The sequence below is a fragment of the Schistosoma haematobium genome, chromosome 3 (genome assembly GCF_000699445.3).
Source record: "Schistosoma haematobium chromosome 3, whole genome shotgun sequence".
Classification (NCBI taxonomy): Eukaryota; Metazoa; Platyhelminthes; class Trematoda; order Strigeidida; family Schistosomatidae; genus Schistosoma; species Schistosoma haematobium.
The window spans coordinates 44765956-45254190 of record NC_067198.1 but is presented as its reverse complement, the minus strand read 5'-3'; the positions used below and the strand labels follow the sequence as shown (position 1 = coordinate 45254190).

The 488235-nt window shown below is 36.3% G+C and overlaps 12 protein-coding genes across 16 annotated transcripts; 7 read left to right on the top strand and 5 right to left on the bottom strand.

Annotated features, from left to right (window-relative positions):
* Positions 1-9212: 9212 nt before the first annotated feature.
* Positions 9213-27606, bottom strand: MS3_00005877 (uncharacterized protein; the record flags this gene model as incomplete). 2 transcript variants are annotated; one of them, XM_051213961.1, is made up of 5 exons in its annotated part: positions 9213-10925; positions 12851-13081; positions 24527-24890; positions 26277-26572; positions 27520-27606. In XM_051213961.1, the coding sequence occupies 4 exons, from the start codon at positions 26496-26498 to the stop codon at positions 10912-10914; spliced, it is 831 nt and encodes a 276-aa protein (XP_051069983.1). In that variant the 3' UTR covers positions 9213-10911. The 2 variants fall into 2 exon arrangements, with proteins under 2 accessions (XP_051069983.1, XP_012792683.2); XM_012937229.3 differs by lacking the exons at positions 9213-10925; positions 27520-27606 and having other exon boundaries at positions 12003-13081; positions 26277-26498.
* Positions 27607-42558: 14952 nt separating this feature from the next.
* SORT1_1 (Sortilin) lies at positions 42559-140126 on the top strand. 2 transcript variants are annotated; one of them, XM_051213959.1, is made up of 18 exons: positions 42559-42865; positions 42895-42957; positions 42991-43058; positions 43089-43200; positions 43238-43414; positions 43452-43522; positions 43558-43622; positions 45269-45576; positions 56915-56975; positions 74286-74860; positions 80863-81042; positions 86857-87583; positions 100924-101035; positions 113616-113690; positions 124807-125044; positions 129501-130302; positions 132672-136171; positions 139713-140126. In XM_051213959.1, exons 1-17 carry the CDS (start codon positions 42710-42712, stop codon positions 132848-132850), a joined length of 3969 nt encoding a protein of 1322 aa, XP_051069981.1. In that variant the 5' UTR covers positions 42559-42709; the 3' UTR covers positions 132851-136171; positions 139713-140126. The 2 variants fall into 2 exon arrangements, with proteins under 2 accessions (XP_051069981.1, XP_051069982.1); XM_051213960.1 differs by lacking the exon at positions 139713-140126 and having other exon boundaries at positions 42559-42957; positions 132672-133184.
* Positions 140127-142847: 2721 nt separating this feature from the next.
* MS3_00005875 (uncharacterized protein) lies at positions 142848-153465 on the top strand. Its single transcript, XM_051213958.1, has 5 exons — positions 142848-143369; positions 143404-143524; positions 143560-143631; positions 151325-151665; positions 153156-153465. Exons 1-5 carry the CDS (start codon positions 143297-143299, stop codon positions 153314-153316), a joined length of 768 nt encoding a protein of 255 aa, XP_051069980.1. The 5' UTR covers positions 142848-143296; the 3' UTR covers positions 153317-153465.
* Positions 153466-154676: 1211 nt separating this feature from the next.
* Positions 154677-158786, bottom strand: NDUFA6 (NADH dehydrogenase 1 alpha subcomplex subunit 6 ndufa6). The gene is made up of 2 exons (XM_051213957.1): positions 155027-158786; positions 154677-154986 (listed from the first exon to the last, which is right to left on the bottom strand). The coding sequence occupies exons 1-2, from the start codon at positions 155258-155260 to the stop codon at positions 154855-154857; spliced, it is 366 nt and encodes a 121-aa protein (XP_051069979.1). The 5' UTR covers positions 155261-158786; the 3' UTR covers positions 154677-154854.
* A 6790-nt stretch (positions 158787-165576) lies between these two features.
* MS3_00000154 (uncharacterized protein) lies at positions 165577-274729 on the top strand. Its single transcript, XM_051208037.1, has 40 exons — positions 165577-168233; positions 171893-172396; positions 180838-180945; positions 186145-186315; positions 189098-189265; positions 190800-190967; positions 196739-196893; positions 199961-200225; positions 202705-202886; positions 206787-206922; positions 209067-209198; positions 210539-210667; positions 213180-213308; positions 215486-215791; positions 217156-217284; positions 218409-218606; positions 219617-219697; positions 221785-221913; positions 223697-223801; positions 227463-227591; positions 229562-229687; positions 231325-231441; positions 232422-232547; positions 236301-236450; positions 237914-238033; positions 240530-240658; positions 243404-243484; positions 245092-245319; positions 247231-247425; positions 249332-249685; positions 253132-253224; positions 255822-255926; positions 258882-258974; positions 261020-261382; positions 263266-263379; positions 264563-264643; positions 267230-267379; positions 270427-270566; positions 271648-271795; positions 273781-274729. Exons 1-40 carry the CDS (start codon positions 167313-167315, stop codon positions 273826-273828), a joined length of 7206 nt encoding a protein of 2401 aa, XP_051069978.1. The 5' UTR covers positions 165577-167312; the 3' UTR covers positions 273829-274729.
* Positions 274730-286953: 12224 nt separating this feature from the next.
* MS3_00005871 (uncharacterized protein) lies at positions 286954-294911 on the top strand. Of its 2 annotated transcripts, XM_051213953.1 has the most exons (5): positions 286954-287184; positions 289668-290023; positions 290070-290203; positions 290249-290367; positions 294808-294907. In XM_051213953.1, the coding sequence occupies exons 2-4, from the start codon at positions 289745-289747 to the stop codon at positions 290298-290300; spliced, it is 465 nt and encodes a 154-aa protein (XP_051069977.1). In that variant the 5' UTR covers positions 286954-287184; positions 289668-289744; the 3' UTR covers positions 290301-290367; positions 294808-294907. The 2 variants fall into 2 exon arrangements, with proteins under 2 accessions (XP_051069977.1, XP_051069976.1); XM_051213954.1 differs by having other exon boundaries at positions 290070-290367; positions 294808-294911.
* A 405-nt stretch (positions 294912-295316) lies between these two features.
* TRMT1_1 (tRNA methyltransferase 1) lies at positions 295317-309986 on the bottom strand (the record flags this gene model as incomplete). Of its 2 annotated transcripts, none has more annotated exons than XM_051213952.1 (8): positions 295317-297155; positions 300001-300432; positions 302892-303084; positions 304711-304975; positions 305844-306029; positions 308245-308437; positions 309461-309686; positions 309728-309986. In XM_051213952.1, the coding sequence occupies 8 exons, from the start codon at positions 309954-309956 to the stop codon at positions 297086-297088; spliced, it is 1794 nt and encodes a 597-aa protein (XP_051069975.1). In that variant the 3' UTR covers positions 295317-297085. The 2 variants fall into 2 exon arrangements, with proteins under 2 accessions (XP_051069975.1, XP_012792694.1); XM_012937240.3 differs by having other exon boundaries at positions 296960-297155; positions 309446-309686; positions 309728-309956.
* Positions 309987-321399: 11413 nt separating this feature from the next.
* On the top strand, positions 321400-327077 carry ACP2_5 (mitochondrial acyl carrier protein; the record flags this gene model as incomplete). The annotated part of the gene is made up of 3 exons (XM_035729503.2): positions 321400-321906; positions 324342-324617; positions 326346-327077. Coding segments are annotated over 3 exons (1515 nt in total), but the record flags the coding sequence as incomplete, so codon positions are not given.
* Positions 327078-327241: 164 nt separating this feature from the next.
* MS3_00005868 (uncharacterized protein) lies at positions 327242-352607 on the top strand. Its single transcript, XM_051213951.1, has 10 exons — positions 327242-328047; positions 336835-339423; positions 344465-344549; positions 344605-344751; positions 344841-344948; positions 344999-345150; positions 345206-345264; positions 345323-345399; positions 345446-345548; positions 352187-352607. Exons 3-10 carry the CDS (start codon positions 344534-344536, stop codon positions 352200-352202), a joined length of 678 nt encoding a protein of 225 aa, XP_051069974.1. The 5' UTR covers positions 327242-328047; positions 336835-339423; positions 344465-344533; the 3' UTR covers positions 352203-352607.
* Positions 352608-410048: 57441 nt separating this feature from the next.
* Positions 410049-428201, bottom strand: FBXW11 (F-box and WD repeat domain containing 11; the record flags this gene model as incomplete). The annotated part of the gene is made up of 8 exons (XM_012937228.3): positions 410049-411458; positions 413406-413635; positions 413742-413888; positions 418637-418828; positions 421376-421720; positions 423665-424344; positions 424861-425134; positions 428073-428201. 8 exons carry the CDS (start codon positions 428199-428201, stop codon positions 410870-410872), a joined length of 2586 nt encoding a protein of 861 aa, XP_012792682.2. The 3' UTR covers positions 410049-410869.
* A 16812-nt stretch (positions 428202-445013) lies between these two features.
* Positions 445014-447319, bottom strand: MS3_00000153 (uncharacterized protein). Its single transcript, XM_051208036.1, has one exon. The coding sequence runs from the start codon at positions 447146-447148 to the stop codon at positions 445814-445816; it is 1335 nt and encodes a 444-aa protein (XP_051069973.1). The 5' UTR covers positions 447149-447319; the 3' UTR covers positions 445014-445813.
* Positions 447320-454423: 7104 nt separating this feature from the next.
* Positions 454424-486062, top strand: NEK4 (Serine/threonine-protein kinase Nek4; the record flags this gene model as incomplete). Its single annotated transcript, XM_051219076.1, has 14 exons — positions 454424-454537; positions 454576-454839; positions 454875-454975; positions 455010-455106; positions 455172-455243; positions 455280-455437; positions 456534-456687; positions 464067-464391; positions 466854-467278; positions 472355-472566; positions 474985-475190; positions 478565-478622; positions 482573-482657; positions 485952-486062. The coding sequence occupies 14 exons, from the start codon at positions 454424-454426 to the stop codon at positions 486060-486062; spliced, it is 2382 nt and encodes a 793-aa protein (XP_051069972.1).
* Positions 486063-488235: the final 2173 nt, after the last annotated feature.

The window sequence follows — 488235 nt, the reverse complement described above, 5'->3', positions numbered from 1 at the left end:
TATTATTATTATTATTATTATTATTATTATTATTATTATTATTATTATTATTATTATTATTATTATTATTATTATTATTATTATTATTATTATTATTATTATTATTATTATTTATTATTATTATTATTATTATTATTATTATTATTATTATTATTATTATTATTATTATTATTATCATCATCATCATCATCATCATCATCATCATCATCATCATCATCATCATCATCATCATCATCATCATCATCATCATCATCATCATCATCATCATGATTGGTTTATTCAATATGTTGTGGATTACAGCTTTACATTCCATATCTCACTATTAGCATTATTGTTCTGATTAATCTTCATTCATTATGTAGCGAACGAGTACAAACATGTGGAGACAAATAAATGTATTTAAATATAAAATTACGAAACTCTATATAAAATCTGAGAACCATACATTAATAGTTCATTTGGAAATTGTCAATCAACTGTCTTAGATATCCGGAAGTTTTGAGTGATAACTTTATTACTGCGAAGAATTCTGGTTTTGAGGCTTCGCATATTTTGTATCTTAATCTCTTTCGGAGTAGGTGTTCTGCTATGTTTCTTAGTGGTTGTTTTGACAGGATGACCAAGGAGTTGTTTGCGTTTTCTTCCATAGATGATTTTGAGATCTTGATCAATTTGTTCTTTAGAGTGCTTCTTCTTTGTTCTCTATGCCGTTTGCATGATATCTCGATGACTGTTGTCAAGATTTTCAAGTTTTTATCTTTGCGCTGATGATGTCGTTCAGACGAACGATGAAAATCCGTAATCAAACCATCTAGCTCAGAGAACAAAAATCCATCGAAAAAATGTTCCACACTTCAGTAGTTGAGATCATGAGTGAGTTTAATCTAGACCACCATGGAAAACCTGGAACAACTGGACGGCCGTTTCGTACTAGTATGGGACTCCTCAGCAGTGCGCATAACGACCCGCCTCGCGGGATTCTAACCCAGGACATATCAGGCTCATGCGCGAGCGCTTAACCACCAAACCACCGAGCTGGCCGGCATCCAACGGTGTTAATGTATAACTTCAACTAATCCACGAAATTGAGCGACACATCCACCACTGTTATCAGTGAGTTACTATCTCACAACAGACCTGGTTGAACTCCACTGATTACGACTTCTCACTAGAACTCCAGAATATACATCTTGAAGCCATTCACTAGTGAGGATTTCATTGTTTTTTCATTTCAACACAAATCATTCTTTGTTCTCATATTTTTCTAAGATCTTCATAACCTTCTACCTCCAAACTCTTTACTTTCACTTTATGATATATACTGCTTATATCAGTAACCTATACTGCTATTATACTTTTTTTTTTATAAAAAACACTTCTGATACTTTGTTAAATTGATCTGTTTCTCTTCTTTATCTCATTCAATCATCATTATGTACCAAACCCCCCAAAAAAATGATTGATTCCATCTTTCAATTCTCACTAGACATGAATCAGAGAAATCATAATGAAATACACCATGACAGGATAATAATTTTATACTTTTCTATGTCTATGATGATTGTAATCGAGTTACCTTCTTTTTCTCAAATGGTTGTTTTAATTAATGCTACGATGGATTTAATTTATACGCTAAAATCAAACATGATGAATACATATCTATCTATAGATCTTTTTTATTTGAATTAGAAGCGTTCTTCTATTGTGAATAAAACAAATGTTAATTGATGAAGAAAGATATCAAAAAGGATTAATGTAATGTCAGGGTTGAATTATTTCAAATGTGCTTGCCTATTGAAGCGTTTCTTTTTTAATCTTGTTTAATGTATAGAGGCCACCAAATGCCTTAGTACGGCCGAAGGTGTTGAGAGTTAGTTCTTCTTCTCGAAATACTCTCATGTGGTCACGCGTATACAGCCACTGGTAGGGAACACCTACTTACTGCCTTATCGTGGTAGGGGTGTTTGTTTTGCAAAATTGAGAGGATGAAAAAGAATATCCGGTGCTTTAACCAGGTCGGTGGATATGGAGGATCCATCTTGGGGAGTTGTAAAACCGTGATTCCAAATCAATGGTATACATGGGCTCCAAGATCCTAAAAGAACAAATGGTGTGTGAGTCTATTGAATGTGTCATAGGTATTTGTAGTTTGACAACAGTTTAACCAGCAACACCTATGATTGAATCGTGCCCATACAGTGGTCAACGGGTAGCATGGAACTGCATCTCCTGACGCTGCTCCACTGCCTTATGGACCAGGCCTTTGGGTCAAAGGCTACGGGTGTGGCCCCTCAAGTAAACCACCTCCTTCGGTTTGGGAACCCGGGCAGTATCACAGCTCATACACAAAGTAAATGAGTTCCATGGTGCTTATGTATTCGGTGCCCCTTTGTACCAATACTTATGTGTTTAAATAAATAAATAGTAATTTCAATAGTTGAAATCACGAGTCAATCAAAGCTAAACCACCACGGAAAACCTGAAAGCACTGGACGGCCGTTTCGTCCTGTTGTAGAACTCCACATCAGTGCGCATCCATGATCTCGCCTCGCGAGATTCGAACAAGAAACGTATAGGTAAATGGAATAGTGATTGTGAATGATATACATATTTCTATGTTTAACAATATACACTTCCTTTTGTTTTCTGAACCTTGTCTCAAAACAATTGGCTTATTGTTTATGGAAATGAGACTGCATAAAAAATAGATGTATGAAACAAGTTTGAAAGAAACTGATATATAAATAGTCTTGAGATGGTGGAGAAGATTTGTAGCTCAGGTGAACGATTTTAATGGAGTTTTGTTCTTTGAGCTTGATGGTTTAGTCGTGTAGTTTATGTGCTGATGATGTCTTTCAGAAGAACGATGAAAGCTGAACGACCATACCATTCAGCCCAAAGAACAAAACTCCATTAAAAATAAAAATAGTCTGTTCCACTTTAAATTAACAATTTAAGATCACTTAATCATATACTTCATGATCTCAACAAAAACTTAACAATCTCCACAACCCCCATACTGATAATTAACATGTGCTCACTAGTGACTAGCTTCGTGAGGGAATTCTCGGAGTTCTAGTGAGCAGTCGTGACCAGTGGAGCTAGTCCGTGTCGGGTAGAGACAGGTATCTACCTCAGTACAATGGAAGGTGGTCGCGCAATTTCGTGGATTGGTTGATGTTAGACACTAACACCATTGGATGCCGGCTCAGTGGTCTAATGGTCAAGTGTTCAGGCGCGAAGCCAGTAGGTCTTGGGTTCGAATCCCGTGGGGTGCGGGATCGTGGATGCGCACTGCCGAGGAGTCCCATACTAGGACGAAACGGCCGTCCAGTGCTTCCAGGTTTCCAACGGTGGTCTAACATCAATGAATTCATGATCTCAACCAAAAACTTTACAATGTGTTGTTCAGTTAGTCTTCTTTTAAGAATTTCTTCGAGTTGACTCATGTCTTCTATTTGACGATATTTAACTGGAGTTTACTACTAATGACAGTTTCCTTATGTTGTATTATTTTAAACGTATAAGTAAATTGTTTTCTGATAATGATTACAGAATGAAGTGTAAATTAAATAAATGAATTGGCTGATACATAATTGATAGGTTGTCGTGTCTAGTATGATATCAAGTTCATATGGTTTAGTCTACCTTCCAGATAGACTGATTTACTTATTCTGTTCTATGTCACATTTTGACCTTGTTAATCATTCAATTATTAAACTTGATTGCTTATATGAAAATCCGCCTGTAGCCCCTCTGGAACCACTGCCGATTGTAAGCCCGGATAAAGCAGGACGGTTGGGTATGGGATTAGCGACCCCATTCCGTAGAAAACTAACTCGCTAAAAATAATCTGATTAGAAAAAAATTATTCAAGCCATTTGGATCTGTCTAAGGAAAATACTTCCGGTCTGTTGGCCAGACACTATAAGTAACAACCTACTGTGAGAGAGAACAAACTAAATCCCAGCGGAGGAAGAAACCAGAAGGAACCACTGCAAGTGGTTGGGACCGAAATACATGACAAGGCAAGCCCTCACATGGAATCCTCAAGGCCAAAGGGGGTGAAGAGGAAGATCAAAGAACATATTACGGCGAGAAATGTAGACAAACATGAGAAGAATGAACAACAATTGGATAAAACTAGAAAGGAAGCCCCAGAACAGAATGGGTTGTAGAATGCTGGTCGTTGGCCTATTCTCCATTGGGATTAACAGGCGTAAGTAAGTAAGTAATGTGTTCATTGTTCACCCTATCCATTACATGTCTGTAACTTATTTTTCGTCTGAATACAATTATCGGGTCACGCTTGATCAAATCAAGTTGGCTTTCTCGCCTTCTATCTCCTTTTCGTATTCTTCACTTCAACGAATGCTTGAAATAACTACATTGAATGCAACCAATATTTGACTTCTTATTACTACCGTCATGCAAACGGGCTTAGCTCAAAGAAAATATGGAGTTATATAGAAGATTTATGTTCATAACATATTCGTATCATCAAACCAGAGTCAAATCAGAGCCACAAAAGGTAATGAAGATAATAGTACCATGGATATACTGTTTTTGAAGTTAGGAACAAAACATAATAAGATGTGACAGTACTTCCTAGTTACTATTATTAATAACTTTATTCCGTATCAGATTTTTGGTACAATATAGAATTCTCAGCACAAAGAGTTTCAACAAGCATACCTTTCTTATTTCTTGATCGATCCTGACGATAAGTATTGATTGACCGCCAGTTAGATGTTAGCAGTTCAGGAATTGACATTTGAATATTGGTCATTCTCTTCACAACAAATTATCAGCCACTGCGATGACTGGGATTGTACTTTTTGTAAATTGTACAACGAAAGGTCGTAAACTTTTCATAAACACGCCTGAATAATTTATGCGAATAATGGATGTCATTATGTATTACAGTAAACAAAAACAATTAATTTGTTGAAATATCTAGATGGGAAGAACAGGTAGCCCAGATATTCTTTGTGGTAATGACACTTTACTAACTGACATTATCTCTGGATTACTTTGAATTGAGCATTTAAGACAAATTTATTGATAATGGTAAACATAAATGGCATAAGCGGAGGTGAAATCATTTTTCAGCTCAATATGATTCACAGAATATACACAATACTACATGTAGTTATCATTCATTAAAAAATCTAGGTTCATAATAACAAGAAGAAACCACTGCCAAATACCTTAGGAAAACAACTGGCGCATTAGGACAAGAAGTCTTTGTTGAAAGTGTAAAAGTAATAGAGGATTAGTGTCACATCATAGCATATCAGAATACAGAAAATGAATGAGAATCAAGTTAAAAATCATTGCGCTGGCTAGTAGTAGTATTCAGTGTTTTTCAGTTTGATATTCCACTCGAACACTCATATCTTGCTAATGTGACGAGTATTCGTCTATTGACCTTTAAGTATTCTCACGTTCAAACCACAAAGAGAATTCGTGCTGACCTCTGTTTCCCAATATTTGAAGTATGGTCTATTGTCACTGTCCTGATGTAATGTCATATATAAATGACTTAACCGAATGAATAGTTCACTTAAGACCCTTAAAGAAATAAGCATCGGATTCAGAGAGTGTGTAGACCTTGAAAAGTAGAGTTCAATCATAAACACTTATCAAGTATATGTTACATACATATATCAAATGCTCAAGTTCAAAGCTTATCCACTGCATAGTATACACAGAGTCATAAACACAGTAGGCATTATTATCGAGTCAGCATAGAATTTAAACACCCACAGTATTTTTGCATTATCTAACAAGGTTTTTTATAATCCACAATTTACGACAGAATGATGGATTAGCGTAATCTCAGTCAACTGAGTACGTTATTTCATGGAACTTAAAATATCATCAATGCCTTATCAAATGCATTTAGGTGTGGTATATGGGACGTCTTCCTTTTAGAAAACTACCTTAAACAGTTTCAGCACCAGAATATTTGTATCATTTCATATCAGTTTTTCTAAGTATCTAATACTGCGATGAGTTCGGATATCGTATGTTACTTTTCTTTTCTTCACTTTAACTAATTTTAAGGATTAGAATATAAGACTAACGATAAATTTCAACCAGAATAACACTGTACGTCTAGAAATCTAATGAACTTTCAGCTGACCACATCCCTAGGCTGTTTTCATATAATTATTGGGGAACCCAAATGTTTTCTATCATTTCAGATATGATATGATGGAAAGAAAAGTCTAAGTTAGATTGATTTTACTCATTATGAGTTTTGGTTCAAGATTACTTCCATTTTGATTTAATGGAATGATTACTCAATGTAGTCTTCTTGTTTTCTTTTCTTGTATGATATTGTATTCTGTATGATATGCGAGATATTTTGTATTCCATTGACATGAACTATGCTCAGTATGTGATTTAATCCTAATTATTAATCAAAATGGGTGTACAATCAATATATAAATGAGTGTATTTTCTACTAGTTGTCGTCGTCATCGTGTTTTGGGGCTAATAAATCTTCACTTATACCAGTATTTGTGTTCTTACTTTCACATCGTGGGAATTGCAGAGGTTCCTCGTTCCGAGTATAAGTGATCAGCGTTTTTCCAGCACAGAAATCAGCGACGACCAAATATAACAAGATGAAACATTCTTCCTTGTAAGGATTACAGCGACTCACATGCAAATGAGTTTAGTCTCATCTAACGCAGTTAAGCCCTTTTGCTAACTCATTTAGCGGACAAAGTCATACGCACTATATCAATTTATTGTACCCTTATTATTTTGTGCTTGTATGAAATACGTATGCTTGAATATTGCTTATGGCCTACGCATTTATTCACTCTGCTAATCTTACTACTAACTGATTATTTGATTCGATTACCCATTCATTTCACATGTTATATATATGTCCATGTTATTCATATTCAACACACGCACTCACTCACACACTCTCGTCTCGCTCTTGCTCTGGCTCTCGCTCGCTTGCTTGCTTGCCTTTTGGCACAACTCTTCTATGCTTGTTTAACGCATCTGTACATTTGGATATATGTGTGTGGTCTCGTAATAAACGTAATCAACACTTCGTATTTGCCTTCTGGTTAATAAACCGTTGGGACGTTATATAGAACGGTTATCAAGACGAACTGTATACGAAGTTTAATGATTATATCGAATACCGACCACCACAGGATATTGAAGTATAAACAATACATAGAGCGTAGTACTACTGTTATGTCTCGACAAGGATAATGATTGGTAACTTTTGGGATCCATTTATGGACCAATACTATGCGTATATTTTTATTGTATAATTGGTAAATAACTAAACCATTCATATTCGTGTTCCTCTTATTATGAGTTTCATTTTGATCTATGAACTATTACTAAACAATTTACCATTCTTGAGTTATGCCCAGTTTATCAAATACTACCTCCCACATTCACAGCCACATTTGGCTACGTCCTGAACAAATGTTGTTTCATATTTTATTGGTACGTTGTGGTCTGTTTGATTGGTAATGATTCATATTGCAGAGGCTGAGATTGGAGTTCTGGACTTAACTAGGCAGGAAGCAAGTGGACATGTAAGACCATGTATAACCTTGAGATTTTAAATGTTTGCCAAAATGTATGTCAAAATTTGCAGTAAATTCTTGCAGTTATCTACTCAAGAATGTTGAATAGTTCGTTTATTTTTTTTCAAATTCTCTTGTGATTTTCTTAAGAACACCGATTAGTCAAAGTATTTTTAGTAGTTTTAAGGCATCTGGAGTTAAGTTAACCGGACCTCCTAATAAAGTGACTTTGTAATGTAAGTACAAATAGTAGTGTGATTGATAAACAACAATAGGAACGATAACATCTTCAACAAATGATATAGACTACTACCTATAGGTATTAAGTAGCGTATAATGGCAAGACTAATTTATGGACGAGCAAATCAGAACCGTGTTAGAGATGTCAAGGTTACGGCGCCAACTTCAGTGCTTAATGCTAACGTACGATCGGTCTACAGGGAATTTGGTAGAAAACGTGATAATTGAGTGGCTATAACAAATAAAGCGGTGAGACTATAATTTGTAGACGAATCAATCAGGTATAAGATAATAGATCTCTGATTCTAACGCGAAAGCCTTTCATCTATTTGACTAAATAGATTTCTGGCATTATAGCTGATGTCAGTTCATGATGAAAACCCTACATATAATTCCTAACTAAGGCAAATCATGACAATTATTGAGAACTGGATACTAAAAGCACCACTAACACTGGCTGCAACCAGTCACTACAATATATACGGATGTTTGCAAAGCGTACAGACTCCTACATAGGCTTAGTTATGTATATCATGTCGTTATCCACAAGTGGCATTTTGTGTACTCAACAATCGGAGTGCACCTAAACAATGTTGAAGCTATGTGGTCGAGGCTGAAAGAGTATTTGAGACTTTATCATGACTCTGGAGACCGACTATTATGTAGCCGTATGGATAATTTCCTCTACTGCATGCATTACGATTTTAGAACCTCTGAACCTCCTTCTAACCCTGATAAGTTTTTGAACCATGTATAAGAAGTGTATCCACTTTATTTCTTTGGTTTTGTATAACACCTTTTTTTCTATACTTACTGTTTGCTGAGTGACTAATATTTCCGGAAGTCACTTAAGATTCGTTCAAAGGTCGTCCATAAATTAGAATCTCGCCGTGTGTAATAGATTAAAATCTATTCCATGAAACGAAAATAAAATCGATGGATTATTTCTTAATCAAGGAATCTTGAACAAGAGTTTTATTGTGTTAGTAGTTCAACTTTTCAAGATTAACAACCTATACCCTTGAGTAACACAGTATAAGAGGGTATTTGACAGCTAATGAGGTAGGAATATATTCACACGACATTTTGAATTATTATTCTAGTATGTGTTCTGCATATTTTACCAAGTGTACTACCAAGTTTATTTCATTTTCAGACTGATTGTGAAATAGTTTTAGTTACAACCTGTTATAACCTTGGATGTCTGACTTTTCTATCACGCGACTTATCAACCAATTAGGATCCGGCTTACACAATCTTCGCACTATGCCAAACCAATGACGTTCAACCGGTATGAGCAGTTTAGCGTCCTTATTGGTTCTATGTCCTTTAGCCCTCCACTTGAGTCCAGAACACAATACCAGCTTCTGCAATATGAATCGAATCAGAGCAGATCGTTTACTTCAGACATACCCGGTTTATATATCAATCAGACAGACCACAATGTACCATAAAATAGAAAATAACATGTGTACACAAATAAGCCAAAAAGTGGCTGTGAATGAGGGGGACAGTAATTAATAGACTGAGCATAGCTCAAGAATCGTAAATCGTACAATAATAAAATATAGGTCAAAATAAAGTTTATCATAAGAGGAATATAAATATACATAATGTAATTGTTGAGTAGTTATACAATAAGAATATTTATAGAATATTAGTCCATTAATAGTCCTCGTGAGTTACCTGTAATTTAATCTTCACTGGGTTATAACACAACCTGAATACGATCATTAGTTATTAATTTCACAAATTAATAGAAATATGGTGCTTAATGTAACACTGTGGTGAATATTACTTATATCGACTGTCATAAGTAGTATGTAACACTAGGCACATGTGAAATGCCTAACAGTAGATGATTAAAAGATCGAACTGAACAGAACAGAAAGAGAAACAAAGAGGAATTGAAATAAAAACAACATTGAAAGAATCATGAAGTATGTAAAAGGACAACTGATGGAATATACGCAAATGATGTATTTAATGCATGAGTGTTCACTCACCACAACAGTAGTACTGATGGTATACAGCGAAGCTTTTTCTTTATTAGTGTTTGACCCTTAATTGATTTCACTTAAAATACATACCCCCCCCCACATTTCATTTCATCAACATTCATTAACATTATATCATTTCTTATAATGCAAATTCGAAAACACTAAAATACAACATGTTTGAAGATCATACAGATTTTCAGCATTCATATATTAGCAGAAAACATGAAGAGTATAGTACATGTATATGGAACTTGACCTTTGGGTAAGGTCTCTGAATAACAAATGACTCAACATTTATAGTCAAATAATAATGTATACCATACAAGAACACATACACCTCAACAACGGGTACATTCGAAGTACTACATGCTCACTTTCATGAAAATAACTGCAATAGGTCTCCAATGGTAATCCTAAGAACATATATTTGTTTAGATGCTCACAAAATACTTAACCTTATTAAAACGACATTGTACTGGCTTAGCTTCGTTAATCAATCACCTTGATAACCATCGTTATATACATCTCAGTTCTGTGTGAAACCAGACGGCAGTAATAAGTGACAACTACAATTTATTAGCAGATAGCATAGACAACAAAGTTATAAGCGTATCAAACGAATTGGAAGCAGAGAGGTGAATTTATGTGTATGCGAGTAAATACAGAGGTGAATTTATAGTCAAATTGAATAAGATGCAACTAATCAAGGTAAAGGCTAATCATAGGATTCAAGTACATATATACATAGGAAAGAGAATGATTCATCGAGTGATATTTAAGCGATTAACATTTTAGTTACATAGAGCTATATATGCATAGGTTGTCATATGTGGATCAAGTGTATACATTTATACGGACAAATACAAAGAAATAGACGAATTGTTACTGCTCGAACAACGTTGTCTGTTAAGGTTAGTTAACAAAGAGGGATTAACCAGAATTTAATCATAATTGAAATTGATTATAGGAGAGTTTCTTTAACATATTAGCTGGTTAAACAAAACGTCGGCTGGATAGAAGATATGAATTGTTAGTTGTGCTGACCTCCTCGACTATACTTATTATCAGTGTCAATGATATAATATACAGTAATGTTTGGATTATTGAATGAAATCTAAACAGAAGATGCATTCATTCATAATAAGAATATGACTTCATGCTATGTTATAGTAATCTATTTCTAACATTAAGCAAAATGATACATAAATTTAAACTCTGTACACAATTTCCCACGAACTTCCTTTTTGTAAATCATTTTTACATTGTAAAACATTTCGAGAACTAGTTTTTGCTTGTCTTTCATGTTTAAGTTACCGTAATGCTCCATTGATTAGTTAATATAGTGCACATGTACGTAATTTGTCCAGGAGCTCCTCTGGGGCTACTTTCGATCCCAAGCCCGGAGAAAGGAGGAGGGTTAAGCATGGGTTAGTGATGCCAACCCGTAGAAAAATAACTCGCTAAAAAATGGTCCACGGGTGAACTCGAGGAAGCCCTAACAAACTCAGAAAGAGTCGAAGATATTTCATCCAATCATCATTTGGAAGAATATTCCGAAATCCCTACGTGTAGCTTTTCTATTCAATTAATGCTAATAAACCCCTGTATGTGGATTGGATAACTATAATGATGATTTCGTTTTTATTAAAAACTATAAATACCTAACGGTTCTGTACCATAAATGACATTGTTAGGAATAACGTTCGTTCCACTTGTCTTCTGTGTTCTCATTCGCAACTTAGGAGGGTTCTAGCATTCGACTGCTCAAGTTATACGTAGTATATTAAGAATGTGAACTCTAGATATAACAATTAGCATATGTGGTCCTTATATGATTGCACTTGAGTGTTAATGAAACTAATGATACAATATAACTAAGATGTCAATGGTATTACTTAGAAACAAATTCATTACTTTCAACGTTGACAACTTACACAATAAGCACAAAAATTCAATAATAGTATTAAGAATATGTACTTATAGTTGTTCGTATTTAAGATTAAACTGGTCAGTTTGATTCCCAGAAAAACTCATTACTTTATTTTAACTGTCTATATACCTGATTAACAAGTCTGAATTGAGATGAAATTTCTATACTAAGACCACACTATTATCATTCAACACTTCATATACAATCTTTTACAGTATAAACCTATTTCACTATTTAAGTTATTTATATATATCAAATAAGCTTGAATTATTTTTTATGGTTAGCGTTGTTTTAGTTAGTTAGTTGGGTTCGCTAACCTCATGCCCAACCCTTCTCCTTTATCCGGGCTTGGGACCGGCAGCAGCCCAAGATAGGGGTCCAGGCGGAGTGTTGAGATCAGTTGGCCAGACACTATCAGTAACAATCTACTGTGGGAGAAAACAAACCAGACCCCAGGAATGGAAGAAATCAGAAAGAACCACTGCAAGTGGATAAGACACAAATTGAGGAAAGCACCCAACAGTATCACAAGGCAAGCCCTCACATGGAATCCTCAAGGCCAAAGGGGTTGAGGAGGAAGATCAAAGAACATATTACGGCGAGAAATTTAGACAGACATGAGAAGAATGATTAAAAATTGGATAGAACTAGAAAGGATGGCTCAGGACAGAGCGAATTGTAGAATGCTGGTCGTTGGCCTATTCTCCATTGGGATTAACAGGTGTAAGTAAGTAAGTAAGCAAATTATATCCATCTAAATGCAAACACTAGCAACTTATTACATAAGAATATAAAATCCCTCTTTTTATAGAAGAATATTAAATTATTATTTTATATAGACATATTATACAATTGATCATAAATCATAGATTAGAACCAGTATCATTATAGTCTTTTATAAATTTTCTAAATGAAAAATTTAATCTCTCTACATAATTTATTTTTTGAAGCTCATTTATACTACTAACAAAATGAAGCAGTAGTATAAATGTTACACCAAAAAAAGTATGCAAAAGGCTTATTATATGGTAAGAATACAGTGATAGGTTAAAACATATGTAGATATAGATATGTAAATATTGATTAACGTTCTATATTAGAAAACTGACGTGGTGCAGGACGATTGGAATAATTCACTTTTGACATTGGTCTTGTTGTTTGTTGTTGTCCTTGTTTATTATCCAAAATTACATTCGATATTGACCGGTGATTATCTTTACGATCTATTTGTTCTTGTAATATATTTTCTAATTGATTAATACGTTGATCAGCTTCTCCATAAACTTGTTGAAGTTCTTGAATTCTTTTAATTGATTGTTTACTTTTAATGAATACTGTTTCTGGAATTTTAAAAAGAAAATAATAGTTCACTTCAAAACAAATTCATTCTGCCTGGAGCCCCTTTTGGGGTTACTGTCGGTCCGAAGCCCGGATAAAAGGAGGAGGGTTGGGCATGGGATTAGCAACCTTATCCCGTATAAAACTAACTCGCTAAAACAATGCTAACCAGAAAAAATAAAAATGTTTAAAAGAAAATGATATCATAAGTATTGAAGTGATATTGAATATGGGTAATGTTATTATGGTAAGATTTTGTAGTGTCGGTTATTGTGTTATTAAGCCCATATACCACATTCTAACTGTCGGACAGCCCATTCTATTCATTCTACTTGAGTCACATTCTGACCTTGTTATTTATTCGCTTATCAACCTTGGCTGTTTTTGTATGAGCGCGTAGTTGTATGTACATTTCTTATCCCATTACTCATCACATGTCTGTAACTTACTTTTGTGTAACTATAAATAGTGATTAACTCTTGGTTAAATGGGAATTGGCTTACCAGCCATCTTCACTCTGCATCGTTTCTCTTCTTTCTACTCCATTCGCTTTATATACAAAATACGTGTATTCACAAGTCCATTCTCGTTATTTGACTTATTTAATTTCTTTATTGACTAACACGATTAAAGTCGGTGATTATATACTAGGATGGGTGATAACAAACATTCATACGATCTAATTGGAGTCAGATCCACGGGCCACTAAAGTGGAGAGCCCTTTCGACAACATCGTCCGACCTAAACGACAACAAAAATAACGGGCCACTACGAAAATCTCATTTGCTTTATCAAAAATATTGATTTGAGCCTGAGATCATTTTTTTGTCACCCATCAATTTCAACCTGGAGATTTTTGAAAATAAAAAGCATATGACATTTGTTTCATCTTAATGCTAGACTTCATATTCATGAATTAACCATTGGTCTAACCCATCCTTTTTAGAGTTATGTGATAAGTTCCATATTTGTAGATCACTGTAATGAATAAGTCATTAGATGCTTCATTGAAATGAACTGCTGACAGTTAAAACATTCGGATGAATCTGTCTTTAAAGAATCGTTTCTCAGATTAGATCAATCCAAGTCAAAAATCAGCATACAATCGAACAAATCTCTAAGATTAACCAATTAAAAATCAATCACACACCTACTTATCTTAGAATTATACTGTGAAATGGTGACTAATTGAATTCAATCACCTAGTCACATTGTATGATTATTATGCTGTGCTACAAATTAATCGAAGATAAAATTATGGTTTTGAAGTAACACACTCAATGTTGGATACAAAAGGCCTGATTTCGATCTTTGCCAAAGTCGTGTTGGTTCACTGATTTAGAGACTTGTAATACAACGAAAAAGTTTTCTTGTGCTTTCTATTTTTGGAATAGATTCACAGCCGAAGAGAATCGTTTCAACTTTACGATTGAATAAACCAATAAATCTTTGATAAAATACCGAATAAGTTTAAAGTATAGTGTTATTGAATAAATCCATAGTTTGATGTGACAAGTCTGTAAGCGATAAAGTGCGTTTGAAAGTTATTCAACAGTGGAGCTAATCCGTATAGGGTTGAGACAGATATTTGCCACAGTTCAATGGAAGATGGTTGCGCAATTTCGTGGATTGTTTGAAGTTAGACATTAAAACTGTTGAATGCCAGCTTAGTAGTCTAGATGTTAAGCGTTCACGCGTAAGACTGAGGGCGCTGGGTTCGAATCCCGTGGGCAGGAGCATGGATGCGCACTGCTAAGGAATCTCACAATTGGATGAAACGTCCATCCAGTACTTATAGGTTTTTAATGATGGTCTAAAATCGATCGGTTCATGATGTCAATCGATAACTTAATAATATCCATAACCCCATACTGATGAGATATATTATTTCATAGTAAGAGATTTTGTATCCTTTGATAAGTGATAGAAACATTTCTGAAGTAGAAAAACATTGTATCTTTTATGTTTGTTGATTGATTAGGTTGTCATGACAATTTTCAGACTGAGTTAAAGGATTTAGACAATACGATAAGATGAACCTTATCAGTACTATAATAAGGTACTATAGTGTATGAATTGTACGAGAATGTTCATTTCAATTCTATAATATTAAATAGCTAGTAGTAATACTCTTTAAACTATCTTTGATTTGATATACTTTCAGTGGTGTAAGCATTATTTGTAGAAATTGCATTATCAAAGAACCTTAACTTCAATGAGCATAACTTCAATAATTCAATGTTAATTTATATGTATTACTAAGTATTCTGCTAGATGTAATGCCTGGATTTTGAAATTACAGGATAAGATTGATTAAATGACGAATTAATTGGAAACAAAATTGTATTTCTAATGTCTTGATGAGAATACTTAATAGATCTTCATTTTTAGCATTGGGTTATATTGATTGGAATCTTTATTGACAGGACAGTATGAACATGCCCTGGTACGGCCGACGGTGGGGAGAGTTAAATCTTCCTCTCGAAACGCTCTCACATGGCCACGCGTATATAGTCTCTGCCAGGGAAGTCCTGATCACTGCTTTCTCGCACCAGTGGTGTTGTTTACGAAATTGCGAGGAAGAAAAGCGAATATTCGATGCTTTAACCAGGTTAGTAGATATGGAGAGTTTATCTAGTACAGTTAAAAAACCCTGATTTCAAAACCACTGGTGCATATGGGCTCCAGTATCCTGAAGAAAAAAATGGCGTATGAACCTATTTTTGGTCACTGGTTATCATGGGACTGTATCTCTTGACTTTGCTCCACAGCCTTGTGGATTAGACCTTTAGGTCAAAGGCTTCAGGTATGGCCCTCTAAAAAAGCACTTGCTTTGGTCTTGGCACCCGAGCAGTTTTCTTTTTCTATGAAGGAATCAAGTTGAAAGATTGGTCCATTTAACAAACTCATTACAAATGTAAATGATAGCTATTTATCTTCATTAAAAACTAAAATAACACATTGATGTTTGTACAATAAATGACTAATTGTTCAAAAAAGAAAAAGAAATACACCAACATATTAATGATTATGCCTAGTCCGTCAATTTAAGTGGCTGTTTTCCATTCACTGAAATGATATCAAGTTTAATACAATACTAGTACTACTCTTATCACATGTTATTATTATATCTAATTTCCTTAAAATGAATATTTTCGATGAGCTGAATGGTTTGGTCGTAGAGTTTTCATCAGTACAAACTTCAGATAGAAGTGAATTGTTCGAATTAGAGATATAACCAAAACGAAGAAGTAAACAATAATAGGTTTTAGGTCAACAACAACCAATCAACATCAAGGTCTACAGGACAAGCTGTGAATCACATATAGAGAAATTCAAACATTCACAGTTGATTAATCACTGAATGGTGATCAATGTCATATGTGTCAACTCTTTATTACTGACACGGGATCAAATCTTTCAGGGAGCACCAGTTCCCTTAAGATTACAGGTACACCTTGTTGATCAGTGCCAAGTAGTAGGAAACCTGGGTCTAGAGTTTCCTATTGATTACCTCCAACCATCATCTAAAATTTGAACACTTCACGGCTAGGCTCTAATTTATGGACGACCTTCGAACAAATCTCAAGTGACTTTGGGAACTGTTAGCCAATCAGCAAACAGCAAGTATAGAATAAAAATAAATTATACAAATTCAAAGAAATAAATTGGATACACTTCTTACACGTGGTTCAAAAACTTGTCAAGGTTAAAAAGAGGTTCAGAGGTTCTAAAATCGTAATGCATGCAGTAGAGGAAACCATTCATATGGCTACGGAATAGTCGGCCTCTGGAGCCATGACAAAGTCTCAAAAACTCTTTCAGCTTCGAACACATAGCTTCAATATTGTTTATGTGCACTCCGGTTGTTGAGTGCACAAAATGCCACTTGTGGATAACAACTCGATGCACATAACCAAGCCTATGTAGGAGTCTGTACGCTTTGCAAACATCCGTATATATTGTAGTGACTGGTTGCAGCCAGTGTTACTGGTGCTTTTAGTATCCAGTTCGCAATAATTGTCATGATTTGCCTTAGTTAGGAATTATATGTAGGGTTTTCATCATGAACTGACATCAGCTATAATGCCAGAAATCTATTTAGTCAAATAGATGAAAGGCTTTCGCGTTAGAATCAGAGATCTATTATCTTATACCTGATTGATTCGTCCACAAATTATAGTCTCACCGCTTTATTTGTTATAGCCACTCAATTATCACGTTTTCTACCAAATTCCCTGTAGACCGATCGTACGTTAGCATTAAGCACTGAAGTTGGCGCCGTAGCCTTGAAATCTCTCCATAAATTAGAGTCTCCTCCACTTCACTTCTATCTGAAGTTTTGCGCTGACGATTAAAAATCTTCACAACCAAACCATGTAGATTCGAGAATAAAACTTCATCTACATCATCCACCTGAGCTATAAATCTTCTTCATTATCTTAACAGATTCATTCATCATCATCATCATCATTTAAATATGTAACTATATAGAGAAATTTCACACAAATAATAATAATATACACCTATATTCATTTCATGTTTAACTCTAGGTGTATTCTAACATTCTTTGTGTTTCTGGTTGACCTGTTAAAACACGATTTATAATTCTCTTTGACAAATTCATTCTATTGCATAAACACTAGATAGATAGATATATATGTGTGTACTTATACATTCATATGAAAGTATATCAAAATGCACAGATTAACCATAGTTTACATTAGAAAGTAAGTGACTTGTTAAACAAAATCTATAAACATTGAATAAATTACTTAAATGATAAGAAATATATGAAAAAGTGTAAAGTGATTTTCAGCAGAATAAAAACTTATATTCTTAATTGTATGTATTGATAAAACTGTGGTGCGTGCTACTTATATTAATATAAGTAGTATATGACGCGAGTCAAGAATGTTATGTCTGGCGGCAGAAGATGGGAGAAGATCAAAAAAGGAAGAGCGGGAATAGAAAGCAGTTAGTATGAAAATGCAAGAACAATGAAGTCCGAGATAATTATTGAACATTTTGCAAATTAAGTATTATAGTATGGTTTTTCTATTTTATCAAGTAACTCCGATTGTTTTCACCTGTCTTCTCTTTCACTACAAAACTAGAGTGAGAATGCTGTAACTAAACAATGTATATCAAAGTATTTCAATATATAATAATGATAACCAGTGGAGTTAATCGATGTCAGATAAAGATAGGTACCTAATTTAGATCATGGAAGATGGTCACACAAATTTGTTGAATGCTGGCTAAATGGTTTAGAGGTTAAACGTTCACACGTGAAATCGAAGGTTTTGGGTTTGAATCCTGTATGCGAGATAGTGGATGAGCACTGGTAAACAGTCTTATACTAGGCTGAAATGACTGTCAAGTGATCTAACATCGATCGATTCATGATCTCAATAAAAAACTTAATAATTTTCACAACTCCCTACCGATAGTAATGTATATACTCATGATAATTGTTAACTATGCAATAAATCTGTTATTTATGAATAAACGACAAATATTTCAGTAATGAACAAGAATGAATGAATTCAAGAATGATGATTAACTGATTTTTGACCTATTTACTGAATGAAATTGCACTCATTATGAAAATTGAGATTGTTGTGTTGAAACTGATGTGGCTTGGTTTGTACAGTTGAGAAGTTCAGAAATGGAAAGAAGTAACTATCTAGTACTTGTGTGGCGTGTGCTACTTATATTGGCATAAATAGTATATGATGTTAGTCGTGAACAGAAGGTCTAGCAGCAGAGAGACAAGAGGATCGAACAGTGAAGAATGGAAACAGGATGCAATTTGTATGAAAACGCAAGAACAATGAAGTCTGAGTTATTTTGGGACAATCGATAGACATTTTGCAAATTAAGCATTTACTTTATGATTGTTAGATTTTATTAACAAGTCGTGTAATTTTGTGTTAAATACATTCGATTGTCCCCACCCGTGTTCTGTTCCCTACATTTGGTGTCGCTGCCAACCAGGAGGTGAGGGGTGTTGTTCTGCGAATGCCGTTGCGGGCCTGGAGCTGAGGTGCTATTTGGGGCAGTCTGGTGCTGAGAGATGGCGTCGAATGGAGTGTTCTGGAGGGGCGGCGTTGGCTGTAACGGGTGCTGTCGATGGAGAGAACCGGTGGGACGTGCGGCTGCTGGGAGGACATCGGATGTAGATGTCTCAGCAGACCGGTGGAGCACGGGTGATAAGCATCTCAGGTGCCGGGTGGATGTAGGATGTTGTTGCCCCGGCAGGAAATCTAGTTATAAAGTTTATGGTGTTGTTGGACAGTGAACTTGAATCATCTCATTTATATTAACTGACATATTTTACAAGTGAATACAAACGTGATATTTTCTTTCTATGACTATTAAGTCAACACAACATAATGTAAAAGCCTATCTACGTCATAGCTTCATGGAATTTCATGATGAAATGATAGCAAAGTAGATTGTCCCAATACAGTTTTAGAATGAAATAGATATGTGTTGGATTAATCTCCTTCCCTTTTCATCTGATCCATTCAATTAAACCATGATATGTATCTGCAAATATGCATTTATTCAGACATATATCCTTATTGTACATCAGTGTTACAATCAACTAGTTTAATATATTGACAGTTTATTTTGATCTTTGTATAGAAAAATGAATAGTTTTAGATTAACATTCATCCTAAACTAAATATGAGCTAAAACATTTTGTATATGGATCCTATGTCTAAGAGATTATAATGATATCACCTTGGACTAACTAACGAAACGAAAACCAGCAATGAAATAAAAGGACAAACTAAACTATTCCTCTGCGCTCCAAACCTATCAGCTAGAGGAAGAAGACAAAATTCAGCCAAGAAAATATATAATTCCACAAGCACCACATGGTTTATTACACAGAAGATAATTATAAGCCAAGCAAAGCTTCAAATTACTTCAAGATTTTGAGTAAGGTCAATAAGCCCATAAATTTACACTCTTACATCATTTCGTCGGTAAAATACGTGATTTCTTTAGAAGAGCACACCGATTTTTAAGTTAACTCTGTTTGTGACTAAACTAACCAATGCATTAGACATGGCGAGTCTAGAAATCGGTAAAAAGTTTGTGACCCAATAGTTCAATATACCCTATTTAATAGTTTGTTTAAACAACAAGTTCTGTCCATTTAATCATTCTATTTCCGTAACTCTAACTTATGAATTGCTTTCACTACTGGAAGCAAAATATCATACACAGTACTGTTCAACTAGTCAGTAGTCGATGATTGAGATTCAAAATTAATTATAGACTTTTATATATTCTTTGAGAAAATTCTTCTGTTGAATTAAATATTCAATGAATTAGTACGTTTATAATAAAAAGGCGACTTAATTTGAAATAGGCGAAACTAAAAATTTTTGGACGAACCAATCACGTACAAGATAACAGGTCTCGGAGTTTGGCGCGAAATTCACTCATCCATTTGGCTAAATAAAGTTTTGGCATTATAACTGATGTCAGTTTGTGATGAACACCGTAAATATAATTTCTAACCTTAATCATCAACTGTAAATTATAATTCTAATTCTTCACGCAGGGTTGTAACCATCATTTAGTCCCGGTTATCAGGTGGATACTCTCAAGGTCAGTCTAGCGTCACTCGAAGGTCGTCCATCAATTATAGTTTCACCTTGATGTTAGACCACCACTGAAGACCTGGAAGCACTGGACGGCCGTTTCGTTCTATTGTGGGACTTCTCAACAGTGCGCATCCACAATCCCGGTCGCGAGATTCGAACCCAGGGCCTTCAGTCTTGCACGCGAACGCTTAACCTCTAAACCACTGAGTCGGCATTCGATAGTCTTAATGTCTAACTTCAACCAGTCCACGAAATCGAGCCACCGTCCACTATTATCTTCAATTAGTTACTATCTTACAACAGACCTGGTTGGACTCCACTGGTCACAATGTTTGACGTAGATTCAGTGTTTGCCAGTACTTATCAGAAAGACATATTTACGAACCTAAAAACACTGCTGCTCTCTCAAACCATTGTCAACTAGCAAGTTCATAAATAGAAGTGAGTTAGTATCAAAAGACTAGACAAATGTGGCATTGGTTACAACGCAGTGATCAATCAATTGAACAGATCGCTATATATATATATATATATATATATATATATACATATATATATATATATTCATGCTTATTATTTATACAATGGTTAAACTTGATGCGAATCGACAGTTACTATAAATACATAGATATATCTGACTAGCATCAGTTCACAACATTTGTATAGTAGTCACAATTTATTTTACTGTGTAATCTTCTCTGACTTACATTCATCAACCATTAAAGCTGAACTAAACAGAAATGTATTTCAATATTTTAAGTGGTCTAGAGGTTAAACGTTTGCGCGCGAGACTGAAGGCCCTGGATTCGAATACCGCGAGCAAGATTGTAAATGCACACTTCTAAGGAGTCTCACAACAATAGGACAAAACGGTCGTCCAGTGCTTTCAGGTTTTCATTGATGATCTAACATTAATCAGTTCATGATCTCAATCACAAACCTAATAATCTCTATAACCCTATACTTATAAAAACTGAATTTTGTCAACTATCTATCTATCTATCTATATGATTCTTTTATGATGAATCAATCAATTCAAGTTCAACTAAGGTCTAGATCATCAATTCTTAAATGTTGACAATGATTCAATCAATTACAAACTGTATATTATTCATTCTATTACATATTCTTCTACTACATATTTTGTTTATTTGTTTTTTCTTACTACCCTCATTTTATTAAGAATTTTTCATTCACTACTACTAATTATCAATTTATAAATAGTAGAATAGAACAATATTATGACATAATAGAAATTTGATGTTTATTGTATCATCTATGTCAAAATGTTGATTGTCATAGAAAACAAACAAACAAACAGTAAACAAATGAGTCTTTTGCACATTGCTGAAGCTATTACAATCCATGTTCACAAATCTAACCTTTGCATTTAAACGAGGTTTTTACAATCAATCTCGCTACTTTGGCTATCAATATAATAGGGAAGTTTGTAGCAAAACTATTCTCGTACTTCTTCCATGTTTTTCTTGTATTTTTTGTATTTTACTTATTCTCAACATTCATTTCTTGATTCCTACATAACTACTATATTACTGACGATTCATCAAAATATTCTGTGTCGGGTAGAAACATGTGTCTACCTCAGTACAATGGAAGATCGTCGCGCAACTTCATGGATTGGTTGAGGTTAGGCATTGACACTGTTGGATGCCGACTCAGTGGTTTAGAAGTTAAGCGTTCGCGCGCGAGACTGAAGGCCCTAGGTTCGAATTCCGCGAGCGGGATTGTGGATGCGCACTGTTGAGAAGTCCCACAATAGGACGAGACGGCCGTCCAGTGCTTCCAGGTTTTCAATGATGGTCTAACATCATTCGGTTCATGATCTCAAAATAAAAAGGTTTTCTGTCTCCTCTCACTTTTATATACTATGCAACGTAGCAACTGCTTGATTTTCAAATAATGACTTTGATTATGATTAAGATGTTTGAAGTGGATAGGACACACATTACGGAAATCATTAAACTGTATTACAAGGCAAGCGCTAGCTTGGAATCCTGAAGGGGAACGAAAAAGAGGAAGGCCAAAGAACACACTGAGTCGGGAATTGGAAACAGACATGGAAAGGATGAATAGCAACTGGAAACAACTGGAAAGGATTTTCCAGGACAGAGTTGAATGGCGAGTGCTGGTGATAGGCCTATGCTCCTCCATGAGGGTTAACAAGCATAAGTAAGTAAGTAAGTGTAGTCTTTTTATTTAAGTAAAGTTACGAAATCTTAATCATTATTTCGATTCAACATTGACTTTAATCTTAATTTCTAAACAAGATCTAAAATGAAACTTACTAATATTCTGTAAATTATTTTCAATAATTCTAGACAAAAATATTATAAGAATTAAGTTCAAGAGGTATTTCCTGGAGTTCTAGTGAGAAGCAGTGACCAAGGGAGTTCAACCGGATCTGTCGTGAAATAGTAACTCACTGAAGACAATAATGGATGTTCCGCTCAATTTCGTGAATTAATTGAACTTAGACATTAACACTGTTGAATGCCAGCTCAGTGGTCTAGTGTTTAAGCTCTCACACGCGAGACTGACAAGTCCTGGGTTCGAATCTCGCAAGGCGGGATCGTGGATGTGCATTGTTGATGAGCCACACAATGGGACGAAACTGCCAGCCAGTACTTCCAAGTTTTCCATGGTGGTCGAGCTTCAATTGACTCATGATCTCAACTACTAAAATTACTAAAATCTCCACAAATCTCCTTCTGATATGTAAAATTATAAAGTATTTTCAATGATGCCTATTGGGTAACTGGTCGTATATAGAAAATTATATTCTTATGGAATATTATGTTTCTTTCTCTTGTTTGTTTGTTTGTTTGAACTGATCAAATTAACGATCACATATAAGTAGTATTTGTTGTATAATAAAACATGTTTATTATTTAAATAGTAAATTTTCCAAAAAATGACAGACAATGAAAAATATGAAACACTCAGGAGAGCAGGCAATTCGATTCATACTAGACTTATCATCTGGATATACCTGATATCTGGTGACAGTGTCTTTACCTATATATTACTTATTGCTCCAAACATCAACGTGTTGTTTTGCTGCTGAAAACCTAAACGATAAGTATTGGATTCGTTTTTCCGTATAAATAACAATATTTGAATGAAAGCACATCTAGCTAGTTAGTCCCAAATTACACAAAACAAGCATCTTTGATACTAATATCAGCTAGAATTCAAGTAACCTAAAAGTTAATATAGACTAAATTCATTGTTCTTCTAAAGTCATCTTTATAACTCACGTTATTACTATTCTAATCATTATATAGAATGAAAGATTGATAAAGGATTACACCAATTTCTGGGGAGTTAAGTTACATAATGAATTAAAACAGTTTGATTGGGAAAACACTTATACATTTCAAAAAGTACAAAAAAAAACAAGTACAATTCAACGGGGGATATGGCTAGTGATACTCTGAATGATAGGTTAACGAAAGTAATTAGCAGGACATTCTACACAGTCAATCTTGCGTTCACCTTCTTGAGTCGACCAGTGATGTCTACTCAAACGAAGGATAAGTTACCTGAGTTGGCCTCCTCAATGTGCATTTACAAACTCAGCTGCTCCTGTGGAGATAGCTATATCGGGCATACTATCAGGCAACTTAACCAACGAATGAGTGAACATCTACTAGCCTGGTTTATGAAGGGATAGATAAAAACAATACGCAGTTCTATCTTAGCACATCTTATTGATAGCGGTCATAATGTAGATAAATCAGAAGAATACTAATAATTCACAATAAATATAATGAAAACAAATACAGACTGAATACTTACTTTTTATAAATCTTTTAATATACCATAATCTATAAACAATCACAAGACCAAAGATTTCAGCAAATGTTGAAGCTGTATCTGCTTGTGAAGTAATATGTAAATAATTACATAATTCTAAAACTTTTGATGATGTAATCCCTCTTGATGGTCGACTAGAATGTCGATAAATATTATAGATATCTAATGAGAAACAAACTGCACATACAAGACCATCTATAATAAATAATAATTGACGACCCCATTGACGAATTCCCATAGCCCATATTTTAAATGGAACTTCCACAACAAATAATGTCAATGTAAATAAACTTAAACATTCTAAAGCTAATTGACCTTCTAAAATTAATCGTTGAGTATTTCCGGGCTGAAGAAAAGAAATACACATAAAGTAAGACAATGATCATTAAGTAGTGAGTAAACAACATAAACAATTACTCACAAACTAAATCATACATTAATCTATGTAGTGTCGAATTTACTATAAATTTTATAAGAACAAAGAATTACTCATGTCTAGCACGCCTTATCGCTAGTACTCTACATTCTTATAACCTTTTATACTATGTATATAGAGTTAAAAGTTAACTCAAATAACTATCGAATTATCCCATAGTTAATATGTAATTGATAAAGAGTTACATATCACAACTATACTAATCTGTAATATTGTTGTGTGTGTGTGCTACTGATGTCGATAGATATAAGTAGTATGTATCATCAATCGAAAGTGAAATGCCTGGAGGCAGAAGATTAAGAAGACCAAAAAACAAAAAGAGAACGAGGACAAAGAATGAATAGTGTGAAATCGAAAGACCAATGAAGTCTGAGACAATTGATTGACGTTTTGTAAATAAAGGTTTTACTGTACGGTTCTCAGTTTTTACTAGGATGTTCTGTAATTTTGTATTCAAATATATTTGACTGTCACCACTTGTGTTCTCGTTCACGACTATATTAATTTTATTAAAAGAGTTTGTTTCTTTATAGTATTAGCAAATCATTGACATATATTAACCAGCTTAGTTAACACCATTGGGTGATGACTCAGTGATCTAAAGGTTAATCGTTCGTGCGCGAAACCAATAGATTCTAGGCTCGAATCTTGCGAGGCGGGATCGTGAATGTACATTGTTGAGGAGTCCCACTATAGAACGAAACGGCTGTCCAGTGCTTCCAGGTATACAAGTAATCTCTGATTTCCAATGGTTCCTCAGGTAGAATCGGTTTAGTATTAAAACTTTATAAACTTATAGATTTCCAATCAGAAACCTCTCAGATAACCAAGATATAGTATTAACCTATTTTCGTTAGTAATTTAGGCACGGAACATATGAAAATACCATTAAAACTGAATAATCATTGAGAAATTAGGAAAAAGTGCAGTGAGTAATTAAATAGCTGATTAGTTGTAGAATTAATCAGGGGTGCTAGGATTTACTGTCGATGAATCATCTTATTAATGAATATCATTGGATAATTTCAATACGACATCCATGAATTAATGCATTCTTTCTTCAATGTGGTCTCGTCGTTATCTTTGAGGGTTTAAATCTTCTGCATGTTGATATTTATAAATGGATGTGACCAGACCTATGTTGGTAAACAACTTCTAAATATGTATGAATCAGTATCGCTTGGATTTATGTCTTCATTATATGGTAAAAACATTATTCTAAACAGTACTATAAGAGATTACAATCGTTGCAAAAACTGTATAATGTTATCTATTCTACAAATATTACATACTTACAGGTAAACGTAATGATTCTGTTTCCAATATCACTCGACATAATACTAATAATGCTTCAAAACCTGTCAATCCGATAACTGATAAATAATATTTTCTCATATTAAACACTTGTTTTAAACGTTTCCTAGCTAATGTACATTTTCCAGATGGTCGCGTTTTTGCCCGTGAATGTGGTACATTATTAATTAATTCCTTATTAGATTCATCCATTGTTATATGCATGTTATTTAATACATATGATAGATGTATATATATATGATTGTCTGTATTTTATTGGACAGATTGCACCATTAAATCTGAAATGGAATAAACCAAAGGTAACGAACTCTACCATGAGGAAACTTTTTTTTCAATAAGCCAAAAATGACCTGTATTTCTTTTACTTACAGCAAGGGATAACTGAATTGTACTCAGTGTTAAATTCTTTTGAACTGTTAGAGCTAATCAAACTCTAATAAGCAATTAAACAGGCTTATTTGTCAGCACCAAGAAGTAGACAAAACATATGGTTAAACGCTTTTCGATAATCAAAAAGTGCATTCATTTTAAAGAGAGCACCAATCTTCGCTCTTGCTCTCTTTAAGATAATAAAGGGAACTATATACATGACATGTACATTTTTGTCCTATAGGAATTTAGTTGCCTCAAACACAAACGTGAAACACTTCAATGTTAAAAATACTGGCTCATAATATCAGAAAATCTCAAGGCATATCTAGATAAATCTAGCTTGTGTTACAAATAGTCACCTATAAAACAGTTCAAATGTAACCAAAACCATGAACATATCCTATACACGTTTTATTCACGAATACGAGTTTCACTATGTGATAAGTTCAGATATATATTTCCCATTACACTGTGTTAACTGCTTTAAAGATATTCACTCATTACTTAAAATATACTATATCATATTGGAAGATTATATCATAAACTGACTTATACTAGTCAAACAGTGAAAAAACAAAGTACATGACATGTGTTTCATGATACTATAAAACTTTTCAACAGTCAAAATCCACGATTTCCTCAAAGATTTTACTTCACTTGAGGTAAGTTTATACTGTCAACTAACTTTCTTTTAAACAATCTCTATAAAGCTTTAATTCATCTGTTTTAAATTATCAGCCTAAAATCGGTATTGTTCTCACAAACGTATTAGTTTGTATATCTCAAAAATTATATAATGGAAATAAAAACTGAGATTGGATAGTTTAGGAAATAAGCGAGAAATAATTCTTACCGATAAAACTATATGAAATAGTCATTGAACAGAAAATCAAATATTTACCATTTCTATATTTAATCTTGTCAAATATGTATAAAATGAATGTGCATATTTCATAGAAACTAGATTTGTTTTTTCAAAATATATACCACTCAATGTAAGATAACTATGAATCAGTTAAAATGAAACAATATTTGTGATTTCATAGTCCAGTTGGAGGTATTTGTTTATTTCTTTACAATATATGCTTGTATGTATTATATTTCTTTGTTTGATTGGATGTATATTCATATTAGTGTCTATACATACATATATGACAATATTTTGATCAATAAAAGGGTAACAATTTAACGTTGTTTTCTTATTTTTATAAAACTTAAATATAAAATTTATTTCATATAACATACTATATTGTATAATTGTTGCATGAATGTTGGTCTAGTTTATAAATACTAAACCATCATAATTATAAGTTAAAACTTGGAATAGATTCAAAATTTTACATCATTGCAATTACTTACAAATATGTAATGCTATTTATATTTTTATTGAAGACATTATAATTCGATTTAGCATAAAACTAACAATAAACGTTTTGTACATATTATCTTTAATATATAAAATAATCCGTTACCCGACTTAACGGTAACTTCCGAGACAAAACAGAACAAATGTTGTCTGTTCAGCTAAAAAATTCGTTTTGATGGTACACTTGATGATAAATTTTAAGTAAGGCAAGTATCACAGCGGCTACTCGGTGCTCTAATTTCGACTAACAGTGTGAATTATAAGATTGGTTTAACAGTGGGGAGTAACTAATATCACGTTAAGCTACTAACCATTGATAATCAATTTTTTCAAACTAAGCCACTCACCAGTTCAAATGGCCTAAATCTACGTTATGATGCTATGGGATTAGAGATAACCTGCAGAATGCCGTGAATGTAAATCTTGAATTGGTTTCAACCTGTATGTAAAGTTTTAGTTTAGTCTTTTGAAAACTAATATCACGTAAAAAGTGTGTCAAAATTTGTCAGTTGAACAGTCTTGAAACTAGTCAATCAGCAAACTACGTCCAGGATCCTCAAGTGTACGATTTGAGGAAGCTTAGCAATAGATGAATTATGCTTTTAGCTACTCATTATACATGTAAGCAAGTATTCCAGGATTTACCAATACATCTGAATGGTTCCATTGTTGAAATTTATTGAATAGTGGAGAAGTAAAATCGATCATCAGTCAAGTGCTCCTCATTTTCAGAAATTTATTTCTTGGTAGAGATCATATGTAAACTCGCTACAACTACAAGATCAAGCAAAACGAACATTTTCATTAAAACGGTATGGAGGTATAACAAGCTAGGTTTTGTAATGAGTTACAATAGGTAGTTGTTTACGGATTAGTATATTTTGTAAAATTTTTGAACATATTGGCCAATCAGCTGCCTGAGTTTATCATAGAACATGAAACAGTCCTCATAGAATCAATTCACTTTCAGTCGTTATTAGTAAACCAGGTCAAATGCCTGCAAGAATAAACAAATACATCAAGATTTCAAAACTCTTTTGCTGCTAACAACGAAATAAAGCAGAACTCGGATTTTTAGATTCTGGTAAATAGTAACTATAAAAGTGAAATAAAATAATTGTTTAACAAGAGGACTTCTAAGATACAAACAACATAACAAGTAAAAGCTGCATTATGACTACAAAACTAATGTTTGAAAAGCACCGAACAAGCATCACTATTAATTAGGAAAGATATGCAAAATTTTGTTGCACATGTGGCATCTTGAATGTATGCCAACAATGCATGGTAATCTCTAGTATTTCTTAAAATAAAGCTGGATTCAAGACATAGTCCAGGCTGTCTTAGTTGGAGAAAACATAACTAACTGAGATAAATAGTTTACGGAGTTTTCGTGACAGCCTGTTCATGTGGGTGGTTTTTCTCACACTGACTTTGGTCATCTAAGAAATACTGCCTTCTTTTAATTTAATTAGTGGGTAGATGTTCCATATTACCTTGACTAATACTGTCTTTAATACATACGAACATATGATTGGGTTTATAGTCATCTTAAAAATGAGAAGTTCTGAGAGCTTTTTATCAGCAATATTAAACTAAGAGCGCCTCAAAAACTTTCACCTTTTAACCAGTAATACTTGATAGTTATTCTGTGATTACATCCGAGCATTTTTACCATATAGTAAATTTCATTTGGGATAAAGCGAACGATTACATGCATTGTCGCTTCATTTGCACGTCTTTTCACTCGCTTTAATTAGATTTAAACAGGGACGCTTTTTGAATTCTGCCCGTCGTAGATGCGTATTTGTCAAACAATTCGCAGCTTTTGAACATAGATATTATGTACAGCATCTGTGCTCTAAAAAATATTAGATGCACCATAACTACCGTGCATTCAACTACTTCAAGATTCGCCCCGTAAGTATATACTTATTAATATATGTTCTTGATCATTTATATCACAAGCAATGACGCAACATGAAGTAATTCGAACCTCGTTCTAGTTTTTTCACCCAACAGAATCTAACTATAGTTTGATCGGGAGAGTGTAGAGTCTGGGTACCGTAAAAATTTCAGACCAAAATAAAACAACGTGACTGATCAATAAGTATTTGAAATCTGAATATCAGAAACAACACTATTTTGAAAAGAAGCTAAGAAAGACTCAAAAGCTGAGCAAACCATTTATTTAGGCATTCAAAACAATATAGGAAGAGAAGGTTGAAGCATTAAGTTATTACCAACTGACCACGAACTCATGTATGACTTTTGAATATGTTCGATCATCTCAAGGTCAAATTTTATAGCGTTTCAAATGGTTAAAATGGTTGTGGACGGAATAGAAGAAGCTTTCGCTTAACAGGCTTCCGTATCTAGTAGCAGTGGATCACCAATACCTCCAGGCAGGAACCCAGGTATATTAACGATAACAGAGGAAAAATTGGTAAATCATAGTAAGATGATAACCTTAGTTCTTAAGAATGGATGGAGTTTCCTCTTGACGGACTTCTGAGAAGTCGCTTGGACTAACTCAGCCGGAAGCAAATTATGGCATTCGACAACTCTTAAGGAGTGGAAATTTCGTCTCTAGTTTCTGGGTGTTAGGTTTGTGTTGGAGCTAAACTTATATGGATGTTTAAGAGGATGTCCAGAAGTGTTAAGGATACTTTAAGCCATCAGAAGGTCATCTCTAAGACGCCAATACTCTAATAGGCAAAGGTTTAGTAAATGGAGGCGATATTCATTAGGCTTGAATTTGAGTCACCGAACTGATTTCGTGGCTTACCGTTGGATATATTCTGGAGTATCCTTATCCTTTTGGAGTGAGGGAGAAAATACTGTTTCCGTACTCTAAATGGAGGCGAATAAAACTGTTGAAAATTACGTGGAAATTTCTTCCGTCAAACTAGCCAAAAATGCGCTTGATTGTTACCAGTGCGAGGTTTGCTCGAAAGGCATTTTTCACAGCTAACGTAAGACTTCTAATCGTAGGGTACCAGCACTCCTAAATCCTTATCAACTTGGGACACTTCTAGAAAGGAGTTTCCTTAGTCTTAACCGTAGTCTGCAACATGTCACAAACGAATTACTTCACACTTTGAAGTGTCAAAGGTAAGTCTTTTGTCATCTGCTCAACTTTGAAGTCGAGTCAGACCCTCCTGAAGTGCCAGTATATCCTCTTGGTTGCGCCTCTTTCCAAAGTTTCACATCACCAGCAAAAAGTAATAAATCAGGCGATAGCTGTTGTAGAAAATCGTTTATATAAATTAAGAAAAGAAGAGGTCCTAGCACTGAGCCCTAGTGGATTTCAGTGGGACATTTCATAGCCTGAGCGAAAGTGAAGTTAACCCTGACCTCAGAATATCGATTTTTTTATATATGAAGTGAGCTAGTCAATCATTTGAGCTTATTGTCAGGACATACATGTTTGGCCGTATCAAAAGCTTCTGATAAGTCAAGGTAAACAACTTCAACCTTCTCCAGGTTTGTTATACAAGAATAACCCTTGATGATACCGTGTTGTTAGGCGTAAAAAAATTTATGGATAATAAATAGTCGTGTATACCATAGCATATCGGGGACTTCATAACTTTTGCAGGTATAGAGAGAGGGGTCACCGGTCAGCAGCTCCAAGGTTCGCTGAGTCGACCACCTTTGAAAATTGGTGTGATGTGAGCCAGCTTTCAAATTTCCAGTAGTTTGCCTCGGCCTAGCAAGTGTGAGAACATCACTTTAAGCGTTGTTGCCAGGATTGAGGCTGCTTCCCTCAGTATAGCAGAATGAACCGTACCCGGGCAGTTGCAGATGAAGCTTTCATCAGTAAAGTTGATGTGGGTCGGTTGAAATGTCCGGAAGTATTATACAGCCAAAGGACCGTGACGTCACCGTCGTTATTGGTCGGGCCATTAGGACCTAGCAGTTGGGAAACCCCAGTTTTTGCTTGTCGAATAGAGGCTGCATAACGGAATAAGCTTTTAGGATTGGAGACAAACTTATTCATAAGCTTTACCTGGTACTGAAGCCTGTCTTCTCTTATTGTCTTTGTGCATATGTTCCTTATATGTTTGCATTGCCTGTACGCGCCGTTGTGATCAGTTCGTTTGTATTCTCCCCAACAGTGTCTTCGGCGGCTTATCAAAAGAAGAGTGAGGTTCTTGATGATCGTAGGTTGCTTGTAGATTTGGAAATCCTCCCAGCACATGATCGTCGTACTCAATATCAGCAGCGGGCTTGATGTAGATGACTTCAATGTGGTAGACAATCTTACTGAGCACCATACGGATTCATTAAGATTGATGAATTCTTGATTGGGCACTTGATGTGTCTCCAGCTAGGATCATAAGTACAAGACAACTCCACCCCCAATTCCTGTTTTTCTGTCATTGTGAGACAAAGACATACCGGGTATTGCTAGCTCCTGGTCTGTAACCTGAGAAGATATCCAAGTTTCAGATATTCTTATCAGATGAGCATTATTAGCATGGCTAAGATCACGTAGCTCATCCATTTTATTTGGCGAACTCGCGGCGTTCATGTATAAGCAGTTTATGATTTCAATTCTTCTTTCGTCTGTATGGGCCTTACTTGAATGGACAGGTAGCCTACCTATACAAGGTTTTCCGAGTTGATAGCCCCTGTCCTTTACACTTTTTTTATGATCGAGAAAGTCCACAAGTGCAATGGTTAGCTCCAACTTGCCTTTGAGCTTGATCTTGGCGTCATGTGGTCATGTAACGGCTTAGATGCATATAGATTCCAGTTGGCAACCGACGTCTGTTGGAACGAAATGTTTTCAGACTTGCAGCTACCATATGTAGGATAGGAAAGTTATCTTCATTCGCCGTGGCTTGCAATCTCCGTCCTCCTTGGGTAGTCTAGTCACTTGTTGAGTCAGTATGTTTTCAGGCTTTAGGCATTGCTTGATGAATTTCCATTCCCTAATATCAGAGTTTGTGTGAACAGGATCCGTGTTTTCTGGTACACCTTGCAAAATGATACTACTTTCGCGGAGGAACTTCTCGCGATTCTTTATGGATGAGATTGCGCTCAGAATACGGTGTGCTGGGCAGTATTCTTACGTTCCCATCAGATTTCAATAAGTGACTAGCTAGTAGGGTGAGACACGAAGTAGCATCGGGTGATTTTTCCCTAAGTGAGTCGTGTGACCGTCAAAGGCTCTATTCTGGGAAGTTCAAGTTTCTTGTTTAACTCTACACAAGGCATCCTGTCATTTTTGTTCTGCAAACTGAGGGAAAGATCAGGGATTACCTCAAGGTTCATGATTATGAGGGAATCGTCACGAACCTTTATTGTCTTCCCAGGTTTTCCGGTGCGCTCAGGTTTAGGACCTTGTTGTTTGGAGGTCGAAGAGAGTTCCCGATTCCTAGGCTCCTTGATGACCGGACGGATATTCTTGGGAATAGACTGTAAGTCCAAATCATCAGTCGATATCCGCACAATTCTTGGGACGTTTAGCTTCTTAAACGGTGACGCTCTATCCTTTACAGCTTTGGTAACGAGGGTCCAGTCACCTACAAAGTTTTGGGAACCACCGTTGCATTTATGGACCCTGTCTATCCTACTTCTCATCCTTCATTTTTCACCTCTTTATGAGCATTCTTGTGGTATACCACAGATAGCATATGTTGAACATATGAGTTCGTCCTGCACCGTTACACCCGGAATTTATATGGGGTCATTATCAAGAGGCACCAAATAATGCGTCAATGTCACCGAACGACTGCTCTGAACCTTAATTTTATTCATTCACTAACACCAATTGCTTGTCACGACGCGGCCTTAAGAAAACGCGATATCTCTCGTATTGGACATTGGAGTCTTACTAACATCCATATTATAATGTTTGAAAATTTATCATCTGCTTATATAATCAAAATGCCTTATAACATATCAGCCTAACCAAGTAACTTATTAAAGCGAATCCTGTAGCATTTGTACCAATTTGATCATACCTGTAAACTGACGTGCCTCATGTAGCATATTGTTTTCTGAGAAAATATGTAATTAGAATCACTTTAAATATCCGACAGACTACACTAGAAACTGGATACTCCATCACAGCCCCGTCGTTCTACGCTGAAGCTGATGCTATCTAAAACACCTGGGTCAAAACGCCTAAGCGACGCATTGAAGACGTTGGATCGATAATGACTGAACGACTGAGCGATCCCTGCCTATAGATGTGTCATACAATGAACTTTCCCAAAGGATTCCCACTTGTTTCCAAGAATCACAGGCATTAGAAAACATATCCTTGCCACTATAACGACAAACCGAATCCCAAAATCTTGGATTAATAGTTGTGTGACTACCTCATCTATAATATCTTCCGTAGACGTCACCTTAAATATTCTTTCATGAACATCGGCTGCTCTGTCTCTCTCCCTTTCTTTTACTTGTTCCCTTTTGAGCTCCCTTGAGATATAAAACGGTTGACTTCATCCTACACCATCCTTAAAGCCTCAGATATTCCAAAGGGATATAAGGTTGCGATTTCTAGAAGCTTCTACCTTCACTGGATCTATCCTTGACCATCAGTTGCACGTCGTCACGCAGCTTTCATGAAGCGCGCCAACTGTGATACTGACTAAAATCATTTACATTCATATCTTATAAATTATCAACCCAGATGAGTAATTTAATACACTGGATATTGTGTGATTTTTAAAAATTTGATCATGCCTGCAAACAGGCATGACTCATGTACCAATTGTGACTTTAATGGAGATAGGCCTGACAACCTTATTTTGTACATAGTTTTCAATGTTATTTGTATTTATTTTGTCAACATTTCACTGTATGTATATTTAACATTAAATGACTGTAACTGTTGTTTTAGTAAATGACCTTGAACACACTTTCCGTTGTGATTCTAACATAGCGTGACATATTCTTTCATATCATCATTCTTATTTTTATTGAACAAATATTTGCACTAATATCCTGTTTCACTCTGTATACTATTGAATAAATCTAAATGCATTCATCCGAGTGTACTAAATTGTTTTTATTTTATTCTTCCCAATTTCTGGTTTACTTCTGAGGTCGATATTCATCACACAATTATCATTCTTATAATGGATGAACCTTTTCACTAGGTGCTCATTTCTTTTCTCTTTCTTCTTTCCTTCTAAATGAATATTGTTCTTAAGATTACGAAGTTTGTAATTAAGACAATAACTTGTGTTACATTTAAATCGACTTCTCAGACTTGTTTTATCTACACTGCGCATATATGACTCATACATATGGATATTTCGTTATCCTTTTCATTTAATTGAGACTTTCATAGCATCACTCCAAACTATAACTGCACAAACATTTATTCAACGTCATATCTTACTGCGATGATAAGCTATTTTTTCTTAATTATTTTTTGTTACTAATCTGACGATATATACATGGCCGTTTATTCATGTTCTGTGGTCATAAACTATTTGCGTGTTTCACGTCTCCTTTACTTCTATTCCCTTATTTTCTTCCTTTATTTCTTTAAACTCATTTCAAAATACATCTCAATTACACAGACCTGATTTACTATTATTATTCCATTATTATTACTCTTTTTTAAATATGGCAAATATAATCCTAACATTACTGAAAATTGTGTATTATTGCATTTTTTGAAGAAACCCGAAATGAATTTTTCACAACACTTATGTACCCATAAGATGTTTGTGAATAATAATAATAATAATAATAATAAGGAGCTTAAAGAGAAAGTAAGAGGTTTATGGTCGATAAAAAGGGTTAATTCACAGCCTTTGGTATAGTGTTGAAAATGCCTCACAGCACAATACATAGCTAGAATTTCCCTACCGAATGTGCCGTACCTCGATTCAGTGTCTAGCAACCGTCTAGAGAAAAATACCAAAGGTTTCCAGGAAAAGTTAACCCATTGTTGTAAGACTCCTCCGATTGCTGAATCAGATGCGACAACTGCGATACTAATGGATACTTGGGCGCCCTGATGTGCAATCATCATTGCTTTAGCTATATGTTCCTTAATTGTGGAGAATGCTTTTCGTGCGGTGTCGTCCAGATTGATGAATTTCACACTTCCACGAAGTTTGCCGGTTAGCGGTTTCATAAGTAACGCGCATTTCGGTATGAACCGTCTATAGAAACTTAGAAGGCCGTTAAAAGTCTGTAATTGCTTGATGGTGGTCGGTTCTTGGTAATCCAGAATGGCCGCCACTTTGGTTCTAAGGGGTCGAATGCCTTGCTTGTCTATAGTGTGTCCTAGGAAGTATACAGCATCTGTCAGGGAAGTCCTACTCACTGCCTTCCCGTGACGGGGGTGTTGTTCACCAAAATGAGAGGACGAAAAGCGAATATCCGGCGCTTTAACCGGATCCCAAATCAATGGTGCACATGGGCTCCAGTATCCTGTGAGAACAAATGGCATGTGGACCAATTGTTGGTCACCGGCTACCATGGTACTACATCTCCTCTTGATGCTCCACTGCCTTGTGGATCAGACCTTTAGGTAAAGGCTCGGGCGTGGCCCCCTAAGAAAACCACTTGCTTCGGTTTGGGCACCCGGGCAGTATCACAGCCCACACACACACAAATATGTTGTGGTGCATATACATTTGGTGCCCTCTTGTACCGATATTTATGTGTTGAAATAAATAAATAAATAAGGAAGTTTAATGAGTTAGTTCCGATTTGGCATTTCTGAATGTTTACAGTAATGCCATGTTTTTGTAGTCGGTCGAAAACAAGATCCAGATGCTTGAGATGAGATTCTCTGTCCAGACTTGCTATTAGATAGTCGTCAACATACGCATGTACGAAGTTGAGACCTCGAAAAACGTCGTCTGTGAACCTTTGGAAGGTTCGTGCAGGGTTTCTTAGACCGAAAGGCATTCGCAAAAATTCGTAGAGTCCGAAGGGAGTAACGATAGCTGTTTTCGGAATATCGTCAGTGGCCATAGGGATTTGGTTATACGCTTTAACCAAGTCGATTTTCGAAAAGACAGTTGTACCTTTCAAGGTAGCTATCAAATCGTGAATGTGAGGTAACGGGACCACGTGCAATGGAGATGTCAATGGGCCGTTTGGCGGTCTTATGACACCTAAGTTTATCATGTAGTTGAATTCGTTTTTGGCCAACCTTATCTTTTTGGGTGCCAGTCGGCGTGCTTTCAAGAATACAGGTGGTCCTGTAGTCGTGATGTGATGTGTAACGTTGCTGGTCACACGCGGTAATTTCGGTTGTGATTGGTATATCCCAGAATACTTATCGAGTAGTGGTTGATAGAAAGGGTCTATCGTGTGTTTAATTGTGACTGGAGATAATCTGCAACCACAAAAGAAAGTTACGCAAACAGATAAATTAGTGTTTCCGTCTATTAGCCTCCGTTTGGGTGTATGGATGATTAAATTGTTGTGCTGTAGTTGGTCTATACCAATGATTGGCATGGAAACATCTGCAACAACAAAGATCAAGAGTATGGGTTTGCGTAAACCCACATTAAGGTAAACGTACCTTTTACAGTATGTGACGATAGGCTTTCCGTTTGCCGCCTGTAGATTTAAAACCGATCCGTGAAGCCGTCCGTTAGAATTTGCAGGAAGAACGTTAACTTCTGCGCCAGTATCGACGAGGTGGCGAACTCTCGTTGTCACATCTGTGACGTGCAACAGACGATTATGTTTGCCGTTACCGCGTGCCGGCTTGAAAGTTTTTTGAATTGTTCTTCGTGTCGGTCGATTATGAGTTTAAAAAAGATTGCAGGATTTTCTGCAATTTCTGAAAGACTTTCTATACTGGTTAAAATACTAGCACCAGTCGGGGTTATCCGTCTCTCGTGGTCTAGAGACAGATCGCTTAAGTGAAGTGCTTCTTCGCAGGGTGTATGACCTTTTACGGAGCTATTTATTTTGGGGATTTGTTTACCGCTACAGTATCAGACACTACAAGCTACCCATTCTGAACACTCCGTAACATCCTCTTAAATATCAAAAGTAATTCATCCGATGAATGCCGGAAATTAAATTCAAAACGGCAAACAGGATTGAGGGCGAACGTAGTACTCCTTATTAGTATTAAAATTTTTGAATTCGTTACTTAGTATAGTGATTCTAGTAAACTTTCTAGTGTTCGATAGACATAGTTTACAGTTTCAGATTCAGTTTAAAAAGGACAAGAGGCTTGATTGCCTGTGTTAGTCCTAGCAATGGTTGTCTCTCAATCGATCCAACTTTCCTTTGAAAGAGTCAAAGGATGGAGCCTCAACCACGTGCTGAGGTAATGAATTCCACTCGTTGATGGTTCGATGAGAAAGTCGATAGTCAGCTGACAAGTAATTTGTTCTGGGCTTGTGAACATTTTGGAGTGTCCTCGTAAATTCCCTGTCTTGGAAGACAAGAAAAATGAGGGCATATCAGATGCAAATTTATCACTAAGCAATTTGAAACTGTAATCAAGTCGCCTTTAGTTCTACTATATGACAACCGGAAAAGGTTTGGCTTGGCCAGTCGAGCATCATACGTTTTAGCGTCGACATGACTGAAAGCCCTACATATTGACCATAAGGTTCTAAAACCTTTGATGGGTGTTGCAAGGCAGTGTGCAGTATTCTTTAGGTCTTGGCTAACGATGTCTCCTAAGTCATTGTGTCTTGACTACAGGTAGCTCAGTGTTATTCATTGTGTGTGTATCTATACCTTGATGACCGATATGCATCACAACACATACATCGTATCGTTCTCCATATCTCGACATTGTCAGCATATAGCAAGACCGATGATAATAGGAGATGGGGAAGGTCATTTACACACAAGAGAAATAGCACTGGCCCCAAAAATGTACCCTGGGGCACTCCACCGAGCACACTTTCCCAGATAAAGTTCGCGCGTACTCTTTGTTGGCGCCAAACTAGGAAGTCTTTTATCCACTTCAATAGATTGCCTCCAATTCCGAAATTTCTTGGCTTATATAAAAGCCGGTTGTGCGGAACCTTGTCAAAAGCTTTGCTGAAATTAACGAAGGCTACATCTAGAGGTAGCTTTTGGTCCTTAAGAGCGCACCAGCTTTCACGAGCCACTAATAAGTTAGTGAGACAAGAATTTACCATTCTGAAACCGTGCTGTACTCCGAAAGTATCCGGTTTTCATCGAGGTACCTAAACAGATAGATCAAAGTATATACTTAAAGAGTTCGCAAAGAATTTAGATAATTACTTTAGTAGCCTAGGATGCAATTCATCGGGCCCCGTGGGTTGACCTATGTCAAGCTTATTTAGCAGACCAATGACATCGAGTTCCTTAATGGTCACGCTATCCAGTGTATGTATGGGGAGATTTATGTGCGCTGACGGGAAGGGTGGTTCTATAGTATATACATTGCTACAGTAGTTCGAGAACAATTGACCCTTACCAAAGTCGTCCTCCACTAAGGATGAGGCAGTACTGTCTCCCCATAGTGCAGGAATAGTTCCTCTTCATTTTTGTCCTTTGGTTTATATAGGAATACAAGCGTTTAGGACATTCCATGGATTCCTTAACAAGTTTTTCTTCGTTCAACTTTCTAGACTTACGGAGGGTCGAGACACAGGCATTCCGAGCTTTTCGATACTGAGATTTTGTCTCATCGGTCCCCAGTAACCTAAATCTATCCCACATTTTCCTTTTCCTACGGAGAAGGATGCGGACCCCCTACTGAACTATGGTGGGGAGTTTATCGGCCCTCTTGGTATAGTCCAAGGGATATGGGGTGTGGTAACTTTTAAGTATGAATTTCGAAATACGTCCCAAGCCACTTCAATTGAGGACTCTGGCTTTATTGTCTAATCTACTAACGATGCTGAGTGGATGATATCTGGTATATTTGCTTTCCAGACGTTAGGTCTGGATTGAACTAATGCGTGCTCGTGACTGACAGCTATATGGAAGTCGGAAGTTGAGACTGCGTGATCAATTTTACCTAAAGGTGGCATGTAATGGAGGTTCGCGACGTCATCCTAATAGTGAGTCAATATAAGATCTAGTAAGTCCAGGTCGTACCTAGTCGCTTCCTTCACATGTTGCACTAGAGCACAAGTGATAACCGCACCAACTAGTTCCTGCTCGAAGGAATTTTCTGACGATTCAGTTCGCAGATTTTCCCAGTCTACCATAGGGGCACTAAAGTCCCCTACGATTGGAAATCGACCACTTTGTGACCAAGTATTGAGACTGCTTAGCTGGACCTGTGGCGAGCCCATTTGGCCACTGTATTATTTGTCTATTCATTGTAACTCAGACATTTAATTCATCATGTTAATTTCTGTGTGCGTTTCTGACTCTTAATTCACTATGTTAATTTCGGTGTGTGTGATCGAATGCATATCTGTACATTAACCCTTAAGTTATCCTCCTATTGGTTGCAATGTGCAGATAATTGATAATTTATCCACACCCGATTAACTCTCAAAAATATATATGGATTTTTAACACACTCACTCATTCTGCTTCATCGTGTGCTTACTCACCGTACGCTTGTGGATTTTTATTAATCATTAACAATAAACTATCTCTATAACTGGTGTTCAGGCTTCTCAATAATCTCGAGCAAATCCGCAACTCTACTAGGAGATTGAGCCTACCTTATACACTCAGTTTACGGGATATTATTTATTGGAGTCAGATATTGAGGACATTAGCCTCAACAGACCTCATTTACCTCACAGCTTGGTCTGAGATGGACCAAACCAATCAGCAGCTCTTTTCCCTTGCATTTCAAGCGGCAACTAACTAATTCACACTTCCCGCTCTCATGGGATACACTGTCGATAATGTCAAATGGGACAGCATTCCTAATATTAGAGCTACACCCCTCCTTTGCGCTTTTGTATTCTGTCGGCCCTTACTAACGCAAAACCCTCGAAAGCAAGTTCCATACTATCTGTAGACTGTGTCAGCCAGTTTTCTGTTTTGGCGATTGTCTGGCTTTTTGGAGTTAATCTGTACACCTAGTTCCTATAGCTTATTGAGTAAGCTACAGGCATTAGTGTAACAGATCTGAAGCCTAGTTAAGTAACTTCGTGCTTCACCCAAAGTGGCTTCAGAATCATTCTCTGTCGAAGCCTTACAACTCAAAAATTTACAATTTTTATGTCTTTTTTGCGAGCGTCTAACCTAAGTTATAGCTCTTTTTTGGCTCCCGTCTTTTTACGTGGTCTGCCAACGGCAAGTCCTTGAGGATAAAGACTCCTGAACACTTTAAATTATGTCCATTCTGTAAAATTAGATCGCGTTCGTTCGAAGACTTGAATACTACTTTAAGCAGTCTGGATTGATTTGGTTTTAAGTTTGCCAGACTACCTAGCCTATACACCTTTAGCAATGTGACCCCGGTGATATTTTGAGGCACGAGTTGATTAAGTAACTGTTTTGTCAGCACAATGTCATGCTCAAAACGAGCTTTTGGTTCGGAGCTCTCACTCTCCTTGATTCTATGAAAAATAAGTGATCTGTCGCTGTGATCAGCTTTCGATTTTTCATCCACATTTACGGGTGCAGGGTTCCTTTTTATATCGCTACGCTGTTTCTTCCTTACAACCTGTACCCACTCGTCAACATTGCTAGGAGAAGCAACCACAGTTGCGTCAATCATACTGTGGTATTCCGGGCGGTTGTCGACGATTTGGGAGGTCGGGTTATTTTTCCCCTAGAAACCGATCGAGCCTTGCGATTGCGGCTTCTAGGCGTTTCCTGCTGGATACCATTTAGAAGACGGGGGACAGAAGAAACTTCGTTTCTTTAGTTTTTGGTTAAGACAGACCTCTTTGAACACTGTTTTTCCTCCCTTGGTCGGTGTGAGTCACCTGTTTTCGAAATCACCTGAGTTTGCTCCACAACAATTTGCGTGTCGACAGAGTGAGTTCTGTTCGATGTATCCTGACCACGCTTGCCAAAACACTTTTTGCAGCATTTACCAGTGAGATGGCCTCGGTTAGCAAGCTGTCTGCATCCGAACAGCACTGTTGACGAAGCCATACGCAACAATTTTTACTGAACTGTTTGAGAGCCGCAGATGCTAAGTTCGTGTAAACTTCGTGATGCCAGCCTTTGCACTCATAGCACTGCATGCCGCTTTCAACTGGATAACGACAGCCCGGACGTTGGCAAGTGCTTTTTGGCACTGTCCAGTCATTAAACAGGGGTCTTTTTTAAAACAAGAACTGGATTCAATTATTCTCAGAGGCGAAAATGATCTGTGACCAAAAAAGTGGAAAACTGTAGATTGTTAGAATCAAAAGCAGTAACAGAAACAATAGAAAACAAAGTACTCAAAAGCACCGACGACAAACTAATTTAGAAACATAAGCGATACTCTACTCGAATACTTCAACTGAAATAAATTCAAATAAAGTGAAAACAGTAGTCTTGATACATAATAAACGATCAAAACAATAGAATTTACTCAGAGAGGAAAAATACCACTGTCCTTTTAATTAGCGCGCGTAGTTTTTCTAGTGTTCGATAGATATAGTTTACCATAGTAATTTGTCAGTATTTTTACCCTGATTGTTTAATACACCATAATCTCCATCCGGGGACATAAATGGCACAGAAGTCTGTTAACAGAATACTTTTACCTAATCTATAACCATTTAATTCAATAAACACTCACCTTGAATGTGGCACATATTCGGATGGTGTTATGCTATTCAAATCCAATATGATTATACTTCTTGCTGTATTCGTGCTTACGTTTAATAGTATTTCTCCATTTGATGCAAGCTCTAGCAGCAATGTTTGCGATTCACAACAGGAACTATTCGACCCCATTATCAAGAGCGGAAAAGCCTTGGAAGTAGTAAGTTTTCGTTGCATTAATTTTCGTAGTTCTACTTCGTCAATGATACAAAAGAAACGATTCAGTTGACATGGGCAGGTGAAAACAGTGGGGTAGTTTTGGTTTTTCGTGTTTTTAATGATTAGGTTTTAATACTAGTAACGATGACTGAGGGGGAGTCTGGCCCTGGACTAACATCCGACATATATCGTAGGTAAGAAGAAAACTTTTTAATGCCATGTAGTGACAACAACGGTAAAACGTTCACAAAAATTACGCAGCAGTTGGGTGAGAGTATTTACATCCGGAGAGAAAATGGCCTTCAGCGTCATCAGAATCAGAGAGATTCAAAAGAAGTGAGTTTAGTCCATTCCTCTCTCAGGGATAGCTCAGCTATTTGTGATATGTTATGATGTGGAAAATACGACCAGGTCTATGATTTTTGTTACTGAAGATGGGGGTTCTACTTGGGAGAGGTCTAGTGTACCATTTGTCTTAAGCGGTCAGCTGCGTTTTTATCCACGTGAAAGACTTTCTCCATGGGTTTTAACTTTAGAAGAAAAAACATCGGTGAGTTCACTTGACTTTTATAACGCCTGTCACTCAGATTTTATATCTGTCACTTGATAACGGTAAAACATGGAAAAACATTCACGATAATGTTGTGGATTACTTTTGGTTAGTTATATGCAAACTAATCTTACGTTATTCAGGTCTGTTTATGAAATAGATCCAGGAGAAACAGTGTACATACTTTATCATCCACAATCCAGTAAAAGTAAGTCCGTTCATGACTTCTCAAATGACTTAATTTCAGTTACTTGTCATCATTCAATCGTAAATTGTTGTTTATAGTTTAATTTTAAATTGTGTATTTATAGTTTTAAAAGGAACGGTATGAGCCTTTAATTGTTAAACCTCCACAAATATTACTTACAGACTGCGAATGTCTCAGTTTAATGATCTAGATATGTAAAGATTAGGTAGGGACGGAAAAGTTGAAGTTTTAGTAGGTCGTTTCAAAATACTTCAATATACTTAAAGATATTAAGTTCTGCTCTAGAGAACTCTGATAAAGCTGCTGGGATTACTTCTCAAAAAAGTGAATCTCAAAACTTCTCCCAAGCCTTAAAATGTACAGTTAAATAAAATTCGTAATACTCAACGTATACTTTTCAAGTACTTCCTCTACATACGGTGTTTGAATTAGGCCTCAATATTGATGCTTAGGACTGCTAATACTACTGCAAGCTTTTATCGGGTCAGTCAAAAGTCTCAAATCGTGAGACATGATTATTTATTCATTTTAAGTTTTTTTAGCAGGAAATTAAAAACTATGTTGGTTCTCTTTAAGTATGTTTCAGAGTATCCAAATTTAGCACTCTGAAATTATCGCTTCAACTTTAAGATGATCTAGAGCATTGTTCAATAAGACTTCTTAAAGAGTGTTTATTCAACTAAATATGGGTCCGCATTTTGGTCTATCTTTTCTTGACTGCTTCTAGGAGTTATTGGATTTAGGTCTCTCAAGTTTTAAAAGTTACTGAAACGGTAGGCCACTTTACTTCTGTTAGTATAAGGTAGCCATATGACAGTAATATTAATCATAGCCAAAGATAAAGGAATATTTCCACATTTAGACTTAAATTACTCATTTTCCGTAGAGTTTTTCACTTATATATCTGGAATGCTTTTTTTATTGTACTCCGACATAAATCTGTCAAGGTAGCAGGAGCTAGTAACTATGAACTAACAAAAATCACATATATTATGTCTTAAATCTTTGACAGCATATTTACAAAAACCATAGTCATCAGAATCGGATACATTGTAATAGACGTATGTAGCAAAAATGTGAGTGCTGTTTGATTTTTGAATGAGTAATAGATATTGGATCAGAACCAATCATAGTGGTGTAGGTGTAAACACTCTTTGTCTTCCCTTAATTCGTGAGATTAAAATTGCTCTATACCTTTCTTCCCATGAACAAATTCTTTCTTCCTGTATTATATCCTTATATACAATCTTTGTTTTATATAGTACTACCATTGAAGCAACTGATTCTATGAATTCGGTGTTCATCTTGTTATGCTTACGAGGTGTGACATTTTGAACTGATGCATATATGTACCTGGTCCCACGTCTTAGCTGACTGACTGGCTGTTTTTTAAGTAGGACATCGTATTTGTGTGCGGACCGAATAACTTTTGTTGATGAATTGGTGACACGTTTTTCTTGAGGTTTATGTAAACATTTATGGTAACTGACATACATTAGTTATCCATATCTTGTCTACCTTTATTTCCTCTCTATGTTGTTTCGCTACAAATAAATAAACCAAACAAACTTGGTATTAATAATTAACTGAAAAAGCAAGTGTATTCCATTAATAAATTGAACCTTTCATTTTTTTAAAAACAACAGATGCAAGTGAAAGGCACATACTAGCAAAATCTTCTGACTTTGGATTAACTTGGACTGAACTATTGAAGGATGTTATAAGAGTATGGGCCCCACGTGGAGTTAAAGTTGATATCCCGAGACCTCATGATAAAAGTAGTATTTCGTTTGATTTGGAGACAAAGCAAGACTATGAAACGATAAAACTAGGACACTTTCTCTACGCATCACACTTTTCAGATACCAAAAACCAAACTGTACAGCTTAGTGTGTCAACTGATGGTGGTCGGACATTCAATAAAGCCCATTTGCCAACTATACAAGCAGAAAGGGTAAGTAAGGCATTTTTTATAAGCTGGTATTTTTATGAATGATTATACACTTACAAAACACACCAATCAAGTTTATGGCGAACTGCGCTAATTTCACATACTGTAACTATTCGCTTAATAATAACTAAGAACACATTTTAAAAGCAGAATGATTGACAAATATATTGTAAAATGAGGCCTTTTCATTGAAACCCGACTTAAAAACACATAGAATGGCCTCATAAATATCTATTAATTTTGTTTATCTACGTAAAAGATTATTCCAGTCGTCTTTAATTTGTTTGAAAGATTTTCCTCTATTTAAAGTTTACTGTCAGATGCTTGTATTCTATTCCAAGTTGGTAAATATTATATTCTATTCAATGGCTTTTATGTAAATTTCACACAGGTCCTCAAAGACCTTGAGAATTCGTGATATTGAAATGTGACAGAAAATCATCCATAGTCAAAGTCTAACTTGACATAGATGTGTGCCTGACAAAGTAGCCACACATCACATGAACACAGTTAAGAGGAAACTAATAAATACGCTGTAGTTATATGGTTGGTTAATGATAATTGGCTTTAGCAGTGGTCTGATTCTACCCACTAGCAAAATTTGAAATTTAATTGGATTGTGTTCAACAATTGTTGTCTTACAGTGACGAGCTTTGTTGGTTAAGTTTCGTGTTTATGAGAGTTTAAGCTTTATCCACCAATAACAAAAAGGCCTCACATTTTGGTCTGCTCTACGTCAATCGCTTTTTGTTTATGCCCATCAAGTAGATTGCTGAATACTGCATATTTATGATCATTTAATTATATAAACATTTTGACCACCAGCAACTAATATCAAGTTTTTTTAACCACTACTAGGTAAAAGTTCACCTTGATAATGTAAACAGGCGAAGAATAAGTTTGATTTATTCCTATTTAGTTTTCGGTTATGCTTTTACTGTTTATTAATCGTACTTGAAGTGTTGAAGAATATTTGTAGCCCAAGTGAAGACATTTTTGAAGTGCTTTACACTTTGAAGTGGGTAGTTTCATCATGAGCAAAAGTTACACTTAATGATGACTGATGTACAATACAGGATTCACAAATGTCAATGGATCATGGATGACCACGAGAGGCAGCTAGAGAGAATATTCACATTAGAATATTAGACGAGCTTGACAACGGCTATTGATATAATAAGCAGACGACACAAAGAATAGAGAAGTAATACCTTCAAAAAAACTAATCAAGATTTCCAAACCATCCACAGAAGTAAACGCAAGCAATTGTGTGGTCAACCTGTCAAAAGAATTTCTGACGAACAAAGAAGAAAAACTTAAAAAAAGATTGGGGTACAATAAAAGTGACACTTAAAAACCAGAATTCTTCTCTGCTCTAGAGTCATCACTAAAACTGCCGAAATAAATGAAGAAACTCAGTAAGAAATGGGAAAAACCATGGTAGCGAAAGAAAGACAACACTCAACTGACCGCACAAAAACAAAAAGGCCTTAAAATCACTTCGAACTAGAGAAAATATTGTCATAATCGCAGTGGATAAATGATCCACTACAGTATGGTTAAGGAAGAATATATCAAGAAAGCCGAGGAACTACTTGCGGATGTAAGTGTACATAAGTCATTGGACACAAATTCAAGCAAAAGGTTAGATAACCAAGTCTTAAGGACTTTCAACAAGCTTGTTAAAGCAGGAAATATATAAAAACAAGAACAATGGATAATGAAATCAGTGCTCCCTCAATTATACGGTAGACCGAAACTACACAAATCAAACATCCCACTATGTCTGACTGTATCACTCCTCGGAATTCCAATACAATCTATCGAGAGGAATCTCATGATTCTTGAAGCACCTAGTGGATCCATCCAATCACTCTATTAAATCTTTCATACAGATCTTGGATAACGTTAAGCGCGTTCAAATCAACAACAAAGAACTGATGATATCATTCAACTTAACAACCTTATTCACCTCACTCGAACCAAGCTTAGCAAAGGAAACTTTATCCATGATCCTTATAAACGATACAAATCTCTCACGGTACACGAAACTCAAAAGTCAAAACCAACTGGAACTCATCAGTTTACGCTTAATAAAATATTTTAAATTCAATAATAAAATCTATGTATAAACTAAAGGAACACCGATAGGATCATCAATATTAGGGCTCATTGCAGAAGCAGTAATGCAGAGACTGGAAGCCTCGGTTTTACCAGTGACCAAGCAAAAATGTGGATTCTTTGTGTGGACGAAACATTTGTCATCCTCGAATATGACGAACTGAAAAACACCTACTGTCTGATCAACAACGTCTTCTATGACATAAAATTAACAATGGATAAGAAGTTGAACAGCAAACTATCATACTTGGGCGTATTGATCACCAGAATCGACAGAAAAAAACTGGAGCCTCAAGTATACAGGAAGCCAACCCGCGCAGATCAAAATCTTAACTACAGGAGCAACAACCCGAAAATTCACAAAATCAACTGTGTACTAAATTTATTCAAGAAGGGCAGAATATACTGCAGCACACTTGCAGCGCTGGAAATTTGCGAAACATGCCTTATGACTATCCCTCAAAAGAACGGTTACCCACGCGACTTCATCAAGATATATATCAACTGAACTCATCAGCAGAAACGAAACCAAATATAGGAACCGACAACTGGGTCATCCTATTTTATATAAAACATATATAAGATCACAACCAGATTGTAGAAACTGTTTGGAATAGGTATAGCTCATAAACTGGCAAAATCAAGTCAACCAATTCTATGCAAACCAAAGAAAGAAATAACGAAAAAAGAAAAAACGAACACGATCTGCAAAATAAACTGTTCCAACTGTGCAAAACAAAATGTCGGACAAAGTGAACGCCTTCTTCATCTTCGCCTTCATAAACACCAATTAGCGGTCAAGCTCCATGATATATCTTCGCTTATATCAACGAATTCGGACAACTGCGTACACTCACTTGACTAGAATAGTGTTGAAACCTTTCATAGAGGGAATACTAAGAACATCAGAGAATTCTTAGAGGCTTGGTATCCAGGTTAATTAGCAATCAACAAACACATCGAAATCGATCCAAACTATCAACCAATCAGAGGAATCATGGACAATATAGGACCAAGAGTCAGATTAAATTGGGATATATTAAAAATAAAGAGGCGGATAATGATAGAGTAAAAGTAACCCGTCAAGATCGAGCTCGACAGGACAAACTGCGAGTCCTATGTGGAGAAATTCGGACTCTTCATTTCCACCTGAATTTTATGCTGATGTTATTCGGAAGAACAAATAAAGCTCCACGACCAAACTATCCAGCTCAGAGAATGAAACTGCACCAAAACTCAGGACTGAATTTTTATTAGTCTGTACTGAGATATGTGCAGGTTGTATCGACATATCCAGTCAGTCACAATCACGTTAGAATAGATGAAATTTGGTTAAGAGTATAATTCAAACGTCGTACCAGCTGAACAAATTAGTGACTACCTGCACTCAGTAGATCCTTGGGTAATACAATGGTGTATGAACTAAAAGGTACTAGGATCAAGTTCCACTTTGAACATAAACACCTGGATCCAGATACATCCACCTGATTAGTTCCAAGTAGGACGAAACACTCGTTCTGCATCACAGTGCTAACTACAACCTAACTATTTTGAACTACTAAAGTCACCGATGTAGAGTTTCCTGATAGTAGTCGGTCATTTAGTTACAACGTAGAACCTGGTACGTATGTACATCGGTTCAAGTTATCATATTCTATTAGCATAGAGAGATGACATTGTTAAACTAAATTACATAATATAAGTGGTAGTAACATTATCAGTGGTGACTGGAAAAATTAGGCAACGAAGATACGATTCGAGAAGAAAGTATTAACTAGTGAAATGAAAGCACAAAAAATATGTTACTAGGAGTTCAGAAGATAAAGGATGGATGTACATGCGCCATTGCAAACGATTTTGAGCCATGTCATCAAAAGTCTGTAACCAATGGTTAAAATAGTCACACAGACCTCAACCAAATAGTCTATGCATATTACAGTGACCCAGTCCAACTGTTAGTGACTTCATGGATCGATGCTATGTTTTGGTTTGGCTATCCCTAGCTTCCCTCTAACCTACTGCTACTGGTTGGGTATAAGTAGCACATCTCCCAACTACCTCAGTTAATGAAGGTTTACTACCTCATCAAACGATTTGTTGTCTTTACCTAGTACCCTATTCTTAACCCAGCCATCGTGTACTCCGTGGTCCAAAAGTACACGACCAATACTTCGTAGATATCTATGATCAATTACTAGTATACTTTACTCTTAATAGTCATATTTCACATTCATTAAGTAAAACAAAGCGAATTGCTGTAGAGTAAACTCATCCTTTGGTTGATAGACTGATATCTCGCCTACATCACAAGCTTCATAGAATTGTCTCATATTTGTCACCATCAGGTTTACTTATATTGAGTTTGTAAATTGTAAATAAAGTAAAACATAAAATACACTTACATTTAATGATTAAATCAATCGACAACAATCAGAAATAATACGAGAGTGAGATTGAGATAATGTGATAATCGGAACTAGAAGTTTCTTGTATGTTACACACCATGTACACCAAAAAAACTACCAAATTAAGTGAATATTATTGTATTACATTTCCATACTTATTTTAGGTAATAATAATGATTTAGGCCAATTAATTTAAAATCAAATTGATGACTTTCTTATTAAACAATTAAAATAAAGTTTAATAGGCATTTCTCTCTCTCTCTCTCCCTTTGTCCCTAAAATCTTTTCCAAAATTAACTGACTATAGTTTAAATGTTCAATTTGATCAATAAATAAGTAAACAGATTGTACATCTTGTTTATTCACATCTATCAGTTACTATCTATGTATCATGTTACTATGTGTGTATGTATGTATATGTGCGTGCGTGCGTACGTACTGATGCGGATGTATATTTAGAATGATGTATATTAGTCAATGTAAGTGTTTGTAATTTCGATAATGTACAGAAAAAAAACACAAACTCGATGACATTTTTCGGTTAATTTATGTCCTACATTAAATTTGTTCAAACTCGGTCGTAATTATTCTACATGATGAAACGAATTATTATTATTATTATTATTGTGAATCTATGAGTAAATGGTGGAGAAAACGTTGGGACTAATGTGTATATATGTATGTAATGTGAGATGAAATCCTCCACCACCTACACCCTGTCCCTAAAACCTGCTATATGTATTCTTTAATGTTTTCATATATTTTCGTAAATAACTGGTGTACTGTATGATAAGTTATAACTGCAATACGATGAATAAATTGTATATATATATATTACTTACGCCTGTTACTCCTAAACGAGCATAGGCCACCGACCAACATTCTCCAACCCACTCTGTCCTGGGCATTCTTTCCTATTTCCATCCAATTCTTGTTCATTTCTCTCATGTCTATCTCCATTTCCCGGCGTAATGTGTTCTTTGGTCTTCCTCCTTTCCCTTGGCCTTGAGGATTCCATGTGAGGGCTTGTCTTGTGACACAGTTGGATGCTTTCCTCAATGTGTATCCTATCCACTTCTAGCGCTTCTTCCTGATCTCTTCCTCCGCTGGGATCTGGTTTGTTCTCTCCCACAGTACGTTGTTGCTGATAGTGTCCGGCCAACGGATCTGAAGTATTTTGCGTAGACAACCGTTAATAAACACCTGTATTTTCTGGATGATGGCTTTCGTAGTTCTCCAGGTTTCTGCCCCTTATAGTAGAACTGTCTTGACATTTGTATTGAAAATTCTGACCTTGGTGTTGGTTGACAGCTGCTTTGAGTTCCAGATGTTCTTCAGTTGTAAATATGCTGCTCTTGCTTTGCCGATCCGCGCTTTCACATCTGCATCAGACCCACCGTGTTCATCAATGATGCTGCCCAGATATGTAAAGGTTTTTACATCTTGCAAATCTTCTCCGTCAATTGTGATTGGATTGGTGCATGCTGTGTTGTATCGGAGAATCTTGCTTTTCCCTTTGTGTATATTGAGACCTACTGCTTCTGAGGCTGCTGCTACACTGTTCGTCTTCTCTTGCATTTGTTGTTGCATTTGGGATGAAATGGTTTTATGAAGATTATTTTGTTGGTGATATTTATCAAGAGTTGATTTCATTTAAGATACCATAAAAAACTAGAGAGCATCTAGTATAAAAATCCATAAGCAATAGATAGAGACTATCTTACTAAGTATCAAACTAGTTATCAAAAAATGCAACAACTCTTCAGTAATACCTCAAGTGAAATCGATCCACGACGAGTACTATCGACAGAATAAGTTAAGTGAACAAATTTTCCAACTTCCAGGTGAGATTAGTTCGTGATACACTCCACCTATATAACATTTAGTTATTATTTATAATGTATAAACGATTAGTACTACTGAACAAAGCGAGTTGTGATAATAATTAAGTAAGGCTAAATAAACTATTCTACTAAATTATGACACAGGATATTCAACTACGAACCATCATTTATATATGAATGTAATGACACTAAATGGATTGTCTAGCTCAAACTGATTATAATGAGATTTCTATGTACAAACTACTTATTGCATATTAAATTGCTAAATATCTCTGTTAAATTATTATTATTATTATTATACATGAACTATCCGCCCCCAAACGCTCTGGTACGGCCGAGGGTGGGGAGAGTCCGCTCTCTCTCTCCAAATGCTCTCACATGGCCACAAGTATATAGCCTCTGCCAGGGAAGTCCTACTCACTGCCTTCTCGTGGCGGGGGTGTTGTCTACGAAATTGAGAGGACGAAAAGCGAATGTCCGGCGCTTTAACCGGATTCCAAACCAATGGTGCACATGGGCTCCAGTATCCTACGGGAACGAATGGCGTATGAACCAATTGTTGGTCACCGGCTTCCATGGGACTGCATCTCCTCCACTGCCTCGTGGATCAGACCTTCAGGTCGAAGGCTCAGGGAGTGACCTCCCAAGAAAACCACCTGTTTCGGTTTGGGCACCCGGGCAGTATCACAGCCCTCACACATATCAAATGAGATTTGTGTGACGCATATGTATTTGGTGCCTCCTTGTACCAATATCTATGTGTTAATATATATATATATATATATATATATATATATATATATATATATGAATTATCCAACTTATCTATTCAATTTAAATAATTATTTTTAGCTATTATGATCATCAATTGATCAATTGCGGAAGATTATATTATCCGTTCTGAGAGAGGAAATAAATAAGGTGACAATTAAGGAATTCAAAATAGTAATAAGATTCACCTTTGTTTAAAGAAGAAAACCCAGATACAGATAATTTAGTTTGATAACAACATATTAAGCTGTCGAAAGCTTGATATTTAATGAAGGATAGGGAATAGAATAATTTGTGTCACTAAGATGATTTTTTACGTGATTGGAGTCTTTGTGTTCACTTGCTATTGTTCAAAGTGATGATGAGTTCACCTAGTCTGAGAACGGAACAAAGACTCTGTGATACAATGACCAATAAGATAGCTATTCTGACGCGTCCCAGTACTGTTAACTAGAGAGAGAAATGGGGAAATATATTTCGTAAGCAGCCGGAAGCACGAGCAATAACAACAGACACAAATCAAACATATATATATATATAGCATAAAATTGTCCTTAGGAAGCGTTACAAAATAGCATACTAAAAGATGTAACGAACCAATAGTGTTTGAAATTCTCCAAAGTGGGAAATAGGAAATGAAGGTGGAACTATGAGGGCTTTTGGATCGAAAATAAGAAATTCAAATTTTTAAAATAAAATTACAAAAATAAGGTATTTACCAAGTGAGTTCTGAGGACCTAATATCCACATCATCACTGTAAATAATGGATTGAGATGTTATGTGATGCGGCTTATAATCGGTCATAAATGGGGCACATGCATTCACTTTCTATATTCTCTTACATCTTAAATTTTAAGATTATTTTAGACATTTTTTTGGAAAGAAAATTGTCCGAATTTCGGTCCATGTTTTAAAATGAATTTCATCTCTCTTCATGAGTTTTATTATAAAGTCAAAAGACCTTAAATGGGCATTGACTTTTCTGATTCTTAGGTTAAAATGGAAAAAAATGTACATAAGTTCGTCACTTAACATAAACCAATATCATGTTTGTCTAGAACAAGCTGAATTCTATTGATCTAGTCCTTACTTACTTACGCCTGCTACTCCCAATGCAGTATAGGCCGCCGACCACCATTCTACAACCCACTTTGTCATGAGCCTTCCTTTCCTGTTCTATCCAATTGTTGTTCGTTCATCTTCTCATCTGACTCCATTTCTCGGCGTAATCTGTTCTTTGGTCTTCCTCTTCACCTCCTTTTGCCTTGAGGACTACATGTGAGGGTTTGCCTTGTGACTCAGTAGGGTGCTTTCCTTAATATGTGTCCTATCCACTTCCAGATCTTCTTCCTGATTTGTTCCTCCGCTGGGATCTGGTTTGTTCTCTGCCACAGTAGGTTGTCAGTGTCTAGTAGTGTCTGGCCAACGGAACCGAAGTATTTTGCGTAGACAACTGTTAATAAACACTTGTATCTTCTGGATGATGGCTTTCGTAGTTCTCCAGGTTTCCGCCACATACAGTAGAACTGTTTTGACATTTGTATTGAAAATCCTGACTTCGGTGCTGGCTGACAGTTGTTTTGAGTTCCAGATGTTCTTCAATTGTAGATATGCTGCTCTTGCTTTGCCGATCCGCGCCTTTACATCTCCACATGGAGCCCCTCTGGGGATACTGCCGGTCCCAAGCCAGGCTAAAGGAAGATGGTTGAGCATCGGCTTAGCGACCCCATCCCATAGGAACGTAACTCGCTAAAAAACGATAACCAGATCTAATCCTAGTGTGGTCATTAGCTCACGTGGGTCAACATTACATCAATTATGAGACTTTACTATCTGAATCTTATGAGGACAATCAGTTTCTCTGAGATTTAAAATAAAGCTTACTGATGAATACCAACTAGTATGAAATCTGGATCAGTTATGTTTTCCTGGATATTGTTTTTAACTGTTTAATACTAAGAAAACTAATTAACCCCAATTAAAAGAAATATATAATAAGTTCAGAAGGTGTAATTTATCATTTGATTATTCATATGAAGATTGATAATGAGTCCATTGGTTAACTACATGAACTACATATTTCTTACAAATCAACATTGTATATATAGAATGAGTGTTTTATCATTTAACAGAATAAGTAATTACTTACACCTGTTACTCCTCGTGGAGGAGCATACGCCGCCCACTAGCGCTCGCCATCCAACCCTGCCCTGGAAAATCCTTTGTAGCTCTTTCCAGTTGCTACTCATCCTTTTCATTTCTTCTATTTCCCGATGTAACGTGTTCTTCTTTTCCGCTCCCGTTCAGGATTCCAAGCTGAGGCTTGCCTCGTGATGCAGGTTGATGATTTGAGTAATTTATGTCTTGTCCATTCCTATCATTTTTTCCTAATTTCCTCCTCAGCTGGAAGCTGGTTTGTTCTCTGTCACAGTAGACTGTTGCTGATGGAATGAATCGGAGATATTCCATCCAATCATCATTTGTAAGAATATTCTAGAATCCCTGGCATGTAGCTTCCCTGTTGGGCAAACGCTAATAACCCCTTGTATGCGGGTTGGAGGACTGTAATAATGATTTCATTTTTACTAGAAACTATAAATACCTGACAGTTTTGTACCATAATTGACACTGTTTTGGAATAGCATTCCTTTTACTTGTCTTCCGTCATCTCATTTGTGACTTGGGAGTGTCCTAGCGTTTGAGTGCTCAAGTTGTACGCAGCATATTAAGAAACGAAATTCTAGATATAACAACTGGTGACTGAGATGGGATTCGAACCCACACGCGGAAACACCAATGGATTAACATTAACGATTTTATCGAAAAAAAGTGGGCAAATATGCTTTATTATAAGCAAAGATGAATGGTGACTAGCATTGGAGTGCAGGATGCGCATTTTATTCTATTTGGGACTGATCAACTGGATACATCTGCATCCTAGAGTTGATTTTCACTCAAGGACTCAAACCCAATACATGACTTAAGGCAATATTGAAGTCATCCGTACAGGATTTACATATACCATTACGAGACTGATTAATTGCAATCCTAAACATCAATGAGAAGATTCGAATAAACAATACATAAATGAATTATTTATTTTTTATATTTTTTCTATAAATTATTATTTCTTACCACTTTAAAGATTGACATTTGAATTCTATTCAGTATTTAAAAATAACCGAAAATTTTCATTCGCTTATTTAAATAAAATGAATTATCAGTTTAGGGGTTGTGGAGATTGTTAAGTTTTTGATTGAGATCATGAACCGATTGATGTTAGACCACCATTGAAAACCTGGAAGTATTGGACGGCAGTTTCGTCCTCAGCAATGCTCATCCACGATCCCGCTTGCGGGATTTAAACCCAGAGCTTTCAGTCTCGCCTGCGAACTCTTAACCTACCGGACCACTGATCCGGCATCCAGTGGAGTTAATGTCTAACCTGAAGGCCCTGGGTTCGAATCCCGCGAGCGGGATCGTGGACGCGCACTGCTGAGGAGCCTCACAATAGGACGAAACGGACGTCCAGTGCTTCCAGGTCTTCAATGGTGGTCTAACATCAATCGGTTCATGACCTCAATCAAAGAATGAATTCTGTTGGAAGTTTTATATTTTCTGCTGTTATTCAGTTTGGACAACGTTCTGACCATTGAATAAACTATTTACTGTTAAAGTGTGATCATGAAATATGTATACTGTTTACCGAGGTCAGTCTTTATGACATAATTATTAGTATCTACTGTAAAGTTCTCAATTTCATATAAAGTTGTAGTTGTGTTTAATCATAAGATTATCTCTCGATGTATATTTCTACATTACTAATAGTTTTGAGTGGTGATTCCCTTGGCCCTTATGAGAAACTGTGACTAATAGAATTTAACTATCTTTGGTATGAGGCATTTTTTTTACCAATAGTGCTGGAAGATGATTACTCAGTACTGCAGATGAATTGAATTTAGAAGTGTTAACCATTAAATCTTGACTCAGTGGTTGAAAGACTGAGAGCTCACCGCCATATCTCAAGGTCTTGAGTTACTTAATATGAAACTGTGAAGAAACAGCTATTTGTTGATTCTTGGATCACGATAGCTATCTATAACTAACATCAGACTGTTTTGGAAATTGTTAATATATACATAATTCTTTATGAAATATTAAGTAAATTATTACTTTCTTTTTTTCATCGTAATTTTTAGTTTTATTCAGTTTTGGAAGTTGAAGATGATTCAGCGTTTGTTCATGTAGATGCACCTAATGGTAAGTGATCAATATTTCAATTGTACGTCTAGTTTTACATAATCATTTCAGTTATATGTATATACTTCTTTTGTACGCAAAAATTAGTAGAGAAAGTAATCTTGTTAGGTTTAGACAGATTCTATAAGCAAACTGGAAGTTGTTTGAGTGATTAAACTCAAATGTTCTTGTAGAATCAAATAGAAATATTTCATTACATCTATGTTGAAGGCAAGTTTTAAATAGAGCAAGATCTGTAGTGCTGAATATATGGAACAAGAACTTGGTAGATAATGGTTGAAGACAAAGAAATCTTAAAATTAAGATATCAATTAGTCGAGTATCCAATGCATGATAGTGAACTTTAAAAAAAAAAGAGATTCCTTTGCTGGATTTTATGTGTTCTTTGTAATTTCATAAAGTGCCTGAAGTTGAATCTGTGAATTATTATATTCCTTTCTATTGATTAAATGCGAGTCTATTCATCTCTGAATCATGTAAATCAATAATAATATGTTAGACATCTTTACAATTACGGTTCCGAACATTATAGACATATAATGTGTTATGACTGGTTCGTCACTAATTGTGATGTCAGAATCGCTTATCACTTATACTTGTGAAAGAAGGACCCACTCCAATTTCCATGTAAGAATATCTAGACTGGTACAAGTGATGATATATTAACCCTGAAACATGACGACAACGCTAGTCGAAAATTCACACTCATTTATATATTGGTTGAACATTCATTTTGATTAATGATAAAGATGAAATTACATTTATGAAAAATACCCAGAGTTATAACACGTCACATGTTGCATATAATACTGAGCCTAATTCATGTTAATTGAATACAAGAATATTGTATCTCAGATATACATCATACTCAAATAAATTAATATTATACCGAATAGAAGATCACACCGAAAAACCAAAACAAATACTACACTGAATATCTTGACAGAGTTTTGTTCTCTGAGCTGGATGGTTTATTCGTGGAGCTTTCATCGTACTTCTGGACGACATCATCAGCACAAACTTCAAGTAGAAGTGAAGTGTTCGAATTTCTGTATATGTGATTCACAGCTTGTCCTGTACACATCGAAGTGCTGATGATGTTGTTCAGAAGAACGATGAAAGCTCCAAGACCAAACCATCCAGCTCAGAGAACAAAACTCCATCAAAATCATCCACCTGAGCTAAAAATCTTCACCACTACACTGAATAATTATCAAATTGAATTAATTAATATTGAACAAGAATCACAATGAGTAAAACAATGTAATTTTGCCTTTTTATCCTGTCATAGTGTCAACACTTAAAAATTTGTAGGAAAACACAAACAGAATGTACCGAATTGTTTGCTTATCTTCTAAAACATACTCTAGAGGAGCATGTAAATCACAAACGTTTGAAATGTTATAATTTAATTAAATTTGAAAGAACAAACTACAGGTTTGAAACGAAATGTTCATGATCATTTAATAAAGTTAACTTACACTTTAGGGGTAATAAAAACATTTTTCAGACTATATACAATAAAAGACTGATCAATTAGAGTCCTAAACATCAATGGGGAGATTCAAGTAAACAATACCAAGTGAATTTAAACTTCACCCCATTGCACAAGCAAGTGGCTATCAGGACTCATTAACTAAGTGGATAACGCGATGGCGTTTGAAGCGAACGGTATTGAGTTCGAGTTTTGGAGTGAACATCAACTTGAGATGCAGGTACATCCAGCCCACGAGCCTGAAATAGGACGAAATGCGCGTCCTGGATTCAACTGCTAGCCACTATCCATCTTTGCTTATAATACTTGTGAATTAAGGCAATATCGAGATGATACATACAGTATACACATATGCCAATAGAGAGTTTTGAGCACTAGAATCGTTGGCTATGGTGACACTTGAGGAGGAAGCCGAAAGAGGAAGTTTAGGGTTGAAAGTCGATGTAGGAGGAATAATAGGAATTGAAGAGGAAGGTTGATTATGAATACAGTGGTCTCGAGTGCTGTTAGAGGTATGAGGGCGGTTATCACTTCCCGGTTGCCCACACCGAGGAAGGGTTCTTCTGGAGGTACCTGAAAAGGAAATTGGATTAGAGGTGGTCTCAGTGACCTGAGAGCGTGACCGCAGTGCCCAAGGGACAACTGCTCGAAGCCGGTCGCGCACAGCCTTTTCGTGGGAGGTTTTTGACGTGTTAACTCCGTTCTTCAAAGGGCCTTACCGCCGGAGACGGAAATCCCTGAGGTAAGGTGAGGTGTGCATTTTTAGGGTCGACCTTTTCTAACCCCACCTCTCCTTGTGGGAAGGCAGCATCGCTGTCATGCTGGTTGTCTGAAGGAAACACCTTACTGCTGTCACACCTCTGTACAGTCAGCAGTACGACTTCGCCTTCGGACCTTGGGTTTGTTGCTTTTAGTCTTACCGCTCTTCAACCGACCTGTCTGACATGGTAGGACCTTGAGGTACGGTTGTTCCAGCCAGTATAGCTCGGTTGCTTCATCACAATAGGCAAGCCCGACCACCACGTCAAGGTAGCAACAACGGTCGGGACATATGCCAATAAGAGACTGATCAATTGCAGTCCTAAACGTCAATGGGAAGATTCAAGTAAACAATACCAAGTGAATTTATCTACAACTGTTTAACGGATTTTGTAATCTATCCTGTGTGAAGTTAAATGACAAACATTATGATCCTATACTGTACACATTGACACTAATTAAAACTTCAGGAATTCATTAGCTATAATTTAACAATCAGAATCAATTAATAAGCGCATCTAGACTCCATAAATTAGCAATTAAAATGATCGTTAATAAACTGCACTTCAAACAGTATTTCGATCATATTGTAAGATAATTGAACTGTTTTTTGAAGTGTTTCACTCAGTATCTCAACTGTTTGTTCAAATGTTTTATCAATAATCTATTTTCTTTGATAGCATCCTTATAAACATAATCTCTTAGGTCGGTTCCTATACTAATAATTTTCGTCCATTATGTAACTTCAACAGCTTTTTTCAAAATTTTCAGTATCTAATATTATATTTAACCAGTTTGTAGTTTTATTATCAGTTTCCATGTAAAACTAGTTTCATTCTAAATCTTCATTAAATTTAGTCAATTTTTGATTTGTATCACATCAATTAGCTTAGATAAAACCGAATACTTTTAGTAGTTTTTAAAAATTATTGCTTTGTCGCTAACCGTTTTTTATGTTTGCCTCCATAAATTAATTTAGTATAAGAGTTAATATGTCATTTGTTAACTGGCCATTTAATTTCACACTTTTTACTCTCATATTTTACTAGAGAGTAGTGAAATTTTTCAAACGTGAGATTTTGTCATCTAATCAGGGGTTAGGTGTTAGAATCCACGATTGCAAATGATTGAGCGATCATATAACGATGAATTATTTTAAGTAGCAGGATAATCTCAAATCGTTTCTTTTATAATGATGCTTATTCTCGTCTTAACAGACTATTTCCACTTGTATTAAACATGGCTACAGATAACAAAAAAGTAAATATTCGTGAGGAATTTCAGAAGACAATCACTACCGATTTATGTATATAACATTTAATGCGCCCATGATACCTTTTCAATTGACATACTCTCCGTGGATCTTCATCAACTGAGATGATTCGGCCACGTGTTGCGTATGCCTTAACACCGATTACCACGGCGCGCAATGCTAACCGGTGTTGGAGATGGTTGGAAGAAAGTTAGGGGCGGCCAAACCAAAACGTGGCATCAGTCATTGAAGTCACTAACTTCTAGTCTTAACGATGTTGATAGATGCAGACTACTTGTTCGGGGTCCGCGTGATTATCGTAACCGATGGTTAGAGACTCCTGGTGACACGGCTCAGAATCGATTACAAAAGCGTAGGTGTAAACACTCTTTGTCTTCCTTTAAATTATGAGATTAAAATCGCTTCATATCTTTCTTTCTACGAACTAAGACTTTCTTCCCATACTATGTCCTTATATGCAATCTTTCTTTTGTATATTACCACCATTGAATTAACTACTTCTATGAATTTGGTGTTCATCTTGTTGTGCTAATGTGGTATGGCAAGTTGGACCGATGCATATATGTGCCTGGTCCTACGTTGTAACTGACTGACTCTTAACCTTCCGGATTAAGAGGTAACAAGTAGGAGTAATAAAAATCTTTTTTCAGATTAATAATGCATAAAAATTCAAACAGCTCAGTAAATACAATGCAGTGCTTAAACTTGTCAGATTTCCATAGCATTAATTCGTTTTTGTGTGTGTTTGTGTTACACGAATTTGTGGGAATTCTTTAGATGAAATGATTATTTGAGTAATTTTCGTCGAATAATTTATGTAACTCATTCATAAAGTTCAGAATTACATACTCGTCTTTGTAAAGTACGTTTTTGTGTCATAATCAATATTAGTAACTTTCTGCATAAACTAAATTAGATTGAATAGGATTTTTCACCTATAACTCGTTAAAATCAGATTGTTTTTTATTACTACATCAGCGCTTCGTGAAAATACTGAGTCCATGATTTTGTAATTCTTGTTCTATCATACATGACATTAATAAAACAATCAATTTATTTTCAACATATTTGGTTAATTTCATTTCCTATTGGTACAAGCACTTTTTTTAAGTGAGTAAGTGTTCAAGAAACCTTTATTCAGTTGTGTTTTGTACCAGTTAGCACTCATCATCACCACCTACCTACCTATAATTTTGATGAAACTGATACCTTTTATAAAATTTGAACTTAAGTCGCCCACTAAGTCCACCACTAAGCTTTTTGAGTCATGACTAACGTAACGCAGGATTGACATATATATACAATTCTTCGATTTGTAATTATTCAATGGTACGAATGTTGTATCATGAAGTAACAAGTCATTGCACAGGTCATAAGGGTAAATATATAATTTTTATGACTTGTTTGTAAAGAAAAAAGATTTACTAATATCATTATATTATTGTCCTTTAATAATTAGTAATAATGAATCACAGAATGATGTTAAAATGTATGGAAACACAGTTGATTTGTCAATCATCTGTAATAGCCTGAAATCAACTATTTCAGTGTTGATTCATCTTAACTTACTGTATCAATAGCTTGTTAAAAAACATAATGACAACTTACAAGATAACAACAATAAACCCACAACTCGTCTTAATTTCATACATTGACAAACGATGTACGATTAGTCTATTTGTTTTCTCTGTTATTTATGTAAATCCAGTACTCACTGTGTAGTGAACGAGAACACAAATGGAGACAACCAAATGTATTTGAATACTAAATTACATAATTTCTTCATAAAATCTGAGAATCATACAGTAAATAATTCATTTGCAAAATATCAATTAATTGTCTCAGACTTTGTTATTCCTTTGTTTCTTTATCAATCACTCTCTATTCTCGTTCTCTTTTCTTTTTTTCTCAACTTTCTGCCATCAGGCATTCCACTTTCGACTAGTGATATATACTACTTATATCTGTTGATATCAATAGCATACACCACAATCGAATTATTGTTGATAATTATATTTCAATAGTTCTATAAATAAAACTATATTGTTTAAATTCATAGTTCAAGTGTTAACACTTACAAACGTACAAACATATCTAACACATTTTTATTCTTAGTATAATTTTATTTATAGCGTTTTAACATTTATTATCAGTATATGGTTGTGGAGATTATTGGATTTTCGATTGAGATCATGAACCGATTGATGTAAGACCACCATTGAAAACCTAGTATTACTGGACGTCCGTTTCGTCCTATTGTGGGACTCCTCAGCAGTGCGCACCCACGGGACTAAAGGCCCTGGGTCCGAATCCCGCAGGCGGTTAAAGTTCTGTCTCTTAAGACATTGGAAGCTATATATTTCAATATTATTATTATTTATCTATCTAAAATGGGGATAAATATTCCTTATCTATAATAGAATAGCTTAATAATAACATCTCAGTTAATGTCAGTCAGTCAGTCAGTAACAACGTAGAACTTCGTATGTACGTACATCAGTTCGAGTCGCCATACCACATCAGTTAATGTAGATGAATAAATTAGGATTGGAATCCCATTAAGGCCATTAGTTCTTTAAAGATTATATGCTAACGTTGTCGACAGATTAAAATAACATGAAATCTAGGTTAAGCAGGTTTTCTTGCTCTTTACACTGAATTAAAACATGAAATCTATACTCATTCTACATTCTTTCACATTGTGTATAACAACAAAAAAAGTTCTTTTATAGTCAACGATTATTCAATATAACACAGTAGTCATATTACTTATATACTTTTACAAAATAATGGTCATGATTTGATATTTATTTTTCAGTTTAATTGATCACAGATTTTTCTATTATCGATATTTGTTTATGTTAAAGACATCAGTTGATGAACATAAATCAAATATGATACGAAATGACCCATTTTTAATACGTTTTACATATGCCACATAAATCTATGCATGTTCTCAAAAGTCGTGGTACGGACGAGGGTAGGGAGAGTCAACTCTCCCTCACGAAATAGTCACTCGTATACAGCCACTGTCAGAGAAGTCCTACTCATTGCCTTATCGCGGTGGTGTTGTTTACAAAATTGAGAGAACAAATAGTGAATACGTTGCGCTTTAACCCGGGCTGGTGTATACGGAGGGTCCCCCTAGAGGAGTAGGAAGACCTTGATTCTAAACCAATGGTACACATGAGCTCCAGGATGCTGAGGGAAAAGTGGCGTATGAACCTTTTGTTGGTAGTTGGCTGCCATGAGATTGTATCTCCTAACGTTGCTGCAACAACTCATGGATTGGACCTCTAGGTCAAAGGCTAGGAGAGTGGCCTCCTAAGAAAACCACCTGCTTCGGCTTGGGCGCCCGATCAGTATTCCAGCTCTCATACAAATCGAATGATGAAGTGTGATGTATGTATATATGTGATGTTTCCTTGTACCGATGTTTATATGTTTGAATAAACAAATAAACAAATAATCAATGTAATTTGTGATATCATATGAATATAAACGCTTATGTTCAGCTGTAAATAAACCCTAAAGATTTAATAGTATAAAGTGAATTTATTAAGCATTGAATAATGTTTGTTCTACCTAATTATTAATAAATAATAATAATCAAGGACAAATATAAATGTCAATTAGACAAAACAAAGTTGAACAATGTAAGATACTTGAAGTCTGAAATTCAACATTAGCAAAATTATCAATTTTTTATTTATATCTCTAGTGTGTAGTGATATATTGTATAGTAAATTTCTTTGAAAGTCTATTGGGACTTATTTATTTATTTTATATAAACACATAAACATTGGTACAAGGAGGCACCAAATGGATATGCGCTACATAGATCATTCGATTTGCGTAAGTGTTGAGATACTGCCCAGGTGCCCAAACCGTAACAGGTGGTTTTCTTAGGAGGCCACACCTGGAGCCTTTGAAGTGTGGTTCTTCTTCTTCTTCTTCTCGATAATAACTGCATCAATACTTAAAATGTATTTGATTATATTAGAGTTTTTAGGTGTATTACGATATTAAAGAAAAATACCATTTTCTACTTTTAAATCCATTGTAAGTATACTAATAGTTTATTAATGTGATGTGATGGCAACTTGGACCAATGCACATATGTACCTAGTCCTACATTGTAGCTGACTGACTGACTGAATATGATGTATTATTTATGTATTGTAAAAATTTCTGTAAACAACAATTACCGGATATATGGAAGAAAACTATAGGTAATTAATAAGTATTTTCACAGATTAAATCACAGAATGGACTAGGACAATTCCACGATTTCCAAAAATCCTTCTTTATTAAAAATAACCATGCACTCACTAGTGACTGGCTTAAAGATACAACTGCTGCTGTTCTAGTGAGAAGCCATGTACAATGGAAATCAACTGTATTAGATATGAGACGCTAATCCACATTAAGCAATATATAAGGGTTGATTAATATTTTGAATTGATTGAAATTAGACAAGCGAACCACTGAATACCGGTTCAGTAGTTTATGGAATAAACATTCATGTGTAAGACCTATGATTCCGGGTGATGGATCATAAAAGTGCTCACTACTTTAGAGTCCCATATTAGAATGAAGCAGCTATCCAGTGCTCTAGCGTTTTTGATTGTGATCTAGCTAAAATAAGTTTGTGATCTAAACTACAAAAATTTGACAATCTCCACAGGTTCTCCATACTTGTCATATATATGTATACAACTTGATTCTTGTTTCTTAATTGCAGGTCAAAATGTTGCTCGAAGAAAAGGGCATGAAATAGTAGGAACAAACACAAATATAGAAATGCTCATTTTGTTATTTCATGTGTACATAGCTTTTGTCGTTCAGATAATTATTGGACACTCTTGGAACACTGTAGTCTATCGATAATGTCAACAGTATTTATTCGTATGATCCTTATCATTAGTTTTTCATGTAAACCAGTGTCAATTTGTTTTAGGCTACTCCCTTTTCCACGGACGTGTCTCGATGAAATATCACTCACGCTGATCTTAATATTTGAATTCATGAGTCTGTCTAAGGTAGACCACAAGTGAAAAGGTAGATGAACTAAATGGCTGTTTCGTCCTAGTTTGGGACTCCTTGGCAGTGCGCATTCATGATCCCGCACGCAGCACTCGAACCCAGGACCTCCGATCTCACGAAAACGTCTAACCTCTAGACCACTGAGCCGGCATCCAGCAGTGTCATTTTCTAACTTCGATCGATACATAATTCTGCGCAACTCTTCATCCATTGTCTGAGGTTAATAACTGTCTCCACTCGACACGGATTGGATTACACTGGTGTTATATCTTGTGACCGCTGATTAGAGGGCAGTGAATTATCAGTCGAACCAAGGACGCATAAAATACATGCGGGCAGCCTAGATTACTGATTGGTCCTGCTTTCCGCCTAGCCCAGCCAGTTAGGTCCAGAACGCGAATCTCAGCCTCTGCAATATGAATCATTATATTTCAAATATACTAAGTTTATATACCAATCAAACAGACCACAACGTACCAATAAAATATGAAACAACATTTGTACAAGAATTAGCCAGATGTGGCTGTGAATGAGGGAGGTAGTAATTAATATACTGGGTATAACTCAAGAATGGTAAAACGCATAATAATAGTTTATGGGTCAAAATAAAGCTTATAATAAGAGGAATATGAATATGTATAGTTTAGTGATTTAACAATTATACAACAGAAATACACGTTTAGTATTGGTCCATAAATGGATCCCAAAAGTTACCATCCATTATTCTTGTCGGGACATAACAACTAGCCAAGGCTTCTCACTAGAACTTGAAGCCAGTCACCAGTGAGCACATAATTATTATCAGAATGAGGATTTGTGGAAATTGTTGTCCCTTTAATAATTGACTTCATGAGTCGATTTAAACTAGATCACCATTGAAAACCTGGAAGCACTCGATAGCCATTTCGTACTAGTATGAGACTCCTCAGCAGATTTTCAAAGGTGGTCTAGCTTAGACCGATTCATGAATTCAACTAATAAGATTACTACAATCTCCACAAATCCTCATTCAAATATTTCTTTTAAAATTTACTTACAGTTTTAGAAATGGTTCTATGAAAGTCAATCCAAAGTATTTTTATTCAATCCCAGTGATTCATGACTTGAATTCTTCTCAAGATCCCATATTATTCATCATCATAAACTTACGAAATTGTAATCTTTTAATTAAAAAACTTGCTTAGATGTTTGGTAAGATTATAATTTATGAACAAACCTTACTTACTTACTTACTTACTTACTTACTTACGCCTGTTACTCCCAATGGGGCATAGGCCGCACACCAGCATCCCCCAACCCACTCTGTCCTGGGCCTTCTCTTCTAGTTCCATTCAATTCTTGTTCATTTTTCTCATGTCTATCTCCATTTCTCGGTATAATGTGTTCTTTGCTCTTCCTCTTAACCTCCTTCGGCCTTGAGGATTCCATGTGAGGGCTTGTCTTGTGACGCAGTTCGGTGCTTTCCTCAATGTGTGTCCTATCCACTTCTAGCGCTTCTTCCTGATCTCTTCCTCCGCTGGGATCTGGTTTGTTCTCTCCCACAGTACGTTGTTGCTAATAATGTCCGGCCAACGGAACCGAAGTATTTTGCGTAGACAACTGTTAATAAACACCTGTATTTTCTGGATGACCACTTTCGTAGTTCTCCAGGTTTCTGCCCCTTATAGTAGAACTGTCTTGACATTTGTATTGAAAATTCTGACCTTGGTGTTGGTTGAAAATTGGTTCGAGTTCCAGATGTTCCTCAGTTGTAAATATGGTGCTCTTGCTTTGCCGATCCACGCTTTCACATCTGCATCAGATCCACCGTGTTCATCAATGATGCTGCCCAGATATGTAAAGGTTTTTACATCTTGCAAATCTTCTCCGTCAATTGTGATTGGATTGTTGCATGCTGTGTTGTATCGGAGAATCTTGCTTTTCCTTTTGTGTATATTGAGACCTACTGCTGGTGAGGCTGTTGCTACACTGTGCGTCTTCTCCTGCATTTGTTGTTGCGTTTGAGATAGAAGGGCCAGATCATCAGCGAAGTCTAGATCGTCCAACTGCATCCTAGATGTCCATTGTATCCCATGCTTCCCTTCAGACGTCGACGTCTTCATGATCCAGTCGATCACCAGGAGAAAGAGAAAGGGTGAGAGTAAGCAACAAGTTTCACATTTTGGCGCAAAATTCATTTATCCATATAATGAAATAGTGTTTTAATATTTTACATGATATCGGTTCATAATGAAAACCTTAAATCTAATTCCTCACTTTAATCATCAAATGTAAATTCTAATTTTTCATACTTATTTATAAACTTCATTTATTCTTAACTAATAGATGGATATTCTCAAGGTAATTTTAATCGTCTCTCAAAGATCGTCTATAAATTATAGTTTTGCCGTTAAACTTTTTTTTTCCTCATTGTTCATGGATACATGTTTATATTATTTATCAGTGAAGTGAATATGAATAACTATCAATGAAATGATTTACTATGAATTAATTATATATTATGATTATTTATTTATATTGTTTAGTCTTAATGTGTGAATACATTTTCTGTATAACTCCTTAAGTGAAATGATATAATTTTAATGATTGATATCATGAGTCAATTGAAGGTAGACCACTATGAAAAATCTAGAAGCATTGGATGGCCATTTCATCCTATTATAGGACTTCTCAGCAATGCGCATCCATGGTCCCAACTCGCGGGATTCGGACACAGGACCTATCAGTCTCGCGCTTGAGCTCTTAACCACTAGACCACTGAGTTGGCTGGCATCCAACAGTGTTAATATCTAACTTCAATTAATCCACATAATTGAGCGACACAACCATCATTGTCTGCAATGAGTTACTATCTCACAATAGACCCAGTTGAACTCCACTGATCATTGCTTCTCCTTAGAACTCTAGGAAATATCTCCAGTGCTTCCAGGTTTTTCATGATGGTCCAGCTTCAATTGACTCATGTTCTCAACCACTGAAATTATTATAATGTCCACAAAACCCATCTGTCTCCACTTCTCAGCGTAATGTGTTCTTTGGTCTTCCTCTTCACCTCTTTTGGCGTTGAGGATTCTATGTGAGGGCTTGCCTCGTGACTCAATAGGGTGGTGTCCTATCCACTTCCAGCTATTCTTCCTCTGTTAGGATCTGGTTTGTTCTCTCGGAATTAAAAACTCCACAATCAATTATTTGCATATGACTTCAGGGTTTTTATTTCAAAGTTGTTTATAAGTATCCAAAGACTTATCATTAGGTCGTTGTGCATTTAGTTAGTTTATATCACAAACTAATATTAAATTGATATACCACTCTTATCGATCTTCAATTTATCTGATGGGACAATTTAAGTTAACTTATGACGTAACATCAATTTTATAGTATCGTTCATAAGTTGAATGGATCACAGATCTCATGTAGTTTTTCTAATATTTGAACTTCTTTTAAAGATTTTATTGATGATAATTTCATTTTATTAACCATTACAGTTGATCTAAATATTATAAATAAGGGGTCAAAACCTAGTCATTTATAATAATCAGAAAGATGATTCAAATAGTGATCAAATATTCATGATTGTGATTTTGAGATGTTCTATTTCTTCTGTTTTAATTTTTCTAGTGTATCAACTGAAGAAGTCATAAAAATAAATTTGATCGAAAACCATTTTGATAGTCTAAATTTAAAAATTTACAAATCATAAATTATTTGAGCATAATATAATTGATTAAATCTGTAACTTGTTTGGATCATCTTAGGGTGTCACACTTGAAGCCTTTGAATTAAAGGTTTAATCCAAAAAGCAGTGGAGCAACGTTAGAAAATGCAGTCCCATGGTAGCCAGTGACCAAAGATTGGTTCATACGCCATTTGTTCCTCCAGGATACTGGAGCCCATGTGCACCACTGGTTTGGAATCAGGGTTTTTCAACTTCCGTAAGTGGACTCTCCATGTCCACCAACCCGGTTAAAGCTCCGGACATTCGCTTTTTGTCCTCTCAATTTCGTAAACAACACCCCCGCCACGAAATGGCAGTGAGTAGGACTTCCCTAGCAGAGGCTATATACTTGTGGCCATGTGAGAGCATTTCGAGAGGAAGAACGGACTCTCCCCACTCTCGGCCATACCAGGGCATTTGGGGGCCATCTTGTGTGTATTACCTTAAAATAGCAATCATAATACAATTTTACATAGAATAAATAGAATGTGGCTTGCAGTTTAATTCAAGATACGCGTTTTGTCCCATCTTAGATTTATCACCAACTTGATATGCCAGCATAACGGAATTAATATCCATTACAAAATTAACAATAATGTTAATTAAATTTCAGTTGAAAAATCGACAACTGGATAATATGAACCGTTAAAACTTGAAATAAATTCATATTCGTTGCATAAGTAACCATCTGAACTTAGTAGTTAAGTGGATAAGACGTTGGTGTTTGAAGTGAAGAATACTGGTTTAGAATATCAGAGTGAATGCAAGTGCATCCGACAGATGAGTCCGAAACAGAAAGGAACGCTCATCCTGAATTCCACTACTAATCCTATTTCATTCATTCCATGTAAACAGTATAATTGTATTAAAATGTATATACTTAATGTGTGGTACTTTTCTAGGTAAACGTAAAAACGTCTCTAAACTTCTCAGTACGATTTTCATTTGATTTCTCATAATATTAATATACTGTCTTATCTTTCTAAATGTCTAAAATAACTATCCTTCATATATATATATATATATATATATAACAGTTATTGTTGTCAATATCATCAATTATTCATCTTTAGTGTTGCTATAATCATTTATTTATTTCCAGTTTTCTTGTTTATATAGTCTGAATCAGTTTATCAGAGGAAGAAAATTCTTTTCTTCCCTTTAGTAATCTCTTTGTTCAACTATACCTACTTTCTTTTAAGAACAATATTAATAACTACTATCTTTTTATTTAAGTAGCTTGTCTTTCTATTTTGCTGTCTACATGATTATCGTATTTTTGTCCTCAGTTTCATTTTGTTTTTGTTTATTGTTGATGTTGTTGTTTTCTGACTGAAATAGTCTCATTTCAATGGAAGTATGTATATATGCATATGTGTACAAATATATCAAATGCTGTACTATTTTTTTTAAAATAGGCAGCTGCTTTAGTATAAGAAGTGATATGGCCACTTGGTTGATAGTTTATATTTTAATATAAATAACTGTTTTCCGTCTTTCTCTCTCTCTCTTCCTCTTTATATAGATTAGTATTAGACTAAATATGAGTGTTTAGGACATTTTAACTGTATATAAATAAGCTGTGTATTATGCTATTATACTATTTCGCAGAGGTATTGTGCATTATTATTGAGATGTGTCAATACTTTTAGTGCCAATTAAATTAGTATTAATCACTTCATATTATAGAGTATTAATTGATCTACTCCACTCACTTGTTTCGTTGGAAGATTTTTGTCAGGAATAGTTTAAGTTGGTATGTTGTATTCATTAACGATTAATTTCAGTTGAAATATCACTGCGAACCACAAATTAGTGAACAGTTTTTATCGTTCTAGTACAAAACTCTTAAGTAGTGTGTACCCATGACTATACCAGAGATTGAAATCAGGATGTTTAGGTCTTTCAGTGAAATCTTAACAATTACAATCATAGTGTACAATTACACAATTCTGACTTCAATCAACGTAATGAGATTGACATCCAATTCCAATGATGATCATTTGTTCACTCCAGATATGTTTCAAATCCAGTGATGATAACTTCTTATTAGAACCTCAGAATTTTTATATTGATGAGTGTAAGAATTCACTTAATTGGCTTCTTAAAGCATACAGTTACTCAAGCAAAATGCATTTGATTCATTAAAATAAAAGTCCAGTATTTTTCTATTTCGATAAAATCTGAATTCAAATTTAAACTTGACAACATTTTCATTTAGATTACGCCAAATACTCTAGAATGCATATGATTGACTGAATGTATAGTGGCTAACAGTGGAATCCAGAACGCCCGTTTCATCCTATTTCGGACTTGTCAGTTGGATGTACCTGCATCTCAGAGTTGATGTTCACGTCAAGAGTCGAATCCAGTACCGTTCGCTTCAAACACTATAGCGTTATCCATTTAGCTACTGAGTTCGAATAGCCACTTGTTTGTACAATGGAGTTTGAAGTGATCAACACTGGGTTCGAGTTCTAGAGTGAACATCAATTCTGAATTGCAGGTACATCGAGCTGACGAGTTCGAAATAGGAAGAAACGCACATCCTGGATTGCACTTCTAGCCACTATCCATATTTGCTTAAAAAGCTTGTGAATTAAGGCAATATCGAGATAATACACACAGTATACATATATGCCAATAAGAGACTGATCAATTGTAGTCCTAAACGCCACTGGGATGATTCAAGTAAACAATTCCTAGTGAATTTATCTGAATGTATTGTTGATAAAATCAGGTCAATTTATGAGAGTCAGAATTCGAAATCCCTGTTTTCATATATATACACACTGTTCTTGTATACTTTATTAAGTGGTCTGTTTTAAGAATCAGGTCATCAATATGATAATCACATCGGTCTCTTAGTCTTGTATATATCTGGTGATTTTATCATGTTTAAATTGAAAAATCGTAATATATAGTTGACATTTAAAACAGTGAATGAAACTATTTCTTATCTCCATAGTTCATATGTTTGATTATTTGTAGTTGTATATTCGTTGAAATAAATAGTTGTAACATACTATTGATATATATCAGTTCAGATATTTTGTATTCATTTCTTATGTCATGTAAGTGGTTAAACGTTCTGTGCAACCAATAATCATCTTTGTTTTCCACGTTATCAAATTCAATATTAATTCAACTTAATCATGTAGTAAAACGTTTCACTTTTAAACTGGGCAAATTGATGTCTAAAGTCGTTACATTGTCAATAATGAGACTGTACAGCTTGTTATAATCTTTTGATTAACATAACTATGTTATCTGCATACTTCACCGGTTACTTGAAGTATTTGTAAATAATGAAATAGATCTGTAAGAATTCAAAGAGAAGAAATCGTCTATTCTTAAAATTTGTTGACCGAAAATTGTGAAAATGAAAACTCAGAAGTGAAAAATCCCAGCCAACACCAAATAGATCTAGTCTACTCGAATGAACTACTCTCTTTAAACTCTGACAAATATGATATTGGTCATTTCTCAGAGAATAATCAATTGTAAATACCTCAGTCCATTTGGAAGTTATTCGTGGCCCGAATAACTTAGTGGTAACGTATATCAGACAACCAAGCTCTATGATATCGGTCCGAATTTTGCTAGGATTATCTGTTTTCTTATAGCTCTAGATATACCATGCTAGCTAGCACAAATTTAAGAAAGAACTTCGGGTTTCCTGCCAACTACCATCAACTACTTGACATTTATCGTGATTCGTCAGATGTAATACCTATATAGTAGAAAGTTCAGAATTAAGAGCCTTAATTGTTTTCTTTTGAGTATACTTGAATTAATTTATTAATAAGTGGTTTGTCTTTTTAGCTATTATTAGGAAGAGGTTGAAATTTACAAGGAAATGCTTTTGACTATTGATCACTAATGTTGAATTATCTTCACTTTAATTTCATCCTGTTAAATGGTTTGACTAATATTATTATTGGTTAAATGTTTCCTATCATTTAATCAATCAACTCAACTCATTTGATTGAGATCATGAACCGATTGATGTTAGACCATCACAATTGAAGACCTGGAAGCACTGGACAGCCGTTTCGTCCTATTGTGGGACTCCTCAGCAGTGCGCATCCACGATCCCGCGAGCGGGATTCGAACCCAGGGCCTTCGGTGGCCAGTGGAGCTAATCCTTGTCGGGTAGAGACAGGTATCTACCTCAGTACAACGGAAGTTGGTCGCGCAATTTCGTGGATTAGTTGATGTTAGAAACTATCACCATTGAATGCCGGCTCAGTGGTCCAGTTGGTTAAACGTTCGCGCGCGAGACCGAAGGCCCTGGGTTCGAATTCTGCGAGCAGGATCGTGGATGGGCACTGCTGAGGAGTCCCACAATAGGATGAAACGGCCGTCCAGTGCTTCCAGGTTTTCAATTGTGATGGTCTAACAATAATCGGTTCATGATCTCAATCAAAAACTTAATAATCTCCACAACCCCTATACTAGTAATCAACTCATTTGGTTAGTTTTTGATTATAGTTCCAGGTGATAGGAACTCTATATAAAGGACTGTACTTTTGTTAAATCATAGTCACTCTTCAACATCATAAGATTAAATGCTCTCTTCTAATATTCTTATAGTTCAGTAAAATAGAAAACAAAACAGAGAGAACTAGTCCTGTTGTTGATTCGTTTTGTTCACTACGTTTAACCCCAATTTTTTATTATTCTGCCAAGTGATAATAGTAAACAGTGAAACTCTATGATCTCGGCAGTGACAATGTACTTATAATATGATTAATCCACCAAATTTTGAAACTCACACCACTGACTTCTAATATTAGTGGTTTGGGGTTTATGAGTTCTCTGTAAGGCCTAAAGTTCCTAAGTTCATTGGCGAGGTCGTTAATGCACACTGTTGAGTAATTCTATATCAGGACGAAACAATTGTTCAGTGCTTCATGATTTTCAGTGTTTGATTAGTTACAGTTTGTTCATGATATAAACTTTAAAATCCCGTCATATTTACAATCTTCTTTACTAATATTTCCTGTTTTTTCATCATAGACACTGGTTATGGAGCATTATTTATATCCGATATCAGTGGTGCAATATTTAGTGAATCACTACGACATCATTTATACCCAAATCATGCACCTGTGACAGATTTCTACCGTGTAGCATCAATGCGTGGTACATATTTGGCTACACGTTTAAATCCAGATCGTACATTGTATACAGTGATTACACATGATCGTGGTGCAAGTTGGCATCCTTTAGGAACACCGATTAATGTTCAAGATACTTGTCAAAGTAAACCAACAACATCAACGACATCATCAACAACGACAACAACCACAGATGCGACGGCAGAGGCAACAATAACAGAGACTGCATTTAATGATGCTACTATATCTACTGTCAAGGTCAATAATAATCATACTAATAATACGATGGGTAATGTAGGTAGTGAAGACATCAGTGATGTAATCAGTACATCTGATAACTCTTTGAGTTCAACAACAAATAATCCTTCAAGAAATCCTGTACAGACAAATATTGAGAATTCTACTCCAAGTGAAATATGGAGACCTGATCCAAATATGAGTGATTTATTGTCTACAGACCCATCATCAGTAAAGGTGGGTTTGTAGATTATCTTTAAATTCTCTTTTTGTATATACTCAGTCAGTTGAAATAATTAGAATCGATTCGTTTTAAAACAGTTTGGGTTATCCGTATACTTTTTTTAGAAATTACACAAGGTTTACTAAAAATGACTATGATAGATATTTAAATAACTCATCATGTAATGGTTGTTTGAATCTTCCCATTGATATTTAGGACTTCAATTGGTGAGTGTCTTATTGGCATATGTGCATCCTGTGTGGATGGCCTTGGTATTTTATTTAAGCCACAAACATTTTAAGTTGTCCTGAATATCAATGGGAAGATTCAAACAGCCTATACAACTGAGTTAAAATCTACTCCATAGCACAAGCTAATGGCTTACTGGATTCAGTAGCCAAGCAGATAACGCGATGCCGATCAAAGGGAGAAGCACTGGATTCGGACCCCGGAGTGAACATCAGCTCAGGGATGCGGGTACATTCAACTAAATATACCAAAATAGTGATCAATAACATACCTGTTTAGTGACTTAGTGTTGATCGAAATTGCAGTATGGCCTTTGGTTCTGTTGACATGACCGGGTGTACTTTGTATTGATGTTAGCTGGTAGCTCTACTAGCCTAGTGATAAAGTTTCAGATTATGTTGCTGGTTGACTTGTGTTCGAGTCTCATCAAGTGCCACATGGTTCCAGGTACTCCTTGCTGAAAAATGACAAAATCATGTATTACGATTCACAAAATAACTGTGTGTATATAAAAAAATGTGAAGTTATATCAAGTCCCCATTTAGAGAATGGCTAAGTCATTTTTTTACGACTGATTAATCAGTCGGTGGTGACCGATCAATGGTAAGTCCTACAAGAGGTCAGTTGAAGCCGGAAAGACTCAGTGCTAACATCTCTGACTGTGAAGCTGAGTTATAAGAAGTCAAATCCATCAGTGAACAGCATTTCCTTCAAGATTAAAAAGTACACCTTACTGACGTGTGCCGAATAACACGAAACCGATATTCAGGGTATCCTTTCGACTACTCCCAATCATTACCTTACATCTCAAAATAGTTAAGTATTGAACTATTGAAATTGCTAAGATCTCCACAAAACCCCTTCTTATAATAATTGTCTGCCCACTGGTGACTGAATTCAAGAGGAATTTTCTGGAGTTGTAGTGAGAAGCCGTGACCAGTGGAGTTCAACCAGGTCTGTTGTGAGGTATCACCTCACTGAAGACAATGGTGTACGGTGGCGCAATTTCTTGGATTAGTTGTAGCTAGACATTAACACCGTTGGACGCCGCCCGGTTCAGTAGTCTAGTGAATAGGCACTCACGCGCGAGACTGATATGTCCCGGGTTCGAATCCCGCCAGGAGAGATTGTGGATGCCCACTGCTGAGGAGTCCCACAATAGGACAAAACGGCCATCCAGTGCTTCCAGAATTTCCATAGTGGTCTAGCTTCATTTGACTCATGATTTCAACTGCTGAAGTTAAGTAAGTATTAAACTTCTGTTCATGCTATTCTCCGTTAGAATTTATATTAATACACAACTAACTCAGTTCAAGTAGGTAGAGCTGAATTTTAATTTGCATTTCACCTAATTTGAATTATTCAATTCCTATCTATTATTGTGTTTTTATCTATGCTGAATACGTAATGATAACTTGACTTCATTTAAACTAATATTCAATACAAGATGAACAGATAAGTGACCATAACGTTTATTCAACTACCACATATCACTGACCTTCCCGAATGTATATATATATAAAGATATAACTAAGATTCTTAATTCAGTGTCACTTAAATATGATGAAACTGAACATTTTGTATGTATACATATGTGTATGTGTACATGTTTGCATGTAATCACGTTTTGTTTTTTAGGTCAACAATGTCAAGTGTTTTGTCAAGTTCACTAATTGTTTACATTTGAAAAACAGTTGCTTTTTTCTAGGTTTATTTTGAATTTATTGGTTTGTCAATTTAGTTTGTATCAAAATAAGTCAGTTACATCGAAAATATTTGTCATGGTCAAATATTTTTAGGATTTTTGTTGTTTTAGTTCATTCAAGAATACTTTTTTCCATTATCGGTAGTGCGCATCCACGACACCCCGTCGTGGGACTCGAACTCAGAGCCTATCGGTTTCGTACGCGAGCACTTAACCACTAGACCATTGAGCTGGCTGGCATCCAACAGTGTTAATATTTAACTTCAATTAATTCACGAAATTCCAGGTTTTCCATAGTGGTCTAGCTTCACTTGAGTCATGGACTCAACTACTGAAATTATTACAATCTCTACAAAACTCCTTCTGATACTTTTTTCCATTAGTTCACCACATAATTATTCTGTTACATTTACTGGAAAGTAATAACAATTGGAAAATATATTTAGTTGTATGATAGAAGTGTTTTAATTCATATTAGATCGATATAGAGTTAATACAATATTGATAAAGCTAAGGGTTTATTATTTTTTCTGGCTAGCGTTTTTTTAGTGAGCTAGTTTTCTACGGGATGGGGTTGCTAACCCCATGCACAACCCTCTTCCTTTACCCGGGCATGGGACCAACAGTAACTCTATAAGAGCTACAGGTGGAATGTATCAGCAGCCTCTGCATCAGTAGGCCTCAACATGCAGAAAGGCAAAACTAAGGTCTTCAAATACAACACGGAGAACACCAATCCAATCACGATTGATAGCGAAACTCTGGAAGATGTAGAATCCTTCACGTACCTGGTCAAGTGTATCATCGATGAACAAGGAGGATCAGATGCAGACGTAAAGGCGAGGATTGGCAAAACAAGGGCCACATTCATACAATTGAAGAACATATGGAACTCAAAACAACTGTCAACCAATATCAAAGTTACAATCTTCAATACGAACGTCAAGACAGTTCTACTGTATGGAGCTGAAACATGGACAACTACTACAACCATCATCAAGAACGTACAAGTATTTATAAATAGTTGTCTATGCAAGATACTCAACATGCATTAACCGGTTACCATCAGCAACAGCCTTCTGTGGGAGAGAACAAACCAGGTTCCGACTGAAGAGGAAATTAGGAAAAGACGATGTAAGTGTCTAGGACATACGTTATGCAAATCATCAAACTGCATCACGAGGCAAGCGCTAACTTGCAATCGTGAAGGGAAATGGAAAAGTGGAAGGCCAAAGAACACATTACGTCAAGAAAGGCAATCAGATATGAAAAGGATGAATAACAACTGTAAAGAGTTGGAAAGGATTGTCCAGAACAGGGTTGGATCGAGAGTGCTGGTGTGTGGCCTATGCTCCTCTTCGAGGAACAACAGGCGTAGTTAAGTAATGGTATATTATTCGAAAAGATATAACTCTCAGGTCGTGTTGATTGATTATTTGTCACGAAAATTTTTATAATATGAAGCATACGATTCAAACATAATTCATAGTTAGAGATGTTTGCATCGAAGTATACATGGTTATAACCACCAACCTTTGATAAGTAGTATACGAAGAATATACACTAGTAAAATGACATGGATAAAAACTCATGAGCGTTTTCAACTAATAGATTATAGGAAGTATCAAATAGTAACCACTTTCTTCGTAGTAAAAGAACTGAAATATCATATTTGCAAATGAGGTTTTATAGAGAAGAACGATTCCGGTCCTCATACACCCTATTGATAATCATTATGAGATCATTATGAAATATGTGAGAACATTCCCAACTTGATTCTATAAGATTGTGGTTAGGCGTTTAAAATTGTTGAACAATTAAATGATCACAAAACTAATATTGATGCAGATTTTATTACTGTTTACAGGATCAATCACAATATCTGTTGTTTCTTCATTTATAGCTCTTTAATACAACAAGAGTTTTATATTTCCTGGATATGAAATTTTAATCCTGTATTCAAAAAGAAATATATATATTAAGTCCTTGTGTATACCAAGATATTGTACTATCGTGATTGTCAGTAGTCTTTTGGGTTACATATTATGTTTTAATTAGGTATATTCCTCTTTTTTGGAGTGATACTCTTACCTATATAGTGATCATAGTAAGCTTTAAAACACTATACACATATCACAATTGACTGATCACTGGGTGGCGATCAATGTCATACGAGTCTAGTCCTTATTAGTGCAGATCGAATACTATCGACCATGTTGCAATGTGGCCACCAGTCTAGGTAACTCGACACTGCGGGCACTATGTATTGAGATTTAGATGGTGGTTGGAAGTAGCTGACAGGAAACCCTGGACCTGGGTTTCGTGCTACTTGACACTCGTCAGCAAGGTGTACCTGTAATCTCGAGGGAACTGGTGTTCCCTGGCGGATTCGATCTGGTGTCACCGAGCTTCACAGTCATAGACGTTACCACTGAGCTATCCGAGCCGCAACCGACCTCCTGCAGTGTCGAGTCACCTAGACTGGTGGCCACATTGCAACATGATCGATAGCATTCGATCTGCACTAATAAGGACCAGACACGCATGACATTGATCGCCACCCAGTGACCAATCAATTGTGATTACATCTCAGTCCTGGGATAGCTCAGTGGTAACGTCTATGACTGTGAAGCTCGGTGACACCAGATCGAATCCGCCAGGGAACACCAGTTCCCTCGAGATTACAGGTACACCTTGCTGACGAGTGCCAAGTAGCACGAAACCCGGGTTCATGGTTTCCTGTCGACTACCTCCAACCACCATCTAATCTCACTATACACATATGTATATTTAAATAAAGAGTTTATTGAAAAAATCTTGTCTGACAAAGATCTTCTTACAGTTTTTTACTCTACATGTTTCACATAAGCCAACCAAAATAACAGAATGAATTATTTGCTACATCATGAATTACGATAGTGTAAATAATAATTCCCGCTTCATTTTACTTAATATCTAGGTTCAAGGTCAACATTGCAAATGAGAATGGAGTTTATCCTTACCCTATTTTCGTAATTTAAAAAAATGCTCTGTGGTTGTTCATTTACTTGTTTGTTTACACACTGCTGATGAGTACCATACTAGGACTAAATGGCCGTCTAGGGCTTCTAGGTTTTCAATGGTGGTCTAGCTTAGATCTACTCATGAATTCAACTGTAACCATACTACAATCTACACAAATCCTCATATTGAATGAATAATTATTTGCTTCGGTTTGGGCACCCGGGCAGTATCACAGCCCTCACACATATCGAATGAGATTTGTATGGCGCTTATGTATTTGGTGCCTCCTTGTACCAATATCTATGTGTTGAAATAAATAAATAAATTATTTGAAAAACTTTCCTCTTCATGAAAATAAATCATTCATGCGTTTTTTCTCCTTATGGTTGATGCAATTCATTCATATTTTATATGAAAAGTATCCGAAAATTTGGAGGGAATTTCAACCACAGCTATATCCAGTGAGCTTAATTTATTGTCATTCAGTCTAAGTACTAACTTTTAAAGATCTTTGAAGGATTTTTCTCATGTGGTTGAAAGACTGAGTGAGTAACGCTTTAGCTAACCGTAAAATACTACTTAAAAATATAAAGATCATTAATGAGATTGTAAACACCCAGGTATTGTGGTGTTTAGAAAAAGTATGACTTATGTGCAACCACCGCCTATCTATGGTTCGCTAACATAGGAGTAGATTGAAAAATACCAGGAGTGGTCAGATTAAAAGATGTATTGTATTCATAAAGTCATTTATTGCTGATCAAATATGGATGTCCTCAAGTTGTGTTCTATGCGATATTTGAAATCACTGATTAGGGATACTGAGTGACATTGCATAACATTCATCACAGCTTCACACCTTCAATTTTCTTTCTTCCACTGAAAGATAACTTACTTGTTAAAAGAAATAAGTTCCTAGAATCTGTTCATTATCCAATATCTGTAACAATCGGTTCACTTATGAATAATTCAATATTAAAATCCTATTGTTTTAAATCAATGTATATATTCACATTATATTTTTAGAACTGTATTTCTTATTTTCGTTATCTATCATAGGTTTGTGGTTTACAAATAAGCAATCAATTCAGCATTAAAAATCGTGTTATCGCTTCTCCACCATTGTCAATAGCCGCAGCACCGGGACTGATATTAGCTCATGGACATGTGGCAACACATTTGAAAAATACACCAGCCGATGTGTTTGTCAGTTCTGATGGTGGATATACATGGCTTAAAGTAAGTAATATGATATGATAAAATACATTTATCTGTATTTATTTGGTAATCTTTAGTTCACTGTACGTTAATTATATTATGGATTTAGATACCCTGTTTACAAGTAATAAAAATATAATGAACTAATCATAACATCTGCTTAGCTGAAAGCTTTTATTTAGCAAAACCCACTGAATGGTATTAGTTACCTACACTATTACAGATGTGCCGTACCAATAGATGTCAATGTACATTAAATAAAATGAAGCTTAGCTGTCGGTTGCTGCCGCGTTTGTGTGCATTATAAAAGTGTGTCCACCGATACCATAGCTATGGGGATCTTTTTTAACTTTTGAATCCAAACAACTGACTTATAATTTTTAACTTCGTTCCATCAACTTCAATCCAAGTAGTAAGATGATACTATTGGGTAAACAATGCTAAATTTAGACTCAAAGTGTTAGGTCAAGATTGAGGATGGGTTGGTTAAGTAGTGATTATTCAGCTAATGAGGTAATTGGAATTGCGTATTACGTATACCCAACTACCACCTACTTTGATGCATTGTGCTAGCTCCAGTTGTAGTAGGTGTGAGGAGACCTAGGAGTAACCAGTCCAAGATTTATTGTCAGTTCGTGAAAACATCAACTGTTAAACTGAAGCGTTTGATAGGTTCAGACTACCTGATTGGGATCCTTGCAACTATTCTAAATGATTGTTGAAAATACTAGGAAAAATGTCTCGGAAACGGTCCAAGTGTTTAGGATTGAGGTTGACACTTGATCTTTCGATTTTTAATTCCAATCTACTTTTATGTGTATCTTTCCGTCGTGCCTTTTCGAACGATACCCTCAGTGTTTAGTCTATCTTATTATTTTTGCCACTACCTTAATTCGATCTCTTTTTCATTCATCTTGTTATTTTTATCTAATAGTCCTAATGTGGTGAGGTATGGCGACTTGGGCTAATACACCCTTTGCCTGGCTATATATTGACAGTATTTTTCTATCTTCTGCTGATAGATGTGCATCTTGTCTACACCACAAGATTATTTTAAGTTCAGAATAAATCCTTAATATTGTATCTCAAATTATATTGACTATGCACAACATTAATAGCAAAATAAAACTTCTAGATACATTGATAATTTCAGTCAGTCAACCATACGTGAAGTGTAACCAGAAACACGTGTACATAGGTTCGAGTTGCTATATCCAATAGCTTGGCGAAATGAAATTGTCAGAGGAGATCTCAGTAATGAAGGTATTAACAGCATCAGTGGGAATAAAAAAGTTTAGGCATCAAAGTTATGGATCGGTGGGATAAAAAAATGTACCAGGAACTATGAAACTTGGGATCTAAGAGAAGACACAGAGTGAATCCGCTTGCGCCAGGGGGAAAGATTCTGACCTATCACACTCAATGTTTCTAACAGTTTGTTACGATAATCACACGAACCCCAACCAGGTGATTTGTGTCTATCAAAATACCTAACAGTCATTGACTACATGGGATGATAGCGTCTTGGCTTAGTTGTTCCTAACTCTTTTTCAAATCACTCGTACACTAGCCAAATTCGTTCATTGAATCAGGTAGTGGTTGGGCATATATAAAATATAGATGAAGATTCACCTTACCACCAATAAATTTATCATCCCCAGTTAGTACCTTGAATTTACTCTTAGCATTGCTCACTCGGTGATCTCAACAAACTCGAGGAATGTTTTGAGAACATTTATGATTATATCCCAATAACATGGAATATCCGCTACTTTTAGTAAACACGTTTCTTTGTCATAAAGTAGGACATAGTGAACTCTTGTGCAGTAAACTTGTCCTTTAGTTGGCTAAGGAATATATATCATACTCTACAAGTGACGAATGTGGGCAAAATTGAGACGGCCTTGATCAGTAAATTTACACAAGTTACATCTCTCCTTTAATATAATACTGATATTAAATGATTGTGTTTTTCAAATAAAGTTCTTAAAAGGAACTATTTTCAGTATGAGGGTTATGGTAATTGTTGAATTTTATTGAGATCACGAACCAATTTAAGTTATACAATTGTTGGAAACTTGGAATAACTGGATGGCCGCTTCATCCTAGTGTGGGTACTCTGTAGCAATGCTCTTTCACTAACCGCAACCGAAGATTGAAACTACGACCATTGATTCCATGCGTAAATGCCTAATCTCAGAACCACAGATCTGTAACGTTGCACGACAGTTTTCGATTATCTTCAGTGAACACCATCCTTACATCGGATACAATCGAACTTCACTGATCACAGCTTTTCATTAGAACTCCGGAAATTTCCTCTGGAAGGTGATGATTTTGTCGCATGTATGAAACGTATCTAACAAAAACAATGGAATATCACTAATTAGTTAAATCTAAACTTGTACACCATTGGATCCTGGCTCAGTAGTCTCGAAGTTAAGCATTCGCATGCTAGACTGAAGATTCTGGTTTCGATTTTTAATTGTTAGGTTGTGGATGAGCAACAATGAAGAGTTTAAAACTGATATGAAATATCTTCCCGAGTTTTTTAACAGTTATTCAGCTAAGTTCGTTTCATGATCTCAACACTAGTAACTTCAGTGGTTAAGTTCATTAGTCAGTTGAAGCTAGACCACCATGGAAAACCTGGACACACTGGACGTTTCATCCTAGTGTGGGTACTCCGTAGCAATGCTCTTTCACTAGCCACAACCAAAGATTGACTAGTGGAGTTCAACTAGGTCTGTTGTGAGGTAGCAACTCACTGAAGACAATAGTTGATGTGTCGCTCAATTTCTTGAATTAGTTGAAGTTAGACATTAACACCGTTGGATGCCGCTCGCAGGGGGCGATGTCGTGGATGCGCACTGCTGAGGAGTCCCACAATAGGACGAAACGGCCGTCCACTGAAATTACTATAATATCCACAAAACCCAACTGATACTAATAATTTCGTCAATAAGATTGAATAAACTATGTTTTCTCTTGAAATTCTCGATAATATCCTTAATATCATACATCAATTTTGTATTATCATTAGTTTTTTTGGGTTTAAGTCTAGTGATTTTCATTTTTATCTGATTATGTAATTTGTTTATAATGAGATTTGTATCCATTTAATAAACCTCAATTTACTTTATCAGTATGGGAACATAGTTTTTAGACTATTTCATTTCTCACATATATGTACGATAGAGATATCATAGAGAAAAAAATCCATCTTATATAATCATTCTGAAATGTTTAAAGACTGTCAGTTACATAATCGAAACAAAAATAGTGTATGATTAGTAATTAACAAACAAACATTGAATGTTTAGTATCAGAAGGGGTTTTGTGGATATTGTAGTAATTTTAATAGTTGAAATCATGAGTCAATTGAAGCTAGACTGATAGATCCCGAGTTCGAATTTCGAGAGGTGGGATTGTGGATGAGCACTGCTGAGTAGTTTCATACTAGGAAAAAACTGCCTTCCAGTGTCTCCAGGTTTTTCATGGTGGTCTAGCTTCAATTGACTCATGATCTCAACTATTCACATTAGATGTATGTTAATAGTTTAAAATACTTACTAACTTTAATTAGACAAACATTTCAAACTACAGCTTATTGGATAATAAATCCCTGTAGCAATCAAACCACAGTGCTTTCAGGGATTATGGTAAATGCATTGTGGTTAAATTACTGATTCAAACACTAATAGTTCACATTCCTGATTTAATTAGATTTATAATAATGTACTGTTATCATTCTTCTCACTTCCTGTTATCATAGATGATCCTTGTTTCATGTACGACATTATTTAACTGCATGGATCAAGATAACTTACTAGGACTGTATGAAATATTCTTTATGTATATGTGATTAGTTTGAGGATATGATATTCGTCATTTAATAATTTTCATTTAAATGAACGTTTAGGATAGATTTTATATGGTCTAATCATAGATGAATTATTTTGATGGAGTTTTGTTCTGTGAGCTGGATGGTTGGGTCGTGGAGTATGTGCTGATGATGTCGTTCAGAAAAACGTTGAAAGCTCCACGACCAAACCATCCAGCTTAGAGAACAAAACTCCATCAAAATCATCCACCTGAGCTACAAATCTCCACCATCTCATAGACGAATAAATTATATATTACGCAAGATTGAAGGTTTCTAATAATGGTTGTTTCTAAAGTTTTTAGTTTGTAATATGTGAATTACACATGTAAACTTATCATCTGATATTAAATGTTAAATTAGATATAGAATAATATATTTTCTAAAAAATACCTTTGATTTTGAACTGAAAGTGAGTTGATAATACTTCTCTATTGATGGAGTGACTAGTTTCAGAATGGATTTTTAATAACTAGTGAAATTTCAACATGTTGATAGTGAGACAGATTTAACCGATAGCTGGAATAATGACATAAACCTGTCACAAATTCGTTTAGTGTCCCAAGTAGCTTAGTGGTAAAGTCTTTGACTATAAAGCTAAGTGATGCAGTTTCGAATACTATAGGGACTATTCGTTTTCCTGCTAATGTGGCTACACCTTGTCGGCAAGTGCCAACTAACATGAAACCTAGGCTTGTTCAGGGCTTCCTCCTGGCAACATTCAATCACATAACAACTGAAATTCATTATTTTGAACGAAATTAAAATTATTGGATTTTTTCTTAGTTATCCGGGCTTAATGTACTCACCATGAAATTTAGTGGTCCTGTATTCGATTATAAATGAAACTGAAAGTGTGTGCACTGTTCAGGATTTTTAAGATATAATTAAATAACCGTTCAATAATCCTTCAGATTTCAGTGCTATTCCATGACTTATGTGAATTTTTGACATGAAGAGATATATTCAAACTACTAAACACTGACAACTTTTACAAAAGAGCTTACTCAGCCAACAATCATCTTCCGTGATTTTTCCTTCAAATCTATGTAAATTATTTGTAGGAGTAAATAAATAATGTCTATTGGTATATGTATATATATATATATATATATATACATCCAGACCGAGTTTTCTTCATATAACGTTTTAGTCTTGACCATTCTGTAAAATAGGAATGCGGCCAGTACTAGTATCTAGGATGAACGTTTCGTTCTATTTAGGACTTATCAGCCTAATGTCATTGGATCCCAGTACTTATTTGGAATCAGTAGCTTAGTGGATAGTGCATTAACTTTCAAAACAGGAACTTAATGGGTTAGAGTTCTATTGTAAAACCAATACTGTTATGAAGAGGTACATTCAAATAATTTTAATAGCCACCCATGATTATTTCATTCTCAACAACTAAATCAGCCATTCTATTCTGTTTTAATATTTGTTAACAACGCGAATCTCTTCAAAGAATTGATCATCCAGCTGTCCAATCGTTTTTATGTACGAACTTTTCAGTATTAATTCCGCGAGTACATATGAACACTGGATAAACATAATAATGCATTAGAAAGGTTATGATATTAGATTATGTAGTGAAATAATATCATTTGAAGATAATGTATGTGCCAATAAAATACTTCTTGCACTAAAACTAATGAAGTCATTCACCTCACTCTAAGCGTTCTCCTCGTATCCGAGTCATGTATGTGCACTGATATGGAATAGCGCAGTAGAGTAAAATAGCTATTTCGCACATTGTGGTTTTTGATGAAGCCTGTTTTTTGTTTGAACTATCTTTAGAAATCCTATCTTCAGCTTCCTAATATACATACCAGTTGGTTACTTGTTCTATCCACAAAATTCCATTCATTTGCTACTTAAAGATCAGTTTTACGAAGAACTTCTCAGTTCCATCGACTAAATTATTTCTTTCGTTTCATTTATTTATTCTGTAGGCACTTGATGGACCACATCATTATCAAATAGCTAATCGTGGAGGTTTAATTGTAGCTGTCCCAGCTGAAACTCTATGGCCAGATGTATTACGTTTTAGTACAGATGAAGGTAAGTGTTGGCATACTATTCCTTTACGTACTGGACAATGGAGTATTAATGAATCAAATCGATATCAAGTTAACAATAATGAAGATGATTCAATGAAAAGTCAAACTCATCATGATGATATGTTGGATGATAGTGAAGAATCTCTGGATAAGATTAAGTCAGCTTCAGTGAAAGTAACAGATATACCTTCTTCAACTGAAGGACAAAGGATTGTCTTTGATAAAAATACAATTCCTACCACCACTGGATCAAGTTCGGATGCTGTCCCTCATACAACGACCACCATTACTACTATTACTACTTCTACTACTGTTAATGCCAGTACAGTAAACAATATCAATAATGGTACTAATAATATTTCACCTATGAGCAGTACTATGTCGTCACCTATAAATCAAATGCATGCAGACAGTCATCATCAATTTCAAACCAATGATGACAAATGGTCATCATCATCATCATCCCAGAGAACTGATGAAATAGTTGTGTTTACTGGATTAGTTACAGAACCTGGTGGTCGAGCTATGGCTGCTGCTGTGTACGGTTATGGTACAGCTACACAAAGATGGAGAGTAGCAGTAGTTGATTTTCGAACAAATGGAATGATCAAACGAAAATGTAAGTTAGTGTCTATCTATTTGTGCTCGTTTTCTTTTAAAAAAGGTTGTTTCAAGTTTATGTGTAGTTCTGTCAATTTTATTCTCTACAACTATTCTTGTTTTAAAATAGACAATATACATATTATTTCATATTTTTCTATAAATTTGATTTTGAGATAGTGGAGAAAATTTGTAGCTCAAGTGTATGAGTTTGATGGAGTTTTGTTCTCTGAGTTGGATGATTTGGTCATGGAGCTTTCATCGTTCTTCTTAAGTTTGTGCTGATGATGTCGTTCAGAAAAACGATGAAAGCTAAACGACCAAACCATCTAGCTCAGAGAACAAAACTTCATCAAAATCTATAGATCTGATTGTTTAACAATCAAGTAACATCACTTAATGTAATACACTGATTCTCTTGTAATCTAGGATTCACATTAGTTGATATTCTTCAGAAAGATATTGAACAATTTCTACCTATTAGCATAGTATTTATAGATTAGGGACATAATATTGGTATATTTCAGTATTGTGAATGTTCTTTGAAGAATAACAATATATTACACAGAAGTTTAGCGTGTGTCAAAGAGAACATCGATCTGTGTTCTTGTATAAATGAAGTCAAAAAAATCATTGCAAAGAAGTTTTCTGATCATGAAACTCTGAAAAGAAGAAATGAAAGAAATTACCAGAAGCTGAAAGGCAACTGAAATTTTCTGTACATAAAGGAACCTTGAAGTTAAGTAATCTTTCTACACTTCATGTGCTTTTCTCTTGTATTCAAGTTACCTTGTAGATTTAGCTTCAAGCGTTTAAGGAACCGAATCTAGAGTACACTTAGAAAACCTATCAGGAATATTTTGCACCTTATGTTTAGGATTTAAAGGATAGTCTTTCTCCATATTTGAAGATGGTACAATACTATAATCTATCTAATTGATACATATGTAATTATTTGATATATCAGTTTTTAAATTGTGTATTTTGTTGCCATTCTGTTTTAATTTTTTCAATCGAGTTTTCAGCGGAAGGTTTAAATTTTTCGTTTTTGTTTAGAATAATTATTTTTACACCTCGGTTGTTCTTCATCTCTCCTGTCTCATTGATTTGTAATATGCTAACAAGGGGTCAATACTTATTGCTCCACTACGATACGTTCTATAGTATTGATCGGATCAAATTATTTATTTACAAACAGCCGTCCAATGTTTCCATGTTTTCCATGGTGGTCTAGCTTGATCTCAACCATTGAAATTACTATAATATTCACAAAAATCCTCTTAATATTAATATTGTAATTCCCTATTTTGATGTATCATTAGATACATTCATATTTCAACAGTAAATTCATCATATTTCGATGAAGAAGACGACTTGAGTTCAACAACAATTGTAAACCAGAAAACAATAAAAAGGATGAATAAACAACCAAGAAATTATCTATTTGTTGATAACATATAAAATTTCTTATTTAAGTTATTTAATTATTTATTACCGAATTAATCCATTTATGGTATTATTCTGAACTCAATAATCTCCACAACCCTATACTGATAATTATCATGTGCTCACTAGTGACTAGATTCAAGATGTATCTCCTGGAGTTCTAGTAAGAAGCCATGTCAAGTGGACTTCAATCATGTCTGTTGTGAGGTAGCTACTCAGTGACGACAATGATAGACGGTCACGAAGTATCGTGGATTATTTGAAGTTAGAAAATTAACACCGTTGGATGCCGGTTCACTGGTCTGGAGGTTAAACGTTTGCGCGCGAAACCGAAGGTCCTGGGTCCGAGTCCCACATATGGGATCGTGGAACGCACGGTTGAAGATTCACATACTAGGACGAAACGGCCATCCAGTGTTATCAGGTCTTCAATGGTGGTCTAACACTGATCCATTTATGATATCAGTCAAAACTCAACAATCACCAAGACGCTATATGGATCATTACCCAATTATTATTTTGAACTTTATTTTAGTCAAAATTTTATGACAAAACATTTGTCAACAGCTATCATTGATCTGTTTTTACCATAAATAATAAAGCATAAGATAACGACCTTTCGTCTGGTTCCTTTGTATTACATTAGGATATTTCGCAAATTCAAGTTAAAAAGGTCAGACAGGATAGATAGGTTGAGATTCTGAATCTGAGACTGATTCGTTAGAAGTTGATTTATTTAATCAATAAAGCAATACCGCACACTATTCCCTAAACATTAACATTATAATGAAAATCTTAATGCATCAGCCTTAATTTACACTAATTAAACAGTGACTTATGAAATTACTTGACTAATAAAGAATAATAACCTGAAACTAGATTTGAACTTCAGATCTGTTGTTTAAATTTGATCCATTAAAAGACTAAACACCGCATACTATTCCATAAACATTAACATTATAATGAAAATCTTAATACAAATAACTAACAACTAGATCATTAATCATACGCATCATAAATATTATGATCAAATTCATTTGTTTCCCTCTCTACAACTAGATATACAATGTCTAGTCAATTATTCAAATACACACACACACACACACGCATTCAATTTTACTTCAAATTCAATTAATTACATTCATTAAGGTCGATCAACAATGTTCTAACGGAATCAATCCATACCAGTGGTAAAGCTATACATACATCAATACAAATGATCTCAAACTAGAACATTCCATTTTCATCATTCATTATTCTAGGAATGTCTTTTACTCTCTCTCACTCACTCACTCACTGTCTGTTCCTGTCTCCTACTTACTTGCCTTATACAAATGGAATTATTTTACAATTCTGAATATTCAATCATATGACAGATGATATACAGTTCATTTATTCATCAATGCTATAATTAACTTAATCAGCAAATGAACAAATGTTGTACCATAGAATTCATAACAAATCACATTCTACTTTAATTCATTGTAATACTACTGATAATAAAATGAATGAATAAATAATTGAAATAGAAACCATAATATCAACAACCAAAGTCTCCCTTTTAACAATCTGTATTTTGTCTGACTTAACGTATCAAATTCATGGGAATTTTGGGTGATAATTCTATTAGTGATCACGTGACTAAAGAAACTATTTTTAGACTGAACATTTTTAAGCCCGTTCATATGATTATAGGTTATTCTAATCGTTGATGGAATTCTTTCCGGATGTATATTTTTTCTGCCTAGGATTTGATAAATAGTTATACATACAATTCTATGTTAGCTTTGTTACTTTTTCTCCATCTCTCTTATATGTCAGTCACTTCATTTGCTTTAATATTCATTTCCTAAAAATCCGAGTGATGATAATGTCAATCAACATGTTTAATTTTGACTATATTCAGTAATATCAGAAACATCATCAGAGAATTTGTATAAAAGTGACAATAATTTCACAGAGCCAGATTTTCTTCTTTCTTGAAATATCATTATGCCAGGATATTCGTAGGTTACTAGTATTTGATCATAGGTGTCTTCGAAACATTGCTCTTATATCCTGGGACCATCGAGTAAGTAACGCAGTTGTTAGGAAACGAGTACTAGGTAAGGATGGCAAATCAATTGATGAAGTATTGAAACTTCATCAGTTGAGATGGCTGTGACACGTGTTACGTATGCCCAACCACCGACTGCCTCGACGTGCGATGTTCATTGGTATAGGAGTAGGTTGGAAGAAAGCTAGGGTCGGCCAGACCAAAACATGGCATAAATCCATGAACTCACTGACAAGTAAACTGATCCATGTTGATAGGTGTAGACTACCTGTTTGGGGACCGCCAGATGATAGCAACCGATGGTTAGAGACTCTGGATGAAATAGCTCAAAATCATCTGCAATGGCGCAGGTGCATCCACTCCTTGTTTTCTTCCAAATTCTTCATGTCCCTTTCTTTTTTCTCTTTCCAAATTTATTTCACTGGATTATACTCTTTGAATAACATCTTCAAACCCTAATCTTTCCGATTACTGCTTATACTTTTACTACCTCTACCACTACGGTATTTGAATCGACAACTGCATCTCTGTGCTAATGTGGTGTGGCAACTCGAACTGATGTACGTACGTACGAAGTTCTACGTTTTTACTGACTGACTGACATCATGCCAGCTGAATAAGTTGATTATTGTAGTGAATCAGTTTATAAGTGTAAGAATGCTCACTTCCTTTGAAAGTGACGCATATACTAAGCCATAGTTTCCTTAGGAACATCTACATTAATCAGTATTTTCATATAGAATTGTTCAGTTTCTATGTAAATAAATGACAAAATGTTTTCATCACTGCTCAAATTATACTCAACTGGTAGTCGAATGACTGTTTTGTAGTTCAGGTTGATGACTATGTTAAATTTGTATTCTCAATACTGATTGATTGATTGATTCGTGTAGTATTCATTATCTTTCTTGACATATACTGAGTAAGAACGTCAAATATAAGGTATGTATTAGAATACAAACACAGGACATGAATGACGTATCGGATATTACAGTAAAATTAATAAAGTTATTTGTATTGGAGTTGCTTCACAACTCAGCGAAATCATTTAAGTCAGTCGTTTATACATACCAAAAGATGAAATAACAAAACTACCTAAACATCATCTACAGAATAAACTGCTCCAACTTCTAGAAGACGTTATACCACATAAAGATGCCACTCTCCTCATCTACTTACGCCTGTTGATCCTCGTGGAAAAGCATAGGCCACCCACCAGCACTCTCCATTCAATCCTGTTCTGGACAATCCTTTCCAGCTTTTTACATTTTTTATTCATCCTTTTCATATCTGATTGCCTTTCTTGACGTAATGTGTTCTTTGGCCTTCCACTTTTCCATTTCCCTTCACGATTGCAAGTTAGCGCTTGCCTCGTGATGCAGTTTGATGATTTGCATAACGTATGTCCTAGAGACTTACATCGTCTTTTCCTAATTTCCTCTTCAGTCGGAACCTGGTTTGTTCTCTCCCACAGAAGGCTGTTGCTGATGGTAACCGGTTAATGCATGTTGAGTATCTTGCATAGACAACTATTTATAAATACTTGTACGTTCTTGATGATGGTTGTAGTAGTTGTCCATGTTTCAGCTCCATACAGTAGAACTGTCTTGACGTTCGTATTGAAGATTGTAACTTTGATATTGGTTGACAGTTGTTTTGAGTTCCATATGTTCTTCAATTGTATGAATGTGGCCTTTGTTTTGCCAATCTTCGCTTTTACGTCTGCATCTGATCCTCCTTGTTCATCGATGATACACTTGACCAGGTACGTGAAGGATTCTACATCTTCCAGAGTTTCGCTATCAATCGTGATTGGATTGGTGTTCTCCGTGTTGTATTTGAAGACCTTAGTTTTGCCTTTCTGCATGTTGAGGCCTATTGATGCAGAGACCGCTTCTCTCCTCATCTACACTTCCATATTCATGATCTATCATCTCTTGTATTATTGTTGTTAAACAATTAAAGGCAGACTTTTGATTTGACAAAGTTATAATGTATATAGGCAATAAAAAAACAGGCTAGAAAGTGTTTTTCAGCTTGGTCATCATTTCAATCATCAATTAGTAAACCTATTGAAATCGACTAAGCATTCTAATTAATTAGAAAAACCAAACGGATCTATATGTCCTATCATCAAGTCAAGAAAGAAAATAATCCAAACAAATGTTTAATTAATAACAGGACAAGTGTTGATAAAAATTAATGAAACTTGGATAGCCCAGTGGTAACGTCTCTGACTGTAAAGCTGGATGATGTGGTATCAAATCCGTCAGGAAGTGTCAGTTTCCTCAAGACTGCAGTTACACCTTGACAACGAGTGCCAGATAACATGAAACCTAGGTCCTGGGTTTTCTATCGACTTTTTCCAACCATCACATCATTAATAAGGCTTGTCTGTAACGTAAGGTTTTGACTAGCGTCACCTTACATTCCAATCATAGGCTTTATTTTTCAGACAGTTTTATAAATGTTTACGGTTCGGAAATTTTAATGTCAATTAAATATAAAATTTGATCGACTAAAAACTAGCCAAACATGATTATTCAGTGTCGTTTTTCCGCTACAGCCAATTCATTATTTTAGTTAGACGACCACTGATAACCAATGAACACTAGGCAGTTTTTCTTGTACCTATCGATGACCCCACCACACATTGAACTCAAGACCTTCAAGTCTCTTACCGATTGCTTAATTTTTAGACCGCTGAGTTGGAATCCAACAGTTTACACTTCTCAATTTTGGGTTAATGAACAACTATATTCTAATATCAGAATTTTTTTAAAAATCTCTACTGTACTAAACCTGGACTTTTGATTCACAGTGTTACTTTTTTCAAGTAATAACACCGTTGGATACCAACTCAATGGTCTAGAGGATAAGCGTTAACGCGCGTGACTGAAGACCCTGAGTTCGGATCCCACGAAAGGGATCGTGAAGGCGCACTACTGAGCAGTCCAACAATAGGACGAAGCGGTCGTCCAGTGTTTCCATGTTTTCAATGATGGTCTTACATCAATCAGTTCATGACCTCAATCAAAAATAATATCTAAAAGATATCTATTAAAGTTTTCATGCCATTAAATCATTTATCACATGATACTTTTATACTAAAACTACTAGAAACCAATGAAAGCTCTTTAAATCGTATTTTTTTCAGCTCATTAAGTTGTGTGTTGTTGTTTTTGTTCACTGTTAAGTTATTTTGATTTCATTCTTTTCAGTTTTAGTCAATAGTTAAACTCATTTATTTATTCATTCATTCATTTGTTTACTTTCAAGGATGATTTTCTGCTTCTTTGAATAAAAATATCCTTATGATAAGAGTGATTATCCTCAATAATAAATAACTGACTTATATAATCTGGTTAGTTAGTTAATGTGGATGGTATGAGTTGTTGTGGGTAAATTGATTTTCTTCCCTTTTAACATTCTGGGTCTTTGTGTTTGTTTGTTCTTTAAAAAAAAATTTTTTTTAATTAAATCAATTATTTTTCTTAGTTCACCTCGGGTATATGACCTTTATGTATGACATTATCTATCATCTTAAGTTGAAGATAATATATGTATATCTTATGTTGAATGGATAAATTAGCTTGAATATCATTTTCCCAATGATTTTTAAAAGAGTGATATTGTTTGTCTGTCAGTTAGTTAGTCAATCAGCTATAACATGGGACCAGGCACATAATATGCATTAGTTCAAGCTGCCACACTTCATTAACACAAGAAAATGAACATCAAATTTATAGAAGATTTCATATAAGGACATGATACACAGAGAAAGAATTGGTTCGTAGAAAGAAAGGTATAGAGTAAATTTAATCTCACGGTTTAACGGAAGACAAAGAGTGTATACACTTAAGCCATTGTGATCAATTCTAAGCCATGTCACCTAGAGTCTACAATCACTGGGTACGATGGTCACACAGACCCTAACCAACATGGCTCAGACCAGAAGTTGGTGACTTTATGCATTGATGTCACGTTTTGGTTTGGCCGCTTCTAACTTTTTCCCATTTGTCTCCAATACTAGTAAGCATTTCACGCCGTGCTACCCGGTGGTTGGGCATCTCGGCCGATGTAGGTTCACAACCTTATCAACTGGTTTACCATTATTCCCCAATAACTTGTGTTTAGTCAGTCATCTACAACGTAGAACCAGTCACATATATTTGTATGAAAGATGCTTAGATAAATAAATTATATTGTGTGTGCTATTTTTTCACTCATATCTCTCAATCTATTTACTTCACAACATCCCTTCTCAATATATTCATAAATCAATGCATAAACACACTGAAAGATCTTTTTGTTCATATATATACAAATATATAGGTTTAACGTAGTTCAGTCTATAATGGTTTCTATCTTCATGTTAGACAATTACAAAAAAGAGATTCTTCATAGAAGTCTTTCTTGTAAGGCATAAGCTTTTTGTATAATTCTTTTGTTTCATTTGTTCGTTCATTCATTCACTCATTATTATTATCAGTAGTATTACAATGAATTAAAGTAGAATGTGATTTGTTATGAATTCTATGGTACAACATTTGTTCATTTGCTGATTAAGTTAATTATAGCATTGATGAATAAATGAACTGTATATCATCTGTCATATGATTGAATATTCAGAATTGTAAAATAATTCCATTTGTATAAGGCAAGTAAGTAGGAGACAGGAACAGACAGTGAGTGAGTGAGTGAGAGAGAGTAAAAGACATTCCTAGAATAATGAATGATGAAAATGGAATGTTCTAGTTTGAGATCATTTGTATTGATGTATGTATAGCTTTACCACTGGTATGGATTGATTCCGTTAGAACATTGTTGATCGACCTTAATGAATGTAATTAATTGAATTTGAAGTAAAATTGAATGCGTGTGTGTGTGTGTGTGTATTTGAATAATTGACTAGACATTGTATATCTAGTTGTAGAGAGGGAAACAAATGAATTTGATTATAATATTTATGATGCGTATGATTAATGATCTAGTTGTTAGTTATTTGTATTAAGATTTTCATTATAATGTTAATGTTTATGGAATAGTATGCGGTGTTTAGTCTTTTAATGGATCAAATTTAAACAACAGATCTGAAGTTCAAATCTAGTTTCAGGTTATTATTGTTTATTAGTCAAGTAGTTTCATAAGTCACTGTTTAATTAATGTCAATTAAGGCTGACGCATTAATCCGTAATTTGAACATAAATTATGGAAAAAAAGCAAATGTTTTATCGTAGTCAGTGGTCTTGAGTGCTGTTAGAGTTTTGAGGGCGGTTATCACTTTCCGGGTGCCCACACCGTGGAAGGGTCTTTCTGGAGGTACCTTAAAAGGAAGTTTGGATTAAGGGTGGTCTTAGTGACCTGAGAGCGTGACCACAGTGCCCAAGGGATAGCTGCTTGAGGTCGGTCACATACGACCTTTTCATGGGTAACTTTTGTGTTAGCCCCGTACTTGTTGAGACGTTAACGCCGGAGACGGAAGTCGATGGGATAAGGCGAGTTGTTCATCTTTAGGGTCGACCTTTTCTAACCCCACCCCTCTTTGTGGGAGGTAGCATCGCTGTTATGTTGGTTGACTGAAGGAAACACTTTACTGCCGTCACACTTCTGTACAGTCAGCAGTACGATTTCGCCTTCAGACTTTTGGTTTGTTGCTTTTAGTTTTACCGCTCTTCAACCGACCTGTCTGACATGATAGGACACCCATTAACTATAGTGTACACTCATGACTTCATAACCAGTTTAACCTGTACTCAAAAGGTTTAGCGGTTAATTTTAGTTAATTTTATATACGTATTTTTCAATTATATATTTAGACTTGTTGAATTCTTTCAGCTACATAATTTTATTACATTATCCATTATTGTTGGTATAATCGTAATGTTCTCACTGTTAGACCTGAAATTTCTTGGCTTAATCTTTGGTTGGGTACTTAATGTTAAGGAATCCCATAGTAGACCTGAACAGCTACTTTGTAGTTTTTGTCGAATTATTTTAATTGGTAATAGGTATATTTCATGTTATATCCTAATGAATAGAAAATTTGTATTTCTGGCGTTTAATGACCTAATGTAATTCACTATTTCAGAGTTTATTTGCCCTAAAGAAGTGACTTACATGAAGTCACGAAACGTCAGAAATACAATTTTAAAACTATCAAATGCAACCTTGACATTGATACCTATAAACTTGCATCTAGCCAATTTTAATATAAATTTCCTCTGTTTAAATTATGCTCCTCAAATGCTCCGGTACAGCCGAGGGTGGAGAGAGTCAGCTCTCCCTCTCGAAATGATATCGCATGGTCACGAATATACAGTCATTGACAGGTAAGTCCTATTCACTGCCTTCTGGCGGCGGACGTGTCCTTTACAAAATTGAAAGGACGAAAAGCGAATGAACTAATTGTTGGTCACCGGTTACCATGGGACTGGACATCCTCACGATGCTCTACTGCCTTGTGGATCAAACCTTCAGGTCAAAGGCTCCCGGATGTGACTCCGTAAGAAAACCACCTGCTTCGGTCTGGGCACTCGGGCAGTATCACAGCCCACACACAAACAAAATGAAATGACATTATTTACTAGAAATACTGGAAAATTCACACTGAGAAAAAAACTATATAACTGTGGTTAAGGTTCATTTGAAAATAAAAGTGTAGCACTTTTCAGTAGTACGCATCAGTGACTCTTACAAAGTACTAACAGTAAACTATTTAGACCATTTGTTTTCCTTCAATGATAAACATTTTTGACGTCAATCAGTTTGCAATCTAACCATGATAGGGAGATAAACATTTTCAGGTTAGATCACAAATTGTTAGAGGTGGTAACAGTAATAATGATTATGGAAAAGAACTCTAATATGGATAGTAAACACTATTACCTTCATCTAATGCTTATTGCCAATCGAATCATATTATTTGAGTTCGTAAGTGAATTCTAGTATGAATAAGTCAACGTTGATAATAGTTATTAGTCACTTATAAAAATTTAATTATTGTAGGATAGTAGTTCTAGGCCGGATAGCCCACTGATTTTATCTCAGAATGTATGGCCGCATGACGTGTGATTAAATCTCACTAGAACTGCCAGTTCTCTCAAGACTGTAGGTACCCCCTCCTGGCCAACTAACACGAAAGCTGGTTGGAGTACGATTTCTTGCAGACTACCTGAAATCACATAAAATCATCAACATTCTAATAATTCACTTTATTCAAATAAGTTTCACATAGTATAACGAGCAGTAGTTTGACCGTCTCAACACGCTTCCTATGTACATCAGTTAGAGTGATCTAGCATTTAAATTAATGGACTTATCATTTGAGCACTACTATTTCTAAATTTATCTATCAATAACACAGTGAATTCAGTTGACTTGGGTGTCATTAAATCTATTTATGTTTCCTTCAGTTCCAAAGATTTATGAAATAAGTTGTCTTCAAAGAATTTTTAATGGGACTGTAACTCATGGACAAACTAATGAAGTTCAAGATAGCAAGTCTTGCATTTTGGTGCGAAATTCTTTCATTCATACGTGTAAATATCATTTTGGCATTTTAAGTGATGTCAATTCGTGATGAAAACCCTAAACCCAGCTCCTAACTCTGAATCCTTATCTTAATTCCTCACAGTAATTTATAACTTTCCTTTGACCCAAGTAAGTGGTTGAAATTTCTTAGGGTCACTTTATCACTCAATGGTCATCCATAAATTATAGTCTCAGCGAGGTTTCTATATCAAATGGTGGGATCACTGATTATTCATTATGAAACCAAAATCGAACTACTTCACCTTATAGCTAATATGTTCATATTCTACCTCTACTTAAAAAAAATTCACATATACGCCTTCGTGAGAAAAGGAGACAACTGTCCAACAACCCTCTCTGGAGCACTTCACACCCTTGGAACATGACATTTTATTCAAAAAAATATAAGTAGTTAATTTGGATTGGAAAATATCCTTAAAGAATTTCTTATATGCAGTCAATTGTGCTATATACTGAGGTTAGGCGTAGAGTAATTGGTAAAAATAGTAAATTATTTGATGCATCTATGATCCTTTGTCGTTTTAGATGATGATATATGTATTATAGGCACTTGAATATAGTCTTATTCAACAATGTCTACTAAGTTTAAAAACGTCGAGATCCAGTGGTACCAACATTTAATGCCAATGTTAATCATCTTGACATTGTAATATTCTGTGTTTATGGTTGCCTCACTTTAGACTATCAATAATACACAATTAAAGTATGCCTAGTTTAAATGGTTTATGCACAAACTTGTATTTGAGATGAATTTAGTTATTATAATAATCTTACCAACACACATACTTGATTTGTGAGTGGGCTGTGATATTGTCCAGGTATCTTGGTCGAAGTAGTTGGTTTCCTTAGGGGTCACACCCGAAGCCTTCGACTTAGAGGTCTGATCCACAAGGCAGTGGAGCAACGTCAGGAGATGCAGTCCAATGGTAGCCGGTGACCAGCAATAGGTTCATACCCCAATTGTTCCTTCAGGATCCTGAAGCCCATGTGAACCATTGGTTTGGAATCACGATTGTCCAGCCTACCTAGGTGAATCCTCCATATCCACCGAGCCAGTTAAAGCGCCGGACATTCACTTCTCATCCTCTCAATTTCGTAAAGAACGCGTCCACCGCGAGAAGGCAGTGAATAGGACTTCTGTGTCAGTGGCTGTACACCCGTGACCATATGAGATCATTTTGAGAGGGAGCGCTAACTCTCCCCACCCTCAAGCATACCAGGGAATCGTATACACAATATTCAATTTGCGTTCAAATCCAAAGAATGTAAATTGATAGCATAACTACAATCAATGTTGAATTTTAATTTTTTTCAGAAAGTATAAATGTATTTGGTAAACAAAAAAAGAAAAGATTAAAATATTAAACAAAATATACAGTATATGTGTATATATATTCCAATTACTATTTCCATTATCAATTATTTACTGAATAACTATTTACAAATTTAATGATTGACATGTAAAGTAGTGCCAAATATGAAACATACTATTATTATTAATGATAGACAAAATTATTTATTATCAGTATATGAGTTGTGGAGATTGTTACGTTTTTGATTGAGATCATGAACCAATTGATGTCAGACCGAAGGCCCTGGGTTCGAATCCCGCGAGCGGGATCGTGAATGCGCACTGCTGAGGAGTCCCACAATAGGACGAAACGGTCGTCCAGTACTTCCAGGTCTTCAATGGTGGTCTAACATCAATCGTTTCATGATCTCAATAAAAAAATGGTTTATGTCTGACTTTTATTAAGACAGATGAAAAAACAATAGACAGTAATTGTGACATCAATTCCCGAAGATTTTATTAATGTTAGACAATGGTATATATTGGATCCACTTTTAACTTTCTCCTGAAGATCCAATTTAATGATCGTTATGTGATATTTCAAACTTTTTATTCGTTTTGTTTTTCTTAACTAACTGTTTGTTTTTATCAATGTATTACTATTCTGAATCTTATGGTTTTCATAGCATTCGCCAACACTATATTTTACAAATGATCAAGTTAGCTTATTTCATCGATCATAATCGATACATCTAATTGTATCCTGTTAGAATTTTTGTGTCTTTTAATTGTCTCAGCGGTTTGTGTACAGGAAGTCAGCAAGACTTATAGATATTTGACAACATATCAGTGAATTTCAACATAACCAAATTTGAAAAGGCAACTACTATTTTGAATCAATATTAAATCATCAAAAAAAAAGAAATGATTTTAATGCATTTTGAGTACAGAAATAAACTGTACTAGTTTCAATTTTTATACATTTATTTAATAAAATTCCTGTGTTTTGTAGGCACATCGGATGACTATGAAACTTGGATACCGCACTCATCTAATGAAGGTGGTAAAGACGGTTGTTTACTTGGTGTTCGTGAACAATTTAAACGATTGAAAAAAGATTCTCTGTAAGTAATTATGTATACATATATTATTTAAAAGTTTTTCAACTTAACCAATAACAATAGATACTGAACAACCTTTCATCATTTAAAGTGTAACGTCAGTTCTTACTTGAATAATTTTTCTTCTGGTTAGCGTTTTTTTTATCGAGTTAGTTTTCTACGGGATGGGGTCGCTAACCCCAGGTGGAGTTGTAACGTCAGTTCAATGGTATTAAAACCCTATAATAAATTTATTCTTTTTCTTGTATGGTTACCAAGTTTTACTTAGCAACGCTATATTTTTTAAAAATTCTAAGTCAAACTTGGTCACTTTATCTTCTTTTTATGAGTGATAGCTGGTTGAACTCAATAGGTATGAAGCTTTCAATTTTTGTAATAATAATATGGACATTTCTTACTAAACGTCTACAATAACTAATTACAATTGTTGTGTGAAACTAGTAGTGTGAATCTTCCAATACGGCTCAGTTCAACAATTGATAACTTCATAGATTGATGTTACCTTTTTTTAATTAGATTATTTTTGAGTTTGATACGATCTACCCAGATTCCGTAAAGAGATAGCTCGTCAATATATTTATTGTTTAGTGTAAAAATTACTTTCGCTTCTTACAGTTTACTCAAAATAAGCCAAAAATAATCGAATTCAGCACAAGTGATCATAAGATTTTTAAAAACTTTGCCTCCGAATCACTCAATAATCAGTAAATGCCCCAAAATGAACTTTATATTTAAATTAATTAGAAAAAGAGCAATTAATTATGCAGTCATGAATTAGTTTACGGCTGATAAAAAAAACGCAGACAAGGATGATAACACCATTTTGTGATTACAGTTAACCAGATGTAAATTACGTATAGAGACATTGTAACAACTCTCTCCTCTAGATTCTGTTAAAAATGTTTCAGCTAAATGATTGAGCTGTTGGACCTTCACTGTTATCCTGGACAATATTATCAATGTTTTCTTCAATTAAAATTTATCTCAGTTGAGATCATGAGTCAATTGAAGCTAGACCACCATGGAAAACCTTGAAGCACTGAACGGCCGTTTCGTCCTATTGTGGGACTCCTCAGAAGAGCGCATACAAGATCCCGCCTCGTGGTACTCGAACGCACGACATATCAGACTCATACGCGAGCGCTTAACCTCTAGACCACTGAGCCGGCTGGCATCCAACGATGTTAATGTATAACTTCAAATAATCCACAAAATTGAGTGACACATCCACCATTGTCATCAGTGAGTTACTATCTCATATTAGACCCGGTTGAACTCCACTGGTCACTACTTCTCATTAGAACTCCAGGATATACATCTTGAAGCCAGTCTCTAGTGAGCATATGTTGATTAGCATCAGATGGGATTATCTGGAGATTTTAGTAATTCCAACAGTTAAAATCATGATTTAATTGAAGCTAGACCATCATGGAAAACCTTGAAGCACTGGACGGCCGTTTCGTCGTATTGTGGGACTCCTCAGCAGTGCGCATCCACGATCTCACCAAACGGGGTTCGAACCCAGTTATATTTCATGATCAATACAAATTTCACATATGCATAAATTAAACAATGTCAGTGTTATTCAGAACAACAACGAAATCTTCATAATTAAACCATCGAACTTAGCTGACACAATAACATCGAGATGATTCACTTGAACTATAAATTATCTTCATTAGTTTGCTTCTATTTTCATCGTTTTTGCCTGATAACGTTGTTTACAATATTTATTCTAAAGTATCCAACTCAATGAATGCAAAAATGAATGGTACATATGCGTTTGTACTGTTTGTTAAATTTTCAATAAAAGAATCGACAGTGTTTTTGTTATCCATTGTAATAAATATAATCAATGAGTACATTATGATCATCCCATAAGAGTAGCGGCATATATGGTAATAACGGTAATCTAAAGTGAAATAGTTAGATATTTGTTTTGTTTTCTCAAAAATACACGAAACTATTTTTAGTTATCTTGTGTTTCTATATTAAAAATTAAGGATCATTTAAGCTGAATGGTAATAAAGGTGATCTAAATGCAAAACAAAAATATTTTCATTTTACCATGATATACTACTAAAATACGGTAATACGACCGATGACCAAGATTATACTACTACTAGACTGGATACTCAATCGATACGCTCTATACAGACTGAATCCTATTGTACCAGGTAAAATATTCACTGCCAAATATAGAAAACTAGGGTATAGGCTAAACATTACTTTATTCAATACAGTTACAAGCAGATTACACTTAGTGAGTTCGGAATAGAAACCAATGATAGGAAGGAATTCATAAGTTCAGTAGTCAGTAAGCTAACTATGGCAGTTTACGATCAGTGGCTAATCATATTTACTTTTACCAGCACACATCGGATCATGATGACAATGTCTATGATAGCTATAACTTTGACAGTAGAAGATTGTACAATATTATGATTTCTGTACAGTTTATAGTGAATGGCAATCTGTTGAACAAAAATTTTCCTTTTCCTAATATTTGATCATTTATTTTGCATAATCTAACTGTCGATTTTAATGTGATTGAAGGAAGACTTATAACTCCAGTTGATGACTAATAGTTTCACTCTTTAAGATGTATTACTTAACTATGAGGCTTTCATTATTCTTGTGGACAACCTATTCGTTAGCATAAACTTTAAATAGAAAGGCACTATTCGAATTTCTCTCTATATGACTGCCAGCTTGTTATGTAGACATTAACATTGTCAGTGATAAGACATGGAACAATAACAACCAATCAAGACCAAGGTCAATAGAACAAGCTGTCATCCATATAGGGAGAAATTTGACTAGCCTACTTCTGCTTGAAGTTTATACTGATGATAAAGTTGTCCGGAAGAATCATGAAATCTCCACGAATAAGCAATTCAGTACAGAAAATGAAACTCCTCCACAATATCTTAATTTGTTCTGTATGTATGTTCAGTTAAGTTCTAATCGTTATATATCTTGTGTTATATTTGTGCGTTTGTGTCCGTGTATAGGTGTGTTTGAGTAGAGTCTACATATCGCTATCAACAATTTGATGCAAATTCATTTCTCTCTGTACAATATCAATACTTCTAAGGAAAGAAAAATGACTGAAAGATTAAATAAGTTTGGAATAATTAGAAATAGTGAGATAGTTTTAAATAATCTAATATATTTTACAATTATTCTTTCGTTTCCTCATTAAACAGTGAATAAACAATACCTATTCTAATTGTTTTTCAATACAATTTACTTCTATCTGAAGTTTGTGCTGATGATGTCGCTCAGAAGAACGATGAAAGCTCCAAGACCAAACCATCCAGCTCATAGAACAAAAACTAACTGATATAGTTGAAGTTATTTTATACAATGATCATCAGTAGTATTTCCACTGTTAATACCATAAAACAACAATAAATATTGAATGTTACCCTTAGAAACTTATATCTAACTAAATGATAAACTATGAGAAGATGAATTCACTTGGTATTGTTTGGTTTGTATCTTCTCATTGAGGTTTAAGACTGGAATTGATCAGTCTGTTATTGGCATATGTGCATACTGTGCGTATGCCTCGATATTACCTTAATTCACAAGTTATTTGTAAGCAAGCCAAACAATACCAAGTGAATTCAAATTCACCCCATTGCACAAGCAAGTGGCTATCAGGACTCAGTAGCTGAGTGGATAACGCGATGGCGTTTGAAGCTAATGGTACTGGGTTCGAGTCCCAGAGTGGACATCAACTCTGAGATACAGGTACATCCAGCCGACGAGCCCCAGACAGGACGAAACGCGCGTCCTTGATTCTACTGCTAGCCTCTATGAGAAGTTGAGCCTTGACTTGTGATTGGGTAGAATAACCAAATTTTCCTTGCAATAATTAATAGTTAGATTTAAATAATTATAAATTAAGATAAAATTACACAATGAACAAATATCATAACTGAGTAAAAACATAAGAGAAATTCACCATATACAATAAAATAAAACATTGAAATAATTAGTAACTGGAATTGTAACAATCTTTGCCAAATAAATATGTCGGTGGACACCCGATTTTGAAATCGAACGTGCACAAACCAAATGATGACACGACGGACCATCGTTGAACATTCAATTCAATGGAACTTGTCACTATATATCAACTTCCTTGATTATGAGAAAACATTTGACAGCATGGATAGTATGACCGTATAAAACCGACATTGTGGTGTTTCTGAAAAGATCATCAACATGATAAGAAGTTCATATGATGATCTACACTGAAAAGTTATTGATGGAGGGCATTTGACAAATGTATCCCTAGTGAAGATATATGGATGTCAAATGAAACTGGTTACTCTCTCCCTTTTCCTTTCTTCTGATGGTTGACTAATTTATGAAAGCCTCTACATCAGATGGGTATCACGGAATACAATAGATAACAGATTCGTTGGCCAGACAACACCTGCAAAGACTTACTGTGACATAGAACAAACGAGCTTCCATCTATGAAGGAAATTGAGGAAGGACGTTGGGAGTGGATAGTACACACATTATGGAAATCATTGAAGTTCATCAAAAGACAAGCCGTAACTTGAAATTCTGACGACAAACGTAGAAGAATAAAAAAGATTTCCAATGCTTTCTAATTCTCAATGATGTTCCAACAGAAATACAATCTCTAATAAATGTGACTTACAAATTTAACCAGTCTGTACAAAACCCCTTTCACCTAAACAATTTTAATAGTTCTAATCATAAGTCCATTGAAGCTACATTGATAGATCTTGGGTTCGAATCTCACGAGGCGGGATCATGGATTTGCATTGTTGAAGAGTCCTATAACAGAGACAAAACGGCCTTCCAGTACTTCCATATTTTCCATCGTGGTTTAACTTCAATTAACTATAATGTCCACACAAAACCCCTTCTGATACTAAACACTAATTATTAGAATTAATATTATCTGTCTATTAAAGTACTTTTATTTATTATGTAAATTATATTACATATATTATGTATAATAATTAAACAATTTTAACTACATTAAGTTCTTTTTTTTTAGAATTTTAATTGGCCATAATTCTTAAAATTGACATACATATCCATATTTGTACATATATATAGATAGATATATATATATATCACTTACATATTCACTAATAATTCAATGAAACCATTTATAAATTATGGCATAAATGAACGATTGGTAACATTTCATGAGAACCTATATACATATATATAGATGGTTAAAAGTTATAAGTTATTGGCATTCACTTTATAACATAATGTAGAACTTTTGTTTTTATTATGTTAGAATTATTAGGTAATTAATTCATTGTTACATATATCGTATAAAATCATCTTTACAAGTTTGTCAAATGAGCAATAGTGATGAGTCTTATGCTAGAATGAAATAACCATCTATTGTTGATAGGCTTTTGATATGTCTTTATGGTTTGAATACTACTTGTTATATCTGATCATCGCTGATTGTTATGTAAGAATCGTTAATTATCACTTATACTTGTAAAGTGAGGTTGATTATGAATACAACGATCTTGAGTGCTGTTAGAGGTAGGAGGGCGGTTGTCTCTCTCCGGGTTGCCCACACCATGGAAAGGTTCTTCTGGAGGTACCTGAAAAGGAAATTGGATTAGAGGTGGTCTTAGTGACCTGAGAGCGTGACCACAGTGCCCAAGGGACAACTGCTTGAGGTCGGTCACACACGGCCTATTTGTGAGTAATTTTCGTGTTAGCTCCGTACTTGTTGAGACGTTAACGCCGGAGACGGAAGTCGGTGGGATAAGGCGAGTTGTTCATTTTTAGGGTCGACCTTTTCTAACCTCATCCCTCCTTGTGGGAAGGTAGCATCGCTGTTATGCTGGTTGTCTGAAAGAAATATCTTACTGCCGTCACACCTGCACAGTCAGCATTACGACTTCGCCCTCAGACCTTGGATTTGCTTCCTTTGGTTTTACCGCTCTTTAAATAACCTATCTGGCATAGATAGACCTTGAGGAACGATTGTTCCAGCCAGTATAACTTGGATGCTTCATCACGATAGACAAGCCGACCACCACGTCAAGGTACCAACAACGGTCGGGAACCACTGCAATAACCTCAACTCGAAAGTAAGAGCACAAAACTGGTATAAGTGGGAGATTTACTAACCCCTAAAACACGACAACGATGATGACGATGCCCCTAGTCGAAAATACATTCATTTCTATATGAATACGTACATCCATATGAGAAATACTTACAGTTATAACAAATCAAATGCTGAGTATAGTTCATATTTATACAGAATAAAATATCACTCTGGGAAACAGAAAGAAATACTACACTGAGTAATTAGTACATTGAATTAAAAACGGAAATAATGTTGAACAAAACTGATAATGAGTGAATTAATGGAATTTCAACTTTTCTTCTGATCATATTAGCTTTTAATGGTTGTCTAACATTGATCAACTCATGATTTCAATAAAGTAAAACTTATTGAGTTATTCAGAAAAATATCGCCTTATTTGATGATTCACGATGTTTCATTATAAGTAATTGTCTGCAGAAAATTAAACAGCACTAGACAACCATTCCGTCCTATTATGAGACTGCTCGTTTAATTCTCATGACGAACCATCGGATTAGTGTTGAATGATACACATTATTAAATCAGAAATGAATCTTAGTATCTTTTTATTTTTATTCACTTGAGCAAATTTTAAAGTATTGGACGAAAAAATAGACTTTTAGTTCATCGATTATATATTCATTATTAACCTTGTTTGTTCCGTTTCATTCCTCTTTCTCATTCTTTGTTATACACCAATACATACCCATATATATAGATATACTCATTTACTAGGGGGAATAATTTCCTACTCTTTTTATTATCTCCTCCTGTGTCATTAAGTATCTTGTCTTATTGATAAAAATATTAATGATGATGACGTTAATCATACTAAAAACATTTTGTTCCTCTCAAATTTCTATTATTCACAAAACTAATGTTTAAATATTTATGGTTAGGTTTTTATGTATAAATGAGGGTTTGTAATTTCAGTAGCTAAGTGAGTCCGCTTATTGTCCTTCTATAATTACTGTCAGTCACAAGCCCGGATAGAAAGAGAGTGTTGGGCATGGAGTTAGCAATACCATCCCATAGAAAACAACCTAACTTAGAAACGCTAACCAGAAAAAGTAATTTAAACCATTTAAAAATCTGCTCTGAGTTGAAGAGTCTTCATTTAGAAGAATTACGATGCTGAGATTCTTCGGAAGTCACGAGCTCGATGTACCTAACAACCAGAGCAACAATTAATATAGGTACATGGATTGATCTAACGCTTGTAAAGTGTCTTCTTCTTTAAAAGATACCTATTTATAAGTGGAATAGTCACAGACGATTTTATTTAAAGCGATAATGAAAATTCCACTTTCAAACTATTAAACTCAGCGAACATCGCGCAATCGAAATTTATTCACTTAACCTAGAAATCTCCATCATTTCAAAACGATGGTTATATGGTATAGTTTGAAGTAATAGTGTTTATTTTACTGCACACTACAGTACCCTGAATAAAATATATAAACGTAAAGTTATGGTCGGTTAGAAAATATGATTGGATTGTATTCGAATCCATATACATAGATAAAGTTAGATTCTAGAATTAGCATCTAGAATTACACTGACTTTAATTATTTTCTATTATTCATCAGTTTAATAGTTCATTATGGTCATTTTGGGCGTAATGACTACATTAACTTGTATCCTTTAATTTTGATTGACTATATGAATCAATGGGCTAGAATAGATTGTCCGTTTTCAGTGATTATACCACCAGTTTATTAAATCTTTACATGAATGATTAGCGTATTGTGTTTGGGTTACTGGTCTACTCACGGTAGTTTTTATTTATGAATAATTGAGAATTCTTTTAAAACGGTGCAACTAACAGGGGCTTAAGTAGACCGAGTGTCTCTCAAGTAACAACATTTCAACGTCATTAGTCTCCACACTAATAGATATAAACGCGATGGCGCTTACAAGATAAACTTATAATCCAAATAGAAATCAAAAATTTCAAAAAAGGAATAACTCTATTAATGGTTATATGCACGAACTTTAAACACAAAAAACATTTAACAAACTACAAGCGATGATACTCAATTACTGTTGGGGATGCCAGATCCTCAGAAATTATTTGGTAAACGTCTTGTTTTGTAATTTTATTTTGCGAATTTGAATTTCACGTCTTCGCGCCAAAAGCTCCGATTTTTACTTTCCGATCGTATTTCCCGCGTAGAAAGATCCTAAATGTCATTGGTTTGTTGCCTCTTTTAATACGCTATTTTGCGACGTTTCCCAAGGACCTTTGTATGCTATATATATATATATATATATACGCTTGAGTTGTATGCTTGTTTTGTTCGTGCTTCTGTTTGCTTGTGTAATATACCTTTGCCTCATTTTTAACCTGGTGTTCCGCCTGTAGTTAGTATGGTTGAGACGAATCGGAATAGCTTTGCTTGTTTTGTCTTTGTGTCGCTGATCCTTCGTTCCGGTGATCTTGTAATCTCTTCAAACATAGTTATTAGGCAGCAGCCAATGTTATTACAGAAACATGATTAAATAAAATATCATCACGGTTATCCTTTGAAGAATGAACTAACATATTTTTTCAAGAAAAAAATGCTGAATAACTTACTCTCTTCTTAACTTAGTTGTTATAACTTGTCAATAACAAATAGCTTTGTTTTACTTAAATTATTCATTTGCTCCCTGATGCATTGAGGTTAGACTCAGGGTAATAGGGAATGGTGGTTAATCAATTGATGAGGTTGTGCATCTTCATCGACTGAGATGGTTGGGTCACATGTTACGTATGCCTGAACACCGATTACCACGACGCGCAATGATAACCGGTGTTGGGGATGATTGGAAGAAAGTTAGGAGTGGCCAAACCAAAACGTGGTATCAGTCATTGAAGTCACTAACTTCTAGTCTGAGCTATGTTGATAGATGCAGACTACTTGGTTGGGGTCCGCATGACTATCGTAACCGATAGTTGGAGACTCTAGGTGACATGGCTCCTGTACTATATCATTATTGCAATCTTTCTTTTATCTATTACCACTATTGAATTAACTACTTCTATGAATTTGTTGTTCATCTTGTTGTGCTAATGTGGTATGGCAAGTTGGACCGATGCATATATGTGCCTGGTCCTACGTTGTAGCCGACTGACTGACTCTCTGATGCATTTATACTAACCGATCTATGATCCAATTGACGAAAGATTACCATCAGTTCATTATCATCTAGTTAGTTGATCACTGGATTGATGTTTTTTTTAAAAATTTATGCTGTACATAAAAATGGTTAATATTTTTCGTGCAAATTTTTCATTCCCAGGCCATATATTTTATACCAATAGGAATTGTCAGTCATTGGTGTATTGTTCTTAACTGAATGAATAAACAAAGCATATGTATAGTTTTATGTTTTATTATTCAAGCTAAAAATATTCTCTTTTATTCACTTTGTGTTAACAACAGTTTCATGACTAGATTATGATATGTAAATTTTGTTGATTGATCCAGTCTATCTGGGCTTTTTTATTCTTGTCATTAATTTTGACATATGATTGAAGGCGTTCAGTAACTTGGTTCATAACTGGTCACAATGATGCAGATACATTCTCCTTCTGTTTTCTCTTAGATCATGAATATTATAACTATCTTATACATTTTATTCTGTTAGTTCATTCTTTCTATTCGAACTATAATGTCTATCTTTAATGTGTTTTTTTACTACCACTATTAGTACTCCAACTCTTATTACTCTGGAATTTAATTTTCAATGCTTTCATCTAACTAACTAACCTTTGAATAGTGTGTGTTCCCTAGTAGTAGTAATTAATTTAAACTTCGATTTCTACTATTCGAAAAAGTGTTTTAAACTGTTGGTTGTTTCAGTGATTGTTGCTTCAAATATATTGACTAAAAATCTAGTATCATTGAATTTCGTTTGAATATTAGTACAGCGGTATTTAGCTCACACTGGCATTTAATTATCTCAAGTTCTTCTCTATAATAATAGGGTATTCAGTATTCCCTGCTGGAGAATTTCATATGATGTAAAGTTGACTCTTTAGTGCCGTGTATCTGTCAGTCTTTGAAAGAATTTATCTTCATGTCATACAAAGTCTGCAGAAAATTAACTGTATAAGCCTGTTATGATCAATACCTCAAATTGGAACAGTCTATGGTAAATTAACAAATTGAGAAGTAAAGGTTGACAAAAGACATTGAAAACCATGTAGATCTTAACACAAAGAATGCAGTCCATAAAAAAGAAATCTTATAGATATTAAAATTTGATAATTATGCTTAATTTAAGAGTTAGGCGAACGTGAAGAAAATAAAAATTGAGTATGAACTGTGTAGCTGTGATTGGTATTACACCATGTTAACAACCAACGTCTAGAACTATTGATTATGAGTATTGTTTACAGATCATAAGTAGACCAGTAATGAATTTCAACAAAATAAGTAACACATTGACAATTTTTACGTTTACTCATCTACAAATCTTAATTAAATACTTCCGGGAAATAGTCAATAAGATTGATATGATCAGAATGGGTTTTGTGGAGAGTTTTAGGAATTTCACAGGTTGAAATCATGAGTCAGTTGAAGCTAGACCACCATTGAAAACCTGGTATGGGACTCCTCAGCAGTGCGCATCCACGATCCCGCACCACGGAACTCTCCACAAAACCCCTTCTGATAATAATCATCTGCTCACTAGTGACTGACTTCAAGAGATACTCCTGGAGTTCTAGTGGGAAGCCGTTACCAGTGGAGTACAACCAGGTCTGTTGTGAGATAACAACTCACTAAAGACAATGGTGTACGGTGGCGCAATTTCGTGGATTGGTTGAAGTTAGACATTAACTCCGTTGGAACCCGGCTCAGTGGTCTAATAGTTAAGTGCTCGCGCGCGAAGCCAGTAGGTCCTGGGTTCGAGCCCCGCGTGGTGCGGGGTCGTGGATGCGCGCTGCTGAGTCCCATGCCAGGACAAAACGGCCGTCCAGTGCTTACAGGTTTTCAATGGTGGTCTAGCTTCAACTGACTCATGATTTCAACCTGTGAAAGATTGATATGACTTTAATTCGTACATCACATAATTACAATGTGTTAAAAATGAAATTAATCACTGAATAATAACTGAATTAGTATCAGGAGGGGTTTTGTGGAGATTGGAGTAATTTCGACAGTTGATATCATAAATCAATTGAAGCTAGACCACCATGGAAAACATTGAAACACTGGACGGCCGTTTCGTCCTATTGTGGGACTCCTCAGCAGTGCGCATCCATGACCCCGCCCCACGGGACTCGATTATTTAAGATACCATTTGAGTACTTCATAGCTCAAATCTTCTTGTAACATTTAGTTTCTTCTCAAGTTCAAATAAAATTCCTGAAATCTACTTAATTCATTTATCAATAAAATATGGCTTCATTAGATTGCCTATTTTTTGTTGTCATATTTTAGATATTACTCATAAGTAGTGTCAATTGTGATTTGTAAATTATGGTTTGATATGATGATAGCTCAGCTATCATTATCATAATACTTAATCTTTCATAAACCTTGATTATTCTACCTCAATCAATTTATTCGTTTATGATTTATGAATTATTCAAAGCATTCGTTTTAATTATATTTCATTTATAAACAATGAAATAGCTTCAATGTTTTAAAATACTTCATGCCAATTAGATAACAACTTCAGTGTAGTTATTCCTTCCGATTACCTAGAAGCACATAACATCAAATTCTCATTATTAATTGTGACCTGTTCTATTTGAATTCTAAATGTAACTTATTACACCTTAAAATGAAAGTGATAAAATCTTGTCATGAAACAGGAATTACTATCTACGTCAAATGTTTGCCAGGCGAAGTTTTAGTAATATATATGCTAAAGTTATAATTCAAACTCATTATTTAATGACTATAATGGTAATAATGATGAGAGCTTGTGCAAATTCAAAATGCCTCATGTCAGATTTAGAATATCCGCTCTTTTTTTGTGTTGTAATTTCAACTGTTTTGACAGTGTTTGTTATAATCACCGAATATTACATTATTATAATGTAAAATTCAGGAGTGTGTTCCAATGAATTATTTTTTTATACCTAAATAACTAATTTCTATACGAAAAGATGAATTGATCAACTTTTAGCGAAAATGTATGGACGGTTGCTCAATGTCATCAATTGGTTGAAGTTATACATTAACACCGTTGGATGTTCGTTCAGTGGTCTAAAGGTTAAGTATTCGCTCGTGAGACCGAAAGCCCTGGATTTGAGTCCCGCGTGCGGGATCTTGGATGCACACTATTAAGGAGTCCCATGCCACGACGAAACGGCTGTCTAGTGCTTTCAAGTTCTCAATGGTGGTCTAACATTGATCTGTTCACAACATTGATCTAAACTCAACAATCCACGCAACCTTATACTGCTTATTTTCTATGTGTACCGTTTTTTTCATCACCAACTTTTTCATTGTTTCATTTTAGTTGTGCAAATGAATATGAAATGGAAACGCGTGTACAAGTGGAGTTTTGTCCATGCACTCAAAGTGATTATGAGTGGTAAGTAATCAATGCTTATTAACCGTTAATACACTTTTCGTTTAAAAAAAGACTGATCCATTTTTTTTATAAAGTCATTTTTCCACTTACAGTTAGTAGCTTGTAGTGTTGTCACTTTATTAGGATTAATTCACTGACAGTTTATTTCAAATGAGCTCACAAGACATTTACTTTTATTCAAGGAATTCAACGAATTATTTGAAGTAAATTCCCATCATGGATAACTTTTCAACAATGTTCACTTACAACTCGCACACAAGATTAGCCTCGGTATCATCATCATTCGATCTTTCCACAACAACAATACTACCTAACCATCCAATAATTCACAATTTCAATTTATTCTCATAATGACTGCTTTCATTCATTGTTTACATTTAGTACATCCTCAACTGATGAAAACTTCACAGAACTTAATCTTAAACTGTGTCATAATGATACTGAATACTAAAGAATAGGTAAAAAGCTGTACATGAAATTGTTATGAAATGAAATGTTATCCAAAGCGATAACTAGTAAATTACGGATGTCAGGATATTCAGCTGATATAAGTTCTCAATTTACAAAAGAAGTACATATCCTATTTGATATAACAGATGTTTATAATAGTTTATCTTACTATGTTGCAATAACGCGGTAATACAATAATGAAACTAGTCACATTATATCAGATCCAGGATTCACGACCCAGAATAGTGAACTGGAATATAGACTAGATAATACATTACTCCCCACAATTACAAGCAGTCACACTCAGTGAGCTTGGATTAGAAATCAATGATAACAAAAGGGAATCATGAATTCAATAGTCTATAAAGCTGCGATTGTTTGTCCACCCACAAGGTTCAATCATATTTCACTCTCACTACTACACATCACTATTGCTAATCCCAATGCAAAAGGAATACTTACTTATTTACTTACGCCTGTTACTCCCATTGAAGCATAGGCCGCCGACCAGCATTCTACAACCAACTCTATCCTAGAATTTTCTTTCTAGTTCTAACCAATTTTGTTCATTTTTCTCATGTCTGTCTCCATTTCTCGACGTAATGTGTTCTTCGGTCTTCCTCTCCTCCTTTGACCTTGAGGATTCTATTTGAGGGCTGGTGATGTAGTTGGCTGGTTTCCTCATTATGTGTTCTATTCACTTCCAGTGCTTCTCCCAGATTTTTTCCTCCTCTGGAATCTGGTTTGTTCTCTCTCACAATAGATTGTTGCTGATAGTGTCTGGCAAACGGATCGGAAGTATTTTGTGTAGACAATTGTTAATTAACACTTGTATCTAGATAATCGAAACATTTGTCTTCTTTTTGTGATAATGCTTAAATGATCTACTCTAATCTTTCCATATAAATAGTTCAAATCATACTATGAGTCGTCTACACATTTTACTATTATTATTATCTAGTTAATTACAAATACTGAATAAACTATACAATCGAATGAATCAACTTATTAAGAGCTCTCTTATTGTACTCACTCAATTAGTAAATAAGAATGGTTATTTAATGTTGGAAACTAACTACTTAACTAATTTCTATCATCTTGATAATAATAATAAGAGTTAAATGGATAAGTTAAATAAGTTGTTGTTTTGTTTTTCTTTAATAAAGAAAAACTTATACATCATTTTGTAAACTAGTTGCTTAAGTTGAGAAAAAAAATAATGATAATATGGTATTAGAGTAGGTATACTTATTTGAGCTATCTATAATTAAAGAGAGATAGAATGATGATTCTAGCAGAATAATACGTGACAGCATCATTGATGAACACGGTGGATCTGATGCAGATGTGAAGGCGCGGATCGACAAAGCAAGAACAGCATATTTACAACTGCAGAACATCTGGAACTCAAAATAATTGTTAACCAATACCAAGGTCAGAATTTCCAATACAAATGTCAAGACAGTTCTACTGTATTGGAAGGAAACCTGGAGAACTACGAAAGCCATCATCCAGAAAGTACAGGTGTTTATTAACAGTTGTCTACGCAAAATACTTCAGATCCGTTGGCCGGACACTATTAGCAACAACCTACTGTGGGAAAGAACAAACCAGATCCCAGCGGAAGAAGAGATCAGGAAGAAGCGCTGGAAGTGGATAGGACACATACTGAGGTAACCACCCAATTGCATCACAAGACAAGCCCTCACATGGAATCTTCAAGGTCAAAGGGAAAGAAGAAGACCAAAGAACAGATTACGTCGAGAAATGGAGACAGATATGAGAAAAATGAACAAGAATTGGATGGGACTAGAAAAGAAAGTCGAGGACAGAGTTGGTTGTAGAATGGTGGTCGTCGGCCTATGCTCGATTGGGAGTAACAGGCGTAAGTAAGTAAGAATAGTACGTAAGTCATTTGATTTGATTTGATTCCTGTCAACTGCTTACAACCTGTAATATTTAAAACTCACAGTTATAGAATATGTTTAAATTACTAACATTACTTACAATGGAAAATTGTGGCGCAGTGTCATAGATTGGTTGAGATTAGACATTAACACCATTGGATGCCGGCTCAGTGGTCCAGTAGGCTAAACGTTTGCGCGCGAGACTGAAGGCCCTGGGTTCGGATCCTGCGAGGCCATAAACACTAAGGAAAATATTCACACGCATTAACTTTAAAAGAAGTCTTAAGCCTTATTCAATAATTAAAATTTATTTAACTTATCGCCTTTGAACTCTCTATGCCTTCAATTATAACATTGTATGTAGTTTCAAGTGCAAATGACTCAAAAGTACCAGACTCCAATATAGTCTTAACAAGTACCTATATTATATAATTGTCTCCTTAAAACAGTTAATCAAATTCCCTTAGTTGTATATGTTACTGAAAACATGTAACTAACAATATGTCACTCAGTTTCAGTAATACTAAACTAATATAATTCAGTCTAAGAAAAAAATATTTGATGAAATGATTGACATATCAATTTTAAAAGCTTCTAAATACTAACTACATTATGTATTTATGCATAGTATACTTTACATGTACTATATATATACTAATGTTATTACTACCATCCCTATGATTATCGAATATATTACGGTCATTCTTGCTAATATATGTATATTTTAGTAGTCTATTTAGTATGATGATAATGTGAACAAAATTGGTTCATCAACACACGAATCAACAATGGTTGCATTCGCTCCGTCCACTCCCCTCCCGCAGTACATTATTTCTCACTATGATGTAGTTGAAACTGATACTAATAACGACTAACTTCGATATCTAAATATCACTGTAGTAAACAGAACACCAGTGGGGACAGTCGAATGTATTTGACACAAAATTACAGGACCTTTTAATAACATCTAACAATCAAATAGTAAATACGTAATTTGCAAAATGTCCATCAATTGTCTCATAATGACTCAGACTTCATTGTTCTTGTATTTTTCATACAAATTACATCCTGTTTCCACTCTTTACTGTTCAATCCTCTTGTCTCTCTGCTGTCAGACCTTCTGTTTACGACTAACATCATATACTACTTACATCAATATAAGTAGCACATAACGCATCACAACTACTTTTCCTTTTCTTACCCTGGCTACTTTAAAATAGGACTAAGTGACAGAAATCAGTGTTGATCGATCTAAGCAAATAACGCACACATAAAAGTGCTTTTTCAATGGTCTCAACAGTAAGAAATATATTTACCGTACAAAAGGAGATATGAACTGGAAGAACACAGAACCTCTGAACGTTGCAAAATTGAAATTCTGTTCCTGTCGCATGTTTTGGCGTGAATTCTTCATGTCCCTTATTTTTTCTGTTTTCAAATTTATTTCACTGTATTATACTCCTTGAATAACATATTCGAAGCCTAATCTTTCCGATTACTGCATATACTTTTACTACCTCTACCACTGTGGGATTTGAATTGACAATTGTATCTCTGTGTTAATGTGGTATGGCAGCTCGAACTGATTTACGTAAATACGAAGTTCTACGTTGTTACTGACAGACTGACTTTGGCGTGAAAAAACACGCCTTTAACAAGCTTTAAATTACAATGCCATAGTGATTCCCCCAGTTTTTATCAGTTATTGAATTGTTTCTTTTTGGTCTGATACTCTTCAGTACTACATAGTGACTAAGGCCCTTTCCCAGTAACTACTAGCTCAGTGGTATTGTGCTGAGTGTTTTTATGCATTCATTCAGCACTTGTGAAATAAGAAATTCTGACAGATGTTGTCTAGAACAGTTAAAGAAACTTCACAATTGAACCACTCAACTTATAGAATACGAAACCACAGAAAATGTATTTACCTAAGCTATGAATGTTCCATATTATTTTAGAAAATCTTTCTATTTATTGTAGTGGTGATGTGTTCCTTGAGTTCAATTATTTAATTACGGATTTTCGAATGTTACTATTAACAACATTTTCAACGCTTAGTTTATATAGAAGTGAATTTTCCAGTTATTCTATAAATCCTATGTTAGTTCATTCTAATGGCTTTGTTTGTAATTCCTGTTGTCTTCATTTCTTTTTTGCATTTGCGCTGACAGTCATCTTCTCACAAGCTGAGGAGGTATATATGGATTGATAGTGTGGTTTACTTAAAATGTTGCATTCCCTATCGCATTCCCTTCATTTATACAGTGACTAGTATTATGTCAAACCTACATAGGTTATTCTAGCTTCCAGAAAGGGTAATTTATTTGTTCATCATGAGTCACATTTTGACCTTGTCAGTTATTCACTTATAACCTTCACTGTTCTATTTGAGTGTATTGTGTGTATTTCTTTTCCTATTCATCATTTATCTTCATCTTGTTTTTGTCTGGCTATAAATAATGAGTCACATTCTCTATCAGATAGAGTTGACTTGCTTGCCTTATCCATTCTGTTATGTTTTGATTTCCTGTTTCTCATTCTTTTTTTTATGTCTGTTTAGATAAATAAATACCTAACACAACTTGTGTTTGGCTTCTTGTTACCACCGTTGTACAAATAGGGTTAACTTAAATGTAGTATACTGAGTTACCCGACCGTTGTTGCTACCTTGACGTGGTGGTCGGGCTTGCCTATCGTGATGAAGCAACCGAGCTATACTGGCTGGAACAACCGTTCCTCAAGGTCCTACCATGTCAGACAGGTCGGTTGAAGAGCGGTAAGACTAAAAGCAACAAACCCAAGGTCCGAAGGCGAAGTCGTACTGCTGACTGTACAGAGGTGTGACAGCAGTAAGGTGTTTCCTTCAGACAACCAGCATGACAGCGATGCTGCCTTCCCACAAGGAGAGGTGGGGTTAGAAAAGGTCGACCCTAAAAATGTCACACCTCACCTTACCTCACGGATTTCCATCTCCGGCGGTAAGGCCCTTTGAAGAACGGAGTTAACACGTCACAAACCTCCCACGAAAAGGCCGTGCGCGACCGGCTTCGAGCAGTTGTCCCTTGGGCACTGCGGTCACGCTCTCAGGTCACTAAGACCACCTCTAACCCAATTTCTTTCTCAGGTATCTCCAGAAGAACCCTTCCACGGTGTGGGCAACCGGGAAGTGATAACCGCCCTCATACCTCTAACAGCACCCAAGACCACTGTATTCATAATCAAACTCCCTCTTCAATTCCTATTATTCCTCCTACATCGACTTCAAACTCTAAACTTCCTCCTTCGGCTTCCTCCTCAAGTGTCACCATAGCCAACGATTCTAGTGCTCAAAACCCTGTCCCAGGTCTACTGAAACCTCGCTCCAAACTACACATTGGAGCCTTCAATGTACGCACCCTATGTCAAGTCGGTCAACAGGCTTCCTTGGCTAAAACCCTAGAATCTCGTACCATTGATGTATGTTGTGTCTCCGAAACACGCATACAGGATTCCAGTGTGGTCATTCACTTGACCTCACCTCGGCAAAACGGAGAGCCAACGAGATACACCCTCCGTGTATCTGGTGACCCGATGGCCAGTTCTCGTGGACTGGCAGGTGTAGGCATAGCACTAAGCATGAGGGCGGAACAAGCACTGCTAGAGTGGATCCCCGTCAGTAGTCGTCTATGTGCTGTTCGGCTAAACGGCTCCGTAAGAACTCGGAAGGACAGGGATACACGTCGTTGCCTTTTCGTCGTTTCTGCCTACGCTCCCACTGACTGCAGCTCAGATGATGTGAAAGATGAATTTTACAGAAAGCTGTCCGAACTTCTTCAGAAAGCTAAACGCTCAGACATAGTACTCGTAGGGGGTGACTTTAATGCTCAGATAGGTAGTTTAAACCAAACAGAAAGGCATTTAGGTGGATATTTTAGCATTCCGGCACAGTGAACAGATAATGGTGACCGTCTGCTGCAACTGTGCTCAGACAATCGTTTATTTTTAGCAAACACAAATTTTAAGCATAAGGAGGGACATCGTCTAACATGGCGACCCCCTACACCAAACCAACGATGGACTCAAATAGACCATATTGCCATCAGTCATCGTTGGAGAGGGTCGGTACAAGATTGTCGCTCATTCTGGAGTACCTGCTTGGACTCCGACCACGCCCTAATACGGGCACGCATCTGCTTGCGCCTCACCGGACGCAAAAAAGCCACATTAAAAAGACCCATTAGAACTGATTTGAGTAACGAGAAAACCAAAAATAGGTTCCAAGAACAACTGAGTTCACACTTGGGTAGTTCTGAAGATGAGGCTGACCCAGATGTTGCTTGGAAAGACATACAAGCAGCTGTGGAAACAGCAGTGACATCTATTAGTGACTTAAACCACAGAGTTACAAAGAACCAGTGGATTTCTTCAAAGTCTATCACACTGATAGTTTCTCGCAAACTCGTCCCATCAGGTTCCGAACATGATGAAGAGCGACAACAAATCAGATCTAGGTTAAGAAAAAGTCTAAGAAACGACCGTGAGCAGTGGTGGGCAACGAAAGCAAAAGAGATGGAAAAGGCGGCGACTATAGGGAACACAAGACAGCTTTACAGACTAATAAGAGAAACTGGAATTAATAAGTCAAGTGTAAGTGAGATTATATCGGAAAAAGACGATACTCTAATCTGCTCTCAGTCCAGACGTTTAGAACGATGGGCGGAACATTTCAGAGAACAGTTCAGCTGGCCTTCAGCTACTCTACAACTACCCTCCATTCCCATACAGCGTGAATGGAACATTGAAGTAGGTCCCCCAACTCTTGCTGAAGTTCAAAAGGCTATAGTTAATCTGAAACGAGGAAGGGCAGCTGGTCCAGATGGACTGGCTCCAGAAGTCTTTAAGGATGGTGGTCCAATTTTAGCGACTAGGTTGACTAATATTTTAGCTAAAATCTGGGAGTTAGACGTTATTCCATCTAACTGGTCACAATCACTTATCGTCCCAATATATAAGAAAGGGTCAAAATCATCCTGTGACAACCACAGAGGGATTAGTTTAACTAATATAATATCTAAAATACTAGCCTCGATAATTATCAGACGCCTAACTAAGACTTGTGAACTGCAAACACGAGAGAACCAAGCTGGCTTCAGACCTGGTCGTGGCTGCATCGACCACATATTCACCATTCGTCAGGTTCTAGAACACAGGCATACTTATCGACGTCCGACAATGGTGGTCTTTCTTGACTTAAAAGCAGCATTTGACTCGGTAGACCGCGAGATTCTGTGGCAGTGTCTGTCATTGAAAGGCGTACCCCAGAAGTACATAAACCTTGTAAAGGCTCTTTACTCGAACACTACTAGTCGAGTCAGAGCTTATGGCGAACTGTCATCTACCTTTGCAATCTCAAGTAGTGTCCGTCAAGGATGTCCACTTTCCCCATTTTTGTTTAACTTCATCATAGATCTACTGATGGAAATAACTTTCTCGTCGACTGAGTTCTCGGGTATTGATCTCCATCCAGGAGGTCCACTTATCGACTTAGAATACGCAGATGACATAGTCCTGTTTGGTGAAGACGCTGACAAAATGCAGAGTCTTTTGGTAGCACTGAGCAACAATGCCAGGATGTTTGGAATGCGCTTCTCTCCCTCTAAATGCAAGTTGTTGCTTCAGGACTGGTCTGCGTTAACACCTGAACTAAGGATAGGGAGTGAAGTAGTCGAACATGTTGACATCTTCACTTATCTTGGAAGTCTGATCAGCTCTGATGGGTTGGTATCGGACGAAATCTCAGCACGAATTCGAAAAGCTCGTTTGGCTTTTGCCAACTTGCGTCACCTGTGGCGAAGGCGAGATATCCGTCTATCAATAAAAGGACGAGTATACTGCGCGGCAGTCCGTTCTGTTTTAATTTACGGCAGCGAAACATGGCCATTAAGAGTAGAAGACACTCGTAAGCTATTAGTATTTGACCACAGATGCCTTAGAAATATTGCTGGCATCTGCTGGGATCACCGGGTAAGTAATAATGAGGTTAGACGCAGGATATTAGGGAATGATGGTAAATCAGTTGATGAGGTTATGAATCTTCATCGACTGAGATGGTTGGGCCACGCGTTACGTATGCCTGAACACCGATTACCACGACGTGCAATGCTATCCGGTATTGGAGATGGTTGGAAGAAGGTTAGGGGCGGCCAAACCGAAACGTGGCATCAGTCATTGAAGTCACTAACTTTTAGTCTGAGCCATGTTGGTAGATGCAAACTGCTTGGTCGGGGTCCGCGTCACTATCGTAACCAATGGTTGGAGACTCTTGGTGACATGGCTCAGAATCGATTACAAAAGTGTAGGTGTATACACTCCCTGTCTTCCCTTAAACTATGAGATTAAAATCGCTTCATATCTTTCTTTCTACGAACCAATTCTTTCTTCTTGTATTATATCTCTATATGCAATCTTTCTCTTATATATTACCACCTTTGACATAACCACTGCTATGAATCCGGTGTTCATCTTGTTGTGCTGATGCGGTATGACAACCTGGACCGATGCACATATGTGCCTGGTCCTACGTTGTAGCTGACTGACTGACTGAGTATACCGAGTTAAAATGGGAGAATTATGTCCATGGCATATTCCTTTCATTCATTCAAACTGGAGTGAGATCTGTTTATAACTTTTGCCCCCATTAATTATCACGTGACAAAATCCCCAACCAGAACACCGACTTCTATGACTTTGTTCTTATGCTAAGTTAATCCCATGTCAACCAGGACTAGTACCCTTGAGACAGCTCTGAATTCTTATTGGCAATTTCCCTCCAAGCCTAGACTGTTCAATCCACAACACAAATATCAGCTTCCACTATGTGAATAGTACATTTATATACAAACAGACCAGACCACATTACACCATAAAACGTAAAATAACAATTATACAAGATTAAGCCATAATTCTTTGAGTATGGAAGACTGTAGCTAATAGATTGGGAATAAACCCATAATGGTAAATCGTATAACGGTATCCAATATGTCAAATGAAAGGAACATGAATATATATAATCTAGTTACTTAATAATTATCTAATAAGGATATATGTAACGATAATCAATAAATAAACCCTAGCAGTTAACATTATTCTTCATTTGAATGTAACAAGATCAACGAGCCTCTAAAAATTCTATGCATAAAAATTAATGAATGATTTTATTTTTCACAGGAAACATTCTACATGTGTTATAACTTGTAGCCTATGTGCCATGTTTATTGTATAACGTAAAGATACCGCCAATTAGAGAGTAGTGAATTCTCGATCGGACCAATGACGCATAAACCCGTGCAAGCAGTCTAGAGTCCTGATTGGTCCCTGCTTTCCGCCTAGCCCAGCCAGTTGAGTCCAAAACACCAATCTTAGCCTCTGTGATATAAATCATTTATTTCAAACACACTGGGTTTATATACCAACCAGACAGACCACATCGTACCATAAAATGGAAAATAACATTTATACAAGATATATGTGGCTGTGAATGAGGGAGATAGTAATTAATAGGCAGGGTATAACTCAAGAATGGTAAATCTTATAATAATAGTTCATAGGTCAAAATAAATCTCATAATAAGGGGGGCATGAATATGAACAGTTTGGTTATTTAACAATTATATGATAAAAATATCAGCATAGTATTGGTCCATAAATGGATCCCAAGGTTACCATTCATTATGCCTATCGGGGCATAACAATGATTATCAGATTAATTATTAACGGTTGAAATTTATCAATCTCTCCAGTTGACTAACTTTAATTAGGACAAAATACAAATTCTGAATTCTAGCGCTAGCTACAATTCAAATATCAGAAGGGGGTTTTGTGGAGATTGTAGTAATTTTGTGGTGGCCCAATGATCTGACTCCTATTCAGATCGTACGAATGTTTGTTATCGCTGAGTCTCGTATATCATCGTCGACTTAGATCGCGTTATCCAATAACGGAATTAAATAAGTCGAATAACGAGAATTGACTTGAGAATACGTATATTTCGTACATGAAGTGAATGAAGCACAGCAAAGCAAAATGACACGTACGGAAGATGGCTGGGAAGCCAACTCCATTTTAGACAAGCGTTACTCAATATTTATAGTCAGACAAATTAAAGATACAGACATGTGATTAATGGAATAAGAAGGGCACACACATATACGCTCATATAAAAACAGTCAAGACTGACAAGCGAATAATTGACAAGGTCAACATATGACTCATGTAGAATGAATAGAATGGAGTGTCCGAAAACTAGAATATGATGTATTATGGGCTGAAACTAATGACTAACACTACAATTTCAATGGTTGAGATCATGAGTCAATTGAAGTTAGACCACCACGGAAAACCTGGAAGCGCTGGATGGCCGTTTCGTCCTATTGTGGGATTCTTCGGCAATGCGCATTCACGATCCTGACTCGCAGGATTCGAACCCAGGACCTGTCAGTCTCACGCACAAGCGCTTAACCACTAGACCACAATCCAAATATATTAAATTTTTAATTGCTACTGTGATGTAGATATCGTTTAGTCTAAAGTTTATATTCTTATTACAACAGAGAATACTATTATTAAATGGATTTTTTTTAAAACTAGGACGAAACAACTACTCAGCGTTCCCATGTTTTCAATGCCTGTTTGAGCTATGACCCTTAGTCTAAAAAGAAACTTTAAAAGTTTGTTCGGTTTTATTTTTCCGACATATATATATATATCTTTTGTTTTGTCTAGTGAATACGGATTTTATCGTCAACCGGGATCATTAAATTGTATTCGAAATCCGTATAGTCCACCATTAGATCCTTGTACATTACCAAGAAAACAACGTCAAACTATTCATCAATTAGGTTATCGTTTAATACCAGGTGATCGTTGTATTGGCGGTTGGCAGCCTCCAGTATGGAATCAAACTATTTTAGATTTAATCAAATCATGTCCATACGATAATGCTGATGATGATGATAATTCTGTAAGTCTTGTTTATCAGTTTCTAATTGATTATTTTTAAGAAAATAATTTTGTTTTTCATTATCAAAGCTTAGTTAGTAGTACTTACTTACTTAAGCCTGTTACTCCCAATGGAGCATAAGCCACCGAAGTAGTAAAGTGAGTTAATTTATAATCAGGAACTACTCATTCATTGGTATCGAACGTATGTTTAACGATTGAATTTTCATCCACTCAAGTTACTTATTTTAATAATAATAATTATTTTGCTAGGAAAGCTTCAAATGATTTAACCCTTTTCCTATTGTTATACATCTGACCAATAAACAATGTTTCAGTCAAATTAGCTATTATCTAATTGGTTGCTTTCCCCTTTAACTAGTTATACATCTTAAGATTATAGCTGTTTTTACGTAAGTAAAGTTGTTCTACTGAAATTCGGGCTTCTTGTAATACAAAGTTTTTTTTCTTTTGTCTCATTTCTAACAATTCTATGAGGATTTATGATTATTAATATTGTTGTTATACATTTTGGGGATTTGTAGAGATTGTAATATTTTCAAAGTTGAATTCATGAGTCAATCTAACCTAGACCACCATTAAAAACAGATGCCTTAGAAATATTGCTGACATCTTCTGGGATCACCGGATAAGTAAAAGTGAGGTTAGACTCAGGCTATTGAGGAACTATGCTCAATCAGTTGATGAGGTTGTGCATCTTCATCGACTGAGATGGTTGGGCCACACATTGTTTATGCCTGAACACCGATCACCACAACATGCAATGCTAACCGGTGTTGGGGATGATTGGAAGAAAGTTAGGGGCGGCCAAACCGAAACGTGGCATCAGTCATTGAAGTCACTAACTTTTAGTCTGAGCCATGTTGGTAGATGCAAACTGCTTGGTCGGGGTCCGCGTCACTATCGTAACCAATGGTTGGAGACTCTTGGTGACATGGCTCAGAATCGATTACAAAAGTGTAGGTGTATACACTCTTTGTCTTCCCTTAAACTATGAGATTAAAATCGCTTCATATATTTCTTTCTACGAACTAAGACTTTCTTCCCATACTATATCCTTATATGCTATCTTTCTTTTATATATTACCACCATTGAATTAACCACTGCTATGAATCCGGTGTTCATGTTGTTGTGCTAATGTGGTATGGCAAGTTGGACCGATGTATATATGTGCCTGGTCCTACGTTGTAGCTAACTGACTATTAAAAACCTGGAAGCACTGAATGGTCGCTTCGCCTCAGTATGAGACTCATCAACAGTGCGCATCCACACTCCCACATGTGGGGTTCGAACCGAGGACCTTCAATCTGGCGCGCAAACACTTAACCTCTAGTTCACTATCTTAATATCTAACTTCGATCGATCTGTGATCTTGCACAACCCTTCATCCATTGTCTGAGATGGATAACTCGCTCACATCCGATAAAGGTTGGACTCCACTGGTCATGGCTTGTCACTAGAACTTAAGGAAATCCACCTTAAAGTTGGTTATCAGTGAGCATATGATTATTATTGGTATAAGGATTTGTGGATATTGTATTATTATTGTTATTATTCTGCGTTAATCGTCTAGTTTGTTTTACTCGCGTAGATCCCACTCTAATCATAAGATATCTCTTCATTCATAATTTGAAAATACCGCAGCTACTCGCAAAATAAAACAATTATTAATCATCCCTTTATTCAATACTAGTTTTGTTTAATTACAAATTGCAAAATATATACGTAACACATTAAAACAAATCCTATTCTTTTAGCCACTTAACTTCTGAATATTTAAAAACTGTGAGAAATATAAATATATATCAGCACATGTGCTGATGATTTTGTTCAGAAGAACGATGAAAGCTCCACGATCAAACCATCCACCTCAGCTACAAATCTTTTCCACTATCTCAAAAAAAATTTTTTTTTTAATTTCCCAGCTCTGATTAATTCTCATTCATCTTGTTAATCTTAAACATTCGCAACGGATTCCGCTTATGTTCATCGGTCGTTATATGTGTTTAATCCGGTTAGGAGGAAAATTACTGAACTATCGTAGTGATTCCACTGATGATAAATTCTAGGATTTTTATAAAAGCATGTCAGTATATTCTATTAATACTTCAAAGCGAAATCGTATTCTGTATTTGTAAAATATAAAAACAATACACCATTTGTATATCTTTATTAAATTGTTTCTTACAATCTTTATCGTTCTTTCATTCCTATTGATACTTGCACTGCTTTCCTCTTTTTTTTCTCTTATGTCATGAAGATTCCTGCTTTTAATTCTTAATATATACTACTTATTTCTATCCGTATAAATAACACTACAATGCATGTAATTAGTTTGCTAAAACAGAATAATTTGTTAAAATATTACTATGTCTGCTAAACGCTCAATTGACTTGGTTCTTGGTAACGGGATCCGTGAATTGAATGACACAAGTAAAAACACGAAGACGATGAATAAGGATTTATATAACCCTAAAAATAATATATGAATAAACTACATTTCATGGATTCGTTGAAGTTAGACATTAACACCATTGGATGTCAACTGAATGGTCTACAGATTAAGCGAAGACCGATAGGCCCTTGGTTCGAATCCCATGACTGGGGTCGTGGATGTGCACTGCTAAGAAGTCCCATACTAGGACGAAACGGCCGTCCAGTGTTTCCAGGTTCTCCATGGTGGTTTAGCTTTAGTGGACTCATCAATTCAACTATTAAATTACATTGCTGATGATTTATTTACAGTTAGATTCATATACATTGAACTCCATCGTATTTATTGTCAATTATTCAATAACTTACTATGTGAACACATATTGACAGTATCATAAAATTAAGCATACCTAACAACCTTGCATGTCATAGGCACTTGGAAAAAATTGGTTTAACATATCTTTTTTCGATTTATTGGGTCCATGGTCGTTGTATCAAATGTTTACTAAGTTGAAACATGAACGTAGCTCTGGAGCTTTAAAAGGTCACCATACTTTAACACATCGCTACATCCCGTATTCTCTCCTTGAAGTGTTTACACTATAGATTCACCTTCAGTGAACTTATATATATGTATATATATTTAGTCGATTAGTTGCATTGAATCGTTTGTAAAATTAATATGGCTTATGTTGATCAAGTAACATTTTATTCATATTTATTATAGTACCATAGTATCACTGTAGGTATACATTTCTGACAAGTTTTAGCTAGCACTAAACCTAGATGCAGGATCTTTTGTCGACTATCTTCAACCACATAACATCAAGGCTAATTGACGGGACATCGAGTCACTTTGACTAGTGTCTACATTGAGATTCGGGTGATAGAATTTGATCAGCACTAAGGATTAAATAAGTATAACATTGGTCAGCACTCACTGATAAATCAATTGTGAATACATCTCAGTCCTACTGGAGGTCAGTCTCTGTTCAAATAGTAATGACTTAGATTGTTAAGCTTTATGATACAGTATTGAATTAGACAGGGATCATCAGTTCCAACAGGACAACTGGCAATTAGAACGAAAACTAAGACAGAGAAGGTTTCCGGTGGATTACTTTCAACCGATTAACATCAGTAGCATTTACCCTTAAAAACAAACTTTATGCCTTTAATACAAGTACATGAACCTTGTGCTTATCTATATTAATTATCAGAATATATACAACAGAAATGTTTTAAAAATGTTTTATAGAAAGTTCATAAATAGAGAATATTCATAGGTTACTAGTATTCGATCATAGGTGTCTTCGAAGCATTGCTCTTATATCCTGAGGCCACCGAGTAAGTAGTGCAGTTGTTAGGAAACGAGTACTAGGTAAGGATGACAAATAAATTGATGAAGTAGTGAAACTTCATCAGTTGAGATGGCTGGGACACGTGTTACGTATGCACAACACAACCACCGACTACCCCGACGTGCGATGTTTTATGGTGTAGGAGTAGGTTGGAAGAAAGCTAGAGTCGGCCAGACCAAAACATGGCACAAATCCATAAAATCACTGACAAGTGGACTGAGCAATGTTGGTAGGTGTAGACTACCTGGTTGGGGACCGCGAGATGATAGCAACCGATGGTTAGAGACCCTGGATGAAATGGCTCAAAATCGTTTGCAATGGCGCAGGTGCATCCACTCTTTGTGTTCTTCCAAATTCTTCATGTCCCTTTCTTTTTTCTGTTTTCCAAATTTATTTCACTGGATTATACTCCTTGAACAACGTCTAACCCTAATCTTTTCGATTAATGCTTATATTTTTACTACCTCTACCACTGTGGGATTTGAATCGACCACTTCATCTCTGTTTTAATTTGGTATGGCAAATCGAACTGATGAAAGTACACACGAAGTTCTATGTTGTTTCTGATTGACTGACTGACATAAATAACCCCATTGTACTTCAATACTTATATTCTATAATAATATGTTTTATTTTATGATTATTTTTTACTTTTTATTCAGTCAATTACACGTAATTCATCTGCAACAATTATTTCCATTATTCTACTTATACTTGGTGTAATGATACTACTTATTTTATGGATTAAATCAAATAATCATAGAATGATAAACAATACATCAAATTATCGTTTTGATAGTAGACATTTTAAAGTGAATACAAGTAATGCATTAAATCGTTTACATAATTGGTTTATACCATGGAAAAGAAATAATTTCACTGGATTTATAAACAATAATAATAATAATATCGATGGTTGGAATAATACTGATAGAATGTCTTCAACTTATAATGATAGTCGAACTATTTTATGGCCACCTACATCTACCACTAATTCATCAATGCATAAACAAACTATGAATTCAAATCTACTTAAAATCAATTGTATACAACCAAAAATATTCCATAAACAAATAAAAACTACTCAAATGAGTAGTAATAATAATAATAAGGATATTCCTCATTTATCAGATCCCAATAATAATAATAATAATAATAATAATAATAATAATAATAATAATAATAATAATAATAATAATAACAATACAGTGATTATACCAAAAAAGTCTATTTCAATTCCAACATTCAAAAAAGGGAACAGCGGTGTTCTACATCAATATTTTCATCGTAATGATACAGATATGACTAATTTATTAGAAGCAGAAGAAATTCCATCTACATCTTCATTATTATCATTATCATCAATGAATATAATTACTAATAATAATAGTAGTAATACTTGTAATTTGAAACAATCATTCGATGATCCATTAACTTCATTTGCATATAAAAATTCTTTAATAAGTAAGCTTCGTACTGTTTTTTTTATCATTTTAGTTGTATTATTTGTTGTTGTAATACTACTTAAATGCCCTACTATGTGTATTGTTTTTTTCTAGTGAAATTACATTTGAAACTACTACAATTATTCACTTGGTATTGCTTATTTGAATTTTCCCATTAATGTTTAATACTGCAATCTGATTATCTGACGAGTCTCAAATAGGATGAAACGCGAGTCCTGGATTCTACTGCTAAACATTATTCATCTTCACTACCGTTATTGTTCTATTGATTGATTGAAAGCTTCAGGATCTTTAAATGAGCATAATAATTAATTCAATGATACAGTTAGAATTCGGAAATCCACTTTTCCGAATTTTCTCAGTATACAAAATATCGATGACAGTCATGTCGTCTTTGGAGATTAGTCTCTTTTTTCAATATCGAACAGTTGGATTACCAGACTGCTAAGTTACTGGAAATCAAGATTGATTGACCGCTAAATAGTGATATGTACAATGTTTGTCTAGTTCTTTAGATGCTGTTCGAATTCTATCAATCAAGTAATAATTTAGCCACTAGTTTAAAGCAGTCAATCGCTCAGTGGTAATGTCTTATATTATGAAACTGGTTAACACGAGTTCGAACCCTAAAGGAAGCACTGATTCCCTGAAGATTATATGTACTCTTTACTGACAAGTGATAATTAACATGAAACCTTGTTGAAGTGGAGTTTCTCTTCAGCTACCTCCAAACACCTGGCATCTCAATACTGGAAATCAGACTGGGTTATTTAATACAATGAAAATTAATCTGAATTTATATAAAAAACCACCTTCAATCGAAAATTGACGTTGTACTTAATTTCTCTTTAAATTATATTGGACATTCAATGTCCCCAACAGTGGCCCAAAGGTTTTTGCTTGATCTTCAGTGCTAATCGGTATCACCTACTGAATTTTCTAATCACAATACAGATTATAATTTTCCTATCCCACGTTTGCTGTTACAGCTTATATTCTAGCGTCCTTTACCTTGAATAGTTATACTTCCTGACTGATGCAATTGAAATTGAGATAATTTAAGCTTTGCTCCTATTGCTTTGCCTATTCGCACACTTTCTCCAATTCTTAACCTTGAGTCCGTAAAAGGGAAGTCTCGATCCAAGCTTTTACTATTATTTCAAGCACATGTGAGTGACCGAACAAAGTATTGATAAGTGAATATAACATGACTACTATATTGACTATCACGACAATTGAGTATCATTTGTATGAAATAATCTGATTATATTCTCTTTAGATACTATTCATATGTATACATCGAAACTCTTACAGTTCACTCACTCATAACATGTAGTTTCAATTCCATGGCACTTAATTTAGATATAAAGTAAGGTGTCTTGACTTTATATACTCAAATACAAACAGACTTTTATACAAAATTATTGTGACTTTATGGGCCGCTAGTTGTTACGTAATTTATTCACCAATCAAAATACGACTTATTCGCTCTTGTACCACACTAAACCAATGACGTTCGTCCGGTGTGATCAGCCTAGTGTCCTATTGGTCCGTTGCTCGCCTAGCCCGTCCAGTTGAGTCCAGAGTGCTAATAACAGACTCCGCTATGAGAATAATTTATTTCAGACATACTGGGTTTATATATCAACCAAACAGACCGCATCATACCATAAAGTAAGAAATAACGTTTATACAAGATCAAGTCAGAAAGTGGCTGTGAACGTCGGAGGCAGTAGTCAATAAACTGAACATAACTCAAGAACGGTGAATCGTATCATGATAGTCTATAGGTCAAAATGAAGCTTATAACAAGAGGAATATAAATATACACAATCTAATTATTGAATAGTTATACCATAAGAATATATAGATAATATGTGTCCATCAATTGGTCTCAGAAGTTACTCGTAATCTAATCTTCCCTAGGATATAACAAAAATGACTTCAAAAATCTAATAAAAACTAATCTCACAGATAGAAATCATGAGTCAGTTGAAGCTAGACCACCATGGAAAACCTGAAAGCACTGGATGACCGTTTCGTCCTAGTATGGGACTCCTCAGCAGTGCGTATCCACGTCCCCGCACCTCGCGGTATTCGAACCCAGGACCTACTGGCTTCAGCTGACTCATGATTTCTATCTGTGAAATTTCTAAAATCTCCACAAACCCCTTCTGATAAAAACTCATCTATTAGACAGATCAACACTTGTTTACTCTCTATAAAGTAAACAATCTTCATAAAGAGCTCAAGTTAGCGGTTGAACTGTCGTGTTCTATTAATCAACAGTTTCATAGAACCATATATCTCACTACAATTTATTTTCGTTTTCCATTTTATGATACATTATTTCCTTTTCTTATGTAGAATTATCCAATGGATCGACAAGGGTATACAACAAGAATAATGAATGTAATACTTCGTCGGTTACTAATGCTACTACTACTAATAGTAATAATAATAATCATTCTGGTGAATTACATCAGACTATGCTACAACAAAGTACACCATTCACTAATCATCATAAAGACATCTTTGATCAATAAATGAAGAACTAATCCTTTACTTCACTTTAAACTCTTCCATTACACATAGTTTCCAGTATAAAGTAAAGGAAAGAGAAGATAATGAAAGCAAACAATACTGACGACAACAATAACAGTATTATCAATAATCAGAAGACGAAATATGAATATACAAAAAAAGGAGAAAATTGAGTCTTCTCTCTTTTTCTAACACTTTATGTTATTGTTATTGTTGTTGTTGTTGTTTGCTCTTTCCTTTTTTGTTTTCTATTCAATGTTCATTTGTTTTTTTGGTTTTCATTTGTTTTATTTTCTCTATTTCGATGTTATTACTAATAATGATGATTAATCTCATATTGAATAATTTTCTTACTAAATGTACTCAAACACATATATACATAGGTGATTTTTTCATCTCATTCGAAATGATGGCACTATTACGAAAACTGGTGTAACCTAGAAAAGTGGATTTAATAACCTTACTCTGGTCAATAATTCAACGGTACATAAGATGAAAAGTTTATTCTTCACTAGAAAACTTTTTTGTCTTGAAAAGTAGCAATTATACTAATTGAAATTACTCACTTCCACATATACTTCGGATAATACGTTAATACGATAATATGACTAGTCACATTATATCAAACCTGGGATTCATAACTCAGAATAGAGAACCATAGTATATACTAGATAATATTTTATTCAACACAATTACAAGCAATCACTCTCACTGAGTTCGAAGTCAAAATCAATGAAGGAGAATGGAATCACATATTTAGTAGTCCGTGTCTCATATCAATAAGTCGTGTTAGCATCAATCTGAAAAAGTGACATCAGACACATAGAACTTATGAGATGTTGCTAGAACTGTGGTCCAGGAAATGCCTTTCGTCTCATTTAAGAATCGTCAGATGAAATTACCTGCATCCTAAAGTTTTAATCCAGTGCCTTTCGTTCCGAAAGCCTTGCGCATTATCTGCATAGCCAACTAAAACTGGTCAAATTCAGTCAATTATAATTAAAAGGATGATTCAAAATGTTGAAGATTAAGTTGAGATTCATACAAGGCCAATAACTCTTCATTTGTTTCTGGGCTAAGAGCTTCATTTGAAGAATCTTTTGTTTCATTGTCCTTCGGTACTGCCACAATCTCATGTACATTTAACAAACCATCATCTTGCTATGAGCTGGACATTTTGTTTCGTACATAACTGGGTTTGAACCCACAACAGTGCATGTTTTTGAAATGACCATTACTGAACCACTCTCGGCATAAAAAATTAATTATTTTCTGGAATATCTGGAAAGTTCACCCAAGACTGCTCCAAGCAATTGCTGTTGAAAAGCTGATATTTGCCGCTGTAATAGTAATTGCGACTGTTCACAAGAGAGTTCCGATTTTTTTTCTTTTCACTGTCATCAACTCTAAAAACTTCGGGCAATTATTATGAATTATTTCTCGAAATCCACGTCGCCAATTATTATGACATGTCCTGTTAATCATCACGTGATAAGATCGTCAATCAGAATACGACTTACATAACCTTGACCAATGACGCGTTAAACTAGTATGGGAAGCTTAGAGTGGGTGTAGTAATCAACACAATAACGATTTTTACAAGTCTTGACCCACCTGAAAGCCTGTCGGGGCAACATGAGGAAAATGTTCCCAGCACATAATGTCATTGAGAACGTAAAATAAGTTCGGTGATCATTTCCAGTATATCTTAAATGACTAGTTAGGAAATAAAGTCACTCACGTGTGTGATATCAGACGTCACTTTGTTTCAATAAATGTACCTAACCCACCAAGGCTCAAGAATATTATAAATCAAATAGATGACTTGAAAAAGACAGCATTCATGACTCAAACTTGAAACTGTCATGCAGTGTCAGTGAACCACTTGTTCCATGAGATGTGAATTTAAGTGGTAAAAGACCGCTTTTGTTTATGTAGATGTATGCTTCGTATTACATTCCTTCTGGAAGTTGAGGAGTGAGAACGATTTAGACGACAGTTGAAGTTATCAGTGAGTAGCACCTGAGAATCCCCTTCAGTACCTATAGAAATATAGTGATTGTCGGCCCTTCCTTCAACAGCCCTCATCAGAGAGGGCTGTTGTAGAATAATTGGTTATTAACCACATGACTTGTTACGATTTATGGCTGCTGACCAATATCACACGACAAAGACACCAATTGAAATCTGTTCATATCTAATAACCTTGAGCCAACATCTGTGCTCTTACTAGTTCACGATTTTCTAACTCCTGGCTGTTCTGCTTGTGGATATAAAAATCAGTAATCAGCCTTCAGCATATAAATATCATGTCTCAGGCATACGTAACTTATATACAAACATACCGGACCATGTTACAACGTACAATCAGAAGAATTATACATGAATAAGCCAAAAATGGTTGTGAGTAGGAGAGACTATGAATAATAAACTAGCAAGAGGCTAAGAATAGTTAATAATATAACAGTAGTTGTAAGATCCATTTTGAATGCTTTGTGTGTTTGTGAAAATCCCTCCATGTATATACTTGAACTTTGTTCCTATTGATCCTCTTAGTTGTACATTGTTAACTATTTGGATACATTTGAATTGTTAATATTTGTATTTTATTATAGTTTTCGTTTTTACTACACCTTCACTAATTCCCCATGTTTCTTCCCGAACTGCACTTATGTTGTTTTACTTTATACTAAGTCTGGGCGGCAGCCATTTTGGTTTATCCTTGCTTTTGATTGCTTGACCTGTATTGACTGGAATTGTGCATTTTGGTTGTGAATTGAAGCACTCTTCCAGAATTGAAAACACTCTGTGTTATAGAGCGACCAATTATTACCTTTTGAACGAATCTGTACGTGATCTATCCAGACAGGATAGAATAACATTTATTTGTGGTGATTGGTAATTTTCTTGCATCCTTTATCAACTTTCTTATTTATTGTAGTTTAGATTTGATCAATTGAACAATTATTGGTTGGATAGCTGAGTGGTTATATTTGTTTAGGTAATAATGTACACTTAAATTTATGATAAATTATAGAACCGTCATCTTACCCAATTACTTTGTTTTGGTTTCAATCGGGAGAGGGCGCGTATCTAACTCATCCAGACAGCTGTCCTTCACTCCAAACCGTAGTTTGGATCTTATAGTTCTAAACAAATAATTTGATCGAATTCGTTTGGTTTTCGTTTCGCTGATTTCAATCATTGTCTCTGGGAATATTTGGTCGTTCGCTTGCGATGCCAAACAATCGTCAAAAGAAATTAAGTCCAAGGCTCGTGGAAGCTAAAAGAGATGAACAAAAGGATGGATCCCCTCAATCAAGGCAAGTACCTTATGATGCTTCTATGTGTCATGGTTCATATTCTAATAGGGACGATTGTAATTATAGTGAATCTAGTTGTGATATAATGGCAGATGGCATAGAAAACCTTAGTTTAGACGTAAAGCAAGCGAAAAGCGCGATGCCTACGGCGCCTTTCGTAGGTCTAGAGTTACCAAAGGTTGAGTTAAGTTATTTCGACGGTCAACCTAGAGGTTATTGGAGGTTTTTAAGGGAGTTTGAGACCTATGTGGAATCAAGGGACAAGGATGATAGTCAACGCTTGCTTTATTTGATACATTATTGTAAGGGTAAAGCGAAAACAGCCATTGAGGGTTGTATTATGTTGGAAGCCTCTTCTGGTTACAAGAAGGCCAAAGAAATCCCAAAACGGTTGTTCGGACAGGCGCATGTAATCGCTAGAGAGACACTAGAAGACTTATTCAATGCCGTGAATTTTGATTATACTGACGGAGAGCAACTAACAAACTTGGCTATTAAAATGGAAAACTGTGCTATGATCTTGAAACAGATGAATTATGTCTCTGATCTAAATTCCTTAGTTACCTTGGAAAGAATAGTGAGACTCTCGCCTCAGCCTATGCAAACCCAGTGGACGGACTGGGTGGATGAATTGACTGAAGATAACAGGGAACCGACCTTTGGCGAGCTCACTCAGTTTATCGCATCGCGTGCGAGAGTGGCTTGTAGTAGATTTGGACGGTTAGCAAATCGTTCAAGAAAAGGACATAATGTAAAGACGAACTGTCACGTGCAATCGGAGCAAGGGAATAGTTGGACAACGAAAACTAAGTGCAGTATGTGTTCCTACGACCATGCTATTGATACTTGTCCACAGTTCTTAGCGCTTACAGTTCAAGACCGATGGTCTCACGCTAAAAGCAAGGGTATCTGTTTTGTTTGTCTTAGACAAGGACATAAGGTTAATGAATGTAAGGTGACAAGGCTCTGTAACGTTGATGGTTGTGAAAAGAAACACCATTCTTTGTTGCACAGCGAAAGTGATAAACCTGGTATCTCGAATCGTTGCGGATACACTAAATCACTAATCAGTCAAGTGTGTTTAGGCGCGATTCCCGTACGGTTGAAGTCGCGAAAAGCCGAGATTGTGGGTTATGCTCTGTTGGACAACGGTTCTGATGTGACACTGATAGAATCAAACTGTTTGAGGTCTCTCGGGCTGAACGAAGACCAGGCATCAGTGGTAGTTGAGACTGTAGGCGGTAATAGAACGATGAAGGTCACGAGTGCGCCTTTTGAGGTATATTCTTTAGATCAATCTGAACATGTTACTATTGAAGGAGCTCTGATTGTAGCAAGTATACCAGGTCATAAGCCAACAAAATCAGCAATGAACAACCTAGTTAAGTGGCCGCATTTAAGTGATGTGCCAATAGATAGCCTAGACTCTGAAGAAGTTTTACTGTTGATTGGTTGCGACGTACCAGAAGCACATTGGGTGTTAGACCAACGGTTGGGTGGAAGGAAGAACCTGTACGCTGTGAAAACGTTGCTGGGGTGGACGGTTTTCGGACCTGCGTCATATTCGGAATATAGGAAAAGAGTTGTTAATCATACCAGTAAATTACAGACTTTGGAGAACGAAATACGTGAGCTTTATGATGTAGAGCTTTCAGATGCTTATTCAAGTGATAAATCATTATCAGTAGACGACAAGGCGGCTATAAAGATTGTGGAAGGTGGCACGCGCTTCGACAACGGTCATTTTGTAGTTTCTATACCGTGGGAAAAGAATCCAGATATGAGAGTGGATAATTATGAAGTAGCAAACCGTAGATTACAGAGTTTGAAGGGTATGCTGTCCAAGGATGTCAGTCTGCACATCAGGTATATCAAAAGTATTGAAAGTGATTTTACTAAGACTTATGCGGAGAGGGTCTTTGAAATATATCTGCAGTTTTATTATCGCCCTCGATGGTATTTACCTCATCATGCAGTATTAAACATGAAAAAACCAGAAGAACTTAGAGTGGTCCTTGATTGTGCCGCTCAGTTTGCAGGGGGTTCCCCAAATGATATGATTTATCAAGAACCCGATACCACTGCTGAGTTAATGTGCATATTATTAAGTTTTCGCAAGGAGACAGTTGAAATCCCTGCAGATGTTGAAGAAATATTCATGGAAGTGAAGTTCCCTGAGTCTGGTCGAGGAGCTTCAAGATTTCTGTGGTGGCAGGAGGGGGACATGTCGAGGGAACCATCTGAGTTTCAAATGACAACTCATGCATTTGATACCACATCATCGCCGTTTCGTGCGAACTTTGCCTTCAATAAGACCGCACAAATATTCGCTGACGATAGTGAGTTTAGAAAAACTGCTGTGGTCAACTTGAGTAGTATAAAGTACAACATGTCACCTATTCTCTCTTATTACTCCGAGTGGTTGAAATTAGTCAGGGCCGTAGCCTGGCTTAGAAGGTTCATAGAATTCCTGATGGTACTTCGTTCACCGAGTCATGAAGGATCCGTTCATCTAGGATGTTTAAAGGTCAAAGAGATTGACATCGCCAAGCGTAAGATTTTATTGATGGTTCAGAAAGAAGTGTATGGAGAAATACTTAGTGGATTTAAAAACAATGGTAAAGTAGTTAGTCACAATGATCTGAAGGGCTTATCACCGATAATGCTTGATGGGTTACTCTACGTTGGAGGTCGACTAAGATACTCAGATTTCCCAAATGCTTTTAAACATCCAGTAATTTTACCCAGTCGACACTTAGTGACGGAAATGATAATTAGACATTGTCCTAAAGAACAAGGACACATAGGAAGATCATTAGAAAAAGGGTATGGATATGTGTTTACTTGTTTGCAAACATGGGCAGTACATATTGAAATGATGTGTAGTTTGATTACTGATTCATTTATAATGGCCTTATTGCGTTGTATTGGAAGAAGAAGGAAACCTCCGGAGATTTACAGTGACAGTGCGTCAAGCATTGTGGTGACAGTTTCTGAGTTAAGGAAGTTTGTGCAACAGTCGGATCAGCAGAAGATAAATAGTGAATTGTCAGCGAGGCCCTCATCCAACGGCATGGGTGGAGTTTGGGGAAGAGTGACTAGGTCTATACCACGAGTGTTATTGTTGAACACCAGAGAACAAGTGAAACAGGTCTCCTTGAAGCTTCGGATTAGTCTTTGTTGTTATTAATGTAGGTAGGTCGAGTAGGCGTACTGTCGTAAGTCCTACTCGTTCCTATAGTGTCATATGCTACATAATGAACCATGACCATAGGCATCAAGGTAGCTTGTGTGATATGGAGGGATTTTGGGGGCCGGTGTAAGATCCATTTTGAATGCTTTGTGTGTTTGTGAAAATCCCTCCATGTATATACTTGAACTTTGTTCCTATTGATCCTCTTAGTTGTACATTGTTAACTATTTGGATACATTTGAATTGTTAATATTTGTATTTTATTATAGTTTTCGTTTTTACTACACCTTCACTAATTCCCCATGTTTCTTCCCGAACTGCACTTATGTTGTTTTACTTTATACTAAGTCTGGGCGGCAGCCATTTTGGTTTATCCTTGCTTTTGATTGCTTGACCTGTATTGACTGGAATTGTGCATTTTGGTTGTGAATTGAAGCACTCTTCCAGAATTGAAAACACTCTGTGTTATAGAGCGACCAATTATTACCTTTTGAACGAATCTGTACGTGATCTATCCAGACAGGATAGAATAACATTTATTTGTGGTGATTGGTAATTTTCTTGCATCCTTTATCAACTTTCTTATTTATTGTAGTTTAGATTTGATCAATTGAACAATTATTGGTTGGATAGCTGAGTGGTTATATTTGTTTAGGTAATAATGTACACTTAAATTTATGATAAATTATAGAACCGTCATCTTACCCAATTACTTTGTTTTGGTTTCAATCGGGAGAGGGCGCGTATCTAACTCATCCAGACAGCTGTCCTTCACTCCAAACCGTAGTTTGGATCTTATAGTAGTTAATGAATTAATTGAAATCTAATGGTAAAAGGGATATACATATGAAATACGTAGTAATAATATATATATACATATATATATATATAATATTATGTAGGATATTGAATAACATTACGAGCACATTAATAATATACTTCTGATATGGCAGGCACATGCCAGTTTTGCTGGCATGAACAATAATTTACATGGGATTAGATATAAGATGTTAGGCAAGAGGAATTCTTCAGTAGATAAAATCAGTGAAAATATATGACAGAATGTTCATTTAGATACATCAACAAGTTAATAAATAACTTTGCGCGTTTACGGTTGCTATATCTCTTCTCTAGTTACTGCCGGTCTTAAGCTCGAGTAAAGAAGTAGAGTTGAGCATAAGGTCGGCAACCCCATACCGTAGAAAAAATCATGCTAAAAAGCGCCAACTACGTTAAACAAATTAAACCATTTAAACTCTGCCCTGGGAGTTGAAGGAAGAACTATGACGCCTCAGGATGACAGCCGAGATTCTTCGGAAGTCACGAGGCCGATGCCATTTCCAACAAACAATGCAGCAATTCTTATAGGTACATAGAACATCCGAACAATGAGAGAAACGGGAAAGACCAGTCAGATAGCAGAGGATCTGAGGAAATACAGTTTGGCAGTACTCAAAATCAGAGAAACCCGTTGGACCCGACCTGGACAACAAAGGTTAGAAACGGGAGAGATTCTGCTATACTGCTGTCCCGAAGCAGAAAATGCTCCATACACTCGGGGAGTTTCTTTGATGCTGTCTAAAGAAGCACGAAATGCACTTATATGATGGGAATCTTACGGATCCAGAATCATCAAAGTATCATTTAAAACAAAGAAGAAGGGAATCACAATGAATATTATCCAATGTTATGCACCCACCAATGATAGCAACGACGACATTAAAGATCAATTCTACGAGCGACTGCAATCAATCATAGAGAAGTGCTCAAGAAAGGACATCACTATTCTGATGGGAGATCTAAATGCCAAAGTTGGAATAGACAACATCGGGCATGAAGATATCACGGGACGACATGGATTGACTGGAAGACAGCAACGAAAGTGGGTAGAGGTTTGCAAATCGAGGTACATTCAACAAAATGTTTATACGCGGCACAATAACCCCACGAAAACGCGTATACAAAGCTATATGGATCTCCACGGACCACACTACAGAGAACCAGATAGATCACATTTGCATCAATAAAAAATTCCGAAGGACAGTGGAAGATGTGAGAACCGGAAGAGGAGCTGACAGAGCTTCACATCATCACCTGGTTGTGGCCAAGATGAAAGTGAAGCTAAAGAAACATTGAACAACTGGGGGGCAGCATTATAAAGGTTCAATACAACCTTCCTTTGACATATTGACGATCTCAACGAATTCAAGGTAGTTCCAAGCCTTACAGGGTCTACTGAAAGAAGAATCTACCATGGACGATAAATAGAAAGGGATCAAAGAAGCATTAAATTCAACGTGTCAGGATGTTCTGGGCCATCATCATAAAGAATGGTGCTCTGTATCGACCCTAGACAAGATTCAAGAAAGGAAGAACAAGAAGATAGCAATTAACAACAGCCGACTAAGAACAGAGAAAGTTAACGCAAAGTCCGAATACACAGGAGCAAACAAGCAAGTGATGAAGAGCATTAAAGCAGACAGGGAGAAATACGATGGAGAACCAGCAACGACGGCGGAAAAAGCTGCAAGAGAAGGAAATATGAAATAACGATATGATGTAACGAAGAAACTAGCCGGTAGATATAATAGATAAGAGAGACCAGACAAGGACAAAGAAGGAAAGACAGCCATTGAGATTCAAGAACAGAGGAACAGATGGGTAAAATACTTCGAGGAACTCAAGAATAGACCAGCTCTATTGAATACGCCACACATCAAAGCAGCACGGAGAAACCTTCCCATAGATGTCGCTCGAACAGTGATCGAAGAAATCAAGATGACCATCAGACAAATCAACAGTGGGAAAGGAGTAGGATCTGACAATATACCAGCTGAATCATTGAAGCCAAATATACTACTATTCAGGAAGAAATAGGAGGAAGAACAAGCGCCGACGGGCTGGAAACAAAGACGCCCCATCAAGGTACCAAAGAAAGGAGACTTGAGCCAATGTGAGCACTACAGGCGCATCACACTACTCTCGGTACAAGGAAACGTTTTCAACAGAGTGTTGCTGAATTGGATGAAGGACCAGTAGACGTCTAGCTTCTAGATCAGCAGACTAGATTCCATAAGGATCAGTCTTGCACAGACCAAATTGCGACACTATGGATCATTGTCGAACAGACAATTGAATGAAACTGATCACTATACGTCAATTTCGTTCATTATGAGAAGGCGTTTGACAGTGTGTATATGAGAACATTATGAAAACTTTTTCGACACTGTGGAGTTCCTGATAAGATTGTCAACACGATCCGGAATTCATACCACGGAGTGCACTGCGAAGTCGCGCACGGACGACAGTTGACAAATGAATTCCAAGTAAGGACTTGGGTCAGAAAAAAATGACGTCATATACCATGATAGGACCGATCCTATTTGTCCTGTCATTAAACTCAAATGGTTTGGTATCAAGTCACCATTAACCGGTCGGCCCACTCCGTATAGAAAAAACGATTTTCTAAGATCGGGGTGAGCTTCATTTTTTCTCGGGCTACGGAATGTACTAGTGGAGTCCCTCACAGTTCAGCACTAGGACTTCCTCATTTCTTAATTTGTATAAATGACCTTCAGCAAGTATAGCCCGATTTTTTACTTTTCGCTGAGGATGTGAAACTTTTGAGAGATATTTTCTACTGAGATGATAAGTCGGCACTTCAGGATGACCCGACTCGACTTCAAGGTTGAGAGGACAACAATGGACTCCCCTTTGACAGTTCAAAGTGTATTTATAGTGAAAATTCAGATTGTTGTAATTACCATACTTGTAGCTACATTACTTTTAGCGAAACACGTTTTGGAAAGTAACAAAATTTCAAGAGCGCCTATTATTTTGCTCAGAACGATCACATAACTCTTGGTGTTTAAGTCTATAGTTTTAGTCAAGGTTTTAAAACTGTAGGTCGAGTGGTGCTCGTTGGGGCCAGGATGGAGAATATCAGCGATGATGAACTGCGATCAGCTTTGTCTAGATATTTAGATGTTGTTCCACCAGTGACAGGTAAGCCTTTGGCTTACATTAGTGTGAAAATTAGAATCAACTCGAGCAACTTTGATCGCTAAGCTGAAAAAGTGCATATCAAATGGTTCTGAGAGTTTATTAAAGGATACTCCACAAAACGTCGTAGATAATCTTATCAACGTAACAGAAGATAGGTAACTGAGTGCGAAAGCTTACTTTTCTTCTGTAGACCAATACAGACTTTAATTTCCGACAATAATCATGAATCACCGAAATATGAGACGACTGAGGTACTACAGAGGTAAGTGGTTTTCATTAATTTACGGAGTAAATATTCATATTTTTAAAATATCTGGTCACAGTCAAAAAATGTCTGTCTAATCTAGTGGTCAGACTGTTTCTTTAGGAGAATGGTAGTGTCCAAAATTCGATGAATTCCAGATCTTTATCTATGCCAAGGTGACTTCCCTTGGTTTCACTACTTAACTGTCGACTGATATCCAAGTAAATCACCTCCAAGTGTCAATGGATCACTATGTAGGCCCTCTCAGTTATTGTTTGAAGTTGGCTAAATACTTGAGAAGGTTAAGACAGAAGGGTTTGTTCGGGATGCCTGTAGTGTTAGCTCGTCAACGTCATGCATCAATGAAAAGACCAATAAAGCTCACTTTAAGTATAATCAAGTCTGATTGTTGGGACGGGACTTAGTCGCCTGCATTTTAACTAGCCGAACCTATTATAAATCGAGACCACTGCCTTTTTGTCCACTCACTGTTGTCTGATAAAATGACTTCCCTTGTGTCGCACCTAACTTGGTAAAGCATCGGAAAATGCCCCTATACGGAAGGTTTTATAGCGTCATGTTGAGTGTAAGGTCACCAATATGTCTCAATACTAGTCAGTCGGTAAGTAAATCCGTGTTCCTACCCGTTAACCATAGTTGTATTAAAACTAATGATCCCCGAACTTCTTGTATCATCAAATATTTCATAACATGTCAGTTATGAGCCACTTGAGTACCGTTATTCCTCATAATCAGTGTGGCTTAACACATGGTTTATCACTTAACGTACCCTGCTTCACTAGGTAATAAATTCAAAGCCTGGCTTATCTGCTTCAAGTTTGGCGAGCGTGTCAGTCAGTCAGCTACAATGTAGGACCAGACACATATGTACATCGGTCCAGGTTGCCATGCCGCATTAGCACAATAAGGTGAACACCGGATTCATAGGAGTGGTTAGGTCAAACGTGGTAATATATAGGAGAAAGATTGCATATAAGGATACAGTATAGGAAGAAAGAATTAGTTCGTAGAAAGAAAGATATGAAGTGATTTTAATCTCTTAGTTTAAGGGAAGACAGGGAGTGTATACACCGACGCCATTGTGATCGATTCTGAGCCATGCCACCCAGAGTCTTCAACTATTGGTTACGATAGTCACGCGGACCCCAACCAAGTAGTCTGCATCTACCAGCATGGCTCAGACTAGAAGTTAGTGACTTCGGTGACTGATGCCACGTTTTGGTTTGGCCGCCCCTAACCTTCTTCCAACCATCTCCAATACCGGATAGCATTGCACGTCGTGGTAATCGGTATTCAGGCATACGTAACACGTGGCCCAACCATCTCAGTCGATGAAGGTTCATAACCTCATCAACTGATTTATCATCATTTCCTAATACCCTGCGTCTAACCTCACTATTACTTACCCGGTGATCCCAGCAGACGCCAGCAATATTTCTAAGGCATCTGTGGTCAAATACTAGTAGCTTGCGAGTGTCTTCTACTCTTAAAGGCCATGTTTCGCTGCCGTAAATTAAAACAGAACGGACTGCCGCGCAGTATACTCGCGAGCGTGTGATATTACAAGACTTCACACAAATGGTTTGGCTCGAATCCGAGTAGATAAAACTTCCGATAAATAAGTTTAATTCAGTGTATGCTTCAGTATATAATTACCGGACGTTAAGTTTAAATACATTTCCTCCTGATTGCTGAAATTGCGTGATATGTCACTGAATTTTATCAACCAGTAATATTCATTTCTTTGATAGTTTAGCAATGTCTTTCAAACTTAAAGAAATGTAGTGTATTATTTTAAAATGATGCAAATAAAAATGACTTGGTGGATAAGATTTCTACTGTAATGCTGCTTGCCAACACCCCACTAGTATTGACCCAGCCTTTATCGCTCCCTGCTTAAAAAGCAAATACTTTCTTCAGTCTTCAGTAATAAGGATAGGAGGTCTATCGACCTATATTAATCCTTGCAGTTTGTAATACTGTGGAGGTCCAACCTCGTTTTGAATATATTAACAGACGGTGCTGATATAACGTGTTCCGGTAGAAAATTCACTACTCGGTGCGAGAAACGGAACTCTAGACGTAAACGGTTTGATCTCGGTTTTTGAACTTTCTTCGAATGTCCTCTCAAATGATCGGTTCTAGACGGAAGCAAAAGATAAGACATGTTAATACCAAGGTCATCGTTCAGTATACGATAGGCCAATATTAGACCACCCCGTATTCTACGGTAAGATAACGGAAATAAGTTAAGGTGTCTCAGTCTGTCTTCATAAGATAGGCCAGATAGACCTTGTACCATCTTAGTAGCTCGTCGTTGGACTCTTTCTAGCATATCTGCTTCATACTTGAAACAAGGACACGCTGCTTGAATCCCGTATTCTAAATGTGGTCGCACATAAATCGGGTATAGTAATCTAAACATTTCATCATCTAAATACTGGAAAGACCTACGAATGACCATAATACCCTATAGCCTTTTGCAGCAGCAGCCTTACAGTGACTATTCGTTTTGAGATCATTGCTTAATATGACTACTAAATCTTTATAGTTTCTTGCTTTGGGTAGCACAAATCCACGTAGTGTATAGTCATACGATTCATCAGAGTTATTTAACTGCATCACTACACTCTTATTAGGATTTACTTCTAGTGACCACCTGTCTAACCATGCCACCAATGAGCTAAGATTGTCCTGTAATACTATTCTATCCGACATACTATGTATGGGTCTCCAAATCTTTATGTCATCAGTGAAGAGTAGAACGGATGATTTTGCTACAGTTGGCAATTCATTTACATAAAGTAAAAAGAGAAGAGGACCTAGGACTGTACCTTGGGGAACCCCACTTTTTACAGGTACCCACGAGGAGAGAGCCCCATTAACCCTTACCCTTTGTCTCCTATCATGGAGAAAGTTACTTATCCAATCGACGACTGTATAATGGATTCCAAAACGTTCCAGTTTGAATTTAAGACCAGAGTGGGAAACCTTATCAAAGGCTTTACTTAGATCTATGAAAATCGCATCCACAGGGGGCATTCCGATCCTTTGCAGCAGCCCAATCTTCTCGTGCAATGACAAGATTTGTCAAGCAAGATAGGCCTTTCCGAAAACCATGTTGTGCCCTGGAGAAAAGATTTTGCCCTTCAACATAGTTTATAACAGCTATCTGAATGATGCTGAAGTAGCCTTAAAACAGTATCTTTCTCAATGACTACAGGATCCATCAGCGAGCCGTCACAGTGGCGATGAATCGTTGGTCGTTCCTCATTACCGATAGAAAACACTTTACTAAAATATTCCGATATACGTGTCCCTTAATTGATAGATGAATATCCCGCCTTCGCCATAGGTGACGTAAGTTGGCAAAAGCCAACCGAGCTTTTCGAATTTGTGCTGAGATTTCGTCAGACACCAACCCATCAGAGCTGATCAGACTTCCAAGATAAGTGAAGATGTCAACATGTTCGACTACTTCACTCCCTATCCTTAGTTCAGGTGTTAACGCAGACCAGTCCTGAAGCAACAACTTGCATTTAGAGGGAGAGAAGCGCATTCCAAACATCCTGGCATTGTTGCTCAGTGCTACCAAAAGACTGCATTTTATCAGCATCCTCACCAATCAGGACTATATTATCTGCGTATTCTAAGTCGATAAGTAGACCTCCTGGAAGGTTGTGGTGGTCGGTATTCCATATAATTCTTAAACTTCGTATACAGTACGTCTTGATAACCGTCACTAGATAACACCACAACGGTATATTAATCAGAAGGCGAATACGAAGTGTTGATTATGTTTATTATGGGAACACACACACAGATATCCAAAATTACAGGTGCGTTAAATAAGCATGAAAGAGTTGTGCCGAAAGGCAAGCGAGTGAGTCAGCGAATATGAGTACGAGTAAGTGAATACACTTAAGCAAGAGAGAGCAATGAACATGAATAACATGGACATATATATACATAGTGAAATGAATGAATCAATTAAGTGGTTAGTAGTAAGGCTAGCAGCAAGCATACATGTTCATATATTCGCAAAAATAATAAAGATACAATGATATAGATAAGTTGTTGTTGTACGGATGACTCAGTCCGTTAATAAGTTAACAAAATGAATTAACCGAATTAAATGTGAATCAACTAAATTACACGTAAGTTGCTACAAGGTGATCAGTGCTCGAAAATTCAGTCGACGAGAACGTTATTTCCAGCGGTAGGTATCTGATGAAATTGAACACAAATGGAAATATTGGACAGCCTTGACGGACACCGCCTGAGGTCACAAAATCACAAGACAGTTCGTCATGAGCTTTCACTCTATTAGTACTGTTTGAGTAAACAGCCTTTACAAAGTTATGTACTTCTGCATTGCCACAGAACCTCTTGGTCAATAGAGTCAAGTGTTGCTTTTAAGTCGAAAAAGACCAACATTATCGGACACCGATAAGCATGTCTGTGCTCTAGAGCCTGACGAATGGTGAATATGTGGTCGATGCAGCCGCGACCAGTTCCGAAGACAGCCTAATTTTCTCGTGTTTGCAGTTCACGAGTCTTAGTTAGGCGTATGATAATTATTCAGGCCAGTATTTTAGATGTTATGTCAGTCAAACTAATCCCTCTATGGTTATCATAGGATGATTTTGTCCCCTTATATATTGGGACGATCAGTGAATGTAACCAGTCAGATGGGATTACGTTCAACTCCCAGATTGTAGCCAAAATATTAGTCAAACTAATCGCTAAAACTGAACCACCATCCTCAAAGACCTCTGGAGCCAATCCATATGGACCAGCTGCTCTTCCCCGTTTCAGATTGGCTATAGCCTTTTGAACTTCAGCTAGAGTAGGGGAACCTACTTCAATATTCCATTCAGGCTGTCTGGGAATGGTGGGTAGATGAAGGCCAGCTGAAATCCTCCTTAAAGTGTTCCACTCATCGTTCTAAACGTCTGGGCTGAGAGCGGATAAGTGTCGTCTTTTTCCGAGATAGTTTCACTTACACTCGACTTCTTGATTCCAGTTTCTCTCATTAGGCTGGAAAGCTGTCTGGTTTACCTACAGCCGTTGCCTCTTCGATCTCTTTTATTTTCGTTTCTCACCACTACTCACGCTTGTCCCTTAGACTTTTGGTTAACCTAGGTCTGATTTGCTTTCGCTCGTCATCGTTTTCGGAACGTGATGGGATGAGTTTACGAGAACCCGTCAGTGCAGTAGACTTGGAAGAAATCTATTGATTTTTTGTAACTCTGTGGTTTAAATCATTAATAGATGTCACTGCTGTTTCCACAACTGTTGTATATTTATCCAAGCAATGTCCTGGTCAGCCTCGTTTTCAGAACTACCTGAGTGTGACCTCAGTTGTTCCTGGAACCTACTTTTGGTTTTCTCGTTACTCAATTCAGTTATAATGGGTCTTTTTAATGTGGCTTTTTTGCGTCCAGCGAGTGCCCGTATTAGAGCATGATCGGAGTCCATGCAGGTATTCAAGAACGACGAGTCTTCTATCGGGCCTCTCCAACGATGACAGATGGCAATATGGCCTATTTGAGTTCATCGTTGGTTTGGTGTAGGGGGTCGCCATGTTAGACGATGTCTCTCATTATGCTTAAAATTTCTGTTTGCTAAAAATAAACGATTGTCTGAGCACAGTTGCAGCAGACGGTCACCATTATCTGTTCACTGTGCCGGAATGCTAAAATATCCACCTAAATGCCTTTCTGTTTGGTTTAAACTACCTATCTGAGCATTAAAGTCACCCCCTACGAGTACTATGTCTGAGCGTTTAGCTTTCTGAAGAAGTTCGGACAGCTTTCTGTAAAATTCATCTTTCACATCATCTGAGCTGCAGTCAGTGGGAGCGTAAGCAGAAACGACGAAAAGGCAACGACGTGTATCCCTGTCCTTCCGAGTTCTTACGGAGCCGTTTAGCCGAACAGCACATAGACGACTATTGACGGGGATCCACTCTAGCAGTGCTTGTTCCGCCCTCATGCTTAGTGCTATGCCTACACCTGCCAGTCCACGAGAACTGGCCATCGGGTCACCAGATACACGGAGGGTGTATCTCGTTGGCTCTCCGTTTTGCCGAGGTGAGGTCAAGTGAATGACCACACTGGAATCCTGTATGTGTGTTTCGGAGACACAACATACATCAATGGTACGAGATTCTAGGGTTTTAGCCAAGGAAGCCTGTTGACCGACTTGACATAGGGTGCGTACATTGAAGGCTCCAATGTGTAGTTTGGAGCGAGGTTTCAGTAGACCTGGGACAGGGTTTTGAGCACTAGAATCGTTGGCTATGGTGACACTTGAGGGGGAAGCCAAAATAAGAAGTTTAGAGTTTGAAGTCGATGTAGGAGGAATAATAGGAATTGAAGAGGGAGATTGATTATGAATACAGTGGTCTTGAGTGCTGTTAGAGGTATGAGAGTGGTTATCACTTCCCGGTTGCCCACACCGTGGAAGGGTTCTTCTGGAGATACCTGAGAAAGAAATTGGGTTAGAGGTGGTCTTAGTGACCTGAGAGCGTGACCGCAGTGCCCAAGGGACAACTGCTTTGAAGTCGGTCACACACGACCTTTTGATGGGTAATTTTTGTGTTAGCTCCGTACTTGTTGAGACGTTAACGCCGGAGACAGAAGTCGGTGGGATAAGGCGAGGTGTGCATTTTTAGGGTCGACCTTTTCTAACCCCACCTCTCCTTGTGGGAAGGCAGCATCGCTGTCATGCTGGTTGTTTAAAGGAAACACCTTACTGCCGTCACACCTGCACAGTCAGCAGTACGACTTCGCCTCCAGACCTTGGGTTTGCTGCTTTTAGTCTTATCGCTCTCCAACCAACCTATCTGGTATGGTAGAACCTTGAGAAACGATTGTTCCAGCTAGTATAACTCGATTGGTTCATTACGACAGACAAAGCCGACCACCACGTCAAGGTAGCGACAGCCAAGTAAGACTAATATTAGTCTAGCTTTGAGAATAAATGAGACTCATCACCCAAAAATTCCCATACTGACATACATTTGGTAACTCTAGAACCGAATGGGGAAGCAGTCGCGTTCATCTTTCGACGCACCATCGTGAAATAGAGAATAGTTGTACCAAGTTATTGTCAGACGGTATATCATGACTACCAGTAGCTTGAAAATTACCAGAAATTATTCACATTAAAAGCTGGCGATGCTCCTGTGCTATTTTTTCTACTATTGTGTTCTTAAGCATTTAGATATACCAATAATATGTAGTAAATCTATCCTGGTTGTATTCTTGTTTAAACTATGTCGGTTGCTATTTTGTCCTTAAGGCTATTACAACTTCCTCTTTTCCGTTTATTTTTCTATTGCACGTACTTTAGCACTTTGTTTCAAGCCTTTTCTATTAAAATGATTAAAATATAGAGATTGCTTTTGGGAGTGTACGTTAGAGGTAAATGTAACTTATCAAGTACTGCTTCTGTGTACTCAGCTTCGAGGGGTAGTGATACTACCTGGCTGCCCAAATCGAATTTCGTACCTGTTAATGGTCCAAGTATCAATCTGCTGTTCTGAATGGTCAGTGACAAAGACTATAGGTACTTGATAATTATTAGCAAGAAGTCCTCATTTTCTGTACGTGCATTTTTCTCATGAAGTCTTAGTGTCTATATCATCCATATTGTTTTTATCTCTATCAAATGTCTACTTTAGACCCTTGTCTACTAAAGAACTATCTGCAAGTTTTATGAATGGGTTACCAGTACAAAACCACTCATCTCCCATACTAGAATGTGTTTCTCGACTTCCAAGTTATCGTCGTCGATCTATACATCCAGACCGACCAGGAATAGAGGACCCCTACGCTGATGATTTGGCTTGGTTTCCATCGTTATCATCAACAAAATGTCGTGAACCGCCCAACAAACAAAAAGTGTTTCACAACACGAAAGGAATCATCAGGGAAAATCTGATAAAATCTTTTTTGTATGTCATCATTGGTTTGATGTCTGTCATTCTCGATTGTTGCTTTTCCTCCCTCTCTAAATTAACGAGTAAGTCGGTTGTCTTTTGTGTTTAGTTTCTGCACGTATCTGTGGTCAACTAAGATTAAACAGAATCAACCTTACCTCCAGGTTTATGTTCCGTTATGGTAAAAAAATTGTTTTTCTAACTTAACCGGGAAAATTTGGGCACTAGTGTGATAGTGTCTCAATTTGGGTGGAAAAACTTTGAAACGTCAGTCAGGCAAGACTTACAAGATAAGTAAAAGTCAGAGTTAGGTTTCGACCACAAATAGATGTGTAACAAAAATTGTGAAGGTTCAGAAATATTAGCGACTAAATCTTTGTCATTTTCATTCTTTAATGACTTTTATTAGTTTTCATATAAAAATGCTCTGACAAGTATATGTGTGACCAGATTATTCGAAATGCATAGCGCAAATACATCACATTTTTCAGATCAACTCCGTATCTCATTGTTCTATCGAAATTCTTTAATGAGTTTTAACTACGAAATCTACATTCATTATTGTACTTCAAAAAAATAGTAGGCGATATTATGGAATAATCCAATTTCGCGGTGTGCTTGATTCAAATATGTTCCATATCTTAATTATTTCTCAACGTTCGACGTCACAGGTGTATGATCATATTAAACATCAATCACCTGGGTTAGTTCCCAATCTCATCGACTTAATTTAGCAGTTTGTCTCACTTATTCAAACAACACTTCACCATAGGCAAGTGCGCTCGGCACGTCCATGTGACAGCTACGGTCAGGTTTTATTTTGTTAATTACTACGACTGAGATTTTTTCGTTTTAAATTCTGCATCTTAACTATTTACCAACATAGAATAATACTGAATTTTAGTGTTGATTCGGTTGACATGATACTTCAACGATTTTTACCAAATGACAGTCGTACTCTGTTTGAAAATAAGCAGCGTAGAATCAGTAGTTTACGCAGGGTCATTACCTAATGAGGTGCTCTATCGGTTTTGGAGGTTAAATATGAATCTTGTACGGTGATAATTCAAAAATAGTACAATTGAGGCAAACCAACTTCTTCAAATTATTAAAATAATCTGCACGATCTGGGTTTCCAAGTTGTCGCGTCAAACTAGCTGTCTACGAATCCATGCATCGGCAGTATGACTTGGTTTATATAGTTAATTGAGCTCCCAAGCAAAGTAAGCCGTAGGTCTTCCTGCTCTGTGGTTTTTGAATAAACACAAGGAACGCTGTTTTTCTTGAATATCCTTATAACAAGTATGAATTCCCACGATAAGTTGTACGCTAAAACTGGGTTTATTTGTTTGACTGAGTGTACACCATGTATCTCACTCCAAGACATTTAAACGTCAAGGAATCGGTAACTACTTGTAGTATGTGCCCACGAATAATGTTTACCATATAATGACTTGTAGACGTTTACTTTATAGGTAAATTATCAATTTGCAAATAAGATCTATAATTTATTTGGGATTATTCAGTTGGATTGATGTATTACAAACTAACCACTTTTTAAATTTTTTTCCAGATGCCGTATCCACTTGTATACCATCTTTACGGATCTGTCTTTGTGTCATTTTATTTGGACTGCTTTTATGTGGACTGTATAAGCTTCTACTCGGGGATCCATTTTATCATAATCCCGTGGAAGATCTATATAACATCATACAGTTTCCTTTTGTTAAGTAGGCATTGTTTATTTTATACTGGGATGACTTTGTAGTCCCGGTTCAACATATTTTAGTGTATTTTTTAAAATAGTTCTTTTCTAACCGTTTTGTACCATACTGTTTACTTTTGTATATGTACTCAGTGTAATAAAATATGAATGTTCTGGTGTATATATTTCGTTCTTTATGAAGTCCAATCTTTTAGATCAGTGAATACTGTCTTGCTATTGCCACTACTCTCCCCTGACAGTAACCAAAATACATATCTCACTTGTCCTAAAGGTAGCATGAACCAAGAAAGAAATTGTTTGTATCCGTACTGAAATAGCGTCAACTGTAAACTCATCAGACGTGGCATGACATCCAAGTTGAATATAGTGATCAGTAACTTTACATCTTATTGTTATAGTGGATATCGCCATAAACGTGACCACCAAACGATTCTTTAGGTTTGGTCTGTGAGAAATGTCCCTAGACTCTTGAAAGGTAAGCAACAATATATCTTTAGAAAACTTGTGTAGAGAAGGACATGCGAAATCATACTGTACATTATCCACCATTTGGTTTGGTTCGTTCTTAAGTGTTCGAATATGAAGCTTTCAGCAGTATGATATACCTAATCCACATTCATCCAAGTGGGAATTCTAAACTTTATTGATTGGTCAAATCAAAACACAATTCAAGATTAAAAGGTTTGGCTACACTTAAAGGGGTCAGTAAGTGCTTTTGTCCTCTCGAAGCAAATGAGTCTGGTCAACACAACAGGAGCTATTTCTTGGTTTTACTCTTCATGTCTCAGACATTGAAAAGCAATTAACGCTGGTCGTAAAACCAATGCTAATCAGATCGATCCGGTTGTGATTATGTCAAGACGGTTCTTGTCTTTTCTACATACTGGACGCAAACTAGATTTCCAGGATTACACTCGACTTTTAAGATTTACTACAGTTAACCCGTCAACCAACATTCTTAAGTACTTGTATTACTAGCATGTTAGGGTATACTACTGTTCCTCGCTCGGAATTATTTACACTGAATCCCCCCCCTAAGTTTCCTTCGAAGTGTGGCTGCGATTTTTTACGGTCAATATTCTCTAACACCTGTCCATGGCAAAATAACATCGTTGGAAATGAGGAACACCTTGACACTACTACTGTACTACGGTGTAATCATGCATGGAAATTACCGTTTACTACTTCCCAACCAGTTTTTTGCGAGCATAACATAGTTAGCGTTCCAGTCAACGTAGTTCGATTTGGTTATTATGGCGGTTTTATGTGTTTGACAGTCTTTAATGATCCTTCTAAACGTAATTATCTTCAATTTTATGTATGCTCACCCGCTGCTGAAAGATTAGCTGGGAATGGTTTTAGACCTATTACTGGAAATCTACAATAAGCAGGTTGAGACTGGTATTAGCTCAAAGCCTCGGTAAATATTTAGTCTTATTTCATGCTGTCACGTATCACTTTCAGCATATAGTAGAAAAATTCTGAGATAAAAATTATCTACCACACTATAAACAAAAGCTTCTACAATTCAAAAGTCTCGTAAATATTACTGCTTTCCAGATAGAAATTTATCCAAGAAATCTTTCGGCTTTTCTGGGAGATGATCTTCTCTAAAGAAATCCATCACATGCGTATCAGACTTCCACAAACGCGCCACTTCAATTAGTTCATTTTGCCACTAAAAATAGTACGATTAGATAAAGTGAAGTTCAACATACTCTGTGAATTAACAAGTCAATTATACGTAAATCTTTAATATCCTTATTTTTACGGAACTCTTCCCTTAATCTTGCATACAAAACAGGCACTGTAAGATCTACGCTACTATGAGCATATTCTTTTGGTATATAAGGAAGTTGTCTGTACCAGGCACGATATAAACTAATGACTCGCCTTCGAGCTTCTGCATGATTTCTAGACAGAATTGGCCTTGCAGCTTTCACACCAGACATAGTACTATGAAGACAGCACAAAGATAAAAACCAATAAAGAATACATAGAAGCTATATATATATATAAGTAGCGAAATTTGAGATTAATAATAGCAACATAACGCTTATAAGATGTGGATGACAGGATTTCCAAATAAATTATAAACACAGAGCCTGGCATAAGTTAGTTTTCGCCCAACCTGATGTACACATCGCACCCAAATGCCCTGGTACGGCCGAAAGTGGGGAGTCCGCTTTCCCTCTCGAAATGCTCTCATATGGCCATGCATATATAGCCTCTGCCAGGGAAGTCCTACTCACTGCCTTCTCGGGGCGGGGGTGTTGTTTACGAAATTGAGAGGGCAAAAAGCGAATGTCCGGCGCTTTAACCGGGTTGATGGTCATGGAGAGTCCACCTAGGGGAGTTGGAAAACCCTGATTCCAAACCACTGGTACACATGGGCTCCAGCATCCTAAAGGAAGAAATGGCGTATGAACCAATCGTTGGTCACCGGCTACTATGGGACTGCATCTCCTTACGATGCTCCACTGCCTTGTGTGTCACACCTTCAGGTCGAAGGCTCCGGGTGTGGCCCCTTAAGAAAACCACCTGCTTCGGTTCGGGCAGTATCACAGCCCTCACACATATCAAATGAGATTTGTGTGGCGCATATGTATTTGGTGCCTCCTTGTACCAATATCTGTGTGTTAAAATAAATAAATAAATATACACATTAGTTACGCAAGATGAAAGTAACAAAATGAACAAAAAACGAGTCCGTATGATTTAGTAACAATGATCGGGAAAACGGTTCGAAAATAGATAGAGCTTAAGGCTTAATGTAAGATGAACAGTGACTAGATCTTCACTACTAACCAGTTGTGAGCTATGCCATTCATTACCTTAAACAATGAAGTATTCATCCGACAACACAACTCGGTCCAACAATCAATGACTTTTTGAACTGAAAATCCGCCTGTTTATCCACCCCTAGCCTTTTTCTAACTTATTTCAACAAAGAGTCTAGGTAGGCAGTGGTTGAGTATACCTAATACATGTCTAACCCTCTCGATTGATACAGAGTCCTAACCTTACCAACCGATCTTCTTAGAATCCTATACTTAGTTACAGTGTTGCCTACTTAACTGTTCCATGATATCCAATCATTGCTTTAAAAGCACCTACGACTTTCTACTTTCGCGGACCACATTCAACAACCAAATAGTATATTTCTAATCAATTTAATTGCCTTTTAGCTGGTGAGCAGCCATTTTGTCACTCCACAATTGACGCAAGTTTAAGACCAAAGTTCGCCTTCTGAATGTGCATTGAGATATCATCAGACCAACTAACGAGGGCGGAAGAAGCTTAGAAGATAAGTAAAGTTGTCAACGTGTCCGATTGATTCACTACTTACGATCATTCTAAGCCCTTACGTGAATCAATCGTGAAGCACATTTTAGTAGGAGAGAAACGGATCCGATCAAGCGTACATTATGGCTTAAGGCATCTGGAACACTGGGTTTTGGAAGTCTTCACCAAATATGACTACGTTATCCGCTTAGTCCAGTTAGGTAAGTGAATCTTTTTGGTAGAGATTTCCGAATAAAAACGCTTGGTATCTAGGTTTTCACAATAATTATAATAGTTGCTCATAGTGTTTGGATTGACAGTATTGTTGTGACTTTTTGGTATTGTCACGACACTGGTTGTTTTAATATTTGGATCGTTATACTAATATGTAATTTACACATTATTGGTTGCTATGGCATGTAAAATACTATAAGTACTACGGTGTTATCTTACAATCTTTACTTGAGTACTTATTTATTTTTTGAACACATACATATCGGTACAGAGGAGCACCAAATACATATGCGCCATACAATAACAATGAGAATGTGAAGAGGTAGAGAATGTAGGGTGTGTATAAGAAAAAAGGGAACGGTAACGAACAGAAATTAGCGTATGATAGTGAAATAATAATAATGAGAGAAGCAGATCAGTTAGCAAAGGTATAGCCAGAAATTCTTCCATTCAAAGGAGTTACGTCCATTTTTATGAAGAAAGTAAAACAAAGTTATAGCAGAATCGCCACTGGCTTCTATTATGAGCCATGTCTGATAACGTCTCTAGCCACTGTGTTGCACCATTTCTAGGATCCCAACCAGGGAGTCGTGAAGGATAAACAGAAGCCAGTCCTGTACAGCTTTCGTTCATACCGCGACACTATGTCAAGCAATAATCACCGCTTCGTTTTTTTCCAACCAGTCCCAGAGTCGGCAAATAATGCACGACGTAGAATTTTTTCGAACGACATTCGTAGAACATGTTCAAGCCACCGAAGTCGATGTTTTAAGATAATGATATCAATTGAATTATCGTCTTTGTGCTCGAACACACAATGCCGAACCTCTGCATTACTAACATGGTATTGCCACTGGATGTCAGCAATCCTTCAGAGAAAACGATGATCAAACACAGAGTCGTCTAACACCAAAAAATAACCTCCGATCTTCTATTCTCAAAACGCAAAATTAAGTGACTTTTACAGTACACTTTTCAAGATTTTCGATTAAGTTCTTCAGTAGTTAATTTTATTGCAACGTGCACTTTGTGGCTTGCTAGAGAATTAGTGCGGCGTAGGACATATATTATAGCCTCACGTAAGGCTATAATTGATGGACGACTTGTGGACGACGCCAAAGTAACTTCGAGAAAACCCGCTCACTTACTAAGGTCAACAGAGTTACATCTTAGTGTAGGAAACTAGGGTCAGGGTTAAGGATTAGAAGTTGGGGTTAAGAATCAGAGTTTGGTTTTGCATCACAAACCGGCACTAGCATTACAATCTAACCATACAGGCGAATAAATTCCACACCAAAATGCAAAGTGTTACCTTTAATTTCACTGGTTTATCTACAAGTTATAACCTCGCCTAGAATGCTATAAAGTTTATTAAAAGCTCAAAGAAGTAGGAAGACCAAGTAGGAATTCGAAAGTATGGTGCTAAATACAACGAGTCAGATGTTATAATTATTGATCGCGAAAAAGTTTCATCCAAACCCAGTTACATTGGCAAATCTACTTTCTAACCGGAAAAAAGGGGAAATAAAGGTGAACTTTGGGGAGTTTTAGATAAAACCCTTAAGAGCTCAAATGGTTGTGGACGGAATAGAAGCTTGCGCTTAACGGGCTTTTAGAAGTCGGTGTGAATATATGCGACAATGTATCTAAATGCGGCCCCTTCCCCCAGATCGAGATGGATAGCGCATATTTTCCCAAGAATTTCCTCGCTGGCGAGAAACAGCTCGAAACTAAAACCTACCTTCTATGAGATGTCTGCTCCACGAAACACAGAAACCCACCGAGTTTGAAACTCCCGGTCTACCTAGAACGCTTTATGTCCTTGAGGTAGTTAATCTTAAATGAGAATGCGCTTCACGACAACCCTACAGTCTTCACTGCTAAGGATGAACTAGTTCACCTATGTCAGACGTCAAAGGAGGTATCTGAGCTAAAATTATACTTCCCCAAATATTTCCGTTTAGGTTTTCGTGATATCACTTGTCCTAGAAGATGATTGCTGAATCTTGTGTTATTGGTTGAGGGATTGCTGAATTACAAATTCATTTCGCTCGGTATTAGTTTTAGAATCTACTTTTAGCCGTCTAGAACAGCCAAACATCTAATAAACTACGTGTTTCAAAAAAGGCAGTGATTTTTTATGGCCGGCTGTAAATGACAGAAAAGTAAAATCTCCGTTGAAACTAAGGAGGAGTGGAGTGCTACTTAACTCGGTTATCATGCTTCTACAGTAGAAGTCGAAGACCCGGATAAAATCGTCACCGTTCCTAATAGTCCTGGTGTGGCTGTCCTAAGTGACGAAAATCGGAAGACAGTCAAATTACAAAGACGTGAACGAAAAACAGCTAAAAGCGGCACCCATTTGGCTGACAGGTCATTGGTAAACTCCTATTCTGATTTACAAAATGCACTACCGATGTCTGAAAGTAAGAAAGAACTTCACCTCAGAGTGGCTGGAAAAATTTAATTCGATGGAATACTAAAATAACTAAGAATCGAACTATCCTGATCACAAAATTTGACACGCGCATGGTTTAGAAAAAATATGAGAATTTATTCTGATCATCGTACCAGATAACTCTAAAAATGCTAAAGTCAAAAAACTGATCAGAATAGATAAGAGGACCGACGACAGTGTTGAACTCCGACCACCTAGAACCCTTAAGGTAGTCCTAGTCTCGGAGAAACAACGTGATCTGTTAATTAGCACTCACAGTCACGACAGTACCGGCATTTGACTAAGAGCTGATATGCCTCTTGAAGATAGAATAAAACGGAAGACGGCACCAGCTAAACTAGAAATGGTGAGGAAAATCTCTGATCAGCGGGTTTCTGAATGGTTTTGGGAGCGGATGCTACCAAGGCTTGTGTCGTTGGGTTGTTCACCCTAGGGGTTTTATATGCAAATGCTCGTAGTCTAAGAAATAAATTCTATAAACTAGGAGCCTTGGTGGACAAAGTAAGGCCACTCATTGTAACTGTAACAGAAACTTGGTTAGTCCATGACTTCGACGTTACTCCAGAATTACCCGGATGCCACTACCTAAGGAGTGGCAGGCATAGATGTAGGAAAGGAGGTGGTGTCCTTTTATACAAAGCCGATAATATAAATATACTCTCCTTTGTTTGTGAATCCCACGATGGTGGAGCTTTTTAAGTCATTAGCTGTGAGTTGACTATCGGATGTTGTACATTTACTTGAGGCTTAAAAATCCGTTTACGCTATCTTGATTTTTATGGACATTATTATATATGGTGCCTTTTTTTCATCTCATACAAAAAATAAGATGCGATTCTTTCAGTCGCAATAATGATGAATACGTCTTAAAACTCATTGTGTCAATAAGAAGCATGTGAAACATTCAAAACATACTTCTCATACTGACTACGGAATTTGCTAGAAGTGAATGCATTGTAAAGGTACACAATATTTGATATTGAAATACTAGGGGTGTATTTAGGTTCGTGCCTCATATTGATTAAGGTTTGCACCAAAAAATATGGTGAGAACTAACAACATCTGACTTCACATAATCAAGAATTTTGCCAGGATTCGTTCTTCTGAAATATCTTTCTCAAATTTATTATGGACCCAGCTTCATTGACATAGTCTTCGGTTTCGTGATCCCCCGGTACCGCCACAATTTGTGTTCATTTACCATGAACTCGGCTTGCAGTAGGCATGAGAATCCGCTAAATTAGCATTTTGTTTCGGATAAAACTAAGTTTTAATATTCCACAGGGTGTTAATGAAACGGCCATTTCTTGATGTCATGTTTGACTGCCAGTGTATCGCTTAACGAACAGCCCATAAACGATTCATGCGATCCTCCACTGACACATTCATTCTGAAGCCATTTTCCACTCCTGTACGCGATTTCGAAATCAAGTCACCAGTGTTCTTCATATAATCAAAAAGTAGATAATCCAGCAGCCCCGTGAGTAATTTCCCTAAAATCTCCAAATGGTTGTTCCTAAATATCTGCCGTTCCTTCTGAGATAGTGACTGTAATTATACGAGAAAGTGTCATTCGGTCAATGCTACGGTGATTTTGTTAGTTCCGAAATCTCCCGGAGATTACCAAAGCTTTTTACCACATTCCACGTCATCAATTTGTTACGGCTTTCTTTTTTCATCCAATATCGTCTTTGCCAAATTATATGCGAAAGTGGAGATTTATAGCTCAGGTGGATGATTTTGGTGGAGTTTTTCATCTGAGCTAGATGGTTTTTTCGTGGAGATTTCGTCTTTCATCTGAGCGACATCAACACAAACCTCAGGTAGGTGTGAACTGTTCGAATTTCTCCACATGTGGTTCACAGCTTATCCTGTACACCTCGATGTTCGTTAGTTCTTGTTGACATTAAACCTGTCACTATTTACTTTGTTTTCGTTGTATCTCCCGTTGGTTTGATTTTTGTTTCTATGTTTGTGCATAATTTTCCTGACTGGTTGATAAATTGGATCGATTTCAATGTACTTCTTTATTGCTGATTAACCTGAGTGTTAAGCTTCAAAAAATTCCCTGGTGTTTTCGGAATCGCCTTTATCCACAGAGTCACATGTGGAGAAATTTAAAGTTTGTGCTGATGATGTCATCCAGAAGAATGATGAAAGCCCCACGAACAAACCGTCCAGCCCAGAGAACAAAACTTTATCGAATTATATGTCCTATGGCCCGTTAGATATCATGTGACGAAACTGCTTATCAGAATACTGACTCCTTTGACTTGTTACATTTCCATGAGCATTTAATAAGGCGTCGTCCTGTTGTAAACCTGACAATTTGCTAGTTGCATAATGCATATCGTGGATAACATTGTTTGAACACAACGTAGAGCGTGTTTGTGAAAAGGCCATTAGTAGACCGCATGAAGGAGCATACAGGTTTGCTCCAGTATCCTTTAAATTAATGCTTGCGATCGGTTCCTACAGTATTTCATTGATATATTTATTCATTCTAGAGGCATCTTTCACTTTTGCGCGTAACTTGGAAATCAGTTAATCGATTTCTGTCATGTTTACGAAACGCAGTTGTTCCATCAGCCTTGTTCGTGATTTTTCTATGAAAATTCCATCCAGCTTTTGAAACTTTGCTGTTACTGATGCAACGGTCTCTGCATTCACCCTAACGTAAAATACATTTTCAAATTTTTTATCGCAGGTTATACTATCCAGCCACCAAATTGGTGCCATAAATGATATTAGTCTCTTTATTTTCTGATCAGAGCAGCTATTTAATGAAAGCGGGATGTTTTTCCCTTTCTACGAAAATTCCTTTACACTAAGATATTATCACAAAATACATGCGTTTATGAATATAATCACGTTCATATAAATAGCAAGTCTGTAATGGAAAAAAACCTTAAATTTTAAGTGGTGCAAGATGACAGGAATTGAAAGAAACTGCACGTTTTCGATAATAGCGAACTAAATAAAAATATTTTAACTATTCGTCCACCAATTTAGACAAATTTAAACCGATACCGGTGCTATGGACAATCGGATAGGCTATGGACCAATAAACCGCAAGGCAGATTAATACGGCCGAAAGCATTATCCGGATAGTGCGAAGTTTACATTAACTCAAAGAATCAGATGGTTCGGAGAGGAAGAATGCTGATAAGGTATGGGTGGTCGTTTCGGAAGGAGTGTTGGTCTCTGTCGATATGAGTGAATCAACCAAAAATATTTGAGTCAAACAACCATCACTTAAAAATCATTTAGCTCTAGTCTGGTTTCTACTCTGAACCTATCAATCATGACTAAACCATTTGTCGTCCTCTTCGTAGACGACTACCACTTTTTGTCTTTAAAATAGTTGTAATAATTTGTAATTCAAAAACAGGTTATAATTGCTGGCTACATAAACAATTACCTGTTCTGATTATAGCTCGGCTAAGACCGTGTGAGGCAGTAGGGGAACGTACTCAAGAAGGCTATCTGTAGGTAATTACTATTCACGCTGCACTTTGAAGGAATTTGATGTTGTGAGTATTTCAAGTTATTCAAAATGAAGGTGAAAAATCTCTGAATTATGCAGCTTTGTGGTGTGATATTTCGTGATTGTTTTTATCTCGAAAAGGATAAAAGTAGCTCCATGTGTCAACAAATGGAATCTTATATGCGAACAGCCAGAAGAAGTGGAAATACTAAGCGTACGGCATCAATTACGTGTTTTAGTTTGAAAGATAATATACAATTGTCATAGGTGTGTAGTGATACTGGAAGAACGCTGAGCGGTCACCACGGGCTAAGTTAAAATCTGAACGTACTCTAACCTGGAGGATTCAAACTGAAAGTTGAATGATGGAGAAAAAATGGTAGGCGCCAATATACGTCAACAAACGAATTAATAGTGTCAGTGTATGGTACAACCAATCAGGCCTCTCTGAATTAAACACATTACATCATTACCAGCATGAATGTATTCTTCAGAGCTTCTTGCAAACAACACCGCTGATTACCACTGTGGGACAAGTCAATATTGAAAATGATGTGACTTTGAAGTAAGATCAGATGGACTAGGAAGTCATATCATGACAAATTTACAATATTAGATTAAGCCTACTTTTATGGTAGCACAGATAAGTCCACTACTGTCAATTTCAGGCATGAATCCCACACGTTCACCATATGGTTCAAGCGTTTAATTTGGCACTGTCCTGGTATTCCCTGGATGATGTCGCTCGATGGCAATAAAAATATAATGTTCCGAGGTGTTTATCACAATGCTGTGTACGAAGAAGGCTGAACAAGTGTCATGGGCATGCATTTCACTGTGATGGTCAACAGGCTATACGTTTATTAAAATCAAGTGATGTATTGAATGCTCCCAAAACCTCTGACACAAAGGTATCACAACAAATATAAGCTATAATCGAAACCCAAAGTAACCATGGTTAAATGCTAAGCTGTTCTTCAGAAGTTTTCATATTCTCTTTAACAACAGAACAAACGATTTATTGCGGACAAACCACCTGTCTCGTTGGATCACTGAATGCCTTGGTTTGTCATTAGTTTTGATAGCTTGGACTTCATCAACTAGGTCTAAAACCCCTATAGTGACTTGAGTGGATAGGATTATTGACGCTTCTAGCATTTTAAATTCTTGTAGTAGACATTTCGTCTTCAAGACCTCATTTCAATATGTACATGACGGATTTTGAGATGATTTTAAGGAAAGCTTCGTATCCTTAGAATTCAATCCGTTTAGTTATAAAAAGTAATTTCGGTCAGTTGTTCCAAAGTTATCATTTATATACTCAAGCTTTGATCGACTAAATATTTTTTTTGTACTATAGTAGTAAAAAGGTCAAAAGATGTGCTCATGGACTTCTTGTAGTCGGTTTACGACAAAAATTTCTCTCTATTGCCCCATTAGTCATTCTCGTCCACAGGATGTATAACAGAGATGGTGTCGTTGTTTTCTCCTTAATCTGACATCACATCTGTCTGATGGGCCCTGCCTATCACTTCTAGTAGGTTCTGACTTTCGCCATTGATCTCGTAACCATGAATTCACTATCCACATGGCATCAACAAAATTCTAGTTCAAGCTGAGGAAGAAACTTGTAGGCTTCACAGGAATTGAAAGTATGGAGAGGATAAACGAAAATGATTATTAATTGTGATTATACAGAAGTCTTATACACATAAAACTGACCAAGAAAAAATATTCATTTATATTAAATACAAGACAAGCAATAATCAACAGGAATCCAACTAAATATGAAATAAGGAAATGATGTGGTGAAAAATATAAAATAAAATGAAGTTATTTAAAAATAGACTAGTCACTTGGAGAACATTGTGACTATAACCGACATATCGGTATTTCGAGAACGTTGTTTTATTACAGCATTTAAAATGAGCTCCAAGCAGTGCACAGTTTGATAACTGTCTTTTATGGTGTCAATAGCGCAGCATTTTACCACTTGTCCATCAAGATCCAAACTTCGACTAATCTCTTTAAGAACTCGTTTACCTGTTTTAATTCTAAGATTTATAAGTCTGGTTGTTTATTTACTCGTAAGAATAGAAGAAACGTCTAAATCTTTATTTCTAGTTACATTGCCCTTCGTTTTGCGTTTGCACCTTGTTGTTGGTTTAAATTCGTCACGCAACTAGTACAGCTGGAGGGAAGTTTTGTAACAACAATCACATGGTTGTGCGGTTAGGTTTTCAAAAAATACACAAGAACAGTTGTTATAACAACTTCATTATAATGAAGTTTTTCATTGCATAATTTGATCATCTCTGTCTGCATGAGCAAAATCACTAAAATACTAAATTTTCATGGAATGTAATGAGAAAAGTCCAATTTTAATCTCGTGTTATAATCCTTCGACCATGTTTAATTAATTACTAGATCTTGACTATTTTCATAAAAATCCAAGGCGTGTCACATAGTATCAATTCAAGATTTAAATCGAAGATGTAGTTTAATCTAGCTCTAATATTGTATCGCTTGGCTTTTAGATTTTTAATGTCTGAAAGTATACTTCACCTTATATTAGTTTTACCGCGAAAAGTCTGAAGATTTAAAAGTAGATTCTAAATAAGCCTTGATTTTATTGGCTTACGCATTATTTTCTTAAATAGTTACTCAGTTTTGATGGATTGGGAATGTCTTACCAGAAATAACCAGAGTTACGAAAATAATGATTAGTTGGATTTGATTGATATTAAGTCCGGCTAATTGATACTCATTAGTATGTATTTGATATACCGTTGGAGAGACTGATGCTTGCAGCAACATATTCTTGCAGATAGGGAGGCTAACACATAGCTAAGTCATGGCTGGCTTCTTTTAGATATGGAGTTTTCATGATTAGTGGCCACTTAGTAGCAGTCAATTTCATGGTCGTTTAGAACTTAGTGACTATCGAAATGCAATGATCAAGTTCTTACGCGCATTCGCTTTCAAAGTTTAAACGTCAAATTTATATTGTACCCATTGTTGGATCATTTAAGCAACGGTCACTAACTAATCCGATTTTCAATTCACAAGTTTTTCTGTCTCTAAAATGTCTGAGATTCTATATTTCGGAGTACGGGCTGTGTCCACTATAGACAAAATCTTTTTCTAATGATATTCGGTGGTATTATGATACAGACTTTAGGAGAATACTCGTGTGTCAGTTAATGCTGTCTGAACTAAATCATTGGTAAAGCTTCATACGTGTGTACCATGGCTTTGGCCGAAACTTTGATCGTCTATGTGAGCATTGTATAGCATTTGTCTAGTCTCTAGTGTAAACGACAGCATTCACTAGTTTTTCATTTGTAGGTCAATTTTTTCAAAAAAGCCAGTTGTGTGAAACTTTTTATATTTAAAGCATGATAATTAAAAACATATACTTGAAAGATGGCCTTATCCATAATTTTCTATGTATTTACTGACATAAGTTCTCATTTTATTTAAATATTACCCGACAAGTTTGAATTTCAAACCGGTCATTCGATTTCAGTTGAGGTATTCAAGCATAACGATTAGTCATCATATCAATAGTTTGCTCCAAAACCGAGTACAATAATCTATAATTAGTCGCAGTAATTATATATCAGAACTGTCACTGCTGGGCTAATCGTTAATTTTTTAAAATATTCTCGTTCGTACAGTAAGTGTTTCATTAATAGCACTATAAAAATAGTTCATTTTAGATTACATCCGAATAATTTTCTGTATCTGTCCTTCAACATAATAACTAAATCTTATTATATATGTTACATGGAAATAACGACTTACATCCAAAAGCATTTTGCTTACATTGTAATAATCACAGAACCATCCGGCATTGTGCACGAGAATATGAATTTTTTATTTTATCAGTGTAACATCTTACCATTTATAGTCCAATCCATTAAAAATTTTGGCAGATTATTGAAGTGAGATACGAAGCTCAAAGTACAGATAGTCTTAAATCAAGATGTAAGATTTTGTGTAAAAAGATACAAGCCAGTTAATCGATTTCAATAATGAAAGTCAACTAGCAGATATAATTGCCTAGGTTATGACTTTGTTTTCAACATGATCTAGTTTTTCCATCTTGACTTCCCAATAAACCTTTGTGAAATTTACCTGTAGAGAGAATTTATTAAATGGAAAAGATATTTGAAGACGATTTAACACCAGCTGGTGAACAACTGCTAATAATGGCGTACTAAGAATTTTGGCTTGCAAATTTTTGACCAAATGTATTTCAACTCATTTTGCTGGTAAAACTACCTCTAACTCTAAACGATGAATAAATACGCATGAAAATTTAAGTAGTTAAGCCAATGGGATTTCTCTCCGAGAAGTATAAGTAAAAAATGTCATTTTGGTTATTTTCATAATTGGACACACTTAAAAAATATACCCATACTTCTTTATATCACGAAGTAGTCTACAATTTTTTAACTTCAGTTAAGTAACCAACATGATTTTATTTTCATTTAAGGTCTGAAAAGCAACCACCACCTTGAACTGTTAAAATTACATGGAAAGTGGAAGACACAGATCACCATATTATCGAGATAATCTTAATTTATCATCCCATCAATACATTGAAGGTGTTGATTCTAATCCTGAGATACATGATCGTCAAAGACCAGCTAGTGTACAAGATTTAGAATATGGAGAAATGTATGATTCCGGTATACAACCACACTCAACATCACCACGACTGAATAATCCATACATTGATCCGTTAATTGAGGGTGATACAAGTGGAATCGATCATCGTACAACATCATTAGATCGTCGTGGTGAATATTATGGTACACTGAGAGGAAATTTTGATTCACAAAGTGAACGATTGACAAGAAAACCAATTAATCGGCAATCATATACATTGAAATCACTTAGTTCAAACCCAGGATTATCCGGCATATTAGGTTCAACAAACCCATCATCAGGTCGAAGAGCACATTCGTATGATATGAATTTGGAAAAACAAGGTCTGACAGATTATAATAGTTTATTAGCTGCCGCTGCTGTTGGTGGTGTCGGGGCTGTTGGTATTGGTACAAATCCACCGATTTATGGTTATCCTACTAATCCACTACTAGACTACAGTAGTACTTTAGGCGTACCAACATTTCCAACTATTGGTGGTCTTGACTATGCAACATTACAAAGATCTGGTGTTTATTCAGGTCTACCACAAACACAACCAACATCAATACCAGCTGGTTTAATTCCACATAATCCAACTACAGATATTACTACATTACAAAGAGAATATGTACGACTACAACATGAATTACATGTAACTAGAGAGAAATTAAATGCCTGTACAATTAGCATACGTACATTTTGGAGTCCTGAATTGAAGCGTGAGCGAGCAATGCGTAAAGAAGAGAATGCAAAATATGCTATATTAGCTGATCACTTACATCAATTACAATTGGAAAAACAAGTAAGCTTACACATGTATCTTTCTTATAACAGATAAATAAATAAATATATTACTTTCATAGTCGTCAAAACTGAATGATCTTTATTTAAAAGCCACCGAGATACAAGAGACACTAGATAGTTCTTTCACCGTCGTTTTTGAGTCCTCACTATTGCTCACCCATGATACTATCAAAGAAGATCAAATCTAAGGCCTTCGATCTCGTGCAGAACGCTTAACTTCTAGACTACTGAGTCAGTATCCAAAGGTTTGCATGTTTTACTTAAAAAATTCTCAATATCGCACAATCATCTTCCAATGCTATTGATGCATAAATTTCTTACACTTGTTGTGATTAAACACACTGATCACGGTTTTCAATGGAACCTCGGAATTACTTCTCAATACTATTTATCAATGACCACCACCAAGTGACGTTTACCAAATTGCCTAACTTTTAGTTTGGGTTCGATGTCCGTCTACCGGTCAGTGGACGAACACACTGAGGAGAAACCCACTGTGTTACTTTATGGCTGTGAAACATGGTCCTTGAAGGTAAAAGACACACATCGGTTGCTGACATTCGGTCATAGATGCTTTCGAAGCACAATTTTTTTAGTTTCAGACAATGCTAAGTTTCAGCCTCGACTGATAGGTAACGATGAAAATCTGTTGATGTGATAATGAATCTCTATCAGCTGAGATGACTGCGACTTGGATTAAATACGCTCAACCATCTCCTACCTTGACTACTGATGATGGCTGATGAAGGAGTTGGCTAAAAACAAACCAAGAAAAGACATAGGATAAGTTTATGAAGTAAGTGACTAATGAACTGATCCATATAAGCTGGTACAGATTACTTAGTTGGGACTTACTTGATTTTCGGAATCAATGGTTATAGACTGAGCTCCGAAATCGTTCTGTTCATTTGGAAAATTGGCGTAAATCATTTAATCATTTCTTTCATCATAACTCTAGGTTAGTAAAAAATGTCTGAATTGTTATTGAATACTAATTTTCTTCAGTAGTTCACCAGTTGTTGGATTCTGCTATTTCTTAAAAGGAGTAATCTCATCTTTTGTAGGTCTAGTTACAAAGGTCTAACGAACCAATTTAGACAAAAATATTGGAAAATCAGTCTGTTTGCGAATAAATTTTAAACATACAGACAACTTTAATATACTAGCCAAAGTAGGCATACAATTCATCCAAGTAACCGATTTATTATTGACCTTAACTATATGAGATAACTAGGGCTAACCTGTTATTTGGGCTTGCTGCTTTATATATGAAGGTTTTTCAAGACATTTCATTCTTCCTTATAAATGACTAATTTTAAAAGGTAATTCCCAGAATTCCTAATAGAGTCTATGGTCAATAGAGTTCAGTCATGTTGTGAACAAGATAAGTATCAACTGTGAAGTTGGATAATGGTTCAGTAATTTAGTAGAGTTAGAAACATAAACTATTGGATGCAAAATTAGTGATCTGAATGTTAAGTGTTCACTGAGAAATCTAAAGGTCATGTGTTCTGTCCCTGATTAATTAGTGAATGTACTATTGAATAATCTAATGGTAGGATGAAATAACTCACCAGTACATCCTGGTTTTCAACTAAGATCTATCCATGATGTAAACTATGAATAGATGACAATGTTCATAAACGCTCTATGATACTAATACTCAGTATTACTTTACAAAAATATCATACAGAAAATCTGAATCAAGAATATTCCCATTGATCTATTCAAGATCGAAATTGTGATATTTGAAAATGGATTTAAAGAAGATTAACACATGTAAAGATAAACTTTCCTCTAATGTTCACTGATATAAATGAAATATTATTCCCTATAAGAAAGAATATTCAATACAAATCAAACAAAATCTTAACAATAGAAAACACCTTTTGACCAGTAATTACTGATTGTATACTAAAACATATTAGAAATAAGGTCATTATCCTATCAAGCCAAATAAATGTTTATGAAACACTGATTAGTTTCGAAAGTGACTTTCGTTTTTTAGATGAATGCTAACCAGATGATTAGATGGGTTACCTAACTTTAAGATTCTTCTTCGTCAATTATTACACAACCTTGAGATGGTGGAGAAGATTTGTAGCTCAGGTGGATGATTTTGGTGGAGTTTTGTTCTCAGAGCTGTTCTCTGAGAACAAAACTCCACCAAAATTACACAACATTTTTACTCTGTATAGGATCAGACAAAGGATATTCCAATTCCATAACACTATAAAATTTGAATCTCAATGATATACATTATAAACTTTAACCAAAGTGATATAATTGTAATCAGATCAGGGTACCAGGAAAAGTTGTCAACAGAGTGTTGCTGAACCGGATGAAGGATGCAGTGTATGCTCAACTTCGAGATCAACAGGCTGAATTCCGTTAGGATCGGTCGTGCACAGACCAAATTGTGACAATACGGATTATTGTCGAACAATCAGTTGAATGGAACTCGTTACTATACATCAATTTCGCTGATTATGAGAAGGCGTTTGACAGTGTGGATAGGAGAACATAATGAAAACTCTTTCGACACTGTGGAGTTCCTGATAAGATTGTCAAAATTATCCGGAACTCAAATGACGGACTACACTGCAAAGTCGTGCACGGAAGACAGTTGAAAGATGCTTTCTAAATAAGGACCGGAGTCAGACAAGATTGTTTACTCTTCTCCCTTCCTCTATCTTTTGGTGGTTGACTGGATTATGAAGACCTCAACATCTGAGGGAAAGCACGGAATACAATGGACAGCTCAGAATCAGCTAGGAGATTTGTACTTCTCAGACGACCTGGCCCTCCTATCCCATACACACGAACAAATGCAGATGAAGACAACTAGTGTAGCAGCAGCCTCTGCACCAGTAGGCCTCAATATACACAAAGGAAAAAGCAAAATCTTCAAATCCAACATGGAGAACACCAACCCAATCACTCTTGATGGCGAAACTCTGGAAGATGTGGAATCTTTCACGTACCTGGTCAGCAGCGTCATCGATGAACAAGGAGGATCCGATGCCGACGTAAAGGCGAGGATTGACAAAGCAAGGACAACATTACTACAACTGAAGAATATATAGAACTCAAAACACCCGTCAACTAATACCAAAGTGAGAATCTTCGGTATGAACATCAAGACAGTTCTACTGTATGGAGCTGAAACTTGAAGAATTACTAAAACCATCAAAAATGTACAAGTATTTATAAACAATTGTCTACACAAGATACTCAATGTCCGTTGGTCGGATACCATCAGCAACAGCCTACTGTGAGTGAGGACAAACCAGCTTCCAACTGAAGAGGAAATTATGAAACGAAGTTGGAAGTGGATAGGACATACAATACGGAAATCACCAAACTGTATCACAAGGTGAGCGCTAACTTGGAATGCTAAAGGGAAAAGCAAAAAAGGAAGATCGAAGAACACACTATGCGAGAATTCGAGGCAGACATGGAAAGAATAAATAGTAACTGGAAAGAACTGGAAAGGATTGCCCAGAACAGGGTTGGATGGAGAGTGAAGGTGGGGGGCCTATGCTCCTCCACGAGAAGTAAAAGGCGTAAGTAGTAGTAGTAGTATGTTTATTATTGTTATTACCAAAGATATAAAATACTCATAATTTCTGTTCTATTCATCTTATACTTTAATAGACAATGTTAGAAACATTGCATAATATGGAATCAGATTTACGTCAAGAACGTGATAAACGAAATCGTAGCCGTTTCAGTGGTGGTGCAAGTGATTCAGATGGTTTAAGTGAATTAGACTTAGCCAAACGTCAAATAGACGAATTAACATTAGAGAATCGTCAACTTAAAAAATCTATTGAAGATGCTGATAGACGTATAGCTAATTTAAAATCTAGTCTAAATGCTACAGAGGAAAGTTTACGTCGATTAGTTGACGCAGTTAAAGCTGGTAAATCATCGAATATCAATCCAGAAACTACAACAACTACTAATGTAACTACTGGAGATGGATTAACTTCAGTCGGTGATCAAAGTGCTATCTCATCTATAAAATTAGATCGAATTGAAGCAGATAGATTGGAAATTTCTCGTTTAAGAAATCAATTAAATGAAACATCAACTAGAAGAAGTGAAGCAGAACGTCAACTAATTGAAAGGAATTTTGAATTATCAAGAATAAAAGAAGTAAGTATGTATTGTAATTGAATTGAATGAATTAAAAATCTCCACTATCATAGTAATATCACATTCAATAAGGATGATAGTGATGTAGTAGACAGCCAGAAAATTTAATACTACTAATGAGTAGGTGAGTTATTCATTGGTAATTAGTTGATCAGTGATTTACATCGATCGTAAGTGATCGCAACTAAATCGAATAATTGGTAGTTTATTATCGATAACACTAAAGTGTAGGACTTTATAATTAAAAAAATAATACTATCTTCAAAAAAACCCCTTAATTTCAGGATTTTGCACGACCAAAACAACAAATTCGTTTATCTTCAAAGATGGTTGACTGAATCTAGAATGCACGTTTCGTCCTATTTCAGATTCATCAGCTGGATGTCCCTGCATCTCAGAGTTGATGTTCACTCTATCCATCTTTGCTTATAATGCTTGTGAATTAAGGCTATGTCAAGGCAATACGCATAGAATGCGCATATACCCATAAGAGATTGATCAACTGTAGTCATAAAGATTCAAGTAAACGATACCAAGTAAATTCGCTGATCTGTTTGTTTGTTTTTGTTGCAAAATTGTTTACATTTCACAACATCAATTTGAGAAATAGGATGAAACAATCAACTATTTGCTAAGTAGCAATGTAATATGTAACCTGCATAATAAATGAGCCTAAATTAATGTTTTATTTTCTCTCTCTTTACCTTATAATCATAACAACAAACATCGTAAAAATACGTTGCCAAGTTAAAAAAAAAAAAGAAATTAACATTACACTATTTTACTAAAATTAAAAAAAAAGTTAAAATATGAGGAGGCAAAAAAAAACAGAGAAGTATCTATGACCTATCCCAATTAAATATTTATGTAATACGATATACTTTCAAACAAAAAGATACCTCCATAATCGATTAACAAATGATACTAAGTGGAGAGGGGAGGGGGGCAGGAAGACAAGGGTTTTTCCCTACTCAAATACTATGAGCATATATTTTTTTTTGTTAAAGAAAGTTAGCTGTTTGTCTGTTTATCTAAAATTTGACCTAATTTGGTCTGTTTAATTTATCACTAGAGTAAATTACTTAAAATATACCTCTATGTGTTTATCTGTCTAATATTATTGGATCATATGTTTGTCTATCGAGTTTATTCAATTGATTGTGTTACAGACAGATTCAAATGAGTTAAGACATATACTTGTCTCATAAAAATTAGTGATAAATTCTAATGGCTAAATTAGGTCAAATTTCCTTTATAACTGAACTAGTGTAGAAACCATCTGCACTACAAATTTAGTCGCAATCAACTCATTATATATAATAAGGAAAGATGGATAGTGGCTAGAATTGGAATTCAGGACGTACATTTCGTTCTATTTGGGACTCGTCAGCTGGATGTACCTGAATCCCAGAGTTGATGTTCATTCTGTGACTCAAACCTAGTAACGTTCGCTTTAAACGCCATCACATTATCCATTTAGCTACTGAGTCTTGATAGCCACCTGCTTCTGCAATGGGATGGAGTTTAAACTCATTTGGTATTGTTTACTTGAATCTTCCCATTGATGTTTAGAACTGCGATTGATCAATCTCTTATTGGCATATGATCATACTATGCATAGTGCCTCAATATTGCCTTGATTCATAAACATTATGAGCAAAGATGGATAGAGGCTAGCAGCGGAATCCAGGACGCGCGTTTCGTTCTATTTGAGACTCGTCAGAAATATCGAGGCATTATGCACAATATGCACATATACCAATAAGACTGATCTATTTCAGTCCTGAATATCAATAGGAAGATTCAAGTAAACAATACCATGTGAATTTATATGTAAATATACTTACTTACGCCTGTTACTCCCATTAGAGCATAGGCTGCCGACCAGCACTCTACAACACACTCTGTTCTGGGCCTTCCTTGCTAGTTCTATCCAATTTTTGTTCATTTTTCTCATATCTGTCTCCATTCAGCAACTTAGTGTGTCTTTTGGTCTTTTTCTTCTCCTTTGGCCTTGAGGATTCCACGTAAGGGCTTACCTTGTGACACAATCGGGTGGTTTCCTCAATGTGTGTCCTGTCCACTTCCAGCTCTTATTCCTAATCTCTTCCTTCACTGGGATTTAGTTTATCCTCTCCCACAGTAGGTTGTTGCTGGTAGTGTCTGGCCAACGGATCCGAAGTATTTTGCGTAGACAGCTGTTAATAAACACTTGTATCTTCTGATGATGGCTTTCGTAGTTCTCCAGGTTTACATCCTATACAGTAGAACTGATTTGACATCTGTATTGAAAATTTTGACCTTGGTGTTGGTTGACAGTTGTTTTGAGTTCCAGACGTTCTACAGTTGTGAATATGCTGCTCTTGCTTTGCCGATCTGCGCCTTCATGTCTGCATCGGATCCACCGTGTTCATCAATGATGCTTTCCAGATATGTGTTAGTTTTTACATCCTCCAAATCTTCTCCGTCAATTATGATTGGGTTGTTGCATGCTGTGTTGTATCGCAGAATCTTGGTTTTCCCTTTGTGTATGTTGAGACCTACTGCTGCTGGGGCTGCTGCTACACTGGTCGTCTTCTCCTGCATTTGTTGTTGCGTGTGCGATAGAAGGACCAGATCATCTGCGAAGTCTAGATCGTCCAGCTACATTCTAGCTGTCCACTATATCTCATGCTCCCCCTCAGATGTTGACGTCTTCATGACCCAGTCGATCACCAGGAGAAAGAGAAAGGTTGAGAGTAAGCAACCTTGCGCGATACCGGTCTTTACTTCGAACTAGTCTGTGACCTGTCCTCCATGCACGATCTTGCAGTTTAATCCATTATAGGAATTCCGTATGATATCGATTGGGAGGTCCGTGGGTTGTACTTCGATGTTGGGTGGGTTCAGTGGAGCTGGTCGATTCAAGAGTTCTTTAGAGTGTCCTACCCACCTGCTTAGCTGTTCTTCGATTTTGGTGATTACTTTGCCCTCCTTGCTTTTCAGTGGTCTTTCTGGTGTACGGTAATTTCCAGCGAGTTTCTTTGTTGTGTCATACAATTGTCTTATATTTCCTTCTCTTGCAGCCTTTTCCACCGTCATCGATAAATCCTCCACATATTTACGTTTGTCGATTCTGATGCTCCTCTTCACCTGCTTGTTTACTTCTGTGTATTCAGCTTGTGGCTTGACTTTCTCTGCTCTTGTTCGGCCGTTATTGATTGCTGTCTATTTGTTCCTCCTTTCTTGAATCTTATCCAATGTATCAACAGTGATCTATTCCTTGTGGTGGTGCTTCTTGTGGCCCAGAACCTCATGACATGTTGAAGTGACTGCCTCTTTTATCACTTTCTAGTTGCTCTCCATAGTAGTTCCCTCTCCATTTGGTAGATCATGAAAGGACTGGAATCAATTGCTGAGGACTCTCTCTCTCTCTTGACTTTGTCAGTATCCCGAAGAAGAGCCGGATTAAACTTTTATGATATTGTCCGCCCCGTTGTCCCGTGCTTCTTGAGTTTCAACTTCATCTTGGCGACCAGCAAGTGATGATCTGATGCTATATCAGCTCTTCTCTTGGTTCTCACGTCCTCTATAGTCCTCCTGAACTTTTTGTTGATGCAGATATGGTCTATTTGGTTTTGCGTGGTGTGATCCGGTGAAGTCCATGTGGTTTCGTGAATGCGTTTATGTGAGAATATAGTGCCGCCTATGACCAGTTTATTGAAGGAAGGCACATAAGTTTGCAAATCTCTCACCATTTTCGTTCCTTTCTCCTAGTTCATGTCGTCCCATGATGTCTTCATATCCGGTGTTGTCCAACCGAACTTTGGCATTTAGGTCTCCCATCAGAATGGTGGCGCATAGCATTGGATGACGTTCATTGAAATGCTCTTATGGTGTCGCAGCTCAAAGAACAGATAATGGTGACCGTCTGTTGCAGCTGTGCTCAGATAACCGCCTGTTCCTTGCAAACACTAAATTTAAGCATAAGCAAAAACATCTTTTAACATGGCGACCCCCGAATTCTTCCCAACGTTGGACCCAAATAGATCACATCGCTATCAGCCACCAATGGAGGGGCTCGATAAAAGACTGTCGCTCATTCTGGAGCATAAGCTTAGATTCAAATCATGCTCTAGTGCGAGCGCGTATTTGTCTACTTCTTACTGGACGTAGGAAGGATGATGCAAGGAAACCTCTTAGGGTCCTACTTAATGATAGTCAAGCTAAGAGTATATTTCAGGAACAACTAGAAAAACAGTTAGGCAGCCATGTAAGTGATGCCCACCCCGAGGCAGCATGGAATGACATCCGAAAAGCTGTGGAAACAGCAGTGATGTCTGCAAGTACGGTAAACCATAAGGTTAGGAAGAAACAATGAATCTCAACAGTATCTATCGCACTGATAGATGCTCGGAAACTCATTCCACCCGGCTCTGAACATAATGAAGAGCGGAGTCAGCTTAAGCGCAAGCTGACAAGAAGTCTACGCAATGATCGTGAACAGTGGTGGGTAGCGAAAGCAAGAGAGATGGAAAAGGCAACGGCAATAGGTAATAGCAGACAATTGTTCAGACTTGTTAAGGAAACCGAGTGTTAGCGAAACACTCTGAGAGAAAGATGGACATATTATACATTCTCATTCCAGGAGATTGGATCGATGAACAGAACACTTTAGGGATCAGTTCAATTGGCTTTCTTACTTACTTACGCCTGTTACTCCTAATGGAGCATAGGCCACCAACCAGCATTCTTCACCCTACTCTGTCCTGCGCCTTCCTTGCTAGTACTGTCTAATTCTTGTTCATTCTTCTCATATCTGTCTCCATTTCTCAGCGTAATGTGTTCTTTGGTCTTCCTCTTCTCCTCTGTACTTGAGGATTCGAAGTGAGGACTAGCCTTGTGACGCGGTTGTGTGCTTTCATCAATGTGTGTCTTATCCACTTCCAGCGTTTCTTCCTGATTTCTTCCTCCTCTACAATCTAATTTGTTCTCCCCTACAGTATGTTCTTGTCGATAATGTCTGGCCAACGGATCCGAAGTATTTTGCCTGGGGCCTCTCTGGGGCTACTTCCGGTCGCAAGTTCGTACAAAAAAGGAGGGTGAGCACATGGTTAGCGACCCCATCCCGTTGAAGACTAACTCGTTAAAAAGCACTTACCAGAAAATAGTTGAATAACAATTCTATGCAGTATAAAATAGGTGGTCGCTTAAGGTTTTAAATGAATCAATAGACGAATTGATAATAGCTCACAAAGAAATGATGACCATTTCAATGGAGTTGATCGCAAAGATTTTCACTTCAGGGAGATAATTTTAATGAGATTGAGTTTTCTGAGTTGGATCATTTATTAATAGGATCATAACTTACTGAATATGAGGAAGATATTCAAGATGAAAATATGGTTGTTTTATTACTGAAGCTTGTATTTTTTGATGGACTATTCAGGTCAGAGAACTTAATTTCAACAAAGTTATTCCATTTTGTATATTCTTATGCAGAACGAACTAATAATGTACTCTAATCTAAAAGATATAATCAAAATAAAAGACAATTTTAAAGTTTTGTTGTCAAGTAAATGAAAGATTAACCCTATTTTTAGGCAAACAGTCCTAGTGATTATTGAATTATCGGAAATATGAAAAAAAGATTGATACTGTTTGTGTTCTCAGTTCACAAGACATACTTGAAAACATTTACCCTAAGTTTTACATGAGCGAGTTACTGTATTATTAGTGAATGCGCACTGCTATGGAGTCCTATACTAGAATGAAACGACCATCCAGTGCTCCTAAGTCTTCAGTGGTGGTGGTCTAACATTGATCAATTCATGATCTTAATCAAAACACAACAATCTCCACAACTTTATACTGATATTTAAGGTGTATTCAAGGAATTTAGTCCTTAATTTTTGTACATACGAGATAAGTAAAGTCATCTTAACTAGTTAGAAAAAAAAAACTTACAAATGAGTTACAGTCAGTACAAAAATAACTAAGTTCTTTGAGTAAGGACGACAAATCAGCTCATAAGAAAGGGAATTTTCATCAACCAAAATGATTAGAGCATTATGTATGTCTTATAATAGCCCATCTCGGTGAGGAATATTTATTGTTGTAGGAATAAGTTGATTCAAAACTATGGAATCCCAAATCAAGACGTGTATTCAGTCTAGGAAGTTATTACATGTTGGATTTCACTCTGTTGATAGGTGAACACTACCTGGTTGGGGTCCGCTTGATTATAATAGCCAGTGTTTAGAGACTTTGGCTAAGAATCATTTACAATGGTTCAGAAGCATTCAATCTTTTTAACCCCTTTACATTTAAAACTTTTAAAGCTGTCTTATATATTTTATTCCAAGAATTCATTTTTTATGGTTCATACAATCTATGTCTAATCTTTCTACTATCACTGTAACTGTCACTATTTCTACTACTCTGAGATTTGTATTGATACAGAGGTAGAGTAGAAGACACTCGTAAGCTACTAGTATTTGACCACAGATGCCTTAGAAATATTGCTGGCGTCTGCTGGGTAAGTAATATTGAGGTTAAACGCAAGGTATTAGGGAATGATGGTAAATCAGTTGATGAGGTTGTGAATCTTCATCGACTCAGATGGTTGGGTCACGTGTTACGTATGCCCGAACACCGATTACCACGACGTGCAATGCTAACCGGTGTTGGAGATGGTTGGAAGAAGGTTAGGGGCGGCCAAACCAAAATGTGACATCAGTGCTTGAAGTCACTAACTTCTAGTCTGAGCCATGTTGGTAGATGTAGACTACTTGGTTGGGGTCCGCGTGACTATCGTAACCAATGGTTGGAGACTCTTGGTGAAATGGTTCAGAATCTATCACAATGGCGTCGGTGTATACACTCTCTGTCTTCTCTTAAACTAAGAGATTAAAATTGCTTCATATCTTTCTTTCTACGAACTAATTCTTTCTTCCTATACTATATCCTTATATACAATCTTCCTTTTATATATTACCACCTCTGAATTAACCACTTATATGAATCCGGTGTTCATCTTGTTGTGTTAATGAAGTATGGCAAGTTGGACCGATGTATATATGTGCCTGGTCCTACGTTGTAGCTGACCGACTGACTTGTATTGATACGTGTATTTTGTTGTACTGACGTATTGTTACAACTGAGAATGATTCACATATGTTCTAGGTTCGAAGATATTCATAACTCATTAACGGATCAAGCATAGAAAGAACAAAATATTTTACAGAATAAGCTGAATTCATCATAATTTAGAATTTATCATTAAATAACTGCTAAAATGCCTTAATTCACAACAAAATTTCGAATCATACTTTAGGCAATGAATTGAAAGTGTATCTCTAAAACTGGATAGGAACTCATCAAAAGCAAACAGACGATAGGAAATATAATATTTAAAAAAAATGATACGTAAGACTGATGTATCCGGTCAAGTTAAAAGATTGTTCTTACAAAACGAGATTAGCGACTTATTAGTTAATAATTATAATAATCACACTATGGTTTAAGCTACTGATGTCGACAGATATAAGTAATATGTCTCATCAACCAAGAAAAGGACGAGAACAGAAAGTGATTAATATTGAAAATGAAGGAACAATGAAGTTTGTAGTGTCGGTTATTTTACGTTAAGCCCATATACCTTGTTCTAGCTTTCAGACAAACCAATCTATTCATTCTACTTGAGCCACACTTTGATCATGTTAGTTATTCACTTGTCAACATTGTCTGTTTTTATATGAGCGCATCTGTGTGTGTACACTTTTTATCCCATTACTCATCATACGTCTGTAACCTATTTTTGTGTGACTATAAATATCGCTTCTCGGCTCTCTGAGCTAAGATCATGTGTAGTAATATTGATTAACCCTTGGTTAAATGGAGTTGGTTTACCCGCCATCTCCACTGCGCGCCGTTTCACTTCGCTCTCTTTCATTCGCTTCATATTACAAAATATATGTATTCAATAATCCATTCTCGTTATTTGACTTATTTAATTCCTTTATTGACTAACGCGATTTAAGTCGATGATTATACAGGAGGATAGGCGACATATATATTTCGACAAAAACCATTCATACAATCTATTTGGATTCAGATCCACGGGCCACCAGAGTGGAGAGCCCATCAACAAACATCGTCCGATCTAAATGACGATAATAAAAAAGGGCCCCACTAAAAGTCTAAGACAGTTGATAGATATTCCGCAAATGAAGTATTTACTGTATGGTGCTCAGATTATACTAAGACCATGCCTGTGTCCTCATTCACTATAATACTACTAATCAAATAAGTGAATGTGCTTGTAATCATTTAAAGCTTATTTAGTCACATAGACACTATGAATTTCGTTTTTGTTGTAGTGAAGATTTCCATTTTGAAATTTAGTAAATTTCATTTTGTTTTGTTTTCTTTCTTTTTTTCTTTCTCTAATAAATTCACAGGATTTTGATGCACTTTTACAAGAACATCGACAACTTAGACAAGAATGTGAAACACTTCGACATGATACAAGACAAACTCAAACATTACAATCATTGGTTGATACAAAAGTAAATATTTGGGAAAAAATAGCGAATTTTAACACAAAACATTGTATATGAATTTAAATACGGCTTTTATCAACTTTAAGTGAAGATTATAGTATTTTTAATAGGTGAATTTATGAGATGATCTATGCTAGATCGCCAATGAAAACCTGGAAACACTGTTCAATGCCGGTCCATTAGTCCAGAGGTTAAGCACTGACACACAAAATCGAAGATGTTGGGTTTCGGTCCTGTGTGCCGAATCATGAATACGCACTACTGAGCATTCTCATACAAGGACAAAACGGCTGTTTAGTTCTTTCAGATTTTCAATGATGATTTAGTTTAAATCGTCTCATGAATTTAACTAATAGAGAAAACGGCGAGACTAATTTATGGACGAGCCGATCAGAGGCGTTTCAGAGATTTCAACGTTACGGCGCCAACTTCAGTGCTTTATGCTAACGTGTGATCGGTTCACCGAGCGTTTTGTACAAAACATGATAATTGAGCGGCTATAACGAATAAAACAGCGGGGCTATAATTTTGCGGACGAATCAATCAGGTATAAGATAATAGATCTCTGATTCTAACGCGAAAGCCTTTCATCCATTTAGCTAAGTAGATTTCTAAAATCACAGCTGATGTCAGTTCGTGATGAAAACCCTTTATATAATTTCTAACTAAGGCAACTTACGACAATTATTGCGAACTGGATAATAAAAGCACCAGTAACACTGGCTGCAGCCAGGTACTACAATATATACGGATGTTTGGAGAGTATGCAGACTCCTACATAGGCTTAGTTATATGCATCGTGTCGTTATCCACAAGTGGCATTTTGTGTACTCAACAACCGGAATACACATAAACAATATTGAAGCTATATGGTCGAGGCTGTAAGAGTTTCTGAGACTTTATCATGGCTCCAGAGGCCGACTATATCGTAGCCGTATGGATGATTTCTTCTACTGCATGCATTACGATTTTAGAATCTCTGAACCTCTTTCTAACCTTGACAAGTTTTTGAACCATGTATAAGAAGTGTATCCACTTTAATTCTTTGGTATTGTATAATATAGTTTTAGTCTACACTTACTGTTTGCTGATTGGCTAATATTTCTCAAGTTCACTTGAGATTCGTTCAAAGGTCGTCCATAAATTATAGTCTCGCCGAGAAAACTTCACTTTGATAGTTATTCATGGTATAGCGAGATCATTTAAGTCGTTCGTTATATAATCTAATCAAAAGTATCTTGGATCACATTTTTATATTTTGATTGCCAAAATTTGTTATAACTAATCTTAAACTTCTCATCTTAAATTTTCTTTAATGAATTGTTATAATTTGTGACCGCCGATTAGAGGGCACGCGTAAAACACGTGTGGGCAACCTAGAATCCTGACTGGTTCTGCTTTCCGCCTAGCCCAGCCAGTTAAGTCCAGAACACCATTTCGAGCCTCTGCAATATGAATCATTATATTTCAAACACACTGAGTTTATATACCAATCAAACAGACCACAAAGTACCAATAAAATATGAAACAACAAGAATTAGCCAGATGTGGCTGTGAATGAGGGAGGTAGTAATTAATATACTGAGTATAACTCAAGAATGGTAAAACGTATAATAATAGTTTATGGGTCAAAATAAAGCTTATAATAAGAGGAATATGAATATGCATAGTTTAGTTACTTAATCGTTATAAAACAGTATTGGCCCATCAATAGATCCCAAAAGTTACCATTCATTATTCTTGTCGGGACATAACATGAATTATTTAACATTATGCAAAACAACATTAAATAAAAACTTTCATCTTAATTTGATTGAATAGTTTCATAGTAATTGAACGCCGAGTTGATATGAGACATTAAAGAGGAAGAATGTTGTATTTGTGCAAAATCTCATCGAATAAATTTGAATTCGATCCGATATTTTGCCTATTAATCTGAGATTTTACAAATACATTCCTTCTCTTTAATGTCTAACATTAAATATCTGAATTTTCTATAAGGTATTTACTGATGAACTAATTTCTTCTTACATATTAAGATTCCTTCCTATCTAAGATTACATTTTGAAAAAAAGAGTGAATGAATTAATGTTATATACAAAAATAAACGACTGAAATCATTTGACACTTGCACGCGAGATTAATAGGTCCTGGGTTCGAATCTCGCGGGGGGCGGTATCGTGAATGCGCACTAATGAGGAGTCCCATACTAGGACAAAACGACCATCCAGTGCTTCCAGATTTTTCATGGTGGTCTAGCTCCAATCGGCTCATAATTTCAATTAGTGAAATTACTAAAATCTCCACAAAACCCCCTTCTGATGCCGAATCATTCTAATCAATATTATAATGATAAGATAAATGAACCAATCAGAGAAAGGATAAATAATAATAATTTGATTGGATGAAATAAGTTTTAAGTAGGCAAGGTAACAGACAATTTAGATAGATATGATATAATTGTTTTATTACGTGATTAAAATGTTTAGAAAGTAATAGACAGTTGTTATGACAATTATACTTATTCTTCTAAATGATTAATTCATTTTAAAATGAGTTGATCGTTTGATTTATAAATCTAACTAATATTTAGTATGGAAAGTTAATTATATTGAATTTAATCAATGCTTGTCAGTCAGTCAGCTACAACGTAGAACCAGGCACATATGTGATCTGTACTTCTAAAATGTCTATATTCTAAATGGGTACAACAGACATAACCGGAAGTTGAATTAAACATTTCAATTTGCCTCATCAACCGTGGATGTTTGTTTTATATGATTTCCTGTGATAAAACAAAAGTAGTAACTTAGATAAATTTCACATTAAATACATAAATCAGCGGTGTGACTATAATTTATGGAAGACCTTTGAGCGACGCCAGACTGACCTTGATGGTGTCCACCTAATAACTAGGACCAAATGAAGGTTATAAACCTGTGTAAGGAATTATAATCATAATTTCCAGTTGTTGATTAAGGTGAGAAATTAGATTTAGGGTTTTCATTAGGAACTGATATCAGTTCTAATGCCAATACCGTATTTATTCGAATGAATGAGTGAATTTCGCACAAACGTCCGAGACCTGTTATCTTATACCTGATTGGTTCGTCCATAAATTAGTCTTGCCAAATCAACTTTTTGAAAGTAATGAGTACCATTCTGTAGTTTTGGATGACTGATCAAAATTAGTCATTTAAAGTATCATTTGATATTTTGGGGAACTCTTGCCTAATCTAAAATTTAAAGCCTTTCCTTTTACAAAAATTTTGAATTTGTAATATTTATTACAATCTAAATCAAAGAGGTATAGTTGGCAAGGAATGAATGAGATTAAGATAATTATAAGGTATGGAAGAACATTTTAATATAATCGACAAAACGTAGGAAATGATGAGAGAGCATTTTATATGCATATTGGGATCTCCTCAGATAACAATTAATTATTAACTACTTACACTGTTAAAATAATTGACATTACTAGTGTGACCAACGTATTCACCCCAGTCATCAAGCTGGAAACTGATACCGAACAGGAGTCTATAAGAAAATTCAATTGGTCAGTATTCACACCAAAATGCACCATATTATTCACATACTTCTCAACAACATAAGGGTTTTAATATAGAAGACTGATCTCTGAATAGTCGGATGACGTAAGAATTATATTATCTAAGAGCATACAAATTACAAGAACAAATGAAAATAATGAGAGTAAACAAGTATGAAAAACATCACTCTATTTTCAACTAATCAATGATAGTAAACGATACAACAATAAACCAGAGTGAATACAGCATGAGCATTCGTATGTTTTATGATTGCACATCTTATCTTCCGGGTTATTTTGAAATATATCTTGGTTTCTTCTTAACTTTGTTCTGAGTTGAGATGGGTAAAGCGAAATGTAGGTGGTTAATGAGGTTAGACTATAATTTATGAACGACCTTTGAGCGACGCTGAAGTGACCCTGAGAATGGACACCTACTGATTAGGACTAAATGAAGGTTATAAACCAGTTAGGAATTCCATTTACAGTTGATGGTTAGGGTTAAAAATTAGATTTAGGGTTTTCATCACGAACTGATATCAGCTATAATGCTAAATCTCTGTTTAGCAAAATGCATGAGTGAATTTCGCGCCGAAATTCATGACTTGTTACCTTATGTCTGATTGGTTCGTCCATAAATTATAGTCTCACCGCTAATGAAATACCAAACAAATGGGAACATAACGCGATCAGCTTATTTGATTGATAGTATGATAGTTACATATTCAATGTATTCTGAAGCGGATATAGTCATAAAAGTAAGATTTCAAATCAGTTCGTCTGTTGGATATTTATTGGTTCAGAACATTAAAGTTACAATTTACTTAGGTGATTGGTTATGACCATGTAAATTACCCATTAAAAATCTTTCAGTATTATGCATAGAAAGTGATCTGACTTATGTAGAAGTTACATTTATGTCTTATGCTTATTGCAAGTTTAACTTTCCTTGTATTCCAATACTATGAATCCTCAAACTTCGTTCCAGAACTTTTTTTGGACGATATCTATTTAATGATTGGTGTATCTTCTAGTATTTTATCGTGTACCAAATTTATTTTATTTATTTAAACACACAAAGATTGCTACAAGGAGGCACTAAACAGATCTGCACAACATAAATTATTCGATTTATCTAAGGGCTGAGATACCATCCGGGTGCCCAAACCGAAACAGGTGGTTTTCTTACAGCGCCACACATGGAGCCTTCGACCTGAAGGTCTAATCCACAAGGCAGTGAAGCAACATCAGGAGATTCAGTCCTATGGTAGCCGATGACCAATCATTGGTTCATATGTCATTTATTCCTTCAAGATACTAGAGCCCATGCGAATCATTGTTTTAGAACCACGGTTTTCCAACTCCCCCAGGTGGATCCTCCATATTCACCAACACGGTTAGAGCACCGGACATTCGCTTTTCGTCCTCTCAATATCGTAAACAACAGTAATTCCGCAAGAAGGCGATGAGTAGGACTTCCCTGGTAGTGGTTGTATGCACGTAGCCATGTGAGAGCATTTCGAGAGGGAGAGCGGACTCTCCCCACTCTCGGCCGTACCAAGGCATTTGGGAGCCAAGTTCTATCATTATTATCTTTTAACTCGTCATAAATTTAGCATCTATTTATTACTCACATCATTTTTTTCATACTAAAGGAATCGAAAATTTTAACTTTGGAAAATGAAATACGTCTTTTAGAAGATGAAATTACTCGTCTTCGAGATGATGGTCTAATTACTCCAAATACATCAACTAGCAGTGGGATTGATGATTTAGATAAAACTTTACAAGTATTTCGAAGTAATGAACGTATTCTGAAATCTAAAGTAAGTGATTAATTAATATTTTGTAGGATAACACTATAGTCATATTGTTTATGTATAATATTATTTCTGATACTACTAACTAATTATGGGATTATGAAGACCTCGAAATCTGAGGGAAAACACGGAATACAATGGACAGCTCAGAACCAATTAGACGATTTGGACTTGATGGCGAAATTCTGAACGATGTAGAATCCTTCACGTACCTGGGAAGCATCATCTATGGGTAAAGAGGATCAAATTTAGACGTAAAGGCGAGGATTGGCAATGTAATGGCCGCATTCCTACAATTGAAGAACATATAGAACTTAAAACAACCGTCAACCAAGATTAAAGTCACAATCTTCAAAACGAACGTCGAGACAGTTCTACTGTATCGAGCTGAAACATGGAGAACTACTACAACCATCATCAATAAGGTGCAAGTATTTATAAGTAGTTGTCTATACAAGATACCCAACATCCATTGGCCGGATACCATCAGCAACAACCTTTTGTGGGAGTGAACAAACCAGCTTCCTAGCATTGAACTCCTCAGCAGTTCGCATCTACGATCCCGCCTCAAGTGATTCAAACCCAGAACCTATCAGTCTCGCACGAGAACGCTTAAACACTGAGCTGGCACTTAATGGTGTTAATGTCTAACTTCAACTAATTCACGAAATCGAGCGACACTTCCACCATTATCTTCAATGAGTAGTTACTATCTCACAACTGACCCGGTTGAATTCCACTAGTCATTGCTTTTTACTAGAACTCCAGAATATACCTCTTGAAGCTAGTCACTAGTGAGCATATGTTAATTAGTATCAGAAGGGGATTTGTGGATATGGTAGTAATTTCAATGGTTAAGATCATGAGTCAATTGAATATTTTAAACCAATCTATTAGGCTCTAGTTGGTTGATTTATTTTCTATAATAATCCATTCATTTGTTTATATACAATTTGAGATTTATGAAATCTATTCTACTCTTATTTTATTATAATCCATTTGTTTGTTTTTTCATATTATTTCTCTTGGTGGGTGGGGGTGATAATAATTCAATAGCTTACATAGATACAATGATATAGGAAAGAAGATGGTGACAACAAGTATTGATTAGAATAGTACCATGTGACTTCTATAACTTGAACTAAAATGAATATCCAAGTAGAGAAAATAAATAACAAAAATATAATTCTCGACAGAAAAGTAGATAAACTTTATGACGTACAATCTGGAAATAATCCTCTATATGGAATAAATGAAAAGAAGAAAAAATTATTTTTTTTTAGTTGTGAAGTTATATATATATATTAACACTGTTGAATACTTGCTCAATAGTAGTCTAGAGGTTAAGCATTCATGTGAAACTAACTGAAGGTTTTGGGTTTGAATCCCATGTTTGGAATTGTGGAACCTACACTGCTGAGGAGTTTATAATGTAGTGTAGTGTAGTGAATTGACTTAAACTAGATAGTTAGATCGATAAAACAGGGAACGTTAGATTTGTGTTTCATATTTGTATAAGACATCTCAGCGGTAAAACTCATCCTTCACTTAGATATGAAGGGTTAGATTTAGCGTCGACTGATCCTATTAGAAATAAAAGTAGACTGAAATTGTTTCTCCGAAAATTCTTAATAATCATTAAACATTAAGTTTAATGGCAATAGATTCGTTGCAAACGTTAAACCTTTTGAACGCAAGCCAAGACGTATAAATCACTAAAACAAAAACAATAATGCGATCGATCAAAGATGGCAGTTTAATTCTTCTGAGGTGTTTTTTTATTTCTTAGCTTATCTAATGATGTTAGCAATTCACTTGGTATTCTTTTGCTTGAATCTTCCAATTAAGGTTTTAAAAGTACAATTGATCAGTATCTTATTAGCATATGTGCATAGTGTGCGTATTGCCTCGATATTGCCTTAATTCACAAAGATGGATAGTGGCTAGTAGTGGGATCAAGGAAGCGCGTTTCTTCCCATTTCGAACTCGTCAGCTAGATGTACCTGCATTTCAGAGTTGATGTTCACTCAGTACCGTTCGCTTCAAACACCATTGTGTTATCCACTCAGACGAAACGTACATCCTGCATTCCACTGATTCGAGTACATATATACATCGGGAAGAGAATGACTTATCGAGCGATATTTAAGTGATTAACATCTAGGCTAAAGAGAGATGCGTTGGTAGGTTGTTCATCTGATTAAGCATACACGTTTATACAGACATGATAGTAACCATAATAGTACAAAGAATAGATTAATTGTTACTATTCGAATAACATTATCCATTGAATAAGTTAATAAAAGAACTCGACAAAATTAATTATAAACAAAATTGATTGTAGGTGAGTTGCTATAATTCAATCTATACAGTTTCATACTAGGATGAATGAAATTTTTACTTTGTCCTGGTTTCCAATGCTTTTGTGATACTAACCATAAAAAGGTTATTAAATAATTAATTAAAGGAAACATTTATTCGTAGATTGGTTAAAATTAAGCAATAATAGCGCTGGATACCGGCTCAGTGGTCTAGAGGTTAAATGTTCGCGAACGAGACCGAAGGTTTTAGGTTCTAATCCCGCGGAAAGGATCGTGGATGCGTGCTAGTGAGGGGTTACGTACTGAGACAAAATGGCCTCCTGGTGACCACAGGTTTCTCATGGTAGTCTAGTTTTAATTGATCCATGAATTCAACTAAGAAATATTTACCATATTTTCATATCTAACAAGATTTTCAATATTCTTTCTAATATAACAGTAAACGTTTTGTCAAAAATAACTTCCAGATTGAAATGTTAAATAGTGAAATTTCAAAACGTGAATGTGAATTATACACATTACAATCACGTTTAGAAATGACTGATAAACAACATCAAGATCAAAATCATCATATTAATGTATTAAAAGAACAAGTGAATACACGTGAACATAAAATCTCCATGTTAACAGCTGATGTAAGTAACTCTTTTTGTATGTGTGATTTTATATTGATGTACATGAAGTGTTTTGATAAATACTATAGAAATTTAGTTATAGTGGTCTAGAGGTTAATTGTTCGCTTGCAAGGCAGAAGGTCTTGGATCCAAGTCCTACGTGCCGGATCGTGGATGTGAATTGCTAAAGAGTCCTAAACTAGGAAGAAACAGTTGCCCAGTACTTCAAGGTTTTTAATGGTGATCGATTTATGATCTATGTATGATAAGTCTTGTGGATTGAACGCTATATTCGTCTCCTAGGCTATTCTGTAACCCCCAAGCTAGAACTATAAAGCAACCTGAACACGAGAGAGAAGACTCAAAGTATGCGAGTAGTTCACCTCAAGGTTCATTTTAATACAGAAAATACAGGGTTTTCATAATATTTTAAATGACCTTGGGATGCTAAAAGTTTCTGGGATGCTACTAAACATAGTAGCAGTGTAGCAACCAGCCAATCAGAACCTCTTCATGTGGCGTTTCGCTTCTTTGATATTTTTGGCAAAAACTTCAAGTGAACGCTGATTGGACGAAACGCATTTTAGTAATTCCTGATGCTTGCTCGTCTTTTGCAAGCAATTTTCTGGATCACTCCAACAATATAAAATAAGAATAGTAAGTTGTTAGCATTGAACATAAAATCAGCGTTAACAGTTAAGGATTAAGTTAGATATTCTTTTTGACTAACGGAATCACTCACTCACTCATACGCTTACTCATTTACTTATTTATATCTACTTCTTCCTTTTACTCTTTTTTTCTTTTCTTCTCTCCATCCTGCTTTACTTTTACATATTTACTCATTTATTTACATACCTGCTCACTCATGCTTACTTACTTACATGTTACTCCTGATGGAAAATAGACCGCCAACCAGCATTCTTCAACCTACTCTATCCTGGGGCTTCTTTTCCAGTTATATCCAATTATTGTTCATTCTTTTCATATCTGTTTCCATCTCTCGGTGTATTGTGTTCTTTGCTCTCCCTTTCGTCTTTTAATCTTGAGGATTGTAAGTAAGAGCTTGTCTTGTGACTCAATTGGGTGATTCATTCATACATATGTAGGTGAAATATACTATCGATGAAAAGTGCTTGATTGTAATGCATAAAACTATTTGTATGTATATGCAACTTCAATTTTAGATAAATTGTGTTATCTCTTTTGAAATTATTATGAGAAGGGGTTTTGTGGAGAATTTATAAATTTCACTAGTTGAAATCATAAGTCAATTGAAGCTAGACCATCATGGAAAACCTGGAAGCACTAAACAGCTGTTTCGTCCTAGTATGGGACTCCTCATTAGTGCGCATCCACAATCCCCCCCGCGAGATTCGAACCCAGGACTTATCAGTCTCGCGCGCGAGTGCCTAACCATTAGACCACTGAGCTGATCGGCATCCAACGGTGTTAATGTTTAACTTCAATTTGGTCTAGCTTCAACTGACTCATGATTTCAACTAGTGAATTTTCTTTTGAAATTAATAATAATAATAATGATCATTTAAAATAGGCAGAAGATTTTCGTAAAAGAATTAAAGAGAAAGAAAATCTTTTAGAAAAGAAATCAAAAGCATTGAATAGTGCACAATCAGCTAAACGACAAATTGAACAAGAATTAACTGAACTTAAAGATCAAATGGATATAAAAGATAGAAAAATATCCTTATTACAGAAAAAAGTAAGAAAATGAATTAAATTGAATTGTGTTATTCCAGCGTTTAATGTAGATTTATATATAAACAATTATATATGATTAATTTATTATAATCAGAGAGGGGTTTTGTGGATATTATAGAAGGTTTAACAGTTGAGATCATGAGTCAATTAAAGCTAGATCACCGTGGAAAACCTGGAAGCACTGGACGGCCATTTCGTCCTATTGTGGGACTCTTAAGCAGTGCATACCCACGGCACCATCTCGAGTGATTCGAACCAATGACCTATCAGTCTCATGCGTGATCGCTTAACCTCTAAACCACTAAGCTCCCCTTGGCCTTAGTTGATTGTGGTGCCATATTTCTTGGTTCACCTTGACATCATACATGATGTCCCTATGTTTCTTTGTGATTTTACTCTCTACCCATCTATCACATCCGTGTCTATAGTCCCGCGCATACACTTTCGCACCAACTTTGCAGGGAATTCTAGTATTCTTCATCTGGGGTCTTTGCTGGGCCTCTCGCTTGGGCGTCATCACACTATGAACTGTCCGTAGCTTTCGCTGCATAAGGATCGCAGCAGGGGATTTGAAATTTGCCAAGAAGTCGTGCGGGGTCGTCCGGTACACAACTAGAAATCGCTCTAAGATATCTTCTATGGTCCCCTCCCCTCGTGCTTTAAGCATGGCTCGTTTAAATATACCAACGAATCTTTCAGCTTGTCCATTAGATTGCGGGTGATATGGCGGAGAACGGACATGGTTGATCGAGTTTTACAGGAAAAATTCTCGGAATTGGCTAGATGTGAACTGTGAACCATTGTCTGTTACTATTGTTTCTGGAAGACCATGCTGAGCGAAGATCTGATTAAGGAGTTTGATGGTCCGAGTTGTAAAGGATGGCGCAATTGGCAATATCTCTGGCCATTTGGAGTAGGAGTCAACTAGTATCAGATATGTGGTACCCTCTAGCGGCCCGGTAAAGTCAATATGCACTCGCGACCAGGGTTTTTCTGACTTTGGCCAGGGTACTGGAGACAAATTAGAAGGATTTTTTGCAGCTGTTTGACAATGTGAACATCTTTTGACAAAGTCGATAATCTGCTTATCCATGTTCGGCCAATATGCTTAGGTGCGAGCGATGGATTTCACATGGTTTATCCCTGGGTGTCCAGAGTAAAATTGGCGTAGGACCTTGAAACTTAGGGTTGTTGGAATTACTACGCGATCACCGAACATCAGACAATCGTTAACAACACAGAGGGCGCTGCGACGATTCGCTAGTTGTTGAATATCACAATATCGCTAATAGTGTAGCATCGGAATCCTCTTCCCTTGATATTATGGCTATGAGTGTGTCCTCATCTGTGGTAGGATGGTTACTGATAAGTCTGGACAGTGCATCTGCCTGACCGAAATCTTTGGAACGTCGATACTGGATGTCGAAGTCGTACCCTAATAACGCCAATGCCCAACGTTGAAAATGATTAGCAGAATGCGCAGGAATACCTTTCTTTGATCCAAAGATTGATAACAACGGCTTATGGTCTGTGAGCAAGGTGAAACGGCGCCCGTAAATGAATTTGTGGAATCGCCGGACAGCAAAAATTAGGGCTAACGCTTCCTTCTTGATCTGGACGTAACGTTTCTCAGTAGGTGTTAGTGTTTCCGAAGCGTGCATATCCGCTTTCTCTGAACCATCGGGAAAGACATGCGAGAGTACGGTACCCAGTTCATATGTTGAAGCGTCAGCAGCAACCACAATGGGTAGTTTCGGATTGTAGTGGGTTAGCAGTAGATTGGAACTTAGCATGGCTTTAAGTTTTGAAAAGGCTGACTCACATTGCGTTGACCAATTCCAAGTAGCATTCTTTTCTAGCAGACGATTTAATAGATGTTGTACGTCATACAGTGATGGAAGAAATGCTAAATAGTAGCTAATCATTCCCAGAAATGACCGCAGTGAGGAGACATCAGTGGTGGCAGGCATTTTCTGGATTGCGTAAGTATCTTGAGGATCAGGGTGTCGTCCGGAAGTATTAAAGATAAACCTCAGGTATTTAACGGAACGTAAGAAGAACTGGCATTTTTCTGGGCGAAGGCGAAGATCATTATCCTGGAGGCGTTGTAGAACTAAGTGTGTTCTGGTATGCAATTCATCAGCAGTTGAACCGACAATGAAGACATCGTCAAAGTATGTAGCAACAACAAGAAAATCTGCCAGAATAGTACCCATGATCTGCTGGAAGATCGTTGGAGCAGTTTTGATACCAAAGTGTAACCGGGTATACTGAAAAACTCCTCGGTGAGTTTTGATTGTCAATAACTCTCTCGATTCAAGAGCGACTGGAATTTGAAGTTAAGCATCTGCTAGATCCAGCTTAGCAAAGTAGGTACCACCATTTAAAATAGTAAATAAGTCATCTGAGATTGGCAGCGGATAGTGATGCGGTTGTAGAGCCGCGTAGAGTTCTGTGAAAACGTCTGCATAGATGCGTATGGAACCATTGGATTTTTTTACAACTACAATTGGTGTAGCCCATGATGAATAGGAAACAGGTACTTGAACACCCTCAGTTTCCAAACGTTGAATTTCAGCGTCAACCGGAGGTAGAGATGCGTATGAAACTGGACGTTTTGGGCGAAAAACTGGAGTAGCTTCTGACTGCAGTCTTAAAACAGCTTCCTTTGTGGAAGAAAGTCCGAGACCAGGCTGAAAGAGTTCAGTAAATCGTTTTTGAAGGTCTGCAGCATGCTGTTGTGTAGAGGCAGTAGTTTGTACTTGATTGCAGATAGCGCTAATGGGAAGATCAGCGAGACCAAGTTCTCCGAACCAATCTAAACCTAAAAGGTTGAGTGGAGAATTGGTGGTGTAACACGTCCCATTGATGGTTGTACCTCTAAACGAAATGCAGCAATAGAGTTCACCATGAGGGCGGAGATGACCCCCACAGGCACTGACGGCTGTCTGACAGGATGGTTTGATGGGAGGTTGGCCCAAGGTTCCCCAAGTCTTTCTCAACAGAATAGTGATATCTGACGCAGTATCCAACTGCAACCGAACTGGCTGACCATTGATTGAGAGGGTCGGAAATTTGCGTCGAGTCACGACATGAGTGTGGAAGACTGCTGCTAAACCCCTTGATGAGATAATCGGCTTTTTGGGAAAGCGACGCTGCGTCTGTGCATTTCGACGGTTATTGAATCGGTTGGATTTGCAAAAGCCGCTTTTGTGACCAACTTTCTGACAGCGATCGCACATATGCTGTTTAAATGGACAAAACTTCACATCATGCCAGGCTCTACAGTGCCAACATGGCGATGGGGCTTCTTCTGAGCCGGTTTGGAGTGATTGGAGACAGAGACAGCTCTGGCGTTCGAAGGACTCAGGGTTGTCGATCTCGAAGATTTTTTCTGGTGCTGAACAGTATAAACTTCGGAACCACCCTGGCCCCCAGATCGAACCAAAGTGGTGTCACACTGCAGATTGATGATGCGTTGGTACTCGTCTATGATCGCATTGAGTGTCAGTGTTGGGTCTTGTTCAAGGCGGTTAAGCAACCGAGTTCTGATGTCGGAGAATTTGGGTGATTGAAGGCTGCATATGAGTACTGGGGACTTGAATTTGTCTTCAGTGAGGGATCTGAGCTTGAACCGTTCGCATTCACGGTTGACAACGCCGGCGTGGTTCAAGAAGTCATCGGACTCATTCATGACCAGTTTTAAGCAGTGATATCGAGTATTGAAAAGTGAATGATGATCACCAAAAAGTTTTCTAAGAGATTGTATAATGGCGTCGAAGGAACGGTTGAGTGGGTTCTGCAGTAGAATGATGTTGCAATACTTGTCCAGCTCGGATGGACCAAGTTTCCGAAGGAGAAGATGCTCCTTCCACGAATCACCTCTGTCAGTAAAGTCAACTTTGAAAAGGTCTTCATAACGCCTGAACCAAGTATGAAATGTAATATTGGCGTCAGGATCATAAAGAAATTCTGAAATGCCACTGGTAATACCATCAACTGATTAAGGGACTGTCGGTGTAATTGGGACTCATCTCTATCAGCTTCAGCTGTTGTACGAACATTTTTTCTAATTTGGCTGGATCCATAGTTAGTCACCAACTTGTTTGCTAAATCTCCGTCACCAAATTATTATGGACCGCGGGGTGGATACTGTAATTTCTAGCGACTGACCAACTTCAGATAACCCAGTACGACCCCAATACTGTTCCCCAATCTCCAAAATATCAGAACACGAACCGTAGATGAAAATTGTTTATGGGGTCAGAAGAAGAATAAGAATAGGAATAAGAATAATACTTTACAGACAAATGCATATTTATACAGTTAGGACTACCGTGAATATTGACCAGTAGGAAAATGACACGTGAAATAAATATTGATCAATGGGAAAATGACACCATTTCACGTTCAAGAATGGCATTAGACTTAACAGGATAATTTTTGGGATATTTTTCTGAATATCTCAACACCTAATTAAAACTTCAATTGAATTTGATCCAATAATACAGAACTTTCATTCGTTTTTATTGTGAAAATAATAAAAAAACAATTAATTAAATTTTATTTTAAAATATCGAAAATTACTAAACAAAAATTATTTTTCAATTATTCATGACAGAAACAATGACTTTTTAGTCCTTATAGTTTGTTTTCTTCAAAGTAATTAGTTAATATCCGCCTGAAGTACCCCCCTCCCTACTGACGTTTCTGCCAGTTACAAGCCTGGATAAAAAAGGAGGGTTGGGCATAGAGTTAGCGAACCCATCCTTTAGAAAACGAACTCACTAAAAAAACATTGAACCAATCTAAGTTGTAAATGTTTATTATTTTTTGGCATACATATTATCTCTATATCAAAGAAGTGAACTAAAAAATGGGGGAAAAGAGGGAGAATTTTCTTTAGTTTTTGTCCGAGTGAAATTAAAATAATCACTGATGTTTTAAAAATTGATTTTTTTTCTCCTTTTCATTCAATTAACTATTTAACGGATACAAAGAATTCTATTAAGGTAAAGTAGGTTCAAAGAAGAAAACTCAAGTATTGATCATTAAATAAACCATGTAATCTGAAATTAATTCATTTATTATCAGAAACGGGTTTTGTGGAGATTGTAGTAATTTCAACAGTTGAGATCATGAGTCAGTTGAAACTAAACCACCATGGTTAAGCGCTCACTCGTGAGACTGATAGGTCATGGGTTCGAATCTCGCGGTGTGGTGGGATCGTGGATGCGCACTGCTGACGAGTCCCACAATAGAACGAAACGGCCATCCAGTGCTTCCAAATTTTTCCATGGTGATCTAGCTTCCATTGAATCATGATCTCAACTGTTGAAATTCATTTATTATACTTTTTAAGGGTTATGAGTTTGATTCTTTACAGGATTACGAGTGCATATTTCTAAGGTCCTTAAATCTGAGATATAACAATGGCTTGTTACAAAATATATTTCTGATGGAAATTAGCTCCAACTTGGATAAAACTCACTAGGAAATCACTTTAAGGTGCGATCGCAATATTTTATTTAGGTTTCACAACAGATGAACATCAGCCATGTTATATAGAAGGTGAATCACTAGATTTCCTATGGTCATTTGAAGAAGATTTTATTTTTATAATTCTTAGAACATTTCATTTTGATATACATTTTTATTAACTCCTGTTGGGGTAATATTATAAGTCTACTGATAATTATTATGAGTAGTATAAGTTAATTAAAATAAAACATTTGAAACCGCAAATCTGTATCACCTTACATTGTATACTAGATTGAAAATATAGAAGATTTACTTAATGATAAAGAAACACAATTAGCAACAGTTCAAGCTCGTCTTTCACGTATTAGTACAGAACGTGTCAGTTCAGATGGTGGACGTATTGGATGGGAGGAAACATTAAAAGATAAAGATCGACAAATTGAACGGTAAGAAGATAACTTTATATTTCATAATAATTTTGATTTGACTTGTTTACAATTCAGAATATCACTTCATTCTACGTTGAGTATTGTTTGTTAGATTCAACTATTTAAATGGATATAAATGATATGACTAATCGAAATGAACTTTACCTTGGTTCGTTGAGATCATTTACTTTTAGAGAAAGCTGTAAAAACTCAAGCGAATAATTCTATTCTATGTATTTTATCTTTCCACTTCCTTAACATCTATGTACTTACGGCTGATTATTCATTGATTTTTAATAACCATTATTTAAACAAGTTTATTTTTATTTTCAAACTATGACCTACTTCATTACTTATTTACTTACGCCTGTTACTCCCAATGGAGCATAGACCACCGACCATAATTCTCCAACACACTTTGTCCTGGGCTTTCCTTTCCAGTTCTATCGAATTTTTGTTCATTTTTCTCATATCTGTCTCCATTTCTCAACGTAGTGTTTTTTTTGGTCTTCCTCTTCTTTGGCCTTGAGGATTCCACGTAAGGGCTTACCTTGTGACACAGTTGTGTGGTTTCCTCAATATGTGTCCTATCCACTTCCAGCGCTTCTTCCTGATTTCTTTCTCCTCTGGAATCTGGCTTGTTCTCTCTCACCGTAGGTTGTTGCTGATAATGTCTGACCAACGGATCCGAAGTATATTGCGTAGACAGCTGTTAATAAACACTTGTATCTTCTGGATGATGGCTTTCGTAGTTCTCCAAGTTTACGCCCCATACAGTAGAACCGTCTTGACATTTGTATTGAAAATTTTGACCATGGTGTTGGTTGACAGTTGTTTTGAGTTCCAGACGTCCTACAGTTGTAAATATGCTGCTCTTGCTTTGCCGATCTGCGCCTTCATGTCTGCATCGGATCCACCGTGTTCATCAATGATGCTGTCCAGATATGTGTTAGTTTTTACATCCTCCAAATCTTCTCCGTCAATTATGATTGGGTTGTTGCATGCTGTTTTGTATCGGCGAATCTTGCTTTTCCGTTTGTATATGTTGAGACCTACTGCTGCTGAGGCTTCTGCTACACTGGTCGTTGTCTTCTGCATTTGTTTTTGGGTGTGCGACAGAAGGACCAGACCACCCCATCCTTTTTGCGCACCATATGAAGAGGTGAGGCCAAGGGACTGTGAGAAGGATGAATAATACCAGTAGCTAGTAAATTGTCAAACTCACGTTTAGCGAAATCTAACTTGTGCGGTGCCAGTCGGCGTGGTGTTGCCGTGAATGGGGTTCCGCAGGTAACTATTTGGTGTACCACACGATCGGTCACCGATGAAATCTCCTCGAGTGATTTAGTTAATTTGTGGAATTTCTCGAATAAAGCGTGGAATATATCTTCACGCGAATAAAAGACGTCTAAGATTCGGTACGCATTTGTTTGAGCTTTGAGGCCCATGAATTTGCTGTTCGATGAAGTATCAATTAGCTGCAGCCTACGTGAATCGACTAGCGATTCGTAGTGCTGTAGGAAATCAATACCGAGTATGGCTGTGGGAACATCGGCAATCATGAACGTCGACAGATACTTTCGTCGGTTGCCTAGGTTGACCGTGAGTTGTCGTGTACCATAGGTAGGAATGACTGAGCCATTCGCATCGCGTAGTCGAACCGTCGTAGCTTGTGACTTAGTGTTACCAAGAAGTACGACAGAAACATGGGCACCAGTATCTACTAGATACCTAGCGTTCGTGCGATAGTCGTGCACATAAGATAAACGACCAACCTGGGGTGAAGGGCCGGCGGGTAAAGGCGGCCGTACTCGCCGGCCTTGGAGTTTTCCTCCTTGTATGAGCACGGGGCTCGACAACGGCGGGCACCGGACCCGAAGGAGCGGCGAAACCAGCACCAACCTCCACTCGCTTCCGAAGCCGCCTTTTGGAGTGGTTTGGAAGATGTCTTTGTTGGGCGAGTGGTTACGAATTTACGAGAGAGTGATCTGGCTCGAGGGACATAGGGTTCGGGTATGTCGCAACGGTCTCGAAAGTTAAGACGTGTATGAATACGACCGCCTCCATCACTTTGATCCGGGAAGTGACTAGCGTCCATATCCACGTTCGAACATGACGTTTAGGCAACTATATAATTTTCTCGGTTGCCAGTCCTTGCCAATATTTTGTCTGCTATGAGGGCCACCTGGTCGAGTGGTGCGTTCTTGAGCAGGGCCGTGATCGTTGGTTGGGTGTGTGCTGGTAACGATTTGAGCCACAATTCTTTAACAATTGCGGAATCAGCTGCCGTAGGTCTTGCAAGAGATTGCAGGCGCGTGAGGTGGTGACTGAGCTTAGGATCACCCAGAGGGTGACGCGCTAATAATGTCCCCAACCGTTCCTCCCTCGATGGGAGGAAATGTTTGAGGATCGCCTCCTTGAGACGATCATAAACGTTAGGCACATTGTGGTTGAGTATGACCTCACGGACAGCGACTATGTGATTCCCTGGTAAAGATTCCAGAGCGTAGGCATATTTTTACTGTTGACTCGTAATGCGGCTGGTCTCGAACTGAGACTCCAGTGCAGCGAACCAAACTTCCGGGTCATAGGGGAAAAAGATACAGGTCTAAAACGGATAACCTGTACATCAGAGTCTATTATAATAATACTATTCTTATCGTTATCCGTCATTTCGAGTTGTTACCAGAATATTAGATATTGAAAAATATCAATATGAAAATGTGCAACAGACGTGGATAGATAAGTAATAGGCTCACCGCAATTGGTTTCTTTGGAAGATTTGGCCTCGATTGAAAAGTGTTCGTATTTTTGGTGTGGTGTCGAGTCGCGGTTGTCTATGATTGCCACTACAAGAAGGTTGCGTACCAGATATCAGAAGGCGATTGGAGGTTGTAGCGAGATATATTTGTTGACGATCGTGCCAAAGGAGTACAAGCGGATTTACTGAGCAGACGTAAGTGCATGCGATAAAAGTAGGTCGCTACACACTATCGACTAATTGCTTTAACTAATCAATTACTCTTGAATATATTTTCATCTTATACCACGGTTGGTTATAACTTACTCTCATTCATTTGTATAGTTTAAAAGAAGCTCGTCAACGTAGTGAATCAGAAATTGTTGAAGAATTAGAAACACAAAAACGTTTAAATAATGAATTTAAAAATCGTTTAGATATTTTACAAAAAGAATTAGATGAGAAAACAACACAATTAATGGAAATACGCGATGAAACAAATGATTATAGAACATCACGATTTAAATTAGAAACAGAAATTAATCAATTACAAACACAATTAAGTCAAAGAAATTCAGAAGTGACCACTTTACAAATGGAGAAACAATTAGTAAGTTGTGAAATGTTTTGTTTTTGATGTATCAAAATTGAAAAGCTCACTGGTCTAGTGGTTAAGCGCTCGTGTGCAAGGCTGATAGGTCCTGGGTTGGAATCTCGCGAGGCGAAATCGCAGATGTGTCCTGGTGAGTAGTCCTATACTAGGACGAAACGGCCATTCAGTGTTTCCAGGTTTTTCATGGTGGTCTAACTTCAAATGACTCATGATTTCAGCTATTGAAATTAGTAATTTTTTTTTTTTTTTGATGTGTCAAAATTGAAAACTGAGGAATTTATTTTCTTTTTCGTTTTACACTTAAATTCCATGAATGACTTATTCAAGGTTATGTCTTACGAAATGATAGGAAGTCATGTTGGTCCGAATTCAACAGACAGCATCAATGTTTTCAAGATTTAAAGTAACCTTCACAGACAAGAGCCAACTAACACAAAACTTAAGTTAAGAGAAATTTCTTGTGGGTAAATCTCCAGTAGTTTATCATTCATAATATACATAATATTGAGTTACTTAGACTAATGGCTACATTGGTGATAAGTCTTGTTAATTGAACGCTATATTCGGTTCCTAAGCTATTCTCGTAACCCCCAAGCTAGAACTTCACAGCAACCTGAACACGAAAGAAAAGACGCAAAATATACGAGAAGCACTTTACTCTAAAGGCTCGTTCTAGTACAGAAAATATAGAGTTATAAAGTATTATACATGTCCTTGGGTTTCCCGAAAATTCTGGAATGCTACTAAACATAGTAGTAGTATAGATAATCATCCAATCAGAAACTCTAGATGTGACTTTTCACATTGTTTATGTTTCTGCCTAAAATTCAACTGATTGCTGATTAGATAAAGTGCTTCTTAGTGTTTTCCTGAGCCTTTTTTGTCTTTTGCGAGAAGTTTTCTGGATCACCCTGACAATGGGATCATGATGAACATTTTGATGACAATACTGTTATTTCGGATACTTCCCTACTCCTTTTTCCATAGTTAAATTCACAACCAATGAGATCCTGGAAGCATTGGATGCCTGTTTCGTCCTATTATGGGATTATTGATATGGAAATTTAAACAGGTGGACATTTATAACAGATCCCATATTGATTCATTGTGAATATTATATTAATGATAACAAGATCTTCTTTTTTGTTGCCACTAAGAATTCCCAATCAAGAATGTTTCATAGACAGAAAATATTTCCCATGAAATGGGAGTGACACATTCATCACAAAACCCTATAGCAATATTGGTTGACTAGAATGATTGAATGAATTAGAGTTCGATTTTAAAAAGTCAGGTAAAAGATCCAGTCTACCCTAACTTTTCGCTTACTTTTATATCATTACCAAGGTTATTATAAAAAAAACAGTATGGTTAAGACGAATAATTAGCTTTGTGTTTGCTTAATGAATTACATTATTTCTTACTGAACTATATTAGGAATCTTACAATAATAAAATTACTTATATGAGTTCAGTTGTACAAATTTAATGATATGAGCAGAGATGGACAGTTGCTAGTAGTGGAATTCAGGACGCGTGTTTTGTCGTGTTTGGCACTCGTCACCCGGATGTACCTGCATCTGTGCTTATAAAGCTTATGACCTAAGGCAATATCGAGGCCGTCCACACGGGATGCGCATATGTCAATATGAGACTAATCAATTGCAGTCCTAAATAACAATCGGAAGATACAATTAAACAACACCACATGCATTTAAAATTTAGTGATACTTGTGTTGAAATATACTATGATTCCTAACTATTTTCAATTATATTTTAAGTGCTCCAGCCTGAAGGTTCCACATTACGGAGTCCTGTAACTTTTTGTAATTTCAAATATAAATTTCTAATTGAATGTATAATTGAAGATGGAAAGTTCTAGGATTCAGTGATTACTAGTGAAAATCAAGTGGATGATATATTCACCGTAGATAATCATCTATCTGGGTGTTCTTTTGTCAAATGATATCGCCTTTCTCAGATATATTTACTTAATTTTAATGACTTACTTACGACTCTGACCTTTAATGGAGCATAGGCTGCCGACCAGCATTCTCCAACTCATTCTGTCCTGGGTCTTCCTCTCCATTTCTATCTGATTGTTGTTCATTCTTCTCATATCTGTCTTCATTTCTCAGCATGATGTGTTCTTTGGTCTTCTTATTGTCCTTTCGCTTTGAGGATTCCATGTGAGGACTTGCGTTGTGACGCATTTTGTCCAAGTGAATTTAAATTCACCCCATTGCAGAAGCAACTGGCTATCAGGACTCAGTAGCTAAGTGGATAACGCGACGGCGTTTGAAGCGAATGGTACTGGGTTCGAGTCCCAGAGTGCACATCAGCTCCCTGAGATGCAGGTACATCCAGCTGACGAGTCCGGAATGGGACGAAACGCGCGTCCTGGATTCCACTACTAGTCACTATCCATCATTGCTTACAAATACACAATATTGTTGTTTTTGTTTTTTGTGTCTTAGTTACAAAAACAAATAACCACTGAATCTGATATGAAATTTTTACAAAGAACAGCAGAATTAGAAGGACAATTAAATCATTATATGGAAAATTCATCTAAACTTCAAACAGAAGTAGATCGTTTATTAAGAACAATTGATACAGAAAAATTTGATAAAGAAAATCAATTAAATGAACTGAAAGAGTAAGTGATTAGTTTTAGATGAGTTTACTGTTATTCATATTACATTCTCTAATCATAAGGATTGAATTACTTACTTACTTACTTACGTCTATTACTCCCAATGGAGCATAGACCGCCGACCAGCATTCTCCAAAACACCATGTTCTGGTCCTTCCTTTCTAGTTCTACTCAATTGTTGTTCACTCTTCTTCCTCTTCTGTTTCTCATATCTGTCTCCATTTCTCAGCATAATGTGTTCTTTGGTGTTCCTCTTCTCCTTTAGCTTTGAGGATTTCATGTGAGGGCTTGCTTTGTGACACAGTTGGGTAGTTTCCACAATGTGTGTCCTATTCACTACTCCTGGAGCTCTCCTAGGGGTACTACCAGTCTCAATGTCGGACAAAGGAGGAGGCTTGGGGGATGGGGTTAGCGACCCCATCTCGTAGAAAACTAACTCGCTAAAAGAAACGCTAACCAAAAAAAATAATTCAATGATTGAATTGCTAAGATTTTATTATCGTTCAGAACAATAATGTCATCGTTTATATCCAGTGGAAGTTAGCATTTTTATTATTCTATTCAACTCATAAGTAGATATCATCGGCAAGTTTTAACTTAATAATTTCAAATAAATTGAGCGTACGGTAGATTGTTATTAATAGAAATAATATCTATGCAATATCCCAATGGGAAGAAGCATTAAAATTTCTGATGTTTCCTGACTAAATGTAAGCTATTTCTTGGAAAAACGTTTTTGTACTATTTTGATATTCCTAACAATAACTTGATGGTTATTGAAGATGGTATGCACTTCTATTGTCGACCTAATTTGAAGTCTTTCAAGTTTTAGAGGATGAGCAGGTGGCGTTTTGTGTACTGAAGATGTTCTTTGGCTTGAATCAAGATTTCACGATATGACCTTCCAAAACAGAAGGGGTTACATCTGTATTGAAAAGTCATTTCATGAAATCTTGACTCAAGCCAAAGAACATCTTCAGTACACAAAAAGCTACCTACTAATCCTATAGAATTTGAAAGTTCCCAAATTAGATCGACAATAGCATTGTATACCATCTTCAATAATCATCAATTCATTATCAAGAATATTAAAATAATACAAAAAGACTTTTCTAACTAGAAGGAAAGGATAGTAGCTGAAGCTTTCAATATATTTATAAATCGTACAGCATTCAACAGAAAAGATGGCTTTACTATTCACCAGACTTTGACCATCTATGTGAGCTACCGTGTCTGATTCTATTCACATCTCATACTATTATCATATATATATATATATATATATATATATATATATATATATATATATATCAATTCTATCCTTGTCACATTTTTTAATCATCAACATACAAACTAAATACACGAGCATGTTTCATATTAATCACCTTGATCAGAGTGGTATGACATTAACTTGGTCAGATCTGATTTGTTATTGATCGTACCAAATATTTCAGCTTCGTTCCATTGTACTATTTCAACTTAGCTTAGTTTGACTTATTTATTTATTCATTGAAGAAAAGGCTTAAATTGAGTAACGAAACATCCGAACATTTAATTATTCTACTCATTGAACTATTACAAATGTATTATTTCTTATTTCATTGAATCAGTTCATCCCGATAACCATGTTTATAACTAATTGGTTTCATAAGTTTGATTATCATCAATGCATTATTTACATTTCCGTTGGAGAGTTTTTGTTTGCCTGACCTCTGACTATATATTCAATATAATTCAAAGAATGAATATGTTTAAATTTTAGTATAGAGGTAAGATTGATGTCATATTCATCAGTGAACACAAGTAGTCGAGTGAGAGCTTATGGCGAACTGTCATCAGAATTGATTACCTCAAGTGGTGTTCCTCGGGACTTTCCACTCTCTCCATTCTTGTTTAACTTTGTCATTGACGTGCTTTTAGAGATAGCACTTTCCTCATCTAAATTTCCAGGGGTTGAACTTCTACCAGTAGATCCACTTGTTTACTTAGAATATGCCGATGACATAGTTTTATTTGGTGAAGACGCTGACAAAATGCAGAGTCTTCTGACCACTCTAAGCAACAATGCAAGCATGTTCAGGATGCGATTCTCTCCCTCGAAATGCAAAATGTTGCTTCAGGATTGGGTTACATCAACACCAGAACTAGTGATTGGTAGTGAAGTAGTTGAGTGTGTCGACCGCTTCACTTATCTTGGAAGTCTCATCAGCCCTTGTGGTCTGGTGTGTGACGAAATCTCAGCACGGATACAGAAGGCTCGACTAGCTTTTGCCAACTTGCGTCATTTATGGTGTAGGCGAGATATCCGTCTATCAACTAAAGGACGTGTTTACTGCGCAGCAGTTCGTCCCGTCCTACTTTATCGCTGTGAAAGATGGCCGGTAAGAGTAGAGGATATCCGTAGGTTACTAGTATTTGATCATAGGTGTTTTTGAAGCATTGCTCGTATATCATGGGACCATCGAGTAAGTAACGCAGGTGTTAGGAAACGGGTACTAAGTAAGGATGGCAAATCCATTGGTGAAGTAGTGAAACTTCATCAGTTGAGATGGCTGGGACACGTGTTACGTATGCACAACCACCGACTGCCTCGACGTGCTATGTTCAGTGGTATAGGAGTAGGTTGGAAGAAAGGTAGGGGCGGCCAGACCAAAACATGTCACAAATCCATGAAGTCACTGAATGGTGCACTGAGCCATGTTGGTAGGTGTAGACTACCTGGTTGGGGTCCGCAAGATGATAGCAACCGATGGTTAGAGACCCTGAATGACATGGCTCAAAATCGTTTGCAATGGTGTGCGCAGGTGCATCCACTTTTTGTGTTTTCTTAAATTCGAATCTTCTGAATTCTTCATATCCCTTTCTTTTTTCTCTTTCCAAATTTATTTTACTGTATTATACTCCTTGAATAACATCTTCAAACCCTAATGTTTTCGATTACTGCTTATATTCTTACTAATTCTACCACTACGGGATTTTGAATCGACAACTGCATCTGTGTGCTAATGTGGTGTGGCAACTCAAACTTCTGTACGTACGTACGAAGGTCTACGTTATTAGTGACTGAGTGAGTGAGTGTACAGTTAGCTTTCATATGATTGTATTAAGATTATAATCAAAGAGTGATATATTAGTACACGGTCCACTGGGAATCAAATTGTAGTCATTAAAAAGATATGTTACATTTGTATATCAGTACACTAGTCATGTTTCTATAAGATTAAGATGATTGGTTTTGTACAATAGAGTATGGAATAGCAAACGCTCACAGGATAGTATTCAATGCTTCACTGTAGTTCTTCAATGTTTACTAAATATCTTTGCTTAAAAAAGTGAATATAACACTTGGTAGTAATTAGTGTATTATTCGTGTACTTACTATGAACACATGAATGAACTTTACAACATGAATGGGATTCAGGGATTTCAAAATCAGAGAATTTTTATTAAAATTAAAGAAGTCGGAAAACGTTTCTATACATACTGGCTATTCGTAACTTTTATTTGTTAAATATGATCTGAATTAAGGTACCATTAAAAATCAGGAAAAAACAAGACATCCATCTTCATCTAGAATTGAACTCCTCAACATTGCTCGCTGATGACCCAGTTTAGGTATAAAACCCAAGACCTCCAAGATTTTTGGAGATCTCCAAATGTTCCCTGGCGGGGAGTAGTGAGCGTATACTATAAAAGTCTGATATCTGGACAAAAATACCTGTTTATTGCTCTCCTGTTTTCAATGGTACCTCGAATAAGATCAACCTGCGAAGAATACAATCTATAAATTAAATAATTCTGCAAGAAAATCTCTTCAACTATTACAAGTATCTGTTTACATTTTTCCGGATATTCCTTCATACTGATATCTAGCCAACTTTGTTCCTTATTTCATTATTACAGAGAACTTCGTGAAGCACAAAATAATTTGAATAATTTAAAACGTAGTCAACAAAATGAACGAAAAAAATCAAGTCAGCAACTTGAAGAGTCAAGACAACGTGAAGAGAATGCACAATCTGATAATGAAATATTAAAGGTAGGCGTTGATTTAAGTGTTAATTGTGGTAGTTTACACTTTTACTATTTTTTCCGAATAAAATATCTGAAGTTAGTTTATTGGAGGTGGCCAGTTGAAAATCTTGCTTTACTTAGATTTCATAATAGTCAACACTTATTTACTTGGTGTGTTTGTAATCTTCACTTTATTTATATTTCTGGCTAAACTTCAATTAATTGCTGATTGGATAAAATGCTTCTTAGTGTTTTCCTGAGCCTTTTTTGTTTTTTTGCGAGAAGTTTTATGGATCACTTCAACAAGTTGACTAATTGGACAACTGTATCTAGTTGTTAAAAACTACTGAAGTATGGCTTCAATTTCGCTTACGTAATCACTAATACTAAGTTCAATGGTGCTCATTTCATCTTAATTGAGATTACTTATGTAAACCGGTTTGAATGATTTTTTTCTGGTTAGTGGTTTTTAGCGAGTTAGTTTCCTACGGGATGGAGTGGGGTCGCTAACACTATGCCAAACTCCCCCCCTTTGTCTGAGCTTGGAATTGGCAGTAACCCCAGAGAAGTTTCATGTGGAGTTACGGATATGAAAGATACCATATTGTATTAAAAAACATCTTATCTCAGACATTTACTCATTTGAATAATTTCAATATTCATTTAATAAAAAAATAACAAACAAATTGAACAATCATTTCTTTTAAAGAAAATAATGGATTATCATTTATCTAATATAGATCACATCATCAACTTAGAGTTGAAAACGATTGGATCCTTTGACACTTACATATGCCTGTTACTCCTCGCGGAAAAGCACAGGCCACACACTAGCACTCTCCATCCAATGCTGTCGTGGGCAATTCTGTCCAGCTCTCCCGCCTGTAGCTTTTCTAGAGTTACTGCCGGTTTTAAGCCCAGGTAAAGTAGGAGGGTTGGGCATGAGGTCGGCAACCCCATCCTGTAGAATAAATCATGCTAAAAAAAAATACGTCAACCAGAATCCTTTGACAACAACAAAATAAACTAACCAATATAATAATTCAGATCACAATGCAGCAATATGAATAAATTTTTCAGGAAGAGAAATTCGCAATTTTTTAAACATCAGGCTTCAGTCTTAATGTTATTTTTTAGGCCAATTATTATCAACGTTACGGGTCAATACACAATAGTTTTGTTTTTGTTGTTGTTGGGGACGTTAGATCCCCAGAACTCACTTGGGAAAGGACCTAATCTTTGTAATTTTATTTAGAAAATTTGGATCTCTTCATTTTCACGCCAAAGGCTCTCTTGTCACCATCATGTCGTATTTCCCACTGGGAAATATCTTAAATGCTATTGGTCCATTGCGTCTTTCAGTATGCTATTTGGTAACTCTCCCCAAGGACGGTTTTGCACTGTATATATACGTTTTGAATTGTGTTTGTTGTTATCGCTCGTTTCTGGCTGTTTGGAGAATATACTTTCCCATTTCAAGCTTGGACTTCTCCCTCTAGTTAGCGGGGCTGGGACGTATCAATAGCTAGGTTACTGGTCTTTGGTCACCGAGTCTTGTTTTCTCGTCCGCAGATTAAGTGAACTCGTGATAGCTTCAACCTTAGCATTGGTTGAAATCGTGAATCGACTGATGTCAGACTACCATTAGAAACCTGGAAGCACTGTCAATCGATCCATTATCGTTCTCAACCTTTCATCCATTATCTGAAGTAGATACCTGTCTTTACCCGATACGGATTGGAGTCCATGGCTTCTCACTAGAACTCCAAAAAACCATCTTGGATGAATGTTTGCGCAGCCATTCGTGGATCGATGAAAGTTAGTCATTAACACCGTTAGATGTCGGCTCAATGTTCCAGTAGGTTAAGCGTTCGCGCGCGAGACTAAAGGCCCTGAGTTCGAATCCCACAAAATGGATCATGGATGCGCATTGCTGAGGAGTTCCATACTAGAACGATACGGCCGTTCAGTGCTTTCAGGATTTTACTGGTGGTTTAACACCAAGTGATTCATGATCTCAATCAAAAACTTAACAATTCCCACAACTCCATACTGACAATTTCGTTCTTGACAATTCTGCATTTTATTTGATTCATAATAATTGCGAATAAAAAAGATAAATAATCAGCACAATGTTAGTTTTGCTTCATTATTATTTTTCATTTGTAGGGTATTATAACAGAGAAAGATGGAAGAATTCGTGAATTAGAACAAGCTTTGCGCGAAAGTGTACGTTTAACAGCGGAACGTGAAATTTACGCTTCCGGTCGTGATGATGAAACAAGACATTTAGAGCAACAGGTATATTGATTTTTCTTAGTTCTACAGTTTCCTGACTACTAATAATAGTAATAGTAATAATAATGCTATGATGAGACACTTTTCCATAAAGTGGAACTAACTGCGGATTCATCAAAATACACGAAACCCTGAACAGTTGGTTAGTTTTAGTTCACAGTCTCTGTTACAATACATGTCGACTATTAGTCGAATAACTTCAGATATTGTGACGAACTTATAAGTTTTTTATGCTTCAGACCCCGTTTTTAATTGACCTGAGCTGACTTCACTTTTATCCTTAGGTTAATCCTCGGGGTATAGTTATATTGTGTTCCATTCAAAAAATTCAGAAGTCAAATACAAACTAGGTAGTAATGTATTTTTGCAAGTAGGTTTATTCGACAGACCATATGTTTGGTAATCAGACTAGAGAAGGGAAGAGAACATGAAGAGTGTCATTTGGATATGAACATGGGTTCATGACGAAAATTCATTTTGAAGTTACAAGCCAACTAAGTAAAAAAAGAGTCCTGATGAAATTAGTAAATAAGGGGTCTGAAGATTGTACAGTTTGTTACTTTCAACTACACTGCTCAAATAGCACTATGATAACGTCTCAGGTTGTGAAGCTAAACGATTTGTGTTCGAGTCCCACAGGGAGCATCAGTTTCCTCAAGATGGAAGCTATACCTTGTTGATAAGATTCAACTAGCAAGAAGTCTAAGTTATATAGGGTATCGTAATAACTATTTCCAACCGCCAATCATATTTACAAATTACATTAAGTAGTAGCAGTTATTTATCCAGAGTTATAATAATGAGTTGTAACTAGTGAGCTTTAATTTCATAAAGCTTATATTTTGCATCACTAGTGTTGACTAATGATGCCTTTGAAATATCGCAACCTACCTGATGTTGGAAATGTGAATAATTATATGCTAACTCAATAGTTTAAAAGAGTAACCCGCTTGCTAAGAAATCTAATGATCCTGAGTATGATCCATGTTGCGGGAGTTAATGGAAGAGAAGTTTAGTGTTAGGGTAAGACAGCTGTTCAATCCATCTTGATTTTCAGTGGTTTTCTAGCTGAAGTCTGTCGATGTCATCGACTACAGACAATTTGAACATTAATGCTCTAAAAACTGCAAAACAATAAAAATTGATGAGAGTCATGTTAAAAATTGAAAATACGAGAGAGAGAGAGAGAGTTACATAACTGTCTTGGCAGGTTCCAGTTAAACACATCTTTTAAATCGACAGTCATGTTACGAAACCTAGATTGAGCTTAATCTTGTTAGAGGACATATATCAAGTAAAAAAAAGTACTTTTCCCTTTCATTTATTAATGCGTCTAATTGTAGGTACGTGAATTACGAAGTAATCTTGAACATTTTCAACGTGAAAGAAATAATCTCTCAGCTCAGTTAGCTTCAGCACAAGAAGAATTAACTGATCGTGAAAATCAACTTAAAACTTTAGAACAAGAATGTGTAAGTTATTTGGTTAACTTCTGTAATGAATTTAATCATGTAACTGGAATGTTTAAACATTATGATTCATTCTCATTTGTAAACAATCTTATTCTCACTTCCTATTGTTAACATTTCGAACTGATGTGTCTAGAACTTCTATTGCATATTAACTTCATCTATTTAAATTACCACGTAATGGGAACTGGAATAGAAACAGACCGGACGATAGCTAGGTTTCTTTTTACCAATCAATGAAGTCACTGACTTTTGATAGATTGAGACTATTTTTTTAAATTTTGGCTAATTATCATGATTCGGAATATTGGATAGAAGTAGCATGATTTTCATTTCTTTTTTTCCTATCTTCTCTTAAATAAAAACGGATTGATTATGATCAATCTTTGTTGATCCTGTCAACAAATATTTCTAAATTATCAAAATGTAAAAATGGTGAATATTTTAGAGAATATGAAGGTATATATATCATATATTTAAACACATTAACATTGGTACGAAGGGGCACCGAATACATATGCGCCACACAAGTCACTTCATTTGTATGTGCGCTGTGATACTACCCAGGTGTTTTTTTAGGGGACCACATCTGGAGCCTTTGACCTGAAGGCCTAATCCACAATTCAGTGAAGCAACATCAGGAGATTAAGTCCTATGATAGCCGGTAACCAATCATTGGTTCATATGCCATTTATTCCTTCAGGATACTGGAACCCATGTGAATCATTGGTTTGGAATCAGGGTTTCCCAGCTCCCTTAGACGGACTCTCAGTGTCCACCGAGCCGGTTAAAGCGATGGACATTCGCTTTTCGTCCTCTCGACTTCGTAAGTAACAGTAATGCCGCAAGAAGGCGATTAGCAGGACTTCCCTGGTAGTGGTTGTATGCACTTGGCCACTTGAGAGCATTTCGAGAGGGAAAACTGACTCTCATCACTCTCGGCCGTACCACGGCATTTGGGGGCATTTTATCAATAAAATCTAGAAAATACAATTCATCATTTAATAGATAAAACTATATTCCAATATTTATGCTTCCATTGAAACTTAAATCCGTTAGTGATCTCTTCAAATGTCATAGTCATATGGTAAAACGTAAGAATTTTCAACTTTCAAGATAACTTCTGATATTGTCTAATGAAACCAATATTAATCATTAACAACTTGCTTCTGAAAAAGTTGTTCAAAGACTTGTTATTCACAGTCATGGCACGTACGAAGCAGACTTCCTGTAAGAGTACTGATAAAAAGGAAACAAGAAACCAGTTAGCTACCAGGGCGGCACGTATGGCTTCACTAGCGACTGGTAGTGTTAAGAAACCTCATTGTTATCGTCCTGGAACAGTTGCCCTACGTGAGATTCGTCGTTGCCGAAATTCGACCTAGCTACTCATAAGATAAAAAAAGCTCACACAAAATAGTTTCTTAACATATTCAAAGAATGTAGAATTAAGAAATGAAGCACAATGATGTTAATGATAATGGTAATTTACAAGATCTCAAACATTCATGCGAATACTATAGGGGATAAGACACATGTCCATATATATATGTTAGTGGAGCCCTTCATTTTGACGTAAATTAAATCGGACGATGTTGTCGAAGTGATCATCAAGGGTCTGACTCCAATGGCATCGTATAAATGTTATTGAAATATACATATCGTTAATCCTCGTATAAAATTATCGACTTAAATCGTGTTAGTGAATAACGGAATTAAATAAGTCAAATATGAGAATAAACGTACATTTTGTATAATCGTTTATCGGAACAGATAATCAGAGAGACGTAGCTAAGGTAGCAAAGAAGAGAGAGCAAAACGAAACGAAATGACGAGCAGTGGAGAAGGCATGTAAACCAACTCGATTTAACCAAGCGTTAATCAATATTTATCGTCACACAAAAATAAGTTACAGATATGTGATGAGTGAGTTAAGAAGTGCACAAATATACGCTTATATAAAAACAGTCAGGGTTGATAAGTGAATAATTACTAAGGTCAGAATGTAGCTTAAAAGAAATAGATAAACTGGCTTGTCCGGAAGCTAGAATAAGCTATGTCCGCTCGACATAGGACTAGGCACTACAATATATTCTGAAAACAGTAACTCCAGAATTCATGTCAGTTTACAGACATGATCAGTTTGATATGATTAGTAACGGTATCGGGTTCGAGTTCCAGAGTGAACATCAAATCCGGTATACAAGTGCATTCAACTGACGAGTCCTAAATAGGACGAAACGCGCGTCCTAGATTCCACTTCTAGCCACTATCCATCTTTACTGATAATGCTTGTAAAATTAAGGCAATATTGAGGCAATAAGCACAGTATACACTTGTATGACAATAAGAGACTGATCAGTTACATTTGGTATTTACAAATTACTCTGGCTTCAGACCCCTTGTCATGTAGTTCATCAAAGTCCTTTAGAAATAAATATTCACTGAAATAGAAACTTTATATTTAGTTATTATGTATCTTACAGTAAATCTTTGTTCTTAATCAATAATTTAGTTCCAGAATTATTTACCAGAATTGGAAAAATTGCGACGTTCAAATCATGAAGCCAATTTACGTGTAGCAGCTATGATTAAACTGACACAAGGACGTGAGCATACTTTAACTGATCAAGATCGTGCTGCAGTATGTCTTATTTTCAATTGTATTATTCATTTTTGATGACATATATATTTATGTAGTCTATACATGTTATTGGTTGACAAGTGTTCTTAATAATAGCGGTGTTCTACATTTTTTCTGTATCAAGGATTTTGATAATCATGAGACCCTCCTCTCAATAACTCGAGATATTTTTTTTGATGGATTTTTGTTCTCTGAGCTGAATGGTTTGACTGCTAATTAGCAGTCAAACGCCATGATATCTCCTCACTTATATCAATGCACGTGGACAACTGCGGACACTCATTCGATTGGAAAAACGTAGAAATCTTAGACAGAAGAAATTCCAAAAACACCAGAGAATTTTTAGAAGCCTGGCACTCAGGTCAATCATGCACAAATACAGGAACAAAAATCAAACCAATAGGAGACACAACCAAAACAAAGAAGTAAACAATGACAAATTTAAGGTAAATAAGAATCAATCAACATTGAGGTGTACAGAACAAGCTGTGAAACGCATACGGAGAAATTCGAACACTTCACTTCTATCTGAAATTTGTGCTGATGATGTCGTTCAGAAGAACAATGAAAGCTCCACGACCAAACCATCCAGCTGAGAGAACAAAAATCCATCAAAATCATCCACCTGAGCTACAAATCTTCTCCATCAACTCGAGATATTACCACACATGCCTCACAATAGACTTGAGTGACAGTACCACTGTCTTTTTTCTATCTATTTGGTTATAAATTTAAGAAAATGTTTTTGATCATCAGTGAATCTATCTTCGATGTGTTTTCTAAGTGAAGTGTATCTTTAGTGAAAGTATACCGTACAGTGAAGTTTGTGCAACCTTGAAATTAATTAACTAATTAAAAACAACAGGAATATATTGCTACGTAAAGTTATGGTTGGAGGTAGTAGGAAAAAACCCTTGAATTTAGGCTTTGTGTTATTTGGTACACTACACCATACATCCCAATATAGTAGATGTGATGTTGAGTCACTTAGACTATTGGTCACATTGTAACTAGATCAAATAGAATTAGACAAGTATTAAGAAGAACTTGATACACATGATATTGGTCATAACTAAGTAGTTAATCAAGTATGGATATATTGCCATATAACTTGCAGAACTTAATTATATATCAGATTTTAAAGTATCTATGCAGTTTCTTTAGACTTTCATACTCATAATCTTTTTCGTACGAAATCATGTTCATTTAATGATTATACAAATACTTTGTTCTTATCAATCCTAATCAATTTGAAAATGCATTTTTGTTATAGTTATGATGACTGACATTAAATATGGAAAAATATGGGTTAAAAGCGAGACAAACGAAAAGACAATAAATGATGATAGATAAGAGAGGTATATCCTGGAGTTCTAGTGGGAAGTAGTGACAGGTAGAGTTCAACTGGGTATGTTGTGAGATAGTAACTCACTGATGACAACGGTGGATGTGTCGCTCAATTTGGTGGATTAGTTGAAATTAGACATTAACATCATTTGATACCGACCAGCTCTGTGGTCTATTGGTTAAGCGTTCGCGCACGAGACTTGTAGGTCCTGGGTTGGAATCTCGCGAGGCGGGATCACAGATGCGCACTGCCGTTCAGTGCTTCCAGGTTTTCCATGATGGTCTAGCTTCAATTGACCCATGATCTCAACCATTAAAATTAATACAAAATTAGATATTACACAGAAATGGTACGAAATATGCGCTGTATATTACTTCGAACAACATAGCGACTGAATTAATTCAATGAATTTTTTTACTGAACAATAATAATACTGAGTTGAAACGTAATCTTGTGTTTTATGTCATACTAACACTTCTACAAAGCTCTTTATGGACTGAATCATAATTGGTATCGACTTATTGAGTTTTGTGCAAAACACTGAGAGTTCTTGTTTTACTCATGTTCTGCTTGAACGGTATAATGTACTTTTGCTGTACTTTTTATTAAATAGTCCGTAGTGTTCATTAATTTGCTGATTACACATCCTTTGCTCCTTTGAAATTTACATATTTATATTGTTCCACTGTGTGTGAGCCATTCTGTACTACCCTGTTTTGCCGAATATTCTATACACGATAAATGAATGAATAATATCAATGTAACATAATGCTTATAGCTTGAAAATTACTTCTCATTAATGTCCTGTTAATTATTTCTTCTTAAATAGTTATCTACCATTCCTCTCTTCCCGAATATATCACTTCATGGAACTTGGTCAGGAATGTCTGGTGGTTTAGAAAATATCGGTGCAACATCTGGTACAGGAAGATCAGGTTATTTGGCGCCATATCATACAGGTAGTGGTGGATCATTATCTCCACATTTAGCAGGAAGTGCATTTCAATTCATTGGAAATACTTCATCTAGTGCTGGTGTAGGTACAGTTGGTGGTAGAGCATCAGTACCTGGTCAATTGATGTCTAGCCCAGATGTTATTATGTTGTCGAGAATGTTACAGGAAAAAGAAAACATGGTAAGTAGTATATATATGGTGCTTCGATAGTGTAATAAGAAGACGAAGATTATCAAGACTATGTGATATATTAGCGCAATACATTTCAAACAATCAGATCACACATATACTTGTTAAGAACATTTATATACAAAAATAATAGGTCAACTAGACTAGAAATGGAGGGTAAGAGGATACAAGGATAATAGTAATAAGAGTAATAATAATAATAATGTGAACAAAATTTGAAAGCTAATCACTCTGGATAGTAAGCCAATATTACCAGGGTAGGTTTAAGGTGAGAACAAACTGTTTTTGAATACGCAAAAGGTGTTTGAATTTTCGTATGGCTAAGGCTTCAATAAACCCTTTTGCATTTTTATGTAACACCACAAAAGCTGAATTCTGATCAATCTTATCACCTATTTCAATTGTGTTTGGCAACCGAGGATGATGGATGTTTATCCTCTACTCTTATTGGGTCATTTGATTCTATTTGGTTCCGCAACAAATCAGGTACATATTCACATATCTTAATTTTGAGATCACTATTACTTCTCTATATGTATGTATGACCACACACACACACATTAAAATTGGTAAAAACAGTGGGATGTGATGCAACCGTTTTCTCATCTTTTACGTTTTCGATGAAGCATGAACCTTGTTGTTACCTTGATAATGATCATTGCTGCACAATATATTTTGTTAATAACTGATTTAAGCCTTTGCTTCAATAAAAGGTTATTTAAATCATCTCTAAATGGTAAGGTGATGTAGACAGGCTTTTTTCCGCCAAAGCTATAGTAGGTCTCACTGTACTATGAACTTTCCATCTATTTATGAATTTAAGGGGATAGCCATTTTCCATTGTTGTTTTATTTAGCAACTTAACATCATCATCATCATCAATGGCGTCATTTGTGTAAATACGATCAAGCCTGTTGAATAGTCACCCAATCAAACCCCGTTTGTATTACACAGGGCAACAACTATAATAACTAACGTATTGACCTATCCAAGTTGGTTTTCTTAAAAAGTGCTCTAATATATATCATCACATAGTTTTGATAATCTTCGTCTTCTTCATTATTACACTATTGAAATTTATCAAACAGACTAATTGCTTTGAACCAAAGCAATTTGATATTGAATAGACGAATTTAATTTGATTGAGATCATGAACCGATTGATGTTAGACCACCATTGAAAACCTGGAAGCACTGGACGGCCGTTTCGTCCCATTGTGGGACTCCTCATCAGTTTTCTATGGTGGTCTAACATCAATCGGTTCATGATCTCACACAAAAACTTAACAATCTCCACAACCCATAAACTGAGAATTTAATTTGATCATTACAAATTGATGTTTTTATTCATTTTAGCTTCAACAACATTTGCAAGAATTAACTCGATTAAGATTTCAAAATTCTGAACTTGAAATACGTTTAAAAGCAACACAACGTGAATTAGATACAAAATCGGCTAGATTAAATATACTTGAAACTGCTCATGTAAGTTAATTATTATGCATGTTTTAAATTAGATGCTTTTCTCTAGTTTGAGAAAAACTCATTAGCATATAGATATATAGTCGAATCAAGGAGATTTTTTTGATTTCCTGGATTGGTCAGTTAGTTACAACGTAGGACTAGGCACATATATGCATCGGTTCAAGTTGCCATACCTCATTAGCACAACAAGATGAACACCGGATTCATAGGAGTGGTTAAGTCAATGGTCGTAATATATAAAAGAAAGATTTTGTGTAAGGATGTAGTACAGAACGAAAGATATGAAACGATTTTAATCTCATAATTTAAGTGAAGATAGAAAGTGTATACACCTACGCCATTTTGATCGCTTCTGAGCCATGTTACATAGAATATTCAACCATTAGTTATTACAGTCACGCGGACCCCAGTCAAAGTAGTCTGCATCTACCGACCTGACTAAGACTAGAAGTTAGGGTGGGTAGCTTGCTAGTTTCGAATATTTGTTTGATTATATGAACTATTTTCTTTTAAGATATTCATGGAAAGAGATTTTATGCTGAATATCAAAATACATGATCTTGATATATGAATGAATAAACAAGAATCTAGGTAGCTATTTGTTTTCAGGACATAAGGAAGTTTTAACCTCACTGTTATGCCCTATGGCCCTGCTAATTATCATGTGATAAAATAGCTAATCAGAATACCGACCTCCATAATCTTATCGCTGTGCTAAACCAATTACACGTCAACAAGCACTATCAGCCTTGCACCAACTTTTGAGTCCTTATTGGTCCTCTGTATAGCAACTTCTCCTTTAGCCCAACCCAACTCGTTAGAATCAAAACAAAATTATCAATTTCCACTATGACCCCTTGACTTTATATCCATTACTCAATGAATCCCAATCATTATATGAGAACTTGTAATAAGAAACTTTATAGTTATTCATATGGAACTTGATATAGAATCGATAGTGACTATTCTAACTTTTATCAATGTTTATCATACATCGGAGGTAGAATGATACAAGTCTATAATTAATAAGTTTTGATGATCAATTAACATTCAATATTACAGTGTCTACATACATTCATTCATTGAAACTAATTTAATTTCTATTATATTTATTAATTAAATAGTTGAATTCAGCTACTGGAATACATGATTTAGGCACAAGATCACCATCAAGTAATCAATTATCAAAAGAATTAGCAATATTACGTAAAACAAATCAAGAATTAAGTGTAAAGTTTAATCAATTACAAATGGAATTAGATGAACGTTCACGTGGTGGAACATCAACTGTTGGTGCTTACGATAGACTGAAATCATCAGTTGTAAGTTTTTTATTTTGTTAATAATAATAATAATAATTTTGAGTTGAAGAAAATCCCCAGATGTAAATTATCATTATCATTATGATTATCATGACATGAAAAATGATATTTTGATTGAGACCATGAGCCGATCAATGTTAGATCACTATTGAAAACTTCGAAGCACTGGATGACCGTCCTTTTCTAGTATGGGACTCCTCAGCAGTGAGCATTCATAATACCACACGCGGGATCCGAACTCAGGACCTTCAGTCTCACGTGTAAACACTTGATCTCTGGACCATCGAGCCAACATCCAACACCAACCATTCCATGATATTGCCAGACCATCTTTCATTGTCTTCGGTGAGCAACTGCTTCGCATCCGATACGGTTGAACTCCATATTGTTGTAAGGAATTGCAAAAGGGCAAATCATGCAATCAATTAATAAGATTTTAGAAAGAAGATAATATGTTTTCGAATTGTACAGGTTGATTGAAGAAGTAATGAAGAATTTGAGATGGAAACTACAACACAATAACTATTATCTTTTATTGTAAAGCCATTTTTTTATTAACGTCTTAAGCTGACAAGTTCCATACAATTATAAATAATTACCAGAGTTTTAACTAACAAGTAGAATGTTTAGTATAAGATGGGGGTTGGAGGTAGTCAACAGAAAACCATAGACCTAGTTTTCGTGCTACTTTGCACTCGTCAGCAAGGTGTACCTATAATCTTGAGTGAACTGATGCTCCCTGACGGATTCTATCTCGTGTCACCAGCTTCACAGTCAGAAACGTTACCACCGGGTTATCCGAGATGCGACTGACCTCCTGCCGGACTGAGATGTATTTATAATTGATTGATCACTAGCTAATGATGTCCTTCCTGCGTATTAGTTGCTTGGGGTCGTCTATGCATATTGCTTGATTGTACAACATAGCAATTTAATTTTGTTATCAGTAGTACGAATGTTCAATTTTTGATTTTTTTATAATGATATATATTTATCACTTATACTTTCAGGGATTACATACAACAGACTTTACAGAAATGGCTACTTTGAGACGAGAACTTGCTTCCGCTAAAGCTGAACGTGAAGTGGAGGTACTTAGTTTTGTTTACTTGTACATGTATTGATCTCTAATTTGATTCAATATTTACTAGTATAGGATTTTGCAGGTTGTTGAGTTTCATTGAGATCATGAAATAATCAATGTTAGATTACCACTGATCAGTTCATGATCTCAATGATGGAGTACCAAAAATTAAGGAAAAAAACACTATTATCTAGTTTAAAGCAACCAACAAAAGTTCTATTCCTAGGCTTAAATTTTTTTAAGACTCAATAGTAAAATATAGCTTCGATCTTGAAGTACCTAATAGTAAGTAGCTTCAGTCATAATATACTCAGCTAGTTAGTCAACATCAACGAAGAGCATGGTATAGATTTAAGTGATCCCAAGTTGCCCTACCACATTGGCACAAGGAGATAAAATTAGTGAGAGGTGTAGTAAAAATAATCGAAATATCATAGTTTACAATGTTACTTTGAAAGGATGAGAATCGAAAATATAGGTAAAAGGACAAGGTAAATATGTGTGTATGGAAGAATACTGTAATTCAAGATCGAGAGGATGATATGGAGTAAATACATTTGAGCTACTGTAATTGATCATGATCCATGACACCCAAAAGTCACAAGTCACTGATAGCAATTAGTTAGTCTGTATTCACGAGCATGGCTCAAACTGACAGTTTGTGAATTTATGTGCTGACTGGAATAAATTAGCATAGAGAAATAACAATGTAATGTTGATAATGCCAACTAAACTGATTAGTATAACAATAATATACTATTTTCTGTCATATACCTGGTAAGTAAATTAAAATGTGTTATAAAATTATTCTAAAGTGTTTATGAAATGAACGAACAGAGAGTTGTACTTACAGAACCGATCTTCAACTGGCAGTTATGTAAATTTTAAAACTGACAATCACATTCTAAGCAAATATGGATAGTGACTAGTAATAAAATCCAGGAAGCACGTTTCGTCCTATTTCGGACTCGTCAGCTGGATGTACCTGCATCTCAGAGTTCATGTTCACTCGAACTCAGTACTATTCGCTTCAAAAAATATCGCGTTATCCACTTAGCTACTGAGGCAATACTCTCAGTAGATTCAAATAAACAATACCATATGAATTTGACAATCACATTGTCTTAAGCATGCGAACATATATTTTAGGAAATTTGGTTTATTATCTAGATTACATGTTATTCAGTTAATTGAGTGTAAATGTAAGTCAGACATCATTTAAAAGATAAATAATCAAAGATGAAACTAATGATCACAAAGTAACCCATAGATATTCATTTCAATTCATTAAAGTGAAATGAAGGCAGATTATAATCAATATTTGGTTCACCAACTAAAAGCTACTGAAGTCTAAGACTTACTAGAAAGTTATAATCAAAGCTTGGGGTATTGTAACAGTGTATATCTATGATTATAGATCAGGAATTTTTCTATTCTTAATTGAAGTAAATTAAGGGAATCATAACAAATCAGCTTACTACTAAAGGAAACTTATATTCTACTTTGTAACTTTTCACCTAATACATAAGCAATTTCATTAGTCAGATACTAAATCAAGCTTTATCTACGTGAATATGTAAATCGGTAAATAATCCACTCTTTATTGTTATAAGTTCTTTTAAATCTAGTAGTTCTGAAGTATTTAAGTTCCATTCATTATAGATTGATTAGTCTCAGTTAGATCACCATTGAAACCTAGAAAGCAATGGGCACCTGATGTTCCCTAGTATTGAACTCCGATGGTATACATCACTCTCTTAACAAAGATTGAGCTAAAAACCTTTAGGTAACTCATTAAATAGGTTAACCGTTAGAACGATTAAGGAGATAACTAGACAAACTTCCAGTTTTTACAACAGATAGGTTCTAGGTTCGAATCCCGCGAGGTGGGGTCGTGGATGCACAGTGCCGAGGAGTCCCACAATAAGACGAAACGGCCGTCCAGCGCTTCTAGGTTTTCCATGGTGGTCTAGCTTCAATTGATTCATGATCTCAACTATTGAAATTACTACAATCTCCACAAAACCCCTTCTGATACTAATTGATTAATTAGTCAATATCCTTTCCTTTGTTTTTCTATCATTTAATATAAAGGTTGCTAGTTTAAACAGTCAAATGGAATTAATCAAACGAGAACGTGATGATTTGAATGAAAAGTTTAATGAAACAAAATCTGATCTTACAGAGAAAATTCATCAGCTACATACATTGGAAGCTGAAAAAGTAAGAATATGTTTGTAATATTAATTTGTTGTAAACCATTTTTAAGAAAGAAAGTAACTTCATTTCATATATTAATAGTATAAAATATTCAACTTGAAGTATTTAGGCATGAATACACATGTACACTACTATGATCAGTTTATTTCTCATTATCTTAAGAGTTTGAAAGTTTCTCGGTGATCTTTGAGTGATGCTAAAATGACCTTGAGAGTGTTCACCTAAAAATTAGGACCAAATAAGGGAGGAATTATGATTTACAGTTGATAGTTAGGGTTAGGAATTAGATTAAGCGTTTTCATCACTAACTAACAACAGCTATAATACCAAAATTGTATTTAGCTAAATGGATGAATGGAATTCGCACCAAAATCCGCGACCTGTTATCTTATACGTGATTTGTTCGTCCATAAATTATAGTTTCGCCAGTTCCTCAAATTAATTTGTATTATCTGCACAATCCACTCATTGAACATCATTCTTTTATGTTAACAGATTTCATCTGATTGTTTTATGGAATGCATCTTTTATTCGATTTTCTACTGAAGTGGATATAACAATGTTATCTGATATGAATTAATATTAGACTATATATTCTTTTCAGTGACTATTCATTAATAAACTAACTGTGGAGTTTTGTTCTTCCAACTTAATGCTATTGTCATGAATCTTTCATTGTTCTTCTGAACAATGTTGTCAGTATAAACTTCTGGTGGAAGTCTACCAGATGTTTGTACTGACAATAAATAATAAAACTATTCAGCTGGAAGAACAAAACTCAATCTAAACCATTTACTTGAGCTAAAAATCTTCTCCACCATCTCATAATTTAACTGTTTACAGATCACTTTGCCATTTCACTGGGATGCTATTACGTTTATTTCTTTAAAACATACTGATTTCTTTATTTCGTTGGAGTATACTCCTTGAATAACATCTTCAAACCCTAATGTTTTCAATTACTGCTCATACTTTTACTACGTCTACTACTATGTGATTTCAATAGACAATTGTATCACCGTGCTAATGTGGTATACCAACTCGAATCGGTGTATATGTGTACAAGGTTCAACGTTGTTCCTGACTGACTGACTGACTGGATGAGATATTTGTGACATTCCAATGAGTTACTTACTTACTTACACCTGTTACTCCTAAAGGAGCATAGGCCACTGACCAGCATTTTTTAACACACTCTGTCCTCAGACTTCCATTCTAATTCGACCCAATTGTTGTTCATTCTTCTTTTCACATTTGTCTCCATTTCTCGGCGTAATGTGTTCTTTTATCTTCCACTTTTCCTTTGGCCTTGAGGATTCGATGTGAGGACTTGCTTTGTGACGCAGTTCAGTGCTTTCCTCAATTTTTGTTCTACCCACTTCCTGATTCTTTCCTCCACCGGAATCTAGTTTGTTCTCTCCTACAGTAGATTGTTGCTGATAGTATTCGACCATCGACCGATTTGTCCCTTTCTTTGATTGTTTAATCTGTTTTCTTCAAAATTACACGAATCATTCTCTTTTTTTTCCAACCAAAACAGATTCACATTTTATCTGTAAGTATAGGGTGATAATTTAAGAAAGCTCACGACTTAAGGTAATATCGAGACAATCCTCACAGGATGTACATATGCCAACAAGAGACTTATCAACTACAGTCCTAAACAACGATGGGAAGTTACAAGTAAACAACACAAAGTGAATTTAGTTAGTTACTTATTTAAAGATTTCCCTAACATAAATTAAAAGCATTTAACATACTTTCTTTTCTTTTCTTTTTAATAAAGGAAAAACTTATTTCAGAAAAAGATGCTTTACAAAAAAAATATGAATCAGTTTTGAGTCAATTAAGTGAAAAATCTGAAAAACTTAAACAACTCGAACAAGATTGTGTAAGTTCAATATTACTATTTCATTTTTGATTGAGATCATGAATTGATCAATATTAGACAACCATTGGAAACTTGTAAGAACTGGATGACCGTTTCATTCTAGCATACGACTCCTCAGTAGTGCGCATACACGATCCTACCCTTGGGATTCGAAACCAGAACCTTCGGTTCCACGTGCGAACGCTTAACCTCTATACCACTGTGCCTTCATCCAGTGGCATTGATGTCTTACCTAAACGAATCCACAAAATTGTGTGATTATCTTCCATTGTACTGAGGTTGATATCTGTCTCTACCTGACATGGATTAGCTTCACTGGTCACGGCTTCTCACTAGAACTTATGTGCTCATATTATAACATCCTACAGATGCAATTATGAACTATTCCCTAAACTGTCGAGCACAGAGTATTAGCTTAGCCAAAGTTAGAATAAATACGCTATTTGGCTTGATTATATTTATCTGTTTCTAAAATATAAATTCACACTGTTAGTATGGTGTATGCTACTTATGTCGACAGATATAAGTAGTATGTTACACCAATAAGAATGGGAATGCCCGTCGAAAGAAGGTTGAGAAGATTGAACTAAATAAAGCAGAACAAGGAAAATAAAGAAATTGAGAATTCTAGGAATCATGAAGGATGTAAAGGACAATCTATCGAAGATGTGCAGATGAAATATCTAATGTATAGTTTTCACATTTTATAAAAGAACTCGGTAATTTTACATTAGACAATAAATTAGTTGTCTACATCTGAGTATTCGTTCATTTCATTAGTATACAAAACAAACTATTAATGCAATCTGTCAAACATGGAAAAAGAGAGATATAAATAACAGAAGAGGTTTTTGTGGATATTCTAGTAATTTCAATAGTTGAATTCATGAGTCATTCGAAGTTAGACCACCATGAAAAACCTGGAAGCACTTGATGGCCATCTCGTCTTAGTATGAGACATACCAAACACTAACTGGAGAATAATAAAAATAAGTTAACAATCGTAATATCGTTTATTGATAAACATAAAGTTATGATTATTGAATTAACATAACATAATCTGACAAAGTCATAGAAAGTTGATGTATTGGTAGTCATTTCATGTTGTTAGGTTCCATTGATCAATCATACTTTACACATATGTTATTCATATATAAACAATTAGTAATACAAGGACAAAAATGTTAGATTCACTATTCAAATAGTTTTACACATTATCTTATTCCTACTAATGCTAACTATAAGAAACTCACTATTGAACTTACAGTTTCTAAGTGATATTGTATATAGGAAGGGTTTCGCGGATATTAAAGTAATCTCAAGATCATGAGTCAGTTGAATCTGGACCACCATGGAAGACCTGAAAGCACTGGACGGCTGTTTCATCCTATTGTGAGACTCCTCAGCAATGCGCATCCACGGTCTCGCCCGCCGCGAGATTCGAACGACCGTCCATGATATTATTAATCTTTGTTTGTTACAAATAAAGTAGTAATTCTCTAAATCACAGTATGAAGTTAAACTCTATCATCTGTGTATTGTTTCATTCGTTTGAGTTAAAAAAGAAAATAATATTAATCGTTGAATGTTGACTTGGTGATCTAAATGCAAAACTTTCCTAGATTTGCTTAAAGGTCTTGAATTTGAGCCCTCTATGAAAGGCCCCTTTCATAATAGAATGACATAGCTATAATGTACTTTCTTGTTTTAAATGTTTGCCGAATGAGCATTTGTGAGGTAATGCATTTACAGTTCATATGTTTTGAAATTTCCAATCATAAAATAACACAATAATACTGAATCAAGCTTTGAGTAACAGATGCAATTAACACACATTACCTATTCTGTTGATTTTATTGGTTGATAATATCTGAATACAACGAATAATTGATCATAATGTTTCAAGACCACTATCCAACACTGTACATTGATGTTTTTCATGTTCCGTATTTAGATGTGATTGATGTATTCAAATGTCATAAGATTAGCACAATTTGCTTCTAATTGATTTTGTTATATTCGAACGATGAATAAAGGAATGGTAACTGATAGGAATTATTTATGGACTATTATTATATATATTCCTATAGGATCATTATTAAGTAACTAGATTATATAAGTGCCACTAACTTCTAGTCTGAGCCATATTGGTAGATGCAGACTACTTGGTTGGGGTCCGCGTGGTTATCGTAACCAATGGTTAGAGACTGTTGGTGACATGGCTCAGAATCGATCACAATGGCGTCGGTGTATACACTCTCTATCTTCTTTTAAACTAAGAGATTAAAATCGCTTCATGTCTTTCTACGAACTAATTCTTTCTTCCTATACTATGTCCTTATGTACAATCTTTCTTTTATATATTACCACCTCTGAATTAACTACTTTTATGAATCCGGTGTCCATCTTGTTGTGTTAATGAGGTATGGCAACTTGGACCAATGCATATATGTGCCTGGTCCTACGTTGTGGCTGACTGACTGACTGACTGAACTAGATTATATATATATACCTTTTATCATAAGCATTCATTTGATCTATTGGCTAGTGCAATATGATTTACCGTGACTAACGTATTTCTAGTTTATCAATTACATTATCCCACAATCACAGCCACTTTCCGATTGATCTTGTATAATTGTTATTTTTAATTTAATTGTGCGATGATATTTGGTTTGTTTGCATATAAACTACATAACTCTAAGATATACGATTCACAAAACGGAAACTGATATTTGTGTTGTGGATTGAACGGGTTAAATTGGACTAGACGAGAAGTTACTATACGGAGGACTAATAAGGAATCAGAGTTGGTGTAAGGTTGCTAGTGCTGGTTGATGTGTAATTAGTTTCACACGGCAACGATTTTGTCACGTATTAATAGACAAGGCCATAAGTTATAATAGATTTCACACTAACATTTTTGTCTAGCACAACTTCCAAGTAAAAAGTATTTCATATATTGAAATGTTAATAAAATAACAAAAATAAATACCAGAAGGGGTTTTGTGGATATTGTAGTAATTTTATTAGTTGAGATCATGAGTGAATGAGCACTACTAAGCAGTTCCACAGTAGGACGAAACGGCCGTCCAGTGCATCCAAGTTTTCCATGGTGGTCTAGATTCAATTGACTCATGATCTCAACTATTAAAATTACTATGATATCCAAAAAACCCCTTTTGATAGTAATCAACATATGCTCACTAGTGGCTGACTTCCGGGGGTATATCCTGGATTTTTAGTGAGAAGTAGTGATCAGTGGAGTTCAACCAGGTCTGTTGTGGGATAGTAACTCACTGAAGACAATGGTGGATGTGTCGCTCAATTTGGTGGATCGGTCGAAGTTAGACATTAACGCCGTTGGATGCCGGCCAGCTCAGTGGTCTATTGGTTAAGCGTTCGCGCGCGGGACCGATAAACCCTGAGTTTGAATCCCGCGGGTCGGGATCTTGGATGAGCACTGACGAGGAGTCCCAAAATAGAACGAAACGGCCATCAAGTGCTTCCAGGTTTAACTTCAATTGACTCATGATTTCAACTAGTGAGATTTCTATAATCTCCACAAAACCCCTTCTGATAATACTTGATATTAGTTAGTCATTCCATACCTGTCATTAGATTATAAAATATTCTGTAATTAATTAATTTATTAATTTAGGCAAAATCACATATTGAAGAAATAAAAAGACTAAATACTGATCTTGATGATTTGAAACATCATGTTGGTTATTTACAAAATACCATCAAAAACCGTGAAACCCGTATTGAAACAACTGAAAAAGAATCTGTAAGTCTACATTTATTCATACTTATATAAATAGCTTTGTTTCAGTGTTAAATTAATATAATTTAAATACATAAAAAAGTGCCCTGGTACGGACGATAGTGGTGAGAGTCAGCTCTCTCTCTCTCTCACTCTCGAGATGCTCTCACATGGCCACGTGCATACAGCCACTGAAAAGGAAGTCTTACTCACTGCCTTCTCTCACAAGCGATGCTGTTTACGGCTCGATAGACATGGAGAGTCCATCTAATAGAGTTGAAAAACCCTGATTCCAAACCAATGATGTGCATGGGCTTCACGATCATCAAGGAACAAATGGCGTATTAACCAATCGTCGTGCTATATATCACTTGTCAGCAAGGTGTTCCTGTAATCTTGAGGGAACTGGTGCTACCTGACGGATTCTATCCCATGTCATCAGCTTCACAGTCAGAGACGTTACCATCGGACTATCCGGACCGCAACTGACCTAATGTAGGACTGAAATGTATTTACAATTGATTGATCACTGTGTGGTAATCCCTGTCATGTATGTCAGGTCCATCTTAGTGTACATCGAATCCTATCGACCAAGTGATTGATCACAATATACTTCTTTTTGTAGAAGAATAGAATCGATGAAACTTGTATGTTTTTAGCAGCATCTCTTGGTAAACATAGTAGGAGTATCAAACCACACTGACAATAAATTTCAAAACGCTACAGGTGTTTAAGGGATTTCATTTCCCTAGAAGAGTTGTATGAAAGAACTACCAATAATTAGATACCTGGAAGTATTCATCGTCTAACTATGAATTAGTTTTACTGAGTAAATATAAGTTGACTTAGAAAAGAAGAAATATTTTCCAGTACCGAGAAAATGAACAAATTTTAAAGAACTAGGAGCTATTTGGATGGTTCTGTAATGATGTTAATTAAAGATTATGAAAATCTAACAGTCTATGTATGATAGTTTCATCCTACTAATAAATCCTCTTAGCCTCTCACATCTATAAACTTTACAATGATGATTACATTCAAAGCCTACATTTCTTATATAGAGCATAATACATCTAGATTATTGACGTGATATAGAGTTTTATATATTTATAATTTCTTTTATATGAAACTGTAATGTGGAGTTCATCTAAGCTGATTAATTATATTTCCACTACTCTCAACAATGTTTGAACTCCATCTCTCATGATTTCTCTATGAAACTCTATAATTCTGTCTGTAACTTTTTGATGTAGAAGCAAATAGTTTTTTTAATCATTTAGTGTAGTTTCTTAAAAAAGCATTTAAAATGTTTAGTTAAATGTTTTGTGTGAAGCTGATACTGGCTATTCCATACATGCTGGTTTTTCAATTATTGTCCAACTGACCTTATTCTATGATTGGGACTATCTTTAAAACACTTGGTATTGCCTTAATTCACAAGCGTTATAAATGAAGATGGATGGGGCTGACGAGTCCAAAATATGACGAAACGCTTATGACCTAAGGCAATGTCGAGGCAATACACACAATATGCACATATACCAATAAGAGAATGATCAATTGCAGTCCTAAAACAACAATATGAAGATATAGGCAAACAATACGAAGTAAATTTAAACTTCATCTATTGCACAAGGAAGTGGCTATCAGGGCTCAGTAACTGAATGAATAACGCGATGATATTTGAATCGAACGGTACCGGATTCGATTCCCAGAGTGAACATTAACTTTGAGATGTAGGCACATCCAGCTGACGAGTCCCAGATGCGACGAAACGTACATCCTGGATTTCATTGTTAGCCACTATCCATGTTTATCTTTAGAAATAGTTGTCAGTTTTAAGTAATATATTAGGATTCTATTAAAAGAATAGTTGCACATTTTCTAAGATTCATTTTATTCTGATTAAATTTGTTTAAAATTATAATTTTACACTTGATTAATATAATCGAAATTTTCGTACTGCTTTCTTTTTTTGTTCATTTTAAATACAGTTTAAGCTAAGAGATGAATTAACTAATATACGTAAACAATTGACAACTGCTGAAGCAGAGGTAAAGAGTTTACGTGATGATGCAGTTTATAGAGAAGAACGAATTAAGCAAATACAAAATCAATATGTAAGTTATAAACACTTATCACTGAAAATGGGTTTTGTGGAGATTGTAGTAATTTCAACAGTTGAGATCATGATTCAATTGAAGCTAGATCACCATGTAAAACCTGGAAGCACTGGACGGCTCTTTCGTCCTAGTATGGGACTCCTTAGCAGTGCGCATCCATGATCCCATCTCGCGGGATTCGAACCCAGGACCTACCAGTCTCGCGCCAGGCGCGTAACCAACTAGACGACTGAGCTGGCCAGCATCCAACGGTGTTAATGTCTAACTTCGACCAATCCACGAAATTGGGCGACACATCCACCATTGTCATCAGTGAGTTACTACCTCACAACAAACCCAGTTGAACTCTACTGGTCACTACTTCCCACTAGAACTCCAGGATATACCTCTCTTATCTATCATCATTCATCGTCTTTTCGTTTGTTTCATTTTTAACCCATATTTTCCTATATTTAATGTCATTGAGCATATGTTGATTAGTATCATTCAATATTTAAATAATAGAGGTAGTGACTTACAAATGTTTATTGGGACAATGATTGGATAATTATAGGGAATAGATTAAACAGCTACAATTGATTGGCTCAAAATCGTTTACAATGGCACAGGTGCATCCACTTTTTGTGTTCTCCAAAATTCTAATCTCCTGAATCCTCCTTGTCTCTTTTTTCCTCTTTCCAAATGTATTTCACTAAATTATACTCCTTGAGTAATGTCTTCAAACCCTAATATTTCCGATTACTGCTTATACTTTTACTACCTATACCACTGTGGGATTTGAATTGACAATTGTTTCTCTATGCTAATGTGGTATGGCAACTTGAACTGATTTACGTACGTACGAAAGTTCTATGTTGTTCCTGACTGACTGACTTCACTGACAACACATAAATCGATAATAAGTATCATTGTTATCCTTAGTTGTCTATGTTTCATTAGGCCTCAGAAACATTAGAAGACAACACTTAGTTTATGATTTATTACTCCTTTAGTGTAATGAAAATACAAAAATCCTTGAATATACTTTAAATCAACTAAGCATATGGAGGCAAAGGATTTAATGATTTATGCTGATTGGTCCAATAAGAATAATCAGACTACGTTGCAGTATAAATTACATTTTGAAATGAAGATTGTTTGAACTTCATCATCTAATTGTCTAACGTATTAGATTTTGCATTGTAGCTAAGTCATACTATGCGATATTTATTAGTGTGAAATGACATAAGACAGTTCATGTAGTATAAGGTATCCCTACATGGAATCTATTCACCTAATCACTTATATTAATTGAATTCATTAGTGGATATAATAGAGACCATCAGTGAAAACCTGGAACCAGTGGACGACCGACTCAACGGTCTAGTGGTTAAGCGTTCGCTCATGAGACCGGAGGTCTTGAGTTTGAGTCATGTGTACGGGATCGTGGATGAGCACTGCCGACTCCCATACTTGAACGAAAAGGCCATTTGGTGCTTCCAGGTATTCAATAGTGGTCTAGTTTGTATGGACTAATGAATGCAACTATTAAAATTACTACAATCTCTACAAACCCTATTCTGATCTTAATCATTTCTGTCAATAACTATTGTTTTATTTATTTTCCGTAATTAACATTCAATATGACACTGCAGACAGAGGAACTGGCACGACTACGTTCTACTAGTCAAGAACAAGTAACACGTATTGGACATTTGGAAATGAAACTAGATGAGAAAGGACATCAATTAAAGAGTCAAACAAGTGAAATTGTACGTTTGTCTTTTTGAAAAATCATATCTATTTCGCAGTTGTATTATACAAAAAGATTTTCCTTGTGAAGAACTATTGAGCAATATGAAGCATTGTACAGTTGTTTCTTTCTAATATAAAACTTTACAGTACTGCTGATCAACTAATAGATCATAGATTTAAAAATTCATGATCTTAAGGCATCTTAGCAAGCCCTTAATTGAGTTAACATTTTATTAATGATTTACATTTCTAATATCAAGAAATCTACTGCTAATCTTAATTACTGTATGATCAAAACATTTTTGATAGAAGGTTAAACAGAGCAGACGACGCTTAAGCAATTGAAAACTTTTAAACAGTATTGATTGTCTATCTATTTTTGATGAAATCGGTGATGCATAACAGTGTGAATGTATAACATCTATGGGTGAACATTTTAGTTGAGTTTCAAATGATAATAAAATGGTTACTCAGTTGTTTCGATCAGTGGTTCTTCAATTGATTTTTATCAGAAAGGGTAATTTAATAGTTGAATTCATGAATCATTTGAAGCTTAATCACCATGGAAAACCTGGAACCACTGGATGGCCGTTTCGTTTTATTGTAGGACTCCTCAGCAGTGCGCATCCACGATCCCGCCCTAAGAGATTTGAACTCAGAACTTATCAGTCTCGAGCGCGAGCGCTTAACCTCTAGACCACTGAGCTGGCTGGCATACAACGCTGTTAATGTCTAACTTTTAGTTCGTCATAAGGATTTGTTTATATTCTGTACTTACAAGATGTCTTTATTCATTTATCCGACATTTGAATGTTAGTTCAGTCGACGTGATATACGCTAATTTCAATTCGTGACTGATTGATTCAGTTCTAACATTCGTATGTATACTTCTACATTTTATCTAATTCAGTACAATAACTATGAATTCATAAATGTAAAGTCTGAATAAGTTATATATATGTATATATTGTTTGGAAATCTTTTGTTTTATGTAAAGCGTTGTCAAGCTGATGAAATAACTCGTCTACAGTCTACAATCGAAGAAACCAGTAATCGATTATCAGTTAATCAGAAACGTGCAGAAGAACGTGAAATGAGATTAAGAAAACTTGAAAATGAAAATGTAAGTCTGTTAATTCATCATAACTGATTGTACATGGTTGTAGACTTTATTCTTTATTTATTTTAACCCATAGATATTGGTACAAGGAGGCACCAAATGCATATGCGCACACAAATCTCATTTGATATGTGTGAGGGCTGTGATACTGCCCGGGTGCCCAAACCGAAGCAGGTGGTTTCTCCAGGGGGCCACACCCGGATCCTTCGACTTAAAGGTCTGATCCAGAAGGCAGTGAAGAAACATCAGGAGATGCAGTTTCATGGTAGTCGGTGACCAACAATTGGTTCATACGCCATTTGTTCCTTCAGGATACTGGAGCCCATGTGCGCCATTGGTTTCGAATCAGGGTTTTCCAACTCCCCTTGGTGGACCCTCCATGTCTACCAACCCGGTTAAAGCGCCGGACGTTCACTTTTCGTCCTCTCAATTTCGTAAACAACATCCCCGCCACGAGAAGGCAGTGAGTAGGACATTCCTGACAGAGGCTATATACGCGTGGCCATGTGAGAGCATTTGGAGAGGGAGAGCGGACTCTCCCCACTCTCGGCCGTACCAGGGAATTTAGGACCGTAGACTTTATTCTGTAGTAACTGACTTTACTTTTTTATTATTTACGTCAATTCACAACTTATTCAGTAACTTTTGTATAGTCTGAAACTATAAGGTTTGTTTCTATAGCATTATTAGTGATATTTAAGGCAACAGATTCCGTATACATGTGCTGTTACGAACATTCACACGTGTGTTGATAAACTAATCGATACATAGTCTTTCAACTAAACGTGATTGAACACACATTAGTAACCAGCTTAGGGATATCTTAACAAAGTTCTACTGTGAAATGTCATGATTAGTAGTTAGTAGATTTCATTTACTCACATAAGAGATTATATGATGTCTCATTACATGGAAAACAGTTTCGTACAGCTATCCAATGTTCTTTAGTTTTCAATTATTTTGCAATGTATAACTGATATGAATTCACCCTTTTGAACCCTAATTAACATAAATATTTGTTTTATTAAGTTCATTTATGATAATGACACATTCACTGAACCAATAAGTCCGCTTATGTTGTTGACACTGATAGACTCAAGTAACTTATTCCTGGATCTCATCACCTTCATAAGAAGACGAGTAAAGACATCTAATTTATTCTGTTTTTTTTTAATTCAAAGGATACAATCGATCACAATGAACCATAAATTATTAATCGTAATCTATGCATAAGTAAATTACTTGTGTTACTATACTCAATAGTTCATAATTAATTAACTATAGTCAATGGCCAATAATATGTATACCCATAGGTAATGAGTTAATTAATGAATCCATAATAGAATCATATACAGTAGTAATCCAAATGCCGCTTTCCCATTCATTTATTCATTCATATAGAACAATATTAATCTATGAAGGAAACTAGTCATGGATTGTTTACAGATTCACCGAACAGAATATATAGTAATAAGGTATATATAACAAATGAGAAATATCACATTGAATCAGTAATAGTACAATTAATCATTAAAATATTCTCAGTATAGGGGTTGTGGAGATTATTAAGTGTTTGATTGAGATCATGACCCAATTGATGTTAGACCACCGTTGGAAACCTGAAATCACTGGATGGCCATTTTGTCCTATTGTGGGACTCCTCAGCAGTGCGCATCAACGATCCCTTTTGTGGGATTTGAACCCAGGGCCTCCGGTCTCGCGCACGAACGCTTATGTATATATATGTATATTTTTTATTAGTTATTTATAGGATATTACAAACTCAGAGTTTTGTTCTGTGAACGGTACGATTTGGTTGTAGAGATTTAATCGTTCTTCTGAACGACAATCATCAACACAAAATTCACGTAGACATGAAATGTTCGAATTTATCCGCATATGGTTCACAACTTATACTGTACACCTCGGTGTTCATTAGTTCTTCTTGACCTTAAACTTGTCATTGTTTACTTCTTTGTTTAGGTTGTATCTCCCATTGGTTTGATTTTTGTTCCTATATTTGTGCATAATTTCCCTGATTGATTGATAAATTGGATCGATTTCAATGTGCTTGTTGATTGTTAATTGACCTGAGTGTTAAGCTTCTAAAAATTCTCTGATGTTTTTGAAGTTACCTCTATCCAACATTCCCAAATTTTTCCAGTCGAATGTGTGTCTGTAGTTGTCATGGCACTTAACTACAAATTGATGTTCATCATGGAGGTGAAGATAAAGAGGATGTCCACTTTGTTTAATGTAATGTTTTTCTCAGTTGGCACAATTTATTTTGTAGAGGTGTACAGGACAAGCTGTGAACTACATATGGAGAAATTCGAACACTTCACTTCTACTTGAAGTTTGTATTGATGATGTCGTTTAGAAGAACGATGAAAGCTCCACGACCAAACCATATAGCTCAGAGGAAAAAACTCCATCCAAATCATCCGCCTGAGATACAAATCCTCTCCATCATTACAAACTCTGTTCCTCATATACGGCGAGACTATAATTTATGGACGAACCAATCAGAGATAAAATAACGATTCATTAGTTTTGGCGCGAAATCCATTCATACATTTGGCTTAATAGAGATTTGGCATTATAGCTGATATCGGTTCGCGTAGAAAACCGTAAATTTATTTTTTAACCTTAGCCACCAACTGTAGATGTAAATTCTAACTGGTTTATTACCTTCATTCAGTCCTAATCAGTAGGTGTCTATTCTCAGAATCACTTCAGCGTTGCTCAAAGGTTGTCCATAAATTATAGTCTCACCGCTTCATCTTTATGTTACGTAATCTAATGTAGTTTATTTAACATAAACCAACTTTATTCATTTGAATTTAATCCATACTATTTGTGGAACAATCAGTTGAATGGAATTCATCGCTCTACATCAAATACATTGACTAGCATTTGATAGCGTGGACAGGACAACACTGTGGAAGCTTCTTCGACACTGCGGCGTGCCTCAGAAGATAGTCAATATCATACGGGATACCTACGATGGATTAAACTGCAAAATCATGCATTGAGGACAATTGACAGACTCGTTCGAAGTAAAGACCGGTGTCACGCAAAGTTGCTTACTCTCACTCATTCTCTTTCTTCTGCTGGTCGACTCGATTAAGAAGACGTCAATATCTGAGGGAAGTATGGGATACAGTGGACAGCTAGAATACAGCTGGACGATCTAGACTTCGCAGATGATCTGGCCCTTCTATCGTAAACGCAACAACAAATGCAGGAGAAGACGACCAGTGTAGCAGCAGCCTCAGCAGCAGTAGGTCTCAACATACACAAACGGAAAAGCAAGATTCCCCGATACAACACAGCATACAACAATCGAATCACAATTGACGAAGAAGATTTGGAAGATGTAAAAACCTTTACATATCTGGGCAGCATCATTGATGAACACGGCGGATCCGATGCAGACATGAAGACGCAGATCGGCAAAGCAAAAGCAGCAAATTTACAACTGAAGAACATCTGAAACTCAAAACAACTATCAACCAACACCAAGGTCAAAATTTTCAATATAAATGTCAAGACGGTTCTACTATATGGGGCAGAAACCTGGAGAACTACGAAAGCCATCATCCAGAAGATACAAGTGTTTATTAACAGTTGTCTACGCAAAATACTTCGAATCCGTTGGTCAGACATTATCAGCAACAATTTGTATAGAACAAAATTGTAAAGAGTGTTTTTGTAAACTAGTCAATGTTTTTTTCTCCATTTTTTTTGTGACAGCATGATTTATTAGATGAAATTCATGGTCTACGTAAAGGTAACACAGAGTTGGAAAGTCAAATTGATAGTTTAAGACAACGTTTGTTGGATAGACAAGAATCAACAGAATCTGTTACTGGAGTACCACTAACATCTACTAGAATATATCAAGTAAGTAAAATAGTTGTGAATCATTTAAATCTTGTTTTTTGTCCTGGCTATATGTATTACAATAGTATTATATAATTATTTGAAATGCAGTAATCATTCACCGATTAAAGCTATAGTCAGAATCAAATCATGTATTTTAATTTGATACAGAAAAGTTGAACTCGTCGGAGAGTTTCCATGGCTTGTTGATATGAAGAACTACAATTGATCAGACTCTATTAGCAAATGTCCATCCTAAGCGTATTATCTAGGTCTTATAATTTTGCCACAAGTTTTTATTAAAGTTAAATAGTTGCTAGTAGTGGAATTCAGAATGCACATTTCGTCCTGGTTGGCACTTCACAGCTTGATGTACCTGAATCTTAGTGTTGATAATAATATTGAAACCTAAACCTAATACATTTTACTTGAAATTTCAATATTTTATTCACTGACCTACAGAGTCTCAGTAGTCACCGGTTGATGTGATAGAAATAAGCGAGTTGTAGCTTGAAGCGAGTAGTACTGAGCTTGATTTTAAATGTAAATACCAACAATTGGATATTGTTATATCCAGTTGACAAGTTCTAAGTAGGACAAAATGCTTGTGATAAATTCCATTGATAATGCTAATCAAATTTTATTTTAAATGAAATCTATGTTCTTGTTGCTGCTTTTGGTTAGGTCTATTATGGTTACGTCGCTAACGGATATAAGAGTAGCAGATGTAGATTATTTATTTATTTGTTGTTATTTAATGTCAATATTCTAGATAACTGAATTCAATTTCATCTACTCATATTGTTTCAATCCATATATATATTGTAGAGGCTAGTACCCCCTATATCTGACTCCAATAAATAGTATCCCGTTAACTGAGTATATATACATGATGTGATTGAATCTTTGTTTCCATCAATTATGTACCGATTTTTCACTAAACATATCACCAACTCTGATGAGTTTAAATGATTTGAATTCCTTTTTTGGTTAGCGTTTTTTTAGAGAGTTTGTTTTCTACGGGATGGGGTCGCAAACCCCATGCCCAACCTTCGGGTATGGGACCGGCATTAGCTCTAGAAGAGCTACAGGCAAAGTTGTACAAGAAAGTGATTGAGACTCTACGTGCTTTTTGGGAATGGCTCTAACTGTTATATTCGTTTGAATATTAATGGAGGCATTTTATTCCTTCAGAATGGGATGTATTTCTTGTCTATTAATGCTAACTAGCACTGGACCTAAAAAATATATCTTATAGCTTGAAAAATAATTCTTCACATTATTCAGCGTATCTGACTGTGTTACCGAAAGTAACTAGAGCACTGGACCAGAATACGCTGTTTTACACTTTACAACTTTATCCTCCCGTTTACAAAACTGAACTACAAACTTTGTCTTTAGTTATAACGTAGTGAATCTTACCAACACTTCATTATTAAATGTGTTTTCGAATCATTCATCTTTTTTTGTTTACTTAATATTAGCCAAGTATGGGATTATCTACAACCTCCAGTCAAGAATTAGACAGATTACGTAAACAGTATACTGAAATGAAAATATCTTGTGAACAAGCACAAAAATCATTTGAAGAAACTCAAATTCAAGTGGGTTTAAATTGAACCTCTCTCTTTTTGTTTATTTATTTATTTATAAAAGGGAAGATCAATGATGTCATCAGAACAGATTAAGTTTGTTTTATTACTACTCCAAAATCACCAGCATAGATGATCTATGTCGAATGATTGGTAGCCGATTAAAGTAAGACGGGAATGGTGTGACAAACAAGCTAACGTCGAAGTCATACCTCGCGGTCAGCACCTTATGTGGGTTGTCCCATCGACGTATCGAGATACTACACATGCTTTGAAGACTGTACAACACAAAGGACATTATTACAGAAATATATTAGTTAAAGCAGATACAAACGAAAGTAATACCACCGCCGGATGAGCCAGTTCATGGCATACGAATAACTGGTGCGCATTGGTTGTCTTTGACCTTGACGAGGATCGATGATTTGTTCGATATTCAGAGACCCGACTGCCGGATGATTCAGCTAGGACTCAATGACATTTCACTGGCCCCACACTACTGATAAACATATAAGTAGTAAAGTATCACTTTAAAATATCAATTTAAATTTAAGTTTCTATACGGAAAATACTTATAGCCTCATAAATTAATATAGAAATGAGCCCGTTACTTCAGTTTCTTGTAGAGTTACCAATTAGTTACTGAAACATAAATGAATAGCACAACTTTACCAACTTTATTCTGTAATAGGATCTTATTTGTGTTCAACGTAGTGTACTACTGAGTTTTGTTACTCTACAATAGAAAACTCTTCAGTACGCTTCTAGTCTGATGATCTTCCAGATACTCTTGATTAAAGCTAAGTTTATGGCAAACAAAAAGCTAAACGATGATCAATTTAAATCAACTAAGCAATCGATTGTTATAACTTACCTTGGTAGTTGCTTTCCAATATACATACACTGATATGATTTCTACCGTTTAGATCATTCTTCTCCGTGAAAATAAGCAATAATTCGATACATTTTAAAGTTGCATTTGATTAAACTAAACTATCCAACACTTGAAGGATGTTTTCTGCACTGACATACATTAGATTCACAACTATTAAAAAGTTGAAACCAATGAATGAATCTTTTGCCAAATTGAAATGCTTTAAAATGAATTTTCAATGTTCTATTCAAAAGTAATGACATATATGCTTTAACAATGTTGAAAGTAAGAAAATAATCTTATTAACCATTAAATATCTACTTAGTAACTCGATAGTACACTGAAAAGAAAAGATCCTCAGTTTGAACGTGTGTGATCGTTTTAATGTATACTGTCAAAAATTTTCAAAATTAAATACAACAATCACTCAATGTAAGCAGAGATGATGATGGCTAGTGTTAGGTATGCTGAGGAATATACCAATCACTATCATGTTAAGTCTAATGATGTTCTTGGACTCTAAATGGCCATTCCCTATTGGCCATTATTTATTTCACTCGTTAAATATTGTACAGATGTTGTTTTCTATTTTTATGGTACGATGTGGTCTATTTGGTTAGTATATAAACAGAGTATGTTTGAAATATAACGATTCATAACTCAGAGGCTGTGACTTGCGTTCTAGACTCAACTGGCTGGGCTAGACAGGGAAGCGGGACCAATCGGGATTCTAGGTCGTCCTTACGTGTTTTACGTGTTCACTGCAATCGATCAATGAAACGCTGCGCATCTAACCTGCAGTCCACACGTTACGACAGCTAGCAATGGAATTTCAGGGTGCTGGATGTACCAGCATCCCAAAGTTGATCTTCCCTCCGTGACTAAAACCCAGTACTGTTCGCTTCGAAAGCTATCGTGATATTCAATTAGCGACTAATTGACTTAAGGCACTATCGAAGCAATTCACACAGGATGTACGTATGCCAACAAGAGACTGATCGATTGCAGACCTAAATATCAATGGTAAGATTCAAGTAAACAATACCAAGTGAATTTAAACTTTATCCCATCGCAAAAGCAAGTAGCTATCAGAAATCAGTAGTTAAGTGAATAACGCGATGGCGTTTGAAGCAAATCATACTGGATTCGAGTCCCAGAGTAAGTACCAACTCCGAGATGCAGGTGTATCCAGCTGACAAGCCTGAAATAGGATAAAACGCGCATTCTGGATTTTACTACTAGCCACTATTCATCTTTGCTTGAATGCTTGTGAATGAGGCAATATTGAGGCAATACGCACAGTTTGTACATCTGCTCATAAGTGACTCATCAACTGTAGTCCTAAACATCAATGGGAAGATTCAAACAAATAATACATTTAATGTCAGAAGGGGTTCTGTGGAAATTTTTTAGTAATTTTATAGTTGAATTCATAAGTCAATTGAAGCTAGATCACCATGGAAACACCTGGAAGCACTAGACGTGATCATGGATAGGTAATACTGTGGAGTCTCATACTAGGATGAAACGGCTGTCCATAGTGATCTAGCTTCAATTGACTTATGAATTCAACTAGAATATTATTTAATAATTGATATATATATTACTTAATTCTCTAAAACAATAATTGTTAGTATGATCAAATGAAAATTCAATATGATCATTTACAAGTACAATATGAACAAGAAAATGAAAAATGTAAAAAATTAGAAGAACAATTACGAAATAAAATCAATGAATTAAATGAACAAATTTCTGATACGGTAAATATCTTCTTTCTTTCTCTTTTAATTATTATTGATTATTATATATTTATTAGAAGGTATTTTTGTGGAGAGTTTAGAAATTTCACTGATTGAAATCATGAGTCAATTGAAGCTAGACTACCATGGAAAACCTGGAAGCACTGCTCACTAATGTCAGGCTTCAACAGGTATTTCCTGGAGTTCTAGTGAGAAGCCGTTACCAGTGGAGTTCAACCAGGTCTGTTGTGAGATATCAACTCACTGAAGACAATGGTGTACGGTGGAGCAACTCTGTGGATTGGTTAAAGTTAGACATTAACACCGTTGGATGCCGGCAAGCTCAGTGGTCTAGTTGGTTAAGCGCCTGGCGCGAGACCGATAGGTCCTGGGTTCGAATCTCGCGGTGTTCGGGGTCGTGGATGTGTGCTGCTGAGGATTCCCATACTGGGACGAAAGAGCCGTCCGGTGGTTCCAGGTTCTCCATGGTGGTCTAGCTTCAATTGACTCATGATTTCAGTCAGTAATATATATTTCAATTAATTTTTAATGATCAAACCAATTGTGAAATGTTTTATAAAACTATCATTTAAATCTGAAATGATCTGTAATTTGAGTAACCATTTTTTCTTATAGAGTTTTGTTCACTGAAATGGATAATTTGGTTATGGAGAAATAAAGTTCTTCTGAGCAATATCATGATATGGTTCAGCTTTCATCATTCTTCTTTACTTCAGGTAGTAGTGAAGTGTTCGAATTTCTCCACATATGATTCACAGTTTGTCCTGTACACCTCTACAAAATAAATTGTGCCAACTGCGAAAAACATTACATTAAACAAAGTGGACATCCTCTTTATCTTCACCTCCATGATGAACATCAATTTGTAGTTAAGTGCCATGACAACTACAGACACACATTCGACTGGAAAAATTTGGGAATGTTGGATAGAGGTAACTTCAAAAACATCAGAGAATTTTTAGAAGCTAAACATCCAGGTCAGTTAGCAATCAACAAGCACATTGAAATCGATCCAATTTATCAATCAATCAGGAAAACTACGCACAAATATAGGACCGAAAATCAAACCAATGGTAGGTACAACCAAAACAAAGAAGTAAACAATGACAAGTTTAAGGTCAACAAGAACTAATGTGAATATCGAGGTGTACAGGATAAGCTGTGAAGCACATGTGGAGAAATTCGAACATTTCATGTCTAGGTGAATTTTGTGTTGATGATTGTCGTTCAGAAGAACGATTAAATCTCTACAACCAAATCGTACCGTTCACAGAACAAAACCCCATCAAAATCATCCACCTGAGCTACAAATCTTCTTCACCATCTTGAGCAACCATCTTGTATGATTTAACAATGAATATCACTTTCGAGACCGAAAGTTCTAGGTTCGACTCCCGCGTACGTCATTGTGAATGTGCACTTCTGAGAAACCCTGCGCTAGAACATTGATCGGTCCATCATCTTAAATAAAACTCAATAATCTCCTACATAATTTCCTACATCTTTATATCTTTGGTACAGTAAAACAATCCATATTCTAACTTTTAATTTAAGTAAAGTACATTCTACTGAACTAATAATGTATTACACTTCACATAGGGTTCACACTAACACCACAGAAGATATTCAAGGTCGTTTGATGTAATAATTATAGATGTACAAACTATTTCAAGGAAGAATATATTTTAGTTATATAAATAACTTTGTTTACTCAATGTTTTCAGATTCTAAAGTGAATAAACAGATTTCCAATTAAGGAAAGTTCATTGATTACACAAAAATTACATTTTTATTGTAAATTTTGTACTTTTGAATCGTGAATTCCATAAAGGTGAATTATAGTAACTAGCCTTAGCCATGTTTGTAGATACAGACTACTTGGCTGGGGTCCGCATGACTGTCGTACCCAATGGTTGGAGACTCTGGGTGAAATGGCTCAGAATCTATTACAATGGCGTAGGTTTATACATGCTCTGTCTTCCTTTAATTTATGAGATTAAAATCACTTCATAACTTTCTTTCTACGAAATAATTCTCTCTTCCCGGACTATATATATCCTTATATGATATCTTTCTTTTATACACTACAACCATTGAACTAACTTCTTCTATGAATCCGGTGTTCATCTTGTTGTGATAATGAGGTACGGCATCTTGAGCCAATGCATATATGTGCCTGGTCCAACGTTGTAGCTGATTGACTGACTGACTGACCGATGATAGTGAGCCAACCACAAACATACAAACTATTTCAAGGTTACGGCATATGCTTGTCTATCAAAACAGTATGTTCCCTACAAGTAATTAAACAAAGTAAGAGTTTAATTTAATGTTCCCATCACAAAATCACACTAGTTATCATACAAGAATACTTTGTAGCTATATAGAATAGTCATTCGAACAAAAATTCGAAAACCTAACTTAAATTCCTATCACAAATCATTTATCCATTTATATTGTATTTTGTTAGTTGAACGGGTTAAATGTTGTCAAGGTTACCTGAAGTCACTTAAACCCATCTTCATAGTTCAGCTTCACTATTCGTTCTTCCATACGTAAACACTGATTATTGATTGGTTGAAACGGCGTTCGTCATTACAATGTACTTTAGACGCTACACTTCATCAAATCTTGGACGATAAACTTCAATGATGGCTACATTTAAATTCCAATATAATATTTATACTGATTGGTGATTTTATCTAATTGTATATTTTTTAAAATTTATATTTGATTGATCTTTAGCGTACCTCAACTCAACCTACTCATCCGTTGACGTTAAAAATTGAAGAACTTCATAAAGAACTGGAACGTAAGGAAGCTCAGGTGAATGTCTAATAATCTGTATTTTTGTTTGTTGTAATCGCTTTTTTATGAAGCACCTCAATAGATACCGACTCAATGAAATACTTTAAATACTTCCAAATATATGGTGAAAAGACGGAGTTGATGAAATGCCTTTTGAGTAATCAAGTCCTACATTGATTTTATCAATGATTTTCAAATCAACTCCGTTTTCCTGTCACTTTTGATGAATTAGTTGTCAATTTTCTTTAATCTGTAAGTTATACCTCTAATATTAGACAGTTAGGGAAAATTAACAGAAAGCAATAAGCAACAATCTACTTGGGAGAGAACAATGCAGATCCCAACAGAGGAAGAAATCAGAAAGAAGAGCTGGGAGGGGATAGGACACACATTGAGAAAAGCACCGAACTGCGTCACCAGGCATGTCCTCACTTGGAATCCTCAAGGTCAAAGGAGAAGTTGAAGACCAAAGAAAACATCACGTCGAGAAACGAAGACAGATAGAAGAAGAATGAACAACAATTGGATGGAACTAGAAAGAAAGGCTGAGGACAGCGTGTGTTGAAGAATGCTGGTTGGCAGCCTATGCTCCAATAGGAGTCACAGGCGTAACTAACTAACTAATAAGCCCGTGTTTTATTTTAGTTGGCTCTTATCAGCAGGGTGTATATGAAATCTTGAACATACTAATGTATCATCACAGAAGATTGGAACAGATGTCACTATTTCGGTCAAGTATTTTCCCATTTATGTATTGTAAACAATCAAATAAGTGATAAATTAAGGAATATAGTAATATTATCATTATTTAATATTTTTATGCTGCAACTGACATGTGACCTCACAGCTTTTCAATCATAAGGGTATGTTCTCATATATGTGGATAATTACATCGAAACTATAGTGTTAACCCTTTTGTTCATCTATTCAAATGAGACCATTCAGAAGAAACTTATCTGAATTAAAGACGCATTATCTGTAACGATTTTAATCTAAATACTGATTCTTATGTAAAAGAATCCAACAGATAGATTTGAAAGGGAAAACTTTTGATAATAAATTAAAAAATTTCTGTTGACTGTAGTACAACAAGTCAATAAGTTTTGTTGTTTTAAAATGTCATATTAGTAAGTGATAGACATCATCCAGAAGATACAAGTGTTTATTAACAGTTGTCTACACAAAATACTTCGAATTCGTTGGCCAGACACTATCAGCAACAACCCACGGTGGGAGAGAACAAACCAGATCCCAACGGAGGAAGAAGCGCTGGAAATAGATAGGACACACATTGAGGAAAGCACCGAACTACGTCACCAGGCAAGCCCTCACATGAAATCCTCAAGGCGTGAGGAGAAGTTGAAGACAAAGGAACACATCACGTCCAGAAGTGGAGACAGACATGAGAAGAATGAACAACAATTGGATGGAACTAGAAAGAAAGGCTGAGAACAGAGTCGACGACCTATGCTCCTTTAGGAGTAACAGGCATAAGTAAGCCTTCGATTGGTACTCCAAATGAAATCATTCTTCAACAAATATAACTTATAAATGGAAATGTATCATAAGTATTTAATAAGATGCTCAAATGTATTATTATTTACTTGAAATTCTTCTATTCATAGATTACATGCTTGAATAAACAGATAGATCGTCAATATACATCATTATCGACTACACCAGATGCACGTCATACTGATTCCACTAATCAACAATTATTAATAGCTAATTTACAAGTTCGTCTTCGTCAAGCTATTGAAGATCGTGATATTGCACGTGAACAATTGACAACTAATTTAGCTAGAGCTGAAACGTCTACACTGGATATACAACAACAATATATGTTGGATAAAGTAAGCACGGCAATAACTGAACATATAAATTGGTCTTTCGCATACATTTATTAAGTAATTTAAGTTCCTCGAAGACATTTTGTTGAGGTTGGCTTAATTTGTGAGTTATATTCATCATATACTGATCTCGGTTGAGATTACCGGGATCACATTAGACAATCGTTTCATCATTGTATGGGACTTTTTGTCAGTGGACATCCAGGACTCTTTAAGCATAAAAATCAAGACAAACTGCAATGTATAGTAAGAAGAAGTCATGACTGACGGAGTTCACATATGTCAAGAATAAAACAGTTGTAATTGATAAAATTGAACAATTGTTAACCAAACTGGTTGAATTTAAAACTATGGCAATGGCTTTGTTGTGTAAACAATCGCTACAATTCCTAAAAGTTTAGTTTCATTTGAAAATAGTTATCATCACAGGTTGATTTTAGCTGTCTAGTCACAGATAAGGAGAGGATTATAATTAGCTGTTTTATCCTAGTGTTAGATAGATTAACCGTAAAGTACACTCGTGTTCACATCCAAAATCACAACTAGGACTTTACATTAACATAATGAACCCCTCAAATTTCCTATCACTGTATTATGATTTCTTTATTCACATATGCAGTCATTTACTTCATGAACTAGTTACATTTGAGTCATTCAGTTTTAGTACAAAATAATCAAAATTATAGGACCTTAGTTAGTCAGTCAGTCAGTCAGTAACAACGTAGAACTTCGTACGTACGTACATCAGTTCGAGTCGCCACACCACATTAGCACAGAGATGCAGTTGTCGACTCAAATTCCGTAGTGGTAGAGGTAGTAAGAGTATAAGCAGTAATCGGAAACATTAATTAGTTAGTTAGTCAGTTAGTTAGACTGTAACACTAAAGACATGTTATTATTCTTCAGCCTTGGTATAGAAAATACGGTGAGACTATAGTTTATCGACGATCTTTGAGCGACGCTAGGCTGACGTTGAGAGCATCTACATAATAACTAGGACTAAATGAAGGTTATAAACTTGTGTGAACAATTCGACTTATGATTTACAGTTGATGGTTAGGGTTAGGAATTACATTTAGGGATTTCATCACTAACTGATATGAGCTATAATGCTAAAACTGTATTTAGCCAAATGGATGAATGAATTTCGCACCAAACTCCGAGACCTGTTATTTTATACCTGATTTGTTTGTCCATAAATTATACTTTCGCCGAAAATACCATAACATGTTTCCTTATATGTATTTTAATATACTTCTTAAAGTGGATGAATTAAGACATTAATGTGTATCTACTGGTTGTATTTGTTTTGAAAATAGATTCTTTTATCAACTGTCATCAAATTGAGGTTCAGTGATGATAAAAAAGAAGATATTATCGACCAGTTCTTCATATTTTGCAATGAATAATACAAACTAACAGCAACATAAGATTATTTCATGAAACTTCAGAATTAAGAGCAAACATGGTGACATATAGTCACTGCCGGCATTATCAATGATTTCGACCAAATCGAGTTGATTAACTTAACTATGAAGCTATCTTTCTTACAATAGGTCAGAGATGGGTTGATTACTTAATTACTTACGCCTGTTACCCCTCATCGAGGAGCATGGGCCCATCCACTAGTATTTTCCATCCAACTTTGTCCAAGGCAATCCTTTCCAATTGCTATTCATCCTTTTCATCTTTGCTTCCATTTCCCGATATAGTGTATTATTCAGCCTTCTTTCCCGTCAGGATTCCGAATTAGTGTTTGACCTGTGATACAGTTTAGTGATTAGATAGGTTCATTATTCAAGCTAAATATAATCGATATCTAACTGAAACTGTTGTTGTTCCCATATTCAATTCGTAACAATCTAGTACAATTAATCAAAAGATATCATTTCTTTATTTACCTTTTTTTTCTAGCAAAATTTACAACAACAAATTACAAATTTAACACAATCCGTACAAAATGCTACAAATGAATCAGAACGCTATCAAAGAGAATTCAAACAAGCTAGTTCACGTGTTCAACAACTTAGTCGTCAATTACAAGAAACACAATCAAACTGTGATTCAATTGCTCGACAAAGAGATAGTTTAAGAGATCAATTAGATCAGGTAACATTATTGTTATTTCTCTTACATTACTAAATTATTACATTGTAGTGTCGGTTATTATTGTTAAGCCTATATACCTTATTCTAGCTTTCGGATAGCCCATTCTCTTCATCCTACTTGAGTCACATTTTGACCTTGTTAATTATTCGCTTGTCAATCTTGACTGTTTTTATATGAGCGGATATGTGTGTGTACACTTTTTATCCCATTACTCATCACATGCCTGTAACTTGCTTTTGTGTAACTATAACTATTGATTAACGCTTGGTTAAATGGAGTTGGTTTACCCGCCATCTCCACTGCGCGCCGTTTCACTTCGCTCTATTTCATTCACTTCGTATAAAACATATGTGTATTCAATAATCCATTCTCGTTATTCAACTTATTTAATTCCTTTATTGACTAACGCGATTTAAGTCGATAATTATATAGGAGGATAAGCGACATATATATATTTCGACAACAATCATTCATACGATCTACTTGGAGTCAGATCGACGGGCCACTAAAGTGGAGATCCCAGCAACAAACATCGTTCGATCTGAACGACGACAAAATAAAGGGCCCTACAACATGATCTCTAAGTTATAATGAAACCAGCGTTTAACTTGACAATATGTTAACAACTTTTCAAACATATTGGGATACTACTGTTTGAATTTTATCTTAATCAGTTGAAATACAACCGATTGGTAATACGATCTAAAAGAAAGTTGGTCTAAACATGTAAACAAATTACTATACATATTAGTACATGAATCGACACAACCTTTTAAATTCACTTCGTATTGTTTACTTGTATCTTCCTATTGTTATTTAAGACTGCAGTCTCTTACTGGCATATGTGCATGTTGTGTGGATTGCTTCGCATATTCAGCTGACGAGTCTCAGATACGACGAAACGTGTCTCTTGGATTCCACTACTAACCACTATCCATCTCTATTTATAATGCTTGAGAAGTAAGGCAATATCAAGACAATACGCATAATATGAACATATGCCAATAAGGGACTGATCAATTGTAGTCCTAAACATCAATGAGAAGATTCAATTAAACAATACTAAGTTAATGTAAACTTCACTCCATTGCACAAACAAGTGGCTATCAGGACTTAGTAGCTAAGTGAATAAAGCGATGGTGTTTGAAACGAACGGTACTGGATTTGATTGCCAGAGTGAACATCAACTTTGAGATGCAGGCACATCCAGCTGATGCGTCCCAGATACGACGTAACGTGCATCCTGGAATTCACTGCTAACCACTATCCATCTTTGCTTATGGTACAACTTTTTGTTCAGTTATATTTCCACCAATGATCCATATCTATTGATAGTTATATGGATAACTAGAAAACTATAAGAACAATCAAGACAATTTATAAGTTACTTGAAAGTAGGATGATAAGTAGGTCAAGACTTAAGAAAATAAACTAGTGAATGTGAGAAAAGGAAATAGGTGAAGAGAAATGTATGAAACGTAATAAGAATTTTTAAGCTTTATTCCTTACGATTAATTATGTGATATTGTGGTGTGTGCTACTTATATCGACATGTGTAGTATGTAACGATGGTCAGGATTAGAATGTCTGGCAACAGAAAATCGAGAAGAAAAGAACGAGAACAGAAAGCAATTAATATGAAAGTGCAAAAACAGTGAAGTCTGAGATGATTGACTGATATTTGCAAAAGGAACAATCAAGTTTGAGACAATGGATTGACATTTCGCAAATGAACTATTCACTGTATAGTTCTCAGATTTTAATAATATGTTCTGTAATTTTGTATTCAATTACATTCGACTGTCCCCAGTCATGTTCTCGTTCACTACAATATAATTAAATATGATTTGTTTCACAGTACTGAAATGAGTATCATTATGTTATTTAATTCATTTTAACTAAACAGTTAAAACGTAGTATGGGACGAACTGGTTCAGGTACAGTAACTAATATATTTGGAATAAGTAGTTCAACTAGTGGTATGCGTCCAGCATCTGCTGGTCCTGGAAATTATGATAATATTCCATTATATGGAACAACACCTGGAACAATTCAACTTTCTAGAGAAATGGATCGTTTACATAGAGAATGTGAACATTTACAAAATCAATTAAGAACTAGTCAAGAATCAGAACAAGAAGCTCATAATTTAGTTGATAATTTAAAAAATGATATAAAGAATCTTACAAATGATGTTGAACAATTCAAAGAACAAATTAAAGAATTAGAAAAACAAAAAAATGAATGTAACAATGAATTAGTAAGTGCATTTTTAATTGAAACATTGAGGTTATTTATAATATTTATTTTAATATTAGATGAGTTTTTTTGTGGAGATTGTAGTAATTTCAATGGTTAAGATCATGAGTCATTTAAAGCTAAACCAATGATGAATGGGTCGCTCAATTTCGTGGATTAGTTGAAGTTAGACATTAACACCGTTGGATGTTGGCCGGCTCAGTGATCTAGTGGTTAAGTGCTCGCGCGCGAAACCAGTAGGTCTTGGGTTCGAATCTCGCACGGGGTGAGGTCGTGGATGCGCACTTCTGAGGAGTCCCACAATAGGACGAAATGGCCATCCAGTGCTTCCAGGTTTTCCATGGTGGTCTGGCTTCAACTGACTCATGATCTTAACCATTGAAATTACTACAATCTTCACAAAAAACCCATCTGATATTAATCAACATATGCTCATTAGTGACTGACTTCACGAGGTATATCCTGGAGTTCTAGCGAGAAGTAGTGACCAGTGGAGTTCAACCAGATTTGTTGTGAGATAGTAACTCACTGAAGACAATAGTGAATATATTTATTTTATTTGAACACATAAACAATGATACAAAGAGGCATCAAAATAGATATACGATACATAAATCATTCGATTTTTGTGAGGGTTGGGTGCTCAAATCGAAACAAGTGGTCTTCTTAGGGGGCTATTTTGACTGGAAATTGGATCGATTTTTACCCCGTGCCAATTGTTGTGTCCTTGGCTGAAACATTAGAGAGCAGTGTATTATCGATCAGACCAAAGACGCGTAAAACATGTAAGAACGATCTACAGTTCTGATTATCCCTGCTTCACTGTCTAGCCCAGCCAGTTGAGTCCAGAATGCAAGTCTCAGCCTCTGAGATATGAATCACTATATTTCAACCATACTCTGTTTATATACCAATCAACCCGACCACAACGTACCAATAAAATAGAAAATAACATTTGTACAATAATTAGCCAGAAGTGGCTGTGAATGAGGGATAAGCGATTAACAGATAGGGTATAATTCATGAATGGTAAGTCGTATGATAATAGTTCATAGGTCAACATAAAGCTCAGAATAAGAGGGGTATGAATATGAACAGTTTAGTTGCATAACAAATATACGATAAAAATATACTCATAATATTGGTCCATAATTGGATCCCAAAGATTTCCATTCATTATTCTTATCGGGACACAACAGAGGTCACACCTGGAACCTTTGATTTAAATGTCTAATCCACAAGGTAGTGGAGCAACATCAGGAGATGTAGTTCCATGGTAGCCGGTGACCAATAATTGGTTCATATGCCATTTGTTCCTTCAGGATGGTGGAGCCTATGTGGACCATTGGTTTGGAATCAGGGTTTTCCAACTCCCCCTTAGATGGATTCTCCATTCCACCAATTCGGTTAGAGCACCGGACATTCGATTTGGTCTTCTCAGTGTCGTAAACAACATCGCTGGTGCGAGAAGGCAGTGAGTAGGACTTTCCTGTTAGTGGTTGTATGCACGTGGCCATGTGAGAGCATTTCGAGAGTGTGGCTGACTCTCACTACTCTCGGCCGTATCAGGACATTTGAGGGCTTGGAAAAGCATTCATCTGAAACATTGAGGTTAACCTGAGAAAAAAAACTAAATAAATGGTCAATAATACTATGATGAAGTCATTCTCATTTCTAATTAGGCTAATCCATTTGAATCAGACGGATTAAAAAATGCATTATTACAATGTAATGACATCTGATATCTTTTGAACTTGATACTGTTTAATAAGACGTAGTGAATCTAAATAATAAACGATCTGTGGTGGTCGGTATTCAATATAATCCTTAAACTTCGTATAAAGTTCGTCTTGATAACCATCACTAGATGACGCCCCAACGATATATTAATTAGAAGGCGAATACGGAGTGTTGATTACGTTTATTATGTGACCGCACACAGATATCTAAAATTACAGGTGCGTTAAACAAGCATGAAAGAGTTGTGCCGAAAACCAAGCGAGTGAGTCAGCGAATATGAGTACGAGTAAGCGAGTACACTTAAGCGAGAGAGAGCAATGAACATGAATAACATGGACATATATACACATAGTGAAATGAATGAATCATCGAATCAATTCAGCGGTTAGTAGTAAGGCTAGTAGCGTGAATAAATGCGTGGGCAGGAAGCAATGCTCAAGCATACACGTTCATACAATCTCAACAATAAAAAAGATACAATGTAATAGATAAGTTGTTGTTGTTGTACGGATGACTCAGTTCGTTAATAAGTTAACAAAATGACTTAACCAAATTAAATGTGAACAGACTCAATTGCACGTGAGTTGCTATAGGTCCAATAAGAAATATGTAATATCTACCTCTCAAAAGATGGGCATAATGTTCACCAATTCTCATTGTATGACTTTGTAACCATGATATACAGTTTTTTCATTAGTTGAAGAAATAAATGGGTTGATAGTATGCCACCATGAATGTTTTGAAAGTCTTAGCAGAATATCGTGAAACGAATGAGTGTTTGATCCTGAAGTTGAGTAAACCAGTGAATGATCTTGTCAACTTACATTGATTGTGTTGATTGGGACAGGTGTTGTAGTAGCGTAAGCAAAGCTAGAGGTGAATACTTCAAAAATTACTTCTCATCCACTTGCAGCATTTCTTGTTGTACATTTATTCAAGCAACTCTATTCGATAAATGCATCATTTTAACCCAATCAGGTATTTTGTAACACATGAAATATACTCATCCTCAATCACTCTCGTATTCAACTTTGTATATGTAAGTTACATTACCGTGATGAAACGATAGAACTTATACAAATTAAATAATGTGCTATATTTCATCATCTTTAACATATTGAGATCAAGGTACTACATCAAATCAAGTTACATAACATGACTATGAGATTAAAATTGCTTCATATCTTTCTTTCTACGGACTAATTCTCTCTTCCTGTACTATATCCTTATATGCAATCTTTCTTCTATATATTACCACCATTGACTTAACCACTTCTATGAATCTGGTGTTCATCTTGTTGTGCTAATGCGGTACGGCAGGTCGAACCGATGCACATATGTACCTGATCCTTCGTTGTAGCTAACTGACTGACTAGCTGACATAACATGAGATTGAGTAGTTCGAGAAAATATAGACTTTTAAGTTGGGATAGCCAATATTACCTTTCTAGAAACTTGTGTGATGTAACTGGCAATCGATTGCAGTGATACCAACATACTCATTCGTTATTTCTCTCTCTCCCTCTGTGTGTGTGTGTCTGTCTCCAGAAGGTTCTTGTGTATATAATCGTCTAAATCCCATTCCTAAGTATAGATACACTCTAAAGAATATATATTCTGATTAATGTTTGATCGCCTACTATATAACAATATATGCATAAAAATACTTATAAATTACATTCATCTTGTTTATGTGATCTTCTTTAGATCAAGACTCAACGCGAACTTCAAACGAAATCGGATGAAGCAAAAGATAGACTGACCCATACACAACAACTGTTGATTGAGAAAACAAGTCAGGTGATTTTTTTCAAAGATTTATAAAACATTTTCTTTTGGTTAGATTATCATCAATTGAAATAACTAACAATCTAGTCTATTCTAAATAAAGATTTATTCATTATTCATGTTATCATACATTTAATTTCTAAGTGGAGTTTTGTTCACTGAGCTGGTTTGTTTGATCGTGGAGCTTTCATTGTTCTTCTGAACGACGTCATCAGGTAGAAGTGAATTGTTCCAATTTCTGCACATATAACTTCCAGTTTGTCCCATAAACCTTGATCTTAACTAGTTATTATTGGCTTTTAACCTGTCATTATACACCTCTTTATTTTGATTGTATCTTTCTTTGGTTTGATTCTTGGTCCATTATTTGTCCATGATTTTTCTGATTGGTTGATAGATTGGATCAATATCAATGTGTTTGTTGATTTCTGAGTGAACTGAGTGCTGAGCTTCTCTGGTGCTTTTAGTATTCCCACTATTCAAGATCTTAACATTTTTCCAGTTGAATTTGTGTCCATAGCTGTGAGTTACATGTGGAAAAACTCGAACATTTCAATTCTATGTGAAGTTTGTGCTGATGATATTGTTTGGAAGAACAATGAAAACTCTACGATCAAACCATCGAACCCAGAGAACAAAACTTCACCTAAATCATCCAACTGAGCTACAAATCTTCCCCACCATTTTAACATTTTACTTCTATTTTTCTGGTTAGCGTTTTTTAGCGAGTTAGTTTTCTACGGGATGGGGTCGCTAACCCCATGCCCAACCCTCCTCCTTTAACCGTGCATGGAACCGGCAGTAGCCCCCGGAGGAACTCTAGGCGGAGTTATTTTACTTCTATACCCATCAATAATTAATTACGTAACACTTTTTACTATATATTACCATAATGATCAATTTCCTATATCTTATTCTAAATCGCTCTTAAAACTACCAATTAAAAAGCTAGAAAGACTAAATGAGCAGCATGCACTACTCTGTAATCACCAGAATTTTAAACCTTGATGACCCTAGTATCTATGCAATACGAGACCATGATAGGACATAAATAACAAATCCTAATGTGTATTAAATAGACAAATAGGTTTATTATTAATGTAATGTAATTTTTAAGTGAAAAAAACTATGGAAACAGTTAACAGGTCAGGTAGAAGTTTACGATCAGGAAAAATATCTGAATATCATAAGTTATATAATATAATATACCCTTATAGGCTAGGGTGATTTTACAAAAGAACCGGACACCATCTAGTATTTCATTTGACAACCGAAACAGTATGGCTCAATCCCGATTGCACGTGAGCCAGACACTACCCAGGCTTAAAATTTATAATCCTAGCAGTACACCTGAACCCCACTTCACAGGAGAGTCAGATACCATATAGGCTCAATCCTGTAGCGCAACCATACAGGTACACAGCACAAAGGTGGACCATGAATATCACAAACTAACCAAATAATAAATATGTATTGTAAACATATTATTTGATTTATTTGACCATTTACTGTAGTTCATGAACAACATAACATTCATGATCATAGATCGTTTTCAACAACCAGAATATCCACAAAGAACCCCTTCTGATATTAATCAACATATTCTCACTAGTGACTAGCTTCAATAGGTATTTCTTGGAGTTCTAGTGAGAAGCAGTGACCAGTAGATTCCAACTGGGTTTGTTGTGATATAGTAACTCACTGAAGACAATGTTGAATGTGTCGATCAATTTCATGGATTAGTTGAAATTAGACATCAACATTGTTGAGTGCGGGTCAGCTCAGTGGTCTAGAGGTCCTGGGTTGGAATCTTGCGAGACGGAATCGTGGATGCGCACTGTTGAGAAGTCCCAAAGTAGAACAAAATGGCCGTCCAATGCTCACAGCTTTCTAACTTCAATTAACTCATGATCTCATGTATTAGAAAAAAACAGAATAACATTTGATGAATGAACCAGATACTATTAATTCACAATCAACTGTTTCAAATATTACAGATCTATCTATTAGAAAATAACCTTCATTCGTTTTCTTCTTAGAATTTTCACCTATTAAATGTTTACTCTGTAGTGTGGCGTCGAGTCGCGGTTGACTATGATCACTACTACAGGAAGACTACGTGCCAGTTAACCGATAAGATCCCCTGTAGGCCAAATACCAGAAGGCAGTTGATGGCCGTAGTCGAGATGTATTTATTGACGATCTCGTGGTATCGAAAGAATACCGAGATCGTGCCAGGTTACAAGTGAGGTTACTAAGCGTAACCGGTTTCGTGCAAGGTCACAATCAACGAGGAAAGAATGCAATTTTTTCTGGTTAGCGTTTTTTTAGCGACTTAGTTTTCTACGGGATCGGGACGCTAACCCCATGCCCAACACTCCTCTTTTATCCGGGCTTGGGACCGGCAGTAGCCCCCGGAGGGACTCCAGGCGGAGTTAAAGAATGTCTTTAGTAAAGTTAAACAAACAAGTACAGTAAAACAATCACTGGTACCAAGTGGTTATAATAATTATTATTTTCATTAAACCAATCGCGTTCTCTTGATAAAAATAGGTCACTACAACTCTTTCCTGTTTCTTTCTTTTTTTATTTAAAAAAATGTATTTTAGCTTGAAAATGCAGTGAATCAATTGAACAATGTACGGCAATATTGTTCAGAACTTGAACAACGTATCAATGAAATGTCACAACGACTAAATATGGCAGAATCACATGTAAATATATAAGGAAATGTTTGTTTTTCTTTCTTAAAGGTTTTGCATAATAATTTATACTTATATTCATTAAGAGATATATTCGTTAAGCTGTTAGACAGCTTAGATCATATTAGATAGAATGAGCTTGTACTTTTCAATTGAATCCTAGGACTAGTTAGTGATATGATGGGTTTATCGGCAGTAATGTTTTTGCTATGGTGATGTTTACTGTAGCTTGAGCAATACCACGCTTATTTGACTGATCAACAGATCGGCAAGACTATAATTTATGGACGAACCAATAAGATATGTTACAGCATCAATTTCAGTATCCGATGCTCATGTACGATCAGTTTACAGCGGATTTTAGAGAAGACAGTATAATTTAGCGGCTACAGCATATGGGACTACCAAGAAGTTTCTTTATTTGTGACAGCAGTAATCAAATGACTACTGTACCATGCGCAGACTACCGTGATGAGGTTGTCTTTAGATGTTATTTATGTTGGGGGAAAAGGTCTTTTAGGACAGGATCTTTTTTAGTACGATCCAGATTGAGACTAATGCAAATCATCATAATTGTTGTGAATTGAATAGTCGAAGCATCAATCACACTAGCTGCAATCATTGCAGATGTTACTGAAGCTTCGACAGAACAATGTACGAGTATTGTCGTGATATATGTGCAATAAAAATGACAGGCTTAATAGAGTCGTTTGGGGGAGTCAGGAGAATCGTTGAAATGGACGAAACAGTAATTAGGAAAGGAAAACTGAACAGAGAACGCAGTATTAAAGAAGACTAGATAAGTAGCACTTCCATAAATATACCTCACAGGTCCTTGAAATATATGATAGGTCATCCTAAAAGAGACACTTCCAACGGGTTAGAAACCGCTTCCGTTTGGGCACTCGGGCAGTATCCTAGCCCTCACATAAATTGAATGATTTGTGTGGCGTATATCTATTTGGTACCTCCCTGCATGTTTACGGTTACAAACCGACAGGCAACGACAATAATACCAATTATACGGGAATATGTGCAGCTAGCGCACTACAATATATACAGATGATTGGAGAGCGTACAGTTGCCTACGTAGACTTGGTTATGTGTATCATGTCGTTATTCACAAGTGCAATTTTGTTAATCCTACAGTTGGAATTCACACTAACAATATTGAAGGTATATAGTTGAGGTTGAAAGAGTTTTTGCGACCTTATCATGACTCAAGAGGCCATTAATTATGAAGCCATATTGGTGATTTCCTAAACCGTATGCATTACGATTTTAGAACCTCTGAAACTCTTTCTAACTTTGATACGTTTTTTGAACCATGTAAAAGAATTGTATCTACGTTAATTCTTTGGTTTTATATAATATATTTTTGCTCTATGATAACTGCTTTCTGATTGGCTAATATCATTCAAGGTCATTCAAGATTCGTTCAAAGGTCGTCCATAAATTATAGTCTTGCACTGATGGGTATCTAGAATCTTGATGGAACTGAATCTGCCTGTATTATTCGAAATCCTGTCACCAATTTTCCTGTTTTTAGGCGTCAATACAGATTTATTCAGAACATAGAGAAAGTTTGTTCATTCAACATACCAAGCACACCCTAATGATAAATGCCAACTAACACGAAACCTAAATCCAAGATTTCCTGTCAACTAACTTCAAACATCGAATAGTAAAGATTCTTTTAGTCACTGATATAATTATCCAAAGTATTTTTTTTCACAAAACATGTTGTTCACCAGTAAGCTTATAGAGGTATTTCAAAAGTTTTATTCTTTTAGAATTTTATATCGATAAAAGAGGCTACATGATTAAGCTATTCAGATCTGAAAATGCAACAACTTCAAAATCTTTCGTAAGAGAACAAGCTTTGAAAAGAAGTTAATCTGTTCTGATCATGTAGATTCAGCTATTTCTATGATCAAATGAAGGTTAGATTTCATCACCGGTCGATTTTGACACAACATTAAAATGGATATTCCGTTAATTTGTTTAGGATCTTGAGATATTAGTTTGTTTACAGACTGATTCAATAACTTGAAGAGGTTACGGTATCAGATGACTCAGACAGCATGTTCTTTCGTGTATCATATCCAAAATAAAACAACGAGATAGGAAGATGATAACAAGTGAAATCATTAATATATTTAATTATAGACACAAAACCATCAATATGAGATTACTAAGGAGATTATCTGGGGATGATAATGGAGCATCTCAAATGATCAGTATCCCCTCTTTGACTTAAATATTCATCTTTGCATAAAACTGAAAGAAATTTCTAAACCATAAATAAATAATGTTTAATTCAAAATAAATAAAATTATGGAATGAACATATGCTCATTAGTGACTGACTTCAACAGGTATTTCCTGGAGTTCTAGTGAGAAGCAGTGATCAGTGGAGTTCAACCGGGTCTGTTGTAAGATAATAGTAACTCACTGATGACAATGATGGATATTTCAATCAATTTCGTGGATTGGTTGAAATTAGACATTAACATCGTTTTGATGCTGTCTGGCTCTGTGGTCTAGTGGTTAAGCGTTCGTGTGCGAGACTGATAGGTCCTGTGTTCGAGTCCCGTGAGTCAGGATCGTGGATGCGTACTGCTGAGGAGTCCTAATATAGTAAGAAACGGCCATCCAGTGCATCCAAGTTTTGCATAATGTTCTAGCTTTAATTGACTCATGATTCCAACTATTGAAATGAAATATCCGTTATAAATAAATTTACTACCCGTTCTATTCATAAATATATGAGGAGTTTTTTTAATATGGTGTTGGAGGTAGTCAACAGGAAACTACGAACCTGGGTTTTGTGCTATTTGGGACTCGCTAGCTAGGTGTACCTGTAATCGTTAGGGAACTGGTGCTCCTTGACGGATTCATAATATGATAGTATTATGTTGTTACTTCTCATCACTTAACGTTGTTTGTTTTTTAATTTTCACAAAAGACTCAACAACAAGCAGATGAATTAAAGCGTTGTCAACAATCAGAATTTGAATGTAATCAATTACGTAATGAAATAAAGGCTAGTCATAATGAAGTGAGTTGACTTATCGTAATTATCTGCATTTAGTTTCATGATATTTATGATGCGTTTTTAATGGCTCTACATCTGAGTCCAATTGGATAGTATCAATGTTATTAAAATATACATGTCTTCTATCGTCGTACATATTTATCGACTTAACTCGCGCTAGTTTATAACAGAATTAAAATAAGTCTGAGAAATGAAGCGAAGAGAAGATAGCGAAGCGAGATGACACGCAGTGGAGAACGCATTTGAGCCTACTCCATTTAATCAAGCCTTATCATTACTTATAGTTACATAAAAATACGCTATAGACATGTGATGAATAGAATAAGATGTTAACAAATATACGCTCATATAAAAATAGTCGGGTTTGATAAGTGAACAGTTAGCAAGGTCAAAACGTGACTCAAGAAGAATGGATAAATTGACCTGTCCAGAAGTTTAGAATAATGTATATGAGCTGGACATAGCAACTGATACTACATGTTTAAATATCATTATAGTAATTTGGCAGTGGGCTTCAGTTCTTCCAAGTTCGCAAATGTAAATATGCGTTAAGTTCAATCCCAGATCATTCAGCAGCTATTTGTAAAATATAGATGAGTAAGCAGTATCATATTTCAATTCCGAATATATATATATATATATATATATATATATATATATATATATATATTTGGTTGAAAAGAACTATAACATGAAGGTTAAATTCACTTGATATTGCTTACATGAATCTTCCCATTGACGTTTAAGACTGTAATTGATCAGTCTCTTATTGACATATGTACATACTGTGTATGTGTGAGTGAACATCAACTATGAGGTGGAGATAAATCCAGCTGACGAGCCTGAAATAGAAAGAAACGCGCGTTATGGATTTCACTGCTAGTCCCTATCCATCTTTGCTTATAACATGAAGGGTTTATAATTTTTTTCTAATTGTTCAATACAAACTTTGTTTCTATTCGGTGGATATGTCAATGTTGATATCATAATTAATACGATTCTAAGAAAATCTTACAACTAAATAGGTTTAATCCAAAACTGTGGTTGACTAAACAAAATAAACTGAATTTAATATTACTCGAGTTAAAGCATAAAACAAACATTTCAGTGAAGAATATGTTCTTAACCATTACATTATCAAACAATCTACAATTGAGTAAATGGATATGGACAAATTAGTATGTTGATTAGCACGTATTGTTCTAGTAGATGAAGTTAGCACTAGTGAATAAAGTAACAATTTTAGTGTGGAGTGCTTGAAGGTGGTCACCAAGGAAGCCACATGAAAACGAAACAATTTATAAACTCTAGAGAGTATTAAATATTACGAAAGAAAGCTCAAGTGAATTCTTAATACTTCCAACTCATTCTGTTACAATATTATTCAATTGGTGAAATTTTGTGACTACAGTTCTCTTATAGTTACACTTAGGTAACTTGTGGTTTAATAGAAATATTTGTAGGAATCTACTTGACTACATAATTTGCTCGATCATTATTAAACTACTCAAAACAAAAAATAGTAGTTTGCATTATAAAGTATATATAATTTTATTCACTTGGTATCGTTTGGCTTGAATCTTCCCATTGAAGTTTAAGACTGCAATTCATCAGTCTGTTATTGGCATATGGGCATATTGTGCGTATGCCTCGATATTGCATTAATTCACAAGCTTTTTGTCAGCAATGATGGATAGTGGCTAGCAGTGGAATCCAGGACGTGCGTTTCGTCCTCAATAGGAAGATACAGGCCAAACAATACCAAGTGAATTTAAATTCACCCCATTGTACAAGCAAGTGGCTATCAGGACTCAGTAGCTGAGTGAATAACACGATGGCGTTTGAAACGAACTGTACTGGCTTCGATTTCCAGAGTGAACATCAACTCTGAGATGCAGGTACATCCATCCAGCTGACGAGTCCCAAATAGGACGTAACGCGCATCCTGGTTTCCATTGCTAACCACTATTCATCATTGCTTACAAAAATATATATGTAATTTTGGTTTCATTTCATTAATTGCTTTATTGTGCATAATTATTTACCAGGTGCAACACTTACAATTACAATTAGATCAATTAAATAGAGAATATCAAAATCAAGGAAGAAGAATAGAACAAATGACTATTGAATTAAGTACATCACAAGCGAATACAAATCAAATGAAACAAGAATTACAATTATATAAAGAACGTAATAAAGAACTTGAATTAAAAATTACTGATACACATGAAACAATAAAAGAATCAGAAATTGAAACATTGAATATTTTACACGCGGAATTAAAAGATTCTCAAGTGATTAAACAACAACTTGAAGAAAGAATAAATTCATTACAAGAAGATTTAAGGCATACACAACAAGAATTAGATGAAAAAACGAGAGCATTAGATGTATTGGAAAATACTCATGTAAGTTTCTTGTTTTAAGTCAGAGAGTTCTCTAATAAATTCAATGAACTTACTGACACTATAGAAATAATATGTCAATGAATTATATGAGGTGATATACTTAATAATAAACTGACATGTTAAATAATCGTCTATCTTTGAAGTAGTTCACATTATTATTCCTTAAATAAGCTATTGTAGATCACCAACGTTGATGATCTTTATCGAATGATTGAGGGCCTACTGTAATTAGACGGGAATGATGTGATGAATTATCTAACTTTGAAGTCACACCTTGCGGTCAGCATTTAATGTAGATTACGTTTTTTTGTCATATCAAAGTACAATGGCTGTTTTGAAGATAGTGAGATCACCACCGCATGGGCCAGTCCATAGCATACGATTAACTGATGCACGTTGCTTGTCCTTGACTTTAAAAGGGATCGATGATCTTTTCGATATTCAGTGACTCAACTGCTGGATGATTTGGCTAGGTCTCAGTGACATTTCAAAGGCCCTACACTATGAATGATAATAAACATGTTTCTACAATTGATTGATCACTGGGTGGTGATCAATGTCATGTATGTCAAGTCCTTATTAGTGCAGATCGAATGCTATCGATCATGTTGCAATGTGGCCACCAGTCTAGGTGACTCGACATTGAGATTAGATGGTGGTTGGAGGTAGTCGTCAGGAAACCCTGGACCCGGCTTTCGTGATACTTGGCACTCGTCAGCAAGGTGTACCTGTAATCTTGAGAGAACTGGTGCTCCCCAGCGGATTCGATCTCGTGTCACCCAGATTCACAGTCAGAGACGTTACCACTGAGCTATCCGAGTCCTTATTAGTGCAGATCGAATGCTATCGATCGACTAGACACGCATGACATTGATCACCACTCAGTGATCAATCAATTGTGATTACATCTCAGTCCTACAGGAGGTTAGTCACGGCTCGGATAGCTCAGTGGTAACGTCTCTGACTGTGAGTCTGGGTGACACGAGACCGAATCCACCAGGGACCACCAGTTTCCTCAAGATTGCAGGCACACCTTGCTGACGAGTGCCAAGTATCACGAAAGCCGGGTCCAGGGTTTCCTGACGACTACCTCCAACCACCATCTAATCTCACTAAACATGTTCCCAGCAATTATTCAGTTCACAGTGAATTGTTCCATATTATTATAGATTCCTGTTTTCAGAAAATCTACTCAAGTCACAATAATAGTTTATCTGAAATAGAACGATTTAAGAGCATTCATAAAATGTGACTTTGCTACCCTAATCGTTTTAACACTAATAAAACTTTAACAGAAGAGTATTAATAACCTGAAAGCTTTCTCATGAATTTGAATAATGACCGACTTGGCGGGGACATATTCAGCTTGAATTCAGAAATATCAAGATGATTAAAACAAACCTATATAGTTTATTTGTATTCGATTGATTAACCTGATGTAGTGGACAAGGTCATACAGAAAATAAATGGCGGGTTCTATTGACGTGTAAATACACGAATTGGTCATGATCATTCGATTTATGTATTTATATGATAAAAATGTTCACAATCATGATAATTAATATGTAATTTGTTCTTATGATAATAAGATTTTGTATATCACATTACAAATTGACTTTAGTTAAGAAGCCAAGGAGCATAGGACAGTTGTTAAGTCGTCATGTAAGGAGTTTCGGTAATCTACATAAACAACTTCTCCAGTCATTAAATATAGGGTGTTCATCTCTTTGACATACACGTTACATTTTGATCACTGTCCTATTGTCCTATTGCATCATGACTAAACTCTCTTCATTACGATTTCAATAGTTGTTAACTGCAAATTTAAAAAAACTTCTACAATTCTTCTATGCTAACGAAATCTTTATAATTTTTTATTTCAGCTTCGAAATCAATCTGAAGAAATAATCAATTTGCAAAAAGAGCTAAACAATGCACGTGTGCAAATTGAAGAGCTTGGAGGTCCTATCGAACCAGGTTCTAAATTGAAAGGATCAGTGAGTAGTTATATTTGTCAAATAGTTTTCTTTTTAGAAATTTATAACAAATGTAAGATAGATGATTAACAACACTGAATGAATTTCAAATCCACAATTTTATGGATTGTATATATAATGTGATGAGATTATTAGCAGAGTGTTTTATATGGGATTATTCATTGTTTAGTCTTCATTACGTCACCTATGGCGCAGGCGAGATATCTGTCAATCAATTAAGGGACGAGTATAGTGCACGGCAGTCCGTTCTGTTTTAATTTACGGCAGCGAAACATGGCCATTAAGAGTAGAAGATACTCATAAGCTACTGGTACTCGATCACAGATGCCTTAGAAATATCGCTGGCGTCTGCTGGGATCACCGGGTGAGTAATAGTGAGGTTAGACGCAGGGTATTAGGGAATGATAGTAAATCAGTTGATGAGGTTGTTAATCTTCATCGACTGAGATGGTTGGGCCACGTGTTACGTATGCCTGGACACCGATTACCACAACGTGCAATAGTAATAGGTGTTGGGGATGGTTGGAAGAAAGTTAGGGGCGGCCAAACCAAAACGTGGCATCAGTCCTTGAAGTCACCTACTTCTCGTCTGAGTCATGTTGGTAGATGCAGACTATTTGGTTGGGGTCCGCGTGACTATCGTAACCAATGGTTGGAGACTCTTGGTGAAATGGTTCAGAATCGATAACAATCGCGTAGGTTTATACATACTCTGTCTTCCCTTAAACTATGAGATTAAAATCGCTTCATATCTTTCTTTCTGTACTATATCCTTATATGCAATCTTTCTTTTATATATTACCACCATTGACTTAACCACTCCTATGAATCCGGTGTTCATCTTGTTGTGCTAATGAGGTGTGGCAACTTGTACCGATGAATATATTTGCCTGATTGACTGATTAACTGACTGACTGAGTTATTATAAGTTAATCTTGCCTAAAGAATCATAGAACTCTTCTTGGAATTCTACTTGGATTACTGCCAGCATGTGGGTAACAACCCCATTCTATGAAAGTGCACTCTTCTAAGAAACTCTAACCAATCATAAGAAACTAAGAAGAATTATGATTATGATTATTATGCAATGAAACATCTTGTATACATTTATATTTTACAATAATGATAAGTTCATTCTATGTTTTATTATACTATTTGTATTATATTCCATCTATTCAAATAGCCTCTAAAAGTGGAAATTGATACGTTGAAAAAAGAAATTAGTAAACGTGAAGATGCAATTAATCGTATAGAAAAAGAATGTGTAGGTTAATTTCTTATGTATATATGTATTGAATGTTCGTTTTATAACATGGATCAGTATGTTTTGTCGTCGTCGTCGTAGTCGTCATCGTTGTTGTTGTTGTTGTTGGTGGTGGTGGTGGTGAAAGTCATGAATGTTCCAACCTAAGAACTGTATAATTCATTATTATCATTTATAATTTAAACAATGAAAAATCTCTTTTTCAGTATCATCATCATCATCGTGAAAATGGTTTGGTAGCTAATTAGTATGTATGTTAGTAGACAATTTGTAAAATATAAGGGAGGTATCTCATATTTACTGATGAAATAGATTTGAAAAAACGAGTCATTGTGCTGACTCGAGAATCTACGGAAATATTGGGATCTAAATGTGTAAAGATATAACAATTACTTGCTTACTTACTTACTTACTCACTTTCGTCTGTTACTCCCCCAGTGGAGGATAGGCCACCGACCAGCATTCTTCAACACACTCTGTCCTCAGTCTTCCTTTCCAGTCCTATCCAATTGTTGATCATTCTTTTCATGTCTGTCTCTATTTCTTGGCGTAATGCGTTGTTTGGTCTTTCTCTTCTTCTTTGACCTTGAGGATTCTAAATGAAGGATTGCCTTGTGACGCAGTTGGGTGAAGATGTAATAATAATAATAATAAACATTATTATTATAAGCAAAGACGGATAGCGGCTAGCAGTGGAATCCAGGATGCACGTTTCATTCTATTTCACACTCGTCATCTAGATGTACCTACATCTCACAGTTGATGTTCATTCTCATACTCGAACCCAGTACAGTTCATTTTAATTCTTTTCTTTGAATACCGTCATCTCTTGTCTACTACCGTATAACATATTGTTTTTAGCCATTTTACACCATTTTTTTGAATACTCAGTTATGATAAGCTCATGGAAATTCATTATTATGTAAGTTAGCATGGCTGTATATTATTATTATTATTAAGTGACCTTTAAGTTACTTTATCTACTTTGATTGGTTTGTCGTTATGATGATTAGCTATGATACGTATATATGATGAATTTATAAAATACAATTTTTCATTAGTACACTATACAGCATGTTTGTGAATTGAATGAATGGCAATGGATTTGAATGCATGCAAAAAAACGGCGGCCTGCTTGAATATCTGGGCTACCTGTTTCTGTCATCTAATTATTTCAACAAGTTATCCGCTTCTTTTCATTTTGTTTTAACTTCTCATTATGTCCATTAATCACATAACCTATACAGGCGCGTTTATGAAAAGCCTACGACATTTCGCTGCACAAGTTACAAAAAAGTACTATAAAAGACATCGTCGTGGTTGGCAATATGCATTAAAGAGAATGAATATTAATCGTATGTCGATTCCCGAGCTGCTAAATTTTAAATGTCGATCACTAATCAACAAAGTGGACTATCTGGAATTCCTACCAAGTCAAAATATGTATCGTAATTGTGGTGTCATCACAATTCAAGAATCTTGGTTAAATGATTTACAGGACGACTGTCTAGTATCACTACGTAATTTCAAAATTTATCGTCAGGATCGACCAAACAATAAAAAGAGGTGTGGTGGCGGTATAGCTACGTTTGTAAACATAAACTGGTGTCGATCATCGTTTGTGTGTTTTAAGTTTTCAAATGACTTTATCGACTGTCTAACTCTAAGATGTCGTCCAAAACACCTGAGCCAATACAAATATGTTTATGTTACCAATATCTACGTGATTCCAGACTGCACGTCATCGGCGTTATCTGTTTTCGCTGATGAGTTCACTGAGTCCGCTGTTACCGCCTTCAGTGATTCACTTTCAGTTGTATGTGGTGATTTCAATTCATGTGACTGTAGCTTCCTCACGTCACTAGGTCATCAAAATGTAGTAGATTTTCCTACCCGTTTAAATGCTCATTTAGACTTCGTTTTCATTAATGATGTGTGTGTATATGCGACTCGTAAACGTGCTCCATTGTCTAGCTCGGATCACTGTATAATTCATGTTCTACCTAAATTATATGGAAAGCATGGGAAGAGTACAATCTTACATCAAATCAAGAAAGTCAAATATAGGTATTACTCAGAAGAAAATATCCGAAATCTAACAAACATGTTTCATACGACTAACTGGGAATTAGTTACAGATGACTCACTGGAAATCACTACTGATGTTATCATTTGTCACCTTAAATTCTGTTTTTGATATTTGTTGTCCCACTGAAACCATTTTTGTAAGTTTTGATCAACTTACATCTTCATAACTAAAACGACTACGGAGAGTGGAAGAAAGAATGTACAATGAGAAAAACTCCAATGAAGTTCGTAAGCTAAATCGTCTGATAAACCTATGGATTATACATCTCAACTGCATGTTTACTCAAAAACTCTTGTCTTGCATAAACTCTCCAAGTATGTGGAAACTCTTTAAAGAACTTACAATAATAATAATAATAATAATAATAATAATAATAATAATAATAATAATAATAATAATAATTACAAATGATACCATAATGATGAATTAACCTTAATACTTAAGTTATTCAAATGAATCTATTTTATTTTATTATTGTTATACATTTTATTGATTAGCAAGAAAAGCATATACATCGTATTGAAGCAATGCAATCACAATTACGTCGATTTGAAGAAGAAACTGCTAATTTAAATCAAGTTTTAGATGAACAAAGAATTGGATTAGAAGAAAGAGATCGTGTTATTCGACAATTACGATCGGATCAAGTAAAAAATACAACTTTTGAATAATAAGATTTTATAAACAAAGATGACTAGTGGCTAGCAGTAGAATCCAGTTTGACATCTCAGAGTTGTTGTTCACCCTGGGACTCGAACCTAGTACCATTAGCCTTAAACGCTATCGTGTTATCCACTTAGTTACTGAGTCCTGATAGCCACTTGCTTGTACAATGGGATGAAACGCTCATCCTGGACTCCATTGCTAGCCACTATCCATTGTTGCTTATAAAAGCTTATGAATTAAGGCAATATCAAGGCATACACCTAATATGCACATATGCCAATAACAGACTGATCAATTGCAGTCTTAAAACCTCAATGGGAAGATACAAGCCAAACAATACCAAGTGAATAACATTTCATGTTTCATTCCTGAATTGTTTGGAAGTAGTCAAAATAAAACTATACTTTACAAAGGTTTCATGCTAGTTAGGGTTCATCAAAAAATCATACTTAAATTATTGATGGTACTGATAATTCTTGTAAGATTTGAAACGAGAACACTCTAATTCACATACTGGGTTATTACCATTAAGTTATTCATCTCACAATTGACGTTCTATGAGAATGAATTGTTTACAACTGGTTATTTAATTGTGTAGTGATTATTCTTACCTTTGTTTAGTCATTTAGCGTTAATTGAACTTAATCAATCAATCTTAAATTTAGATTTTATTGTCAGTTCTAAAAGTTGAATCATATTGGTTAGAATGGAACAGTTATCATTGGAAAGTATTGAATAATCACATCATCCAATGTCATTGTTAGGTCCCGGTAAGCATAATGAATGGTAACTTTGGGATCCTTTTATGGACCAATACTATGCCTACATTTTTATCGTATAATTGTTAAATAACTAAACTGTTCATATTCATGTTCCTGTTATCATAAGCTTTATTTTGACCTATGAACTATTATTATATCATTTACCATTTTTGAATTATGCCCTGTTTATCACTTACTATCTCCTACATTCACAGCCACATTTGGCCATATTTTGTACAAATGTTATTTTCTATTTTATGCTACGTTGTGGTCTGTTTGATTGGTATATAAACTCAGTATGTTTGAAACATAACGATTCATATCGCAGAGGCTCGGATTGGTGTTCTGAACTTAACTGACTAGGCTAGGCGGAAAGCAGGACCAATCAAGATTCTAGACTGTTCGCACATGTTTTACGCCTCCTTGGTTCGATCGATAAATCACTGCTCTCTAATCGGCGGTCACAAATTATAACAGTCATGTAAACTGATTTATTGTGAAATACTGATTTCCAATTCTATTGAAATGATGTTAATCACTTATAGAGAAATTCTCACAGATCACTTGTATCTGGGATTTATCCTGATTTTCTATTGTTTAGAAAGACAATGTTACTTACTTACTTACGCCCACCTGTTTCGTTGGTCTTCGATGTTGGTGATGTTAGCTTCATCATTTAAATCATCCATTTCAATGAACACTGTTGAAACAACTTCATATCAAAATGATGTTTGTATTCAGTAGTATAAAAGCATAAAATCTAAAAGATGTTTCTTTAATATCAAATAGGTTTATCTGATTTTATTATTGTAAACTAAGAAATTTTCATCAGTACCTTCGTACATATATTTACACACTTTCTAATTATTGATTAAATAATATCCCATTTTATGGGAGAAATGAAATGAAGTATGTATCTTAAAAGGATAATTTAAGTCTAAAACTATTGAGAGGTCATCATCAGTTTATGTTATTAACTTATGAGTTTATGCTCCTATCAATGTATAACGTGATGATACCGCCAATTAGAGAGCAGTGAATTATCGATTGGATCAAAATACGTACGAGGAACCTAGAGTCCTTATCGGTCCTGCTTCCTGCCTAGCACAGCCTGTTAAGTCCAGAACACCAATCTCAAACTCTGCAATATGAATCGTTTATTTCAAACATGCTGGGTTTATATACCAACCAGAGAGACCACATCGTACCATGAAATAGAAAACAACATTTGTTCAGGACGTAGCCAAATGTGGCTGTGAATAAAGGAGATAATAATTAACAGACAAGGTATAACTCAAGAATGGTAAATCTTATAATAATAGTTCATAGGTCAAAATAAAGCTTATAATTAGAGGGACATGAATATGAATAGATTAGTTACATAACAATTATACAATAAAACTATACACATAGTATTAGTCCATAATTAGATCCCAACGGTTACAACTCAATATTCTCATCGGGATATAACAGTTTAGTGTAAAAATAAATGTTGATAGACACCCATAGATGTCATTTCTTAAGACAGTTGATTCAACATATATCCTAAAATCATCAACACTATGATTGTTCTTCAACAATAATAATCTCATTTCTTTTAAACATTAAGGTTATCAACCTGAACAAAATGCCTGATATCTTATCTCTAGTAATATTGATTTGTTTTAATCTCATAACTTTGAATTTTGATAATTCAGGGTTTATTATATTAACGTTTAATTAGACGAAAGCATCTGTTCACTATCTAATCATTCTGAGGTGGTGGTGATCGATGTCATGTATGTCAGATCCTACTTAGTACAGATCGAATCCTATCGACCGAATTGCAATGTGGCCATCAGTCTAGGTTACTCGACATTGTGTGCACTATATTGAGATAAGGTGGTGGTTGAAGGTAGTCAATAGAAAACCATGGACCTAGGTTTCGTGCTATTCTGGCACTCATCAGCAAGGTGTACCTGTATTCTGATAATCCCTGACAGATTTAATCCTGTATCACCCAGTTTCACAGTCAGAGACGTTACCACTGGGCTATCCGGACCACGACTGACCTCCTGTAGGTATTTACAATTGATTGATCACTAGTTGGTGATAAATGTCATGTTATCCAAGTAATTCATCGCTCTTCCGATAAGTATCCAACCTTGAAAAAAGGTGCAGTATAACAGTTAAAACTCAGTTTTTCAATGGAATTACTTTTTAATGAGTTAAGTTGAAATGAAATTTTATTAGTTATAAATGATTGTTCTATTTTTCATAAATAATAGGCTCAAGGATCATTGATTGAACTTGAAAAATTAAAAGCTGAACATAATGGTTGTAAAGATAAAATTGAACAATTGAACAAACGTATTGCCACATTGAATAAACAAGTTGAAGATCAATCTGATGAAATTTTAACAATCAAGTAAGTATATGTACACATCTTTCTTTAACTAGTATGATCATAATAATTAATATGTGAATTTATGAGTCAGTTGAAGCTAGACCACCATGGAAAACCTGGAAGCACTGGACGGCCGTTTCGTCCTAGTATAGGACTTCTCAACAGTGTGCATCCACGAGCCTTCCTTACGAGATTCGAACCCAAAACCTGTCAGTACCTCCAGCGAACTCTTAACCACTAGACTATTGAGCTGGCTGGCATCCAGCTGTGTTAATGTCTAGCTTCAACTAATCCACGAGGTTGCGCCACCGTCCACCATTGTCATCAGTGAGTTAATATCTCACAACAAACCCGATTAAACTCCACTGGTCATGGCTTCTCACTAGAACTCCATGAAATATCTTTTGTTATATCCCAATGAGTAGAAAAATTGTATTTCTGAAGACGTTTCGTGACATAATGTAAGCGACTTTTTCAGAGTAACTAAATAACCGAACACTACATTTACACAAGTTTAAATATTGCTGTGGTGTGTGTTATTGATGTCGAAAGATATAAATAGTATGCGTCATCAATAGAAAGTGAAATGCCTGTAGGCAGAAGGTTAAGAAGATCAAAGAACAATTGGTGTGGAAACAAAAGAATAATGAAGTCTGAGATGATTGACTGATATTTGCAAAAGGAACAATCAAGTTTGAGACAATTCGTTAACATTTTGAAAATGAAGTATTTACTGTATAGTTCTCAGATACATTCAGTTGTCTCCACTTCTGTTCTCGTTCACTGCATTTTAGTGGCCTTGAATCTGACTCCAGTTAGATCACGTGATTGATCATTATCGAGATATTACATATATTTTTTACAACCATTGATCTCGACAGACAATCAGGTGAATGAAGCGAATAGAAACGAGCGAAACGAAATGACACGCAGTGGCGACAGTCGTTTTGTCCTAGCATGGGATTCCTGGAGAGTGCGCATATACATATACATTGATTTTACTACTATTTTAATATCAATTCTTACCATTAACAATTCAAATTCATAATTAATGCTTCATATAGATTTTAATTGTTTATTCTCTGATGTATAATCATTTCAGACTGGAATCACTTACTGCTTCATTGTGTGAAAAAGAAGCTAATATTGCTTTAATGGAATTGACTGCTCCAAAGAATACAACTTCTAATCAAGCTTTAGAAAAATTACGAATTGAACGGGATCAATTACAACAACAACAAAAACAACTTGTATGTCACTTGAATATTTATTTTTAAAAATATTTCATTAATAATTTTAACTGATCACATTTAATCTAATGATTCAATACTATCACAAAATTATAAACTGGAATTGTCTTGGATGAATCCCAGCAGTTTTAAGTATTTTTCAACTTTTGTCTAATCGATCTGACATTCTAAAACATCTTTTATTGATGTTAGATGTTTATTGGCAGTCATTGGAAGGTGTTAGAAGAATACTGAATACTCGTTCGTACTTGTCAATATGGTGTGTTTCTAATATTGATGGGATTGATGTTCACCACAGGATTAAAGACTGTGCCACCAACTAAGAATCACTGGGTTATTCAGTCCTCGGTTGAATTTCTGTACGACTAAGATATCGAATCCTATGATTATCTTAGACAAAATTGTATAGTCACTTGAATAATGACTACCGACTAATATTATGCATAGGTTCATCTAATTTGAAATTCATCTGTTCAGTCTGTTAGCACTCTAGTTGAAGGTTATATGGATTACTTGAATGATATAGAAATCTAATCTATCCATTCAGCAACAATATCAAGTGGTTTTCAAGCTACTATCGATAAGTACTACTAGAGTAAAGAGTCACAGAACTGAGGATGAAACATTTTCTCCAACTTATCAAAATGAACAACCATTAGTGCCACCGATACCTTCCATGACCATTCTTTGTCATCAATTGTTTACATACGTTTAAAAATGTCTTAAAAAGTATACTATGTTGATAGCCTTGAGCAACTTATTGACTACTCAGGATACTCTGCCTAGTTATGTAACCATTAACAATAAAAACCACGGCAGCCTAATAGTCTTGATGTCATAAATAGTGTTTTACATGTAAATTTATTCTTTATCATAAGGGAAAACAATTAATTTCACACACGAGCAGTTGGGCTAGTTTGTGAGTTAGAGTTATAACCCTAAACCCCAACCAACTAATACCAGCGGTAATGCAAAGTCGTTAAGGTTAGGTAAAAGAAATTAATTAAGATTATGAATTAGGTTTTGATTATTTATCACGAACTGACATTAGCTATAATGAAATAATGCTTTACTATCCTTTTTGTTTCAAAACTTAAGAAACTTGTCGTTGATGTTAACAGTCAGTAGGTAGCTAGATTGTGAGAATACTATCTAACTACATAAACACACTTGGCTACACATTGAATCAACTTAACATACAATCTTCATCAGCAGAAGAAATTTCTTGTAATCTAACTTCAAGACTACAGCATATTCACTGTCTGGTTGTAAAGGTGATATTTTTTAATCATTTTTTTAAAAAGGCATTTTAGTGGTCGACTATTGTCAATCTTTAATTTTATAATCCATATTGAGCTTTTAATTTCACACAGAAAAAAAATAAACAAAAGAAACTCTTGTTATGACTTGATGTCCGGATTTTTATCACGCGACTTATTCACCAATCAGGATACGACTTCTACAAATCTTCACACTATGCCAACCAATGACGTTCAACCGGTACGAGCAGTCTAGCGTCCTTATTGGTCCTATGTCCTCCTAGCCCGTCCACTTGAGTCCAGAATACAATACCAGCTTCTGCAATATGAATCGAATGGAATCGTTAATTTCAGACATACTCGGTTTATATATCAATCAGACAGACCACAACGTACCATAAAATAGGAGGCAGTAGTTAATAAACTGAACATAGATTAAGAACCGTAAATCGTATAATAATAAATTATAGATCAAAATAAAGCTTATAGTAAGGGGAATATAGATATACATAATCTAATTATTGAATTGTTATACAATAAGAATATTTATAGAATATTAGTCTATGAATAGTCCTTGGAAGTTACCCGTAATTTAATCTTCACTCGGATATAACAACTCTCTTAATCCTGATTGACTCATTAGGGACCGCCAGTACAATATAATTTTCCTAGAGTATCTATTAATGATCTAATGTTTTCTTTTTATTCCCGTATTATTTCTTTTAGAGTAATACACGTGCTATGCTTTTAGAAGAAAAAATGTCACGTCGATAATTTCTTACTTAGTTCAAATAAATTTTTTGAGTAAAATTACACGATTCGTACTATACTTTACAACTCAGTAATAAAACTATCCATCTCAGTAATCTGTTATCCTAACTATCTATCTATCTATCTAACCACACTTCTATCTATCTATCTATCTGTCTATCTATCCACACATCTATCTATCTATCTAACCACACTATCTATCTATCCATCCACACTTCTATCTATCTATCTATCTATTGTTGAGCCATTGACATTTTAATTATATTAAACATAGTTATATTGTTTAATTTCAAATTTCAATTTTTATTTAATTATTATCGTCATTTATATTTTGATGATTTCCCTCTCATCTTTGTTTATTTCAGTCCCTTTTTTTCTTTTTTTTTCTTTGTTATTTTCTTCTAATTTAAACTAAACATGAATTAATATTTACTTATCATTTTTCTTTTTTTAATTGTACAGATAATATCCCTTTTAATTCCTTATCATCATTATTCATATAATAATAGTATATATAACAAAGGTTTTATGTAGTCAAATATCTTAATAATTTTGTATTTAACACTTGAATATATATATACATATACATATTGAATGCATTTAAACATATATGATATCAATGTCCAATTATTATTATTATTGTCAAGGTTATAAATCCATGTCAGTATATCATTTGCATTATATAAATTATCTATTATTATTATTATTATTATTGCAGAGCCACTCTCTAGTTTATAATTATGTCGAATTACGAAATAAAGTTTAATATTTATAGTTTATCAGTTACATCATTTATGATCGGTTTAATGGAACACTTGAACTTTTTAAAATAACTAAACTGATAATAATAACTTGATCAGTGCGTGGTTTTTTGTTTCAATTCTAATGATTTTAATCATTTATATATCATATATATATATATATATATATATATATATATGCACAAGGGAAAAAAGAGAGGTCTTCAAATACAATAGGGAGTAGAACCAACCTAATCACATTTGGTGGAGAAGTTCTAGAAAATGTTGAATCTTTCACGTATCTGGTTAGCATAATCGGTGAACAAGGAGGGTTCAATGCAGACGTAAAGACAAGGACTGACAAAGAAAGGACAGCATTACTACAAATGAAGAACAGATGAAACTCGAAACAACTATCAATTAATATCAAAGTCATAATCTTCAATACGAACGTCAGGACAGTTTCCGCTCCATACAGTAGGACTGTCTTGACGTTGGTATTAAAAATTATAACTTTGATATCAGTTGATAGTTGTTTCCAGTTTCATATGTTCTTCAATTACAGGAGGCTGGTTTGTTCTCTTCCGCAGTAGGTTGTTACTGATGGTATCTGGCCAATGGATGTCCTTATCTTAATAAATCCATTTCCAAATTGTTACCACTCGTTTTTCTTATCAGTGATGCTAAAGATTTAAGTATTTATCCGCCAAATATTAAAAATCATCATCCGTATCCAAGCCTCCTATTAATGTTAAAGATGTGATCAATGAGGTTTTATACTGGATTTTCAGAGGTTCGTTTACTTAAAGTTGGATTTTCATAAACAGACCTCTGGATATCATTTCAGTGATCGTTCAGTAGCATATCCGTTGTAACAACAAACGGCAGTTGTAAAGCTCTTTGAGATTTCGTAACATTAGGTTAATTTACCAGAAAGGATTGGTTTTGGAATGCTTTTTTCCACCAATTACATAATAGAAACAGAAAATCCTTCGATTACGTGCAGCATGTTGAACTTTTAGTGTAAAAACCTCTATAAATAATAAATAAGCTATCATAGTTAATGTTCAAGCATGCATTAAAGAAGTATTAGAAACCAAATCATTTGGAACTGTCAGATCATAGGTTATTGTATGAAGCTGTGATTCATTCCCACTTATTTCTGTTTTCCATATCGTAGTGTTTCATTTGTTACAAAATAACTATTTTTACTTACTAGCCGAATCTCTGCTAAAAACATAAGCTGATCTCATCCATATATCAAACATTGTAAACGTCTAACATTTCAGTAAGCTAACTGCCATCTCAGGTTCAATAAAAATCTTAATTGCCAAGACTAATTTATGGACGAACCAATCAAGTAAAAGGTGACAGGCCCCGGATTTTGGCGCGGAATTCGCTCATCCATTTGGCTAAATGGCGTCTAGCCATTTCAGTAGATGTCAGCTCATGATGAGAACAATAAATATAATTCGTAACCTTAACCATCAACTTTAAGTAATAACTCTAGTCCCTTACACTTGTTCATAACCCCAAATTTGGTCCTCGTTATTAGGTGAACACTCTCAAGGTCAGCCAAGTGTCGCTCAAAGTTCGTCCATAAATTATAGTCTCACCTTTTAATTTTATCATTTATGATATTTGGACACAGGAATTTATATTTTCTCCTCTACAAAAACATAGATAACCCTTTTCTTGTAATTATTATGGTAGGTGTATACATCATAAACATACTAAAATTGACAGTAGTGGAATAAATCAGTAGTAGGACGTCAATTCAAATTTGCGTAAGTGGATTAAATGAAACTCCATCTACAAACTATCCTGTTATTCGCCAGAAAATAATTGAATCATAAGACTGTTTACCTATTTTCGGTTTGTGATACACTTTTTAGAACGTTTGTTACTTCATCTCTCATTATCTGAAATTCTATTGCTTTAATTATCATTAATTGGACTTACTGTTTTCGTGCATTATCATTCTGGTAAGGAATATCGTTTCCCACTTTTTATTCGTTTTTTTAAATTTTCTCGTCCTGTCTTCTATCATACTACTTAATTTGGTTAATGAAAGTCATTGATGTGGTCGGCCGTTTTTTCTCTTTCCTGATGAAAATGATACGCAGTATGATAGCTGTAAGAAATTGTTTAATAAAATCTACACCACTCTATCACCGACTGCGTATAAACTTTGCTGCAATCCATTTATACCCTGGTTATGTAAAAAATACTGCCTGAATAAAGCAATTATCCTATACAAAGTTTCAAAACCTCTCATTCTGATCAAGTTGCGAAGTTCTGGTGCACTTTTAGTAATTCGGACATTGGGCCTGTGAGAGACTACTAGCACAATCACTAATAACGTCAATTCAGCACTAAGCCTGCATTAAAAGGTTGAGAATCCTTTTATCAACACAACTGAAGAGCGGAAAGTCTCCGGTTCAAGCCTTCGTTACCTGTAATCGTAATATGTTTAGTACTATCACAATAAAAAACTACCACCCACCTAAAGTTGGCCTAAAATAAATACTATCGATAGGGTAAATACAGCCATACGGTGTGAAGAGAACAAAACTCATACAAAATAAATTAGATAGCACAGATGAATTGATTGGTCTTAAAATGCAAACAGAAACGCCCATTCAATTGGAAGGATCGCTAGTGAGTGGGAATGGAATACATTTAAAAATGACACAGGTATTCAATGTTCGCCGACGCCTTTACATGTGTACACGAAGTATAGCAGCCCATTCATATCAGAAGTCAGAAGTGAAGACGTTCGAAGATACATGTGGAAGACCATCGATATGTTGAATAGTATTTCGTCTAAGCCAGCCAAAGTTTGTACGAGATGCATAGCAAGACGTACCCACTTGTGATCTTGTGAGGATGCGTGACCGGGCGCTTTTAATTAGGTGTATTTGCCAAAACTAGTGCGGTCAGCATCAAATGTAGAAGACTTACAGAACATATTCACCGCTACAACTCCTCATTTAGCAGAATAGTGATGACCCTAAGACGTGGTCAACCGGGGGTTTAAATCAAACGGGTTTTTCATAGGTAAACATATCTGATGGCTTGCTGTGTTCAGCAATATCTGATCGTCTTTCCCAAATATGAGGGCCATATGGAACAATATAACAATGAAAAAAGTGCAGCGAAAATTTCGATTTGTCGTAATCTTCGTCAGTTTTTCATTTTTTTAGTCCTCCTACAAAAGAAAAGAGGAGTTGCAATTGCATGTCAAACTACACACAACGGGAGAAAAATGGAAAATAAACCAGTACACTTGAGTCTGGTGAACATACTAGTGATAAAACTCTCGATTAATTGTTACTTTCCAAAATTCCATTCAATATAACAGGAAGAACAGGCTGGATATACCTCCAAAGCATTTTGTCGCACAGCATTGTCATCCACTTTGTTTCTTCTCCCTCTCGTGTATTTTAACCTTTATTCAAATCTCTTTAAATCACACTTTGTGTTCTTCAGTCTTCCTCGTCTGAGCTTTTATTATATGACTTCCATTAAGGACTTACCTTTTGTTATCTATTTTTTCTGTTGCATGTTACCGGACTATTGACAATAAAGGCGTGTTTGAATAAACCCAAGGTTATACCATGGTTCCCTGTATGACTGTTAAACTTTGACCGTCTGTTTGGAAAGGCGGCTGGAATTTCTGCAGAAACATATCTGACTCCATCTTGCTAAGAATATTTTTGTTGATTCTCAGGTATCGAACTCTTGTTTATTAACTGTTACATTTTTGTTTAACACGCTAGTTTGTGTTTGAGAAACCTTTGGCTGTATAGCACAGACTGTACCGTTAGAGGTGATTTGTACTTTGATCTAATTTTTCCTCTTTCTTAAATCAGAAGTGTTTAAATTGAGCATAGAGTTTGTGTTTTGATATGATTTAATGTGAGTCACTCAGAGGCGCTTTGTATGCTATACATAAGAACGTAGTCTAGTCTAATCGAATAGATTTTGGCTCGTTAGTTCTATGTTCAAACTGACTATTGGCATTTTGGTCGTTACATTTAGTGCATGCAAACATCATACCGACTTAAGGATGTCGTTAGGTTTAAGTAAATGTGGTGGACAGCTGTTTAGCTTCGTGGATTGACGACGTTGAAGAGCCCCATACTAAGACGAAACTATTATTGAACAACCCTCACATTCTCATCCCTGTAATCTGTCTGTTAGCCTTATTAACCAAAATGTATCCTGGTGACAGCAAATAGTACGAACTTGACCAATCAATTAAACATACCCTTTTTGTTCTGCTACAAATACTTAAGCATCGTCAAGGATTTGTATCTATTCGCTCCGCTATCATCTTTAGTTTCTCCTTCCCTTTAACACCACATATATATCAAGCAGCTATACATTTTCCTCTAACTGGGACCGTATTCCTAACGTACGCGTTTATTAAAGTCATAGCTTATACGAAGCAGCTTTTCTATGTCAATCTAAGATAAAGGGAAGCTTTTTGGGTAGTTCAATTACTAGACTCCAGTTACTTCTCAGACGATATTTCCTTTTGAACAATTAATAACAAAATTCTCATAATTTATTAGTGTAGTCTATGTAATAGTCTGCTGGATTCGCACACTAAGCCCAATACCTTGTTGCACATTGCTGATCGTGCCGGCGAAAATGGTATGGAACAGCTGCATCAGAATATATAACAACTAAAAATTCCTATTGTTATTGTCTATTTGTGACCTGCTTCGCTATCTAGACCATCGAACTCTACCCTACTCAGATGACCTGTAGATTTCGAAGGAAATAATTAGTGTATATAATAATATGTTAGCGTGTAGTACTGTATCACATTTACATGGATTACTCCGGCTTCTGGACAGGCCATCTGATCTATTTGTTTTGAGTCATAACCCACATCCACTTTGACCCTGTTGAATATCCGCTAATAACCGTGACTGTTTCTATATAAGCGTGTGTGTTCACCACCTTATTCATCACATAACTTTATCATTTTTCCGTCAGAACGTAAATAGTGGGTCACACCTTATCAGCTCTGATTCGTACAATAGCATTCTCTGCCTCTCATCTTTCGTTGTCCGTTTGCACGAAACAATGTGCGAAAATCCTTCATTTGTACTTTGGATTGCCACTGCTGCTTAAGTGTGGTTCGCCTTGGCAGAATGTACGAAACTAAATTGATACTTCACGTTCACAAATTGTTTGTCGTTCGTTCGCGATGGAGTCAGATAACGGGCTTGGGATGTTTTGACTCTACAATAATCCTTATACAGGATGCCGATCCCCACTGATAGAAACCTTCATCTCAACACTGATGAATTCAGAATCTCACTGGAAGAAGTTACACCCTATCCATCAGGTACTCCCTGAAAAATCGCACGGCTACAGTTTCTAACAACAAAAACGACCTGTGCATCTCTCCTTGTGATAGTCTGGGTGTATCTACTCATTAGTATTTTACAGTCATTAGAAGATATTCACACCTGAGGTTTCATCCTACAAAACTTTACAGCATGACTCCAGAATCCTTCAGAACTGTTCTCAGTGTTTGCCTATGACCACTTAGAAAAGCACATTTGTTATGTTGCCTTTACTCATGAACGATATCGCTCACTTGCAACGGAAATTATGGAGAGAAACTGAAAAGCAGATCCTACTTAGTTCCTTTTCAATTTCTAGACTTACATCTAGTTCAGTTTAGGAGAATTAATGAGGATACATCGATAATCTATCATACTTTTTGCAGCTCTCTCCACTCGAATAGACTACTGATATGTTTCAGTCAAAAGCAACGGATAAAAGGACATCCATTGATTGTAGAACGCCAAATAGCTTATGCAAATACCTGCGCGATATCCAGATATACATCAGAGAGCATCAACAATTTACTATTTTGTCAGACACAGTTGAGCCTTTGGTTCCGAAAATTCTCTGCAAAAAACATTAGAACTCATCGTCAACATGTTCACGAATGTTTGGCAAAATCGAAAAGAAACGGAATGACTGACTAGAAGTTGAACAGCAATTGATAAATACCTTTGCAACGCCGAAAGGCAACCCAGCTTCCTCGAAGATTGTAAGGAATAAGTAGAAGCAAACATTCAATCCAAATATTAAAATGATAGACATATAAGATTTTTAAGAAAAATAAACTACGTAATTCAACAGTTCTGTTCGCTGCAATTGTTGGGACGATATTAAAAATACAAGTTGGTGTCCGACAACTAGTCCTCTAAAGTAAAAACGGTCCAGCCAAACAACGAGATTCTCTTGAAGACCCTGACCACATATTTTAAAGCTAAGCTTGAATCTACACACGAAATAAAACTGTCTATTCGACTTCCTACTACTGATGAGTGATTGAAGTTTAAGCCATCTCAAAGATAAGCCCAGTTAAGTTACGTCTTCGTTTACACCATGCTTAGTACCATGTAGACCGAATAACTGTCCACCATGAATAACCAAACAAATCAAGAAACCTCTTCGACGTTGGAATAAGCATTGGAATTTGGTCATGTCTGCTGGCTTGAAACAGAATACGTATAGTTATTGTAAGACTAAGAACGCCTGCAAAGTTTTGATAAGTAAGTCTCAACAGTCATATAAAAACGATTGGTCAGGGATTGTAGGAATAGTCCGAAACAGTTATTCTCATATATGTAAGCAAACTCCGGGAATTAATAGAATCCCACCACTTTCAGTGCGAGAAATCCGTTAGTATTGGCAAGAGATGATGCCGATAAAGCTGAAGCCTTATCGGAATATTTTAGTAAAGTGTTTTCTACCAGCAATGAGGAATGACCAAAAACTAATCATGATCTGGGCGTATTGTCGATGGATTCTGCCGTTGCTAGGAAAGGTACTAACTTAAAACTAACTCAGCATCCCAACCCCTTTAAGTTCAGTGGCTCTGACGATAATCATCCTAGGATCATAAAAACCCTTGTAGCGGTAAATAAATCCCCAAAATAAATAGCACTAAGTTTTCGACATTGGATGCTGACCATATGTTTTAGTGGACTCACCTAGCTGAAGGCGCTCGGTCAGGCATCCGCACCAGATCACGTGTGGTAACGCCGTGCTCAACATCAACCGCAATCGCTAGCCAGATTAGATCAGAGAATTCCGATATATTGGTCATCGCCAAATATACTCTTCCGATCTTCTCGACTCTGTCTTTTGATTTCTCTGGGTGGGAACGAAATACATTAGAAGGTGTTACTGGTAGAAGCGTTGTCAAACACTGAATACCTGTGACATCATCATTGGTGAACCCGATGTGATCTGGTACACCTAATTGCAACTGTGAGTCTGTTCCTTTTTGGGATTTTTATATATCATTGCCTTATTTTTTATTTTTTTTTTAAACATTGTGATTTTTTCCTCGTGTTTTTTCTTGGATATATATATATTTTCCCCTCGTTCATTATCGTACTTCATACTTCATCATGACTGAACAGACACCTAAAGTACTCAAGCTTAAGACTTTGTCCCCACCTTCGTTTCAACTGATGCCTTTCTGGCCCGACAACATCGAAGCCTGGTTTTGCTACGCAGAAGCCGACTTCTCCGAGCACGGCGTGATCGACACACGTGCACAATTCCTCGCAGTAGTCAAGGCACTACCGCGCGAATTCAACAGGTACGTAACACCTAGTATGTTTACTAGTGATGTTTCCGATCCTTACGAAATCTTAAAACGCTCGATTCTTAAACGAGGAGATCTAACCGATCGACAAAGGTTAGATCAACTCTTCAATAACATCGACCTGCAACACGGTTCTGTGACAGACATGTTGCAACGGATGAGAGAGGTTATAGGCCTAAGAACTTTCGACGAAGGTCTATTCAAACAACTCTTCTTGTCAAAACTTCCCCAACAGGTGCAAGCAGTTCTGGTCTCGTTCCAGAACAACGCCTTAGACGAGCTAGCTGCATCTGCCGACCGCATTTTAGAAATTACGAAACCTACTACCGTGGTATTTTCAGTTAAAGAAAAGCCTCACACGACTCAGAATGACATAAGCGAGTTATGTCATACACTCACGCGTAATCTTAGTCTTCGTACCGACCGTAAGAGATCGCGCACCCCACGTAGAAGCATTTCACGTAAGCGATCTGTCTCTAGACCACGAGAGACGGATAACCCCGACTGGTGCTGGTATCATAACCAGTATGGAAAGCTTTCCAGAAATTGCAGAAAACCCTGCAATTTTCCCAACACGAAACCGACTGATTCGAAAAACAATTCGGGAAACTTCCAAGCCGGCACGCGTTAACGGCAACCGTAGCCGGCGAACAAAGCCGTCTGTTATTCATCACAGATGTGACAACGAGAGTTCGCTACCTCGTCGACACTGGCGCAGAAATTAGCGTTCTCCCAGCAAATCCTAACGACCGACTACACGAATCGACCCTAAACTTACAGGCGGCAAACGGAAAACCGATCGCTACGTATGGCAAAATGTACGTTTACCTTAACGTGGGTTTACGCAAACCCATCCACTGGATTTTCGTTGTTGCAGATGTTTCTATGCCAATCATTGGTATGGATCTTCTACAACACCATAATCTGATCATCGACACGCGCAAACGGAGGCTAGTAGACGGGAACACTAATTTGTCCGTTTGCGTAACTTCTTTTACTGGTTGTAGAGTATCCCCAGTCACAGTTAAACATATGATAGACCCACTCTATCAACCACTACTCGATAAGTACCCTGGGATACAACAAACTCAACCGAAACTACCGTGTGTAACCAGCAACGTTACACATCACATCACGACTACAGGACCACCTGTATTCTCTAAAGCACGCCGACTAGCTCCTGAAAAGCTAAGGTTAGCGAAAAACGAATTCGATCACATGATGGACTTAGGAGTCATACGACCGTCAAGTAGCCCATATGCATCTCCGTTGCACATGGTCCCTAAAAAGGACAGCAACGATTGGCGTCCAACTGGTGACTATCGGCGATTGAACGCGAAAACCATTCCCGATCGTTACCCGTTGCCTCACATTCACGATTTGACAGCTACCTTGAAAGGTACAACTGTCTTTTCGAAAATCGACTTGGTTAAAGCGTATAACCAAATCCCTATGGCTACTGACGACATACCGAAAACAGCTATTATAACTCCCTTCGGACTCTATGAATTTTTGCGAATGCCTTTCGGTCTAAGGAATGCTGCTCAAACATTCCAAAGATTCATAGATGATGTTTTTCGAGGTCTCAACTTCGTACACGCGCATGTTGATAACTGTCTAATCGCAAGTCCGGACAGAGAAACACATCTCAAGCATCTGGATCTTGTTTTCGAACGACTTCAAAAACATGGCATTACTGTAAACGTTCAGAAATGCCAATTCGGAACCGACTCGTTAGACTTTCTGGGACACACTATCGATGCTCAAGGCATTCGACCTCTTAGGACCAAAGTGGCGGCCATTCTGGATTACCCAGAACCGACCACCGTCAAGCAATTACGCACGTTCAACGGCCTGGTAAGTTTCTATAGACGTTTCATACCCAAATGCGCATTACTTATGAAACCTCTGACCGACCAACTTCGTGGAAATGCGAAATCCATTAATTTGGACGACACCGCACGAAAAGCATTCTCCACAGTTAAGGAACTGATCGCTAAAGCAACAATGCTCGCACATCAGGACACCCGAGCACCCATTAGCATCGCAGTAGACGCATCCGACTCAGCAATCGGAGGAGTCTTACAACAATGGGTTAACAACTCATGGCAACCCTTAGCATTTTTCCCTAGACGGTTGCTAGACACCGAATCGAGGTACAGCACATTCGGTAGGGAACTCTTCGCAGTTTACTTCAGATATTCAACACATCTCTGGAGCAAACAATGTAGTTGCAGACGCTTTATCTCGTATAACTTCCTTGAACAGTTTCCAAGGAATCGACCTTCTTAAACTCGCCGAGCTTCAAAAAGAAGACAGTGATCTTCAGCACGAGTTATCGTCCACAACACTTAAACTACGCATCAAACAGATGGGAACAGGTAAGGAAACTCTACTTTGTGACACATCTACAGGTAGGGATCGCCCAATCGTGCCGAAACATTATCGACGCAATGTCTTCAACACATTGCACAAACTTTCGCATCCAGGTGTTCGTGCAACCATCAAGCTTATAGCAGAAAGGTTTTGCTGGCCTGGAATGAATAAAGACGTGAGGGAGTGGGCACGCTCCTGTGTAAGCTGCCAAAAATCTAAGGTTATCAGACACAATAAATGTCCCTTAGGCTCGTTTAAAACTCCCGATGCTCGTTTCGACCATGTTCATTTGGATTTGGTAGGACCTTTACCAGATTCAAATGGATACTCTTATCTCTTAACCTGCGTTGACCGTTTCACTCGATGGCCAGAAGCAGTACCTATTAAGGACATCACTGCTGAAACAGTGGCCCGCACCTTCGTCGAACGATGGGTAGCAAACTTTGGCTGCCCTTCAACCATCACTACAGACCGCGGACGTCAGTTTGAATCCGATCTTTTCCGTCGTCTGACCACACTTTTAGGAATCACTCGCTTCCGAACGACCGCCTACCATCCACAAGCAAACGGGTTGGTAGAACGTTTTCACCGACAACTGAAAGCTTCGCTATCAGCAGCAAACATTTCACAGTGGACCGACGCTCTTCCACTCGTCTTACTAGGTATCCGCAATGCAGTGAAAGCTGACATTGGATACACTGCGTCTCAACTCGTTTATGGAACGACACTTCGACTTCCAGGAGAATTCGTGGACCCTTCATCCTCTTCAATGAACATGGATCTAACCTCCTACACGAACAGGCTTACAAACGCAATGCGTTCAGTTAAGCCTGCTTTCACTCGACCTCAATCAACTGATGTTTTCGTTCAACCTGACTTACGATATAGTACAAACGTTTTCGTTCGTCGAGACTCGCATCGACGACCATTCGAATCAGCATACGAAGGACCCTTCAAAGTTCTTCAACGTGAATCTAAGTACTATATAGTCGATAAGAACGGAACCAACGATAGCATCAGCATCGATCGCTTAAAAGCAGCGTATTTAGAAGGAAATCCTATCCACGTCGATTTTCCTTCGGTACAATCGAACGACACGACTCCGACACTTACAATACCTCATCCGACAACCAACACACACGATGATACTTCGACAGTATCTGAAAATAAACTTAAAACGATGCGTTGTGGAAGAAGGGTGAGATTTCCAGAACATTTAAACGACTATTGCACGTAAAGCACTTCTCGACATTTTATATTATTTTAAAAAAAAAAACAATTTTAATATGCTTATATATTTTTATTTCTATTTAAAAAAAACAAAACAAAAAAAACAATTTTTTTAATGCTATTACGTGTTCATGAGTTTATTTTCCATTTTTTCCGCCGACATTGTGTTTTTACGCACATACGAGTGTATTTCGACATGCACTTACATTTTCTTTTTTCTTTTCCAGGACGGCTGGAAAAGAACGATGACGTTTATGAGGATCCGAAATTTTCATTGTACATTTTCTTTTTTTACTATGTTGTACCTCCGTCCCATATAGTAAGGAAAGACGACCAGACGCTGCTAAATTTAGTAAGCTATCAGAAGAGTGTTTACCAACGACAAACTCGTTGGGTTTAAACTTCTGGCTGGCCACGTCTTAGGGTCGTCACTGCCCCACCAGGGGGGGAGTGATCTGTAGCGGTAAATAAATCCCCAAAATAAATAGCACTAAGTTTTCGACATTGGATGCTGACCATATGTTTTAGTGGACTCACCTAGCTGAAGGCGCTCGGTCAGGCATCCGCACCAGATCACGTGTGGTAACGCCGTGCTCAACATCAACCGCAATCGCTAGCCAGATTAGATCAGAGAATTCCGATATATTGGTCATCGCCAAATATACTCTTCCGATCTTCTCGACTCTGTCTTTTGATTTCTCTGGGTGGGAACGAAATACATTAGAAGGTGTTACTGGTAGAAGCGTTGTCAAACACTGAATACCTGTGACATCATCACCCTGTAAGGCTGTTTCTGATAGAGGTTTTAGGGTATGATAGGCCATTCGTAGTTCTTTGCAGTACTCAGACGAAGAAATGTTTAGTGCTATACCCGACTTTCATGAAGTCGCACTTGGAATATGGAATTCAAAAGGTGAGCCCTTGTTTCAAGTGTGAGGTGAACATTCTGGAACAAGCCCAACGACGAGGGACTAAAATGAAGACAGACTGAGACACCGCAAATTATTTCCATTATCTTACCACAGATTATGGGTTGATCTAATATTAGCTTACCGTATAGTAAGCGATGACCCTGGTGTTATTACGTCTTATCTTTTCCTTCCGTCTAGGCCTGATCATTTGAGAGGACATCTTAAGAAATTTCAAAAACCGAGATCAGATGGTCTACGTCTGGAATTTCGCTTCTCGCACAGAGTAGTGGAATTCTCTACCACAGCACGTTATATCAGCACTTTTTTTGGTGTCTACAGTGCTTCAGACTGCAAGTATTAATATAGGTCAATCGACCTCCTATCCTTACTACTGAAGACTTTCAGCGCTTTGTATAAAAAGTGCGCCACGGGAAGGGGTTGGTTGTGGGTATGATATTATCGTTATTAATAATGGCTTGGTACAATATAGAATTCTCAGCACAAGGTATTTCAACAAGTTTTTTTACAAAAATAGCAAAAAAGAAAGGATGAAGGTTTTAAAAAAATCTGCAAAGACTGTACAACTATCCAGATTAGAGACATGTCAAGAATACAGGTTATTGACTAGGTTAACTCTAACCAATTGTAAAGTATTGTGGAACTTCTATACTTTTTCTTGCTTGTATGGATTTTAATGTATTGACGTCTCGTTCTACCAGAAGTTATAGTGTGACCCGAGCTGCTAATTTTGGGAAGAATTTGGCCCATTTTGGGAAGCCGCTATAGTAAATTTTGGGGAAATGGCACAAAACCCCCAAACTTTGGGGAAATCCTCAAAGTTGGGAGCTTGAGGAGAAAGACAGAAGTGAAGTGGATAGTTAGTATCTAATAAGATAACACCTACCATGAGTTTGCATGACTTTAGATGTCTATCCACAACCATATTAATTATGACCTCGAAAGATTCATCACACACTTTGCTAACTGCCTTCGGTACTTTCGCAATACAGCTAAGCTTTTTGGCGAGACTCTAATTTAGGGACGACCTTGAACGAATCTTAGATGACCTTGACAATTATTAGCCAATCAGAAGACATTTAGTATAAAGTGAAAATATATATTTTAAGTAAGCCATGAATTACGGTGGATATTCTTCTTTTACATGATTTAAAAACTTGTTGAGGTTTGATAAAGGTTCAGAGGCTTTGAATTCACAATGCATGTGGTATAGAAACTCGTGCATAGGGTTAGGGTGCTAACATGAGATCGGTTTACAACGGATTTTAGAGGTTAGGGTTAGGGTTGTAGCCTCTCAATTAACACCTCTTCTCTAAAATCCGATGTAAACCGATCTCATGTTAGCAGCCTGACCCTAACCGTATTCACGAGTTTCTATACCGTAGGCATTATGAATTCAGAACTTCTGAGCCTTTATCAAATCTTAACAAGTTTTTTATTCATGTAAAAGAAGAATATCCACTGTAATTCATTACTTTCTTGTAATATATTTTTACTTTATACTGTCTTCTGATAGGCTAATAATTGAAATTGCTCAAACGCTTTTCACTGGCTCGTCCCTAAATTAGAGTCTTGCCGTCCCATATGTTGTAACCTCTCATTAATCACCTCCTCTCTAAAATCCGCTGTGAATCGATGGTATGTTAGCATTGCGTTTTGAACTTGGCTCCGTGACCTTGAAATTGCTCAAACGCTTCGGATTGGCTCGTCCCTAAATTAGTCTCGCCGAATTGACAAATTGTAAGAGTAAATGACGTGTAAATAATTGTGCGCATTTATTGATCAGGATGAGAGACTTTAAGACTGTTGAAGTTATATAGAGCCATCTATAAACAAGTGATGGTAAAAATCAAATAAAAACAGTGGAACATAGATACATGGTACTACATATATAATTAACCCGAGCAACCGAGAAAGCGGAATAAATAGATGATAAACGTTCCAGAAAGGCTCCTCTGCCTTCCATGTGTAAATAATGTGAACTTTCCCATTTTTACATCTTCGTTCTTAAAATGTCTGCTATTATTTGACTTTTTGCCTATGTTTACCCTCATTTTCATCATACAGAAAACGCCAAAACATGTGTCATTTACTATCGACTTGATTTAAAAAACCACATGACTAAAGTCATTTACTAATGGGAATTATCATGGTTTATATGGAGGTTAATAACAGACAGATACTCGAACAACAATTGTTACGTATTTTCATTGTGCGTGCGAAGTTCTGCGGTAATTTACGCAGACCTGTAAAGGAAACTATGGGTATTACGTTATACATCAAGAATATCCTGATTTCCAATCGCATATTCAATCAAGCGCGCTCTCACAACAGACAATTAGTTGCAAAGTATCTCATGCAAGTAAGAAACTCAGTACACGGCAAGAGAAAGCTTTGTTAAAATTAAGTTAAACACATAAATAAGTTTTAATCATAACGTCTTTCTTAAACTTAACTATTCCGAATCAAAACGATCCCTCTGTGAATTCTAAAACTTGATAAATACAAACATTTACAACGATGTCTAACTGGCAGTCTCTTAAACAGTTGTCGACATGAAGTGAGATGGTAGTGTTCCATAATACTGAACACCTCACCTACAAAATAACAGTGAAAGGTTATCATTTTAAATTAGCACCTACGTGTTCTGTTTTCACCCCATGATGATTTTGTAGTTTGTCTTTCATATTGTGGAAACACCCTTGCGTCGCGATGTCAGTTTAGCAAGTTCTTTTTCGGTGACGGACGACGATAAGAATCGTGGTGTTTGTGCGTTTAATGGTTAAAAAGAAAGAAATACTTTATCTGTTTCAAAACAAGCTTGCGGTAAAAGTCCATTGACAAAGTAGGAAAAAAAGTAGCCTACTTTTTTAAATAACCAAGTAGTCATTCCATTGTTTTCCTTTCCTTTAGCTTCCTCTATACTGACGTTCTAACTGAAAGGTGTCAGAATTTTCCCTTTACGTAACTGCAAACTGTTGTTTCCACAAATGCGATTAAAATCAGTTTCTACACAATTATATCGCTATTACACATCTAGTTTTTGGAAATTCTCCAACTATCCTAGTAGATGTTTGTATACATATCCGTCGAGTACTCACAGAGTCCTTTGGAGTTTGAACACAATGCAGCCTAAAATCTTTTGCTGTTCAGACACTGTAACTAATCCACAATCAACACTGCCAGCTGCTGTCACATCAGATAACTCTGAATTGTCAGATGTTCAAGATGAAATTAAAGGAAAGATGTACATTGAATTCACATGCAAGGTAATTGGACGCATAATATTTTTATCAGGAAATCTTTTCTCTTTAGAAGTGCGCTACTCGGTCAAGTAAATATTTTTCTAAGTTGGCTTATGAAAAAGGCATAGTTATTATTCGTTGTGATGGGTGCCAGAGTCTGCATCTAATTGCTGATAACCTGGGATGGATTAAAGACAAACATTGGTTGGTTGTTCTTTCACTTTACAAAGTTATTGTTATTAATTATAGGAAATTAGAGGATTGCGTAAAGGTTAATAAAAAAACAGTATGTATAGCTTAAATGGACATTTTAAGACAGAAACCACTGTGATCAAGTTGATTAAGCTTTACTTATGTACATCTGTAAGGTAAGTCTAAAGATAAGTTTTTTAAAAATTTTTTCTGATACTAGTTTATCTATTACGTTGAACTATAGTTTCGTAGTATGGGAACTCAACCTTGAGATCTTCTTTCTAACGTTAGGCTACACTTTATCCACCATATAACCAATCCACTCATTATTATACACTTGCAGTATACCTCATATTTTAGTAGGAATTTATTTATTCAGGTTTAAAATATTGTTCTTTAGTTAATACCCAGTTTACGCCAAAAGTTAAGGATCAGTCAACGTGGAATATCCTTTATAAGCACCGTAATTTTCGGGTCCACAGTGTGAGCCGGCTCACTGCTTTCCTCTAAAACGCCCCCAAATGCCCTGGTATGGCCGAGGGTGGGGTGGGCCCGCCCTCCCTCTTCAAATGCTCTCACACGGCCACGCGTTTACAGCCTCTGCTAGGGAAGTCCTACTCACTGCCTTCTCGTGGCGGAGGTGTTGTTTACGAAAACGAGAGGACGAAAAGCGAATGTCCGGCGCTTTAACCGGATCTCAAACCAATGGTGCACATGGGCTCCAGTATCCTGCGGGAACAAATGGCGTATGAACCAATCGTTGGTCACCGGCTACCATGGGACTGCATTTCCTCACGATGCTCCACTACCTTAAGGGTCAGACCTTTAGGTCCAAGGCTCGGGGTGTGGCCCCCTAAGAAAACCACCTGCTTCGGTCTGGGTACCCGGGCATTATCACAGCCCACATACAAATGTGATGAAATGTCGATATTTATGGAAAATACTTGTCTTGTTTCGATTAACAATCAAACGATCCACATTATTATTATTATTTACCACGTCATTTATTCACTCTCTTTTATTCCCACTCTGTGTATCCTTATTTTTCGACTTGTACAGCAGCTCGCCTATGGTGGAAACTCGGTTCTATCTAAACGTTCTCGAGTCACTGCCTGGTTGAAAATTGTATGCTACCACCGAATACGAATACTGAAGCAGTTTTTCTGAAACCTCGTGCACTATTCAAACTGGCTGCCTTCAACGATCGCACAATTATGCAGGTCGAGCAACAGATAGGGCGGGCTATGTCTTTGGAAAGTCTTAATTTTGATGTTTGTTGTCTATCCGAGACCCGTATTCAAGACTCTGGCGAAGTACTACAAATTCGATCTCCATCTGTCGCTTCGAAAAGCTTGTTTTACGTGCGCTTATCCGGGGACCCTGTGGCATCTTCGCCCGGTCTTTCTGGCGTTGGTGTCGCACTACGTGCTATAGCTGAGGCAGCACCAATCGATTGGATCCCCATTAACAGCCGGTTATGTACTGTTAGATTAGAAAGTTCTATCAAAGTGAGAAGAAATCGGCGTGAGAAACGATGTCTTTTCGTCATTTCCGCCTATGCCCCAACAGATTGCAGCCCAGATGCAATCATGGATGAATCCTACCACCAGTTAACTGTTCTTCTCCAGAAAGTGCGTTCGACAGATATTGTAGTAGCCTTGAGACTTGAATGTTCAGGTCGGGTGTCAAGGCACAGAAGAGAGTCGTTTAGGTGGCCGATGAAGACTCGTTGATCGCAGGACAGATAACGGGGACCGTCTACTGCAACTGTGCACAGACCACAACCTGTTTCTGGCCAGCACTAACTTTCGGCACAATCATCGCCGATGTGCCACCTGGCGTCCTCCTTCTGCGTCTCAAGCCTGGACTCAGATTGATCACATCGCGATCATCTACCGCTGGTGTGGTGTGTACAAGACTACCGGTCCTTTTGTAGTACCTATCTGGACTCTGATCATGCCCTGGTCCGCGCCAATCTTACCTTACTTTTCAGTTGCCAACGAAGTGACCTTCACCAAAGGATTGATGTCAGCAAGTTGGTTGCAACTTCATGACGCCATGAAAATGGCGAGTAAAGCCGCTTGCGGCTCCGCGAAACGTCCCGCTTATAAGCACTGGGTTTCCTTAGGCTACTTACAACTCATCGAAGTCCGTCGGTCTACTCCGGGTGATCGTGAGTTTGACCACAAGCAAAGGCTGTTACGTAATGAAATCGGGCAAAGCTTGTGTAAGGACCGAGAAGCCTGGTGGTCGGAGCGTGCTAATGAGTTGGAAGCAGCAGCTGCATCTGGTAATTACCGGAAGCTCTTCCAACTCATCCGAGCCACTGGCAGCAAGAAGTCTGGTGTGAGCGAAACAATCTACGAGGATGATGGGATGCCAATCACTAACATCCATCGACGTCTTGGACGATGGGCTGAATTTTTCGAAGGGCAGGTCAACTGGCCTGCTGCTCCGGCAACATCAGTCAGACTGTCCTGCCCTCCATAGCCGGTCACGACTGACCCACCAAATGAGGCGGAAGTCCTCAAGGAACTCCAACCCTTGAAGCGTTACAAATCACCTGGCCCAGATGACTTACCTCCGGCTCTTTTCAAAGATGGTGGTGACTTTTTGACTAAGGAATTGACGACGTTGTTTACAAAGGTTTAAGAACTAGAGAGTGTTCGAACGTCATGGAATGAGTCGATAGTTATCCCTATCTTTAAAAAGGGTTCACGTCGTTCCTGTAACAACTATCGGGGGATAAGTCTACTTCCGATTGCGTCCAAGCTATTGGCTTCCGTCATACTTCGTAGGTTGTTCAAAACCCGAGAAAGATTGACTCGCGAGGAGCAGGCTAGGTTTCGTTCTGGTCGCGGATGTATTGATCATATCTTCACCCTCCGCCAAATGTTAGAACACCGCCATACTTATCAAAGGCCAACAATCGTAGTGTTTCTTGACATCAGGGCTGCCTTCGATTCGTTGGATAGGACTGTTCTCTGGGATTGTCTATTGAAGAAGGGTGTGCCTGAGAAATTTATTAACATCCTAAAAGCCCTATATACAAACACCTCAGGTAGAGTGAGGGCATACAACCACCTTTCTCCATTTTTCCATTCGAGCAGTGGCGTTAGGCAGGGTTGCCCAATCTCACCATTCCTCTTCAACTTTACCATCGATGACATTCTGGAAACAGCTCTGATGGATGTAAGTAATGGCGGTGTAGACCTGTTGCCTGGAGAAAGACTTCTCGACCTTGAGTATGCGGATGATATTGTCTTACTGTGCGATAATGCCCAAGGCATGCACTTAATCAGTTGGGAATCAGTGTTCGTAGGTATGGTATGTGCTTTGCACCTTCGAAATGCAAAGTACTTTTACAAGACTGGCAGGATTCTAATCCTGTACTCACCCTGGATGGTGAGCAGATAGAGGTAGTCGAGAAGTTCGTGTATCTAGATAGCTGCATAAGTGCTGGTGGTGGCGTGAGTGATGAGATCAATGCACGTATAGTGAAAGCCAGAGCGGCTTATGCCAATCTGGGCCATCTTTGGCACCTTCGTGATGTTAGTCTGGCTGTAAAAGGTCGGATTTACAACGCGTCGGTGAGAGCAGTTTTGCTCTGTGCTTTTGAAACCTGGCCTCTCCGAGATGAAGATGTTAGACGACTTTGTGTTCGATCATCACTGTCTCCGAAGGATTTCTGACATCCAGTGGCAACACCATGTTAGTAATGCAGAGGTTCGGCACCGTGTGTTCGGGCCCAGAGACGATAATGCAATCGGTGTCACCATCTTGAAACACCGACTTCGGTGGCTTGGACATGTTCTACGAATGTCGTCCCAGAGACTTCCATGTCGTGCATTATTTGCCGACTCTGGGACTGGCTGGAAAAAGTGGTCAGTGTATGATATAGTGTCGTAGTATGAAAGAGAGCTGCAAAGGGCTGGACTGTGTTGGTCCTTCATGACTCCTTGGCTGGGGTCCGAGAGATGGTGCAACAAAGTGGCTAGAGACGTTATCAGATATGGCTCAGAATAGAAGCCAATGGCGAACCTGCTGTAACCTTCTTTTACTCTCATAAAAAATGGTTGTCTCTTCCTCAACTGAAAGATTTCTCCTGATTGTACCTTTCCGTTTCCCCCATTATTACTATTATTATTATTATTATTACACTACCTTACACTAATCTCGTCGTTACTGTTCTTTTCTTTTTTCTTTTGCGCTCCTTACCTTCTTTTTTTCTCCGAATTCTCATTGTTTTGTGTGGCGCATATATATTTGGTGCCCTCTTGTACCAATATTTATGTGTTCAAATAAATAAATAACCTATAAAACTGGAATCTTGTGCTGTTGATTCATATGATCTGTATTCAGTTATGCTTCATTTATTTATTTTTTTAATGGTAAGTTATGTAGTAACCTAGGATGTAGTTGTGTGATTCAATATACCCATTTTCCATCTGGGATTGGAGCATAATAAATCTTTAGTAGAAATTATTAAAAATTAAATATGACAAACATTTACAAAAACATTTATATTATTTTCCGAAAGACTAATTTATATCCAGAAAATATTTCAACATCATTATTTACATGTACACTGTCTACTTATGTCTTTCTCATTTCAGAACACACCATCCAACAAGATCAGTCTCCTCAGTCAATGTATCTTGAACTCATGTTTACATTGTACAGTGTAAATAGAATAATAAAATCCCTGAAGTTTTACTGATTCTGAGCCATATCACTCAACGTCTTCATCCGTTTATTCCAGTTATCGCGAGGTAGTCTACATTTACCGACATATATTAGACTGACGGTCGATGGCTTTATTGACTGATGTTATGTTTTCGACTTGGTTGCCACTATCTTTACTTCAACCTACTCCTATACCAGGTAGGGGGTGGTTGGACATGCATAATACATGTCTCAATCACAGTAAATAAAGACCCACGGCTTCAATGGATTCGCCACTTTTCATCTTACCTCGAGACTGTTTATTCTATACTCTCATGATCCATGAGCAATGCTTCGAGGATACAATCAAAAACTTGTAGTCTACTCATGTCTTGTTACCATAAATCACGTTTCTCAAACCTAGAGTAATAAACGATGAAGCTATACTCGGTATACTTGCCGTTCGGTCGACAAACGAATGCCTTATACCAGAGGTAACTGGAGCTGGTAAAACCCAAGGTTTCGTCAGACACCAACCCATCAGGGCTGAGCAGACTTTCAAGGTAAATAAAGTGGTCAGGTGCTTCACTCCTTATGATTGATCTAGGCAGTAGTGCAAACTGTTATGACCTTGAATCGCTTTTACCCCGTTGATACTTGTTATGACTTGACCTTGATCTGTCTAGTCTAACTTGACCTTGACGCGTTAGGCTGAGCGGCTTAACCTTGAGTCTAGTACGCGTGAGTTCGAGATGGGGTAGAGAGACAACTATTCTAGAACCTGATTGGTTGGCAAGCACGCAAGTGAAAGAAGACAAGACAGTTGGAACACTGAACTCTGGATTCTCTGAATTCGGATTAGTGCAAAAATGTACATGAATAAATAAGTGAATATCCTGATCACAACGTACGATAATTTGGGGAAATACAATTATGTCCGAAACTGGGAATTAGGGTAGAAAATAAGATACAAAATTGTATGTTTAAATTACAATATTTTCGGAACAAAAAAGGCTATGGCAGTGAATGATACATAGAACGAAAGCTCATGTTGTGTAGAATAAAATAGGGACAAAAATGAATGTGTTTTACAAGGTTTGAATGAAATGAAATAACGTCCCCAAAAATAGTTTTCGTAGTTTGTCTGGGCTTCTTATTTCCCCGTTCACAACACAAACTATTTCCGAAGCAATATTTTGTATCTAAAAGGGGAGGAACATTCAAACCGTGCTTGTATTTTAAGGTCATCAGAAGGTTCGGCCCTTAGTGACTTTGAATACGACCATGTCGATAAGTGTACCTCTTGGTAGATTAGTCTTTGAAAAGTTAGGTGAGTGTAGTTCCTTAGGAGAATATCAATGACAAAGTTGGATAAAGCTGGAAGATGGTGAACAACCCTGACAGACGCCACTTCATATTGACAGTTCTTCATAAGCTCTGACTCGGCCAATGGCATTTTAGTAAAGGATCGCCACAACATTTATGTACTTCTTTGGTACGCGTTTCAATGACATAAGTTGTCAGAAATCGTCCCGGCCAACAGAGTCGAGCGTCGGCATGTCTATGTCCTGAAACCAGGTGAAGGGTGGATACTTAATCGATCTCACTGACGGCTGACCTTTTAACATTTGGTTCGTTGCTGAGTCGAAATAATTGTTCAGTTTTATCACTTTATAGTTCATTTTCTATCCCTCGCTCCCGTTGACCACCATTGCGTAAACACCATGCTGGCCTATGTTTGAGTTCTCTGCGAGTCTGTCAGAATCAGTTTTCGGGTAACTTAGTGCGACTAGGGCTTTTGAAACCCAATGGTTTTTCTTAACCTTCCGATTAAAGTTGGTGGCAGATATAACTGCTGTATTTACAGTCATATGGATATCATCTCTAGCTTCTTCGGAATAGAGGCAGTCTCTAAGATGGAACAAGTGAATGATCACGTTTGAGTTCCATCTGCATTTTAAACAGGGTACCTCGATGCATGAAATTCTACAACCTCAGCTAGTAGGGGTTGTTACCTCATTTGATATAGGGTTCGTAATTCGGAAATTCCAATATATATTTTTAATCTTGGAATGTGTCCTGAGCTCTAAGCTTTCTACTTACAAGGGGTAAATTCAAGTTGAAGGATTTATTCATATGCCTGTATTCGAAAATATATACATTCACAAAATATAATATGTGAGGCATTTATGTGAAAGTCGTTGTTGACATTACTAAGCATGTTGTTATTCAAGGTGATGTTTTCTTCATTTTCGGTCTCGACTTTGGACCCCAATTTTTTTCAGGATTTATCTGATATCTGTCAAGAAAAAAAAGTTGGAATGAATGAAGTACTTTTTAGTATCATATTTTAAAACAAAACTGGTGATTTTTTTTATCAATTTGGAACAAGTAACTTATTTTTGTATGCAGTTAAACACTTCCTGGTCGTCTCTATACTTGTCTACTAATTTACCTTCTTCAAATGAGACTAGATATATTGATAGTAACCGAAGTTTGCTTTCAATATGTCTACAAGAGTAAGTTTCAGTAAAAATTTACGGGGACAGCTTTTAAAAGTCCAGTCTTTCGGTCTTGGAATAAATCTATACTCTGAATTTAGGGTGTTTCACAGAGTTATGAAGTGGTGGCTTAGTGATTCAAGAGATCGATTTCCAATCACTAGGCCAGCAATTTAGTTTAGGATAATTAAAAGTAGTCGAATTGGTGATCTAAGAATTCCCAGAATAATTCAATTTAAGGGAGGTGGAAGTCGATGAGCACAACTGAACGTATTGTTTTTGGGATTTGAATTAGCCGAGGAATAATGTACAGGGGAATCATTGTTGTATATAAACATCACAGAAACCCAGTAATATTACTAGCTCATATTTGAGTGCACAAACATATACTTAGCAAATGAGTTTCCCTACAAAAGTTTTCGAAATTGGTTCAATTTTAACTTAATCAAACAAGACAAGTGTTAACTATCCATTAGATAAAGCCTCCAATCTATACACAGGTTCTTGTCTGATTTTGACGTCAACCTAATACTGTTTCCATTTTATATTTGAGAATGTGACCCTATTTTCTAGTTGCTTTATACATCCTCTTAGTGTTTTCAACCTTATTAGCTTTCAGCATTAATTCATTCGTTCCACCTTCTGACTAGTTTGATCGCTAGGCTCTGCGAGATTGTGTCATTGAAAGTTGTACCAAGGAAGTACATCAACTTTGTACAGGCTGTCCACTCGTAAACTGCTGGGCGAGCCAAAGCTTATTGCGAACCGTCATTAGAATTTTCAACTTCAAGTGGTGTTCGTCAGAAATTTCCACTTTCCTCATTTTTATCTAAATTCGTCATAGACATCCTCTTAAAATTAACGCTCTGATCGTCCGACTTTATGGGTTGATACCCTACCAGGAAATTCAGTTGTTGTTCTAGAATATACAGATCGTATAATTATGTTTGAAGACATACAGAGTCTCCTGATCTCCTTAAGCAATAACGCAGGTATATTTAAATTGAGATTTTCTCCTTCCAAATTCAAAATGTTACTTCAAAACTGGGTGGTCAGCGCTTGAATTATTGGCAGGCAGTGAATTATTTGGGTCTGTCGAAATCTCGTTACGGATTTAGAAAGCTCAACTGGCTTTTGCCAACTTGTGACATAGGTGTAACATTTGTCTACCAACCAAAGGACGAGTCTACTACGCAGCAGTCTACTTCTTTCTACTCTATGGGTGTGGAAAACGGTCATTAACGATAGAGGATATTTGCACGTTACTAGCATTCGATTATAGGTGTCTTTGAAGCATCGCTCGTTCATTTCGCGACCAACAAGTAAGTACCAGGGTTGAAGACGGTACGAGTTAAAGATGAAAAATCGATAGACGAAGTAGCGAATCTTCAACTGAGGAGCCTGGGGCGTGTGTTACGTATGCCTATCCACCGCTTACCTAGAAGATCGATATTGTCTGGTGCAGGAGTAGGTTGGAAGAAAGTTAAGGGTAGCTAAGCCAAGATGAAGAACCAGTCTATGAAGAAGTCATTGATAAGTGAGCAGAGTCATATTATTAGATGTAAACTACTTCGTTAGGATCTGCGAGATTATCATAGCTAATGATTAGAGATCTTGAACTATATGGTTAAAAGTCGTTTACATTTTGTCTAATCCTAAGTTTCTGGATTTCTCATAACCTTTGTATTTCGTTGATTTTGGTTTTCTTGAATCGTAATCTTCGGTGCCTAATCCTTTCTATTGTAGTGGCTTTGCCTCGTTAATCAATCACCTCGATCACCATTATAATATAAATCTTAACAGTTTGAAATCAGAAGGCAATGAGAAGCAGCAACTACAGTTTATTTGCGGATAGCGCAGATTACAAAGCTATAAGCGCATCAAGCGAATTTGAAGCAGAGAGGCGAATATATGTATATATGAGCAAATACATAAGCAAATTTATAGTCAAATCGCATAAGTGCACAGGAAAATCTAATAATAGGATTCGAGTACATAAATATGAGGGATATTTAAGCAATCAACATTTTAGCTAGTCTTTCATGTCTAGTGACCGTAACAGTACGAAGAAATAGACGGATTTTTACTATTCGAATAACATTGTTTGTTAAGTTAGTAAAACGAATTAACCAAAATTAACCATAATCGGAACTGATTGTAGGATAGTTGCTATACTATTACCACCAGTACTGTCACTACCTCTACTACTCTGGGATTCGCCTTAACAATTTAATCTTGGTGTGCTAATGGGGTATGGCAACTTGAAACGATCTGAACACACATTAGGTCTCACGTTGAATTTGGCTGAGTGACTGCCATCTGCACTAAGACTAGAACTCAGAAATTAAGTGTTGACTAATGCTGGGATAGGTTAAAACAATGATGCTCATCAAAGATCTCATTTCTATTCACTTAGGTTTCGCACTCGACAAGTCGATTATTTTATAATTTCAGAGTCACTTTCATTGAAAAGTTATCCGGTTTTTACAATTTCGTACCAATTACAACTAATACAGTTCCCAAAACTTGAAATACTTGTCCATTTTTAATTACTTGTTCCAATCTACCGTGGTGTACGTTTACCTCATACAAAACTAGCAACTATTCAATATCGACAGATTTTTAAAAAGGTACTTCACTTACCTAACTAGACCATCATTTTTTGATGGAGGTTCAGCAAGCGGATGACGAGTGAAAGATACTGATGGATTAATTGGTCTGGTTCGTAAGCTGATGCGTACTGTTTGACTATGTGAAACATTACTATCCGATTCAATATTTGTCTCTTCCATGTTCGATGAGATTTTCAAGTTACCATCAGCATGCTTCTTTCTTCTGAAGCGTCTTCTGCTTCGAACACTGACCTTTGGTATTGCGTTTACTTCTATTTCGGGATCTCCTTCATCATCATCATTTGATTCAAGGTCAGGTTTTTCTCTTTTACAGTTTGTTCCAGTTCTATCACAATGAGATCGAAAACAGTCGAGTACAAATGAATGCGGAGCATCTGTTTTCAGAGAATTTTTATCAGCATGCGAGCAAGAAACACGGTAGTTGGCATTCAGAAGACAAGAACTAATGAGCAGAAAAAGTCACGATATCAGTTAAGTGTTTCAAATAATTTGTGTAACAGATACTAACTGGTAGTTAAAAATGAGATGTAGACTATCCGACTATGTAACAAACGTACAATGCTTATGTGATAGCAGTTTTCATCTATTCATGTCTATGATTTAATTCACGATTACTCGTCCTTTGAAAAACAGAATTATAATGGAGATTGAAGTAAGAATCTACATAAAACTGCAACTTATTCATGATGACACTAGAGGTGTTTACTAATTCTTAGCAAAATGAGAGTATTCAAAAGTAGACATCGAATTAAGGTTGCACTACAAATCGATCCACGTGTTGATGTGAGATTGAGCGACAGTGAATAATTAAATTGATCATAGAATCCCAACGCTCTCGGAAGTTCTGATTTGCCTAGACATTTGGACAAGTCGTAAGTATTTAGTAATAAATTTTAGCGACGTTTTGTTTTCCATTTAATTCTAACTGAGCGTGGGTAGCGTATACTAGTAGATGAGTCAGATCGCTAATTACATCAAAATTATAGAAAATAGAAACCCAGGTGTTGTGATCAACGTGATATCACTTTGTTACTGTTCTCTGAATGATGCGAAGATTGACCAACCCTTCTTCTTGTGCTATATTAACACATTTCGTGTAAATTTTACAGGATACATAAAATAAAGAATTTTCATTGACTTTAAAATTTTTCCTGAGGGCTTTTACGGGCTTCGTGGAAATCTGTTGGAGATGCTAAATCACTAAATATAGCATTTAAGAAGAAATCAATCTTACGATTCATTCACTAAACTAAAATGAAACCTGTTCCTTGATCGTCAGTGTATTCCCATTTGTACTGATTCATATAATACGAAGTTAGTTTACGGAATTTCATTGTATTAGTAAATTTACTGTTATTCAGCATTTAAGTTATACCCTGCTTAGTTGGTAATCACTGGAATTAATCGGTATATTATTGCATTTGTCTTTTGAAGTAGAATGGAACAGAAGAGAATAGATGTTGTGTAGTGAACATTGGATGTGGAGTGTGGTGTTTCAAACAGTTGTCAAAATTAAGTGATTAATTCTGTTGTACAGACCGATTTTCATTTAGCAGGATGCAGTCATATTTCAATGTTTGATGTCTACACTTATACTCGTGTTCAGTGATATAGGAGTAGGTTGGAAGAAAGCTAGGGGTGGCCAGACCAAAACATGGCACAAGTCCATGAAGTCACTGACAAGTGGACTGAGTCATGTTGGTAGGTGTAGACTACCTGGTTGGGGACTGCGAGATGATAGCAACCGATGGTTAGAGACCCTGAATGACATGGCTCAAAATCGTTTGCAATGGCGCAGGTGCATACACTCTTTGTGTTTTCCCAAATTTTGATCCCCTTATTCCTCCTTGTCTCTTTTTTTCTCTTCCCAAATTTATTTCACTGTATTATACTCTTTAAATAACATCTTCAAACACTAATTTTTCTGATTACTGCTTATACTCTTATTACCTCTATCACTGCGGGATTTGAATCGACAACTGCATCTCTGTGCTAATGTGGTGTGGCAACTCGAACTGATGTACGTACGTACAAAGTTCTACGTTGTTACTGACTGACTGACTGACACTTATACTCGAACTAGGTACCAACCATTTTAAATTCTAAAAACGACATAGTAGTAAGTTAGGGAAAGGTTACATGTAGCCAAATAAGGACATTGGATGGGTTAATGAAGTCACTGATTGTTGGCAGACTGTCAGGTTGAAGTCTGTGGGATTATAGTGATTGGTAATTGGATATACTGTGTGATATGACTAAGAATTGGTCACTATGACATAAATGAATTCACTGTCTGCTCTTAGATCTTGAGTTTTAAATTCACTTTGCACATCTTATTTCGTGATCTCATTCTATCCTCTTAAATTTTATTCTCTATATCTAATCATTTTTACTTATTATCACTACTTCTGTATTCATCTTGATAATTGTATATAGTGCTAAGAACTTGAGACGGTGCGTATTTCTGTCACGTTTTATATTGCTTGTGACTAACTGACATATCAAAGAATTATCCACTAAACTATTAATGAGTAACATCGTACGAATACCTATAAACTTCTACAAGTTTTTTGCAACAGATTTAATGTCTTAATAAACAAAATGTTCTTAGTGTTATTCTCCAAATAACTAACTAGGTATGTTTTCAATGCGCTTTAAAAATGAATTCTGTTTTATTTATGGCCAATTAAGGCTATATTCAATGAACAGAAGGGGCTGGATAGACATGATATTAATCCCAACTTAGAAATCAATACAATTGTGAATAGCGGAAAAAATGAGACCATTAGAATTATCCTTCAAAGCTAGAAGAAAAACATTTTTTAAACACATACCTACACTACTTGTTAAAGAAACTTTAATTAATCAAACAAAAAATATGAATAAAAAAAGCCCACTTACTATAAGTCTGGTTGTTTAGGCATGGTACAACCAAAAACTGATGCTAATTGATCAATTATGTAATATAAAGGAACATCTGGAAGTTCTTCATACGCCACAGTAACCATACCGATGATACGTTTAAATGTGCGGTAATTTTTATTCGTTAGACTATGAGTTGATACCTCAACTTTTGATTCACTTGATCCAGTACCTGGATGGATAGAATATCAAAAAATGTTATTAGAGAGTGGCAACGAATAATTATCACTGAAGAAAATGTCACGCAAACAAACAAGTGTAGTAAAATTTCTTGAAAAGTACGTAGGTTTCAAGTGTAGAGCAAAGAGATGTTCATCAATCCTGCTTACATGGTAGCTTAGTGGTTAAGGGATTTGGCTTACAACCACTAAATTCCAGGTTTGAACCCCACTTTGGTTTGGGCAACCGGATAGTATCACTGGGCCTCACACTTGGATGGTGGCTTATATCCAAGTACCTGGTGAAAAAGTCAATTAAATCATTAAACCACCTCCTACTTTGAACTTTAATTTTGGCTGAAGTAAAAGTTGGAAGAAAACTAGAGATAACCGACTGAAAAGATGACATCACTCCGTGAAATCAGTGACAGCTAGTTTGAGCCATGTTCGTAGTTGTAGATGTGTGTGAAGTCGTCGTAAAGAAAATCCTTTCCACTGAATTATCTTCATTCCTCCCAAAATGACCGAATGGATCTCTTTCGTTATTAATACGATTTATTAAAATGAGAAAGATCAAAATACTCTACATAACTAGTACTGCTATCCCCCCCATAAAGCTAATATTTTCAGACCAATAATAAACACATAGTATAATTATTACCACTAGAAAAATGCATTTTGTGAACTAAACCAGAGAAAATTAAGGAGAAACCGTTCAAATCTTTACAATCGGACTGGTTATTAATCATTAACAGATAATTATATTTACCCATGTTCTTTATTATTCGCCATTCAACAGAGTTATTCTAATGAATGTATGCTGTATGATAATAAGCGGTTATATGCACAGAACATAAGAAACTTTATATAATAGTTAGTCACACCCCACATGTAGGAGATTGTAATACAGCATTATCACGACATTGGAACCAGCAATAGCACGACTAACAAGTTTTCGGTGCATGTTTAAGTACAAACATTCAACAACTGGAATAAACAGGATACACTGGATATTATCCTCAAAAATATTATTCGGACTAAATTATTTTCTTTTTATCGCTTAATTACCAAAAGTCTAGTGTCTCGGCTACGAAAAATACCTGTTGAGATATTAGCGATTTACTTACACTTCGAATTTATTTGTTTAATAAACATTAGACTCTTCAGTATATCAGCAGTTTAAATAATAGTCCACTGTCATTTCATGACTCGTTTTGAAGAAAAACTTTCGAAATTTTTTTAGCCTATTTAGTCAGCTTAACTAAAAATAAGGACGATTAAAGGACCGTTCCGCCTTTCTATGATGCAACAACTCATACTGTCATCCCAATCTAGAGAAAAGAATATAATGTCGGTGGCTTAAACATTTAATCCTTAGTCATTCGATTTTACGTTTGATCTTCGCCCCAGCTACACTGGTTAGGTACTGTGTTCACTCGAAACCAATCTTTGGACACTCTTTAAACCTTCGGTGCCTCTTTGATTGATCTCACTTCCTCGAAAAAAACAAACTAAATCCCTCCCCTTTGCCATCGCCTGGTACGTAATAACCAATTGTAGCACTCTAAAACCAATAACATTCGACGAAACTGGCGATACAACACTAATTTCTACGGAAAACGAACACAATACCGACATACTTATGTCCAATTGTGTTGAAGATGAATGATTTTCACCATTCAAACAACTTGATATACCATTGTCGATGTTTTTGGGAGGGTAGCCTAAATCCGAGAGAAACTCATGTAGGAATGTACGACTATGTAAAGGTCCAATCCAAATAGGACCAAACACATGAAATTTCGAACCACATTCTACACATTGAGGTCCTATAGGTGGGCCAAGAGCTGCAGCAACTACTTTACTAGTATTAACTGCTTCTCCAAGAGGTTGTATATGATGGGCCTAAAAACAATAAAAGGTAAACAAAAGTACAGTACGTTGTTCGGATGAAAATATCTACAAATTATTTGACTTACTGAAAATTATACTACACAAGTTGAACAATTGTTCTTGTCCTTTTTATTTCCGTTAATGATAGGGAGATTAATGACTAACTTTCAAATACTGTGATAACAAAATTAAGCAATTGCTTTTAGGATAGTCTACCTGACAAATCAGCTTTATTCAAACAGGTATTGAGAATCAGGGGCCACTGGACGGCTATATTGTCCTCAGCGGTATGCATCTACGCACCCTCCGTCAGTGATTTAATCAACACTACGTGTCTCGATATTGGGTGATTAGGTTCAATCCTTAGTATTAACAATGAGTAACACAAACTCTAACAATTATCTTTCACGTTTTTTCTACAAGTCTTATTTTGTAGATTATCTTAGGCACGTATTCCTTCATATACTTTATCTTCCTGATAACCATCAAATGAACAGACTCTCATATCTCGCTTCCATATGTTATTTTTATTCTTATTATCCTCCAACTTTAAATTCTGATCACCTTTAATGCCTCTGTTAATGACGCGGAAGCTCTTTTATAACAGACCCTTATATGTAAAAAACAACCATAAATAGGACTATGTAGCTTTAGTGACATCGTCCAGAAGGAAATTTTCTTTGTCGAAACATCATTCTTTTTTCTTTCATTATCGTATATCTGACTATCCACAACTGACCTTAAAATCATAGATTATCCGAGATATTTCCGATAATCCAACGGACAAAATTACAATTCCAGACTACTAAACAGTTATTATTAATAATAAAACAAGATTTGGACGAAACGGAATATTCATAGTTGTAGAAATATTACTCACTAAGCATCCACGACAAATATAACAAATACCATGTTTAGCTGCAATAGCTTTTACAGATATCGGACTAGACCAAACACGTACAAATACACGAATATAGAAATCCACTGACAACGATAACAAAGGTTCAATAACTTTACCATGCTGACTTGCAGCCAACTGCATAGCATTTAAAAGTATTCGTAATCCCTAAACCAAAAAAGCAACATCAATTACTAAACATGGTTATTATGATGAATGACATTTTTAACTTGGTTTTATGAATATGGAGATACAATTTGTTTTAGAATGGAAAAGTTAAACCCTGAATCATCTGCAATTCTAGAATAAAACTCATGGACGTAGATCCTGACTTTTAAGAAAAGGAGATCCTAAGAAATGGAATAGGAGTTTTATGATGTGCAAAACACGAATAAATTAAGACATCATAACTTCCATCACATTATGAAACCTAGATATTTAAATATGTCGAAGTGAGGTATAGATATGTTGGACTTATTTGACTTCTAAAGATTTCTAGGGGAATCGTAAACAATGGAAACGGAGGAGGGATATATGTATTGTCGAGAAAGGGAAGTACTTTGAAGGACATAACGTTGATGCGTCCTAAGTCGTGTGGTCTTATGACCTCAGTTTGCGTATTTATTGGAAAAACAACTACATATATCGCATAGGTGAGGTAGTAAGTTGTTGGTCTAAATTCGGCAGCAGCTACCTCGATATGTACGACAGAGGAGGACCACAACTCTTCACACAAAGTTCGTAGTTCAAAGCTGAGTACGGTGTTACTTCGAAATAAATAAAACATCATTCTGTTACTGAGTATTTCGGAACCGGTTTCAACTGATAAGAGTTTTTTAAAGTCACAGCTCGAAATTCCAAAAGTCCTTATGGTTATTTATTTAAACATAAATATTGGTACAAGGAAGCACCAGATAAGTATGCGCCACAAAACAGTGAGAATGGGAAGAGAAAAAGAATGTAAGGTGCGTACGAGAAAAAAATAGAGAGAACAATAACGACCACAGATCAGTGTATGGTAGTGAAAAAACGATAATAATAATAATGAGGGAAACGGAAAGGTACAACCAGAAAGAATTTTTCCAGTTAAGGAAGTTACAACCACGTTTTATGAAGTTAAAGGTTACAGCAGGTTTGCCACTGGCTTCTATTCTGAGCCATATCTGATAACGTCTCTAGCCACTGTGTTGCACCATCTCTCGGACTCCAGCCAGGAAGTCGACAAGGACGAACGGAAGCCAGTTCTTTGCATCTTCCTTTCATACCACGACACTATATCATACACTGACCACCTTTTCACTTTTTCCAACCAGTCCCAGCGTCGGCAAATAATGCACGACGTGGAATTTTCTGGGACGACATTTGCTGGAAATTGCTTTCTTTTAGTAGAAACAAAGAAAACTGTGAACGGGATGGTAATTTTCAGGCATTAATAAATGGATTTTCAGTTGGTTTTTATTCTATATAGTTCACATTTTTGGGTGTCTTAATACTATTCCCCAACATTTTCACATCATAATTACTCAACTAAAACATTATTTGGAGTTGACTATCACCAAATTATTCGCTGGGGAATTAAAATTATATTCATCTGCCACCTAGTGAACGAAACCTAGTCAATAGATCACTCTGTGATAATTGCAAGAACCTAATAGGTCCGGCGCTTTAGCTGGGTTGGTGGACACGGAGAGTTCACCTAGGGGAGTTGGAAAGCCCTGATTCCAAACGAATGGTGCACATGGGCTCCAGTATCCTGAGTGGAAAAATGGCGTATGAACCAATCGCTGGTCACTGGTTGCCATGGGACTGCATCTCCTCACAATGATCCACTGCCTTATGGGTTAGACCTTTAGGTCCACGATTTAAACGAACAGTTTTTTGAGCATGTTGAGGTGTGGCTCAAACGGTGATACTGACCTTTCTAGAAAATAATACATTATGGCTTAGTGAGTCGAAATTATCGATACTGCTGTTTGATAAGACCAATGATAGAAAACAGCTTTAATCAAATCCGAGCACTTATACACTTGTGCCAACAAGAGACTGTCGGGTTTATTGGGATGTACTCTGAGGACCTTACCGTGTATAGGTCCCGGATTTTTCTGAATAAATAACTCCTAAAAACAACTGGAAATACTCTCACTGCTTTGTGCTAAAATAAGCCTTCTTGTAGTATATTTGAAATGGAATAAAACATAAAGCCATCAGAGAACAGAAATATTCGTTAGAAAGTGACTTTTCACTCGTTGCATACGCCATTGAGAACAGTAACCGAGAAATGAATTCAAGTGAAAGTTAGGGATACTCAGAAAATTTGACATCATGCGATTCACTAGATCATAGTTTGTTATTATTTTACTGTGACTAAGGATTCAGAACTTACAACTTCATGTGTAGAGCCTGTTTTAATAGCCATCCCACCATATTTTCCCATCGAAGTTCCAGGAGTGCTCCCACATAACACTGCCAAATCTGTTGAAGTGACACAGAGAAGTCCACCACTCCGTAAACACTGGACGGCCGTGTTTAAAAACGGACTTGCTGTTCCAAATGGGTCGATATCAACAACATCAAACCTAACAGTAGTCAGAAAAAGTTGGGTCACATGAAATACACAAACGAGACATAATCAGACTTTTCAACAATGAGACCACTAATTGAAGGCCATTACATAAACATTACCTAATTAGTTGGATTGCTTTGTAGAGTTACAGTGGATATAATTTTATGACAAAGTACATATATGCATTCTGGATTTGGAAAACTTATATTGGTCAAGGCTCGCGAAACTTTACGTTCAGCATTCATTAGTCTCAGGTAATTAATCTTGACCGTTTTTCTTACGCATTCTAACTCTTTGATTACTGGTGTGAAGTGTTAGTAGCATGGGTTTAATCGTTAGGGAGAGGCAACAATTAAATTACGGATTCATACATCCCAAAAATCATGTTATCCATGAAAAATAAATAAATTGTAATCACAACCGGACAGTGGTAATATAATATATGACAGTGTCAATCAACTTAATTTATAACACTACATCAGAGTGACGAAACTTGGCACGACTGAAGTCATGGGGATAAGAAATAGTAATAACACTAACGACAGTTTGAAAGGAATCGGTTGATGAGTAAGAAACGTGTCGGCAATCTATAAGTGACAAAATATCCCCTTTATTTATCCTACCTACAGAAGACAAGCTAAGGAACTTTTTGGTACTACCAAACACTAAAGTTGATTCCGCTGTTTTCTGTAACAATCCTGTATAATTGTGGACTATAAAAATCTCCTTTGAAGGGAAATATCCAGGGATATACAACTAGAAACTAGACTACCAAAAATACCCCACTGAACGTACAACCAAATTTACTGCTTTTGCTTTTACTAATTAAGACCACATTTTAGATAAGCTTTCCGTGGATGCTCAAAATTAATTCTGATAATAAACATTGTTCGACATTCCGATATATAAACAAATTACTGATAAATCTAGTTGTCATATGACCTTCCGAATTTAGTCATACGGAGATGCTTCAGCTGATGATTATTTGTGAACTGAATTAACACATTAGAAAAAAACAAACTTTTCGCCAAATAACCGACGTTGATGCATAAGGTCGACAGCGTCGCCGCAAACTGTACTGACAATATTCTCCACATTATTGTGAGCAACATTCTTCTGTATCAAAGCAACAGCCTCTGGACTAAGATCATTGGCAATAATACTCGATACATTTGAAACTTCGAGAGCCATTCTAACAGATCTAATTCCGGATGCTGCTAGTGCCTCCAATATCTTTAGGCCACAAGGAGAAATAGGAGTTTCTTTCGTAGTGATGCTTAATGGTCATCAAAAGGAATCATACCACTCATTTTGTCCTTCATTTTCAGAATAGCTTCTCTTCTGTGCAACTTTCCAAACTGATTTACTACAGCTATTGTAAGGTCTCTGTTAAATTCTTGTACAGGGTTGTAAAACACGCCATCTGGAAGCATGACTTCCGCACAGCCTTCTTTAATAAAAGATGTGCTAGCCATACGCACGCTGCACGATATACGTTGAAAAAGACCGACTGCTTTGCGTACCAAGGTCATCAGGGCAGTAGCGCATCAACATCAGACTTCGTTACAAGGACTTCAGTTTAAAATGGCTCAAATGGGATAGAAAACGATTTTTCTTAACGGCTTCCGTATATAATAGCAGTAGACCACCAATGCCTAGAGGTAGTAACCTAGGTATATTTAACGGTTAAAATAAAAATATTAAATTATAGTGAAATGCTATCCTGAGTCCTTAAGAATCAGTTTCATTATGGAGAGGACAGGAGACTACAATGCCTGTGTTAGTCATGGCAGAAGTGTTCTCTCATTTGGTCAGATTATCTTCTGAAGCACTTGACAGATGGAGCTCCAATCACGTGTTGAGGTAATGAATCCCATTCGATGGGAAAGTCAATCGTCGGCTGACAGGTAATTTGTTCTAATCTTATGAACTTTATCAATCCTCTTATTTGAAAGACAGGAGAAATATGGACATATAAGATGCAAATTTATCACTAAGTAATTTAAAATCTGTAATCAAGTCGCCTCTGATTCTTCCACATGAAACTGGAAATATGCTTAGTTAAGCCAGTCGAGCATCATTTGGAAGCTTTGTTACTATGGGAATCGGTTTTCTCTTAAAAGACTCCCAAGAAGTCACTATCATCTAATGTTTCTCTTTGGAAAAGACTTTGGGTTCTTTTACCGTCTGATAAAGATAGACAGTTCGTTGTTTCTTGTCTGGAAATAATGTTTGGTTTTGGAGTTGGTGAAATAAAATTAAGTTTCAGACTTCTCTGCCAATTGAAGGAGGGAGGACAGAGCATAAATCTCGATAGCGAATTTCCTCAAATCTAATATTGTGTCCCGTGAAATAGTGTTATAGATGAACAAACCACAACTCGGGATGACTACGATCAAATTCTGGGAGTCGGACATTCGTATTCATAACAGTGTCTGTCTCTGTCGGTGACGAATTACATATGTCCTCCAGGCTTTGGATTTGGACCTAGTCTGATATGCGGCATATGACCAACATATTATTGTAAAATGAAAGGGACAAAATAATGTCCACAACACGAATATTTGTGATGAAAAAACCAGTACGTATATATATATATATATATATATATATATATATGAAAAAGAGAATTCAGCGAAGAAAATTTTCTTTTCGACGAAATCATTTACTTAAGCTGTACATTCGTATATATAGTTATATGGAAAATGTATGTCTATAGAAGGATAGAATGGATTGTATCACAAAATGGATTCGACAATAAATAACAGATGAGGTTACGTACTAATCAAGGGGTAAGAAAGAACAAAATTTAAGGGTCAGATAATAGTCCAATTGACAGATATGAAGAAAAACGACTATTATCCGACCCTTAAATTTTGTTCTTCCTTACCCTTGATTAGTACGTAACCTCATCTGTTATTTATTGTCGAATCCATTTTTGTGATACAATCCGTTCTATCCTTCTATAGACATACATTTTCCATATAACTATATATACGAATGTACAGCTTAAGTAAATGATTTCGTCGAAAAGAAAATTTGCTTCACTGAATTTTCTTTTTCTTATTCAATGACACTATGGGTTATTTTAATTATATATATATACATATATATATATATAATTTATGTTCAAGTTAATAAGGTTTATTTTTACCAAACCAAAAACTAATAAACAAAATAGAAACTGAATTTGTGTTCAAAATTGAGCTCAACAAAATCGAATTATGATCTAGTTCGGTATTAGTACATTTATCTTCGCTACCACAATAATAGCCCTAACCCCTAAATTGTAGATTTATCATGACGTGACTACCTAGTCTATGAGGTCTTACGTGGAAGTCAAATCACTGTCTTCATCGACTCGTCTGATGGTGACCATCGGCAATATAACGTCTAGCATTTTTGAAGAACACATTTGAACTGGGGAGATAGTAATATATTTGTCACAAAAAGAAAAGAAGTTATGAAGAGTGACCATGTCTACAAGGCCGAGCCACACCATCTTGATTCATCCTCCCGCTCTCACCACTGTTTTCCATTTCCTTCTGTTACTTGTCGAATGTAAATCTTCTCAGTAAGTGTACTATCAGCTTCAGGGATCTTGCGGTGCAGCACCACTACAGTGTTAAATTTTAAGCCACTTCCCTCAGCTTTATCTTATACCGTACGTTGCTCGCTCTTATTGCCTTAGTGCATTGATTCCTTGCTTGATAAAACTACCTATATGTGCTGTCGCCACAAGTTGATTTGTGTTCTGCCCAGTAGCACTTTTCAAGCCTTAACAGTCGAAGACCGTGAGTCTTTATGACTACATGTTGCGAGTGACTGTTGAGGATAGAATGTGAAATAGGTTGACGGTGTATGACTGTTTCTCCACCTAGTTGCTAACTCTACATACTCCAATAGTCCCAGGTCCTCAACAAGGTTGAAAAACTGAGCTTCAGTAGAGTTGTCGGCGAGACTCTAATTTAGGGACGACCTTTGAACGAATCTTAAATGACCTTGACAATTATTAGCCAATCAGAAGACAGTATAAAGTGAAAATATATTATAAGAAAGTAATGAATTACAGTGGATAGTCTTCTTTTACATGATTTAAAAACTTGTTAAGGTTTGATAAAGGTTCAGAAGTCCTGAAATCATAATACATGCGGTATAAAAACTCGTCCATATGGCTCCATAACAGTCGTCCTCTAGAGTCGTAGTATGGTCTTAAAAAATCCTTCAGTCTCGACCACATAGCTTCAATATTATTAGTAGGATCGACGAAGTGGCGCTTGTGCACTACTACATGATGTACATATCCAAGTCTATGTAGGCACCTATAGCCTCGCCAATCATCCGTATATACTGTTGTGCCCGGCTGTACGTATTCCTGTATAATTGGTATGATTGTGTTCGCTTGCCGGTTTCTGACTTTCTGAAAATATTCTTTTTGTGTTGATCGGTCATAAATTCCAAGTACCTGTCAAGTATATTTACGGAAATGCTACTTACCCATTCTTCCTTGATACTACGTCCCCTATTGTATTTTCGCTTTCTTACTACCGTTTAATCTATCTCCACAATGCATCCTACTCCTCCGAATGATAGGCGTAGACGTGTCATTTTACTTGCACATATGTCACGGTAGTACTCATACCACTGGACTGCTGAAGTTTCAGTAACATCTGCAAACGCCGCAGCCAGTGTTACTGGTGTCTTTATTATCCAATTTGCCACTATTATCATGATCTGCCTTAAAGTCAGTCACGATCAAGCGAAGAAAGTCCCCGTTCGAGCAGACTTTTTCTTCCAACATGAAGGACAACGAAACACAATCTCATCACGGTGTTCTGAACACTTAGCTGCAGTCATTTGATAACCGCATTCGCACGTACAAGTACTTATCAATAGTCCCATCTCTTGTAGCCTCTCAATAATAACCTCTTCTCTAAAATCCGCTGTAAAGCGATCGTATGTCAGCATCAGGTGTTGAACTAGGCTCCGTGACCTTGAAATTGCTCAAACGCTTCTGATTGGCCCGTCCTTAAATTAGAGTCTCGCGGAGTTGTCACTTCTAGTATACATGCGTCTATCAAAATTGATAAATTACTGAGTGTACACTTGATGTGCTGCCAGACAAGATAAAAGTTACAGGGCTACTCCATCCCCCATTCCTGTTGTTCTGTCATTGTAAAACAAAGACATCCCGGACATTGTTATCTCTCGGTCCGTAATTCGAGATATCAATGTCTCGGATACTCTTATCAAACGAGTATTATTAGCATTACTGAGTTCACACAGCTTATCCATTTTATTCAGCAAACTTACGTTATTCATACATAAGCAGTTTATGTTTTCACTTTGGAACGTTTGAGCTTCCTGTCCTCTTTGTCTGCACGAGCTTTCCGAGTTGGTAATGTTTGGTATCCTTCGATCGGATAAGTAGTGTAACCGTCAGTGATTCAATTTTAGGGAGTGCGAGCTTTCTGTTGAAGTCTCCTCAAAGCGTCATGTCGAGTTCTCTTAAAAGAATTACTACTGACTTATGTTATGGGTCAGGGTAACTTCCAGGGATTTAGTTAACAGTCTAGAATTCCCATGTGCTATGAATAAACATTTAGAGTAGCCTCTATACAAGCCAAAACATGCCCAGAGTTATTAGTTAAATGACAGTGGCTGTCTCATTTTTTATAATGACATGGCACATCCGGAGGTAATAAATGAGCATGCGGAAGTATCAATTGTATTCGATAAGTATTACCTACTATACGTTCAGTGATCTGAAAGTCCTATCTGGAATTTAACGAATATTTATTGTAGTGTAATGTTTGAGCATCGTTACATTTCACTTGAAATTCTGATCCTGGTATCAAGAGATTAGAAGCTTTATATTTGCACATGACGCTTAAAATAATCTGTCGTTGCTGATACTTTAAAATGCTCGAATTCGTGGTGTACTAGGCCTGGACGTTTCATGCTGTCAGCTTCATTGTTATCTTTCATCACTGACGGCATATATTGAACGAAGATGACTGTTCGAGGGATGTCAGTTGTCACATCAGTGGGAAGATCCCTTGGGTCATTTCGGAGGGTGGAGCCACTCTGACTTGTGTTCAACCGTGTCACGTTTATGAGCCTGTGGCGTAATCACTTTTGTTGACGTCGACTCTAAACAAATCTTCATAGTTCATGTGCTAGAATTCGAAAGTAATACCACCTACAGCGTTAAGATTTACATGATACAAATAGGGAACTGTTCACACTACTTTTCCTAACGTTATAGCAAAAAATTTACTAGTTTAAGGGCGATCGGGATTTTTTTCGATACACAAAGTTCCGACGTTGCGTCTTCCTCTCGATCACGGTTGTTATGATACACGGATTCGGCACTAGAACTCATAGAACCCACAGTCGCGAGTTAAGAGGGAGAAAAAATAAAGACAAGAGTCTAGCGGGTGTCGAAAATGTACCGAAAAACAGGTGTATTTATAGTTTTTGGCACAGACCATGACATAACTTTAATCCATCCAAAAACGCCAGTGGAAAGTTTATCCAGTCGTTCAGTCATAGGATGGAACGTTGATATTCTGGAAAGTTTTATCAGATTCTGATTGGATGGAATCTCTTGTGCTCGTTTAGGGCCTCCGTAGGCTTTGTAGTACCTTCTAGGAGCCATCCTATGAATAAGCGGTATGATGTTTGACATTTGCGTCACTCGATCTTGACCGTATGTTTGCTCCTTAATTTCACAACGCCTAATCAACCTGGATTCGTTGGGCTTAACTCTTCATAAAATAGACAAGACCGATGCACATGGCATTCACTTACAACCTTCAATCTTCTGTCAGTGCGAGAATCGTGAGCACTGATAAATATCGTGATTAGTGGAGAACATACGTGGTCTATGTTTTACCACTGAACTATTCCATTGATCATACAGCAAGTGACAATTCATCTTTGTGTTGTATCCCGCTTAGGGATAGGATCCAAACTGTCCTATCTGTCTCTAGCGACCCAGGCAAAGCACGTAACCTATTTTCTGAGCTCAAATTGGGTGAGCTCTCTAGTGTTTTTCGTCAGCTTGACAACCATGTCTCCACAATGTGCTTGGAATTACTTGGGTGACAGCTAAACGACAATGAGTCTATATCAATAGTAAAATCTATTTATTCCAAAACCATGGAGCAAGTTTCAATACCTATAGCCATGTTCGATATGTTCATAGCATCTTTATAACTGGTTTTTGCACTGCCAAATAAATTTTCTAATGTTTCCTGAGCAACTGCATATGATTATTCTCCAGCATTGCTGCGAAAAGCAAGAGGGTCTGCCCTATGATGGTCGATCCTATGACACTCTAGGTATTCTTTTTCTTTTCACATTTTTTTCTTCCCATATAATCAAAAACACAATGTATTGCAATTCGCTTAGTGAAATGAATCGGTTTTTCAAGTTCATCTTATCTTTCCCACGTGTGTGACCCATAGAAATCATTATTTGACGATCATGTTCTGCAATTATGCAGGATTCTTTTGCAGCATTCTAAACTATTGTTGCATAAACTTTTATTTGACTACTGAATCTTACCACACTATTGATTTATTTTGAGTTCTCTTCATAACACATACATCCTTATTCTGTGTTTAAACATATTTATCAAATTATTTACAAATTCCTTCCATCCATTTTCCTGTAAAGCCAACACATATACTCTGAAATACTGCAAAAGCTACTTAAATATGACATATGTAATAATGATATGTTACTGAGGGAGCAGGTACACACCAATTGTACAGGCTTGGCCAATAATTTACAATGTTATTCCGCAGATAAGTTGCTGTTAGATGGTTAGAATCAACGAAATAAATGTCAGCATATTCGTGCAGATGTATCAGCTAGTCAACGATCAAACTATATATACTATGAATATAGTTTTTATGATCTGCCTCGAAAGTGACATCATTTCTACTTTGTGACATTAAGAAACATACAACAGGTTCAAACTCAGCATTTGTGGGCTAGAATTGTGGTGCTGCTTCGCATTAAGTCACTGAAATTGCTTAAGAATTTTATAATTGTTGTAAAGTAAATATAGTAATGATACAAATTCTCAGATGACAGTATGCTGCATGAAGCATGCCAGTTTATAGGCAGGAATAAACTGTTACAAATGATATAGAACTAACTGTAATAGGTCAGTCAGGTTGATATGTTATAAGGCACGTTGTTCATAGGAACAGAGGGTGGATTCTCATACATTAGTATATGAATGTTAGTTGATTTTAATGGTCAGTATAAGAGCTGACGCGTACGATGGAGGTTGCATTGCGGCAAGAAATTGGCAGTCGAGAATGAATAAAATTGAAGCCCAGGACAGTCATTCGAGAGTCAACGTATTATTATGTTCTTTTCAGTGATGATCACAAATAAACTGTGGTGGTATTTTTGATGGTGCAGGGCGGATTCTTATGTCCCATATACAAATTTTCGATGAAGTGCGACGAGGGTGCTGAAAGAGAAATGAAAAATGAGAAAAGAGAGAGAAGCAAGATGGACAATGATCATGACCAGTGAAGCCTAGTCATGTGTGATGGAATAATTAAGGCATGACTACCAAGTCTCATTCCTTTTTTTCGATCATTTTCAAAGTAAGTTTATTTTATCACGTTAAGACAGACCTAAGTATAGTGTTGAAGGTATAAAGGGATTTTTAAGAAAACTGAAAGGTTAGGACTGTGTATTTTTAAAAGTTGATAGGAAAACAGTGTTCGAAATAACTACTAGCTTTTTTCAAAATTATTATAACAAGTCTTTGTTTTCATAAATTTTGTGGAGTAATGAGTGGACTCCTGTTCAATGCAGTTGCCCATTTCTGCTTACAATAGGATTTTTCAGTAGGAAGTTAAGCCAACTCACTGTTACATGCGAGTGAAAAAGGTGTCTAGCATAAGAAATTTTCATCAACACCATTCGTTCGTGTCAAGGGGTCATAATTTAACAAAATGTTCTGCCCAACAGACGTGAGCAGACTAAAGTTATCACACCACCATCATCTTTGATGGTCAGTAACGCCACTGTCCCTCTTTTTGTGTTGCTAGGCTCTTTTACTTTTGTAGTATGTGTGAATATTACTTTAATATAAACTCTATGTTTGGAGGTGATAGGGACAGGTAACTGATCAAAGAATATAAAATAAGAGTTTAGGGTTGTAAACTGTATTAGTAAGATTATAAGTAAGTAGCAAAACACGATACTTCGATGCTAGTAATAATTTAAAAGATTAAACTGGTGGAACACAAACCGGAAGCGACTCATAATTATTTAGAACGTTCTAGGCTCCCTATAATCGATCATAGTTGAGCAGTACCCAAAGGGTTAATGAATTATCTGTTTACGAACTAGTGAATGAGGAATTGTTTTGTTCACTGTTCGTGCGATTGATGTTTGGTGATGATTCTTTTCAATTAGTCAGTGATAGTCGGTTAAGAGATGTGGTAGTCGATGGAGGGAATAAGAATGATTCATCGCATCGTGGTTCGAAGTACTTCTATGGCCCTGATATGTGCATCACCGTCGGTAGTTGTATGGATCGAAATAAAACTGAGGAAACAAGGTTATTTAATATTTATAAAAAGGGAATACGAAGTGTATAACGAGAAAAAGGAATAGAAAACGATGTTAGGACTGCGACATATGAAATGCGAAATTACGAAGGCTATTCGAGGGTTGAATAATTGCGACTTGTGGCATAGTCACTAGACGCCAATCGGTCGTTTATTGACAAGGTTATATTTTGGATGGCACATCGTTAAATGTAGCTTGGCCTAGATAAGGTTCATCAGGCATGTGGGAAACTCCAGATTTGTCCATAAAGTGGCTTAGGGTAGATCTAAATTGGGTTGCTGTTTGACTGGACCCAATGTTTACTATTAACCTATTCCAGATGCTTGCATAGCATGTGAAAAAGAAAGTTGGCTTCAACATGCTGTATTTTCTAGATAACCTTACCATGAAATTCTGGTGTTGAAGGGTATAATTACTATTTTTGGCGGATACTGAAGTAACACAGTTTATCGCAATTTTATTGTAGAAAATTTTGAAAAGTAAGGCAAGATTAAATTGATTTAATTAGGTATCCAGTTTCTATGCTTTTATGTTTGTATGATAGGTCAGGCATGAGAAGTCTTGTAAAATGGCAACATACTTTCTACCGGTCAGTGTAACGCGAGCATCTAAACATAGTTGGGCAGTATTCTAGTAGAGGCCGAACACATAACTTATATAGAGTGGTTTTGGATTGCTTTAAATGGAAATTATAATTGATAAACCAAGTAAGTCTGCGGGCTTTAGAGACTTGAGATGTAACCTGCTCGGTGATTGAAATACATTTGGAATATTTCACTCCCAAATCCCAGGTGCCACTTAGCTACTTAGATCTCGTAGCATTTTCAATGTTTGACCTTGACTGCAAAGTGGTGTGCTTCGTGTAACATCGTTTTTTGAGGATAAATTATCATTATTTATGGGTTTGAAATAAAAGAAGAGATACCAGGTGTGTTCAACTCCATATCTTGTAGAAACAAAAGGGACATAGTGCAAGAAACACCGTTTCGACAGTAAGGCTTCGCTTCTCTTACTGACGTCACTAAGAGGTTACTACTTTTGATGCCCCTACTACTGGTTCCTTGTTGGACTTTCTTGGTTTGTATATGTCTGCCATTATTGTGGAAGTTTTAATGGGTAACATAATCTTTCTTTACATATCTTAATCACAGCGTTGCCAATTATTTGCTATTGGAGCTTTCGAATACAAACGTTTGGCACTATCTGTTAATTATTTCGATAGCGAAGAATGTCGATGAGTCAAAATTCTATCTATCTGGAAGAAATTTCGTTAGATGGACGCGACATGGTATGGAATATGAACTAATGTTAAGAGAGGAACAAATAATTTGACTGACTGTAAACTATTCTTCTGAATGGCATTCTTTTTGCTTGGTTTTGGATCGATTTACCCAAACTAAGCATAAATATGGTTTGTTTGAACTTCTGATTTCCGAGTCACTTTCATTAGATATTTCGGAATTTTCCCTCAGGAAGCCAAAAACTGAACGGTTGTCATGAGAAATAATTTTGTGATTAGCATTTAAATTTAATGGATTGGCATTTCGCACATGACGAACAAAATCTGAATTTCGAAACCTGTAATTTCGACTTCTATATATTTGCTTGATAGTCGTGAGTTACTTAAATAGCTGTTTTTCAAGAGAAGGTCGGAGAAAGAATTCCGGATACATCGGTTAGTCCCACTAGAAAGAATTTTTAAAATATCTTCCAGTGACCTGAAGAGTGACTGGTATCGAAAGAGTTGAGTCCAATTTAGAATATGAACTACGTCTCAGCATGAAAATTTCTGCAAATGTCACTATAACATATTAAATCAATTTGTAAAACATTGAAACGTTCCTGGATTACTCGATGAATTCAGATTATCCAGTAGACTTGACTCGGACACAGAAAGTTGTGTCAAATAGTATGAATCCAAAAAGAACCAAATCAAACACATTATTCAAACTAATTATATGTACATTATGCTGATGACTTCGTTACTCACTTGTTTCGGCACAAATCTAAAAACACTTCAAGCAAACACAAGAGATTCGTAAAATGAAATCAGTTAAAGACTACAGAAACTCTTGAGCTCGAAATCACCATATGTTTTTGCCATTCCCTCCCTGTTGTTTAACGACAAAACTCAAGAATTGAAAATTAGGCATGGAGTGTTCGAAAGGAAGAATATTTGAGCTCAGCTCATGGCTTAAAATACAGCAAAATGTTTAGTGAAGCAAAAAAGGAAGGATTACGCCCAGATAACTATTCAGTTCATGCTCACATTGATTATCGGCCTGTATGTATTTCTGTTGATCAGGTTCCCTGGTTGTTAGTTATTGATATTTCAACAAATCAACCCCACAAACGTGCGTAAATACTACTAAAGACTGGTAATGAACTATAATACCTAGACATTGTAGGTCACCAACGTAGATGATCTATGCCGAAATGATTGGAGGCCGACTCGAGTTAGACGTGAATAGTGTGACGAACCAACTAACGTCAAAGTCACACCTCGTGGTCAGCACCTTACGTGGACTACCCCATTGACGTATCAAGGTACTATAGATGCTTTGAAGACTGTACAACACAAAGGACGTTATTACAGAAACATATTAGTTAAGGTAGATACAAGCGAAAGTAAGGCCACTACCGCATGGGCCAGTCCATGGTGTACGGTTAACTAATGCGCGTTGGTCGTCCCTGACCTTGACGAGGATCGATGATTTGCTCGATATTCAATGACTCAACTGCCGGATGATTTGGCTAGGGCTTAGTGACATTTCACTGGCCCTACAACATAAATAAAGTTGCTAAGCGTTTAGTATAGACTGAACTGGTTGAGTGACTCTGAATATCAAACAGTGTTACAGTAAGAAAGTGGATGTGAGCACCATTCCTTAAACTGGTAGAAGAAAAGGCTAAAATAATTAAAAATCAACAGAGAAATTTAAAGTGAATGGAAAAACTGGAAACAGATTGGATTTCTCTATTCCCCCAATGAGGGATTTAGGTTTAGGTAATTGTTAGCGCACTTATCTTTGCTACTGGAAAACAAACAGACTAAATCTAACATCGTGGACTTGCCATTGTAATGAACGAAAACTCGGTATAGTAAGCCACTTCATTGTATGATGAAGAATTATAAACTATACTTCTTAACATAGGAAAAAACTCAATTTATAATCGTTCATTCTTTCGTTTATGTACTTTTTGTATCTTTTCATGTTTGTGAGAATTAAATAGTAGTCATTGCTTTCCGTCACCCTAGTCATATACTAAAATCATGAAGTAGATCCCAGTAAACAAATAGTTTACTTCCAGTATAGTTTACACGATTAACTGCGGTTGTTTTAATTCCCCTAACGTTGCTTTTAGTGCTATACTTCAAATAGTGTCATCTGTTTCCGAGCTCTGAGAGTCATGGGAAACACTAGCAAATTGAAGTCTTATTTAGTTTTACTTCAATACATTATATTAAATACCTCGTTTTATTTATGTGAGGGAGTAAATGGTGAAGATCGTCTCAAAGGAAAAGTACTCAAACATGTACACTTAATATATAGTCATGGGGACAGTTCTCCAGCTTACCCAATTCCACAAATTTACCCTAATTTCGAAGCCATTTGGCCTGAAGGGGCTGACAAGCTGACAAATATTGGGATTCAACAACAATTTATTCTAGGTCGATGGATGCGTATGAATTATTTGACATTCGTACCTCAAAAATATAACAGCTCAACGTACCATTTAAGGAGTACAGATGCAGATAAAACTTTAATGTCTGCCGTAGCAAATTCAGCTGGATTCTACTGGCAATCATCCTCACCTTTTGATGGATCCATGTTGCACTGGTCTCCTGTCCCGGTTCATGAGGTCTCAAAGGTATATTTAGACACTTGATGAATAAAAATAAGATGAATGTTTAAGACGGTTGAATAATAAAGTTAGCATGAAGAATTATAGGGACATAATTTTGGATGGAGTCTTGATGTCAACACGAACCATTTATTTGTTTTTGGTTTTTAACAAACAATATAATTCTAAGAAATATCTTACTCCAGACAATATTTAGAACCTATTGAGATCATTAATACATTGTTGAAAAGATGAGGAAATGTAATGAGGCGCCTCAAATATTTGTCAGACCGAAAATTTTTCTATTAATATGAAGCTTTTGCTATTGGTTTTCTTCCCAACTTATGATCATAGACAGTAATAATCGGAGAGTATTTGACTAACTGTCTCCGTCTTTTGAGAGAGGTTAAAAATATGCGTTATATAACGAGGAATCCGTCTTTAAAATGATTTGCCGCTTGTATGGAGCTTTAATTATTTTCTCACTAAACCAGGTGAATAGGACTCCATCATGACTTGACTTTCAGCCTTCTGTATGTTTACGCCTAGCCTAAAGATACTTTGTGCCCCGAAGAAGTGTTTAAGGCAGCGTATAACGTGGTCTAAAACGAAGCAAAGCGGAAGAAAAAGCGAGCTGAAAACTCACCATTGTAATAAAATGCATATATATTTATTGATAAAATCAGCCAATAAAAATGGTCTCTAACAACTGCAAGATCAAGACGGTATGGCAAATCAAGCCAGAAGTAGGTAGAATAAGTCATCAAATGTGTTACAATCTATCTAAAAGTGGTGTTCAAAATTTTTTGAATCATCCAGTTTATCTCTGTGTACAAGGCTATGATTTCTCCAAAGTATTCCAAAGTGAAATAGTACATGAGGTTTTATTACATATTCCCTGATAGATTCTTACAGTTTGGCATAATCATTGTAATACACAAGCTTTGAGGATTATGTAAAGCGTTAGTTTAAAGATGAAATATCACAATTTCGTTACAGAAATCTAAGGGCAGAGCTTGGATACTTTATTTTATTCTACAAAAAATACCTCAAATCACGTTTGAATGGCTCTTTTATACGTTGAAACTTTCTAGGCTTACGTTCAACTAGCTTTTGCTCCGCAACTTAAACTTCATGTATGTGTAGATCACCAACGTAGATGATCTATGCCGAAATGATTGGAGGCCGACTCGAGTTAGACGTGAATAGTGTGACGAACCAACTAACGTCAAAGTCACACCTCGTGGTCAGCACCTTACGTGGACTACCCCCATTGACGTAACAAGGTACTATAGATGCTTTGAAGACTGTACAACACAAAGGACGTTATTACAGAAATATATTAGTTAAGGTAGATACAGGCGAAAGTAAGACCACTGCCGCATGGGCCAGTCCATGGCGTATGATTAACTAATGCGCGTTGCTTGTACATGACCTTGGCAGGGAGCGATGATCTGTTCGACATTCAGTGATCCAACTGCCGGATGATTTGGCTAGGGCTCAGTGACATTTCACTGGCCCTACATATGCATTCGAGTAAATGGTAAAGTTCGGTGACCCGACTCTCAAGATTTATACTTGGCAGCCTTTAAAAATGTATATGTTTTCAGTTTTATGCATTAAATATTGCATTGTATTTGTAGTGTGGTTTAAGTACATAAATATAAGTTTACAGTCAATAGATTGTTTACAAGTTGCGTAGTATTTCTTCAGATGGCATTGTGATATTTAAGCTGGTGCGTAAAATTGTGTTTGCATTAAAAAAGAAGTTTTTATCAAAGTTAAGTATGTTGTATAATTATCTTGACTTTTTACATGACTTCTTCAATAAATAAATGGACTGAATTAACTAGGTTTAAGATTAAACTGTAGAAAATCTCTCAGAAAATTCAAGGGAAGATTTGTGAACACAAACAGCGCTTATTGAGAAAACATGAAGGCAGTAAAAAAAACACATATGATGGAAAAATCGGGCAAGTAATAATCACCAGTATGGAAAACATCTAACGTGTGTACTCTTATATCTATCCGAATGATAAAATGACTTATTAGACAACCCCTGAAAATCAGGAAATACTAGAATGATGTTTCATCCTGCTATGAGACTATTCATTTGTGTTCATCCACGGCCACATCGAGAGAAGAACTTACAACCTTAAGGTCATGGCGGATTTGGCTGATGTTCAAACCATTCAGTTGACCTTCAATGGCTAATGTATCCGTAAAAATACCAAACTTAATTCGTAACAAGAACAAAAGATTTTGTTGACAAGTGAATCTCTTCGTTTAAATTGGTCATGCACCAATTAAGTCCTTTATTCTAAAACTGAATTTTAGTTACTGGCAGTTATTTTTATCAAAACATGCCAAAAGTATAAAACGCCTAAAAAGTGGATATTAAATGATAGAAAAAATCTTAGGAGATCACTATTTCTGTTTATTTATTTGTTATTTGAATTTAGATTTCTGATATACTTTTCGGTTCGTATAACTGTCCACGTTTAAGAATATTGCAAAAGATGCAAATATATATGACCCATTCAACGAGATTTGAAAATCAACATAAAAACTTGTTTCAAATTCTTAGAAATAATACTGGTTTGTCAATCAATAGATTAACCATTGAACAAATTGCTAATTTTCTTCAATCTATCAAAAACTACAAAGTTACATTACCTTCATGGTGTACTAAAGAACTTCTAAATGAATTATTTGAAGTTGCAGACTATTATTGGACGGTAAGTTCTTTAGTATATAATTTTAGTTTAGCTTATCTATTTATTTTAATTAATTAACTTAAATATTGGTTAGATAGCAGAAAAATAAGCACGAGACGTTTTATTTTAAATTTTCTGGTATTTATGTACTTTTTGAAATCTTTAAAATAGTTTAGATTCAGTAGAACTAGTTTGTTTCAACCATAAAGTCAGTTGATTTACAAAGAATGAAACTTAAGTTCAACTTAAATATTTATCTGAATAGAACATAAACAACTCTAGAAACAGAATAATATGAATTCAGTTTAGTTGTTTGGTTCTGTTCAATTACTTGCAATATCAAATAAACTACAATCGTATATAGATTAGAATGAAAAATATTGTCTTTTTTAATGAATATTAAAGATTGTGAAATAAGTGAAATCACAAAATTTAATGCTGTCAACTTACTTACCTACGTCTGTCACTCCCAATGGAACATAGGTAGCCGATCAGCATTCTTCAACTCACTCTTTCCTGGACCTTCCTTTCTGATTCTATTCAATTTTCGTTCATTCATATGATTTCTGTCTGCATTTCTCGACGTAATGTGTTCTTTGGTCATTCGTCTCCTATTTGGCCTTGAGAATCTCAAATGAAAACTTGCCCTGTGATATAGTTGGGTGCTTTCCTCAATGTGTCCTATCCAATTCCAGCGTTTCTTCCTGATTTCTCCCTCCACTGGAATCTTGTTTGTTCTGTGCCTCAGTAGGCTATTGCTGATAGTGTCTGGCCAACGGATCCGAAGCATCTTACGTAGACAACTGTTAATAAACATTTGTATCTTCCGGATGATGGCTTTTGTAGTTCTCCAAGTTTCCGCCTCATACAGTAGAACTGTCGTGACATTTGTATTGAAAATGATGACTTTGGTTTTGGTTGACAGTTGCTTTGAGTTCCAGATGTTCCTCAGTTGTAAATATGCTGTTCTTGCTTTGCCGATCCGCGCCTTCACATCTGCATCAGATCCACCGTGTTCATCAATGATGCTGTCCAAATATGTAAAAGTTTATACATCTTCCAAATCTTTTCCATCAATTGTGATTGGATTGGTGTATGCTGTGTTGTGTCGGAGTATCTTGCTTTTCCCTTTGTGTATGTTGAGACAGTTGACCAGAGAAAATGCTGTCAATGTATAAGATAATTTAAACACTGATATCTGTAAAACACAAAATAAGGGTAAAAAAAAGAAATTTCGTAAAAGCTGGAAATTATTATTATACATCAAATAGTAGTAACTATTGTTATATTTATCTAATTCTTTAGTGCTGATCATTTTAAGCCCGTTGAAATTTGAGCACTAATGTTTATACAGTTTCTTATAAATAACAATCGTGTAAAGGTAGACTGAATGTATCATCAAGTTTAGTCAATTAAACTAGTGATCATGTCGCAAACAATCAATCACATGGACTAGATAATCATTAATTATTCCTAAGTGATTAATTTCTTATAACTGACACGTTTTAATTAGCTGTTTATTTACAAGATAAAATATTAATTTCTATTTTAAACTCTTATATATATTCCAATGGTTAAGATCATGAGTCCATTGAAGCAAGACTACCATTGAAAACCTGGAAGCACTAGACGGCTGTTCGATCCTCCTAAGTAATGCGTATCCATGACTCATAATCTTAACCATTGAAATTACTATCATATTCCACAAAACTCTTTTCTAATCTTATCTATTCCATTATTTATATTTAGGAGAAATATGTAAAATCATCATCTGATATAATTCGTTTAGAAATTGGTTTATTCTTACATAATATTATTCAACATATTTATTCAATTATTCAAGGAAAATCAATTTATATTTCAAATAATATTACATTATCTAATAAACATTTAATGGTTTATTCAATAACGAATCATCAATTTGCATATTTATTAAATGCTTTTGGTATATTAAATCATAATAATAATAATAATAAACCAATTGAATATGCTTCTGTTATTTCATTAGAATTATATGGTCCATCCATTCTATCCAATAATAATAATAATAATAATAATAATAATAATAATAATGAACAATATATTTTAAAAATTTTATATAAAAATGGTTGGATTGATGAAATTGGTCATTATGTAATATTACCAATATGTAAAAAATTTAATTATTTTTATGATTGTCCATTGAATTTAATTATAAAACAATTAAATATATTCACTATTAATCCACAATTCTATATTAATGAATGTTCATTAATTTTAGATCAATTAATCAATAATAATAATAATAATAATAATAATAATGTATATGAATTCCTTCCATTCAATTCATCTATTAGAATAAATTTTGTTATTTTTATATCAAATTTTATATTAGTTATCATTTTATGGAGTTTTGTTATTTATTTTAAAAAATTAGAAAAAACAAAAAAAAGAGAAAACAACAAAACAAAAATTATTGAACAATTAATAATAAATAAATAAAGAAATAAATAAATGATTATTTTCTTTTAATTTTTATAAATAATCATCATATGAATTTATTTATTGTTTACATCTTTATGACCTTGAACGACCTTTAATGAGTATCATTAAAACATTTTCAATTATCTTATTACATTCAATTAATTTATTGTTATGATTCATATTATTATTTAATTAAGTATTATAATCTTTCTATTATATCACCTTGGTTAGTTCTTGTTCATATTTCCTCATGGAATTAGTACTTTAACAAATATTTTTCATAGATATATACGATTGTACAGCTGGATAATAAATTCGTTGAAATGAGATCCCTTCGTTGAACTTTATGTTTTTAATTTTTAAATGAGTATTTACCAATTTACATGTTTGTATCGACATACATATATACGGAGGAATAATCGAACAATACAATCAAAAATCATTGAACATGTGAGTAGATGGTTACAAAATCAATGTGTATCAAATGATCCGATTAATGTGACAGATAAAAAACCATGTTCATCGATAACTGAAATTCACATTAATACAGCTTTTAAAATGTTGTATAGAAATTATCAAGGACGAGTTTACAAGCTTCTTGAAGCTTTGACTATTTGTAAATATAAATCTCGTCTCATTTAATTGACCTTTATTAATTTTTATATAAAATGCCCTGACAAGTATATGTGTGTGTGATCAGATTACTGAAAATGTACAGTGCAAATAGATCATATTTTTCAGATCAACTCCGCTATCTCATTGTTCTATCGAAATTTATAAAATGCACTAATTGCTCTAAATGATTATTATGTCATTTATTTTATTTCACTTTATAAACAATCAACACGTGAATACACACATACATACATACACTCATGAATGCATATATTCTTAAAGGTTAAAATGGTAAATTATAAACTACTTTACTTGATCAATTTCATCTTTGGCCGTATTCAACAATTCCATGGTCTATGCATTAAAAAAAGTAGTGAGGTTATATTTATTGTATTATTTTTTTCTGGTTAGCGTTTTTTTAGCGAGTTAGTTTTTTACGGGATGGGGTAGCTAATCCCATGCCCAACCCTCCTCATTTACCCGGGCTTGGGACCGGCAGTAACTCTGGAAGAGCTACAGGCTGAGTTTTATTGCATTATATTCATAATTAATTTTTATATCTAATCAAAATGAAGTAAATTTTTTTGATTGTCTATAACTTTAGAACTTTATTTTTTTTTATAATTTGGAATATATAATTTATTTGGACTTAATAAATAAATTACCGTCAAAGACATTTATTCAATAGGAATATAAGTTATATATAAGATATAAATTTACTAATCAGAGAGGGGTTTTGTGTATATTATAGTAATTTTGATTGTTGAATTCATGAGTTAATTGAAGATAGACCACTATGGAAAACCTGGATGCACTAGTATGGGACGAAATGGCCATCCATTGTGGTCTAGCTTTAATTGACTTATAGTGACCTACCTTTATCAAGAGAACGCGATTGGTTTAATGGAAACAATTATTATTATAACCAATTGTACCAGTGATTGTTTTACTGTACTTGTTTGTTTAACTGTACTAAAGACATTCTTCCTTCCGTTAATTGTGACCTTGGACGAATTCGGTTACGCTCAGTAACCACACTTGTAAACTGGCACGATATCGGTATTCTTTTGATACCACGAGATCGCCAACGAATACATCTCGAATACAGCCATCAACTGCCTTCTAATATTTGGCTTAAGGGGGATTTTATCTGAAGAAGTGACTTACAATGAGTGACGAAACGTCAGAAAATCAGATTTCTAGTTATTGAGATAATACAAAAATGTAATTATTCCTTAATTAATGGGAGGTTACGTTTAAAGATTGAAAAGTGAATCACTAAGGTCTATCATAATATCATATGTAACGTCAACCCAAGGTTACCAGTAAATTTCGTTTTTTTGACTACTTATTATTGTTATATTAAAATTTTTTATTATGTACGTTTGATAAACTATTTCATTTAATTATCTGATAGAATTTATTGATTAAAGTTTACTAAATGTATTTGTCTCTAAGTTTCTTTGTGTATGAAATTTTGATGCTAAGAGATTAGAGTTTGATACAACAGGATGAAAAGGTGTAAATTACAGTTTTGTTCAGCATTACTTCAAGTTTTAGCTCAATGTGATAATTAGTCAGTATAGTATTTGTTTTTGTTTTGCAGTGTGTTATTATAGTTGGTATAATATGAATTTATCTGAGTGTGATATTCATTCAAGATATGATATTATTGTATTAAATCAACATGAACTATGCCCAGCATGACACGCAGCATGTGACATGTTCTAACCCTGGGTATTCTTCATTTATGTCATTTTATTCGAATTAATAACCAAAATCGATGTACAATCAATACATAAATGAGTGTATTCTTGACTAGAGTCGTTGTGTTTATAGGGGTTAATAAATCTCCACCTGTACTAGTTTTGGTGTTCTTACCTTGCATAGTGGAAATTGTTGTGGTTTCTTTTTCAAGTATAAGTTATAAACGACACGGACATAATAGAAAACTATACACGCTAGCTCACTCTATTTATCTAAATGATAATGTTGACTTTTCAAAGAGATTCAAATCTATGTTATCAACTGTCATAGTTACAGACGTCAACATTGTGCTTTTCGTATTATACAGAGTTGGTGATATCAAAATTCTAAAAATTGAGTTACTTAGTTACATTATATTTCATGTACAATAAGGAATACATATATAACTATTTTACTTAGAACTCAGATTCTGTTTGATCAATTCAATTACCAAAATAAAACTAATTTATAATCTCTCCACTAACTCAATAGAAGATTTTACACTAATTTCTGAAAATTTTCATTAATCTGTTTATGAAAACCTTTTTGTTTAACATGTTCTATATTTTATATCAATTAAGTGAAATACTCCAATGTTATTTACCGAAACCTCTGTATTCTGTTTATGTGCGAGTTCTACTTTTTTTGATCGTCTGTTGTTGAGGTTAACGCCTTTTTTTGTAATTAGCTTTTTGTTAAAAAAGTCCTTACACTATAGACGTGTATTAGGCTACTTTTAAGACTCGTTATAATTGCTTATTAATGAAAATTTCATTGACAGAACTTAAGAATTAGGAGTTTAATAGTAAACACCATCTTAATGCCGCAACAGTGTTAGTATCTTGTAATCCCCATTATCTAACTCTAGGAAGTCTAAATAGCCTTACAGAACAATTTAGTCTTGAAGTTTTTCTAGTTAGTCATTTGAATAAACCGTTCTTCATAAATCAACCGTTTACTAACTGCCTGTATCGGCACTTGGCTATCATGGTAGAAAAGTTAGCACATGTGACTACCCTGTAAAACGACCGAGCACCACTCTCTGTGGTTTTGAAGACGTCAGTCGAAAACACTACTTAGTTCAATTTTATCTCACAAGGCGATCGGTGGTCAAGTGGTAGATAAAGCTAAATGATTCTAGGTGATCTACCGTAAACCTTATTGTTTCACAAATGAATTCCATCGCGTCTCAAACATACAAACATTCGAGTCCATAACTCTAGTCTTTATGGTGAGAGGAAATTCAAACTGGAATTATGAGAACAAAAGAAACTTGCCCAACCTTTTCTTTTACCATCATCTTTATTTCTCACACCTTTTTTCCTTTTTCTTTTCTCAAATCTATTTCCGTTCTATCATTTCCTCTATAGACCTTTTACCACCAACTAGTTTATTTCTGTTTCTATGATCCTTCTAATTACAGTTAATCTCAATTTTAACATTTTATCTAATCACTTTGAACCTTCCCTTATCAATCATAATTTCCCTATTCATCTTCATAATAAATATTTAAGCTCTCAATCAAAGAAATATAATTAGTTTCATTCACTTGGTGTTAGTTACTTGTATCTTCTCATTGTTATTTAGTACTGTAATTGACCAGTCTCCATCAATGCATCCATCTTTGCTTATAAAGCTTGCGACTTCAGGCAGTCCGCACAGTTAGCGCATATGCCAGTAAGAGACTGATCAATAGCAATCCTAAATAACGATGGGAAGATACAAGTAAACAAAGCAAGTGAATATAACTTCACCCCATTGCACAAACAAGTGGCTATCAGGATTCAGTAACCAACCGGATAACATGATGGTGTTTGAAGTGAATGGTGCTTCGTTCGAGTTCCAGACTGAACACCAACTCTGAGATGCAAGTACATTCAGTTGACGAGTCAAAAACAGGAAGAAACGCGCATCAAACTGGATACCACTACTAGCCACTATTCATCTTTGCCTATAATTAGTTTCCTTAACAAACAAACAAAAAAACACACAACATTTTTATACCCTTATTTATTTTATCTCATTGTCACTATGTTTAGCAAAAACTTTTCAATCATTGTTATAGTGATTATTATTATTTTAAGTAATCAATTATTTATTTTCTATTGTATATGATTAAAAATGAATTCATCTTAAATAGAACACTTTACTGAATTCATCTTTCTATTTAACCACAAAAAAAATATTTAACCAGCATAGTGAACTATTTGTCTTGTTCATAATCAAATCATGTGTATATATTATTGTTACTATGGTTTGATTTGATGAGTTCAAATAAACTAAGTATTAAGTGAATCATTTTTTAATAGTAAAATATTTATAGAATTATTATAGAATTCTTAGGATAAAGTATCTGAATATGTTTTCTTTTCTTATTTCTTCATTGATCCTGATGATGAATATTGAATAAAAGCCTGTTAGATATTAGTAGTTCAGTCAATCGATATTTGAATAATGTACATTCTATTCAATGTATATTGACATCCATCATGATATCATTGATTGAGCCTTTTGTAATATGTACAGTGAAAGATTGTACAGTTTTCAGAAACTCATCTGGATAGGTTATGTGATTAATACACATAATAATGTATTAAATTTATTTGTTTTAACACATAAATATTAGTACAAGGGGGCACCAAATATATATGCACCACACAAAACAGTGAGAATGGAGGGAGAAAAAAGAATGTAGGGTGCGTATAAGAAAAAAATAGAGAGAACAATAACGACCACAGATTAGTTTATGGTAGTGTAATGATAATAGTAATAATGGGGGAAACGGAAAGGTACAATCAGAAAGAATTCTTTCAGTTAAGGAAGTTACAACCAACTTTTATGAAGTAAAAGGTTACAGCAGGTTTGCCACTGGCTTCTATTCTGAGCCATATCTGATAACATCTCTAGCCACTGTGTTGCACCATCTCTCGGACCCCATCCAAGAAGTCGAGAAGGACGAACAGAAGCCAACCCTTTGCAGCTTTCTTTCATACTATGACAACATGTCATACACTGACCACCTCTTCACTTTTTCCAACCAGTCCCAGAGTCGGAAAATAATGCACGACGAAGAATCCTCTGAGATGAAATTCGTAGAACATGTCCAAGCCACCGAAGTCTGTGTTTCAAGATGGTGACATCAATTGATTTATCGTCTCTGCGTCCAAACACACGGTGGCGAACCTGTGCATTACTAACATGGTGTTGCCACTGGATGTCATCAATCCTTCGGAGACAATAATGTATTAAAACAAAAAAATAAACAAGAAAAATAAAAAAATCCAGTTTGACGCGCGTTTCGTCCTATTTGGGATTCGTCGGCTGGATGTACCTGCATCTCAGAGTTGATGTTCACTCTGGAACTCGAACTCAGTATCATTCACTTCAAACACCATCACGTTATCCACTTAGCTACTGAGTTCTGCAATACATTTACATTTCTTTTTATTGTTGGTAAATACTACACAATATAATATACATCAACATTGGTCTGTGTAATCATCAATGTTCATAGTTCAGAAAAAAAAGGCCTACTTATACAATGAAAGCTATCGGGCTTTGAAATAAAGAAATGGGCTTCTTATATCATATAAAAGTCACTTTATTGTTGCATTGAAATGATCCATGAAAAAAATAAAAGTTCACTATGAACGAAGTCATTAACTAGCTGATTATGTTGTTTATAATTATCATAACTGCATTAATAAAATGAATACTTTAATCAGTTTCTTTGTTATTTTTTGAGCTGAATGATTGGGCCGTAGAGCTTTTATCGTTCTTCTGAACGACATCACCAGCACAAAACTTCAGGTAGAAATGAAGTGTTCGAATTTCTCCACATACGACGCACAACTTGCTCTGTAGACCTCGATTTTGATTGGTTATTATTGACCTTTAATCTTTATTTATATATAAGACCACAAATCAGGTCATCTGAGATCCAATAAAAAAAAAGTAAACAATGACAGGTTAAAGGCCAACAATGACCAATTAAGATCGAGATCTACAGGACAGGCTGTGAATCATATATGGAGAAATTCTAACACTTCATTTCTACCTGAAGTTTTGTGCTGATGATGTCGTTCATAAGAACGATGAAAGTTCCACGACCAAATTATTCACCTCATAGAACAAAACTCCATTAAAATCATCCAGTTGAGCAACAAATCTTCTCCACCATCACAAATTATAAATAAAAAAATGGAATACATATTTCTACACGAAACCATTACTAAATAATAACTGATATATTGTTTATATAATCTTTAATGTTAAGCGATTGTGATTTGTTAGTTAGAATATTATTATTGGCTTAAATAAATCAACCTCTGGTTTACTATATTTTGGTGTCATGTGGTTGTCTGAAATTGTTAGGATACTCAGCTTGAACTTAAGCACCATGTTAGTTAGTTTATAAGATCTTCAGATCTCGTGATCAGTATAAAATTTTTTGAACTGTTTGAGTTATGCTACATTGATTCAAGTTCTAATTCATTTTGATTATGATATTTAAACAATATTAGCCATAAGTTACTCGCTATCAGTAATTCGGTAAGAAACTATTAGACACGATGATTCGTGTAAAGTATTGTTTACAAGTTATTGATCCACAAATTCAGTATCTTACTAGCACTTATAGCTTTAAAAAAATCTTAATCATGTTTACTTTTGTTGACAATATTTTATATACAAGTAAATCATTCTGGTAGAAAGGTAGGTTTTTCTTGATTGATCCATTGCTTTATCGTTTGATATGTAGTGTGGCGTCGAGTCGCGGTTGACTATGATCACCACTATAGGAAGGTTGCGTACCAAATATCAGAAGGCAATTGAAGGTTGTAGCGAGATATATTTGTTGGCGATCTCGTGGTATCGAAAGAATATCGAGATCATACCAAAGGAGTACGAACGGATTTACTGAGGAAAAGTAAGTTCGTGCAAGGTCACAACCAACGGAAGGAAGAATGGAAGAATAATGGATGTCTTTAGTACAGTTAAACAAACAAGTACAGTAAAACAATCACTGGTACAATTGGTTATAATAATAATTGTTTCCATTAAACCAATCGCGTTCTCTTGATAAAAGTAGGTCACTACAGATATTCCATTTCATATGTAATCATTACTTGATTACATTGTCTAACGCACATATCTACACAAGCTAGCAACATATGTTAATCATAACAATCCTATTCTCTATTAGTTCAACTTGACTAGAAGAAACAGCTTCCTGGAACTGAATGTCATTTAGTAAAAAACCTACCTTTAAAAATGATTTCAACTTCCTGTAGAATATTACAAATTGTTATTATTGAATGAGTTTCTAATAAAATTAAAAAAAGAAACACATAATTAGTTTTTAATTTTATTGTAGTTTAAGTTAATTTGTTGTCAATGAAATTATTGATTTCCTTCATGAAATAAATATTCATTCATTGGGTGTGTCAAATGAAGGTTATTGTAAAGTTTCATTATATTGAGTAATGAACATTGTCAAAATCATAGATCTTTATCACTGACTACCTATAGATAGACAACTAGTAAAAACCAGGAAGCAGAGGATATCCGTTTTTCCGAATGAAACTAATTAACAGTGACCCTTAAGAATTCGATCTTAGGGCCCTTAGGCATCATGGAAAGCCAGTGACCTATAGACAACTGAATCAATATCTCATTGTCTACATTTTTAACATTCGTTAACTCATGATATAATTCGAAAGTTATCCATTTCTCCAGTGGATATTTCTCTTATACTTTGAGACGAAACAGCTAACCGGTACTTTTTGCATTTTACTTATCATTAAACTGAAATCAGTTTCTGATAAAGAACAACATTAGGAATTTATTTGAACAAATACATCATTAAAATATCATTCAACCTAGACCATCACCTAAGACAAAGACTTAATTTTTTCATGTATGCACTCAAAGAACGAACCAGCTGAAAAATTCGGAGTAAAATATTAGTTACTAAAAATCAGATTTAAAATAGATGTCATGGACAGCAACTTACTGTAACGCTGTGATAGTGAAAGTATACTACAAAAATGGTAGATTAACAAATCATTTGAGTAAATAGTACTGATGTCAAACAGATATAAGTGATCTTCCGAAAAATGAATTCCTACGATATTTCATTTGGCGTGGAACGTTCAGCAGTTGAGTTTTATTTATGAAGTAAAAGGTTAAGAATAAAAACATCTTCGTCTCACAAGTATTAAAGAGCTTTCAGTAACTTAAACATTAATACATATCGTCCGTTTTAACTATATGCTACCTATTACAACAAATGTTCTGACCACAAGATTTTAGAATCATGGTCAGAATTAACAACCATTTCAAAATACTCTGTTCTTCCTCATGGTGGACACTCAACGATTTTTAATATAGGACTGAAGCATTTACTGAAATCGAGCCATTTCAGCGACTCACGCTTTTGTCTGACTCTAACCTGCTTATGATGTTGAATTTACTTCGTTGAAAATTTCATACTCGATGAATGACTAATGCAGTGTTATGATAAACAATTCCCCTGAAGTAGGTTTGCATGCCTTTGACATTAGTGATAACCACGTTTGTCTTTCTTGATATGCCACTAGCAGAAAGTGAACTGGCAAGCATCCGCATCAAGTCACTTTTGAACTAGTCGCAGACGCATCTCCTTCGACGTTATTTATTATTTATTTGTTTTAACACATAGATATTGGTACAGAGGGGCACCGAATACATATGCACCACACAAGTCACTTGATTTGTGTGTGGGCTGTGATAATACCCAGGTACCCAAACCGAAGCAAGTGGTTTCCTTAGGAGGCCGCACCTGGAGCCTTCGACCTAAAGGTCTGATCCACAGGGCAGTGGGGCATCGTAAGGAGATCAGTCCCATGGTAGCCGGTCACCAACGATTGGTTCATACGCCATTAGTTTCTTCAGGATACTGGATTCCATGTGCACCATTGGTTTAAAATCAGGGTTTTCCAACTATTTTAGGTAGACCCCCCATGTCCACCAACCCGATTAAAGCGCCGGACGTTCGCTTTTCGTCTTCTCGATTTCGTAAATAACACCCCTGCCACGAGAAGGCAATGAGTAGGACTTCCCTGGCAGATGCTATATACGCGTGGCCATGTGAGAGCATTTCGAAAGGGAGAGCGGGCCCACCACACTCCCGGCTATACCAAAGCATTTGGGGGCATCGAGTTTGGATGGCACAGTCCATGATACCCTTGTCTATACCACAGGTATATTTTCCTATTCAATGAACACCAATTTTCACTTCAATAACTCCGGTTAAACTGTATGAAAAAAGTCTAAGTGTTATCAAAGTCCACAGTATCTGAATTCTTTTCAATGTGACCCCTCATAATACCAGGAGATACTCAAAAATCATTCTTTATTATGTTCCTTGTTTTAGGATTTGATTATATACCTTCTCATGACCGTTTTGCATGCTCAGTGTTCATGACGTTCAAAACGCTTCAAAATTTGTCTGAATTTTGACTTCTGCAATCCCCATAGATAGTCCAGAAGCCTGGAATTGTTATCTAGAGGCTAACTGTAGCAAACACTTGTGATTGGACCAGTTTGTCACAGCTTTCAAAGTACTACCTTATGAAGTGGGAAGATATATCGCATCAAATGAACTGGGTATAAAAATCTCGAAACTGTACGGGCAATTTGAAAAGATCGTGCTCCCACAAAGAGGTTTAACTGACTGACAACGATTAGACGAAATCTTTAATACTGAATATCAACAGATGGAGAAGTTATTGACCTACGTATTTTTGACGAAAGTGCATTCCAACGTGATGTCCTATTCAGAATTTCACAAGAAGTGCATACAAACTTTGTATTCATCCAAAATAATCTAACAAATGAGTAAGCCTCTCAATACATCGGCCTTCGAGGATCGCAAAATCCTGCAGCGGTAAAGAAATCTTCAAAATCCAACAACACAAACGACCGGTGTAATGCCTCTTTTGATAGTTTGGGTGCGTTGGCATTCTACAGTCAATGTAACAAATTCATTTCTAAAGCTTCATTCTACAACTTATGACATGATAATGGAATCTAACAGGAGTGTTCTAAGTGTTTACCTGTGACTTTGTAGTGGAAAGTAAATCCCTAAAATCAATAGCTCTGTAAGTCTTTGATTTTTGATTCTGACCTCATTAGTTTTAATGGACTCGCCTTTTCTCTTCTGATTTGGCTGGATTGGCGAACTTGGAATACTAAACGTGTTACTGGTTCAGGCGTTGTCAATCTTCGAATACATCTGGCACCTTTAAGTCATTATCACGGAAATTCGTTACATTGAGATAAATGCAATTGAATATCTCTGCGATACACACATCGTTCCTAATTCTCGAACACCAAATCCAAATTCTTCACGTGAAAGATATGCCTTTCTTTCATACATGAAAAAGAGCCAAATTTATATAGAGACCAAAACACATCGTAAATCTCTAATCTATAAAAGAGCAGCCGAGGCAATCGACAAAACTTACGAGAAAACTTGACGGAAGTAGCTGTTTACGTATGTAAATGACCTTCCTCGTCTACTATCATCATTCGCCTTGCTATATGCTGACGATGCCAAGATGTGGAGGGTGATAATAAGTAAACTTGATAGCTTGGAACTTCAAAATAACCTGGAGGAATTACTTGAATGGTTTCAAACTTGGCAGTTGCCGATTGATACTTCCAAGTGTATTGTGATGCATATCGGTCATCAAGGTACAGATACATACGCGGTAAAAAACACTGAACTACCTGTTGTCCAGACTCACAATGACTTGGGAGTAATCGTTAGCCAAGACTTGAAAACTACTGCACACTGCTGTGCAATAGTAGCCAAAGTTTTTAGAACCTTATGGTCAATACTTATAGTCTTTATTCAAGTCGACGCTCAAACGTTTTTGACTTTGTATGTAGTGTTCGTGCGTCCTAAACTCGAGTACTGTATGCAAGTGGCTAGCCCCCGCCTAAAAAAGACAGCGGGCTTCTAGAACAGGTTCAGAGAATAGAAGCTAAACTGATTCCCGGAATAGCGAAGCTCCAGTACGATGCTCGACTGGCTAAACTAAACCTATTCCCAGTGTCATGCCGAAGAACCAGATGCAACTTGATAACAGTTTCTAAATCAATTAGTGATAAATTTGTATCTGACATGTTCACATTTTTTTGTCTTTCGCGAGCATAGAAAAATTACCTGTCAGCTGACTCGACTTTCCTATCGAATTATCAACGAGTGGGATTCATTAGCTCAACACGTGATTGGATCTTCATCTGTCGACTGTTTCGAAAGAAACTTTGATCGAATGAGAGGACACCTTTGCCATGACTTACACAGGCCGCCTAGCGTTTTGTCCTTACCAAACTGAAACTGATATTCTTAGGGACTCAGGACAGTATCTAATAATAATTTACTGATATTATTACTTTAGTCGTTTAATATACCTTGATTCCTATCTCACAGAACCGTTTGTTCGCTTCTTGATACGGAGGCCTGTTGAGTGAAAGCTTCTTTTATTCAGTTCAAAACCTTTTGAATCATTTTAGATCCCTCTTAAACACCTACTTAAGCTTAGTTCGAAGACTAACCTAAGCTGTAACACCCAAAAACTGGAGACGCAACATAGCAAGGCGGAATGTAGACATAAATTCTACTCCTTAAGAGTTGTCAAATACTGGAACTCGCTGTCGGCCGAGCTAGTCCAAGCGACGTCCCAGGAGTCCTTCAAGATGCAACTTGACTTATTCTTAAGGACCAAGGACAGCATCATACTATGATTTACCAGTTTCTTTTTCCTCTTTCACTGTTAACATACCTAGGTTCCTGTCTGGAGGGTTTGGTGATCCTCTGCTACTAGACACGGAAGCCTGTTAAGCGAAAGCTTCTTCTATTCCGTCCACAACCATTTGAACCACTTTGAACCAGTAGCGCGTCAGTCAAAAAGTAACGCAACAAATAGGCGTGTTTCGCTACTTTCTTATGTGTTTGGTAATTCATGTGCTTCGGATACATGTTTTTGTTTGATCCAACGTTTTATACCTAAAATTATATCGAAAAACCTGCTCAATGTGTCAGTATTATTGTTAAGTTGACTCCAGATACAGATTTGTAGGATGCGGACATTAAACGGAAGGACAGTTATATCTTAAATGTTATGCTTTTATGTTCGTTTTATATTTATCTAAGTGAGTCGAATAAAGGGCCGACATCAATTCTCACAATAGTAGGTTTTAAGAATTGATAAATCGATGAGATAATTTGTGTCTAACGTGTACGTTCTTCAGAATTCTCAAGACAGATCTGGTTAACCAGCCAGAATTCAGTTTTCAAGTTTGAGTCTCAAAGGTTGTGTTTACTGTAGTAAACATAGTTGCATTCAACTTAGAACCCATACAGTGTTAAACGTGGCTGCAACTGTATGTCGGTGGTCAGGTCTATGGGATTTTCAGTGCTGGACAAGAGCCTATGAGTTTGAATTCCAACGGTACGTGACCGAACGACTTCATTGATGATTCTGCCTCTAAGTTAAACCATTTGATAGGGGATGCATTGAAGTCTTCCGCTCTAAGACTTCTCCATTTGTTTAACCAGGATTGTAGTTTATTAAGGAGGAGATAATTCCATTTACATTACGAGCTTCAGCATGCTGCAGCATGTTCCATGTCTTGTTCCATACATTTCATCTCACGGCATACCAGTTCACATGTTTCTGAGCTGTGTACCACTGTTTCTACAGCTTGTACGTTTAAGATCTTCAGGTGCAGGGTGACGCTACCTTCACGGTTTGGTGTGTCCTACAAAACAGAAAAAACCAACCCCTTAAATTTCGCTATCATTTATTTCCGGTGCTGTCCACATTCCTGAAATGTCAATGGCCTGGGAGTTTTCTGTGACAATCACACTTTTTAGCTTTGGCGCCTTGTTCAACAGAGTAAGATAGGTGGTATTATAGACAATCAGCTCTGTTTGATACTTACTTGGTCTATGCACAGTGGTCCGGGTTCACTTGTCCCCCCCTAACAATGAGATTTTTTCCCTATTTCTACATCATTTATATTTACTGGCTTCAGGTATATTTAATTGTGACCGGTGCTGACTCAGATTCCAATCACAAGAAGCTTGTGTAAGTTCCTAAGTAACAAGTCACATTTCATGATGAAGGCGATAGGTACCTTAAAATTAAGTTATCTGTTTAAACTGTCAGTATCCTGTTACTTACGCCTGTTCCTCTTACATGGAGGAGCATGGGCCGACCACCAGCATTCTCCATGGATTTGTATCCTGGGACATCCTTTCCAGTTGTTTTGGCTGGTATTCATTCTTTAGTTGTGTGCGTCCTATCCCCGACGCAATGTGTTCTTTGGTCTCCCTCTTCTCCGTTTCCCTTATGGACTCCAAGTTAGCACTTGCCTCATGATGCAGTTTGGTTTCCGCAATGTATTTCCTATCCACTTCCAACGTCTTTTCCTAATTTCCTCTTAGAATGAAAATCGGTTTGTTCTCTCCCACAGTACGCCGTTGCGAATGGTATGTGGTCGACGGACATTCAGGATCTTACGTAGACAATCGCTTATTAATACTTGAATCTTCCTGATGGTGATTGTATTAGTGCTCCAAGTTTGAGCTGCTTACAATAGAACATTCTTGACGTTTGTATTGAAGATTCTGACTCTGATGTTGGTTGACAGTTTATTTGAGTTCCATATGCTTTTCAACCGTAGGAACGCTGCCCTCACTTTGCCAATCCTCGCGTTTACGTCTTCATCGGATCCTCGTTCATCAATGATGCTTCCCATGTACGTGAAAGATTCCACATCTTCCAGAACTTCTCCATCGAATGTGATCGAGTTGGTGTTCTCCGTATTGTATTCCTGATGATGTTGACAATTTCCTCAGGCACACCAGCGTCGGTGAAGGTTCCACAAAGTCCTTCTATCCACACTATCAAATGCTTTCTAGTGAAGGAAGTTGATGTATAGTGGCGAGTTCCATTCAATTGATTGTTCAACGATGATTCATAGTGTCTTTATTTGGTTTATGCACGATCAATCCTTACGGAATCTGGTCTGCTGATCTTAAAGCTAGACGTCTACTGAACCTTTCATCCGGTTCAGCAGCACCTTTGAGAACTTTTCCTGGTACTGATAGTAGTGTGATTCCTTTATATTTCTTGCATTTTCTCAAGTCTCCTTTCTTTGGTATCTTGATGAGGTATCCTTCTTCCCAGTCTGTTGGCACTTGTCCCCCCACATCTTCCTGAATATTTCGTAGAGAATCTGTACAGTCACTTCTGTGTCTGATTTCAGTGCTTCAGCTGGTATACTGTCAGGTCCTGCTGTTTCCCCACTGTTGATTTGTCTAATGGTCATCCTGATTCCTTCGATCGTTGGTGAAGTGACATCTATAGGAAGGTCTGTAGGTGCTACTTCAATGTCTGGTGGATCAAGTGAAGCTGGTCTATTCAAGAGTTCCTCGAAGTGTTCTACCCACCTGTTCCTTTGTTGAACCTCGATGATTGTCTTGCCTTGTCCTTGACCGGTCTCTCTGACTCACCACATTTCCCTGCTAGTTTCCTCGTTCTGTCATATAGCTGTCTCATATTTCCTTCTCTTGAAGATTTTTCCACTGTCGTTGCTAGCTCTTCCACGTATTTCTGCTTGTCGGTTATGCTGCTCTTCTTCACTCGCTTGTTTGCTTCTGTGTATTCAGCTTGTGCCTCGACTTTCTCTGCTCTTGTCCGGCTGTTGTTAATTGCTGTCTTTTTGTTTTTCCTTTCTTGAGTCTTGTCTATGGTTTCGATAGAGATGCATTCCTTATGATGATGCTTACTGCGGCCCAGGACCTTCTGATACTTTAAAGTAAGTGCTTCTTTGATCCCTTTCCAGTTTCCATCCACAGTAGTTTCTTCTTTCCGTAGATCCTGTTGTTGAGAGTCATCTTGAATTCGTTGAGTTTGCCAGTATGTTGAAGGAAAACTGTATTGAACCTTTGTAATATTGTTTCCCCAGTTTTCCGTTGCTTGTTTAGCTTCATTTTCATCTTAGCCACAACCAGGTGGTGATCTGAAGCTGTCAGCTTTTCTCCTGGTTCTCACGTCTTCCATTGACCTGAGTTTTTTAGTGATGCAAATATGGTCGATCCTGTTATGGCTGTGGAATTCCGGAATATAACCTCTGAGAATGAAAATTTATATAGATTTCAAAATTAAGTGAAGGTGGATACAAAGTCAACTTTCAGAATATTTTCACTACATTAATTTACGAATTCTTAATACTTTTTCACTGTTTTTATTCAGTGACAAATAGTCATTCATAATTTATAATCACTGTAATGGATTTACAACCGATTGACTTAAATGCACTTTTAACTCTACTTGGAGAAACTACACTTCATACTGAAGTTAGCGAAACAAGGAATCCAGATTTAATCCAAATAGTGTTATTTATAATATACACATAAAAGTCATTATTCTGGAGTTACTGATAGACTTAGTACAATTCAATAACTGTTTACAAGTTTTGGATTGAATTCATTGTGGGCACTAAATATGTTAATAGACCACCCTAAATAGTAACTGGTTGGACTTTTGACACCAAATTAATACCTTTAAGTGACCAAGCTCCACGGTGATCCCTCTAGTCTGGTTCTACTTGTTATTGATTCGGAGTCATTATGCTTCAAAAACTAATCAGTAACTTTTGGTTTGGACGAAAACCAAAGGGAGTTTTTCACGTAATATTCAGTGACTTACTATTTCATACCGAACCTTTAGTTCAACCCTGTATGTCTTTTTAAAAGTAAGAATAATCGAATAAGTAATGCTGAGACTATGCACAGCTTTTCATTTAGCTATGCTAAGCTGTGAACCTTCATTGATATGGTTTGAAACATATTACTGATGAGCAGCCACCATTTACTTTGACGTTATGATCTGACTAGCATATGAGTAAACCTGGACTTAAGGTGATCGGATATGCCCTTGATTTATTAGGTTGAACTTCGCCATGTTGGGTTGTATTAACTACCTAACTGAAGCTCTTAAGATTATTGTCGTCTATAATTGAAGACCTTAGAGGACATGGCTGAAAATCTACAGCAATTCCATAGATGTATTCGTCCTCTATCTGCTCATAAGTTTCGAGTTTAGATAGTTGGAAAACCCTGATTGCAAACTAATGGTGCACATGGGCTCCAGTATCCTAAAGGAACAAATGGCGTATGGACCTGTTGTAACGTGAGACGCTGCTGATTGGAGGTTAGCGAATTACCGATCGATTACAAAGACGCGTAAGACACGCAAGAACGGCCTAGAGTTCTGATTGGTCTCGCTTCCCTGTCTAGCCCAGCTAGTTGAGTCCAGAACGCAAGTCTCAGTCTCAGCGATATGAATCATTATATTTCAGACATACTCTGTTTATATACCAATCAAACAGACCACATCGTACCATAAAATAGAAAACAACACTTGTGCAATATTTGACAAGTGAAATAAACATTGACCAATAGGAAATGCCCACTTAAAGTCCAAGGACACCATTAGACTTAATAGGATAATTGTTGGGATATTCAGAAAAATATCCCAACAGAACCAATCGTTGGTCACCGGCTACCATAAAATTGCATCTTCCTATGATGCTCCACTGCCTTGTGGATCAGAACTTCAGGTCGAAGTCTCCGGGTGTGGCCCCCTAAGAAAACCACCTGCTTCGGTTTAGGCTCTCACGCATATCAAATGAGATCTGTGTGGCGCATATGTATTTGGTACCTCCTTGTACCAATATCTATGTGTTAAAATAAATAAATAAACGAAATGTTTTCCCCTAGGTCTCTTTTTTCTGTTTAGATTTAGATATTTTACATTCTATCTTTCATTCAATTGTTCTTCATCTTTTTATTTTACACTTTATTGATTGGAAGTGTATTAGCAACTTTGATTGGTGGAAATTTATTCTGTGTTCTTTTTTAACCATTGGTTAATTTAAAAATGCAGGATTCATTGACTAACTAGCGATCTTTTTTCAAATGATAGTTGCAGACGTTTCTTGCTTGAATTAATAATGAAGTATCTGTGAATTGTGTGTGAAATTGAAAAAGAAAAATGAGTAAAAATAAAGGTATTATTTTGTAATTACAATTGATCGATTCATTTACTCTTTCTAAATCTTTAAGTTCGCCAGCATTCTAGTCGTCGTAAAAGGTACAAAGAAGTGGTTCAATCACGTGTGAACAGTAAAACTCCTGTTCAATATACTCGTCGATTAAAAACAAAAAAGCATAAAAAATTAAAAAATATTGGCGCAAATAATTCAAATTTAGGTATGTTCTACTTTTTTTTTCTTTGTATTTCATTGCAATCCTACTCTCTCTCTATATATATGTGCAATTGTTAATTGTCTATTCATCAGAAATATACAATCGTCCACCTAAATTTAATGATGAAAATTATGTTCCAGCTAGTTTTAAACAAATGTTACTTATGAAAGATGGTAAATGGAAAACTCTATTTGATCCAGGTATATAATGTTTATTTGTTTCGTATACAGTTTATTTCATTACAATACAGCTGTTGGAGATACTAAAGGTATGAAGAAAAAAGATGATCCAGTTCCTGTCTTGAAACAAGGTAAACATGAATCAGATGCTCATTATTTGGGACGACTTCATAAAGAAGTTGAAGATGAATTAAATAAGGTGGAATTCTCCAAGAAACAACGAGTAATATTATTACATATATATATGTTTTTTCAATATTTTAATAACATTAATTTAGACTGAACTTATTCCTATTACAGAAGTTAAACAAAGTAAAAAGAAACGTAAAGCTATAAAGTAAACTTCAATATTGATTTGACATTATTTCCTTCTTTTTTTTTAAAAAATCTTAAAGACGTTTAAATGAGAAACGTAAAGAAAAACGTTTACGTACTATTGAAAAACGTTTAACAGGGTTTGAACACTTACAAGGTTTGTATTCATCACTTCTATTACTTTATCAATAATCAATATATAGATAAAGTGAAATTCAATGAAGTTGTTATGGCACCTCCATTACAATTGACTAAACCTAAAATGGTATTTAAGAAAAAATTGGATCAAATACATAGTTTAGACAAGTTAGTTTCATAATTTTAATATTTTTTTTTTGTTGTTGTGTGGATAACTAGATTCTTATGCTATTCATTATGTATTTCTAATGTATTGCTTTTTTTTTCTAGCCTGAAATAATATTTGTGCTTGTGCTTTTCACAAATCAACGAAATAAGACTGGTATGAATGTTAGTTAGTTTCACTTTCTGACCTAGAATATGCCGATGACATAGTTTTATTTGGTGAAGACGCTGACAAAATGCAGAGTCTTCTGACCACTCTAAGCAACAATGCAAGCATGTTCGGCGTGCAATTCTCCACCTCGAAATGCAAAATGTTGCTTCAGGATTGGGTTGCATCGACACCCGAACTAATGATAGGAAGTGAAGTAGTTGAGCTTGTCGATCGCTTCACTTATCTTGGAAGTCTCATCAGCCCTTGTAGTGTGGTGTGTGACGAAATCTCTGCACGGATACAGAAGGCTCGACTAGCTTTTGCCAACTTGCATCAATTATGGTGTAGGCGAGATATCCGTCTATCAAACAAAGGACGTGTTTACTGCGCAGCAGTTCGTTCCGGCAGTGAAAGATGGCCGGTAAGAGTAGAGGATATTCGTGGGTTACTAGTATTCGATCATAGCTGTCTTCGAAACATTGCTCGTATATCCTGGGACCATCGAGTATGTAACGCAGTTGCTAGGAAACGGGTACTAGGTAAGGATGGCAAGTCAATTGATTAAGTAATGAAACTTGATCAGTTGAGATGGCTGGGACACGTGTTACGTATGCCCAACCACCGACTGCCTCGACGCGCGATGCTCAATAGTATAGGAGTAGGTTGGAAGAAAGCTAGGGGTGGCCAGACCGAAACATGGCATAAATCTATGGAGTCACTGACAAGTGGACTGAGCTGTGTTGGTAGGTGTAAACTACCTGGTTGGGGACTGCGAGATGATAGCAACCGATGGTTAGAGACCCTGAATGACATGGCTTAAAATCGTTTGCAATGGCGCAGGTGTATCCAATATTTGTGTTCTCCCAAATTCTAATTTTCTGAATTTGTCATGTTCTCTTTTTCTCTTCCCAATTTTATTTCACTGAATTATACTCTTTAAATAACATCTTCAAACCCTAATCTTTCCGATTACTGCTTATAATCTTACCGTCTCTACCACTACGGGATTTGAATCGACCACTGCATCTGTGTGCTAATGTGGTGTGGCAACTCGAACTTTTGTACGTACGTATGAAGTTCTACGTTGTTACTGACTGACTGACTGGTTAGTTTTTATTCTAGAGAATGTGAGAGATGGAAAAAGGAATAAGCTCTTACTGATTTCCAGGAAGACTAAATATTTGTTTTGATGTTTACATTCAACCAATCACTGGGTAGTAGCCAATGTTTTGGTTGTGAAACCTTGCTCTTATATGCTAAGGATGTCGGTGACTTAATTCTATCATCGTTAACTCTGAAAGATTTTTAATATCCTCTGTTACCACCATATTAGTAATACTGAAGTTCGCAACTTGCATTAGGTCAGCCTGTTATGACCTTCAGATCGACGTCCTTAAAACGTCAGGTACGGTTTAAAATGTGAGCCAGTAGTGACGTTATCGTAGTATTTTTTGTACATTCTTCATAAAAGTGTAGTATAGCTTAACTGGAAGAAATTTTTGTTGGTTATTTTGTGGTGTGTGCTACTGACGTCGATGGATATAAGTAGTATGTATCATCAATCGAAAGTAAAATGCCTGGAGGCAGAAGGAACAGTCAAGTTTGAGACAATTGATTGACATTTTGGAAGTGAAGAATTTACTGTATGGTTCTTAGATTTAACTAAGATATTCTGTAATTTTGTGTTCAAATACATTCGATTGTCCCCACTCGTGTTCTCGTTCACTACAATATATCTAACTGATATTTATCTTCTATTATACATCCTCCTTGTTTACAATGTCATCTCTATATTTTGTGTTGCGCATTCTGTTTTGAGTGGGCAGGTGCAATATATTTTATGCGTATTATGTAAAGAAATCTCAATATCGCGTTTGCTCAGTGTAAATAGATTCAATTGCAATGTGGTCACCATTTTAAGTGAACAGACATGGTGGTGCACGTCGATATTTATAATTAGAGATAAACTTGTTGAATAGAGACACTAATAGCTCAGTGATAACTTCTATAACTATCATGGTGATACAAATTCGGTTTCCATGAAAGTCATCAGCTCTTTAAAGATTGTGGATACACCTTGTCGCTAAACACCAACTAATACCGAGTCTAGACTGGAGGCTTCTTTGTGATTGACTCCAACTATTTATTTATTTGTTTATTTATTTATGTATTTATTTATTTGAACACATAAATATTGGTACAAAGGGGCACCGAATACATACACCACACAAGTCACTTGATTTGTGTGTGGTCTGTGATACTGCTGGGTTACCCAAACCGAAGCAGGTGGTTTCCTTAGGAGGTCGCACCTGGAGCCTTCGACCTAAAGGTCTGATCCACAAGGCAGTGGAGCATCGTAAGTAGATGAGTCCCATGGTAGCCGATGACCAACAATTGGTTCATACGCCATTTGTTTCTTCAGGATACTGGATCCCATGTACACTATTGGTATGAAATCAGGGTTTTCCAATTACCCTAGGTGGACTCTCTATGTCCACCAACCCGATTAAAGCGCCAGACATTCGCTTTTCGTCTCCTCAATTTCGTAAACAACACCGCTGGTGCGAGAAGGCAGTGAGTAGGACTTCCTTTAAAGTTGCTGTATACACATGGGCATGTGAGAGCATTTTGAGAGGGAGAACTGACTCTCCCTACCCTCGGTCGTACCAGGGCATTTGGGGAACCTGAAGGTTGCGCTACATCTTCTGTTTAACTGGTGGCAGTCTACATAATGGTGTTGTAAATAAAAAACGTGATTTTATTTTTTGGGGTCAGTACTTCGAGTGCCTAGATTTCGAGTGAAATTTTCTCTAGTTCGTAATTTATTTTCATCACTATGACAAACGAGTAAACAAGTGGAAAATATAACTGTTCAGAAAGTTAATTTATGTAAATCGAAAACTTAAATACAACCTCTGACAGTGTAATATTATTAAACAAATTCACGTAATAATCTAGTGACTTTCTGAGAGTTGGTTGTCTTTTAAGAACTTCGGTCGTAATCGTAAATAAGAAACACTAAATTTTGGATGCTAAAAGATCTTCATAATTAGTTACAATCTTCTTAAGATAACATTGATGGGAAGTGTAACTTTACCTGGAAACGTTAATAGTAATGGGATTGTGTTTATGCACTTCTGTACAAGCATAATAACCTTAAGGTCAAAACATTGACGGTGATATTTTCGATTGATTGATCACTGAGTAGTGACCAACGTCATGCTTGTGAATTCTTCTTAGTACTGACCGAATCGTATCAATCGAGCTGGAGTGTGGCCACTAGTTTACGTTATTCGATATCGCGTGTATCATGTTCTGATGTAAGGTGGAGGTTTGGGGTAGTCAACAGGAAACCGTGTACCCAGGTCTCGTGCTGTTTAACTTTTGTCAGAAGGATGGACCTGTAGTCTTGAGGGAACTGATACTGCGTGTCAGACTTGAGCTCTCGTCACCAAGGTTCACAGTTGGAGGCGTCATCACTGAACTGTTCGAGCTGAGACTGAATTTTAGTAGAACTGAGATATGTGTACAACAGATTGATCATTGGGTATTAGCCACAGTGCTTATTCACTTATCCGCTTAACAGAACACTCATACTATCATATATGTCCAGTCTTGTGATAATTCGACGGTTGGAGACAGACGTGTGAAGCTACAGCAAATATACACAACTGTCTTGTTACATCCGTCCCACTTTTGAATCTATTCGGTGACTGCTCTCTGTCGAGTTAATAAACTTTCCCTGGTCTATACATGTTTACTGTATTTAACGGTCGATTTATTGGGTTACTGTGTATATCAGGCAATCAAGTATCGCGAACAATTGTTTTTTTCCCCATACATACGCATACATACATGCATTCAGAATTTTTTTTCTATCAGATTTCGTATTCGAAAACGGTTATCCTGATTGTTTTAATTGCGAACCGATGTTAGTTCGAGAATCTCTGAAAGCAAGTAAGCGTTCGACAGTTGTTTATTACTAGTTTGCCGAGCTTTCACAACAATTATAGACATACATATTATCGAACTGAATGACCTTCAAGTTTTATGATGTTCACGATGTCATTAGACTACTGAATCATAATCCAGTAGTATATATTTGTAAATTCAGTCGATTTTCGATATATTTTTCGTTTCGGAGTCCGAGAATGCAATTGATATCGAACGTGATAAACTACGCCAGGTACTGATCAACAATGAATATCCACCTAGATCTATCAAAAAATCTCTGAATCCAGAACAACAACGTGAAAGTGTTCACTGCACCAGACAAGACTCATCATGGACATTCAGTTTAAAGGACATACTGAATCAGAAATTCTGAAAAACAGACTTTCGAGATCTGAGAAAAACATTATAATCGACTTGACTTTGTATTATCCTTTCTAGTGGTCCTATGATTCGTAGTTGTGTGAATGATAAGCTCTCACTTTGAGCCAAACCAATGCATGTCTATCACTTTGCTTACTAATGTGGATCGGGTTATATTGGCCTCACAAAGCAAGCTTTTTCAAAACACATCCCCGAACATTACCCTTCCCGGCTTTCTAAAGGGTTAAAAAAGTTAGTCAGAAGTTCAATTTTGGAGTATCTAGTCAATTCCGATCACCTTCACTTTACCAGAAGTTTCCTCCGAAATCATACATACAATCAGAAGATTCGGCTCAAGAGGAATACAATTGAATAACCTAATGTACAGCAAAGTCTTTTGTTATTCACTAGTCCAATCCAGACCTTTGCGTACAAAGCAGTATGTTCAGTCCCTTATTCTACTAAGGTCTTAACTTTCTCTTTTATCTTCTATAATCTATATTTTTTCCAGAAAAAAATTGCTTCTACGCACAACGATTAATTAGCCACTATTGCAATTCTCAATCATTTTCTTTTTAATAGTCATTAAATGGACACTTATTTTCACGTTACCACTATTCATTAACCATTTATCACATTACTTTAAATACATCTTGTTTTCGTAGACAGTTCATGACAAGATATCACTCTACTGTTTTTAATACTCAACACTGTTCTACTTTACTGTGGTCTACGATTTCAGTAGATAATATTAACTGTAAATACTATTGTATAACTTAAGTGAATGAAATCGTTGAAAAGAAAATTTCCCTTGCTCAACTGTCTTCTTCTTTCTCCTTCTTCTTCATTGGTACAACGAATCTCGTTTGTCACTTTATTGTTGTATCTTCTTACATCTGTCAATCATAACAGTTCGTTGACCTTACTGTTAATAATCTACACGTTCTTTGTGATCGATTATGTTGTAGTGAACGAAAACACCAATGAGGACAACCAAATGTATTTGAATACAACATTACAAAATATCTTGGTAAAGTCCGAGAACCATACAGTAAATACTTCATTTACAAAATATCTATCAAATGTCTCAGACTTTGTTGTTGCTTCGTTTCCATACCACCCACTCTCTGTTCCTGTTCTCTTCTCTTCGATTTTCTCAACCTTCTACCATCGGGAATTCCACTTTAGATTGATGATACATACTACTTATAACTATCAACATCAATAGCACACATCACAATGTTAATGTTTCTCACTCATTTTCAACATATTCCTTCATAAATTTAACCAGTATGAATATGGAATGCTATTTCAATTGTTTTTCACTGTCGTATTAAATGTGCTTCTACTTAGAAGAGGCTGATTTTTAGTGTTAACTATAAATGTCTGATCATTGGGGTATCTATTATTTTCGGGAGATTTCGATATTTGTTTCTAAAAAGCTTGAGTTGCTGTTCGGTCAATCAGAAATCTAGATGATATTTTTTCGTAGTTCGATTGAGTGAACAACCAAATTATTGCTTGTTGTAATGTCTTTACACGGGTTTTATTATTTCTGATAGCTGTGCAATTGGACTTTCAATTTCTGTAGATATAAGAACTTTGAAACGAAGCTCCACTAATGATTCTTAAATGACGAGCGTTCTTGTTTTCCGGTTAATCTCAAGATGTAAACAGTCTAAAAAACGCCACTTATAGACTTCCGAAGTATCGATTGAGCATAGGTTTATGCATAAATTTCTTGTAATTTTAGCGAATGTCCGGTGCTTTAACTGGGTTGGTAGACATGGAGAGTCGACCTAGGGGAGTTGGGAAACCCTGATTCCAAACCAATAGTGCACATGGGCTCCAGTATCCTAAAGGAACAAATGGCGTATCAACCAATCGTTGGTCACCGGCTACCATGCGACTGCATCTCCTTACGATGCTCCACTGCCTTGTGGATCAGACCATTAGGTCGAAGGCTCCGGGTGTGGCCCCCTAAGAAAACCACTTGCTTCGGTTTGGGTACCTGGGCATTATCACAGCCCTCACAAATATCAAATGAGATTTGTGTGGTACATATGTATTCGGTGCCTCCTTGTACCAATATCCATGTGTTAAAATAAATAAAAATAAATATTTTAATGTGATCTGTTTAGAAAAGATTTAATTGTTAATTTTCTTTGTATTTCAGATTGTTAACAACGTGAATTACAATCCTATCCTTTGTACATCTATGCTGATTTCGATTAATTATATAAAGAGAATTGTTGATACATACTGAACTGAGATTTCATTGTTCTAGATTATACTTTAACTAGTGTAGTAGTGTTCATTTGTTGAGGGTTAAAGATAAAACAATAATTACAATGTCTTATTAAAGATGATAACTTGAATATAAATAATGATAAATTGTATGCATGGATGGATAGTGGTTAGCAGTGTAGTCGAGTTTGACGCTCGTTTTGTCCTATTTGGGACTCGTCAGGTGGATGTACCTGCATCTCAGTGTTTATGTTCACTCTGGGACTCGAACTCAGTATCGTTCGCTTGAAACACCATCGCGTTATCCACTTAGCTACTAAGTCCTGATAGCCACTTGCTTATGCGATGGGGTGAAGTTTAAATTCATTTCGTATTGTTTGTTTGAATCTTCTCATTGATGTTTAGGACTGTATTTAATCAGTTTCTTATTGGCATATGTGCATGCTGTGCGTATTACCTCGATACAGCCAGCTGACCAGTTCCAAAAAGGACGAAACGCGTCAAACTGGATTCCACTGCTAGCCACTATCCATCTCTGCATATAATGCTTGTGAATTATGGCTATATCGAGGCAGTCCGCACAGTATGCATATATGCCAACAAGGTATTGATCAATTGCAGTCCTAAACATGAATGGGAAGATTCAAACAAACAATACCAATGATAAAAATGGCTGTCATGTAGTTATAATGGGGAAAGAGCAGTGTGTTATTAGGGTTAAGAATTTTCGAAATGATCTGTTAAAGTCCAGAAGATGAAATGACTGGATCACCATAGTGATCTGTTACGTAGTGTTTGTGAGAACTTTCGTAAGAGAAATTGATTTGCGATTTCAAATATAATGAACTGAAAGCTTCAGGATCCATATCGAGGTTAGGTTTAGGTGTTAGGAAGTTCCTATCGGACTAAAATTATCCACTTCACAAAGTGTTAGGACCGGACCACTTGAGGGTGTTCGTACACAGTTTGAGAGACCCTAATCAACCTGCATTCAATTCAAATTGCTGGATCTTTGGTACATTCATGCTTCCATTCGATACATAATTATTAGTTACTACAGTCCGCTGGAAAATGTCATACAAACTCTGTACCAACACATTAACATACTTTATCTAAGGACGAACTTAACGAGCTTCTACTAATGTGCGTCAAAGATTTTCAACTTCGATTCAAGTGTCTTGAATCGTTCAGTTTATGGAGTGGCCATTATAAGTCCCCTTGAACCAGTGCTTGGAGTTATATTTTTAACACACTGACGACAAAGAGCAGTGAAATCAATGATAAGACGTTTCACTTCAAGGATGGTGACTCATGTGTTGTCTGTAATGATTGTAAACAAGCTACTGATATGTCAGATCTGAATAAAGAACGCTCTAATGTTTAAGTTACGACTGAGAATGATATCATTTCTCACTTTCTAGATCTTGGTGTTAAAAGTAATACAAGTAGCCGATTTTACAAATTTTGTCTATCGAAAAGAAAGAGCTACCTATACTTGCATTGCTTTAGCCTTTGTCCAACAAGTTGTACAAGAGTTTTGGTTAGGACGCTATTCAACTGTATACATAAATCATGTTTAGTGGACAGAACTGGATAGAAATCAACCTCATTTGAACGTTGTTTATGTGATAACGTTTATACGCAAAAATTCATTATGTGAATATGAAGAGAATAAAATGAAGGAGATCGATTATGCTTCAAATGAGAATCAACCTGTCTTCCTGCAACTTTGCTTTAAGGATGATCAAATGACTGGGACGACTGATTCTATATTAAAGACCATCATCAAAAGATTTTTCAAGCTTCTAAGATCCATTCACTGAACTTCGTGTTTTTAGTTTTTAATGATCTCTCTGTACCAAACAAATTACTCGGTGATCATAGTGTGGAAAAATTCCCGCCTTATATTACTTCCATTTGTGCTTTCCAGTTTATATGCACGTATCAAGCACATAGATTAGGATAACAGAAAAAAATGCTAGCATCCACATCACTGAGCCCATGTTATAAAAGCCAAGATTTTAAAGACGGTATGTTTTTGCTCGTCATTTTCCTGATAGTGAACATGACGTTGATTTCTCAAAATCTTTCAAGATAATCATTAATTAAAGGACTTCGAATTTATTACGCTTTGCTAAAATCGTTGTTATATAAAGATTTAAAACAAAGTTATTGTTGGGATATTCAGAAAAATATCCCAAAAATTATCCTGTTTAGTCTAATGCTATCCTTGAACTTAAAATGGTATCATTTTCCTGTTGGCCAAATATTGTACAAATGTTATTTTCTATTTTATGGTACGTTGTGGTCTGCTTGATGGGTATATAAACAGAGTATATTTGAAATATAATGATTCATATTGCAGAGGCTGAGATTGGTGTTCTGGACTACAACTGGGTGGGCTAGGCGGAAAGCAGAACCAATCAGGACCGTAGGTTGCTCGCACGTGTTTTATACGTCACTGATTCGATCGATAATTCGCTGCTCTCTGATTGGCGGTATCGTTGCGTTATCCAATATACAGGGCACACAGATTCACAAGATATAACAGTCATCTCTCCAAAGTATCATGACTTTATTACGTGACACTTTTCCCAACTAGCACGATGATAATTATGACATTAATTCCTTGTTTTTCGGTCTTCTGAGTGTTATCTTCAAGAATATTCGTATAGGTAACCTATCATAAACAAAACATTTAGATGATTAATTCTTCGCAGGGAATTTTCATCAGATTCTACAGTTATATAAATGTCCAAAATAAAACTCCAAAGAGTAAGCTAAGTTGTGTTTAAGTACAGCAATCTATAGCTTTGATAATTATGAACGCAACTTATCAGATTTACAGTCCTCGAAATGTTAAAATCAGTGGTGATTGTTATTAAGAAACTGGAATTTCACACTCAGAAGGAATATATTTAGTCCTTTGATTTACTTTGTTTCATGTCATACGGCCTTGTTGAACATCAAGTGATAAAACCACCGGTCACAATAACAATTTTTCATGACTTTGCTCTTGAGTTAACCAATGAACCCACAACCACCACTAATAGCCTTGAGTCAAATCTAGATCCTTATTGTTTCCCGAAACAATGGCTTATCGTCTTGCCCTACCCGTTGATTCTAGAACACAGTAGCCAGCCTGCACTGTATGGATATTATATTTCAGACATACGTGGTTTGTATACAAGCAGATCAGTCCATATCACATTATGAAAATCATACAAGATCAAGTCAAAAGTGGCTGTGAGTATGGGAGACTAACTAATAGATTGTGAATAAATTAAGGATAGAATATCATATAATAGTAGTTGAAGCGTCAAATGAAAGCTTATGATAGGAAGGATATATGTAGTCCATATATAATTCCTGAAAGTTACCATTAATTTAGTCTTCAAATATTAGACTTTGGCCATCTTCCGGCATGATACATCAGTAGTCGTCTTAATCGTAAGGTAAAATGATGTGAATATTGTATGTGCAACGATTCATTTTGTTTTATAACGAATTGATCTATTTCAAATGTATTTATTAGTATCAGTCACATACATTGTTATTATGGTAATAACTATGATTCCTAATCTTGTGTACATATGAATAATTCAACTAGCACTCATTCTACCTAAACATTTCTTACCGAATTCATATCACTTGAACACGACGTAATTTTTGAGCGATCAGTAGATCTGTTCTATAATTACACAGCTCCTCTCACTCTATGATATTTATACTCTGAATAATAATCTCACAGTTTCATATGATATATTAACTTACTCGTGTTAACAATGTATATTAGCCATTTCGACACTGAAGATATGAAATTCAGTTATTTGATTTTTCATTGAAATCATGAACCGATCACATTTAGACTAGCATTGAAAACTTGGAAGCATTGAACGGCCATTTTATCCAGGTATGGAACTCCTCAAAGGTGCTTATTCACGGCAACGCACCCAGGATTCGAAACGACAACCTTCGGCCTAGCACATACGCTTAACATCTAAACCACTGAGCTGGTATCCAACGTTGTCAGAGTGCAACTTCAACCAATCCACAATGTTGTGCAACTATTTTCCATTATTTTCAGTCAGTAAATGCCTCACAGTCAACACAGTTGAACTCGACTGATCAGAACATTTAATTGGGGTTCCGAGAAATACTTCACGAAGCAAGTCGCTATTAAGAATATGGTAATATTCGGTTTGATTACTGTTCAACCATATAAAAGAAATTTGGAAATTTTCTGCATGCATCCAAATTTCCTTTGCACACTCGACAAAAGCGAATACGTGGATTAACTAGAGCATTTGTGATTGGATTAATGTGAGTGTGTATTGCTGTGGACAATGTAGAGGTATTTTGAGTGGTGATGGTTGTGGTGATTTAGTCATTGAAGATCGAGTGATATTGTTGACAGAGTAGTAGTAGTTGTTGTTGTTGCATCGATGTTGTTGATGACGATGGTGGTGTTAGTGGTGGGAGAAGCAGATATTGTAGTGTAATTGTTTGTTGTGAGAGTGTCAGTAATGATAATGATAGTAATGGTTTTGTTTAAATAATTTGTGATAGAAGTGGTAGAATCGACAGTATTTGTTAATGATTTTGTTGTGGTGGTGACTGTGTTGGTGGTAGATTCGATAGTTGGAATGAGGGCATATATCTTGCAACTGCACCTTATTTAAACAATCTACTGTGAAAGAATTCTACGTGTTGAACACACCTGACCAGTATTCTCAACATCATCAGTTTCTTCGAATTATTCAGCTAGTCTCAGATCAAAAGAGAATGTAATAAACCTCAAAACACTACTCATTCAATATTGCGAATACGTGCATCACAACCACTGGAATAAATCCATATGAATGCATACACCTCCACATACTCAATACACCACCAATCATATGTCAACTGACACTAGCCAAACTTCAACAAGCACGAACACTCACACATCCCTCAACAATAACTCTTCATACACGTCCAGTATCAACATCAATAATTCCACTACTACCACCAACACTGATCATCAATCATCGTTCACTCAAAAGAGCAGCACATCGATTCAACACTACTCATTTCAACTGAAGCATCAACAGTCAGTGTCCCATTCACGTGTACACGCACACAACCGATATGATTGAACATGTGAGTGGTTGGAAGATCTATGTGTGAAGAGCAAGATGGGAAATGGATTGTGTATTTAGTGGACTGTGTAGCTAGTTGACTGGCCGTCTGTCCAGTCAAGCAGAAACTTGACATGAGGTGTAGCAGTAGACATCCAGTTACATGTCTCTACAGTGTCCAAGCCTGCAGTATCCACTGCAGCAATCCTCATCTTCTACACATTGTTCTTTCGACTGCAAACACCGTCCTCTGACACACACTCCTTCTCGTGGATTGATCAGCTTGCAGTTGTGTGGTGGACAACACTTCCTATATCCGGCACCATCACAATACTCTCCCACTCCAAAACACATTCCGTTCTCAGCTGAAATCTCCGCTGAAACATCGCAACAACAACAACAACAACACTTATATATTACTATTATCCACTGAACAATATTTATCACAATCGCAATCAAAATCACAATCACAACCACGATCACAAACGCTATCGCACTGACTTCTATGCCTACTACAAACAATCAATCGGACAGCAAACATTACCAGTTACACCATTTCTACTCTCAATCCGACCGTCGTTTCGACCACCAACACAGTCACCACAATAACAAAATCATCAACCAACACTGCCGATTCTACCACTTCTATCACAAGTTCTCGAAATCAAACCACAACCATCATCACCAATACTAACACTCCCAATACAAACAACAATGCAAACACCACAAACAATCACTCCATAATATCTGCTTCGCCCACCACTAGCACCACCATCATCAACATCATCAATGCAACTACTACTACTATTACTCTTTCAACAATAACAATCGATCGTCAAGGACTACACCACCACCACCACCACCACCACTTCAAATACCACCACAATTGTCCACAGCAATACACACCACACCCCCACACACACACATTATTCAAATCAATACAGTCATTCGCTGCCTTCACTGTCGTCACTCACCGTGAACACCGTAGATGCTGAGGAGGGCGAACAAACACAAGATCACACAGTGTCGCATCACTGCTCACTTCGAGTCACTGCAAATTCACTACTGTCAAACACTCGGATCGAGTCACTCAGACACCGACCACATCCACCAGTATTTATACTAACCATCTCTCACTACCTTTCTCAACCACCCTCAACATAATCCATGCATGTGATCGTTATTCACCATAATCCAACCACACTCCACTCTCACTCACGTACTCGTCTGATAAACCAGGCAATCAATCGATCAAGCAACCAACCAACCAACCAACCAACCAACCAATAAATCAATCACTCAATGAATCCATGCTGTAAGGAGGTGAATGAGAGGGTGAGTAGTCGAACGAGTCAGTTGGTGGTTTGTGTAGTCAGACGGACTGAGTGATGAACACACAGTGAATGCATTTGTGTGGATGCGGCAAATCAGCTGACTGATTAAGCACGTGAATGATTCACACAGTGATTGAGTGGATGTGTTAAATCCGTCGAAAATTCATTCTTCACGAACACGCGAAACGACTAACGTACACGCGCACACACACACACACACACGTGAACAGTCGGTCGTCTCATGATGATATTGTGGCCTATTTGTGTTTTTGATTTCATCTCTAGTGATGCTCATCGATTTGACCTTGTTCAATCTTCAATTCTTAATAATTGGTTTGTTGCTCTGTCTCATTAAACACTGAGTAGCATGTTCAGTCCCAAAATGTGTTTTCAGCTGATTCCGAATGATATAATTCATGATCGCCTATGTAATTCTTTTTCAATGCGTTTCTATGTGATTCCATTTCTTCTCACCTGATACAACCGATTTCGTTTTGCTGTCTACGTAGCATGCGAAAGCGATAATTGTGCACATGTCAGACTTACTTTCATTTGAGTGAGTTTGTGAGTCTTCTGCACACAACAGCATTCTTGATTCATGTGTTTTTCACATTGACAGTTGTGTTTCTTCCCTTCTCTTCCTAATTCCAATATTCAAATTCTAGTGTCTTGAGAAAATTTACTGCTCACTCTACGTAGCTCAATTCTCAAGTAATCGGAATACGAAATGACGATTGATCACACGTTTGGTTTCTACACTCAGTGTTTAGCTTTGAAATTTATAGCTTTATGTGCACTTACGAAATTATTAAACCAATCCCATGCAATTCATAACAGTGAAATGGATTATTTAAGTAGTTATACTAAGTTAAATTACAAATTGATATTGTGATGACAGGTGTACTAGTTGCTTGCTTCCTTGGTATCTTCAATTATGTTATGTTATTGTCGACTTCCTCAAGTCGAATGAATCTTCAGACAACTGTTTCAGTCCGTAAATCTGTCTAAACAAGGAACATAAATATTGGCTGATGAAGGCGATTTCATCTACTTCGTGGATTCCAACATTGGTCTACAAACTAGAATCAATTATCAATGTTACTTTTAATCAGTATGAGGATTTGTGAAGAATGTGTGTGTTGTGAACTATTGAATACTCGATTGCCGCAGCTGAGAATACGCATAATATGACTAGAAAGCCGTTCTGTTCTTCCAGGATTTCAATCCTGGCCTAACTTAGTCTAACTCGTGAATACAATTGTGAACAATTATTCATGAACCTAGACGAGAACTAGCTGAAAGCGCTATGTAACGCATCCGCACCAGATCGGCATTGAGTATGTGATGCTACGCATCTCTTCCAACAACTACTCAGTCCAGATTACACGCTTATCGACATACCGACAATCTGACAAATAATTACTCAGACTCCTTCATTCCTAATATTTCATTCGACTGGGTCTAAGATGTTCAATTACAAGGTTTGTCAAGACGAAGCTGTCGTCGAATCCTGAATATCCAAAGCACTTACAGAACTACTGTAGAGATTATCAGTATGATATACTTACTTATAAATACTTTTTTGCCCTAACACGTTTAACATATTTATTGATCAACTGCTACTACTCTGCTCGATCTATCACGTTTCATTCAAATATGCAAATTCGAAATGGTAAACTGCATACTTATCTTATGAATATGCCACAGATATTCGGAGTTTGACAACGCTTTAACCAGTAACACTTTGTAATATGATACGTTCACAAACTTGTTGAATTCGTGCGGTAATGCCTTGACTACTGTGAGTAATTTTGCACGTGTATCGACCACGCCGTTCTCGTAGAAGTCGGCTTCTGAGTAGCAAAACCAGGCCAGAAGGGAATCAGTTGGAACAAAGGTGGGGATGTAGTCTTAAGCTTAAGTACTTTGGGTGTCTGTTCAGTGATTATGAAATATGAAGTACGAGAATGAACGAGTGAAAAAAACATATATCCAAAAACACGAAAAAAATATCACAATGTATAAAAAATTAGAATAAGGAAATGATACATAGAATCCCAAAAACGAAAACAGACTCAGAATTTGCGATTTGATGTACCAGATCACGTAGGGCCCTAACATGTTTGACATATTTATTGACCAACTACCACTCAGCGTCATGATACAAGTATAACTCATTGCATGATGCATTCAAATCAATTATACATTCAAACGTCAGAACACACTGAAATAATGCTCGCATTAACATTACAGATATCACAACTAATTTGTGTAATTCAACATCAATGCAATAACTGAATACTCATCCTATGTAAATTTTCTGACCTAATCTATGTTGAATGCAAAAAGAAAATGTGTGATCCTCCATTATTCCGAAAACACAAAACCACACCCAACCACAATGAAAGGAATGTAGAGCGCAGCATTTCCGAATAACGTCAAATCCACTCTGTATTTAGTGTAATCCAAAGTGGATATAATTACGAGGTTTGTCAAGACGAAGCTGTCGTCAAATCCTGAATATCCAAAGCACTTACAGAACCATTGTAGAGATGATCAGTATGATATACATTCTTATAAATACCTTTTAGCCCTAACATGTTTAACATATTTATTGACCAACTACCACTCAGCGTCATCATTCTATACTCATTCCATCAGTTTTCATTCAAATATGCAAATTCGAAGTGATAAAGTGCATACTAATATTATAAATGCTTACACAAGTACAACTCACTGCATGATGCATTCAAATCAATTATACATTCAAACGTCAGAACACACTGAAATAATGCTCGCATTAACATTACAGATATCACAACTAATTTGTGTAATTCAACATCATTGCAATAACTGAATACTCATTGTAAGATCCATTTTGAATGCTTTGTGTGTTTGTGAAAATCCCTCCATGTATATACTTGCACTTTGTCCTATTGATCCTCTTAGTTGTACATTGTTAACTTTTTTGACTACATTTGAATTGTTTATATTTGTATTTATTATAGTTTTCGTTTTTACTACACCTTCACTAATCCCCCGTGTTTCTTCCCGAACTGTACTTATGTTGTTTTACTTTATACTAAGTCTGGGCGGCAGCCATTTTGGTTTGTTCCTGCTTTTGATTGCTTGACCTGTGTTGACTGGAATTGTGCATTTTGGTTGTGAATTGAAGCACTCTTCCAGAATTGAAAACACTCTGTGTTATAGAGCGACCAATTATTACCTTTTGAACGAATCTGTACGTGATCTATCCAGACAGGATAGAATAACATTTATTTGTGGTGATTGGTAATTTTCTTGCATCCTTCATCAACTTTCTTATTTATTGTAATTTAGATTTGATCAATTGAACAATTATTGGTTGGAGAGCTGAGTGGTTATATTTGTTTAGGTAATAATGTACACTTAAATTTATGATAAACTATAGAACCGCTATCTTACCCAATTAATTTATTTTGGTTTCAAACGGGCGAGGGCGCGTATCTAAATCATACAGACAGCTGTCCAGCAGTCCAAATGTAGTTTGGATCTTACAGTTCTAAACAAATATTTTGGTCAAATTCGTTTGGCTTTCGTTTCGTTGATTCCAATCATTGTCTCTGGGAATATTTGGTCGTTCGCTTGCGATGCCCAACAATCGTCGAAGGAAGTTAAGTCCAAGGCTTGTGGATGCTAAAGGAGATGAACAAAAGGATGGATCCCCTCAATCAAGGCAAGTGCCTTATGATGCTTCTATGTGTCATGGTTTATATTCTAATAGGGACGATTGTATTTATAGTGAATCTAGTTGTGATATAATGGCAGATGGCATAGAAAACCTTAGTTTAGACGTGAAGCAAGCGAAAAGCGTGATACCTACGGCGCCTTTCGTAGGTCCAGAGCTACCAAAGGTTGGGTTAAGTTATTTCGACGGTCAACCTAGAAGTTATTGGAAGTTTTTAAAGGAGTTTGAGACCTATGTAGAATCAAGGGTCAAGGATGATGGTCAACGCTTGCTTTATTTGATACATTATTGTAAGGGTAAAGCGAAAACAGCCATTGAGGGTTGTGTTATGTTGGAAGCCTCTTCTGGTTACAAGAAGGCCAAAGAAATTGTTCGGACAGGCGCATGTAATCGCTAGGGAAACTTTAGAGGACTTATTCAAAACTACAAGTGTTGATTACAGTGATCCTGAGCAACTGACAAATCTAGCTATAAGGATGGAAAATTGTTCTATGGTTTTGAAACAGATGAAGTATACGGCCGACTTAAATTCTCTAATTACTTTAGAGAGAATAGTAAGACTCTTGCCTCAAGTTAGGCAAACCCAGTGGGCGGATTGGGTGGATGAATTGACTGAAGATAACAGGGAACCGACCTTTGACGAGGTCACTCAGTTTATCGCATCGCGTGCGAGAGTGGCTTGTAGTAGATTTAGACGGTTAGTAAATCGTTCGAGAAAAGGGCATAACGTAAAGACGAACTGTCACGTGCAATCGGAGCAAGGGAATAGTTCGGCAGCGAAAACTAAATGCAGCATGTGTTCCTACGACCATGCTATTGATACTTGTCCACAAATCTTAGCGCTTACAATTCAAGACCGATGGTCTCACGCTAAAACCAAGGGTACCTGTTTTGTCTGTCTTAGACAAGGTCATAAAGTTAATGAATGTGAGCTGACAAAGCGTTGTGACGTTAATGGTTGTGAAAAGAAACACCATTCTTTGTTGAACAGCGAAAGTGATAAACCTGGTATCTCAAATTGTTGCGGATATACTAAATCACTAATCAGTCAAGTGTGTTTAGGAATGATTCCCGTACGGTTGAAATCGCGAAAAGCCGAGATTGTGGGTTATGCTCTGTTGGACAACGGTTCTGATGTGACACTGATAAAATCAAACTGTTTGAGGTCTCTCGGGCTGAACGAAGACCAGGCATCAGTGGTAGTTGAGACTGTGGGCGGTAATAGAACGATGAAGGTCACGAGTGCGCCTTTTGAGGTATATTCTTTAGATCAATCTGAACATGTTACTATTGAAGGAGCTCTGATTGTAGCAAGTATACTAGGTCACAAGCCAACAAAGTCAGCAATGAACAGCCTAGTTAAGTGGCCGCATTTAAGTGATGTGCCAATAGATAGCCTAGACTCTGAAGAAGTTTTACTGTTGATTGGTTGCGACGTACCAGAAGCACATTGGGTGTTAGACCAACGGTTGGGTGGAAGGAAGAACCCGTACGCTGTGAAAACGTTGCTGGGGTGGACGGTTTTCGGACCTGCGTCATATTCGGAATATAGGAAAAGAGTTGTTAATCATACCAGTAAACTACAAACTTTGGAGAACGAAATACGTAAACTTTATGATGTAGAGTTTTCTGATGTTTATTCAAATGATAAATCAGTATCAATAGAAGATAAGGAGGCTATAAGGATTGTGGAAGGGGGCACACGCTTCGAAAAAGGTCATTTTGTAGTTGCTATACCGTGGAAAGTGAACCCAAATATGAAAGGGGGGAATTATGAAGTGGCAAGCAATAGACTACAGAGTTTGAAGCGTAGATTGCTGAAAGATGACATTCTGTATATCAAGTATATAAAAGGTGTTGAACGTAATTTTATTAGGGGCTATGCGGAGAAGATCCCTGAAATACAATCGCAACCTAGTTATCGCCCCCGGTTGTACTTACCTCGCCATGCAGTTATAAACACGAAAAAGCCATAAAAACTGAGAGTGGTCCTTGACTGTGCCGCCAAGTTTGCGGGCGTTTCTCTAAATGATATGATTTATCAAGGACCCGACACAACTACTGAGTCAGTGTGTATATTATTGCGTTTTCGCAAAGAAGCAGTCGCAATCTCTACGGACGTTGAAGAAATGTTCATGCAAGTGAAGGTCCCTGAGTCTGATCGAGAAGCTTTAAGATTTCTGTGGTGGCAGGAGGGAGACATGTCGAAGGAACCATCCGAGTTTCAAATGACATCTCATCCATTTGGTGCCATACCATTGCCGTTTTGCGCGAACTTTGCCTTGAATAAGACGGCACAAATATTCTCTGACGGTTATGATGGTTATGTCGTAGATCCTGTTAAGAATAATTTCTATGTTCATGATTGCTTGGTATCTTTTCCCACTTGTGATCAAGCAAAGAGTTTCGTCAAGCAGATAAGTGAATTATTATGTAGAGGAGGCTTCAAACTAAAGAAATGGGTTACCAACTCGGAGGAGGTAAGGACCATCTTGCCTGATGTATGTAAAGAACAGTCCTTGATAGAAATGTCAACGGATTACGACACTACTCATCGAACCCTAGGTGTAGAATGGGATTTTAAACAAGATGTATTTAAGTTTTACTTTGATGCACCGGAAAGGCCTCTGACTAGGAGGGGTATTTTATCTATAGTTTCTTCTCTGTTCGATCCTCTGGGTCTGATTGCTCCAGTCTGTCTTACTGCCAAACTTCTCTTGCAAAAATTATGTAGGTCCCAAATAGGCTGGGATCAGCCTCTCAACGAGCCATACATGTCCGCGTGGCTAGGCTGGGTAAGTTTTATGCGTCAGATAGGTCACGTCACGGTAGCTCGAGGTATCAAGAAGAGAATCGACGAACGCGACGCGAAAGTGGAATTGCGCTTGTTCAATGATGCTTCGGAGATTGATTATGGAGCAGTTGCGTACGCACAAGTCAGTTATTTGGAGGAACCACCATATTGTATCTTGTTGTACAGCAAGTCTAGGGTAGCACCTATCAGACAAGTCACTATACCGAGACTTGAGATGGCGGCAGCGGTGTTAAGTGTGAGGCTTAGTGAAGTATTACGGAGAAGTCTGCCTAATTTTTTCTGCAAAGTAAACTTCCATACAGATTCCATGATAGTGTTATGCTACATTAAGAATATCGAGAACCGAAATAGCACCTATATAGCCAACCGCCTCGCTGTGGTGCACCAGTATACGAAGGTTGAACAATGGAATTATGTAAAGTCGTCACAAAATCCAGCTGATTGGACCTCAAGAGGTCTACAAAAAATGACTGATCTTGAATCTTGGTTCAAATGTCCTACCTTACTGCATGGCGAATTTTGCACAACAATCACTGACTGTCCGGAACCTACTCCTGACGATATTGAGCTTAGAAAAACTGCTGTGGTTAACTTGAGTAGTATAAAGTACAACATGTCAGCTATTCTCTCTTATTACTCCGAGTGGTTGAAATTAGTCAGGGCCGTAGCCTGGTTTAGAAGGTTCATGGAATTCCTGATGGTACTTCGTTCACCGAGTCATGAAGGATCCGTTCATCTAGGACGTTGAAAGGTCGAAGAGCTTGACATCGCCAAGCGTAAAATTTTATTGATGGTTCAAAAAGAAGTGTATGGGGAAATACTTAGTGGATTTAAAAACAACGGTAAAGTAGTTAGTCACAATGATCTGAAGGGCTTATCACCGATAATGCTTGATGGGTTACTCTGCTTTGGAGGTCGACTAAGCTACTCAGATTTCCCAAATGCCTTTAAACATCCAATAATATTGCCTAGTCGACACTTAGTGACAGAAATGATAATTAGACATTATCATAAGGAACGAGGGCACACAGGAACGTAACAAGTACTGGCCACGATTCGAAAAAGGTATTGAATAATAAAAGGAACCAGCACGGTGAAGAGAGTGACAGGAAAGTGTGTGACATGCCGGCGGTTTACGATGAATACAGGGCAACAATTGATGGCACCACTCCCAGATTGTAGAGTTCAACAAGGATGGTATAGCTTCTCAGCCGTGGGAGTAGACTACTTTGGACCCCTTTTTGTCAAAAGAGGAAGATCACTAGAAAAAAGATATGGATGTGTATTTACTTGCTTGCAAACCCGAGCAGTACATATTGAAATGACACATAGTTTGAATACTGATTCGTTTATAATGGCCTTGTTACGTTTTATTGGAAGAAGAGGGAAACCTGCCGAAAATTACAGTGACAATGGGTCAAATTTCGTGGGTGCGGTCTCTGAATTAAGGAGATTTGTGCAACAGTTGAATCAACAGAAAATAGACAAAGAACTGTCAGCTAAGCAGATTCAGTGGCATTTTAACCAGCCCTCATCCAGCCACAGGGATGGAGTATGGGAAAGGATGATTAGGTCCATACGCCGACTGTTATTATTGATAACTAGAGAGCAGACTCTAACCGATGAGACTTTAAGCACTTTTTTGATTGAGATTGAAAGAATATTGAACGATCGACCCTTAACTCCGGTCGTTCAAGATGCTAACGATAAACTAGCCTTGTCGCCAAATAGTCTGTTATTATTGAGAGAATGTGACGGAATAGTCGAAGAAGGTAACATCAGAGATAAATATGACTAACGTTGGAAACAGGTTAATCATCTTGCTAATGTGTTTTGGAAAAGGTGGTTAAGAGAGTATTTACCGTCCCTACAAAAACGTCAAAAGTGGTGAATTGAACATCGCAATTTTCAGAAAGGGGATGTAGTGATCCTGGCTTTGGACATATCGACCCGTGGAAAGTGGCCCTTAGGAGGAGTTGAAGATTGTGAACTAGATGACGACGGAAGAGTTAGAACAGTGGTTGTTCGTACGAACGGTGGATTAGTCAGTAGAGATATACGTAGATTATGCCTCCTTGAAGGCTCGAATTAGTTCCTCGTATTATCAATGTTGGTAGGTCGAGTGGGCGTATTGTTGTAAGTCCTACTCGTTCCTATAGTGTCATATGCCACGTAATGAACCATGACCATAGGCATCAAGGTAGGTTGTGTGATGTGGAGGGAATTTGGGGGCCGGTGTAAGATCCATTTTGAATGCTTTGTGTGTTTGTGAAAATCCCTCCATGTATATACTTGCACTTTGTCCTATTGATCCTCTTAGTTGTACATTGTTAACTTTTTTGACTACATTTGAATTGTTTATATTTGTATTTATTATAGTTTTCGTTTTTACTACACCTTCACTAATCCCCCGTGTTTCTTCCCGAACTGTACTTATGTTGTTTTACTTTATACTAAGTCTGGGCGGCAGCCATTTTGGTTTGTTCCTGCTTTTGATTGCTTGACCTGTGTTGACTGGAATTGTGCATTTTGGTTGTGAATTGAAGCACTCTTCCAGAATTGAAAACACTCTGTGTTATAGAGCGACCAATTATTACCTTTTGAACGAATCTGTACGTGATCTATCCAGACAGGATAGAATAACATTTATTTGTGGTGATTGGTAATTTTCTTGCATCCTTCATCAACTTTCTTATTTATTGTAATTTAGATTTGATCAATTGAACAATTATTGGTTGGAGAGCTGAGTGGTTATATTTGTTTAGGTAATAATGTACACTTAAATTTATGATAAACTATAGAACCGCTATCTTACCCAATTAATTTATTTTGGTTTCAAACGGGCGAGGGCGCGTATCTAAATCATACAGACAGCTGTCCAGCAGTCCAAATGTAGTTTGGATCTTACACTCATCCTATGTAAATTTTCTGACCTAATCTATGTTGAATGCAAAAAGAAAATGTGTGATCCTCCATTATTCCGAAAACAAAAAACCACACCCAACCACAATGAAAGGAATGTGGAGCGCCAGCAAATAGCATGTCACGGGGGAAAATGTGACCCAGTGAAAGGCGCAACTCAACTTTGATAGGAATGTGCATGAAAACATCACAAAGAAACACGTGGAATGTTTGGACCCAATGACATCAACCAAAATGTGGTTACGAGAAACAAACAGGAACAGTCTCAAAAAATAGAACAATGAGATTGCAATGAGTGAAGAAATATGCAATCAAATAAAACCGCATTGAAAAAGAATTACATAGGCGATCATGAATTATATCATTTGGAATCAGCTGAAAACACATTTTGGGACTGAACATGCTACTCAGTGTTTAATGAGACAGAGCAACAAACCAATTATTAAGAATTGAAGATTGAACAAGGTCAAATCGATGAGCATCACTAGAGATGAAATCAAAAACACAAATAGGCCACAATATCATCATGAGACGACCGACTGTTCACGTGTGTGTGTGTGTGTGTGTGCGCGTGTACGTTAGTCGTTTCGCGTGTTCGTGAAGAATGAATTTTCGACGGATTTAACACATCCACTCAATCACTGTGTGAATCATTCACGTGCTTAATCAGTCAGCTGATTTGCCGCATCCACACAAATGCATTCACTGTGTGTTCATCACTCAGTCCGTCTGACTACACAAACCACCAACTGACTCGTTCGACTACTCACCCTCTCATTCACCTCCTTACAGCATGGATTCATTGAGTGATTGATTTATTGGTTGGTTGGTTGGTTGGTTGGTTGGTTGCTTGATCGATTGATTGCCTGGTTTATCAGACGAGTACGTGAGTGAGAGTGGAGTGTGGTTGGATTATGGTGAATAACGATCACATGCATGGATTATGTTGAGGGTGGTTGAGAAAGGTAGTGAGAGATGGTTAGTATAAATACTGGTGGATGTGGTCGGTGTCTGAGTGACTCGATCCGAGTGTTTGACAGTAGTGAATTTGCAGTGACTCGAAGTGAGCAGTGATGCGACACTGTGTGATCTTGTGTTTGTTCGCCCTCCTCAGCATCTACGGTGTTCACGGTGAGTGACGACAGTGAAGGCAGCGAATGACTGTATTGATTTGAATAATGTGTGTGTGTGGGGGTGTGGTGTGTATTGCTGTGGACAATTGTGGTGGTATTTGAAGTGGTGGTGGTGGTGGTGGTGGTGTAGTCCTTGACGATCGATTGTTATTGTTGAAAGAGTAATAGTAGTAGTAGTTGCATTGATGATGTTGATGATGGTGGTGCTAGTGGTGGGCGAAGCAGATATTATGGAGTGATTGTTTGTGGTGTTTGCATTGTTGTTTGTATTGGGAGTGTTAGTATTGGTGATGATGGTTGTGGTTTGATTTCGAGAACTTGTGATAGAAGTGGTAGAATCGGAAGTGTTGGTTGATGATTTTGTTATTGTGGTGACTGTGTTGGTGGTCGAAACGACGGTCGGATTGAGAGTAGAAATGGTGTAACTGGTAATGTTTGCTGTCCGATTGATTGTTTGTAGTAGGCATAGAAGTCAGTGCGATAGCGTTTGTGATCGTGGTTGTGATTGTGATTTTGATTGCGATTGTGATAAATATTGTTCAGTGGATAATAGTAATATATAAGTGTTGTTGTTGTTGTTGTTGCGATGTTTCAGCGGAGATTTCAGCTGAGAACGGAATGTGTTTTGGAGTGGGAGAGTATTGTGATGGTGCCGGATATAGGAAGTGTTGTCCACCACACAACTGCAAGCTGATCAATCCACGAGAAGGAGTGTGTGTCAGAGGACGGTGTTTGCAGTCGAAAGAACAATGTGTAGAAGATGAGGATTGCTGCAGTGGATACTGCAGGCTTGGACACTGTAGAGACATGTAACTGGATGTCTACTGCTACACCTCATGTCAAGTTTCTGCTTGACTGGACAGACGGCCAGTCAACTAGCTACACAGTCCACTAAATACACAATCCATTTCCCATCTTGCTCTTCACACATAGATCTTCCAACCACTCACATGTTCAATCATATCGGTTGTGTGCGTGTACACGTGAATGGGACACTGACTGTTGATGCTTCAGTTGAAATGAGTAGTGTTGAATCGATGTGCTGCTCTTTTGAGTGAACGATGATTGATGATCAGTGCTAGTGTTTCTAGTATAGGTGGTGGTTGTATTGGTGTTGGTAATGTAGTGTGGTGTCGGTTGACATGTCAAGCTCATATGCCTCATTCTCTATTTGGGACAGGTGAATTTATTCATTGTACTTGATTCATATTTTTACCGTGTTTATTATTCTCTTACCGATCTTGACTGTTTCTATATGAGCGATAGTCGACATATACATTTTGACAGCAATCATTCATGCGATCTACTTGGAGTCGAGTGCCAGACCACTAAAGTGGAGAGCCCATCAAAAAACACCGTACGATCTGAATGATGACAAAATAACTGGCCCAACAGTGGTGGTTGTGGTGACCACACTAGACGTGTACGAATAGTTATTGTTGAGGGATCCAAAAATCCGTACAACATGAAAGAAGTAATGACTTTAAACAGTGCAATTACTAAGTGTCTCCAAAATACAGGATATCAGGTCAATAGGTTGTAATCTACAGAATTGACTAATCATTAGCCAAGCTCCAGTCTTTCGAAGTTTTCTGAAGGCGTTGTTAGTTATGTCCATAACTAACCACTCAAATCGTTGTTTAAGCGCCCTCCATGTTGATCTGTTTTGATGTGTCTTTTAATTATCCATGTTGCATGTGACTTACCAATTGAAGGACATTATTATCCTATTATATTAATGTGACTCGTAATTTTATTCATTTCGATAAGACGCGCAATACTGGTCGGTAGGTTTGCGCGTTTCATTTAATGACTGTAATTCCTTTAATCATATTACTAATCTAATTGCTTTCACGTTAATAAAAAGATGAAGTTTAAAGACAAGTTGTCCTTGTTCTGACTATAGCGTTCACATAGACCCTGTTCTCGCATGTATCGCGTTGACGGTTCTAGTAGTTTATTTGTAGAACAAATTAAACCCTACAAAGTTTCGACCATTATTTTCATCAAAAATCTATACATTGATAACCTTTAAATGTGTACGGAATATCCTAAAACTGATCAGATTCACAACTTGTCTCCTCACTATACAGAAACTCTTAGTGATGACCAGTTGAGAAGAAATGGCTTCCGAATGGATCTTTTATTAGAGTTAGAACCGTCTCATACAGAAGGAGAGATTGAGTTGGAACGGTTATGTCAAAAGAGAAGAAAACATTATACTGAAGTTGTAGCTGACAAGGTTATGTTGCACGTGTCTAAATCTGCCTTACGTACATTTGATGTTAATCCTGGAAAGGACTGGATAACAATGATATTGAAAGCTTTAGACCTGACAAAAAGAGAGATCATAAGGTCAGATGGTAATCCCATAAACTATTGGAGAGAGAAATCTACTAGTACCATTGAAACTATGGTTCTGAAATTACTAGCGCACGTTCAACAAGAGTGGCTAAAGTCAGCTTATTAGATTGTCAGAGGAGGTCGAGAGCCTCTGTTTGCCGATCTTATTGAGTTTGTAAGGGAACAGTGAGACATTGCTAATACTAGATATGGATTACTTGTCAGAGGTGATCTTTCTAATCCCAACCAAAAGCAATCGGTTTCTGTTACTAAAGGAAACCTTGATTCGGAGTATAAGGCAACAGTGTCGTTCACCAGCATGAGTGAGTCTGATGACCCTCCAAATGTAAGACCAAGCAATCTTGGTTTGTCATGTTTATTGTGCACTGAAAACCACCCCTTATACCAATGTGAAAGGTTTAAAGATAAGGATTGTAGAATCCAGACTACGGTTTGGACTGAAGAATAGCCGTTCAGGTAGCTTAGACACGCGCCCTTGCCCGTCAAAATCAAAACAAGTAATCGGGTAAATAGCCGTTCTATAATCCATCATAAATTTAAATGTACATCGTTACCTAAACAAATATTACCACCCGGCTGTTCAACCGATAATTGTTCAATTAATCAAATCTAAATTACAATAAATAAAGGAGTTAATAAAAGTTGCGGGAAAAATTACCAGTCACAGCAAATGAACGCTGTTCTATCCTGACTGGATAGAACACGCACAAAAGGAGGGGCAAATCAATATGGCTGCCGCCACGAACAAGTATCAAGTAAGACAACATAGATGCAGTTCGGGAAGAAACACAAAACTTAGTGAAGGCGTAAGAAAAATAAGAACTATAATAAAAAACACAAATATTGACAATTCAAATGTAATCAAAAACTAACAATGTATAACTAAGGGGATCAATAGGAACAAAGTGCAAGTGTATACATGGAGGGATTTTCACACACACACACACACACACACAAAATTCAAAACGAATCTTACATCGGCACCCAAAATCCCTACATACCACACAAGCTACCTTGATGCCTATAGCCATGCTTCATTATATAACATATTACACTGTAGGAACGAGTAATACTTACAACAGTACGCCTACTCGACCTGCCTACATTAATAACAACAAAGACTAATCCGAAGCTTCAATGAAACCTGTTTTAGCTGTTCAATTAAAGTCTGTTCTTTGGTGATCAGCAGTCGTGTTATAGACCTAATCACTCTTTCCGAAACTCCACCGCTGTTGCTGGATGAGTTTGGGTTAAAATGCTATTGAACCTACCTAGCTGACAGTTCATTATTTATCTTCTCCCGAATCAACCGTTGCACGAACCTGTTTAGTCCAGAGACTGCACCCACGAATCTTGACCCACTATAAATCTGTAGCGTGGCGTCTTGTCGAAATTGACTATGAACACCGTTACCAAGAAACATGTGCCAAATGACTACATAAAATCCACCGGAAGCCAAATATCAGAAGACAGTTAATGGACCAAATCGAGATATATTTGCTGACGATCTCGTGCTATCGAAAGGATACCGAGATCGTGCCAGGATACAAGCTTGATTACAGAACGTAATCGAATTCGCGCGAAGTCACAATCAAAGTGTGTGAATAATGGATGCTTTTCAGCACAGTTAAACAAAAGCACATTAAAACAGTCACTGGTACAATTGGTTACGATAATAATTGTTTTCAATAAACCAACCGTGTTCTTGTGATAAAGATCAGTTACTACAAATCTCTGGAGATTTTCTTCTTCTTCCAGTGAAACGTTATAAGGCCATTATAAATGAATCAGTAATCAAATTACACATCAGTTCAATATATACTGCCCGTGTTTGCAAACAAGCAAATATATATATATACTTACTAACGAATTTCCAATGCGTTTTCATCTTAATGAAAATGTATAACAACCGTTCCGTCAGTTCGACTGAAACATCAACAGTCGGTGTCCCATTCACGTGTACACGCACACAACCGACCAGTGTGTGGAAATTGAGGAGAAGTTAGAGATTTGGCTTGAATAAGCACATTTATTATAATGAGAGAAGGAAGATATGATTGAACATGTGAGTGGTTGGAAGATCTATGTGTGAAGAGCAATATGGGAAATGGATTGTGTATTTAGTGGACTGTGTAGCTAGTTGACTGGCCGTCTGTCCAGTCAAGCAGAAACTTGACATGAGGTGTAGCAGTAGACATCCAGTTACATGTCTCTACAGTGTCCAAGCCTGCAGTATCCACTGCAGCAATCCTCATCTTCTACACATTGTTCTTTCGACTGCAAACACCGTCCTCTGACACACACTCCTTCTCGTGGATTGATCAGCTTGCAGTTGTGTGGTGGACAACACTTCCTATATCCGGCACCATCACAATACTCTCCCACTCCAAAACACATTCCGTTCTCAGCTGAAATCTCCGCTGAAACATCGCAACAACAACAACAACAACACTTATATATTACTATTATCCACTGAACAATATTTATCACAATCGCAATCAAAATCACAATCACAACCACGATCACAAACGCTATCGCACTGACTTCTATGCCTACTACAAACAATCAATCGGACAGCAAACATTACCAGTTACACCATTTCTACTCTCAATCCGACCGTCGTTTCGACCACCAACACAGTCACCACAATAACAAAATCATCAACCAACACTGCCGATTCTACCACTTCTATCACAAGTTCTCGAAATCAAACCACAACCATCATCACCAATACTAACACTCCCAATACAAACAACAATGCAAACACCACAAACAATCACTCCATAATATCTGCTTCGCCCACCACTAGCACCACCATCATCAACATCATCAATGCAACTACTACTACTATTACTCTTTCAACAATAACAATCGATCGTCAAGGACTACACCACCACCACCACCACCACCACTTCAAATACCACCACAATTGTCCACAGCAATACACACCACACCCCACACACACACATTATTCAAATCAATACAGTCATTCGCTGCCTTCACTGTCGTCACTCACCGTGAACACCGTAGATGCTGAGGAGGGCGAACAAACACAAGATCACACAGCGTCGCATCACTGCTCACTTCGAGTCACTGCAAATTCACTACTGTCAAACACTCGGATCGAGTCACTCAGACACCGACCACATCCACCAGTATTTATACTAACCATCTCTCACTACCTTTCTCAACCACCCTCAACATAATCCATGCATGTGATCGTTATTCACCATAATCCAACCACACTCCACTCTCACTCACGTACTCGTCTGATAAACCAGGCAATCAATCGATCAAGCAACCAACCAACCAACCAACCAACCAACCAATAAATCAATCACTCAATGAATCCATGCTGTAAGGAGGTGAATGAGAGGGTGAGTAGTCGAACGAGTCAGTTGGTGGTTTGTGTAGTCAGACGGACTGAGTGATGAACACACAGTGAATGCATTTGTGTGGATGCGGCAAATCAGCTGACTGATTAAGCACGTGAATGATTCACACAGTGATTGAGTGGATGTGTTAAATCCGTCGAAAATTCATTCTTCACGAACACGCGAAACGACTAACGTACACGCGCACACACACACACACACACGTGAACAGTCGGTCGTCTCATGATGATATTGTGGCCTATTTGTGTTTTTGATTTCATCTCTAGTGATGCTCATCGATTTGACCTTGTTCAATCTTCAATTCTTAATAATTGGTTTGTTGCTCTGTCTCATTAAACACTGAGTAGCATGTTCAGTCCCAAAATGTGTTTTCAGCTGATTCCGAATGATATAATTCATGATCGCCTATGTAATTCTTTTTCAATGCGTTTCTATGTGATTCCATTTCTTCTCACCTGATACAACCGATTTCGTTTTGCTGTCTACGTAGCATGCGAAAGCGATAATTGTGCACATTTCTCACCCAAACTAACTAAATTCTTCCCGTGGAATTCGACTAATCAGATCTGACATGGAGATGATTTACAATTATTTTATCAGAAAGAAAATTTAGTCATAAACAAATTGAGCACATATTTCAATAAGACTTAAACTAATCACCATCTCAGAGACAGAGATTTTTACATTAAATCTGTATGCAGACTGATAGGTTATCGTCAGGGACCGATGACATTTTCATCAACACGAGGGTGCGTTTCCACAAGTATCCAGAATAGAATAGATGAGGCAACTCATTGACTGCGGATGTCTGCGCTTCGTATGATAGACGGATTGCTAACCGTAACAAGATGGTCAGTGACTCATAAACAAGATTTACTGCAACCTTTTCATGAGCGAAGCCCATGGTTCTGTCGTTTGACAGAAAACCAAATGAAGTGGATTCACCGTCTACCGCCACTGCGAGTTGCAATATTTATAGTAGTCGATGTCATTTACGAAACCTACAGAAAGCAAATCATTACACAGGATCTCTGCAGTATACGCAGCCGTATGTTTAGACAGTCAAATCATCCATGTTTGTTCGATGAATTGTAAAGCGTTAACCTTATAGATAGTTTTGAAAATCATTGCAGCACACATCATCCAGCTAAAAGGTAAAACACAGATACAGTGTGATAAGCACAAACAGCCTTAGTGATAATATGGAACATTTAGGGTCACCGTTGCCAGATGCCAAGCCATGATTCACATCGTGTAACTCACTAGAACACTCGCGTGCACTTGATTATAAATTTTCTCCAGCTTGACATCTTTATTTGAATTACATAGTAAACGTTTATTTGTGATTGAATTTTCACATATAATGACTTCTCTATATTCGGCACCAGATTTTTGTCAAATTAATATTGACGAATATTCGTATATATTTAATAAAACGATAGAAATTGTTTAAATAGAGCATGATACCAAATTTTCATTCGCCAATTTACAACAGTACTCAGTGAATTGAATTCACAGTGTTAACATGACAAATCTTTCCGGAGAGATTGAAATGTCATTCAGAAGTACATCACTTAACAGCTGTACATAAATTCCTGCAACTGTTCAAGTGCATAAAGATATTCACTTGACAGATTTGTTTGAAACAATAGTCCACGTAGCAAATGTAAGACGTCAAAAGTATACAGACACCTTGAGATTGAGCATTATACAGAATATAATATACTGAATATATCAGTGACTGAAATTAGTAACAGCCTTATAGATTTGCAATCCGAATCCGTTGGCCTCCACAACCATGAATTTCGCCATTGGGCGAACAAATATACTTGTGATTGTGGTGCTCTTTCTCACAAACTATAGTTCAGTATCCATTCATCTGTCTCATTGGAAACGACAAATGATCGACAACTATATTTCAATGAAGCTCTGAAAGAAACGTTCTCATCGAGTTATTTCATTGACCTCTATCTTTGTGGGCAATTTAGACGACTTTTGGAAGCCTTCCGACAACTTCCACTCTGTGGTTCCGAAGTGGTTGAGAATCACGAATGAAAAATGGCTAATCAATAACATCTCAGATTTTCCAACCCTTCATTCATATCGCTACAAGCGACAAGGGTGGCACGAAAAATAACATTATTCAAAATAAATTTTTTATTACTATGAGTTGTTCGAACTTCATAGTGAAGTAGTGATGTAGTGCTTAACGGAGCTGGAGGTTACGAAATTGTTAGTGAATGACAAAACAAAATGAAGAGTATTTGCTTTTGTTGCATCGAGTTCTCTCCGTTTTTGGAGCAATCATTATGTTTTTAAATGAGTTGCTACCGAAGTAAGATTATGAAAACAAATAGATCAGTAAAAAGATAGGATCTAGTTGTTGTGCACATACACAAAATAGATAATAATTAGATTTATGTGCCAGAACTATTCGAAGAATTCGAGGATTTTATGAAGGTTCGAGTATAACATTTTTTATGAGGTATCGGCTGCTTCAAAATCGCGTTCATCACTTATTGCACTTATGTTGTGTCTGACATATGGTACTGTTTGTCTTTGTGGTTGACTGTGTGGTAATCTACAGTCATCATGGTGACTGACAACAGTGAATGCAGCAAATGACTCACTTGATTATGGCATTTCTGATTGAGTCAGCGAATCGAAAGTGTAGAGTGTATAGGTCTAAATGTACATGAATATATATATATAGGGAAATGAATAGGTCATTGAATCAGTTAAGCAGCTAATATTAAAGCTAGCAGAATGAATATATGTGTAGGCGGCAAGTAATGTTCAAGCATACATATTTCATACAAGCACAACAATAATAAAGGCACAATAACATCAACAGTATATCACCGGGGCACATAACACATGCAATTAGGTAGACCTGATTGATATATTTTGGTAATTACTGCTTTGTTGTTCCGTGCTCTCTGTTTCCGTTTTGATTTCTCTAATTGTAGATAATTATCATTAATTCGATCTGGCACAAGAAATGACCTGAATTACTCCGTTCATAAATCAACGGGCTGTCCATTTAAGAAATATTACAAGTTCCCGGCTGATGCATTGGATCGCTGTAATACATGTACTACTTAAACAACTACTGAACTAGTATACTTAAAACTTTCTTCTACCACATGTTTGTTCTCTACATCTAATGTTACTATTAATATCAAATTGATCATGCCTGTAAACTGGCGTGAATTCTGTAATTATTATTATTATTATTATTTTCAGAATAAATTATTAATTATCTTTCTTTTCAATGTATATTGACATCCACTACAATGTCTGATTGTACTTTTTTGTAAGTTGTACGGAGAAAGATTGTAAACTTTTCATAAACCCGCCTAATTAGGTTATGCGATTAATAGATAAAATGATGTTTTTAAACAGACAAAAGACAGGTAAATGGTTGAGATATATTTGATGTCAGGAACAGGTAGCCCAGATATTTAAGCAGGCTATTCGAGTTATACTTACATAACTTATGTATCTCGATTCCTAGGAAGCTTTCATCACTAACTGACATCAGCTATAATGCCGGAAATCTGTTTGGCCGAATGGATGAAAGGCTTTCGAGCCCAAATCCGAGATCTATTATCTTATACCTAATTGATTCGTCCACAAATTATAGTCTCGCCTTTTTATTTGTTATAGCCGCTCAACCGATCATACGTCAGAATTAAGCACTGAAGTTAGTGCCGTGACCTTGAAATCTCTAAGACACTTCTGATTGTCTCGTCCATAAATAAGAGTCTCGTCTTCAAGATAGCTGTTGGGTAGTTAGAAGCAATCTCTATAGAACGCCCTAGAACTAGGTATCATGATAGCCAACATTCATCAGTGAGACACACTTTCAAGCTTGAGAACATTGACATTTCTCTTAGTATATAGACCGACTTTACCTAGTATTTTAGTCAATGACTCTAAAAATAGGCTATTTTGGTTACTGATGACTGATTAGAAGTTAATACTGTGTTTGTCAATTCCTTAGCGTTGATCAAATTCAAGAGCTCAAATAGAAATATACGATATTTTAAAAATCTAATTGTATATCTGATACTAACCAACATATGCTCACTAGTGACTGTCTTCAACAGATATTTCCTGGAGTTCTAGTGAGAGGCAGTAATCAGTGGAGTTTAAACGAGTCTGTTGTGAGATAGTAAATTACTGATAACAATGGTGGATGTGTCGGTCAATTTCATGGATTAATTAAAGTTAGATATTAACACCGTTGGATGCCGACCGGCTCATCGGTCTAGAGGTTAAGCGCTCGCGCACGAGAGTGATAGGTCTTGGGTTCGAATCTCGTGGAGGGGCGGGATCGTGGATTCTCAAAACAATCGAATTTTAGCTAGACAAAACTAGAAGAGCACGAACGAATGTATTATATACAAAATTCGTAATAAACAAGGAATCAAGTACAAATGAATCATTAGTTCGTACATATACCATAAATATCCTTTTAAGTACAATATGTACAGTATGACAAAACAAACTTCTCTGTCACAATATTTAAAAATAATAAAAAATTATTCATTAGTATTTACTTTTAGATGAATACAGTTTTCATCAGAAAAGGGTTTTATGAAGATTTTAGTCATTTTATAGTTGAATTCATGAGTTAATTGAAGCTAGATCACCATAGAAAACTTGAAAGCACTGGATGACTGTTACGTCCTAGTATAGGACTTCTCAGCAGTACATATTTACGATCCTGCCCCGCAATATTCAAACCCATGACCCATCAGTTTCGTGCACGAACGTTTAATCTCTAGACCAATGAACTAACCGGTATCCAACGATGTTAATGTTTAACTTTAGGTTTTCCATGGTGATCTAACCTCAATGGACTCATGAATTCAACTATAAACTATTTTTTTTCTTAATTTTCACATTTAATTGATTTTTTGAGTATTATTGTTAATGTATCATTAAGTGTACATTATAATCTATAATTGTCGATGATCATAACGATACTACTACTACTACTACTACTACTACTACTACTACTACTACTAATAATAATAATAATAATAATAATAATAATAATGCATTGTTCATATATGTAGTAATTAATATAGAGTCACGTTGCAACTCTCTACCTTTGTTTTCCACACACAAACACACACTCACTCACGGTCTCTCACTGCTATTATCCGGATCAATCAATTGACCACACCTAATATGTTTGAAAGGGATTAAAAACTAAGTGTATTTAATGTTTCTCAATAGTTTGTATTGTTTTCTTAATGTTTTTTTTTAATATTCCAATAACCTTGAAATGGTCATCTTTCTTTTAGTTTCTTTTATAAATAATATAAAAAATAGAATGTTTATCCAAGGTCATTACAGATTATCATTTATGGTAAAGAATATTACAGTTTATCACAATACTTAAGTGAAAAATAAAGGTATCAGAAGTGGGGGTTTTTATGGATATTGTAGTAATTTCAATAGTTGAGATCGTGAAATAATTGAAGTTAGATTATCATGGAAAATCTGGAAACACTGGATGACCATTTCATTATAAGATGGAACTTTTCAACAGCGTGCAACCACGATCCTGCCTCGAGTGATTCAAATCCATGACTTGTTAGTTTCACGCACGAACGTTTAACTTCTAGACCACTGAGCTGTCCGGTATCCAACGGTGTTGATGTCTAATTTCAACCAATCCACAAAATAGCGCGACCATCCTCCGTTGTCTTCAGTAAGTAATTGCCCCACACCAGACACGGTTGAGCTCCATTGGTCACAGTTTCTCACTAGAACTCCAGGAAATCCATCTTCAAGCTAGTTATTAGTGAGCACATGATAATTATCAGTATAAGATAACTTGTATGCCATTTGATAACTGACTAACTTTAATAAAGCAAAATAATGCTAAGTAAAGGGATAACTAAGTTACCATTACAGTCTCTTATATCCGAAAATGCAGGATACTGCATTGAAAAGAAGATGGATAAACTAGCATGTGAATCATTATTTTCCAGTATCTTGTGAAGGTTTCTTCTCTGAATTAATGTAAAAAAATAGGAATAATGCTTTGATAATCAAAATGCTACCTTATCATTTCATAAATCAGTTGACGGAAACGTATGATTTCCAATTTTAATTCATATCGATAATTATGTTCATTTGTTTAAACAACTTTGTAGAATTTAATATCCTTTTATTTATATATTTCATAGGTGTTCTGATAGTCGGATACCATCCTTAGCGGCCTACTCAGGGAGAGAACAAATCAACTTCCAACTGAAGGGACGTTGGAAGTGGATGGGAAATACATTACGGAAATCACCAAACTGCATCACGAGTCAAACCCTAACTTGGAGTCTTGAAGGGGAACGACAAAGAGGAAGATCAAAGAACACACTGTATCGACAATTGGAAGCAGACATTAAAATGCTGAATAACATCTGGAAACAATTGAAAAGGATTACCCAGGTTGGAGTTGGATGGAAAGTGCTGGTGGTAGGACTATTCTCCTCGACGATGCGTAATAGTATTAAGCAAATATTCTTTGATAGTTTCATCAATCTGGATCCACCAATTCACACAATAAATATACTGATTTCCAATAGAATATATTTTTGAGGAACTCTAGTACTAGCTCACATAGTTCACTTGTTTTTGTAGTGCATAAATCATGTGAATGAATCAAGAAAGTCTATTGTAATAATGTGTGATTTTGAAAGCTTATCGTGTGCATTTAAATAACTAAAACATCTGAAGAAATCAGAAACTATACACAACAACAAAAAACTGTAAAAAAAGGAATGTAAATTAGGCTGAACTAGGAGTTTTAATAGGAATTTATTTCAGATTAATAATTCATCAATGTTGGAATGATCCAGAAAACTTCTTGCAAAAGATAAGGAAGGCTCAGAAAACACGAACAAGCATTTTTTTTTCTAATCAGCGTTCACTAGAAGTTTAACCAGAAATAATAAGAAAGTGAAAAGTCACATGTACAGTTTCTGATTGGCTGATTACTATACTGCTACTATGTTTTGTAGCATTCCAGAAGTTTCGGGAAACTCTGGAACATCTAAAATACTATAAAAACCCTATATTTTCTGTACTAAAACAAACCTTTAGAGTAAAGTGCTTCTGGTATATTTTGCGCCTTTTCTCTCGTATTCAGATTGCTGTGTAGTTCTAGCTTGTGGTTTACGAGAATAGCTTAGGAACCGAATATAGCATCCAATTAGCAAGAGTTATCAATCAACATCCAGTTGCTGAACAACCTGAAAATCAGAACAACCTCCCTAAGACTCTTTCAACAAATCAAAATAGTATTCTTGTTAAGACGTGAAATAGTGCATACTACTGAATTACAATTGTAGTGAACGAAGATTAGTGGGTAAATCACTTTCAATTTAATGTAAAATTGCACACTGACTTAGTAAAATATGAAAATTTTACATTAAATACATCATTTTCACATGTTCTTTGCGTTGTACTTTACATACTCTATTATTCTTCGAATTATGTTGTTATTTCAATTGCTCTCCTATTTCTTTCCTATTCTCTTCATTTTAGTCTTCTGATGTTAGGCATTCCACCTCTGACACGGCTACATACTACTTATATATATCAGCATAAGTAGCATATATCACGACATCTCATCAGTAGCATCATGCACAGACATATGAAACTATCTCATTAGTTAATATGGTGAGAGTGTAATTTATGGACGACCTTTGAGCGACACCAAAGTGACCTTGAGATTGTCTACCTACTTACTAGGGCGAAATCAGGGTTATAAAGCAGTTTAAAGAATAATGATTATAATTTACAGTTGATTAGGAATTAGATTTACGGTTTTTCATCACGAACTGACATCAGTTAAAAATGCCGAAAAGCTATTTGGAAAAATGGGTGAGTGAATTATGCGCCAAAATCCAAAACCTGTTATCCTAAATCTGATTGGTTCGTCCATAAATTATAGTCTCGCTGTTAACTTAAGCAAGAGGTAACATATGCTAAACAATTATCTACTTCACAATTAATTACGTTAATGATATGCTGATCTGGTCAATAATTTTAGATAGATTTCTAAGTAAACTGATAGTTAAACTATGTAAATGAATATACGGTAATCTAATCAAAATATCTATTTGTAGTAAGTCTATAAATCAACAGTATTCGGGTATGCCTCGAAATGTCCCGGTACTTAGGAGAGTGGGGAGTGACCGTCCTCCCTCTCTAAAATGCTCTCACACGGTCACGTGTATATAGACTCTTCCAAAGAAGTCCTACTCACTGCATACTCTGTGTTGTTTACGAAATTGAGAGGACGAAAAGAGAATATCCGGCGATTTAACCAGGTTGGTGAATATGGAGGATACTCATAGGAGAGTTGGAAAACCCTTATTCCAAACCAATGGCTCACATGGGCTGAAATATCCTCAGAGAACAAATGGCATACAAGCTAATTGTTGGTCACCGGCTACCATGTGACTACATCTCCTCACGATGCTCCATTACCTTGTGGTTCAGACATTTAGGTCGAAGGCTCTGAGTGTGGCTTTCTAAGAAAACCACCTGTCTCGGTTTGGGCACCCGGAAAGTATCATTGCCCTCACACAATTAAAATGAAATGATGTGGCGCATATGTATCTTGTGCCTCCTTGTACCAATATTTATATGTTCAAATAAATAAATAAATAAATAAATTCGGGTATGAAACCAGTTCTAACCCATAAAAAGAAGCGTTAAATATGAGTATTTCGATATATTTATATTTTGATGTGATTCAGATTGAACAATTAAATGTTTCTATGTTCTTAATTAAGCATCATAATCGAAGTCTATAACCTTGATATTTGTTTATCCAAGAGTGAATCCTAAAGGTCGTAGATATATCTTTGTGCTGATTCTCTATTAAACAAAAGCTAAGCTTCAAGGCATCTTACTTATCATCTTTTAACGTATCATACTCAACTATATCAACCATAGACCAACTGATTATTCCTTAGGAAAATACTGACTTTTGTATCAATGTTTAAGTAAGAATATGAAATGAAATCTTTCCAAAAAACAAAATCATACAATAATCTTGACAACATCCACCTTCAAAGAAATCAATCAATAATATGTTGTTATATGGGTAATGAGATTAGATTAAAGAAAAGAAAATATTAGAATAAGATTGATGAAATAATGAAACAATGATCCACACCCAAGATTATATTAAACAACTTGTTTAATTATTCATGCTTCCTCTATAATCTATTCACTGATTTACATAAATCAGATCGATTTTTATAAAATGTTTATTAACTTATGCTGTCAGCTGATTGAAAGAATGTAATAGATCAGTTTAAAAGAGTAGTAAAGTAAATCTTACAAAGAGAATGTTGCTTTTTTCTTTATGATGGAGACTTAAATAGGAATGTGTTATGTTAGAATGTATAATTAGTTGTCATAAGCCCCCAAATACCCTGGTATGACCGAGAGTGGGTTGGGCCCACCCTCCCTCTCCAAATGCTTTCACACGGCGACGCGTATACAGCCTCTGCCAGAAAAGTCCGACTCACTGCCTTCTCGTGGCAGGGGTGTTGTTGACGAAATTGAGAGGACGAAAAGCAAATGTCCGGCGCTTTAACCGGATCCCAAACCAATGGCGCACATGGGCTCCAGCGTTCTGAAGGAACAAATGGTGTATGAACCGATCGTTGGTCACCAGCTACCATGGGACTGCATCTTCTGATATCGCTTCACTGCCTTGTGGGTCAGACCTTTGTGTCCAAGGCTCCAGGTGTGGCCCCCTAAGAAAACCACCTGCTTCGGTTTGGGTACCCGGACAGTATCACAGCCCTCACACAAATATGAGTGTGGCGCATATGTATTTGGTGCCTCTTTGTACAAATATTTATATGTTCAAATAAATAAAATAAATAAATAAAGCTGTTATAAACATTTCCATTTTCTAATGTCTACCTTCTTTTCATTTATTAAAATAAACTGATTTATTGTGTACAAACTTTTAGCTTCTATTCTTTATTCTACCATTATTTGATCGATCCAACTCTTATGTAATTCATTTCCATATATCCTCTTAAATTTGGAATAACTAAATGAGATAACATCTAATTTTAAAAACTTAAAACCCACCTTTCGTGATGTGGGTTACTTATATCTATATAAGTACTATATAATGATAGTCAGGTATAGAATGTATTTCAGTAGATCGATGAGGAAAGAATGGGAACGGAACGTAATTGGTATGAAAATGCAGGAACAATGAAATCTGAGACAATGGACTGATATTTGCAAAGGAACAGCCAAATTTCATACGATGGATTGATATTTTGCAAATTAATTATTTATCATATGTTTCTCCGAGTTTATTAAGAAGCTCTGTAGTGTTGTATTTGATTGTCTCCAATGGTGTTCTTGTTCACTACAAATTGAGCACTATCTTCTATGATCATTTTAAAATACCTGGGAGTTAATTCATTTGTATTGTTTGTTTGAGTTTTTTCACTGATGTTTAGGACTTTAGTTGATATTGAGGCAATCATCACAGAAATCACATATTCTAGGAGAGACTGATCAATTATAGATGACTCGATGGTGTTTGAAGCGAACGGTTCTAGGGTCGAATCACGGATTGAATATCAACTTTGAATTGAAGGTAAATCCAGTTGACGAGTCTTAAATAAGATGAAGCTCATGACCTGGATTCTACTGCTAGCTAACATCCATCTCTGGTTATTTGTTAAAAGATCTAATCACGATAGTAAAGAGCCATTTTTCTCATTTTTTACAGTAGATAAACTGTAATAGTGAGTAAAGTGATTACTTACTTACGCCTGTTACTCCTCGTGTAGGAGCATAGGCCGCTCACCAGTATTCCCCATCCAACCCTGTCCTGGACAATCCTTTCCAGTTCTTTTCCAGTTGTTGTTCATCCTCTTCTTATTTGCTTCGATTTTCCGACGTAATATGTTCTTTGGTCTTCCTCTTTTCTGCTTCCCTTCAGGATTTCAAGTTAAGGCTTGCCTCGTGGTGCAGTTTGACGATTTGCGTAATGTATGTCTTATCCATTTCCATCCCTTTTTCAACTGGAAGCTGGTTAGTTCTCTATCACAGTAGGTTTTTGCTGATGTTATCCGTTCATTGTATGTTGATTACCTTGCGTAAACCGTTATTTATAATTTCTTGTACCTTCTTGATAATCGTTGTAGTAGATCTCCAAGTTACAGCTCCGTACGGCAGAACTGCTTTGACTTTCGCATTGAGGATTCTGGCTTCGATATTGGTTGACATACAGTGATTTTGAGTTTCATGTGTTCTTCAATTGTAGGAATGCGGTCCTGGGTTTGCCAATACTCGCCTTTACGTTTGCATCTGATTCTCCCTGCTCATCGACGCGGCTTCCCAGGTATGTGAAGGATTCTACATCTTCCAGAGTTTCGCCATCAAATGTGATTGGGTTGACGTTCTCCGTGTTATATTTGAGGACCTTGGTTTTCCCCTTGTATATGTTGAGACCTACTGATGTAGAGACTGCTGCTACAATGGCTGTCTTTATGTGCACTTGTTGATGTGTATGCAATAGGATGGCTAAGTCATCTGCGAAGTCCAAATCGTCTAACTGATTCTGAGATGTCCATTGTATGCTGCATTTTCCCTCAGATGTCGAGGTCTCCGTAATCCAGTCGACCAGAGTAAAGTGATTAATTGTTAGAAATTTTACTAGCATGGGTTTTATAAAGGAATGTCTGATTATACAAAACTGTGATGAATTCTTACATTATATTATACAAAAGATTATGGCTAGCTTGATATGCATAGACTTGCTAGTCATCTCACTTATGTGTCTAGCCTCCTACTAGACGATGTGTTTTTGGTTAGGATGTCCGTTCTTTAAAATATTTGAGTATTATGCACTATCCGGTGGGTGTGTTTAAGCTTTATTGTAAATGATAGAGTATTGAAGGTGCTCGTGGGCTTGTAATGTCTACAGTGGGATTTAATCATCACGTAATCGGACGAGTCGCCTGGAATTATAGACTCATCTACTATATTCATCAGGTGAGTATTCAAAAACTCTTAACCTAAATATTTATAATCTATTTTCATAGATAAGGATATCAGCGAAGTAAGATACAACGTGGTCTATATATTTTCATCTTTCAGTAATCTGAACTGCCTAATTACCTTTACTGTGGGAGGTATGACTCTTCTGTTTTTACATATGAGCAGATAGGTTATGAGGTCTACTTGCCTTTAACCATCCCATTGATCATGGGGAGCTATGAGATATCAACCCGATGACTGTCTTTTAGTTCATATATATATTCATGTGTATACAAAAATAGCTTAATACATAGGAAAACATGTGCTGTATATTAGTAAATTTGTGTAATTATGAATGAGTAGGTAATAAAAATGCATATTCATGAATACGTATATACTAACTTAGGTCTCTATGTGATCGCTTATGACTCCTTAACCTTAAATGCAATATGGTATGACCAATATGTTAAATTCTCCCAAGTAAGACAAAAACAAATGAATCGTGAGTTTTGACTGATCAAACTGGGAGTAGAGTTAAAGCAGTAGCATAATCACAATTGTTTGTTTATACTTTACATAGCTAAATTATTAGGCCATGAATATATTTCTCATTAGGAAAGGAGAATCTTATAAAAGATATTCTAGGTGAAACTAAGATTGTACACATATCTGGAAAGCATCAATCTATAGCAAAATACCCTAGACGACTTGACGTTAAGTGTTTGATGATAATCAAAGAAAAAGAATTCTATTATACTTAGAATAGTGATTTATTTTCTCTTAGGACAGTTTAATAACTTGTCGTTTTTATGATATTCTTTTATTTGTAGTGTTGAAACATTTAGACAACTCAGTCGTGACAGGAATTCTGTTCACTAATTATAAAACCTTGACTACGAGAAAGCATTTGATAGAGTGGACAGAACAACACTATGGAAACTTCTTCGACATTACGGCGTGCCTCAGAAGATAGTCAAATCATACAGAATTCATATGATGGATTACACTGCAAATTCGTGCATGGAGGACAGTTGACAAACTCGTTTGACGTAAAGACCGGTGTCAGGCAAGGTTGCTTACTCTCACTCTTTCTCTTTTTCCTGCTGATCGACTGGATCATGGAGATGTCAACATCTGAATGGAAACACGGGATACAATGGACATCTGAGATGCAGTTGGACGATCTAGACTTCGCAGATGATCTGGCCCTTCTATCCCAAACGCAACAATAAATGCAGGAGAAGACGACCAGTGTAGCAGCAGCCTCAGCAGCAGTAGGTCTCAATATGCACAAAGGGAAAAGCAAGATTCTCCGATACAACACAGCATGCACCAATCCAGTCACAATTGACGGAGAGGATTTGGAAGATGTAAAAACCTTCACATATCTGAGCAGCATCATTGATGAACAGGGTGGATCTGATGCAGATGTGAAGGCGCGGATCTGCAAAGCAAGAACAGAATATTTACAACTGAGGAACATCTGGAACTCAAAGCAACTTTCAACCAACACCATGGTCAGGATTCTCAGTACAAATGTCAAGACAGTTCTACTGTATGGGACACAAACTTGGACAACTACGAAAGCCATTATCCAGAAGATACAGGTGTTTATTAACAGTTGTCTATGCAAAATACTTCGGATCAGTTGGCCGGACACTATTAACAACAACCTAATGTGGGAGAGACAATAAACCAGATTCCAGTGGAGGAAGAAATCAGGAAGAAGCACTGGAAGTGGATAGGACACATATTGAGGAACGCACCGAACTGCGTCACAAGACAAGCCTTCACATGGAATCCTGAATGCCGAAGGAGAAGAGGAAGACCAAAGAATACATTGTGTCGAGGAATGGAGATAGACATGAGAAGAATGAACAAGAATTGTGTGGAACTAGAAAGGAAGGTTCAGGACTGAGTGGGATGGAGAATTCTGGTCGGCGACCTATGCTCCGTTGGGAATAACAGGCGTAAGTATGTGAGTAATTATAGAACCTTATCACTTTGAGCTTGGTATTTTCGATAACTCTTTGTTCTGGATTTGTTATTGCTGAAGGATTACTCACATCGGATTGGAACACTGTGTAAGTAATGCCGAGATCCGACAACGTATGCTTTGAGATAGTAATTATGCTTCAATTGGTATCACGATCTGCAAAAGTTATCTTCTGATTGTGAGGAGCTCGGAGGGTAATAAACATTAAGAATGACTTGTCACCATTCATTATCACTCAGTCATTGATTTGGAGACTATTGTGTTATTGGATAAATGGAAAGTAATTAGTTCTACAGGCAATATTGCCTGTAACTCAATAATTAGATTAGATAATGAAACCCCTCCTATAATAAATAATCCGATGACAAGAATCTATTGTTCTTTGGATACAATTAGTCAGAGATTGGCTATCTTAAGGTCATAATTAGAGAGCGTATACACTACACCTTGATTGGTTACCTTTACAAAAAAACATCCTTAAAATTTCACTTAATAATACCAAACTCAGGTCATCCAGGTTTCGGAACGAATTCATGATCACCATAACATTGAGTACATATTTCTAACTTCAACTAATTCAGTTCACTATATACCAGTATGGTAGTTGAAATTTGAGTGAGTTTTTTCTAACGCTATTATAAATGACCTAGATATTAAAAGTGTTATAACTTGTGATTCTTGTGTCCTATTAATATATCACACGATGCGATCGCCATTTAGAGTCACAAACTTATTGACCGAACCAATTACGTAAAAACCAGTACGAGTAGCCTAGATTTCTTATTGTTTATTGAGATAGCAGCTTTTAGTCTAAACCAGACGATTCAGTCTAGAATGCGAATATCAGCATACATTATATAGAATCATTTATTTCAGATATACTTGATTTATATACAATCAAAATCGGAAAATATCACACCATAAAACATAAAATAACATTTGTACAAGATCAAGTCAAAAAGCGGCTGTGATGACAAAAAACTATGACTAATAGATTGAGAATAATTCGAGAATAGTCATATCACAGAAACCAGTAGGTTAAATTAAAGCTTATGATAAGAGGAATGTAAATATACATACAATAGGTATATACGTACAACACCGCCTGGAGTCCTTCCGGGGGCTACTGCCGGTCCCAAGTCCGGATAAGAGAGGAGATTTGGGCATGGGGTTAGCGACACCATCCCAAAGAATACTAACTCGCTGAAAAAACGCTAACCAGAAAAAATTATTCAAACCTTTTAAAATTTGCCCTGGTTGTCAGAAGGTCTTCATTTAGAAGAGTTATGACGCCTCATGATGAAAGCCGATTTCCTTCGGAAGTCGCGAGACCGATGCCCCTTCTGACAACCAGAGCAACCATTTATTTAGGTACATGGGATGCTCGTACAACGTGGGAGACCCGAAGAGTCATCCAAATTGCTGCATTGCTGCAGGTATATACGTACAACATTAGTCCATAAATAGTCCTCAGAAGTTACCCATAATTTAATCTTCACTAGGATATAACAAAAAGAATTTAAACAAATCCATCAGTTGTGATATAATTTTGAAGTTCTGTTTTTACGGACTACTAAGAGTTAAGATTTGTCCATCATTATTACGATCGACTACTGTGAGTCCGTATTACTGGCTGAAAAATTGATCATTGATCTGAAATGCAAATTGTGAGATGTTCATTAACAAACTCTGTGATCAATGTTCCTAATTTAGTAACCAATCATGTGAATAAGAGAAAGTCTATTTTTTAATTCAAAAATATATACATATAATATGGTATGTGCTACTGATGTCGACAGATATAAGTAGTATGTATCACCAATCAAAAGTGGAATGTTTGGTAACAGAAGATTGAAAAGATCAAATAGAAGAGAACGAGAACAAAAAGTGATTGATATGAAAACGAAGGAATAACAAAGTCTGTGACAGTTAGTGGATATTTTGCAAATGAAGTATTATTGTATGGTTCTTGGATTTTACTAAGAGATTCTTTAATTTTGTTCCCAAGTGCATTTATTTGTCCCCACTTGTGATTTCATCCAGTATAGTATAGTGTCTCACATTTGATAGATTAAAAATTTAGCAATGATCAGTAAAGTAATAACACATTAACATGTATGGTGTAGTTGCGAATGAAGATTTGAAATAATAGAAATCTGAAAAGTTAACATACATGTGGTTGCTAACATCGCTTCACAGTTCATAGTAAATTATGATGGCATTATTAATGAGGTACAATGTCAGACAACTAATTGTATATGACAGTGTATTAACAGTGAATAGATACTTGATAAAATCCTTAAACAATGATAATAATTTATCAAAACATCAACTATCTTTCTTAGCTTAAATCACGAACTGACTGTATTTACATAACTACTGTATGCTCAATTAACTTGATATTGTTTTACTTAAATCTTCCCATTGATGTTTTAGGACTGAAATTGATCAGTCTCTTATTGGCATATGTGCATACTGTGCGTATGCCTCGATATTGCCATAATTTACAAGCACTATAAGCAAAGATGGATAGTGGCTAGCAGTGGAATCCAGGACGCGCGAAGCGAACGGTACTGAGTTCGAGTCCCAGAGTGAATATCAACTCTGAGATACAGGTGACTAGTCCTAAACAGGACGAGACGCACGTCTTGGATTTCACTGCTAGCCACTATCCATCTTTGCTTATAATACTGTATGCTCAATTGTGATTAATTTTGATAGGTAATCTTCGGAGTTGTAGTGAGGCTGTTAACCATCAATGATATTCGAAGACGGTCGCACAAAGTGATAATCTACTGAAGGTAGAAAGGTTAACCTTTGGATCCCAATTCAATGCTCTGTGTGTTAAACGTTCATCGAAAGATCTTCAAATCCAAGGGTCTTGAAGATGTGTTACTAATTAGTCTCTTACGAAACGGCAATTTAATACTTGGAGGTTTCCAATGCTTCTTCAACTAAAATCAAACTATGATACTCAACAGTCTCCACAAACCCTTTACATTAATAACTATCTTTCATTTGTCTTTTTTAAACTCTATTTCCCTATGTAGATTGTTAGTATAACTTTTATTGGGAAATATTTCTAGTTGTAAAATAGAATTCTTTTCGTTCCAATAGTTCATATTATGTTTTTATGTCATAGCTGGAAACAATTCACTTATTCAAAAATTATCTCTACTGAGCCGATCTAAATCGGATAATCACTGAGAACTTGCAAACACTGGAAGACCGTTTCGTCCTATTATTTAACTGCACAGAAGTGAGTATCGACGACTCTTCTACCGGGAATCGAACCCAAGAACTTCGATCTCATACACAAGCACTTAACTTTTAAATCGCTGAGCCAGATTCTATTGGTGTACAAGTCTAGCTCCGATCAATCCATCATATTGTTTGATCCTGTTTTGTTGTCCTCGGGTGAGTAATTTCTTCATATCCGACACGGTTGAACTCCATTGGTTATATCTTCTCACTTGAATTTCAGAAATTTTCTCTAAGAGCTAGTTAACAACTCCATACTGTAAATTTTCTCAGTTTTATAAAGCATAATGAAGACAACATTTTACTTTCAGCTACTGAATATACATAGTAGTCTAAATTTAGAACATGGATTTTTTCTCAGTTATATGACATTGCATTTTTAGATAAACAAAACAACGACAACTGTCTTATAGATTAGCAATTATAACAGCATAATTGTTTATTGGATTTTCTTTCTTTCCTAAACAATTTATCTTCCCGTAATGAGGTTTATTTACCAAATGTTAGCGCATCATTTATTGTTTACATCATTATTGTCTATTAATTATTTTCAATAGTTGAGATCATGGACCATTTGAAGCTAGACCACCATGGAAAACCTGAAAACACTGGACGGATGTTTCGTCCTAGTATGAGACTCCTCAGCTGTGCGCATTCATAATAACCACCCCCCGCGAGATTCTAACACAAAACCTATCACTCTCGTGCGCGAGAGCTTATTCACTAGACCACTGAGCCGGCATCCAACGGTGTTAATGTCTAACTTCAACTAATCCACGAAGTTGAGGTACACATTCAACATTATTATCAGTGAGTTATTATCTCACGAGAGACCCGGTTGAACTCCACTGGTCTTGTAGTCTAGCTTCAATTGACTCATGATCTCAACTATTGAAATTAATATAATATCCACAAAAACCCCTTTTGATATTGATTATTTGTCACTATTAGGTATTTGCCTGTTTTTTAATTGTTTACACATGATCTACACAGTCTTGTTGTGTTGTTCATTTACATTTGTCTGCTACGTGACGATGTACTCAAAAACCAGTTAAATCAATTCAATCAATCCTATACAAATAAAAGGATGAGATAATAAAAGAAGAAAAAGCAGAATGTCATCTAAAAAATAGATTGTTTTAACTGTGTAAAACACTACATCGGACAAAGTGAACGACTCCTTTGTCTCCATCTGCACAATCATCAGTTAACGGTCAAACGCCATGACATACTCTCACTTATATCGATGAATGTGGATAACTGTGAACATACATTTGACTGGAAAAATGTTGAAATCTTAGATAGACGGAATACTAAAAGCATCGAGGACATTTTAGAAGATTGTCACTCAGGTGAATCAGCAATCAGCAAACACATTGTAATCGACCCATTCCATTAACCAATCAGAAAAATCATGGACATATATTGGACCAAGATTCAAATCAATGGAAAATATAATCAAAATAAAGATGTAAACAACGACTGGTTAAAGGTCAATCATAACCAATCAAGATCGTGGTCGACAGGACAAGCTGTGAGTCATATGTGGGAAAATTCTATGTTTGTGCTGATGATGACGTTCAGAAGAACAATGAAAATCCACTACCAAATCATCCAGCTCAGAAAATAAAACTCCATCTATAGGATGGGAAATATTATACAATTAGGAACCTTTCTGTCCCATTTCCTTTATTATCCGTCCATGATTAATCAATTCATTAAACTAGAAACTTATTTGTGTACATTAGACCCTTACAATTGACCTTAATTAATGTTCATACAGGTTGACTGATAACCATTTTAATGTTGACCTACTTTTACAAAACGTAGATCGACAGGCATGATTTGTGGTTATAGTAAACTAATGACTTAATATTAACATTCGCTTTACACGTGTTTATGTATAAGTTTATTTATAAAACCATTTTTCATGTTTTATTGCATATATAATTCAATGTTCATTTGGATGGACAATATGGTTGACTGATATTTTAATGAATATTCAGTACTTATAGTTGCCAGCTAGTGTCAGTCGCGGACTGGAAAGCTCAGTGGTATATATGACAGACTGTGAAGTTGGGTTACTCCGCTTTGAATATATCAGGGAACATCAGTTCCTTCGCTTTTGCAGGCACGACTTGATGACGGGTACAAGCCCTTCGATTAACTTATTTAACAGACAGTTTTATTCGAACAGTAACAATTTGTATATATTGGTATCATTATCATGTCTGAATGATGTATGCTTGATCACATGTGACAGCCCATGCACATATCCCCCTTTCTGGCTTAGATCGCTTGATGATCCATTCGCTTTCCCATATAAATATCAGAAGGGGTTTTGTGGGAATTTTTAGAAATTTCAATAGTTGAAATCATGAGTCAATTGAAGCTAGACCACCATGGAAAACCTGGAAGCACTGGACGGCCGTTTCGTCGTAGTATGCGGCTCCTCAGTAGTGCGCATCCACGATTCCGCAACTTCGTGGATTGGTTGAAGTTAGACATTAACACCGTTGGATGCCGACCAGCTCAGTGGTCTAGTTGTTCAGCGCTCGTGTGCGAGACTGATAGGTCATTGGTTCGAATCTCGCGGGAGCGTGATCACGTATGCACTCTGCTGAGGAGTCCCATACTAGGACGAAACGTCTGTCCAGTGCTTACAGGTTTTCCATGGTGGTCTAGCCTCAATTGACTCATGATTTCAACTATTGAAATTTCTAAAAATTTCCTCAAAACCCCTTCTGATATATATATATATATATATATATATATATATATATATATATCATTAATTGGTTCGACTCTTCATTTGATTCGTTATTCGCCTTCGTATTCGCTCGCTCGCGCGCATTAGCTTTTCTGCTCAAATTCTCTTAGTGTTCTTGTGGCTTAGTCATCCTTGCTATTTAATAATAAGCTGTAGTCGTCGCTTCGCTTTGCCTTCTGAATTTATACACCGTTGGAAATTTATTTAATAATGGTTATTTGATAAAGGTCATTAATATACGAAGCTCAAGATATTATCTCGAAGCTAATCGACCAAAGTCTCTTACAGACTACTTTTAATCAACCTCCGCCTGAAATTATCAAAAGAGGATTTTTGTAGCTAGTGATCGGTTAGAAGATATATTACATGAATGATTGACTTCTGCCAAATAATCGTTGAACACAGGGGATTACTGGATGGTTTCGCGTCGTACTTCTGTACTTTTCAGAACCTGGTATGTCCGTGAAGACATTATCAGGGAATGGATCCAACTGATTCACTCCTGCTAGTGACCATATCTACCATTAAAGCTCCGAGTTTAAAGCCGATGCGTTCTGCCACGTCAGTGTCATGAATACTTACTAGAATGGAAATGTAATCATTTATTACTGGTCGAATTTCTTCTATCATATTTCATGCTAAACAGTACTCGTTAGCAGGACACACCTGGAATCTTAAGTGGACTAGTCCAGACTAGCGTTATCATACTCACAGTCTGTCTCAGTACCACTGAGATATTGACTCTACGACAAATCACCTTTAATAATAAGATGTTTTCACTGAGTGATCACTAGTTAATGACCGATATCACATCTGTTAAGTCTTTTAGTGTTGATTGAACACTACTGTCTAAGCTGGATTTTAATCATCAATCAATTTGACCAGAAATTGGGTATAATATTGTGCTGTGTGCTACTTATGTTGACAGATATAAACAGTATGTAACACCAGTGAGAAGTGGAATTTTTGGCAGCAGAATATTGAATTGAGGAGAACAATAATGTAAACAGAGAGTAATAGTAATAACAACGAAATTAAAAGAACAACGCAAGGAAGATGTACAATTAATGTATTCAATGTCTGGCTTTCATATTTTGCGAACGTAAACCTTATAGTCAATATAAATAGATCAACCAGTTGCATACCGGATGAGGTTGGATGACATATACCCAACCATGAGGAGAAGGAGGAGGAGGATCAAACCACCAAGCATTTAGATACATTTTGCCAGCAAGTACCAGACATGAAAGATGCTGATTCCAGCTTTGCTTTCTGGCTCTCTCTCTCTCTAGCCACTTAACATCATAGCACATAAACTATTTATTGTTTACAATAATTCCCATTGCTTCTCGTAAATAATATCGGTTTATGAAACAATCTACCTTTAAACTAGACATATCCATGTATAAAATAACGCAATCTAATTTATGAATGATATTATTTCATTCTTATCAATCTTCAATTATTTTAAAATACAATAGTTGAGATCACGAGTCAATTGAAGCTAGACCATCATGGAAAACCTGGAAACACTGGATGGCTGTTTCGTCCCATTGTGAGACTCACCCTCAGTACGCATCCACGATCCCGCCTAGCGAGCTTCGAACTAAGGACCTATCAGTCTCGCGCGCGACCGTTGAACAACTAAACTACTGAGCTGTCCAGCATCCAACGGTGTTAATATCCAACTTCAACTAATCCACGAAATCTAATACAACAAAATTCAACTTCAAATTCGATTATTTCCATTAACCTTATTGCATAACATTTATTGATATCACTTAACTACTTATTTTTTAGTGATATTAGTAGTATGACTAGACTAATTATACTAAAACAATCAATAATAAACTGATAACATATTAATATCGTTCAATCAAACTTAATTAGTTCTTTATTCATTTCAATTCAATGATGTGAATTTAACTAATGTACTGTATTCTACTGTACTGTATTGTACTTTACCATTTGAATCAAATGACTATTAATATTACAGTATTTTAATTGATCACGTGGTTTCTGTGTAATTTTTCTGTGCGTGTGTGTGTATCGATCAGTTGTCTACTTACTGTTTTATTGATGAGTGATTGGTTTTTTGTTGTTGTTGAAAGAACAAATCACACCCATTTCCTAATCTGACCAATCAACCTGATGATACATAAATAAAAAAACGTGCATACATGATAGAGAATAAACTGTTGCGATGGACACTGTTGAGGAGTTTCACAATAGAATAAAATGGTCGTCCGGTTTATGAAAGTTTTTCATCTTGGTCTAGCTTCAATTAATTCATGATCTCAATGATTAAAATACAGAAGAAAAAACCATGGGTGATCTGTGACATTTACAATGTTCAATAAACATGTTGTATCTAGGACGTTCATTTATCTTTCCGTTCACTAGGTTAGTGAGTAATGTATAACGAAATACTACGATGGTAGTGAACGAGAATATAAGTGGGGACAACCAAATGTATTTTAACACAACATTATAAAATATCTTGGTAAAATCTGAGAATCATACAGTAAGAATTTATTTGTAAAATATCCATCAATTATCTCAGACTTTGTTGTTCCTTCGTCTCCATATCAAGCACATTCTGTTTTCAGCTTTCCGATTTTTCGATTGCATTCACGATTCACAACTAACACTTGCCTCGTTATGCAGTTTCGTGATTTCCTCAATGCATGTCCTATCCACTTCAAACATCTTTTCCTAATTTCATCCTCAGATGGAAGCTCGTTTGTCCTCTCCCACACAACGCTATTGCTCATGGTATCCGACCAACGGATATTGAGTATCTTGCGTTTTTAAACAACTGTTTATAAATACTTACACATTATTGATGATGGTTGTAGTGGTTGTCCACGTTTCAGCTCCACACAGTAGAACCGTCTTGTAATTCGAATTGAAGATGGTGATTTGGATAATGGTTGACAGAGAGTTGTTTTGAGTTCCATATATTCTTCAATTGTAGGGATGCGGTCCTGGATTTGCTTTGTCAGTCCTTGCCTTTACGTCTAAATCAGATCCACCACGTTCATTGATGATGTTACCCAGGTAGGTGAAAGATTCCACATCTTTCAGAGCTTCTCCAACAAATGTGTTTGGTTTGGTGTTCTCCGTGTTGCATTTGAGGATCTTGCTTTTTCCCTTGTATATGTTGAGGCCTACTGATGCAGAGGCTGCTGCTGCTACACTAGTTGTCTTCATCTGCATTTGTTTGTGTGTATGGGATAGAATGGTCAGGTTATCTGCGAAGTCCAAATCGTCTAATTGATTCTGAGCTGTACATTGTTTTCCGTGCTTTCCCTCAGATGTCGAGGTCTTCATAATTCATTCGACCTCCACAAAATAGAGCAAGGGGGAAAGTCTTGTCTGACTCCGTTCATCACTTGGAATGTATCTGTCATCTGTTCTCCAAGTACCATACACCGCACTATCATTAAAAGTTACAATTCAGATGTCTAAATTTATCGGTGACTGCCTGCTATAAAAAAGCCAGTGTAGTGAACTGTGACATTTCAGATGGAAAACGCAAATACAATTAAGGTTAGAACTTGAAATTTTTAGTAAATATTACACCATAATATGTAGTAGTCACCTAAATAATGTATGGAAAGTTAACCAAAAATGTTGAGTACGACAGACTTATTGAACATTGAAAAATCAAATAAAACCGAAATCCTGTCTCTATTCTTTGTCAATTTTTAGTGAATACACTTTCCGTTCAATGACTCACTTCAATTTATATCAAACAAAGTTTTGTTGAGCTTGTTGAGGGTGGCCAAACCAAAATGTGGCATCAGTGCTCGAAGTCACTAACCTCTAGTCTGAGCCATGTTGGTACATGTAGACTACTTGGTTTGGGTTATTCGTGACTATCATAACCAATGGTTGGAGACTCTTGGTGACAAGGCTCAGAATCGATCACAGTGGCGTCGGTGTATACACTCTCTGTCTTCTCTTAAACTAAGAGATTAAAATTGCTTCATATCTTTCTTTTTACCAACTAATTCTTTCTTCCCGTACTATATCCATATACACAATCTTTCTTCTATATATTACTATCATTGAAATGACTACTTCTATGAATTTGGTGTTCATATTGTTGTGCTAATGAGGTATGATAACTTGAACCGATGCATATATGTGCCTGGTCCAACGTTGTAGCTGACTGACTGACTGTAGATTATCACCTTATAATTGCATTAAAACAAAAACAAAAAAACTTAATAATAAACATGAAAAATTACTTTATGACAATCATATGTTTGTCTAAGTGTAATAAAATGTATATTTTACGCTACATGTGGTAGTTTAATCATCAAGTTTATAAGCATATGATAAGTGTTAATTATGACAGTCAGGTTAATCACATATTATATATGGGAATAATCTAAACAATATTGAGTGAATTTTTGTTTAGCAACAATTGGTTCTATTAGAAACCAATGTATTTGGTAAGTCTTATCGATTGAACGCTATATTTATTTCCTAAGCTATTCCGTTCACCCGCACTCTAGAACTACACAGCGACTTGAACACCAGAGATAAGACACAAGTATGAGAGAAAATACTTAATCCCAAGGTTCCTTTTTGTACAGAAAATCATGGGTGTTTATAGATGTTGGCGTCTGTTGAATCAATATCATATTTCAGCCAATCCGTTAACGACATATTATGCCACGTTGGAATTCTAGAACGTTCCATCATACTCTGATCGGCTCTGACCCTTCAGCTCGTTTTGGGCCTCTGGAGGCTCCGTTGAAGTTCTCCGGAAGCCGACTAAACAGTATTATTATTACTTTTCTAAGCAAAGATGGATAGTGACTAGTAGTGTAATCCAGTTTGAAGCGCATCCCAAAGTTGATGTTCACTCTGTGACTTGAACCCAGTACCGTTCACTGGGATGCAGGCACCTCCAGCTGACAAGTCTCAAATAGGACGAAACATCCGTCCTGAATTCCATTGCTAGCCACTATTTATCTTTGCTTAAAACAGAATATTAGATTTTAAGAAAAAAAGCCCATGAAGTCAGTAAAATAGTGTAATCAACATTCAAGCTCTCTTTGTTCTATTGAAGCCATTGTTGTAGACTGTCATAGACTTGATTTATATTGTTCAATATAGTAAACAATTGTCCATCTTTCTTGTTGTAATACCACTTACATAATGACATTGTTTTCCAACTCTTTCCCTGATTATATCACTTCCGAGTGTCGCTTTCTTTTTGTGTGTGAAACTATTCTAATTCAAATAAACAAAAACAAAGAATATTTGAATCAGTAATCATTTTCAATAAATTCATCATCAAGTTCTACAGTTCTTAATTCTTACTTATTAGATTATGATTTTTATGGCGTTGATCTAACTTCAGATTTGATCGTTTGATGATAGTTATAGAAATATACATGATGTTAATCGTATTAGTGAATAACGGATTAAAGCCGAACTCGAAAATGAATTTTGAATATAATCAGAAGGGATTTTGTGGAGATTGTGGTGATTTCAATAGCGGAGATCATGGGACAATTGAAGCTAGACCATCATGAAAAACCTCTCCACAAAATCCTTCCCGATATTAATCAACATATGCTCACTAGTGACTGGCTTCAACAGGTATTTCCTGGAGTTCTAGTGAGAAGCAGTGACCAGTGGAGTTCAACCGAGTCTGTTGTGAGATAGTAAATTACTGATGACAATGGTGGATGTGTCGCTCAATTTCATGGATTAATTAAAGTTAGACATTAACACCGTTAGATGCCGACCGGCTCATTGGCCTAGAGGTTAAGCGCTCGCGCACAAGAGTGGTAGGTCTTGGGTTATAATCTCGCGGGGCGCGGGATCGTGGGTGCGCACAGCTGAGGAGTTTCACAATATGTGTTTATATTTCTGCAACATTTTGTTCATGAATTGATAAACTTATTTGAATTTCAGTGGTATGTAGATCAACTTCACTAACAAAGTTGAAACAAAAGAGGTAACAGTAAGATTGTATTCTGATCATTGTTATTTAGTTGTAAATAAAATATACATATATGTAAATGTTAGGAATTAGTTAATGTTAACCAAAAGATTTTCAGTTGATCGACGAAGTTGTAGAGTACAGGTTAACCTTATAAATTCACCATACTTCTGAACTGCTTTCTCTCTCGTCCATTACATTCTAATGTACAGGAAGTGTGACCCATAGTAAATCAGTCAGTTGATGTATGGATAAAATGATGTAAATCAATTTGTTTGTTATTGATTCTGATTCTATCTAGTTTACGATGAGACGTAATAGATGAACTTGTTATTTATGATTTGGAATATTACAATATCAGTGTGTAAAATGCTCAGATCACAGGACAGTGCCATGTTTATTATACTTATTTGTACTTGATATGAATGTTTAATGCTGTAAAAGTTATCAGACTTGCACAAAATTCTATGAGTTTCAGACATTAGATATGTTTATGGTTTCTTAATATTCGTTCAGTTTATCAAACCATCATCAGTAGGTCTCATCATATACAAAGAAGAAAGCAACATCCTCAAATACAATACGGAGAACATGTTATAACTTGTGGCCTGTGTGCCCTGTTAATCTATAACGTAATGATACCGTCAATTAGTGAGCAGTGAATTATCGATCGGACCAATGACGCATAATACCCGTAAGAGTAGTCTGGAGTCCTTATTGGTCCTGCTCTCCGCCTAGCCCATTCTGTTAAGCCCAGAACTCAAATCTCAGCCTCCGCAATATGAATCATGCATTTCAAACATACTTGGTTTATATACCAACCAGACAAACCACATCGTACCAATAAAATAAAAAACAACATTTGTACAAGAATTCCCAAAATGTGGCTGTGAATGAGGGAGGTAGTAAATGACAGACAGGGCATAATTCAAGAATGGTAAATGATATAATAATAGTTCATAGGTCAAAATGAAGCTCATAATAAGAGGTACATGAATATGATTTAACAATATTTAACATTATACGATAAAAATATACGCACAATACTGGTCCATAAATGGATCCCAAAAGTTACCACTCATTATGCTGATCGGGACCTAACAGAACACCAACTCAATCACATTTGATGAATAAGCTCTGAAAGATGTGGAATCTTCCACGTACATAGGTAACATCATCAGTGAACATGATGGATATGATATAGAAGTAAAGGCAAGGACTGACAAAGCAAATCCAGGACCGCATCCCTACAATTGAAGAATATATGGAACTCAAAACAACTCTCTGTCAACCATTATCCAAATCACCATCTTCAATTCGAATTACAAGACGGTTCTACTGTGTGGAGCTGAAACGTGGACAAACACTATAACTATCATTAAACATGTGCAAGTATTTATAAATAGTTGTTTATAAACGCAAGATACTCAATATCCGTTGGTCGGATACCATGAGCAATAGCGTTGTGTGGGAGAGGACAAACGAGCTTCCATCTGAGGATGAAATTAGAAAGATACGTTTGAAGTGGATAGGATGTACATAGAGAAAATCACGAAACTGCATAACGAGGTAAGTGTTACTTGTGGATCGTGAAGCGAAACAAAAATTGGAAATCTGAAGATCACATTGAATTGAAAATTATAAGTAAACTTGAAAATAATGAACAACAGTTGGAAAGGATTGTCTCGGACAATGTTAAATGGCGAATGCTGGTGGTTGGCCCATGCTCTTTAACGAGAAGTAACGGTTGTAAATAAGTTATCAAATCATTCTTCATGGTGATTAATCGATGCATATAGTCTCTAAGCATGTTGCGTAGCTGCTATATCCGCGTCTATTGTGTTATGTACGTGGTAGGTCTGTTTCATACGCGTTTCTACTATTTATACTTGCAAAACGAAACCACTACAGTCCCCAATACGCTAAGCGGAAACACGAACACTGATATAAATAACGATATATTGACTTTTCGTAAACACGTCCACAAAAATGTCGTTCAAAATCACATCATCATTACGAAAAGTACGCTAATTTTACAAACATCATGTGTATGAAAACATACACAAGGTTACTGTGAAACATATATAAGGAATAAAACTGTCATACTGAACAAACTTTAAACTTGATTGGTATAAACATATCAATTAGGAATAATGTTGTAGAGAAAACTATCGTACTGACTAGAGTGTTACACTGAGAATAAAATCGATATCGAAGTGTCACATACGTCAGTAAATATTACACTAGATTTGAAAAAACTGAACTTGCCTTCTCATTCCAACTTGTCATATTGACAGTCGTTAAATTAAGTATGTTCATTTAATTAAACTAAGTGGTGGCCAGCAGAGTCCAATCCATGTAGAGTGGAGACAGTTATTCACCTCAGACAATCGATGAAAGGTTGTGTAAGATCATAGGCCGATTGAAGTTAAACAATAACACCGTTGGATGCCATTTCAATGGTCTAGAAGTCAAGTTCGCGTTCGAGACCGAAGGTCCTAGGTTCGAGTCCAGATTACAGAACTGTGGGTGTGCACTACTGAGGAGTCCCATAATAAAACGAAACGACTGATCATTGCCTTCACGTTTTCAATGGTGGTCTAGATTAGATCGACTCATTAATTCAACTATTTATAAACCAGATATGTTTATTTTTCCAAACCATCCAGCTCAGAGGACAAAACTCCATCAAATTTTTCCAAGTGTTATGACCTAACTTTAGCTAACCATGTTGTTCTGTACTTAACCTAAATATACTGAAAAGATAAAATAACGGAAACCGATTATGAGATAATGAGGAAAATTGTGGGTATGCCCTAAGCTATCAGTAAACATGGTCATTTCATTTTATGTGTGTGTGCTGTGATACTGCCCGAGTGCCCAAACCGAAGCACGTGGTTTTCATAGTGGGCCACACCCCGAGCCTTTGACCGAAAGGTCTGATCCACAAGGCAGTGGAGCATCGTGAGGAGATGCAGTCCCATGGTAGCCCGTGACCAATAATTGGTTTATACGCCATTTGTTCCTTCAGGATCCTGGTTGGTTTGAACTCAGGGTTTTCCAAAATCCCTAGGTGGACTCACCGTGTCTACCGGCCCGTTTAAAAAACCGGACGGGCCCTCCCCACTCTCGGCCGTACCAGGGCATTCGGTGGTAACCTATCAATGATAAGAGCGTATAGTAGCGTTTAATTTAACAGAATACTCATGGTTTGAAAATTTACAGTGGTAATCACTAAATATCCATTTTTCTGGTTGATTCTAGTGGAAGCCTAAGAAAGTAATGAATTTTTCAATAACATGAATAAAGACAACCTATAATTATACAAACCAAGTCGAACACGATGTAAAACATTTAAGTCAACTAGTCAGTTACAAAATTAGATTATACACATTAACCAATATGACGGTTCAAGTAAAACATATGAAAAACAAATATAATTAACTATTAAAATCACTGAAATTATTAGTATAGGGTTAGGGAGATTGTTGAGTTTTTATTGAAAACATGAATCGATCAATGTTAGATCATCACGGGAAATCTGGTAGCACTGGACGGTCATTTCGTCCTAGTATGGGACGATCTCGCACGCGGGATTCGAACCCAGGACCTTCGATCTTGCTCACGAATGCGATGTAATGTATCTTCTAATTAACTGACTTTCGTATATCTATTATAAACGACAAACGTAAATATGTGGAAGATTAATCAATGACGGCGGAAAAGGCTGCAAGAGAAGGAAATATGAGAGAACTGTTTGACATAACAAAGAAACCCTCTGGAAATCACCGTAAACCAGAACGACCAGTGAAAAGCAAGGACGGCAAGGTAATCAACAACATTGAAGAACAACAAAACAGGTGGGTAGAACACTTCAAAGAACTCTTGAATCAACCAGCCCCACTGAACCCACCCAACATCGAAGCAGCACCCACGGACCTCCCAATCGATGTTGGCCCACCAACAATTGAAGAAATCAGCATGGCCATCAGACAAATCAAGAGTGGCAAAGCAGCAAGACCGGACAACATCCCAGCAGAGGCACTAAAATCAGACGTAGAGGCAACTGCAAGGATACTCCACATTCTCTTCAATAAGATTTGGGATGAGGAACAAGTACCAAGAGACTGAAAGAAAGACTTCTAGTCAAAATACTAAAGAAGGGCGATCTCAGCAAGTGTGATAACTACAGGCGCATCACTCTTCCCTCAATTCCGGGAAATGTCTTCAACAGGGTATTGTTAAACAGGATGAAGGACTGCGTAGACGCCCAACTTCGTGACCAACAGGCAGGATTCCGTAAGGATAGATGGTGTACAGACCAAATCGTAACTCTACGTATCATTGTGGAACAATCAATTGAATGGAATTCATCACTCTACATCAACTTCATTGGCTACGAAAAGGCATTTGATAGCGTGGACAGAACAACGCTATGGAAACTTCTTCGACATTACGGCGTGCCTCAGAAGATAGTCAATATCATACAGAACTCATATGATGGATTACACTGCAAAATCGTGCATGGAGGACAGTTGACAAAGTCGTTCGAAGTGAAGACCGGTGTCAGGCAAGGTTGCTTACTCTCACCCTTTCTCTTTCTCCTGCTGATCGACTGGATGATGAAGACGTCAACTTCTGAAGGAAAGCACGGGCTACAGTGGACAACTAGGATGCAGTTGGACGATCTAGACTTCGCAGATGATCTGGCTCTTCTATCGCAAACGCGACAACAAATGCAGGAGAAGACGACCAGTGTAGCAACAGTCTCAACATATACAAAGGGAAAAGCAAGATTCTCCGAGACAATACAGCATGCACCAATCCAATCACAATTGACGGAGAAGATTTCGAAGATATAAAAGCCTCTACATATCTGAGCAGCATCAATAATGAAGAGTATTATATTTAAAATTGAAGAACATCTGAGACTCAAAACAGTTGACAACCAACATCAAAGTCAGGATTCTCAATACAAATGTCTAGACAATTCTACTGTATGGAGCGGAAACCTAGAGAATTACTCAAGCCATCATCCGAAAGATACAAGTGTTTATTAACAATTGTGTATACAAAATACTTCGGATCCGTTGGCCAGCCATTGTTAGCAACAACCTACTGTGGGAGAGAAAAAACCAGATTCCAGTGGAGGAAGAAATCAGGAAGAAGCACTGGAAGTGAATGAGACATACATTGAGGAAAGCACCGAACTGCGTCACAAGACAAGCCTTCACATGGAATCCTGAATGCCAAAGGAGAAGATGAAGACCAAAGAATACATTGTGTCGAGAAATGGAGATAGACATGAGAAGAATGAACAAGAATTGTATGGAACTAGAAAGAAAGGTTCAGGACTGAGTGGGTTGGAGAATGCTTGTCCGCAGTCTATGCTCCATTAGGAGTAAGAGGCGTAAGTAAGCAAGTATATAAGTAAGTTAATGATCTCTATTTATGGCAGTTCATTGAACCTAAACACATCCAAAATAGCTCCAAGATTACAACCAATTTCGGTAAGTAGCCAAAATGTTTACAAAATAAACAACTCCGAGTTCTGTACAGTTAGAAAACAAAACAAAAAACAAATAAAACCAAATGACTATGCGTAAATCTCATAACATCCAAGTTATACATGAGAATTGGAAAATAATTAGTCGTAAATCAGAACAAATAAAATAGAAAAGTCTAATTGACTTATTATGGTATACAAAAAAAGTGATATTAATTACCAGTGGCAAGAAGTCAAGAGTTGACAACTACAATAATGCATTTACAAACTCATATGAGAGATAACACTAATAATTTTCAAGTCTTGTGGAACATGAATAATACAAATAAACTAACTCATTTAACTTTTATAAATACATAAGTGAATAAACTTTGTTTCCACAATAGTGATTAGCACCATTGAACAATTTTTTTTCTCCACTCTTTTCAGTTTATTTTAAAGACGGTATAAAAAACAGTGGAGTGAAGAACTACTACTATTTGTTAACAATGATTAAGAATGATATTAGTTATTGTTTATATATGTTGTCTGTATGATCGGTTAATTGTTTAAACTACAAATCAACATATACGTAAGCATTCATTCATTTGACTTGCAGTAAAAGTCAGATAGTGATTCAGTGAAAGGGATTTGTTTCATAGTTTGATCTTAGACAATCTAAATGTCTTGACTTCGGTCCTCCAAGTAATTGTGAATGTACTGTAGTGACCTACTTTTACCAAGAGAACGCGATTGATATAATGGAAACAATTATTATTATAACCAATTGTACTAGTGATTGTTTTACTGTACTTGTTTAACTGTACTAAAAACATACATTCTTCCGTTGACTGTGAATTTGCACGCTCTCGGTTACGCTCACTTATTTTATTTATTTATTTCAACACATAAATATTGGTACAAGAGGGCACCAAATATATATGCGCCACACCATATTTGTGTGTGGGCTGTGATACTACCCGGGTGCCCAGACCGAAGTAGGTGGTTTTCTTAGGGCGCCACACCCCGAGCCTTTGACCTAAAGGTCTGACCCACAAGGCATTGGAGCATCGTGAGGAGATGCATCCCCATGGTAGCCGGTGACCAACGATTGGTTCATACGCCATTAGTTCCCGCGGGATACTGGAGCCCATGTGCACCATTGGTTTGGAATCCGGTTAAAGCGCCGGACATTCGCTTTTCGTCCACTCATTTTCGTAAACAACACCCCCGCCACGAGAGGGCAGTGAGTCGGACTTCCCTGAAAGAAGCTGTATACGCGTGGCCGTGTGAGAGTATTTCGAGAGGGAGGGCGAACCCACCCCACTCTCGGCCATACCAGGGCATTTGGGAGCTCAGTAGTTCCACTTGTACTCTTTGGCACGATTTTGGTATTTTTTCGATACTACGAGATTCCCAACAAATATTTCTTATTGCAACCTTCAATTGCCTTCTGATTTTTGGCCTACGGAGTGATCTAACGCAGTAACTGGCACGTAGTTTCACTGCAGTGGTGATCATAATCAACCGCGACTCGACACCACGCCACAACGCTACAGTACATTGCAGAGAATTCCTATTCAATGCTTTTTGATTTTCAATATGAATTCACTCAGTACTAAAGACATAAAAATATGGTAAACATGGTTTACTAGCTAATGATTAATCAGTTTAACACAATCACATAGTCACGTAATCGAAATAATATCCAACTCAATGAATAAAAATTACATCATTGCTTAGATTTTGACCTGGTATATATAATAACAGTGACTGTTGTTTGTCTTACATCATTAACAAAGGACAGTACAAAGTTTAAGTATCATTGAAGTTTACAGGATAATTTCAGTTTGGTAAAAGTGCTCTTTGAATACTTAAATCTGATTTAAACATTTTGGTATGGACAACTTTGAACTGTAAAGCAATAGATGAATTCTTATCATTCTGTTCCAGATATGATAATACACTTTCTAAAAAAACTAATCCATACAAGTTAGGGGAGAAATCGTAGATCCAAGTAATGTAACAATACTATGTATAAACTGCACGAAGTGTATTTAAATCGCGTTTTGGGATACCTAAATGTGCAAAACTGAACTTTCAGTAAATTGGGATGATCCTGTTTGCCTATATTTAAACTTCTTAGAAAATGGGAAACCAACATATATTTAGCTTGATAGTAAGGTGCACTGAGAAGGTAAATGTGATTAGTCATTGTTTAAAGAACACTTAAGTAACTTCTCTTCATCGGGATAGTGTATTTACATAATATTAAATCCACAACGTTTTGGAATTATCAGTTCTCAACTATGCCTGTGAGATTACATTTCTTTCGTTGAATATTATCCGATAGCTGTATGTTTGAATTTCACGGCCCTTGATCCTTCCACTTTTTCATTTTGCATAAATCAAATAACCGTCGGCAATTTACTCAAACCGCCCGCAGTATTCGATAGTCAGTGTCGGGTCAAATAGCTCAGTAATAGCATCTCACACAGCGAGGATGAGTGATAAGGGTCCGGATCCCATGTAAAGAACCAGTTGCCCCACGACTAAAGGTGCGCCTTGATGATGAGTACCAAACAGCACGAAATACATGTTCAGGGCTTCCTCCGACTATCTTTTAGCTTAGACCACAAATTGCAGTTCTTTGCAAACCCATCTCGAATACTGTATTATGATTATAATCAGATCAGTAATAATGACTAGAAAATGGAGAATATTTGTTACTATTTACTGACTAATTATTGTCATGTCAGACAGAGGAGATAATACCTACTCAGTGGTAACATCGACGACTGTGGTATAGATCAAACTGAACGGAACACATTATTCTCCTGGAGACGAGAAATGTGATTGACTGTCGAATAACACTAAGGCTTCATCCAGATTGTTCTTAGCCACCAAAGACATTGGAACTTAAACCTGCCCAGTGATAACGGACATGAAAAACGTGACATGTTACTGTTCAATGACCAATTAGTGTAAACCATAATATCAAGTTTTTTTCTGTCAACGAACAACATTAACCACTTGTCTTAATCAAACCCGCCCTTAAGAACCTGATTATTCGAAACAACAAACCAATCGCTACACATAAGAATAGTTCATCTGTGACTGTCTATAGCTGCTACCTTGATGTTATAGGCCGGTTTGCATATTGCAATGACACAGACGAGCTATACTGTCGGTTATATCTTAGTAAAGGTTAAACAACGGACAACTTCTGACAACCATTGATGAACTAGTATGATATATATACATATATATATATATATATATATATATATATATATATATATATATTCTTATCGCATAACTATTCAGTAACTGGATTATGTATACCTATATATTGATGTCTGAACTCAACTTGTAGGGCTAGGAGGAAAAAGGACCGATAAGGAAGCTAGGCTGCTCATACCAGTTGAACGTCATTGCTTTAACACAGTGCTGAGATTGTACTCCGATTGGTGAATAATTCACGTGATAATTAGCCGGAATTAAAATCACAACAGTTGGGACACTCGTTCGTTTGGTAGATAGATCGGAGAACAATAAGACTAGACAAAACAATTTAAGTTTCAAAGGAGAAATCAGACTAATGACTGAACAGGGATGTGACGGTGGCAAGATGTTTCTCTCGGACAACTAGTATCTACAGAGATGCTGCCTTCCCATAAGGGAAGGGAGGCATTAAAATGTTCTGCACTAAATGTGCACCATTTCACCTTGTTCCGCGGATTTCCATCGCTTGCGGTATGGTTTTAGAAGTATAAAACTAACACATTATGAAATGCTATAAAAAACCCGTGTACGATCGACCTCAAGACAACTGCTTTTTACGGTTTACGTTCACGGTCCATGTTGTCCAGATCACTACCTATCTAGTTTTCTGTTCAGGTACCTCATAAAAAGTACACTCCCACAGTTTAGGCAACCGGGGAGTTGAAACCACCCATACACCATTAAAAGCAATCAAAAATCATGTTCTGACTAATCATTTTACCGATAAGTTGTAAAATAACACAACCGAAAGTAACAGTAATAATATTGATAACAGTAACAATAGGCCGATATATATATAAGCATGAGTAAAAATAACTAAATACTCAACATCATCGTCAAATTCAAAGATAAACATGAATGATAGAAGCATGAACATCGAGAGAAGAGATAGAAAATAGGAAAAAGAAATTACTGTGCAAGTTAAATTAGAATTAATGATAAATGTGAATATTGGTAAGTTGATACCAATTTAATTTGTTTTCTCTTTAAATTTTTCTATTAGTTGATGAGATAAAACTAGATTTGGATGGATTCATAATGGAATTATTAGAATTGCTGAAATTATCATTAGGATTATTATTGCCACTAATAGTAGACGTGGTAATGGTGTTGATGTTAGCATTAGTAATAGTAGCAGTGGAAGTGGAAGCAGTAACACTATTCTTGTTATCAATGGAGACAAGTGTTAAGTTATTTTTGTCGTTTGTGTTATTATTATTATTATTAGTATTAGTATGACTACTACTGCTACAGCCACCTCCAGTATTAATATTATCTGATTGTACATGACATTGTACAGCAGCTGATCTTAATGAACAGAGACAATTATTTTGTGATGCTAATGCAGCATTTATTCCATCATCAAATCCATCATCACGTTCTTCACTTCCAGTAGCTGGTCGTGCAAAATCCCATATTAAAATAGTATCATCATGTGATGATGAAACAATTTGAAAATCATCAAATTGTAAACGAAACACACGACCAGTATGCTGTTGTAATGTATGAATACATAATTGATTTGGTTTAGAACGAGGATTGAGTGCAGCTTTTAAATTCCAAACTTTAATTTTTCTATAAAGTAATTAATCAAAGTGAATTAACAATAGTGAATACAATTAAAATGTAACAAATAATAATAATAATCAAACAAATTAATTTTCTTAAAGGTTTCAAGTACCTCTTGACGACTAATAACCAACAGTTAGTATAAAATCTAATTATGGTGAATTGTAGTTAAATAACTAACCTCTAACCAATATCTTACATATATCAACATAGTGAACATGATTTCAATATAAATAGACTAGTAATTAAATAATAATTTGATCGATACAATGTAATCCGTATTAAAGGATTAGATAAGCATAAGATTAGTGACAATGTTATTCAATGATCGATTAATTAAAAATATGCCCCAAATGCTCTGGTACGGCCGAGAGTGGGAAGAGTCCGCTCTTCCTCTCGAAATGCTCTCACATGGCCACGCGTATATAGCCTTTGCCAGGGAAGTGCTACTCACTGCATTCTCGCATCAGCGGTGTTGTTTACGAAATCGAGAGGATGAAAAACGAATGTCCGGCGCTTTAACTGGGTCGGTGGACATGGAGAGTCCACCTGGGGGAGTTGGAAAACACAGATTCCAAACTATTGGTGTACATAGGTTCCATTATCCTGAGGGAACAAATGACGTATGAACCAATCGTTGGTCACCTGCTACCATCGGACTGCATCTCCCCTAAGAAAACCACCCGCTTCGGTTTGGGCACCCGGGCAGTATCAAAGCCCTCACACATATCAAACAAGGTCTGTCTGGCGCATATGTAATTGGTGCCTCCTTGTACCAATATCTACGTGTTAAAATAATTAATTAATCAATTAAAAATATAGTGTATCTAGAGTTTATATATATATATATATATTGCACTGTTCAAAATATGTCAGTTCCTCTTATTATGAACATATTGTACATGGTGCGACTTATAGAGTGAGTAATGATTAAAGTTAAGCATAGGTTATGTAATAAAAAAAAGAGCAGATGAATAATTGAAGTTATCATTTTCAATGTTATGGCAGCACACAATACATACACTCTTAATCGCTAATATTTGCTAATCTTTCCGCAAACTGTTGGGGACGTTAGATCCTTAGAACTCACTTGGAAAAGGACCAAATTGTTAGGTTTGAAGCTAACACGAGTTCATTTGACCTGCAAACGAGAACAAAGACTCAGTGACCAAGACCAGTAAGCTAGCTATTTGATGCGTCCCAGCCCCGCTAACTAGAGGGAGAAGTCCAAGCTTGGAATGGGAAAGTATATTCTGCAAACAGCCAGAAACGAGCGATAACAACAAACACAATTCAAAACGTATATTTACATTGCAAAACCGTCCTTGGGGAGAGTTACAAAATAGCATAATAAAAGACGCAACGGAACAATGGCATTTATGATTCTCCCAAGTGGGAAATACAACATGAAGGTGACAAGAGCGCCTTTGACGCGAAAACAAAGAAATTCAAATTTTCTAGATAAAATTACAAAATTAAGTCCTTTCCCAAGTGAGTTCTGGGAATCTAACGTCTCCAACACCTGGTTAAGGAAAGTATAATTTTCGCAACTAATGATTAGATAATTTAGTTGGTATAATTCGGAATCAGTAGCAATGGTGCAGAAGCACTCAATACTCTTCCTCTTACCTTAGATATTGACTTTTAAAATCATCCTACATATTTTGTTCAACAAATTAATTTTTAGTTGTATAGAGACGTATTGTCTATGCTGAGTGTTTCTAATTTCATTAAAACTGTCATTGTTTCTACTGCTCTGGGATTTGTCTTGATACTTTTATTTTTCTGTGCTGGTGTACCATGGCAGCTCGAATCGACAGATATATGTGCCAGTTTTTATGCCACTTATGACTGATTGATTGTCCTTGAGGAAATTTAAAATACATAGGGAAACTTTCCATACATTGCATACAATATAATAATATTAATATTAATAGCAAAAACAACACTTACCCATCATATGCACCTGACACAATACGTTTAGAGTCAAAGCGGATACACCGTACTAGTTCTTCATGTCCTTCAAGAACTCTGAAACATACACCAGTCTCAATATCCCAAATACGGATTGTATTATCGGAACTTCCGGAAACCACTAATCGATCACGATATTGTAAACAAGCAATACCTCGACGATGACCTGTCAATGTACGCACGTAAGCACATGTATCCGTAGCCCAAACCTATAATTATTTGAAAATCAATCAAACAAGTTGAAAGTCTAAGATGATTGAAGTTTAATCAAATAAGACATAATAATCTGAAAATAAATATAATAAGTTTACTCACTTTGATTGTACGATCACCACTAGCTGAAACAATGTACTTATCATCGAAATCAACAACATTAACAGCAGCTCGATGTCCAACAAGAACTTGACGTAACTGAACATCTTTTGGCCAAGGACCCATATCCCATACTGCAATACTGCGATCCTAAAATTGATGAAATAATGAAACAAAGGGAAAATATAACTTTAAACACTGAACTTGTTGATATTATAATGTACGGGAAATGTAATATTTCCTGAGAACAATCAACTAATCAGTTAGTTATAAAGAACTTAGAACCTGGCATATATGTGCATTACACCAAGACGCTACACTATATAAACACAACCAGAAAAAAATTATCAAGAAGAATGACATAGTAGGTAGTATCAGTGGTAGTAAAATAAATTATAATATAGAATATATGACTAGAGAAGAAAAAATAAATTCACTGAATCAATGGTGTGCTACAGAAAACACACGTTTAGATTACCATTTTGAAATTTCTAAGCTACATATATGAAACCACAACCTGATACTCTGAAGTTTGCATTCTTTGATCAGTTGAATTTTAATGATACTTTTAAATTTTCGATAAATACCAATGCACTTCATACTGTAGCATTGATGTTAGTTGGAAGTGTATATAAAACCTTCCATTTTCTCACTATTTAGCTGGAGTTTTGTTGTCTGAGCTGGATGATTTAGTTGACCAATCAAGATCGAGATCGACAGGACAAGCTGTGAGTCATATGTTGGGAAATCCGAACACTTCACTTCTACCTGAAGTTTGTGCCAATGACGTCATTCAGAAGAACAATGAAAGTTCTACGACCAAACCATCCAGCTCAGAGTGTGGAACTTTACCTGAGATACAAATTTTCCACACCATCTCGAATTTTCTATCTTCTTAATTATTAGAAGTATGCGATAAGAGAGTAATGTATCAGAGGTGAAAACATGCTTAGGTGTTTGCTGTTATGATGTCTAGTTTTCAAATCATGTGGTCGACACTGATAGTAATAATGAAGTCAAAAAATTACAAGTACTAAAGAAGATGAAAGTATTTTGTCAAAGATAACACTCTTCAAATGAAAATGAACTAAAAAGATCATAAGTCTAGGATACATTCACTTGATAATCGGAGTTATTATCATTGTGTATTATTTTTATGAAGAAACCTATATCTCATTAAAGTTAACATGGTAATGACAAACAGTACTTCTACAACTAAGGTATCTAGATAACAATGTATAACGATTACATTCATTGACGTTACATGATAGTGCAAATTTTTATATACACAAAATCAGATTAGAACAGGTTAGACATTTTAGATAAACCTAATAGACATTGGAGTACGGAAGCTAGTTAATTGTTGATTACAACAATCACTTCCTAATGTTTTCTATTATTTACTACTAATGCTATTACTACCTTCACAAGGCTAGAATTTGTCTTCACAATTTCATCTCGCTGTATTACTGTGGTGTGACTACCTGAACCGATGTAATATGTTGCATATGACTGACCGATCGCTCCCAATCATCATATTTCAAGGTTAAGAACTCACCCAACCCAGACTAATTTGACTTTGGCCAGTAGGACTCAATTACCACAAGTACGTAAACATGAACATGATAATTGAGTAATCATGTTAAAAGAAAGGCAACTAAAATTTTCATAAGACACCTCTTTATAACTGGGGAAAAGTATGATATAATTAACTCCGCCTGTAGCTCTTCCAGGGTTACTGCTAGTCCCGAGACCGGATTAAGGAGAGTTTGGCATGGGGTCAGTGACCCCATCCCGTAAAAAACAACCTTGCTAAAACAACGCTAACCAGAATAAACAAATTAAACCATTTAAACTCTGGCCTGCAAGTTGAAGGATCTTCATTCAGAAGAATTATGACGTCTCATGATGAAAGCCGATATTCTTCGAAAGTAACGGGGCCGATGCTCCTTCTAACAACCAATCGATCACATTTGTATCACTAAAACATTCAGCAGGTCAATGGAAGACGTGAGACCCATGAGGAGCTGACATAGATTCAGATCATCACCTGACTGTAGCCAAGATGAAACTGGAGCTAAAGAAGAAATGGACAACTTGGGAAACAGTAATAGAAAGGTTTATTACAGTCTTCCTTCGACATACTGATAAAAACAATGAATTCAAGATAGCTCTCAACAACATCTTCCGAGCCCTACAAGATCTACTGAAAGAAACTACTATGTAGGACAATTGGAACGGGATAAAAGAAGCACTAACTTCAACCTGTCAGGTTCTGGGAAGCAAGAAGCATTATCATAAGTAACGCATCTCTATCAAAACCCTGGACAAGATTCAAGAAAGGAAGAACAAGAAGATAGCAATTAACAACGGTCGAACAATGACAGAGAAAGTCAAGGCACAAGCTGAACACTCTATAGCATTAGAGCTGACAAGTAGAAATACATGAAAAACCTAGCAACGGCAGAGGAAAAAGCTGAAAGAGAAGGAAATATGAAACAACTATACGACACAACGAAGAAACTGACGGAAATATAGTACACCAGAGAGACTAGTTAAGGACAAAGAAGGCAAGTCAATCACTGAGATTCACGAACAGAAGAACAGATGGGTAGAATACTTCGAGGAACTCTTGAATAGGCCAACTCCACTCAACCCACCGAACATCGAAGCAGCACACACAGACCTCACTGTAGTTGTCACTCCACCAACGATCAAAGAAATCAGGATGGCCATTAGATAAATCAACAGCACCTGATAATAAGCTGAAGCACTGAAATCAGACATAGAAGTAACTGCACAAAGGAAGGCCAAAAAACACTCCGTCGAGAATTCGAAGCAGACTGTAGTGTCAGTTATTATGTCAAGCCCATATACCTTATTCTAGCTTCCGGACATCCCATTTTATTCATTCTACTCGAGCCATACTTTGACCTTGTTATTTATCCGCTTATCAATCTAGACTGTTTTTGTATGAACGTATATGTGTGTGCCCTTCTTATCCCATTAATCACATGTCTGTATCTTTATTTTGTCTGACTATAAATATTGAGCAACGCTTGACTAAAATGGAGTTGGCTTCCCAGCCATCTTCCATACGTGTCATTTTGCTTTGCTATGTTTCATTCGCTTCATGTACGAAATATATGTATTCTCAAGTCAATTTTCGTTATTCGACTTATTTAATTCCGTTATTGGATAACGCGATTTAAGTCGACGATGATATACGAGAATAGGCGATAACAAACATCCATACGATCTTAGAGTCAGATCCATGGGGCCACCAAAAGACATCAAGAGGATGAATAGCAACTGGAAACAAGTGAAAAGGATTGTCCAAGACAGAGTTGGATGGAGAATGCTGGTGGACGGTTTATAATCCTTCACGAAGGGTAACAGACATAACTAGGTAAGTGTGTATACTTAATGATGGGTGAGTCATAAACAATGTAGCGCCTAGTGGAGATGCGAGTTAGCTCCAAGGTGCAATAACATACTAGAACAACGAGAACAAGTTAGCAAGATGTGTAGAAAAAGGACCAAAAATTGCGACCCATTCTGAGCCATATCATCCAACTTCTTAAACCACTCGATTGCGTTTGTCAGTAACAGTCCGCACCTACCAACAACACACCTCAGATTAACAATCAATGATTCCATGTAGTGATATACCAACTGTTGACTTGGTCAACCCTATCTTTCTTCCAATTAACTCCTACAATATTAAAAATTGATCATTCTTCAATATAACCAATGTTATTGAAGAACTATTTTGTCATTTCAATAAACTTTCCTGGATTTTACAGTAAGGTGCATTATGATGATGAACATAGTAAATGTTGTTAAAGAATCTTCATTCAAAATGGCTACTTATTATTGTACTGACATGTATACATGATATAAATCAGTTCGAATTTAAAATTAAAAAAATGGATAACCTGTAAAATAATCCTCAGGATGCCTAAAATATTACGTGACATCTAGAAAGTAATATATTCGAGAACACATCCACAACTATACAAGTTCACTTAATACAACGCCGAATTGTGTGTTCACAAATTCATTTCTACCAGCAAAATATTGCATTATTTATTTATTTGAACACATAAACATTAATGCAAGGGGGCAACAAAATGAATATGCGCCACACAATAAAAATGAGTTTGTGAAGGGATAGAGAAAGGAAGGTGAGTATGATAAAAAACAACAAAACTGAATAGAAATTAGTATATAGGAGTGAAATAATAATAGTAATAGCAATAACAATAATGATAGTAATATCCTCATTATTATTATAACAATGATAATGGGAGAAGCGGTTAAGAAAAATACACACAGTAGAATTGCCGCTAGCTTCTATTCTGGGCCATGTTTGATAACGTCTCCAGCCACTGTGTTGCGCCATATCTAGGACCCCAGCGAGGGGGTAATGAAGGTCCAATAGAAGTCAGTCCTATACAACTTTCACGCCACGAAACCACATCATACATTGACCACCTCTCCGCTTTTTCCAACCAGTCCTAACATCGGCAAATTATGAATGACGTGGAGACAACACCTGTAGTACATCCCATCTACCCTATTTAGAGCTATGAGAAGTGTATTAGATACGCTGCGGATAAATAAGTCGTAAGTTTGCTTATTCTAATAATAAAATTAATGTAAAATACAAAAATAACACAGTCTAGGAGTAATCCATTCACCAAGAAACTTGTGCGCTTTAATGTAGAAAACAAATGTTGGGTTTTAAATATATGAAAAAGGATATGGTTTATATCGGATCACCACTGTTCTCCAGCTATTCATCAATATATTGATTTACTATTATATGAAAATGAAAACAAATATTTGCATAAATGCACTTTTAAAAGAATAAAAATAAACAATATGTCGCTTACTTTTGAACATGTTACTAGAATATTATTACGAAACCGTAAATGCAGCACAGCTTCAGCATGATGATTAATAACATTTAAACAGCATCCAGTGGATAAATCCCATAAACGAACTGTTGTATCACTGGAACCACTGATCAGCAAATTCCCGATGTATTGCAAACATAAAACGGAACCTGAATGTCCTTCAAGGACCTAGATTTTTTTTTAAAAATAATCGAACAGGAAAGTGATACCTAAACAAGTTGCTTTCATCAAAGTTTAAGTTAGATGAAAAAGAATGCAAGGGTCTGTTGATGATACAATTTTTGGAGCACTGATAAATAAATGAATTTTAAATATTGAAATTGTAATATCTGAACTTCCCTACAATTACTTCAGTTTGTGAAATGGGGTACCATCTACTAGTTATAATACCAAAAGATGTTAATCACAGTAAGATATATGATATTTAGGTTGCATTAATTCATCTAATCCATCTTCAAACACCGAATTAAAAGTATTATTTGTGATAAAACGTTCTTTCATATCATCTGAATAAGAACAGTTTGAAAGATAACCTTTGCTTGCACAATCTGAATTAGGTCTAAGGGCAGATCTTAAAAATGTTCAAAACAGTAGTTGAAAGTAGAGAATTTTAGGTTATAAGCTGATGTAAACTAACACTGTCTCCATGGTTAATTTGCTTAGAGATGAATATATCGACGCTCTAGTGAAAAACACCGGTTTATGGAATTGATTGACTAATAATGACATTATAAAAAAGTTGCAAATTAACATGGATATTACATGCCGATTGAATGGTACACTCAGATATATACAGACATAACGTTCATTTTTATCTGATCTCAAAATAAAATGATTAATGTTACATTAAATCACATGTTTATCCAATAGATTGGCAATACACTAAAAAGAAATGATTTTCCAAAATTAATCCAGTGTTACATACCATATAGGTTCTAATGGTCATTTAGTTTTGTGGAGCAAGTGCTCGGAATAAAAACAAGGAAAACATAAAATATGAATATTATGAAAGGTAGTATTGTTAACCTTTACATAAAATAGTGTTTTTTACACTAAGTCAGTCAGCTACAACGTAGGAGCAGGCACATATATGCATCGGTTCAAGTTGCCACACATCATTAGCACAACAACATGAATACAAAACTCATAGAAGTAGTCAATTCAATGGTAGTAATTTATAAAAGAAAGATTGTGTATAAGGATATAGTACAGGAAGAAAGAATTAGTTCGTAGAAATAAAGGTATAAAGTTTACGATAACCCATCAGTGAAATCGACTTAGAATAAATCCATTGGTTTTTTTTTTGTGACCCTTTGGTTCAAATCATTAATAGATGTCTTTGCTGTTTCCACAGCTGATTGTACATCTTTCCAAGCAACATCTGGATCAGCCTCGTTTCCAGAACTATCTAAGTGTGACCTCAGTTGTTCATGGAATTCACCTTTGGCTTCCTCCTGTATCCAGTAGAATAGTGACTTCTAACCCCTGCAAACTACCCATTATTGTTATAGGATATACGGATTTAGAATAATATGAAGACAAATGACAGAAACTAGTGTCACCTTGATTCCAGAATTTATTATGCCTTAGATGGTAGTTGGAGGTAGTCCCTAGCCTAGACTTCTCTGTCCGCGATTTGTAGAAGGGCTTTTGCCGGGTGCACTACGACAGCACTTGCTACACATGCCACCAAACAGTTTACAGGATCTTAAAACCACAGTCTTTCGTTTAATGACCGCTGATAAGTTAGCAAGCACTTCAACTGCACCCTATTCGACAGCAACGGCTATCGGAGAGTCTAGTGTATCGCATCAGTGTGACTCCGCTCAAACTATTTCCGTCTAGACAACCGCTAAACTCCGCCCGGAGCCTCTCCGGGGGCTACCGCCGGTCCCAAGCCCAGGTAGAGAGGAGGGTTGGGCATGGGGTTAGCGACACCATCCTGTAGAAAACTAACTCGCTAAAAAATGCTAACCACAAAAAATTATTCAAACCTTTTAAACTCTGCCCTGGGAGTCAGGTGTTCATTTAGAAGAGTTATGACGCCTCATGATGAAAGCCGAGTTCCTTCTGAAGTTACGAGGCCGATGCCCCTTCTGACAACCAGAGCAACCACTTATTTAGGTACGTGGAATCTTCGCACAATGTGGGACACCGGGAGAGCCTTCCAAATTGCTGCAGAAATGCGGAGATACAACCTATAGGTGCTTGGGATCAGTGAAACACATTGGACGAAAGTTGGACAACAACGACTAACCTCAGGAGAGCTTCTGTTATACTCCGGCCATGAAGAAGAAAATGCCCCACATACACAAGGAGTTGCATTGATGCTGTCCAAACAAGCACAAAATGCACTTATAGGATGGGAATCTCATGGACCAAGGATCATCAAATCCTCCTTCAAAACAAAGAAAGAGGGCATTTCAATGAACGTCATCCAATGCTATGCGCCTACCGACGACTTACAATGAAGACGCTAAAGATTCATTCCACGATAGGCTGCAGTCAATCATCGAGAAGTGCCCAACAAAGGACCTGACCATTCTGATGTGAGATTTAAATGTCAAGGTTGGAATGGACAACACCGGATATGAAGACATCATGGGATGACACGGACTGGGAGAAAGGAACGAAAATGGTGAGATTTGCAAACCTATGAGCCTTCAATAAACTGGTCATAGGCGGTATTGAATTTTAAAAATTTCAACAACTTACTTGTGTACAATGGTAACCGTCGGAACATGTTGCTGCATTGAAACCTTCTTGATTTGGTGCTTCAACAGCTGCTCCTGCAGCCGTAGGAGCGTCACTTCTCACCCTGACTTTATGCCCAGACTCATCAGGATTGGGAGTAGTAGTACAATCAGAACTAGATCCTTTATTTTTATTGATTGCACAAATGTTTGGAATTCTTTGCCACACCTTAATAGTATCATCTCTTAGACCGCTAACAATTTTATGCTTATCATACTGAAGACAATAAACGCCTTTTGTGACATCGCTTCGACATGGTATCCGAGTTAAATGATACTGACCACGGGTCCAGTTATCTTCGACGCGCTGAACAGAAAAAACGGTGGACAATTTGTCAAAATTAAGCAAGGAAATAAAAATAAACGCAGAAATCTGAGGCTACTCATTTACAATAAATTACACTTAACTACATAAACGCTATTATTTACCTAACGACACCAATAGGACTACTGATACTACTAGTCTAAATGACAATGATAGTCAGCAGCTGAAGACCACAGGTAAAAAATTACCACCAATGCATCGAAGACTTTAGGTGGCACGGCTCACAATCATTAAAAATGATATAAATGGATCCATCCTTATCTTTCGATTTTGAATTTCAGTAATCCCTCATACATCTTTCTGAATCACATTTTAATTGTTTTATCTTTTTTATTATCATTTTTACTACATTTCGATCTCGTTTGTCATTATCTTCATTAAATTCATCTCTCTGTAGTGATACATACAATATGGTAATATGAACTGATGCATATTTGTTCAAGGTTCTATATTTAGTATAATGAACTGATTATTAACTACTGAAATAGTTTTCATTCCAAATACTTAATATACACTTGCAGTAATATCTTGTTATAAGAAAACAAAAATTGTAAAAGCCAAAAAAAACATTAAAAGGGTAATTATCATATTTTTTTACAATATGTACTGAATACATGAAGAAGAAAATCTCAACAACAACAACAACAACATTAACACAAGACTACAGAATGTGAACAGTTTAGTTGGTTTATACACGAGTAGAATATAAAAAAAGGTAGAATGCAATGAAACACATGTGACCTAAAAATTGGATGAAACAAGTGTCTACATAGAAATAAATAAACTGAAATAAAATTAACAAATATTTATTTGACTAGAAAAAAAAAAGATTCAGTAATATAAATAGAAAAATGTTATCGAATGAAAGAGAGAAAAAATGTCGAAAATACTTGTCGCTAACTAGAACAGACAAATAGAGACAGGCAAACATTATCAATATACATTAGCATGAATAGTTGCTAACGTTATGAAAATTCCCTATATACTTATATTGTAACTGATTAGATCATATTTAGATGAAAAACAACCATGACCTGTTACAAATTGGATGATATTCGTTAAAAATTTATAGATACTACAATCATACTAGTAATTGTTAATACTGATAAGTAGTTTTTACAGGAAGAAAAATGAGGAAAATTTGATGCGCAAAAAGAACTGCAGAATATAGGGTTAGAGGTGGATGGAATCGTTTAGATCCATTTTTATAATATCAAAGGATTATATCTTGACAGACAGGAAAGCTTTCATTTTCGTTGTATACAATAAAAGCTAAGAAATTCAACTTTCTACTCAATAAGTTACTTACAAAAAAGTTGATTACAAACTTGCATAACCATAAGCCAACCATTTTAGTTATGAAAAATTTTCTACAATGTTTTATCATATCGATCATCATGATAAGTACAAAGAAACTAATAAACTGATTAAATATTTGAAATACTAATAAGGGTAAATAGCTATCCTTTTCATATCTCCGATAAGTACAGGATGAATAGAATTAAAGTTGTTAAAGGTAAAAAGTTGCCACCGATTTTCTAAACTATTACGTGTACTTCGATCTCAACGTCCTATAGAACTGTAGTGGAGGGACGATTTAAAAGTTTAATTACTAGGCGCTTAACCGTTAAGTTGTAAGTTCATAACCACTTCAAGACTGACCACAGATAACACTTGAAAGCTAATCATGACATTATTGTATGACAACTAGAACCGATGTACATACTTATCAGGTTCTACGTTGCACTGAATGACTGACTCACTGTTACAAGCGCACACAACCGTTAAGTGTTAAACTGAACATGACTTTCTACATGACGTGGCTTGTGAATATAGGTGAAACAAATGCACAAAGACTTTACCATAAACAAAGCTAGATCATAGTAAAATAAAAAAAGCGAGAGAGAAGTAAATAAAAAAGCTTACTGCTATATCACGAATTATGCGAGGATAAAGTTGTTTGTAGAAGCGATGGGCAAACATAACTGTTTCGTAAGAGAGTGCATCATGTAGATCTGTCTCCATGGAAAAAGAAGTTGCACTCACAAGCCGATGATTTAATCCATCATTCGCATTATATGGGCTTAAAGAACAACTAGGTGTGTTGGATGCATCGGTTGTAGAATCTCTTGAAAATGGGATACTTTGAGTTCTCGATACGTAGGAGTGTGTATCAGTAGGATATATTAAGGAATGTTGAATGTCTGAATGACACTGGCATACTAGAGATTGCTGACGATTTACACTAACAGTTGATTCTAGTTTCGGAGAAAGTTTTGATGCTTCACATTCCATGCAAGAATTACTATCAAGGAATGGGGAGAATTCAGTTAGTTTATGCCTAACACCTATGGGGACCCGACGTCGCTCGAGTAATGCAGGTAAATAAGCTGGATCAGAGTGGTCAATAAATTCAATCCATCCTCTACGTTCACACAGCCCATGCCAAACTGGATCAGTAGCTACACGACAAGCTAGTAGACGACGCCACAGTTGATACTTTGCAACACTCCACTGCCATCCTCTAGAAGCGAGTTCAACTGAAAGAAGACTAGATGCATCTAGCTGGACTAAAATCATTTCAGCAAGATAAGGAACACCGCGATCTAAGAAATTATTAAAAAATTCAGAAACAGATTAATGATTTTTGAAATGACTGACTGATCAATATTCTATTTAGACCAATTGTGTGCGAAAATAGTTCGATACACTTTCAAAAACATGCTTTTAGAAATACACCTACATCTGATATTTATGGCCATCATATCAAGTTATGTAAATTCTATCGAGTACAACTTCTTTTAGTTTAAACACATAAAACGTACTAGATATCGTACTAATTCATGTTATTTATGCAATATGAACTAATATTAGACAGTATTACAATGTATACACATCAAATTCCCATACAATTTCTAGAAATGTATAAAGGTGACTTATCTAAAAGTTGACAAATAACTCAGTTCTGGCCTGATTTTCTACTGACTAAAAGTGATAACGTGACTAGTAAACTAATTGATAAACTTGAAATGCCACAGATTTCCAAAGCAGTAGCATTCAAGTAACGTCGCGTCACTAGCATAGAATTTGTTTAATCTTATAGATTGTGCAAGTTTACTTACTTTGGAGCGCAACAATAAAATCACGCTTTAGGAGAGGTTCTAAGAAATCATTGATTTGACTTTGTTGAAAGTGAGAAATTTTCGACAACAGGTTGCAAATGAAGTCAACTTGGTCTCCATTTGACCAAGAAGTAAATGTATCAATGCAGTTTTTCTTCTCCATAGAAACTGGAGAGCTATTATTATGCAGGCGCTTTTTCTTTTGATCGACAGGTGTGCTAGTATCAGACGACGGCTTTGACCGTTTGATATTGGAAATGCAAGTACAGTGAACCTAAATAAAGGAAAAGTTAAGAACAAAGCGAAATTAGTAAAGCAACTGTGAATCACAATAATTATAAGCAGACGATCCATCAACGAACAAATCGGGTTTGATTATCAAGCTGATTCTGTGAAAATAACTATACCAGGACAAGTGATAAAACGCGAGTCATTCAGTGGCAGAGTTTGACAATGGTGTCCTTCCAAAATAAAAAAGTTTCGATGTTTTTACCACTAGTTTTTTGTTAAGGAAACAACAAAATTAATCCTAAATTAACAGTTAAGATATATCATAGCTGTAACTGAGGAATAAACGACTTTACAAGTTAGTTAGTTAACTAACCTAGGAACAACAAAAACTGCGCATTAACTAGTGAGGTAAGACAAGTTGCTCTTTGCTTTTTCTTAATCCACTTATATCTTAGTAACAATAACACGTAAAGGTGGAAGATGACCAGAGATCAGTAATATGTTTCAAAACTATTCCAGTCGATGAAGGTTCAGAATCTTACCGACCGAACTGTTATAAATTTGTACTGCTTATTATTTATTTATTTAAACACACAAACATGGGTACAAGAACGCACCAAATAGACATGCGCCACATAAATCATTCGATAGGATACTGACCGGGTGACCAAACCTAAGCAAGTGGTTTTCTTAAGGGGTCACACCCAGAGCCTTCGACCTGAAGGTCTAATCCACAAGGCAGTGGAGCAACATCAGGAAATGCAGTCCCATGGTAACCGGTGGGGTTTACCTGTTTGGGGTCTGCGCAACAACCGTGATTGGTGGCTGGAAACTTTGAGCGACATTACTCAGAATCGTTAACAATGGCGCCGATGAATCCACCTATCTTTTTCATGATTTTGAATTTCAGTATTCCTTTATACATACTTTTCCACTTTGTCTTTGCGAACCACACTCTCAATACTCAGTCCTGCTCGTTGTTATTGATGCTTTATTATCCAGATAGCTTTTGCTATTTACTTTGTTAGTTTTATTTTGCCGAGTAAATATGGTAATTGCAACTTGGGCCAAAGCACACCTGTGCTGTGTTCTGGATTGATAACGTCTGACTTAAATGAATGTTATTTCCCTAAGCATATCCATGATGGAAATAATTACCCATAGTATAAAGACACTAAAACATGGGAACAAAGCACTTGTCTATTCGGTATATCAATTACACATAAGTTTCTAAGATTACGTTAGGAACGACATTCAGTAAAACTACGCACAGTTTACTACCAGTATAGGACTGGTTAAGGTCCTAAAGACGACTTGGCTTAGTGGCCCGAAACATTAACAGAGATTGCTTAGAATAGGAATCGATAGCAGTCTTGTTTTTCATAAAAGTGAGAACTTCTTAAGCTGGAATATTTCCTGGTTTTATTTTTAAAGACTGATTTTTCCTTGTCATAGTCTATTTTCATTTTCTTATTTCTGTTCATTTTTTTCACTTGACTGTACTCAGCCCTCTTCCTTCACTCTTTCACAATTTCACCTAGTTGTGTGACTACTTGTACCAATGTGTTCAAATCGGTAAAAAAGTTATTTTTATGGACGTTGCAGACGGTGACATGTGATACCTTCACAAAAGATAAGAATCCGAAGTTTATCATATTTATGTTCTCCAGTTCACGAAGAGCCATAATATGAATATCGTAAGTTATGTAGCACTCATCAGGAATGAAAGGTATTGTCATCCAAAACTTGATAAGTCACGTATTTCCTTCAAAAGACAAATGATTGTTACTTAGCATTGATAGCCACATTTGTCAGAGGTATAAGGGACTTTGACACTTATCGGTTCTCCGCATCATGGATGGGCATCCCCTCTGTCATTTTGTAGTAGTTAGCGAGTGACGTAATATCTCCAGACTGGGAACTAGTCCGTATTCTGCGGAAACGAATGAACCATTAGAAGATTCGAGAGTAGTTAGAGTACCTCATTGTCGAGAAATAACAACTAAATATAACTTTATTAAGCCATGTGATACAAGTCCATACACATATGGGGAGTTGAGTAAGTTACGAACTTCTCGTTGGCTATATGAAAGTAGTTTTGTAACGCCTAACCTATCTCAAATAGAATACCTGATAATCTATGATTACCAAGTGTTACCATTATCAGTAAACAGAGTGAAGCTTGATATAAAAATTCATGGTATTAATAATAAACGTATAGAGACCTCGTGAGTGTTGAAGTGAACGAGTGGTCTGTATTGAGACCGGGTTTGTTATAAAACAGCTGAAGTAAACTTCTAAGAAATAATAGAGGGTGGAACTTTCAACACTAACATGTACAGTAACTGGAGCTCATAGGAGTTAATAGGCGGTTAACCATCCTGTGACACAATCCTACATTGTGGGATTGTGGACGGTTTTGATTTACTTTGATATCATCGTATAAACCGTGGAAAATATGATAAAACTACACTAAAATGTTTGGATAGTTCGAAATATGCCAACTTCCCTGATGTGGGGAAATAGCTATAAAAAGCTTTGGGGAAATGACACAAAAACACCAAAACTTCACCAGGTTTGGGGAAATCCCCAGAATGTTTGGGGGAATCTTGGGTTCCCCACAATACTTCCTCAGAACCCTATAAAGCTTTAGAGGTTTTCCCTAAACTCTAGGGAGAACTACCATATTTAGTATGACTTTGGGGAAAACCCCAAAATTTACCTAAAGTTCCCAAAATGGGGATAACCAGTAAATTCTTACAGATCAATAAGAACCAAGATAGAAATGCTAGTTTGAAAAGTCTCCAGAGCATTCTAAAGTTACGGAAGACCCAGGGTACTGACCGATAATGATATACTCAGGTCAAAGCAAATTAGTTAGGTTAAGTTGCAAATCAAACTCAGAGCATCACATATATCATATTCTAGTCCTACGCACGACACATGCGGTGCGATATTGACCTTCTGATATGTCTGCTTACGTTTTCAGATAATTCCCGACAGTTTTCACACCCTCGGTCAGAGCAAATATCTCTATGCTGACCAGCGAACATACTCCTATGAAGAGCGCAAGTTTCAAGTTGTGCAGCTAAACAATGTCCAATGCGCATATTTCAAACTAGACAATTACTGTCCATCAGTAACACTCAGTTCCAGTTTGAAAAGAACAATAGGCTGGATTGCCTGTTTTATTCATAACAATAGTGTTCTCATTTGATCCAACTTTCGTTTAATGCGTCTAGAGTGTTGGGATAAACAAAATGGTTCTAATGGTTGTGGACGGAATAGGAGAAGCTTTTGTATAACAAGCTTCTGTGTCTAATAGTAGTAGATCACCAATCCCTTCAGGTAAGAACCTAAGTATATTCTTGATAACAGAGGGAAATGTATTTCGAAAATCATAATAACATACAATCTTTAGTCCTTAACAATAAGTCAAGTTTGTAGTGACCCACTTTTATCAACAGAACGCGATTGGTGTAATAGAAACAATTATTATCATAACTAACTGTACCAGTGGTTGTTTTACTGCACCTGTTTGTTTAACTGTACTAAGAACACGTACATTATTCCGTTGCCTGTGACCTTGCACGAATTCGGTTACGCTCAGTAACCACACGTGTAACCTGTCACGATTTCGGTATTGTTTCAATACTAAGGGATAGCCAAAAAATACATCTCGGTTATAGCCTTTAACTGCCTTCTGATATTTGGCCTGTAGGGGATCTTATCAGTTGACTGGCACGTTGTCTTCCTGCAGTGGTGAACATAGTCGAAAGTGACTTGACGCCACACTACAAGTTTTCTCTTACAGGATTCCTGAAAAGTCGGTTGCACATGTAGCAGTAAATAAATCCCCAAAATAAATAGCTCTGTAAGTCTTCGACATTGGATGCTGACTACATTAGTTTCAATGGACTCATCTAGATGAAGGCGCTCAGTCACTCATCCTCACATCCCCTGCAATCGCTAGCCAGTCTAGATCAGTCCATCCTCGATACATTGATAAACTATCAAATTTATCATCGAACCTCCTCGCTTCTGTCTTTTGACTTCATTTGGTGGGTACTATTAATGGCAGTGGGTGTTACTGGTTAAAGCGTTGCCAAACTCCGAATACCTGTGGCGTCCTTCATTGATGAGCATAACGTGATCCAGTACACCAAATCGCAAATTGTGAGTCTCTTCCTTTCTGAGATTTTATATATCATCGCCCTATTTTAACTTTTTATACAATTCGTAATTTTCTTCTTTTTTCACTCGTTCATTCTCGTACTTGATATTTCACCATGACTGAACGGACACCCAAGGTACTTAAGTTAAAGTCCATGTCATCACCTTCGTTTCAAATAAGTCCCTTCTGGCCAGACAACATCGAAGCCTGGTTCTGCTATGCAAAGACCGACTTCCACGAGCACGAAGTGAACGACACACATACACAATTCCTCGCAGTAACCAGGGCACTAGCGCGCGAATTCAACAGGTACGTAACACCTGGTATGTTTACTAGTAGTGTTTCAGAACCCTACGAAACACCTAAACAATCTATCCTTAAACGCAGAGATCTAACTGATCGACAAAGGCTAGACCAACTCCTTAATAACATCGACCTGCAACACAGTTCTGCGGCAGACATGTTACTAAGAACGAGGGAAGTTATAGGCAAAAGAACCTTCAGTGATTGCCTATTCAGACAACGTTCCTTATCTGAAATTCCTCAACAGGTGAAAGCTACTCTGGTATCGTTCCAAAACAAAGCCTTAGACGAGCTGGCTGCATCTGCCGGCCGCATCTTAGAAATCGTGAAATCTTCTTGTGTCGATGCTTTTGCAGTCAAGGGAAAACCTCAAACTACCCAGAATGACATCACAGAGTTATGTCTTACTCGTACACGTTATCTTAGATTTCGTAACGACCGTAAGCTGTCACATACCACGCGAAGAAGCACTTCACGTAAGCAATCCATCACTAGACCACGAAGGACGGATAACCCCAACTGGTGCTGGTATCACAACAAGTAATGGAAAGTCCTCCAGAAACTGCAGAAAACCCTGCAATCTTTTTAAAACTCAAAATCGACCGACACGAAAATAATTCAAAAAACTTTCAAGCCGGCACGCGTTAACGGCCACCGTGGCCGGCGAACATAGCTGTCTGTTATACGTCACAGATGTGATGACGAAAGTTCGCTATCTCGTCGAGACTGGCGCAGAAGGTAGCGTTCTTCCCGCAAATTCTAGCGAACGGCTTCATTGACCGGTTTTAAATCTACAGGCGGCAAACGGAAAGCCTATCGTCACATAAAGTAAAAAGGTATGTTTACGTTAACATGAATTTGCTCACTGGATCTTCGTTGTTGCCAATCATTGGTATAGACCTCCTACAACACCACAATCCAGTCATCGATACGGACAAACAGAGGCTAGCAAACGGAAACACTAATTTACCTGTTTCCGTAACTTCTGTTTCCGGTCACAGATTATCTCCTGTCACACTTTGGCACACGATAAATCTATTCTATCAACCACTACTTGGCAAGTATTCTGGGATAAACCAACCACAACCGAAATAGCGTGTGTAACCAGCAGCGTTACACGTCATATCGCGACCACAGGGCCACCTGTATTCTCGAAAGCACGCCGACTGGCTCTCGAAAAACTGAGGTTGGTTATAAACGAATTCGATTACATGATAGAGTTGGAATCATTCGACCGTCAAACAGCCCGTGGGCATCCCCGTTGCACATGGTCCCTAAATAGGACAGCAACGACTGGCGTCCAACTGGTGACTATGGGCGATTGAATGCCAAAACCATTCCCGATCGTTATCTGTTGTCCCACATTCACAATTTGACAGCTACCTTGAAAGGTACAACTGTCTTTTCGAAAATTGACTTGATTAAAACTTATAGCCAAATTCCCATGGCCACTGACGATATTCTAAAAACTGAAGAATGACACAGGTATTCAGTGTTTGACAACGCTTTTACCAGCAACACCTGCTCACCCGCGAACTTTGAAAGTGGTAACATTTTTTCACGTGGTTTCGGAATTCTTCGACTTGCTCTTTTGTAGGGTGTATTATACTGTGATTATCATCCTATACTGTACATCGGGTACATCTTACCCCGAAAAATAAGGAAAAAACTTATTTTTATTCGACGGACAATTACCAGTTCGTATTGTACCTATTGCGGACTTAAGTCGTAAATAGATCTGCAATTCATTATATACTCACAGCCTCTAATCCTAGTATTAACCAGGTTAATACTTAATAACAACTAATACTCAGATATTATATCTAATTTAACGAGCACTGTGCTCACTTTTTTTCATATCATGTCCAATAACTCCAGTAAAAGAGAAATTTCACCAACTTCTAAGCCAAATAAAAGGTCCAAATCTGTAACCCCTACAACTGACGACTCAGTGCTTGACAATGTCGAACCCTTAACTACTGAAAAATATGTGTATTGTACACAAATGTCTCTATCGTCACCAGATTCTCCATGTCGCAGCCCCTCTATCTCTACGTGCAGTATCCCAACGGTAAGACTGGTTGACATACAAGACACTATACCTACGTGCATAGAAAAGTCAGCACAGTCTACTAGATAGTATGTGCTACCAAGGCCTAAATCTAAAATTTCAAAAACTAAAGAGTCCAATGGTCCACCTCATACACACCAAAATACTGATAGATATATTAATGACATCCGACAGCTACAAAACTCTCTATCCGAAATTAACGGCAAACTTGAGCAATTAGCACCCCTCACTCATATATGGGGCCTTGACACAGACAGAAATCTTGAGCAACTCACTAAAGTTGAGTGTATTTTGGAGTTTGTGGCTGAAGAAGTGACGAAGAGAGTGATGTCCTCCTACAATGCAGTTGTGTATAACCTCCCCGACCGCACACACCCATCTAAGTTAAGGGATATTTGCCTTAGAGCATGCGGTATGCCGAACGTTAACTGCAAAGTCATCCGCCTTAGAAAAAAGTCAGACAGATCGACTTGCCCCCTTTTGTTTATGTTTGGCTGTTGTAACGATGCTAAGCAGTTTATTAATTTAAGCAAAAATATTAGCTCACTAATTCCATACAAGAATATAAAAGTCACTCCAGACCTTACGCCCTGTCAACGTCGTGTAAGAAGACGCGAAGCGATAGAATTGAATGGGAGTGCTACAATTAATAATCAGCCTGAGACAGTTTGCAACACAGCAAATAGTTTAAAACACACGAACAATAAGCATGACACCACTCCACATACGGCTGATCACTCTGTTGATCTAGATGAGTCTACAGATCAGAATCCTTTGGATAAGATACGGACCCCAACTGACACCAAAAACCATAACGACATGACTAATCCCAGCTGTTCGTTCAGTAATGTACTAAAACGTGAGTCGTGTAACAACACACATCCAACTAAACCTGTACACTTGAAAAATTGTCCTCCTAAAGATATTCCACAAGTAGACTTGAATGAACCTAAGTTCATCTCACAGAGACAAGGAAAGACTCCAGCTCTGAAAATAAAGGGTGGGAAGACAAAACTCATGATACCGAATAGGGAAACACGTAAGATTGAACCCAACTTCTCTATAGGTATCCCAAGAACAGTGAACACGTTCTCCCCGCTGCTATCGTATAACTTGCCTTCAACAGCTCTAAGTTGCAAAATGGGTGGTGGGCTTCAGCGTAGCAAGCCTTCTTACACGTAGACTAACGAAAACTACCAGAGAACTGGCCACCCAAATCTCCCTCTGAAGCCTAAAACCATAAATAAGAATGGTAATAATAGGTTTCTCACTCCACACCCTACCTACATTCCCCAGGATCGCAACTGTAATTACTCTCAAAAAGAAAACTTCTCATACCCTTTAGTACCGACCCATCACATAACAACGGCTCCCATGTATAACAACAGTCGCAACTCCTCCCAGTTACGCGTAGCAGACCCCTCTCACGCTAACCTAAATAGCCATAACAGGGGCTACGAGTCTAACCATCAAGACTATTTTGTAAATAACCATACACTTCACAGTCGGCCTGTACAAGATTATTTTGGAATAAGACCCCTAGTGACACCTCTGTTGAAGCATATAGCCCAGGTTATTTCGAACCACATGCAAACCATAAATTTGTTTCCTCCTTACAGTTTCCATCAGAGAGTACTCCCACCTTTTCCTCCTGGGTAAACTCCCCAATCAACTTCACTAGCTCATTTGATACATCTCTCACTAAGTCTAGCTATCAAAATACCGAGCTAATGAAGAACATCCAATCCCTCACATCAAACTCATCTCACACCTGCGAGGGTTACGATGACTTTATCCGAGATACACTCACCCATTTTAACTTAGTAGGCCACTTGCTTAATATGTCTTATCAACGCTCGATCGATCTGCAACAAAAAGACGGATTTAGCCCTGTTTGTATCCATATACCAATCATCACTTATTATGATATCTGAAGCATGGACTAACAGTAAGATTTCCGACCGAAGTATATCTCTTGATAACTATTTTCTATATAATAATAATAATAATGATAATAATTTATTCTCGAATAACAGTTTGTTACATGAGGCATGCCAGTTCACAGGCAAGATCAAATTGATACAAATGATACAATATACACTGAAGTAAATTACATAGCTGGGTTGATAATTTATAAGATATGAATGTAGATGGTTTTAATCAGTACTACAGTTGGCGCGCTTCACGAAAGTTGCGTTGCGAATGTGCAACTGATGGTCAAGGATAGGTCCATTGAAGGTGGGAGCTTCTAAATTTCGCGACCTTATGTCCCTTTGGAATGTCTAAGGCTTTAAGGATGGTGCAGGATGAAATCTTTCGTTCCATATCACAAGGGGGCTGAAAGAGGGAGCAAGTAAAAGAAAACACGAGGGGCAGCTGCCCCTACTCTACTCTAGAGAAGCCAATATTCATGAAGGAATGTTTAAGGTATGATTACTCAGTCTAATTTTCCTTTATTAAGGTATTTGTTAAGAAAGAGGATTTAATAGGTTAAAGAAAATAAGTGTTAGCAAGGTGTGAGTGGACATACAACTGACAAATGGAGGCGATTCGGAAAAGAGCTGAGAGTATAAGATTATGTGTGATTCTAAAATAAAATATAGTGCTAGAAACAGTATTGTGATATACGACTGGCTATCTTCCTTTTATTATCGAAGCTATTAGAGCCCATTTCGTTTTTTTATTTGTTTTTTTTCTTTTTTTTTCCAGGTTTTATGGGAGCTTCTAAATGTCGCAACCTTATGTCCCTTTGGAATGCCTAAGGCTTTGAGGATGGTGCAGGATAAAATACAATCCACACCGAATCCTTCAGTTTGTTTAGTTCAGGCATATCACATAGCAGTGAGTTTAGGCTAGAGTGAGCGTAAATAAGGCATCCTCTGCCTCGTCCATTCAATCAACTTAATAATAACTCCTCTGCACTCACCACACTACTCCAAAATAAACTTAAACGCTCTAAATCGAGAGGTAGTATATTCATTAAAGGCAAACAAGTATACGAAGATCCCAAACTTATCACAGAATTATTTAGTGAACATTTTTGTTTCTCACTAACTAACGAAAAACCATTTAATGATTCAGAACCAATCCCAGTAACTCCCTGTGAAATTACTAATGTAGAATTCAGTGTACAAAATATCTCCAAGGCAATCAGTACATTGAAACACTCCTACACTGATGGACCAGATGGTATTCCAGCTAGCATGCTAGAACGTGGAGGTGATGATATGTGTGTTTTGCTCCTCAAACTATTCGCGATATCACTCTCTTCAGCGTGTTACCCTACTGCCTGGAAAACTACACATATCATTCCCAAAATTAAAACAGGACCTGAAGCAAACGTTGAAAATTACCGGCCTATAAACACAACTTCAGTGGTATCCAGAGTGATGGAAAAAGTAGTTAAGGCCGCTGTAGTCCAACATCTACTAACTAATAATCTCATCTCGACCTCCTAGCATGGATTTCTTAGGTCCAGATCATGCGATACATGCCTAGTAGACTACCTGAATGATATAACTCTGAAACGAGACAGCGGACTCCTTGTATGTCTTATTTCTAGATTTTAAGAAAGCCTTTGATAAGGTCCCACACAAAAGGCTACTCGTCAAACTAAAGTCCTTCGGAATACACAACCCACTGTACTCATGGTTTGCTTCGTTCTTAACAGAACGTAAACAGATGGTAAAGTACAATGACTGTCTCTCGTCCCCTAGACCAATCACCAGTGGAGTCATCCAGGGAAGCGTATTAGGTCCACTTTTGTTTCTTATGTATATAAACGATATATGTGACACCATAGAATTTGGGAAGCAATACTTATATGCTGATGATCTCAAAATAGTATACAGCTATAAGCCTGAGACACTAAGCGAAAGTGTATCCCAGATCCAAAAGGACCTCAATAAATTAACTATATGGAGTGAAAAATGGCAATTACCATTTAACCTCAACAAGTGCGGGATCATGCACTTTGGAAAGCATCCCTATAAACCGCGACTTCACTTAAATGAATGTATAGTCCAAACACTCGAATCAGTACACGATTTAGGAATTAATTACACAGGAAGCCTGAACTTTGAAGAACATGCCTCCTCTATTATTTCTAAATCTAGACGGCTAATTGGTTTTATAATGAAAAACTTTTTCACAACAGAGGGTAAACTTACTCTCTACAAAATATGTGTACGACCCTCCCTTGAATACTGCTCTTTTGTCTTCTCTAATATGAATATCGCAGACAAGATAAGAGTAGAAGATGTTCAAAGACGTTTCACACGTCAACTACTAGGATGTAACTCGAATCTCGATTACACAGACAGATGTAAGCATCTATCTTTAGAACCTTTATGGCACCGTAGGCTAAAAAACAATTTAATATTTCTCTACAAAGCGATATATGGGCTCTCCTTTCTAACCTCCTGCCCGGCTATCACCCACGACCCAGCCTACAGACTTAGAAACAACGCATATACACTACTTACCGTAAAACACCAAAAACAAATGCGTTGTAAGTTTTTTACAGTACGGTATAGTTTATTGTGGAACAGGCTGCCAATGCCTATCCGTAACTGTGATACGTTTACCAGATTCAAAAAGCTAATAACCCTATTTCTAGACTCCAAAGAGCTTCAACATTTCCTTGAACTCCCGCCCACCAATGAGGCACTTTATTACGGACTGCCTAGTATCTAGAAAGAACAAAATTATAACAAGTTCGACTGTTACTAATCTGAATATAACCAAATCACAGGATATATGGCTTATCCTTTCCTATTATTCATTGTTTATTAATCATGACTTCATGCTCCTAACCCTAGCTTTCAGTTCCCAAATCTCTACAGGTTAAATGTACATTATTCTTCCTAAAAGTCATGCTTTTTTTTCTACTGCAAGTAGACAGCTCAATCTTATGGATGCTGATCTACCAAGGCCGATCATACAAAGCTCAAAATTTGGCCACAAAGTCTTGTGAGTTTCTCAATGTTTTATTTTTCTCACCCTAAAATCTTTTTCTTTCTTTTCTACAATTTTATACCCTCTCATATCTTTTGATTTACTATTAATCCTTACTTCTTTAAACCATTAGTTATTTTCATAGCAGTGTGATATACTATATGGACATCTAACCCATAAAACAAACTTTTCAACTATCTGATTTGCTTGTAACATGGACCTAGTAGAGACAGTGTATCCCAACTATGTGCTTTGATTAAAGCATTATTCATACTTACCACAAACGTAAGAGAGCCTAACATCACAAAAGGAGGGAGGGTGGCGTTACTGACCAGCAAACATGAAGGTGGGGAGATAACTTCAATCCACCCATGTCTGTAGGGCAGAACATTTTGTTTAATTACGGCTCCTTATGGTTTAGTGGGATGTCACGGACTTATGGTATTGAAGCTGATTTATCACGCAAAATACCTCTTTAAATCGTGTTACGAACGTTGAATTGGTTTCACTTCCTATCCAGTAATCCTATTACAAGCAAACTAGACGATTCGCGAATATACGAAGCCTACTCAAGATCCTATAAAACCTGAAAAAAAAAGAAAAAAAACAAATAAAAAAACGAAAGGGGCTCTAATAGCTCCGATAATAAAAGGAAGATAGCCAGTCGTATATCACAATACTGTTTCTAGCACTATATTTTATTTTAGAATCACACACAATCTTATACTCTCAGCTCTTTTCCGAATCGCCTCCATTTGTCAGTTGTATGTCCACTCACACCTTGCTAACACTTATTTTCTTTAACCTATTAAATCCTCTTTCTTAACAAATACCTTAATAAAAGAAAATTAGACTGAGTAATGATACCTAATTTTGTACTTGTGGTGATTATACTTGCTTTTGGTACTTACTGCACTAAAAAGCATTCTTGGTCGACTTTAACTAAGAGTTCTTTGGTTAAAGTTTGAAATTTTCGCTACATTTTGTCCTGAGTACCTTTTTTTAATCCTTGACTAACACTTGTGTTCACATTGTTATCATTTTTTGTTTTTAAACCTTTTAAATCGAATTACAATGGTTTGTAAGACTCACAAATGTGGGCAACCAAACTGTTTGTTCCCTGTGGAAGAGGGGATGCAGTGTGACGAATGCCATAAGTGGTTCCACAAAATGTGCACCCGCTTAAGTCCCACCGCATACAAAAGATGCTCGAAGCCTAACTCACATTGGCTTTGCATGTTTTGCTGTGCCAACAAGGCATTACTAATACAGGAGGCTATGAGCCTGTTGGCTTTGGCCTGTAAAAAGAAGGATGGCATATGCGCCGACAACACGGGCACTGACAGCGACGAATGTGTCAGTGTAGTACCTGCTGTTACGCGACGCCTCAAACAACCGACTCTGACTGACGTAAAAGTGGAATCTTCGTTGACATTAACAGGGGGAGTAGTACCACCTGGTACTGACATTGTTAATAATGCACCTTTAATGGGGACCGAAGATCTGGATAAAACAGTCACCGTTCCAAATAGTCCCAGTGTTATGAGGGATGAAAAATGGACTACGGTACGTAGGAAACGAAACGAAAAAAGCTGTAAGCAGTACACAGGTGGTTAGTAACTCACTGGTGGACCCAAATTGTGAGCCACAGATTGCACTACCAAAATCTGAAGGTAAGAGTGAAACCCATCCTGGCGTGACTGAGAAGAAAAATCTAATAACATCGAATATTATTGTGAGCAAATTGCGGGAGTCAAACGACCCTGATCCGAAAATTAGACACGCGCATGACTTAGAAAAGCTAGGAGAATACATTCGTAGTATTTTACCAGATAACTCCAAAGGAGTTCAGGTCAAAAAATTGGTAAGAATAGGCAAGAGGACCGAGGACAATGTTGAACCCCGTCCATGCAGACTCCTTAAGGTAATCCTAGGATCGGAGAAGCAACGGGATCTCTTGCTAAGTAGCGCTCGTTGTCACGACAATTCTGACATCCGAGTTAGACCTGACATGTCTCTCGAAGATAGAATAAAAAGGAAGAAAGCACTAGCTGAACTTGAAACCCGTCGGCAAAACGGCGAGGAAAACCTCCGACTAGTGGGTTTTCGGATAGTCAGGTCTTGGAAGCGAATGCTACCAAGGCCTGTGTGGATAGGCTGTTCTACTTAGGAGTTTTATATGCCAACGCTCGTAGTTTACGAAATAAGTTCTATGAACTAGAAGCACTAGTAGACAGGTTAAAGCCACTCATAGTAGCAGTGACGGAAACTTGGTTAGTCCATGACTTAGACATTACTCCAGAATTATCCGGATACCATTGCATCAGGAGTGATAGACATAGATGTAGAAAAGGAGGCGGCGTCCTGTTATATATAGCCAATGGCATAAATATCCGCTCCTCTACTAGCGAATCCCATGATAGCGGCACTTGTGAAGTCATTAGCTGTAAGTTGGCAATAGGATGTAGTACATTTATGCTAGGTGTCATCTATCGGAGCCCAATCTGCTTAGCTGATGACTTTGTTTTAGAGCACATTCATCTTTGGAGTGATAATACCAGGTGCTTGATAATAGGAGACTTTAACGCACCTGATATTAGTTGGACTGATATGACCACAGAAGGATCTATAAACTCCTTTGATAGTAGGTTACTGATAACAATAATGGAGCATGCACTAGTGCAGCATGTATCCCAACCCACACGTTTTGGTGTTAACCAGGGTTCTTCTCTGCTGGATTTGGTAATCACTCATGAGACTGAGGATATTATCGACCTAAATATTCTTCCACCGTTAGTGAACAGCGATCACTCTGTTTTGTCATTCGCGTTTAGAACTAGGGACATGTTATACGATCAGGTTACACCGCGCCCAAATGTATGGAAAGCTAACATATCAGCCATTCAGGAATGCGCTGCTAAGACAGATTGGTTAGTAGATACTAGCATATCAGTTGAAGAAGCATGGTCTGTATTTAAAGGTAAATTTAGACTAGTTACGTCCCCGTTCATACCATACCTGGTACCGCGAAGACCGAATAATAGTCCACCATGGATAACTAAAACGGTCAGGAAACTCCTTAGAAAAAGGAAGAATCACTGGAATATGTTCATCTCTACTGGCTTAGAACAATACAGATCCAGTTATTGTAAGATTAGGAATGCCTGTAAAGCGTTAATAAGCAAGACTAGACATTCATACGAAAAACAATTGGTTAGGGATTCTAGATATAGTCCGAAACGGTTATTCTCATATATAAAAAGGCGAACTAAGAGAAGCGATGGAATTCCATCACTTTTGATACGAGACAATCCGTTAATCTTAGCAGAGAATGATGCCGAAAAAGCTGAAGCTTTATCGGAATATTTTAGTAGTGTTTTCTATCGGTAATGAGGAACGACCAATGATTCATCGTGACCGTGACGGCTCGCTGATGGATCCTGTAGTCAATGAGAAAGATACTGTTTTAAGGCTACTTCAGCATCTCAAACCTGATAAGTCCAGTGGTCCCGATGATATTCATCCTAGGATTATGAAAGCCATATCAGATGAAATTGCTGAACCATTAGCGATACTATTCGACATGTCTCTGAGACAGTCCAGACATCCTAGAGACTGGAAAGACGCCATAATAAGTCCGGTGTATAAGGCTGGGAGTAGGGATTTAGTTAGTAACTATAGACCCGTTAGCTTAACTAGTGCAGTTGTGAAACTGATGGAGAAAATCATTCGGATAGCTGTTATAAACTATGCTGAAGGGCAAAATCTTTTCTCCAGGGCACAACATGATTTTCGGAAAGGCCTATCTTGCTTGACAAATCTCATTGCACGAGAAGAGTGGGCTGCGGCAAAGGATCGGAATGCTCCTGTAGATGTAATTTTCATAGATCTAAGTAAAGCCTTTGTTAAGGTTTCCCGCTCTGGTCTTAAATTCAAACTGGAACGTTTTGGAATCCATAACACAGTCGTCGATTGGATAAGTAACTTTCTCCATGACAGGAGACAAAGGGTAAGGGTTAATGGGGCTCTCTCCTCGTGGGTACCTGTAAAAAGTGGGGTTCCCCAAGGCACAATCCTAGGTCCTCTTCTCTTTTTACTTTATGTAAATGAATTGCCAACTGTAGCAAAATCATCCGTTCTACTCTTCGCTGATGACATAAAGATTTGGAGACCCATACATAGTATGTCGGATAGAATAGTATTACAGGACGATCTTAGCTCATTGGTGGCATGGTTAGACAGGTGGTCACTAGAAGTAAATCCTAATAAGAGTGTAGTGATGCAGTTAAATAACTCTGATGAATCGTATGACTATACACTACGTGGATTCGTGCTACCCAAAGCAAGAAACTATAAAGACTTTGGATTATATTAAGCAATGATCTCAAAACGACTAGTCACTGTAAGGCTGCTGCTGCAAAAGGCTATAGGGTATTATGGTCAATTCGTAGGTCTTTTCAGTATTTAGATGATCAAATGTTTGGATTACTATACCCGATTTATGTGCGACCACATTTAGAATACGGGATTCAAGCAGCGAGTCCTTGTTTCAAATATGAAGCAGATATGCTAGAAAGAGTCCAACGACGAGCTACTAAGATGGTACAAGGTCTATCTGGCCTATCTTATGAAGACAGACTGAGACACCTTAACTTATTTCCGTTATCTTACCGTAGAGTACGGGATGATCTAATATTGGCTCATCGTATACTGAACGATGACCTTGGTATTAACATGTCTTATCTTTTGCTTCCGTCTAGAACCGATCATTTGAGAGGACATTCGAAGAAAGTTCAAAAACCGAGATCAAACCGTTTACGTCTGGAGTTCCGTTTCTCGCACCGAGTAGTGAATTACTGGAATTCCCTACCGGAACACGTAATATCAGCACCGTCTGTTAATATATTCAAAACGAGGTTGGACCTCCACAGTATTACAAACTGCAAGGATTAATATAGGTCGACAGACCTCCTATCCTTATTACTGAAGACTGAATATTGGCTATTCTGCCTCTCGTCCTTTCTTTTACTTCCTCCCTCTTTCAGCCCCCTTGTGATATGGAACGAAAGATTTTATCCTGCACCATCCTCAAAGCCTTAGGCATTCCAAAGGGACATAAGGTTGCGACATTTAAAAGCTCCCATAAAACCTGGAAAAAAAAAGAAAAAAAACAAATAAAAAAACGAAAGGGGCTCTAATAGCTTCGATAATAAAAGGAAGATAGCCAGTCGTATATCACAATACTGTTTCTAGCACTATATTTTATTTTAGAATCACACACAATCTTATACTCTCAGCTCTTTTCCGAATCGCCTCCATTTGTCAGTTGTATGTCCACTCACACCTTGCTAACACTTATTTTCTTTAACCTATTAAATCCTCTTTCTTAACAAATACCTTAATAAAAGAAAATTAGACTGAGTAATCATACCTTAAACATTCCTTCATGAATATTGGCTTCTCTAGAGTAGAGTAGGGGCAGCTGCCCCTCGTGTTTTCTTTTACTTGCTCCCTCTTTCAGCCCCCTTGTGATATGGAACGAAAGATTTCATCCTGCACCATCCTTAAAGCCCTAGACATTTCAAAGGGACATAAGGTCGCGAAATTTAGAAGCTCCCACCTTCAATGGACCTATCCTTGACCATCAGTTGCACATTCGCAACGCAACTTTCGTGAAGCGCGCCAACTGTAGTACTGATTAAAACCATCTACATTCATATCTTAAAAATTATCAACCCAGCTATGTAATTTACTACAGTGTATATTGTATCATTTGTATCAATTTGATCTTGCCTGTGAACTGGCATGCCTCATGTAACAAACTGTTATTTGAGAATAAAATTAATATTATAATTATAATTTGTACCCACCGAGAGAAATCAAAAGACAGAGTCGAGGAGATCGGAAGAGTATATTTGGCGATAACCAATATATCGGAATTCTCTGATCTAATCTGGCTAGCGATCGCAGTAGTAGTTGAGCAGGGCGTTACCACACGTGATCTGGTGCGGGTGCCTGACCGAGCGCCTTCAGCTAGATGAGTCCATTAAAACATATGGTCAGCATTCAACGTCGAAAACTTACAGGGCTATTAATTTTGGGGATTTGTTTACCGCTGCAGATCACTCCTCCCCTAGTGGGTTAGTGATGATCCTGAGACGTGGCCAGCCAGAAGTTTAAACCCAACGATAGCTTGCTAGGATTAGCAGTGTCTGGTCGTCTTTCCTTACTATATGGGACCGAGGTACAACATAATAAAAAAAGAAAATGTGCAATGAAAAATTCAGCTCCTCATAAACGTCGTCGTTCTTTTCCAGTCGTCTTGGAAAAGAAAAACAGAAAATGTAGGTGCATGTTGAAATACACTCGTATGTGCGTAAAGACACAATGTCGGCGAAAAAAATGGAGAATAAACTCATGTACACGTAATTTCGTTAAAAAAAGATTTATATTGTTTTTTTGTTTGTTTTTTTAAATAAAAATATATAAGTATATTAAAATTGTTTTTTTTAAAAATATTGTATATTGTAAAAAGAAAGATCGAGATAATATAAAATGTCGAGAAGTGGCTTACGTGCAATAGTCGTTTAAATGTTCTGGAAATCTAACTCTTCTTCCAGAACGCGTCGTTTTAAGTTTATTTTCAGATACGTTCGGAGTATTGTCGCGTGTGTTGGTTGCCGATTGAGGAATTATGAGTGGAGTCGTGTCGATCGATTGTACCGAAGGAAAAACGACGTAGATAGGATTTCCTTCTAAATACGCTGCTTTGAGGCGATCGATGCTGATGCTATCGTTGGTTCCGTTCTTATCGATTATATAGTACTTCGGTTCGCGTTGAAGAACTTTGAAAGGTCCTCCGTATGCTGGTTCGAATGGTTGTCGATGCAAGTCTCGACGTACGAAGACGTGTGTACTATATCGTAAGTCAGGTTGAACGAAAACATCAATTGATTGAGGCCGAGTGGAAACAGGTTTAACTGAACGCACTGCGTTTATAAGCCTGTTCGTGTAGGAGGTAAGATCCATGTTCATTGAAGAGGATTGTTACGTCCAAGCATGAGTTTTGCTCGTTCCAGTTATTGAAGTACGGACTATCGATCCACTTGCAAATTACGAACCCAAATTAACAACAGAACCAAGTTCCAATTTAGATACCAAATTTATTCGTAATTCACAAATAATCGACCAAATGTCGTTCTTCAATTTTGTAGGTTCCCGGAGCAAAATTCCCAAATACCAAACCAAAGACAAAGAGAGCACCAAAATACCAAACCAAAGACAAACCAAAAAGTCCGAAATAATGATATAAACAAACAATGTCAAAAGTTAAGTAAAACAATTACATCCAAAAACACAGTAAATTATTAATGTACAATAAAAGGTTTTAATCCGCCAAATGTCTTCAGTTCTCCCGTAACACTCCCGACCAAAAGAACCTTGGTTCTTTTCAGACAAATAAATAGACAACAAGAATCCAAGTATATACATCACAAACAATCAACAACAAACACTCAATATACCAACAATCTCGTGATCCCTAGGACTTACACCAGTACGCCTAGGGATCCGAGTAGCTACCTAATATCTACAACTTCTGGACGCAGTTTTCTAATGTCTCTTTCAAAGATTCCTTCGCTTGTCCACAACTCCATCGGTCTTAACCTATCACTATTAGGTATCACTTTCCTTACCAGACCTAATAACCATTTGTCTTTCTCTAAAAACCCAGTACATGTCGTCACCAAGTTACTCTCTCCTATGTTCATCTCTGGTTGAGTCCATTTGTGTCTAAGTTGCAACAATGAAACATATTCCTTAGACAAACGTTTCCAAAATATTTGCGCCAACATAAACAACCGCAATATCAACCACCTAACAAAATGCTTTATCCTCCATAGAAGCTCATACACGCTAACGTAAACATGGATATATAAACCCATATAGAGGACCAATCCATTAAGTCCTTTATTTACCGCGAACTCTTTATTCTGATTCCAAATCGTAACATTGTTGGACTCTTCTAGTTCTTTTAGAAAATGAATAACCATAACACATGGCTTCAAGCACCATTGCATATTCACACACAAACAACTATTTGTGTCCGCAGAACATAAAGCCCTTCTCCCAATCTTGACATCATCAATGTCAAACTTGACCCTTCTGGATGCAAAGTTTGCTATGCTTTCTTTAGAAGATACGAATCTCCATTGATCCACCTTAGTAAGACTGTGAATAGTCGAAATTCGATTTGCTATATATGTTTTTAACTGGCTTTTCTCATTTCTAATATAGTGTACGACAATCATGGAATCCGTCCAATATTTAACCTCTGCAAACTTAATATCTAATTCTGACTGCAGCCGGTATCCCATGCGAGCTGCTAAAACTGCTGCCGTAAGTTCCAAGCGCGGTATAGTTTGGACCTTCAAGGGGGCTACTCTTGCCTTAGCCGTAACAAGACGAGAACATATTTCAGTGTCAGAAATGTAAGAGCGAACGTATGCTACCGCACCATACCCAGTTTCCGATGCATCACTGAAATTATGAAGTTCCAGGAGCGAACGATCTGATTGCGGAAACAATACACAACGTGGAAAACTAACGTTCTCAACCCTCTGAAATTCACTTAAAATCTCTAACCAACGTTTGCTTTCCTCATTTGGAATCTCTTCGTCCCATCCTAGTCCCAATTTACCTAGACGTTGAAGTAACTGCTTCATGGGAAGTATAAACGGTGCTACCAATCCCAGAGGATCATAAAGTGAGGCTACACCTGACAATATACCTCGCCTAGTGAGGGGGCGTTTCGGTATGCAAACTTTAAATTCGAACGAATCAACCATAGTATTCCAAAATAATCCCAACGTGCGTTCAGTAGGAAGTCTTTCAAAGTCAATCTCTCTTACGGCTTCTGCTCTTTCTTCTGGATGAATTGATTCAAGAACTTGTAAACAGTTACTTATCCACTTGGTAAGTCTAAACCCACCTTTTCTGAGGAGAGAACCAAGGGCCTTTGCCAGCTCAATTGCATCCTGTACATTATCAATAGAGGCTAAATAGTCGTCGACATAGAAACTCCTATCTACGACATCCTGGATATCTTCATTGAATTCCTTACCGAATATATCTACCGTCTTCTTAAGAGCGAAATTAGCGCAAAAGGGGGAGGAAACGGCTCCAAACGGATGAACTGTTAAACAATATTCCTTAGCCGTTCATCGTATATCACCGTCTTCCCACCACGATAGACGAAATGCTCCCCTGTCTTGTCTCGGGATCTTTACTTGAAGAAACATCTCTTCGATATCAGCAGCTAATGCTACGTTACCTAATCTGAATCGCAGAAGTACACCAATTAAACTATTTACAGTATTCGGTCCTCTCAAAAGCTGGTCATTAAGAGAACAACCTTGATAGACAGCCGCACAATCAAAAACAATTCTCAATTTTTCAGGCTTTTTAGGGTTGATAACAGGATGATGAGGAATATACCAACAAACAGCATCATGGTCAAATCCCTCTTCACTAGCTTCAATGATGTAGCCCTTACTTAAATGTTTATTCATCACAACTTGATATTTCTCCAAAAGACTGTTGTCTTTCATAAACCTCTTCCTTAAGCATTCTAGTCTGCGTTCAGCTAGTTCCAAATTATTCGGTAGCCTTGGCTTATCATACTTCCATGGTAGACCAACTTGGAAATGACCACCCTCCAATCTAAACGAACTGCTAACTATTTCTAGAGCTTTTTTATCTTCGACAGAATATCCATTACGAAACGTATCTGTATCCTCGAACTCATGATCATATAATCTTTCTAAATCTCGCAAAATATCATTAGTGGAACAATGACACAACTGAACTTGATGTAGAGACCTTGATACTCCCTTAGGACCTATAATCATCCAACCAAGATGAGTACGCACAGCAAACGGATGCTTCCTGTCCCCCAGACGTTGTTCCAGGACCCAATGTGCATCCGGAGCATCACACCCAATCAATATTCCTACGAAATTACTTTGCAACCTAGGAAGGGTTATGTCCTTCAGATGTTTCCACCGCTTCAGTTGGAGTTCGGTTAAAGGGGCTGCATGATCAACTTTGTTGATCCTTATAGAACCCCGTTCATCTAATGAAAATACCTCTAAATTTACCTCCAAACATTCACAATTGGTAGTTCCGTTCACAGTAGCCACCTTTATCGAAGTCTCTTTACCTTCGATACCCAACCGATTAATTAATTCTTCACATACAAGAGAAGTGTCCGAACCACTATCTAGAAGTGCATATGTTTCCAAACATCCTTTGGGACCGTATAGTCTGACTGGAACGATCCCCAAACAAACCTTTGAGGAGTTCCAATCCTTAGCTAGGTTCACCACATGGTTATCAATACTATCAATATGCAATAATGAATTATGCCCAACCTTGCAATTCTCAACGTCGCACTTGATGCCTGAGTTGCATGTCATAGCTATGTGACCTTTCCTTAAACATAAGTAACATAGACCACGTTTTCTTACCTCCTGCCTCCTTTCTTTTACATTCATTTTTGCTAACCTTGGACAATCTGTCGCCTCATGATCACCTACGCAGATTTCACAACGTGTTACCTTGACTGAGTTATTTGGGTCTCGTCTGATTGCATGAAAGCGTGATCTCTTATCAGCTTGGCCTTCAGGATTCTTCTTACCGAACCTTGAGTTACACTGTACTAATCTACCATAACGGGTTCGGGCAATTCTGGCCCTCTCTTCCACAAGGACCACAAATTCTTCGAAGCTCGGCTCCCTCCCATGCATCATGATTTTATCGGCGACTTCCACCCACTCATTCTGCAATTCTAGTGGTAGACATGAAACTATTACCTCCAAATTAGCCGTAGAATTAACGTCAGACATATATCCTATTTGCTTCAACGTTATACATACATTACGCAACTTAATCGCAAAGTCAGTCAATAAGTCAGCTGATCCTCCGACAGATTTATGGTTTAATAACTCAATAATTAGTTCTCGTGCAACAAGATGTTCTTTACCAAATAAATCATACAAAATCTGTTTAGCTCTATCATAGCCCAGATGAATGGGCAATGAAATGCAAGCTTCAATAGCTGTCCTGGCCTTTCCCTTACAATAGTATAACAAATACGACAACAATTGGCCCTTATCTGACAATTTACTCTCTATAAGGCTATTAAACTGACTAATAAAACGGTAATACTGACCTGGTTGCCCATCAAAGTACATCATATCGATCTTAGGTAAAGCCATGTTACTAACCATTGTATGTAATGTGTCCATCAGTTCCTCAACCCAATCGACATTTGAGATGTTGCAGACCTTCCCTGAGTGATTATTACACCCAGTATCATGATTCAAATAATTTTCCACTTTAGCATTTATCCCACATTTATCTACGGGTAATCGTCCATCGTCCTCGATGGCCTTGCATTCTAGTTCAGCGATATCAACCTCTTCTTGTAGATTTAACATCTTAAGTTGCCGTTCTAACTCAAGTCTCTTCTCTAAATTCCTTTTCCTCAATAATGCCTTATCTAACTTTAATCTGGAAGTACTTAGCTGGCTAGAGGACATACTATTAAGACTAACATCGTCACATTTATCATCAATAACATCAGACATACTACAAACAGCTTTAGAAATGTTACCATCCATTTCGTCATTTTCCTTCAGCCTTTTGCTCCGTGTTTCCATCGTATTTGTTGTTCCAAATAATCAATTGCCAAAACAAATCTGAATTAATCCAAACGAAATCGACCAATAAGACCAGGAATTTGGACCCAAAATATCCAGAAAAACCCAAGGTATGAACACAGAACCAATAATTGAAGAACTTTCTGTTACGTCCAAGTATGAGTTTTGCTCGTTCCAGTTATTGAAGTATGGACTATCGATCCACTTGCAAATTACGAACCCAAATTAACAACAGAACCAAGTTCCAATTTAGATACCAAATTTATTCGTAATTCACAAATAATCGACCAAATGTCGTTCTTCAATTTTGTAGGTTCCCGGAGCAAAATTCCCAAATACCAAACCAAAGACAAAGAGAGCACCAAAATACCAAACCAAAGACAAACCAAAAAGTCCGAAATAATGATATAAACAAACAATGTCAAAAGTTAAGTAAAACAATTACATCCAAAAACACAGTAAATTATTAATGTACAATAAAAGGTTTTAATCCGCCAAATGTCTTCAGTTCTCCCGTAACAAGGATGAAGGATCCACGAATTCTCCTGAAATTCGAAGTGTCGTTCCATAAACCAATTGAGCCGCAGTGTGTCCAATGTCAGCTTTCACTGCATTGCGGATACCTAGTAAGACGAGTGGAAGAGCGTCGGTCCACTGTGAAACGTTTGCAGCTGACAGTGAAGCTTTTAGTCGTCGGTGAAAGCGTTCTACCAACCTGTTTGCTTGTGGGTGGTAGGCAGTCGTTCAGAAGTGAATGGTTCCTAAAAGTGTGGTCAGACGACGGAAAAGTTCAGATTCGAACTGACGTCCGCGGTCTGTAGTGATGGTTGAAGGGCAGACGAAGTTTGCTACCCATCGTTCGACGAAGGTGCGGGCCACTGTTTCAGCAGTGATGTCCTTGATAGGTACTGCTTCTGGCCATCAAGTGAAACGGTCTACGCAGGTTAAGAGGTAGTCGTATCCATTTGAATCTGGTAAAGGTCCTACCAAATCCAAATGAACATGGTCGAAACGAGCATTGGGAGTCTTAAATGAGCCTAAGGGACATTTATTGTGTCTGGTAACCTTAGATTTTTGGCAGCTTACACAGGAGCGTGCCCACTCCCTCACGTCTTTATTCGTGCAAGGCCAGCAAAACCGTTCTGCTATAAGCTTGATGGTTGCAGGGACACCTTGATGAGAAAGTTTGTGCAATGTATTGAAGACATTGCGTCGATAATTTTTCGGAACGATTAAGCGATCCCTACCTGTAGATGTGTCACAAAGTAAGGTTTCCTTACCTGTTCCCATCTGTTCGATGCGTAGTTTAAGGGTTATGGACAATAACTCGTGCTGAAGATCAGTGTCTTCTTTTTGAAGCTGGGCGAGTTTAAGAAGGTCGATTCCTTGGAAACTGTTCAAGGAAGTTATGCGAGATAAGGCGTCTGCAACTACATTGTTTGCTCCAGAGATGTGTTGAATATCTGAAGTAAACTGCTAAGAGTTCCCTACCGAATGTGCTGTACCTCGATTCGGTGTCTAGCAACCGTCTAGAGAAAAATGCTAAGGGTTGCCATGAGTTGTTAACCCATTGTTGTAAGACTCCTCCGATTGCTGAGTCGGATGCGTCTACTGCGATGCTAATGGGTGCTCGGGTGTCCTGATGTGCGAGCATTGTTGCTTTCGCGATGAGTTCCTTAATTGTGGAAAATGCTTTTCGTGCGGTGTCGTCCAAATTAATGGATTTCGCATTTCCACGAAGTTGATCGGTAAGAGGCTTCATAAGTAATGAGCATTTCGGTATGAAACGTCTATAGAAACTTACCAGGCCGTTGAACGTGCGTAATTGCTTGACGGTGGTCGGTTCTGGGTAATCCAGAATGGCCGCCACTTTGGTCCTAAGGGGTCGAATGCCTTGAGTATCTATAATGTGTCCTAGGAAGTTTAATTAGTCGGTTCCGATTTGGCATTTCTGAACGTTTACAGTAATGCCATGTTTTTGTAGTCGTTCGAAAACAAGATCCCGATGCTTGGGATGGGATTCTCTGTCCGGACGTGCGCATGTACGAAGTTGAGACCTCGAAAAACGTCGTCTATGAATCTTTGGGATGTTTGAGCAGCATTTCTTAGACGAAAGGCATTCGCAAAAATTCATAGAGTCTGAAGGGAGTTATGATAGCTGTTCTCGGTATGTCGTCAGTAGCCATAGGGATTTGGTTATACGCTTTAACCAAGTCGATTTTCGAAAAGACAGTTGTACCTTTCAAGGTAGCTGTCAAATCGTGAATGTGAGGCAACGGGTAACGATCGGGAATGGTTTTCGCGTTCAATCGCCGATAGTCACCAGTTGGACGTCAATCGTTGCTGTCCTTTTTAGGGACCATGTGCAACGAAGATGCATATGGGCTACTTGACGGTCGTATGATTCCTAAGTTTATCATATGGTCGAATTCGTTTTTCGCTAACCTTAGCTTTTCGGGAGCTAGTCGTCGTGCTTTAGAGAATACAGGTGGTCCTGTAGTCGTGATGTGATGTGTAACGTTGCTGGTTACACACGGTAATCTCGGTTGCGTTTGTTGTATCCCAGGGTACTTATCGAGAAGTGGCTGATAAAGTGGGTCTATCATATGCTTAATTGTGACTGGGGATAATCTGCAACCAGAGAATGAAGTTACGCAAACCGATAAATTAGTGTTTCCGTCTACTAGCCTCCGTTTGCGCGTATCGATAATTAAATTATGGTGTTGTAGAAGGTCCATACCAATAATTGGCATAGAAACATCTGCAACAACGAAGATCCAGCGAATGGGTTTGCGTAAACACACGTCGAGGTAAACGTAACTTTTGCCATACGTAGCGATAGGTTTTCCGTTTGCCGCCTGTAAGTTTAGAGCCGATTCCTTAAGCCGGTTGTTAGAATTCGCTGGAAGAACGCTAACTTCTGCGCCAGTGTCGACGAGGTAGCGAACTCTCGTTGTCACATCTGTGACGTACAACAGACGGCTATGTTCGCCGGCTACGGTTGCCGTTAACGCGTGCCGGCTTGGAAGTTTCCCGAGTTGTTTTTCGAGTCAGCCGGCTTTGAGATGGGAAAATTGCAGGGTTTTCTGCAATTTCTGGAAAAATTTCCATACTGGTTATGATACCAGCACCAGTCGGGGTTATCCGTCTCTCGTGGTCTAGAGACAGATCGCTTACGTGAAATGCTTCTACGTGGTGTGCGCGATCTCTTACGGTCGGTACGAAGACTAAGATAACGCGTGAGTGTATGACATAACTCGCTTATGTCATTCTGAGTCGTGTGAGGCTTTTCTTTAACTGAAAATACCACGGTAGTAGAAGGTTTCGTAATTTCTAAAATGCGGTCGGCAGATGCAGCTAGCTCGTCTAAGGCGTTGTTCTGGAACGAGACCAGAACTGCTTGCACCTTTTGGGGAAGCTTTGACAAGAAGAGTTATTTGAGTAGACCCTCGTCGAAAGTTCTTGAGCCTATAACCTCTCTCATCCTTTGCAACATGTCCGTCGCAGAACCGTGTTGCAGGTCGATGTTATTAAAGAGTTGATCTAACCATTGTCGATCGGTTAGGTCTCCTCGTTTAAGAATCGAACGTTTTAAGGTTTCGTAAGGTTCAGAAACGTCACTAGTAAACATACTAGGTGTTACTTACCTGTTGAATTCGCGCGGTAGTGCCTTGACTACTGCGAGGAATTGTGCACGTGTGTCGATCACGCCATGCTCGTGGAAGTCGGCTTCTGCGTAGCAAAACCAGGCTTCGATGTTGTCGGGCCAGAAAGACATGAGTTGAAACGAAGGCGGGGACAAAGTCTTAGGCTTGAGTACTTTAGGTGTCTGTTCAGTCATGATGAAATATGAAGTACGATAATGAACGAGGGGAAAAAATATATATATCCAAGAAAAAACAGGAAAAAAAATCACAATGTTTAAAAAATAAAAAATAAGTCAATTATATATAAAAATCCCAAAAAGGAACAGACTCACAGTTGCAATTAGGTGTACCAGATCACGTCGGTCTCACCAATGAAGAATGACACAGGTATTCAGTGTTTGACAACGCTTTTACCAGCAACACCTTCTAATATAATTTGTACCCACCGAGAGAAATCAAAAGACAGAGTCGAGGAGATCGGAAGAGTGTATTTGGCGATAACCAATATATCGGAATTCTCTGATCTAATCTGGCTAGCGATTGCAGTAACAGTTGAGCACGGCGTTACCACACGTGATCTGGTGCGGGTGCCTGACCGAGCGCCTTCAGCTAGATGAGTCCATTAAAACATATGGTCAGCATTCAATGTCGAAAACTCACGAGTTTGAGTGTGATGCTCAACTTATTCTGCAACAGCTAGCCAGTTAAGATCATTTGCTTGATAGCCTATCTACTATGTCTTCGGACCTTCTTGCTTCTGACTTGATTTCACTGGGTGAGCACAATTCATTATAGGTGTTATTGGTTAAAGCGTAGTCAAACTACAAATACATCTTCAGTTCTATTATTAGAGTAGCACTAATATCAAACTAGACCGCTATTCTACAATCCTACCTTCCAAATAAATTTTTTCACTGCCTTTTCAAAGTTCTGAGAAATTGTTCCTTAATTTTCAGTAGTGCAGCAATTTTGAAGCGGAGAGGGGTTGTAAGAGTGAGAGATTTTATACTTAAATCACGTTCACAGGTTGCAGAATGGAATTTCGGTGATTAACTTCAAGCTCAACTTTGTGATCGTCCAATCGCTAAGAATAACACATCAAATTCGAAAAGTAAGTTGGTTTGAAAGCTTTAAGATCATTTCAAGAAAGTCAAATTTTTAATTATAAGAAACTGAATGGTTTTGATATGCAGCATGTGAAAAAATCAGATACTTTTCAAAGCTTTCTTTAAGAAATACACCTTCAACATCTCTCACTCTCCCTCGAAGTAATAAATATTCTCACTCTCAAAAAAATATACGAAACGAGTTTTACCAATCATTAGGGAGTTTCACCAAGGTAAGCGTAGGTTTGTCAAATGTTTTATATTGTTGATTACTTGAATCCACTCTATACAGACACTTGTCGGCTTCAACCCTTGAACGTTGGTTCCTGAGAACTCACCTACTGTGGGTTTTCTTCGTAATTATATTAGCCTGGGCTCTAATTAATTTTATTCGAGGCGGTGTACTTTCGGTCACGTGTTCGCACACAAATGTAATGTCTCAAATCATAAGTTATCGTCAAAGCTTATCAAGCACCCAGAAACTGGAGAAACTACACATGAGATCGAACTGTAGACACAACTTCTACTCCTTAAGAGTTGTCAGATGCTGGAATTCTCTGCCTGCTGAGCTAGTTCAAGCGACTTCGTAGGAGTCCTTTAAGAGAAAACTTGACCTACTCTTAAGGAATAAATCACCAGCCTAGATGATATATGTCGAATGATCGGAGGACTACTGGAGTTAGACGGGGATGGTATGACGAACTAGATAACGTCGAAGTCACACCTACTGGTCAGCACCTTACGTAGACTACCCCCATTGACGTATCAAGTTACCACAGATGCTTTGAAGACTGTAAAACACAGAGGACGCTATTACAGAAATATATTAGTCAAAGTAGATACAAGCGAAAGTAAGACCACTGCCGCATGGGCCAGTCCATGGCGTACGATTAACTAGTTGTCCTTGACCTTGACGAGGATCGATGATTTGTTCGATGTTCAACGACCCGACTGCCGGATGATTGGGCTAGGACACAGGGAAATTTCACTGGCCCTACAGTATCTTACTATGATTTTCCAATTACGTTTTCCTCTTTTATCGAGAACATACCCAGGTTCCGGCCTGAAGGTATTGGTGATCTACTACGAATAGACACGGAAGCTTGTTATGCAAAAGCTTCTTCCGTCCACAATCGCTTGATCCATTTGAACTACTATTTGAAATTCACAATGTGAACACACTGATAGTGCATAGCAATTAGCAGTTTAGAGTTTATCATGAATTTAATCTTTGAAGTGCACAATTAAGATATGTGATAATGCAAACCCTGTTCATCTGAAAAGAAGTATATATTTTGTTAAAGTGCATCAAAATCTAGTAACGAAGAAGTTTCGTGTTCGGCAAATACTTGAAAATGGTGTCAGGTATCCCGGATTTATCAATATCAGAATATCAGTTTATAAAGACGATTGGCAAAGGATCATACGGAGAAGTTTGGCTATGCAAACATAAGATCGATACAAAGAAGGTAACATGTTTCCTGTCAATAAATATAGTGAATAAAAGTACGTCATTAAAAAAATCGATGTGACAAAATCTTCTGATAAAGAAAGAAAAGCAGCTAAATTAGAATGCCGGCTGCTTTCTGAGTTTAGACACCCAAATATTGTTCAATATAAGACCTCTTTTGAATATCGCGGATTCTTGTATATTGCAATGGGTTTTTGTGAAGGAGGTGATCTTTACACAAGACTTAGAATGAGAAATGGGGTTCTTTTATCTGAACGTGTTCTTGTTGAGTGGTTTGTCCAGCTTGCTATTGCCTTACAGGTATTTCTGTCTCTGATTTATCGAGTGATTCCCAGTATATGCATGAGAGAAATGTATTACATCGGGATCTTAAAACTCGAAACATATTTCTCACACGGTCGAATATTGTCAAACTTGGAGACCTTGGGATAGCTAGGTATTAATATAATTATTCAATATTTAAGGCACAGAGTGTTAGAGTCTTCTAATTCAATGGCTACAACCTTAATTGGAACCCCCTACTATATGTCACCTGAGCTATTTGCCAATAAACCTTATAATCATAAAGTAAGTTCATGGAAAATTTTGAACGTCAGTCGGATATATGGGCTCTAGGTTGCGTTTTGTATGAGATGTCTACTCTTCGGCATGCCTTTAATGCTAAATCATTCAACGCACTATCATATAAAATTTTAAGCGGAAAGGTTAGCTCAAATACAAGACTTTATCATCTTCTATAGGTTCCAGACATGCCTACTCAATATAGTCCAGAACTTCTTGAACTTATGCGTGCAATGTTGCACTTGAAACCAGAGAAACGTCCATCAGCGAGACGCGTTTTATCTAATTCATTCATAAGGAAACATATTGTTCTATTTCTGGAAGCAACTAAAAATCGGTAAGTTTACTGATTTCAAATAAAAAAGAGTAATTAAAACACACATTCAACATTATTGTTAATCACTACACTTATTCGCAAATTCAAAATGGAGGAGTAGTTAGTTAAAACTATCAGTTGTCAGATTGGTCCTAGAAAGATATGTGAAAATGTTTATGAAGAAAACTAGAACTTAAGAATGTTCATTTTACGTTTAGTTTAGATGGACAGCTAGAGTTTTAGCAAATATTTGCCTTTAATCTTACGAGCAAATTTTATATTCCGTCTTTTGTCCAAATTGGTAAAACCTAGACTATTCAGCATTTTTAACATGTCTTACATATAACTGCTATAAGTAAATTCATTCGAAACTTTTACCGTTCGGGCACATTGGAAGTAGAAGCTAACTTTGCCGATATAATTCCATGGAGAAAGCTGCATAATAATATTAATAACTGGTAAACTGACACAAGTATAAAGTTATGTTAATCTCAAAGTAGTTGAAATTTACATAAAGGACTCAAATTTAAACAGATGTTTTAAATGCGGAAAATTTATCCTGCTGATTTCAGGCTCAGTCATAGCAGTTAGAAACAGGTGACAAAGTGAATTTTATTGTTTGCAATAATTTGTGTTTTCTGATCGTTAGTATTCACTGATAAATTTGACCAACCTATGGCGTTTTGCAGGATTTATAATTAGATGCTTCGATATGCTGCCAAGAGTTACAGCTTTATAATATTTTTAAAGCCAAAACACGAACCTTTTGTCACGATCGATAGTTTATTTTTTGTTTAAACGATGTCTAATATCCCTATTGCATCAGTCACACGAACGAACTTAGCACTTTACACACTTTAAATAACGAAGTAGTTGAATTTCGATAAGATGGTTATCTTATGTTTAAATAATTATACACTTGTCTGAAGTGATTTATTTCAAGCTGCCCGTGATTACTGAGCAGCAAATAACCTATATAATTAATATGCCAGCAAATTTGGTACTTTTTTGAAGTCTAATAATAATATGTTTACAGAGTTTACTGTATGTTGGTATGAACAAAACATAGAAACTAGTTTTCAACAACAATTTAAATGAATATATTACTTTATCCAAGCCCAAATCACTCCCGAAACCATTCAACCACTGAAGATGAAGTACACAACACCAATCAACATTTAGAATGCGAAACTGGTGTGCCTTCAATAACTAATCAATCATCCAATGAAATAAAAATGAGCAATGAGAAAAGAACAAATCAAATGGAACAGGTTAAATTGATTTATTACTAATTTATACATTTGAATTTACGAATTTATTTATAACGTTGCCAAAAGTCATCTTAGATTACAGAGTTTAAAATGATAGTTTTATTATCAACTGAAATGAACCACCACTGAGCCGATGTATAAACATGTCGGCTGAAAGTGTTTTTCAAATTGAGGAGGGGGTTCATGAAAACCTAGGGAAAAATCATCTTAGTGAGCAGGGCCAAGAATAATATATAAGCTTTTGAAATAATTAAGATTATCACAAGGTTGTAACAAACATTTTGGTTAACTATATATTCATGGTCATTGTGAAGTACTAGTAGTCATTTTGTAGAGCTGATAAAATAAAGAGTAGTAAATCAGGATATTGTACAAGAGAATGCAATCAACAGTACATAAGAGTCGCTACGTTTTACGCCTATATACATATTTTCAATAAACCTATATATAAGAGTATTGAAAAGCTCAACCGTGTACATTACAACAATACACTTAGGAGGACAATCAAGTTCTCAGTTAGGTTTTTATCAAGCTACACCTTAATATACTGACTAATGTCTATGAATATACAAAACATGTGCTCACTAGTGACTAGCTTCGTGAGGGAATTCTCGGAGTTCTAGTGAGAAGCCGTGACCAGTGGAGCTAATCCTTGTCGGGTAGAGACAGTTATCTACCTCAGTACAATGGAAGTTGGTCGCGCAATTTCGTGGATTGGTTGATGTTAGAAACTATCACCATTGGGTGCCGGCTCAGTGGTCCAGTTGGTTAAGCGTTCGCTCGCGAGACCGAAGGCCCTGGGTTCGAATCCCGCTCGCGGGGTCGTGGATGCGCACTGCTGAGGAGTCCCACAATAGGACGAAACGGCCGTCCAGTGCTTCCAGGTTTTCAATTGTGATGCTCTAACATCAATCGGTTCATGATCTCAATCAAAAACTTAATAATCTCCACAACCCCTATACTAGTAAAAAAATACTAGACCAATCAACGAAATCTTTAGGTAAGTGATAACAATTAAAGCAGATAACTAATCATAATAGATAAAATGTACAAACTGGTAATAAGTTGATAAGTGTATAAGTGGTGATAAAAATGATGAAAACTTAAATAAATATTTCAACATAGGTAATCCGTCTAAAGTTAGGTAAATAAGCTCGCCGAAATGACAACCAGTGAACTTATGCGGTAAGATTTTCAAAACTAATTTCTTTAAATTAATTCGTAGTAAAGAAGCCATTTAAAAGGGGTGGGGAAGAACAAACAACCAAAGCCTGTGGCGAATCGATAAAATTGCTCATTAATTCCTAGGGATGAGACAAGTGTGATACAGATTCCTTCCAAACGTTTGTACTATGATTGTTAGCTCGAGTCACCATAGCTTTTTCTATATATAAAGAACGCAAACAGTTACTACAGCAAAATTTCAAAGATTTGTGACTCATAGCTTTGAATGATCACTATTAACCAAGTATGAAAAAGCAGAGCCGCGTATTATTTTTACTTGAGCCTGTTCAACCTACCTAGGGAAATGTTTACTCATTTGTTGGCTAATTGCCCTGATATATATAACCATATTAAGTATAATCCTGTCATCAGAAATCAACTAGATTTACTATGCAACAAATTATTTAAAATGATTTATAAAATTGCTTTCAGAAGGTAGTTAATGGCTTTGTTGAAATATTATCACAAATGGCTGAAGTCACAACAGATACATGCACTCTGAAATTTTGAATTTGCTGACATGGTTAAGCTGAACAAGGTTTTTCAGAGGTTTTTACTAAGCACTTAACTATTTCGTGTATTTTGTCTTACATATACCTTACATTTGTCAGTTTACAACATATTCCAGGTGATTTAATGTGAAAACCTTACGCTTTTGAAAATCATTGGATCCTAGATTTTGCACATGGTTATATTGTAGTTAATGATAGAATATTTTCAACTTTCCAGACAGGAAAGAAACGCAGTATTTATGACTAACTCCTTTTTATATTCATATGATATTGTTTAAGGCGTTGATATGAGACTAAAATCTACAAATTTCTACTTTATACTCTCAATAATCAAATATTATTTAAATAAATAATTTGAATTCTAAAATCTATGATTTCATGCAATTGGTTCCCTTTATGAATTTAAATAGAGCAAGAACAAACATTGATGCAGAATAGTATGAATTCATATTATTTCGAGGTTTCTCGTCAGCTGCTTACAAACCAAAATTGTGATAGAATTTTTACATGGAGATAGTGTGAAACAATTGACATAAATGAGTGTAAATAACTTGATTACAATAATAACTATATATATATATATATGCTAGAAACAGGTCAGAGGTCAAAAGAGGGGGGTTAATCCAGGGTGGGTGGTGTAATAATTTAGTGAAGTTCACAAATTGTGTGATAATTGTAGAGATTAATGGAATTAAATAATGATAAGGTAGATTACGTAATAATAATTAAATAGGGTTTGGAAAGTTAAGATGATTTAAGAGGATCAGGTGACGGAAATGTGTGAATAAAATTTATTTAAAAAATTAGGTAATAGGGGGTATAAATTATCTCAGAATAAGTAAAGGAATAAAATAACCAAAAACACAAAACAAACAGAAACAAAAAGATTACCAGGGTAGTGATAAGTTTATTAAAGTCTCTTTTGGATGCATAAGTCCGGTTTCAGTTTCTTAATTGCAATGGATTCAGCGAAGCGGAGAGTGGTAGTAGTTTTTTGTCTATTGATGATTTTAAACGCGCGCATAATATCGACGGTATGCCCGGTGTCAAGTAGATGCCGAGCTATTGCACTGTTAAAAGCTTTAGTCCCTCGCAGCGTCAAGTTCTTCGGAATATGCTCAGAAATGCGAACCTGTACTCTTCTCTCAGTTCTTCCAATGTATGTGCTACGGCACGTACATGTGAATTGGTAAATGCAGTTGGAGCAACTGAGGGGAGAGGACTTGTCGATTTTCGTTTGTTTCAGTGAGCAGTATGTTTTCCATAACGTAGTTAGTTTGGCTGCCGGGTAGGTCACTTTTAAGGCGGAATTAATTCTGTGATTGATAATTCCGGCGACTTCATCTCCTTTAAAGCGTAAGGATAGGAAGCAGGTTTTCTTTTCAACTGTATCATGCTTAATCGGAGGGTTTGTATCAGCATATTTGTGGATGAATTTATCCGGATATGCATTTTCACGTAAGCATTTGGTGATTGTAGTAATTTCTTCTTCGAGGCATTCTTTTGAGCAGATTTTTCGTGCGCGGTCAAAAAGGTTTCGCACAATACCCTTTTTATAACTCAATGGACAGAAGCTATTAAAGTTGAGATAAACTCCGCTCCAAGTATTTTTGCGGTGAATGTGTCTTTGTAGTGTGCCATCTGGTGTTCGCCTAATTCCAATATCTAGGAAATGGAATTTATCATCAACTTCATGTTCCATGGTAAATTCTATATCTTTGTGGACTTTATTGAACAGACTAAGTAGGTACATGGAGTGTTGGTGATTTTTGCAGACAAGGAACGTGTCATCCATATATCTGCAGTAGAGTGTGGTACTGTCGATTGCGTGCTTCAATTTCTTTTGTTCCAGATGTCCCATAAATATGTCGGCAAGAATTGGGCCTAGAGGGCTGCCCATTGCTATTCCATCAATCTGTCGGTACAGAACATTGTTGAATTTAAATTGTATGTTTTTGTACACAAAAACAGGAGCTGTTTAAATTCCTGGGGTGGTAAAGGCAGGAGTTCTGGATATTCACATATGATCTCTGCCGTTTCTTCCAAAGGGATATTTGTGAAAAGCGAAGAGACATCAAATGAAACCATGAATTTGTGAGATACATTAAGGTTATCAAGTTTTTTTACAAATTCAAAGCTGTCTTTCAAACTGTAAGCTGCTAGTTTTTTGCGAATTGGTTCCAAGCATCTAGTAAGCCAGCGGGCAAGTTTATGGAAGGGTGATTTGGCCATCGATAATATTGGTCTTATAGGGATGTCGGGTTTATGTGTTTTGGGTAGCCCATATAAGTATGGCAATTGTGACCGTTTTGGTTTAAGTTCGTTATACGTATGATTATCTATTAGATTTTTCTTAACAAGTTCTCTCAACTTTCTTAAGACACGTTTCTCTGTCGCATCTGTTAAGTCTTTCTGGGTATTGTCGATGATAAATCTGGTGGAGTTACTTAAAATGGAGATTACCTTATTGATATATTCCTCTCTGTTAAGAATGACTACACTGGAACCCTTATCCGGACAAATTCATGGTTTCATTTGATGTCTCTTCGCTTTTCACAAATATCCCTTTGGAAGAAACGGCAGAGATCATATGTGAATATCCAGAACTCCTGCCTTTACCACCCCAGGAATTTAAACAGCTCCTGTTTTTGTGTACAAAAAACATACAATTTAAATTCAACAATGTTCTGTACCGACAGATTGATGGAATAGCAATGGGCAGCCCTCTAGGCCCAATTCTTGCCGACATATTTATGGGACATCTGGAACAAAAGAAACTGAAGCACGCAATCGACAGTACCACACTCTACTGCAGATATATGGATGACACGTTCCTTGTCTGCAAAAATCACCAACACTCCATGTACCTACTTAGTCTGTTCAATAAAGTCCACAAAGATATAGAATTTACCATGGAACATGAAGTTGATGACAAATTCCATTTCCTAGATATTGGAATTAGGCGAACACCAGATGGCACACTACAAAGACACATTCACCGCAAAAATACTTGGAGCGGAGTTTATCTCAACTTTAATAGCTTCTGTCCATTGAGTTATAAAAAGGGTATTGTGCGAAACCTTTTTGACCGCGCACGAAAAATCTGCTCAAAAGAATGCCTCGAAGAAGAAATTACTACAATCACCAAATGCTTACGTGAAAATGCATATCCGGATAAATTCATCCACAAATATGCTGATACAAACCCTCCGATTAAGCATGATACAGTTGAAAAGAAAACCTGCTTCCTATCCTTACGCTTTAAAGGAGATGAAGTCGCCGGAATTATCAATCACAGAATTAATTCCGCCTTAAAAGTGACCTACCCGGCAGCCAAACTAACTACGTTATGGAAAACATACTGCTCACTGAAACAAACGAAAATCGACAAGTCCTCTCCCTCAGTTGCTCCAACTGCATTTACCAATTCACATGTACGTGCCGTAGCACATACATTGGAAGAACTGAGAGAAGAGTACAGGTTCGCATTTCTGAGCATATTCCGAAGAACTTGACGCTGCGAGGGACTAAAGCTTTTAACAGTGCAATAGCTCGGCATCTACTTGACACCGGGCATACCGTCGATATTATGCGCGCGTTTAAAATCATCAATAGACAAAAAACTACTACCACTCTCCGCTTCGCTGAATCCATTGCAATTAAGAAACTGAAACCGGACTTATGCATCCAAAAAGAGACTTTAATAAACTTATCACTACCCTGGTAATCTTTTTGTTTCTGTTTGTTTTGTGTTTTTGGTTATTTTATTCCTTTACTTATTCTGAGATAATTTATACCCCTATTACCTAATTTTTTAAATAAATTTTATTCACACATTTCCGTCACCTGATCCTCTTAAATCATCTTAACTTTCCAAACCCTATTTAATTATTATTACGTAATCTACCTTATCATTATTTAATTCCATTAATCTCTACAATTATCACACAATTTGTGAACTTCACTAAATTATTACACCACCCACCCTGGATTAACCCCCCTCTTTTGACCTCTGACCTGTTTCTAGCATATATATATATATATAGTTATTATTGTAATCAAGTTATTTACACTCATTTATGTCAATTGTTTCACACTATCTCCATGTAAAAATTCTATCACAATTTTGGTTTGTAAGCAGCTGACGAGAAACCTCGAAATAATATGAATTCATACTATTCTGCATCAATGTTTGTTCTTGCTCTATTTAAATCTATGATTGTTATCTAGAAACAAGATGGTTACAAACAAAAAATAAACTTGCAAAGTTTGATTTATCCCATAGAAAATGAAATAACAGAAAATTATTCATCATGGGCGTGGTTCTTCTTAAAACAATCCATATTTCTAACCATATGTAAGAAATATAGGTAGTTAAGAATGACTTCATAATATTTTTACGACTAAACATTCTTAATCAATATATTTCATTAGGTTACTATGTAATCCCAGTATGATGATACGTTGTGTTAGATTCTTTCGATTCAATTACACAAGAACTGAAATGATCGTATGAATAATATAAACTAAATCAAATAAATTTATATGCTGACTAGTTAAAATGCTGTTTTTTTTACTCCAGTTCTAACCTAATTCGTAAATAATGATTGTTGAGATCATGAACCAATTGATATGAGTCCACCATTGAAAACCTAGAAGAACTAGAGGGCTGTTTCGTTCTATTGTGAGACTCCTCAGCAATGCGCATCCACGATCTCGCTCGCGAACGTTTAACTTGTAGACCACTGAACCGGCTAGTATCCAATGGTGTTAATGTCTAACCTCAACCAATCCACAAAATTGCGTGACCATCTTTCATTGTACTGAAGTAATTACCTGTCTCTGCCACTTCATTTAGTGTTTAACAATCAACATTTGGCTAAATGTAATTAATTTATACGTTAGACTTATTGACACTTATCAAATGAATCGCTAAAGTCGATTTCTCCTGACGATTATGAGTTAAAGTGAAAATAATATTTGCATAGTGAATGTACAAAAAGTGATCAATCGATTATAAATTCATGTATAGATAACTTCTGTGGTAATTAATTTAGTACTTTGTTTAATCGATTCAAACATCACAGAAATAATTCAAATCAGTTATGCTGTAATGAAAAATATCTGTTGACTATTTTAGTAAAAGGAATGTACTCTTGACAATTATGTAATTATCAGAAGGGGTTTTGTTGAGATTTTAGAAATTTCACCGATTGAAATCATGAGTCAATTGAAGCTAGACCACCATGAAAAACCTGGAAGCACTGGACGGTCGTTTCGTTTTATTTTGGGACTCCCCAGCAGTACGCATCTACGATCCCGCCTCACGAGATTCGAATCCAGGACCTATCAGTCTCGCGCGAGTGCCTAACCATTAGACCACTGAGCTGGTAGGTATCCAACGGTGTTAATGTCTAACTTCAACCAATCCACGAAGTTGCGGAATCGTGGATCCACACTGCTGAGGAGTCCCATACTAGGAGGAAACGGCCATTCAGTGCTTCCAAGTTTTCCATGGTGGTCTAGCTTCAATTGACTCATGATTTCCATCAGTGAAATTATGTAATTATCAATTGACTTTAAGATATTACAACCAAGAACATTCATTACCTGTCATCAGTAATCATATTCATTTAATTTTAGCAACCAATTATCATACATAACGAACAAAATTGTGAAAAAAATTCACAGTCACTATTAAAACAAACCTTGTCTGTTGACCGAAATGATAAAGTTTTTGCAAATTCATCAATGGATGAATCAAAAGTTGATTTTTCAATCAACAATGTACCAAAAGAGTTAAATCAAAGTATTAAGATATCTTTAAATACATATAGGCAACATGAAAAACAGATAAATGAGAGTATTGTCAATTGTATTGATGAACTTAAAGATGATTCACTTCATAGACATTTGTCAGATGCTCGATTACGTCGTCGTCAACGTCGTCGAATGTCTGGAGTTGAAGGTAAGTTTATAGAGCAAGTGTTTTATTTATCAAATATTTTAAAAAGTGTATTGAATAGATCTTTTAACATAACAATTAATTTTCATTCGATTTATGCTTTAAACAATAGAATGGAGTTATTCGAATGAATGAGTTTGTGTCATTTTGTTACATTCACATTTCTTGCTTCGTTTGAGCTAATACTATTGTATCAAATACTGTAGTACTGTATAGATACAGTTAGAATAGTTAATCAGTTTTTTCTACTGATAGGTGTATGTAAAGGGTTGTCAACCGGTTGCCCACACCGTTGAAGGATATTTCTTCCTGAAGAGTCTGCAAAAGAAACTGGATTAGGAAACTGGCTGAGTAACCATAGAATCCAAAGGACAACTGCTCATGACCTGTCATACAGGCTTTTTGTCAGTAATTATTAGTGTATTAACTCTTTACTTATGAAACCTTACCAATACTGATGGAATTTGTTGGGGGGAGGTGCTAATGTGAGATGTTTTACCTTTAGGATCGACCTTCTCTAATCGTTTTTTTCCACTATGAGGAGATGACAAATAATGGTTGTTTGGGCGGAAAATTTTACTGTCATCATATTCCACTAGAGTCAGCTGCACGACCTAACTTTCTGGGCTTACTTTATTATCGTTAATCTTACCACTCTTCAACAGACTTATTTGACACAGTGTTTCCCAAAGGAACATGTGCTTCAGTCAGTAAAGTTTGATTTAGCCATTATGATGGATAAGCTTGAATATTATGTCAAAATAGCAGTGACTGTCAGGACAGTCAGGAAAATAGATGAATAACATCAAGACATAGTCTCTGCTGTCGATAAGTTTATATGATAATTGGAAGTGTTCGAATTATTGTATCAACTAGGAATTCCAGAAACAATGCAACTTATGGCAAGTAGAACTAGTTGAGTAAAAATGAATGTATAGTATTTGAAATTCGTAATAATTGGGTCGTCAAATATCAAAGAATCATTAGTTCATACAAATACAGCAGTTTAGTACAATCAACAAGAATTGACGAACGTGAAAAGTCAGTAGTTATAAGTAAACAAATAACAAAATAACGAGAAAAATCTAATTAAATCTCTACAACAAACTGACAAAATGATTTAGTTTCAGTATTGTATTGATTATTGATAAGAAGAGTAGGCTGAAATACAATAAGAAATACAATGCTTCAATGTTTAGTGTCCATGAATGATTTTTGAAGGTACAGAAGTAAATAATGTTACAAATTCATTCCCTGTTTATCTTTCTTTCACTTTTGAATTCTTGTCTCCCATCATAGATACCTATCCATTCTGTCTTTTCAAGTAATGTTCTAAAAAGTTTAGTATTTCTCATGATGACTTCTGCTACATTATGTAGTGTGACAACTTGCGCTAACACACACGTCTATGCCAGATTCTCTTGAGGACCCTCTGGTACGGCCGAGAGTAGAGAAGTCCTACTCACTGCCTTCTCGTGACAGGGGTGTTGTTTGCGAAAATGAGAGGACGAAAAGCGAATGTCCGGCGCTTTAACCGGATTCCAAACCAATGGTGCACATGGGCTCCAGTATCCTTAAGGAACAAATGGCGTATGAACCAATCGTTGGTCACTGGCTACCATGGGAATGCATCTCCTCACGATGCTCCACTGCCTTGTGGGTCAGACCTTTAAGTCGGAGGCACCAGGTGTGGCCCCCTAAGAAAACCACCTGCTTCGGTTTGGGCACCCGAACAGTGTCGCAGCCCTCACACATATCAAATGAGATTTGTGTGGCGCATATGTGTTTGGTGCCTCGTTGTACCAATATCTATGTGTTAAAATAAATAAATAAATAAATATCTTTGTCAATAATTATATACATTAACATTGGTTGATAAAACGTGTAAAGTTCTTCTCTCAAATGGTTATCTCTTTAACTGCTCTAACTTTTCTCATCGGAACAAGTCGTGAAAATACAGATTTTTTGGTTTCAAATGCTCTCTATAGAACAACAAAATTCCAGTAATGTATATAAACTATTGTCTTAATGTAAATTACACACTAACTATTACCCTTAATCAGTTTCATTTTATGCATATGCAAAGGGGTTTTGTGGATATTATAGTAATTTCAACAGTTGAGATCATAAGTCGATTGGAACTAGACCACCATAGAAAGCTAGAAAGTACTGGACGGCCACTTCGTCCTGTTGTGGGACTCCTCAGCATTGCGCATCCAGGATCTTGCCTTATAGGAGTTGGACCCAGGACCTATCGATCTCGCGCTCGAACGCTTAACCTCTAGACCACTGAGGCGAAGCGGTATCGTGGATATACACTGCTAAGGAATCCTACAATATGAAAAAACAGCCGTTCAGTGCTTCTGAGCTCTCCATGGTAGTCTAGCTTCAATGGACTCATGATCTCAACTATTAAAAATTATACATTGAAGTTTAAATGTAACTAATGTTCTATATCATTTTAGGAGAACAACATCATAATCATCAACAATTTAAACATGAATATCAAAAAGAATCAATTAAAACGATCAAGTCTCCAAGATCAATTCATGAAAAACATGATAGTAACAATTCAAATTTAAAATTACACAAAATTTCAAAATTTCATTTTCATTCATTTTCTATATTACCAGTATCTATGTTACCTAAATTACATAAAAATATTCATCAAATGAAAAGTAGTAATTCAATCACTGATCTAATAACAAAACATAATTCATTAAATAATGATTATTCAAAGGTGATAGAGAATCAAAATATTGAACAATCATTAACAAATCAAATTATTCATTGTAGTAGTAGTAGTAGTAGTAGTAGTAGTAGTAGTAGTATGAGTTCAACTCCTGTCATAACAATTTGCTCATCACCAGGTAGTGATCAAACGAATAAGGTATTTACTATATTTTCTTATTTTATCCTTAATAAATACTTAAATATTAGTCTTATTTGAATGTATATACAAGTTTTGTGTAAACTATTGATATGATTTGGATATTTGTACTGAAACGACGGTCAATAGAACTGTTGTAAGGGTTAGTATTATATATCAAGTTCACTTAAATTATTCTAGCTTCTGAATAGACGAATCTACTCATTCTTCTTAAACTACATTTTGACCTTAAGGCGGCATTGGACTCTGTTAATCGTGTGGTTTTATGGCAGTGTTTGTCACTGAAAAGAGTACCAAAGAAGTACATTGATATTATAAAGGCTCTCTACTCGTACACAACTGATCGAGTGAGAGCTTATGGAGAACTGTTATCAGAATTCATTACCTCAAGTGGTGTTCATCAGGACTGTTCACTCTCTCCATTCTTGTTTAACTTTGTCGTTGACGTGCTTTTAGAGATAGCACTTTCCTAATCCAAATTTCCAGGGGTTGAATTTTTACCGGGAGATTTACTTGTTGACTTAGAATATGCCGATGACATAGTTCTATTTGATGAAGAGTCTTCTGACCACTCTAAGCAACAATGCAAGCATGTTCGTGTTGCGATTCTCCCCTCGAAATGCAAAATGTTGCTTCAAGATTGCGTTGCAGTGACACCCGAACTAATGATAGGGAATGAAGTAGTTGAGCGTGTCGACCGCTTCACTTATCTTGGAAGTCTCTTCAGCCCTTGTGGTCTGGTGTGTGAGTAAATCTCAGCACGGATACAGAAGGCTCGACTAGCTTCTACCAACTTGCGTCATTCATGGCGTAGGCGAGATATCCGTCTATCAACCAAAGGACGTGTTTACTGCGCAGCAGTTCGTTCCGTCCTACTTTATGGCAATGAAACATGGCCGGTAAGAGTAGAGGATATCAGTAGGTTACTAGTGTTTGATCATAGGTATCTTCGAAACATTGCTCGTATATCCTGGTATCATCGAGTGAGTAACGTAGTTGTTAGGAGACGGGTACTGGGTAAGGATGGAAAATCAATTGATGAAATAGTGAAACGTGATCAGTTGAGATGGCTGGGACATGTATTACGTATGCCCCACCAACGACTGCCTCGACGTGCGATGTTTAATGGTGTAGGAGTAGATTGGAAGAAAGCTAGGGGCGGCCAGACCAAAACATGGCACACATCCATGAAGTCACTGACAAGTGGACTGAGCCATGTTGGTAGGTGTAGATTACGTGGTTGGGATCCGTTGAACGATCTTGAATGACATGGCTTAAAATCGTTTGCAATGGCACAGGTGCATCCACTCTTTGTGTTCTCCCAAATTCTAATCTTCTGAATTCTTCATGTCCCTTTTTTCTCTTTCCAAATTTATTTCACTGGATTATACTCCTTGAATTACATCTTCAAACCGTAATGTTTCCGATTACTGCGTATAGTTTTACTACCTCTACCATTATGGGATTTGAATCGACAATTGTATCTGTGTGCTAATGTGGTATGGCAACTTGAACTGATGTACGTACGTACGAAGTTCTACTTTGTTACTGACTGTCTGAATCTTGACTTTTTATATGATTTCATGCGTGTTAATTACTTACTCTATTCATCACTTGTCTTTAACTTATTTCTGTCTGACTATAAATGTTGGATAACGCTTAATTGAATTGAGTTGGCTAATATGCCTTCTCTAGTCCGTTTCGCTTCGCTTCCTTCGCTGCATCTCCCTAATTGTCTGTTCAGATCAATGAGTTTACGAAATATACGTATTCAAACCTCATTCTCGTACTCGATTTATTTAATTCCGTTATTCACCAGCACGTTTTAAGTTGATCATTGTATTCAAGGATAGCCAGGCTGTATATATTTCGACAGCAATCATTCGATAACGATCATTCACCCGATCTAACCGAAGTCAGATATTCCTGGGCCACCAGATTGTGTTTATCTGTTAAACAAGAAGCAGCAGTTAAATTCAGCACTGATCAGCTCTATGTACCCAGGGTGAATGTTGGAACCCAATAGCTGTTACTTTAACCACCGGCTATACATTTTCTATTAAGCTAGTATGTTTTGATAACCACTAACATGTACAACAAGTGTGGTGTATTCAAGTACCAGTTTGAACGTCAATACTGGGAAGTACATACATCCAGATGATGAGCCATAAATACAACGAAGTGTTCATTCTAGATTAAATTATTAACCACTATCATAGTCATAATCAACTTGTAATAAAAAGAAATATGGGGTATTTATTCAAGGAACTCATATGTGAACAGAAGCTAATAAAATACAGTCCTAAATATCAACAACTTTTGAAAATCGATTACTATCGCTATAATCGTAACTTATGATTGTAGCCCATTGATAAACAGTGCTCTTATTTTGAAAACTTAGAAGTAGTTATTTTAAAATGGATTCATACTGTATTTTCTGTGGAAACAGAACATATAGCGTCAATTAAATCGTGGATGAAGCGGTAGCGTACCAATAATGTTGAATGAGAATCGCTCTGTATTAACCATAATTCACTAGTTTTCAGGTGAGTGGTCTAAAATAATCGTGCTTATGGTACAGATTTGATTTTTCATGATCATCGATACGCATTATTGAGAAATGTTTTAGATTATAATGAATAATTCTCATAACTTGTATTATTACAAATTGTTTACGGGATCAAATAGATTCTTAATAACCATAGAATTTCGGTCATTTATGAGCAAAGCCCTTTGAAATTCATCCAGCTAAGTGTATAAGGCGATGACGTTTGAAGCGAACGGTACTGGGTTCGAGTCCCAGAGTGAAAATCAACTCTCGGATGCAGGTACATCCAACTGACGAGTCCTAATTTGGACGAAACACGCTTCCTGTATTCCAGTGCTAACCAATATACATCTTTCATGCAATTGGTTCCCTTTATCCATCTTTCCTTAAAAAGCTTGTGACTTAAGGCTATATCGAGGTAATTCTCATAGGATGCACATATGCCAATAAGAGACTGATGAATTGTAGTCCTAAATAACAATGGGAAGATACAAGTAAAAGAACATCAAGTGAATTCAGTAATTTGTTTTTGAAAAGTTATCCAACACCAATCATACTGATCAATCAAAGTCGATTAAAGACCCACTCATAATCAGAGTCCATAGTAGCTGTTTTATTCAAGTTTATGACCATTCATTAGTGCACATTTATAGGCATAACAGAGATTCAACCTAAGACCTTTATGTTTGGAAACAAGAGTATTATTTTGAGATGATTTAGTTGAAATCTAGTACTTTACAAGTACAGATTCGTCAACTAGTTTGTTGTTTCAGGTTGATCATGGTGTGAGTGAATTTTTACAAACAGCTTAAAAAATCTGATTGAATTTAATTCTTGTTGATTTTGCTAAGAATCACGAAGTGCTAATTCATTACATTGTTGTTGTTTAATGCTATCCCCTTTCATTTACATTCTCATCTTAAAGAAGTACCGAGTTGACTAAACTGGAGTTTTATCAATCAATACTTTACAATTTATTTATTAAGTTGGCATGTTTTTGCTTAAAAATATAACGTTATTATGTATCCATTGTTATCACTAAGTATTCGTTGCTACTCTAAATTCTTGCGAATCAGAAACAAAACTTTTGAAGGTATTATTCTACTTTAGTTACCTTTGAAGCATCAATTCAAAAATAGAGTAACTAGTCGCAAATTTAAATATTAGTTACTGAGAGAGATTTTCTCTAAAACAATTGGTTGGTACTCGTGCTACACAGAGTTGACTACTATCTGCAATGACACACTATGATAATTATCAGGAATATATTAGATTTGAAATACGGTAGGATGTGTTGTACCAAAATGAGTCATTAGTTCGTGAAGTCAATGACTTTGAGACGATGGCGAAGTTTTGTAGCTTAGGTGAATGTTTTTGGTGAAGTTTTGTTCACTGATTGTTGATCAGGATGTTCAGTGTTTGTTAGATAAGCTCACTATATCATTGTAGACTTTGACTGATATTAATTAGTATTTCAGATGGAGGAAATACTTTCATTATTTATCTTCCTCTAAATTTTTAATATACTACTATCCCACACTTTTCATTCTACCATTTAATTGGCTACATTTCGGGTTAAATTTTCTTTAGTAAGCTTTCTAATACAGCTGATTTTATTTCCTCAGCGAGGCTATAATTTATTGACGAACAAGTCAGGTATAAGATAATAGGTCTAGGGTTTTGGCGCGAAATTCGCTCATACATTTGACTAAATAAAGTTTCAGCATTATAGCTGATGTCAGCTCCTGATGAAAACCCTAAAGCTAATTCCTAACTTTAACCATCAACTGTAAATTATAATTCTATTTCCTCAAACTGATTTATAACCTTCATTTGGTCCTAGTTATTAGGTGGACACTCTCAAGGTCACTTTAGCGTGACTCAAAGGTCATCCATAAATTATAGTCTCACGATCAAATGAATATCAGTTGAGTAATGTTACGTCATACAATCAACTTGTAAATGAGTCAGTATAACATTAAGCCGGTTATACATGGAATTGCAACAGTCCGAAATACTTCAGTAGGTAGAAACTACATCTTGGCAATTCAAGGTAATATTTAGTTGATCAACTAAAACTATGATGAAGATCAGTCGATTCTCGATATATTGATAGCCTATCAACATATAGAGAATCGATTGATCTAGACTGGCTAGCGATTGCAGGGGATGTTGAGCACGGCGTTCCCACTCGTGATCTGGCGCAGATGCATGACCGAGCGCCTTCAGCTAGGTGAGTCCATTAAAAGTAATGTTGTTAACATCCAACGTCGAAAACTTACAGAGCTATTTATTTTGGGAATTTATTTACCGCTACAGATCCCCCCTAATGGGGTAGTGATGACCCTAAAACGTGGCCAGCCAAAATTTTAAACCCGGCGAGTTTTGTCGTTGGTAAACACTCTTCTGATAGCTGCGTCTGGTCATCTTTCCCTACTATAAGGGACCATGTTGTATTAATTTATCACTACAAATACTAGAAGTTAATTTCAAATGATAAACATTTTGTAATATGTTCATGTTTTTAGAACTTTCTAGAATGTAAATCGAATTCTATATCACAAATGAATCAACTTAATTGTGATGAAATTAAAAGCGCCAATCCTTTGAATCAGATTTCATCAAGTGATCAATTTAAAGATATTTTCAGAAAAGAAAATTTGTATAATAATATACAGGCATATTCTACAGAAGAAGATAATAGAGAAAATGATATTCATAATCCATTAGTACATCAAAAGTAGGTTGCATTACAAAGTTACTTTTTGTTGCTCAGTAATTCTTTTATTGATTTAAAATAAACTCAGTGAATACAGTGATTTTGAGTGCTGTTTCAGGTATGGGAGTAGTTATCGCTTCCTGCTTGCCTACACCTTAAAAGGGATCTTATAGATGTTAAGGGTGGTCTTAATGACCTGAGAGTATGACCGCAGTGCCAAAAAGACAACTGCTTGGGGTCGGTCACACACGACCATTTTGTGAGTAATTTTCGTGTTAGCTCCGTACTTGTTGAGACCTTAACGCCGGAGACGGATATCTGTGAGGTGTGTATTTTAGGGTCGACCTTTTCTAACACCATCCTTCCTTTGTGGGAAGGCAGGATCGCTGTTCTATTGGTTGTCTGAAAGAAATACTTCACTGCCATCATACCTCTGTACAGTCGGCAGTACGACTTCGCCTTCGGATATCGGATTTGCTGCTTTTAGCCTTACCACTCTTTAACCGACCTATTTGACATGGTAGGGCACTGAAAAATGATTGTTCCAGTCAGTATAGCTCGACTGGTTCATTACGATAGGTAAGCTCGACCACCAAATTAAGGTAGCAGCTGGTTAACATTTATCTTTTAACAATTTTTTAGATAAACAGACTTATTTAAACAATGTATAATATTTTACATAACATCAGAGAGGTGGCTCGGTGGTTAAATAACCAGGATTTATCTACGTGGTCCAACGTTCGAGAACATTACCGTCTAACTAGGTCCTGACAGATTGTTACTATAATTAGCCTCGTAGAAGCAGTATGCCTTGATGCTATATACATGAATTGCATTAATTAATTGATCAAAAACTTTGTATTTTGTAAAGGACATTTCGATTCTTTAGCTCTGCAATTTATTTTTAATAAAAGTTCATTGCTTTAAATATGAGTGAAACCTAATCTATTACACTTTGTCACTTCTGTTTCGATCTACTAAATCGCCTGATCCAATCGAACTAGGTATATTAGTTAAACTTACAGTTGATTTCTCAAACATAACTACGAACCATGATCCAAATGATTCTTATCAAATAAGGAATTATATCTAAAAATGTTTCATTCTAGGTTAGTTTTGTCAATAGTTTGTGAAGAATATTCAATCCGAGTATAGTTTTTTTTTTAAATCTTAGAGAGCCACAGAAGACTAGAAAATGCAAGATAGCCATTTCCTCTAAATATGCGGCTTAGCTATCATAGGTCGAAAAGTGAGAAAGCTAGTTGACTATAGATGAACTAACTGATAACTAGAGGTTCAAATTTTTAAGTTCATTCAATTCATAGTACTATGCAGTCATAATCCGTTCTCATTGACTTTCTAGTGCTTCCTTATTTTTAAAGATTGTTTAACTAATATTAGTTCATGATGCAGGCGATCAAATTTTTGCTATGGAGACTAAATAGGTTGATGAAGATTCTTAGAGTATTCCCACTGTTAATTTTTTTTTACCGATTTCTTAGTTTATCTGATATCATTTCAATTTTATTCCTGTTTTATTTGAGTGATTACGATTTCTGTGATTGACGTCTGAATTTTATTGTCAGTAAGGAGTTGTGAAGTATATTGAATTTCATTGAAATCATGAACTGGTTTAAATTAGAGTTCTGATAAGAAGCCATAACCAGTGAAGCAATTAACCACCTAAGAGAATAGAAGATGGTCACACAATATATTGGATTGATTGAAGTTAAATATTAACACTTTTGGATGCACACTCAGTGGTCTAGATGTTAGGTGATCGCACGAGACTAAAGGTCTTGGATTCGATTCCTGTATGCAAGGTCGTGGATGAGCACTGTTTAGAAGTCCCTTACTAGAACGAAACGGCTGTCCAGTTTTTTAAGGTTTTCAATGGTAGTTTAAGGTAAATAGCTTCATGATTTGAATGCAAGTCCTAATTTTATTGTGATAAGTGTTCGAGTTAATTTATAGTAACTGTTTTCTAAAATCTGATCAATGAAATTCGATCACTACTAAATACTATCTCAATATGATATCGGTTACTGCTGATTGGTCAATCAATGCAAATATCCCAGCCTTATGAGAGGTCCAATTATTTTATTAGTAACTTCAGATTGTTAATCTGGGTATCACGGATCCGAATTTCAAATGAAATATAAACATATAGCATAGTGACGAGTACCAACTAACAATAAAAATTATGTCAGGGAAAGTTTCTCTTTAAATATCTGTTCTCACTACAATAATCTAATCATAACTTTATCCAACACTTTAAAAATATCTATACGATCTCACCTGATTTCATTGAGAATGTTCAATTGTAATGGAGGAAGAAGGAAATTATCGCTTAGATCCTAAAAAGTTTATTATCTACTGGATTCCATGAGATCATAATTATATTAGTTCATTCATCTCCAAATCTTTCTTACATTTTAGTGATGATAAAGAAATTGAAGCTGTTGTAAATTGTTTAGCGGATACTTTAAAAGATGGTTGTCATCCTGGTGCACCTGCAATAATTCCACGTTGTAAAAATGATAACAAAATACCAACTGTATTTTATAATTCAAACAATTGTGTAAGTAAAAATCAAAAGTTATTATTCAAGCCTAATTTAGAGGATAATGGACCAATTGAACCAAGTACGTTGTAAATATATTTTTTATTACATTGAATAGTTTTGTAGAGATTACTCCACTTTGAAAACTAGTTTTTATCATGGACTGATAACCAATTAACAACTACATAGCACATAGATCACTGCTTTATTCTAATATGCGACTCTTCAGAAGTAATCTAATTGTCTTCGGAAGACTTCTACTTACCTTGTAGATGACTTTGAACGCAAAGTCTGTCTTGATTGAATGACCTGTGTTCACAAGGTGTTCGATCATAGAACTTCTTATTGAGTCATTGCCTCCTCTTTTTAGCCACACCGGACAATGTTCTTGAATTCTTTTGGATAAAGTACGCATCGAACAATTTATATACCTAGCTCCACAACAGCAGGTAAATTGGTAAATGCACATTGAGTTGGTCGGATGCGATAATTTATCTTTCAGATTATTGGTGAACAATAATCGGCTGGAGAATAATCTTCTCAATCAATGCGAAGAATGTTATTTTTAAGGAATCAGAAATTCTCCTCTTTAAGATATATGTGGCTTTATCGCCTTTGAAGTCGATGTTCATGTATAAAGTTTTCTTTTCTACTGTAATTATTCGTGCTTTTGGCGTTTTTGTCTTCATATTCTTATCAATGAATATTGAAAGACCACAGGTCATTCAATCAGAACAGACTCTGCGTTCAAAGTCATCTACAAGGTAAGTAGAAGTCTTCGGAAGTACTCACCCAAAACCCTGTAGCGAATGGAACTCAGTACTTTACCTGTCACAAATTAGTTCAAACATAGTTTTACTAGTTTGAATGTATATAAATAAACCTGTGTCTAATTAAGGGCACAATATTTTGGAGTGGAAGCAAATGATATAATACCTTTGTATTATTAAAATCGATCTTGAACGATATCTTCCGATACATACAAACTTAGATTACTATTATCTTTTAGATTCAATAAAGAAATCTATTTTGTATTGTTCGTTTAAATCTTCCCATTGATGTTTAGGACTGCAATAGGAAGATTCATACAAACAAAACAGAATGAGTTTACACCTTACCCCATTACACAAGCTAATGGCTATCAGGACTCAGTAGCTAACGGTACTACTGGGTTCGAGTACCAGAGTGGACATTAACAATGAGATGTAGGTACATCCAGTTGGTTAAGCTACCTACAACATTTCATTCACCTACTTCAAACTGAACTATTCATAAACCTTTTTAAGTGTTTTATCGAACCACATAAAAAACCTTTATGTTCACTAGGGAAGCCTACTGTAGCTATGTTTCATCAGTGCCACTGAATTATCATCACATTATTTCGGGAATCAACAGAACTTGGAAATATGTAACATTGAATTCCTGTTCTCTAACCGAAAATGTTGATGAATTCGGAGTGAAATCTAAGTCTCCTAAACTCTATTTTATGTAGGTTCATGAGGAGTCCCAAACAGAGAATAGAAAGTAATGAAATCCCTGTCTAGTTTTCATTGTTTTTTGGGATAATGTCAGTTCACGACACCAGATAACTTCAAATATTAGAACGAACAGTGTTATTTTTCACTGTAAATTACCTTTCTTATTATAATACTTTTAAAAAGCATGAAACTCCGACATCAAAATGTTATTCTTTTGCTAAACCACAGATTTTCTAAATATTATTTTATAGTGAGTTAGTAGTAATTGTATAGGAAGGACTGAGGAAAGAATTTTAACTAGGCTTTTCTGTACTTTACCCCGTAGAATTATGTAAAGTTTTTATAAGCGCAATCATTAGGCCACTTGATAGATAGTAGACACAGTGTAGACATCGATAAAGTAATCAAAATCATTTGTTTTACTCATACGATTATAAACTTTTCTATTATGGATACGAATAATTATTATCTCTCTTTGTCTATTCTAAATTACTGTTTTTCTAACACATGAGTATGTTGTAGTAATTTAATAGTTGAATTCATAAGTCGATTAAAGCTAGACCACCATGGAAATTCTGGAGGTACCGGACGGCCATTCCGTTCTATTATGGGACTCCTTAATACCATTGGAATCGGGCTCGGTGGTCTAGAGGTTAGGCGATCGCACACGAGATCGAAGGTCCTGGGTTTGAATCCCACAAGAAAAATCGTGGTTGCGCACTGCAGAGGAGTATCATACTAGGAAGAGACGGTTGACCAGTGCTTCGAGATTTTCATTAGTGGTCTAGCTGTGATCGAATCATCAACTCAATTATTAATTTACTACAATCTTCACCAAAATCCCAGTCTGATGATAATCATCATTTCCTCACAAATTACTGGCTTCAAGTGGTATTTCCTGGAGTTCTAGTGAGAAGCAGTGACCAGTGGGGTTCAACCGTGTATGTTGTGAGGCAGTAACTCACTGAAGACAATGATGGACGGTGGCGTGGATTCGTGGATTGGTTGAATTTAGACATTAACACCGTTGGATGTTGGCTCAGTTATCTAGAGGTTAGGTGTTCGCGCGCGACACCGAAGGTCCTGGGTTCGGATCCCGCAAGCGGAATTGTGGATGCGCATTGCTCAGTAGTTTCATATCAGGGTGGAACGGCCATCCAGTGCTTCCAGGTTTTCCACGGTGGTCTAGCTTTAATCAACCCATGAATTAAACTATTCAATGACATAAATATTTGTCAGTCATAATTATGTTAAATTACATGTTCTGTGAGTCATACCACTTCTCAGTTCATTTTAAAACATTTATCTCAATTTCACTAGCTAAAGTATGCCAAATCTATGTTTGAGTTGTTTTCAGTTGACTTATTTATTTATTTATTTAAACACGTAAACATTGGTACAAGGAGCCACCAAATAAATATGCACCACATTTATCATTCGATTTGTGTGAGGGCTGAGATACTGTTCGGGTGAACAAACCGAAGCAGCTAGTTTACTTAAGGGGTCACAGCCGGATCCTTCGACCCAAGAGTCTAATCCACAAGGCAGTGGAGCAACTTAAGGAGATTCAATCCAATGGTTGCTGGTGATCACCGATTGATTCATATGTCGTTTGTTCCTTCAGGATACCGGAGCCCATGTACACCCTTGGTTTGGAATCAGGGTTTTCTAACTCCCCTAGGTGGATCCTCCATATCCATCAACCCGGCTAAAGCATCGGACATTCGCTTTTCGTCCCCTCAATTTCGAAAACAACACTACCGCCACGAGAAGACAGTGAGTAGGACTTGTGTGCACGTGGCCATGTGAGACCATTTTGAGGAGAGAGTTGACTCTCCTCATTCTCGGCCGTTTGGAGGCTTGAAATAAAATTCATTCACTTTATCTAGAAGATTTTGTTGTTCATACTATTTTGAATTACTATAAGAAAGTAGTCTACTCTTCAATCGTTCATTGTTCGGTTTTCTTTGTTTTTCAGAAGAAGAAACGATCAATCGATCTGTACATTTAAAACAACATTTTATAGAATTACAAAGGTATAATATTTTTTACTTACTTCTTTGACAATGTAAATCATAAACAAAATGATGATAACACTTTATAAAAAGTCATATAAACAATGAGACTGATCATTTATGCGTAGCATTGAAATCTAGGATGTTTGTTTCGTTTAGTTTGAACCCTTTTTTCATTTCGATGTATCTGGATCAAGAATAGGACAAAGTATCATGTCTTAGATTCTAATGCTATCTGAATTCCATCCATTCTAATTATAACTTATGATAAAATGAGTATGTATAGACAATCTGTATAAGATAAGCATATGTCAACAAAGACTGATCAATGTTCAGTTAAAGATGTCAACAATAGGGTAATTCAAATTCTTTCTAATGATAATAATATAAATATGAATGATCCTTTTTAATACCATCTTTTAACTTGAGTGGAGTTATGTTCTCTGAGCTGGATGGTTTGGTCGTGGAGTTTTCATTGTTCTTCTGAACGACATTATCAGCACAAACATCAGATAGACTTCATCTCACCATCTTTTAACGAAGGATTTATGAAATTGTCTTATATAATTGACCATACAAACTATATAAATTATTATTATTATTTGGTACAGTATAGAATTCTTAGCACAAATTACTTCAACATGTTTAATTGCTTTATTTCTTGATCGAATCTGACAATAAATATTGATTGATCGCCAATTAGATGTTAGCATTTCAAGAATTGACATCTGAATAATGTACATTCTTTTCATCATTATATATTGTCAGCCACCACGATGTCTCTGATTATATGTTTTTGTACGCTGCACAATGAAAGGTCGTAAGTTATTCATAAACTTAATAGGCATAATGTGTTAAAACGAAAAAAACAGATAACTTGTTAAAATATCTAGATGGTAGGAACAGGTGATCATCGTCGAACAATCAGTTGAGTGGAACTCGTCACTATACATCAACTTCATTGATTATGAAAAGGCGCTTGACAGTGTAGATAGGAGAACATTATGGAAACTTCTTCGACACTATGGAGTTCCTGAGAAGATTGTCAACATTATCCGAACTTATACGACGGACTACAGTGCAAGGTCGTGCATGGATTACAGCTGGCAGATGCATTCCAAGTAAGGACCGGAGTCAGGCAAGGCTGTCTACTCTCTCCCTTCCTCTTTCTTCTGGTGGTCGACTGGATTATGAAAACCTCCAGATCTGAGAGAAAACACGGAATACAATGGACAGCTCAAAACCAAATAGATGACTTGGACTTCGCAGATGACCTGGCCCTCCTATCGCATACACACGAGCAAATGCAGATAAAGACAGCCAGTGTAGCAGCAGTCTCTGCATCAGTAGGCCTCAGCATACACAAAGGGAAAACCAAGGTCCTCAAATTCAAAGCGTAGAACAGCAATCCAATCACTCTTGATGGCGAAACTCTGGAAGATGTAGAATCCTTCACATACCTGGGAAGCATCATCGATGAACAAGGAGGTTCAGATGCAGACGTGAAGGCAAGGATTGGCAAAGCAAGGGTCGCATTCCTACAATTGAAAAACATATGGAACTCGAAACAACTTTCAACCAATATCAAAGTGAGAATCTTCAATACGAATGTCAAGACAGTCCTACTGTACGGAGCCGAAACTTGGAGAATTACTACAACCATCATCGAGAAGGTACAAGTATTTATAAATAGCTGTCTACGCAAGATATTCAACATCCATTTTCCGGATACCATCAGTAACAGCCTGCTGTGGGAGAGAACAACCCAGCTTCCGGCTGAAGAGGAACTAAGAAAAGACGATGTAAATGGATAGGACATACATTACTCAAATCATCAAACTCCATCACGCGGCAAGCGCTAACTTGGAATCCCGAAGGGAAGCGGAAAAGAGAAAGGTCAAAGAACACATTACGTCGGGAAATGGAAGCAGATATAAAAAGGGTGAATAACAAATGGAAAGAACTGGAAAGGATTGCCCAGGACAGGGTTGGATGGAGAATGCTGGTGAGCGGCCTATGCTCCTTCACGAGGAGTAACGGGCGTAAGTAAGTAAGGAACAGGTGACCCCACTTATATTCAAACAGGCCGAAGCGGTAGGCGTTTATACCCATTAAACTTTGATGTATCTATAAAAGAATGATTTCCTCTTTATTAACATCAATCAAGAAATAGAATCGTAGGAAACAAACATATTTTCTTATACAGAAAACTTCAAGATTTATACTTCAGTTTGAGTAAGGTTGTTTTGTTCATTGTCGGTTCATAACTTCAAATCGAATAATAGTTTTATTTTCTTTAGATCCATTCATTAAATTACTAATATTGAAGTTATGTAATATTCAATTTCTTAGAATTCTTCGAATTAAATTCATAATCTATGGTTAAATATTCATTTCATATTGTATACATGATCTCAGAATTGTTTTTTGAGTGTTTACGATACTGTATTTTGAATAATACTTTGTAGTAGTGGTAGTAGCATTTAAGATTTTCTTTTTGTTATAAATTGTGGCCTGTGTGCCTTGCTAATCTATAACGTAATAATACCGTCAATTAGAGAGCAGTGAATTATCGATCGGACCAATGATGCATAATACCTGTACGAGTAGTCTGGAGTCCTTATTGGTCCTACTTCCTGTCTAGCCCATTCTGTTAAGTCCAGAACACCAATCTCAACCTCCGTGATATGAATCATGCATTTCAAACATACTGGGTTTATATATCAACCAGACAGATCACATCGTACCAATAAAATAGGAAACAACGTTTGCACAAGACCTAGCCAAATTTGGCTGTCAATGTAGGAGGTAGTAAATGATAGTCAGGGCATAATTTAAGAATGGTAAATCGTATAATACTAGTTCATAGGTCAAAATAAAACTCATAATAAGTTTAGTTATTTAACAATTATACAATAAAAACATACGCATAGTATTTGTCCATACATTGATCCTAAAAGTTACCATTCATTATTCTCATCGAGATATAACAATAAGTTTATTATACATTTGATAGTGAATACAGTAAAGGAGATTGGTAAATTCAGTAGTGAATATTAATAAAGTGCAACTGTGGATTTATTCATTATGACATCCAATGAAGTTATGATAATTTGAATTTAATCAGTCTGTTAGCGGGCTATAGATTGGATTAAAGCATGATCCGTGTAGGATTGTGTTGAGGCACGTTGACTGGCTATTTACTAACCAATCAACGCTAGTGGATACTTGAAGAAGACTGTAGAATATTCTGATGTAAAAATTATAAGTATGCTAACGTTTTTTGAAATCGTGATTCTTACTTCCATCCACCCTTCTTATTTGGAATATAAGTATGTTCCTGTTCAACCGTATTTTGATTCGGTGACGTGCCTAGTGAAATAGTGTCCAAGAATACGAAGCAATAAAAGTAGCTGGATAGTAATAGGAGAAATCATAACACAGCATAAAGTAAATCTGTAAATACATGAATTCATTGTTAGATTATTCAAAAATTGTTACATGGTTGTTGTGGTAAATGTCCATGTGGCATTAGTGTCTATACTCTTCATTTGTATTTCGGACCATGTCAGTTCCATTCCAATTATAACAATACCGGACGAACATTTCAGTAATAACCATGTCTCAACAGCTCATCGTATAAGACTTTGATATCCGTGGTGATATATTCTAAATCCGAGTCTTTGGGGAGATCATAGGCACTAGGAAACAAATATAAACACAGCTGATTAGTTCCAAAGAGGACGTTGTATGTGTCTTGGATCATAATGTAGCCCAAATATTGATTTGTAAATGTCGATAATATCTCGATAACTGTTAAAAAAAGTCTACATACTGAAATCGGTCAGTCAAATTCATTTTATTATATCAACAATCAAGTCTTGATATCTTAACAAGTAAATAACCCATCTTTAGTCAGAATTCTAAATATAACTTTGTATAATTGTTGCTTTCATTTTACCGATCAATAGGGAGTGCATAAAGAATGTGGGCTTGAAGAGGCTACATGGAGCTTACGAAGTTCTTGATCAAGATTTATCTTCAGAATCTCAAGAGGTAAACTGCTTACAATTCATCATTTTGACGCTATACATATTTCAAATTTCAATTATTTCAGAGAAAATGCATATAAAGTCATTTGTTATTGATAGTTAGCCACTCCCTACACCAGTAGGAAATGCTTGACAAAGTAATATTAGTTTTAAAGAGAGCTATTGACCGAAACAATATATGGTGTCGGTTGAGGAAGATGTTGACTATTGATCAAAGCCATATTGATACATGCAAACATGTAGGCTGAAGAGTGGACAATGATTATAACTTTTGGTTAAAGACCCGAGGTGACGGTGCGCAAACTGGTCTAAGTTTTAACATTGTTTCATGTTTTTATTTCCGTATTTCATTTCTTCGTTTTAGAATAGTAAACTTACTACCATTGATACCGTTACTGTACTGTACCAACGTTCGACTGCTCACACAGAATCCTCACCCCTTTCCCTAAAAACTATTCGGAACTGGAGGAAAATCGACCGACTACCCCCCCTACTATTTTGTATTATTTAGACTTTCAAACTCATGTAATTATGCGTAGGACAAATGAGTTCAAAATACTTTGTAGATAATTAACCTCAATGAGTACATAAATAGGACATTTGTGATGAGCATTTGAATTATAGATTGGATCGGTTGAAGCTAAATATTAACACCGTTGGATGCTAGCTCAGCAGTCTAGAGGTTAAGTGTTCGAGACCGAAATTCCTGGGCTCGAATACTGCGCGCGGGATTGTGGATGCGTACTACTAGGGGGGTTGCATCCAGTGCTTCTTAGTTCGTAACAGTGGTCTAACATCGATCGATTCATAGTTATAATTAAAACTCAACAATCACCACAACTCCATACTCATAATAGATTTACTAAGGGTTTATTATATTAAAGAAATGGTAAAAGATACAGTAATGATTATCAAGTCAAATAAAGGTTTTTGATAAGAACAATGTAAAAATACCATAAATCAATAATTTAGTTCGTGCATATTAATATTACATTATATTTTACCAGAGAGTAACTGTTGACATTTTCTATTTTCACATCTACACCTTGATCCTAAAAGAAACTATGATTATTTTGAGTCCTTTGACAATTATCCTGGCATATTCAACTCTTTACCTTGATGTGTTATGATAACTTGAATTGGATTAAATTTGCAACAGATTGTAATTTGATTTTGATGGGCTGACTGCCAACTATCTAAGGTTTATGAAACAGTAAATTAACAGATGGAAATGCATATTACTATGACAGATTATTAGATGTCTTTGAAGGTCAATTAGATAATATTTCTGTTTTTCATGTATAAATTTATGTATTCCTAAAATTCTAATGAAAAAAGTGTGACCGATGAATTTAATCAACGAGTTAGTGATGGACTGAATTACTGACTATATTGAGATGGTGGAGAAGATTTGTAGCTCAGGTGGATGATTTTCATGAAGTTTTGTTCTCTGAGCTGGATGGTTTGGTCGTAGAGCTTTCATTGTTCTTCTAAACAACATCATCAGCACAAACTTCAGATTGAAGTGGAGTATTCAAATGTGTGCATATGTGATTCACAGCTTGTCCTGTAGACGTCGATGTTGATTGGTTCTTGATAACCTTAAACCTGTCATTGTTTACTTCTCTGTTTTGGTTATATCTTCCATGGGATAACCAATTAACGTCGAGGTCTACAGGACAAGCTGTGAACCACATATGGAGAAATTCGAACGCTTCACTTCTATCTGAAGTTTGTGTTGATGATATTGTTCAGAAGAACGATGAAAGCTCCAAGACCAAACCTTCCAGCTCAGAGAACAAAACTAACTATATTCGATACAGATCGTAATTTAACAACAATTAACTGAAGATAAAAATGTCATTCACTTGACTTATCATCAGCTCAATAGGATCTAACAGTCAAGAGTTCGACTTTATGTATTTTCATTGAATGTACATTACTTAGAACGTATAAATAACGGTATTTACTATCAATATTCTCTCTTTTCAACAAAATTACTATCATGTTGTACAATTGTATATATATGAAAATTGTTTTTTGTTTTTGCTAAAGTACTAATTCCGTGAGGATATGTGAACATGAATAACCAAGATGACTCAATAGAAAGATCATAATACTTGATTGCATAATACGAATAATAATAATAATAGGACGAAACGGCCGTCCGGTGCTTCCAGGTTTCCATGGTGGTCTAGCTTCAATTGACTCAAGATCTCAACTGTTGAAATTACTACAATCTCCACAAAGCCCCTTCTGATAATAATAATAATAATAATAATAATAATAATAATAATAATAATAATAATAGACTTAGTAAGTTAGTAACGAATTATAACGTGAATGTAGTAAGATAACTAAAATATTTTTGTTACAATAATTAAAGGTCATTAAAGATCATAGAGGTGTTAAAATAAATCAAGTGATATGATGAGTACTTATGAATAAAATAATGAGAATATGAGACATAATTAAAGGGGGAATGCAGTAATGATAATAATGATTAATGCCAAGATAACGATAACGATAGGATGTACTTCTTTTGTACACATAGTTCTGGCCTGAGCTAATGGATGATAAGGGCTTCGGCTATTTTTTAGGAGGTGGATACGAAGAAATCTAGGAAGATTTGAACGAATCGTATATACAACCTTAAACTGTATATCCGTAAAATGATTATAGTCGATTAGGTGTTCAAGTATAGAATTCCTAACTGCCTTCTTATCGCCCTTGTCGAACCAAACTGGAACGTGTTCCCGTATCCGAGTTGAAATCAATCACTGGCTACGACCAATATACCTTGCTCCAGAAGAGCAAGTGAACTCGTTGAAGAACATGGAGGCGGCCAGACGGGGAAGCTTTTCTTTGATGGATATAGAAAATAAGTTACTGCCACTAAATGTTATTCATAGTTATACCGCGTTGAATATTCCTTTAAATCGCTGCCATTAAACGATTTTTGATTACACTGATTGAAATCATGAGTCAATCGAAGCTAGACCACCATGGAAAACCTGGAAGCACTGGATGACCGTTACGTCTTAGTATGGGACTCCTCAGCAATGCGCATCCACGATCCCACACCCCGCGAGACTCGAACCCAGGACCTATCAGTCTCGCTCCAGGCGCTTAACCATGGTGGTCTAGCTTCAATTGACTCATGATTGTACAGCTTGATCATAAATTCGTTGAAAAGAGATCCTTTCACTGAGCTTCGTGTTTTTAATGTTTCAATGGAAATTATCTTGTCAATATTCTTTTCTGTCTTATTTTATTGTTACTTTTTGTTTACTTTTAGATATTATTAAAGAAAATACTTGGCATAGATATTTATTCACAATATATGAGTAAAATTTGGCAACTTAAACTTCTTGAACAAAATACTTTTGAAAAAGAAACATCCAATTAACAACAAATGACTAGTCGTATAGTTATAATTCTCTTTTTTTAAGGATATACATGTATATTATGTGAACCCCGTGTTTATTTTTCGACAGTTTTTTTATATATACTTTTCATTGTTACTTTGATACCATAACTTCGGTTTGGACACCCAGGGCCAGTATCCCAGCCCTGTTACAAATCGAAAGATTTATGTGATGCATATCTATTTGGTGCCTGCTTGTTGTACCAATATTTATATGTTTAAATAATAACAATAATATCATCGGTCCAAGTTGCCATACCTCACTGAACCGATGCATATGTGTGCCTGGTCCTACGTTGTAACTGATTGACTGACTGAATACCATAACTTAGACACATTATGAGCATATGAGTAATTTTCCTTTACATTAGGTACTGATTTAACTCAAGTCTTATGAAACATTCATTATATTATGTCATCAGTTGAAAAAAAAGGAATGTATAAGACAAAATTATTAAATTTATTTATGGACTAACTTCAATGTAGGATGATTTTATACACAAACATCATTTTAAAGTCAATTCATATTACATTTTTTACTATTATTATTCATACTACTTACAAATGTAAATGAGTAGAATATAATATAAGTGATATAAATGATCTTTGTTTTGAAAAAATAATCATGAGCTGATTCATAATTTCAAGTATTGTGATTTGGTGAACTTTATTTGCATAAAAAGGATATTTTTCAATAAGAAAATGACTGAACATTCATTTAGCAGGTTTCATATCTGACCATACAAACAGAGGGAGTGGTACAATCTCGTCTCCACAAATCCTTCTTCATATTAGCGCAATGAAAATAAATTAATAGGATTAAGGGTAATAGATTTGTACCAATATCATGTGTAGAGTTAAAATAAACATCAGAAAAAAAAGAATGGGAAGAACAGATGAAATATGCAAGATACTAATAATGCTCACTACATAAGGAATATAAAGGGAATATACACAATTGCTGAACTGAGTATTTTTGATCATCTTCCCAACCAGAGGATTCTAATTGCAAAATAAAGGTATTGTACCGACTTTAACTAGACTTTCCGCAACGCTCAATATGCTTTAATCTGAAAGTCAGAGAATTAATGGGTTAATGTGATACAGAGCCCATGTCAACACAAGCACTCTATATCCAACCCTGTTCTAGACAGATGTTTCCACTTGCTATTCATCCTCATCATGTCTGATTACAATTCACAACGCACTGTGTTTCCCTCCACCTGCTTCTTTTACTTTTCTCTTCTGAATTCAATGTTACTGCTTGCCTCGTGATTCAGTTTAGTGATTTCCATAATGTATATCCTATCCAATTACAACGTGTTTTCATAATTTCCTCTTCAGTTGAAATCTGGTTTATTCTATCCTACAGTGCGCTGTTACTGACGGTATCCGGTCAACGGACATTCAGTATATTGTGTAGACAATTGTCTATAGATACTTTTACATTGTTGATGATTGTTGTAGTAGTTCACTGACTTTCGGGTTCGTACAGTAGGACTGTCTTGATGTGACTTTGATATTGGTTGAGAGACAAATGTTTTGAGTTCTATATAATCTTAAATTGAAGGAATGCGACCCTTGATTTTCTAATGCTTGCCAGTACGTCTACATCAGATCCTCATTATTGATGGACGATGCTATCCAGACATGTGAAAGATTCTATCACTTCTAGAGTTTCTCCATTAAGTTTGATTGGGTTGGTGTTCTCCATGTTGTATTTGAGGATCTTGCTTTTCCTTTGTGCATTTCGGGGCATACTGATGCAGAGGCTGCTACTACACTGATTGTCTTGACCTAAATTTGTTGGTGTGTATGGGATAGAAGGAACAGGTGATCTGCGAAGTTCAAATCTTCTAATTGATTCCTGTCAGATGCGGAGGTTTTCATAATCCAGTCAGCCACCAAAAGAAAGAGGAAGGAAGAGAGTAGGAAAACTTGTCGGACTCCGGTCCTTACTTGGAATGTGTCTGTCAGTTGTCCTGCATTAACTACTTTGCACTGCAGTTCATCGTATAAGTTCCGTATAATGTTGACGATCTATTATGTTGCACCATAATGTTAAACAAGGTCCGGACATTCTATGTGCCTGTATTAATTGTTGTTCTGGATGTTAGGAAGTGGATAGACTTCGTAACTTCTGAAGAAACTCGGC

What these genes read in the sequence shown, in the direction of transcription:
- SORT1_1 (XM_051213959.1), top strand. Translation starts at nt 42,710, where the DNA reads ATGCTATTCAAATCCAATATGATTATACTTCTTGCTGTATTCGTGCTT. An exon ending in GTGGATATACATGGCTTAAA is followed by an intron (nt 81,043 to 86,856) that starts GTAAGTAATATG and finishes TTTATTCTGTAG; the next exon opens with GCACTTGATGGACCACATCA. An exon ending in ACTCAAAGTGATTATGAGTG is followed by an intron (nt 113,691 to 124,806) that starts GTAAGTAATCAA and finishes TGTTTTGTCTAG; the next exon opens with TGAATACGGATTTTATCGTC.
- MS3_00005875 (XM_051213958.1), top strand. Translation starts at nt 143,297, where the DNA reads ATGGAGAATATCAGCGATGATGAACTGCGATCAGCTTTGTCTAGATAT. An exon ending in TGTTGTTCCACCAGTGACAG is followed by an intron (nt 143,370 to 143,403) that starts GTAAGCCTTTGG and finishes TGTGAAAATTAG; the next exon opens with AATCAACTCGAGCAACTTTG. An exon ending in CTCCCTCTCTAAATTAACGA is followed by an intron (nt 151,666 to 153,155) that starts GTAAGTCGGTTG and finishes ATTTTTTTCCAG; the next exon opens with ATGCCGTATCCACTTGTATA.
- NDUFA6 (XM_051213957.1), bottom strand. Translation starts at nt 155,260, where the DNA reads ATGTCTGGTGTGAAAGCTGCAAGGCCAATTCTGTCTAGAAATCATGCA. An exon ending in TTGACTTGTTAATTCACAGA is followed by an intron (nt 154,987 to 155,026) that starts GTATGTTGAACT and finishes TACTATTTTTAG; the next exon opens with TGGCAAAATGAACTAATTGA.
- MS3_00000154 (XM_051208037.1), top strand. Translation starts at nt 167,313, where the DNA reads ATGGAAAGTGGAAGACACAGATCACCATATTATCGAGATAATCTTAAT. An exon ending in AATTATCAAGAATAAAAGAA is followed by an intron (nt 172,397 to 180,837) that starts GTAAGTATGTAT and finishes ATAAATTCACAG; the next exon opens with GATTTTGATGCACTTTTACA. An exon ending in CAATTAAATGAACTGAAAGA is followed by an intron (nt 202,887 to 206,786) that starts GTAAGTGATTAG and finishes TCATTATTACAG; the next exon opens with AGAACTTCGTGAAGCACAAA.
- MS3_00005871 (XM_051213954.1), top strand. Translation starts at nt 289,745, where the DNA reads ATGCGATTAAAATCAGTTTCTACACAATTATATCGCTATTACACATCT. An exon ending in ACATTGAATTCACATGCAAG is followed by an intron (nt 290,024 to 290,069) that starts GTAATTGGACGC and finishes TTTTCTCTTTAG; the next exon opens with AAGTGCGCTACTCGGTCAAG.
- MS3_00005868 (XM_051213951.1), top strand. An exon ending in CGCAAATAATTCAAATTTAG is followed by an intron (nt 344,752 to 344,840) that starts GTATGTTCTACT and finishes TCTATTCATCAG; the next exon opens with AAATATACAATCGTCCACCT. An exon ending in AATTCTCCAAGAAACAACGA is followed by an intron (nt 345,151 to 345,205) that starts GTAATATTATTA and finishes ACATTAATTTAG; the next exon opens with ACTGAACTTATTCCTATTAC.
- MS3_00000153 (XM_051208036.1), bottom strand. Translation starts at nt 447,148, where the DNA reads ATGAATGTAAAAGAAAGGAGGCAGGAGGTAAGAAAACGTGGTCTATGT.